The 487,587-nt window shown below is 41.9% G+C and overlaps 5 protein-coding genes and 2 pseudogenes across 10 annotated transcripts; 5 read left to right on the forward strand and 2 right to left on the reverse strand.

Annotated features, from left to right (window-relative positions):
* The first annotated feature begins 87,496 nt into the window (after window positions 1-87,496).
* Window positions 87,497-87,983, forward strand: LOC311626478 (large ribosomal subunit protein uL14-like; annotated as a pseudogene). The gene has a single exon. The product of its transcript is annotated as a large ribosomal subunit protein uL14-like (transcript).
* A 21,394-nt stretch (window positions 87,984-109,377) lies between these two features.
* On the forward strand, window positions 109,378-164,584 carry SEL1L (SEL1L adaptor subunit of SYVN1 ubiquitin ligase). Its single transcript, XM_084891546.1, has 21 exons — window positions 109,378-109,557; window positions 115,305-115,342; window positions 116,511-116,742; window positions 128,439-128,606; window positions 131,792-131,897; window positions 132,691-132,853; window positions 135,357-135,410; window positions 135,502-135,561; window positions 137,678-137,759; window positions 138,350-138,504; window positions 139,373-139,429; window positions 143,206-143,274; window positions 145,570-145,647; window positions 147,004-147,066; window positions 148,813-148,900; window positions 149,218-149,366; window positions 150,470-150,635; window positions 151,198-151,272; window positions 152,529-152,701; window positions 157,203-157,331; window positions 160,269-164,584. The coding sequence occupies exons 1-21, from the start codon at window positions 109,488-109,490 to the stop codon at window positions 160,476-160,478; spliced, it is 2,385 nt and encodes a 794-aa protein (XP_084747672.1). The 5' UTR covers window positions 109,378-109,487; the 3' UTR covers window positions 160,479-164,584.
* Window positions 164,585-183,247: 18,663 nt separating this feature from the next.
* On the forward strand, window positions 183,248-312,853 carry STON2 (stonin 2). Of its 4 annotated transcripts, none has more exons than XM_084891460.1 (8): window positions 183,249-183,404; window positions 217,781-218,052; window positions 220,422-220,700; window positions 235,966-236,163; window positions 261,425-261,604; window positions 297,312-299,144; window positions 305,245-305,447; window positions 307,206-312,853. In XM_084891460.1, the coding sequence occupies exons 2-8, from the start codon at window positions 217,965-217,967 to the stop codon at window positions 307,287-307,289; spliced, it is 2,865 nt and encodes a 954-aa protein (XP_084747586.1). In that variant the 5' UTR covers window positions 183,249-183,404; window positions 217,781-217,964; the 3' UTR covers window positions 307,290-312,853. The 4 variants fall into 4 exon arrangements, with proteins under 4 accessions (XP_084747588.1, XP_084747586.1, XP_084747587.1 ...); XM_084891461.1 differs by lacking the exon at window positions 183,249-183,404 and adding an exon at window positions 211,330-211,380; XM_084891462.1 differs by lacking the exon at window positions 261,425-261,604 and having other exon boundaries at window positions 183,248-183,404.
* On the forward strand, window positions 215,312-215,783 carry LOC311619144 (alpha-ketoglutarate dehydrogenase component 4-like). The gene is given in 3 exon segments (XM_084877185.1): window positions 215,312-215,491; window positions 215,495-215,509; window positions 215,512-215,783. Coding segments are annotated over 3 exon segments (312 nt in total). The 5' UTR covers window positions 215,312-215,335; the 3' UTR covers window positions 215,653-215,783.
* Window positions 312,854-333,098: 20,245 nt separating the features above from the next.
* GTF2A1 (general transcription factor IIA subunit 1) lies at window positions 333,099-370,972 on the forward strand. The gene is made up of 9 exons (XM_084891686.1): window positions 333,099-333,566; window positions 336,914-337,015; window positions 347,767-347,971; window positions 350,857-350,921; window positions 354,975-355,050; window positions 356,827-356,960; window positions 361,646-361,966; window positions 363,119-363,208; window positions 366,709-370,972. The coding sequence occupies exons 1-9, from the start codon at window positions 333,537-333,539 to the stop codon at window positions 366,814-366,816; spliced, it is 1,131 nt and encodes a 376-aa protein (XP_084747812.1). The 5' UTR covers window positions 333,099-333,536; the 3' UTR covers window positions 366,817-370,972.
* Window positions 370,973-392,054: 21,082 nt separating this feature from the next.
* On the reverse strand, window positions 392,055-487,203 carry TSHR (thyroid stimulating hormone receptor; the record flags this gene model as incomplete). Its single annotated transcript, XM_084891586.1, has 10 exons — window positions 392,055-393,459; window positions 395,651-395,839; window positions 413,401-413,478; window positions 423,847-423,915; window positions 424,787-424,864; window positions 426,263-426,337; window positions 429,907-429,981; window positions 435,388-435,462; window positions 441,590-441,661; window positions 487,034-487,203. The coding sequence occupies 10 exons, from the start codon at window positions 487,201-487,203 to the stop codon at window positions 392,055-392,057; spliced, it is 2,286 nt and encodes a 761-aa protein (XP_084747712.1).
* Window positions 457,597-459,104, reverse strand: LOC311628420 (heterogeneous nuclear ribonucleoproteins A2/B1-like; annotated as a pseudogene). The gene has a single exon. The product of its transcript is annotated as a heterogeneous nuclear ribonucleoproteins A2/B1-like (transcript).
* Window positions 487,204-487,587: the final 384 nt, after the last annotated feature.

A 487,587-nucleotide genomic window follows, 5' to 3' on the forward strand; every position in this document is an offset into this window, starting at 1 on the left:
AAACTACAAAACAGATCAAAAAACTTTTTTTACTGATTAACAGCTGAATAGCCAACTATCAAATACAAAATGTGTTTTACATTTGTACTACGTCTGCAAACCTAAAAATTCAACTGAAGCCACATATGTGTGAAACCCGCAATTACTTAGTTGCCGACCCAATAGTATCAGAGAATCCAAGATGGCTGCTCAGGTAGGCAACTAGCCGCAGCCGCACACAACAATTTTAATAAAATACAACTAAAATATAAAATGGACATTACCCAGAACTACAGGAAAGTCGACTGACTGGAAATCCTACAACAAGAAGCAAGGAGAAAACCAGAAGGAAGCACGGAGGAGCTATAAAAGCCTAAGGTACGGAGACACGCGGCGCACGCGAAGAGGACGGAGCCGGAGAGGAGGGAGGCCGAGTGCCTGGCGGGCGTTCCCTAGCGGAAAGGAGATAAAACTCCAACTGTGCTGGGCCCCTGACTGCTCTGAACCCCAGTTCTGGGCCAGACCCCGGGGACTCAGGCTCAGCCATAGGGAGCTGGGCTGTAAGTCGGAACCCCGGGGTAGCGGAGAAAGGAGGTCCCGGAGGCGCGCACACTGCCCCCAGAGAAGGGACGGTCGGCTGTGCCGCGGGATTGCCCTGACGGGAAGGAGACTGGGGCTCCAGACTGCTGTGAACGCCACCTCCAACTCCACTTCCAACTGAACTGAACCCCAATACCGGGCTCATTGTGGGAGAGCATAGACTGTTTGGCAGCAGGCTAAAATCGAGGGCACCTTTCTCTCAGAGGCGCCGGCAGCGAGCACTGAAGGACCCGCATAGGGCGGGGCTGACGGAAGCCAAAGCTGCAGGCTCCACCCTGAAATCCCGTCCCATCTGTAACTGCGAAATGCGACAACAAAATAGATCACAAATGAAAGAAATGGAGGACAAAAAGCGTCTGGATATAGAGTTCAAATCTACGCTTATAAGGTTTTTCAAGAATTTCCTAGAAAAGATGGATAAGGCCTATGAGGATATGAAAAGAGATCAACTAGAATTAATAAGGAGTCAACAAGAAATGATAAGGGATCAACAAGAAATAAAGAATACATTGTCTGAAATAAAAAATATTTTACAGAGTCCTAAAAACAGAAGGGAAGATCGCAAGAATCAAGTCAAAGATTTGGAACATAAAGAGCCAGAAGACACTCCTCCACAGAAGCTAGAAGGCAAGAGAATCCAGAAAATTGAAGATAATGTAAGAAACCTCTGGGACAACTTCAAGCGAACCAACATCAGAATTATGGGGGTTCCAGAAGATGAGAGAGAGCAAGATATCGAAAACATTCTGAAAGAAATAGTGACAGAAAACTTCCCCCACCTGGTGAAAGAATTTGACTTACAAGTCCAGGAAGCGCACAGAACTACAAACAAAAGGAATCCAAAGAGGACCACACCGAGACACATCATTATTAAAATTCCAAGAGCAAAAGATAAAGAGAGAATACTAAAAGAAGCAAGAGCAAAGAAGGTAGTAACTTATAAAGGAGCACCTATACGATTGTCAGCTGACTTCTCAACAGAAACCATGCAGGCCAGAAGGGAATGGCAAGAAATATTCAAGGTGATGAATAGCAAGAACCTACAGCCAAAAATAAGCTACCCAGCAAAGCTATCACTCAGAATCGAAGGCCAGATAAAGAGCTTCACTAATAAAAAAAAGCTAAAGGAGTTCATCACCACCAAACCAGAATTATATGAATTGCTGAAGGGGGTTCTTTCAGAAGAGAAAGTAAACAAAGATAAAAATTATGAACAACAAATACGTAATTATCAACAAGTGAATCTAAAAACCAAGGAAATTAAAAAAATCTGATGAACAATATTAACTGTTGAATATAATAGAATCAGAGGTATGGAAGGGGAGTGAACTGTAGATTCTTGGGGAAAAGGGGAGAGGGGGGCGTGGGAAGAGACTGAACATAAACTGTGCACCTATGGATGAGGACAATGGGGAGAGGGGAAAGGGCAGAGGGTGGGGTGGGAACCTGGTGGAGGAGATCAATGGTGGTGGGGGGGGAAGGAACATTTGTAATAATATGAAAAATAAAAAGTTATTAAAAAAAATAAAAAAATAAAAATAAAAATGTAAACAAAAAAAACAAAACAAAACAAAAAAAAAACATAATATAGTATCAGACACTGCTTGGAGCAAGTCAAAATATTCTTATTTAATCCTAAAATTGGTACTAATATTTTATTCCTTGCCTTATAGATGAGGAGACCGAGAACAAGGAGAGTAGTTTTCCAGTGTCTTACAGCTGCTAAATTCTAATCTCTGGATTGGGATTAATTATAACCAGGCACTGAAGCTAAAAAAAAAAAAAAAAAAAGTCCATATTCTCCATTGCTGACCCAATTGCACAACTCAGAGCAGATCAATCAAAATCCTTTTATACAAGAGTGCATAAAGCTCGAGATGTATAGGTCTATATATATGAATGGCAGGCCACCTGAATTGAGGCAGAGACATTGTAGAATTTGTCAGGATAAGAGATTTGTAACCACAGGACAACTAGACCCGTGTGCAAGAGATAAGCCTAGCAGTCCTAAAAATGAAGTATGCAATGCCCGTGTGAAATTGACAAAGTATTATGCAAAGCCATAGACAAGCTGGGTGGAGAATGTGTTTGCTGTTCTGGTTTTCATGCTTAATGAAAAATAATGGACTTTAATAAATCCTAGAAAGAATTAAGGGAATTGGTAAACTTATATTTATAGATAAGCAGGGGAGATGTGAATCTCTCAGACTAAAAAAATAGAGGGAAGAAATCAGTGCTATTTGGATGAACACATCATACAAGTAAACCAAGATTCTCCTTCCCCAGGACTATGGAAAATGACATAATCTGAAACTAGAACAAAGATTTAAAAAAACAAGTCTTTACAGGAGGAGTTAAATTCATAAGTGATACATTCACAGAGGGTTACTAGAAGAAACTGGAGTGCCTGGCAGACATATCTCACTTTGCTCTCTCTTGAATTTTCTAGAGTCAACATGCCTGTAATTTCATGAATTCATGTGCTGCCTTGTTTAGAAACTCCCTCATACCCCATTAATTTCCATACCAGACTGTACGCATTTAAGAGCACAGTCCACATCTCTAACATCCTTATCTTCCCCTTAGTATGACCAGGTATATATGCATTAAGTGCTCAGACATAGGTACTAATGAGAAAAAGAATGAGAAACCCAACCGAAAGTTAAAGCATTAACTTATATTCTGAAATATTAATTTCATTTCTTATTTGGCAGCCTATAGGTCTAATATATAATTTCCCCTGAATTACAAGCTGTCCTACTTCCTACCAAATCTATTCAACTCTTGGTTACCCATAATCATCAAATATCTGGTGAATTATCCATGAGAAGATACAAGGAAAGTTTGATACTATAAAGTTATAGATCTATCAAGCAGGATTTGGAACTAGACCTGCCAGATTCTAAAATTCCTATTTTTTAAGCTTCACCATGCTGCCTCTCTTGGAAGCATCATTGTGCTGAACCTACATTGAGAGTCCAAGCCTTGCCTTTTACTTCTCACCAACTTGTCTGTCCCCGGAGTGCCAAAAAGTGCCTCATACCCACTTGAAGGAGATAAGGTAGCCACGTGGACAGGCTGGAATGATGGATCAGTCTATAACCCTAGTTGTGCAGAGAACAGTTAACACAGCCGACTATGTGTATCTGAGACTGGTATCCTTGGAAAGGCCTGCAGCAAGGTTGGCCTTTGGCTGCCACCTGGGAACTTGGATTTGGGAGGGTCCCCACTATTTGCAGAACTGATCAGAATGGCTCATTGTACCTCAACTATTTGCAAAACTATGGTAGTTTATTTGGAACACCCGCTTTTACTCTGGCAGTCTAGAATGATAACATGTCAGACAGGGGATGCCTATATGACTGGACCTCAGACACTGTCTTGAATAAGCCTCCCCCATTGACAATATTTCACGTGTTGTCACAACTCCTTGCCGGGGAAATTGAGCATATTCTGTGGCTCCACTGGGAGAGGCTTGAGTCTGGTTCCATCCAGACTTCATCCCCTGTATCTTTTCCCTTTGCTTATTTTGCTTTGTATGCTTTCACTGTGATAAATCTTAGACACTGGTGTTCAGTATTGTGAATCCTCCAAGCAAATTAGCAAAACTGGAGTGCCCTTGGTAGACCCCCTCCCCCCAGTATACTATTCATTGGACCACCTTAAAAGTTTTCTTGTGGGAAGAGAGGACTGAAGAATGCTATGCAGCTTGGAGACTCTCAGAGATTCCTATGTATGTGCTGCCCCCTTTCCCAAGGTTATTCTGGAAGTCTGTTGCCAACACTCTGATGCTTACTGTGTTGTAGGGAAAAGCAATTCTATCATCTTCAAACACATGACACATTTTCTTAGCAGTAGAATAAGATTTTGCTGGCACTCTGAAATGGCCAGAAAGCCTGGGCACAGAGCAGCTTCCAAGATGAGTCCTTGAGGAGATAGGTGATGTGAAGGCTCTAAAAACAGCTTCCCAGTGTTTACACACTGGGGCCTCCTTTGGGATGGGGAAGCTCTCTATAAACAAAAGGTGACTTGCCTGTGCTTTGTTCTCAAAATAAACATGCTTTTGATGAAAATATGGCCTTCTTGCTGGGAAGAAAAAATCAGGGAAGTTTCTTTTTTCTCCAGCCCCTATGTTAAAATAAGCACAACCCTAATCAGTTTGGCTCAGTGAATAAAGCGGCAGCCTGTGGACTGAAGGGTCCCAGGTTCGATTCCGCTCAAGGGCATGTACCTTGGTTACGGGCACATACCCAGTGGGGAGTTTGCAGAAGGCAGCTGATCGATGTTTCTCTCTCATCGATGTTTCCGACTCTCTATCTCTCTCCCTTCCTCTCTGTAAAAAAAAAAAAAAAATTAATAAAATACATATTAAAAAATAAAATAAAAGAAGCACATATCTGGGTTTGTATTTCTGATCACAACAGAAGTCACACAGGGCCATCACCAACATCTCAATCATTGGCAGGTCTCCTGAGGAACCAGGCAGGGCAATACACTTGACTGTGTGAAGCAACACACCGGGGAAAATAAGACTATCTCTGCGAGGGAGAGGAAACTCTGGGAACTTTTCCCGTGCAAATATTAGATTGGAAGAAGCAAACAGATAGATAAAAGAAAAGTCTATAATCTGAGTTCAATTTTCTTGATGAGCGCTGCTGAGTTAGTTATTTTGTGAAGGAGTTTGTTGTGTGTGTGTGTGTGTGTGTGTGTGTGTGTGTGTGTGTGTGTTTTTCTCCCTTAATCGTCTTTCTGCAATGCAATAAAGTTTGCATGGATTTTATCCAAACCAGGCTAGGGAACTGGGGCTTTCGGTATCTATTACCAGATTAGGCCCTTGCCTAATAAATGAGTTTTGTGAATCTTGACTGCGGCAATTGACTCCAGAGAATTTCCTGCTGTCAGTTTCTCTGGAGAGAGGAGATTGGGTCGGGGGAGAGGGAGCGAGGTGGGGTGCTGGGCTTATTGCTCCCAATATGCTCTGCGCTGTTGTGCCTGGCTGTGCATATGCCTGGGACGCACGGCATATGGGCCAGGAGCTGCCAGTGGCCCGCTTAGCAGCTGTCTTCGGCATATTTTGACATACAAGCCATTATATTTTTGGCTGGCTAATTGCTTTTTTATTAAACAATTGTTGGAAGTTGGCTGATAATTTTTATGAATTTAAAATGAAAGCCTCGCTGAGAACTTCTGAGAGCAAACAGTGCTTGGTCCACCTGGGAAAATAGGAAAGGGCTGGCACTCCATCTGCCAAAGAGAACTCATCAAGCCCAGCAACGGAGAACGAGAGGGGGGCAGTTTCCATTTCTCATCGTCCTAGGTTCTCCTCAAAGACTAATGTATGGCTCAGGAAAGGACAAGCAATGTGACCCTCTTGAAGGTCTGCTGGGTTGGGAGAGTTTGGTTTTTTTACTTACGTCTCCCAGTGAAGCCCATTGTCCCACATTCTCTCTTCATCTCTCCGAGGGCATGCAAAATGGAACAAGGGGCAAGCTCATGGACTCAGTGGTTTCTGTTCTGGGAAGGATGCTGCCCTCCCGCTATTCTTTCTGCCTCCTCACAGTGCAGACAGGAGAGCACCTGACAAACTTAGGAGGAGATACGTGCAGGCTGCTGGAGGACAGGGACCCCAGTCCCATAAGAAGCTGTGTTTGGTCCGGCCGGTGTAGCTCAGTGGTTGAGTGTCAGCCTATGAACCAGGAGGTCATGGTTTGATCCCACCGGTGGGATCAAACCATGACCTCCTGGTTCATAGGAGAAGCAGCCAATCAATTATCCTCTCTTATCATTTATGTTTCTACATCTCTCTCCCTCTTTGAAATCAATAAAAATACGGTGTTGTTTGTTTGTTTTAAAGAATGGGAAAGGGGACTATTTTAAAAGAAAAAAAAAGGAATTGTGGTTGGTGCTATGCCTTTTTCTGAACACTGTGAGCTTCTGGGATCATCTGTCAGGCAAACTCCCTCATCTCTTTCCCACAGCAGGCCACCAGCCCACAACTCTGATTGCTTTGTCTCTCATCTCCACGAGATTGTATTGCTTCTGCCCTCACACAGTTATATTCTCAGAGCCTGGCATGCAGTAGGAGCTAAAAATTGCATTTGTCAAATCAAGAATCAGCTTTATAATATAAACAGAGGGCCTCGGATTGCAATCTAGATGTCCTACAGTCTCTCTGACAATTGTCCTGTGAAAACTGTCAGCAGGCTGTTAGGATTTGCTCTACTCCTTTTAGTCGAGCCTCCTTTATTCTCCTGGGCTTTGCTCTACCTCATTAATGTTAATATCTTATCTAACCTTTCCTCGGCTCCACCGTGATGGGACTTCTATTCCACTGCCTAATCGCTCTTGCTCTTCATCTTTCAAAACGTCCACCCTAAACGGCCATTTCATGCCTCTTCTGAGACTTAATCATCTTTTTTCTTTGCCTACTTTAGCTCAGAGAAATGGACTGCAAATTGCAAAAGGGCTTTAGAAAATAAAGGAGAGACCCAGTGTCAGGCGCATTCTTACAACCTGCAAAAGGCTCATTCGTCTCTTATTTCCCCATTTCCACGGGGAGTTGAGGTCCCTCTGGTGGAGGATTTGATGTCAAATCACAGGTAAGAAAATGAATAGCTATTTCTGCCAATCTTACCCCAGAATAAGATTAGGGCTGAGAGCCTGCAATTTCTTCTAAGTATCTATGCTGCTAGCAACAGACCAGTCCTTTTCTATCAAGGTCACCCTCTCTTCAGATCAGTAGGCGGAGGAGATCTCAGGTGTTAAGGGCCCTTTTGGGGTAGAGTTGAGATCACCAGGGAGGCATCAGGAGGTGAGAGAGTTAAGGCCTGGAGTTTACAAGCATTTAGATGTCAAATGTTTCTACATGTAATAACAGGGGCAGTTAGCTCCCTCAGACGGCACCTGTATTCAGGCTATTTGAGTCTGGGGAAAAACTATAACGCAAACCATCATAACAGGCCCACGACCATTTCCACAACCCAGGTGCCACATTACCGAGTCGTTTGAGGCAGCCAGAGGCATTTGACAATGGAGCCGAGGAGGGAAAGCAATCATATGTGACCATTTCAGTCAGGGAACAACTTCAGATTGCTCACCACCCTCTGATTAACTGCTCCAAAAGTGGTGCTCTAACTTTCTATTCCATTCCTCACTCGAAGCCATGATTGCCCTGTAAAATGTCCTTATCAAGCATGGAGGGGGGCGGGGGAGGAATTAATAAGCTCAACGAAGGACTGGGATTGCTTCAGCCGAAGAAAGAAGACAAGGAAATAATTTCTCAGATATAACTATTAAGGTCAAGGCAGAGATCTCCAGCAGGCAGACGTCGACATTCTTAATGATATTCAAATGGACAGCCTCCCCAAGAGAAGATGAGGCCAGCAAAAAGCAACAGAGGGAAGTCTCAGGGAGAAGCAATGTAATCAGAAAACCAAGTTGCTCTCATTTTTGTCTAAAAAGTCCACGTCCATAGTCCTGAGAAGCTGTGCACTGGAAGAAATCACGGGCATATGCTGTGACTGCCGCATTGATTCTTGTTTTCCTCTTTCCCAAAAGCACACTGAAGGTTGCACTCTGAGCTCACCTTCCAGCACTGCCACATAAAAAGGCAATTTAAGAATAGTGGGGCATGGCTTTTGACATCTGATAGACAGCCTAAACGCTTTTTATCTTATCAGCTCTTCTCACTCTCGCTCTCTTATACTTGTTTGTTCCCCAATGAAGCCATCTTTTGCTCTTCCTCAACTCCCCGATTCCCACCTCGCTCATGGAAGATTTTAAAAGAAAAACAAGTTTTTTATTAAAGTCATATACAAAGCATCCCTGTGTCCCTGGACCCTCTGGCGAGTGTGGGATGTGCTCTGTTTGACAAAAGAAACTGATGGCATATTTTGCTCCCTATCTGGACACAAAGAAATGAAACTGGGCATCTTCCTGTCAGATGCTACATAAGAACCATGACAATTAGCAAGGCTTTTAAAAAATCAGTTGGGCCCTTTTAACAAAAATAACTTGAAAATTGTGTTTCAAGAATGTTATTGAGACAAATAGAAATATATCGCAATATGAACAAAATTCAACTAGGTGAAAGAAAAAGAAATTTTAAAAAAAAAAGCTATGAATAAGGTCCTCTAAAAGAAAAGTGAAATCAGGAAATAATAAAATTATTCAAATGATTCAGAATAGACAGCAAATTGAGGTGCGGCAAGATTGAAGATAATGCTTCATGAATTTTCTGATTTTGTTATGTACATCAATCAAATTCAAGAGGGGGAGAGAGAGAAAAGGAGAGGAGGAAAGAGTACCTACAACTATCAAATTAAATGATGCCTAGAGAAAAATGTATTTTCTTGCTCTTTTTTCAAACTAAGAGTTGGCTTAATTGATCTCTGTCAATGTTATAACTTAATGACAGCAAAGTGAAGCAATATTCCATCAAAATATATAAAAGTAGATATTGTGCTGCCCTGGCCAGTGTTACTAAGTGGTTAGAGCACATGTGTCAAACACAAGGCCCGCGGGCCAAATCCAGCCCACCAGGCCTTGCAATGTGGCCCGCACCGCGCTGTCATCACTGCACTCCGCTGTCAGTTTATGACATTGTCAGTTTATGACTGTTCAGTAAACCATTCGGCCGGCGATTTAGGCTGGATTTTAGATTTTGGCCCCTTCTCTGATTGAGTTCGACACCCCTAAGTTAGAGCATTGGCCTGCACACTGAAGGGTTACGGGTTCCCTCCCTGCCCTCAGATAGGGCTCCTATAGGAGGCAACCAGTCAAATTGTCTCTCTCACATCACTGTCTCCTTCTCTCTCTTTCTCTCTCTTTCTCTCTCTCTCTCTCTCTCTCTCCCCCCTCCCTTCCACTCTATCTAAAAAGCAATGAAAAAAAATATTCTCAGGTGAAGATTAACTGCAAAAAAAGATCTTGAGCTATTGTTTAGTACTTTATCCCCAGAGATGATGAGAGAAAGAGGAAGCATGTATCATAAATGTTGAGTCAAACCACCAAGGCTCAAATCCCAACTCTGCCATTTACTGACTTTGTAAGCTTGAACCTTCGAAACTCGCCTCTCCAAGCCTCAGTTCCCCACGAGTAAGATTAGATAATAATAGTTCCTGCCTCCTAAAGTGTGGTGAGATTACATAATTAATTAATTTGGGAAAGCTCTTTGCAGAGTTCCTGAGTCCTGCGGATGCACACATATACATCACCACTCAGGTGAGCGGCTGCCATTGCTAGCAATGCCAACATTATTAGCATTTCTACGTTTAAAAGTCTGCATGAGAACAGCATAGCGAGAGCAAATTGAATAAATAGATTGTCATAAAAAGAGCAGAAACGTCCATCTATACAGAATGAATACATTTGCTAAAGGTTAATAGCATTTTTCAGAGTTAAGGCATGGGTATGTATCAATATATATCACTATGAACATTTTTTTCCCCTCCATAAATTTGTTGAGCAAAGCATTACTCTTACCAGATCTACTCCGTGTACAGAAGCAGATCATTTTAGCAACATCATCAGGTAATGAGCCATTTGTTACATAAATGAATTCTCTAAATGTGAAGAGGTGAAACTGTTAGGTAGAGAGCCAAAGACAGAAATAGAGATTATTGGGGGGTGGGGAGGGAGTTTAATGGAAATCTTTTTTAAGGCAATAAATACCCACATGGGGTCTAAAATGTAACCTTTTCTGAATGACATGCCAGCGATATCAACATGAGCTATTGCTCCATGCTGGCTGCTATTTTCCCTAAATAGAAATTCTCCGTGCCGTACAGTGTGGTATAAAGAGCCCTTTGCCTAAGCACAGCATAGCCTCAAATGCTACCCTTTTTCAAGTCTCCTTTCAACACCCTGCCATTCTCCTATGTCCCTCCAGCCTCTTAGTCTCATATGTTTGCTTGCTTATTTATTTATATATTTAGGCAGTGCTTATTGAATTATCCTGTGTCGGGACTATGCAGAGAATATGATGATAAATAGGCCAACGTTAACTGCCCTAAAGGAGATGGCAGTCTAGAGGGATGCACAAATGTTGGCTATTCTATCTCACTCTACATAATGTATGTGCCTCTTCCTCATTTCTCTCCTCACTACCCCCCTCTCCCCCTCTCTCCCTTCTGCTGAAGGCAAGGAAACCAATTAGCCAAGCTGGTTAAAATTGTATTTTTAATGGGAGCGAGCACATTCTGAGTCAGGGGTTCTCCTTTTAGTAAAATACATACAATTTATTTTTAATGACCTTGCCGCATCTAGTCCAGTGGTTTAGAAGCCATTTGTTTTACTTGATTATTTTCTCTAGCATTCCAAAGAGATGAGGTTGCCAGAGTAATGGCCTCTGGATAAGTGAGAAATTTGTGTGTTGTAGTAAATAAAAAAGCCTGTGCAGCTAGCTGATGCTTCCAAATGAGACTATACCATCAAGGCTGAATACTAAATAATGTTTGTGGTGTTTCTTTAAACACTTTGTGAACAAAGACTGTCTTTCTGCCCCAGATATCTCTCTCTCTCTCTCTCTCTCTCTCTCTCTCTCTCTCTCTCTCTCTCTCTCTCTCTCACACACACACACACACACACACACACACACATTGTTAAACAGTATTTGCGGGAAAATGAAAGGAAATGTTACTTCCACCAACAATGCATCACACTAATTCATCGCCCCTAAGAAGTTGCACAGGCTGCACACAGAAATACGTTAAAAAATGACTTGTTAGACAGAGGGTAAGATGACTGGGGCTAACCGTTTCAATCTCTCAAAAACATCTATGCACAAAATACAAACACTAAAAGAAACAATGCAAATGGACAACACAATTAGAATGCCAAAGAAACAAACAAATATCTCCATAGATATATATAAAAATAAAAATAAAGACTTTTTTTTCTCATTTGAAAACTCTTTACAAGATAACCGGATGTTTAAAGCAAAAATAGTGATAATAAACAGTGGTGTTAACATATAGAGAAGTAAAATACATAATTGCCACAATACAAAGGATAGGCAGAAAACAATAGAAATATCCTGTTGTAAAATTCTGTACATAAACTGACAATGTTATTTGAAGATAGATCATAATGAGTCAAAGATGTATACTGCATATCCTCAAGCAATTACTAAAAATTAAAACAATTAGCCAATAATGTAGAGAAAATGAAATGAAATGAAAGCACAAAAAATATTCAGTTAGTTCTTCAAAGATAAGTAACTATGTCCAATGGAACAATGAACAGCAGGACAAATGAAAACAGAGAGCAATATGTTAGATTTAGGCCCAACTATATCAATAAATGGCCTAAGAAAATCAAGACCCAGCTATGTTGCTATATATAAGATACCCACTTTAAATATAAAGATACAGTTAGCTTAAAGGTAAAAAGTTAAAAAATAAAAATATATGCCATGCAAGCACTAATGAAAGGAAGCTGGTTTGACTATTATATATTGGTACCAAATAAAGCCGACTCCAGAACAAGCAAGACACAGAGAGGGACATTTCATAATAATTTAAAGGAAATATAAGTATTCTAAATCGACATATTTTTAATCTGCCAAATAACAGCATTTAAAATATATGGAAAACAAGTTAGGGACCTGAAAAAAACTGAAAAGAAATATAAACCAATAATTATACTGAATCAATACTCCTTTCTCTATGACTCATAAAACAAGAAGAAAAACGTAGGTGGGTAATGGGTATTTTTAACAACAGTATAAGACAATTAAACTAATTGTCATTTATCAGGTTTACCAATTAATAATGTGGATTTTGTAATAAAAGAAAACACGATAATTTCAAGAGAAACATCAAAAGTGCTTTATTCAAAGCAATGTCCATCACTAGCTACACATTTCCCCCATCTTTCAGGTAATTTGTGGGTACCGTCCCAATAGAACTTTTCTTGTTTTGAGGCAAACCATTCAGAGACCAAATTTTCCACTTCTTCGTACGTTTTGAAGTGCTGCTCAGAATGCACATGTGCCATTACTCAGAACAAGTGGAAATCTGAAGGAGCAAGGTCTGGTGAATACGGCAGGTGTGTTAATACTTCCCAGGCATGATCTTTTAACGTATCTTTAACTGGTTTTGAAGTGTGTGATGGTGCGTTATCATGAAGCAAAATTACTTTGCAGTGTCTTCTGGCCAATTCTGGTTCAAATTGATTATTTGTTGTCGGTAGCGATCAGTATTAATGGTTTCACCTGGTTTTAGAAACTCATAATACACCACGCCTTCCTGATCCCACCAAACACAGAGCATTGTCTTCTTTCCAAAGAGATTTGGCCTTGCAATTGACGTTGATGGCTGATCTGGATTAACCCGTGATTTTGTGTGTTTGGGATTCTCAAAATAAATCCATTTTCATCGCCAGTCACAATTCAATGCAAAAAAAGTCTTTCATGCTGCTGAAGCAACATTTTACTGATGACATTTAGATTTTCCACTTGTCTTTAATTCAGTTGATGTGGCACCTATTTTCCTTACTTTAAAATATTTCCCATTGCATGTAAATGATCGGGAATTGTTTGCTGAGCAACGCTTAATCTTTCTGCAAGTTGTTTTTGAGTTTAACATGCGTCTTCACTCAACAATGCTTGAAATTGTTGATCTTCAAACTTTCTCAGTTAATCTCGACATTCTCTGTCTTTCACATCGAAATCATCACTAAGTACAGCATAAGGAATACAGTCAATAATAGTCTAATAACTATGTATGGTGTCAAATGGGTGCAAAATTTACCAGGATGATCACTTTATTAAGTCGTATAATGTCTAATCCCTCAGGTGTCTACCTGAAACTAATATAAAAATGTATGTTAACAGCAACTAAAAATCAAAATAATTATTTTAAAAGATAAAAGGTAGAAGAATGGCAGGACAGTGGCAAAAGGGTGGGGAAGAGAGACATCTTATTTTGTTGAGGAAATTTTTTAAAAAGAAATGATCAAGCAACTCAAAAATATCTGCACAGTACCATGGCCTCTTTGAAGGATAGTTATTTAAATTCGGTGTCATTGTTAGAGGAATAAAGCAAAAACCCTGTGTTGTTTTATAAGAAACGTCCGCCTCCAAAATCACATTTATAAACCTATAGGAGAATAAAGGGATACTTTTTAAGTGTAAAAACACTAAGCCTATTCTAATCCCTCCTTCCTTTGTTATTGGCGTCACATTTCTGTTCCGGAATCTCCAGAATGCCCCAGGAAAACCTGCAGGTTCGCTTTCAAGATCATTCCCTGCTTTTCCCGAAAATCCCTTTTTTTTTTCCTTTAAATTAGCATACCATGGTATGAACTTTCTGGTTAAAGATATTTTAACAAAAAGCAAGAAGGTGGGAAGCTGTTTTATTCTTGAGCAGTTTTATTCTTTCCCAATTGCCTCCTTATTATCCCTACTGAGAATGTGAGCATTCTCTCTTTTAAAACTCAATCTGCCAGTTTAGAGGTTAATGATTAGCTTTAATAAGTCTGTGCCTTTTATTGTAGTTTAGGTTCCGGAATTAAATCAAATGTAATGGAAAAAAATAAAATTAAGACAATTGGGCTCTGGTCCCAGTACTACCAATAACTGGTTGTCTGACCTTGGGAAAGCCTTCAGCTTCTCTGGAACTCTGTCTATAAAACAAGGTGATTGGAAGAGCCGATCTCCATATGTGGCTCTAAAACTCTATGCTCGTCTGAATAAGAAACCCTCAGATTTAAATGCTAATTCATTGCTGGTAATAATTTTCTCAACTAGCTGAAACCGGCTTGGCTCAGTGGATAGAGTGTCAGCCTGCGGACTGAAAGGTCCCAGGTTCGATTCTGGTCAAGGGCATGTACCTTGGTTGCAGGCACATCCGCAGTAGGGGGTGTGCAAGAAACAGCTGATCAACGATTGTCTCTCATGGATGTTTCTAACTCTCTATCCTTCTTCCTCTCTGTAAAAAAATCAATAAAATATATAAAAATAAATTAATAATAATAATAATTTTCTCAACTAGTTAGTAACCGATCAGAACCTGATACATAATTTATTTCTACGCACGACTGTCCTTTGAAAGAGCAGCAGCAGAAAGGAGAGAAGCCCACTCTTGGAGTGAGCTGTCTGCCTCCAAAGAGCCAGCTGTAGGGGGAAATGGGACAATGATGAGAAAAATGACAAACTGCTCTCCCCAACACCTCTTTCCATAGAGAAAGTTGCAGCCCTAGCCGGTGGATAGAGTATCGGCCTGCGGACTGAGGAGTCTGGGGTTCAATTCTGATCAAGGGCACATGCCCAGGTTACAGACTCGATCCCCAGTAGAGCGGGTGCAGGAGGCAGCCAATCAATGATTCTCTCTCATCATTGATGTTTCTATCTCTCTCCCTCTCCCTTCCTCTTTGACATCAATAGAAAGTATATCAATATGTTAAGTGCAAAAGGTGCAGTGAGAATGGGATGTGGGAACATGCAGGGAGATCCTGCTGGTGGAAGTGATTAAATACCATAATGGATTGATCTATTTCCTTTAACCTCATCTTTCTTTCCTTTAAAAATATACCTTAACCCTTTCTTTGCTTCGGCCTCATCGTGAAGCAAAAGAGCATGGGAACTTTCTTTTCTTTGTCATCAGTCCAGGCAACCAATTCTTCTGTGAAAAGGAAAAGTAAATCAAACTGAAAATGAGCTTCAGTTTGGGGAAAAGAAATGGTAAAGGTGGCTGAGTTACATAAAAATGACTACAAAAATGCCACACTTATTTTTTAAATGACAACTTGCAAATCTTCAAATCTAAATAAGAACTGCTTTGAGCTTAGAAGGCAGTTAAAAAACTGTTGAAAAACTGAGACATATGATGAGCTTTGGGTTTTGCTTTTCTGGTTGTTTTTTAGTCCTCTAGGGAAGCTTATAGCAGAAGCAGGGGGGAAGAAGGAGTCCAACATTCAGACTCAAGGGTTCACAGCCTTTAGCAAAAAAGTCTGTTCCTTCCCTTTGCCAGAGGTGACAGTAAAGTCTGACTCATCTAAGGGCTTGAGTAGAAGTGATTCTCTGAAACCCAATCAGATAACTTTTATTTGGGGGGCTGGAGGGGAAATGGTTCTACAAAGTGAGAGAGACTCAAAGTCAGAGTGAGCAATTTTTCTACCATAGCTCACATGTACACAGATAAAAGCTGGAGTCTCTTGCCCCTTAAAAAATGAAAAGGGATTAATATAAATGTTCAGTGTGTGGACTAATACATGTATAAGATATCTGCAAATTTCAGGGTGCATGTGAGGAAATTTCCATATTTGTGGTCACCTGGCTTTGGGTCCTACTTCTACTTGATGATCTCCATTGATGATTTCCAGTGTTGTATTGCTACTGACCACCAGGGGGCAGCTCCTGCATTGAGTGTCTGTCCCCTGGTGGTCAGTGCGTGTCATAGCAACCAGTCGTTCCAATGTTACGGTCAATTTGCATATTATCCTTTTATTATATAGGATTATTGTATAGGATAGAAAAAGGAGCAAAAATTGGAAGCCAGACATATAGGCTTGGTCATTTGGGCAGCTTCACCAGGAAATTGTAGTTTTACACTCTCCAGGGAACCACCAGTCCTCTCCCTGAAGATTACTGGTGGAAAAGACTAGACAAAAAGGAAGATAGGTACATGAGCAATGAGTCAGGATGACATTGGGAAGGTGCTTGTTGCAATTCAAACCTGGGAAGAGAGGTCATTGGCCAGAGGGGGTGGGGCCAGTATGCCTGAGAAAACGTGGGAATACAAAATTCCCCAAACAAAGGACTTCGCTCTCTCTAAGCTTTCTGGTTCCTGTGACTCTGCTCCTGCCCATGTTCTCTCCATAGCCAGATAGCCCTGCACATCCCACACACAATGGACTGATGGACTGTAACTGAGAACACAAACTAAGCTAGCTCAATGCTGGGCTGGCCCCTGCTCCCACATGGAGTGAAAACTCTGGACACTAGCTCTGATTCTAGCTCTGCTGAAGCCACAGCCACACTTCTTCTGTGGCGGTCAAAGGGAAATTGGACCTTGGGAACTCAGGGGTGTAATGCCACAAAAATAAAGCTTTCTATAACATCTCCTCCCCCCATGAGAGTCTCGAAAAATTCTTTTTCTCTAGACATCATAAGAAGCCCACTCCCACTAGCAACCAGAAAGGAAGAAGAGAGCTCCCCACCGAGAACAGAATCACTGTCCTCAAACTCAGCACTAGGCCACCTTTTCATATCCGAGCCCACCAAGGAGTACAGCAGAACCAAGGGGACCCTCCAATAAACCAAAACATCCTTCTAGAAGGGCAGTGGTGTTCTGGTCACAATGATTTTTGTCCCCCTGGTATCTACTCATACATGAGAAAGATAAGCAGTGTTACGTTCTGACTAAAACTAGGAAGGATCTCACCCATGAAGTCAACCTGCATTCTATTTTCCTGTCTCCCCTTTCCCTGCCTCCTTCAGGAACCTCTAACCTCTCTTTTCTGCCAAGTCGCTATCTTCCTCTCTGAATGTGGGAAAAACAATGCGTATTACCAATTAGCAAGGAAAGTTCCCTCGTGTTTCCCCTTAAAGTTCAACTTCCATTAAATAATGAGAATTTAGCCATCAATAATTAAGACTATCCCTGGGAAACACTCCCACAGAAGCTAACAGCAGTGCTTTCTGAATAATAAAGCAGAAAAGGATTTTCCTAGCTACAGAGATTTTCTTTTTATATGTTCACAATCCCCAAGGAGAAATAGACAGCCATTCTACCAAGATCCGGAAGCAATTCTGGTGCCCAGGTAGCACACTTAACACAAAAGACTCCAACAGTTGGCCCAGTACTAAATAACAAGTACTAAATAACACATCACCCAGGAAATAAATGACAGTATCTTTTGAAATTTAAAAGCCACTTGATTTTTCATTCTAAAGTCAGAAAGTTGAGTTTGACCGTAATTCTCTCATCAGTGGGGCAGTTCAGATTCAGCCACGAATCACTAACCAACAACCTTCAGCAAACAAAGAAGAGGACAACAGGCAGAGGAAGTGTAGATTTAACATTCCTTTTGCACAAAATAAGTACAGGGGCATTGGAGTGAAGAAGTGATTTCTTTCTTCTCCTGGTAGAAAAAAAGGAACCTTTAGTTATTTGTCAGATTTCCAAATACCACTTTACTCTTAAGAACACGTGAGAATTTTTCAGATTAAAAAATCACAGTGTAGACAGTCATCTCAAGCATCAAAATTGAGCTGCAAAGAAGGGCAGCGGGTTCAAGCTAGGACAAATGTATTAAGCAAATTGGAATGCTTCAGAGACCTTAGGCCAGTCAACAGGAAAAGGCAGTTGATAAGATTGGTGGTGGAGAGGTGGGAATGGAAAGAATCTCAGAGAAGACAATGAAGCTCAGAGTCTTTCAGGAGCCGGGAAGAATGAGCTTTCTTGCAATGAGCTGTAGTGGTGAATGGCAATTGCCCTCCAAGGTCCAAGTATCTGAATGTACTGCATGGGCCAGCTTAATCATAAACCAGGTCTGTGGCTCTAAATCACTGAACAGCCTTTTTACTTCTGAAGAGAGATAGAAACATAAAGTATATAGAATAGATACAGCCACTTTCTCAGCCTGACAACATCGAAGATTAAAGGGCATAGACAGATACCATCTACATAGCTTCTTTCCAGAGCTGTTAAACTTGGAGACAAAGGGGACAGTAAGAGCTTGCAAGAGACCCAAGTAAGAGAGAGGGGACAGTAAGAGCTTCCCCACTAGGATATGGGAAATTGGAACCATGTTTTGGGAGACTCTGTCATGTTGGGGGAGTAAGGCCCCTAGGAATTTGAATAATTAGAGGGGGAACAAAGAGACAAGAAAAGCTCTAGAGCTGTAGATGAGTTGGGGAGAAAACACCAACACAACTAACTACCAGGTTAGTAAGCCCCCAACACTCATATCCAAGACAATATGAGCTGAATGGGGTCATTGTCTGTACTTCCATCTCTCCCCACTCTCCATTCTTGGTCTACTCATACCCTAGGAATGACTTACAGCTCACTCTGTTTATCTCTTTCTGCAGGATGCATGCATTCTCTTCATTCTGTTGATTGAAACTAATATCCAACCACCTGTAAATTCTCTAATATGATTCATTCTTTCATTCAACAAGTATACATTTAGAAATTAAAATGTGCCTGGCTCTCATAGATACATGGAATAAAGAGAAATATAAAACAAGAGGCCTCTCCTCTAAAAGCAGGAATATCTAAAATTAGGAAGTCAGAAAAGGCTTTTTGGAGGAAATGACAACAACCAGTATCTTAAAGGAGAAGTGGAAGCTAGCTAGGCCCAGAAAGTGCATATGCACTGCAGTAGAAAATAGTGCCTGGCAATATAAATACACTTGTATTTGCTAGATGACCCCAAGAGAAGGTTTTCTTAACACCTGTTTTTAGTAAATTTTGCCTCATAAACAAAGTAATAAAAGAAAAATCAATAAGTAAGACTTGTACTTTTATTAACTTATACTGTAATTCACTAAGTCACTAATCAACCTCATTTATAGCCTTAATGAACAATTAAGTCTATCGCTTATAGAACAAGCTGGAGGCCCGTTCTCAAAGCAACCATAATACTAAACATTTAAAATGTCCTATAAATGTCCCAGGCAAAGCTAACAAAAAGGTGAAAGAGGCCACAACAACATTAAGACAGGCAAAGTGAGTTCCCCCAGTTCAGTAATACCTTTGCCATACATTTTACTAATTAGAGATTCAACTGTGTCAATGCATTTCTCTTTTTAAGGAAAGGGTGAGGTGCAGTAGTATACTATGTACCATTAATTCCTTAGTAAGTGTTTCCCTTATTGTAATGGTGGTATCATTCTCTAAGTCAACCAACTTTAGAATCATCTTTAATTCTTGCTCTCTTCCCCCCCCCCCCTACTTGATTTATTCAGATGGATTTCAGGTAAAAAACAACGGAGACTGATTCTGATTGATTGAAGCACCACCAACAATTTTTTTAAAGGGTTTATTTTAAGGACATTGGGTATCTCACTGTTGCAGAAGCATTGACTGGCTGTTCTTTTCTCAATCTTTTTCTCCATTTTCCACTTCTGTAATAGAGGTTGGGCATTCCAAACACTCACTAAATACTCATTTTCTTCATTTTTCACATTTCTATGCAGCTGGTTGACCATATCATTTGGCTCTGGCCAAGAAGATATAAGCCTCAGTCTGCTGGAGCTTCCAGGAAAGCTTTGGGTCCCTTGGTAAAGTGGAAAATACAGTGGGTACTAATCAATCTCCCCTTTTTCCTGTCTTACACAGAGACTCCAGCCTAAGGAAAAGGCCAAGAGGGCCGTAATACCATCAACCTATTGAATAAATGTTAGTAGCTACTTAACTCCAGACTTGTTGCTTTATGGGGGGAAACTCCCCAGATGGCCTAAACCACATCTAGTTGTGTTTCTGTTAACTTCAATCAAAAGAATGCCTAACTGATACATTGGAAGGGTTCAAGTCTAAGCAGCCGGCACCAAAGCCCCAAACCAGACCACATAACTGATCTAGTTAGGGCCATCAGTCTACTTGGTGCTGCTCTCAATCTTGCTGCCTTTTCTGCACCATAAGGGCAATCTTACTGCAGCCACTCTCACCACCGTCCATGCTGTCACTTCTGGATTCGGCACATTATCTAAAGCACCACATGCCATTTCTTGTTACTATGACTCTAGCTTAAAAGTGTATGGTGTTTACTAGCTGTGGCACCTGGGTCTCCTGCATGTCTTAGCTGCAAGAGAAGCTTAACAGGTAATATCCGGCATTTTCAACCACTATGGATTTATACAACAGGGAATTCTCCCATATGTAGGAAAGAGGCTTATATGTTGGGCCAAAAGGAATGTGCACCTCACCTGTCAAGCCGTGACCTCCCTAGATCATATCTTACTCACTATTGTGGACCAAATGTTTATGGACCCCAAAATGCATATGTTGAAATTCTAACTCCACATTGAGATATTGGGCCTTCTGCAGTATGGATTTACATTTTATTCACACTACTCAATGATTACTTTAGTCATTTAATTGGAAAACTCATTCCACTTTTTAAATTTTGAAAAATTATCCACTGGAAACTTTTCCAAATTTGTTTCTTTGAAGCTGAATTAAATTCTCACTTTCTGGAACTCCCATTAAAAAAAAAAAAAAAAAAAAAGCTTTTGGGGGTGATTAGGTCATGAGGGTGAAACTCTCATGACTGGGATTAGTGACTTACAAATGAGTAAGCTTTCCAGCCCCCCTGCCACATCGGAACAGAGAGATAACACATTTGTTTATACACCAGAAAGCAGGCCATTGCCAGACATCGAATCTGCCAGAACCTTGACCTTGGACTTCCCAGCCTCCAGAATTGTGAGGAAATAGTGTTTGTTGTTAAGCCACCATAAAGTCTATAGTATTTCTGTTATAGAAGCCTATTACCCACTAATCTCCGGCCATTGCATATGAAGTCATTTTAATTGTTTGAAATTGAAAAATCTCAAAAATTTTAAATCTAATACCACCTCTTGCCCAGGCAACTCCATTAGCACCTTACTTCCACTTCCTGTTCTTGTCAGTGGGGCTGGAAAACGAAGGACAAACTGAAGAGATTTTTAAATTGGATGTGAGTCATACAGGGAGATGATCAAGGATAATTCCCAAGTTTGGGAAATGAGCAACAGTGGTTAGATGTTGGTGTCGCTCACAGAGGGAATTTAAGCATGAGGAGAGGACTTTAAAAGCAAAAATAATCATGTCAGTTTGGGGACATGCTAGGTTTCAGGAGCCTGTGGGCTGGATGAAGTCTTTCAGTAGAGTTGGTTATGTAGGTCTGAAACAGAAATAAAGTTCTGGCAGTCATCAACTTATCAATGATCACTGAAGTCATAAAACTGCCTCATCCACCTGCATTTCCTGCCTCTGTGAAAGGGAGGAACCTGGCATCTTCCACTCCTCCAAAGCCTCCTCTTTGTTCACAATATATACCCAACCACCAAGAACCAATCACAACAGTCACTAGGAGCTACCTCTCTGAAACCTGTCACCTTCCATCTCCACCTCTGCTGCTTTCATTCACCTCTTCCCATCTTTCACCTGGAATGAGGCTCTGAACTAATGTTCAACCTGTCTACCATCACACACACACACACACACACACACACACACACACACACACACATACACACACACACGGCTATGGCGAAAGTGGCCTTTCTTAAACACAAAGACAGCTATGTTAACCTTCTGTTTAAAAACGGTTTGTATTTCCCCATTACCCAAAAGATAAAGTTCCATCCCTGTTTAAGACATCAGACCCCCCTCTACATCTCCAACCTCATTGCCTGGAGCTTCCAAAATATGCTCACCTGCATGGAGACTGTGTCTGTCACAGTCTTGATTGTATCTTACACATTTTCTTTTTTTAAAATATATTTTATTGATTTTTTACAGAGAGGAAGAGAGAGGGATAGAGAGTTAGAAACATCAATGAGAATCATCGATCAGCTGCCTCTTGCATGCCCCCTAGTGGGGGTGTGCCCGCAACCAAGGTACATGCCCTTGGCCGGAATCGAACCTGGGACCTTTCAGTCCACAGGCCGACGCTCTATCCACTGAGCCAAACCAGTTTCGGCTACACATTTTCTTAATAAGGACAATGGTTTTAACCAATATACAATATATTACATGTCAGAATGGGAGAATCTCTTCACAAACTTAGATTATGAAAGTGTTGAGCCCAATTTGCCAAATTGCCATTTGCATTCGTGTTAACAGAACACTTAGGAAGGCAATTTATTAAAAGGCAGCGAGCTGCTTTTTAATGTGAAAATATGCTCAAAATCATTTAGGAAAAAAACTTCATGATCCTACAAAACACCCTTATATTCCCCTTGTTTCTTGTCATTTCGAGGCTTAGCAATAAGCCCAGGAACACCTGTTTCTTTTTGTTCCTGTTGGTACAACTCTTCCTCCACTCAGTGAGGGTAATATAGAGTTGGTTCAAAAGTGCAGAGATCTAAAAAGAAACTTTCTCCAAATATCAAGAGCCAGCGGTCAGCCTAAACTAACTCATCCTCTGGGAGACAATGGGAGTGGAACACTAAGCGCTTGAAGTGGGGGCTATAAGAAAAGAATGCAAAGGTCGAGCCACTCAAATAAAAAACTTTGGTCTCCTATCACCTCGGGCTACTTGTTTTGATGATGCTGCAGAGAGATGCCAACCCCAGGGTTATTTGGTACACTAGATTGAAACCTCTTGCTGTCCTGTAAAATAAAAGCAATTCAACAAATATTGATTGAAGGTTATGCTGCTGTTAGGAAACATGAAATTGTCACTGTCCTCAAAATCTGAACATCATTATTATTATTATTATTATTATTATTATTATTATTATTAAATTGTTAACGTGCATTAAGTATTTGCCATTAGACAAGTTAAAATATTAATCTTCCCAGCAATCCTATGAGATAGATTTTTATCACCACCCCCTTTTGTAGATAGAAAAACTGGGGCTAGGTTTAGTAACTTCCTAAAGTCACAAGAATGGTAAGTGGCCTGGCTGGGTGGTTCAGATGGTCCCATGCACCAAAAGGTTGCTGGTTCAAATCCTGGTTAGGGCATATACCTGAGTTGTGGGTTTAATTCCTAGTCAAGTATCAATATTTCTCTCTCACATCAATGCCTCTCCTCTCTCTCCTTTGCTGGGGATTTTTTTTTTTAAATCTTCTTCAAGTAATGAAGCAAATATTATAAAGTTTCTAAAATTGTTTCAAATAATAACAAATTATTTTGAATGAACACTTGAACATCCTAAAGTACAAAAATTGCTCTAAGAGGTGAAAGAAGAAAGAGGTTCCGGTCTGAGGTAATTAGGAGGCTATTGCTTGAGATCATGTTTACTTTGTGACTAGGAGACAGGACTTTTAGACATTATACTTAAGATGACACTTCATACACTGGACTGCAATTCAACTCACATCCAAGGTGGAGAGTCTAACAGAACTTTTCTTCCCCAGACGATAAATAGAAAATCTTCATACAGTGGCAATGAGGGTCAAAACTAGGATGCATTTTCTCAAATGTTTTTTTTAATTATTATGTGCAAATTGAATTGTGAAATTTATTCATTTATTCACCAAATAAGTATCCAGTTGAGTCTGTGCTAGGCACTGGAGATACATGAGGGCCGGGGGCAGGGAGAGAATAGAAGTTACTTACAAAGAGTTAAAGAACCTATATTCATATAATTTACATATTACATATATATATATATATTTTTTTTTTTTTTTACATTCATGGGGAAATTTTGAAACTTAACCAGGCTGTTAACCCAAACAGTTGTACAAAGACAATAAAGAAAGAGTTACCAAAGGGCAAACGCCTGGCAGGCATCAAAAGAAATCTCCAGATCCCTCAATCAGCAGCTTAAGAAATGTTAAAGACTTCATCTTAGATATAATACAGTGGTTGTCTCCATCATTACTATTTTCTTCCTCAAATGAGAAAACTCTCAGAACAAGACAACACAAGATCATTCCCTCTAGCTTGAATAATTTCTGGAGACTTAACTGTTCTCAGCACATCAGTAAAAGCGGTTACTACATTTATAACTAGTGTCTCTGAATTTGCCAAACCCTCCCTGTCTGAAAAGACAAGACTTCTGTCTTTTTATTGTATTCCTAATTATGCACCTACTAGAGGTTAAGTGTTCTGTTTTCCTATAAAGTATTACACATGTCTTTCATAATGAGAAAAGACTCAAGGCAAAAGCGAATGTCTACAACAAAAAGGATGCTTGGTGTTAACAGCTATTACTCTCTCTTAATTGTGGGTTGGTTTTGTGTGTATACGCATAACTGATTTTCTTTGCATTTTTACACTCTCGCTATGAGAGGCATTTCTGGGAGATAATAACTGAACAAGGTTAGAGGTCCTTAACTTTTCCAGCTGTTAAGTATTTGCCAGAAGCAGCTCTTGTGTGCAATTCTGATTGCTATCGTTGCTTATTGTTTATATTAGCTTCCTTTGAAAAATGGTCCTCTTTCATGGCAGGGAAAGAGAAGGCCTTAGGACAGAAGTGGCGTCTGGTGGGCCAACTTTATTTGGAAATCAAGATGGAGCAAAGAAGTCAACTCAAACAGTGGTGTGTCATGCATAGACAAAGGCAGAACCCCAGTGGGCTATTTAACTCTAAAATGAGGATTTGCACCATTTTTGACAAATGAATACTAGCAAATTTACCAGCCATAAAAAAAAAAAACCTTCTATCTAATAGCACTTAATCTTAATATCCTACTCATACATCCTCATTCATTCCCACAGTGTGGGGCCCAGCCATGACCACTCCTACATCTGCAGTTTTTCAACTAGTCACTAGCTCACCTCTACCCTAGTCCACAGGGCAACTTCATGACTGTCTATGTTGAAAGGTACTATGATGCCTTTTACTATGGGGACTCCAGACAGGGCATTAAGTCAGACTTCTGCACATTTGGAGCAAAGTGCCTAGCACATGGGAGATTATCTGATGCAGAGGTCAGCAGACCTTCTCCAGAAAGGGCTAGATGGGAAATATTTCAGGCTAGCAGGCCATGTAGTCTTGGTTGCAACTGCTCAACTACATATTCTGCTATTCGGCATTATAGTCCAAAGACAATGTATGAACAGATAGGTGTGGCTAGATTGGCCCATCAGCCAGACTTTGCCCACTCCTCATATACTGAGTGAATAAATCATAATGCAGATAAATGAAACTCTCATCTTTATATCTATAAAGGTTTTCTTTTCTTTTTGCTTTAACTAGTTTGAGGTCTTTCTTAAAGTGTGCTTTTATACTGGCCTTTTTCAAAAGTATATTCAAAACATAACTTTTTTCCCCCACATGACTTGGGGTTTTACTATTATTTTACAATGCTGTAATTCACCAATGTCTTCTGGGAGCGTTGGGCTGCATTGGACTATTTAATTAAACTCCAGAAAGCTCCAAACCTCTGTTGTTTTAAGTCATTACATTCAGTTGTGATTTTTCTGTCTCCTCCCTGACTAGTCTTTTGCATTCTGCCAGTGTGTCTAGTATCCAAGAAATATCCATCACACTAAACACTTTGTGTATCTTCACTGAATGCTCATAATCCCATGAAACATGTACTACACCAAAATTTAAATGATGTTCTCTATGAATTGCAGAAGTGATCAAATATCCAAGTGGTCCAAATGATGTTCTATAATCTTCATATCTTCTTTCAACAGAGGCCTGAGACCCAACCGGATCCTTTCTCCTTCTCCCGCCTTACCAACTTTGTCCATTTATGAGTCTTCCCTTCTCCCAATCTTGGAGTTGGCCAAAAGTAGAATACAACTTACCCAGTGCCCCTCCCTCCCTCTTAAAGTTCTCCAGGGACTCAAGCCCTTTAAAGTTTTTATTATCATTTAAAGGAGATGTGACCCAACCAGTGTGGCTCAGTGGTTGAGGATCGATCTATGAACCAGGAAGTGATGGTTCAATTCCAGGTCAGGGCACATGCCCAGAGTGCGGGATCAATCCATGATGGGGAGGAATGCCGGAGGAAGTCAATCAATGATTCTCTATAAACACATAGAGAATTCTTATAATCATGGTCCCTAATCCAATATTTCTGATACCCTTGCTGAAATGCTACCTGGAAAACTTCATTGGACTTTGGATTCTGTTTTATTCTCTTTTTTGAAGAATTATAAATAGTAGTACATATGTCTCCTTTTTCCCCCATTGATCTTGCCCTGGCCTCCCCTACCACCCGGCACATGCCCTCACCCCACCTGTTTTATTCTTAAAATTAGAAATTACTGACTTTGATCACTTCTGCAATTCATAGATAAAAAGCATGTCAAATTCGCCATCTAAGAAGGTTCTTACTTCATACTTTCCAGCTTTACTTAGCCTGACTCTCATTGCTTTTCATGATGATGATGGTGATGATGATAGTGGTGATTTTGATAGTGGTCATAACAACATATACTAAACACTTATCCCTTTGTACCAAACATCACACTAAACACTTTGTGTATCTTCACTGAATGCTCATAATCCCATGAAACATGTACTACACCAAAATTTAAACCTCAGAGTCCCCCATCAATAAAATATACCTAGTAATTTCCAATCTGCAGGACTATTGTGAAATTAAACAAATAATGTATGTAAAGTACTCTGGACAGTAGAAGACAGATTCTATGTGCTTAAAAAATAGTAGCAGGATTGTTTTGACATTGAAAATGCCAAGCACAAAGGCAATCTGGAAACAACTCACATGAGTTCTAACAGAGGGTCAAGGCTTCATAAATATTGGTTCCCATTTCAGTTGTGTTTCATAAAAGCTAAAAGCGCTACCAAAATCTGTGCAAAATAAGGCATGATTCATAGTTCCGAAATAAATGTAGATGCTGAGCGGCTAGCGGGGTGCTTTAAATTCTCCAAAAATTTTATAGTTAATAAGACAAACTGTTCCTAGGATAAGGCAAACGTAAAATGCTAGAGCTCACACTGTATGTTCTGCCCTTTTGAGGCCAATGGACCCCACCAGCACCAGCATCTCCCTCCCATATCTCTATGCCCATCTACCAACTAAACAAGACTCCTTAATGTCATTCTCCATCCCTTCTCAGTTGCTTTTGATGTCATGTCCCTAGTCTGAGATTCCTCTTCTCCACTCCAGCTCAAGCTCCATTTCTGACTCTTTTGAATCTGGCAACTCTCCAGATTCCTCTTTTTATAAATATGTTTTTATTGATTTTTAGAGATAGAGGAAGGGAGAGGGATAGAGAAATAGAAACATCAATAAAAAAGAAACATGATTGATTGGCTGCCTCCTGCACACCTCCCACTGAGGATCAAGCCTGCAACTTGGGCATGTGCCCTCACCGGGAATCAAATCGGTGACCTCCTGGTTCATGGGTCTATGCTCAGCCACTCCGGTCAGATTCCACTTTTAACTTTGTTTGGATTTTGATACCTCTCGAGTTCATTTGTTCATCACTCACTCTTTCCAAAAATATTTATGGAGAGCCTCTATGGACCCCACAATGGTCTAAACACTGGGATACAGTGGAAAACAAAATAGACAAGTCCTCTACCCTCAGGTATTTCCTAGTCTAGTACAAAATAAACAAGTGAACGAATTAATACATAATATCAGTTGCCTTTCATTTTCTCAATGGAAAAACTCATTCCTGCCTCTTATCCTGCAGAATATACAATAGCAGGGCTCTTCCTGAACCCCAGGGTGCAATTCCATTCTTGTCATTCACATTATGAACCACTTTTAAGAAGATCCTTTTCCATAAAGATCAAAGTTCAAGTATGCCAAAATTTTACCTGCTAATTGAAAATAATTAGAGGACAGGGGGAAGGAATTTCATTTTGAAGGTCTATTACCAGTATAACAATGGTTTCATTTTCCCTGAAGAGGAATTACCAGCAATTACAATAGTCCATTGAAGATTCCACAGATGGCTGCTAATACCCTGAAATGATGTCCACTGAGATGTTTTATCTATGACATGGGATGATTTTTTTATCCTGTGCCATGCTTAGATACAGAAAAGCTTGCTGTGAGAAATAAGAGATTTGTTACATGAAATCATGGCTCATGTCATCCCCCATAACGCAAAGTCGGGTCCATCTGAGGCTTCCTTGATGTGTTACACCCACACCTTTTAAGCTTTTGTTATCGTTTCCTGCTGCTTCCACTGCCAAGATTCCACTGTGACCATCAAGCCCAGACTGTCTACTACTCTTCTGCAATCTGATTATTAACCAACTTGATGGGCCCTTCCCTGCTGGCCCCCTCCAAATAAAGAAGTGACAACTCCTTCCCAGGCTAACTGTTATTAACTGATAGCTTGCAAACTCAGTGGATGCTGAAAAAGCACTTAAAATGGATTTGGCATGGCTCAATTGGAGAACTACAAGGATACCTGACTTCTGCCCCTCTCGACATTCTGGGAGGATGGACAAACCACACCTGTGAGCAGCCACATCATCGTTAAGTAGAGAGTTAGCCAGGAACATTGCACTGGCCACAGCTGACCGTACATGTTCCTCATCTGTCAGACTGAATACACTTACTTGTTTCTGTAAAACAAAAGTTAGGACTGTTACTATCATTTTAAGCAACTGCAAGGTAGAATCAACCCACATAGACTAGAAGTAAACTATTTCATAGAACTTGAAATTCATTCCTTGGCAAGCAACCAGCTCCCAAACCACACATCCTGAAGTCAATCTCAACTCTTTTTTTTTCATCCTCTACATTCAATTAGTGTCCAAATCATCTTGACTCTACATCTCACAGTCTTTCATCTCTGCCCCTCATCTCCATCTCACAGTCTTTCATCTCTGCCCCTCATCTCCATCCTTATATCAGGGACACTTCACCTTCCACCTGGACCACTGCCATAGTCTCCTAAGTGATCCTTTTACCACTAGGCTCATTCTCAGTCCCTGAGTCTCCAATATTTCTGCTGCATTGCCACTAAAGCAACCTTTCTAAAATGCAAAGTGTATCTTATTATTGCTCCTCTTAAAGGAGTTTGGAGATTCTTCAATCCTTATTGAATACAGACTAAATTTAATCTGTCTAACAAACCTATGGTCTCACCCCTGACCATTTATCTGACCCTCCCAGAAGACTATGCACATGAACTACTTGCAATTCTAAACACACTCTAATGTGTCAACTCCTCCTGCCAGAACTGGCCTCCCTCCCACACCCATCTCTTATCTGCTTACTCATCTCTTACTCCTAAACAATAATCTTTAGGGCAAGGGCACTGTGTAATTTTTCTCTATCCCAGAACTTTGTTTGGCAAATAGTAATCATTGAATAAGTAGTATGTGTTGAAAGAATTAATGAGTAAGTGAAAAGAAATAATCAAACGTCTCATGACATTGGAGATATGTGTTAGCTAATATCTCCCTTCTCATTACACTTATCACATTATTTAGACTTTTACGACTGCAACTAAATCATAACCATGGCCACGTGATCTCGAAACTTTGGGTCCACATTTGACATTGATTTATCTTTAACATCGTGGCCACATTAGCAGTTCAAAGAGACAGCTTTGACCATGGAATTTCACTTTTATAACCTATCTAAGGATCCGCACTTTCAACACCATGACCTGACATCCAATGGCCTCCATATTCTAGCTCCAATCCATCTGCTCAACCTTATTATCCTCTACTCTTCTGTAAGCCCTCTACTGAAAAACCCACAAATGAACCTATTTTACTCATTCTGTGCCTTTTACTAAGAATTCATTACCTATTAAATCTTGTCCATTTCCCTAAGTTTAACTCAAAAATTACCTCTTTCTGAGACCTTCCATGATACCCCCTTTCAAAAAGAATTCCCTACTTTTGGAATTCTATAGCATTTTTTGTATAACTTCTTCCTGGTACGTGTTAACTTGTATCTTTATTACAGTTATTTATGAATATGTAGCTCAAAAACAATATTGCAAAGTCCTTGAAAGCCAGAAGTCAACCTGATCCATCGTGTCTTCAACAGGAGAGTTCAAAACACATTCTGCCCATATGGTAGACTATCAGTAAAAATGTCTTCAATTGGTTATTTCAAATCCAGCCACTGAAAGCACAGGTCATTCTGGACACTATTTCTCATTCACATAAATCAGTGTATCAGTGTGCAAAGTGTTTTCTCACCTGTTATCTTACTTCCACTTCATTATAATGCTATCCTATATAATAAAGAGGTAATTTGAAAATTGACCATCACTCCAACACATAAGATGGTCGCCCCCATGAGGTCCATGATGGCCGCCGCAAGATAGCAGGTAGAGGAGGGCAATTGTAGGCGATCAGCAGGGAAAGGTAGTTGGGAGGGACCAGGCCTGCAAGGGAGGGCAGTTGGGGGCAATCAGACTTGCAGGGGAGGGCAATTGGGGATGACCAGACCTGCAGGGGAGGGCAATTGGTAGCAACCAGACCATCAGGGGAAGGGAGTTAGGGGCAACCAGAATGGCAAGGGAGGGCAGTTAGGGGTGACCAGGCCAGCAGGAGAGGACAGTTAGGGGAAATGGGACCATCAGGGGAGCAGTTAGGCATCCATCAGGCTGGCAGGGGAGTGGTTAAGGGGTGATCATGCAGGCAGGCAGGAGAGTGGTTGGACTGGAAACTAGCAGCCCTGGATTGTGAGAGGGATGTCCAACTGCCTGTTTAGGCCTGATCCCACCACCAGAATTGGGCCTAAACTGGCAGTTGTACATCCCTCAAGGGGTCCCAGATTGGAAAGGGTGCAGGCTGGGCTGAGGGACACAAACACACAAACACACACACACACACACACACGCATTAATCGTATGCACTGGGCCTCTAGTGAGTTTGAAAGCATAACCTCCTCTTTTTCAGAAACCAACCATAGTTTTATTGCAATTGCTGGGCTCTTTAGGATTATTCAGTTAGTAAGTAGAATGATGAGTCAAAACCCCCTAGCTTTATATACCACAGCTTTCCCTCACACTGGTACCTTGTACAAAAATTGACTTTCCAAATATGTGCTTCTCATTCATATGGATCCAGTAGAAGCAGCATTCACCCATCCCTACCTCCTTTCCTTCCTGCCAAACATTCTCCAGGGCTTGGTGTACTTTAAAGCCAAAGTCAATGCCAGCTGCAGTGTTCCTGGCTATCCAACCGCCATTTTGCCTGGGTTCATTGGCCTATTCTTTGGGTTTATAGCTGGTATTTAAATCACCCCTTTAGAGAGACTGGTCAGCAAGGTAGAATAATACTACCTTCTACTACTGTGGGGCCCACTGGAAATTCCCAAGTTCATATATACTTTATTTTAAGTTGAAGACATTTGAGATTCAACAGATATAAAAATAAGACTACTCATAGATCCCCTTATTGGACTAAAAACATCAACTTCTTGGAAATGAGGCTGCCATACATTCCCTCTTAGGGGTGGGTCTACACCCAGAAAGAACAGTAAGAGTAAACCTATCATAAATCCCCACTCTATAGGAGTTCCATAGCCATGGAGATGATAGCAAGATCTCTCACACCTGCATAAACAAATATTATCACAACCTTTATATCTCCTGTTTGTTCTCCTAGAAACCTATTTGTCTTTCTTACAGAAACCTTTGTTTTTCCCATAGAATCCTTTCTCATTCTGTCCTTTTCCCCTACTAAGTTAGGCATGTAAGCCTCCAACGTTAATCATTTAGAGAGCTAGCTACTTCTTTTGTTAGCTCCCATATGTAGAGGAATAAATCTTTCCTTTCCTGTTAATCTGTGCTTTGTCACTAATTTTCAGACCCCAATCACTGAACCAAACAGGGTAGAGAAAATGTTTTTCCTCTCCAACAATATCATAAGGGAATTCCAGGAGCCAAAAAGTAAGTGCTGGTGGGGTGGCATTAACTCAAAGCTTCCAGGACCATGAAGTCAGGGAGCATGGGTAGAGTGGAATTTAAGCTAACTTCTAAGATGGAAAGGGGAACAGGGTAATTGGTCTGGAATCAGACTGCCAGGTTCAAATCTTGGCTAGCTGTGTAACCCTGGACTGTTAACACCACTTCTGTGTATGTCATTTTTCTCATCTATAAAAGATGAATGATAACAGTTTCTCCTTCATAAGATTATTGTGAGCTTAAATGAACTTATCAATGCAGGGTCCAGCACAATGCTTGGCATATACGTAGCAAGAGGAAGTTTAGCTGAAGTGATAGGATGTTGAGTGATAATTTTTGTGTCACCAAAATTGCCAACAAAAGCCCAAATCTATGAACAAAGAGGCTCTACAAATCCCACATTCTAAACAAAGCTTTTAATGTCTGGAGCCAGGTACCTCCCTCAGAGTTTACTAAGTCTGTCAATGTCAGAATGTCCAAGCCTATAGAGAATTTTTATGAATTTGTTTGAGGTAAAACAGAGGATGTGCTTAGAAGCAAGATCTCAACAGGCTGAAAAAAATTTCCCAAGAATGGCAGTTTGAGCTACTTTTATACATTTGGAATTAAGGAAGATGACATGAAGGTGGAAAAAGGCAAGGAGTGGAGTACATTACAGGATAGTTAACAAGAGTATGTGCTCTCTTGAGGATTCAAAGCTTGTCAGAGAGGCCCACTTCATCGGGAAGAGAAGCGACTGTGGCACAGGACACCTAAAGAGAAAAGGACAGGAGCCTTTGCCCTAGTCTCCCACAGCAAAGATCTTAATAGCTTTCATATGAAAGAACACCAAGGAAAGGTAGGAACCCTGGGGTCATTCTGATGACAGCAGAGAGGAGTTGCCTCCCTAGAAGGAGACTGGGACTAGAACTGATCTTAGAGGGCCTCCAGGGACATGGCTGCCCTCTCTGGGGGTCCTCAGTAATGAAGAGGACCCGTAGTAATTGGTCACTGAACCAGGAGCTGTGAAAAGGTCACCAGAAGCCAACAGAAACACAGGAAGCTTTGCAATAACCAGGATCACCAACCCATTATGACCTGCAGCTGGTCACCATGAGATGGGCCTGCTTTCACCATCTCCATCCAGACTCCCAAATCCTTCCAATCCAAGCAGAGTGAACCCCAAAAAGAGAGAGAAGAGAGGCATTTTAATCAAGGTCATTCTCACACACACTCACATCCAAGTGCTGGAGTGAAGATAGAAGATAGAAGAGTCTCAGACCAAGGGGGGTTTAACCTGGGCCAGGGTGGGGGCAGGGCAAGATTTTTTTAAAGTATATTAAAGAATCAAGTTTAAATTAATCTCGACTTTTAACACCTAAAAATGACCAGGAGCCCTGGCTGGGTGATTTAGTTGGTTGGAGTGTCATCACCTACACCAAAAAATGTGAGTTCAAACCTCGGTCAGGACCCTTATGGGAGGCAACCAATGTTTCTCTCTCAGATTTCACATCAATGTTCTCTCTCTTTCTTTCACTCTTTTTTTTTCTCTCTCCCTCCCATCCCCCCTTCCTAAAAATCAATGGGAACATGTCCTCAGGTGAGGAAATTAATTAACTAGTTGATTGATTAATTTTAAAAATAAAAAGTGACCAGAAAATTACAGAATCTGTCATCCAAAAGAGACTTTTGTCATAGAATAATTGAAAGTTTATAGAAGAAATAAAACAGTTTCATGCTTATGTACAAATAGAGCAATTACAGTATCCACATCAGCATCTTAGAAATGCTGAATCTGCCCCAGCCCTAGTCTATACACGAGACCAGAGACAGATGATGGAGTCTTGAATTTATGTGTGCATCTGTGTAGAGCTGTGTGTGTGGCAATTTAGGGAAGATCAAGGGCAAGAACTAGCCTAAGAAAGTCAAAGGAAATTAGCAAGACTAGTGTTTGGGGCCTCAGGGTTTTAATTAACCAGCACCAGTGAGGGACATGGTGGGTTGGCTGAGTTTAAAGGCACAGTGTCAAGGCAGACACCTGGAGCTACTTGGGGTATTGCTGGGGTTGTATGTAAACAGAAATAATGTGAAAACTGTTATTGCCTCTCAGCAGCTTCCAACTTCTCTGATCACCCCCACCTTTCACAAGCAAGATGCTACACCACACCTCTCTTCAAGGAGATGGGATGGGGAGGGGAGGTGGACTCTTTCATCCCTTTGCCCCAGAGGGCAAGCCAAATGGCCACCCCCAGGAGGATGAGGCTAGGCAGGACACAGGATGCAATCAATTTCCATTCTATGTAAAGCCAACTCCGCAATTGCCTCCCTTTGGCCCCATAAGTGGTGAGGCTTCCATAAGTGGAGGAGGGGAATATGAGGATCCTAAACCAAATAGAATGTCACTCTACCCCAAGGCGGCTTCTCTCCAGAAGTGTGAGCTGGGCAGGTGTGTCTTCTGGGTGGTCCCACACACTGGCCCAAACTCCCAGCAAGCTGTGCAGATGTGCCTGAGGGCTCCTCCCTCCAACCCCCTCCCCCTCTACTCCCACACCCTACCCCACTCCCATCCCCCACCCGTGAAGCAAGAAGGGCAGCAACTACTGCAGCTGCAGCCTGACTTTGCTGAACATCACACTTCCCTAAAGAGCTGAGCCCGAGGGCAGGTCTTCTCTGTCCTCACAGACTAAAGTCTGCAAACCAGCCATCACTTTAGCCTCTCTTGAGGAGTGTATAGCTGAACACAGACCGCCAGAGGCTGCCCTTGGAGAAAATGTCCCTGCATTAGCAAGTAAGATTTTTAAAAAGGCAGTTGGTTCAGAGAAAGACTGTACTCCTACCAAAAAGTCTGCAATGCTTTGTGATAAGTTATCATGTGAGTCCATGTGGATTCAGCTCACACAGTGATTTGGCACAGCCAGGAAGAAATCAGCCCCCAGCGTGGTCAACTTGCCCCCTCTCTCCTGGATACACTTCATCAGGGATGACTTGCTTCTAAAATGCCCTCTTAGCTCACTGCTCCCCTTCTCGTCACCACCCCAATCCATATATTTTAAGAACTTCTTTAGGACTTCCGTGTAAAAATAATACTTAATATGAAAAACTTGGAAAATATTTAAAAGTCTGAATAAAGAAAAAATAATAATAACCACCCCTATGGAAGCCACCCAAAGAGAGATTGGCTGTTAACACTTTGGTATGTCTGCTTCCAGACTTCATGTAATGTTAGAATAAATATGTGTGCAAGTCATTTAATAGAATTAATGTAGAATTTGGAAAATGAGTCCACATTGCATGGACACAGCATACATTCTGGAATCGATTGCCTAATTCCACTTCTTGCTACTTGTGTCTCAGCTGTTACAAGTGAATAATAGCTGTTGCATTAGGAATGAATGAAATAATGTAGGTAAAGCTCTTATAACAGGACAAAGTGCATGGGGGATGAACATATGTGAGTTGTTATTGCTGTTGCCATCATAGCTGTTGTTGTTGTTGTTAGTAGTAGTTGTGATTTTCCTTTTTTATACTATACACGTTTTTTCTCTGTGCCTCAGAGGCAGTTTGCAGGAACGAACACTGCTCCTGCATCCCAATCAATGCAACAGTGTCAAACCTAAAATGCCATCTGGATTGATACTGTTCTCTCTCAGCAAATGCCCTGACCTTGCCAGCATCCTCCTGCGAGAGGTTGATGTGACAGGATGGCCGGGGCCAGCTCAAATACCTGGAGGGGCAAGGGAAGGTTGTGGAGGTTTCTGCCAAGCCAACATCACAGCTGTCCTCAATTACCACAAACAGATGTTGGCAGCTCAGCGCATTAGAAATGCAATCCAATCACCTTGCCAGTCTGATCCTCTTCAGGAAACTCCAGAGACAGGGAAACTGTGCACTTCCAATTCCCATGGTCAGATCTATGAAGGTTACTGCCCCTGTCCTGGAGAAAACTGTCCCCAAGCAAAGACTCCATGTGGCAAAGCTCCATGGGGATCAGAATAGAGATTCTCAATGGGAGTAGACTTTACTCCCCAACCAGCAATGACTACAGGCATTTTTGCTGTCACAACTTAAAGGAAGGGGGTGCCACAGCCTTCTGGTGGGTTGAGTCCCGAGGTGCTGCCAACATGTGCAGGACACAGGACAGTCCCCTCAAAACAAAGAGTCATCTGGCCCAGCCGAAACCGGTTTAGCTCAATGGATAGAGCATCGGCTTGGGGACTGAAGGACCTGGGTTCGATTCCGGTCAGGGGCATGTACCTTGGTTGCGGGCATATCCCCAGTAGGGGGTGTGCAGGAAGCAGCTGATCTTTGACTCTCTCTCGTCGATGTTTCCAACTCTCTATCTCTCTCCCTTCCTCTCTGTACAAAATCAATAAAATATATCCAAAAAAAAAAAAGAGTCATCTGGCCCAAAATGTCAATAGTTCGAACATTGAGAAAGCCTTGATTAGAGACCCCAAGCACACGAATTAAATTAAGACCTTTAAATTAAAACAGGGCAATGGCTGGTGTGAGGGTCTGTAATGGATCACAGAGGCCTCCAGAGAGCTTGTATTTATTATATAAGGTAACTATATTTTCTGTGTCTTTTCTCTAACGTAGGTGGAGGGAGAAAGGGCATGAGAGGACAGATACTTTCCTACATGAGAGCTGCTATCCATAAACCACCCAACTTCCCATCACAGAAACAACAGTGAGACTTCTGGAACTTTCATATTAGAAAATCTAAGGCCCAACCTCAGGGGATAAAATATGTCTCCTTGTGATGATCAATTTTATGGGTCAACCTGATTAGGACACAGGGGTGGGTGCCCAGATATTTGGATAAACACTATTTCTGGGTATATTTGTGAGGGCGATTTGAATGAATTTAGCATTTGAATCGGTAGACTGAGGAAAGCAGATTGCCCTCCCCAGTGTGGGTGGACCTCATCCAATAGTTAAAGATCTAAATAGAAAAAAAAATGGAATAAGAGAAACTTATCTCTCTCTGATTGTCATTGGTCTTCTCCCTTTAGACTTAAACTCAGGTCGGAACTTTCACCATCAGCTCTCCTGGGTTCTCAGCCTAGTTCCTCCACTTATATCTAGTAGAGACTCTACAAATGAATCTTCCTACTTCTTAGCAGGGAAAAAAAAAGAAAGAAAAGGCCTAAACAGAGTCCATTGATGTAATAGCAACTACCTAACTTATACCTACTATGTGCAAGATAGTGGGTCATACACTTTCCATTAATTTCTTATTTAAGTAGGAGAATTAGAGATGTAACTGAAAGGTAAATTGTGATCAGACTTAGGGTCCTAGATGCCAGGCCAAGAAATATTGTTCACAGTAGAGTCATTGCTGACCTATGAGCACAGGACTCATATATGAAGAGTATTCCCATCAAAGACAGAAAGTTCAGTAGAGGAAGGAGACTCAAATTCAAAGGAGACATGATTGCAAAAACAGAGGAAAATGATAAGGACCTCAACTGTGATTCTGATAGTGGGAATGGAAAGCAAGCAATGACTTGGAAAGAGATCTTGGAGAATAAACAATTTGGGGTATTGAAGTAGTCAAGAATTACATTTTCTAGGAGATGGGGAACAGGATGGTACCACTAGCAAAAATAGGGATGTTACAAGGGAATCTGGATCTCGAGGGAAGAGGTAAATTCAATTCAATGACGATTTTACTATCTAGGTTTCCAGAGCATCTACTGTGCACCCAGGCTTACTTATACTTCCCTGCCTTTGCCTCTGGCACCTGTCAGAAATTGTCCCCATCAGTGCCCCTACAGTATTCCAAAAACCCAGTGCAGCCATTATTTTGATCTCATAATATCCAGTAAGACATTATTTTTCAGACTGTCAATGGGCCCAGCTATTACTGTATTGTCACAAAAACTACAATTTTGTTAGGGTCCTAAAATTTAAATGGTATTTAGAATCCATAGTAATTGGATACTATTTGCTTATCTCCCCTCGGACCCTCTACCCACACCTGGAAACTCTGGATAGTCCAGCAGCTCTGGTATCACAGAAAACAGACTCCTTCAAGCTTTCACTGTGAGACTAGAAAACAGGTAAAGTTAATACAACAGTGCCATCTAGTGAACAAGAAGTATCTAAAAAGGATGCAGATTCATCTTAAATTTTAAGATCCATACATTTTACCCAAACAGATCCAGTACAGAATAGGAATGGTATTCAGTGAAATTGCACTGTGTCATCATCAGTCCTCAAAAAATTCCCTCTATGTCGTAGCCCAGTGGTTTGGTGCTCTGTTGACTAATGAGTTTGCCGACCACTACTCTAGCCAGTTTGGCTCTGTGGATAGAGTCTCGGCCCACGAAGTGGAGTCTCAGGTTCAATTCCAATGAAGGACATGTAGCCCAGGCCCAGTCGGGAAGCAATCAATCAATGTGTCTCTCTTACATTGATGTTTGTCTCTGTCTCTCCCCCACCTTTCCATTCTCTCTGTCTCAAAATAAAAAAAATCAATGGGAAAAATATACTCAGGTGAGAATTAACAACAACAAAATATGTTATTGGAGATTGCCAAACTTGGGGGGAATCTTAATGTAGGCCACATAAATAAAATGAAGGAATGAGAAATCCATAGTTTCCTCCAGAGTCAAATGTTGAGTAACAAAAATCTAGCATTAACCAATTGCAAGATCTGCAGCTGATTCCTTGCTCCTGATGCTGGGCTCATCCCCCTCCCTGAGCTGATGGAAGCTGCAGTGCAGCTGCAGATAAACCAGCAGCACATTGCAGCTCTGTGCTTCGTGCTCGGCTGATCCAGGGCAAGTGAAATCTCTCTAACATTCTATCTCTTCCTCTGCAAAATGGCGATGATGATACAATACCCATTTGTGGAGAGTATTATGAGCCAAAAATTAGGTAGTTTCAGAAAAGTATATATACCAGTGGTTTAGCACAATCAAAAACAGTTCTTTATTCGTCTTCTCCCTCTCCTCTATCTGCTCATTCACCAAATGATAAAGAAATGAGACACCTAAGTCTGTTTCTTTTAAAAAAGCCAACATTCAAATTTTTACTCAATAAATGTTAAGGCCCTTCTATGTGCCAAACACTATTCTAGGCTCAGAGGACAGGCAAATCCTTCCTGGAGAAACTAACCTATAATATTAGAGGATCTTAAAATAAAATAAAATAGCATCATGGCACGATAAGAAATGGCTGTCTATTTTAGAGACGGTGGGAAGGAGAGCCTCTCAGGATGGATTTTGACTGAGTTGACAAGGGAAGAAGGGAGAGACAGACAGACCAAAGCTGAAATGAAGGAATATTCCCTATGCTCTCCTAAAAGGCAGAAGGAAGCAAAAGAAGAGAAGCCAAGAGCATTGTCTAAAAGAAGGGAAGGTGGCCCTCGCAGGTGTGGCTCAGTTTAGCTAAGCATTGTCCCTTACACCAAAAGTTTGCCGGTTTGATTCCAGTCAGGGCACATGCCTGTATTTCCAGCTCCATTCCCATTAGGGGGGGTGTGGGAGGCAGCCAATCAATGTCTATGTCTCTCTCTCTCTCTCTCTCTCTCTCTCTCTCTCTCTCTCTCTCTCTCTCTCCCCTCTCTCCTCTCCTCTCCTCTCACTCTCTAAAAACTAATTTTTAAAAATTCTTTTAAAATAAATAAATAATAGAATAAGAGGTGTTCATCCCCCAAGATGAATAGTCTCTACCCTTGACCAAGCCCTCCACACCATTTCCCCCAGAGATCTCTCCATCACCATTCCAGGGACTGGCACTCTATCACAGGATTGCCTCCGAGTTAATCACGCTGCCAGAGGGAAGAAATAAAAATCAGGATGCCTGTCCAGCTTTCTCTTTCCCCCTCTCCCATTTTCCTCTGGAACCTTGAGGGCCCTCCTCAGATGGTTCAGTGTTTCATATACAACAGCAACATTTTCAGTGTCTCGGTTTATCTGGTTTAGGCTTTATTGCCCATCTGGGAGGACTGGCCTCCACTGCTCTTTAGCTCTGCTCATCACACAGCCAAATCTCAGCTGCCTGCTGGGAGGATCTGCCTGCCAGTGGATCTAAGTTAGTGCTTCCCAATGTTACACATTACGCTACCAAGTTTGTAAATTTTTCTTTTAAGAAAATGTAAAACCTCTATAATCCCACACTTTGGCTGGAAGCTACAAAGTTAAACAGGTTTCTTTTGAAACAGGCTCTAAGCCCTCAATATCCTAATAAGAACCATAAATTTCTGAATAGTGCATGCTATATTTCTCAAAGTTATTTGGCAGTGGAACCCTTTTTGCACAGAGGTGTGGTTTTTTTAAAAATACACATTGCCAAAGGCTATTTTGAGGTCTCTCTGGTGCCTTTCTTACTGAGGACTTTGCAAAACCCTTGTGGTCTCCTGAAGCTTTTTCTAACAAATCACAGACCATCTTCCCAACTTTCCCATATCCAGTTGACTAGTACTCCCCATCTTCTCACCTAACTCTCTGATAATATTATAACACAGCCTTTCTAATTGATTTTGTTTATCCATTTTTACTTTATGGAAGGACCCTCTAGATCAGGAAGCATGCTTTCTGCTCAAGGGAATCAAATTCATGTGTCCTCTTCAATTTTCCAGGGAATCTCAGGAAAATCCCTGAGGCCTGCACAAAGTGTGGCACATAATAGGTGTGTCACCCAGGCAGAAGGAAGAGGAGAAAGAAGAGGGGGGCAGGATTGACTCTGCTCAGAAAGACCATCGTTCTGATTCCACAATTTGACTTTTGATCAGTCACAATCCCTCTGAGCTTCATTTCCTCCTCAGCCAAACAAAACTAAAAACATGTGATCCGACTTCTCCTAGGACTAATGGAGGGCTATAATGAAATACTCCAAGCAAACTCAACTTGTAACTGGAAAGTAGTAGTCTGACATAAGATAGCAACTAAACCATCCATGTCTTCTCCACAGAAGCCAGGGTGCCCCCACAGTGAGAAGGGCTAACCCACCCTACATATACCCCCAAAAATGTATAAACACTTTAACAGTGGGTAGCTCAATTTTGAAAATGAAATGTGTTTTAATAAACATTGCCTTTATAATTATTCAAAGTGTATATATACAGTTTTGGGGGACACTCTAGGAAGTCCTCCCAGCCCTCCAATAACATCTTTCTAAATCATAATTCTTGGAACTTTAATAAACCAAGATGGGTGTTCCATTCACATTAAATACATGATGGGGAAAAAGTAGATCTATAATTATTTGTATGAAAAAATAATACAATAATAAATAAGTAAAAATATAAGAATCAATTCTGTGTTTTGCCTACTCACAACCGTAAACCTACTTTTGCCACATCCCATATAATTTTAAATACTTTAAAAAGTGCAAATTATTAATACTAATCTCTACCTGGGAGAAACTTCAAAAGGAGAGAATCCTTAGCCTTGACAATGAGGTTAAAAGAACTATATGTATTGTTTAAAAAAAAAAAAAAAAAAAAAAAAAAAACTAGGTTGGAAGCCACAAAGGAATATGCCAACTTCTTCAGAAATTTATGTAGGGAAATATTCATATGAAACCAACTTTGATTGAGTACTTACTGAATAGGAAATATATAAAACATTAGAGGCCCAGTGCATGAAAATTCATGTACTGGAGGGGGGCATCCCTCAGCCCGGCCTGCCCCCTCTCACAGTCCGGGAGCCCTCAGGGGTGGGAGGAGACCTGGTGATCAGAAGAAGGCGATGCCCCATCACACTTCTGCTGCTGCCACTGCTGGCAGCACAAGCCTGTTACCTGAACCTTGGGCAGCCCTGTGTGGCTGGGCAGCCGCCATCCAAGGCTTGCTTGTACCTTGGGCCAGCCAGGGTGGCTGGGGGGCTGAGGGGACTGGGCACCACCATCTTGTGCCTGTGAGTGCCTCCATCTTTGAGGAAGGAGCAGTCAACTAGCATATTCCCTCCTTATTGGCAGTGGGCACCACCATCTTTGTGACCGCACAGGGTCAATTAGCATATTTCCTCTCTTTTACATAAACAAACAAACTGCAAGTATAGTTGTTACCACCCAATAACTTCAGGTATTGGGGGAACCCACACAATCCAATTTAAAAAACAGATATCGCCGAAACCGGTTTGGCTCAGTGGATAGAGCGTCGGCCTGCGGACTGAAGGGTCCCGGGTTCAATTCCGGTCAAGGGCATGTGCCTTGGTTGCGGGCACATCCCCAGTAGGGGGTGTGCAAGAGGCAGCTGATCGGTGATTCTCTCTCATCGATGTTTCTGACTCTCTATCCCTCTCTCTTCCTCTCTGTAAAAAATCAATAAAATATATTTAAAAAAAAAAAAAACAGATATCACTTGGCCAGTGTGGCTCAATGGTTGAGCAGCAACCTATGAACTAGAAGATCAGAGTTCAATTCCCAGCCAGGGCACAAGCCCAGGTTGCAGGCTCGTTCCCCACTGTGTGGTGTGCAAGAGGCAGCCAATAAGTGATTCTCTCTCATCATTGATGTTCCTATCTCTCTCTCCCTCTCTCTTCTTCTCTGAAATCAATAAAAATATATTTTCTAAGAAAACGCAGATACTGACCTAAGCCTGAATTCAACTTAAAATTTTTATTTAAATTAAAAACTAACAAATAAGGGACTTTTGGGCAGAACAGTAAGAATAGTGTATCCTCTTGTAAAGCCATGCTGGAATCAAGGCTATGGCTTATTATCTGCTTACCTAAATGCGAGTGATTTTAATAATTATTTTTATTGTTAATCAATTCTCTCCGGTTTGGATGAGGCCGTCAACTTGTTGATGTGAATTCAGATTTTTTTGAAAGAGAACTAGACAGCAGTCGTAATCAAGGTGCCCAGATTTCACCCAATTACTGCCCCCAATTATTTTCACACCTATCGCTGACAAGTTTAATCTCCTTCTCCTGGTCTAAAGACAACTCGCATAGAGGAAGAATGCTAGCGAATGCCCTGCTCAGCAGAGAGTGTAGGTCCAATTTAAATAATTAGAAGCCTATTTCATTTCTTTTCTCCCTCTTGTAAGTGCACTTGAAAGGAATGTGCAGGCCAAGCTTCATGCCTTCAACTTGTCGTGGGATGACTTATTGACTTTCTTTAAGCCTCTTTCCTTACCAGCCCTTTTCTGTCTGTCTTGGAGGACACTGAGGATAATTTAAAGCTACTGATGATAATCAATAAACAAGGGTCCTCTCTAGTGCCTGGCTTAAAGGTCTTTGATCTAGTAAATCATCAATTACTGCTGCCTATATTAGCCTTCCCATTAACCGCATGACCTAGACTGGTCCTCTTAGTCTTTAAGTAGATGCGGACATGAGCAGCACAGCCGTTTTCTGCTGATGAAGTGAGTCTGCAGTTCCCTTGGGCTTGGGCCTGTCTCCAGTTTCTCTGCAAAGTGACTTCCCTCCTCTCCTCAAGTAGTTAAAATCTCTTTCCATTTGGCAAAGGTCTGAGGCATAATTTTGTTGCTTGAATGAGGGACATTTATATGTGTCCTCTTCATTGATTGCAGGCCGGTGAGTGCCAGGCTTTGTGAGGTTCTAGAAAATCAACATGATCATCACTGTCCCAGCACTGCTTTATGGAGACTGGCTATAGTGTTCAGAGAGGATCAAGCCTCAGACTGACTTGTGGCAAAGCCACATACAAGTCCCAGCTTAGAGGGCTTGCCCTCCCAGCACAGTTACAGCCAAAAGGCTATGGTTGTAAGCTTGACCTTACAGTCCGAGCCTGCAGTCCTAAGTAGCTGAGGGATGTGGGCTGCTAAAACAAAGCTTGATGGAGGTCAGAGAATGGCAATAAAAGGAAAGAGGCAGATTTGAAATTCACAAGAACATTGTAAACATTTCCCCCTTGTTTTGCTTTGAAAGATCTGAGTATAAAAGAAAGATCCTGCTTACAGGCAAGGGCCACTGTTTCCTCATCCAGGCATAGTGATCCTACCTGGCCCCAACTGTATTCTCTTGTCTGTCTTCTTTAATATTTCACCGTCCCTCCTCAGGTTCAACCCTGGCCATGCTGGATGTGGTTCATTGCTCCACATGCAATTTGAAGATTCCTACTACAGATGAAGATGCTCTGATCAGAAGGCCCATTACATGCATTTGAGATGGGCCCTGGGAATCTTCACTGTGAACCACCGTAATGGTGATGAGCACAGGAGACTGTATTTCAGGAATCTGCGTTTTTAACAAATTGGCTGGGTAATTCTTCTGCATATCAAAGCTTGAAAACCTCCAGTGTAGAAAGGATATAAACAACAACTAACTTGTATTATTAAGTATGAATGAAATAGATACTGATTTAAGCTACTAGCAATTTGTTGCAAGAGAACAAGAAAAAAACAGGTGGGGATTGGAAGTTCACTTATGTGTCTTTCACTAGAAGGTTTTGGTTGGGAATGAGAGGGATGGCATTCTGACAGGAGGACTGGCCTGGACAAAAGCTCATGGAAATAAGAGTTCAGAATTTATTTGGGAATTTAGAAATAATTCAATAAATTAGAAACCTGAGTTATTCACTAAGCTTTAACTGTAGTGAAAATTAAAACTGACAAAGACTGGGGGGTTGAGGACAAATATGCTCAATGCAGAAGCTGCCCCCTGGAGGTCAGTGTGCTCCCACAGGGGGAGCTCTGCTTGGCTGACCAGGATGAGAGACACTCCCACAGCTTGATGATTCTCTCCCACCAGTGCATGAATCCCATGCACCAGGCCTCTAGTTCTTCTATAAAAAAGAGATCTGCCGAGACCAGTTTGGCTCAATAGATAGAGCGTCAGCTTGGGGACTGAAGGGTCCCGGGTTCGATTCCGGTCAAGAGCATGTGCCTTGGTTGTGGGCATATCCCCAGTAGGGGGCGTGCAAGAGGCAGCTGATCGATGACTCTCATTGATGTTTCTAACTCTCTATCTCTCTCCCTTCCTCTCTATACAAAATCAATAAAATATATTTTTTTTAAAAAGATGTCTCTTTCCCCTATTTATTTATTTAGTTAGTTAGTCAGTTATATCAGGATGAATACCTAGAGTTATTTTATTTTGGGGGTCATAATTCAATATTATTACTTTAGTTGCTCAAATTGTGCACTTTAGTCATATTAGGTTGGCTTCTGTTTCCTTTTGATAGTGCTTCATCATTTAAATGTTTTTAGAACTTCTGTACTTTTTGATACTATACGGTGCTTCAGGCTCCTCTTGGATTTCCTTGCCTGAGCCCTAGAATCAGTCATTCCCCCTCCAAGGAGCCCACATTTCTTTTATCAAAAATGAGATTTAGAAACCAAGATCTAGGCACTAAATATGTACATAGCTACTGAAGTGTCATTGTTCCTTGGCCTCCTAAAGGTGATCTAATCTCAAATGAAAGGAGGGAGGGTCTCCCATCCCATACCACCAAGTGCAGCAAAGGCTGCTTAGAACACAACCTGGTTCCTGAGTAGGAACATCCATTGGAAGGGTCCTCTTGGGTATGGCAATTCCATATTCAGGATTTCCCAGGTCAGGATTTACTAGTATCTCAAGTAATCTGTGTCATTACCATCATATGCATTTTTGGGCTAGGTTACCTTTTCCATAGGTCCAAGGTACTACTACTTTTCAAGCCCCCCAATTTGTGGCAATATGTTGTGAAAGCCCAGGAAACTAATACTCCCTCCCAACAAATCACCTAATACTTTCAATTAAAAGAATTTCTAATAGTTCTGGTCTGTCATCTCAAATTGGCAGCCTCTCCTGCAAGGCCTACAAACCCATTTGTTTTGTGGGACATTGCTAAATTGAGTCCAAATGCTTTATGTTGCTGCATGCAAGCTCCCTGTCCCTCAGAGTCCCCATTCCTCCCTATTACCTAAGACCAACCCTCTTCACCCATATACCTTATGCACCCAATCCCTAAGTGACAGTTTTTATATTGATGAGGTCCCTCTCCAGACTGATTCATTCAAAATATCTGGGGTGGGGCAGGATAAGGTTTTTTTTAAAAGGTTCCTCCTCTCTCCCAGTTTGTCTAATGAACAACTGATGCTAAGAATCACTGTTCTATGCCCCTCTCTCAATCCATCCATCAACCTTCTCTTTCTCTTGTGTTTCTTAATTCCTTTTGTAGTGGACAGAATAGTGTCTCCCAAAACTCATGTTCACCTAGAACCTCCAAATGTGACCTTATTTGGAAATAAAGTCTTTGCAAATGGCATTAGTTAAGGATCTCAAGATGAAACCATCCTGAATTTAGGAAGGACTCTAAACCCAATGGCTGGTGTCCTTATAAGAAGAAAAGAAAACACACAGGGGAGAAGGTGATGTGATAATGGAAACAATGATGGAATCAATGAATACCTAGGTTTCCAGTAGCCACCACTAGGTAGGAAGAGGCAAGGGAAGATTCTTTCCTAGAGCTTTCAAAGAAATCAGGGATCTATTGACACCTAGATTTTGGATGTCTGGCTTCCAGAACTGTGAGAGAACAAATTTCTCTGTTTTCAGCCCCCCAATTTGTGGCAATATGTTGTGGCAGCCCAGGAAACTAATACTCCCTCCCAACAAATCACCTAATACTTTCCAATAATTGCTCAAATATCCTAAATGTCCATAGATGTTCTTTGCCTACAGGAAAAAAAAAAAAAAGAAAAAAAAACTGAAACTATGCTAACACTCAGAGGTATTTCAAAAGGGCTACAGAAAGGAATCAAATGCTTACAAAAGACATGAGAATAGTCAGACAGACATGAGAATCTAGGACCTTCCATGGCCTATGGAACCAGTTAGTGGGAAGGAATCCAGACTTCCCTAATGCATTTTCTCATCACCTCATTTCCCCTTCGTTAGTGGTAGTGAACTGTTCTTTGTAAGGTAAAACGCAAGTAAGAGAATGAACTCTTACTATTAAGTTCTTAAGTCTTATTGCCTTGTCTCTAATTGTCTCCCTCTATCTCGTGGTCTCTGTGCAGGTCCCCTTTTTCATAGCTCTTCTGCCTTTTTTTCTCACCTGCTCCCTCTGCTTTTCACCCAGGCAGAAGAGGAGGCAGCTCAACATCTGATAAGCTGGCCTTATCCCATCCCCACCGCTGGCAACAGTTGCTTCTACAAAAGAGTCCTGAAGGTGAAGCATCGGATCTGCACATCTTCAAGCAAACTTAGTCCCCCAGAAGTCATGGCTGAGTCACCGGCAGTGATGCAGGGATTTGGGATACACTAGCCACCACTTGGCTTTTCCAATGGTCCCTACTGCTGGGCATCTTTGTGAAAGTTAGGGAATGACAAATTTAATCTTCCAGCCACGCCCACATAGGCCCCTGCAGTACTCATTCATGACCTGTAGAATCTTTTCCTCGCTGTGGTTAAAAGACTCTGTACTTTCCCTTCTTCAAAACCCAGTTTACAGATTGGAAAACCATTTCCCAATTATGTTTTACTAATTCAAAATTACATATAAAGAGACAGTTACCTAGGGATAAATTTATTGTTGTTTTCTTTTAAAAGTATAGTTAAATGTTGATTTAATTACCTTCTCTCTGAATAATCCACCAAAATATAATTCCTGCAGGAAGACAGTGATCTGAGCTAATTTAATATTGGTTGGAGATGTGGTGGGGTCGTCCCAAGAATTCTGGAATTGGGCTGTATTATTGTTTAATCTTTTTTATTATTGATTTCAGAAAGCAAGGAAGAGGGGGAGAGAAATAAACATCAGTGATAAGAGAGAATCATTGATCGGCTGCCTCCTGCACACCCCACTTTGGGAATCGAGCCCAAAACCTGGGAATGTGCACTGCCAGGGAATGAAACTGTGACTTCCTACATCATAGGTCAACACGCAAGCCAAGCCAAGCTGTCTGTGTGGGCTGTATTTTCAATGTCTCTCCTCCTAACTAGTGATCCTGGTTAGGAGTGGAAAACAGCAATAAGAATGGAGAACCCAGTGAGGAAGATACTTCTAACAGCTCTGCCATCTACAGTATTATCCTCCTGATACTATTTCACAGAAACGTTCCAGACCAAATGCCTTTACCTGTGTGGTCTCCAGGCCTCTCTGAACATTCCAATGACTTCAGGAGCTTTTAAAACTTCTGACGCCCAGCTCACCACCACCCCAGAACAATTCCATGGGAATGTCTGAGCATGGGATCAGACTTCATAGTTGTTAAAGATCTCCAGGTTACTTCAATAGACAGCAAAGTTTCAAGTATAGAATGGTTACCAAAATGATGAGACGTTTAGACCCTATCACTGCTGCTACAATACATCTCTGCAAAATGGAAACAAGGTGATCTCTTTTTCCCGATCAGAAATAAGTTTTCAAAGACAAGGAGCTTTGAGATTCTTAGAGAACGACATTATGTAAATAAAGGCCATTATTATTGCAAGTTGGCAGGTGTCTGGGACATATATTTCATTCTCTTTAATTATCCAAATGAGGCCACATGTCTCAGGGATGTGAAGTCAGCCCATTATTATGTCTAATGGGTACTGAGGATTCAAACACAGGTGTTGTGAGCAGCGACAGGAGCAATCATTGAGTTCCTTTCTACCACCGGGACAACTTCCAGCTGCACGCTGTATTGGAGACAACCCCACCACCACCATCCTAAGGTCTAGGATCCACCGCCGTTCACTGCTGGCTCAGTAACGTGAATCGCAGAGCAAGTTGTCATTACTTCACTGACTGCTCGGTACAAAAAGAAATAGACTTTGCCCTTTTCTGCCAGGCACATCTAGCCTCGTCACCCAAAATGAGAGTTTAATCCATTCACCATAAAACACACCTCCACTTAATGGCAGAGACTAGAACTGCTGATATCCCCGCACAGTAACCTCCTGAGTCTTGTTTTTTTCTTCAGCAGTAACTGCAGCAATAAAAGGTTGGAGGAGAGTATAAATATTTAAGGACCAAAATAAATCTTTAAACGTTGAACAACCGGGCTATGCGATGGGTAAACTGGAGACTGGTCCCGAGACGGCAGCTTGTCGAATAATGATAGAAACAGCAAAACCTTGGCCATTCCTCTCCTATCGGTACAGCATTAGTGCGTGTCAGCCTTATAATAGCTTAACTGGCTAGAGCCAGCAGATGGTGTTTTTATGGCCCTGTATAAACAGCATTAAGTCATTTTAACTCCTTCTCCATAACTCAGCTTTCCGATCTAGGCTGCAGTTGTCCACCTCCGAAATGCTCATAAGACAGAGTACTAACATTTATTAAGCACCCATTATGCACTAGATACTTCTCGTAGGGATTAATTAACCCCAGCTTACGGAGAACAGAGCCAAGATTTGAACTGGTTGTTTGATTTCATGGCTATGGCTCCTCCCACTATCGTCCAATCATGCTGAGCCTCTGTTTTTATAGATTAAAGGCAGGAGAAAAAGCTGAAAACTGTTTGCTAAATGATCATCCTCATAATCCCATGACTAAGAGCATCTGAATAAGTCTGACTTATTTCTATTTGAAATTATTCCTTATGGAGGGCTTCTCACCTGTTAGTTGACACAGTGATTATTCTTGTAGGAAGTATTATCTTTTCAGACATGAAACTTGATCCTTTACTTCTTCAATCCAATTAATTTTACCATGCATTGATTAAACCCCTATTTAAGCATTTCAGCTTTTAAAGCACAGTGCTCAAAAAGGTAAAATTACAACTCACATTCAAAATCGTATATGACAAAGATTTTGTGACTCAGTTAATGAGGGATCAAATGAGAGATACATAGCCAATTTAATAAGTGAATGTTAACATTGCTTGATTACATACAAAATTGATTAATGTCTTACAGGGCAATAACCCATAAACTCTTGGGCTATGACATCCAATAGGCAGGTATTATTTGTATCTCTACTGAACAAAAATTAATAGGTTAATCTGTGCCTGTATAGACTTGTAAAATAGGCCAGTCAATAATGAAAAGTCAAATCCAGATCTAGGTTTAAACAAGCAGTGATATCTTTTGTTTATTACAAGCTCGGGGGGTAATATTTCAGACATTGACGTAGAAGAGATATGAATAGATAGTGACTAAGAAGATCTCATGACTGTCTTAAAAGCCTTCAAAGATTTGTATTTTTTAATATTTTTTATTGATTTCAGAGGGGAAGGGAGATTAAGAGAGCAGTAGAAACATCAATGATGAAATAGAATCATTGATTGGCTGCCTCTCGTATACCGTCTACTGGGGATGGAACCTTTAACCAGAATCAAACCCAGGATCCTTCAGTCAGCAGGCCGACACTCAATCCACTGAGCCAAACCGACTAGGGGACACAGTTTTGTATTTTTTACAAAGGGAAGGCAAGACCCTCCACCAGCAAAAAGATTATGATTTGTTTTATTGCAATACTTGCTTTATTATAGTAGTCTGGAACCAAAACCACAATACCTCCAAGGTACGCCTGTATAAGTAATCAGGTGATAATGTAGTATATACATTGTACATATTTGTGCTCAAATAAATCAAAGTGAGGTGAGGATTATTTTTTTAATATATTTTATTGATTTTTTACAGAGAGGAGGAGAGAGGGATAGAGAGCTAGAAACATCAATGAGAGAGAAACATTGATGAGCTGCCTTCTGCACACCCCCTACCAGAGATGTGCCCACAACCAATGTACATGCCCTTGACCTGGGACCCTTCAGTCTGCAGACCGATGTTCTATCCACTGAGCCAAACCAGTTTTGGCTAGGGGAAGATCATTATAAGCTAAAATAATTAAGAAAGGGAGTCCTCTTGGAAAGGGATTGCATGACTCTGAGATGACCTTAATAGAAATTGTAGGATGTGGTTCAATGAAAAAGAAGAGTGATTCAGATCAGTGTGAGAGTAGTGGTGGGCATGGAGATGAATCTGGTCAACATTGGTCCCCCATCTTGGCAGCACACCACACTCTGAATGATTCTGCCAAGGTCACAGGCTAGGTGCCTGAGGGGGAAACGTGGCCTGGAAGTTTTATACCATGCTGGCATCTCCTAAACATGGGAACACGTATTTAGTATTGAATATTGTACCCACCTAAAGGTATGATATTCATAAAGAAAGTTAAAATCAGAAATGAACTAATATTTATCATCTCATACATGAATTGCAACCTTCACGTAGCCTTTCTACCTCAATATCCACCTATACCTCTTGGTCAGGGTCACGAGATGACATTGTTCAAATATTCAGCACCTACACACATTCTATCCCATACAGTCCTGCTGTATTAGGAGTTTTATAGACACAAAGATAGCCATAGTATGGAGTATTCTATGTGACAGGCATTTATTGTGTCTCTGAATGCCTTTGCTGTCTCCCTTGGTACTGTGCTAACCCCAGTTAGACAAAGTATTTCAGCGGCACAAGAAGAATCCAGGTTAATAGCTAAAAATTTGCACCTGTTCTCCCCAGACAATCAAAGTACTCAGTAAGCCTCACATACATAAATCCTTTAACCTATTACAAAAACTCAGTCAACAGAAGCAAATGGTAGCCTTTAGACAGGACTCGGCATGAAGCAGGAAACTGTATTCTCAATACGTAGAGATTTAGCTGGGGTGAAACACAGTGTTCAGTAATAAGGTGACAGAGAGTGGAAGACAAATTTTTGACAAGAGACATAAATGGTCTGCATTCTCTGGGAAGCAATAATTCTTACTGTTTAATTTTGATATGACTAGATATATAGACTTTCTCTCTCCATTTGCAAATCATTTTCACCATCTTTAATACCACCAGAATCCATCTGCATTCCACACTGGACACTGAACAAGGGCTCTGGGACTCAAGTTGGTGGGATCTCACCTTCTTAGCTCCACTACACTGATACCAACAGATTTAAAAATCCATCAAGCAGAAAAACTTAGATTGGCATAAGGAGTTTCCAGGAATACAATTGCTTATGTATTATATTAGATTTGAGTGATGAAGGATAAAGACAGAATTAAGACATTCCATTTTCAACCTGGCCGTTGTGGCTCAATGGATGAGCATCGACCTATAAACTAGGAAGTCATGGTTGGATTCCTAGTCAGGGCACATACCCAGATTGTGGGTTCAATCCCCAATGGGGGGTGTGAGGAGGCAACCAATCAATGATTCTCTCTCATCATTGACGTTCCTATCTCTTTCTCCCTTCCCCTTCATCTCTGAAATCAATAAAAATATATTTAAAGACATTCTATTTTCAGACTAAAATAGTACACTGCATCAAATGCTCAGAATGAATGAACACTGGCACCCACAGCTGATTATCTGGCGTTGCCATGTTTTCAGAAGAGAGGCATCCAAATATCTGGATGACTGACTGACTGGCCTAGATTTCATCCAAACATGTCACTTTGAAAATCAGTTTTTCAAAAATGATGATGTTTCAGGAGCTCTTCAAATGCTGGGGAAAAGAAATGAATAAGACTTGCCAAAGCCGGTTTGGCTCAGGTAGAGCATCAGTCTGCGGACTGAGAGGTCCCAGGTTCGATTCCAATCAAGGGCATGTACCTTAGTTGCGGGCACATCTCTGGTAGGGGATGTGCAAGAGGCAGCTGGTCGATGTTTCTCCCTCATCGACGTTTCTAGCTCTCTATCCCTCTCCCTTCCTCTCTGTAAAAAAAAATCAATAAAATATATTTTAAAAAGATATGAATAAGACTAATATCCATGAAACAACCATGTAAAGCAGCGTCCTCAGTTGTCTGATAGGCAACATATGAATTCAGAGGAAGAGGTGACAGGTAGGCATTCTAGGCTCAGGAATGAGAGGACAGTAGGAGGTTTGCGAACTGGAGTCAGATTTTCAGATTAGTCCACATTTGTATCAGTGCAAATAGTAAAGCCATCTTTGTGCAGTTCTGTTCCCTGCCCAAGGTCACGATCATCCTTACTGACCAAAGAAAAACAGAAGGGATCTACATGCTCCTTGACCAACTAGAGTGCCCTTCCATGTGGATATTTAGTAATAGCCAAGGGAGGAGTGGAGAGAGCTGGGGGAAGGAGCATGGCGCAAGCGCAGACTTGGTCCACTTGAGATGCATCCCCTGATCATTACCAGAACAGAAATAAGCCAGTGACCTCATTGCCAGAGCAGACTCCAAGCATAGCCACATTCATCCATATACCTTACACATAACACGTGTTAAATATATAAGCTCCAGTCCCATGCAAGAAGAGACAAGCAGAGAAGAGTGACACTTGTGGACATTATTAATTTTTCTGGCTGACCACATTCCAGGCCCTTCACTTTCTAAATACTTGAAAGAAGTATATCCAAGGCCCTCATTGTGTCATAGATACTACCCCCTCCACTATGGAAGCTGAAAGAGCCAGATCCTCCCTCCTTTCTGCCCCTAATGACCTAAGGTGGCCAAATGACTTGGAGCTAGGCCAATTGGGTGCTGTCTCCCAAAATGTAGACTCTTGACTGTCACAAAGATGTCAGAACACTTGAAGTCATTTTTTTATACTATATTTTTTAATTGATTTCAGAGAGGAATGGAGAGGGGCATAGAGACAGAAACATCTATGATGAGAGAGAATCATTGATTGGCTGCCTCCTGAATGCCCCACACTGGGGATCAAGCCTGCACCTGGGCATGTGCTCTGACCAGGAACTGAACCCAGTTCATAGGTCTATGCAACAAGAAGCCAACCAGATTGTTCTTCCTTCCAGACAATTACTTTAGTTTCTTCCCTCAGGTGCTCACTTAGATCCTCTCTGTCTCCCAAGCTCACTCCTTGAGTCTCCTCTTGAAACCAAGAGATGCTGATATCCTTCCAATAATCCTCCTTGCCTGCTTACATTAGCCAGCGTTGGCTTCTGCTACCTGCAACTACGAATTCCTACACCATTACAGATTCTGGAGTCTCCCACACATACGCCTCCTGAACCTTTCCTGATATTAGCTCTCCATGCCCCAGGCTCCCACTACATCATGCCAACAGCAAGCTCACTAAGCTCTTCCTGTGGATGTCTCTTCCTTTTCCCAAGTACTTAACGCCTAAGAGATTTCTCGGAAACTTAACCAAATATTCCAGCAACATGACATTCTTAATGGAATGATCTGGATGCTCTAGGACAGTGGTAGGCAAACTCATTAGTCAACAGAGCCAAATATCAACAGTACAATGATTAAAATTTCTTTTGAGAGCCACATTTTTTAAACTTAAACTTCTTCTCACGTCACTTCTTCAAAATAGACTCGCCCAAGCCGTGGTATTTTGTGGAAGAGCCACACTCAAGGGGCCAAAGAGCCGCATGTGGCTCGAGAGCCGCAGTTTGCCAACCACAGCTCTAGGAGAAACTCGGGAGTCTACAACTGGACAAAATGCAAACTTCCCAATGCTTGAAATTCAGTGCATTCTCATCGTATACCCAAAGCTAATTTATTTAGCTTTTCAGGGGATCCAGCTCTATTTGTCAGGTTTATGGTGTTACTGCTTCTCTCTGGCGCTGAGGTGTTCAGAGTCTTAATTAGAAAGCGTGTGTAAAGTGCTTTAACAGCATCATATGAAAGTGCTAGAGAAATCCCGAGGGAATTTCTTCATTTTGACTCAAAAGGAAAATTAAAAAGCTTTAACAAAGAGCTAAGGTTTACCAGTAAAATGTTTGATTTTACTGATGTGCCTGTGTGTGGTATGATACAAAGGTTGAATTTTTTTTAATTATTTTAACTGTATATGAAGAGCCAGGATGAAATCCCCTGCAGGACAAATTAAAGTTCTCCATGATGTGTGGGATGTAAATAATCAAATAATCATCTGTGGACCTCGAATCATTTGAGCAAAGGAGAGACCTGCCCAAACTTATATATTTAGTTGCTGCTTCCACGGGGAAATCTGGGATTTAAATTTTAGCAATTACAAAAAAAAAAAAAAATCACCCCCTACAATACACATCTTCCAAATAGAGGGTCTCTTCTGTGAGATTGAGACATAATATCCATTTGTTTTGGAGTTTAGAATTTTTTGGTTAATTTAATTATTTCTCAGAAGCCAAATCCTCTGCTTTGAGGCAGACAGATGCTGGTAAACAGCAGTATGCTTGGATCAAAGGCCTTTTTATTTAGAATGAAAGGATGTGGGTAGAGACAGCGCTGTCCACTGAGCCCAACTCCACAGTGACTCATGAACTACTCCAGGGAGGGGGCAGGTGTTAAACCGGGTGTTGTGTGCCAGCAACAGCCTGGTGTGTTTGATGGATTGATGGTAAGGCTAAATCAGAGTGAAGAACAACCCAGGTACCTACAGCTCTGCCCCAGAATCTGAACCCAAGCACTAGCCCCTCTCCAGGGGAGCCTTTTATAAACAGATTTCACCCACCACCTAAACTGTTAACAAGGTTCCCTTTTCATTTCTTATCTTGTAGATAAGATTGGCTTTAAAAAATAAAACATAGCCCAGCCAATGTGGCTCAGTGGTTGAGTGTCGACCTATGAACCAGGAGGTCACAGTTCAATTCCTAGTCAGGGCCCATGCCCAGGATCATAAGGGCCGTGCAGGAGGCAGCAGCAGATCAATGATTATCCCTTATCATTGATGTTTCTAACTTTCTCTCCCTCTCCTTTCCTCTCTGAAATCAATAAAAATATTTTTAAAAAAATAAGGGAAACTTTGATTCCATATATGAAAATGATTCCAAAGAACTCATCCAGGAAAATTGGAAAAAATATTATATGTGCAGTACATATTTGGAAATAAACATGTGAATTTCCTTTAAAAACTGCCCTTTGTGTTCATAAGAAAGGAAAATATTTATTTCTTAATATATAATAAAGTGTCAGTTCAAATCAAATCTGGATCTCTGTAGGACTCTTTGCACCAAAATAAATTCCAGATGGGTCAAGCATTTAAATATAGTTAATTATATTTGGGGGAAAAATTAAATGAATCTTTTCTTATAATCTTGAATGGCAAACTCCTTTCTAGACATAGCATAAGATTCTGAAGTATAATGGAAAAGATAGGTAAATTTAACTACATAGATATTAAAAGTCTTTATGACAAAAATATCATAATCAAAATCAAAAGATAAGTGACAAACTTGGACAATTTTTTAACAAATGTGACAAAGAGGTAATGTCATAGAGATTCTTTACAAGCCTATAAAAACAAGAGAGAAACAGCCCTGACCAATTTGGCTCAGTGGATAGAGCACTGGCCTGCAGACTCAAGGGTCCCAGATTTTATTCCGGTCGAGGGCATGTACCTGGGTTGCAGGCACATCCCCAGTGTGGGGTGTGCAAGAGGCAGCTAATTGATGTTTCTCTCTCATCCATGTTTCTAACTCTCCATCCCTCCCTTCCTCTCTGTAAAAAATCAATAAAATATTTTTTTAAAAAGAGAGAGAGAAAGAGAAACAATCCAATATGAAAATCAGTAAAGGGGAAAAAAGAAAACCAGTAAAGGATCTAAAAAAGCAACTCACAGAAAACAAAATAAATAAGGTAGTTCCTAAATGCAGGAAGGGTGGAAACTCACTCATAATTACAGAAATACAAATCTGGGAGGAAAAATGAGTTACCTTCTCCTATTATCCTGATAAAGGTGAAAGCATTAATTAACCCTCCGTGTTTCCAAGGCTGTGAAGAAATGGGCATGCACAGACACTACTGGTGGGAAGGTGAGGTGGTATAATGTTTGAAAGGCAAATGGCAATATCTAATAAACTTACACCTCTAGGAATATAGCCCACAGATATACAAACATAAAACTAAATAGAGGCCTGGCTTGTGTGGCTCAATTGATTGGGCATCATCCCTTGCATGGGACAGTTGTCGGTTCAATTCCCTGTCAGGGCACATGCCCATGAGGGGGCATGCAGAAGTAACCAATCCATGCCTCTCTCTCTCATATCAATGTTTCTCTCTCTCTCCCTCTCTCTCTCTCTTAAAAAAGTAAACCTAAATAGATATTTGCTGCAGCATTATTTGTGACAAGCAAGATTCTGGCAACATCTTGTACACCCATCAATAGGGAATTGGTTAAACAAATAAAGAAAAACCTATACAGACTGCAGCCATTATGTATAGGTTTTTCTTAGCCATACACTACTATAAAAAGATGTTCAAGACAGATACTTAACTACAAGAAGGCTAGTTGCAGAGATGTGGGTATGATAGGATCTCTTATGTGAAAATAAAAATGTGCTTGAGATGCCCACACATTGGATATTCCTGGAAAGAGACACTGGAATTTCTAGTAGTAATTTTTTTCTGCACAGTGGGAATTTCATTTTTATTTTGCCTTTTTGTACTCGTTGAATTTTTACCATGGACTTGGTTTACTTTTACAATGAGAATAAAAATAGAGGCTCGCCCTAACTGGTTTGACTCAGTGGATGGAGTGTCAGCCTGTGGATTTAAGGGACCCGGGTTTGATCCCAGTCAAGGGCACATGCCTGGGTTGTGGGATCAATCTCCAGAAAGGGATTGTGCAGGAGGCAGCCAATTGATGATTCTCTTTCACCATTGATGTTTCTATCTTTCTCTCCCTCTTCCTTCATCGCTGAAATCAATAAAAATTAAATATATAGAGAGAGGCCCATCTACCACTTAAAATTAATTAAATTAAAAGTTTTAATCAACAGACATACATTGAGGGTGACTATTTACCACATTCTGAAGACAAAAAGATGTCCACTATGAAAGCCCTACCCTCCAGGAGCTTACCTTATGTCTAGAGAGGTTCAAAGAGGGTCAGGCACTAAAATAAGTAACTGCCCAGCTAGATGAGTGGAGTAAGAAAGACTCCATTCTTGGAGATCCCCAATGCTTTCCTAAGCAGGACTCCAAAGAAGCCCACGCTGCACTCATTTATACAAGCCACAGCCTTTCTAGTGATCTCAGACCACAGAATGAAAACCCCACAAGGAGATAGGATCTTCCCAGCTCACCCAGGAAGTAGAATATAGCCATCCTTTGAAAGGCCTTTGTCAGTCACTTGATGAAACATTAACCTTTGGAACTCATCTTTCAGACTGAGTCAAGAGATCCTGCTTGCAAATAGGAGCTCACTCTCCACAGGAACTATAGGTCTATTGAACCTTAGAGACAGAACAATTAGGTGAAGAGGGAGAGAAAATGCCTGAGGCTTTCATGACAGGCAGAGGGGTCCCTACTATGATTGTGTAACAGCTATTATTCACAAAGCATGATTGGCCCTTCCTCCAACCCCTGTTTGAATATGAACATCCCACTTATCCAAAGAGCTTGTTTCATAGCTAAGAGATGGAGTGATTTCCCAGCTCCCCACATGTCTGCATTATTCCCCCTCACAGCCCTGCTGTCAGAAGGAAAGACTGAGGTCAAGGAGCAATCCAGCCTCAAAAGACTAACCCAGCCCCTCAAAGCCTTGGGCCCCAAGTAGTGCTTCTACCCACAGCTCCCGGTGAAGATCAGCGACGGGACTAATGAGATGGGTGTAGGCTGATCTTGCTGGGAATATAGCCCTGTGCAGAGATCCACATCAAGACTTCCCCCATGGGACAGAAATTAAAGATGAGGAAAGTTCCACTAGGTTGGGCCAGGGAGAATGTCAGCATCACTCACCTGCAGCCCCAAGGGACACAGCTTTCATGAACAATGCTGGACTCTTTCCCTTCATACTGGGTCATCTCGACAGGCCTCCAGAGTGGCCCTCTGTACCTGAGCTACAGGAAGTAGCCCCTCCTTCTTCACAACCTCTACCCAGAAAGACACACAGAAATATGGTGAATGCCACAAGTCAAGTAGGAAGGGATGACAGAGACATTCTCCTCACTTTCCAATGGCAGCAAAAGCCCCTCAACAGGTCTGGGTAAAGACTAGAAAGAAGGCATCAGAGAACTGGTCTTCTATACCAACATTGCCAGATCTTAGAAAAACCACAGTCTCTCCAGGACAATCAGCTTCCTGGGAAACACTGCCTGCCTCACAAGCTATCAGGTAAATTGAGACATTAGTGAATGAACTTCATAAATGGAATGTCATATCAGCATTTTCCTCTTTTTCCCAGGTAGCTGACTCATACCTTCTCCAATCTGGGAAAGAGAAGCAAAGCTCTATGGGATATCGTCACTTCAGACTCTGGAAGTGGGGAAATGCAGATAATGTCATACTGAAGAATTGCTGTGCAATGCAGCTCAAATTTCATGTATGTTTTTAACTTTGGAGAAGACTCAGCAGATAATAAAAAAAGAGACTTATTTTGTATTTGTCCTTCAAACAAGACTTAATAAATTTCACAATTATTATTTGGGGGCGGTTATAGAGAATACCAAGTAAAGGAGAAAGAAGAGTATTAGTGTGACAAGTGGCTGTGATAGAGTGATGGTAAGCACCCCAGGGAGCTATTCAGCTGCTCATTGCCTCAGTTTCTTTATCTGTAACAGCTCCTTCTTTGTTGGTCATTGGAAACACTTCGAACGTGCCAAGTACCTAGGAAGCACTGGAAACCTGCCCTGCTGTCAATGGCCCCGTTTTGTGCTGGAGGAAATGAGGCAGAGATGATAACTTCCTGTTTCAGGCACAGAAAGTGGAGCAGTTTCCAGAGAAGGCTGGTCCCTAGTCTGTGGCTCTCTCTCAAACCATTCCCTTTCTTTTATTTTCTACAACTCAGGGACAAGACCTTCTTATTGGTCTCCCTGCATCCTTTGTTCTGCTCCAATCCTTCATTACCGGTTTGTTTGTTTTCTTTTGTTTACTGTGTCTCTCTGCTTCTCAAGAATCAGGTCAAAACTTACATTTTCTAAAATGTACTTTCCTTCCACTTGGACTTTAGAAACTTAGTATGGGACCCTCCCTGAGGCCTCTCCTACACCCAAGTCCCACCCATCACAGACCCTTCCCACTACTGGGTCCCTTCTACTTGTAGAATTACTCTTTTCTTTTTTAATCCTCACCCGAGGATATTTTTTTCAATTGATTTTCAGAAAGAGTGGAAGGGAGAAAGGGGGAGAGAGAGAAAGAAACATTGATGTTAGAGAGACATATTAATTGGTGGCCTCTGCATGGGGATTGAACCTACAACCAACATAAATGCCCTTGACAGGGAATCGAACCTATAATCCTTCTGTCTATCAGTTGACTCTCTAACCACTAAGCAAACCAGCCAAGGCAGCAACTCTTTCTTTTTACTGTTCTGAACCAAAATGACTATAAATTTTCCACATGCTGGAGAGCAAGCTGCAATATCTATATAAGGGTAATATGCAAATAGACTGAATGGCAGAATAACCAAACAATCAATCAAAGAATAATATGCTAATGATATGCTAAGGCTGTTCAACCACTTGCTATGACATGCACTGACTACCAGGGGGCAGACAGTCAACTGGTGGACAAGTCTCTATGATGTTCACTGACCACCAGGGGGCAGATGCTCTGACCGGTAGGTTAGCTTGCTGCTGGGGTCTGGCTGATTGTAAATGAGTGAGATGGGCTGGACACGCTCTGAAGCCTTTCTTAGGTGCCTCCCTGGCCTCATCGTACACTAGTGGGGTCCCTCAGCCTGACCTGAACCCTCTTGCAATCCAGGACCCCTTGGAGGATGTCAGAGAGCCGTTTTCAGCCTCATTCCGCAAGCCACTCCCCTTGGGAGGGCGCCAGATGCAGGGCTTATGACTGGTGAGGGTTGCTGCAACAGTGAGAGCCTCTCCTCATCGGGACTGATTGGGTCTGATTGGGTGCAAGCCCATGGCATGCACAGTGGGGCTGGGAAGAGCGGGAGCAGCAGATAGGAGCTGTAGGCAGCATTTGGACTGTGGGTTTCAGCCCGATCCCTGCAGGCCACCCAGAGGAACCCCATCCATTCACAATTTCGTGCACCAGACCTCTAGTTTAATATTTTTATTCTAGGTTCAGAGATAGTATAAGAAATTAATAAACATAAATACTCACCATCTAGCTCCTCAGAGTCACAGCCCCTTGAACACATTTTCTGATTATGATGTGCATTACATTTACCTAATGGAAGTGTACATTTGGGTTCTTTCCAGAACATAGAAGCAGATTCCTTCAAACGTGCTCCAGTCTGAATCTAAGTAACAAAATAAACTAATGAAAGGAGTAGATCCAGAGACATGGAAGCATGGAACAGAGTGTGGCATCTTGGAGGGAACACGGGAGAGGGTGGGTAGGTGGGAGGTAATCAACCAAAGACCTTATATGCATATATGCATAACCCATGGACACAGAAAATAAGGTGGTGAAGGCCTGGGGCCTGGGGCAGGGGGCAGGGGACAGGGGGTAGGGGTGGGCTTGGGAGGATCAATGGGGGGGGGGACATATGTAATAGTTTCAATAATAAAGAACTTTTTTTTTTAAAGTATACTCCACTCTTTATTTCATACAAAAAAGAAAGTTGCTTAAAGCTTGACATGCAAGATTTAGCAGCTTCTGTCACTCCCCTCTATGTTTTGGGAATCGTAGGACCAGGTTTTAGACAAAAATCAGACTCACAGCACTTGGTGCTTCTCATCTGCCAGCCTTCTCTGCTGAAAGGAAGCACAGAGCTCAGGGAAGGCCACTCAGACCTGACAATATTGCATCAGAATATCTGCTTTCTTCCCCTATACGGTGCTCCATTGATCATGCCTGTTCCCTCTGCAATGCATGACTGAACTTTTCTAAAACATCCATACCTAACCTCCTCTGCAGGGACTTCCCATCTTACTCTACTTTTGGAGCCCAAGAAGGATGTGAGGATGTGATGATACACAACCTTGAAAGTTTGCAGACTTGGGCAAGGGCAGGCAGTTCCTGGCCCTGAAAGCAAAATGCCTTATCGAAACATCCCCCATCGTTCTCTAAGCGAGGTTCTTATTTGGACACAAATTATATAGGAGGAGGAAGGGAATACCCTGGAAAACAAATGAGCAACTTTTCTAAAAGCTTTCAGAATCAAATGTAAAATTCATTAAGAAAAGTAATGGAAATTTTATGGCTGGTGCACAGATAAATTCATTGCTGACTCTTAATTCATCAAGCACACTTACAAGAGTGTATACCAAATTAATTGGAACTAACAGCCTCTTAGAAATTCTAACCAGCTGCAGACTCAGGGTAAACTAGTTGAAACAAAACAAAGAACCCTTCCTCCTCCTCCTTCTCCCCAGCTCTGGTTGAATTAAAGGCTACGCTTTCTCAGCTCTGAAAATGTTCAACAACTTTGTTCTTCCCTGATTGCTAAGCCCATCTGCTGCTCAGGCCCAGGCAGGGTCAGAAGGAGATACAAATGAGGTTTCTTTGGACATTAGGAATCCCAATTGGATGGCACCACAGCTATAAAGACACAATCAAAAAACTGCAGCATTTTGGGTATTTGTTGTGTGTGTTTTAATTGTGTTTCTGGCTGACTACCTAATTAGCCACTTGTAGGAAGCAGCTAGAAAGCCAATGCCTACTGAGTTTGTTTTAGTGGTGGTTTTGGCAGGGCCACTATCTCAGATAGAATTTCCTTTTTCCTTGAGTATAAGAAAATTTAATTAATAGTGGCTTAAGCATACACGTTATTTGTGTCACGTAACAAGAAGTCTGAAAGTACTTCCAGGACTGGCCAAGAAGCTGAAATTGCCATAAAATATCCAATCTTCTCTCTTTTCCTCTTCTATCCTCAGCGTGTTGGCCTTTATTCGCATGCAAATTGCCTCCTGGTTGCCAATGGGCTGCCACATTGCCACCTATTTGTGACCTCCAGAAATGTCTGAGCTCCAGAAAGGACTAAGAAAGAAGGGGAACAAGAGACACCAGGAGATTTCGGCTTTTATATCATTGGCCAACACTATCACATGGCTCCTACTAACTTCAGGGAAGACTAGAAAAATCAATGTCTGCTTGTTTTTTGCTATACTAACAGCCTCTTTAATAGAAACAGAAAAGATATAGAAAGATGTTGGAAATGGAAGGTTAGTCAATTAGGAGTCTCTGTTGCTTCTATCACCTATAAAGAGAGGCCTAGGCCATTAATTAGGGTTCCTCATTGTTTTGTTTTGTTTTTAAGAAACGCAAAAAAAAAAAAATGGTGGGTGAGAGAAGTGCAAGAAATGGTTTAAATGTGTAGACTGTACATATATAACAATTTTTTAATATATTTTATTGATTTTTTTTTTTTTTACAGAGAGGAAGAGAGAGGGATAGAGAGTTAAAAATATCGATGAGAGAGAAACATCAACCAGCTGCCTCTTGCACACTCCCTACTGGGGATGTGCCCGCAACCAAGGTACATGCCCTTGACCGGAATCAAACCTGGGACCTTTCAGTCCGCAGGCCGACGCTCTATCTACTGCCAAACCAGTTTGGGCTCTAACAATTTTTTTAATGCAGTAACTATACATAGAACCTCATTTGGCTGTACCAGTCTGTGAGAACCCAGGCCTCCCCATTGCTCCTGTGCATTACCACAGCAAGTCCTGGTTATGGGCCCATGAGCAATGAAGATGGGAGGACCTAGAGACCTTTTCCCATCATTTATCATGACAGTCTTTACCATAAACTAGAAGAAAGGAATTCAATATCAAAAGGACAGAGAAAGTTTCTGAAAAGTCAGAGTTCATTTAATAATGTTCACACAATAAAAACGACTAACCTGAAATATTTGGGAAGATTATGATTTCAGTGTTATTTGAAGAAAATCACAGGTTTTTGCTTTATGCTGTTGCCTAATGAGTGTCTTTCCTGTATTCATCTGGAACCGTGTGGTCTGGTACAGTAGCCACGAACCACATGTGGCGGCTGAGCACTTGAAATGTAGCTGGTCCAAAATGAGATGTGCTCTAAGTGAAATGCAGACTAGATTTCAAAGGTTCAGTAAGAGAAAAGATAAATTATCTGTAATTTTTTGTACTTGAAAATATGTTGAAATGATAACATTCTGGACATAGGTAAGTAAATATAGCATACTATTAAATTTGCCTGTTTTTTATTTTTTACAGCAAATGTTAACATATTTTGTAAGCATTGTAAGATGGTCATAGTCAAGAGATTAACATTTAAATACTGATACTATACTACTATCTAAAGATACAGAAATCAGGTATTGAATAAGAGGCATTTCTTTTTTTTAAATATATGTTATTGATTTTTCACAGAGAGGAAGGGAGAAGAATAGAGAGCTAGAAACATTGATGAGAGAGATACATCAACCAGCTGCCTTCTGCACACCCCCCACCGGGGATGTGCCCGCAACCAATGTACATGCCCTTGACCGGAATCGAATCTGGACCTTTCAGTCCACAGACTGACGCTCTATCCACTGAGCCAAACCGGTTTCGGCATAAGAGGCATTTCTATGGAAATAGAAGACAATCTCATGCTTCCTGAGATTAACTCCCAAATAAACTCTCTGACCCTGCGTTGGGGAGCTTTCCTTTAGAGGATCCAGACTAAGAGAACAACTCAAAGGTCTTTACAATCCTTTCTTATAGTACCCATGCCAAAGACCCTTTGGTTTCACAACTCATGCTGAGTTTTTCTCCCTGGGCTATTATCAAAAAAGATGTCTTTCATTACTATTCTTTTCCATCAATTAAGATTCCATGGTCAATGGCTTTAAAAAAAAGAAGAAAAAAAAAGGAAAAGAGAAAGATTCTGCTCTAATTAAACAAATAGCTGGCATTGAAAAGAGTTTGCATTTTTTTTCTCTACAAGCAATTTGCTTACATTTAAACTGTGCTTATGTAGTGTTGTCTTAATTATCGAATCATTAAAGACATTGATGTGGCCCTTGGAAAGAATTCCTTCTGCAGTGGGGCAGTAGCTGTTCCTTTTACCCAACAAAATCGAACTTCACAAGACTGTGAGTCACATTTCTCATCTGATCTGCTAAAAAGAGGCACAACCAGCAGGGTAGTTGTTAAATAAGTAAAAGCTTGTTAAGTAAATAAAAGACACATATAAAACAAAAAGCTAGCCCTAACTGGTTTGGCTCAGTGGATAGAGCATCGGTCTGCAGACTGAAAGGTCCCAGGTTCAATTCCGGTCAAGTGCATGTACCTTGGTTGCAAGCACATCCCCTGTAGGGGGTGTACAGGAAGCAGCTAATCAATGTTTCTCTCTCATTGATATTTCTAACTATCCCTGTCCTTTCCTTTCTGTAAAAAATAAAAATATATACATTAAAAAAATAATAATAATAAAGCCAAAAATTATTGTTATGGTTTTGATGAGGTTTAAGATGGTAAGGTTTAAGAAGGCCCAAATCCTACCCTACCTACCCCCTTTTCCTTAATGTCCCTCACACAAGGGACAATGACATACAGGAATTGAAAGACTGCGATATTTTTTTTATTATTATTGATTTTTTACAGAGAGGAAGGGAGAGAGATAGAGAGCTAGAAACGTTGATGAGAGAGAAACATCAACCAGTTGCCTTTTGCACACCCCCTACCGGGGATGTGCCCGCAACCAAGGTACATGCCCTTGACCGGAATCGAACCTGGGACCTTTCTATCCGCAGACCGATGCTCTACCACTGAGCCAAACCAGTTTCGGCGACTGCGATATTTTTAAATACCTGGAATTATGCTCTAAACTCCTGTGGGATGCTGGTTAATAACCTATTGGGTGCATGTGTCCTACCTGAAGGTCAATGGATCTTTGTCATCTTCCTAAGCCCAAATCCAAATCTTGGAATTGTACCATCCTGTAGCTGGAAGCTAAGCACACGCTGAGCACTCACAAGAGAGAAAGTCAGTGGACTGGACCTGTTAAGGGCGACCTGCCCACTCTCAGGTTAAGTTACTGAGGTCCCTGGAGGGGAGGCAGTTCCTATGTGTGAGACTTTTTATCATACAGTTGTCCTGACCATTAAGGGTGGCCCATGTCGCAGATGGAAATTTCATCTCTTTTCCCTTTATGCTGATATGAAGCAATAATATCTCATTGGTTGATATGAAAATGGCAGACAGAAAATACTATAAAATTCAAGGAAGAGTGAAATCACTTTGGGCCAGAATAATAGAAGAGGTAACAGGATGTAATTTGACAGAGTTGCTCTTGCCTTAAACACAGCAGAATCCATTCATGTCAAGTAAAGCCAGAGAGACATTTGCTCCCTCCATTCCTTCTCTGGAACCTTCTAGGCATTCTTACAAGGAAGCTTGCTACGCATTACTTCTCACCCCTTATAATCTCAATAAATGCCGGCTCGGTGAACAACCCAATTCTGCAGTCAACTACCAGCAAGTTCACAAGCTGGTTCCTCTTTAAAACATACATAGGAGAGGAAAGCTACTTGGTTGCTTAATGATATTCTTTTCACTTCTTCTTTCTGGGTATTTTCCATAATTGAATTGTCTACAAACAAAACAAGGATTGCTGCTTCTAATAGCATGTGGCGCTCTGAAGACACCTCTGAATGAAAAGTAACAAAGCACTTTAAACAAATGTTCATTAACTTGCAGTTCTGTTTGAGAGCAAGACTCTCAATGTTTCTTAAATGAAAGACTTGGAGCAATCTAAACATGTCTAAGAAGTACTGAGTAACTCTTGTTCACCAAGGATTATGGAAAATGGCATCTTTTGACAAAAGTTAACTTTTAAAATGTTGTTTGCTCTTTTTATTTCACTTAACTACTCTGTTTTGTTTTTTTTTAATATATTTTATTAATTTTTTACAGAGAGGAAAGGAGAGGGACAGAGAGTTAGAAACATCGATGAGAGAGAAACATAGATGAGCTGCCTCCTGCATACCCCCTACTGGGGATGTGCCCACAACCAAGGTACATGCCCCTGACCAGAATTGAACCTAGGACCCCTCATTATGCATGCCGATGCTCTATCCACTGAGCCAACTAGTCAGGGCTTAACTACTCTATGTTTATAGAGAAATGTTATCATTTGCATTTGCTAGAGGAAATGACTTTCCCTTATCTGGTCCATCTCATTCTTTTTTTTTTTTAATATTTTATTGATTTTTTTTTTTTTTTTTTTTTTTTTTTTTTTTTACAGAGAGGAAGGGAGAGAGACAGAGAGCCAGAAACATCAATGAGAGAGAAACATCGACCAGCTGCCTCCTGCACACCCCCCACCGGGGATATGCCCGCAACCAATGTACATGCCCTTGACCGGAATCGAACCCGGGACCCTTCAGTCCGCAGACCGACACTACCACTGAGCCAAACCGGCTTCAGCATGGTCCATCTCATTCTATTATCTCATGTCTCTTCAACTCCTCAGTCCAGGTCTACAAGCCACATATGTTTTCCTCCCTCATCTCTATCTTCGTGGACCTGGAAACCATTACAAATGTAATAACTTTTCTAGTCATTCAATTTTTTCTTATGGACCTGAGTCACACCATCAAGCATCTTCACTTCACAATTTGGCCAAAATGGGGGGAAATATCCATGAAATAAAAGATAAAAAATCACCCAGCCAGTGTGGCTCAGTGACTGAGCATCAACATACGAAACAGGAGGTCACAGTTCGATTCCCTGGCAGGGAACATGCCCGGGTCGTGGGCTCGATTTCCAGTGGAGGGGATAGGGAGTGCAGGAAGCAGCTGATCAATGATTCTCTCTTATCATTGATGTTCTATCTCCCTCTCCCTTCCTTTCTGAAACCAATTTTTAAAAAGATGAAAAATCGCCCAGCCAGGTGTGGCTCAGCAGTTGAGTGTCAACTCAGGAACCAAGAGGTCACTGGTTCGATTCCTGGCCAGGGCATATGCCTTGGCTGCGGGCTCAATCCTCAGTGAAGGGCATTCAGGAGGCAGCCAATCAGTGATTCTCTCTCATCATTGATGTTTCTATCTCTTCCTCTTCCTTCCTCTCTGAAATCAATAAAAAAAATTTTTAAGATGAAAAATCATCTGCATTTAAGATATATTTGTACCTCTCAATATATTTGCTATCTCTTTATATTATCCTTTGATTTCAAAAGAAATGTGTGTATAAGAAATGGGGAGAAGGGGCATTGAGCCACTGGACAATTCAGGTACTCTAAATGGATCCAGCTTTCAATTTATATCTATGGAATTTGGAGAAATACCCAAAGCATATTTATTACTTGATATTTTTTTAAATATGTTTTATTGATTTTTTACAGAGAGGAGGAGAGAGGGATAGAGAGCTAGAAACGTCGATGAGAGAGAAACATCGACCAGCTGCCTCTTGCACACCCCCTACTGGGGATGTGCCCGCAACCAATGTACATGCCCTTGACCAGAATCGAACCTGGGACCTTTCAGTCTGCAGGCCGACGCTCTACCACTGAGCCAAACCGGTTTCGGCCTTGATATTTTTTTAATATCAAAAAGGACCTTGCAGAGTTTTGTAATTTAAGTATCTAATACATCACATTTTGAGTGGGAATAGTATGCAGACTTTTCTAGGGATATATTGACTAGGACTCGAGTCTAGGAAATCCAATTAGGCTAGCAATTGACAAATATGGGGACTAGGGGCTTCCATGTGTCTGCTACATTACAGGGGGCGGGGGTTGAGGAGGAAGAGATAAAATGTTTAACCTGGGTAATCCAGACCATCTATGGAGAGAAAATCCACCAGATGATTAGTCAAGTCACTAATTTGGTTGTTGCCATGATACACCAAACAGATGGACAAAATCCACAGCAAGCATTATGCTAGCTACTAGGATTCAGACAAATGAGCTATAGCACCTGCTTTCCACAAGGGCAGAATCTGATGGGGACTTTCATAAAAGAGAGGAAAAGAGGGTAGATGGAAAGCCAGGAGGAAGGGGAAAGAGAGAGAAATACAAGGGAGGGGTGGAGATGCAGATTCTACCTGCGAGGTTGAAGAAGAATGAGTGATATTTAAATAAGCTCTAGATAGATATGTCAGCATTCACGTGAAAGACAAGGTGATAAAGGCATTCCAGGCCATGAGAACACTTGGGCAAGAAATTTACATTTTTCTGCTTCCTAAAAGAGAACAGGCTGCCTGAATCAACTCTTTGAGTAAAAGGTAAAGGAAGCCGAAGCTGGTTTGGCTCAGTGGTAGAGCGTCGGTCTGCGGACTGAAGGGTCCCAGGTTCGATTCTGGTCAGGGGCATGTACGTTGGCTGTGGGCACATCCCTGCTGGGGGTGTGCAAGAGGCAGCTGGTCAATGTTTCTCTCATCATCGACGTTTCTAGCTATCTCTCTCCCTTCCTCTCTGTAAAAAAACAATAAAATATATATATTTTTTTTAAAAAAAAAAAAAAAGGTAAAGGAAGACAGCAAAATCAGTATAACATTTGTTAAAAACAGAAAATTTTTTTTAGCACTTACCTTTTTTTAATAATCTACAATAGTGGTTCTCAAAGTGTGATCTTCAGACGGGCAGCATGAACACACACACACACACACACACACACACCGCCCCCGCTGACTAAAAAACTCTGGGTCCAGACAACAATATGTGTTTCAAGATGCTCTTCAGGGAATGTTGATGCTAAAGTGTGAGAACAGCTGCCCCAGAGCAAGTAGCTTCAAATCATCTTGTGATGTGCTCTCTGCATCTCGCCAGTGGAAAGGATTCAAACTTCCTTCACCCTAATTCATAGACATGCACTACATTACTGGTTCCTAGACTTCTGCCCATGTACAGCATCGATGCCAAAAGCTTTCACTGATTCCCTGCGAAATGAGATAGATGAAACAACCAAGCGTTTTTCATGAAGCTAATTGTTTAATTTGTTAAATAAATGTTAAAGTCTTCATAGTGAGACTAGATCCTTCCTACCTCCTTACCATTAAATCTTTGTTCTTTGTATGAAATAATGCTGGTAAAAGAACAGTGTCTTTAAAAATAAATAAATAAATAAACTCAATTGGCAAAATAGATTGCAGCTCTATGTTGTTCCTCAAGAGGGTTTTTTTTAATGTATCGGTTTAAAAATCCAGATATCTATAAACCACTGAAATTGACAGGCTATCCATAGCCTTGCCAGAGAAAAAGCCATGTGAATGTATTTTACTACCTGAGAGTCAATAATGTTTTACTAAGATTTTTATCCATTTGTATTCTAAAAATGTCCAAATTAAGTTTGAGATTCATAAAGCCAAGTTTCAGTAGACTATAAATTTAATAACTGTTCCCCATATCTAATGATTTTTATTCTAGGATTACCATTTTCTTCATGGACTGTCATTTGGAAGATTTCTTATTTGTGATAAATTTATAGAAATATATATAACTATGCATATGCGAGTGCAGCTATATTTGTTTGGTAGCTTTTGAGATCCCCAAGCACCTTGCTGGGAGAATAAAAAGGGTGAGTGGAGATAGAATCATAAATAAACTATTATTATTTATAATGTACATTCTTCATTCTCATGCACTAATACACAATGTTATTTATTAGTTTAATCACTGTTGTGAGAATTATTATTTCATGACAAAACTGAAAATGGGATTTGGAAAATAGGAACGAGAGAAATACATTCTCTCTGGAAGACATGTAACATTTACTATGCCTAATCTGTACAGAGACAAACTACATTTATTTCTATTACAATGCCTTATTCATCAATATATTAACCTGCCTCCTACTCCAGTAGCCAGGAAACACTAGTGACCACTGAAACACAAACCTCATTTCTCCCCATCACCTCCCACATCCTTCCTTTCATTTCTAGTCTTATTATAACCACCCTAGTGCCCGACTTCAACTCTTCAATCCCCAGATTACACACACACACACACACAAACACACACACACACACACATCTCTGCATCAACTCAAATGTCCTCATTCCAAGTCTCAGACTCCTCTGTCCTCTCAATCAGAGTCTTGACCTGGTGAGGTACACTTGCTGGGTTGTGAATTCAACCTTCACTAGAGATCCGCAGTTCTTATAATTAAGTACTCAACCTGTCCTTTAGCTTTTCCTGCCCTTTGGCTGCAAGAGAAAGGGATATTTATATCTCCCAAGGAGGGCCTCCAGCTTTCTCTACTCAGTGGCCTGAAATCGATCATCCTCCGCCCTTCACGGTGCATCGATAGACCCCAGCAAGGACTATTCATTAGTTGTCTTATAATTACCACTTCTCCCCAAACTTCCCTGCGCCGCCGTAGCTATTGAACCCACCGGTGTGCTCTCTTTCATTGGCATTTCCTCCCAGGTCGCCCCTGGTGGAAGTTCTAATGATCGCACCATTACTGCACGCCAAGGGCCAGCATCACTCCACCTGCCGTCAGCATGGCGTTTTCATTGCAAGCAGCTTTCTTAGAGTCTGCTTCCTAGAATTACTTCTGTCTCCACTGGGTTAAGTCAGGTTCCCAAGGAAACGGACACTGAGACAGTGGATTTCCATGCAGAAAGTGTCCTGGGGAGTGCTCTCTGAATCACACCTGGGAGGGAGTGTGGAGCAGCACTGGGCAGAGGGAGACATTGAACCGGGGCAGAGACCTCAGCCCCAGCCACGGGAGCGCTGAAGTTGAGATGGCCCTTAAGACTTGGCAGACACTGGGGCGAGAGAACTGGACCTTTGTACTACATACATATACATACACACACACACACACACACCCCAAATAGTCACTGAATCGCGGGCATAACAATTCAATGGGGCAGCTCCCTTCCCTGAGAGGGACCCAGCTCTGAGCTCTCAGCAGGCAACACCCCTGGCAGTTAGGGAAACACTTGACTGGTCCTAAAGAGGACCTCTGGGCAGTGTGTGTGCCACAGTGTCCACCTCACCCCTGGGGATCAAGAGCCAGGAGGACAAAATGATAAAGGTGGCCAGTGCTTTCCAGCCTGGCATCTGCTGACCAGTCCAGGCTCATCTGCCTCTGTGAGCCTCCACACTGACTTCTTCAGCCAACTGGTTTCCACCAATGTCCCTAAATAATCCACTAACTGTACTGCCTCTCAGCCTTGGCTCCTAGCTTTCTTTCGCCTGGAATACCCTGTCTTCTCACTGTTTCTCATTCTACCCAAAAACCATCTTTTTCACCCTAACCAGTTTGGCTTAGTGGGTAGAGCGTCAGCCTATGGACTGAAGGGTCCCAGGTTCGATTCCAATCAAAGGCATGTACCTTGGTTGTGGGCACATCCCCAATGGGGGATGTGCAGGAGGCAGCTGATCAATGTTTTTAACCATAATCGTTTAACCATTGTACCACCAATTCTCTCTCGTCTTCCTCTCTGTAAAAAAAAAAAAAAAAAAAAAAAAAAAAAAAAAAAAAAAAAATTTATAATTAAAAAAACAAAAACAAAACATCTTTTTCCAGTGGCTCTAGCCCACACTGCCCCCCTCCAGTGACTCCAACAATGAAGGCCATGTACTAATCACATGACACTGAGAATACCTTGCATCTGCTAGTGTTATATGCATTTTCCCTGGCTTCAACCAGACTCTAAGGGCTGCTACTTAAAGCAACCTTGGAGAGTGAATGAGTAGGACCCGAGCCTCGGTTTCTCTGTTTGTATTAAACCTAGAAGTTACTCATTTATTACTTCAATGAATATCTGAGCACAGTCCCTATCTTCTTCTATAGCTAGGGGAGGTGGAAGGTGGAAGGGTGACCTTGTTTGTGGAAACTTTAGCTCAGCATATAAAAGCCAAAGAAGCCCTAGCCGGTTTGGCTCACTGGATAGAGCGTCGGCCTGGGGACTGAAGGGTCCCAGGTTCGATTCCGGTAAAGGGCATGTACCATGGTTGGGGGCACATCCCCAATGGGGGGGTGTGCAGGAGGCAGCTGATTGATGCTTCTCTCTCATCGATGTTTCTCTCTATCCTTCTCCCTTCCTCTCTGTAAAAAAAAAAAATCAATAAAAATATATTTTAAAAAAATAAGCCAGAGAAGGCCAAAGTAAGGGAAAGGTATATTCTTAGGAAAATGGACCTGGAGGTAAACAAAGTCCCAACTCCAAACCTACCTTCCCCCACTGTGACTTTCTGCCTGTGAGAGCCATGACTAACACCTAATGTCTGTGGCTACTGGATTAAACCCAAGTCTCCCAAATCCCCAGAAACATTATCCTGCCTCTCTCCAAATTTGAAAAGAAATCTAGGAAAAACAGCAAAAAAAAAAATTTTTTTTTTCTATTAAAGTCAGTGGGGAAGAAAAGTTCACTTTGAAAATTGGTCTTTAAATCTGTTCCTTTTAGGATTTTCGGACCCTGAAGCAACGGCCATTCTTTGCTCCCAGTTGTTTAAGTATCCAGCTCCCTTGCAGGTGTCTGACTCCTGGCTTTAAAACTGTGCCCTCAGGATGAACTTCTCCTGGGCTGGGTAAATAAACATCGTTCTTCTATGAGATCATGTCTCCCTCTCATAAAGTATTTTTGTTCCATTTTCCTGCAATTTCTAGATGTGTGTTTTCTCGATTTTGTAACTGGGAAGACCATGGAGAAAGGAAAAGAGGGAGGAGGCAAGAGGGCAGGTGGATGAAGATAAAAATGTGGCAGAACACAGACTTCAGGCAGATGACTGAAGCACCTGTCAGAGTCTCCTCTTGAAGGAGTCATAAACTTCCAAGTCACAAACTTTCAATCCCCACATGAGGAAATCATGGTGGGCCAAATCTGCTGACTTCAAGCTAAAGATTTATATCTGAGAAGGTGAACAAGGCTGTAACTGAACTCCTGTCTGCTCCTGAGCCTCTGTGCACCTGTTTATTCTCTGCACAACTTCGTCACTGATCCTCTCTTTCCCGGAGTCCACAGGTTAGACCTCAGCAACTGTGTATTACAAGCATGTCAAACTCACAGCCCACAGGCCACATGCAACCCACAATGAATATTTTTGCAGCCCAGCCAATAGAATGGAATGTAAGGAACATTTTAATAAAAATTTTGTAACTTAATTTTTACAATATTCTGTTATACATAATCCTATATAACAAAAGGTTGATATGCAAATTGTCCCTAATGGTGGAATGAAGGGTGGCTATGACATGCACTGACCACCATAGGGCAGATGCTCAACGCAGGAGTGGTCAGTGCGCTCTCACAGGGGGAGCTCTGTTCAGCCACAAGCAGGGCTGACAGCTATGAGCACAGTGGCAATGGCAGGCGTCTCTCTCACCTTCTCAGCAGCGCTAAGGTCCCACTATGTCCCACTATGGCTTAGGCCTGCTCCCTGTAGTGAGTGAGCCTAAGCTGTAAATTGGCCATCCCCTGAGGGCTCCTGGGCTAACAGAGGGATGTCTGACTGCAAGCTTAGGCCCAATCCCCTGGGGAACGGACCTAAGCCAGCAGGTGGACATCCCCGAGGGGTCCTGGACTGCAAGAGAGCACAGGCCAGGCTGAGGGACCCCCTCCCCAGTGCACAAATCAAATTTTTATGCACCGAGCCTGTAGTTATTAATAAAGATCTACAACATTTGCTAATGACTAATTACTATAATTACATTGCATCCATTTCCCTTTGGTGCCTTATGCGCAGGCACACCATTTCTCTCCACTAATACTAGCAGCAAATATTTTAGCAGCCGATGGCCACATCATTGGTTTTGTACTGACTTGTTTGGTGTGCACAACAGGAAATATTTTGCTTTCAGAGAACAAGAAAAATAAGTTTATTTGTGTTACGCTTACTAGTTTGTGCAGTTATTCAGTGTCTGGTAAGTTAATGTTCAAGAAAAAAAATATTAATTTTTATTAAAATGTTCTTTTATTTTTTTTAATATATTTTATTGATACTTTACAGAGAGGAAGGGAGAGAGATAAAGAGCCAGAAATGTCAATGAGAGAGAAACATCGACCAGCTGCCTGCTGTACACCCCTCACCGGGGATGTGCCTGCAACCAACGCACATGCCCTTGACCGGAATCGAACCCAGGACCTTTCAGTCTGCAGACCAACGCTCTACCACTGAGCCAAACCGGTTTTGGCAAAATGTTCTATTTTTTTAACGTTAATGATTGCTCATTTATTTCAGCCCTTTGTATTCAGCATGTCTCTATCAAAATAAACCCAAGTTTCTATGAAAATTGAAGCTTTAGTTGTTTTGCAGCACACAAAAAATTAAACTTTATTTGGCCTGTGTTAGCCTTTGAGTTTGACATGCTTGATGGACAGGGATCCACCTGATTCTTGATTGCACTGCCTCCACTATCCTATTGCCCATCGGGGCGCCCCTGGCCTCTCCTTTCTTTGTCCGGGAGCACTCCCTGCTCATCAACCAATAGTAATTACCTCTCAAATTTCAGAGGGAAAGCTGTGGGCGGGAGGGGGTAAGAGATCAACCAAAGGACTTGTATGCATGCATAGAAGCATAACCAATGGACACAGACACTAGGGGGGTGAGGGTATGTGGGGGTGAGGGGTGGCCAGGGAGAGGTCAATGGGGGGAAAAGGAGACATATGTAATATGTAATACTTTAAATAAAGAATTTTTTAAAAATAGTAATTACTCCCATTGAACTAAGCATCCCTCTTTACACATACGTCACTTGACTCAAACCCAACAAAGAAAAGGATACTGTAGCTGGAGACAGAAACTCAAAGGTAATACAGCTTGAGTAGGACACTGTAGGTGGAGGAGTGGGACCTTGACTTTAAACTTCATGCTGTTTCTTTTTAGTATTATTATTGATTTTGAGAAAGAGAGGAATGGAGATAGAAACATTGATGAGACAGAAACATCATGGATTGGCTGCCTCCTACATGCCCCCTACTGGGGATCAAGCCCAAAACCCAGGCATGTGCCTTGACTGGGAATCGAACCCAGTAACCTCTTGGTTCCCGGCCTAATGATCAACTGCTGAGCCGCACCAGCTGGGCTAAACTTAATGCTGTTTCGACTTCACCATGCCTGCTTGTCTGAAGCACCAGGAAAAAGTGAGGCCAGCGCCGTTAGGATATTATGAATGAGCAGCAGCTTCTGAGCCATACTCATGTTACTAGTATGTTTTACCTCTTGTTTGGGCTTCCTATCCTCTTTCCATTAACATAGCAAAAGCTGCTCTTATTATGGGCATAGAATTTTTGTTTCACTGGTTTTCATAGTTCCCCCTGTGTCATGTGCTTAATAAGCAGAATAAAATTCCATTACAAACTCAATGAAAAAATTAACACCTATAAGTGTTCCCAGACTTTACTAGGTGTTATGCTTCAAGGGGAAAATTGAGTCATAGCATATTTAAGCAAATGTAAGGATGAATAGGTCTGACTGTTCTCTTGAAATTTCTATGATTCTCTCAGAGCTTCCAAAGAGACTCTCCATACCCAGACACTGTCACTGTTCTCCTGGACCACCCAAGAGTGGCCATGTGCCATACCAGCTTGTCACCCTGCAGCTTACTATGACAGATCCAACAAACAACCCTGGCCAGCCGGTCCTTCTATCAACCTGTCCGTGAATTTCCTAGGCAGCCCATAAATGAAACTGGCATGATTGCTATCCTATGGGAATAAAGCATATATTCTCCACTTATCCTTCTTCTTATTTTTCTCTCTACCAATGTTTAAAGATTTTTTTTAAATACAGAAAAATACAAAGAAAAAAAAAATCTAATGATTATCCAATTTCCATCTGCCCAGAATTAACCACTATAATATGCTATATTGCTTTCCAGTCTTTTCTTTGTTTTTGTAATAACAAATCACTCCTTTTGAGAAAAATGGCATATGTACATTATAAACATGTTAATAATGTAGGAAATCACAAAGCCATGGTAAAATAAATAAAACTCCATAGCTAGGAATAATTTCATATTAAGTTGAAAATGATCTTGCTTTTTTTATTGTTTAAAGTATTACAAATAGTAGTACATATGTCTCCTTTTCTCCCCATTGATCTTCCCCTGGTCTCCTCCCCACCCCTCCCCCACCCCCCCGGCATATGCCCTACCCGCCCCCCCCCCCCCCGTGTCTTGTGTCCATTGGTTATGCTTATATGCATGCATACAAGCCCTTCAGTTTATCTCTACACACATCTTTCTATACATATAGAAAGAAGAAAATATAAATTGCAAAAAAGAGGGATAAAATACATTTATTTAAATGAAGTTAAAGAAAATAATTTAAAATAAAATCTTTTCTATGCATTTTCCATTAAAAAGTACTCATTTCAAATTTACTTTGACAAAAGTAAAAAGAAATTATAGCTCTGAGATTAAGAAATTTGTGTATTAAAAACATCAGAATCCCTACCCATATGTCTCAGTGGTTGAGTGTTGACCCATGAACCAGGAGGTCACAGTTCGATTCCTGGTCAGTTAGCATGCCCAGGTTGCTGGCTTGATCCCCAGTAGGGGGCATGCAGAAGGCAGCCGATCAATGATTCTCTCTCATCATTAATGTTTCTATCTCTCTCTACCTTTTCCTTCCTGTCTCTGAAATCAATAAAAATATTTAAAAACATCAAAAGATTGCAGTCTCTTTTAAAGCTACTTATTTTAGTATGGACAGTTTCACTTCACTCCTTCTATATGCTATGAAAAATGAAGACTTTCCTATTTTCACTTTCCTTTCTATTCACCACCCCTTCTTTTTGATGCTTATTAGTCATATTATTATTGTTACATTGTCTATGTTTACAACATTCACATTTTGTTCTTTACCCATAATTCCCAGAGTTAATATTAATTCTACATGTATATGAATTCAGTGTTTACCACCAATATTTATGAGGGTGTCTACATTCCTGTGTTCTGTATTTTGATTCACATGTTAAATGTCTGGCTTTCACTTGCGTGTAGTTTTGTTGTTGTTGTTGTTGTTGTTTTCCCAACAAGTGCATACAGTGCTGCATTCTTTTGTGTTTCAATATCCCTTTGCATAGGCCATCGTAGACAAATAAAAGTCTGAGGTCGAATGTTTCCCCATCAGAACTTTAGCTTTCTGATTCCCTTGTCTTCTGCTATTAAATATCATTGTGAGGAAATCTGAGAACTGCCTGTTTCTTTCTTCTTTTCCTTTTTGTAGGGGCTTGCTTTTTCTCTCTAGATTCCTAGACAATTATTTCTTGATGACTGAAGTTCAGCTTCTTAACCAAAGCATGTCCTAGCATTGAGCTTCATGCTTCTGATTTTCCTAAAAGCCTTTTGGATTTGCAAGTTCAGTTTTGTCTTTAATTCAAGAACAGTTTCTCCATTATTTCCTTGACTACTTCTTCAAAGACACCAAATATTGTGTTAAATTTTTTTTTGCATTTTACATATACTAGCTTTAATTTTTATATTTTTAATTACACTTACTAAGATTGTCTCAAGCCTTTCTTCTATATTAATAATTTAAATTTCAGCAATGTTTAAAGTTTGTTCTTTGCTGTTACCATCAGTTTTACAGTGACATTGTTTAGTTTTTTTATTAACCCCATAGCCCTTCCATAAGTCTTTGATTTTACTCTATTGTTTAGTATATTAAAGTTTTGACTTATTGTATTTGTTCTTTTATAAAGGCAAACTAGTAGTGATTGAAATTCGTGCACGCTGGAGGGAGGGGGATGTCCCTCAGCCCAGTCTGCACCCTCTCCAATCTGGGACCCCCTCAAGGGATGTCCAACTGCCCGTTTAGCCCGGATCCCAAATTGAACCCATAACCTGATATGTGCCCTGACCAGGAATTTAACCTGCCACCTTTCAGCATATGAGATGATGCTCCAACTAGCTGAACCACATCAGACAGGGTTTTTTTGTTTTTGTTTTTGTTTTAATCTTAAAAGAAAAAAGAATGCATATGAGGAAGGCAGTGAGAGCCACCTACTCATTCAGTAAATACTGGCTAAGTACCTACTCTCCAGTACACACTGTACTGTGCTGGACATAAAATATAGTGAGGAGAACAGAGCCCAGTCTGAGCTCTCATGGAGTTTAGAGTCTAGTAGAGCAGAGAGACATTAATCAAAGAATCACACAAGTAACATAAAGTTAAACCAATTTCAGTTTCATAAGATGAAAGGAATTCTGTGGGTGGATGGTGGTGACAAAATGGAAAATGGTATGAGTGTACTTAATTCCATTTAAGAATGGTTAAGATGGCCAATATTTTTCTTCTTTTTTTTTTTTTTTTTTTTTTTTTTTTTTTTTTTTTTTTTTGGTAGTCCTCACCCGAGGATATTTTTTTCCATTAATTTTTAGGGAGAGTGGAAGAGAGAGGGAAGACAGAGAGAAACATCTATGTGAGAGAGACACATCGATTGGTTGCCTCCTGCATGTGCCCCAACCAGGGCCCCAGCCAGGGCGGAACCTTCAACTGAAGTATGTGCCCTTGACCAGAATTGAACCCCAAGAACCTTAGGTTCACAGTCCGACACTCTATCCACTGAGCCAAACCATCTAGGGCAAGATGGCCAATTTTATATGATATGCATTGTACCACAATTTTTAGAATGAGAATAAATAGGAGAGAGATAAATAGTGGTAAGAACCCACAAATGAGCATAGGTCAGGAGAGTCTTCCCTGAGAAAGAAATGATCGAGCTGAAATCCACAGGAACAACAGGATGGAGGTTATTAGAAAGATGACCTTAAAACCACTCCAATTTTCAAAGAGGGTAAATCATTCACAAATGCCAGTACTGTATTACTGGTATGGCAGGACAGTATAGTTAAAATATTAACCAATATTTTCCCCTGGACTCTCTCTCACCTGTCCTCCCTTCTCCTGGTGCCCACCCCCGAGCAGCGGGGTTAACCTATACTTCCTGTGTAGGGAGAAGGCAGCCAGAGAGACACAGCAAAGAGAAAACCAGGCAGCCTCTAGGACTGGTTCTGGATCTGGGTTTTTTTGTTGGCTTTGTTTGTTTGTTTGTTTTTCAATATACTTTAATGATTTTTTTTACAGAGAGGAAGGGAGAGGGATAGAGAGTTAGAAGCATCGATGAGAGTCATCGATCAGCTGCCTCCTGCACAACCCCCACTGGGGATGTGCCCGCAACCAAGGTACATACATGTGCTTGACCAGAATCGAACCCGGGACCCTTCAGTCTGCAGGCTGACGCTCTATCCACTAAGCCAAACCGGCTTCGGTTGGGGTTTTTTTTTAAAATAGGAATTTAGGTGAAACAAAGAGAATTTGGGGTACAGGTTTTTAAAGAGAAGAGACAAATCATGAATAATAATAATAATAATAATAATAATAATAATAATAATAAAACAAGGTTACCTGCCACTCCTGGATTTAAAAGAATTTCCCAAACTTAAAACAGAAAGCCTAAGCCTTAGGCCCTAATGAGAAGCCATGAGGTCGTGGAAGCTGGGGATGCTGAGGAAGAGGCACTTCGGGCCAACCCCAGGGAGGCACTGAAATCCCCAGGGAGGCGTGCAATGAGGCCTCTGGGAGCAGGAAAGAGGCTTCCGGCATTCTTGGGGAAGAGCCCAGGAAGGAGGCGGCAAGACGCAGAGAGGAAGTGGCTGGCTGGTGTGTCTGGGACAGCTACACAGGCCACAGCAGCCTTTTGACAGAGCAACCTAAGTAAACTGATAACCAAGGAGCAGGTGAGCAATGGACTTCCCAGCAGATGCCTACAGCGCAGGTGACACCGAGGGCTTGAAGGATGGCCCCATGCACACACCTGTGCCAGCACATTACCCTCCCTCCTGCTGGACTACCCATCCCAGAATCAGAGACATGAATTGACTAAGAGAAAGTTTCTGCCATCCTAACAGAATTAGGAAACAACATAAAATTGGAATGACTCACAGGCAGATAAAGTAAGCTACCGTGTTGGCTCCCTGATTTCCAGTGGAGGTTCATAGTATAGGCCTACCTCTGATATATTGGCGGTTTGGGTCGAGACCAGCACGATAAAGCAAATATCTCAATAAAGCAACTCACACCAAATTTTTGGTTTCCCAGTGCATATAAAAGGTATGTGGCCCTAACTGGTTTGGCTCAGTGGATAGAGCATCGGCCTGCGGACTGAAGGGTCCCAGGTTTGATTCCGGTCAAGGGCATGTACCTTGGTTGTGGGCACATCCCCAGTAAGAGGTGTGCAGGAGGCAGCTGATCAATGTTTCTCTCTCATTGATGTTTATAACTCTCTATCCCTCTCCCTTCCCCTTTGTAAAAAAGCAATGAAATATATATTTTTTAAAAAGGTATGTGTACACTATACTGTAGTCTATTATGTGTGCAATAGCATTATGTCTAAAAAAATCAATGTGGATACCTTAATTAAAAAAATACTTTATGGGCCCTAGCAGTTTTGCTCAGTAGATAGAGTGTCAGCCTGTGAACTGAAGAGTCCTGAGTTCGATTCCAGTAAAGAGCACATGCCCAGGTTACAGGCTCGGTCCCCAGTAGGGGGCATGCATGAGGCAACCGATCAATGATTCTCTCTCATCATTGACGTTTCTATCACTCTCTCCCTTTCCCATCCTCTCTGAAACCGGTAAAAACTATTTTTAAATACTTTATTGCTGAAAAAATGCTAACCATCATCTGAGCCTTTGGCAAGTCATAATCTTTTTGCTGGTGGGGTGTCCTGAAATAAAATGCAATATCTATGAAGCACAACAAAGCAAAGTGCAATAAAGTGAGGTGTACCTGTAATAGCAAATTTCCCCTAGGTACTTCTTACAATTCTCTGTCATGCACCCATGTGTTGTAGCAAAAGGTCTAGAATCACTGGTACAAATGTTCCTTGCTAGGACAACATTGGCAAAGGCCGGCCCACCCATTGGGCCATGGGCAAAGGCTATGCTAGGCCACTTCAAGTAAGAGAGTACAATAGCCGGAGGCCCTTGGACAAGAGCCTGAGGCCCTGCTTATTGTTTCAGTGCATTTTGCTGCGGCTTCCTTGTTTGGTACTTTCCATTTAGGAATCTGATAAACCCCAAATGCTGCCTCATGACAGTGATGTTACCCTAATTTTTTTTTTAACGTCCTGCTCAATACTCAGCACCTAGAACAGCAGCTGGTACACAGTAGGTCCTCAATAAATATCTGTTGAATGAAAGACTGAATCCTTGAATCTTCTCCCTAGTGTAATGATGTCTGGTACAGAGTAAAGAATCTGTGCTAACTTAAAATGATTGCCAGGAGGCCTGAGCAGCTTGGCCAACTCTCCATGAAATCCCAGAGAGACCCAAAAAATAGCCTGATGCTTTTAGATAACGTGGCCTAATTTTGAAGGCTCAAAAACTCAGGATCCAGCTGATTCCTAATCAAAAAAATATTCTCAACATCTGGGATGTAGAAGACTTAATTGATCATTCTTATCCAGACCCAGTCGAATAGAAGCCTGGAGGTTAGAACCTGACACTTTTAAAATATTATGCTAAGCTGTTTAGGCCTTTAAATGTTACACTAAACTCACAATATGAGGGTAATGCTGTATTAGATGCCGAGAGCCATCTGTGTGGGGAGAAAGGCGGGTTCTAATAGTGTGGTTATGCTGCCCTCTCGTGGTTAAATGCCACCACTGCATCTAAAACATTCCAGGGGGGAAACTTCCCGCGTTACTTGCTACAAATAATAGATGCATACTAACCACACTCTGTGCCTTTGCCAACTTTACAGGTGTTACGTATTTCATTTAATCTTCATAGCAAACCCTAGTTTCAATGATACTAAGGTAGATGCATTACAGATGAGAAAATGAGATTCACAGACATTAGCATGCCCAAGTTCACTCTGCAGGGGTCTTCAAACTATGGCCCGCGGGCCACATGCAGCCCCCAGGGGAGTCTGATCCTGCCCGCCAGGTTTTTTGGGCAGTGAGCGCAGCCAAGGTGTTACAGTAGGAATTAGTAGTTCATATAGTCCGGCCCTCCAGCTCTCTGAGGGACCGTGATCTGGCCCCCACTTTAAAAAGTTTGAGGACCCCTGCTAGAGGAAGTGAAAGAGCTGGAATTCAAATCAGGTGTGTCTGATTCCAAAGCCCATATGCTTTCCCCTGTATCATACAATTACTAACAATATTTTGTTATGTGTATAATGCTATATATATTCTATATATACATATAAAGGTGTCCCAAAAAATGTATACATACACTTTGAATACTTATAAAGGAAGTGTTTATTAAAATGCATTACATTTTCAAAATTGAGCTATTAACTGTTAAAATGTATATACACTTTTGGAGGACACCCTCTATATAATGTATATAACTTATACAATGTGTTAAGTGCCTGCCATACACACATACCATTTGACCATGCTTGAGATGGGTAAAGTTAATACTTGGTCTGATATCTTTTTTTTTAAAATATATTTTATTGATTTTTTTACAGAGGGGAAGAGAGAGAGGGATAGAGAGTTAGAAACATCAATGAGAGAGAAACATCAATCAGCTGCCTCTTGCACACTCCACACTGGGGATGTGCCCTCAACCAAGGTACATGTCTTTGACCGGAATCGAACCTGGGACCCTTCAGTCCGCAGGCTGACGCTCTATCCACTGAGCCAAACCGCTTTTGGCCTGATAACTTTTTTAGCACATCGTTTAAAAGCATTTAAGCACCTTCTTTCTACAAATACAGGCATTCATCACGACAAGGATTTATTTAGAACCTACTATGTGCCAAAGGTGGTTCAAGCTACAGAGAGGCCTCCGCAGCCTGAGCCTTGTGCCTGAAGTACCAGGACCCACTCGCTGCCTTTCCCGTGGCCTGAGAGCTGGAACCGTACCGCAATTCCACAGCTATTTTCTGGGGGGTGTTTTGGAACATGGGCCCTGATTATTAGCATCCTAAAGTATCTAAAGTACTTATAGTTAGTAGCATATAATAGCTTTAAAAAGAAAAAGAAGGGATGGGCAGGGGAGCCTGTGTGATGCTTTTTATTAATAATTGCACCCCTCAAGACAGCCTTGGCAAAATTGTCACTATTTGGAAAATCTGAACCTCAGGCTGTTTTTGTTACTATCAAGGGGCCCATTTCAAAATGGCAAGACTCCGAATGAAAGCAGAAAGACCCCAAAGCCACAGCATGTTTCCCAGCTTAATGAGCCATTCCACAGCCAAACATCCGGGGCACATGAGCAAGGAAGGGGAAATGAGGGAAGTGCCACTTGGGTCTCTATCCAATAGATACCCTACTCAATTAAGAAATGTTAAGTACTTGCCAAAACCGGTTTGGCTCAGTGGATAGAGCGTCGGCCTGCAGACTGAAGGGTCCCTGGTTCGATTCCAGTCAAGGGCATGTACCTTGGTTGCGGGCACATCCCCAGTAGAGGATGTGCAGGAGGCAGCTGATCGATGATTCTCTCTCATCGATGTTTGTAGCTCTCTATCCCTCTCTCTTCCTCTCTGTGTAAAATCAATAAAGTATATTTTAAAAGAAAGAAAGAAAGAAAGAAAGAAAGAAAGAAAGAAAGAAAGAAAGAAAGAAAGAAATGTAAGTATTTGAGTAGGTGTTATTGCACCAACGTCCAAACAATGAGAAGTGCAAGTCATTACATTCCTTGTCTGTCCAACAATAAGGAAACCGAATAATCACTAACAGCCCTTTTATCTACAAATATTTTGATTCACATTAGAAAAAAGAAAATTGCCTTTCTGTGTTCTTCCCTCTGAGATCAGAGAATCGATGTTTAAACACACCTCACGGTGTTCTGAAATCTCAATCGTTTTGTCACTGCAAATGTATTCAGTCAATCACCCAAGATCTGCTGAGTCATGCTGTGTGCCAGATTAACATTACACTGGGGTTCGGTTTGAAATGGAAGGGAAGATGGTATTATTGCTTCATCGTCTCCCTTAAGCCCTCAGCCCCTTGATGTCCCTGAGTGTGTCTCTTCCTCTTATGTCGGGGGTTGAGGGGTTGACTGTAGGTAAGCTGAAGGCTGGGAGGCCATGAGGAAGTGGCTTTGGTTGCGAGTTAAACCCTAAAGAGGATGTTCCATGACTGGCCTAAAGCAAATGGGACCTTGGAAACCCAGGGGTGTAATTCCATGGAAATAAAGCTTCCTACCATATCTCATCCTCCCATGGGGGCCTCAGGAAATGCTTCTTTCAGGGGTACCCCAAGAAATCCACTCTCTGAAGCAACGGGGGAAGATGTGGCATGTTGTCCACTGATATCAGTCCCACAAGGCCCTCCCCATCTGACTTGGGATGTCAATGCCAAGCCCAGGTTATCACCTGGGCTTCTGACAAATCAGCTATAAAGCAAAGGTTCCCATGACTTCCTCCTCGGGTTCGATTCATTTGCTACAGCAGCTCAGAGGACTCAGGGAAACTCTTTACTTCCGTTTACCAATTCTCTCTAAAAGGATATGATAAAGGATACAGGTGAACATCTAGTTTGAAGAGATGCCGAGGACAAGGTAATGGGAAGGGATACGACACTCTCCCAGCATCTCTGCGTGTTCACCCACCTGGAAGCTCTCTGAATGCTGTATGTGGGGGATTTGTATGGAGGCTTCTTTACATAGGCATGATCAATCATTAACTCATTTCGAGGCCCTCTTTCTTCTCTGGAAAATGGGAGGAAGGGATGAGAATTCCAAGCTTCTAATCAGGCTTGGTCTTTCTGGTGGCCAGAGCCCCGCCAGAGGCCACCCAGAGTTGTTAGAACTAAATATACTCATATCACCCAGGAGATTACAAGGATTGTAGGAGCTCTGTGTCAAGAATGGAGGGCAGCCGAAACTGGTTTGGCTCAGTGGATAAAACGTCGGCCCGCGGACTGAGGGGTCCCGGGTTCAATTCCGGTCAGGGGCATGTACCTTGGTTGTGGGCACATCCCCAGTAAGAGGTGTGCAAGAGGCAGCTGGTCGATGATTCTCTCTCGTCGATGTTTCTAACTCTCTATCCCTCTCTCTTTCTCTCTGTAAAAAATCAATAAAATCTATTTTTTTTTAAATGGAGGGCAGAGACCAATGAATATTTTTTTTCTTATATACACTTATATTTATAATATATAAACTTCCCCCACAGGAAGACTGCACTTGTTGATATTATGCACAGCTCTTTTTCATTTTTGGATGAATTTTTTTTTTTTTCATTGTGCACTCTGAGCCCTAAAAAGTATTAGTGGTCTAGGGAAAAAGTATGATTATTCTTCTCCTGAAGATTAGTTTTCTGGGAGTAGGGAAGTTTGGGGAGTTGTTTTGTTTATTTGGTTTTTGGCTATTACCTTAGAAGAACTTAAGCCTATGTTTGTAATTAATTAACAATTCTTTAAGATAAAAAAATAGATAAGATGAATTCTTAATTTTAAATGTATTCTTCTATCCACCCAGCTTTGATGTCAGGTATCAGTACTGCCCTGTTTTGAGCAAAAAAAAAACAGGATCTGCCCTGGAACCAGTATTTTAGGGGACACACACACACACACACACACACACACGTGTGCAAGCACTGAGAATGTACTCTGGCTCGGGTGAACTGAACCTAAACATCACTCATGACGAACACCATCCTGGCTGGGGAAACAAGTCTGCATAGCTCCTGCCCCAAGCACTTGAAACAGAAGACAGTGTGTCTGAAAAGCTTTGTCAAAGGTACACACTCCTTTGGAAGAGACCAAAAAAAAGTAATTTATTCTTCTCAGAGGGCATATAGGTAATAATGAATGTTGTGTTTCTCTTAAACCCACATGTTGAAATCCAAACCAACAAGATGGTGGAGCCTTTGGCAGGTGATTGGCAGGAGGCTCCGCCCCTATGATGGTATTAGTGCCCTTATGAGAGAGGTCCAAGAAAGCTCTCATCCCTCCTCCACATTAAGACAAAAGGAGAAAGCACAAGCTTACAACCAGGAAGAGGGTGCTTAGCAGAACCAACCAGGTTGGCACTCTGTCCTTGCAATTCCAGCCTACAGAGCTGTGAGCATTCAACTTCTGTTGTTCATAAGCCACTCAGTCTATGAATGCTATTTGATTATAGCAGCCTGACCAGACTAAGGCGAAATAAACTATCATATCCCAGGATTGCAAAGCAGGCATTTTTCTTGACTTATTTCATATTCACAATTCTGAAGATTCTCACAAAATTTGTGATGTTCATAGCAGTTGCACATGGCAGTGAAAGGATACTTTGCAATATTTGACAATTTATATTACTCTTAAGTTTATAGACAAAGGTTTAGGCAGAACCTTTTTATAGTAAATCAATGTAATATGATTCTTTACATTGGCAGTTAGATGGACATTGAATGAGGAATTGCATGTAGTTTTAGTTTTATATAGTATTAAATGTGAATTAATTATTTTTAAAAATTAAATTAAAATATTTTAACTTTCTTTTTTATTTTAAAAGTTTATATTCATTCATTATAATTTGTACCATAACTTTAATTTTATTATATAATTTTTTAAATATATTTTATTGATTTATTGCAGAGTGAAAGATAGAGGGATAGAGAGTTAGAAACATTGATGAGAGAGAAACATCAATCAGCTGCCTCCCGCACACCCCACGCTGGGGATGTGCCTGCAACCAAGATACATGCCCTTGACTGGAATCGAACCTGGGACCTTCCAGTCCTCAGGCCAACGCTCTATCCACTGAGCTAAACGGGTTTTGGCTATTATATAATTTTGAATATGTCAAGAGAAAAGCAATTCTTGAAAATATATATTATTTCCTTTTAAAATACTTTTTTATTTCTATTTTAGATGGAAATGTGTCCAAACTATGTAAACTTTTGAGTTATGTTGTTCAATGCTTTAGTTCATTGAGATCATGATAGAAATAAAATATATAAAAGTGAAACTCAAAAAGAAAATTAGTTCTTCCAAGAGGCATATTGCTTAAACATTTTTAAACTAGAAACAAAGGAAATAAAGAAATTTCTGCCCTTTCCGGCATCCAAGATGTCGAAGAGAGGACGTGGTGGGTCCTCCGGGGCCAAATTCCGGATTTCCCTGGGTCTTCCGGTGGGAGCCGTGATCAACTGTGCCGACAACACAGAAGCCAAAAATCTGTACATTATCTCTGTGAAGGGGATCAAGGGACGACTGAACAGGCTTCCTGCTGCCGGTGTGGGCGACATGGTGATGGCCACAGTAAAAAAAAAGGCAAACCAGGGCTTCGAAAGAAGGTACATCCAGCGGTGGTAATTAGACAACGGAAGTCATACCGGAGAAAAGATGGCGTGTTTCTTTATTTTGAGGATAATGCGGGGGTCATAGTAAATAATAAAGGGGAAATGAAAGGTTCTGCCATCACAGGGCCCGTTGCAAAGGAGTGTGCAGACTTGTGGCCCAGGATTGCGTCCAATGCTGGAAGCATTGCATGATTCTCTGGTGTATTTGTAAAGGAAAAACCCATTAAAAACTGGTGACATGAGCCGAAACCAGTTTGGCTCAGTGGTGGAGCGTCAGTCTGCGGACTGAGGGGTCCCAGGTTCGATTCCGGTCAAGGGCATGTACGTTGGTTGTGGGCACATCCCCAGTGGGGGGTGTGCAGGAGGCGGCTGGTTGATGTTTCTCTCTCATCAACGTTTCTGGCTCTCTATCTCTCTCCCTTCCTCTCTGTAAAAAAAATCAATAAAATATATTAAAAAAACAAACAAACAAACAAAAAACTGGTGACATGAAAAAAAAAATTTCTGTCAAGCATGACTCATAAAATTCTTGACCAATTTATTATATATTTAATAAAGACTTAATTTCTATTTAAAGATGAAAATTAGCAAATTATTCTCATCAATTCACAATATGGATAGCTCAGATGAAATTCCTACAACCTCATATCCTCTACCAAATAAAGGTTCAATTACACATGACAAAACAAAATTTGCATTCAGAAAAAGTACAAATGTAATTACCAGGACTAAAAAAAGGGACAGATAACAACTGGTAATATTCAATTAAGATAAATGCCAATTGAGAATCTTACTGAGATGTTCTTAAAAGGATGAGACTATGTACCCAAAATTTGCCAAGCAAAAGGATGATTTTTGTATCACTAAAAGCACAGTATTTATGGAAAATGTGTAGTTTTAATATAAATGGCTTCAAATGTTGATAGTAAAATGAATAAAAATATAATACTCATAAACATAAGGAATCATATAACCACTCTCAATGACAGAAAATTCAAAACAAGGGACTTAATTTATTGAGTAATAAAGTGAGAAAAGAAAACACACATAAAGTTTTAAAAATTATAAGTACTCAGTCAACCAGGTTGTACCAGGGTCAAAATTCATACTGAGAGAGTTGTATTTATTCCATGTACTGTCAAATTACCAGAAAAAGGAGGGGGGGAAAATGCAAAATTCATGTATTTTCACTGTTTATATATCCATTGTGAAAATAGGTTTAGACTTTAGGGGAGGGGTGGGGGGGGACTGAGAAAATAACTTTCAATATTAGGCACTGACTTGATGAGAAAGCTTAGTGGCTAGCCTAATCTCATCAACTTGGTTGGCAAACAAAAAGATGATTAAGCCAGAATTTTTACCCAAAATTCAGAAGCATTTCTTTATGCTGTGCATGACACATAATTGAAATTTACTGCTGGGTGAAATGGGCTCATCTACACAGATGGCAATGCTATTCTTTGGAACGATTCAGAAATGAATTTCAATATTTTCTGGATTTGCCCAACTGTGTACTATCATGATGAAACATGAAATTTGACCCTATACCATAATTTGACACACAGGGGGAATGAGGACTACATGCTGAGAAAGCAATTAGATAACACTAATTACACTTAGACAAGATCCAAGATGCATTAGGAGAATTTAACATAATATACCCAAATAAAGAATGAATAATCACCAAAAAAATTAATTTTGAATTTGTGCTATCCACCTTTATTTGGAATATCCCTTGCTTACTTTTAATTTTAAAAAGAAAACAAAACAGATCTAGGTTAACATTCCACTTCCAAAGCAATAAAGTACATATTTTTTTTATTTAAAAAATATTTTTTTGTTGATTTTTCACAGAGAGGAAGGGAGAGGGAAACAGAGAGCTAGAAACATCCATGAGAGATACATCAACCAGCTGCCTCTGCACACCCCTCACCAGGGATGTGCCCACAACCAATGCACATGCCCTTGACCAGAATCAAATCTGGGACCCCCCCAGTCCACAGACCGACTCTCTATCCACTGAGCCAAACTGGGTCGGCAAACCACATATTTTTTAACTTTAAACATTTTTTTTCTAAATTGAGAGAAATTAATGTAAAATATGCCACACAGGTGATATTCTAATAAAACACAAATAATTTAGGAAAAGGAAATGAAAATGTTTTTTATAACTATGAAAGTGGAAGATTCATGTATAAATACTTCTAAAACAAATTTTAGAATGGCTCTCTTCTAGCAAATCACAGATCAAGGTATTTTCTCTTTTTTTAATATAGTTTATTGATTTTTTATAGAGAGGAAGAAAGAGAGATAGAGAGCTAGAAACGTCGATGAGAGAGAAACATCGACCAGCTGCCTCTTGCACACCCCCTACCGGGGACGTGCCCACAACCAATGTATATGCCCTTGCCCGGAATCGAACCCGGGACCCTTCAGTCCGCTCTACCACTGAGCCAAACTGGCTTCGGCAAGGTATTTTCTTAATTGAAGACAGATTATTAACAAATTGAGTACTCAACTGTTATTTTTTAATTCTCTTAATAATGGCACAGCATTGAAAATTTAGAAGAAGATCCATAAATGCATCTAGATCTTGCTTTAAGGAATAATTTAAATTATGATATAAAATAGCAATTTTATGATGAGGTTAGGATACATAATATTTATTCAATAAAAATAATGTATTATATGCAACCCTATTACAATATTTAAGCATGCTATATAATACTTGTGATTTGTTTCTGAATTTAAGTAATACTTTAAGTAAGAACTTTATTGGCAATTCAGATTGCTATAGCTTTAGCAAAGTGGTTTCTCCAAATTGGAATTAAAAAAAACTAAGAACTTCAATGACTCAAGAAAAATGATGTAATTTGTCAGAAATTTTGTGAAAAAAAATATCTTGCTTAAATAACATAATTGAGATATTGCTAAAATTAAGGCAAGAAAAATAAAGATATTGGGATAAATGTGTAATTTGTTAATTCCATGTCTTTACATTATTACTCACCCTAACATAACCATCAACAGAACACCCAGGCATGTGCAATAATAATTAAATTCAGCTGTCTTGACGAAACCGGTTTGGCTCAGTGGATAGAGCGTCGGGGCTGTGGACCGAAAGGTCCCAGGTTCGATTCCAGTTAAGGGCATGTATAATACATTGGTTGCGGGCACATCCCCAGTGGGGGGGGTGCAGGAGGCAGCCGGTCGATGTTTCTCTCTCATCGATGTTCCAGCTCTCTATCCCTCTCCCTTCCTCTCTGTGAAAAATCAATAAAATATATTTTTTTAAAAATTCAGCTGTCTTTGATATTTGCCGACGACTTACAGTCACATAAGACTGTCGCTTTTCTGTGAAGGTATATTTGTTTTGGCAGGAGGATAGATCGTAATTCAACCGTTCGCTTAACTTGTCACGTTCGGTTTGTCAGAAGCATGGTATATAGGCTTCCCTTCGTCCGTATGCCCTGAGCCCTGAAATGCTAGGGACCGGCCTGGTGGATGTGTCTGCAGGTGTCCTTCGGTGGAAGAATACAGCGTGGTACTCAGCATCCCCAGCAGAAAGCTCCTTCCTCACTACTTCTTTTTTTTTTTTTTAATTTCAGGGAGGAAGGGAGGAGAGAGAGATAGAAACATCAGTGATGAAAGGGAATCATTGATAGGCTGCCTCCTGCACACCCCACACTGGGTATTGAGCCTGCAACCCAGGCATGTCCTTTGACTGGGAATCAAACCGTGACCTCCCAGTTCATAGATCAACACTCAACCACTGAGCCATTCGGGATGGGCTTTCCTCACTACCTTGATATCTAGCTAGATATCTTCTCTTTGCAAGGCTATATCCTTCAGAGAATATTTATACATGAAAAGGAGTCCAAACATTATTTTTAATGTGCCTTGCACCACAAATAATAAATTGCCTAGGAAATGACTGGAAAACAAAAATCATTGATATTCAAAAGCGACTGAGGGCTCTAGAGAGTGGTTTCCTACCTAAGAATACAGTACGGAGAGGGGGAAAGAACTTGACAGTAGAGAGACCTCACAAACATAACCTGAGCCAGGTGGTCAAGGTCAACATCCACAGTGATAAATCATATTTTTTTTAGATAAATCATATTAATTGTGTGGACCCTTGATATGATGTGATGAGAAGGGCCCTTCACCTCTGTAGTCCTTCTCACAAAACCCATAACCCCGGTCTAATTATGAGAAAAACATCAGACAAATCCCAAATGAGGGACATTCTACAAAACAGCCTGCCAGTACCTCCTCAAGATTGTCTATCTCATCCAAAACAAGGAAGATCTGAGGGACTGTCACTGCCAAGGAAAGCCTAAGGAGATATGATTCAATGCAATATGGTGTCCTGGACTGGATCCGGGAACAGAAGAAAATGATGTTAGGTAAAAAATAGGGAAAATTGGAAAGGTATGGAGTTGAAAGATATGAACAGTATCAATACCGGTTCATTCGCTGTGACAAATGTACCTTAGAAATGGAAGATGTTAAGAATAGGGGAAGCTGGGCGTGGAGTATGGTGTATGGGATCTCTGTGCTCTATCTGCAACTTTTCTGAAAATCTAAAATTCTTCTAAGATTAAATATTGTTATTTTTTTAATGTCATAGAACATGTAAGAAGGAAAAAAAAAAAAAAGATCTCAAATGATGCCTCCTAGCTGGAGAGACCCTCCAGAGAGGGAGATTCTTGTGCCACAATCATCCCAGGATTCAGACTGTCCGAGGAGACACCTGGTCTTGGCCAGGCAGGGCACTGATTCTGGAACCTTCCAGCTTCAGCCAACTTCCTGATGCTGATGGGGAGCATAAGATATTTTGGGGGCTAGCACTCTGAATCTGTTCCAGTTACCTGCCTTCTACTGCACACTCTTGCTAGCTGATAATTAACTCCATTTGTGAAAGAATGTAGGAGACCAGCAGAAGGACTCTGTACCTGGTTAATCAGTGTCCCTAATGCACATTCCTGAAGTCACTGCCCCTTCCATAATTATCTGGTCTTGCAAGACCTATTTACCTAAATACCTCCAATTTACAAGGGCCATAAACCAAGCACGTGAAAGCTTAGAGAGAGGTCACTAGCACCGTCCAGGATGGACATTAGATACCATCTAAATTAACCATTCTAACTGACTCAAGGGGGGGGGTGGCTGTGAGAGTCCACCACAGAAGCCTGGTGGTTAGGAAACAAAGAAACTCAGAAATAAACAAAGAGAAAATCTCACTGTCTAAGTGGTTCAGGATCTGGATCTTAGAGCCCCCTGAAACAGCAGCACTGCGTTGAATAAAGGTTTTTTTTCTGAAACCTCCCAGAGTCCAGCTGTCTTCTTCCACGCCAATTCTATAACAATGCCATAGGCATACTTTGTAGGAAATAGCCATGCACACAGGATGTCACCAAGAGCCATAAATAACCCTGGGAACCTCAGGCTTTCCCTATAAGCCACCTTGACTGAATCAGTCACTGGGTGAAGGAGCTTCCTACCTCATGCCCTGAGAGGAACCATGTCAACTGACGGCCACAAGGGGGCGCGTGAGGCCATTAAGAGTAGCGGGCAGAGCGTGGGAGGGTGAGCAGTTTAGGACACACAGCTGGGAGGGCAGGTTTGAGTTCCCCTTCCCCTGGAAGGTAGCAGGCAACAGGAGAATCCTGCATTGGATTTCAGGATTCTAAGTAAGGGTAACTGAGGAGATGCCACGTATTTCCACACTCACAGCTGTGAATAAACTGCAATACAACTCATTTTAATTGTTGAACTTTGTATTAGCCATCTCACTGTTGGCAGACAACTCAATTTAGTCTTATTGGGGTTAAGTTTTGTTCAGGCTAATAAAACAAATTTTGGGTTGTGTGTTTTTTGGGGGGCTGGGAGGGGAAGGGACGGGATAAAGAACATTATAACCTGATGAACAAAAAGGTAGACACAGAGGCAGTAAAGCACCAAACAGACTGTCAAATTACAGCAGGAAGGCTGGGGAGCATTGGGAAGTGGGGGAAAGAGATCAACAGAAGGACTTGTATGCATGCATATAAGTACAACCAATGGACACAAGACACTGGGGGGTGGATGAGGGCATGAGACAGAGGATAGGGGAGGCTGGGGGGAAGATCAATGGGGGAGGGAATATATGTACTACTATTTGTAATACTTTAAAAAATAAAATTAATAAAACTGAACCAATCCAAGATCTATTCACCCTGTTGGTTCTGTTTTCCTAGAGAATCCTAACTAATATACCCCAGTACCTCAGATTGGGGTGTATTTGGACATGGTATCTCTAAAGAGATAATTAAGTTAAAATTAGGTCATTAAGTTGGTCCCTAATCCAATGTGTCTGGTCTCTTTACACGAAGAGGAAATTAGAACACAAGCACACACACACACAGAGAAGAGTGTATGAAGACACAGGGAGAAGGTGCCATCCCATCCATGGGCCAACAAGGGAGTCCTCAGAAGGAACCAACCATGACAACACCTTGATCTCAGACCTCTAATCTTCAGAACTGTGAGAAAATTCATTTCCACGGTTTAAGCCCCCCAGTCTGTGGTATTGTGTTATGGCAGCCCTAGCACACGAGTACAATGACACTGGCTTCCTCCCGAGCCACAGTCTTTCTCCATAAAGCTTACCACACCCACAGTTGGAGATGCTGATCCAGAAGGTAGAGCAGTTGCTTTGCCCGCCCTAATGGGGTGAATCAGCAGATCAGCAAGAATGAGTGTGGGTCACACAAGTGTGTGAGTTGCTGCTTCTCTTGTGCCTTCTAAATCTCCCACAAAAATCTGGTGGCCCGCCCTAATCCAGAAAACATACATGAAAGGGAATGCAGTCCAGCCAGGACAAAACCAACATACTCACCCCTCACAGAGCTTAGCGCCTTCTACCATTTCCATTGCAACAGTGGTCCTAAGAAGGGGCTTATTGTTCTCCCATATTTGACAAAGTCTAGAGAGTCACTGAACTGTCACAACTTTGGGAGTGTGGCATCTAGCAGGTAGAGATTAGGGGTGCTACTCGACACTTTTTAATGCATGGGACCCCACAACAAAGAATTATCCAGGCCAAAACCGGTTTGGCTCAGTGGATAGAGCGTCAGCCTGCGGACTGAAAGGTCCCAGGGTTCGATTCTGGTCAAGGGCACGTACCTTGGTTGCGGGCACATCCCCAGTGGTGGGGGTGCAGGAGGCAGCTGATTGATGATTCTCTCTCATCAATGTTTCTGACTCTCTATCCCTCTCTCTTCCTCTCTGTAAAAAAATCAATAAAATATTATATTTTTTAAAAGAATTATCCAGCCCCAAAATGCCAATGGCCCCATTGCATAGAAACCCTGCATTACAGCAACACATTTCAAGAATTCAAAAAAAAAAATTTTAAATATATTTTATTCATTTCCTACAGAGAGGAAGGGAGAGGGATAGAGAGCTAGAGACATTGATGAGAGAGAAACACCAACCAGCCGCCTCCTGCACACCCCCCACCAGGGATGTGCCCGCAACCAACACACATGCCCCTGACCAGAATCGAACCGGGGACCCCCCAGTCTACAGACTGATGCTCTATCCACTGAGCCAAACCAGCCTTGGCAAAAATTCAAAACTTTAGTAGATGCAATGAAAGCCGAGCTGAAGAAAGGGTGTTCAAGATTTTTTTCCCCTCTAGTTTGCAAAATAGCTTCCCCCTTCTCTGAAATTATGATATCTACCCAACATCCTGAAACTCAGGATCCCATCTTATACTCCAAGGAGTAATCAATATATATATATTTAAAACAATGTGACTTCTCCTTCAAAAGGAAATTTGGATGCCAAGAGGTAAAGTAAAATAAACTTCTTCACCTTGATGTATATGAGTATATACCAAAAAATACTAAGGCAAAAAAAAAAATCTGTAAGTACCCTGTTTTCCCGAAAATAAGACAGTGTCTTATATTAATTTTTGTTCCCAAAGATGCGCTAGGTCTTATTTTCAAAGGATGTCTTATTTTTCCATGAAAAAGAATATGGTACACATTTTTTGCTAAATGAAAATAAGGGAAATTTATTACCTGTATACGGTATGGTAGTATGGTAGTTGTCAACACAAACCAGACAAACTGTGAATCCTACAGTATCAAGAATTTACTCATTTATTCAATGACAATCATGTTATCATCTTCTGGAACATCATCATAACAATCCAATTCCTGAATTTCCTGGTGAATTTCTTGTGACTCCATTTCTTTCAGAATCAGTGGACCAAATCTCTCATGTTTAGCCTAGGGGGGCCTTATTTTCGGGGGATGCCTTATATTTCACTCAGAAGGCAACCTGTAAGTAGGTCTTATTTTCGGAGGACGTCTTATTTTCAGGGAAACACGGTATATAACAGAACATGTTTTTAGGGCTTACTTCTGACCATTGCAATTTGAGTTGCTTTCCTTGTTTGCTAATAAAACATTTTTAGTAAAGGGGAAAATATGTCTATGAAGAACCATGAAAAAAATCTTTACAAAATACTACAAGTGGATAAAGTACCAAAATTAGCTGTATATACAGTAAATTCTCAACTTCATCAATAGGTTTTTGAAATTATCACCTTAAGAGAAATGAGGTATGATAGAGGCAATTTCACCATAAGCTAATTGATACAAACAAGAGTAAGTTTCTGATGACGTGTTTCTAGTCACAAAATCATCACCAACCTTCTAAATAAAGAGCCAACACACTTCTAATATCAAACAGTGAAATAAACGTGAGCCATACACACATGTCAGAGAGATTAATAAAAGCAAGTACGAGGATCATTTTCCATCCTGCTTATCCCAGGCCAGGGCCTCAGGTGGTCAGGGCCGATCCCGGCAGCTCAGGGTGCACGGCAGGTGCCAGGCTTGGACAGGTCACCCTTCCATTGCTGGGACAGCCACCCCTGACCCTCACTCACTCAGATGACGGAGACACACTAATGAACCTCAGGTGTGCATCTCCCTGGTGTGGGAGGAAACCAGTCCTCAGAGAAAACCCACAGACCTGGGGAGAACTCCACATCCACAGCGCCCCAGCCCCAGCATCCGTATTTTTCTGGTCAATGTTACAACAAAACAACATCAAGCGGAACACCGTTATTCAACAACCTTCTGTGTTGCACGGTATGCCTCCATTTTTTAAGTATGAAAAAATGCCAGGGGGTGTAGGGAACAGTAACAAGAACAAATGATTACAAAAAAAAAAAAAACACCTCAACACGTTTGCCTCATTCAGGAAATCAAGGGATTGACAATGCGCTCCGTGAACCTGCGGATCCATCTCTTGCTTCAACGGTGCTCGCATGGAACAGACCCAGGACACCCCGACACCCCTTTGTCCCACCTCCCATGACCCTGCAGCCTCTTTTCCAGTCAAAACCTTATGCCTAAGCCATTTGCCTAGCCACCTGCAACACCCTGGACCAGCCAACAGCCAACACTGTTTAGGAAAGGGGGGAGAGGATGGGAGGGGTAGCTTAGCTTTGTATTACCCAGCAGCCAGGAGCTCCCAGATTCACCAGAATCTCTCCACCCAGATAGAGGCCCGGTCAACCACCGGGTCAACCTGCATCCGCGGGCCTCCTGCACCTACCTCCCTCTGGACCACGAGCCTGCCTGCGGAGGGCCTGGGGCCACTTCTTGGGGGAGAAGCGGGACAGCACCTGGCGTCTCTTGAAGATGCAAATCCAACGGAGAGGAGGTGTCCTCTTCCAGGATGTGCAGAAGCCGCTCCAGGAGGAGTGGGGCAAAGCCCAGGAGGCCGGGGACCCTCCGTGGTCACGGAGCTGATCCTGAAGCCGACCCCTGTGGCCATGCATGCCCCGTGGTCTGTCTGCGCAGACGCCCGCCGAGGCCACTTCCTGCAGAAGCGCTTCCTGGGTGAGCAGGTGAAACTCATCCAGAAGATGAGCCATGCCCTGGCGGCTCAGTGGATAGAGCGCCGGCCTCCAGACTGAAGGGTCCCAGGTTCCGGGTTGCGGGCTGTGTCCCCAATGGGGGCTGTGCAGGAGGCAGCCCATCGGTGATTCTCTCTCATCATTGATGTTTCTATCTCTCTCTCCATCTCCCTTCCTCTCTGAAATCAATAAAAATATATTTTAAAAAAGAATAAGATGAGCGACACCTGTCTGACGGCCCCGGGCTGGACTGGGCGAGTCTCTCTTCAAAAGCTCACACTGACTGGTCTGGCTCACGGTTAAAGCGTTGGCCCCCACACTGAAGGGTCACTGGCTTGATTATCAATCATGGTCAAGGGCAAGAGCATGTACCTCGGTTGTAGGCTGATCCCACACGCTGGTGGGGGCTCATGAGGGAGGCAACCAATCGATGTCTTGCTCTCTCGCATCGACGTTTCTCCGTCTTTCCCACTCCCTTCCACTCTCTCTAAAAACTATCCTTGGGTGAGGATTAGCAATAAAGAAATAAATAAAATAAAAAGGCTCACCCTCAAGCATGACTAGGAGCCTGTGGGGCCCAAAGGGTTTTGAAGAGCTTCTGCGCTCCCCAGTTCTGCCTGACTCTCTCCCTGCAGCCCCTAGGCAATCTTTGAACCACCCTGAGCCCTTTCCCATACAATGGGCCAAACAGATACAATAAAGCTTTTTGCAGGAAGAACAAGAAGTAACTGGCCGAAACCAGTTTGGCCCAGTGGATAGAGAGTCAGCCAGAGGACTGAAAGGTCCCAAGTTCGATTCCAGTCAAGGGCCTGTACCTTGGTTGTGGGCAAGAGGCAGCTGGTCGATGTTTTTCTCTCACTGATGTTTCTAACTCTCTATCTCTCTCCCTTCCTCTCTGTAAAAGGTCAATAAAATATATTTTCTTTAAAAAATAAGAAGAAGTAACTGGTTTTCCCTGTTGCTGCTTTTCCTAATTTTTATTTTTATTTATTTATTTTTTTAGTGATAGATCCTAACCAGATGACCATTAGGAAAATGCTTCTCCTAATTTTTAAAAGTTAACAAAACAGCCCTAGCCAGTTTGGCTCAGTGGATAGAGCATTGGCCTGTGGACCAAAGGGTCCTGGGTTTGATTTCAGTCAAGGGCAGGTATCTCGGTTGCAGGCTCCTCCCCAGGCCAGGGCCTGGTCTGGTGCATGAAAGGAGGCAACTAATTAATGTGTTTCTCTCACATAGAGATTTCTCTCTGTGTTTTCCTCTCTTCTACTCTCTCTAAAAATCAATTTAAAAAATAAAAATAAAAATAAGACATACACACACTGTATAGTCCCCCGGCCTAGAGCATGGCTGGAACCTTGGAATATGATGGATGTCATTCCTGAGATTAGATTACATTAGACAGCAAAGGTGAAGGGATTTTTCATAGATCTGAGGTCCCTAATCAGTTGGCTTTGAGTTCATAAAAAGGGAGATTATCCTGGCAGGGCCTGGCCTAATCAGATGAGTCCTTTTAAAAAAAGGTTTATGGTCCAGAGATTCAGAGAAACAGACTCTCATCTGCTGGCCTTAAAGAAGCAATGAGTTTGCTGCCATGAGTTTTATAGCTTCAGGGACACAAATTCTGCCAATATCCTTGTCAGCTTGGAAGGAGACTCCGGGCAACAGATACCTCAAAAGCAGACTTGGGAGACCCTGGGCAGAGGTCTCAGCCACACTGGGCTCGGACTCCTGACCCATGGAGCTGTGATAAATATATGTTTTAGCCAAAATCAGTTTGGCTCAGTGGATGGAGTGTCGGCCTGCGGCCTGAAAGGTCCCAGGTTCGATTCCGGTCAAGGGCATGTACCTCGGTTGCAGACACATCCCCAGTAGGGGGTGTGCAGGAGGCAGCTGGTCAATGTTTCTCTCTCATTGATGTTTCTAACTTCCTCTCTGTGAAAAAAAATCAATAAAATATATTAAAAATATATATGTTTTATGCTGCTAAAATTGTTATAATTTGTTCCGCATAAATAGAAATTAATTACAACCTACTAGGTTTCTAATGAAAAAAGGTCTATTTTAATAAATAAACATTAGACTAGAAACCAAGAGATCTGGGTTTATATCACCACCATTATTTTGCTATATGATCTTAAACAAGTCACCTCAAGCACGGAGTTTTTGAAATATGTTCTATGAGAGATAAAGGGTTCACAATTCTATGATTCTAAATCTTGTGACAATAAACTCTGCGTTAGCGTGCTTCCCTCCTCCCCACCCCTCCTGCTTATAATGCAGTCTTGTATTGCTAAAGATAAGAGGCCCGTTGGTTGTGTTGTCAAAGTCTTTTCATAATAAAGACATTCTCTTTAGAGCAGTATTTATTCCGCAAAACATGGCACTTGCCTCACTACAACCCACTTATAATTTGGGATAAAATATGTAGCGAAATGCTTAAGATCAAATACATACAATGTAGGAGAGCACAAAGGAACCTTTTATGAAAAGGAAGAAAACCCTGCAAAAGAAGGATGAAACTCCATTTATGCTTCTTAGAATGTAGAATTGGGTTTTGAAAAGAAAGGTTATCAAAAAACAAGGGCAAGCAGTCCAGCCAGAGGAAAGATACAGGAAAGTGCAGGGGCCTGCAAGCAGCTTTAGCTGTACCTGAAGCAGAAAATAGGTGCTATGGCCTGAATTGTGTCACATTCAAACCTTCAAACGCCACGTGCTGAAGCCCTAGCCCCAATGTGATGGTATTTGGAGACAGGGCTTTGAGAAGGTGATTAGGTTTGAAGCATCCATCTTATATAAAAACTGCTGTTTGAAATTTTAACCCTGCTATTTGGCTTCTGTAAATGCTTGCTTGCTTACATAATAAGAAAAATAAGACTGCTCCCACTTCAGAGAGGCCATTAAACCTTCCCCGGACAAAATTATCCGTGCTGGCACCAGGCCCCAGCACAGAGGGGCTCTTTAAGAACTTGCAAAAGGGGCCGGAAACTCCCCATATTTGGGAGACAAAGAAGGTAAAAACAAATAAATACGAAAAATTCCTCCATGTTGGGGCCTGTTCCACCAAATCGGGACTGTCCCACCAAAAGCAGGACGTCTGGTCACCTTAATTTAGGGGTGAGTGCCTTTCCAAAAATCGGGACTTTTTTAAAACGCTGCGGGACGTCTGGTCACCATAATTTAGGGATAAGTGCCCCATCTGCCCCACTGGAGATCAGTTCAATTCTCACTCAGGACACATGACCAGGTTTGGGACTCAATCCCCAACAGGAGGCATGCAGGAGGCAGCCAACCTGTGTGTGTCTCTCTCTTCCTCTCCCTTCCTCTCTAGCAAATCAATAAAAACATTTTGATACTTCCTTTCTCTCCCTCTCTCCCCCTTTCCCCGCTTCTCCTCTCTCTCTCTCTCTCCTTCTTCCATCCTCTCTCTCTCCCTCCCTCTCCCATCTTCTCTCTCTCTCCCTCTCCCATCCTCTCTCTTCCTCTCCCTCTGTGTTCTCTCTCTCTCTCTCTCTCTCTCTCTCTCTCTCTCTCTCTCTCTCTCTCTTTCTCTCTCTCTCTCTTTCATACACACACACACACACACACACACACACACACACACACACACGTTTTGACCATCCTAAGTTCCTGGAGAGGTTCTGTGAACTGTGGCCTGAGCCCGAGGGAGCCCTGAGGGTGGGAGCAGAGCTGGGGCCTGCTTGCTGGCTCCCCTCACACTGAGAGGAGATGCCCCCCGAGTCGCTCAAGTTCCGTCCCTGAGCAGATGCCTTGCGCTAAGGGCTAAGGGCCTGCCTTTCCCGATCCCTGATAAGGAGTGAGCAGTGGGTGGAATTCAGCTTTTAAAAAATAAATAAATATATATATATATAAAATTGATTTTTTTACAGAGAGGAAGGGAGAGAGAGATAGAGAGCTAGAAACATCGCTCAGCTGCCTCCTGCACACCCCCCACCGAGGATGTGCCCAAAACCAAACCAACATACATGCCCTTGACCTGAATCAAACCTGGGACCTTTCCGTCCGCAGACCGACACTCTACCACTGAGCCAAACCGGTTTCGGCGGAATTCAGCTTTTAATCTCTTGTTCCAATCAGCCAGGCTACCTCAAAGGCTGGGAGCACCAAGGAGGCCTGGAGACAGGGAAACATCAGCTATCGTGGACTTGGAGTCGCGTTTCACGTCCCCAGGAAGCCTCATTAGCCTCCTTTCTGCAATGTCACCAGCCAAGGCCTCACTCAGCCGGGGAGGACCTGTGCCGGGGAAGAAGGCGGCCACACGCTCCGCTGACCAGCTCACGGAAGGCCTGTGTGGCCGCCTGGCAAACACAGAGACCTACAGTAGCCACAGAGGTTTCCCCGCTGTGCTTCCTCCCGCCTTCCTCACCCACCGCCAGTGGAGTTCCTGTGACCGCCCCTCCCTCCTGCGACGGTGATGCATGAATAAGGTGCAGACCGCTGTTCTCCAGAGCCCTGTCTCCACACTGGAGGTTCTGCCTCCGGCAATTGTCCACAGTTTGGCTCAAATAAACTCGTAAACACTCTTTTTTTTAAAATATATTTTATTGATTTTTTACAGAGTGGAAGGGAGAGAGATAGAGAGCTAGAAACGTCGATGAGAGAGAAACATCGACCAGCTGCCTCTTGCACACCCCCCACCGGGGATGTGCCCGCAACCAATGTACACGCCCTTGACCAGAATAGAACCTGGGACCTTTCAGTCCGCAGACCGACGCTCTACCGCTGAGCCAAACCGGTTTCGGCATCGTAAACACTCTTAATAAAACAAACAAACAAACAAACAAACAAAACATTTTGATAAAAAAGGGTTCTCTCTCTCTTGCCTTCTGGTTCCCCATTACTCTTTCTTGATCTGTGACCTGCAATTGCTTGCCATGTGGCCTTAAGTAGCCACCTGACCAGGGCCACGTGGACCCTACACACAATGGATAGCAGCTGGGAACCCAAGCTCAGCCAGAGGCTGGGCAGGACTATGCTTTAACATGGAGCCGAAACCCGGTGCAGTGATTTTCATTCTAGTGAGGAAAACCCCTATTTTTGTTTTTAAAAAAATGCTGTTTGGAATTTTCTGCTGCTTTTCTTAGATAAAATGTTGCTTTCTAGTCTGCTTTAGCCTGTTTGAAGAATGATGAACATAAACTTAGCTGTATAATCTCAATGCCATGCCAGGTGCATTTTTTATTTGGATAGAACTGTATTGTTTTCAAGGCCAGCATCCAGATAACCACCAAGCGCACACATGGGGCTGGCTCTTTAATAAAAAGGGAAGTTCTACTTGTAGCCTTGCTTAGAATTTGAATTCATTTTCTCTAAGCCCATCGAATTAAGTGAGTCTCTCCAAACTCTCCTCCAGCGTTGTTTGATTGTGGGAAGGTCTATAACACTAGCTCTGCTGAAGACACAGCTAGACTTTTGCCTTGGCAGGACAGAGGGAGATGGGACCTTGGAAACCCAAGAGTTAATTCCACACAAATAAATATCACTCCCTCTCCCATGGGGGTCTCAGAGAATCTTTTCCTTTGGCACTCCAAGAGCTCCACTTCCATCAGTAACCAGTGGGGACCCAGAAGGCACCCCACTGATAACAGTTCAACTACACCTGTGTTCCTGGTGTTCTTCAGCCCGAGGGCATTGACAGTCCCAAAAGTATTTGTTTAAGAAGGAAGAAAGGAAGGATTATCCTATGAATACAGTCAAGCATGCACAATGACATTTCAGTCAATGACAGACCCCATATACAAGGATCCCATAAGATGATAATGGAGCTTAACAATTCCTATCGCCTAGAGACATCATAGCTGTTATCAAGTCTTAATGTCTTATCTCGGTGCATTCTTGTTTTGTGCACTCTCAGTCTATCTGGTTTCATGGAGAGGGAATTGAGGGAGGTCATTCAACCTGAGTGCTCAGGAGCTGAGACATAACTTAGGTCAAGACATAGCTTCAGCTGAAACCGGTTTGGCTCAGTGGATAGAGTGTCAGCCTGCGGACTGCAGGGTCCCGGGTTCGATTCCGGTCAAGGGCAAGTACCTTGGTTTCAAGCACATCCTCAGTAGGGGATGTGCAGGAGGCAGCTGATCAATGTTTCTATCTCTCTATCCCTCTACCTTCCTCTCAGTAAAATAAATAAATAAATAAATAAATAAATAATAAATAAATAAAAAGACATATCTTCAGCCTACCAGAGGCTCAGATCTTGAGACCCTTAGTCAGGACTGGGCTACTCTCCTCTGCTTCCTCAGGGGTTGCTGATTAGGGGGAAAGGCTAGGTCTGTGAGATGTGCAGAGGAAAAATGAATTTTAAAGCGAAGGCTATGAATCAAATCAAAATTATGAGGATCCTTGGTGTAGGGGCCCTAGGATTTCATATGAATTTAAAACATAACAGAGAACATTTAAAAGGTGGGGAGAGAAATAAATAAGTAGTTCAAATGGTCAGTTACAGAAATCAACCAAAATCTCTAAAACAAAGGAGCCTATTTCTATAATGATTGGCAGGGGAGAGAGGGCAGGGCGAGGGAGGGGATGTTTACCTACCCTGGTGGCTGGCAAATGGTTTATTTGAAATGGACACCAGCTTTGTTTGCTCGTTTTTAAATATATTTTATTGAAGAACATTTTCAAAAGAAGACAGAAGGAAGGCCAAAAGACACATGAAAACATGCTCAAAGTCACTAATTGTCCGAGAGATGCAAATCAAAACAACAATGCAGTACCATCTCACACCTGTCAGAATGACCAACATCAACAAATCAACAAACGACAAGTGTTGGCGAGGTTGTGGAGAAAAAGGAACCCTCGTGCACTGCTGGTGGGAATGCAGACTGGTGCAACCACTGTGTAGAACAGTGTGGAGTTTCCTCAAAAAACTGAAAATGGAACTTCCATTTGACCCAGTAATCCCACTTCTAGGAATATATCCCAAGAAACTAGAAACACCAATCAGAAAGGATATATGCACCCCTATGTTTATAGCAGCACAATCTACAATAGCCAGAATTTGGAAACAGCCTAAGTGTCCATCAGCAGATGATTGGATCCAAAAACTATGGTACATCTACACAATGGAATACTATGCTGCAATAAAAAAGAAGGAATTCTCATCATTTGCAGCAACCTGGATGGAATTGGAGAACATTATGCTGAGTGAAATAAGCCAATCAATGAAAAAGAAGCACCACATGACCTCACTCATTTGTGGATAATAAAGAGCATTATAAACTGATGAACCAAAAGATATATATAGAGACAGTATATCAACAAGTAGACTGTCAAATTACAGCGGGGAGGGGAGGAAGATCTGGGGGAGATAATAGATCAACCGAAGGACTTTTATACATGCATATAAGTACAACCAATGGACACAAAACTCTGGGGAGGGAGGGGATGTGTGGGAAAAGGGGGGGGGGGCAAAAAAAATCAATAAAATATATTAAAAATAAATAAATAAATATATTTTATTGATTTTTTCAGAGAGGAAGGGAGAGGGATAAAGAGCTAGAAACATCAACGAGAGAGAAACATCGATCAGCTGCCTCCTGCACACCCCTTACTGGGGATGTGCCCGCAACCAAGATACATACTCTTTACCAGAATCGAACCTGAGACCCTTCAGTCTACAGGCCGACGCTCTATCCACTAAGCCAAACCGGTTGGGCTGGACACGAGCTTTGAAGTGGATGCCTCAGTAATGTCTAAGTTTGTGTCAGTGCCCTCTATGATGTTGGCACAAGTATGAAATCGCCTAACAACACAGTTCTCATTATGTGTCCCTGTCGTTAAACAGCACATGACTGTATCATGTTCCTAACCCAACATTCACTCATTAAATGCATCGACATCTACTCAGGAGTTGAGTATTTTTAATTGAATGGGAGCTCCAAGCTATTTATTTCCACCTTATAAAGTTCACTTAATCAAATTCTTATTGGGAGTTAGTTTAGTCTCTCTCCAGAATCTACAGTAGTTAACAATGCTATGGGGAGTGGGGGAAGGGGAAGACAAAAAGATGCCTGCCCATTTATTGAGGGTATGGAGGTATCCTGGCTTTTCCTTTGCCTGGTATGAATCAACTTCGCTCAGAAAGAATACACAGCTCCAAAGTAAATGTCACTTCAGGATAAAACTCAGTAACTAGAGCCTGAACACACACACACACACACACACACACACACACACCACCTCATTTATTCTCTCACCTTCAGAGCTTAGGTGTTTGTTTGTTTTTCTTTTCTTTTTTAATATATTTTTATTGATTTCAGAGAGGAAGGGAGAGAGAAATAGAAACATCAATGATGAGAGAGAATAAAAAAATAAAATAAAGCCATTGTTCATCCCTGGCCGGAGTACTAAGTGGTTAGAGCCTGGACCCAAACACTGAAAGATCTTGGGTTTGATTCCTGGTTAAGGGCATGTATCTAGTTTGCAGGTTTGATTCCCTGCCCTAGAGGCAACCGATCCAGGTGCCTGTCTCACATCGATATTTCTCTTCCCCTTTTCCTCCTCTCCCTTCTTCCCTTCCACTCTCTAAAAAATCAATGGGGAAAATATCCTTGGGTGCGGAGTAACAACAACAAAAAAAGCCATTGTCCATTATTCAAGGAGATCAGAATGTATGTGGGAGATACCAGGTTCTATCTCACAATAGGGTGCAAGGATTTATATTTTCATTTATGCATGGAAAAGGAACACAAAGATAATGACTTTAATCCACTTCATGAATATCAAAGAAAGTATATTCTTCTCCAAGCTCTGATGGGGGGAGGATATTTTACTCTTTGCCTCTCCCTAATCCTCTCCTGGCAGATATGTTGATACAAGCACTGGCAGCCTGCCCACACTGCCAACTCAAATAGATCCCTAAGAATAGCACGGGAAAGGATATAGTGGACTAGAGTTAGCGACAAACACTCCATTCTCAGGAAAAGGCTCTCAGCCTTGTCTCACCGTCCTTACATGAAGAGCAAGCTAGATTTAAGTGCTCAACACTTTTAGGAAAGTCTCAATATTGACTGATTGCTTGATTCATTTCAATGGAATAAGGTTACATCAGTGTTATCCACATAAAAAACATTTATTACCTGAGCCTTATGCTGTCCTGTAATGCAGAGAAAACAGGTTTTCTGCAACTTGGTAATCTATGACATGACTCAGAACACTGATATGGACAACTTAAATGGAGTACAGACAGCTGAGCAAATATTAAAGAAGTCTGTGAATTAATAAATAATTTCACAGTTTGTGCCAGTAGAGTGAGTACACAACTTTTACTGAGAATATTGACAGGAAACCTTGAGGAGTGTACACTGGATGAAGGCTATGGAGAATTCACAACCTGTTCACTAACTAATTGTCATGCAATCTAGCAAGCTGATCAAATAAAGTTGGCTTTCCACAATGTATTCAATACCTGATTTGGAGATTTGAAATTTCCCCCAAAAGTCAAGGTCCCATGAGCAGTCTCAGAACAGCTATATTACTCATTGCTGGCTTAAGGCAGAAGCTCTAGCAGCTCTAACCCTTTTTTAAATTAAGGGAAAGTTAGTAAAACTAACTTTTTAAAATTAAAGTTAATAAAACTAAGCCTTTTTTAAATTAAAAGTAAAATTAACTTTTTTGTTTTCTCTGTTCCTTTGTTTCAACAAGCAATCAATGATAAATAATATCTGTAAAACATTCTTTAATGAAGGAAGAACTTTTCTGCATATGTTTTTAGAATCTCACAACAGACTTGGTGAAGAGGGTATTATTAAGATACCCATTTTATAGATGAGGTGCAGATGAGTGAAGTAAATTTTCTGTATAATTAAGGTACAAATGCTCCTTACAATTTCACTGTAAGATAGTTTAAGATTAAATTTATAGTAGATAGCAAGAACTGTACTTTGAATCTTATTATTCAAATGCTTTAGAGGTAAGACATATCTACCAATCAATCGATAATTGTCTAATCCTAGTAGCTGGCAATGCTATATTCCTATATATGCTGTATACCTTTACACAGAATTGTATAATTGTCTCTGGACTCAGTAAGCTTACAATCTATTTACAAAGCAAGTTTGTGAATGTCCTGTGGACACTTAGAAAAATGAAAATTAATAAGAATTGGCCTGGCCCTAACCGGTAATTGCCTGGTTAGAGAAGACTCAGTCAAGACTAAATGCAAGTGAAACTGAAAAGATGCCAAAACTGTGATTAAGAATAAGGTCAGTGGGGAGAAGGTAGGAGATCCCATGAGAAGGTGAGAGTGTGGTTATGAATGTGGAAATCTGGGGAGGGGAAGTAGAGTTTGCCTCCCCAAAATGTGTCTTCTTGGGATATTTATTACTTTAAGTTGGTTCTTTTTAAGAAACAATGGGACTCAGAAAGGACCTTTGAACCTCCCCCTTTACCTACCTAAACGAACTCAGAAAAACCTGCTTAAAGGAAGGGAGTGATCACCTTAGCATCATAGTATGACCTAAAGTGTGACAGTCAGGGGGAAGCCACGCAAAGTGTGTTTGTTAGACTTCCCTCTGTGTCCCATCAGTTCCGATGGCCAGCAAGAATTACTTTATCTTATTTTTGCTCTTTCTCATCTACTAGTGAACTGCATACTTTCCCTTAGAAATTCCAGACCCCTGTCTCCCTCTTGGTAGATCTGAATGGCATATAAGCCTCAACTGCCCAATGTTTCCTGGGGTCCCATTATTCTTAGCGAACCCCTCTATATACATATGTAAATTTAGTTATTTTCTCCTGTTCATCTATTTCATGCTAGATTATTAGACCAGCCAAAAAATATAGAAATAAAAAATTATTTTTTTACTGCTACACTAGAAAACAGTGAAACAGGAAGGAGTGGTTAATTTGTCCAGGCAGCATCTAGCAGGGGGCCTTAAATACAAGGGAGGAGGGAAGGGGACACAAGTGGACTTACTTGTGAATACATTAAACACAGTTTATTATTGTGTTATTATTTATTAATTATTGTATGGGTGTTTGTTTTTTAATACAAACAGCTGTTAACCTACTTTTGCCTCACCCTGTATAGGGTACTTATTTATCTAAGTTTAAAAAATACCTCTAATTCAGAGGGAATTTATATATATATATATATATATATATATATATATTCAGTCTACCTGTTGTGTTTTTTCCTCGGGTCTGATATCACTATTCCAATTCAAATTTTTCAAATTAAACGAAGATGAAGCGTTTAACACATTATATTGCATGTTTCTTAATATTTATCAATACGTTGGCTAAAAAAAAGAAAAAAGAAGCCAGGGGGGTTCAAGGCTTTGAGTTAGTGTCCGGCCCAGGTGTTAGCAAAGTTCTTTTCAACAGCCACCTGCGCTTTTAAAGCACACCGCACGGTGGACTACGCTTCCCAGGAGCACACAACGCGAGAAGCCCATGAAGGGCATTGTGGTACTTGTAGTCTTCGGTGGCTTCCCAGCCCTGGAATCCCGCTCCGATTTTCCGGGCTGGTGGAGTCCAGGAGCTACCAATTAACTGGGGCCATGTCGGTGACGCCGTGGCCCAACCGGGAAAGCCCGTGTGGGAGCATCGCATAAGGATTGGCCAATCCCTGACCCCCTGGGCGGGGCGGGGAGGAGGGCGGGAAGACCGCGACGATTGGGCGAGGAGCCCGTGGCGGCAGGCGGGGATTGGCTGCGCTCTGGGGCAGAGGGGCCTGGGAAGGGGTGGAGCCAGAGACGCGAGCAGGAAGAGCCCGGCGGCGGCGGTGTCGGCGGCAGAGTTGGTGGTGCCAGAGGCGAAAGCGACAGCTCCCGGGGGTGGCGGCAGCCCCGAGAGCAGGATGCGGGTCCGGGTCGGGCTGACGCTGCTGTTCTGTGCGGTGCTGCTGGGCACGGCCTCGGCGTCCTCGGGTCAGTATCTGCCCCACCCACCCCCCACCCTGGGTCGGAGGCCAGGAGCCACCGCCCCCCCGGCCTCCATCCCGGGCAGGGCCTTGGGGGCTCGGGCTGGAGACTCCACTCTCTCCGGTCTCACCTCGCAGCCACCTGTCAGCCGCCGTGGATCCTTGGGCTTCGGTGGGCCTGAGCTAGAGAGGGTGGTGAGGGGACTGGAGAAGGAAGGAGGGGAAGCAAGGGCGGTCCCCGTGCCCACACCTCTGCTCACTGAGCGAACTTTGCAGGACTCCTCGCGGATGGGGAGTCGACTCCTTGAGAGGGAGTGCCGCCGCTGGTCAGACCCGCAGGGACTCGGGAGGTACCCCCTTCCCTGCCCCCCCGGAGCTCGCTCGGCTCTCTGGTGGACTGTGTGCGGCATCGGCTCTGACAGACACTCCGGCTCGGGGAATCTGTCAATTAGGTGGTTGACACCCAAGGCAGAGCCAGGTGCACCAAAGCCAGGAGAGGTTGACAGGGGTGTGCGAGCACCTGAGACGGTCCTCCGTCTCTTTGATTAATCACGAACACCTTTGATATAATTGTGTTCATTCCCTCCCCCTTTTAAAAAGGAGTATTCCTAAGAAAGTGTTTTTTTACCTCAATGGCACAGTGTTTCTGAGTTGTCTCAGTAATTTTATGATTTGGGGGGGAGGGAGGGGAATCATGGTTCCTATACATTTATAAAGGATTGCAACTAATTTTAACTTTATAAAAAAAAAATCCTCACCCGAGGATATGTTTTTGATTGATCTTATAGAGGAGAAGGGAGAGGGAAAGAAACATGGTCGGTGCCCCCCCCCCCCCCCCTACACACCATGGGAATAGAACCCACAACCTTTGGGTGTACTGGACGAGGCTCCAACCTACTGAGCCATCCAGCCAGGGCCTACTTTTAACTAGTATGTAGACATAGAAATCCCTGTGATTTTACAAATTAGCTGATTTATACTCTGGTTCTAAAAATAATTATTTTTCCTTTTAGTACTTTAGTCCCCCTACATCTGAAAACTTCGGTTTTGAAAGTGTGTTTGGTAAAGAAACACTTAGTGTGTCTAAGTGTTGGGAAATAATTAGTACAGTAAAGCTTTTGAATTTTAATCAGTTTTCGTTGACAAGACAGCTGTTCTGTGGCTTGAACATTTTTTTTTAGAACAAGGAAGGGTATAAATGTCAATCCTCTTTTTCAACAGAAAATTTCCCAGATGGTTATTTGAATCCCCAAATTGTCTGCCCTAGTTGTAAGTCAATGCCGTAACGTCATTCTGCTTCTAAAATAAGAGGCCTAAACCTAAAATTCTGTCCATAATGTGGTTTGAGATACCATTTCAAAAGCAATAAGCATATGCTAGTTATGTGACTGCCAACATCATGCTTTGAGGTCTGACACCCCCCTCCCCCCTTTCATCGATAGTTTGTTTTAAGGATCAAATCTTTAAAACTTGACATAATTCTTGGAGCACTGCTAGCAGTTATTTGATCAAAGGAAGTATGAAAGCAAACTACTTGCTGTACCATGGTAGAGTACTTGACGGACCATGGACCACCTGTATGAGAATTGCTTGTAGAGGTTTGTTAAAAATGCAGTTTTATGTCTGGAACAGGTCAGGGTGTCTGTAGTTTCACAAGCTTCACCAATGATTCTTTACACTAAACTGTGAGAACTACTAGTTAAAGAGCATGTCTATATCCTTGTGAATTCAACTTGCAGAACTTGGAGAAAATGAAAGCGTACAGACACCTTCCTGCATCTTCCTTTAGTTAGATTTTACATATTTAGAGCTCCATGTGCGTGGAGATGATCCTTGAAGTCAATTCACCAACATTTGGGACTCTCAGTATGTTCTAATAGAAAACTGTTAATACTGAAGTGCTAACCCTTTGGGTTGTGTTGATGTAAGTTCAAGAACTGACTGCTGTGATTTCACTCACAGTTAAATTGTGTCAAAACATTTCCCTGGTAGAGGCAAAGAACTAAATAATGTAAGATGTGCGTATTGACAGATAATAAAGGCATCCCTGGGCTGATAGAAAGTGCAGATATCCTGAAATATTTATGTGAGAGAGAGTTTTAGGAATTGAGTAATAGTGAAAAGTACTGTAACTTTTCTCACTTAGAAATACATGTTTTCTTATTTTTGGCAGGAAGAGGCAAATGGTTTACTTTTCTCTCTTTGGGCCAAAACTGTTTCAGATTCTTTTACATTAGGTTCGTTGCTGGGTATTTCAAGTAAGAGTTGTATTAATACCATATATCCAGAGAATAGATTAGAAATTGCAGAGGCTGTTTCATTTTTCTTCTGTTCCTCAAAAATACTGTGAGTCAACAGGGCAGATGGTATTATTCTTTGGTACATTGAGGAAAAGGAGTCTGAGAAAGTTTGCCATATTGAACCACATGGATAAAATCAATATATAAGGAAGCCAGGTTTTGAACCCAGGTCTCCAGGCTTCAGAATAGGAGTAATTAAGAATCAGGAGTATCCTAGAATCCACATAGATTCAGTGGCAAAGCAGAAAACAGGATGTCTCTTTGCACCAAACTCAAGCTTTTCTGTTTGAAGGTGTATCTGTGTAATTTACATGACGAGTTAGAAAATGAGTTTGTAATCATTACTTTCCCCGAAAGAATATACCTGGTACTTTGCAGTGTTGTTAGCTAATAAAATAAAAATGAAAATTGATCTTTTTCAAAGGAAGGTGTACGATTACTAAAGTAATGCAAACCATTATATTTTGGATATGAAACTTTGAGTGAGAAACCCGAAACTCCTCGTTGAATCCTTTTGCAGTTTTCTTGTTGCTTGATGTCTGTGTTCTGATAAAAAGCATTACTATTTTTGTTTTATTGATGCATAACTTCAGTGTCTTTAATCCTTACCTGGTTTCTGCATATCAGAATCTTCAGGTTATAAGCAACTTCTTTAAATGCGTTATGCGAGTAGATATATCAGTTTGAAAGAGAAAATAGCTTATCCTTTAAAACTACCATCTGGGGTAGCTTTTCCCACTTTAGTAAAAGAAAAAGAATTTTCTTATTTGCCAGTAACCTTAGTATCTATTCCTGTTTGTGAAGAGAAAAGAGAAAGAGAGAGAAGCATGATGCAATTCACATGAAATAACCCTGTTGTCACAAGTTTCCATGTCTGTTGGAGTTCAGAAACACATTAATGCCTAACAGCTTGTAGTATCTCAAATGTATATGTCTTAAAATTTATTTATAGGTATCTGTATTATTTAGTGACCTGTTGTGACGGATACTAAATTTAGTGATTTAAGAATCCCAGATAATCTAAAGTTTTAGTATTTAGGGACATACCATATATATTTGCATATTCAATGTCTGCTCTTGATTTATTAACTATCTAATGTTTGTGATTAATTGAATACATTCACACATACAACTTCAATATATAATAGAGATGAATTTTTTCCCCTTTATCCAAATATTTGTTGAGAATGGAATTTGAACCATATGTTAGAACTTGGGCTTTGGGTGATAATTGTGAAGAAGTTAGCATGCAGGATGATTATTCATTAACTAGAGGTTCAGTGCATAGATTCATGCACCCATGCACTGGTGGAGTTCCTCTGTCTGTCCAGTGGGGATCCGGCCAAAACCAACTCCTGACATCACCTGAGGGGTCCTGGATTGCCAGAGGGTGCAGGCCAGGTTGAGAGACCCCACTGGTGTGGTGCATGATTGGGCGGGAAGGGACCACAGGAGAACTCCAGGGCATGTTCAGCCTGTCTTGCCCAATCCTTATCAGCTGGACCCTGGCAGCAAGCTAACCTACTGGTCAGAGCGTCTGCCACATCATAGCGACTAGTCAAACCATCAGACATTTAGCATATTAGGCTTTTATTATATAGGATTGATATCACTACCTAAATGTATGGGCACTGTGGATTAAGACATGCTATATCCTCTTCTTCCCCCCCCCCCAACAGAATGAAAACATATGAAAGGTAATGTAAAACAGTGATATGAAAGAAGCTGTAACTTAAGCTTCTTTGAATTGACAGCACTTTTGTATATGACAAAACCTCACTAATAGGCTTTTTTTTCAAATATTCAAAAGAAACCAATATTGTGAAATAGAGTTGTGTGTTTTGTATATAATTTTGAGTTGTTTATAATTCTTAAAGGTTAGCTCAGTGATAATACAAATTCTAAAACATGTTTTTGTTATATCTTAGAATTACAGGTTATGAATAATATGACCATATGAAGTAAAGATATATGGCAACTCTATCACAAAATTTTCTAGTAAAAATCACATGGTCTTAAGACATTTTGTCTACTGGTTAATTTCTCATATAACTTATGGAACAGACAAAACTGAAGCTCATTCCTAGCTAAAATTATGTAATTTTAAGAGTGAAAAAGGAAGCTTAGAGATCCTCTATTTGTTAACTGGCCAGAAACACAAAGACCAAACATTTGCATACGGGCATGGAGTTGTCACATGTGTTTACATAAGAACAGGCCCTAGCGAGTTTTCTCAGTGGTTAGAGCATTGGCTCTTAGACTGAAGGGTTGAGGGTTTGATGCTGGTCAAGGGCACAGCACCAAGGGCACAGCACCATCCCCAGATCCCATGTCTCTCTGTCTCTCCTCCCACTTCCACTCTCTCTAAAAATAAAAATAAGAATCAATGGGGGGGAAAATTACCTGGTGAGAATTAACAAACCAAACCAAAACAAAACAAAAAGGACAAAGAATAACCAGTGACCAGAATAGAAGTAATACCAGGAAAACACAGAATAATAGAAGGAGAATTAATGTAATTGGGCAAAACCAAAGCAGCAGATGTGAATTTGGGGGAAAAGGTGTAATTAGTGGCTGGGTTCATTGTCTATTTAATATAAGCTGTTGATTTCTTAATAAATACGTATATCTTTTTAAAAATATATTTTAAAAAATAAAAATATATTTTATTGATATATTATAGAGAGAAGGATAGAGAGTTAGAAACATCGATCAGCTGCCTCCTGCACACCCCACACTGGGGATGTGCCCGCAACCAAGGCACATGCCCTTGACCGGAATCGAACCTGGGACCTTTCAGTCCGTAGGCCGATGCTCTATCCACTGAGCCAAACCGGTTTCGGCAATAAATACGTATATCTTTTGTGAATGAATGCATGATAGTATGATGATACTTTTTACCTGTATCTGGTTATCTCTTCAGTAAAATAGAACACAACTATCTCAGTATACTAACTCTACTGTCAAATAATAATAATAGTTCTTAGGGCACATCTTTAGTAGTCTTAGTGAACAATAAAGTGCTAATCAGCATTAACATAAGCTGGTGTAACTCCAGATTCTGAGCAGAGGAAAAGAATAGAATCCTGAACCACAAAATCAGAGACTGATTTTTATAAATTTAGTAACTCTCAGCAGTAGTCTGAGTATATACAGAATAATTGGATGGTATCCTGAAGTATCTGGTTTTGGTGTGGTAGTTGTTGGTCTTCCTACCTGTATAACGGATCAAGCAAATTTTTTTCCTGGAAAAACGACCATCTCACCCCCTTTTTCTCCTCTCATGTAAACTTTTCTGAACTGTTGTTGAATACAGCCAGCTTTAGATAATTCTAGTTTTATTTATCCAGTGCCTGATTATTATTTGTTGTACTTACCAAATGCTTTCTTTTCATAATACCTGTGACTTCCCAACAAGAAAGATGACCAAGTTGTCTTAAAAATTTTTTTACAGATGATGAAAGCAGCCAGGATGAATCCTTAGATTCCAAGGTATGTACGAACATTTGCATTGGCTCATATTTGATGCCCGATTTAAAACAAAGGATATGAAATCTATATGTTTTGAGAAACAGAATTGGATTTTTTTAAAAAGAAAAAGAAAAGATAGCAGGTGTCAATATATAGTTCTAGTTCTTTGGTAAGAAAAAACCCACTGACCTACGGGAGAGAAAATAATAAATATTTCCATTAAGAATGTTGGTTATATATATATATATATATATATATAAAAAGAATGTTGGTTATTAGGTTTAATTTCAACTTGAATGTTCCCAGATGTGTGTGTGTTTGTATGTGAAAGAGCCTAAAGGCTCTTATTGCCTAAAGAGAGATTGATTTTATTCTTTTAATGTTTAGTTTTTTAAATTTTGAAGACTCTCTACCATTTATTTCTACTTATATCAATGTTTTTAAAGAATCTGTTGAGTTATGCACTTAAATTGCTTGATTGAATGGTTAATGCTGATTGTTATGTATTCAAGTAGACCAATCAGTTATGATCCTTGATCTCTAGATTAGAGGGAATATAGATAAGAAACAGGAAGTTTTAGAACAGGGCTATCATAAGGGGAAATATAAGATACATTGGGAGCGCGTATGGGAAGATCCTAACCCAGACTTTAGGACTTAAGAAATACTTCCCATCCCTGGCCAATATGGCTCATTTGGTTGGGTGTCATCCTGTGGTCCTGTGCACCGAAAGGTTTCTGGTTCAATTCCCGGTTGGTGCACATGCCCAAGTCGTGGCTCGGTCCCTCCTTCCCTTCCTCCCTCCCTTAAAGAGGCTACTGGTGTATGTGTCTTTTTATGTTAGGTTTCCACTTTGCACGGTCTACCCCTTTTTCACTCAGCTCTTTGACTTATCTGTGTTATTGTCTCTTTAGCAGAAATACAACAGCTGTTTGATTCAGAAAAAAAAAATCAATTGAAAAAAAAAGGGCTTCTGGAAAAAGTAACATCTCAGTTGAAATTTGAAGAGGCAGAGTTAGGCAGGTGATGCAGACAATGTGATGAACACCTACAAAAACCTATAGAGATGAGCAAGTATGGCACATTCAGGGAGCTGTAGGAGAGATATCTGTATTATAAAAGTAATGGTCAAGTTAGATTGAAACCAATTTTGGTACTGTTGATAACTAAAAATACTCTCTGTTCTCAGACTTCTTTGCCATCAGATGAGTCAGTAAAGGACCACAGCACAGCAGGCAGAGTAGTTGCTGGTCAGATATTTCTTGATTCAGAAGAGCCAGAATTGGAATCACCTATTCAGGAGGAGGAAGACGGCCCCAGGAGCCAAGAAGGGGAAAGTGGCACAGAAGAAGTCAGCTTTTTAGAATCTTCAAATTCAGAAAGCAAAGATTATGAAGAACCAACGCAAGTACGGAAACCAGGTAGTCTGACATTTTCTTGGCTTTCGTTTGATTTACGAATGAGACGACTGATTTTAAAGCTAGAGTAAAAGATGCAGAAATCTGGGTTTACTGATTATTAACCACATATAATGTATAAAATTTAGTTTTACAAGATTTTCACCTATCAAAGTTATTCACTTAACAGATGTGACCCACTCTACATTGACCAAATTCAGTAGTCAAAATCGCATTTTTATTAACTAGAGGCCTGATGCATGAAAATCGTGCAAGAGTAGGCCTTCCTTCTCAGGCAGCCGGTATCCAGGACCCGGGCTGCTTCCCTCCTCTAACCGCCCGCAGGCACCCGGGACCCCGACTGGCTTCCCTCGGGCCCGGCTTTGTCAGGAATGACGTCTCGTCTAATTAGCATATTATCCTTTTATTATTATAGATGTTCTACCCAGTTTCCCCGAAAATAAGACAGTGTCTTATATTAATTTTTTTCTCCCAAAGTTGCGCTAGATCTTATTTTCAGGGGATGTCTTATCTTTCCATGCACTAGGTCTTATTTTCGGAGGATGTCTTATTTTCGGGGAAACACGGTAACATTTATTTTTGGACCCCAGTATGTAATAATCTGTGAGAATGGTACACACATTAGAAACTCAGAAAGGATTGTCTAACATGCTACTTTGGTTATTTTCAGAATTGTGTTAGGATTTTTACTGCTGTAACCTTTTCAGTCATCCTAGGTATTGATAGTTTGATTTAGGTATTTATCCCTCTGTAATTGAAGCTTACATAAACTTTAATCCTCTTCTAACTTTTACCTTGACACCCTCTATTTTTTAATTTAAAACATATTTATCACAGCAATGTGTGTCCACTATACACTGTCCCTCCACCCTTCTATCATTTTGTTTAAAGATTACTGCTATACCCATTTATTATTTTATTGTTAGCCACTTTCAGGACTTGATTGAGATTTTTATCTTTTAAAAATATAATTTTTAATTATAAAAATTCTATAAACATTAATAGAAAAACCAATCTAAAAATTTTAAAATATATTGATCCCATCAACTAGAAATAACAGCTATTAACATCATGAAGAATTAATTACTCTTGCCAGTGTAAGATGTACGGTTTTAAGACTAAATTGGATCAAAATTTATATACTACCCTGTTTCCCCGAAAATAAGACAGTGTCTTATATTAATTTTTGCTCCCAGAGATGTGCTAGGTCTTATTTTCAGGGGATGTCTTTTTTTTTTTTTTTTTTTAATATATTTTATTGATTTTTTACAGAGAGGAAGGGAGAGTGATAGTTAGAAACATCGATGAGAGAGAAATATCAATCAGCTGCCTCCTTGCACACCTCCCACTGGGGATGTGCCCACAACCAAGGTACATGCCCTTGACCAGAATCGACCTGGGACCCTTCAGTCCCCAGGTCGACACTCTATCCATTGAGCCAAACGGGTTAGGGCTGAGAGATCATTTTAGATGTTTCTTCTGCACATCTATGAAAATTTCCTGAGAATTGGTTCTTAAAAGTGAATTTGATGGACTAAATGTAAAATTTTAAAAGACATTTGATACATATTACTAAATTGATCTTCAGAAAAATAAGTTGGTTTGCTTCCTTTGAAACTACCTTTTTTAAAAAAAAAAATTTTTTTTATTGATTTCAGAGAGGAAGGAAGAGGGAGAGAGAGATAGAAACATCAATGATGAGAATCACTGATCGGCTGCCTCCTGCACGCCCCCACTGGGGATCAAGCCCACAACCCAGGCATGTGCCCCCGACCGTAATCGAACCCGGGACCCTACAGTCTGCAGGCCCACGCTCTAACCAATGAGCCAAACTGGTCAGAGCGTGAAACTAACTTTTATTCCTGTATCTAGGCCAGCTATCTATTACCATTTTAAAATTTGGGCCAAGTATTATAGTTTAATTCATTCCTTTTTATTATTTATCTTTTCTTTAAATAATTTGTATTTTTCAATTACGGTTGACGCGCAACATCATATTAGTTTCAAGTATGCAACCCAGTGACTAGACATTATATAATTTATTAAGTGAGCAATCTTAAACCAATATGCTGCGAGGATTTTTAAAATGTGCAATACCTGACCTCTTTTCTCTCAGATAGTCAAATAAAAAAATGACAACAGCCAACACAGCAATAGCCATCCAGTATAAATGAATCAAAATTATACCTTTTTTTTGGTCAGATTGGCAAAAAATACATTTTTTGTGTGTGCCCCAAAATTTTATCAATAGTAATTATTGCCATGAGATGAAAAGGGTTGAAAATCTCTATACTAAGTGATCATCCCGATAAACCTTGTATCCATCTGACATTAAACATAGTTAGTACAATATTATTGTCTATATTCCCTATGCTATACTTTACATCCCCATGACTATCCTGTAACTACCAATTTGTTCTTCTTAATCCCTTCACCCTTTTCACCAATCTTCCCAACGCCACTCCCATCTAGCAACCATCAAAATGTTCTTTGTATATGTGAGTCTGTTTCTGTTCTGCTTCTTTCTTTAAGATTCAGTTGTTGGTAAATATATTTATTGTCATTTTATTGTTCATACTTTTTTCATATAAATATTTTATATTTATTGTTCATACAATATTTATTGTCATTTTATTGTTCATACTTTAAAAAAATTTTTTTCCTTCTCCCTCTTAAAGAAGACCTTTTAAAATTTCATGTAATACTGGTTTGGTGGTGATGAACTTCACTTTTTCTTGTCTGGGAAGTTCTTTATATAAGCTTAGATTCTATGATAGTTTTGCCGAGTACAGTAATCTTGGTTGTAGGGTCCTTGCTTTTTATCCCTTTGAATATTTCTTGCCAATCCCTTCTGGCCTGCAAAGTTGAGAAATCATCTAACAGTCATATAGAAACTCCCTTCTAGCGTTAACTGCTTTTCTCTTGCTGGCCTCAAGGTTCTCTCTTTGGCTTTAACTTTTGTTATTTTAATTTTGATGTGTCTTGGTGTGGGCCTTTTTGGCTTTGTCTTGTTTGGGACTCTCTATGCTTTCTGGAGACTTGTAAGTCTATTTCCTTCAGGTTATAGAAGGTTTCTGTCATTTTTTTTTTTTTTTTTTAACATAGGTTTTCAATTTCTTGCTCTCTTCTTCTGGTATTCCCAGGATGTGAATATCGGCTTGGGGACTGAAGGGTCCTAAGTTTGATTCCAGTCAAGGGCACATGCCCAGATTGTGGGCTCGATCCCCGGTTGGGGACGTGCAAGAGGCAGCCGATCAGTGATTCTCTCTCATCTTTGATGTTTCTAACTCTTTCTCTTCCTCTCCCTTCCTCTCTGAAATCAATAAAAATATATTTTAAAAAACAACAGAAAAAAAAAAAACTAAAAAAAAGAACTTTCCCTCATCAACTATTTGGTTACTCTGAAATATAGTCCATACAGGGAAAGCAGGTTAAATGCATGATTCTTTTCCTTGAAATATTTTTAAATAATAAATTGGTGTCCTAGCAGCCTCCAAAGGAAACCAGTGAGCATGTTTTTGTTTGTTTTGCTTTGCTTTTGAGCATCATTTCAAATTCATGGGTTTTATATGTGTATGCTTCATTCTGTTGACCAATTGGACTCATGGGAATCAGATCAAACGTGACTAAGATTTTTGAAGATACAGTGATAACAGCACATAGGCAATGTGCGCAGAAGTTCATGGCAGCCAGAGCTGCTCCCAGGTCCTGTGTTGCCTTAATTAGGATGCACTCTGCCCCAGATTTCAACATGTGAGGTCTCTAAGTGATGTGTGTGGAGTGTGACTTCAGCCAAAGAAAGGTGTTTCAGTTTTGAAATATCTCCCATTTGTTCTTTAGCAACTGCATAGCTTGTGTGAAATTTTCTAGGAAATCATGCCTTATACTAGTAAATACATGCATCTCAGGTTCATCTCAATGAGCACGTCCACCCTGTGAAAGCATTCCATGAGTAAGGCCTCCTGGTAGTAAAAACCTCTGGTGTGCTTGCCAGAAGGTCTCTTGTTAGCAAGTTTCTAAGATGATTTAATTGTGCCAACTTTCTGTTTCTCTGTTTCTTGGGCAGTAAAAGGAGAGAATGGGTTGCAGGTCTGCTGCTAGCCCTCTCTACCCAGTAGGGTTTTTGCTTCTTTTGTTTGTGTCTCCTTTCCCTGATGCTGAAAATCTTGGTACCTAATGATATTAATCTTATATTGCTTTATCCTAACATCTATGTATCCATAATTATCTATAATAATAAAAGTATAATATGCTAATTAGATCAGACAGCTGAACAACCTTCCAATGAAGCTGTAGCTGCAAGGGCTGAGCCCTTACATGAATTTCATGCATCGGGCCTCTGGTGTATCTATAGTTAATAGCAATGGCCACCTTGCCACTAACAACAGGGACACTGAATGTAGTTTAAGATTCCTTTATAGTTCTTTTGTTTTTAGTATATATTTTACTAGGTATTTGTTATAGGGTATTTTTAAATCACTTGAATAATTTTGTGTAGTTATAGCAACAATTTTATAAAAATTTAGACTCACTTGTTTTGGTTTTTAAGTAATTACTTTATTGTTTTCTTTTATTTATTTATTTATTTTTTATTATTATTATTTTTTAATATATTTTATTGATTTTGTACAGAGAGGAAGGGAGAGATATAGAGAGTTAGAAACATCGATGAGAGAGAGTCATCGATCAGCTGCCTCTTGCACACCCCCCCACTGGGGATATGCCCGCAACCAAGGTACATGCCCCCGACCGGAATCGAACCCGGGACCCTTCAGTCCCCAAGCCGACGCTCTATCCATTGAGCCAAACCGGTCTCGGCTTGTTTTCTTTTATTTAGACTTGTTATTAATGTATTATTAATACATGAAAAAGCTTATGTAACATAAATTGCATAGGCATGGCTTTGTATGGTTGCAGTCAAACCACATTGGAACTGGGTTATACTGCAGTTGCTTCTAGGCTTGCTTTCTTTGTCAGCCTCCCAACCACGTCATTGCCTTATTGCTTCTCCTAAGGAAGCTCAGCTTCCTATCTGGTGCCCCTGCTTTCAACCTCCCCACCCCCACCCCCCACTGTCTGATCTTTCTGCCTGTTGAGGAGCCTCCAGTGGCTTCCTGCCACATGCAGAACAAACCCAGCTCCTCACCTGTACTATAATGAGGCCTTCCGTGATCAAGCCCCTCCTCTCTCTCCAGCTGCGTTTTCCGCCGCTCCTCTTCACTCTCAGGATTCCAGCCACACTGCCTTCTTGCTGTGTCCTGAACAATTTAAGTTTATTCCCAGTTATGTGGGGGATCTCCAAGACTGAAACTCTCTAGAAAGACTCACAGGATTCAGTATATAGTGGTATTTACAGCTTTGATTTATCACAGCAAAAGAATACAAAGCAAAATCAGCAAAGGGAAAGGTGCGTGGAGTGAAGTCTGGGGAAACCAGACACAGGCTTAGGGGCCTCTGCGAGGGGAGTCACAGTACATGCTAATTTCCCCAGCAACAGGTGACAACCCAGCTGAAATGTTGTTTGCCAGGAAAGCTTGTTAGAGACCAAGTACTTGGAGTTCTTATTAGGGGCTGGTCACATAGGCACTCTGTGTTTAGTACCTATATACCAATTGTCAGACCCCCAGAAGCAAAGCAGGTGCTCAGTGTAAATCACATCGTTTGTATCGTTTGGGTGAGCTGTTAGGGCAGTGGGAGTCCTTCAGAAATCTAAGCTCCCAGACACCAGCCAAGGGCCAGCCTTGTAAGCAGGCCTCTTCAAGATGGGAAGTCTAGGCCTGCTGTGTCAGGTCTTCTCTTCACAGTCAGCCCCCGTGGTGTGGCCATTGGCCAAGTTGTCTTCACAGCAAAGTCATTATCAATAAGACCCAGAAAGCAGAGCGAGGCCGACCTGCAGTAATAACTTCAGTTATGCCCTTCCAAGTCCTGGACTTAGCCAGTTAACAAATGCCACTGATCATAAAGATGGCTTCCTCAAGTTTCTGTGTTAACCTTTTTACCTGGCCCTAAGCGTCCGTTCAGGCCTAGCTCAGCTCTGGCTGTAAGGTGAAGCCGACCGGAAAGCCTCCCGGGGCTTCGGTGGTGTCGTGGTGGTCAGGGTGCACGTACAGAAGCACTGTCCCAGAGGGCCCTGGGGTAACGCTGGAAACGAATTAGTAAGCAAATTAGTTGGGACACACAAGCAGGACACACTTCAGGCAGTGCAGTGTGGCCTCCCATCCTTGGTGTCTTTTCCTAGGGTTTCCAGTACAAATAATTTAGTCCTTGGTTTCAGAGAGACCGCCAGCCAGTTCCAAAAGGTTTTGTTGTCCAGGACACCAGTTCATACATCTCAGGACTGTGGACCACATCGGGAGGTTTCCGTTTGGCGAGTGCAGGGGCCGGGCCACCTCCTGCCGCCCGCCTTGTAGTCAGCCCTGCGGCACGCGATCACGGGCTCTGCAGGCGGAACGCAGAGCACTCTCCACAGCTGGGAAAGGTGCACAGGAGCTTTCCTTCAGGGAGAGGGAGGAGTTCCCAGAAAAAGTTTTGAAAAACAAAGATCATAATACCGTCTCCCCTCTCTTGTGCTTCTCCAGGTGCAGAGGTTTAGGTTTATTTTCTTTGGTTGTTGCCAAATCATTGTTTCCATTCAGTAATCATAACTTTATGTTTTTTTCACAATCATCCCCTACTCTCACCAGACCTTTCATCTGGAGGGGTAGTGTGCAAGAGGGACCAAACACCTTCACAGAAAAACATTTCTATACAACTTAACTAGAAAGACATCACGTTCAGGAATTGTTCAAGACAGAATCCTGAATTTTTAAAAAAAGTTCAATATCAGCTTACGTAACCTCCTTCCCCTTATCCAGTGAGCAGCCTAGAAAAGGTCAAACCCTCTTTGAAATATGTTTTTATTGAAATATATTTTTCATAGAGAGAAAGGAAGAGGGAGAGAGGGATAGAAACATCAATGATGAGAGAGAATTGATCAGCTGCCTCCTGCATGCCCCGCACTGGGGATCGATCCTGCAACCCAGACATGGGCCCTGTCTGGTAATCAAACTGGGACCTCCTGGTGCATGGGTCAGTGCTCATCCACTGAGCTACACTGGCCAAGTAGGTCAAGCCCTTTCTGAGGCGAGCTGCATTGAATAATCCAATTGCACTAAGGTGAGTCCACTAGGGGAAAGGTGAGGGCAGCAGAGTCAGGTAATCAGCTGATTGTTGCAAACAGCAGCTCACCAGGAGAGCCAGACACAAGGACCCCTCCACCCCACAGTGAGACATGTTCCCGAGGGGGTTAGGAGCCTTTTCATCCTGTCACCAGTGAGTGGAGGGTCACAGCCCCTGAGAGGCATCCTCTCCCAGCTTGCAGCTTTGGGCAGGTCACAGGTTAAGTCAGTCTCTGTCGGATCATACAGCTGGTCAGCAGCTTGATTTCAAATGGTCCCAGCCAAAAGCACACCCTTTCCTGTGGACATTTGTATGTGGCTCAGACAGTTTAGCCCAGCATTCTTGATTTCCTCTCGGTGTAGGCCCCACAGAGAGGGGACCTAATGTGCAGAGGTCACTCACTGCCTGAGTTCTGTTTATCGAGCCCAGACCTGCTTTCAGTTCCACTCACGCCGAGGCTGGAAGCCTACCAGACAGTATCAGCTTGCACCAGGGGTCCTCAAGCTTTTTAAAGTGGGGGCCAGATAACGGTCCCTCAGAGCTGGAGGGCCGGACTATAAGAACTACTAATTCCTACTGTAACACCTCGGCTGCGCTCACTGCCCAAAAAACCTGGCGGGCCAGATCAGGCTCCTCTGCGGGCCGCATGTGGCCCGCGGGCCGTAGTTTGAAGACCTCTGGTTGCACCTTAGACTCAAGCCCAGACAGTATCAGCTTGTAGCTTAGAATCAAGCCCAGGCACTGAGGATCTGTAAGTTCAGGATTCTGTTAAAAGCCAGAGGCTTTTCTACGGCAGCACCAAAGCAAGATAGTGCAGGGCCAGAAGTCCCCGTGGCAATTTCTTTCCTCCACCCTTTAGCCGGGTCTTTCTTTGAGTCCAAAATGATCCACTCACAAACCTGTACATCTGTCTCTAAGATTCAGACTTCTGCCTTCACAAGCACTCACTCGCAAACTAAATCTGCTTTTTAGAACTTCAAACGTGTATTTCCATCTGTGGATCACCTCTCTTTCTTCATGTGTCCCTCTTGCCAGAGGCTCCAATAAGCAGAAGTCCATATCCATTGTGTGGGAGAGTGGAAATGTCCCCTCTTTTTCCTCATTATTCTGGCTGGTCTAGTCAAATTGAGATGAGACAGATCAATAGGAGAAAATAATCACATTTATTATTTATGTACATATGGGGTTTTGTAAGAATCTGGGAAGGATGGACAAAGGGAGCAGTTGAGACTTACATATCATTTTGAGCTAAAGAGAAGGGGGGCTAGAATAGTAGTTTGGAATTCAAAGGGAATATAGGCAATTCACAGGTAGGTGGAAAGGAGCAAGTATTTTGGTGAACAAATTCTTGCAGGGCCACCCAGAAATAGTGGGGCAGGGAGGGGAGTCTAGCAGACTTGGCCGGGTTTCTCCCTGTCTGCCTCACTTGGTTCTTATTACGCTAAGGTGATCTTCTAGAAATTCCTGCAGCAGGAATTTTTAAATCTCAATTCCTTTAGGCAGGTAAGGAGTAGGAGGAGGTTAAAAGGCTCTTCTTGAGTCTTTTTGTTTCTTAAAAATAACCAGCTCACCCTGACTGGTTTGGCTCAGTGGATAGAGCGTTGGCCTTCAGACTGAAGGGTCCCAGATTCTGTTCCAGTCAAGGGCATGTACCTTGGTTTTGGGCACATCCCCAGTGGAGGGTGTGCAGGAGGCAACTGATCGATGTTCCTCTCTCATCGATGTTTCTAACTCTCTATCCTTCTCCCTTCCTCTCTGTAAAAAATCAATAAAAAAAATTTAAAAAAAATAATCAGCTTAAATTATATCTCAAAAAGGCATATTTGGGGCTAGCAAATCTGCTCCTCCTCAGTTACAGAAACTTATCCTGCTCCCAATACTCATAGAGTTTAAGTTACAACCCACCCAGTAGTAGCAAAAGCATGGAAGCTGTGTCCCCGACACATTTTTCTGTGCAGCTTTCCCTGATCAGGATTATTCCTCTGGCATATATGGGATTACAAACATTTAACATTTTCTATCAATTTTTACTATACATTCAAATGTAATGGCCACAAAATACAGAGCCACTGTAATTTCCCCCCTTTCTCCCCCATCATTGCAAATTTACTTAAAACTTTAACACTTGCTGTGTTAGTTAGTATCACAGCAGCCAGGGAAGATTGGGCTGGAATGCAGGGGAGGAAGGACAGTAGGGAAAACTGCTGCAGCTGCAGGGAGACTGGGAGAAAACTGCTGGAATGTTACCTCCCTCCCCTTTTTTTCTGGTGTATCTAAAATTTGGCTCCAGCCCTAGGACCTAATTTAACTCCCTTCCCCTCACCACTACTCCCCACCCCTGGTTTTAACATTTTGACCTTTCACCTTTGGAAATTTGGCGGGAAGTGGGTGGTCCTTTCTCCTATTCAAGAAGAGAACAAACCCAAAGGCATCACCACTTTAACCAGGATGGCCCAGAGCAGCTGGGGGCCCAGTGAGCCTGCTCTCCTGGAGCTGGATCTGTTCTCAAGTTCCACAAGTTACTTCTCCCTCTCACACACACAGCACTCCGCTGCTGCTGCATTCCGAGGTGACTCCATACTCACCGGGAACCCGAAATTCATCATACCCTGCCCTTATCCTTCCTTTCCCAAACCGCTCGCACTGGATTTCAGTGAGTCAGGGTCAACTAATGTTGGGGGTCCCCAAGACCACCCCTAGGTTCAGTGATTTGCTGGGAAGACTCAGCATATAGTTGTACTCACGGCTGTGATTTACTATAGTGAAAGAATACAAAGCAAAGTCACAATGGGGCGAGGTCCAAAGGAAGCCAGATGCAAGTTTCCAGGGAGAGAGAGCCTTTGGACCCAGCAAAGTGCCGTGGCACAAGTGACAGCACAGGAAATGTTCCCTTCCAGAGGCTCATCAGTGACCCAGCCCTTGGAGTGTTTAATGGAGACTAATCATGTAATCACTCTCTGTCTAGCATGTACCAAAATTACAGACTTGAGAAGGAAAACAGATGTTGAGCATAAACCACATTGTTTTTCCAAACAGTTTAGATACAGTGAGTCACTTTGAGCAGTTAGGGAGCGGGAACCTCTTATCTTAGTAAGGACAACCTTCTGCTCCCTTCCTAAAGCCCTACACCTGGGAGCTTCCTTGCCTCCTCTCCTCTGTGCATCTAGTCAGTCACTAGGTAGTACCATATCTATTTCCTTAGCATCACTTCAGTATTCCCACTTCTTTCATTCCATGATCCTCTTCAGGCTCCCATTACCTCTGGGTTAGACGATTGTCACAACCTTTGGACTGGTCACCTTATCCAACCCTCCCTCCATTCCATTGTCCACCCTTTTAGCAAAATGAGCATGTCACTCCTACTTAAAACTCTTATGTGAGTTCCACTGTTCTCAGGATGAAGTTCAAACTCTTCAGTAAGATTAGTCAGGACCTTGGCTTCTTCGTGCTTCTTTAGCTGCTTCTCTCATCTACTTTGTCACTCACCGTGCATGTCCCAGTTTCCTGAACTCTTTTTATTTTGTCTAATGTACCATGCTTATTTTCTTTTCTTATCATACCTGTTCCCTCTGTCTGTACTATTTTTCCCCACCTCACCCTGCAGCCTTTCAACCACTCCCTCTGGGACAGCAACCGCTGGTTCGAGGACCACTGGTGGTCCGTGAGGTCAGAAAGGTTGGCGACCGCTGCTCTGGGAGGTTCATTGTAAGCTTTAGTTCTGGCGAGGGGAGGCTTTCCTTTCCATAACATCGATCACACTTTTGTTTAATGCCTGTCTTCCTTGTGAGGCAGTAAGTTCTATAGAGCAGAGACCTCTGCTCCACCTCATTCCTGGCACCTAGGAGATCCTCAGCACTTATGGAACAAATTAAAGATTGGGTCTCCACCCTTAAACTCTAAGTCTAGTAGGAGCTAGACGCAGGGGTCTTCAAACTACGGCCCACGGGCCACATGCAGCCCCCAGGGGAGTCTGATCCTGCCCGCCAGGTTTTTTGGGCAGTGAGCGCAGCCAAGGTGTTGCATTAGGAATTAGTAGTTCATATAGTCCGGCCCTCCAGCTCTCTGAGGGACCGTGATCTGGCCCCCACTTTAAAAAGTTTGAACACCCCTGAGAGTATTGTAAAGAAAGAAACTCAATATGTATTATAAGTGCTCTAGTAAAATGTTGAGGGATCATTTTCCTAGTATTTATATTATTGGAGAAATTGACTTGGAAAATAGAAGAGTTGTGCCAAGCAGTGGAATTGATTCAGTTGCATTTGCCTCATTTTTTGCTCACTAGTTGGACAGAAGTTGGACAGTAGACTGCATTCTAATGTTATTGAAGCTATTTACAGAGCTGGGTAGTCAGCTATTCATGCTCACTAAGTTGACTCACCTTCAAGTCACCCCTAAATAGGATTAGCGCTGACTTTTTGTATATTCCCCATTCCAAATCATGTATCTTCATCTTTAAATACTAGTAGCTGAAATTGACGGTGTTGAATCCATGAATACCACAGGTGCTGTTCATGTTTCAATTTTTCTTCTTATCTTTCCAGCTTTGACCGCCATTGAAGGCACAGCACATGGAGAGCCCTGCCACTTCCCTTTTCTTTTCCTGGATAAGGAATATGATGAGTGCACGTCAGATGGGAGGAAAGATGGCAGACTATGGTGTGCTACAACCTATGACTACAAGGCAGATGAAAAGTGGGGCTTTTGTGAAAGTAAGTATTGATTTGTAGGAGGAATTTCCTGTTGCTCCATGTCTTGAAAAACATCTTTAAGGCCTCTGTGAGCCATCTTTTTCCGCCCTTGACAGACATGGTCTGTCAACCATGTTAGTAATATGGTTATAGCCTTAAAGAACAGAATTTAGCACAGGAAGCATGCAGTGTATTTATTTCCAACCTGTCACTCAGGCAACTTATCACACTGTCTTATTTAGAGAGGGCTTTCTGTTGGTGTGCACAAGTTGTTCTGCAAACCCTCAGGCAGGCTGCTAATTTAATAAATGTAAAACACTTTTTAATAGTAAAGGAAACAGCATTATGGAGAAGGTTAAGAGTGATAAGGAAGAGCCTACCTTGTGTGGCTGAATGGTTGATCATTGACCTGTGAGCCATGAGGTCATGATTTGATTTCCAGTCAGGGCACATGCCTGGATTGCTGGCTCTATCCCCAGTGGGGACGTGGAGGCAGCAAGCCAATCAATGATTCTCTCTCATCATTGATGTTCCTCCCTTTCTCTCTGAAATAAATTTTAAAAATATATATTTTTTTAAAACAGTGGTTAGAAGAAAAATAATAACTTTTAAAAAACATTTTGAGCCCTGGCCTTTGTGACTTACTTGATTGAGCGTCCTTTCCTCTGCACTGAAAGGTTGCAGTTAGATTCCAGGTCAAGGCACATGCATGGATTACAGGCTCAATACCCTGTAGGGGACATTCAGGAGGCAGTTCATCTATTTTCTTGTATCGATGTTTCTCTGTCTCTCTCCCACCTCCACCTTCTTCTCTTTTTCTCAAATCAATTTTTTTTTAAAATCTTTTAGCCCTGGCCATTTTGGCTCAGTGGATGGAGTATTGGCCTGTGTACTGGGGGTGTCGTGGCTTCAATTCTGGTTAGGGGCACATGCCTGGATTGTGGGCTTGACTTCCAGGGGGAGGAGGAGGCAGCCAATTGGTGATTCTCTCTCATTGATGTATCTATTTACTCTCTCCCTTCCTCTCTGAAATCAACAAAAATATATATTTTTGAAAATCTTTAAAAACACTTGGAGTAATATGTGCTATGCTTAGTAGCATTTGAAAAATCATGTATGTTTCACTTTCCTGCATGTTAATGTCAGTATAAGGGGGCTGACCTCTAAAGGTATTTTTTCAGGAAAAACTTTGTAACTAATAAAGAACAACAGAAAATCTTTTTCTTCTTTTAAAAATATATTTTATTGATTTTTTTACAGAGAGGAAGGGAAAGGGATAGAGAGCCAGAAACATCAATGAGAGAGAAACATCGACCAGCTGCCTCCCGCACACCCCCCACTGGGGATGTGCCCGCAACCAATGCACATACCCTTGACCGGAATCGAACATGGGACCCCTCAGTCCGCAGACCGACGCTCCATCCACTGAGCCAAACCAGTTTCAGCAGAACAACAGGAAATCTTAAACATATCTCCTTTGATTTCAAATAACACTTTCAAAATAATGGCTCTGATAGATAATTAGGCACTCCTAGAAGATAACATCAAATATAGCCCATCTTGTGTGTAGGCCAGTATGATTAGGAACTTTGGTATAATAAAATCAGATCTTTATATATAAGAACTCCTGTTTCTGTGAATATTGGTCCTAATGAAATATTCAGATATCTCTTAATGAGATACAATACTGATACAATACTATATTACAGTAGCAAAATAATTTTTGAGAAATCTATAACAATTCTGTGATTTTAAGTATTGGTGAATAAGGAAAAAATAGAGCTTGAACTTCAATCAAGAACTACATTTAATAAAAATCAATTATTTTACAAATTTTTTATTATATAATTAATCAAATACTTTACCCTTATAAAGATACACAGTATTTCAGGTGAGGCTTTTAAAGTGTCCTTTGAGCCAAAACTGGTTTGTTCAGTGCATAGAGCATCAGTCTGCAGACTGAGATGTTCTGAGTTTGATTCAGGTGAAAGGCCTGTACCTTGGTTACGGGCACATCCCCAGTGGGGGGTGTGCAGGAGGCAGCTGATCGATGTTTCTAACTCTCTCTCTCTCTCTCTTCCTTCCTCTCTGTAATCAATAAAATATATTAAAAAAATAAAGTGTCCTTTGAGTGCCCCTAGCTAGTTTGGCTCAGTGGATAGAGCATCGGCCTGTAGACTGAAGGGTCCTGGGTTCGACTACCGTTAAAGGCACGTGCTCGGTTGTTTTGGCTTCATCCACAGGAGGGGGCAGGTGGGGAGGCAGCTGATGAATGATTCTCTCTCATCATTGATGTTTCCATCTCTTTCCCTCTCCCTTCTCTGAAATCAATAAAAGTATATTAATTTTTTAAAAGTGTCCTTTAACTAAAATGGTATTTTTTCTGACTTTATTTTTTTTTTTTTTTAATCATCGATTTTAGAGAGGAAGGGAGAGGGAAAGAGAGAAGCATCAATGATGCGAGAGAATAATTGATTGGCTGCCTCCTGCACATTCCCTACTGGGGATCGAGCCCATAACTTAGGCATGTGCCATTAACCAGAATTGAACATGGGACCCTTTAGTCTGTAGGCTGACGTTCTTTTTTTTAAAAAAAATATATTTTATTGATTTTTTACAGAGGAAGAGAGAGGGATAGAGAGTTAGAAACATCGATGAGAGAATCATCAATCAGCTGCCTCCTGCACACCCCACACTGAGGACGTGCCCACAACCAAGGTACATGCCCTTGACCGGAATCAAACCTGGGACCCTTCAGTCCGCAGGCTGACGCTCTATCCACTGAGCCAAACTGGTTTCGGCAAGGCTGACGTTCTATCTATCTGTTGAGCCAAACCAGCAAGGGCTGACTATTGTTTTTTAATAATCCTCTGTCCTTCTCATTTTAGCTGACTTGGCACATGATCATAATTTGCTACTGAAATTTCAGTCAAATTATATTAAAAGTTTTAGAATTACTAGCAGAAAAGTACCCTCCAAAAGCAGGTTGATGTTGCATGATGTGAACGAGTTGTGTGTTTTTTATGTTTTATCTTCTGTCAGGTAAAGGCCACAGCTAAAATATGTGTCTTTGGAGTCAGCTTTGTAAAGAAGGAAAGATCACTAATTGTGTTTGTGTTCTCAAAAGGCAGACTACACGCTGATGCTTGATAAATAATTGGTTAGAATTAAAATCCATTTAAGTGCATTTAACATTTTGTTTTTAGCTGAAGAGGAGGCTGCTAAAAGACGGCAAATGCAGGAAGCAGAAGTGATGTACCAGACTGGGATGAAAATCCTCAATGGAAGCAATAAGAAAAGCCAAAAAAGAGAGTACGTAGCACTGCGAGTAGGTGCCTCCCTAAGATAGGCCATTATAGAGATAAATAGCGAAGTTTTTTTTAAAAAAGTGTTTCACCAAAACAGAGGCTTTGTTAAGTTGCATTATAAGAAGTTTAATACCATATATGGACTTCAGTGGCATTCTTATCAGACATTAGCTTGTTAGAAAAAAAAGGGTAATAAATACTGACCCCACCAATGTACAATGAGCAGAATGGAAATAATGGACTAAAGTTGTAGTTTCCAAGAACCAAGGATACATATGCTATTTAGAATTTAAAATTACATAAAACGAACAAAAGGAGTTATTGTCAGGTGTTGTTGTTGTTGTTCGTTTGTTTTTGCTTTATAATATTCTTGCAGACAAAGACTAGAATTTAGGAATTTATGCTTGGAAAGAACGTAAAACAAGTGACTGTCTTCTAATATTTTATGCCCCACTAATTTCAGCTGGCTTATATCCTGTGCAAAGATTTTTTTTAAATTGCAATGGTTATCACTGGATTATTTACGGGACACCGTATTATTACAGTTCTTTCACTGCACGTGTAGTTAATGTTTCTGGAAGTTTTGGGAATTACCATTAGTGTAATTAGACTATTCCAAGGTATTAGGAGAAAACTGGTACCTTACTTAAAAACAAAGTAGCCAGTTTGTTTTCTATGCATAAGTAACATGACTATAGAATAAGGAAATTATTCATGTTGCATTTCAGTAGATCGTTAAAAAATGTAATAAAAGTCCAAATTATTGCTAATGTGTTTTTAATTGTTTACATTTAAAGAGCGTATCGGTATCTTCAAAAGGCAGCAAGCATGAACCATACCAAGGCCCTGGAGAGAGTGTCGTATGCTCTTTTGTTTGGTGATTACCTGCCACAGAACCTCCAGACGGCTAAAGAGATGTTTGAGAAGCTGACTGAGGAAGGCTCTCCCAAGGGACAGGCTGTAAGTGTACTTGCACTGAGAGTCTCCTCCCACACAGCACTTGTTTATTTTAACAGCAGCTTACTCTTTGTGCCCTAACTTCTTTTGAAAATAAAAATGAAATATCTTGCCCAGTGGTTAAGCATCTACCTATGAACCAGGAGATCAGGGTTCTATTCCCAGTCAGGGCACATGCCTGGGTTGCAGGCTCGATCCCCAGTGTGGGGTGTGCAGGAGGGAGCTGATCAATGATTCTCTCTTATCATTGATGTTTTTCTTTCTCTCCCTTCATTTATGAAATGAATTTTAAATAAAAGTAAAATGTCTTTGAATATTAATTTTGTGGCAGATCATTTTACCAAACTTCTTAGTCTTTTTCCTTTGTCTGAGAACGTTTATGGTCACTTATGGCATCTTGCCACAATTATGCCTGTAGTTTTCCAGATTTGATCTGTAGTGAATGAAACGTAAAGGTAATTGGCTTTTACCTAAATTACCAGTGCATTTCTTTCCAAAGTTCCGATGCTCCAACTCTTATTAATCTTGATGTTTTTAAATATATATATATATTACAGAAGCAGTACAGGTCCATTATAAGAAACTAGAAATACAAACTAAAAATGCTAAGAAAGTCAACAATGCATATGTACAACTAGACATGAGCATTGGTAGTATGTTAGTGCATGCACACCCCCCTAGACCTTTTTTTTTTCCCTTTTCTTTTTTTTCTGTATAGATACATACAAATTCTTGATTAAAATAAGATGTCATTGTCTACTGTTCCATAATGTGCTCTTTTCAATCGTTAATCTTTACCTTTCTTTGCCAGTAAATTTCTACATCATATAATACCCTTAGCATATTCAGTAGTATTGAACAGAACATTTCCTTTATACTATCATAGTTTTGTCCAAACCTAACCCCGGACTATACCTTATATTCGGTTGTTATTTCTAGCATTACCATCCCCTTTCTTTTTTTCTTTCTGTGTTAGAGAGTGCCCATTTTTCTGCAGATTGTCCTCACTCAGTTTATCCATTTACTTCTGCATAGTGTTCTATAGTTTGTTTTTTCATCATCTATATTTCCTATAAACTGGCTGTCACAGCTAAAGACTATGATGAACGCTAGTTAAATATTTTTGGCTGGACTGCATTATGGGGATGTTCTGCATTCCCTATTGCATCACACCATTTGATAAAAAATATCTGTTTGATTCCCTATTAGTAATGGTAAGGTTGACAACTAGGATTTAGGGTGCCACCACATTTATTTAAAACTAGAGGCCTTGCCCAGTTAGCTCAGTCTGTAGAGCATGAGACTCTTAAAACTAGAGGCCTGGTGCACAAAATTCATGTATGGGGGGCGGGGGGTCCTCTTAGCCCAGCCTGCACCCTCCAGTCCCCTGGGGGAATGTCCAATTGCTGGTTTAGGCCCATTCCCAGTTATCGGGCCTAAACCAGCAGTTGGACATCCCTCTCACAATCCTGGATCATTGGCTCCTAATTACTCACCTGCCTGCCTGCCTGGTCGCCCCTAACTGTCCCCCCTGCTGACCTGGTCACCTATAACTACCCCCCGTTGCCGGCCATGTCACCCCTCAATTTCCCCCTCCCTGCTAGCCTGGTCGCTCCTTAACTGCCCTCCCCCCTCCCCTGCTGGCCTGGTCACCCCTTACTCTCCCTCCTTCTCCCCCCCCCCAGCAGGCCTGGTTGCCCCCAACTGCAACCCCCCACTGGACTGGTCACTCCTAACTGCCCCCACCCACCTGGTCACCCCCAACTATACCCCCCCTACCGACCTGATTGCCCCACACAGCCTGCTGTTCAGACGTTTGGTCGTCCCTCACTAAATCCCCTGCCAGCCTGGTTATAGGCAGCCATCTTATGAGGGTGTGACAATTTGCATATTATCTCTATTATATAAGATGCCTTTAATAATTCAGGTTTACTGAAGGTTTTAGATTTGCTTAGTCACAGAAGTCTGTTTTCAGACTATTTCAACATTAGCTTATACTTCAATGTTGTCAAGGCAAAGGATAGGACTTTACTAGTGCCTTCTTTGATTGGTTGAATTTTTTTAGAAAATGGTGTGCTCTAGCTTTGTAAAGTGACCTTTCTTCCTTGACTGCTTCACCTTGACCTCTGGCTGCCTCTTTGTGTTCCTGGGATAGTGGATCTTGGCAGTCTCTTATCCATTGTGTTGATTTGTTCTGTTCTTATAATAGTTCATTAAGATCAAGTAAAAGCCATGTTTATGTTCAGACTTTTTTTTTTCCTAGTTAATAAGTTATTAAGTTATCTTTAATTTTCAAGATAAACATTTTGACTTGTTTAAAGTTGTATTTCATTGTATAATTTGTAAAACCTTGAATGCATTTCTAAGGCTCTTTAATTCCAAGTTGTACATACTTCCAACAACTTAAATTGTTTCCCATTTAAAGATTCTTTCATCTTTTCAGAGTTCATAAAACATGTCTGTTTTGAATAAACTTCCACCAAAGGCAGTTATCATTTTATTTCAGGCTCTTGGCTTTCTCTACGCCTCTGGACTTGGTGTTAATTCAAGTCAGGCAAAGGTAATATTATTAAAACTTTAATTTATATGACATTTTGAATTGAGTAAATAATGTGCCTATGTTCAATTAAGCATCTTTTGTTCATTCACAGGCCCTTGTATATTATACTTTTGGAGCTCTTGGGGGCAACCTAATAGCCCACATGATTTTGGTAAGTAAGACTTAAATGGAAGAATACTAACATTGAGCAGCAGAAGAATTTTTGGTTAATGAATGACCATGACTTTTCTGACTTGCATGATTCAGATTTACTTTTATTCACTAAGACCAAATACTCAATGGAATAGTCTTATTAATGAATACAATAACTGAATCTACATGTGGTTGAAAACAGAGTTCACAATGTTTTATGAAAATGACTAGTTTGGCTGATTGCTCTTAAATATCTGATAAATGGCTCTTTTTTATTTTTCGTAAGTTGGAACTGTTTGTCAAAGTCATTTTTTTAGATTGGTTATATTGAAATTGGTGAATGACCCACTATGTAAAGAACCTATAAAGTTCTTTAAACCTATTCAGTGGTCCTTTAAAGTTCATTACAAAATATCTTTTATGTGCCATTTGATACCATTGATCCCTTAAATGGCTTAGTGGTGAAATAGAGAATTTTTCCACTAAATTCTTTAGTGTATTAAATGTGCCTTGTACTTCATAAACGGACTTTGGCTAAGTCACATGACCTCTATCTCATATTACTATGTTTCAAATGAATATATAAATTCATTCTTACAAGAACATAAAGGACAGAGTAAGCAGAAATGAGACTGAAAGCGGGGGGGGGGGGGTTACAGGAAAAAATATGGGAAAGAATTTACAGCTTAGTCATTGATGAGCTATAATACTTTAAAAAGAAGGAAAATCTGTATCTCTGGCCAGCTGGGTGGTTCCTAACTAATTTTACTCATACGTTCCAAAAATATTCATTGAGTACGTGTCGTTGGGATACCAAAGATGAGTAAGATACAGCTCAACAAGCTTTTAATCAAGAAAGGGAGGCACAAATAAGGAGACTATTATAGCACAGCATGAGAATGTCAAGGAATCACTCAGAAGAGTGGTCGGCAAACCATGGCTCGCCAGCCACATGCGGCTCTTTGGCCACTTGAGTGTTCTAACACCACTTCTTCAAAATAGACTCGCCCAGGCCAAAAACCGACTTCTGTGCATGGGCCACAAAGTTTCAATCGCACTGTGCATGTGCGCCCACACGTGGTATTTTGTGGAAGAGCCACACATAAGGGGCCAAAGAGCTGCGGTTTGCTGACCACTGACCTAGAAAGTGGCGTTGGAAGGAGAGGGATTTAAGGAGGTATTTCTGAGGAAAGAAGCAGCTCACCCTGTTCTTGAAGGGTAAATTGTGGTGAGTGAATGTAAAAAGCAGAGGTATCCAGGCAGCGGGAGCAAGATAGTATGTAGAGGGACAGCACCAAGAGGGAATGTGGTGTTTGCAAGAAAACACAAGCACTTCGGTGTGGCCAGAGAGTAGAATGCCTACCAGTAGTTCACAACTGGGCAGGTGAACAGGAATCACAGAAGCAGCTGTACGTCATGCCAAGGAGCATGGACTTCGTCCTGTTTACATGGACTCTGTCTTGTTTACAAGGGTAAACTGCTGAGGGAGTTTAAGTGAAAAATAAGGGTTTGTTCCAATTACTTACCAATCTTCAACAGCTATACAGAGTAAGAACATTAAATATGCTATTATACAGTAATGCCCTAAGGATTGTTAAAGCTTGTAAAGTTATTTTGAGTCTGTACCAAATGACTCCAGAGAGCTCTACTTTCTGTTCCTTGCTCTTTATTATTAGCTCTCTTCCCCTTATTCTGAGTCATTTATTGCTGGGCTGCTTTTAAATAGTCCCTTGACTTCCCTATTTTTCTCATTTGTTGCTGCTTCTTTGCTAATTTGAAAGAGTAACCCTTTTTTAAAATTGTGTATAAAATAAGAATAAATCTGTTCCAAGCATGACCTTAAGTAATTTTCTCCTATAGATAAAATTCACACACTGCATAAAGTTCATTGCATCAATTCCGATTGCTCTAGAAAATTTATTTTTTATTTTCTAGTTCTTAGTTATTTATAGTCTGCTTGTTGTAATGGCTAAATAAATTGCCTCATGACCTAAAGCTCAGGAAAAATAGGGTGATAGTGTCCTTGGACTGGAAGACAGCAGAATAGCATGCCGAGTATGGTTAGCAGTATTTGTTCTAATGGGATGCACTGAAGCACATAAACTGCCCGTCTTCTCACTAAGGCTGTGTTGCAGGGCTACCGCTACTGGGCTGGCATCGGGGTCCTCCAGAGTTGTGAATCCGCGCTGACTCATTACCGTCTTGTGGCCAACCATGGTATCTATGCTTTTGCCTTTCACCTTACAAAAAACAACAACAACACAAACACACCCATAAAACAACTAATTTTATATTCATCTATTTTTATTGTACTACTTGAAATGTCATGAATGGCTCTTTTCAAGTAGAATTGTCTTTACCCTAGTTCAGGGGTGAGTAAAGACGATTTTTTTTCCTGCCAGTGGCCATTTGGATATTTATAACATCATTCACAGGCCATACAAAATTAGGAACTTAAAAATTAGACTGCTATCTTTGGTCAAACTTTAATTAACTCACCCCTCATGCCCTGGCAGGGCCAGATCAAATGATTTTAGACCCGTAGACTAGACATTCCCCACCCCTACCCTAGTTGATTAATAAGTACTTGCCTTTTTTTAAATTTTGCTATGGATTCCACTTCTTCAGTATTTTGTAGAAAAAAGCCAAATTTACTTTAGATTGCTGTTTTATATCTACAGAATACTATAGGAACAGTTTCCTGTAACATAATATCTGTCAACATTTGGCAACTCGAATTGTACTTTTCTCTGTGGGACACTCCTGCTGACTTTCATCCATGACATTCCTTTGTCTTCCTGTTGCAGTTGCTAGTGATATCTCGCTGACAGGAGGCTCAGTAGTGCAGAGAATACGGCTGCCAGATGAGGTGGAAAACCCAGGAATGAACAGTGGGATGCTAGAAGAAGATTTGATTCAGTATTACCAGTTCCTAGCTGAAAAGGGTGATGTACAAGCACAGGTATGTGTTTCAACTTCTCATGTACTGTCTTAATGCATTGTGTTCTACAGTCTCTGGAGCAAGCATTTATATCTATAAGTAACAATTGCTCTTAGCAGTTATTAGCTACGTTATTATTAGCTATACATATCATTGTTTTTAAATATATATATTTTATTGATTTTTTACAGAGAAGAAGAAAGAGGGATAGAGAGTTAGAAACATCAATGAAAGAGAAACATCCATCAGCTGCCTCCTGCACACCCCCCTCTGGGAATGTGCCCGCAACCAAGGCACATGCCCTTGACCGGAATCAAACCTGGGACCTTTCAATCCATAGGCCGACGCTCTTATCCACTGAGCCAAACTGGTTTCAGCAAGACATACCATTTGGATTCATCTGGGATGTGGACTAGACATTCATGGTTCCTAAAAGCTGGCAGGGTAACTGCTGAGCACCACAGTTGAAAACTGCTTGAGTGGAGCAGCATTACAGTGATGATGGAGGCTCCTCATGGAGTCACCAAGGACAAAACCTGCCACTTTCTCCAGAAACAAAAAGGCTGAGGGACATGTGGGATTTCAGATGCTCTTCAGAACTGCTCATGTTTCCTTTGCTCATCTTCGATCATAATTCTCTCAGATTAATATTCTTGAGTATTTCCTTTAGAGTAGATTCATTAATGACAAATTCAGTATTGGATTAAAAGCAGATATTTTTAGTTTTTAGTAAAATAGCGTAAAATCTTCAGGCAGTAAGGCTAAATCTTTCAATTTTTGTAATAAATAGAAACCTTTTTATGACCAAGTGTTTTCTTGTTGATTTAACGGTAATCACACTCCAGATGCTACCCTTGACTTTTCCTCTTTTTTTAAAAATCATTTTCAGGTCGGTCTGGGACAATTGCACCTGCACGGAGGGCGTGGAGTAGAACAGAATCATCAGGTAACTTTTCTGTTCCTGGGGTTTTGCACTTTCTGTTGTAGCAAGAAATAATTCTTCAGATGTATTTCTGGCTAAGTCAATGACAGTCTCAAGTTTGTGTTATTAAGACAGCCATCACAAATGAACCTTTAAGATTTAACTAACCTCTGAGGAAGCTGAAAAATAAAAATGTGATTATACCTCATAGGAGTGGGAAATGTTTTATCAGTTCTAAAGTCTAGTTCTTAATACTGCCAAAAATACATAAGCAATGTCTATTTTTCTATAGGTATGTGATTGAAGTATGTCTTAAAACTCCCATTAGAAAACATTTTATAGAACTAAGGAAAATTCATTGTTGAGTTTATGAGAATTAGGAGTGCACAGTGGTAATAGATTTATATCCAGTCATCAGTTTTGTCTGCTTCATGTTCTAAATGTCACCATCTCTTCCCTTTTCTTCCATCAGTACACCTGTCACTTGTGTGAATTATCTACTGCTTGCATTTCCTGAGCAATAGCCTGTCTTGGTGAATTAGACATCTGATCACACGTCTCCCTTGCTTAAAACTCTGGAGTGGTCCACAGTTTCTAGTAGCTTAAAGACCAGAATCTTTAACATGGCCCCGTAGGTCCCATTCCCATCCCGGTTTAACCTCACCAGCCCTTTGCTTTCTCAGTCACAGGCACGAGGACCTTTTCTCAGGTCTTTGAAAATATCAAGAACCTCTCTGTCTCAGGGCTTCTGGAATGCTGGTCTGTCTCGAGTAAATATTACTCCACCCCTTTCTTCATGTAGCTATTTCCTTGTCATTCTCCAGAGCTCAACTGCAATATCTTTTCTCCTAATGTCTCCTCTGGCCTCAGCCCCACTCCAGGAATAAGTCATGTGCCACAGTTAGGATTTCTGAAAATCTGTATTCCTTATGGCCCATGTCCATTGTAAATTAGTTAATTATGTAAGATAGTTAATTAAGTTGTTTCCAAAAAACATGGGCTGTGTCTCCCTTGTTTGCCACTCTTTTCCCAGCACCTTTCAGTGCCTAGCACATAGTAACTCCTCTATGATGCTTGTCAGATTCAAAAAGCTTTGTTTTCCTCCCATGCCAGTTAAATATTTTAATGAAGGTTACTTCATGTACCATGACCTGTCAACTTTAAGAATTAGATGTATCAACACAACTATGCCAAATATCTGCTTTTAAAAATTTGGATGGCATTTTTACAACTCTTATTGTCTTTTTTTTTTTTTTAATTATGGTGTCACATAATTGTCCTCATCCCCCCATTCCCATCCCAAACCCCTCCCCATGTATGCCCACCCCCTGTTGTCCATGACCACTAGTTAGGCTTATATGCATGCACACAAGTCCTTTGGTTGATCTCTCCCCTTTGCCCCCACCCTCCTGTACTTTCCCTCTGAGTTTTGACAGTCTGATCCCTGCTTCTCTGTCTCTAGGTCTGTTTCTGTTCATCAATTTATGTTGTTCATTATTTCTCCTTGATGTGTTAGATAGATCATGTGATACAAGGAATTCCCTTATATGACTGAAACTGAGACAAGCCATAATGGTTATGCTGAGAGGCAAATGAATCAGTCTGTAGTGAGTTCCTTTCTGGGCCAACAGTTCTTTTTGTTCCAATTTTAATATCAAATAGTTCCTTATGTGTACATGTCAGCCCATGGTATTTCAGATCTGGTTGGTTGACAAATGGTGTTGATTCAGGTCCAACCGTCTCTGGTTTGGTCCTGGGCATCCTTTAGCAACACACAGCTCCTGTCTGCTGGTATGGCAAGGCATTGTCAGTGTCTTCCATCTCTGGACTGATTGTCTTCTGTCTTCATGGCTGGGGCACTCCTGTCAGTTCCTCTCTGTTGCAGGAATCAACATGGTCTCGGGGTTGTTTTCGAAAATATACAAACATATTCTCGACCAAAAGTTAATAAAGAGATATTTTTTATAAATTTGACTTGGGATCCCTTTTCTTTTTTTTTCTTTTCTGTTTTTCCCCAAATGATTTTCCTCTGGCTTGTTTTGACACCACGTATGTTTTTCATGGGTATAGCTGCAGAATGGTGTGTCTTTGGAGTGGAGATCCCAGTGTCCACAGGTCTGCAGCTGTGCTAGCAGGATATTGGCTAGAGTGTGTGCTGGGTCGTGGGGCAGTTCCAAGGCCTGTCTTGGTGGTGGTGTTGATGTTTCTAAAAAAGGCCGCTGTTCAAGATGGCGTGGGCTCCGTGCTGGAGTCCCGCCGTCCAGGGAGTGCTCTCAGCGGTGGTAGTCTCTCCTTGTCAAGGGGAGGCTGTCGTCCAGCTCCTGCAAGATTTAACTTTCCCTCACTCACTCATACACCCCACACACTTCCACACACACTCCTTTCATGCGCTCACTCACTTCCTCTCTCTCAGTTCCATCCTGCTAATCGCCTCCACAAGTCTCTTACTGTCTTAAGGCCAAAACTGGTTTGGCTCAGTGGATACAGCATTGGCCTGCGGACTGAAAGGTCCCAGGTTCGATTCTGGACAAGGGCATATACCTTAGTTGTGGGGGCACATCCCCAGTAGGGGCTGTGCAAGAGGCAGCTGATTGATGATTCTCCCTCATCAATGTTTCTAACTCTCTATCCCTCTCTCTTCGTCTCTGTAAAAAAAAAAAAAAAAAAAAAAAAAAAAAAAAAAAAAAAAATCAATTAAAAAAAAAAAAATATATATATATATATATATATATATATAAAATGTATGTCATTAGGTCAGTGCAGCATCAAATAAAATCTTAATGAAAACGTCAGGTAAGAGGGCAGAATTCTGGATAAGTTTGCTGTATACCTTTTGCACAACAAATTTTGAAGTATTTTGGGGGTTTATGCCACTTACCTGTGAAGCAGCTGCACAAATAAATTATTTTACAGAATATGAAGAGGGAATAAAAGGTTTTCCCAGTACATGTTAATTCAACAAATATTTGCATGCCTACTATATGCCATTCACTGCTAGGCATTTCAGATACAAGGCTGGACAGAATAACTTCAATCCTTAAGTCCTTACAGAGTTTCAGCTTTAATAGAAGAATTTCATACTTTTATTTGTTTGTTTGTTTGTTTGTTTGTTTATTTTGCATTTGCTACTTTTTAAATGACCATAGCAAAAATATGTAATAAATTGTGATTGTTGTTACTAAGGAAAATGAAAGCGTCCAAAAACAGATTACTGAATGGGAAGTGGCAGTTCTCTCTGAAGAGAGATGGGTGACATTTAAGTTGAGCCTGGAGGTAAAATTATTCCAGGCCAGAAAGAACAGTATGTGCATAAGACCCAAGGCAGGAAGGACAAGGCTGGTATGCCCAGAGTGCAGAGAGCAAGAGGGAGCAGTACTGAGATAAGCAGGGCCTAATCATGACAGTGTATTTTCTACAGAACTGTATGGGGCTCTTAAGGACCAGCATGAAGAGATTTTAAAAACAGTCACTTTGGATAACTGAGGAATAAAAAACAGGGAGGTCGGGGAATATTTTAGAAGTTAGGTGAGAGATAATGTAGCTTTGACTAGAATTGTGGTAATGGAGGGTAGAAGATGGATGAATTCAGAATGGATTTGATGGTAAAAGGACTTAGTGATAAATTGAATATGAAGTGGGTGGGTACCTTGGAGCAACCAATAGGTGTCATGTTGCCATTTACTTAAACTGAGATTCTGCCATGCAACAAGATTTTTTAACTGTTCCTGAAATAACTATTTTGGTTAAAAGCCAAGGGCAGATTCTATTAAAAACTATTTTAATAAATTCTTTTCTCACAGAGAGCGTTTGACTACTTCAATTTAGCAGCGAATGCTGGCAATTCACATGCGATGGCCTTCTTGGGAAAGGTACTGTACATCCCATGAATCTATTGTGTAATAGCAAGAGGTGTTTGCAGAGTGAGTACATACTGTATTCAAGATCTACAATTTACTCATAACAAACTGGAAATAAAATTTCCAGGGCAAAGTTACTGTGTCTTGTCCTAAGGTATTGCCAATCTGAAGCTGTTTCCTAGGTGAATTAAATAGAACAGCATTTGCTCTTCAATATGTTAATTTTCCACTGAAATTAACCACTACTATCTGAGCACCTACTTTTCATATATCATCTATAATAATAATCTAAAATAATAAAAACATTAGATGCAAATTGACCAAAAGGCCGGAACAGCGGGACGACCGTCCGGACGTCCTTCTGGACGACCTTCCAGATGAAGCTGGGGCTGCGAGGGCCGAGGCAGACGCTGGGGCTGTGAGGGATGGGGCAGTCGGGTCTACTCTTGCACGAATTTTGTGATAGGGCCTCTCATACATAATGATGAGGAGTGGATGCTGTGCAGGATTTTACTAGTCTGTCATAATTACCTGTTAACTTCTATGCTAAATAGAGGCACTTAGATTTGGTTGGAATTTGTCTGCAGACCTTTTCATTGACTTAAATGAGACAGCCATCACCCACCTGTCAGTGCAGTCCTTTTCTCAAGAGGATATTTAAGTCTAGAGATTTAATGAGTAGATTTCATATGCCATGACACAATCTCTTAACTTCCTTTTTCATTATTTTGAAAGCTATTCTAGTGTAAACTAATCAGTATTTTCAGCTATAACCAAATCCTAATGTTAGAAGGCTCAGATAGAATATATCGCAAAGGTTTTTTCCAAAAAAAAAAAAAAAAATCTAATCAGTATTTGCCACAGGATCACAGTTAGTTAATTGGGGCCTAAGAACTTTACATTTAGATTTTAGACAATAGTGGTGTTCCTCATGATTCTTGTTAAGCATTTAAGAACTTTTCACTTGAGCCAAAACCGGTTTGGCTCAGTGGTAGAGCGTCGGTCTGTGGACTGAAAGGTCCCAGGTTCGATTCCAGTCAAGGACATGTATATTGGCAACTGGTCGATGTTTCTCTCTCATCAATGTTTCTAGCTCTCTATCCCTTTCCCTTCCTCTCTGTAAAAAATCAGTAAAATATATATATTTTTTAAAATGCCGAAACCAGTTTGGCTCACTGGATAGAGCATCTGCCTGCAGACTGAAAGGTCCCAGGTTCAATTCCGGCCAAGGGCATGTACCTTGGTTGTGGGCACATCCCCAGTAGGGAGTGTGCAAGAGGCAGCTGATCGATGTTTCTCTCTCATCGATGTTTCTAACTCTCTATCCCTCTCTCTTCCTCTCTGTAAAAAAATCAATAAAATATATATATTTTTAAATAATTTTTAACTTGAGCCCTTTCAGTCTTTGATCTAATTACTAACTAATCCTATCTCAAAAATGATGTCTTTGTCGTTAATGTGTATGTGGATAAAAACAGTATAGGTCATTCTGTTCTTTCTCTTTGTCCCTTATCATGATCCCTGAGACTTTAATCATTTGATGCTTGATACCTTTTAAAATAACCAGTTGTTCCTTTTTCTGAGTTTTGACTACCTTTGCTCTTAGCCTGGGCGAAGTAGTGGTAGAGGAGAAAGGAAAGGACATTGCTGATAGCCTTCCTTTCCTCGTTTAATCACTGATCCCAAGCAATGTGTCAGCCCAGTTAACCGCCCGGGATAGATTGAGAAAATAGATTCCTCTGGGGGTTAAAGATTTCTTCTCCTGAGATTAACCTATAAGTTGATTTATATATTTATGTATTTATATATTTACTAGAGGCCAGGTACACAAAATTTGTGCATGGGTAGGGTCCCTAGATCAGGGCTGTTCTGTGGTACAACCAGCAGAGTGATCAGGGGCCCCTTTGGCACCCACCTTGGCTGGCCTAGGGCCAAAACAGTGGGGTCAGCTCCTGCGTTGAGCGTCTTTCCCCTGATGGTCATTGTGTGTTATAGCAACCGGTTGTTCCGCGGGTCATTCTGCCCATTTGGTCAATTTGCATTTTAGGCTTTTATTATATAGGATATTAAGTTCATGGAAAGATGGTCATTAGGTAAATCATAAATTTGATATGACAGAGTATATAATAATATAAAAATGTCTACTTTTCAAGTTTTGTTTTTAACTCTAAAATATCCTTTGGGGAATTCTAATTTTGTTAAAAGATTTCATGAGATCTAACAAAAACCAGAATGAGATGAGATAGGAGAACAGTGTAACTGGAGAGAGGATTACACCTCACAATAAAATTGGGATCTGTTTTCCAGATGTACTCAGAGGGAAGTGATATTGTGCCTCAGAGTAATGAGACAGCCCTTCACTACTTTAAGAAAGCTGCTGACATGGTAAGACCTGTGACTCAGTGTACTCAAATGTGTATCACGTTACTATTATTTTAATAAATAAGTTTATTATATTAAAAGATGAGTCATGACCGTCATGCCATAAATTAGTGAAAGCATTTATGTAAATATGGTTCATGTGAATGAATTGAATGGGGGGGAAAATTCTAAGTTTTTTAGGGGCCAGATTATGGTATATTAAGCCTCTCTCAAAATTTTACTGAGAAATGTCCTGATCAGGGAAATGTGATTTTTAGTAATGGAATTGAAAGCTACATAATTTTCCTTATCTGTGTTGCAACGTGAAGTTTAAAACTTACACAATTGGATAATTTTGATATTAACAGTATATAATTCAGGCATTCTCTGGTGCAAAGAAACCAACCTATGAATACTTAAGACCCTATATGCCTCCGGTGTGTACCATACACATATCTCTTTGCCAACTATCTGTTACTGTAGATCTAAGTGTCAGTTGAGCATTTTCCAAAGGAGTGCTGTGCCACTTTTTGAAGATGCTTTTATCCCTCTAAGTTTAGGTAAATTCTAGGTTTTTCTTTTTAAAGTTTCAAAACAATGATTACCTTTGGTTTTCGACACTCCAATAATCTTAAGCATTTATTTGCCGCCTAATCTCCCATATTGCTGTTATTACATGGTTGTTGACTATACCCCATGGAGTCTTCCTTCTTGTTTGAGGAAGAAGGTTACTAATTAAAACCACCCAAAAAAGTGATCTGTTTTTAGTCTTTAAAAGATGAAATACTATGGCCAAAACCGGTTTGGCTCAGTGGATAGAGCGTTGGTCTGCAGACTGAAGGGTCCCAGGTTCGATTCTGGTCAAGGGCATGTACATTGGTTGCGTGCACATCTCCAGATGTACTCAGAGGGAAGTGATATTGTGCCTCAGAGTAATGAGACAGCCCTTCACTACTTTAAGAAAGCTGCTGACCTGTGCAGGAAGCAGCTGGTCGATGTTTCTCTCTCATCGACGTTTCTAGCTCTCTATTCTTCTCCTTTCCTCTCTGTTGAAAATCAATAAAATATATATATTTTTTAAAAAGATGAAATACGTATGTTTTATATCATAAATTCATGGAACAGATGGTCATAAGGTAACTCATGAAAATTTAATCCTAAATGAATTTACTATTTACTCTTTTTCAGAAAATTTTTTAAAAACCCCAAATACCTAAAAGGCAATAATTTGTTTAGCTTGATGGGAAGGAGAAAATTTTGTTTTGAATTGAAAAGTGCTAATACGGGTTTGGAACATGCTTGTAAATAGTTTCTTTTGCAGGCATTTAGTCTTGCCTACTTTGTAATTAATTCTTTCACTCTTTTGTCTCTGGCTTGCAGGGCAACCCAGTTGGACAGAGTGGGCTTGGAATGGCTTACCTCTACGGGAGAGGAGTTCAAGTTGTAAGTTTCCCATCTAACATTCTAACAAGGAGTTAGTTGGAGAGGTAGGGAAGTATTCCTTAACTAGCTCCCAGCCAGCCCGGGCAGGCCATTTCATTATAACCAAACCTAAACTGTTTCCTATTGTCCTTACCATCCTTCACCCTGTACTCGCTGTACCAACTGCCTTGTTAGAATGGCTCTGGCTCTGGCACCTTCTCCTGAAGATGTGAAGCTGTTTCTCATCCTCCCACCAATGCTCTCTGCCCTGTCTACTCTTCCATCTCACCTAGACTTGTACTTCTTCACTCAAACCTAAGAAAATGCTCAGGTCTCTCCCATTTAGAGGGCTCTGACTCCCATTCTGTTCTACCCTTTGCCCTTCTAGCCACTACCTCTTTTCTCTGCAGCCCTTCGCTGCACTGCCAAGGTTTTCCAAAAAATGAACTATATGAGCTGCTACCACTCACTCATTAGCTCAGAAAAGTCGGGTTCTGACTCATGAAACTGCTCAATATGAGTCACCCAGAAACCTCCTGAATGTCAACTCCAGCTGACATTTTTTGGTTGTATATTATGAGCTCTTTCTTCCCTGGAGTTCTGTGCCTGCAAGGACTTCTTGGTTTTCCTGAGCCATTGTTCTCATTCTTCTGTGCTACTTCCTGTGGTGGGATGCCCTGCAGTCTCCTTGCTATCCCCTTTTTCTGTAGGATATCTCTAAGGAATATGTTCTTTTTATTTGGGCCTGAAACTAAGAGCTAGGTTTGGGATTCTAATCTGTAGGCATTCCCTAGCATAAGAAACAGTAATGTGGTCTCATTTTTATTCCTTTAGTCGTTTTAGGAAACTGAAGTTCCATAGTGATCTTTGTTTTAATTTATCTTTGTGGATACATGTTATTTGAAATTTAATGATCACATAGTGTTCACTATGAACACAGGGAAAGAATGAATAAGAAGAGGATAATTACCCTTATTTAATATTGGAAGAATTGAGGTTTAAAAAGAATTGGTTGGTTAACAGAAAAGATACAACTGTTTCTTAAATCATATGTGTCAAACACAAGGCCCGCGGGCCAAATCCAGCCGGCCAGGCCTTGCAATGTGGCCCGCACCGCGCTGTCATCACTGCACTCCGCTGTCAGTTTATGACATTGTCAGTTTATGACTGTTCAGTAAACCATTCAGCCCGCGATTTAGGCTGGATTTTAGATTTTGGCCCCTTCTCTGATTGAGTTCGACACCCCTATCTTAAATCCTGTCCTTGTGTTTCACTGCTGGTGTTTATGCTTTCCAAGAGCCAACATGCAAATTGTCTCACAAAAACTTGATTTGCTTTTCTTCAACATCTTAAATATAATTTCCCTGTGACTTCAAGTCTATTATTATCTGTTAGTAAAAATTGGAAGGTGCCGAAACCGGTTTGGCTCAGTGGATAGAGCGTCCGCCTGCAGACTGAAAGGTCCCAGAATCTATTCCAGTCAAGGGCATGTATCTTGGTTGCAGGCACAATCCCCGTAGGGGGTGTGAAGGAGGCAGCTAGTTGATGGTTCTCTCTCATCAATGTTTCTAACTCTCTATCCGTCTCTCTTCCTCTCTGTAAAAAAATCAATAAAAAAAAAATTGGAAGGTATTTCTTTTAATGGCTCTGAGACTATTTTGTGTGCTTTATTAATTATTTTTAATAAATTAATCTGACTTTTGAGTATGTTAGCCTTTTGAGCTTTCTCATCATGTGATTGTGTGATGAGATAATCTTTTATTACAGAATTATGATTTGGCACTGAAGTATTTCCAGAAAGCTGCTGAGCAAGGCTGGGTGGATGGGCAGCTGCAGCTTGGCTCCATGTACTATAGTAAGTAACGGTGGGATCAATGATGAACACACCAAGATGTAAAGTACCTTTTTCCACTAGATGTCACTATGTTATGGAAATGAGAGTGCTAAATACTGGCTGATTCATGTTCTCCCAATTCAGTGATTTGTGCATCTTGCTTTTTTATTGGAAATTCTGTTAATATATATTAATGTACAGATCTGTATTAATAGGATTTACATTTTTCCTGAGTAACCATTCTGAATTTTATTTTGTTTTATTCCTTTCCTTCTCTGATATTTCAGCTGAATCTTACTTGAGACTGTTCCTGACCTTTCATGTGATTTTCCTTACAGATGGCATTGGAGTCAAGAGGGATTATAAACAGGCCTTGAAGTATTTTAACTTAGCTTCTCAGGGAGGCCACATCTTGGCTTTCTATAACCTCGCACAGATGCACGCCAGCGGCACAGGTGTGATGCGATCCTGCCACAATGCGGTGGAGGTGAGGGCTCTTCTACCAACTTCTGTACAGGAAATTAATTTTCTCAGTCGGAAAGTCTACTGTTCTTTTTTTGTTTGTTTAATATATTTTTATTGATCTCAGAGAGGAAGGAAGTGGGAGAGAGAGAGAGAAATATCAATGATGAGAGGAATCATTGATCAGCTGCCTCCTGCATGCCATACACAGAGGATTGAGCCCACAACCCGGGCATGACCAGGAATCGAACAGTGTCCTCCTGGTTTATAGGTTGACGCTCAACCACTGAGCCACGCCAGCCGGACAAAAAGTCTACTGTTTTAATTGTTGTTTTCTTGTGTGATTTCTTCTAGAGTTGAAACAGATTCAGTCTGCTGGTATATTAAGGAAAGACTGGGTCTGTGTGGGGCCATGACTCTTATTTCATTTACCCTCCCTATTGGAATCAGTGTTAATAAGAGAAGATACTATGTCTGCTGTCTCTAGCACCTAAGACAGTATCTGAGACATAGTGTCAAAAAAGATAGGTAGGATGCTAAATGAATGTTACAAAAGGGGGTGCTAATATCTCCTGATTGGCACTTCAGAGTGACATTGATATATGCTTACAGAGTTTCTAAAGCTTCCTCTGATCCAGTTTCCTTGCTTGTAAAATGTAGCTTTTAATAGGACTCACCTTATAGCGTGGACTCCATGGGAGGGGTAAGTGAGTTAATATACGTGTTATACATAAATCACTATCGTGTTTCCCCGAAAATAAGACATCCTCCAAAAATAAGACCTAGCTCATGGAAAGATAAGACATCCCCTGAAAATAAGACCTAGCGCAACTTTGGGAGAAAAAAAATTAATATAAGACACTGTCTTATTTTCGGGGAAACAGTGTAGAACAGTGTCTGACCAGTGTCAGTGGTATATAATTGTTTGCTATTATTTGTATAACCTATTCTAAAGATTTAAGTGAAAGCTTCAAATATATATCCCAGACTTTTAAGTATATTCAGTAAAATTACCGGACATTGAAAGAGCGAGCTTAACATTCACGTGGCTAATGTGAAAAATGATTTTATAGCGTATCTTTCTTATTCTTTTGTTCATTTTTTCTTTTTTCTTCCCTGTTCTCACAGTTGTTTAAGAATGTGTGCGAACGGGGCCGCTGGTCCGAGAGGCTTATGACTGCCTATAACAGCTATAAAGACGGCGACTACAACGCGGCCGTGATCCAGTACCTCCTGCTGGCCGAGCAGGGCTACGAAGTGGCACAGAGCAACGCCGCCTTCATCCTCGACCAGAGTAAGGTTCATCGGAGTGCTGCCTCGGGTTCCCAATGCAAGGACTCACATCAGCTTACCTGTCTAAAAGGAAAAGCCAGAAAGAATGTTCTTTGTTGCTGTAAATAGAACTTGTCCCTCGTTTAAGTTATTTTACTTCAGATCTCTCAGACATCCAACTTAGTTTTATTTATAGAGTTGACAGTAGAAATAGATTTGACATTCATCGTAAAATTGACTGCTGCTTTCAGCAAATACATTTTTACAATACAGCAGATACAAAATATTGTTTTTCCAGCTTATATAGATCCCCAGAGTGGGCTAGAGTACGCATTCTCATTGGTTCTGTGGATAAAACATGTTTCAGGACGTAACGTTGTCCTAAATGCAGTGATTCCTTGGAACTCAGTATTTTATTCTACTACTTGTTTAATTTTAATACAATATATTTCCCATTTATTATTTGTTACATTCCAGTTCTTATTTCAGTTATGCTCCACATACTCATTATAGCTTGAAAATGAAACCTAAAAGTCTAGAGCCTTTCCCTAACTGCCTGGTTTGTGTTACCTCTTTCCCTACAGGAGAAGCCACCATTGTAGGTGAGAACGAAACCTACCCCAGAGCCTTGCTGCACTGGAACAGGGCTGCCTCGCAAGGTGAGCGGTTGGTTCATCCTAAAGGATAGGAGTTTCACCCAGAAACCTCTTTTTATTTTGTTTTTTTAGGGGGTGTTTTTTTAAATCTCCCATAAAAATTAAGTCCTGTCATTTATCACCTTAAAATTAAGTAGAGATACTGTTGGTTAACTTGTTAGCTTCGTGATTGGTATTTATTTTTTAAATGGAAATTCTAGTCCCAGGGCTTCTAAACAGAATTTTAAGTTGTTTTTACTAGACATTTAAGTCATGCTATGATTTTCTCTCTGGTTTTTAGTTTGAACCCGGTATATTGTGTAAATGTAAATTGAATAGAATATACAAGAGAATATTAGTACAAACCCAAAAAGGTTTAAACCTTTCTCTAATTTTTCACTTGACTTTTTCTCTCACAAACTACTCTCCACATTGTGTGCCTATCATCCCTTCTTCAAGCATAAACAAAGTTCCAGTTAAACAATTTTAAAATGTAAATGACATCATAGAATAGAGCATGATCTTTTAAAGAATATTATTGGAGCCTAGCTGGTTTGGCTCAGTGGATAGAGCGTTGACCTGTGGACTGAAAGGTCCTGGATTCGATTCAGGTCAAGGGCACATGCCTGGGTTGTAGGCTCTATCCCCAGTGGGAAGCGTGCAGGAGGCAGCCAATTAATGATTCTCTCTCATCATTTATGTTTCTCTCTCTCTCTCTCCTTCTCCCTTCCTCTCTGAATAAAAACATATTCTTTTAAAAAATACTTTAAAAAAAAACACACAAAAAATAATAGCCCTAGCTGGTTTGGCCAGTGGATAGAGAACATCAGCCTGTGGACTGAAGGGTCCCAAGTTTGATTCTGTTCAAGGGCACATGCCCAGGTTGTGGGCTCAGTCCCCACTAGGGGGTGTGCAGGAAGCAAGCCCATCAATGATTCTCATCATTGATGTTTCTATCTCTCCCTTTCCCTTCCTTTCTGAAATCAATAAAAATAAGTATTTTTTTTAAAAAAAATATTATTGGAGACATGGGGGGGGGGGGGGGGAGTGTTGCCACCTACCTTATTCTACCTCTCCTTGACTTACAAAGCCCTCTTCAGAAGAGTAGTTCTAATTTAAATTCTTACTGAACTTATAGCTTAGCTAAAGGGTTGATTGTAAAATTTGTGTACTACAAATTAAAATTCTGTTTTATATAATCATGTTAACAGGAAGAGAAATAACAGTGTGGTCTGTTTTAAACACTTTATTGGCAATTTTGCATTTAACTTTTGTTTAAGGCTATACTGTGGCTAGAATTAAGCTTGGAGACTACCATTTCTATGGATTTGGCACCGATGTGGATTACGAGACTGCGTTTATTCATTATCGCCTAGCATCTGAGCAACAACACAGCGCACAGGCTATGTTTAATCTGGGATATATGCATGAGAAAGGACTAGGCATTAAACAGGTAAGCAGCACATCAAATTAATGTCTGAATAATACAAACTGTGATTTGGGGGAAAGGTCTGCATTTTTATAGAAAGTAGGCTTTCTTTGGAATGTGCTCAGATTTTAGATACTAAATTGTGAGGCAGTTTTGAAATATTTCACAATATCCCCCCCCATCTCTCTCATCTTCCAGCATGCACACATATTGATATCTACACTCTTATATTTAGAATATTAAGCCAAAAACAGATTCATGAAAACAGAAAGGCAGTGCAGCTTCTTCTGATAACTCCTCATTTGAGAAACTGTCCAACCATAATCAGACTAATTCTATTGCTTCTAAATTATTTTGAAATGAATTAAGATGATTGCAATTGATAAACTTATTCCTGATTCTTTTTCAATTAAAAAAATGCTTTATTAATTACCATTACATTCAATATTATTTTCTACTACAGGCCTGGTGCACAAACATGCACCAGTGGGGTCCCTCGGCCTGGCCTGAGGGATTGGGCTCTCTGATATCCCCTGAGGGGGTTCCATATTACTAGAGGCCGAAGGCCAAGCTGAGGGCCCCACCAGAGCATGATCAGGGTCGGAGAGGGACTGAGAGAGGGCTCCAGGGTGTGTCTGGCCCATCTTGCTCAGTCCCCTTCAGTCAGACCCTAGCAGCAGGGTGTCTGTCCCCTGGTGGTCAGTGCATGTCATAGTGAGCGGTTGAGCAGCCTTAGCATATCATTAGCATATTATACTTTGATTGGTTGAATGGATGATCAGATGACTGGACACTTAGTATATTAAGCTTTTATTATTTAGGACTAGTGGCCCAGTTCACGAAATTCATGCCTGCATCCTCTCCAATCAGGGACCCCTTAGGGGATGTCCGACTGCTGGTTTAGGCACGATCTGGCAGTCAGATATCCCTCTCCCAATCTGGGACCACTGGCTCCTAATCTCTCACCTGCCTGCCTTACTGATCGCCCCTAATCTCTCTGCCTACCTGCCTGATTGCCCCTATGTGCCTCTGCCTGCCTGTCTGCCTGATTGCCCCTAACTGCCCTCCCCTGTAGGCCTGATCTCACCCGCAACTGTCCTCCCCTGCTGGCCTGATCTCACCCCCAACTGCCCTCTCTGCCTCAGCCCCCACCACCATGGCTTTGTCAGGAAGGAAGTCGAATGTTGGAAGATGGCTGGTCAGCCCAGCCTAATTAGCATATTACCCTTTTAGTAGTATAGATAGATTATATAGGATAGGATTGCTTAAATGAGGGGGGAAAGCTTTTTTTAGCAGGAGGAAATACTCTTGGCAGACAAAAATACATAATCCTCATATCTGGACTGATAGCCAGCCATATGCACTGTACTGCTAAACCAGTTATTAAAAAAATTGAACTGCTTTCTTACACCTTACACCAAACAATTGTTGCCCTTAAAACCCTCCTCACCCCCCACCTTAGGTTCTGCCTTCAAAATTCACCCGGATTAGGTTCTGATTGGTCAGTTTCTTTCTTTTCTTTTTTTTTTTTTTTTTTTTTAATATATTTTATTGATTTTTTACAGAGAGGAATAGAGAGCTAGAAACGTCAATAAGAGAGAAACATCGACCAGCTGCCTCCTGCACACCCTCTACCAGGGATGTGCCCGCAACCAATGTACATGCCCTTGACCGGAATCGAACCTGGGACCTTTCAGTCCGCAGACCGACGCTCTACTGCTGAGCCAAACCGGTTTTGGCTGATTGGTCATTTTCTATGCCTGTCAGTCAAAAGCTCTACCTCCTCAGCAGCCACTGTTTCCTCTCACTTCACCCAGATTTGGTTCTGATTGGTCAGTTCCTATGCCAGTCAGCATCAAAAGCTCTGCCTCCTAGGCAGCCTTTGGCTTCTCACACTTCACCCAGATTTTGTTCTGATTGGTCGGTTTTAATGCCAGTCGGCCTCAAAAGCTCTGCCTCCTAGGCAGCCATTGGCTCCTCACAGTTCTCCCAGATTTGGTTCTGATTGGTCAGTTTCTATGCCATTCAGTGTCTCCGGGCCTGATCAGAGAAGTGGGGCTGATCAGCAGCCCCCACGAAGCCCTGGAGAGAAAGAGAGAGGCAAGGGCTGATGAACAGCTGCCACGGAGGCTATGGATCAGACCCTGCTTCTCCAGGTTTCTCTCTGGGCCTGATCCACAGCCCCCTGGGCAGTCAGTGTTGGGTCGCTGTGCTCACAGTAGGACTGCAGGACTGACTTCTGGTTGGTCAAGCCTTTGGTCATTACAGACCCTGGGTTTTTATATATTAGGATTAGTTTCCATTGTACCACAGTGAGTCCTCCACTCCCTTCCCCTTATTTCTGATTCTTAAGCCTTCCTAGTGAAGTCTAACAGTCTTTAGACCCATGGTCTTAAGTTTTGCCCATGTACCCTTAAAATTTTTGAAAAATTAATATCATCTTGTGCATTTTTAAGTTGGCATTTAAAATTTTACATCATAAGCCAAAACTGGTTTGGCTCAGTGGATAGAGCATCAGCCTGCAGAATGAAAGGTCCCGGGTTCGATTCCAGTCAAGGGCATGTACCTTGGTTGCGGGCACATTCCTGGTTAGGGGTGTACAGGAGGCAGCTGGTCAGTGTTTCTCTCTCATTGATGTTTCTAGCTCTCTCCTTCTCCCTTTCTCTCTGTAAAAAATCAGTAATATATATATATATATTTTTTTTTTAATTTTTTTACGTCATAGTCCAGCCAGCATGGTTCAGTGGTTGAGCCAGATCTATGAATCAGGAAGTCAGGCTTCAGTTCCCAGTCAGGGCACATACCAGATTGCTGGCTCAATTTCCAGTGGGGGTGAATAGGAGGCATCTATTTGATGATTCTTTCTCATCATTGATGTTTCTGTCTCCCTTTCCCTTCCTCTCTGAAATTAAATAAATAAATAAAAATTCTCAACATAAGTTTCAAAGGGTCTAAGTTCTAGCTATTTTAAAAAAGATCATTTTTAATATAATGTCTAAATAATTTGAGATGCCCATTATTAATTTAAAAAAATATGTAGTAAATTCTTTAAATTGCATATTGCATCTTTTTCTTTTCTCCCTGAATTCATATTTTTAGTCCTGTATTCCCATTGAAATGCATACTAATTGTATGATGATTAATATAAAAATCACGTGTAAGTTGTGACCTTTGTAAAATACACCTAGGAATTAAGACTAAAGTCATATAACTCTGATATTACTTTTATAATAGGTTAGAAAACAAGAACCTAATCAGTGTGCTTTTCTCATCTCATTTAATATGTAATGTAATAGGATGTATAGGTTATCTAAATTCTTACAGAAAAAAAGAATGTGATAAAAGGCATCAAAGTGATGAGAAGGAACTCTAGGATTCAACTTTTAAGAATAATTACATGTAAAAATAACAGTAAATCCATTCATTTTTATAAGACATCATAATGACCTTTTCCCATTTTGTTCTTATTTTTTAAATGAAAGAGACATTCCTACTACTAAAATTTAATTAGTATCTAGTTAACTAGAAAAATATTAAATATTAATAAGATAAGGATTGGTTATAATTGGAATAAATAATTCAGGATATATTTGATAACTTCAATTTAATTACCCTATTTACTCAAACACATATAGTCTGTGTTATCACATAGTTTGATCCATGAGCTTGAAAAATAAGGCAGTTCAAAAAAATGTTATATATATTTTTTTAAATCAAAAACACTAACCATACTATTACAGTTGTTTGAAGGTGCCCTTCTTCTCAACTAGTGACACACCCAAGGTGCATATAGGGAATAGTTGAAAGCAATTGTTTATATTTAGATATGTGGGGGAAAGTAATCTTTAAGGCTTAGCCTTTCTTTCCCATGTCTCATGGAATTTTTTTCTAGGCGGTTGATATCCTTTGACAGTAGTCAGGGTATGAAAGTAAGGTTGGTAAATGAAAATTTCACAACTCCCATCATCCCATTCTACATATATCTGAATACTCCAACCTGTGCCAAAATTACCTGTGACTTGCTTTGCCCTTCACAGAAATCTGTCTAAGACAGGGAGACACAGGATGTGCCTTAACAGCGTCCCTGCCAATGTCCTTTGGGAAATCTTGACTGTCTACTCCATTTTGAAGTTCACTGCTCCAAACTGCTACCTGGAGCTGGCTGAAGTTTTAAGTAGGACAGAATTAACTAGCAGCTCACAGGTCAGCCCTGGAAGTGTCCAGATTAACAGTGTAATGTGCAGCTGTAAGACGGTGCAGCATTTACCTCTGAAAGTCTACACCGCAAGTGGATGTCAGATTGGAGGGGAGCATGAATGAACTCATAAAATTTTTCAATTAAATTTTTTCCAAATTAAGCTGTTAGGTAATTAAAGAACTATTATCCAATTACAATGTGGGTTCTTCTTTAGGCAAGGGAAATTTTAAAATGAAACTTGAAAGATAAGATACATTTTCCTAATGTATAAACTAAAAGACAATTATTTTTAATTTAACAAGAAATGAATTTGGGTTTATCTTATAGGATATTCACCTTGCAAAGCGTTTTTATGACATGGCAGCCGAAGCAAGCCCAGATGCACAGGTACCAGTCTTCCTAGCGCTCTGCAAATTGGGCGTCGTCTATTTCTTGCAGTACATACGGGAAGCAAACGTAAGTGGCCCACGCCTTTCAGTTAAATACAGATGTTGTAACCTCAGTCCAGAGACTTGTATTTTAAATGTTGGTGAAGAGGGGAGGAGTAGCCTGCGAGGTACCCACAGCCCTCATCTGGTGAGGGATGGATGTGGCCACAAAGCTGTTAATAGTTTTCAGGCAGCATCACAAGTGGTCCCCAGTGCTAAAGCATTTTGCATTGATGCAGATGTTTCCTGATTCGGGGAAAACTGAGACTGACCCATGGCAATTTGAAGCAGTAGTTAACTAAATTCAGTAAACATTAAATCAGATGACTATCTGCCTACAAATGACTCAGACCTCCCTTAGAAAAAGAGAATTTAGAAAAGGAGGAAGAAGAAGTAGAACCTGAGAACCTGCCCAGGCTGTTGCACTTCTGATTCCTGTGGTAGTGAAACATGTTAAAACCACCACCAGAATTTGTTCTCTAAAAATACCTTGAACTATTTAAATAAGCTAAAGGTAGAATCTAGACAGGAGATGGGTTAGCCATTCTCTTCTAAGCAGCCGACTTTAGTTAACAACACTTACGTGTTGCTCTTAAGTTCTCCAGTTTTGCATTTTGTTTCCAGAACCTAGAGTTCGTCATAATGGATTAACTAGTACAGCATTGGACTCTGAAAGTCTTCATATATATGCAGAAACAAGGGCTACTGAACTTTAATTCATTCTGGGGACGGATGGTGTTGCCAATCTTTGGTTAACATCTTTCAGAACAGGTGGATACCTCATCTCAGCGATGGATGCCAGAATGGATTCCCTCCTGTTTTACACAGATATTAATGTGGTCCTGGTGCTCCCGCATCCATAAAGAGAAGTTTGACTTACCCCTCATGCAGCCTTAGCCCGTGCTACTGAGGGCCCCATGGATAGGGCTCCAGAGGACTGAGATGTTGAGCTCTGTGCTACCAGTATCTTATGCATTTGTAATGGCAAATTTACAATTGCTTGGCAGCCTGGGCCAGGACTGTCCCCCCTGCTAATTGACAGATCTTTGTTCCTTCAGTTAAAAGCTAACAGTGTGGTAGTGTGCTATTGATATTTCTTTGCCAGGACTATTCCAGACCCTGTCTCTAACAATTTTAAGACTAATAAACTATTGATTTACAGGCTAGGATTTGATCATGCAATAAAATATATTCTTTCTTGCCGAAGCCGGTTTGGCTTAGTGGTAGAGCGTCTGTCTACAGACTAAAAGGTCCCAGGTTCGATTCCGGTCAAGGGCATGTATCTTGGTTGCGGGCACATCCCCAGTAGAGGGTGTGCAAGAGGCAGCTGGTCGATGTTTCTCTCTCATCGACGTTTCTAGCTCTCTATCTCTCTCCCTTCCTCTCTGTAAAAAAATCAATAAAAATATATTTAAAAATAAAATAAAATATATATATTCTTTCTTTTTAAGACAGAAATATAAAGACAATAAAATGCTCTGTAATCCTACCATGTAGATATTCTGCCTTAAAAAAAAAAAGTAATATCCTGCCAGTGTGGCTCAGAGGTTGAGTGTCAACCTATTAACCAGGAGGTCATGGTTCAATTTCTGGTCAGGGTACATGTCCAGGTTGCAGGTGTTTACCCAGTAGGGGGCATGCATAAGTCAGCCAATCAGTGATTCTCATCATTGATGTTTCTTTCTCTCCCTCTCCCTTCTTCTCTGAAATCAGTAAAAATACATTTTTTAAAAGTAGTAAGTATTCATGTCAAGAAAGTTGAAATAGTAAGATAAACACAAAATCTCCCATCTCCATTCCCTCCTCAGGAAACACAGTTAATAGTTTCTTGTAATCTTTTCAAAAAAATATGGTGCCTGTACTGGCAAATATATATTACTAGAGTCCCGGTGCACGAAATTTGTGCACAGGTAGGGTCCCTAGTCCTGGCCAGTGATTAGGGCCTATTGGGGCCTTTTGGCTGCCTGGTGGGGCCTTCCTTCATTCCGCACTGCCCCCTGGCGGTCGGCGTACGCCATGGTGAGCAGTTGAACTCCTGAGGAGACACTTTGCATATTAACCTTTTATATAGAGAGAGGGAGACCTTTAAAATGTGATGTTATTTAAACACAAGGATTATACCCATCTCTACTTTCTTTGTGAATAAATGGCAGTCAGAAAATAAGAGGAATCACTTAAGTGACATAGGACAATTAAAATATCATAGACTAGCACAGCCAATGTGGTTCAGCAGTCGAACATGGAGGCCATGATTCGATTCCAGTCAGGGCACATGCCTGCGTTGCGGGCTTGATCCCCAGTAGGGGGCATGCAGGAGCGCTGATTGATGCTGTTTCTCTCATCAATGTTTCTATCTCTCTGTCCCTCTTCCTTCCTCACTCGCTCTCTAAATATATATTTATATCCTGTATTTATCATAGACTAAGACTATGACTTTTAAGTTCAAATTCAGGTGTTATATATTTACTTAAATCCTGACCAGAAAGCACTAGACATTCCTCTATGAAACATTTGGACTCTGCCGTCTTCAGTTATCTGAGAGAAGTGATAACATAGCTCCGTGACACTAGAGCAGAGCTTCTTGGCCACTGTGCCCTGACTGCATATGGGCTCCCAGTGCCCTGAGACTGACAGTTGTCCCGGACCCTCCCTCTCCCCCAGTGCCCATCTCAGATATTTTCTGGGGGAAATTGTTGGGAATGAGTGCATTAGGTTGCTGATGGAAGGAAACCCTCCCAGACGCTTCACATGGTCAACTGTTAGGAAATAATAGCTGTTCCTGAGACACATTATTTTTTCAGTTTCAGTTTAAGGCTTTTTAAACCCTTTTAAAAATAAAAACACTGAAAGATGTCCCTAAAACCAGTTATTTTAATAAGTTCTGTATTTATCTCTAATTGGTGATGTTATGTTCCTGATTTCTTCTCTGACATGTGAACATGATGATTTTTCTATTCCCGTTAAGATTCGAGATGTATTTACCCAAGTTGATATGGACCAGCTTCTGGGACCTGAGTGGGACCTTTACCTCATGACCATCATCGCGTTGCTGCTGGGAACAGTCATAGCCTACAGGCAGAGGCAGCACCAAGACATGCCCGTCCCCAGGCCCCCCGGGCCACGGCCGGCACCACCCCAGCAGGAGGCGCCACCGGAGCAGCAGCCGCCGCAGTAATAGCCTGGATCAGTGACAACCAAGGGAATCGTCTGCAGAGAACTCCTGCGTTCGGTCTGGGACTCGGGCTCCGTGGCCACCTGCTGGAAGAGGCACAGGAAGCATTGAATTCCTAAAGCTGCTTAGAATCCGATGCCTTTATTTTCAGGGATAAGAAACTCTTAACCTAAACTGAGTTGAATTTCAGTGCCGTTTGGAATAACAACTCTCAGTGGCTTTCCTTTTCTTGTTTGTTCTGGAAATACGTGAGACACTCAACATAATGTCTACTGTATCCAGCTCTCTCGGGTCCTTTTGGTCATTCTCTCAGTGTGCATAAGTTCTCCAATCAACCATCCTCACGGTCTTGTGCATCGACACTTAAAAACTGATGTGCGAAAAGGAAAACCCAGTTACTCGGCAAGTTGAACCATAACATGTTTGAAAGTCTGGAAGTAGAACTTGCCTTTAACATTAAAAAAAAAAAAAAAGGCTTCAGAAACTTTTGCCAATCCACATGCAAGTACATGTATTCAGCACATTTGTTACTTTCAAAGGGAAGGAAGGGAGGTTTCGGACTGCTGGTGATGGTCATATTTTATACCACACTTCTCTCCTTCAGAGACTGAAAGGCCTTGTTAGCGTTGTGTGTGAACTTCCTTTCTTTGGAATGGAGTATCTATAAAACCTTAGGAACTGATTCCTTGAGCTAACACATGCGTTTGCTTCACCTACTTAATGCAATTTGCTTGTTTTAAGTACTCAGAGCCTTGATCTGGAAGCCAGAGGATGGACTAAGTGGGAGAAATTAGAAAGCAATATTATAAAACCCTGCATGGGGTGCTAAGGCCATAGAATAGACATCCTTCCCCAAAAGCTGACCCAGTAGCTCCCAGGACTGACTCAGTTTGCATTTCTATTGCAAAAGGAGCAGATCACCCTCCTGAATTCTCTTAAGTATGAAATATAATTGCAAAAGGTACGGCATACGGTGACTACCATTATAATACTAAGGCTGAGTGAGTCGGGATCTAGGATGCATGAAGCTCAGTGGTTGAGGACAGCCAAAGCCTGTTCATACTGTTCAGGTGGATTTTTACTTTTGCAGTTTTATGTGACAGTAGAAAGCTACTTGCTCAGCTGTCCTATTCACCACCCTCCCGCTGTGAACACTAGAAAAATAAGGCTATTCCACTTGAGAATTGTCTGATTAAACTGTATGGAAAACAACCGTGAAGAAAACTTGCGAACTTCACATATCTTGCAAATGAAAAAATTAAACAGAGTTTGTATTTCTTTCTATTGTCTGAGACTGCATTTGCACCCGAGCAGGCTTTGTAGGCCTACTGGCCTCAGTCTGTTTTCTTAACCTGTATACTCTCTCTCCACAACCCCTCACCTGTGGGAAACTTGAAGAGTTTGTTATTGTAGAGTTGTAAGACTGGTTCCTGAAGTGGGGGTTGCATTTAGAACCAGATTGCATTAGCCAGTCATGAACATGAGGGCTTTAAATGTGAAGATGTATGCTTTTTTGCTTAGATTTTATGAGACACCTGGTAAGCAAACTCTCCTCCAAGATAATCAATCACCTTCAAGTCTGAAGAGGGGATCACAGTGAGAACCCTGTGTCTGAAAGTGTATCTGAAAGGCAGAACGGTTACTCTCAAAAAGTACAATGCCACTCTGTGTAGCTCTTGTGAATATTATGTCTTGTTTGATCTCTTACATTTGGTGATTTGAGAGCAATGGATAGAATATGGGGGTGTCCTATCTGCCTCTGTCCCCACCCTTCAGAATCACTATCAGCCACTTCGTTTCAAGTTTAATTTCCTCTTTTTCCCCTCTACTACCCGCCTACTTTTTCCTTTAGCAGCATATTCTCTCTCTCTCTCTCTCTCTCTCTCTCTCTCTCTCTCTCTCTCTCTCTCTCTCTCTCTCTGTGTGTGTGTGTGTGTGTCTCCCCCCACCCCCACCCCCCACCCTCCAATGCTTGGAAAAAACATGTCCTATAACAGTGTGCACTACCAAAGCTAGATGAGAAGGGCAGTCTGTTCTCATGCAGTAACAGGCTTCCTACCAGTTTGCCACTCGCCGTGTCCTTTTTATTAGTAACTAGAGGCCAGTGCACAAAGTTGGTGCAAGAGTAGGCCTTTTCCCCAGCTGCCGGCACCGCTTCCCTGTGGCACCCGGGACCCAGGACCTGGGCTTCCCTCCAGCCGCCACCAGGCACCTGGCACCCGGGCTTCCCTCGCAGCCCCGGCTACATCCTTGTCTGGTCTAATTAGCATATTACGCTTTTATTATTCTAGATAATCCGAATACCACTTTCTTGGCCTTTTCCACTTCCTGTTTACCCTGCGTCTTTTTTGCTGCTGCAAATTCGAACGGTATTCTTAAAATAACCTAGTTCCTATGACTTCAGGCCTTCCGACTGTCTCAAAATACTCTGCTCCTTCTCAAGGAACTGGTATTTCTCCTAAAATAATGCTCAATACTTAACCTAATCAAATGGCATCCATTTGAATAAGATGACAGTAACTAAAGCTCGTTAATGTCAGTGACATTAAACTAACTCCGGGACTCGGGAGTTTTAATGGTAGCGTTTAGAGTTAGTGGGTAGAGCGGGGCTTCATTTCTCCGCGGGAGCCCATCACCCCGTCCCGGTTCCTAGTCTGTCTCTACTTGGGGCACTCTCGCTGGTGCGTTTGGTGGTTGCTCACTCCACTGTTTCAGAGTCTCCACATTAGCCCTTTGCTTCCATTTTTATGTTGCAAAGGTAGCACTGATGTTTGGGTTTCTTTCTTTTTCTTCTTTTTGTGTTTGGAGCCTTGGTTTCTGTTTTCTGAGTGAGGCTTATCTTATTTTTTTTTTTGGTTACTATTCAACGGCACAGGAAAAAAAAAATTCAGAACTCCTTTTACAAGGTTCATTCTTTAACACTTAAATGACATTAACTTGTATTACTCTTAATCCTCACGACAGTGTGTTACCCGTGTGCACATAAGGTTAATCTGCGAGGGTTTTACTGCTGAGCTGTCTGGTCTTCATGCCATTGGGAAGCTGTAGAAGCTTTTACTTGTGAACTGGTGATGATCTGATGCTTTATTTAATTAAAGGGCTACTGTTGCCTCCAGAAAACTTAAGTATTTCATATCGATTTTTTTAATTTTTTGCTTTTTCTTCAAACCCCCCCCCCCCTTTGCTCCTCATGTTTGTTCTTCAAACCAGTGTGTTGGAGGTATGCATGCAAACCTACAAATGAAGGCCACAACTCTTGGTGTGTGTGGCATGTGTATTATGTCTGGCTACATCTATAGAACACTTCCTGTCCAGAGGTCTGGACTGGCATTTCACACGCACATTTCCAAATAAAATGCTTCCAGTAACACAGACCCTTTACCTGTCAGGGAGGGCAGCATGGGCTCCGTTTGCCCCAGTGACATCTCATATTTGTTTTCAAAGTGAGTGTCATACATGTTGCACAATATTAGGACTAGAGGTGTGCCAGAAATAAAGCAAAAGAAATTTCTATTTTCATGAAGGTATTTTTATCAGTCATGGCTCACAAATATAAGTGAAAATATAACATTTCTGAAGACCAGAAATTGTCTGAGACACTCCCTGATTTTTAATGTGGAGCAGTCATTGCAAAGTAGCTAAATTTCTCCTTCCACTTGGTATTTCAAGAAAATATAAAATAGCCCACGTAAAAAGAGATTTGTGTTTTAAAGTGACTATCTGCACAAGTAAAGATCTGATTTTGTGTGCATGAAAGGGACGTCTTGGGCATGTGCAAAGAGTCATCTCGCGTGTGCTGTATTTTCTATTTGGAATGACACGCAAGCTGACACTATTCTCTGATTTATAACAAGAAATCAATGTTGAAACGATCAAGGTGCAACCACTATCAATAATTGAGGAGAAGCTTTGAAAGACGGTAAGCTGGCATCGGAAGGAACACCATGGCAGACTCTTTTTTGTAAATTTATTTTGTATTTAATTAAATACAGTATAAAGGCTGGTGACGTGTAATATAACTGTGTAAACAAATCCTGTTAATAGAGAGATGTACAGATTCGTTTTGTACTGTACCTTGAACCTTGTGAAATAAAGATCCTACCTGGTTATCCTGTGTGCTGGAATGTGCCCCGACTAAGCACCTTCCCGGGCGGCCTGTGCTTCAAACACCAGTGGTTCCATTTCTTTCTTTCTTTTCTTTTTTTTTCTTTTTTTTAATATATTTTATTGATTTTGTACAGAGAGGAAGGGAGAGAGATAGAGAGTCAGAAACATCGATGGGAGAGTCATCAATCAGCTGCCTCCTGCACACCCCCTACCGGGGATATGCCCGCAACCAAGGTACATGCCCTTGACCGGAATCGAACCCGGGACCCTTCAGTCCCCAAGCTGACGCTCCATCCATTGAGCCAAACCAGTCTCGGCATTTCTAATGAATCTTTTTTGCAATTTCAGAAGCCTCTGGGAACATTTATTTGGGGAAGTTTGCATCCATCTTCCCTTTCAACTCCTGAAATTCAGGTTTCTATATGTTAACTCTTACCCAGAGGAGACCATGAATTTACTAGGAAATGTTACCATTTTTTCCCCCCAGCCAAATACATAATAAGCATGATCCACTTTAATCCTGAAGACAGGAAAAAGTATCTCAAGTTTCTTTATGCATGACCTTGTCCCAGAAAGTTTTCAGAGGGCTTACAGAGCTGCAGACCATACAAAGATAAAATTTATGTAAAACAAGCCATCTGATCTAAGGGTAAAACAAAAAATACAGTATTAAAGCAGGAGTGAACCTGACACACAAAAGGCACAGCAGAAATAGGCTGACCAATCTGACCCTCACTTCCTAGAAATCGCCAATTCGAAAAGGAAATTGAGCTAAAACGTTCCTGCTTTGAAGCATCTGATTATTGGCTAAAAAGTGTGATGATGCAGACTGCAGCAAATGAGAAATTCGATCTCAGATTCTACCGGGAGTACAACCAGCCACCCCAGATGTCCGTGACTGACCTTGGCGAAAATAAAAGCGTTGGGGGAGTCAGAGCCTTGGCATGCGCAGTTGGCTCCTTCAACCACAGTTGGGTGTGATGCCTATTTACCACTGAGCCCCTTTCTGACAAGTCATCAAAACGAGTCCTCTGTCGTCATTGGATGTGACTTGATGAGAAACAGCCTCTAACTTTTTATAACACTAACGTTGGTTATACTAGCCTTAAAATTTGCTTATTCTATGTTACAGCAAATATATAGATATATTTCAAGTAAAACATTAGAAGTAATTTCTGTAGAAGAAATTAGGGGGGGAAAGGGACGGCAGATTTTTCTTGCTTTCTGGTTATTTATCAGATACTTGAATAGTCAAGTAAAAATAGAACAAGCTTTAGAATCTTCCAGTTCAAAAGGAAGTGCAGCAGTGATGGGCCTTGTATATTTCTCCCCGTGTCATTTCTGCCACTATGTGGAAGCCATCAGCTTACACAAGCTTATTCTTGGATCCCAAAATTTCTACTAACCTTGTAAATTTTTTTGTTAGTATCACATTTTGAGCAAAACTCTGACATTCCTGGTAGCCAAATTTTTTTTTTTTTTTTTTTGGGGGGGGATCTGGATTAACTTCTTTTAAACATGACCTAGTGTTAATGCCAAATTGTGTATTAAGTCCTACATAATTTTCTCTCATGTAATTGAGTAGAATGTGGCCAGTTAATTGGCTTAGAAATTCATATAAATATGTTCAGTTGTTACTCAATCCAGTTTCCCTCTGCCTCGAATAGAACTCGATTAATTAGCCTGCCAGAATTTAAAGGAATTTCTCCTAAGACTTATAAGTATTACATAAGAGATTCAAGTATCCTAAACAGGGATTCTAACTTTGAAAATAAAGGTTGAGTCATGGAGTTTTGCATGATTCAAGATTTAAAGGTGAACAACGGAAACTGCCGTTCTTGGCAAGAGTTATATCAGGATGTGAAAGCACAGCTGTGAGTTTCAGAATTGGCGCCTCTGGGTTTCCCCACAGCCCTGCCTGTGGTTTGTTTTTTCTTAGGGAAACTTGAGAGATTGGTTTGCTTGCTCTGAATGAAATCTTTTGAAATCGGTAGAAACTAATCCTGGTGGTACAAGGGAGGAGGGGAAGAAGGAATCATCTAGCTCAGTGGTCAGCGAACTCAGTCAACAGAGCCAAATATCAACAGTACAATGGCTGAGTTTATTTTGAGAGCCACATTTTTAAAATATATTTTATTGATTTTTCACAGAGAGGAAAAGAGAGGGATAGTTAGAAACGTCGATGAGAGAGAATCATCGACCAGCTGCCTCTTGCACACCTCCTACTGGGGATGTGCCCGCAACTAAGGTACATGCCCTTGACCGGAATCGAACCCGGGACCTTTCAGTCCGCAGGCCGACGCTCTATCCACTGAGCCAAACCGGTGCCAGCGAGAGCCACATTTTTTAAACTTAAACTTCTTCTAACGCCATTTCTTCAAAATAGACTCGCCCAGGCTATGGCATTTTGTGGAAGAGCCGCACTCAGGGGGCCAAAGAGCCGCTTGTGGCTTTCAAGCCACGTTTGCCCACTGTTGATCTAGCTGGTCTTGTCCCCTTTGTCACCAGTTAAGAGTTTTTCCAGTCTGCAGTTCTCTGTTATCTTCTTTGGCACACTGTTTGCAGCATCTGCGGCCTTGGGAGTGAATAAATAGTCCGTTCCTTATGGAAATCCTCAGTCTTTGATTTGCTTCTAGATGACTCTTCTCTGAATATAACTCTTGCTGTTAATTGTGGGTACACGTGAGGGTCACGTGGACCAGCCACAAGGAGGATTGCTTTTAGCAAGGGCCTCCAGGACAGTCTCTTGATTTCACTGTTTAAGACCTCCAAATGCTAGCTAGCAACCCAAATTGTCTACAAATTTGACCCTAGACCTCCCACATCTGTTTTCCTGAAATGGCTGAAGTAACGGAAAAGGTGAATACATCTCATGGAGACATCTGGGCATTGATTTTCCGTCCCCTTTGGCCAGGCCCACTGTCCTCCTCCAGTCCCCGCTCGGATTGCTTAGGCCCTCATTAGATCAAGTCCACCTGCTCTGCTCCCCGCTGTATTTTTCCTTGACGGCACTTCTTATCCTCGATTGCTCACAATATTTGCTTCATCTTGGTTTCCTTGTTGGTAAATCCTTTGAGGACAGACATCATGTCTGTTGTTTGCCAGTGTGTGCCCAGAACGTGGAGGATGCCTGCCACACAAATCAATTCCTTTAAAGTTTGCGTTCGTGGGTGGACTCAGAAATATATAAAAGACAATTAAGACCCCGAGTCAGCTTTTGAGAAAACCTACTTAAACACAGATGTGCTGGAACAGCTTATTATTGCATAATTTCCCACATACGGTGGGATTTCCTCCTCTCAGCCCTTCCCCACCCTCTTCCCACACAGTCAGGAGAAATCCCCGTGGGAAAACGGCTGGGAGGTGGGGGGAGAGGGGAGAGGCAAGTGAGTGCTCCTGGCAGTTAGTTGCTTTTAAGGCCGATGGAGGGCCCCGGGATGGACAATTCCAACCCCTGTGAGGGGGCAGCTGCAACCCAGAAAGAGAGGCCCCTGCCATCGACAAAGCCCTCTGCGATTTGAAAAGCAGGAACCATTAGCATACGAGTCGCTGCTGAAAAGAAACCAAGACAACCTCTGAGTGGCTGTTGCACTCAGCACTGCCCGGAGGCTTATTATGCGGTAGCCCCTGTGCCAGGAAAGAGGGGGACTCTCTCTGACGGGGGGGGGGGGGAGGGTGTGTGTGTCAGGGTTCACTGGACAGCAAATGGACCAGGAGGGGCGGCTGGCTCAGTATCTGGGGAGTGGGACTTTCCGCACATCTTTTTTTCGTCCAGTGGACTGAGACTGTCATGGGAGCATAATGATGAACATAGTTACAGAATTCACGTTGGCTTTTTCCAAAAGTCTTACTGAGGAAATATTACTATTAAAAACTGAATCTGCCCAGCTGGCGTGGCTCAGGGATTCAGTGACAACCATTGAACCAAGAGGTCACGGTTCAATTCCCGGTCAGGGCACATGTCTGGGTTGTGGGCTGGATCCCCGGAGGGGGGGGGGGGGCGGGGGCATGCAGAAGGCAGCCGGTCAATGATTCTTTCTTATCATTGATGTTTTTCTCTCTCTCCCTCCCTCTCTGAAATCAATAAAAGTGGGTTTTTTTGTTTTTTTTTGTTTTTTTTTTAAAAAACACACAAACTGATAACTAAGAAGTTTTAAATATCTCTTGCTTCTAGGGATTCTGTGGCAGGGAGATCCATGATTACCTTTATTGTACTTCCCTCCCCCAGGTGGCCTCCCTGGACTGCGTTTGTCCCTACACAGGGGCAAGCAGCAGAGAGAATTGGAATCCACAGGCAGGCATTAGGTCTCCTTTTACTCTGGCCAGCATCGTTTCTCTCAAGGGCAGACAGTAAGTTGTACTGGGTTATATAATAGAGACGCTCTAAGTTCCTTTTGTTGTTGTTGTTTAATAGCTAATCATTTTAAACCTGCAGAATCATGTTTTGTTTTTTCCCCCCTGAAAATTAGGACTGTGTGTTACCACAAGTTCCACTAGAGGGCGCCAAAGGCTATCTCGGAGGAAAGATCACAGTCAAGTTGAAACTGTTAGAATCTTGGCCTTGGAGCTGTGAAACACACACAAGGCTTTCTTGCTTGTGTCACTGACACAAGTGACACGTCCTCTGCCACCCACAGATGTTAATCATTGTAGTGAGTTCAGTGGTGGCTCCCAACAAGACATGTTCATCTTTTCATTCGTGTATCTCCCTGTCACAAAATCCTAAGAAAGCAAGTTGAAAACTTAGTTGTCCATTTTTAATAGTAATATTTACTAGATAAGACTTTTGAAAAAAAAACCTAAGGAGATTCTTTAAATGTTGCCTTATGAAAGGGGAAAAGCTAAGCATCTGGAGTGAGTTATTCTGAAGCATTGGAGTAGGCCCAATGTCTAGTGACAGGTGTCCTTAAAGGCAGAGGGAGAAATGACACAGAAGAGGGAAAGAGCCTCAACAAAGACAGAGGCAGAGATACTGGATGACGCAGCCACTGCCCACCAAGGCCCTGAGCCACCAGCAGCTGGAAGAAGGAATCTCTCCCCAACTCATCCCTCCTCCCTATGGTGACGGTGGACCTCTGGCCCCAGAACCTAGAGAGAATCGATTCCTGTTGTTTGAAGTCACCAAGATTGTGGTACTTGGTTGAAATACTCCTAGAAAATGAACACAGTCACCACCATGCATTCTCAATGGGGGGAACATCTCTATGGAGTCAGAAAACTGATTCTTAGTTGGGGGTGGGGAGTATGTGAAAAAAGTCCTTAGATGGGGCAGTGGTTTGTCATCCTCCAAAGGACCACAGTACACAAACAGATAATCAATATATGTGTGGTATCAAATTTTTATCCTGCCAAGGGCCATTTGGAGAGTTATAACATCATTCTTGGGCCATACAAAATTATCAATTTAAAAATTAGCCTGCTCTATTTGGTCAAACATTTAATTAACTCACCCTCATGCCTTGGCAGGGCTAGGCCAAATGACTTCTCGGGCCCTCAGGCTGGATGTTCCCTGATTTATGGGGAGCAGAGAGGAAAAGTAGAATTAGAAGGCGGAAACATGAAAGGCTCCTTAAGGGAATGATATTTTTTTTTAAAGTTAAGAATCAACGCCTACAGCATCTATATCAGTGCTACTCTCATGGACTCAGCATTAGTTTCACTCTTTTTTTAAAAAAAAAATATTTTTTATTGATTTCAAAGAGGAAGGAAGCGGTAGAGATGGAAATATCAATGATGAAAGAGAATCGTTGATTGGCTGGGTCGAGGCTGTAACCCAGGCATGTGCCCTGACGGAGAATCAAACCGTGTCCTCCTGGTTCAACCATTGAACCACACCGGCCCAGCTGGTTTCACTCTTGACAGAACCTGTAGCTTCTGTCCAAAACCCCCTGCCAGGGCATTTGGTGACGATTAACATTCTATTTGGTTCATTACATAGAAACATGGTTTGGCTCAGTGGATAGAGCGTCGGTCTGCGGACTGAAAGGTCCCGGTTCCATTCTGGTCCAGGGCATGTACCTTGGTTGCGGGCACATCCCCGGTGGGGGGTGTGCAAGAGGCAGCTGGTCGATGTTTCTCTCTCATCGACGTTTCTGGCTCTCTATCTCTCTCTCTTCCTCTCTGTAAAAAATCAATAAAATGTATTTTAAAAAAAGAAAAGAAAGAAGAAAAAAAAAGAAAAGAAACATGAACCAAAACCCTCCAAAACACATGGAGGATCATCGCATGCTTTTCACAGGCTCCGGAAGCACTGCAAATATGGAGAGGCCCCGTCTCCCATGGCCACACTGGTGGCATCATTGTGTTGTTGGTGTTGTTGGTATTTCACCTTGAATTCAGCATCATTTAATTTTTTTTAAAGCTTCAAATATGATTTTTAAAACAACTCAGTGCTGCCACCTTAGCGTTGGCGGAAGGGCCCAGAGCTCCCCCTGGTTGATGTAGCCTGGCCAAGAATGGGGGGGTGCAGCCGAAGCCAGTTTGGCTCAGTGGTAGAGCATCGGTCTGCGGACTGAAGGGTCCCGGGTTCAATTCCGGTCAAGGGCATGTACGTTGGCTGCGGGCACATCCCCGGTAAGGGGTATGCAAGAGGCAACTGGTCAATGTTTCTCTCTCATCGACGTTTCTAGCTCTCTATCTCTCTCCCTTCCTCTCTGTAAAAAAATCAATAAAATACATTTTTTAAAAAAAGAAAAGAATGGGGGTGCAACCTGAGGATCTGTGGGGGAAGATGGGACGTGGCCCTTCCTTCTGAGGAGCTGGGGTCAGCGGGGAGGGTGGTGGGTACGCAGCACGGGGCTCTCCTGGGTGGTGGAGGGCCCGGGCCAGCAGTCAGCCTGCTGCGGTCGTGGTGAATGGGTAACAGGGCGGTGACATGGGGCTCCAGCCCCCGGAGGCTGAACCTCTAGTCCTCCAGCCTGAGGGGGCAGCAGCAGGAAGCCGTTTCACTTTCTTCCCAATGGGCCCCTCTGTGTCCTCACCTAACAGCTCTTGCTGGTGCCCAATACCCTTAGAGATGACCACATTGCAGTATAACGTTTTTAAAATATATATATATATCTTTATTGATTTCAGAGAGGAAGGGAGAGAGAAAGAAAGATGGAAACATCAATGATGAGAGAGGATCGTTGATCAACTGCCTCCTGCACGACCCCTAATGGGGATCAAGCCAGCAACCCAGGCATGTGCCCTTTGAAGGAATAGAACCTGGGACCCTTCAGTCTGCAGGCCAATGCTCTATCCACTGAGCCAGACCGGCTATGGCCGCAGTATAACATTTCTAAAAGACGGTTTTCATCAAATTAGTTGTTGGTTGTCAGTGTGTCTGTCTAAAAGTCAATAAAAATATTTTTAAAAATCAGCTCTTTCTCCCTAGGACCCAATTTTTTTTTTCATTCCAAAGATATCTATGTAATAATTGCCATAATTTTCATATACTAGTCAGTTAATGAACTAGGAAGGCCCCAAATGCATTTACCAGAGGGTTGCAATAACTTCAATGTCCACCACCAGGGGGCGATAGCGGACATGTTTTAAACCAGGAGTCTATAGGCCACAATTAGCGTGAGCATGTGTCTTCTAACAACTTACTTTGCTGACACATCTCCCTGAATACCTGTCCTGGAGAGATCTGCGGGATAAAAGAAAAGCATAGGCCCTAACCGGTTTGGCTCAGTGGATAGATACAGCGTTAGCCTGCGGACTCAAGGGTCCCAGGTTCAATTCCCAAACAAGGGCATGTGCCTTGGTTGCAGGCACATCCCCAGTGGGGGGTGTGCAGGAGGATGTGTCTCTTCTTATGGATGTTTCTAACTCTCTATCCCTCTCTCTGCCGCTCTGTAAAAAAATCATCAAATATATTAATAAATTATAAAAAAAAAAAAAAAAAAAAAAAAAGGAAAGCATAGACCTTTATGAAGACACGATTCCAGTCCTGCCTCTGCGTGTGTTGGCTGGGCCTTCTTGGCAAATGATCGACCTCAACTTGCCTAACAGGCAGCACAATGACACCCACTCTGCCTTCCTCACAGATTGGGCCACCCTGCCCCATCAGGGGGATGCTTGTTTGTTGATTCATCGGGAGGAGGAGAACCTGTAATGCCATCAGTTTCCGAGTGTTGAGAGGCGGGGTCCCCTCTTTCCCAGGAGCCCCGTCAGCGCGGTCCTGGCCCCCTGCAGTGCCCGGCTCTCTCTCCCTCCGCTGCCCCGACGCACGGAGGCGCCCGAGGCCCACCTGACCAGATGCCCTGGGCCCAGGGCCTTCCAGATCGCAGCCTGGCCCCAGCGGAGCCCCAGGGAGCCAAGGTGAGGTCACCCAGCACAGCTGAGAACTATTTCAAGGGAACAGGTGGCGGCTCTGGCCTCTGCCAGGGCGACCTCAGAGCCCAGCATAGATGCCTCTGTGGTGGGGAGATGGGGTGCAGGCGGGCCCCTGTCCTCAGGAGCCTGCAGATACCACCTCCTTGCAGAAGGGCGGCCTCAGCCCTGGCGGCATTGGGTCTCCGGGAGGGGAGCGTTAGAAGTCTTGTGCAGAGGGGTAGGGTGGGGGCTGCGCACCAGGCCTGCACAGTCGGACTCCCTAGATGCGGCTCAGGGGCCAGCAGTTGAAAGCTTCCCGCGGATCACCATGTGCAGGCAAGGTCAAGACCGCCAGGGTCACCCTTGCAATTAGTCCCTGGAGCGGCAGCGCCCCCTGGAAGTTGGATACAAATGCAGAATCCCAGGCCCCCTGGGCCCAGGGAATAGAATTGTGTTTCACAGGATCCCAGGGTTTGGAAGCAAAGCTGTGCCGGGGCTGGGAGATAAGCCCACGGGCTGGGAGGGGGGAAGGCTTGCAGAGGGGTGCAACGCTAGCAAAGCCCCTGACTGCTGTGCACGCCCGAGACCCGGAACCTCTCTGAGCCTCGTGATCCTCGCTGGTGTGTGAGGAAGATCATAAACACTCTTTTGGATTGTCCTGAAGACACCTGTGAGGAGCCCGGTCCTCAGCACTCAGCTGCTGTGAGCTCCTGGTTTGCTAGAATCCAACTGTTTTGTTTGTTTGTTTGTTTGTTTGTTTGTTTGTTTTTTCATATATTTTATTGATTTTTTTTTTCCCCCAGAGAGGAAGGAAAAGGGAGAGGGATAGAGTTAGAAACATCGACGAGAGAGAAACATCCATCAGCTGCCTCCTGCACATCCCCCATTGGGGATGTGCCTGCAACCAAGGCACATGCCCTTGACCGGAATCGAACCTGGGTCCACAGGCTGATGCTCTATCCACTGAGCCAAACCGGCTAGGGCTCGAACTGTTTTTAATCTATGAAACACCCCCTGCTCTGCTCGGCTGGCCAGCCTGGGGGGCGCATGCCTGCCGTGCCTCTTGTTCGGTGCATCCCCGCCTCCCCCAGCCCGCCAGCTTCCCTCCGGGGGCTCGGGGGCGTGGGGACCTGAGAGCTCTCCTCGCTCCATCCAGACAGTCTCCGATTCCAGCGTTGTTTTTCCTGGGAAATCATGCGATTGCTCCATCGTTAGGAAAAGAAAAACAACAAAAGGGAGTCGGTTCTCGTGTGATGGCCATGGAAGCTGCAGATGCGGGGTGTTTCTGTGCCAGCTGGCCAGGAGAAGGCCTGGGGGGAGGGCGGGGCGGGTCCCCCGCGTCTGGGCGTCAGCCTCGCTGATGAGCCTCAGACCGCTTACACTTCAGGTCCACCGCTTGTCGTTAGCCTCGCTGATGAGCCTCAGACCGCTTACACTTCAGGTCCACCGCTTGTCGTTATCCTCGCCTCATTCCGGTTCCCGGAATGAGGCGAGGATAACGACAAGCGGTGGACCTGAAGTGTAAGCGGTGTGTGCTTTTCAGGGGCCTCGGATTCCTCCAACAATAGAACTGTTTTGTTTGATTTTTTTTTTTAAAGCCCCTTTCATTCCCTTAAACATTAATTGAGCATTTTCTAAATGCCAGGCATTGTAGTCTTATCTCCTGGAATCACTGAAGTTTCCCCTGGAGGCTGCTGGTCCTAGCCTCACTTTGTGGGTGATAAAACCGGCTCCTCCCAGTGATTTGGTTCCGAGGCCAAACAGCTGTTGAATGACGGAATCGGGATCCGGACTGAGCCTGTCCCAGGTCCAAACCTACTCTCATCGCTTCTCCCACCCCAGGGGACCACGCTCTCTCCAGTGGAAGATGGCCTTGTTGTTCTTGGTGTGTTTTCCCTCCTCATCTCCCTCAATCCTCCACTAATGTTTTTCATCTGAGAGGGAGGGAGGCCATCAGTCCCGGGGTGAACTCCAGTTCTATGTTTGTCTGCGAACCATGAGAGTTTAAGATCATCCCCTGCACTTTTGGTTGCCTTCCATCGAAGACACATTTGCCGGGAACTATACCAATGAGGAAAAGGCAAGGAGTCCTATCTGAGGGACCGGTGAGTGAGAGAAAGAATCTTGGCCCATGGCAGTGAAGAACAGGCCACTAGTAGTAGTAGTAGTAGTAGTAATAATAATAATAATAATAATAATAGGGAATATTTGTTATCAAATACCTGATATGTGCCAAGCACAGTGCTGAGGTCTTCATAGCCACCTCCTCCTTCATCGCTCACCAAAACCTCTGATGCAGTATATTATTTATTATCCCCACTTTATAAATGTGGGTTCGGGGCTCAGACAGGGACCCAGGATAGTGGGGTTAGGGGTGTTCCAATGGAGCCTTTTTATCTTGGGATATTGTTTCCCTTTCCTCTTCTTTTGTTTTCTTATCTGTCAAGTGGACTAATAGAAATAACTCATTTTGCAGAAACCGGTTTGGCTCAATGGATAGAGCGTCAGCTTGGGGACTGAAGGGACCTGGGTTCGATTCCGGTCAAGGGCATGTACCTTGGTTGCGGTCATATCCCCAGTAGGGGGTGTGCAAGAGGCAGCTGATCGATGACTCTCTCTCATCGATGTTTCTAACTCTCTCTCTCCCTTCCTCTCTGTAAAAAATCAATAAAATATATTTTAAAAAATAAAATAAAATAAAAAGAAATAACTCATTTATATGTATAATTGTGTAGATTAAAAGGATTCTCTGGCACTTGATCTCATTTGAATCTCACTGCAACCTGGTCAAGGTAAGATAACGCATCTTCCAACCAGATCACCTGTGGTTTCTCAACACTGTGTTCCCAGGGTGTGACCTCTTCCCAAGCTGGTTACACCCCCAGTTCCGCCACCAATGGTCTCTGTCACACAGGCATGCCCACCCCTCATCTTCACAGCTGACGGCTGGTCAGGAGAGCGTGATGTCACCGCATGGGTCAGTGGAAGGAGAGGAAGGACCTCAACCAGAAGAGCTTGCTGGCGTTGTGGAGCGAAGGGCTGGAAAGCTTGGGGGGGCGGGGGAGGAGAAGGGAATAGGGGTGCTGGGGTAACTGCACAGAGTAAAGGACTTCTGCCCAGGTATGCTCAGCTGCTCCTGGCTCTGTGCTTCCCGGGAACCTTCTGCACATCTAAGCCACACTCGGTAGAACAATTCCTGAGCCTCCTCACAAGGCTCTGAGCTGCTCAGTGACCGTGTCTTTCTTTCTTTTCCTTTTCTTTTTTTAAAAAAAATATATATTTTATTGATTTTTCACAGGGAGGAAGGAAGAGGGATAGAGAGTTAGAAACATATATGAGAGAGAAACATCAATCAGCTGCCTCCTGCACACCCCCTATTGGGGATGTGCCCTCAACCAAGGTACATGCCCTTGACAGGAATCAAACCTGGGACCTTTCAGCCCCAAGGCCAATGCTCTATCCACTGATCCAAACCGGTTTTGGCCTGTGTCTTTCTTTTTACCCACAAAATGTGCTTTTGACAACAAATGAGTCTTGCTCCTGGTAGGGCAGGCGGGGGTGGAGGGGGAGTGGAGGGGGGGGTGGGTAGGGGCGCACCACATTACAGAGAACATTTAGAATGCCATTACCTTCTACCAATTTCGAGTTCAATGAAAGGTCATGGGAGGGAAAGATCAACATAAACGGGGGTGGGGGGTGGACTGAAGAAATTGATGACATTAAGAGGATTGAGTTGGAAACAGGAAATCTAAATAAAGATTCTTCAGCATCAGTTCAGCATCTGATCAGCAAGATCTCCCACTTGGAAGCGCATGTGATGTGTGAGAGGGGATGTTGGAGGGGAGGCGAGAAGGATCCAGGTCCTGGCAGGGAATATCTCTTGTTCCTTCCTTTCAGCCTGGACCATCTTCGGGAGATTAAAAATGGCGGCAGAGTAGGGGGATGCTGCATGGACATGCTTTCAGGAGCAAGCTGGAATTGCAACTGAAATATGGAAAGGCGTCCTGAATAATCAATGGAAAATTCATAAGAGAGAACCCTGATAACCAAGGACCCCAAGGACCGAAGATGGAGACTGAAGATAGAGACTGGTAGGAGGGGCAGAGGTGTGAACCGGGCTGGCCGGGCACCCACAGACAGCAACTGACATCTGGAGAGATATCTCAGCTTGGGTGGGGGAGGGGGTGGGGGGTTGCCATTGAGTATTCTGGGATCTAATCTCGATGCTGGGCTCCCCAGCAGAGAGTACCAAACTGAGGAGGGTACCCACATAACATCTAGCTGTGAAAAGCAGTGGGGTGCTGTCTGCCAGGGAGTGGCAGCTGAAAGCTTGGGCACCCTCTTAAAGGGCCAATACATAAAAATTCCCTGTGCAGCCACAAACACACACACACACACACACACACCCCGTCCCCTTGTGCTCTGGCAGAAGGAGGGTAAAGTGGACTGGAGTTGTGAGGGCAGAATCTAGGACTGGGTACTTGGGGGATAGAGCTCAGAGGGCAGACACCCCAAGTTTCCTGGACTGAGTCACTTCCTCACACAGTGGAGGCCGTCTTTCCCTGCCTGGGGAGAAGACAGAGGACACACCCTATTGGAAAACACCTAGTCTGGAGGCCACTTAAGAGATTAAAAGTAACAATTAGCCAAAACCGGTTTGGCTCAGTGGATAGAGCGTCAGCCTGTGGACTGAAGGGTTCTGGGTTCAATTCTGGTCAAGGGCATGTACCTTGGTTGAGGGCACATCCCCAGTAGGGGGTGTGCAAGAGGCAGCTGATCGATGATTCTCTCTCATCAATGTTTCTAATTCTCTATCCCTCTCTCTTCCTCTCTGTAAAAAATCAAATATATATTTGATTTTTTACAGAGAGGAAGAGAGAGGGATAGATATATATTTTTAAAGTAACAATTAGCCTCCAGGTAGAAGCAACTGCCCCTCCCGGTTGAAAAAAACCTCCCCAATCACCTAAGAATGATTGCCTAGAGGCCATTTGAGTTGGAATCCTATTAGTCTGTAGACGGAGGTGGTCTCCAGAGGCTTTCAGGGGTCCTCAAACTTTTTAAAGTGGGGGCCAGATCACGGTCCCTCAGAGAGCTGGAGGGCCGGACTATAAGAACTACTAATCCCTACTGTAACACCTTGGCTGCGCTCACTGCCCAAAAAACCTGGCGGGCAGGATCAGACTCCCCTGGGGGCTGCATGTGGCCCGCGGGCCGTAGTTTGAAGACCCCTGCTTTAAGTCTTAGCCTGAAACAATTAATCAGAAACAGCTTTTAACACTCTCCTGCACTAGTAATTGAGAGGTATAGAGGATTTACCTAATACACAGTCACAAACCCAAATAGATAACCAAAATGAGGAAACAAAGAAACAATCTCCTTATGAAAGAACTAGTGAATTCTCCAGGAGAAGAGATAAATGAAGCAGAGATAAAAAATTTATTGGAAACACAGTTCAGAGTAATTGTGTTAAAAATGCTCAACAGTATGAAAAAAGATATAGTAACTATGAAAAAAGAACAGTCTGAGATAAAGAATGACATAACACAAATAAAGAACACATTGAAAGGAATACACAGCAGATTAGGGAAAGCTGAGGCAAATCAGTGAATTAGAAGACAGAGTTGAAAATATTACTCAATCAGAGAACCAAAAAGAAAAAAAACAATTAAAAACCAGGAGGACAGTTTAAGGGAGCTGTGGGACAATGTGAAACATAACACTATTCAAGTAGTAGGTGCAGAAAGGGAAGAAAAAATAGAGGTGTTTGAAGAAATAATGGCAGAAAGGTGTTTGAGGAAATAATGGCAAAAAACTTCCCTAACCTGGTAAAGGAAAAAGTCACAGATGTTCAGGAGGCACAGAGAACCCCAAACAAGAAGAACTCAAACAGGCCCATGCCCAGACACATCATATCGATAATTAAAACACCAAAAATTAAAGACAAAGAGAGAATCTTAAAGGCAGCAAGAGAAAAGAAAACTGTTACCTACAAAGGAGTCCCCATAAGGCTGACACCTGATTTCTCATCAGAAACTCTACAGGCCAGAAGGGAATGGCATTAAGTACTCAAGGTAATGGAAAGCAAGGATCTGAGACCGATATTACTATATTCAGCAAGGCTTTCATTCAAAATAGACGGTCAAATAAAGAGCTGCCCAGACAAAAAAAAAAAAGGGCTAAAGGAGTTCATCACCACCAAGCCAGGATTACAAGAAATGCTAAAGGGATTGCTGTAAGAGATTGCTAAGTAGAAGAAACAGAGAGAGAAACCTAGCCATACAGAATTAAAATGGCTATAAATAAGTACCTCTCAACAATAACCCTAAATGTAAATGCATTAAATGCTCCAATCAAAAGGTGTAGAGTAGCTGAATGGATACAAAAACATGACCCAACTATATGCTGTGTACAAGAGACCCACCTCAAAACAAAAGACACACAGAGGATGAAAGTAAAGGGATGGAAAAAATTTTCCATGCAAATGAAAGACAAAACAAGCTGGAGTAGCAATAAAATAGACTTTAGAAGTGCCATGCTAAGCAAAATAACCCAGTTGGAGAAAGATAAATATCATATGATCTCACTCATTTGTGAAATATAATGAACAACATAAAGTGATGAGCAAAAATAGGGCCAGAGGGGAGGGAAATATACTAGAATATAAAAGAAGTAATCCTGTTATTTGCAGATTTTTAATATTTCCTACAACTTTTGTGAAATCATACTATATTAGTACAGTTTTGATAATCTATCCTATATCATAAAAGCCTAATATGCAAATTGTCTGCTAAACCAGGTGTTAAACCATGGTTGGGGTTGGCCAACCAACCACCCACGGCCCCTTCCTCCAGCTGGCGGTAGCAGGTGGCCAGGGGAAGGGAGGCCCAGGGAGGCCCCCCAAGGCTGAAAGCTGCCACTAGGGACCCTACCCATGCACAAATTTTGTGTACTGGGCCTCTAATATATATATAAAATCCTAATATGCAAATAGATCGGACGACAGAGCAACCAAAAAAACAAGCAACCAAATAAGCAGTCACTATGGTGTGCGCTGACCAACAGGGGGTATGCACAGAACATGGCAGGCATTGGCATCAGGCAGCAGAGTGCAGATCATTCTGGGCATTGGCTGTAGTGGGATGGTGGAGCAGGTGAGTGAGTGCCCCAGACCAAGGCAGGGCACCAGTCGCTGTCATTGGGGTGAGCCTCTGGTGATTACTGAAAATTCTTTGCTCTCGTGCTCCACACTCACAATTGCTTTGGTGCTGGCTCCTCTTGCTCCTGCTGCTGGTGCTCAGCACTGGTCCTGCTGTCGGCAGGTGTGAGTAGCAGCTGCTGGCCCTGATGGCTCCTGAGGGCTTCTCTACCTCCCACTGCTCCTGAGGGGTGATTGGGGCAGCAGCCACTGCTCACACCCGCTGCTGGCTACAGCCCCATTTGCTCCACACTGTCAGTAAGTGAAAGCTGTCAGCATGTGGGAGCAGCAGCAGCAGGAGCAGGGCTCCCAGAAGACAGGGGGCCAGGGGTCGAGGAGGGAGGGGCCCGATGGAGGCTCAGAGGATGGGCAGAGACTCACCCCTGTGTCTACCGCAGCCTCGAAGCCTGCAGTTCCTTTCAAGATGCACAAATTCATGCACTGGGCCCTTAGTATTATTATACTTAAAATCCTTTTATTCTTGAAATATTAATGTTTATTGCATGTACTATTGTTATATGTAAGATCATTTTTCTTGAATAATTGGTGCTTATTGCATGTAACATTATCATATTTAAAATAGTTTTGCCTTGAGATATTAATGTTCATTGCATGTGAAAAATATTTTGAAATAATAGGATACTGAAACATAAAAAAAAAATAAAAATAAAAAAGACCAACCCTTTGGATGTTGGCCAACATTGTCTGCAATCCTTTCTCTTTCCAGAATTCCACAGAGTGCTGGGTCCATAAATATTTGTGGAATGGGAGCACCTTGCCATAAAGACAAAAGTAAACACTGCATTATTGACAGAAGTTCATTAAGAGTTCATAGAAAGGAGAAGGGTGGGAGCTGTGAGATCTTATTGAAGAATTTCTAGTGGATTTAGATTTGAGCTGGCCATAAAGACATAGACTGTCCCGTTCCCATGCCCTGCAGTGTTTTTTCAAGCTGCCAGTGAAGACAACTTCTAAGTCAGCAAAAGATACACTATAGGTAAAGTAGCCACTAGCCACACTTGACTATTTAAATGTAAATACAATTTAAAATTCAGTTCTTCACTAACCACATTGGAGTGGCTAATAGCCACATGGGCTTGGGGCTTCCATATTGAATAGTTCAGTTAAAGACAATTTCCATCACCACAGACTCTTTAATGGGACAATGCAAATCTAAGGAGTAAATCCCCCTCTGGGGTGCTGAAGATGGGAGCTTGAGGGGGGCAGAGGGGATGGAAGGCAACTGTTAAATATTTTTTTTAATAGATTTTTCTGTTCCTCTACACTTTCATACTTTTAGCTACTACTCTTTGGGATTTAACTGTGTCCTTCAATGACAGTTTCCATACTCTCAGAATGTAGGATGTGTATATTTTTTACATTTTTTGGATTGATTTTAGAGAGAGATGAAGAGAGGGAGAGAGGGAGGGAGGAGAGAGAGAGAGAGAGAGAGAGAGAGAGAGAGAGAGAGAGAGAGAGAGAGAGAGAGAGATTTGTTGTTTCACTCATTTATGCAATCATTGGTTGATTCTTGTATGTCCCTGACTGGAGGTGGAACTTGAAACCTTGGCGTATGGGGATAATGCTCTAACCAACTGAGCTACCTGGCCAGGGCACCACCATAATTCAAGAGGTAGGGGGAAGACCTATAGGAAAGTGGTTACATACTTGCTTTCAAGATATTAGTGCAACCAAAGTCAACTATGAACTGTGCTATTTATTTCTACTCACTGTCTACCTAGGTGTTTAGTGAGGCGGGTAACAGAGTTCCGGTGGCACCCTGTTTGATAATGGTTGGTTTTATTCTTTAGAAAGGTTCAAGGCAGGTGGGAGAAAATGCCAGGAGGAATAAAGACTATGGGAAAAGAAACGGAAGGTGTTAATAGTTTTAATTCCCGATAATCCCTCTCCACAGTATGGAGTGACCCAGTGTGTCTTCCAGATGGAAAAAATCTCTCCATCCTCAGAACTGACATTGCCTGTCCACACTTTTTCCTGGACATGTGGACCTCCTTAGGACAGCTGTTTCCCGTATTTCTGAACGAATACACGTAAAACACTTTGAAAAGTGCCCACAAATAACATGCACCATAGAAACAGTAGGTTTGTTGTTACTATCATCATCATTATCCAGCCTCCTTTCCCCAGCAAGGTATAATAAGTTCCTTGTAAATTAAGAGAATCATCTTTCTTTTTTACTGCTAAAAATTTGCAAACGTGATGAGGACCTTGGGAGAAGCCACTTTGCAAGCCAAGGTTGGACCACATACAAATTGTGTGTAAATAAGAAGAGGAGTGACAATCAGTAGATGATGACTGAAGAATTTGGATCAAATCAGATTTTCTATTACCAAATTAGCGATATGTTTTCAAAGTAGTGCCGGGGAGTGAATTTCACCGTAGTATCAATTATTCTCATTTTTTTGGTGATGCAAATGCAACCTCTCTAATACTGAAATTAGGGTCTACGATAAATGCAAAAATTACTGGATTGATTCTCTCAGAAACTACTCATTCCCAAATAATGTCTAAATTACACATCACTGCTGGTTTGAAAGGAAAGTGCTACAATTCGCTTTTGCTGTAGCACATGTACCACCGAACCTATTTGAAATAAATTTCTTCTGCTTAAAAAAAAAAAAAAAAGTGTGTCATAGTCCGACCTGAGTCCCCAAACCCAATCTGGTACCCACTGTTTACAATCTGGTAGCCCCACTCCTGCACCCAGTATATAGTCCCAGGATCAAAATGAGCAGGTGGTCAAAACCCCAGGTAGGAGTGAAGCCGGAGGAGCAATGATCCCCGCGGTCCAGCATTGGCGGGGGCTCTGGGGCACACTCCCTGGCGATCCCCACCCCCGACCTCCCCAGGCTACTCGCAGGGACGCTTCTCGCCCCTCCTGTGCCGGAGGGGCAGCCCCACGCGGCACGAAGGGGCCCGATCGCGGGCTCGGCGTCTGGATGGAGAGGCGCTGGCAGCCGGGATGCCAGGTTCGGCGCCAGGGCGCGGGGAGGAGGTGAGGGCGGCGCGGGGCACCACCCACCGCTCCCGGACGCCCAATCAGAGCGCGGGGAGGAGGTGGGGGCTTTGCGGGGCACCACCCACCGCTCCCGGACGCCCAATCAGAGCTTGGCTCGGGAGCGCTCGGCGGCCAATGAGGAGCGGCGGGAACGGCGCCAGGACCGCGAGCCAGCGGCGGCGCTGCGATCCGAGCGAGCGAGCTCGGTGGGAGCCGAGCGCCGGGAGGGGATCCCGGGCCAGCGCGGCCGGTTCGCTGCGGCCACCTTCCGCCGACACCCGGGAGCCTGCGGGCGGCGGCGTCACCGGTAACCGCGCCGCGCCCCGCGGAGGGAGGGGAGCGTGCGGGTGCGGGGGCCCTCGCAGGTGGAGTGGGCAGGGGGCGGGTCGGCCGCGAGGTCCTAGCGCCGCGGCTCCCCGGGCCCCTCGCACCCGGGACCGCCTCGGCAGGTGCCCCCGGGTCCCAGGGGGCGCGACATCCCCACGCGCCGCGGGCGTCCGGAGGGGGCGGCGGGGAGGGGAGGTGGGCGGAGGCGGGCGGGGTGCGGGAGGAAGAGCCCTGCGACCCCCGCATTCACGCTCAGTTTGCCAGACAGCGTCTCCCCCGCCGCCTGGGTCCCGGGACGGCTTCGTGGTCCCTCCCGGGGAGGCGGCAACAGGTGTCTCCGGAGACGGTGCCCCCACCCCTCCCGGGATCCGGCGTTGGCGGGCCTCCCCAGCTTCGGGGTGTCCCGAGGCGGGACCCCAGCCAGGACTCTCAGGCGCGCTGCCCGCTGGACAGCGCCCAGCGGCCGCCTGGACCCGCGGACCCCGCGTTTGGATGGAGTTTCCTCCGCGCGCTGCCAAGCCATTACCCCGCCGCCCGCCGCTGGCTGGCCGAGGAGTGGACGATGAGAGTGTGTTTACGATGAGTGAGTGTACAGCTTGTGCGTGTGTGTGTGTGTGTGTTTGTGTACAGTGTGTCTGTGTACAGTGTGTGTACAGTGTGTCTGTGTACAGTGTGTGTACAGTGTGTGTGAGTGTACAGTGTGTGTGTGTGTGTGTGTGTGTGTGTGTCTGGCTGAGATGCAGAGTTGAAGATGGGAGTGTGTTTATGAGTGAGTGTACAGCGTGTGCGTGAGTGTGTGTGTGTGTGTGTGTGTGTGTCTGGCTGGGATGAAGGGTTGAAGATGGGAGTGTGTTAATGACTGACTGTACTGTGTGTGTGTGTGCGCGTCTGGGATGAAGAGTTAAAGATGGGAGTGTGTTTATGAGTGACTGAGTGTACTGTGTGTGTGTGTGTGTGTGTGTGTGTATGTGTCAGCCCTTACTAAGAAGGGCCTGCGGGCTGTAAGTGAATCATTACCTGTGGTTTTGGGCAGCTACTGGGCCCTGCCTGTCTCTTCATGTCCGTCAATGCCCTCTGTGCCTCATTCTCCTACACTGTGAGGTGGCAGTCATGACTGCACCCACATGATAGCGTCTGTTCTGAGGGTTATTACAGGAGGCAGTACCTGAAATACTTGGGGCACTGTGCTTAAGTACTCAGTTACTGCTGGCTCTTAGCTACTATATGGAGTGGATGGTCTTTTAGAGCGTAAACCAGAGGTGTCTACACTGGCCTAGCAACCATTTGGAGCTCCAAATAGCGTTCTGCACTTGAAGGGGAAACATGCTACGTATTAATGTTACTGATGGCATCACTGAAGGGCAATGTATCCCATGAGGACTCCATTGGAATGGTGCGAGTTAAATGGAATCCAACTCCCGGTCTTAGAGAACCCTTGAAAAAAAATGGGTATGAACGTTGTGTGAAGAGAATATTATGGTTCTTTGTTGAATGCTTGTCTTTTATTAGTGTGGTTGATTTTGGCAAAAATTTTGAAGGTTCTTATAGTTTGTCCTCCTCCCTTACACAAACAAGTAAGAGAGAAAGAGAGAGAGAGAGAGAGAGAGAGAGAGAGAGAGAGAGAGAGAGAGAGCGCGAGAGCGCAAAGCCTAACCACAAAACAAAACTCCAGCAGCTCCTGGAAGTCTGAATTGCAGTTGCCACTGTAGGCGGTTTTCACATGCCTGACCTGGGTGGTCTGGTTCAGTTCTTTGCCACTGTGTCACTTTCCTTTTCTTATTTATTTAATCTGAAGAGTCAGAAAAACATTTGATGCCACTCATTTTTCTTTTTAAAATATCAAGATGTAACCAACTCTTTTGGAATTCTGAGCCCTCTGCAGCTTAACTTCCTACCCTGTCACAAACCCAAAGGACCTTCCTTCACAAAGCTTCCTGGGGCCATTGCAAGTGGGACTCTCCTTGCCTTGTCACACCACAGTACCCCCATAACTTGAGGGAAAGGCACAGACAAAAATGCCCCAGTTCTCCTAGGGTTTCCTGGGCCTTTCCCAGGAGCCTTAAGAATAGCTGCATCTTCTCAGAGAAAGTGATTATCTTCTCAGGGGGCAGGAAACCCACTTCCAGATGCAGATTTTGCAAGTGTCAAAGGAATTCATCAGCTCTTTCAGTTGTTGACACAGAGACTTTTACTCTCTCTACTAGAGTGGGAGGATCTGAAAGCTTCCTGGGGGAGGTGGGAGTGTGGGGGGCAGGGGAAGATTGCTCAGGTCGTTCTAGATCTGCATCTGGTGAGAGCTCTGTCTCTGTGGCTGATGGGGGTGGGGGTGAGGGACCTGGGCAAGTTTGCTTTTCTGAGCCAGTCTCCCATTCTGTGAAATGAGGACTCAGTTTCTTTTGTCTTTTTCTTTCTCTCTTTTCTTTCTCTCTTTTCTTCTTTCTCTCTCTCTCTCTCTCTCTCTCTCTCTCTCTCTCTCTCTCTCTCTCTCTCTCTTTCTTTCTTTTTTCATTTCTTTCCTTCCTCCCCTTCCTTCCTTCCTTCCTTCCTTCCTTCCTTCCTTCCTTCCTTCCTTCCTTCCTTCCTTCCTTCCTTCCTTCTTTCCTTCCTTCCTTCTGAAGAGTTGTCCTAATGAATGGAAAGGCCCTAATGTAGATCCAGGGACAGTTACAGGTCTGTAGCATCCAGAGGAGGTCCTACAGGTAGGAGTGATCTTTTGTACCTGGGAAATACAAAGATATTTGATTGAGGGGCTAAAACCTGAACTGAGTATAGAATGCTGAGCCAATCTCTTGTGCAGGCAGGAGGGGGGTGGGATTGGAAAGAAGGGTAGAGCCAAGGAGAGGAGACGTTCCAGACCAAGAGGATATAGGAGATCAAAAGTACTCTAATAGTTTAGGCCGAATAGCGGCCCCCAAATCTCAGTGGCTTACAACAGCCAAGGTTCATTTCTCACTTACACTGGGTGTCCAGTGTACGTCAGTTGTGGTTCTGCTTTTGATCTTTCTTCATTCTGGACCCACTGAGGCTAACAAAATAGCTTCTTTCTAGGATAATCTGAATTTCACTTATGGGAAAGGGAAGAAAGAAAACATGACCAAACAAATAGGGCACTTTGAGTCTGTCCAGACATCACTTTAGCTCTCATGCTATTGGCCAAATAAGGCACATGGCCAAGCTTATAGTCAGTGGCCTGAAAAAATATAATCCCCCTGCAGACAGGTGTGGCCAAGGAGGAAGGGAAGTGCAGAAGGAAACATAGCTGGGGAGTGGCCCAGAGGCAGATGACCGAAGGCCTGGGTCAGTGTCAGGGGTTCAGACTGTATCCTATGAGCAGGGAGCAGCCACTGGGGGGTTTTAAGTTAGGGTTTGACATCAAATTTAAAAAAAATATATTTTTTATTAATTTTTTACAGAGAGGAAGGGAGAGGGATAGAGAGCTAGAAACATTGATGAGAGAGAAACATCGACCAGCTAACTCCTGCATACCTCCTACTGGGGATGTGCCTGCAACCAAGGTACTTGTCCTTGACCAGAATCGAACCCGGAACCCTTCAGTCCACAGGTCGACGCTCTATCCACTGAGCCAAACCAGTTTCGGCTGACATCAGATTTTAAGGCCAAGTGTAAGCAGAAGATGCTGAGGGCCTGACCTAACACAGCAGCCTCAGATCTCACTCACGGTCTGATCTACCACTTGACTTGACGTTCCACTACTAGAAAGTGATTTGGTTGGCACTTGAGTGGTTTGTCTTGTTTACAAGTCCTCTCCTAAAATGCACACATTCTCTCATCTTAAAGTAATCCTATATAACAAAAGCATAGTATGCGAATTATCCCCTGCACCGGGAGTTGTCTGGGAGTTCGACCAGGGGTCCAGGCTGGCCAGGGGAAGGGAGGGAGACCCTGGCAGTGGCAGGCAGCCACTAGGGACCCTACCAGTGCATGGATTTTGTGCACTGGTCCTCTAGTTATTTGATAAGGTTATCTAAAGCAGCTGTTCTCAAACTTCAGCTGCATCAGAATCATCTGGAGGGCTTGAGAAAACACGTATGCCTGGGCCTCACCCCAGAGTTCCACATCTGGAGAGGGGCCTGGGAACAAGCATTGCTGGGCATGCTCAGGTGATGCTGATACTGCTGGTCCAAAGGCCACACTTTGAAGACCACGGAATAAAAGGGTAAATTGAGACATGGTGGAGCGAGAGACCTGAACAGAGGGCCTTGTGGAAGGGAAAAATCTGGAAGGTCTCTGCAATCTCCACGGGCACATTTGCTGGGGGCTGACTCCAGCTGGAGCAGTGGGGCCTGTAAGAGTGACAGTCTCTAGGTGCACATTGAATTGCAAATGCAATTCTCAGCTCGAGGAGATGAAACATCTCAGATGAAACAGCAGGACTTTATAGACTTTGAGTACAAGGAGAGGAGAGTGCAGCTTTTATCCCCTCCCTTTGTCATTCTGCCCAACTCCCCATTCTGTCATAGACACACACCCTCTTCGCCTGGCTCCGACCTCTCATTCAAGCCTGTCAGTGTAGTCCAATCCTGGACTACAGACCAAGAAAGTCAGACCAAGAAAATTCTCACTTCACTTGAGGTCACCTTTGTAATGAAACCTGTGTATCATGTGATCATGCAAATTGTAATAATCCTTCCCCTCACATCCCCCCCACACACCCCATGAGAAACCAAAATCGGCCTTGGTTTGGCTTACACCAGTGGGTGGGTGGAGCAAGTCACAACAATTCTCTTAACTGTGACTCACCACTTCTGTAATGAGAGAGCATTCCAAGAATGGACATTAAGGACAAAATATGTTGGTGTGTATATTATGACACAAGAAACAAAACATAGTGAGGGTTTGTTTTCTCCTTACCATGTTTTTCTCAATCCTGGAAGTGGCCAAAGTTTGAACTCTACTAGGGTCCAGCTAATCAGCGATATGCCTGCCCTGCAGACACCATTTGAATGCATGAAATAGTTTCAGGGTCAACATTATTTTGAGTGCTAGCTAGCAGGTTACAATGTTTGTTTCAAGTTGGGATGAGTGTAAATTGGTCCATTGGGGTGTGGATAGAATACACTAGGAATTCTACACGTTAGATTTGCATAAAATAAGACATATTCCAAGCTATAAAATGAAGTCAGTGAGATTTGAAAAGACCCTTGTCTTGATTGAGATCTGACAGGAAGATGGCACCTTAAAGGTGTGCTCTTGGAGACAGGAAAATCCCCTAGGATTCTGTGTGCCGCCAGAGGTGGGTGCGGAGGCTTGGAACCAACACCACCGTCCTAGAGGCTTGAGGCCAAGGCCGTGGATCAGATCTGCCCATTTTCCTCTGGGTAATTTTGCATGATTTTTCCTCACCTCATGCAGTCTGGGCCTTAGTGGTACCTTCTCTCGGTCAATTCTGCAGTGAACTGCCATGGTTCCTTCCATCTCAGATCTCCAGGAAACTTGGTCTGAAATTTGGAAAGATATACTAGACAGGAGTGAGAGCCTGTGAGGGAAAGGACTGACACTAGCCCAGAGGGGTTTAAAATGCTGAACATATTCATCAGAAAGTGTTACAGCCCAACTGGTGTGGCTCACTGGTTGAGTGTCAACCTAAGAACCAGGAGTTCACGGTTTGATTCCCAGTCAGGGTACATGTCTGGGCTGTGGGCTAGATCCCTGGCAGGGGACAGCCGATCAATGATTCTCTCTCATCATTGATGTTTCTATCTCTCTCTCCCTCTCCCTTCCTCTCTGAAATAGTGAAAAACATTAAAAAAAAAAAAAAAAAAGGTGTTACAATTTCTGTTGGGTAACATTTATCTGGCGATTTGATATGTAAGGAATATACATATCAAATCGGCAGATAAACAGTATCCTCTCTATATGTTTATATAGAATAAACTAGAGATCTGGTGCACAAAATTTGTGCACGGGGTGGGGGGATCCGTAGGCCCAGATTGCACCCTCTCCAATCTGGGACCTCTTGTGGAATTTCCAACTGCCGGTTAAGGCTGGATCCTGGGGATTGGGCCTAAACTGCAGTCAGACATCCCTTTAACAATCCTGGACTGATAGCTTCTAATTGCTCACCTGCCTGCCTGCCTGATCGCCCCTCACTGTCACTGCGTGCTGGCCTGATCACTCTTAACTGCACCCCCTTGTTGGCCTGGTCACTCCTAACTGCCCTCTCCTGCTGGCCTGGTTGCCCCCAACTGCCACTCCTGCCAGCCTGGTCACCCCTCACGGCCCCCTCACTAGCCTGGTTGTACCACGCAGCCTGCTTGTTCAGTCCTTTGGTCATCCCTCACTAACCGCCCCCTGCCAGCCTGGTTGTAGGTAGCCATCTTGTGAGGGTGTGAGGGTTAATTTGCTTATTACCTCTTTATTATATAGGATGTATATTTTTCCATTTCTAGCCATTTCAGGAGGAAGGTTTCCAGTGCTAGTGTTGTCTTTCTGACTTAGAAACAGAACTGTATAGACAGGTAATAGAAGGGCAGGATTGAAAACTCAAAGTCCCTTGAGTTTTTGTTCATTGTGTACACCTCTGTCACTCCAGCTGACCCCTCAATTAATGTGGACTTGTGCTCCCAGGCGGCCTCACTAACAGGTGAGAGGTGATCATTGTCCTTTGTGACACATAGTCACAATGAGGAATGTGAAGTTACTTTGCAGACTGTTAATGGCCCAGGAAAATCTTCGGAAGGTGGCTTCATGCAAAGGGCTATCTCTGGGTGCAAGGCTCCGAGGAGAAGGCTGTGAGGAATTCAGAGAAGTGTAATGCTTAGTCTTCTGATGCAGCCTCTAATCTGAGAGAAAAAGGTCATAATATTTATGCAGATAAGGAGCAGTTAAATAGCAATGTGGCCAACAGTTGGCAAATAATCAAAGGGCACGGCACTCTATTATGGATTCAGAGATGGGGCCTCTTTCTTAGATTGGGCTGGGCTGGCAAGGTTCGTGGAGGTGCAGTCACACTGGATTGGAGGGAAGAGTAAGATTTAGATGGGACATAGGGTTGTAGAAAATGGTCCTAAATTTACTGTGGCTCTGATGGTCAGCACAGGCTTGTTCCAGGTCTGTGAGGGGACAGCTGGAAGGAAGGATGGGGTCAAGGAGAAGGGAAGTCTGAGCTTCCCCCACTCCTACCCAATTGTGTGTGTGTGTGTGTGTGTGTGTGTGTGTGTGTGTGTGTGTGTTTTACAAAGAGGAAGGGAGAGGGATAGAGAGCTAGAAACATCGATGAGAGAGAAACATTGACCAGCTGCCTCCTGCACACCCCTTACGGGATGTGCCCGCAACCAAAGCACATGTCCTTGACCAGAATCGAACCTGGGACCTTTCAGTCCGCAGGCCGACACTCTATCCACTGAGCCAAACTGGCTTCAGCTCCAATTGGTTTCTTATTAGAGAGGAATAGCGGGGGGGGGGGGGGGGGGGGAGAGAATAAAATAGAGAGATATGTGAGAGAGACACATCGATTGCCTCTCCTATGTGCCCTGCCTGCAGCATCAAACCTGAGAACCTGGGCATCAAACCTGAGAACCTTCGGTGCATAGGTAATGCTCTTAACTACTGAGCACAGGGCATGTCTGAACTTCTTAAAGTCTTTCTTTCGTGACTGCCATCTGACCATCTAATTGGCATATTCTGCCTGCTTGCCTCACCTCCTGACCAATGAAGCCACTGAGTGATGCATTGGCAGATGAGTAACCCTGGACTCTCATTCAACCTTCTTCACATGTTCCTTTTATTAATAGGAGTGCACTTTGGAACTAATGGCGTCAGACCTCTTTGTAAATAAAATCCAATCCCACCATAAACCCTGTCAGCCTGGCAGGCGGTAGGCCTCTTTCCACTTGCAAAATGACCTGGGAAGGTCAGGCACCTGGTTCAAAGCCATGCAGGAAGCACACCATCGGCATCCCACCTCTCCTGACATTTGGTGATGCCCAGCCTAAGAGGCTTCACGGTCTCCATAGGGAGGGTGCGCTGAGAACTTGGGGCCCCTCGATTCTAGTTAGGATTTTCTCCCTTTATGTTAGACCCCACGGAGGCCCTCCACTTTAGGTCCAAAAGGTCCTCCTTACTTTTCATTTGCAGGGGAGATAATTACACCTGTCCCTTCAGGCTCAGCCCTGGCGCCCCTTGAAAGAAGGTCCCATTTTGGTGCTGTGGGTCTGTGCCAGCACACCATCTGAGTGAAAAGGTATTGGCAGCCCTTTTATGCCAAATGTCAGTTAACATAGAAGGGCTATCAGTAGCTTTCCGTCGACCTGAACTTGGAAGTGAGACACTAGACTCTACCAGCTTGATAGAATCACTCCATTGGTTGCCTTCTTTTTGAAGTTAGCTAATTACCTACAAAAAAAAAAAAAAAAAAGTGAGATTAAAACATGTTATTTCATCCTGCCAGTGTGGCTCAGTAGTTGAGCATGGACCTATGAACCAGGAGGTCACGGTTTGCACCTAGCTGGGCACATGCCTGGGTTGAGGGCTCGATCCCCAGATGAGGGCATGCAGGAAGCAGCCAGGCAATGATTTTCTCTCATCATTAAAGTTTCTCTCTCTCCCTCTCCCTTCTTCTCTGAAATAATATATAATATATATATATATATATATATATTATATATAATATCCTATATTATATATTACCTCTTTATTATATATAAAGGAATTCCCACCCCCAACTCACCGCCTTTTTAGATGATACTTTATTAAAAAAAAAAAAAAAAAAAAGGCAAGGCAGAAGAAATGGGGCAAGGAAGAAAGGAAGTGTGCACCAATAGCCCTGCTGATGGTATGAACTGACAGCCAAAGCAGGACAGTTTCCCCTCCACCAGGACCTTTATTATTATCCTATATAATAAAGAGGTAATATGCTAAGTGTCCATTCCTCCATTCAACCAATAAAAGCGTGATATGCTGATGATATGCTAAGGCCACTCAACCGCTTGCTATGATGTGCACTGACCACCAGGGGACAGAGAGTAGATTGGTCGACCAGTCATCATGACATGCACTGACCACCAGAGGGCAGACGCTCTGATTGGTAGGTTAGCAAGCATGCTGCTGGGGTCTGGCAGATGGATTGGGACTGAATGAGAAGGGCCAGACATGCCTGGAGTCCTTCCATGGTCCCTCCCCAGCTGGCTAACTTCCCATGTCCCTCCCCAACCCTGATCATGCACCAGTAGGGTTCCTCAGCCTGGCTTGCACCCTCTTGCAATCCGGGACCCCCCAGGAGATGTCAGAGAGCCCGTTCTGGCCCAATCCCACAGGCCAGACTGAGGGACCCCATGAATTTGTGCACTGGGCCTCTAGTATGTATATATATATATATATATATATATATATATATATATATATATATATATTTAAATAAGGAAAACATTTTATTTCTCTGCTTTAGAAATGGATTCTACTTATCTATCTTTCCTGAATTGAGCTTTGAAAAGGGAAAAGCTGTAATGTCATGGTTAAGCAAAAAGGACGGTGAGCTTATTGAATTATACATTGTTTAAATGTTGTCCATTGTGCCCACCCATGACCATCAACAATCCAGTTTTACTTGTGTATTTTCCCGCTATTGTCAAACATAAAATATTAATTTTTTCTACATTATTCTTTGTCTCCCTACATTTCCCTCAACTTTAAACACTGAACAGTTGAGGGTGTGAACAATTTTATTACTGAAATTATCAGTCACTATGAACGGCAACCATTCATCCAGGATTACTATTGGGTTGGCAACTAAGTAATTGCGGATTTTAAAAAAAATCAAAGACAATTTTTTCATGGAACTAAATAACTTTATTCTGTAATGTATTGCCCATTTTGATCAATGACCTTTTGCCATCTTTCAGGCAGCATCATAATCCCACGTTCAAAAAACTTCTGGTTTTTATTAGCAAAAAACTGAATCAGGTACGATTTGACATCATCATCATTATTGAAATTTTTACCATTCAAGGAGTTTTGTAAAGATCGAAACAAAAAGTAATCAGATGGTGCAAGGTCAGGACTATATGGTGGATGTGCCAAAACATCCCAACCAAGCTCCATTAATTTTTGCCGAGTGACCAAAGATGTGTGTGGCCTTGCATTGTCATGATGGAATACAACACCTTTTCGATTTGTCAATTCGGGCCGCTTTTCTTCAACTGCATTGTTTAATTTCGTTAGTTGTTCAATGTAGACATCAGAATTGATCGTTCGGTTGGGTGGTAAGAGTTCAAAGTAGACAATTCCTTTGTAATCCCACCAAACTGATAACAAAACCTTCTTTTGATGAATATCAGCTTTTGATGTTGTTTGAGTTGGTTCACCTGGCCTGCTCCACGATCTTTTCCGCTTGATATTGTTGTAAACAACCCATTTTTCATCGCCAGTTATCAGTCGTTTTAAAAATGGATCATTTTCATTACGTTTCTTTAGCAAATCGCAGCTGCTAATGCGTTGCGTTAACTGTGATTCTTTCAGTTCGTGAGGAACCCATGTATCGAGTTTTTGAACATAGCCAAGTTGTTTTAAGTGATTTTCAATGCATGTATGTGATACATGAAGCTTCTCTGCAATCTCACGTGTTGTACTGTGACAGTCCGAATTGATTATTGCTTTGATTAGGGCGTCATCAACTTCAACTGGACGACCAGAGCGTTTTTCATCTTTGAGTGAAAAATCACCAGAACGAAATTTGGCAAACCAATTTTGACACTGCCGTTCTTTTAAGGCTTCTTCACCATAAACAGCACATAACTTTTTATGAGCTTGCGATGCGTTTTTCCCTTTGCGGAAATAAAAAAGCAAAATATGATGAAAATGTTCCTTTTGATTTTCCATTTTTTAACGAACGCCAAACGAAAACTACAAAACAGATCAAAAAACTTTTTTTACTGATTAACAGCTGAATAGCCAACTATCAAATAACAAAATGTGTTTTACATTTGTACTACGTCTGCAAACCTAAAAATTCAACTGAAGCAATATATGTGTGAAACCCGCAATTACTTAGCTGCCGACCCAATATATTCCAGGTCCTCTCTACTACATTATCTCACTTAATGTCCACCTCAGCTCTGTAAGACTAGCATCTCACTTAACAAAGGAGACAGAGGCTGGACTTTACGTAATTTGTCAAAGTTTGTAGTAGACCTGGGCTTTGAAACCCTCTTCCAACCTCTTAGCTCTGTGTCCTGTACCTGTTAACTGCAGGAAAAGTGCTCTAAAGCGTGCACGGACTCTCTGCCCACTCGGGCCACACCAGTGAGGTCCTGGTGGAGGGAAAACTGTCCTGCTTTGGCTGTCAGTTCACACCATCAGCAGGGCTGTTGGTGCACACTTCCTTCTCTTCCTTGGCCTAACTCTTCCGTCTTGCCTTTTTTATTTTTTATTTTTATTTTTAAAGTATCATCTAAAAAGGCAGTGAGTTGGGGGTGGGAATTCATTTGCATAGACCCCACATGTCTCAGTCACTCACCAGCAGCCTAATTGGCATGTGGGGGCCGTGTCCTCTGCAGCAGCCTCTCCAGCTGTGCCATCCAGCACACCCCAGGGCCCAGGCGCTCACGTGCTCTGCTGCTGGTTGGTGTTCAGTTCCCGATCCATGAGCAGGCCATGGGGAAGCAGCTCCAGGGAATCAGAGTCACTTACTGTCAATGTTAGACTGGACTGGGAGGCTTGGCTGGTCCCAGCACAGTGCCCACGGGGCCGGGGGCTTTGATCACCTGTCATCTGGCTGCCCCTTTCCTGTGAAGAGGACAGAGAATGTCCATGCAGTCTTGGCTGGGCTCCTGGCAGGCGAGGGTCCTGGCCATAGGAAAGGAAGATGATATCTTAGGTTCATTTGTTCACTTAAGGGCGAAGTATGTCTCATGGACGGAGCACAAGGAATGGTTAAGATCTCGACTCAGGAGCCAGACTGTCGGGGTTGGAATTGTGTGGTCTTGGGCATTATTTAACCTCCCTGTGCCTCAGTTTCTTTACCTAAATAAATGGAAAATAATAGTACCTACTTCATAGGGATAGATTGTCCCACAAAGGGAGGGCCTACCCACCCACCACAGCGCCTCCAGCTGGGTGGCCTAGGCCTCCCTCTTTGGGGCAATTGATTGCAGAGCCCCCTCATCAATCGCCCCATAGAGGGTGACCTGGGCCTTCCTCTATGGAGGGATCGTGGGGTGATGGCAGGCCCCCTGATCAATCACATTGCCACCCCCCTTGGCTGGCCTGGCACCAGTGCGTGTCATAGCATGGTCCTCTGGAAGGTCATCCAGACAGTTGTTCTGCTGTTCTGTTATTTGGTTGATTTGCATATTATGCTTTTATTATTATAGATTACAGGTGACATTCAATATTATATTCATTTAAGGTGCACAGCATAGTGGTTAGACATTAATGTAAGTTACAAAGTCCAATGCCCACCTGGCACTATACATAGTTATTAACAATATGTGGGGATTTACCATTTTAAAGAATCATATGGCAAAAACATTTGTAAACTGCCTTTTTATGCCCAGCCGGTATAGCTCAGTGGTTGAGTGTTGACCTATGAATCAGGAGGTCACCATTCTATCCCCGTCAGGGCTCATGCCTGGATTGTGGGCCTGATCCCCAGTATGGGTGTGTGTGGGAGGTGTGTGTGATTGTGGGCCTGATCCCCAGTATGGGTGTGAGAGAGAATCAGTGATTCTCTCTCATCATTGATGTTTCTATCTCTCCCTTTCCCTCCCTCTCTGAAATATATATATTTAAAAACCTGCCTTTTTTTAAATGGACATGAGGAAAACAGGAGGAAGAGGGAAGTCCAGGATGACTTGCTATTTTTGACCAGGGCTACAGGGAGGGTAGAGCTGCCATCATCTTGGGAGGGGAAGGATTCCGGTGGAGCCATCTTTGGGGAGGGAGAGTCGTGGTCCATGTTTGGATGCGGTAATTATGAGAGACCTAATGGATGATGAAGAAGGTGCTCAGTGGGCAGCCGGGGAGCCAGGTGGGAAGTCAGGGCTAGAAGCATCCCCACGGTGGCCTTCTCCATAGTCTGCCCCTCTCAGTGATCCACAGCCGTGAAGGAAGGAAAGCAGACGGAGAAGCAGAGGAGTCCTGGGCTGGACCAGGGCACTTAGCTCCTGTGGAAAAGTCAAGCCAGGTCTAGGTTGTTCGCGCTTTGCGGGTGTGAAATGAAGTGTGGAGCTGTCGGAGCTGATCTTTGGATAGCTATCATTGGACCTCTCTAATGTTTAGACTTCAGGCAAGAGACCCGGATCAGATACCACTTGACCTCTTCCTAGCTCCGTGACCTTGGACAAGCTACTTACACTCTGAGACTCAGTTTCCTTATCTTGAGGTGGGAATTGGTAATAAAAATGCCCATTTCAGAGGTTTGCGGGCTTGGGGAGAGCAGCTGTGCTCATCCTAGGATGCTGTTCTTGTCTTATCGCTGTGAAGTCCCCACGGCCCTTGTCAGTGTCTGCGAAGGGAGGAGCGGTGACAGCTCACACATTCTCAAGCCCTTTGAATTTTCCCTGAACTGGGAACCACATTTTAATTCAGCCCACACTGCTACTACTGTTTTCCTTCTTTTTATTAAAAATAAAGGACAGAGGTCGAGGAGATACTGTAATAAATTCCACACACATACGCCAGCTACTTGCACTTCCTCTATAATAGAAACTCGACATCCAGGGATCAAGTCTGGCCCCTGTGTGTGGCGATTGGGACATGAATCATAGATGCACAAGCTTTCAGAGACCTTAAAGCTGAAATGCAGAAAAAATGGGTACCCCTGGCAATGATCATGGCCCCATATTACATACACCATGATGCGCCAGGTAAGAAGGGCCTTATCTTTTCTAATAAACTAACCCCTTGGTCGGCTTGCGAGCCACATTTGGCTCTTTGGCCCCTTGAGTGTGGCTCATCCACAAAATACCATGGCCCAGGAGAGTCTATTTGAAGAAGTGGCGTTAGAAGAAGTTTAAAAAATTTGGCTCTCCAAAGAAATTTCAATCGTTGTACTGTTGATATTTGGCTCTGTTGACTGAGGAGTTTGCCGACCACTGAAATAACCGATCCTCCCCTACTGCTTTAAATTTGCTTGGAAAATGTATCTAAGACAGTTGTTTCACTGAGCAAATAATATGCTTTTGAGTTTGTTGTTTTTTTTGTTTTGTTTTGTTTTGTTTTTTTAAATAAAATTCCTCTCTCTCAAAGCTAAAGAAGAATCCAGAAATATGGACACTCAAATTCTGAAGTCTGTTTTCTCAATTCTCTAATTAGTACGTCTGCCGTGTTTGCATTTATGGTTTCAGTGCTTTGAATTTGTGGCTTTTCTGTTTTGCAAGAGTTACTGTCAGGGAGACGTCTATCAAGAGAAACACGACTATTCGTGGTGGCAGGGCCAACTATATGTAACGGTGTGGTTGGTTTCCCAATCCCTGCGGGGATTGTTGGGGAGCCGTCTGCAGACGGCGGTGGTGATGTGAGGACTGAAAGCAAACTTGAGCAGACAAATGAATAGGAAGGCGCTTCCAGTGAGTTTTTCTGGTCTTTCGGGTAGAGGAAGTAAAGAGAGCTGGGCATAAACTGTGGGAAATTTCCATCAACGGGGGAAAAACAATAGACTAATCCTCAACCCGGAGTGAGAGCCCAGGGAGTTACAAGGTCAAAGGATCCTGTCCCATGTGTCTGTGGGGACAGCCTCCCCCGTCTCCACACCAAAGGAACGCCTCACCCTGGAACAATGGCAGTGTCCCTGGGAAGCTGAAAAGGTACATACAAAGGGAATTTTTAGAAATCAAATCATTTCAAAAGCACACCAGTGGTTGTGCTTGTCTGTATTTTCCAAGTTTCCTTAGTGAGAGTGTATTACCTTTCATAATTCAAATATATATGCAAATACTATTAGAAAAATAAATTTAAAAGAAGGAAATACACTTAGGCATGTGGGGATGGGTGACTTGTCATCCTTTAAAGGTGCTGAGTGGCTCACATTTTAAAAAAATAAACTGAGGATTATTTTGTCCTACAAGGCATAACACTCCCTAACATATCTGCTCTCTAAATTTACAATCTATAAAGAAGTACCCAGTGTCAACAGTGCCTGTCACCCATCAAAACCCAGGGCCCTGCTTGGCCTGCATGGCTCAGTAGTTGAGCATCAACCTATGAACCAGGAGGTCATAGTTCGATTCCTGGTCAGGGCACATGCCTGGGTTGTGGGCTTCATCCCCAGAGAAACATTTCATCACTGATGTTTCTCTCTCTCCCTCTCCCTCTCCCTCTCCCTCTCCCTCTCCCTCTCCCTCTCCCTCTCCCTCTCCCTCTCCCTCTCCCTCTCCCTCTCCCTCTCCCTCTCCCTCTCTCCCTTCTCTCTGAAATCAATAAAAATATATTGCAAAAAAACCCAACAAAAACCCAGGACCCCGCTGCTCTATGAAAACAGAGTAAACCCTCAGTCAACACATGCTTATTTGAGGCTCACACTGTGCCAAGCCCACCCAGCAAGTCCCTGTTCCTGGCCGTTGTCCCTGGCAGTCGGAGACACCCGCGTGCCCTGCCTTCGGTCAGCAGTCACGAACTCGGGATGTTTCTTGCTTGCGAGGGGCTGGCTGCACAGCTGCAGCCCTGAGGCCCGCAGTGGTGCTGCAGTGTCTGGCTGGGGTGCTTGGGTTGTATGATTGTGAGTGTTTTGTTGGGAGAGGATGGCGGACGGATTCTTAGAAAAGGGAAGGAGATATCCTCCGCAGTCCCGAAAACGGAAATGGGGAATTATCAGCTCAGGGTCAGCAGAAGCCACAGTGCCTGGCTTCCTTCAGCTCCGCTCCTCTGGGATGGCTCTGTTTTGTTTTGAAAGGCCTGAAAGTGACAGGAGCTACATAAATTGTTCTAGGGGGCGGAAGCTTTCAGCAGGGAGCCCAGAGGTCCCCAGGGGATTGATTCACGGAGAGAAAGGCATCTGCGAAGCACTTAAAATGATTGTAAATACTGTTGCATGTATGTGTGTTTTCCCAAAGAAGAGGTCTCTGGCTTAAATTATATCTAAAGAATCCAGAGATTCATACATGTTAAATTAATATTCAGAACCAGTTCTACCCGGCTGAGGTGGCTCAGTGGTTAAATGTAGACCTATGCACCAGGAGGTTATGGCACATACATGCCTGGGTTTTGGGCTTGACCCCCAGTAGGGGGCGTGCAGGAGGCAGCCAATCTATGATTCTCTCTGATCATTGATGTTTCTCTCTCTCCCTTGCCCTCTCTGAAATCAGTTATATATATATATATATATATATATATATATATATATATATATATATATATATATATATATTTTTTTTTTTTTTTAAATAACTAGCCCTAGACAGTTTGGCTCAGTGGATAAAGTAATGGCCTGTGGACTGAAGGGTCCCAGGTTTGATTCTGGTCAAGGGGACGTACCTCAGTTGCAGGCTTGATCCCCAGCCCTGGTCGGCCAGCACATGCAGAGGCAACCAATCAATGTTTCTCTCTCTCTGTCTCTCCCTCTCCCCTCCACTCTAAAAATCAAGGGACAAATATCTTCAGGTAAGAATAAACAAACAAACAAACAAACAAACAAAGAACTAGTTCTGGGGGAGGTATTCAAATTGGAGTTGTGCACCTAGGCCTTGGCCCTATCTGGAGAACTCTTCCTGAGGGAGGACGTGTGTATGTAGTGGAAGTATTTGTGTAAATGTGCACACCATAGGGGCACCCACAGAAGTTTATGTTGTGGGAGGATGAAGAAGGCTTCACTTCTCCAAGTGCCGGAAACCCAGAAATGCACAATCCCTGCACTTCTGTGTAATGCTTCCTATTCTCCTTTCTCCCAGTTGTCCTTGAGCGTAGGCAGAACTCCTATAACTCTGTGTTACCTGAATAGTTCACTGTTGAACTGAACACTGATATCTCTTTTACCTGGTCTCCCGCTGGTTCTAAGCAAACCAGGTTGGTTTTCCCTGCACTGGAAGGTTGAGTTTGGCCCAGGTCTCCAAGGTGATGACTAGAGAAGCATTTCGGCTGAATTTCTGAGCATCTTTTTATCCTGTGCCCAACACATTCATGTTGGCCCTGCCACCCTCGGTTCTTCTTTCTCCTCATATTATACATTCCCTCTGGGCAACCTATCACATCTAGTACTAATAACCTGTCAATCTGTATTAGCAACACTCATCTCTCTTCCGAGCTCTTTATCTGTTTAACAGGGACCACAGACACTTCTCACAGGCTCATCAACACGCTCATCATATCACTACCCCACCTCAAACATTCTCCCCCTTGAAGGTATTATCTTGGTGAACGGCTTTAACATCTATCCAGTTTTCCAAGGATCTTTTTCATCCACCCACCACATCTCTGCTCCCTCCATCTCAGCCTCAAATAGACTTTATCCCCAGTCTTGATGGTCTTATATCTTAAATGACTCATAAAAAAATCCCTCCTCTTTAGCCTTCATCTTGTGGTATCCGATCACTATATTTAGTGGTAGGTCTTCCCCTTTCAGTCCCCTTCCTCATTGCTTCCAGAATGATCCTTCTAAAATTGTTATTCCTGCCCAGTTGACTTGGCTCAGTGGTTGAGAGTCAGCTAGGAGGTCATGGTTTGATTCCTGATCAAGGATTTTCTCTCATCATTGATCTCTCTCTCTCTCTCTCTCTCTCTCTCTCTCTCTCTCTCTCTTCCTCTCTGAAGTCAATAAAAATATGTTTTTAAAAATGAAATGCATGTTATTTCCTTACTTAAAATTATTCAATTGATCTCCTTAATTTGGTCTTGAACACAAAACTCAACCTTCTTGGCACAGCCTACAAGATCTTGTCTGACCTGACTCCTAACCTCCTCTGGCTCATTGCTTCAGTCAAAAGGAATTACCTATAGTTCAGAAAACACACCGTGCAGTCATTCATCTCCTAGTCTTTGTATGAACATATTACATTTTGTTACAGCCATTTTGCTTGGGTGCTTTATAAAAAAAACTACTACACTTCAAGCTTTCCGGTCATCTACAAAACAAACACCCCTTTTCTAGCTCTGCATCACCCCATCTCTTCCTCCTCCTTCATCCTGAACAGGAACCCTGTATCTCAGGCCATCTGTGAGCTTGAACCTATTTCTTAGCCCCATCTTCCCTTTATACCTTATCTCTAGATAAACCTTCCTCTTATCTCTAATACATACTCCAGGGCTGATGGGTGATGTTTAAGAGTGGGGTTAGGTGGTGGGGAGGTCTGGATGAAAAAGGCAGGCATGTCTGTTGTGCACATTTTTTTTTTTTTTTTTTTTTGGTAAGAAACAATGGTTTTGCATATTAACTGTTTAAACATGGCTAAAAAAATGACACCCTCTAGTTGACTGTATTGTATTGTCTTGTTTTGTTGTTATAGATGTCATACTGCCAGCTTAGGATGCCCTTTTTCCCTGTCCCCAGCTAATTTCTGTTCATCTTTCAAGCCCCTGCCCAGGTATGACCTTCGCTGACCCCAGGATTGGGCTAGGTGTCACTCTGTGCCAATGGCACTGCAGGGTTTTCCTGAGGGAGCCCGGATCACACTCTATTGGGATTGGCTGTTCTTTTGCTCGTCTCCCTCAAGGCAGGGACTGGGTCCGAGTCCTCTTTCAAGTCCTGGAATTTCACCAGAACATGCCTAACATTGGGAGATGACCAATAAATGCATGATAAAAAGTTTTTATGATGTAGTGTGTACTACTAGGCATTTTATTTTGTTGGAGAATGTGTGGAGACCACATAGTGTTTGAGACAAGTGAAGTCTATGTTTCTTCCTTTGGGTGTTTTCAATATATTTGCAAGTAAGTGTGTCTATCAATTCCAAACCAATAAATCTGTAGAATTTACTGTGGTCATTCGGAGAATTTGTGACAGGGAAGATCCCAGGAAATAGCCTCTAGCCCCTCCTCTCAGGTGAGTCTCAACTTCTGCCAGGTGAATAGGAAAGGCCTTCCTCCATGGAAGCTTGGAATGAGGATTAACTCTGTGTATGCCAGTCACTTTTTGCCTTCTTTTAAAAGCTGTACTAATAGCTGCTTTACTCTATTCCATGAATTCTTATTGCTTTCCTCCTGTGTAGCTGGCCCTGACCTTGAGAAGGACATGGACATCCCTCAAGGAGCTAACATGCCAGTTAACATTCTCAGGGGTCAGCACTGACCATCCACACCCCCATAATGTCTTGTTACAGCATTTAACTAGAGAAACCCACCTTGAAAATTCTCTCTTGCTTTCATGACCCTGGAGACCTCTGGTTTTTATGTTTCTCTAACTGTCTGGCTCTCTCACTTTGGGACTCCCTATTTTTCCTTCTTATCTCCCCCGTTTCCCATATGTAGGCATGCTCCAAGAGTCAGCTATCTTCTTTAGTCTAATCTTTTCACTTCCTCTATTGATAACCTATTCATTCTCTTGGCTTTATTTCTCCCCCCCAACCCCCCATGTTTACCTCTAATCAGATCCCATATCTACATATCCTACATCCACCCTATTTTTCCCAATGCTTGAATCTCAGCATTTCCCAAATTAAAACTCATTTTTATCTCCACTCCCAATTAAGTCCACATTTCTAGTGTCCTTAGGATGTTTATTGGGACCACCTCTGCCCTCTATCCAGCTCTCTTTCTCCTAATCACCCCGGCTGTTAATTGCTGTTTTCTATCCCTATTGTTTCTTTTATTTTGTTGAATGAAAAACAAGTTCAAGGATTCTTAGCCATGCTTAGGTGTTTATTTTCATCTTCTTTCCCAGTCAAGTTTTTCCCTGAACATTTGACATTTTCCTGCTTTTTTCTTTTAAAAAAATATATTTTATTGATTTTTTACAGAGAGGAAGGGAGAGGGATAGAGAGTTAGAAACATCAATGAGAGAGAAACATCCATCAGCTGCCTCCTGCACACCCCCTACTGGGGATGTACCCACAACCAAGGTACATGCCCTTGACCAGAATCGAACCTGGGACCTTTCAGTTCTCAGACCAACGCTCTATCCACTGAGCTAAACCAGTTTTGGCTCCTGCTTTTTTCTTAAGTGTGGGTGGTGGGGTGGGAGGGTGTGTGTTGTTGCGGGGCTGCTGGATCGCACAGCTCCAAGAGCAGCATTCAGATCCGGGGCACACTCCCATTCCATTGATGTGAGTGGCGCCTCCTGGAGTTATGCAGCGGGTGCTGTGGGAGCTTTGGTGCAAGCGGATGGGATGTGGGTGAGGGTTACTGGGAGTGAGGCACTGAAGACTGGCGTGGCAGGGAAAGAGTTAAGGGGAGTTGGCGGTTCAACCAAGAAGGAAAAGTTCTATATCTTTGAAAGAAGGAAGGATGGGGAAATTGTTTTTCTCTTTCTCATCTGCCTTGGAGAATAAAGCTCTGGGTTTTTCAGACAAATCTACGTTGAGCTAACTTTATATTAGAGCCCCCACCCCACCCCCTTCCTTGAGCTTGAGATCTGTGGCCTAGAGCTCTGCTCATTTCCTTGTTATTCTGGAGATAGGGAGCGTTGGCAGGAGCCTCTAAAATGAGTTGTCACGTTCCTGCAGCTGTACTGATAAATTTGGATGGTCGCAGGCTCTCTTGTCACCACTGGACTCCTGTAGATGTGGTTGCTATATGGTCTCTGTGTGGTTTCTATATGGCTTCACAGTGTTGCCCGCCATTTACTGAAAAGCCCAGACGACTTGGATCCATCGGCAGTGGGACCCCTTGGCTGGTGCCTGTAGCAGTGATGTCCGCTGTTCAGGGACCCTCAGAGCACCCAGCCCGGCACGCTGCTGCCTTCAGCCGCACTGGCTGTGCAGTGCACCCCACACAGACACTGCTCACATAGAAGACCATACAGAGGGGCTCCCAAAGCTGTCCAATGTGGTGTCCCAGGACCTCCTCTCACCAGGCTTTTCCAAGCCAACTAATACCTGGCATCCTGCTGGCCGGGCCTTTTAATGCCTCAGAACTGAAGCTCTCACTACTACTCCCTTTTTACCCCCAAATTTCTGAGATCTCCCCCTTTCTTCCACTTTCACTTCCTGAATGCCATGACCACAGGAATGAAATCAGCAAGTTCTTGCCTTGTTTCTGTTACCAGGCTAACTCCTACTCGTTCTTTTTTTAGTAGAAGTAATAATGGTAATAGATAATATTAACAGAGCACTTACTCTTCACTGTGCTGAAAGTCTTCCATGCAGCATTTTTCTCATTCTCACAGGAATCTCTGAGACTACCTGGTGAAATTCATGTTTGGAGAGTTTCGGGGACATTCCCGTAGTTACAGGTAACAATGGCGAGGGTCTTGGCCTGCCTGACTGCAGAGCTTCGTGCTCTGAATCAGTGTGCTGTTCATTTTCCTAAGACCCAGGTTATCTACAGCCTCTTCCAGGAAGCCTCCCTGGGCTCCTCTGCCTGGCCCCTCTGACCTTTGGTTCATCCTCTCTAGTAACCTATGTTGTCATTTAAGTTCGGGGCCTCTTAGAGGTGGTGGAGATGGATGTTCCTTCCCTCTTCTGTTCGTTAATTAAATGACTGTGTCAATGAGTTGTTTGATGACAGTCTCCAAAGTCAGAATGGTTTTAGTTGGACTCGCAATACTACCACTTATTAGTTCTCTGACTTGGATCAGGTTACGTAACCTCTCTGGCCTCAGCTTTTGTTGTCTTTAAAATGGTGGTGTGACGAATAGCACCTGCCTCAGAAGGTTGATGGGAGAAGCAAAGGAGATGATGTGCCTCATTATGGAATGACAAAGTGTGACTCCACGGGCATGGTGCTGGGAGCCCAGGGCCGGGAGGGAGGAAGGCCTGTGGACATCATCGTTAATAAGCAAGAGTTATGCTCTAACCAGTTTGGCTCAGTGGATAGAGCATCGGCCTGTGGACTGAAGGGTCCCAGGTTCGATTCCAGTCAAGGGCATGTACCTTGATTGCGGGCTCATCCCCAGTAGGGGATGTGCTGAAGGCAGCTGATCCGATGTTTCTCTCTCATTGATGTTTCTAACTCTCTATTCCTCTTCCTTCCTCTCTGTAAAAAATCAATAAAATATATTTATAAAAAAAATAAACAAGAGCTACCCCAACTACTTCCCCTCCTTGTGCCTTTGCCTTCCTGACCAATCAGAGTTAGTGATTCCTAGCCCCAGGAGCGACTCCAAAGCACCCAACTGTTCTGAGGGTCCCATCCCTTTCCACATTCTGCTGCTTGGTTGACAGCACTGTGCAGACTTTGTTTTTTGAATAATTCTCTGCAGTCTGCAGAGATGTTTTTCAAATAATGCTCTGCAGTCCACAGACCACTGTCAGTCACATTATCTCATTTAATAATCATTCAGAATTATAAAATTGCCTGTAGTTTCAGGAAATTCCCACCCTTGTTGTGGCATGACTGGTACTTTCCCCTCTCCTGCTGACAGTTATCACCTTGGATATTTGCTCTTGTCTATACTGAGTTCTTTAGCAGCGTATTCAAAAAATTTTTTTTTCAAGTCTAGAATTCAAAGGCTCTCATTTCAAACTCTTCTTGTTTCCAAGTGAGTGGCCTTGTTGGTTCAGGACCTCTGCCTTGGACTGAAGGGCAGAACGTGGCAGCACTCCCTAACCAGGCATCTCTTCTCTTTGTGGCCCGTTTGAAGTCATAGGGTCCTAGGACCTGAATGGAGCCTCATAGTGAGTGCTGCCTCCACATGAGCCAGGCGCCTGTGTGAGAGCATCGGCCAGTCCCTCTTTTGCTACTTAGACGATCAGGTTCATTCTGTGGAATGATGACTTCCCAATTTGCTTCTCCAGCCTTGAGCGCCAGACTCCCGTGTCCAGATGCTTGGTTGACAACGCACTTGGATGTCTCCGAAGCATCCTTATTTAAAAGCATCATATTGAAAAAGAAATGCTGAAAAGAAGGAAAGAATAAAGAAAAGTTAAAGAGAAATGCTTATTTTACCCCTAAATTCTAACTCCTTTCCTCCACCCCAGTCATTGGCAGTACTGTCTACTCAGTCATCGCTGTTCCACCTCTGCCCTCCCTCCATGTGGTATCATTCATCAGTAGATCCTGTAGATTGTACCACCAAAATAAGTTTTAGCTACCTCCTCTTCTCCATCTCTATTGCCCCATCCTGATTCCAGACACTGTCATCTTTTTTTTTGAAAGAAATAAACTATTTTAATTTTAAATGCTTCTAATATTTTAAATTACAATATAGAAAGTAATATTCATTGTATTATTTTTAAAATTTAACTATTTCTCAAGCCCTAATATCAATAGTAAGAATTTTTAATGTTTTGACAACAAGTTTTAAAGGTCACAGAGCAGTCGTAGTTTTCCCTTTGATTATGATTTCTTTACATAACTTCAGCTTGCATACTCTCTTTTTAGAAAATAACTTTTAAAATTTTTGTTAAAATACATATAATATAAAACTTACCATTTTAACCACTTTTAAGTGCACAGTTCAGTGGCATTAAATACATTCACATTGTTGTGCAACCATCACCACCACTCATCTCCAGAAGACTGGTTGACTCTTTGTTGGCCTCCTGCTGCTCAAAGGAAAGATACCCAGAATTATTCTTCAACATTTTGCAATAAAAATGATCACCCTTCCAGCCTTGCCCCAGGTCTCTGGAAAGGCCAGCTAATCTTGCAGTGGCCTAAGTAATAAGCAAGGCAGAAAAAGAAATTAAACTTTCCAGAGAGAGAATTCTGTACAAAATACGTTCTAGAGTGCTACATGTATAATTGTGTATTTTTTTTTTATTTTTTTTTACTATTTTCATTATTTACTCTGTACAATGGGTAATAGTTGATTTAGTTGAAGTTCAGTCCCTTATCTATATAGGAAAAATTATTTAACGAAGGCTTTGCCTAGGCCTCCAGATATTGAGTTATAAATTCTTCTCCCATTTTAAACTACTATAAGGGCACAGCATGGGTGTGTGCATCAGAAGGCTGAAATTAAAGGTTGGCCACTATGTCCTCACCCAGAACTCAGGATTTCCTCCAGGCTTATGCCTGTTGTTTGCAGAATTCAGTTCCTGTGGTTGTAGGATTGTAGTTCCCTTTTTCTTGCTGGCTATTGGTTACCACTCTCAGCTCCTAGGGGCTACCCTTACCCTCCATTTTCGCCTCCTTTGTCTCAGTAGTGGAGAGCCTCCCCCTCACACTTTGAATTTCTCTGATTTTCTCTTCTGCTACCAGCCAAAGAAAACTTTGCTTTTCAATGGTTCATTGATCAGGTTAGACTCACCGGGATAGTCATCTTATCTTAATGTCAATTGATTAATAACCTTAATTGCATCTGCAAAATTCCTTTTGCCATGCATTATAATATAATCACAGCAGTAACACCAGGGTGTAGAGATCATGAGGGTCATTGTAGAATGCTTACCACAATTTCTCACTCCTATTTTATTAGAGTTACATTCACCTGCATGTAGAAAACTTGATTTTAATACCTTAAACAAAAATTTACCACACATAATAAATATAGAGATGCATGATCATTAATATTGGTTCTGTGGCTCAGTGACATCAAGGCCAGTGGCTCTGATTCTCTTAGCCTTTCCTCATGGCTGTAGTATAATTAATGTAGCTCCAGCCATCATGATCGCATTCAAGATAGGAAAGAAGAGAAAGTGAGAAAGATTAGGGATGCATGAGCAATACATGTGAAACAAAACAAAGACAAAAAATATTTCTCAGAATTTTATTTCTCATCATACTTCTATTTATGTCTCATTGCCCAAAACTTGGCCAAGTGCCAATCCTGAGGTACAAGGCAGGCTGGGAAAGCAGGAATAGAAACTACAGTGACTGACTCAACCGATAATGATACATCTTCTGGTGCCAGATGATGATGGGAAATGAATGCTGGTGACACAGCTAACACATTTGTTATACCTGTTTTCTGGAAGGCAGAATGTGGCATAATAAAATAGCGCTGTGATCCTGTCCCAAATCTCTCATAGTTAGCTGTGACCTTAGACTGGCCAAGCAGCCTCTCTGAGCCAGTTCCGTTATATATCAAGTGAGAGAAATGTCTGCTTTACTTATCTCAGGGCTATTATTAAAATGAATTGAAATAATCTATGATGCCCTAGCTGGTTTGGCCCAGTGAATAGTGCTTTGGCCCGTGGACCTAAAGGTCCCGGGTTTGATTCCAATGGCACATGCCTGGGTTTCGAGCTGAATCCCCTGTAGCGGCATGCAGGAGGCAGCCGATCAATTATTTTCTCTCATCATTGATGTTTCTGTCTCTCTCTCCCTCTCCCTTCCTCTCTGAAATCAATAAAAAAATACATTAAAAAAGAGAAATAATTCACGACCTTCTGTTTCTATTTGCAAACTGGAAATATATGCTAATTATAATTTTGTTAAGTATTTGGAATAAAAATAAGAATGTATTGATTCTAAGAATTATATGTATGTATATACATATTTTAAAATACTTTCTAATCTCTGAAGTTAGATGCATTTTACAATCTATGGCATCTTCACTTGAATGAGATATAATATTAATATTTTGTTAAGCTTCTTGGAAAGTCTTAGGGTTATGCCCTGGAAATATGGCCATCATTGGGACTCACAAGCCTCCTATAGTCTCCTAGGAAACTGACAGTCTCGTGATGGAACATTCAAAGTGATACACTCATGACTCTAAAATATATTGTAGATGGAAAGAAATGATCCACACCAACTCTCTACCTTTATACAAGCACAATGTTAGCATCCCTGTTCCAGATATGGAACCAAAGAAGTCAGCCAAGATGAGTTTACCAAGATGGAATAAGCCAGTGACTTCTAAGAGTTTAAGGTACTGGAAAGCGTTGCGTTCTGCAGATTTTAAAGCTTGACCTTCCACCACGGTCATTCACTGAACGTGACACACTGTTCAGGTACCTGGGGATATCCTTCTGGGTCACTGCCTCAGGAATGCACCGAAGATCAGAGAGCCAGTTTTTCAAGCCAAGTGTGACTTAGATCCTGAACTCCGAATGTAGGGCCATGGAGCTGATGGATAGCAGAGCCACCAGGATTTTTACAAATATTTACACAATAGAATATTTGTAATTACAACCTTAGGGGTGTGTTTGTGTGCACTCGCGTGTACATATATATGTGTTTATATGTTTATGTATTTACATATGTGTGTACATGTATACACACAAATAATGTGACTTTAGAGAGAACAAGAATGGACATCTAAGGTTAGGGGATGATGGTATGTGTGACTGAAAGAGAGAAATAGGAGAGATTTACTTTATAAGAGAATCATGGGTAAATATTGATTATAGTTAAAATATAACATATAGTCCTTTTGAAGTTCTTCCTCATATATATTTGGCTTGAGGTTCATTCTACTCACCAGTTTCTGATAGAAGAAGAATGGTCAGTCTGTTTTTAAAGAAAGGAATATTTAAACAAAAAAATTATAAAAATATAGGAAAAGCAAACAGTCAGGCCACTCAATATTTCCCTTTCAGGAATATCAAAGCATTTGTTAATTAAAGTGTGTGTGTGTGTGTGTGTCCGAGTGTGGGTGTACATGTGTGCTCATTGAGAGTGTGTGTCTGTTCTCCAGTGAACTGTGTTCAGGTTCTATTGAAATGAACTCTGATGTTCATAAGAGAAAAGAATTTGGAAGAAAAAGGAAGTGGGGGGAGGAGGGGGGGGGAAAAAGAAGGAAGAGGAGCAGTATTCCAAACCTTTTATCTGATTAAGGCCTTTGCCATAGGGTAATCGGCGCCTTCCTGGCTTTTGTTTATTCTGGGAAGTTATGAAGCAAGTAGCGTGGTTACTTTGACTTCCTGAATAAACTTTTATGATTTCTCAGGCCACTGTGACAGAGATCTCAGAATATAAAAGCATGCTTAGTATTTTGTGTTCTTGTAACATGCACAATTCTGAGTACATAGTAGATGCTCAGTAAGTTTCTTGAATGTCTTGTTTTGAAGAAAGCTCTAAAGAAATACGTAGAATCCATGCATTCTCATTTTTCCCATTCTTCCTTTCTTCTCAATTTTCCTTTTGACATTTAGATGCTTGTTCTTGATCAGAAAAGAACTAAGGCTTACTTTGGAGTTTGGAATTGGCATTGAGATCTAATTTTATTTATTTATTTATTTATTTATTTATTTTAAAAAAATATATATTTTATTGATTTTGTACAGAGAGGAAGGGAGAGAGATAGAGAGTTAGAAATATCGATGAGAGAGAGTCATCGATCAGCTGCCTCTTGCACACCCCTACTGGGGATATGCCCGCAACCAAGGTACATGCCCTTGACCGGAATCGAACCCGGGACCTTTCAGTCCCCAAGCTGACACTGTATCCATTGAGCCAAACCGGTTTCGGCTGAGATCTAATTTTAGATCTTGTTTAAGATGTTTCTGCATAAACTCCAAACAGACAGCTGGACAGTGTTTGCCAGTAGCCTCACAATTCAATAAGTGGATGCAGACAGTTTTAAAGCTGTCTAGTTGAGTATTTGTGGCAAAGAGATATAAGGCAAAGATGGCCAAATTCTCAGATTTAAATAACCCCTTTTGGATCACTAACCAAACAAGAATTATGTTGTGGTATTATAAAGCATAATACAAAATAAAACCCTGTCCCAGTTCTGAAGAGATGGAATTAATCCATCTAGCTACATGAAACCCTCCTTTCCTTCTCAGATGATATAATTTATGGAAGTTGTATAAAACTCCTAATTGATATTACCAGGCTATCAGTATAAAATCACCCTGATTTGGACGATCTAAACTGACCTTTTTGAAAAAATGAACCTGTGTCAGAATGGAATGTTTTAGGAAAGGGCTTCCATTTCTGGCTATAACTGGCAACAAACCAGTCCTTCTGCAGTAAACAATCACACACCTGGATGAAATAAATATATGAGGCAACTCTTTACAGGTATTGGACAACAGAAAGCACAATATTTTGATCCTGGGAGAAGGAAAACTCATGAGGTGAGTCTGATGGTCATAATCTTGGCCCTCTTCCAAGGAAGAGTTTTCTGGTTGGAGGTAGTATGTTGGAGTCTACTCTGTCACAGCAGTCCTGCTGAAATAAAGAAACAGAGATCAGAGCATGGGGCGATTGAAGTATCTGGAATCTGCAGGGCAGGGCACTAGAAAGGAGAGAGTTGCATGGAGAAGGGGGAACAGAAGTGAGTCTGGGTGTGCCCAGGGAACCCTTGGCTGGGCTGGAGTGCACATGTACGGTACAGATTGAAACTGTATGAAATTTGCCAAAGTGTTGTCTTTAGTATTGAAAATGGGCTTTTCATAAATCCATCCAACAAAGTAGAAGACCAAGCCTACAAAAGATCAGGGTGAGCAGGCAGATTGACTACTAGTAAAAAAAAAAAAAAAAAAAAAAAAAAGCAGCAGTTTTTTTTTTGTTTTTTGTTTTTTTTTTTTTTTTTTTTTTTTTTTTTTTTTTTTTCCCCCCCAGAGAAAGATCAAATGCAGAAAGTCTTCAGGGTATTATTAGCTATGATTAGGTATATAAAGAAATAGTAAAATATTACTCATATTAAAAGAAAAAGCCAACAGAAACTAATCCCCAAATGGCTCAGAGTTTGGATTTGGCAGACAAAGCATTTAAAGCAGCTATTATCAATATGTTAAAAGAACTGAAGGAAAATATTGTCATAATAGGTGAATATATAGGGCATTTCAACAGAGAAATAGAAACTATAAAATAATCAAAAAATTCTAGAATGGAAAAGTTGAGTAACTGAGAAGAAAACTTTAAAAGATGAGCTTAATAGGAGAATGAAAATGATAGAAGGAAGAATAAATTATCTTGAAGACAGACAAACAGGAAAAGAGATAGAGAAAGGGAGAGAAAAAGATCAATGTGAGAGTGAGACATTGAATGGTTGCCTCATGCATACCTTCTACCGGGGATTGGGCCTGAGGCTGGGCAAGCGCCCCGACTGGGAATCGAACTGGAAACCTTAGTATGATGCCCAGCCAACGGAGTCACACCATCCAGGGCCTCTGTAGTCTTTTAAAGCCCTTACTCTCTGCTGTTAGTGTTTTTGATGGATAACCTACCAGTACTGTAGTTTAGAAAGCCTACTGTGTGATTGTTTTATGTTGCTGTCATACCTCCCTGCAATCTACTGTAAACTACTTGAAGAGTTTGTGATGCTGTCTTGCTCGTCCTTGAACCTTCAGGCCCTGAATGGGCCCAGCACAGAGTACCCAAGATATGCTCCTGCTGATGCAGCCTCCTATCCTTTGGGACACACTGAGGACCCATGTGGCCGATAGCTTCCATCACCAAGAGTCTGAGGAAAGTTGAGTTCCCCTACCTTGAGTCACTCTTGAACTTTCCCATCTCCTCCTACTGAACTCTTCTTCTCAGTCATTAAGGCCACCAATCCTTTGCCCCCACATTTCCTCAGTAGACATCTCAGCTCTCATCAGACTGATTTTTTACAGAGAGGAAGGAAGAGGGATAGAAGGGATAGAGAGCTAGAAACATCGATGAGAGAGAAACATCGACCAGCTGCCTCCTGCACAACCCCTACTGGGGATGTGCCCACAACCAAGGTACATGCCCTTGACCGGAATCGAACCCGGGACCCCTCAGTCCGCAGACCGATGCTCAATCAACTGAGCCAAACCATTTTCGGCAAGGTCTGAATCTTAATCGTCACTTATGTCCCAAGGATGTCCTTACTCTTCTCTCACAAAAGTCCAGAATCAGGGATGTCCTTCAAATCCAAGAAACTAGCCCAGCCCCTTATACTTCCAGCCCTTGTAGATCTCTCTGTGGCCAAACAGCATTTTTGGTATATCCTCCTATAGGCAGTTCTTCCTGGATTTCTTGTATTTGCTCTTCTGTGTAGCTTCATCTCCCCAGATAGCTTGCAGACTGCTTGCGGGTCACTGTCTCAAAGACTGCCTAGTGCATTTCTGGATACACAGGACTCCTGAATGCTGATGACAAATCTATTTCTGTGACTCCCAATCCCATCACCCAACTGCATTCCCCACCCCCAAATTTTAGTGTATAAAGGGTGCTGAGAAACAAGCTTCTCTGGAATGGCAACCTGGAGACCTCAGTGAAATCTGTAATGTCTCTCGGTCAGTGCTGCTGCTGGTACTGAGTCACTGCTCATTTGTGGTGATGATCCTAAACCTCACTTTGTGATTCACGTTCTAAAAACGGGGTGAGGTTTTTCCCCGAGAAACCAATCCCAGTGTGAACTTAGCCTCACAATTATTGGGTTCCTCTGTGGTTGCCAGCTGCTAGCACAGCACTCAAGGTATGGCGTCTGATGGCTTATTGGACGATGTGGTTGTATGTTGGCAAATACCGGAAATCCATTTCATGGGCTTCTCTGTAATTTCTGCCAGGTATGGGACTTCTCATTATCTAACCAGTCCATGCCTGCATCTGAGATTCACGAGTATGGGGTAGATAGATCTTTGGGGCTCTTGAGTTTTGTTATTCTTGCTGTTCCAGGGTGACCCGAGGACTGAAGTCTGTTGAGCTCTAAAATTTCCAAGTGTTTCCCCCACAACCTTCACCCTTTCCCTTCTTTTCTTTCCCACAACCCTTTCCCATCCACAGTCATACTGTGAATTTCAGTGAATTCATTATCACGAGATCTGCAGGATGTTTTCCCCACTGAGCTGCAACACTACATGTGTCAGCATGTGGACATGTGTTGTGGCTCTTCTGTTGTTCTTGGACCTGCTTTACATGTTGTTGCTGTTGGGAGAGGAGGCATCTGACTCTTCAATTTTACTGTTTTATCTTGGCCTGCAGCCATTACCACATTGAGTTACTCCAGCGTTTGACTGGGCCAGAGAAAGGCTTCATGGGAAATCAGCTCTTGGAGGCTGGGCTCTATGTGGTTCTTTGGGAGACCTGGTTTGGAGCACTGCATTCTCCAGTCAGTTTGCACATGTCTGGTTCGTGGCTGGTAAGGATTTTAGGAGAGGGACTTGGGAGAGATATTTCTCGGCCTTACACCTTCTGTACAGCTTGGGTGTCCTAGCGGGTTTCCACATGGGGAGTTTCATAGATCATTTCATCATGGTTCCATCATAATTGATATTTGTAAATTGTTTCAGCTGGGTGGTAGTTTTTATATATTCTCTAGTACTTTTTTGTGGCTGTGACCCAAAGATTAGAGTGTTTTGGCATTGAAAGACCTGGGTTCAAGGGGCGTATCTAACACACCTGCTTGATCATTTTTGGGTGACATTTATGTGTTTGGGGTGGGGGAGGGAGAGAATTAATTTGTCAGTGTCCTGGGATATGAGAATTCTTTCACTTAAAAGCCTGGAGAAACAAAACAAGGACCTGGAAATAAAAATACTGTTGGGTAAATCACTTATTCAACCCAGATTTCTTCATCTATAAAATAATGATATTAATACCTATCTTACTCTACTAAAGTGATTATTGAATCAAATGAATTATTGAGTGAAAATACTAAAAATCGTAAATTCTATACAAACATTAGTTGTTTTTAGGAAGCATCATACAACAAAAGTAATTGCTTTAATTACAACCCTCCCCCCCCCACCAAACCCAAAGCTGTTAATGTTTTTATGCTGATTTTCCACAGCATAGATTACCTACTGCAAGTAATAACCTATAATAAAATTTTCTTTTTATTGTGCACCACTTAGAAGGCTATGAGTTCAACTCTTCTAGACTAAAAGGAATACTGTGAGTAGTAAGAACTAATATTGTAAAAGGTCAATAGTAGCTCTTTTGCAGAAAAATCATTAATTTTTCATTAATTCAGATTTTATCCAGTCATCATAAGAGTAAGAGCAAGGTTAAAGTTGTCAAGGGGCCTGCCCCCGGCCGCCCGGGGCTCCGGTTCTCGCCACGGCTGGCCAGCGCCCTGGAAGCTGCCCCCGGAAGCTGCCCCTGCTCCCGGTCGCGATGGGCAGCATGATGGCGTCGGCCGGCAGGGTCGTGCAGGTAGTCAAGCCACAGACTCCATTAATAAGATTCCCTAACAGAAGAGATAATCTTAAACCAAATGTATTAGAAGCTGTGAGATCAACAGGAGTACCTTCTCACTCTTCTTCAATTTCATAGCATTCTAAGGGAAGTATTATAAATCGTCAGATTGGCTGCTGATGTATCAGGATCCACCAGACACTGCAGAAATAATAAAAACATTACCTCACAAATACAGAAGAAAACTTGTCTCTCAAGAAGAAATCGAATACATCCAACGTGGAGGTCCTGAATAATCACGACACTGGCTGCTGTTTGTTATCAAACAAAGAATAGTCTTTACAATCAAGGACTTCCAAAATGACTAATGAGAAATTGTACATTAACAACTTCAATATTCTAAAAAAAGAAAAAAAAATACAGAAAACTTAGATACTTGTGTTTCTTAATTTATGTATCTTGGCAGCTTTTCCACAAGCTTACCTAATTGTTGATATACTTTATACTTATTAAAGTACACATTTAAAAATGTTAGTCTATTAATTTACTCTTGGTTATCAAGTATTACCAGTGTTGAACTATTAAAAGCGCATAATGTCTAATAAACCATCATAGATTTCCCATTATTTCGCTTTTCTTTCAGTTTCTGTTTAAACATTAATTTATCAGGCAGAATTGCTTTTTGGAAGTGATTTTCCTGAAATAGGATGAGGATAGATGACATAGTGACTCTATTATTTGTTCTTAATTCTTTTAGCATTTTTTTCTTTTTCATTCACAAAATTACTGGAGTATAACTGGCTTAGTAAGCACATCCTACTCTAAACAATAATAATAGAGCCAAGGCATAGCCAGTGACTTTGGGGTATTAAGAGTTAACACAGAAGATTATTAGTAACCTATTTTCACGGGGGGGAAGGGGGGGAGGAGGGGGAAATAAGCCAGTATAAAATCAGACATCAAAATTAATATAGCAGAAGTATTATGTTTGAATAGAAATTGCTATTATGTTTCTAGGGGTGTTAAGAAAATCTTGTTCTTTGGCTTACTTTACTGTTTTGATTGTATAATGTGTGCAAATTGTGCTAATCATTAACTTTCTCAAACTTAATGTCTGAAAGCTTCATAAAATCAACATAAATATTTACTTTATTAAAGCAATATATGAAACTTTAAAGGGTCTTCCTGTGCCACGGGTATATTATTATTGTGAAAGTAAAGCCTCACAAAGCTAAATAAATTCTCTTTCATACCTTAAAAAAAAAAAAAATAAAGTTGTGAAAGGGCAGTAATACTACAAACAAAATCATAAGTCTGTAAAGTATCCTTCTATATGCTTAGAATGTAATTGCAGTAAAAGTAAAGGCTAAGCTTTTATGTATTAATTCACATGGGCCTAGAATCAGAATGTGTTTAACACACATTTTACCTTAAAGCAAATATGCCCTACCCCCTTACTCCAAATGAACAAAACGCCTCCATCTCTATTTTTTTAAATTGGTAAACCGTGCTTGGATATACCATCTGGAGATTGTTGGGTTTCTGCCAATGTTTTAACTCAGGCTTGCCAAGAGCTACCTAAACTGCACTGATTTAATAGGAACGAGCATGCTTTTACTTCGCCATTTGGTAAGAGAACGCGAAAGTACTTTGGGAAATTTTAATATTTGTTTTACAATGATGGCTAGTTAAAAATATTTCCATACTAAAATAATTGGGGGAACAGGAGGATCTAATTGCTTACATTTGTGTTATTTACAAGTCTGATGTGGTGGCACATGCAGAGATCTTGATGCTAAAGGAGTGGGGAGAAGTGGGAGCAAGACAGGGGCACAGAACAGTAAGGCCAGTAGGCACTACCCAGACCTCTCCGTGGGTAGTGTTGAAAGCCCTGGACCTGCCTGGCTGGTGTTGCTCAGTGGTTAAATGTCAGCCTATGATCCAGAAGGTCATGGCTCGATTCCTAGTCAGGGCACATGCTCGGGTTGCAGGCTCAATCCTCAGTGGGAGGCGTGCAGGAGGCAGCCCATGGATGATTCTCATCATTGATATTTCTATCTCTCTCTCCCTCTCTCACTTCCTCTCTGAAATCAATAATATATATATATTTAAAAGGGCCCTAGCAGGAACCGGTTTGGCTCAATGGATAGAGCGTCGGCTTGGGGACTAAAAGGTCCCGGGTTCGATTCCGGTCAAGGGCATGCACCTTGGTTTCGGGCATATCCCCAGTAGGGGGTGTGCAAGAAGCAGCTGATCGATGACTCTCTCTCATCAATGTTTCTAACTCTCTCTCTCTCTCCCTTCCTCTGTACAAAATCAATAAAATATATTAAAAAATAAAAATAAAAATAAAAGGGCCCTAGATCTGAGTAGATTGGGTATAATGTTATGTATCCCTTTTAAATTTTATTTATTTTTTAACAGATTTCTTCTTGGCAGATTAATCAAAGGCAATCTGGCTACATTCTGAGTGCTGCCACCTGCAAGATCACCGTAACAGATTCCTAGGCCCAAGTGCGTCCCGCTACCATACCCTTACCCCACCCCAGACATGACTCTGGGGTCTGCCTGAGGCCAGCAGTGTGAAGATGCCCAGCACCTTCCTAACATGGCGACCTTGGACCATGTGATCGCTACCCAGCAGTCGGAGTGGGTCTCCTTCAGCGAGGATCCACCCTTCCCCGTCCCTTCTGAGGGTAAGCGGTGCTTTCATTTCCTAAGGGAAAGGACTGGCAGAGAAGCACACCTGCTGGCTATGGCTTCCACTTGATTGTTCTTTGGGTGGGATCTTCATGTGGAAACAAGAGCCAGCCTGCTGTCCCTTCCTGAGATGCAGGTTCTTCTGCTTAGAAACCTGGAGGAAGCATCTTAGGAGCCTTGGGTTCCCAGAGAAAGGCCGGGAAACAGCACAAGTATTGGCTGCTGTCTTCCAAGCAGCATAAACTTTATATTTACAATGCACTTTACGCTCTGCTCTTTGGGTTGTTACTCCCAGCAGCAACTTGGATTTTCTCAAGTCTTTAAGACGTAGCTGTTGAGAGTGACAGGCTGTCGAGGCAGATTGCTTGGGCTCAAATCCTGGCTCCATCACAGATGAGGGAGGTGCCCTTGGATAGATTTTTTTATCCAACATCTCTGTGGGGCACTCTATCCGTGCAGCACGGATAACTGCAGTACCTACCTCCCGGTGGTTGTGAGGAGGAAATGAATGAATGTGCGTGCCTGGCTCATGGAAAAGCTCTGTAACTGCCATCCATGATCACGATGAAGATCACCAACCTGACTTCTAGGGAACTGGTGCCCAGGCACGAAGTTCAAGGTAGGGTACAGATAGTTGCAGAGCCATGCCAGCTGATCCTGTTCTACTGCAGCTGCCTCTGCTACACCAAAACCAGCCCGCTTCCTTCACAGCACCTGGCAAGTGTGAGTTCTGAGGTGTGTTTCCGTTACGAGTCCTGGAAGTGTGGCTATCTGCACTGAATTGTGCTGAAAGTGGGAAATACCCACACTGGATTGCAACGACCTAGTAAAAGTAAAATTTTTCTTTAACAACTTTTATATTGCCAAAACCGGTTTGGCTCAATGGATAGAGTCTCGGCTTGGGGACTGAAGGGACCCGGGTTCGATTCCAGTCAAGGGCATGTACCTTGGTTGCGGGCATATCCCCAGTAGGGGGTGTGCAAGAGGCAGCTGATCGATGACTCTCTCTCATCGATGTTTCTAGCTCTATATCTCTCTCCCTTCCTCTCTGTACAAAATCAATAAAATATATTTTAAAAAAATTAAAAAAAACCTTTTATATCAATTACGTGTTGGAATTATACATTTTCAACATACTGGGTTGAAATATATATTATTAAAAGTAGTCTTGCCAGTTTCTTCTTACTTTTTTTAAATGTGGCTACTAGAACATTTAAAATTACATATGTGGTTCATTTATTTAATTATTTGACCATGCTAATCTAAAGGCTTTATTAGTTTGTTTGCTAGTTTGAGTTTTTAAAAAGTTTTTATACAGTGCCTGGCTGGTTTTGCTTAGTGGTTAACCACCGACCCGTGAACCAGGAGGTCACGTTTTAATACCTGGTCAGGGCATGTGTGTGTGTGTGTGTGTGGGTTGGGGTAGGGGAGGAATGTAGGAGGCAGCCAGTCAATGATTCTCTCTCATCATGGATGTTTCTATCTCTCCCTCTTCCTTCCTCTCTAAAATCAATAAAAAAATATTTTTAAAAAGTTTTCACACAGTAAAATGGACCACTTTTTACGAGCAGTTGATGAATTTTTCATGTATAGATTTGTGTAACCACCACCACAACCAGAATATAGTTCTTTAAAAAAAACACACAAAAACACAATTATTTGAAGGCAGTTAAATGTTTCAGGACCAATAAAGTGAAACAAATCGAGGGGAAGAGCCTCTGCCACGTTTAGCTATCATTGGTGCAGGGTTTGCACCTGGAAGCCTGCAGGTGTGTAGTTAGGACTGCAAGGAGTTTGAGGTTTAAATTGAAATGTCTTTGGTCCAGGCAGAAGCTCTCCAGTCTAGCCATACTCTCTAGCAGTCCCTATTGCCTTTTTGCTTTTCTCCTTCGACTCAGTTATATTTCTTGCTTGGCCTCTGTGGGCATTTTTATTCGTGACCCTCAAGAATTGGTATAGATCAGGGGTCTTCAAACTACGGCCCGCGGGCCACATGCAGCCCCCAGGGGAGTCTGATCCTGCCCGCCAGGTTTTTTGGGCAGTGAGCGCAGCCAAGGTGTTACAGTAGGAATTAGTAGTTCATATAGTCCGGCCCTCCAGCTCTCTGAGGGACCGTGATCTGGCCCCCACTTTAAAAAGTTTGAGGACCCCTGGTATAGATGCTGAGATAAGAGCAGTGAGCAAGACTACCCCAATCGCAGCCTGGTCATGCTGAGGTTATAGTTTTAAAAACATTGCTAGGAAAGCACTCCTTTGGCATAGAGGCCGATGGGCATGACTGTTTAGTCCTGTGATCACCCCTTGCCCAGCCTTTGTTTTTCCACCCTCCCCACGTGAATGATGTGCCATCTGGTGTCTGTTTCAGGGGCCACCGAAGAGCACCTTGCGGGCCGGTCATCATCCTCAGACCAGTCCGAGAGCTCCTCCGGGGAGAACCATGTGGCGGATGGAGGCTCTCAGGACCTCTCCCACTCGGAGCAGGATGACTCCTCCGAGAAGATGGGCCTCATCTCTGAAGCGGCCTCTCCTCCCGGGAGCCCTGCACAGCCCCCGCCTGACCTGGCCTCGGCCATCAGCAGCTGGGTTCAATTTGAAGATGACACGCCCTGGACCAGCACTTCACCGCCTCCTCCTAAAGAAGCAGGTGGGACAGGTGGGAGGCCAGGGAGGGATCCGGCTCAGGTCCGTGCTCCTCGGGGATGCTTCTCCATGAGAATGTAGAAGGCTGCCATGTCTACTTGACCTGCTCCCAAGCCGGAAGCACTGGCCACAGAGGGGAGAGCAGGCAGAGGTCTCATCGGGCTTAATTCTACAAACCCTTTTTGTGTTTTCTTTTAAATATATTTTTTATTGATTTCAGAGAGGAAGGGAGAGTGAGAGAGATTTAGAAACACCAACGACGAGAGAAAAATCATTGAGCGGCTGCCTCCCATATGGCCTACACTGGGGATCAAGCCTGCAGCCTGGGCATGTGCCCTGCTCGGGAATCAAACTGTCACCTCCTAGTTCATAGGTTAATGGCTCAACCACTGAGCCTTACCGGCTGGGCTGCAAACCGTTTTTGTCAGCATCAGCGTATGGAAGCATTTCTGTGTTCTGGGCCATTTCCAGCCTTACACCCTTGTCCCTGGCTGTTGGTCTATCTGGGAGGTATGCATATTTCTTTATCTGTTAGGGATTAGAATTGCATTTACTCTGCACCTAAATTGTAAACTCCTTAAGCGTAGAAATGAATGTCTCTGAGTGTGGACCACCAACCATTTCTAATAGAATCACCAGTTAAATATGGATATGTTTGTGTCCCAAACCTCTTGAATCCAAATCTTCAAGGGGGGCACTCTCTTTAGTGCTAAGTACCTGATTTTGTGGGATTTCAATGGCTGGACGCTAAACTGGCGAGGTTGGCGAAGCCAGAGGAGTTGCTAGTCCTCACCTAGTAACCTGGCTGCACGGGTGACTGGATAACCTTGGTAACAAATGACTACCAACCTAGTGGCTTAAACAGCACAGGGTTATTATTTTACAGTTCTGTGGCTCAGAAGACCAGCCTGGACGCCACTGGGTTAAAACCCAGCTGTTGTGTCAGGCCAGCATTCCTTTCAGGAGGCGCTGAGGCAGAATGGGTTTCCTTGCACTTTCCAGCTGCTAGCAGCCACCCACATTCCTTGACATGTGCCCCAGGCTCTGTCTCTGGAGCTAGCAGTGCTGCATCTCTGTGCCCGTGTTCTGTGCACCCTCTCTCCAAGTGACTCCTGCCTCTCTGCATTTTAAAGACCCTTGTGGTTACCTTGGCTGCCCCTTCCCCCCCAATCATCATGGACAACTTCCCCATCTCAGAGTTCCGTTTGCTGTAGAAGGTGTCCTACTCACAGGTTCTGGGTATTAGGTGTGGGCATCGTTTGTAGGGGACATTATTTTGTCTGCCACAGAGAAGAGCAAAAAGGCAAGGCTGATAAGTTTTTCTGTTGGTAAGTTCAATGTTTTGCTCGTTTCAATTTTTAAAAAACAACTCCTTTGTTTTCCAGACATGCCTTTCACACCAGTAGAAACAATTTTAGGAAAAGATGAAACATAATTCTACTATGCAATAAACACTTCCACTTTGACATACCGATTTGCCCATTAATGGATGCGTTTTCCTATTTAAGCGTCAGATTTCTCTTGTTGGTGAGAAAGCCTCTACCCTCAAAGCAGCAAGGATGAAATGACAGGTCCAGACAGGCTTCCCCGTCTAGCTGCAGGGAGGCAGTAACCTTTTCTAACACCTGACACTGGCGAGACAAGGGGCTGATGAAGCACTTGTAAATGTGGCGAAAGTTCCTGAGTGCTGGGCAGTGAATCAATACACACGATGTTTCTTATTTTTAGTAAGATAACGTCTACTGGGTGCTTACTCTCCCAGGCACTACGCTCAAAGCTCTGTACTCCTTACCACAATCACATGGGAAAGGTATTAATATTATATTCATATTACACATGAGGAGACTGATAGATAAGATAGTGGTTTTGGAAGTTGCCCAAGGCTTTGTGGGAAGTGTTAGAAGAAAGCTTCCGACACAGGCAGGCAGGCAGGCCCCAGGATCTCAGAAAAGCCTCGGCATGTTCAGTGGTACACTTTGTGGATCTGCCTGCCCAGCTGTAGTTTCCTCTGCTCCCTCATTCCTGGGAGGCTGGGAGATGAGGGAGGATGGGGTGGTATTTCTCCACTCATTTGCCCTAAAAAGGTCATTGATTATATTCATGGCATTCAGATTCTTTCACATCTTGTTCATTCATATCTGGTCTTTAGCCTTAACTATTGCTCAGAACTAATTATATGACAGATGAGTCAATTTGCTTCAATTCTTCACCACTTATTTTTGATATCCATAACTATGTTGCCCCCATTTGACTGAGGATCCTAGCCTGTTAACGGATAATGTTATGAGTAGTGTCAAAAGCTTATGGCCCTTGCCGAAACCAGTTTGGTTCAGTGGATAGAGTGTCGGCCTGCGGACTGAAAGGTCCCAGGTTTGATTCCGTTCAAGGGCATGTACCTTGGTTGCGGGCACATCCCCAGTAGGGGGTGTGCAGGAGGCAGCTGATCGATGTTTCTCTCTCAGCAATGTTTCTAGCTCTTTATCTCTCTTACTTCCTCTCTGTAAAAAATCAATAAAATATATTAAAAATAATAATAATAAAAGCTTATGGCCCTGGCTGGGTGCTCAAATGATTGAAGTGTGTTCCATGCATCAAAAATGTTGTGAGTTCGATTCCCAGTCAGGGCACATACCTGGTTGTGGGTTCAATCCCTGGTCAGGGCGAGTACAGGAGGCAACTAATTGATGTTTCTGTCTCTATCTCTCTCTTCTTTTCTCTCTTTCTAAAATAAAAAACAAACAAACAAGCATACCCTCAAGTGAAGATTAAAAAACAAAACAAAAACCTTATCCTTAAAGGCAGCAGTTCTCAAAGTGTGGTCTATAGATCCAGGTGGATTCTAAAGACCTTTTCAGGTGGTCTATGGAGTCAGAGTGATTTTTATAATAACTCTAAGATGTTATTTACCTTTTTCACTGTATTGGCATTGGCACTGATGGTACAAAATTAATGGTGAATAAAACTTCTGGCACTGTGTACTTACTTAAAAAAGTCAATCTCACTTAATATTCTTTTTTTTTTTTTAATTTATTATTTTTTTTTAATAAGTTTTTATTTTTCATATTATTACAAATGTTCCTTCCCCCCCCCCCCCACCATTGCTCTCCTCCACCAGGTTCCCACCCCACCCTCTGCCCTTTCCCCTCTCCCCATTGTCCTCATCCATAGGTGCACAGTTTATGTTCAGTCTCTTCCCACGCCCCCCTCTCCCCTTTTCCCCAAGAATCGTCAGTTCACTCCCCTTCCATACCTCTGATTCTATTATATTCAACAGTTAATATTGTTCATCAGATTTTTTTAATTTCCTTGGTTTTTAGATTCACTTGTTGATAATTACGTATTTGTTGTTCATTATTTTTATCTTTGTTTACTTTCTCTTCTGAAAGAACCCCCTTCAGCAATTCATATAATTCTGGTTTGGTGGTGATGAACTCCTTTAGCTTTTTTTTATTAGTGAAGCTCTTTATCTGGCCTTCGATTCTGAGTGATAGCTTTGCTGGGTAGCTTATTTTTGGCTGTAGGTTCTTGCTATTCATCACCTTGAATATTTCTTGCCATTCCCTTCTGGCCTGCATGGTTTCTGTTGAGAAGTCAGCTGACAATCGTATAGGTGCTCCTTTATAAGTTACTACCTTCTTTGCTCTTGCTTCTTTTAATATTCTCTCTTTATCTTTTGCTCTTGGAATTTTAATAATGATGTGTCTCGGTGTGGTCCTCTTTGGATTCCTTTTGTTTGGAGTTCTGTGCACTTCCTGGACTTGTAAGTCAAATTCTTTCACCAGGTGGGGGAAGTTTTCTGTCACTATTTCTTTCAGTATGTTTTTGATATCTTGCTCTCTCTCATCTTCTGGAACCCCCATAATTCTGATGTTGGTTCGCTTGAAGTTGTCCCAGAGGTTTCTTACATTATCTTCAATTTTTTGGATTCTCTTGCCTTCTAGCTTCTGTGGAGGAGTGTCTTCTGGCTCTTTATGTTCCAAATCTTTGACTTGATTCTTGCGATCTTCCCTTTTGTTTTTAGGACTCTGTAAAATATGTTTTATTTCAGACAATGTATTCTTTATTTCTTGTTGATCCCTTATCATTTCTTGATGATCTCTTTTCATATCCTCATAGGTCTTATCCATCTTTTCTAGGAAATTCTTGAAAAACCTTATAAGCGTAGATTTGAACTCTATATCCAGACGCTTTTTGTCCTCCATTTCTTTCGTTTGTGATCTATTTTGTTGTCGCATTTCGCAGTTACAGATGGGACGGGGTTTCAGGGTGGAGCCTGCAGCTTTGGCTTCCGTCAGCCCCGCCCTATGCGGGTCCTTCAGTGCTCACTGCCGGCGCCTCTGAGAGAAAGGTGCCCTCGATTTTCGCCTGCTGCCGAACAGTCTATGCTCTCCCACAATGAGCCCGGTATTGGGGTTCAGTTCAGTTGGAAGTGGAGTTGGAGGTGGCATTCACAGCAGTCTGGAGCCCCAGTCTCCTTCCCGTCAGGGCAATCCCGCGGCACAGCCGACCGTCCCTTCTCTGGGGGCAGTGTGTGCGCCTCCGGGACCTCCTTTCTCCGCTACCCCGGGGTTCCGACTTACAGCCCAGCTCCCTATGGCTGAGCCTGAGTCCCCGGGGTCTGGCCCAGAACTGGGGTTCAGAGCAGTTGGGGGCCCAGTACAGTCGGAGTTTTATCTCCTTTCCGCTAGGGAACGCCCGCCAGGCACTCGGCCTCCCTCCTCTCGGGCTCCGTCCTCTTCGCGTGCGCCGCGTGTCTCCGTACCTTAGGCTTTAACAGCTCCTCCGTGCTTCCTTCTGGTTTTCTCCTTGCTTCTTGTTGTAGGATTTCCAGTCAGTCGACTTTCCTGTAGTTCTGGGTAATGTCCATTTTATATTTTAGTTGTATTTTATTAAAATTGTTGTGTGCGGCTGCGGCTAGTTGCCTACCCGAGCAGCCATCTTCTCACTTAATATTCTTGATGAAGTAGTACAAATTCTTAATTTTACTAAATCATGATTCTTAAGTATATCTCTTTAATATTATCTGTGACAGTTTGGGAAATATGCATACAATACTTCTTCCCCATATTAAAGTATAATGGTTGTCTTAAAGAAAAATGATTACCTAGAAAAATAATTGTTTAAAATTTTTTCAATTAAAGAAATAAATTTAAAAAGGTAAAATGTTTGTAAATGTTTATAAACATTTTTAGAAAATATATTTTATTGATTTTTTATAGAGAGGAAGGGAGAGAGATAGAGAGCTAGAAACGTCGATGAGAAAGAAATATCGACCCCCTACTGGGGATGTGCCCACAACCAATGTACATGCCCTTGACCGGAATCAAACCTGGGACCCTTCAGTCCGCAGACCAACGCTCTGCCACTGAGCCAAACCGGTTTCAGCCTATAAACATTTTAAAATGTTTATAATGAAAACTAGAGGCCTAGTGCACAAAATTAGTGCATGTGGGGTGGGGGGAGGTGTCTCTCAGCCTGGTCTGCACCCTCTCCAATCTGGGAACCCTCAGAAGATATCTGACTGCTGCTTTAGGCCTGCCCTCACCTGCCAGCCTGATCACCCCCAACTGCTCTCCCCTACTGGCCTGATCACCCCCTAACTGCTTGACCCCCAGCTGTCCTGATTGCCCCTAACTGCCTCTGCCTCGGCCCCTGCCACCGTGGCTTTGTCCGGAAATAAGCCGTCCGTCTGGAAGATGTCCGGTTGACCCTGTCTAATTAGCATATTACCCTTTTATTAATATAGATAATGCAAAAAAAGTGCTTGAAAAATATTAATATTTTAAAAACAGATCCCCCAACACTTGCATGACTGCACACATATCTAATCCTAATCCCAGCACTAGTTGTAATAAGATATGTTTTGTATGTCTCCCTTCATTTACTTGTAATTCTCCCCAGAACTCTTATTCAATTTTGCCCCAGATCAGTAGTTTCCACCTGGAAAAATCTGGGGGTGAGGGGGCAGCTTATATAGAACGAATGACTGGTGTTTTTTAGACTAATCTGACAATATAGAAACAAACTATCAGTTTCTCATTTACCTATTCTAAAAATGCTTCTCTTAGCTTATGATTTTACATCAATCAGATCCTGGATCTATATTGGGCTAAGCGTCAGTATATCAAGTAAAAATTTTGTTGGTATGGATAACACATGAATGAATTAGAACTGAGCAAGATATTTGATCTGTTGTATTTAAACATGCAGAAATTGAACCTGTGGCGAATGGTGGAATGTGTAGGTGTGTCTCCATGCATATCAGGTAGTGAAGTTCAGGCAGAAAAAAGGGCTCCATGGGAAGTGTTTTGGCTTCAGCCATTTTCCCAGTCACCTAAGTATCACTAGAACAAACAGACTTTTTTTCTATAAGATAGTTGCAATTTCCATTTCATTCCTCATGTCCCATTTGCCTGTATTAAATGCCTAGCATTTCTGATAAATCAGAGGTCTCTGTGTCCGGAGAAAGGGAAAATGTATGCATTGGATCCATCTTATGCAGCTTCTCTGTGAATATCCTTATATGAGAAGATTATGATCTTGGCCTACGAGAAATAGGTGGGAGGACCAAAAAAGAGAATCAATGAGAACAATAGCACTGTTCCTAGTCTGGATTTCCAGAAGCAGAAAGTGGAGCCTTACTTAGCCCAGCTGTTACATGCCTTAACATCTGGCTTGCAAAGAGAAGTTAGGAAAGAAAGAACACACGTACACACACACACACACACACACACACACACACACGCACGGCAGGTGAAGAAATGTTTTTCTGGGATGCTTCCTCTTTTCCCCCAGTTCCCATGCCTTCACTCCTCCCAGTTTTTTCGGACAGATGAAGTGTACACACACACAAAGAATTTTTCATCCTTTAAGCTATGCCACCTAAGAATAAAGCCTGGGGAGCATTGGATTTCAGCCTGGAATGGGAATGTACTATTGGCCCTAATTAAAATGCAAGGAGGCTGTAGGCATGGTGGAGTTAGGGACAAAAAGACTGTCATCAGTGTTAAATCTCTTATTTTTGTGCCATTTAAATACCAGAAGCTGAGCTGGGAGCTTAAGGAAGCCAGGGAGTTGCTAGTTCCCACCCTGGTGACCTGGCTCCTTAGTTTATTGTTCACTGAAGCATACCAAGGTCGATTGTATAACCTGGAACTACAGCTGGTGGGGAAAAACAACTCCAGAAACGCTTACAGCCATCAAGGGAACAAGTTTCTTTTGGATTTCAACTAGGGCAGGATTTGCAGTGAATCAAGTGCCATTGTGGTTGGTCTGGGGAAAAAGAGATACAGATCTCCCTTAGGAAAAAAAATATTGATAAGTGACAAAGCCTTTATAACCATATGTATAGGAAAGGCAACTAGCATCAACTCCTTGGACCTGAGGATAATAGGGTGAGAGAGTACATAAAATCATGCCCCTTGAATCTTCTGTAGACATTATTTCCTCCCTTTCCTGAAATTTGGTGTAGGCCAACTTTGGGATTCATATCTCTTTGGCTTAAGAAGACCACTTTGGCTCAGACTATGTTGATAAATATTATCTTTTGAAGGATTTTTTTTATTAGAGTTTTAAGTGTCAAATACTTAAGACTGAAATTAGCCACTAGAAGACTGTTCACATCTCCTGTGTGAAGATGCCATATGAGCAATCTGCATTACATGGTGAAAAATATAAATTTAACTGAAAACTCATTTGCTGAATCCTGAACTAAATGCATAGCTATTATGTTAAACCCGGGCAGAATGAAGGTGTTTTGAAGAGTGAGCTTCTGGTGAATCTATTCAAGTAAAAATGGAATCTTTATATTGTTCTCTAAAAAAATTTTTTTCAAATGAACTTCAACTCGGATAGTCTTTTATTCACATCGGGGCCTTAACTATAGTGTTTCTGAGTTTTCCTAGTTGTGAAAAGTTTTCTTAGCTTAGTATTTTGCCTTCTCTGGCTTTAAAATTCCATTGTGTACCAGGAAGACTGTAGTGGTCATTCTTTACAAAGATTCTCTCAGAGCAAAGACTGATTTTATGTGGTTTTTTTTTTGCATTATATAAGTTGTGTGTGTGTGTGTGTGTGTGTGTGTGTGTGTGTGCACGCTTAGACTATGTTTGCAAATGCATGCAGACAAATTGACTGGAAGAGCAAAGTTCATCCTCAAAATTAAAAAAAAAAATTAAGGCGTTATTATCAGCATGAGGCTTCCTGTTCACTTGTCACGCTTTGCACTGACCTTCCTCTGCGGACATGGCCATTTGGTAGCAAGGCCAAGGCTGAATTGGACCCATTATGCAGATCCTGCAGGATATGCATAGTTACAAACATAAAAAAAAACACAAAACTTTTATTTTCGGAACATTTGTCCCTCAGCCCAAGCCATACACTTGTATTCCCTTGTGCTTCAAATGTCTTCCCCAAAGACTTGGGCTAAGGCCTTCCCATTGTGTCTGGGGAAGCTCATTATCTGGGACCAGAGAAAGAGCCACTTGTTTGGGGCGGCCAGGGATGATGTCAGCCATTCAAGAGGGAGGCAAGGGGACAGCTGAGAGACTTAATCCCGGGGAAGTCTAGCCCAGCCCAGCGGGTAAGTTCTATTATGTTTTTCATTCTGCCACTGGGGGCGAGTGGTGGGTGGGGGTGGCATAAGATCCCAGACCCTTGGTGACTGTAGCTGTGGCCCACTGCATGCATATGTATATCCCTTCCCCACAGAGGAGGTCTTTTTTTCCTTTAATACCTTGAATTGTTCTTCTCCACTTTTTAATATAATTTGTGACCTTTCCGGAACCCATCTCAGACAGGGATGTCCTTGGGAATGAGTGTGGACAGAGCCCTTCTTCCTCAGGACCCTCTCTTCTGGGATCCAGGCTGCTCTTGCTGCTCCCAGCAAGCTCTTTTCTGTTCTTGCTGTTCCCTGTATTCCTTAGAGCTCTTCCACATTTTCACTCAGAGCTCTGCTCAAGCATCTCCTCCCAGCTTTTCCCCGCTTTAAATGTGTACACCCATGTCTCTACCCAAAACTAGGTTGTATATTTGTTTCTTTGGTTATTGTCTCTCTTCCCCAGTAGAGGGAAGGGACTTTATCTGCCTCATTCACACTCTGTCCCAGACTATGGTGCATGGAACTTAGTAGGCACTCACTTAGCATTTGTTGAATTAATGAATGAAAAGTGAAAGATGTACTATATGAAACCTGCTATGGAATGACTAAGTGACTTCTGTTTACGGGGCCAATGCACTTTTAGGTTGAAGGACAGCTTTCTCAATAAAGTGAATTTTTTTTTTAAACAAAAGAGGTAAAGAAAGGAGGCCAGTCTCTTCCTCATCATGCCATTTCTTATCAGCTAACTAAACTATTATCATCAGTTTTTTATTTTCCATTGTTATATACACAATGCATATACATACATACATATACATAAACATGCCACATGTACACAGAGGCATAGCATATACACATAAAATAACATACCTATACATATACATATACATACATATGTACATATATGCAGAGTGGGGCAAAGCAGGTTTACAGTTGTTTGTTTGGAAAAATAATATAATAATTCATAAATAATGATAGAATAAACTATTTCTCAAACTCACAACTGTAAACCTACTTTTGCCCCATCCTGTATGTGTACAAACACACTCATACTTTTCCTGGGGGCTGCCTTAAAAAACACACTTAAAACTGCCCATTATGTTTTTTGTTGGATTTGAAGGTACCATCATGTCATGGGGGAAAAGGGGCCTCTCAATGATGAGTTTTTACAGCTACCTGAAAGGGATCTTGAAATATTTCACTAGAACGTCAATATTATCCTTTTTCGGAGACTGTGCTAGCTCACCCAGGTGGGCCTTGTGGCTTGTCTGACCCCCTGTGTGGGACACAACACAGTACACTAGGCAAGCACGCATTCATTACCTAGCTCATTCATGCAACAAATATTTAGGTGCTGGGAAAGCAGTTATGAGAAAGTTGGCCACAGTCCCTGCTCTCTTCAAGCTGAGGCTGCCGCATGGTTAGGCAATCTGTTACCAGTGAAGCCTTGTGGGGTGAGAGGAGTCCCTCCGAGCCAGTCCTGGGACAGCTGCTCCTCGTTGCCAGTAGTGAAATCGCAGGTGAGCCACACAGAAAGACTGTGGTTTGATCTGCTTTGGATTCATGGAAAGGCATGTTTATAGTGTTAGAAATATATAGCTCAAGGGAGTAGACATCGAAGTGTACATAAAGGACATGACATCAAAATGCATGTATTAAAAATGTTCATCTACCCAGGACCCCAAAGGAGAAAGAGAAAGAGAAGTAGTAATGTATTTGCTGTGTTGGTGAAGCTGACAACTTGTACATTTATTATTCATTCAACCAATGGTGCCGTAAGCCCCCACTGTGAGCCAGTCACTGTTCAAGTTACTGGGGATATGAGGAATATGCCTGCCCCGTGGAGCATGTGTTCGGTTGGGGGAGCCATTCCAGAAACACGATACAGGAGTAGACAATGTCAGTGTGTTAGGGAATGTGGGACGTGGGAAGGAGACAAAAAATGAGGCCCAAACGGGGGCTGCGTGAGGGACTGTGTGAAATTTTACAGGAGGCCAGGGAGTGTCTCTCTGTGCTGCAGCTTTTGAGTGAAGGCTTTAGAGAAGTGAAGGAGCAACCTTGCAGAAATTGGGGAAGGAGCCTTCCAGGCGGAAGAAGCTGCAAGTGAGGAAGGAACTAACTACAAGTGACCAGTCTCTGAGGGACACCGTGTTCCTGGGGTGTGACTGCAGTGGAGGCAATGGGAGGTGGGGGGTGTGCCGGGGGGAAGGAGGGGCGGGGGAGAAGAGGAGGAGACAGGCAGGGTCCTGGGACACAGACCACACACCTCCTCAGAGGGCACGGTAAGGACTTGCACTCTTACTGTGGGTGAGATGGGGAACCAGTGGAGGGTTTGGAGCACTTCAGTTGGAACAGATAATTCTATTCAGACTGTGGCTGAGGCCCTAACCTGTTTGGCTCAGTGGATAGAGTGTTGGCTCAGACTGAAGGGTTCCAGGTTCCATTATGGCCAAGGGCATGCACCTTGGTTCTGGACTCGATCCCCAGAAGGGGGCATGCAGGAGGCAGCTGATGGATGTTTCTAACTCTCTATCCTTCTCCCTTCCTCTCTGTAAAATCAATGAAATATATTTTTTAAAAAAGAAAAGAAAAGAAAAGAAAGGTGTGGCTGAGGACAAGTGAAGAAGCAGAAAGACCAGACGGGAGGCATTTGCAAATGAGCCGGGCAGGAGAGGGTGGTGGCTGGCACCAGGCTGGTAGCTGGGAGATGGTGGGAAGGCATAGGATTTCAGATGTGTTTTGGAGGTGGAACTGGTGGCAGTTGTGATGGACCGAATGTGAGAAAACTTAGGGAGGCCTGGAAGGTTTCCATCTGAGAACCTGAAAGGATGAAGGAGCTGGTGTGCAGGGGATCGCAGGAATGTAGTTTTGGACACAAAGTTCGATCCAAATGGAGAGTTCAAGGATTTTGTCTGGAAATGGTAATAACTACTGAGCTCTGTTTGAGAACTGCTTTTGTGCTGAGCACTTCTCCAGGTTTTTTGTTATTATTAACTTAATCCTCCTATGAGGTACCTACTATTTTTAGCCCCATTTTACAGGTTAACAGGCAGAAGAACAGACGGATTAAGTAACTTGCCCCAGGCTATAGGGCCAGATTCAAGATCCTTGTACTTAAGGTACCCCATAGGAGAGGGAGAGGCAGATTTCTATGTTTCATCCCTTTTTTTCTTGCCGGATGGATGGGGCCGGGAAGCACTGGGATGAGGGCAACATGTTGCTACCAAAGGCCCACCCCAGAGAGAAGAGTTCAGGCTCAGCACTTCAACTCTTTTGTTGCCTGAGGGTATTCAGTCCAGAACCTAAATAGAAGGATTCATCCAAGATTGCTAAGTGGATAATTAACGTTCATTAGTCCAAATGAGAACAGGCTGTGAGATGGAGGGACTGCGCCTCTCCCAGCTGCATTACTCTGTGTTTCTCTTTCAAGGGAAATATTACCATGTTATCTAAGAAATGTAAAGACCTAATGTGAAAATGTAAATAATCGGAATAGCTTTCTTTCTAAGTCATTGGAGTCTTTTGATATGTAGTTTTAATAAACCTTAACTATTTTAAGAAACATATTTTCAATGTATGTACAATTTTTATTTTTTTAATAAAAGGAATCTATTTTAAATGTATATTAAATTATAAAGAACAATAGTTCAACCCAATACCCAGTTTAATAAATAGAACGTTGTCGTCACCCTCTTCCCTCCCTCCGCATCACCACTTTTCTGTTCTGGGTTTTTCATTAATAATCGCATTACTTCAGATTTCTAACAGTTATACTAGCTGCACATGTATTAAGAATGATATAATTGAATTTCACCTGTTTTTAAACTTTATATAAATGGAATACTACTGTATGTATTATTTCATGGCTTGCTTTTTTTAACACAACATTCTGGGAGATTTTTCCATGTTTTTACCTGTAATGATAGTTCCCTTGGTTTTCATTGCTGTGATTCCATTTTATTAATATCCCACAGTTCATCTTTCTGTTCTATTATTGGTGGATATTTGAGTTGTTTCTACTTTTCTGGGAATTAAGAATGCTCTTCTTTGAGCATTCCTTTTGTATGTTTTTTTTTTTTTTTTTTTCTGGAAAGAGTCTAAACATAAACCCTGGTGAACATGTGTAAGTAGTTCTCTTGTATAAAAAAGTTGGAGGGGCCCTAGCCAGTTTGGTTCAGTGGATAGAGTTTTGGCCTGGGATTTGATTCCAGTCAAGGGCACATACCTTGGTTGCAGGCTTCTCCCTGACCTGGGCCCTGGTCAGGGCTCGTGCAGGAGGCAAGCAATCCATATGTTTCCCTCACATTGATATTTCTCTCTTTTTTCCCCTCACTCTCCCTAAGGGGAAAAAAATACCTTTGGGTAAGGATTAACAACAGCAATAATAAAAAGTTGGAGGGAAATTACTGTGCTGTAGGATATGTTTATTTTTAATTTTATCAGATAACACCAATTTATCTCCATTAGCCATCCTATATAATAAAAGACTAATATGCACATTGCCCCCTCGAAAGTTCAATCAAGAGACTAGGAGTTTGATCGATTGCTATGTTGTGCGCTGACCACCAGGGGATGGTGTGGAACATGGTAGGTGACCAACAGCAGCAGTAGGGTGCTGAGGGATCGAGGGAAGGAGGGGATGGGGAGGCCGGGAGGTAGGGAATCATATGGGCCCTGATCGCTGGCCAGGCCTAGGGACCCCACCTGTGCACGAATTTCATGCACCAGGCTTCTAGTATATATAAAAGAGGCTTCAGCCTCACTTGCTCTCTTACACTTGGAATTGTCATTTCTATTTTTGTCACGGGGAGGTAAGGAGATAGAAAAGGGAGATAAGGAGAATGGTATTTCATGTGGTTTTAATTTGCATTTCTTAGATTACTAATGAGGTTGAGCATCTATTTTTTTCCATTTGGATTTTTTCATAAAATGCCTATTCAGGTATATTCTTGTTGGGGCTTCTCCCTTTTTTCTTGCTGATTTCTAGGAGTTTCTTGTGGATTTAATGAATGGCAGATATTATCTCCTACCCTGTGGGTGGTCTTTTCACTTTCTTTATGGTGCCTTTTTTAGTTCTGGTTATTAATCCTCACCCATTTTTTCCACTCACTTTTTTTATTTTTATTTTTATAGAGAGTGGGAGGAAGAGATAGAAGAAGAGGAGAGGAAGAGAGGGGGATGGGGGGGGAGAAAGAGAGAGAGAGAGAGAGAGAGAGACATCAGTTGCCTCTCAAACGTGCTCTGACCCTTTGGTGCACAGGATGATGCTCCAACCAACTGAGCCGCCTGGCCTGTGCTTATAGAGTTTTGCTGTCTACTAGTGGAGTTGTTTGGTTACCCTGCTTGTGATACCTTGGGATTTCTAATCTGACAAGTAAAATTTTTAATAAATTCCTAGCCAACATTTTCCCAAATATTGCCACTGCAAACGTGGGAAGATTTAATATTTAAACCCCTGAACAAAGGAGTTCTCGCGGCTCTGTCTCTTGCTGCTCGCACCTGACTCCTGGCTGACGGGGCTCTCATGCTCTGTCTTTGCCCACGTGGCCCCCAGCCATGCAGACTGCACACAATAGACAGATGGACTGAATCTAACCTAATGCTACATCGAACCCCTCACTCCCATGGAATGGAAACTCTGGACACCAGTCCTATTTTAGCTCCACTAACGCCCCAGCTCCACCTTTTTCAGGACTGGGTTAAGGAAGGGCATGGGACTTTACCAACCCGAGGAATGTAAGTCCCCTTCCTGAGATTGAGAAATTCGATTAAGTCGAAATAATTGAAGACCCAAACGCCTAAGAAAAATAATGGATAGGGCTTTCTTAAGGCAAAAGTAAGCCTTTCACTAAAGTTATATTCTGGGGTGTGACTGCCCACCATGACCTGCCCCTTTTCCCCATCTCCCAACCAACCCCTGCCCCACCCCAGGCCTTTTTCACACTATTGCCTGTGTCCTTGGGTTATGCATATATGGTCTTAGAAAACTTAACTTCTAAAAAAGAGACTTTCTGAAGTGATTTTTTAAAGGCTGAATTTGGTGCTCAGAGCTAAGGAGATAAAGCCAAGCCCTGTGCGTTTCCCCCTTGGAGACATTTTTCATTGTATTGCATGTCAGCAGCCCCAGTACATGTCCAATTGCACATATAACGATGTGCAGCATCGCCAGTTACAGTCCAACCAAGGCGTGCAGAGGCTTATCGCATTCACATGCAAATATATGTATACTCCATAGCCACTCTTATCCTTTGACCCGATGTAGACCTAATTTTGCAGTTTAGGTTAGTGAGTTATCTTGAACTTGTTGGCCTGCCACTAAAAATGGACAAAATGTAAGGATAAGGGTGAAACTGTAAGACTCCTGTAGTTTGGGTTAGAACAAAGCTGAAATCTAAACTTCTAAATAAAAGTAGACCCTAAAGTCACTCATATTCTTTAGTAAGATTTTGTGTTTTGTTTTGAGGGTCATGAGACCTCAGTCGTATCATTTTTGACACTGACTCACGGTGGTGTCTCAGTTGCTGTGTAGTATCATGAGTGGTACTGCCTACATACTTCCTTGCCTTGTGCAGCTGTTGAGATTTCATAGGGTCTGAGCAACATCGAAGTAAGATAAGCTCTGAAGGAAAACAATAGTTAAAGTGTATGCTTTTGGTTTGTGGTCTGCCCCCAGGCCTACCATTGACCTTGCCCTGCTGGACATGCCCTTCCTTCAACTCGCTGGGGAGATGCCCTCTGACCTCCGAGAGCAGCTGGACCATGCACTCTGAAGACACCAGTAGTCCTAGTTGCGGCCCCTCATACACAGACCTGCAGTTCATCAGTGCGGAGGAGCAGATGAGTGGCAGGGCATCTAGGGCCGACTCTACAGGTAAGACGGAGCACCAAGCCACAGGGCTTTGCCAATCACTCTCCCTGACCTGTAGCCCTTCTTCAAATCTCTGTAGCCAGCTTTGTTTGTAGAATAAGGTCAAGGTTAACATCCAGTCAAAATACTAGATTCCTGAGTGATTCAAAATTGGGTTATTAGAAAAGAAAACATATACAGATTGGCTGGTTGGTTAGAAGATGATCAATATTGGGAAACCATTTGACATATATTATTATTATTATTATTATTATTATTATTATTATTATTATTATTTTATTGTTTGAAGTATTACATATGTCTTCCCCCCCCCACCATTGACCTCTACCAGGTTGCTCTGACTCCCCCCCCTGTCTGTGTCCATTGGTTATGCTTATATACATGCATATAAGTCCTTTGGTTGAACTCTTACCCCCACCCCCCAGCCTTCCCTCTGAGGTTTGATGGTCTGTTCCATGCTTCTCTGTCTCTATTTTTGTTCATCAGTTTATATTGTTCCACAAATGAGTGAGATCATGTGATATTTATCTTTCTCTGTGTGACTTATTTTGCTTAGCATAATGCTCTCCAGGTCCATCCATGCTGTTGTGAATGGTAAGAGTTCTTTCTTTTTTACAGCAGCATAATATTTCATTGTGTAGCTGTACCACAGTTTTTTAATCCACTCATCTTCTGATGGGCACTTAGGCCGTTTCCAAATCTTAGCTATGGCGAATTGAGCGGCTATGAACATAAAGTGCATCTGTCCTTCTGATTGGTGTTTCTGATTTCTTGGGATATAGTCCTAGAAGTGGGATCTGGGTCAAATGGGTTTCATTTTTAATTTTTGAGGAAACTCCAAACTATTGTCCACAGTGGCTGCACCAGTCTGCATTCCCAGCAGCAGCACACGAGGGTTCTTTTTCTCCACATCCTCTCCAGCCCTTGCTGTTTGTTGATTTGTTGATGATAGCCATCTTTTGAGACAGCATGAATGGACCTGGGAATTATCAAGTCGATTCAATGAGTTTGGCATTACAATGGTACTGAAACCAAAGAAACAAGGTCCTGCTTCCTCTTAGCTCCAGCACCTGGGTGAGGCTTTGGGAGACACAGACACATGCCAGCAGGAACTGGATTGTCTGGCATCAGGGCAGGAACTCAGGGTGGCTTTCTCCCAGATGCAGGAGCTCACAGGGATCATAGTTCCTATCCCGGGACCTCCCCGGTCACAAGGCTGACTTGACAGTATGTCTTAATGTGTTATTTTCCTGACGGTTTGGTACAAGTGTTGTTCTTTGTCAATTTCGCTTCTCCTTGGATAACAACTATTGGTAATATTCACAAAATTGAATCTTGCATCCTACCCACCCAAGCATATTCCCTCTTCAGCAAAAGGGAGGTAGATTTAAGCAGAGAAAAAGTAAATGTTGCGTGAAGTGGAATGAGTATCAGGATTCAGCCACTGTATCTAGACTACAAATCATTTTGCAGTTATGTTTATTCTGTTGGGCCTGAGTTGAGCTATATACATTAGCATGCAGATCCTGAGGTCTCATTGATTACATTTCCAGTAGGTGTAGGATGGAATGCCGGCTGGCTTCAACGGTGGTATTATGGCCCATCGGCAAGTACCATACTGCATATTAGGGTTAGGACGGCATTGGAAACATGTGATGTGTTCTTGGTGTTTTGGTTGTTGGGACCAAGAGATTGTTTTCCTTTGAAAGGGATGGAGTTACTGGTAGTTTCTCTGTGGATGAAATTACCCAGTGTGTCCAATAATGTTTTTTCTTCTCAAATCTTTAGAAATTTGTCTCTGAATCATTTTTCAAACTTGGGCAACATTTACCCTCATGCTGTGTACTATTGAGGGTTCTATAAAGACAAAGGGTTCAAACATACCCGGCTGACATGGCTCAGTGGTTGAGCATTGACCTTTGAACTAGGAGATCATGGTTTGATTCCCAGTGAGGGCACATGCCAGAGTTGTGGACTTGATCCCCAGTGTGGGGTGTTCAGGAGGCAGCTGATTAGTGATTTTTTCTCATTAATGTTTCTATCTCTCTATCCCTTCCTTGCTGAATCAACACACACACACACACATACACACACACACACACAGAGTATATATACTAATAAAAGCCTAAGTGGTCCTTGTGCCCTTGTGCAATGCCCTTACATCATCACAAGATGGCCAGCACAAGATGGCTGGCAGGGGAGGGCAGTTGTGGGGGACCAGACCGGCAAGGGAGGGCAGTTAAGGTGACCAGGCTGGCAGGGGAGGGCAGTTGGGGGTGAGATCAGGCCAGCAGGGGGGGGGGGCAGCTGGGGGCATCCAGACCTGCAAGGGAGGGCAGTTGGGGGCCATCAGGTTGGCAGGGGAGGGCAGTTGGGGGCAATTGGGCCAGCAGGGGAGCAGTTAGGCATCAATCAGGCCAGCAAGGAAGCAGTTAGGGGGCGATCAGGCTGGCAAGAAGAAGTGGTTAGGGGCAGTCAGGCAGGCAGGCAGGTGAGTGATTAGGAGCCAGCACTCCTGGATTGTGAGAGGAATGTCCAACTGTGGGATCAGGCCTAAACTGGTAGTTGGACATCCCCCAAGGGGTTCCAGATTGGAGAGAGTGCAGGCTGGGCTGAGGGACATACACCCTGCTCCCCACCATGCATGAATTTCATGCACCAGGCCTCTAGAGGGTGTGTGTGTGTGTGTGTGTGTGTGTGTGTGTGTGTGTGTGTGTAAGGGTTCAAATAGAATTTAGTTTGGTATTTGATAAATTTGCAAAGAATTCTAGTTTAACACAGTCTCTCTCTCTTTTCATAAGCTACAGTTCTTTCTAGCATTTTGTTTTCACAGACATTCCCTCAGTTCTGCTTGATCCCCATGGCTGTCGATCAGGTCAGTGTCTGATGATCCTGTCAGCGGCTGAAATATGCCTCCCCGCCCTCATCTCCGCCGTGGGGAGCATTTCCTGGTGGCAGGGCACTATCAGGGGCTGAGGCTGTGCTTCTCCTCCTCGCTTCTCCATGCTCCTAACCTCCTTGCCAAGCCTTCCTGCAGAGGACGCAGATGATGTATTGGTTCACGGACTCTGGAGTGATCATCAAGGATGCAGTTTCTTCCCTCACCTGCCCCAGGGATCTCATTAGGCTGGAGAGGTGGAGAATGGGCTCCTCGCTGCAGGGAAAGTCAGCATGTCTGTTCAGGCTCTTTTTTCAGTGGCCTCTCTACTTAGGTGAAAATTACTTTAATACCTGAGGTTCCAGGAATGAAATCAGAGCCCTATTTTATTATTACTGGACATTATTACTCTGTCTCCCAAGCTTTAATGGTCTCCAGTTATTTTAAGTATCTGTTCTGACAGGGTTACAATGGGCACCGAGAAAGCCTCCGCCCTGTTGTTTCAGTCAAGGTCCTGGGAGGAAGCAGATGGAGCCCTCGGAAGGGTTTATCTGATAAGAGTGTAATGACAGGCTGAAACCGCTTTGGCTCAGTGGGTAGAGCATTGGCCGGCGGACTGAAAGGTCCCGGGTTCGATTCCGGTCAAGGGCATGTACCTTGGTTGCGGGCACATCCCCATTAGGGAGGGTGTGCAGGAGGCAGCTGATCGATGATTCTCTCTCATCAATGTTTCTAACTCTCTATCCCTCTCTCTTTCTCTCTGTAAGAAATCAATAAAATATATTTTTAAAATAATAGTGTAATGACAGGACTGCTTATAGAGGCAGCAAGAGTTAGAATCATGGAAGAGGGTCTGCCCCACAGGGTCCCGAAACTCAAACACTTATCAAACAGCAAAGTTAACTTGGATATGCAGGCTGTTGTTAAAAGTGTTGGGAAACAAGAAAAAAAAATTTTTTGACAACCTTCCCTGGATTTACAAAGCCAGCCTTACTTTGTCTCAGGCTCTGTTATACCTCTGGCTGTAAAAGGGACAGAGCCACTGTCAGAGACTTGGCGAGCTGGGGAGAGCGGGGAATCAATACCCAGATTTAGCTAGAAGCCGAAGGGCCAGCAGACCTGGTGAGGCAGCCCACAGAGGTCAGCCCCCAGGCCACAGAGCAGGTGACAACAAGTATCAGTGGGTTTGGGGTCATGGGTGGTGGTGAGCAAATAGAGAATTGGCAACACTCTAATCCCCATCAGCAACTAAATGGCCCGGAGGCTGGGGTCACTCCACAGCCACAGATGCAAAACCAGGACTAGAGAGTGATGCATGATGCTCTCAGTTCTCTCCCATGGCTACAGGGAGGCTGGAGGTATGGCAGGGGCAGCCAGGACTCTTTGTGGACTGTCTGTGCAGGGTGTGTGCTATCTCTGGCTTTTACAACAATCCTGCAAGGCAGGTATCCTTCTCTCCATTTCCTAGGTGATTCTGAGTCTTTGGAAGCTAAGAAACTGGTCTAAGAGAATGTGACTAAGAAACAGACAAACCTGGATTTCAATCCAAGTTCCAAAGCCTTTTTCAGTGGTTCCCAAATCTGGTGGTGTCCCCAGAATTATTATGGGTATCAATTTGCTGTGTTACCTTTCAGACCTTCATATATATATATATATATATATATATATATATATATATATATATATATATACTTGTTGATGCCATGGGGTTATTTTTAACCTAAATAGGATCAAAGGGATTTTAAAAAGATGAGTAGCAGGAAAGCTGGAGGAAGAAGCTGATGTTTCCTTATCAGATATGAGTGTTTACAGATAACTGCTGTGTGCCCACAGTACTGTGTTATGTAAACAAGTTTCTAGGCACTGCTTTGTGGAAAGAAATACCCAATTCTTTAGTAAGGCGTGGGTGCAGGTGGGCCCAGGTGCTGAGGAGCGCCCCCATCTGCTTCTGATGGAGCATCATCCTTTGTATCTCACCTGCACCTGTTCTCCAGGCCCGGAGGTGGCCAGCGGTGTCTCCGGGGCCCTGGGAAAGGGAGAGGTCCTAAGGTGGGTGACCCGGAGAGCCCACCCCCAGGCGGAGTGGACAGTCGATGCTGCCGCAGCGGTGGGAACCCGATGAGGCTGTCTTCCTGAACACCCTGACCTGTGTGTCCAGGGTGGAGCCCTGACTTTGAAAAGATCCCATTTCCCTCAAAGATCCCAGGATAGAAAGTGGGTAAGGACAAACAAGGTTTAGGAGAATGACCATGTGCTTCGAAACCTCTGGCATTTATTCACCTGCCCAGCGGTGGGGAATTTATAAATGCTGTCAGTAGGACAGACAGTTGAGCTACTGAGAGCTTCAGAGGAATCCGGCACCAGGTCTGTGGCAGTGGCTCTGAGAGTCTGTCCTTTGAGGCTGGATGGCTCCTCCAGGGTAAGCTGCACCCCCACGAGGCTATGGAGCAGATCTCATCTGTCTGTCTCCTTCGGGCAGTGCTCTCCCCAGAGCTGATTCCTCATCTGTGAAATGGGGCTGAGCATCCCTGTCCAGGTAGGGCGACGTGTGCGCAGGTGCTCCGCTCAATGCTGAGTGCTGTAGGACTGAAAGAAAATCCCCAACTGAATAGCTCTGGGCCTCATCTCCCTGTGACATGGGACAGGATGATAGTTACTGCCTACCCCGTTCTTGTCCCAAAGAGCACTGTCACCGACACGCGTGGTGGGATGGGGTCTCAGAAGGGCTTTGCAGCTCTCAGCAGTGAGCCACAGGTCCATGCAGAGGCCTGGGGGGACTTCCGTGTGATTGGTTTCTGTGCTAACAGCTTGGGGGCCTTTGGGAGAACTGCCTTAGGGAGACTTGTCATTTAATCTGTCCCCCCCCCCCCGCCCCCCGCCCCGCCCCCGCCGCCCCCTCTCCCCATGCCTTGGGGGTGGAAGTTGGGGGTGAAGAGTTGCTCCCTCAGCCAGGTGTCCTGGCTTTCTCTGGTAGCAATGTGTGAGGAAGCCACCTGGCAGGAGCTCCGTGCTTCACCTCCTGTGTGGAGAGGGGTTACGGAGGCCCCGCCCAGCCTGTTTACCTCGGCCCATGGCTCTGAGCTGTTGCTCCTCCTGGGGCGCAGGGAGCCACAGCCTCCTTCCTGTCATGGAGGCAGGAATTCTGCCGGCAGTTGGCAGCCCCACAGGGACACCCAGATCCCAGCATAATTGTGGAGGGCAAGACTCTGTGATCAGCCCCGCTTTTTTCTCATTTCTCACCAAGGAGATAATTAGGAGGAGGCAGGCAAACAAATCCCCTTGCCTTGGCTAAGCCACAGGTGTGGGCCAGAGCTGGGAGCAGTGCTGATATTTGCTCTGGGGTTCAGCTCCCCAGAGCCAATGGCAGGAGGACTGGGAACAGGCAAGATTTCTAATGATACTTGCTTCATCTTTCACCCCTATCTCCCAGGGTCCCCTTTCCCTAGCTGATAGGCCCGCCCTGCCATACTGACAGCTGAGCAGCTCTGTGATGCTGCTAGTTTAGCACGCGTGGGTAAACAGCAAGAGGATGGAGGGAACAAAGATAAGCCTCTGCCTCTGAAGCATTGCAACCAGGAAAGAGAGCGCACAGAAATGTTTGCAGTAGCTCAAGCAGCTGTTAAGTGGTGGGCTTCCTTCCATTTGGGTTTTTTTCAAGCATAAGAAAAGTGGAGATTTACGTGTGGGATGGGAATGCTCAGGCTGTATGCATTAGTGAGGAATGACAAGGCTGGTGAAGCACACAGCAGGTGTGTAATAATGTCTGGTGAACGGATCCATGAATGAACGCAGTGAAGGTGCAGGCGATGAGTCATCTGCATCGCAGACATCTGTGTCTCACTGGGTTAAGAGTCCAGCATCCCTCCCGAGTGTGTCCCATGGAGCAGCCCAAGAAAAGCCCGGATGCTGGGGGCCAGTGCATTAGGTCATACTGTGTCCCCTCTGTTGGAGATTCATAGCATCTAACAGCTTATTAAGGACTTTGAAAAGTCCTGAAATTATATGTATCTACCGTATGTATGTATATGTAGAGTTTATACATATATGTGTATACATATATTTATATACATATATTTATACGTGTATATATGTACTAATGTAAATTTAGTCTTTCTTTAACCCATACTTCCTATCTGGTCACCTGGTACAGAAACCCAAACACACATCAATTGGCCAAATTGACTTGGAAGTGCAGGCCATTGCTAAAGTGTTGGGAAACCAGAAAAATATATTTTGCCAAACTTTCCTGGATGTACAAAGCTAGCCTTACTTTGTCTCAGGCTCTCTTGTACCTCTGGGCCTTTACTTATTTATTTATTTATTTATTTATTTATTTATTTATTTCTAGATTCAGCAGACCTAAGACTACATTTCCCAAACTTTCTTTGAATCTACACCCTCAGGGTCTTAAAAACAAATATAGACCAGATGTTCTTGATTTGTTTTCATTTAATTGATCACAGTGGAATTCTGCCAGAGCAGGAGGACATCCCCAGAGATTTTGGACTCATTCTTTCCCTCAGAAACAAGTGTTTATGCTGGGTAGAAAGACATGGGCTTGAGAACCCAATTTTTTCAAGAAGAACTTTTTAGATTCTCAGAAGGTTTCTCTGTCATTCATCATTGGGGAAGGGTGACAATATGAGAGCATCACCCAGGCTGCATGCCTCCTTACAAGGTGTAGCACGTGTCTCTGCTGTCCTAGTGTAATCCTACTGCAGCTGGAAGAGCGTCAGACAGACTCCGGGGCCCAAATTCTCAATAAACAGCAATTAGCGTGTTTTTTTGTGTTTTTTTTTTTTTTTTTTTTTTTTTTTTTTAATTAAGCCTCACCTGAGGATATGTTTCCATTGATTTCTAGACAGTGGAAGGGGGAAGGGAGAAAAACATCAATGTGAGAGAGACACATCGATTGGTTGCCTTCTGCACATGCTCCGACCAGGGCTGGGGATCAAACCTACAACCCCTGTATGTACCTTTGACTGGGAATCGAACCCAAGACCCTTTGGTACACAGACGTTCTAACCACTGACCCATGCTGGCCAGCGCAAGGCACTTTTGTATTTTATGATTATTTTTAACTTTGAGTATATTTTGCTTGAGAGACAACAATAAGTTAACTTATTTAAAAAAAAAATTCTTTCTCCCAGCTATAATCCTGAGTAGGTTCTCTCCTGAGTTTTACTCTAGGTTGTGGTCCCTGTGCCATCTGCTCAACCTTTGAGAGGGATGTTCTTTGCATGGAGGTCATCTCCTCATCAAACTCAGCGCCTCCAGGGCAACAGTGGGGTTTTCCAGTTTGCATCGTCCCTACACTCTGGTCTCCAGCACCATGCCTGGGCCCGAGGAGGTGTCCAATGAGCATTTTTAGTTGTATTTCCTCTTTTGATCACATTATATCAGTATTATGCCCTTGCCTAACATCTTAGAAAAAAAAAAAGAAAAGCTTGCCTCAAAATACCTTAATCCCAAGGACTCCAGTCTAGAAAGAGAGTTGAGAAAAATAGAAAAGAGTTCCTTTGGTCATAATTTTTAATTATTCTGCTGACTGTTTTTAATGTAGGTCATCAAATTCCTCTGTGAAGGATGGGTTTTCCCACTTTAAGTAGCTTCCCGGGTGAGTTATCCAACATCACTGCTTTCAGTGAGATTAGGAATTGCTCACTGAAGCTCTCGTGCAAACCATTCAAGACCCAGCAAACTCAGGCTTCAGAAAGAACTCTGAGCTGTGCCTTTTTCTCGGTAAAAGATGTTACTCTGACTCAACAAAGTATCAGCTGACAGAGGTGCCCAAACCATAGTGGCTGTCAGAGTCCCCTCCCAAGTATTTATTGTCATTAGTCCTGAAACCTCTGGAAATAGATGTTTTCTTACTTGGTTTAGGATCAAGTGATTGGCTTGGAGTCACAGACTTTGAAAGTTAGAAGAAATGTAAGAGATTATTTAGCAGGATTTCTCCATTTTCCAGGTGAGGAAGCCGAGGCCTAGAGACTTTTACCCACAGGCTGAGAACCGCTAGCAGGGTCGCCTAAGACCATTGAAAAACACAGATATTTGTTTACATCACGATTCACAACAGTAGCAAAATTACAGTTATGAAGTAGCAATGAAAACTATTTTATGGTCGTGGGTCACCACAACATGAGGAACTGTATTAAAGGGTCATGGCATTAGAAAGGTTGAGAACCACTGGCTTAGAGCTTTAAAAAGCTCCACGTTAATGTTCAAGTGTATCATGTTTGTTTCCAGGGAGAGTGAGTTCACACAGGCCCTTGGGTCAGATGAGGAGATAGGTCACACAGCTGTAAAAGGCAGCTGCCTGGTAGAATTCACATCTGCCAAGGGTCTCAAGGACAAGTTCATGTTACCACCTTGGGGTTCATCTGGAAACACAAATCAGTGCTCTATGCGGGTTGCAAACACCAATGAGATGTCAGCCCTTTCCAGTGGTAGCACCAAGGGTGCTCCACAGCCTCTTTCTCGGTGAAATGGACACCTGACTCTTCCTTGGTCTCATGTGGAGTGCTGTGTGTATCAGTTTACTAGAGCTGCCTTAGCAAAGAACCATGGAGTGGGTTAAGTGACAGAAATTTATTTCCTCACAGTCCTAAAGACTGGAATTCCTAGATCAAGGTACATGAGCAAATTGGTTTCTTCGGAGGCCTCTCTCCTGCTTCTTCACCAGATCCTCTTGCCTTTGTGCGTCTCTGTGTCGTCATCGCTTCCTCTGATGACAGTCATACTGGGTTGGGGCCATCCTAATGACCTCATTTTAACTTCACTGCCTCTCTAAAGACCCTGTCTCCAAATATAGTCACATACAGAGGCACTTGGGGTGAAGACGCAACATGTACATTTTGAGGATACACAATTCAGCCCATAATACTAGACAAACACCACTTACTAGTAAAGCCCCTTTGTTCCCTGCACAGAATGGCCTCACTGACACTAAAGCATCTGTGTCATCTTTCTGGAGGCATCATGAGCGTGCCACTTGGTGTAGAGACTGGGTCTAGGGTCTGACACTCCATGTTCAGCCTGCTTCCCACAGCTAGCGTCAGGAGAAAGGAGTCGTTCATGCTTGATAAATCCCTCAGTCAGCCTGTTCACCTGCTTATTTGCACAGTGGCCTGCTGACTCGCCAAGGGCCTGCTTTATCCTGCCCGACTCACGGGCTTACATGACAGTTCAAAAGTCACAAGAGAAGAAATGAGGAAAAAAGTTTATTAATCCCCATAATCAGCTGTGCAGATTAAACAATTATGCATATTACTAGTGCATAAACTCCACTAGCTTAGTGGAGTTTAAAGGAATTAGAGTGTGTTGGTTGGAGAGTTGGGAATTTGCATGCAAGGATTGTGGAAAGACATTTCTAGAGGTCATTCTGGCCATCAGTGCCAGTTTAAATGTCACACGCTTAGACTGCTGCCTTATCCTCAGGAAATAATTAGACACATGCCTGAACGTGCAATGCATCACTGTTTGTATTAGCTAAAGCAAACAAACAAAACCAAAATGTCCAACCAAATAGCAATTAAAATGGAATGCTATGCAGCCACGGCAAGTGCTCCCGTTAGATTGTGAACTGAAGAAAGGAAGGTTGCAGAATAATATGTATAATAGTTTTGTTATATTGGCCTACATATAGTTTTGTTACGTGTGTGTGTGTGTGTGTGTGTGTGTGTGTGTGTATGTACATTAATTTCTGTTCCTAAATATATAAAAAAAATTTAATAGACTGTATCCCAAGCAGATAATATTGATTATCTTGAGGTAGTGGACTTTCATTCCTTACTACATTTATAGGATATGAATTATTTATAATAATCATGGGATCCCTCTGAAACTCAAAAAAAAAAAGAATGAAAATATTTCTATTTAGAAAGAAATACGTTACATGTGTTACTGGGGCTATTTTAAAATATTCTTTCATGTTGGATGTATTTGTTTTCGGGCTGACCTATTTGAGGGGTGGCTGCTGGCTATTTTGCTGTGGGTGGAGTGGGCTAGGCTTTTCTCCATGAAAGAGCTACGTGCTTGTGTTTAACCTTGCACCGCACAATCCTAGGTGCCCGTTCTCTGCAGGAAGTGTGAGGTATGATGGGAAGCTCTAGTTATCTGAGTTGGACAGACCAGGGTCAGACACCAGCTCTGCTTCTCCCTGCTCGGTGATATTGGGCAAATCATTTAACCTCAACGACCTTTAGTTTCCTCCACTGTAGGACGGAAATAATAAGGATCACCCTGAGCTTGCACGTTTATTTCCAAGGTTCTGTGAGACCAGGTACGCGAAGTCCTGGAATATAATGAGTAGTAGCCATTAGGATGAGAGCAATATAATGTAGTTTTCATATTTTAGAGTTAGGATGTAGTCTATGGGAAGAAAAATTTTTAAAGTTGTGGAAAAAGAGCTAAATCAAACCCAGAAGAAGTTCTATTTCATGTCGTTAGCCGATTCATATAACCCACCTTTACAGAAAGGCAGTGTCTTTTATTTTCTCAGTTTTCATTGACTGACTGAAGGGTGGGCTCACTCGATGTGCTTTGTGAAACCACTTGTATCTACGGTATTTTTCTGCAGAATTGGAATTTTTCCCCGGGAGAGGTGGGAAGGGGCCTGGGGAGGGGGAGGCCCTCACTGCCAGGTTCACTTTCACAAATTGCCTCCCCTCCCTCCTCTTCACGATTGGTTTGTTTGTACAAATTGGTCGCCTCAAGCAACACATTATTAGTTTGAGCCAGAATGTATCCCAGGAGGCTTACTGTTTTCCCTTTGCCAAGTAATTGTCCTCTTCCCGCAGAGGATGCTGGGACTGTGGGGGCATTTTCCACACTGTCATATTTCATTCCGGTTCCCCCACCTTCCACCGAGCGCCTGCTATTTGCAAGGCACTGACTGTGTCATTTTACTGCATGTAGAAAGCAACCAGTTATGGGCTCTTCATCTGTATTTTCCACCCCTCGATTTCCCCCTCCTTCCTCCCACCCTCAGCACTGGCGTCTGAGGAACGAAGATAATATCACTGGCCAAAATAGTCACTGTCCCTCCCTATGCTGTAGGCCCCGGACAACAGGATGATATTCTGCCCCGTGGACATCAGGCTTGGCCATGTGACTCCCTTTCGGGCCAGGGACATGCAGGTGGAAGTGACACTTCCCAGCATCAGTTTCCATGTGTTTCCACCACATGCCTTTTCCCCTTCGTCTAGGTCACCCATACCGCCCACCTGCTGCCCTCAGACCCTTGCTTGGACCCTGTCCAGGTGCTCCTCTGGCTTCATGCACCCCCACTTCTCACTCCTGGATCCCAGTTCACGTACCCAGAACTTCAGGGTCATCTGCGCAGTCTGCTTCTAGGCACTCCTGGATGTATGCATCTGAGTGCAGCCCACGCTGCTCGGGGCTCCCCGAGGCCTGCCGGGCTGGGAGTTGAGCTTGGATGGTGGACAGCGCAGCCTTCACAGTGCAGGATGGAGCGGGGGGAGGGGAGGGAGCAGAAAGGGAGCCAGCCTCAGGCCGGGGCCACTTCTCCCTGCATGGGGATGTGTCTGCCTGGAGCTCCACGGAGTCCAAGGATTTGCAATACCATTTTAACCTTCTGGGTTGTTATGAACATATATTGGCCAAGGAGGAGAGGACACACTATATTTCACAGTTGTTAGCTTGGTCTACACCTGTAATTACTTAGACGTACGTTATGTGAGCCCACACCTGGAGTCTTAGGGCAGGGCCCACGCAGGCTGGGGACTGATGTCCTGGACGGGGGTTCCTCTTTCAGCCTGGGCCCTGGAGTGATGTAGAATGGAGCCGGAGCTATTCTCCAGGGATGTAACGGGAGAAAGAAATCTTGTCATGGTCAGCCACCGAGATGCTGGGGTTATCTGGTCCCGTGGCATAATTTATTTAGATTGATATCACTCATTCTGAAAGAAAGAGGGGACATTCATTGAAAGTGTCTGACCTCACTCCCTTAAACATGGGGTCGCTGGGATGTTTGTTTTTGAATGCACGGTAGCACTACCCAGAAGAAAGCAGGAGAAATCCCAAGAGCTGCCTGGAGTTGCGTGTGAGTGGATTCACAGCCCGGCTGCTCTCATTGCTGCTGCACTGCCAGCGTTCAGTGAGGCCCGTTTCCCAGTGTGGGTCATCAGCACATCTGTCTGGCTTCCCTCCCCTTGACCCCCCGGAAATAGAATTCAGGAACACATCTTGGGAAAAATAAACATAAATTGAGAAAATAGTAAAAAAAAATCTTTAACACAAAGAACTTACATCTTTATTTTTTAAAATGTATCCATTACCTTTGAATTTACATTTTAACGTACCCACCACCCATCCATCTCCCATCTCGTGCCAAAAAGAACTGTCCCAGTAAATGCTTTTCAGGCCCTATGTGTTCCGATCCTACCAGCTCAGAGGCAGATGCTGGGACTCAGGGTAAGTTCTTCCTGATCGGGAACAAAGAAAAACCACCTGGTCCTCACTGCAAGGAAAGCCATGAACTAGGCCTAAGGAAATTGATGCAGATATGTAGAACAGCCATTTTGAGCATTGTATTTCAGGTGAAAAACACACTTGTTTTCAGCAAGCTGTCAAATGCATGCTTTTATTCATTCTTCATTATAGCTTGTAACATAAGCAGCACAATGTCCTCCCTTCTCAAAAAGGAGGAAATGAAGGCTGATTAAGTTCCAGTGATGTGCCCTATTTTCTGCTGCCAAAATTAATATTGGTACTAGGGATATTAATATACCAATTCATATACTAATGTGTATTATATAACACACATCAAAGATTAATATCATGTAATGCGCTTTATATTATATATTAATATCTGTTAATTATATGTAAACAACTTATGTAATATCCTTACCCAGGAGGCTTACTGCTGTAACAGCTTCGCAATTTCAGTGGCTCAACACAGTTCAAGTTTGTTTCTCATTCACCCAATGTGAGTGCAGGGCGGTGACAGGGTGCTGAGCTACTCTGCGTCCTCTAGAGTCTCCTCCATTTCGACGGCAGGTGGGAAATGGAGGTGCATGTTCCGCTGGCCACTTGCTGCTCTTTGCCTCGGGGCTCTTTCTCTCGCTATTCCTTCCTTCTGACTGGAAGGCATTCCCTCACTGCCCACCCGTCACCTCCTCACAGAGGCCTGCCCAAATTACCCCAGCTAACACAGGGCCGCCTGTGCCCACTTGACTCTCTGTCTCTCTAACCTGCTTCATTTTTCTCCATTGCACTTAACCCCACTTGGTAACAGCAGTCTGTTCTGAGTGTTTGTTCATTGAATATTTGTTCATTGAACTCCATGTGCACAGGACTTTCTGACTGTCACTAGTGTATCGCCACCTGCCTGGAACATAGTATAGTAGGTGCTCAATAATTATCTGCTGAACCAGTGAATAGCCACCACCAGATTGCACTCTGTATCTGTGGCTGGGCCTTGAGGGTAAAAACCATGACAATGTCTGGTTCATATTAAATTATCTCAAACACTATGGCTGCCATAGTATACAATAAATATTTGGCGGTAAGACAAAAGGCAACGGTAAGGAGGAAATTTCTCAAGGTTCATGTGACTCCACTTCAGTTTCAGCCCTCGTTGGTTTGGCTTGGTGGATAGAGCATCGGCCTGTGGAGTGAAGGGTCTTGGGTTCGATTCCAGTCAAGGGCACATGTCTGGGTTTCAGACTTAATACCCAGTGGGGGGCATGCAGGAGGCAGCCGATCAATAATTCTCTCTCGCCGAAACCGGTTTGGCTCAGTGGATAGAGCGTCGGCTTGGGGACTGAAGGGACCCGGGTTCGATTCTGGTCAAGGGCATGTACCTTGGTTGCGGGCATATCCCCGGTGTGGGGTGTGCAAGAGGCAGCTGATCGATGACTCTCTCTCATCGATGTTTCTGGGTCTATATCTCTCTCCCTTCCTCTCTGTACAAAATCAATAAAATATATTTTAAAAAACATAATAATTCTCTCTCATCATTAATTTTCTCTCTCCCTCTCCTTTCCTCTCTGAAATCAATATATATATATATATATATATATATATATATATATATATATATATATATATATAGTACTTCAGTTTCAACTTAAGGTTATTGAGCAATTATAACTGCCAGGCACCATCAGATACTTTATACTTTTATATACGTTGTCTCCTCTCAAGCAAGCGCACATGATTTTCACAATCTCACCTAATATTTCAGTTAGACCCTTGAGACTAGGACTTGAAACCTTGGGAAAATTCCAACAGCCACCTCCTTTCCTGTCACTGATATAGTCCTTCCCCCTCCTGACCCATGGTCTCCCTCAGCTCTGCTATCGCTGACCATCCATCTGAGGTCACAGCCCCTCTGCCTCACTCACTAGTTCATTCACTCACTCCATCCTGAGCCATCTTATATCTTTCAAACCTTTGTAGATGGTGAGAAAGTAGTTCTACCTTCTCTATCTTTACATTCAGCCTTTTATAAATCCTTGTCCTAAAATAGCCTGTTCTCTTCTCTCTGTTGCCCTAATTTCCTGAACCTTGGAAGGACAGGCATAATCTTCTTTCCATTGTTGAGCTGCCCTCCTTCCACTTTTCCTTCCCCCCTTTTTTTTAATCATCACCCAAGGATATTTTTTCCCATTGATTTTCAGCCAGAGTGCAGAGTGGAAGGGAGTGGGGGGGAGAGAGCAAGAGCAAGAGCGAGAGAGATCAATTTGTTACCTCCCACACACACCAGGATTAAACATGCAACTGAAGTATGTGCCCTTGATTGGGAATCGAACCCAAGACCCTTTGGACCGACGCTCTAACCACTAAGCAAAATCAGCCAAGGCTTCATTCCACATTTTAAAATAACTCCCCAGTGTCCATTTCTACTACCTTCTGCCCAGGTCCTGTATGTCACACTGCTGGATTTGACGTGAGTCTTTTCTAAGCCCATCTTCCCCTGCATGGTATCTCCAGGGCTCTCACTGCAACAGCTGCTGCTTGAACGACTCTCAGTTTGAAGGTACGCTATCTGGGAGGCAGGCAGCCCATCCCATGTGCAGGCAGTGTTACCATCTACCCATTGGTCCTTGGGCAGCTGCCCAAATTGAGCAATGGCTTCTCTAATCTTCAGCCATTTGACCTTGCACAAGACACCTTTTCTGCGCTCCAGTATCCTCAGCTACAAAATTAGAACAATTGTAGTAATAATTTCATAGAGTTGTGAAGGTGAATAAAAATATGTGTAATGCTCTTAGAAAACTGCTTGATGTTATGGATGTGCTTAAGATGTCAGCCCTTCCAGGAAAATAGTAATAATAATTATTATCACCATATCTTGGACCCATAAAGAATAAATCTAATCTTTTTTCCATATGACAGTTTCTTCCCTGTTTGAAAAGAGCTAGCCCTGGCCAGGTGGCTCAGTTGGCTGGAACATTGTCCAGTGCACTAAAAGGGTTGTGGATTAGATTCCTCGTCAGGGCACATACCTAGGTTGTCGGTTACATCCCTGGTTGGGCTGTATGTGGGAGACAGCCAATCAATGTTTCTCTCACATCGATGTTTCTCTCTCTCTCTCTTAATCCATAAGAAACATATCCTTGGGTGAGGATTTTAAAAAAGAAAAAAAAGAGTTAAACATCTTTAGTCCCAAAGACAGTTTACTGGTAAACTCTTTACTTGAACAGTTTGCAGTTCAGCTGGTTCTACAGAGATGACAAAACCATTTCAAGGCACTGAAGTAGGTTTAATAGACTCAAGCCCATTTGGAGACCTCAACAGTAAAATATTTTTAATATCTGTACAATGATGACTGCTTCCCTGGAATTTCTATCCCCAAAAGAGAGATTTTAAAAAAGCATTAATAAAATAAGTCTAACAAGGCAGCAGTTCAATTTTCTATGCTAATCTCAAAACTAGTGCTTAGTTATTATGTATTTAAAGTACATTTTTTGGTCATGTATGTGCTTTATACTTGAACATTTTAAAGTATGTGAATGTGACTTTTTTCGGAATCATCCCAAATCTGTAAAGCCAGCTGGATATCCTCATTTGCAAAGAAGACTATAACTTTGAGGCTGGGAGGATCTGGCCTAAAGTGCGGCCAGGGGCAGCCACACAGTGAGAGTGTAGCCTCCACCAGCCTCCCCCTCCCCCACCTTGTGGTGACACCCAGGAACTTGGGAATTTGGTTTTGTCAGGCCTGTGGGCTGGGAGAATTTCCTCCCCTACTCTAAGGGGGCTATAACCCCATACACATGTTTATGACCCATTTTATTGCAGTCTTTGTTTCAAAGGCGGATCTGCCGTGTGGAGAAGAAAAATGAGACAGCCAGCCTTGGTCCCTGCTCCCTGGGAGATGACAGGCCAAATCTTTATTAGTCTGTTGAGGAATGGAGGCGGGCGGGGCTCCCTTCCCCTTCCCAGTATCTGGCAGCGGTGAGGCTAGGAGGTGGGCTCCTGGGAGCCTTTTGTTTGGTTTCCAGGGCTCTAACCCCAGCTAGCTGCTCTGCACCAAGAGGAGGGAGAGTGCAGCTTTTAAGCCTAGTTTGGTGGCCTCAAGGGAGTTCTCTTTTTCTCTTCTGTCCAAGGCTACAGATATGCGTAGAGGTTGGCTTTGTCCAATCATTTGAGGGTCTTTGTCAAAATTCACTGCCTATATTGGTGATCAATGGCTGCAGCTCTGGGAGAGAAATGGCTAGGAACTAGCCATTTTGCTTGAGCTTTCTCTCTCTCTCTTCCCTTGCATTCATGTTGAACTGTAGTCATGCAGAAAGTCTGTGCTGAGTCAACAAGACATGAGATCCAATCCTAGCTCTGTCTTTTCGAGGCAGTTTCCCCACCATAGAAATGGGGCTAGTACTACCTGGTAGAGCCTCTGAGTAGAAAAAAATAGAAGAGCAGCTATAAAGAAGTTAGCACAGTGTCTGACATTGTCTATCCACATTTCCAAAGATGTATGTGGTCAAATTCCCCTTGTTGCTTCCAGTGTGTATCCAAAGCACCCGTGGCAGTCAGGCAGGGACAATGGAATTCTAGAAGTCACCCAGAAGGCTTTCGTTTGCTCCAGCCTCAGGGTGGCATGCACCTGCCGGCTGCAGCATGCACACATCTGCTCCCAGGTGCCGGTGCCTCCCCATGGATCTTGGCTGCAGGTGCAGGCTTTGCCCTGCAGTCTTGGCGGTGCCATTTCAGGGTGAACCAATAGCAAATGATGAAGCAGACCCTTAATCATCGTCTCTTCTGCTTCCTTCCTTGCCCGAAGATAACCATTAGGCAGCTTGTTATGGCTTGCTTTCCAGAAAGGTGGAGAGAGGTACATTGCATAGTTCTGCCTGTAAGGCCAGCTTGGGGCAGGGTGGGTTTTTGAACTGGGGCTAACAGATGGTGTGAAAGGAGGCAATGCCTGCCCTGGGGGAGCTAACCTGGGAAAATGAAACCAGCATACCTGAATAATTAGGCACCAGTCACGTCCTAGTGGCCCATTGTTGGAGTGCAGTGTGGGCAAAGATAAATGAGAGGGCAGGCACGGTCTCCCTAGGTACCTAGTGCCATGGAGAGCAATGTTGTTAGTCTAAAATAAGTGCAATTTAGGGCAGGTCCGGCCCCCTGGGCCTTCAGAGTGCCCCACGCCAGAGCACACTGTGGCCTTGAACTATTGTCTGGCCCCTGTCCCTAGGCAGCAGGCACTGAAGTAGAAAATAAATAAACAAACAAACAAACAAATAAATACATGTGGCAGCTTTCCCCACATCTTTAAAAAAAATTTATCAGAGTTTTAATTTTAAGTATTCTGGTATAAAACATTATTAGAACATTAAAAGACATTTTAAGAAGGAAAAGTAAAAGCCATGTCTAATTCCATATCGCTGACACACTTAATTTATCAAAGATGATAGCTCATTCTTAGTCTCTCCAGTGTCCAGCCCAGAGCCTGGTACCCAAAGGGGGTTCCATGAGTGTGAGGCCAACACCACTTTTTATTACTGTTAGAAATTATTACTGTTAGAAATATCCAGACACTGGCTTTATAAAGGGTGCCACACCAGCAGCTCTTTTAAAAATATTTTTTATTGATTTATTTTTACAGAGAGAAAGGGACAGGGATAGAGTTAGAAACATCGATGAGAGACACATCAACCAGTTGCCTCCTGCACACTCCCTACTGGGGATGTGCCCACAACCACAGTTATATGCTCTTGACCGAATCGAACCTGGGACCCTTCAGCCTGTAGGCCGACACTCTTAGGGCACACTAGTGGCTCTTGTATCCCAGTTCTCTGCTGCATTATTGCACTGACTTCTCAGTGGGGGGAAGGGGGGGAATAGGCTCAGTATGGTTAGGCAACTAGGGGACTGCTTAGAAGCTTCTCCAGTAGACCACTGAGCCTTCCAGAGACACAATAAGGATGGAGAGATGGGTGCCCAGCATGGATTGCTTTCCCCACTGTGCCTGGATGGTGTTCAAGTTTCTCCTTTACCCCCATGGAAGAGGATGTTAAAGTGCCATCCTGCCACGCCCTCCTCTGTCCCCGTCCCCCCCCCCCCAATCCCTGCCACATTCCACAGAGATCTCACTTCAAAGGTATCGGTGCCAAACAAGTCTGAACCTTCTGCTTCCCTGCTTTTCAGGTGAAGCAGGCTTTCCTGCTGGTACTTGCACAGCTTTGAAGAGTCAGTCCCAGGCCTAGCTGATGTCAGACAGATGAAAGCTGATTCAGCTTCTCCTGTCTAGGTTTCCCTCCTCCTTTCCTCTTTCCCACCAAACAGGTGAGCTGCAGGAAGGCTGATTGGTCCATACCTCTGCTCTGGGTTCACTGGATACTTCAGTTACCTGGGGCTGTTGTAACATGTTCCGCAAACTGGGTGGCCTGAGACAAGAGAAATGGATTCTCTCATAGCTTTGGAGGCTAGAATTCGTCCCTTCCTCTTCTTGGTTTATGGCAGCACAATTTCAATCTCTGACTCCATTTTCACTCTTGTCTTCTTCTCTGTGTATCTGTGCCTTCCTGTCCCTTCTTCCAAGGACACCAGGGGTTGGATTTAGAGCTCACCCTGATCCAGTATGATCCCATCGGAACTACAGTGCATTTGCAAAGACTCCAAAAAAAGGTCATAGTCATAGGCTCTGATAAGAACGTCAGCCTATCTTTCGGGGGGGGGGGGGGGGTTGGTGGGGGGAGAGTAATAGCTCAACCTACTGCAGTAGGTGAGCCCTGAATGCACCTCAGGCCATGTCAAATGTAATAACAGCACTGATTTAGTTTTCTTTTGGAGAAGATGGATGTGTTCTCAGGTCTCTGGTGATGTAATTGAGTTGATCCTGCGTCCCCAACTTGCCCTAATCCTGCGGGTTACCAACAGTACTGTTTTCAAAATAGCTAATTAACTTGGGAGCAAATAATGAGCTTTTTCATCCAACAGACTGACGTATTTCAGAGGGAAGGAGAGGGCATGAAAAGATTAGCCAAAGAACTTATATTCATATATGCATAACCCATGGACACAGACAATAGTGTGGTGAAGGCCTAGGGAGAGGGTGGGAGTGGGGTGAAGGGCATCAATGGGGGCGGGGGCAGGGAGAGAGACATCTGTAATACTTTCAACCATAAAGATGCATTTTTAAAATTATGCTAAATTTGAGGGCAAGGCTTTTAAATTTCTACTTATAATTAAGTGTAAATTCATGAGCAGATACTTAGTTTTGTTTATTTTTATATCACAGCATCTTGAAATATTAAAGCCATCATTGGCTTGGGACAATACAAAGCTAATTGGCCCTATGCTTATTCACCTAACATTTATTGAGCAACTGCTGTTTACAAGGCACTGTGATAGGTAGGTATGGGAGAAACAGTGGTTGAACTTGTAGTAACTACCAATTTACTGAGAATCTACTAATTTTTTTTTTGACACCAAAAGATGTTCTTTGCATAATTTATCATGAGTCCTTACAAAAACCATAAGGCAAGTATTATCCCCATTTTTATAGAGAAAACTAGGGATAAAAATGCTAAAAACTTTTACCAAAGTCACAGAGCTCGCAAGTGACAGAATATAGAATCAAGGTTAAATGTGAATGATGTACTGTGGACCAGTGATTAAAGGTTTCTGAATAATGTTTCTTTGCTTTTCTCCCAGAAATCTAATGGCATAGTGGGGTTTTGTATGTTTTTTTTTTTTTTAATGAAACCAAATCATTTTTTTATAATAGATTTTTAATGAAATATGTAGATAATAAGGAATTGATGCTATATCTATCATCTATTATAACTCCTTGTGGCCAAAAACACAAATGGAAAATATATGCTTTCATTTAGGCAAATGTAAAATCTTTAATCATAATAGCACCCTGATTAATAAATGGAGAAGTAATGGGAGGATATGACCATTTTCTGGTCTCTATGGAGTGATACCTACGCACTATTAGTTGGCTGCTAAGTCACAAAACTAGAGCTAGTCAAGTATGAGTTGCCTTCTCAAAGAAAACCACCTGTCAACTACTATTCTATTGAAAACTCAAATCTGAATTTGATCAAATCTCCAGATCTTACTATCTACACTAATAAAAGGGAAAAGTTCTAATTGACCGGACCTTTGCTATGTCCATAGCCAATCAGAGCAAGAATGCAAATTAACCCAACAAAGATGGCAGTTAATTTGCATACACTGAGAGCGGGAGGAGTGAAGACTGAAGACAGCATAGAAGGAAGAGGGAGGAAAAGCGGAAAGCAAGGCAGCTACCAGAGGGAAAGCGTGGGTGGGCAGTGGCGGCAGCGGTGGCTGCGGCGGCGCGCAGCTGCTTGTAGGAATCTTCCTGCAACGGACCCCTAGTAAATTCATAATAAATCATGCCATCATTAAATTGTGGATTATGGGACAAGCTATATGACAAAAGAATCAAGTTATTAACAAATAAATTGCAAGGAAAAACTAAAGCTGAGAAAAGAAACTTTAGATGAGCAAAGGCAACATTTATCAATTAATTGCAGGATTGATTTGAACAGAGTGCAAAAATTTTTTTTGAGGTATTTGGAGAAAATTTTATATTGACTGGATATTAGATAAGTAATTATAGTTCATTTTGGTTTTGTTTACAAGCAGAGTCCTTATCCTTTAGAGATGCATGTAGAAATGTTTATGGATACACTGGTGTGATACTGAGAATTTGCTTCAAAATATTCCCAAGTGGGTAGGGATAGAGGTGAAACAAGGTTTGATTGAATTGCTCACTGTGGAAGCTGGTGATGTGTACCTGGAGCTTTGTTACACCTTTCTCTCACTTTTATATGCATTTGAAATTTTCCATAACCAGAAATTTGAAATTAGTTTCATAAATATGTGAACAGGATGTAGTTCAGAAGGTCTGATAGAGCAAGAGGAATGGAGGAAAAGGTTTTTGTTCAAAGGGGGTTCGTGGGGAGAGACTGAGATGGGGGAAGGGAGAGGAAGAACAGGTAAAAACACCCACACGAAAATAAGCTGGCCCATTTCCTACTGGAACAGTGCTCTAGAACTAGTCAGTGTTCTGATGGACCTATTCTGGGAGCAGCAGCTGAGCAGGCCAAGGCTGGGATCATGAACGACAGAAATAACCTGGTTCCTCTGTTAAAGCAGTTCTCGGGCTCCAGCTGGCATGTCTTGAGAGGCAGGAGTTGGTCACTACCTGCTTCTTGTGCGGTACTCTGCTGTTTATAAATATTCTACATCCACCTCCTAAGGGAAGTGCTCTCATGCTCACTCTAGAGACTGGGACACTGGAACTCCCACCTGTGGCTTGACTGGAGCATCCATAGCAGAGCTGGGACCCTGGGCCTGCTTGTTCCTTCCCTACTCCTGGCCGCAGAAGAGCCTTTTTATCTTTTAAACATGTGCACACATCAGAGCAGGGCTGCACTACTTATGCCAGGTGTGGACTTCTTTCTGGATGGATGGTCCTTGTGAGTGTGAGAAGAAGAAGCAAATGCATTGACATGAAGTTTACATTAAATTAGAGGGCAGGCCAGGGGACAAACACCCCCTAAATGAATAAATACTTCAGTCCCAGTTGTGTTATTCTTTAAAGCGTATTCATATATGCTTTATATGCATAAACATGCCTTAAGCAGATACATGAAAAATTTTAATGGTGCTTACCTTTGGGGAAAGGAATTGGTTGTTAGAATAGGTAGACTTTGACTTATAAATTCAGAAAACTTAAAAAAGAAGACCACAGAAAAGGAAGGTGTCTTAGTTTTTTTCAGGCTGCTATGAAACAATACCACAGACCGACTGGCTTATAAACAGCAGAGATTTATTTTTCATAGTTAAAGAAGTTGGAAATCTGAGATCAGGGTGTGAACATGGTCAGATAGGGTCATCTCTCTGGTGTATCCTCACATGGTGAGAGGGACCAGGCAGCTCTGTGGGATCTCCTTCATAAGGGCACTAATCCCTTTCACCAGGGCTCCATCCTCAGGCCCCACTTCTTGACACCATCACATTGGGCATTAGGACTCCAATATATTAATTTTGGGAGAACACAAATATTCAGACCACAGCAGAGAGAAAACCCATCTCTTTAACAGTGCTTCCCAAACCCAAAAGATCTCCTTCTAAGCAAAAAAGCTCTGGGGAAGGAAACATGGCACTATGTAAGTCCCCAGATGGGAAATTGATAATATATATTAGCATAGTAAAGATCATGAGAAGCTACAGTAAAGAAATCTGATTGTACATTTTTTCTTACCTCTATTGTATCTATTATCCTGCAGCATTATATTCTACTAGAGGCCCAGTGCTTGAAATTTGTGCACAGGTGCAGTCCCTAGGCCTGGTTGGTGAGCCTCTGGTATGGAAGGGCAGGTCCCATCTGACCTCTGGGTCCTGGGCAGCACCTGAGCCCCTGGGCCCCCATGCGCTCCCCTCCACCTGAGTCACAGCGTCCAAGTCCCCATGTGGAGATGCAGTGAGTGTGGCCAGCCAAGCCAGGGGCCAGGGGCAGAGCGTGGGCCTCTGGGCTGCCCAGTGGTGCTGCAAGGAAGCCGGGTGGGCAATGCTCTCTCTCCCAGTTGGCCTTGCATACCAGCTTCTGGGCAAACATATGGGAAGCCCAATCAGCCCCTGTGAACCTGGTGGCTGTAGCCTGGCTCACCCGGAAGCCCATTGGGGCTGGCAGCACTTCCACTGCCGTCCATTGCCAATGCCTCATCACCTATGCCTGACATGTTCCATGCTGCCCCCTGGTGGTCAGCACACGTCATAGTGAACAGTTGAACTCCAGTTCGAACTCCTGGTTGAGGGGATAATTTGCATATTAGGCTTTTATTATATAGGATAGCGTATCAGTTTTGCAACCGGTGTACATATTTAAGAAAAGCTAAGCTAGCCTTAGGTCAAATGCAAGTGAATATTTCTTCAGGAATGTTGGAAGAATATTTCTTCAGGAATGTTGGAAGACTTGCCCAGGGGTATGGTGGGTCTTAGATCCAGGCAAACTGGAGCCCAGACCTTGGGTCTTCCACTCACTGGGTGGCCGAGCCCTCGGCAGGTCGCCTAATCCCTGGGTCTCAGGGTGCTTAAGGTGAAAGAGAAGCAATGATGCTGCCTCCTATGGGCATTTCCAGGCTTAAGTGAGAGAAGATCATGGTCCTGAGTGGTACTAAGAGGTGTTAGTTCCTCCTCCTCACTCTTCGCTCCATGGGTCCATCTCCTTCTATGATAACACTGCCGTGCCTCTGTTTGCAAACACCAAACTTACCAAAACAAATTACCCCAGGGCCCTCCATTGATGCAAAGCTTCATTTTAGCCTTTATCAAAGGCCAGACTATCAGGTGGCGAGATTCTTTTTTTTTTTTTTTTTTCTTTTCATTTTCAATGGGAATCCATTTCTAAACTCTTGATTTTCAGATACCTGTTTCAAGAATGTGCTTCTTAGGCAAGGCAAACAATCCTGTTCCTCTACAATTCAGAGCCCGAAAGACGGCGATATTTATTGTCTGAATCCCATCCAGCTCTGCCCGCTCCAGGCCATTCCAAGCCCCTGCACCACGGGAGCCCCTTTCCTGCCTTTCCCGGGCCACGTTCTTGCTCGAGCACAGTGGAAACCAATTCCGGAGTTCCATCTGAAAGTGTGTGTGCTGAAGCATCGCCTTTTCAAAGTAACCTTTGCATTAAGCCCCGGAATCTAATTACTCAAGTGTTATTTGCCTCCCCGAAGTACCCATGCCTGTGCAGGTTGTTTAAAGTTCAGGAAGTATCAACAAAAGGAGTCAGAAGCAAGATCTCGAGCCCTGCCTCTGAGGAAGCTCCCCATCTGCGCCTTGCCTCTCCCTCCTCCTGGGTGTGCCCGCCTGCCTGGGAAGGCCAGTGAGTAACCTGCACATTTTTTTTTTTTCTTCATCTTGGCCCTTCCCACCCAGACGAGAGGACGGAGTGGCAGACAGGCAGGCAGACGGCGGTGAGTCCTGTTCAGGCTTGTACGGAGCATACCTCCACCCGCACCCACGGCCTGGACCCCTCGCCACCCTCACTTCACTCCAGGAGCAGCCAGAGCCCGTGTGAGGGTCCAGAGGGTCCAGAGGGGACCTCCACTCCCAATGGTAAGGCTGCCAGCAGAGGGACCACTTCATTCATTTTCTCTGCTTTGGGGTTTGGCTTCTCTTTTCTATTGTGTTTAGACGGGAGAGTTTCTGATGGAATTGAAGGGTTTTTGTGTGGTTGATTCCTTAGTTCTCAGTCACCCCAAGACAAAGAAGTGTCTTTTCCCAGCAGGATTTATTAGAACTTGTAACCTGATAGCCTGGCCTGGAAACCAAACTTAATATACTAATTACCTCTGGTTAGTACAACTTACCCTTTTGGCCCTGTAAGGGGGAAAGAAATGAAAGACTACATTGCTTATCAAATATGTTTTGAAGAATGAAAGGTGCTAAGGATTGTGGGAATTTTATGAGCACCTCTGACCGGTTGAAAAGTAGCTTAAATTGTTATCAGAGCTTTAATATAGATCACGATGACGTTTTGCCTCAAAACAAAACAAACCGAGCAAACAGAAAAACCCTTTTTAAAAGATCTTCGTGTTGAATGGAAGATGCCAGCGGAAGGGTTTGAGTCAAAGAGTTTAAAGATACGTTGGTCTAATTAAATATAGATGAGCATGGAAGTATTGAATTAAATCTGTGGTGCTCTGTGAAGAAAACAGATGCTCAATGTGGGATTCAAGTGGGATTTAAGGGAGAAAACAGAGATCTTTGTATGGTGTGACGAGAATCCTTTGAGGGGAGGGTTGGAAGGCACATGGAGGAGGCTGGGGAGCAGGCTGTTGTGGGGGGCTGATGCCAGGCCTTCTCCTTCAGCTGCTGTGGGTGAGAGTAATTCACAGCCATCAAGCGCTGCATTGTTAACAGGCTTCTGATTTCAATATTTATTCCAAACGCAGGCAATACAACTTACTCTAAACACAAATTATTGCCAAGAGGTTATGGTTCAATTCCCCGTCAAGGCGCATGCCCAGGTTGTGGGCTTGATCCCCAGGCGGGTGTGTGTGTGTGTGTGTGTAAATGGTGTGCAGGAGGCATCAGATAAAATTATTCTCTGTCATCATAGATGTTTTATGTCTCTCTCCCTCTCCCTTCCTCTCTGAAATCAATAAAAATATTTAAAAAAAAAACAAACAAACAAAACTCAAACTATTGGATTGTATGGGCAGATGAAGGAATACAACTTATTCCAAACACAGGCTAAGGATTGCATGGGCATGGCAGAAATACAGCTGCTGCCTCTGGTGCTGGCCGAGCCCAAGCTTTCATACCTGCGGAGAGCTCAAGAAGAAGGCTATAATAATACTAATTTGATACTGTACTACGTACATAGTCCATCTGAGACGGCCCTGTTCTTTGAACAGACAAGAGGAATTACGTCCTCATGACATTTGAAGGTGAAGATGCTGAGCTAAGGGGTTTTATAGGAGAACGGTGACGGGAGCTGCCCAAGCCAGAGGCACCCCCATGACACATGTGGAAGTTTGCCCTGTGCCCAGGTATCTCTACGAATGCAGCAGTTTCTTTCTTGGCACCTCTGTGTGGGCAATTTAAGGATTCTCTGTTAGGAGCAACCTACACTGACCCTATGTAGATTTTTAGACCAGCAAAAAGCAACAGCCCTAAAAATTGGTGTATCAAGAAAAGGCAGGAAGGGCACAGGCAGGGTGCAAATCTGCTTCTTAGAGTGCATACCCCTCTGCTAAGTTTTAGGAAAGTCTAGTATGCTTTCTTGTTGAAATCAGTAACTCTTTGTCATTGCCATTATAATGTTTCTGTGATAATAGTGCCAGTAGTCTGCTTCCTTATAGCTTAGGTTTCCCTTTGGCTAATAAATCTAAAGCAAAGAGTGACCAATCAACCAGCTCTTTAGAAGGTGACCCAAGAATGCCATTTATTTTGTTGCCGAGTGAGCAAGAAGGGAGTGGGAACAATAACGATGATTTTATTGGAGATTCGAGGTTTACATTTATGGCTCTTTTCAGTTATGATTGAAAATCAAATGGATGCCACTCCAACCCATGGGCGTAACAATACTGGTAACCATCTGGCCCCCGGAGGCATATGCACTGTGGAGACTATGCATTGGTGTATAGAAACATGGTTATCCCTCCCAAACCCACTTCTCTCCCAGACTCAGAGCTCAGGGACAGAATCCAGGGTAGAGGAGAGTGGGCAGTGTTTGCTATTTTTTAAAAGTATGTTTTTGTTGATTTTAGAGAGAGAGGAAAGGAGAGGAATAGAGAGACAGAAACATCCATGAGAGCCGAGACTGGTTTGGCTCAATGGATAGAGCGTCGGCTTGGGGACTGAAGGGTCCCGGGTTCGATTCCGGTCAAGGGCATGTACCTTGGTTGCGGGCATATCCCCAGTAGGGGGTGTGCAAGAGGCAGCTGATTGATGACTCTCTCTCATCGATGTTTCTAACTCTCTATCTCTCTCCCTTCCTCTCTGTACAGAATCAATAAAAATATATTAAAAAAAGAAAGAAAAAAAAAGAAAAAAGAAAAGAAACATCCATGAGAGAGACATCTATTGGCTGCCTCCTGCCCACGTCCTACTGGGGATTTAGCCCTAATCCTGATATATGCCCTGACCGGGAATTGAGCCGTGAATTCCTGATTCATAGGTCGATGCTCAACCACTGAGACACAGTGGCCGGGCAGCAGTGTTTGCTATTGGTGGCCTATTCTGCACAGTTTCAGAATTTCCTATGGTTTCTTCATAAACTAAACAAGTGTGGTTTCTTCTTGAATCTGGCATTTCTGAGGCATCTTCATGGTGAAGCTAGCATTTTTTCCCCCTTCATCGTGTTTTCACGCGCTCCTTCTGTTTAGTCTTTTAAGCAGTGACCTTACCAGGCAGATTGAAAACTGGCCTTACAAATGGGAACCAAACTGGGTACTTTCAACAACCTTGCCTTTCTCCTCCCACTCTCTGTATCCCAGCCCAGCCTCCGCCGCTTCTCTGTCATCCTGTGTTTTTTGGAATTCATTTCTCTACCACCCCCTGCTGTCCCAGACCTCACAAGTATGTGTTTAGAGAATTGAGTGGAGCTAACCAAAAGGTCATGGTGATTTTTTTTAAAAACCAGAAAGCAGCACCCTGGTTGTAGGGATGCTATAATAGCTATAGCTGTGAGTTCAGCCACCATAGTTTTAGTGCATTTCCTAAGTGGTCACAGGGCAAGGATGAGTGAACTAGGGATATAAAGTGAAGAGGGCTTAGGCACAGCTGGTGGCTAAAGTATCATTAGGCCCAGCCTGTAATCTTCCGTGAGCTCCAGTTTCCTGCTCTTTAGGCTTTTTGTTGGTTTGGTATGTTATCTTTTTCCTGTAATATTTTTTACTACGCATCGGTGCTCCTCCTATTGATGCCTTGGATCCTTTGGAGGATGCAGCCCTGATCCTTCGGCCACATTTCATCTGTAGGCACATCCCAAACCAGGAAGACACATCACAGAGACACTTGCCCTGAACAATCCCTATGAGGATGGCATGTCATCCACACCACCTTTAAAACCCCCGAAGGATAATATTAAATAGTGCTGAGCCCTGGCCAGTTTGCTCAGTGAATGGACTGTCAGCCTGCAGCCCAAAGGGTCCTGGGTTTGATTCCAGTCCAGGACACATACCTCGGTTGCAGGCTCCTACCTGCAGGGCCCTGGGTGGCCTGCAGGAGGCAACCAATCGATGGGCTTCTCTCACATCACTGTTTCTGTCTTTCCCCCTCCCTTCCACTTTCTCTAAAAGATCAGTGAAAAAATATCCTTGGGTAGGATAATAAAAATAAGTAAATAAGTAATGAATAAAATAATGAATAAAATAGTGCTGAGACAGATTCCTTTTGCTTTAGTTTGACACCAAGATCTTGAGGATTAAGTACAATAAGATGCTTTTGTGTGCAGGCAGTAGAAATGAGGAATAGCTGATTCAATTTCAATCTGGTGATTTTATAGTATTTGAGATTAGAGTGAAAAGTTTTGCCTACACTTAGAAACCACAGTTGGCTGCAGTTGATCTTTTTCTCCAATTATATTAGGTGTGGAATAAATTGGTTGTCAAAATGGCCCCAGTGATTCCCCTCTTTGAATCTAGTTCCTTGTGATATGGCTTTGTAGCTCTTTGTCAGGTAGAGTCTGGCCCAGCTCAGTGGTTGAGCGTCGACCTGTGAACCAGAAGGTCACAGTTCGATTCCTGGTCAGGTCACTTGCCTGGGTCAGAGGCTCGATTCCCCAGCAGAAGATGTGCAGGAGGCAGCCGATCAATGATTCTCTCTTGTCACTGATGTTTCTATCATTTCTCCCTCTCACTTCCTCTCTGAAATCAATTAAAACAACAACAACAAAAAGAAATAGAGCTTGTTTCCCCAGCCCCTGAACCTTAGCGTGGCCTTGTAACTTACTTTGGCCAGTAGAATGTGCAGAAGTAAAGGTATACATTATATTGGACCCCAGCCTAGGTATTAAGAGGCCTCGAATACTTCTGTCTGTTCCCTCAGAATCCAGCCCGGTCACCATATGGACACTCCTGGACTTGCTGTGTCCCAGAGACCCTTGTCACCCAGGTGACAGCAGTCTTATACCATCAGGTGTGTGAGTGAGGCAATCCTAGACCAGCCAGTTGGCCTCACACTTGAGTGGGCCCAGCAGAGCTCAGACAGACTGGTCCAGATCCACAGACTTGTGAGCATAATCAGTGCTTATCATTTTAAGCTACTTGTTTTGGAATAGTTTGTTATGCTAACAATTCATTTTAAGCTACTTGTTTTGGAATAGTTTGTTATGCTAACAATAATGAATGGGTACATGTGGTCACCTGGAGATGGTCCTTCTGTTTTCAGTTTTGGGTCTATTAATGTCATCATAAATGCTTAGCACAACTCAGCATGAGACTCAGGCACTGGATGGAGAGATTCTATAGCGGGGATGCAATTCTTGTGATCATCAGCATTACTTTGAGACCTTTTAACAACCCAGACACCTGGGCCTTGTGCCAGAGTATTCAACTATATATAGATGAGAACTAGGAATCTATAATTTAGAAAGTTCTGGTGATTGATTACTCTGGCCAGGTGATTCAGTTGGTTTAGTGTCATCCCATGCACCAAAAGGTCACAGGTTAGATTCTGGATTGGGGCACATGCCAGATTGTAAGCTTGGGGCCATGCAAGAGGCAGTCTATTGATGTTTCTCACATCAGTGTTTTCCTTTCCTTTCCTCTCTCTCTAAAACAAAAAAAGACTTTTTTTTTTTTTTTTTTTTTTTTTTAGAATAGAAAGTTCTGGTGATTGGCTAGAAAACCAATAATCCAGTGTTTTTATCAGTCCCTTTCATTCCTCAAAGTTGCAATGATTCCAGTTCACCTTTACTTAAATAGCAACAGTGAGGTGGTTCAGAGTTCATTTCTGACTTGGTATACTTCCAGCTGCATAAGTAAACTTTGTAATCACCTTTGGGCTAAAGCACATTGACCTGGTCCTGGATGGGAAAAAATTCACAGGTGCATATTGATGGCTAGAACTATGTATTTCTTATCATTGTGTCCCCTGGGAATTAGAACATTTTATTCATGGCCTCCATGAATAAATCTTGGGCATGGAGGACTGTATAGTCTAATGGCGGTGGTGGGGGAGGAAATCAGAGATCCATTACTAATGTGTTAAGAAAACAAAGCAAACAGTGTTTTAACCTTTAAAGTGCAGGTGGATTTTTACTATAGTAGGCCTACCAGTTAGCTGTTGCTACAAAAACGATGCGTTACAGACAACCACAAAACTGTCAGTAGCATCCAATCATATGCTTTTATTAACTCCTATGCTGGCAGGTTGGTGTGGGGAGAACCAGCTGATTTGGTTGGGCTTACCTGGAGTTTCCTCCTCTTGGACCAGCTGTCAGCTTGGGCATGTTCTCATGGCTGTGTAGAGACACAAGAGCACAAGCCACCCAGGAGCAAGCTCATTTTAAGCTTCTGGTGATGTCATCAAGCTATTAACATCCTGTCGGTCAAAACAAGTTGCGTGGCCAAGCCCATGGTCAAAGGGCAGGGAAATTTATATTTGCAGCGATAAACTGCAAAGCCATGTGGCATGGGCATGGACACTGAGAGAGGTGAGGAATTAGGACCGTGAAGGTAAGCCTCCTTGTTGGGAGAGGATGTGTAAGGGAGCTTCACTTTCTCCTGTTGAGAAATGCTGGTGAAGTCATAGCTGGCTCCCAGAGTAACCAAGAGGCAGAAAGTGTCCATCATATGGAAATAGCCTGTTCCTTGTCATGTGCAAGAAGTGTCAGACTCTCGGCTCCTATGATCTAACCAATGGAATTTTTTTTAAAAAATATATTTTATTGATTTTGTACAGAGAGGAAGGGAGAGAGATAGAGAGTTAGAAACATCGATGAGAGAGAGTCATCCATCAGCTGCCTCTTGCACACCCCCTACTGGGGATATGCCCGCAACCAAGGTACATGCCCTTGACCGGAATCGAACCTGGGACCCTTCAATCCCCAAGCCGACGCTCTATCCATTGAGCCAAACCGGTCTCGGCAAGCCAATGGAATTTTAAAGGGAAAAGAATTCCTGCAAGGACCTCAAACTTGGCACGAAGTACCGTTCTATTGGCACTGGCATCTCAGTAGAATGCCTCCATTTCCACCCTCACCCCATCCTCCGCAATGTCAAGGCCATGGGTCACTGGGCTTGGTTGCCCACTGCTCACTTCCAGGAGGGGCATTATTTAGAGTCAAGTCTTCAAATTATGCGACATCCCTGTGCTATCATCACTTTTTTCTGGGGCAAAAAGTTTCTGTTTAGTCCAAACATTTGGGGACCATTTCCCAAACCCTAGCCCAACACTGCTGTGGATAAAAGAGATTTTGGTGAATATCCCTTCCTCATGGCCTATCTTTCCCCGATTTGTTTTGTGAAAGGCTTGTAGCCTACGCCTCTGATTCAGATAAGAAACCAGTTTTCTAAAATATGATTGAGATTCTCAGATAGTCTCCAGGGTAAAAACCATAGTATGTGGGGTTTTACTGAGAATAATAATGGCGTGCTTTATTACAGGCCACTGATTTCCTAGCCTAAGCATTGCTGTTGATGACTCTGTGTCTTTGGAACCGTGTGATGTATCAAATGTACCTGGGAGGAAACGGGGGGTGCAGAGGATTAGGTAACTTCCCTGAGACCACATCCACTGGCCAACCAAGATTAGAAGCCTGTCCTTTTGGTGTTTCAGCTTTTGTGTGACAATCTTACTGATTCTGTCTTCTTTCACAAAATGCCCATGAGGATATCATTACCTGCTGAGCTTATTCTGCTAAAAAACCCTGCCCTCCTAGTATTTATGCTCCATGGGAAACAAGGAAGTCTGGTGTTCAGTAATAATGAGATTTTCCCACTTAAGTGTTAGGGGAAGTAAACCTGATTAAAGGTGCTTTCTAAGCGGCGTTTCCTGAGCTTACTATCTTGGCCACAGAAAAAAATTGGGGTGGGGACTGTTTAGAACAGTGTTTTTCAACCTTTTTTGGGCAAAGGCACACTTGTTTCATGAAAAAAATCACGAGGCACACCACCATTAGAAAATGTTAAAAAATTTAACTCTGTGCCTATATTGACTATATATAAAGTAATTCTCTTGAATAGGAATCAAATAAACACAAAGAAAGTATTTTATAATTACTTTATTATGAAATATTAAGTAAACAAAATAGTGAAAAATTATAAAATTCTTGTCTTGTCTGCATCTACGGCACACCAGGCAACATCTCGCGGCACACTAGTGTGCCCCGGAACAGCGGTTGAAAAACGCTGGTTTAGAAGACCTCCTCGCCATTGAGCTTCTTTCTGTGTATTTTCTGAGCCCTCCCTGCCATTTCTGTTGCCTGGCGACTGTTCAGCAATTGGTTGCAATTGTTCTCTGACACACAGTGTTATTTCTATTTCATGTGGGAAACTGATTTGATTAAACAACTCATTTAAACTCATGCTTTGTAGGAGGCACGATATAAGTGGAGCCAGCATTTTTAGTGTGTTTTTGTTGTCAGATTCACACATGCAAACAAGCAAAGAATTGCAGTGGGTTCGAATATATAGGGTCTTCTATAATTAACAAATAAGCTGGTTATCTTGGATAGGTTGTTTCTATTCTGGTGATGGCTTTGCTGAAAACCTCATGGGTCTCCCAAACAACACTGATGCCACATAATATATTGTTCTTTTAGCAATGACTTAATCTCCTACCCCTCCTCTTGCTCAGAATCTAAATTAATAGCTGTTGGGTGAATGAAGGAGTGAGTGAAGGCTAAGACTATATCACCTCGCTCCTAAGAAAAATGTAGGACTTTATTCCCCTAGGTGCTTCTGTCCCTGAGAAAGGGCAGTGAAGGGTTAATGTTCTCCTTGGAGCTGGAGGGACTTGGATATGGATCTCGCAGAGCTGCTCTGTTCACATCACATTCTTTCTGCTGCTATAGCAACAGGTTGAGAATTTTGCCGGCCTACGTTGGAAATGCCTGTGTGCAGGCGACTCCATTGTCTGGGGGACAACTGTTTTTTTCTATGATGTTTCAATAAAGCAGCTTCTTTGCGGAGACAGAAGCCAACATAAAGCAGGGGCTAAGAATCAGGGAGAGGCAGAGAGAGATCTTGTTTTGATTGGAGGGACATTTTCAACCTTTTGTCCCCTGAAGAGGTATGAGGCTGGGAAGGAATAGAGGTTTAATCCTTCCTCAATAGCATCTTTTTCTTCCCTCTTAATGAGGCCTCTCTTCTGAGAGACACCCCCTGGCAGCACTTAGAAAACTTTCGCTCACTACCATTGCTTAATTGAGTAATAGTTAGGCGCCTGGATCATTGCCCAGGTTCACCTCTAAGTGTGGAGATGCAGAATGGATCAGAATGTAGGTTTCTCCCTCTGTATTCAGCAGTTCTAATCAACTCTGTACCTGCATTGCTTACTGAGAAGGAAGGACAGCTAGCCAAGAGTGAGCAATGGAGGTGTTCGGTTTTTACTGGGTGGAGCATTGTCGTAAAGGGAGGAAAAAGAATGAGGAAGCTGTTGGGAAAAGTTGCTTAGGTGGTATTAACTTCCCTGGAGGCTGCACGGGCTCTTTAAAAATGCTCAGCCTAGCCCTAGCTGGTTTGGCTCAGAAGATAGAGCATCGGTATGTGGACGAAAGGGTTTCAGGTTCAGTTCCGGTCAAGGGGACATGCCCAGGTTGCAGGCTCAATCCACAGTAGGGCATGTGCAGGAGGCAGCCAATCTGTGAGTCTCATCATTGATGTTTCTCTCTCTCTCTCTCTCTCTCTCTCTCTCTCTCTCTCTCTCTCTCTCTCTCTCTCTCTCTCTCCCTTCCTCCCTCCCTCCCGCTCTGAAATCAATAATAATTTTTTTAAAAATCCCAGCCTGTTACTAAGGGCTCCTTCCTGTGTAGTCTCAGGTGTGGCGACTGTCAGAGCTCAGGGATAATTGTTCTTGCTGGGCTAATGGATGAAATCAGTGGGCATTCAGGATCACTTTGGGTTGACTTTTCACATGGCCACCCGACATTTTCCGTGTTGTTTTTATTTTGCACACAGATGGGGAAATCTGCCTGATTCACTCTTTGTTCTTGGTTTACAAATACATTTTGATAAAAAATACTTGAACATATTGAACCATTCTTCAGAAGCAGCACTGTATTAAAAGTTTAATTTTGAAAACCTTTGCCAAATCCGGTGTGGCTCAGTGGATAGAGTGTCAGCCTGCGAACTCAAGAGTCCTGGGTTTGAGTCCGGTCAAGGACTTGTACTCTGGTTGCGGGTACATCCCAGTAGGGGGTGTGCAAGAGGCAGCTGATCTGTGTTTCTCTCTCATCGATATTTCTAACTCTCTATTCCTCTCTGTAAAAAGTCAATAAAATATAAAAAACAAAAGTAAGTAAGTAAGTAAATAAATAAATAAATAAATAAATAAAAGAGAACCTTTTATCCCCAACCCACTGCATGATGTTTAAATATGGGATAAGCCCTTGATCTTGTGTGGACTAAAAAAAAAAAAAAAAGTAATACTTTTCTTCCCACCTTCTAAATTCTTCTAGCTGAGCTATTACATTAACATAGACATATTAATAAGAGAAAATAAAATTATAGTATATGTGCATGGGGAATTCACATATGTATAGAAAACAAAGACAGACCTGGCCAGTTTGGCTCAGTGGGTAGAGTGTCGGCCCAAGGATTGAAGGGTCCCGGGTTCGATTCCAGTCAGGAGTGTGTACCTTGGTTGCAGACTCAATCCCCATCTTAAACTCGATATCCCAAAAGGCAGCTTCAGGGTGATAAAACTTTGGTTCCTTTCAATCTTGATGTCTCCACTGCCTTTAAGTCTGTTTTGGACACAGAAATGGTCTTTCTAGTTGTGAGAGACGACCAACAACTGAGCAGCAAAGCGTGCTTCCAAGAGCTCTGGGCTGGGAGCTGGAGCGGCCTTGGGCAGCTCATGCGGGGATTTTAATCTCATCACTTGTAAAATGAAAGATTCAGATGACATTTCTAGGATTTCTTTTACACCTCTCCCACACACATGAAAAGTGATACTCCAGTTATTTCAAAGTAGAAAAGTCTGTGCTTTGCTGAATGTTTTACAAGTGTAACTCCCTTAACTCATACTCATATTCAGATCTTTGCTTCAGTGTCTTCTCCTCCAGGAAGTCTACCATGACCCCCAGGCTAGATGAGGATTCCAGCCTATGTTTTCTGATAAGTGTGTTCTTTCTTTCATCACAGTTTGTAATGATTTATTTCTTGGTGTGTGTGTTTTTTTAAAATTGATCTTAGAGAGAGAGAGAGGAAGGGAGAGGAAGAGAGAAACACTGATGTGATAGCAAAACATCAGTTGGCTGCCTCCTGCATACCCCCCAGTGGGGATCAAGCCCACAACCCTGGGCATGTGCCCTGATTAAGAATCAAACTGGTGACCTCTCAGTGCCTGGGCTAACACTTAACCAATGGGCCACACTGGCCAGGGCTATTTCTTGGAGGGTTTTTTTTGTTTTTTGTTTTTTTAATTGGTTTCAGAGAGCAATGGAGGGGGAGATAGAAACATCAACGATGAGAGATAAAGATTGATCGGCTGCCTCCTGCATGCCCTCCACTGGGGATTGAGCCCACAACCCAGGCATATGTCCTAACCGGGAATAGAACCATGACTTCCTGGTTCATAGTTCGATGCTCAACCACTGAGCTACGCCGGCCAGGCTCTTGGAGATTTTAAAAATCAGTTTTCTCTCATGCCCACAAGACTGAGGACTATGTGAGGCAAATGCACAAACTGTTCACCATGGATTCTGCACATGTAGGCATGCAATATAGCTGTGTTGAATGAAGATGCTGCATTAGGCTTAATGGAAGGTGCAAAGATGACTATATCTCAGTCTCTGCTTTCAAGGATCTTAAAATTCACTTTCCCTATTTCTCTTCTCCTACCATCTCACCTCACACCCAAAATATGCTGGGAGGAATTAAAACAAAACCAGAACCCTGGATTCTGGTCACTGATCTGATCATGCGATAGGTTTGTGGGAGTCAAGAAAGCAACTTTTCTCCCACCTTTCTAAGTTCTTCTGGCTGGGCTGGTAATCATGAGACCCACCAACGGGAGAACATGTCCAAATTTTACTATGTATATGCAGGCATGGCTTCCATAAGAATATGAGATCTGGAGACATGTCGGGCCGTTGAGGTTCATACGCCATTTTGGACAAAGGAGGGGAGGTCAGGGATCTGGGATTTCAAAGAGAAGGCAGATACCTTACAGGTAGACCAGAAAGAACAAATGCCGTGATAAACAAAGTCTTGCTGGGTTACCAGGAAACAGTGGGACCCAGGGAAGTTCAGCTGTCAGGTTCTGCTAGATTGTTCCCATCTGCCACCTTTAGCTTGTTTATGATGCTGAGGCGATGTGCCCTTTCTGTAAGCAGGTTTTACTATCTGAATTCCTTTCAGCAGGTAAGGGGGAGGTCAGAAGTTCTTTCTGAGTCTTTGATTTCTTAGTAACTAGTTTAAAATCAATACTCCAAAAGTCATATTTTGGGGTGGCAAAACTTGGGCCTCTGTCAAGTTTTAATTTTCCTTAATTGGACTGATTAGTCTTTTGTGACAGAATCCATGAACTGAAGCAAGGCCCAGGCAGGATAGAAGGATAAAAGGTATAGAATGTATAGAATGAATGTGATGGACTGAAAATAAAGGAATGTGCCCAGTTGACATGGCTCAGTGGTTGAGTGTCAACCATGAACCAGAAGGTCACGGTTCAATTCCTGGTCGGGGGCACATGCCTGGGTTGCAAGCTTGATCCCCAGTAGGGGGCGTGCAGGAGGCAGCCCGCCAATGATTCTCTTTCACCATAGATGTTTGTATTTCTCTCTACCTCTCCCTTCCTCTCTGAAATCAGTAAAAAAATATATATATATTTAAAAGAAAACATAGGAAAGAAAGGAAGAAGAGGGAAAGGAGGAGAACAGGACAACAAGAGGAGTGAAAGCATGGGGCTCTCTGTCTTCTTTAAAGAATTTGCCTGTAAGGGTTCTTCTCTTTTGACTGCCAGGCTTTACAAGCAAAGGCATGTTTCTTAAAAAGCATTCTTACCCAAAGTGTTGAATAATGGCACAAAGAGTTTGCTTCCAAGAGATGATGGATTACATACACACAAAAAGTTAACCTGACTGGATTCCGGAAATGTCTTTGCTTTAAAAACTAGAAAAACACCAATTTCCAAAATAACTGTCAAGTTTCTGTAAATCAGCATAGCATGATCAATACAGGAAAATGCATCAAGAAACCAGAGCTAGGCAGTATTTAAACAGTGTGTGTGTGTGTGTGGGGGGGGGGGGGGGGAGTGGGGGGAGGCATTTGATTTAAACACCAGATCCAATCTAGATACTAGGAAGGAGCAGCAAGAATTCCTTAGGTAGGAAGTATGGTGGCTGTTTATCCTGGTCTCACTGAGTTTGTGATTTGCAGGAAAAGTGATTTAGGGGCATTTTACTAAGTTGCAGTAGGAAGTATGAAATCTCAAACTTCCAGAAGCCAGTGCAGCTTCAGTTTATCTTGAGAACAGGTATAGAGGGTCTGAGCAGATGTGACAGGTGAAGTTCCTCTTCTGAACCCTCTCCCTAGGAGGGTGTCAGTAGCCTGCCGTGGTGCTTGGTGTATGTGGGAGCTTATACCCCAGCCAGAATGTATCCCACCCAAAGCCCTTTCAGAAAAAGAATGACTAAAACAATCACATAATCTCCTTTCACAATGAGGAGGAAGGAATTTTAGCCAAGAATGCAAGGTGTGCTTTGAGTTTTGTGCATATACTGCCACAAATTCAACACACACACACACACACACACACACAGAGTCTCTTTCTCTCCCTCCCTCCCTCTCTCTCTCTCTCTCTCTCTCTCTCTCTCTCTCTCTCTCTCTCTCTCTCTCTCTCTCCTTACTCACCTACTTAGATGGAGATAGTATGATGTGCCATGTTGACCAAAGGCCAAGAAATAACTGTATTGGGTTTTTTCAAGTAGCAAAACCAGAGACTCATATGTCGCACTGGGCAGTGTTATTGATTAAACCCTATACAACAAAGATAACATGAAAATATGGTGCATTCATACCTGAAGTCCCTTGGTAGTTCCAGAGAAGGTCAGCGATAAACAGTCTCTTGGATTCCTAGCAGTTCGCCTCTTTCTAGACCTGTCAGGAGTAAATACCATTTTAACAAAATTCTTTCCAGAGCAAATCCCTTTGTTTTCACTGGCAAAGCCTCTTAAATCTCAGCTCTGCCACTTCTGACTGTACAGCTCAGGCATATTATTTAACATCTCTGTGCCTCATTGCCTTCCTCTTTTTATACAATTAATAATATCTTGCTCTTACGATTCTTTTGAGAAATAAGGTCACCTCAGAAGTTTTTTGCGTGGTGCCTGGCACATAATATGAATTAAAGAATTGTTTTTGCTTTTGATATGATAAAGAGGCATCTCAGCCTTTTCCTTTCTCCTTTGCCCTTCCTGAACTAAAGCACCCCTTGACATTTGGTCCTTCTCAGTATAAAGATTCTGGTTGGGCAAGAATGGGACGATGAAGGCCTATGCCCATATTCTTCTACTCGCTCCTACGCCATCGCTCTTTCCCGTATACCACACTACTTTACCTGCCAATGACTGGATACAAAACTCGGTGCAATACAAAAAGGAGTACAAATTTATCTCTATCTTCCAGGAAGTGGGAATCTAAGTCCCAGTGGGAATAATTTTTTTCCTGTTCTCCAAGTCCTGAGCATGCACTTGCCGTTGAGCTCAAATCCTAGCTCAAACCTACCACTCGAACCAATGCCTAACACAGAGCAGGCGCTCCACGGATATCAGTTAACTTGACCATGGAAGACAGGTAGTCATCGAAACATATGGCGCTTAGAGGAAAACACTTAAAAAAAAAAAAAATCAAAGAGCAAGTCCAGAATCAAACTTTCTGAGCCATCCAACCTCTCATGACTTCCAGGCTTGAGAGGAAAGGATGTGACTCACTGGACCTGGAAAGAAGGCAGAGGGGAAGGAAATGGGAGATTTCCTGTCCATCTCCACTGTGAACCAACTGTCAACACAATGCAGCTGAATGGCATGGCCAGGACCCTGGGCTTCTGCAGCCCTGGTTTCCTGACCCTTCAAAGAGGGTGATCTTCACACAGTGAATGAAGCGATATGTCTGTATGGCACATGGCTTTCTGACCTGGCATGTGGTAAGTACTCAGTAAACATTAGCTGTGATTAGCTCAGGAATAATACCTGGATGCTCAGCCATTTGGACATCAGTTAGACTTCTCCCTTCTACAGAACTCAAACTTGAACACTGCCCTGATGCTGCCATTGCTCACCTGTTGACCACATGAGCAGGAGGAGGTACTCTGCAGGCCTACTTAGTCTTGACGGTTCATAAGTTGGAATTAAGTGACGCGTTTTGAGGGTTCTCAGATATTTTTCTATTGTTACTATAGAGGGTGAGAAAGAAAGCATATATGACAAGCAGGCACATCACATGGCTTCAGGATGATACTGTAACGTCTTTCTCTTTGGCCTGAGTTCACATTTTATCATTTCTTTCATTTGTGTCCCATCAAAGCAATGTCACGTTCTTCATTCTGGTCAGAGTGGGGTGGGTCACACTGTTTTTTTTCACAATAAAAAAAGCAGGAGAGTGGATATGAAGTACAGGGTTTTAAAGGCAGGACAAACTTAAGATCACCTAATCTAACCCTTCACTTTACAGAAGTGGAAATTGAGGGCCATGTGTATTCAATAAATTCTCCAAGTGGCAGAAGGATAGATCTTTCAGCCCTAAATCCGGGTCCTGAGTATGTGGTGTTTTGGTTTATTGACCTTACAAAGAGACCTTAGAGTAAAACAAATGGGGAGTCATTGTTTTGAAATGTAAGGGTGGTCATCTGTGAGGAGGATTCTAAAACTAGATAACAAGACCTTTGACCCAGTTTCTTCCTGTCTTTGCCACATTCTCTCTGAAGCTCCATAGGAAATACACATCTGTCTATTATGCGAGAGGCAACAATGACAGAATGAATAGCTCCTGTTTTTCTATTCTCCTGCAAACTCTGTTACTCTGTGCCCTTAGAGACAGAGTATTGATCAAAACAGATGCAGAAAAAATATTTCACAGTGGAACCACATTCTCTAGGAACTAAAGGTGAGGTATGCAAAGGAGCTGGATATTTATGAATAGATTTTCCCAAAGACAATTGATTAAGTGATTTTTTAATTCTCTTAACCAAATGAAATTGTGAGATATATGTAGATCAACAAGAATGTATAATGTATTTTGAGAAAATATACATTCAAGATGTACAGTTGGTCTAATCGAGATACAACAAATTCTAGAATTAGCCAGGCTTGCCTAAAATTTTCTATCAATCTAGAAATTAATAGTTCAGATCCAATATTTGGCATCTCCTTTTTTGCTTGAAGCCATTTATAATAACTTATGTATCAAGCAACTGCTGTGTTCCAGACACTATAGTGAATACTTTTCATGAAATCTCATTTCATTTTATTGATAAGGACAGTTAGACTCAGGATTCAGATTTTTGGGTGTTTGATGACTCATTTCTGTTCCCACAGAAGCAGGGCAGGACATTCAAGATGTGCAGTTTTAGGCAAACACCAAGGAAAGTTTGTTAATCCAGTTGCTGACCCAAATAAAATTTTCCTATCAGAAGGCCAGCCTGTTGTACCTGGCTGGCACTGCTCCAGAAACCAGCCCTTCTGAAATTCGAGATTTTGCCCATTGAAGCAGCCTGTCTGTCCCTAATCCTCCCACAGTCCCTTGGTGTAGAGTCTATGGATGAAACATGCCCTTGAGAATTTATTTTTCCTCCTTCAGTTCCTTCATTTTTCATTACACCAAAAGCTACCCTCTCTCTTCATGGCTCATTCCACCTCCCACGAGTTGTTAGGGATGAACTCAGAATAGCATAATTGGCTGGGCTTTGTCCAACACCAAGAGGCATACCTGTGAATAAATGCCCCAACTCAGTACATAGACTCTGTGATTGTGTTTTGTGTGCTGAGAGGCCTTTAAAAAATAATTTCTGATTGAGCTGGATTGGCTCAATTGTGAGATGGTGTAAGTCATGACACTCAGTAATGGCTATGACAGTGCCTACAGCTTATAAACTTGTGTGTTTGTGATGTGCTTTCAGAACCTTACATTCCAGAGTCAAAAGTGATTCTCCTTCCTTACGCATAATAATGAAAGCTGAAGATAGAAAGCTTCAAATACATCTACCAACCACACTGACCAGATAGATAAAGTTAGTCCCTCCTTCTGCATAAAGACATTGAGGCTCAAATTGGCTGTCTTGTGTTTAAGAGCAGACATTAGCGAGTGTCAGAATCCAGGTTTCTCTAACTCCAAAGTCCATGCTCTGAACAGCTATGTTATATTGTCCCTTTTAGAAAAAGAGAAAATAAATTTATAGAAATTTACTCACCACCGTCGGCTACAAATGAGTTTTGACTTGAAACATAAACCCAAGTTTGAAGATTTGCCACCACTTAGGTCAAGAGAACACTGCAGTTTCTGAAAACATTTCCAAAAGATGTAATCCAGACGCCTAACATTACACATAACTGCAGCAGTGCAATATGAGCATGGCGCACCAGCTTAGATTCTGTTGGAGGTATAACTTCTATTGTTGTTGTTTTTAAATCTCTCTTGGTAGTGTTGGCCTGCACTCATATTTTTTTGAAGCATGAAGAGTCTGAAAGAGCGATTGTTGAGATGAATCTTCAGATGCTGTTCCAGTTATGATACTCAGTGTTTCTATAGATTGGCACCTCCACCCTCCATGCTGAATATTCAGGATAAATTAGATTTTTAGAGGTATTCCCTATTTAAATTATATTCTACCCAAAGAATCGTTTGCTTCTCTATTTAAATTATTGGTGCTCATTGTTGTCCCTGCCAGCTAAAGAAGATGGTAGTTACCATGCTTAGGCACGGCAGCAGAGCTGCCTTTGCTTGATAATTTGTTATGGGGTTCATGCCCTATTGTACCTTTTGTTTGTCTGCTTTATTGCAGAATGCCCACTTTTAGCTAGATTTTCCCTTCTTCATTTCCCTAAGAGTCAATGAGTTAAAAATGAGTGAATGAGTTGTTTTTACTAATGTGGTGAGTGTCAAAGCAGAGTGAGTTCTGGGGTCTCAGGAAGCTCATAGGTTTTTAAAACTATACTGAAATCATGAAAGGAAGAGGATTGAGTTTTGAGAAGGTGGAGTTTCTTGTCTTTACAGTGTGACTGATCATGCAGGCTCGTCTGGGTTTGAATTCTGACCCCATCCCTACCTCACAGTGTGACCTTGGGCAAGTGACTTAACATCTCTGTGCCTCAGTTTTGTCATCTATAAAGAGATGATAGTAATACCTATCTCATTGGGTGGTTGGAAAATTTAAACAAGATAATCCAGATTAAATGCTCAAAACAGTTCAGATACACAAAAAGTAGAAAATAAGTGCTTAGCCCTGGCCGGTATGATCAATGGTTAGAGTGTTGGCCCATACACTGAAGGGTCTGGGGTTCAATTCCTGGTCAAGAGGACATATCTGGGTTGCAGGTTTGAATCCGTGGCCCAGTTGGGGCGTGTGCAGGAGGCAACCAATCAATGTGTCTCTCTCACATCTATGTTTCTCTCTTCTTCAGTCTCTCTGAAAAAGAAAATCAATGGAAAAACTATCCTCAGGTGAGGATTAACAAACAAAACAAAACAAAAAATAAAAAGAGAAAAGAAGCGTTTAGGCACATATATGTTGGAGTAATTGCTCCATATTAGATGTACTAGGGGAATGTAAAGAAGTATAAAACTCTGGCCCCAAGGATCTTATAATCATAACTAGAGGCCCATTGCATGGATTCATGCACCAGTGGGGTACCTTGGCCTGGCCTGCGCCCTCTTGCCATCCAGGACTGCTCGGGGGGATGTCAGAGGCCTGGTGCATGGATTCAGCCCAATCCCTACAGGCCAGGCCAAGGGACCCCAACTGTGCATGAGTCCCTATGAGATTCATCAGTCTCTTTCATGTTCCCATGCCTGTGCATTGAGTGCCTGCACCCTGATGGCCAGTGCACATCATAGCTACTGGTTGAATGGTCGAAAGGTCACTTAGGCTTTTATATATATATATATATATATATATATATATATATATATATATATATATATATATAGATATAGATATAGATATAGATATAGATATAGATATAGATATAGATATAGATATAGATATAGATATAGATATAGATATATATATAGATATATATATATATATAGAGAGAGAGAGAGATTAAAAAGATATGGGGAAAAAAATAGTTGACCCTTTAAGAAAGTGTTGGGAAATTCTAAATGGGTGGTACAGAAAAGAAAAACCTATTAATTCAATGAAAGGAGAGATTACTATGGATTAGAGTGTTCTGGGCACAACTCACAGAGCAGTGAGAAGTATGGCTGCCAAGGATGAGAGAGTAACTGATGAGAGAGGAGCACAAGGGGACTTGTTCTCCAATCTGGGTGCTGGTTACTAAATGTGCTCCATTTGTGAAGAAGTATGGAGCTGCATCTGATGGTATGTGCACTGCTCTGAAGGTGAATTATGCTTCAAGTAGATGAAAGGGGCATTGGTTTGGAAGTGTGGCTGATATCTGACCTTAGGCAAGTTATTTAACCTTGGTGAATTTTATTAATTTACTAGAGGCCCAGTGCATGAAAATTCATGCACTGGAAAAGGGCGTCCCTCAGCCTGGCCTGCCCCCTCTCACAGTCTGGGAGCCCTCAGGGGCGGGAGGTGAACTGGAGATCAGGGGAAGGCAGTGCCCCCATCACACCCCTGCTGGTGCCACGACCAGCAGGACAAGCCTCAGCTGGCCCTGGTTACCTGAACCTTGGGTGGCCATGGGAAGCTGGGCAGTCGCCATCTGAGGCTTGCCTGTGCCTTGGGCATCTGCTGGGGAACTAAGGGGACTGGGACTCTCTGGAGGTGGGTGGGCCCGACCATACTGTGTGCCTGTGTGCCTGCAGGGCTTAAGGGACTGGAAACCGCCATCTTTTGGCTGTGGGTGCCACCATCTTTGAGGGCGTGGTAGTCAATTAGCATATTCCCTCCTTATTGGCTGTGGGCTCCTCCATCTTTGTGAGGGCATCATGGTCAATTAGAATATTCCCTCCTTATTAGATAGGATAGAAAACTGATCCTCCCATAGGGTTGTCATGAGGATTAATGAGAACAATGCATGCAGAACAACTAGTCCAGATGAGACACTAGGATTTTTCATGCACCTGATCTGCGCCCTGGATGGAAGGTAGCACATTGGGACAGACCTTTCCTGTGTTAAGGTTGGTTGCTTTGTTGGGGGAGTGACCTCCTGTCATGACTGGCGTTGTGAATGGGACCTGCCACACTGTTTCAGTGTGATGGCTCAGTGACTCAGCCCCTAGGACAAAGGGCACTTCTGCTTATCAGAGCCACTGCTTGACAGTTGTCCCCAGCACCACTGTGGGTTTCCTTTTCCTGTGTTTAGTCATAGCCACACCTGCAAGTCAGAGTGCAGCGCCAAAGCCAGGTGTGCACTCAGTACATGTTTACTGGGTGTATGCCGGGTGCCAGGTGTTACGTTAGACTCTGACAGAGCTCGGAATGATGACTAAAAACAGCGTAAGAAGTAAAACACAGGCCTTGCCTATACAAAGCTTATAGTCAACAAGATATACATATTTCTTCTGAAAGCTACTTTTTTCAACCCTTTCTCCCCTCTTTCTCTCTTCTGATAGCCTCTACCCAGCCAGTACATATTCTTTCATGTTCTTATTCTCTCCCTCTCTCCCTCACCCTTCACTGAACTCCACTCCATGGAAGCAGGCTAAAAGCCATTTCGCATGGCCTCGAGCCAACAAAAGCAATCAACGCATAGCATATATCTTCTCCTTGGCGCTGCTAAAACTGCAGATGACTATGCCTTATGTTAATTATGATAACAGAAATATCCATTTATTAGGTGTCTGTTACATGCGAGGCACCATGCCAGGCAATTGTCTACATTGTGTGTAACTCTCACAACATCCCTGCAGGGCATCATTGTCCCGTTTCATAGGTGGGGGACCTGAGGCTTGGAGAGCTTATGTCCTTTGCCCACATCACCCACAGTCTGTCTGTGGCATGGTTGCAGGCCTGCAGTCTCTCCGCGTTCCGTGCTCCGTGTAGAGCTGTTTGCGCTGACGATTAGATAATGTAAACATCCTCCTGCATCTGTTTGTCAGTCAACTGTGCACATAAAAACCCTGTGGTTAGGAGAGGTTGGCACCATGCTCACCCTTGCTGTAATTATTCTAACTTGACTGGAAATCTCAATAGAGAGCCAGTCAGCCTTGCAAAACTCCTGAGCTCTTCTTTTGTAAAGGCTTCAGTAGTCAGCCCCAACAACGGTGCCATCAGAAGGGATGCTGAGCCTGTTTCGTTATCTATATTAAAATCTTGGATGTAGGTGTCTCAGGAAGAGCCTCTTCGTGGAGAAAATTCTGCCATTTTGCTCCTGCCTGCCCAAGCGGGCGGTCTCAGATAAACTTAATACTGACTGCTAGCCTGTTCTGGAAATCTGTAGGCCGATAGGGGAATCTGATGAAGATTCATGTGAGCGTTGCTGTGATCTGGGCACGGAGGAGGCCGCTGATGAAATGCATGGTCTGAGTGGTTTGTACAAGGAGGCACAGTGTAGAGGGGTGTGGTTCCCACGAGTCCAAATGCCTTTAGGTCCTGGCCTACACGCTTCTTTTTTTTATTTCTTTTTTTAATTTTATTTTTTCCTTTTTTCCCCCCTTCACCTCCCCCCAGCCTCCCCTATCCCCCAGCATATGCCTTCACCTGCTCTCCCCCCCCAGTGTATTGTATCCATTGGTTATGTTTATATGCATGCATACAAGTCCTTCGGTTGATCTCTTACAGCCCCCCCCCCCCCCTCCCTCAACCTCCCTTGCCCTCATGCTGTAGTTTGACAGTCTGTTGAATGGTTCTTTATCTCTATAACTATTTTCCCCCCATTTCTTTTCTTTAAAAAATCTTGCAACTGCAGCCGAAACCAGTTTGGCTCAGTGGTAGAGCGTCGATCTGCGGACTGAAAGGTCCCCAGGTTCGATTCCGGTCAGGGGCATGTACGTTGGTTGCGGGCACATCTCCGGTAGGGGGTGTGCAGGAGGCAGCTGGTCGATGTTTCTCTCTCATCGACGTTTCTAGCTCTCTATCTCTCTCCCTTTCTCTCTGTAAAAAATCAATAAAAATATTTTTTTTTTAAAAAAATCTTGTTGCCGAAACCGGTTTGGCTCAATGGATATAGCATCGGCTTGGGGACTGAAGGGTCCCGGGTTTGATTCCGGTCAAGGGCATGTACCTTGGTTGCGGGCATATCCCCAGTAGGGGGTGTGCAAGAGGCAGCTAATCGATGACTCTCTCATCGATGTTTCTAACTCTCTGTCTCTCTCCCTTCCTCTCTGTACAAAATCAATAAAATATATATTTAAAAATAATAATAAAAAATAAATAAAAAAAAATCTTGCAACTGCAGACTAGAAATAAACATATAGTAACAAAAAATGTTTGAGTCCCAATTTCAATGTCAAACAGTTCTGAGACCCAGTTTCAATGTCAAATAGTTCCTTATGTGTACATGTCAGCAATGATATCTGGATGATGGACAGATGGTGGTAATGCAGGTCTGACCCTCTCTGGTTTGGTCCTGGGCAACCTGCATCGACGCAGAGCTGCTGACTGCTAGCGTGGTCAGACGTCATCAGCGTCTTCCATCTCTGGACTGTCTCCTCTTGTCGTCGTGGTTGGTTCAAGCTTCTATAAACCACTCGGACAGAAGCAGCAGACTCTACTTAATCCGCAGCCTCACGATGTAGATTGGGGCTCAAGTCAAGTACAAGTGAGGAGGGAGGTCAAAAGCCAGCAAATCACAATGGCTTTAGGTCTAGTCTTAAGCTTCCCAGCCTCAGAAGTGAATCATACTCTTGTTTTGAGAGGTGAGGCTTTGTGGAGACAGACACAAATTTACATTCGGAGATGTATGTTGGCAATAAGACCAAGGAAGGCCAGTTATTTGTTCAAAAACTAAAAGCTACTATAAGTTTCTTCTTAAAAGCTACTATCGAGTTTCTTCTGCACCTGCCTCAGTCTTTACAGGTACAATAATCTTTTCTCACAGCAACCCTTCATGTTGTTGGATAGTTACTCACATTCCACAAATGTGAATACTGAGCCTGCCTCCCTACCAACTGTATTTAGTTTCAGATCTTGAACTCCTCCTGTTCTCCCTCAGTGCCTGAAGGCATTCTGTCTGCTGTGACATTACCAACTGAGATGCTACTTGAACTTCAATCAGCTCAGCCAGGATTTTCAGTCATTTCACTTTGTATATACCTGCAAGAGCTCTTTCTGTTGTATCCTCATTGCTTTTGATACATTGTAATTGGTTGCTTAGTTGCTTGTTTTTCCTGCTAGACTCTGAACTTAAAGGAGGTGACAGTGACTTATTCATTCTTTTATATGTTAGGTCTGTCACAGTACCTGGCAGTGTTGTGTAGTGAAAGAACTGGATTTAAAGCTTGTGTCTAGTTTTGTTGACGTTATATCTTCAACACATGGGACACTGCCTGTTGTTAAACAGTATATGGCTCAGTAACTATTGAATGAATTAATAGATGAATGAAAATAATCTTAGATGTTATTTCTTCTCTTCAAATCTTTTTCATTATCAAAACTGAGGAATACTAGTATCTACATTGTAGGGTTGGTATGAGATTAAATGAATGAAATTAAACCAGGTGAGCAAAGGTGTGACAGTGACTTTTGAGATTCAGACAGTCGTGTTAAGGCTCATTATGTTGCTGCATGTCTAGCTAGTTCACTTGTGTTTATCTCTATAGTAGTGCTCTCTTATATGCATATGACACAATATGCTTATCTGTTCTCCTATTGATGGATATTTAGGGTGTCTCCAGTTCTTTACTTTTGTGAATAAAGCTGCTATGAACATTCTTCAACAGGTCTATTTGTGGATGTATTTTTCATTTCTCTCAGGCATAGACATATGAGTAGAATTGCTGGGTCATAAGGTAAGTGAGTGCTTAAATTTACTAGAGGCTGCCAAACCATTTTGCAAAGTGACTTTATCAACAGTATAGAGTTCCAATTTTTCTATATCCTGTGACACTTGATATATTATTACACTTTCTAATTTTAGCCCTTCCAGTGGGGGTGTAGTATTTTACTGTAGCTTAATTTATATACTTCCCTAGTGTATAATGATGTTGAGTACCTTCTCATGTGCTACATGGCCATTGACATAGCTACTTTTGTGAATGGCTTGTTTTTTTTTAATTGGGTCTTCCCTTTATTGATTTGTGGGAATTTTTTATATATTCTGGATACAAGTCTTTTATCAGTAGTGTGCCTTTTAACTGTTTAAATTATGTCTTGATAAATCTTTTGATGAAGTGCAATTTATTATATATATTTTTTATCGTAGTTGTGCTTTTGGTGTCCCAAGAAATTATTGCCTACCCCAAGGTCATGAAGAAATTTTTCTGTGTTTTCTTCTAGTAGTTTAATAGTTTTGGCTTTCATATGACCCCTCTCCGGTTAATTTTCACACTTATATATGTGGAGAGAAAGATTAAGATCTTTTTAAAACAATTTTTAATGTATTCAGTTGCTCTAGTACACACACACACACACACACACACACACACACACACACACACACATATATCACAGAGGAAGGGAAAGGGAGAGAGAGAAACATCAATGATGAAAGAGAATCATCAATTGGCTGCATGGGAATTGAGCCCACAAATTGGGCATGTGCCCTGAATCGAACATGATCTACTGGATCGTGGGTTGACGCTCAACCACTGAGCCACGCCAGCCAGGCTCCCAGCACATTTTATTGAGAAGAACTTTTCTCTCCATTGAATTCCATGGCTCCTTTGCCAAAACTGAAATGACTGCATATGTATAAGTCTACTTCTAGACTCTACATTCTGTCCCATTAAACTATTTGTCTCTCCTAGAATACTGTCTTAATTACTGAATCTATATAGCAATCTATAAGTAAATCTTGAACGTTGGTAATATGAGTACTACAACATTTTTCTTCTTCAAGATTGTCTTGACTATTGACAGCCTTTGATAGAAATTTACAGCTTATCAATTTCTACATAAAAAGTCTGGGCATTGACCTGGCCGGTGTGGTCAGTTGGTTGAGTATCATCCCATGCACCCAGAGGTCATTTCAGAGCACATGACTGGATTTCAGGCTTCATCCCCCATGGCAGCAGATCAACATTTCTCTCCCTCTCTTTTCCTCTCTCTCTAAAAAATCAATAAAAACTTATGTTTTTACAAAGTCTGGGAATATTGCTGTGACCGGTTTGGCTCAGTGGATAGAGCGTCGGCCTGCAGACTGAAAGGTCCCGGGTTCAATTCCGGTCAAGGGCATGTACCTTGGTCGCGGGCACATCCCCAGTAGGGGGTGTGCAAGAGGCAGCTGATCGATGATTCTCTCTCACCAATGTTTCTAACTCTCTATCCCTCTCTCTTCCTCTCTGTGAAAAATCAATAAAATATATATTTTAAAAAAAAAGTCTGGGAATATTGATTGAAATTATATTGACTCTAAAAATCAATGCCATAAAAATTTTCATCTTACCATTTTGAGTTTTCAAATCCATGAATGTGAAATCTCTCCATTATTTATGCCTTCTTTAATTTCTCTTAGCAATGTTGTGTAGTTTACAATGCAGAAGTCTTATATATTTTTATCAAATTTATGTCTGTATGTTTGATATTGTTATGCTATTGTAAATAATAATTTTTAAAATTTTGTTTTTCAATTATTTTTTTACTCATTACTACTATACTTTTGTTGGTATCTCTGGATTTGCTCAGCACTCAATCATGCCACATGTGAATAAAGGGAATTTTCTCACAGCAACCTCTTTTCTTTGCTTTTCATATTCTGTTCTTACCTTGATGCAGTGCCTAAGGACTCCAGTATGATATCGAATAGAGTGGTAAGATTGAGGAAAAGTGTTCAGTATTTCACCATTGTGATGTTAGCTGAGTTTTTATTTTATACATAGCCTTTATCAGATTGAGTCAGTTCTCTTCCATTCTGGTGATACCAAACCCAGGTTCTGATGCCTGCCACTCAAAAACCAAGAGACAGGGACTGGTGGAAGGGAAATCAGTTTATTCAAGAGCTGGCAGATTGAGAAGATGGTGACTCATGTCCCAAAGACACTCTTAACATCTCATGCAGGCAGAGGTTTTTATAAGGAGGGAGATGGAAAACAATAGAGAGATCAAGGGAAGCGAAGTGAAAAGTTCTCTATGTGTAGAACAGCACTGTCTGTTTATTCTAATAAGGCCCTCGAAAGTGGTCTGATGTGTGTCAGGTTGATGGTCAGCAAATCTCCCAGGGCTGGAGTCTGAATCTTTTGAAATTAGCTACTAGAATTCTTATACAAATATGCTGTTTATCTAAAAGTTGCATGATAGTCAGGGTCAGCATTTACAGAAACTATGTCAAAAGAATGGAGGGGTGGGTTACACTAGTATTTTGAGAGTTTTTATCGCCAATGGATGTTGAATTTTACTAGGTAAATTCTCTTCATTTATTGAGATAGTCTCACAGTATATTCTTATAAAACTCATTATTCTTTATACGTTTGGATGACTTCCATAATGTTCTTGGTAAGTGCAGAGGAGTTGCCTGAGAGGAAGAAGTTCAGCATGTATTTAAAGTGACCACCAGACCCTTGTAGCATGTACAGTTTAATGTCACATGACCATTTGATTACTACAGTCAACTTATGAATACTTTCAGCTGTTGTTCTCCTTAGTTTCTCCATCATCAACCTTCATAACAGCACAGATATTCCTTGTTTTAATGGTAAAGGAGGAACTTTGTATGCTTTTTCTTATTTCTTTCACTTATCTGTATTTTCTACATTTTCTTCAATGGATTACTTATGTTAAAACAGTTCTTAAACTTCTCTATAATTACAATATAGACTAGTAGACTTTAGGCCCATTCCTATCAGATCTTTTTGAAGTTATATCCAAGTCACCTTTGATTCCATTTGGATGTTTCCTAAATGTCTTAAAGTAGCGCATTCATAAACCATTTAATAGTATCTGATTAAACACTTCTTTGTTGATCCTCCTATCATTTAATTTCAGAAGATGCTCCTTTTTCCCTCTCTCCCAACTTCGGGTTCCTAAATAAAGTTCTCAGCTCTATTCAGTTCAAGAGGACTTTATATAGCTTCTCTTCTCTAGGAACTTATTGCCCAGAATGAGAAAATAAACACAAACAGATCGTTCCTACGTGTGCTGATCTAGAGGAATAGATGAGGGACTTCAGTCCTCCTTGGGAGTTTAATGACTCCCAACAGATTGCGTCTGAGTCCAGGGAGACTTTGCTCACAGGTAACTTTCTAATGTTGGCTTTTAATTTCTGGCATTGTTGTTCATCTGAAACAGTTGAAGCCTTCAAGGCCTGGAGCTGGAGAAGCCTTCTTCAGACTAGACTGAGACTGGCAGTGCTAGGATGTGGAATAGGGACCCGAGGTAGGCTGTTATTATTTCCAGGGACTGTGCTTTGCTTTGCTGGAACAGGAAGTCATTATCCTTGAGAGTCCATTAACACTTCAGGAAAGGGAAGTGTCACTTGCCTGCCAGCACTTAGGTTGGCTTTATCACTGGAGCTGTGGAGCCCCCCCAAGGAGCTATTCCAAGCCACTGTCCTGTCAAAATAATCATTTTATCCCCTTTCTAATCACAGGTTCCTGATACAGGGAATGTTTTCTGCCTTTTCTCAATACTTTATCTGCCTACCAGTTATTTTCATTGCCTATGTTGACTATTAAAATTGAAACTTGAATGCTACGGAAAGAAAAACCTTCAAAATGAAGAAATAAGTGCCCTCTTTCTTTTCATCAGTAATAATTAAAATAATTTAATCTGTATAACATGCCATCTTTTACAAATGGCATTCACATATCTCATTTGGCCCTCACAGCCAAGTGGTGGATAGACCAGATTAGTGTTATTATCCATTTCAAAAATGAGGAAACCAAGGCTTAGAAATCAAGTAACTAACTCAAGAGTAGATAGTCCTAAAGACCCAGCTGCAGTATGCTGCATATACCAGAATGATCCAGCTGAGGGTTGGGAATTATGACCTCCTAGGTTCACAATCTATTTCTACCACTTACTAGTCTGTGACTTTGGTCAAGTCACCTTTCCTCTATGCCTCAGTGTCCCCAGCGGTAAAAGAGTTTTAGTAGTAGTACTTACCATGCATGTGTCCCCAGATTCATATGAGACGGTTTCAGAGCAGCTCTAGGCAGAGCAGCTGGCCTAAGATCACGATGGTGAGCGCAGCTGTTGTCTCCAATGGACATGGAGGTGGTGTAGGTCATTATCCTTCCTCCACCTGCCCCTCCTGCCCTAAAACCTGAAGTCTGTGTACTCCAGACACACTCCAGAAGTCACCAAGGGCTCTGTGGGCTTAAAGAATCCAATCCCAAATTAAATACTTTAAAAATAGCTTTTCCCGGCTGAATTTTGCCCTGGTTCTGAAGATTGTGTGGTTATTGCTGGTACACACCCTTTCCCCCTTTTCATCGTAACCAGAAATCTTAAGCTTTTAGACAGAATAGTTACATTCTTCCTCTCAAAATATTTTTGGGACTATTTATTCTTCATTGGCCAGCAACTTTTTATCAAATTCACGCTGAGTGTATTTGCCACAGTCTGCTCTTGAAGATAGGATGGAATTCCTATGCTATACAGTGCATGCTCTTGAAAAGTCATTGAGGAAGCAAACCTCTTTGTTTAATGTGCAGCCTGCCCTATAATGTAACTGAGGTTCTTGCTTAGAGGTGGCAGACGATTCCGCCTTTATGTCTTTGCTTGACTTCTCTCATATATGCAAAGGAGAAGAGGCCACAAGTAACCACACATGTGTGTCCAGCTGCAGAGGATGCTCAGTGTGACCCCTGGGAAATGCCTTCAATGTAGGACATAGAGGTTACTGTTTTTAAAGACAGGAAGACAGCATGTTCGTCAACCTTTCAGTGTGTCACAGCTGGGCAAGAAACATTAGATTGGAAAATAGAAGTTCTGATCCCCTTATATCTGTCTAATGAAATCCCTGACTTTTAAGTGTCAACAGGAGTCACATTTACTTAATGAAACAAGTCATCAGCATTGGCCATCCTTTATCCAGTGACACACTTTCTTATTACTTTTCACATATCCTGCACAGCTCCACTGAGGCGGCCAGACATTGCTCATATGACTGAAATTAACATGTTCATGCTCTGCCCTCCAGAACCTATTAGCATACACAATGCTCAAACCAGGTACTTACTGCCAACCAACATCTACTGGTGCTTCCTGTCTTCATACTGCCTGTTTTGAATGTGGCTAGAAAAAGTTCTAATTTTAAGGATATTAAGCAGTGGACCAGTTAAATCCATTAAATGATCTCATTTATCCTTACAACAACCCTATGATGTGGGTATTGTTATTATTCATCCTAAGAACTGAGAGGTACTAAGGTTTAGAGAGGGTTATATAATGTGCCCAAGAACTCACAGTTTTCTTTCTTTTTTTTTTTTTTATAATATATTTTATTGATTTTGTACAGAGAGGAAGGGAGAGAGATAGTTAGAAACATCGGTGAGAGAGAGTCATCGATCAGCTGCCTCTTGCACACCCCCTACTGGGGATGTGCCCGCAACCAAGGTACATGCCCTTGACCGGAATCGAACCCGGGACCATTCAGTCCCCAAGCCGATGCTCTATCCATTGAGCCAAACCGGTCTCGAACTCACAGTTTTCTAATGGCAGGGCCAGGCCAGCCTGACTTCAGAGCCCAAGCTTTACCTTCTGCTGCCTGCAGTGGCACAAAACAGGCGGTGGAGACCAGCCTGGGGATAGGAACTCAATCCCGAATTAGTACAAATGACTTTTAGGCTAGCCTTTCCCTCATGGGATTTGTGTCCACCCAGGAGATACTAGTGTATATAGGCTGGACACTGTGGATGCAAGTCAGGGAAAGTATTGAGTATATGAATTATCTGCAAATAGCTTTCTACTCTGTTTGACTGTAAATTCCCTATTTTATGAGTTTTCTGAAAAATTTGAAAGATTCAGGAATACAGATAGAGCTCTGCCTGCTAGAATAAATTTATTGTTTGCTAGAAATTAGTTTTCCTATTTAAAAAAGAGGTTATTTTAGCTTGATATGATTATAGTTTATAAAATTGCACCTACCATTAGTCTATAAGAATGTCTCCTTTGATCTTGGTAACTAACAGGGAGCTGGACAAGTACTGAAATGAAATCAAATTACCAACTCCTAATTCAATTGGGAAGAAGTGGTTTACTGCGAGCTGTGCTGTTTGGTTATTTTGTCCTTGTCATTGCTGGAAAGTCCACATAAAGAACAATGGATTTGGGATAATATAAGTGAAAGGGAATCATTGGAAGAGATCCTTTTTAGCTTGCAGGAATTGCCCTTACCTTTCTGAAACTAGACAATCAATTTCACTACTTGAGCCAATTACTAGAGACAGGGTAAGCAGAGACAGGATTGAATCACATATGAGTGTTTATTCCAAAAATGCTGGCAGTATAGGAGAGCAGCAAGTCATCCACAAATATCTGCTGTGCCCCTCTCCCCCTCCATAAGCCAGCTGCTTATATTGGGTAGAAAGACAAAGATTACATAGAAAGTTAGAACTATAGGCATAGGAAAGTAGGCAAGGTATAATAGTTCCTGATTCCAGGCCATAGAGGCTGGGGTGGGGTTGCAGAGGGCAGGCAAAGGGCAAGCACCTCCGGGGAATAGATTGTTTCAGCAGCAAGGTTGTTAATCTTTCCATAATGAAAGGCAGTTCTCAGGAAAGGACGATGGACTGCATTCTGATGTTGGCTCCCAGCCAGGTTAGAATGTGCTTTCTCTAATCAGAACAGAACGATTATGGTTCACAGAGCATGATTAATATTTCTTACTAGAGGCCCAGTGCATGACATTCATGCACTGGGGGGAGGAGGGACCCTCAGCCCAGCCTGTGCTCTCCCTCCACTGCTGTGTGTTCACCAGCTGTGAGCCTGGCTTCTGGTTGAATTGCCACGCAGGTGGGAAAGGCTCCCAGCACTGCCGCTGTGCTCCCCGGCCATGAGCCCAACTTCTGGCTGAGCGGCACTCCCCCTGTGGGAGCACACTGACCACCAGGGGGGCAGCTCCTACATTGAGTGCCTGCCCCCTGGCGATCAGTGCACATCATAGTGAGCAGTAGTTCTGCTGTTCGGTTTATTTGCTTATTAGCCTTTTCTTTTTTTAATGTATTTTATTGATTTTTTACAGAGAGGAGGAGAGAGAGCTAGAGAGCTAGAAACGTCGATGAGAGAGAAACATCGACCAGCTGCCTCTTGCACACCCCCTACTGGGGATGTGCCCGCAACCAATGTACATGCCCTTGACCAGAATTGAACCTGGGACCTTTCAGTCCGCAGACCGACGCTCTATCCACTGAGCCAAACCGGTTTCGGCGCTTATTAGCCTTTTATTATATAGGACTAGAGGCACAAAATTCGTGTACTTGGGGGTGTCCCTTAGCCCAGCCTGCACGCTCTCCAATCTAGGACCCTTCAGGGGACATTCAACTGCCAGTTTAGGCCCGATCACAATCCAGGACTGCTGGCTCCTAACAATTTGCCTGCCTGCCTGCCTGATTGCCCCTAACCACTCCCTTGTTGGCATGATTGACACATAACTGCTCCCCTGCTGGCACAATCACCCGCAACTGGCCTCTCCTGCCAGCCATCTTGTGATGATGTGGGGGTAGCCATCTTGTGATGACATGGGGTGTCCATCTTGTGGTGGCCATCTTGTGACAACATGAGGGTGGCCATCTTGAGACATGAGGGTGTGAGGATCAATTTACATAATACCTCTATTATATAGGATAATTATAGCTAGTCCCTGCTATTCTATTTCTGACCCTAACATTTCTCTGGATACTCTTAGCACAACTGATTGTATACCCTGCCCCAAAAAGATCTTTTGAGTTTCTCCTGGAAGCTATATTGTAGCCTACCATAGTTTACAAATGCAAGATAAACAGACTTCATAGAGACACAGTTAGAATGCCTGCCCCCTCTTCATCCCCAGTACACATGTACACAAGGGTATTTGTGAGAGCCTCCAGTTCCATTTCTCTGCCCCTGACCAAATTTGCAGAATCAACTTTATTTATTTATTTATTTATTCAAATATATTTTTTAATTTATTTTTTTACAGAGAGGAAGGGAGAGAGATAGAGAGTTAGAAACATTAATGAGAGAGAAATATCGATCAGCTGCCTCTTGCACACCCCCTACTGGAGATGTGACCGCAACCAAGGTACATGCCCTTGACCGGAATTGAACCTGGGACCTATCAGTCTGCAAGCAATGCTCTATCCACTGAGCAAAACCGGTCTTGGCTGCAGAATCAACTTTAAAGAGTTAGCAGTTCCCATCGCTAAGGTTCAAAATGATCAGACTTTGTGTCTGATTTACAGTAGGATGGCTCTACTATATAACTGTTTTAGGACTTTGCAGGGAAAGAAGGCATTGCTTGGTGTGCTTAAAGTATATAAACCCATCAGGGTAAGAGTGCAATTCGAGAATGAGGAAGGCATGGGAAGTGGGCAATGGTAAATCAGAACCAGAGAGAACAGATTGGTCAGGAACACAACATATTGGAGATGTTCCTGGGCCATTCATCCAACTTAAAGTCTAATCCCATCTTGATTAGCGGGGAGTGATTAGCAAACTGTCATTTGAAGAAGGTGCTGAGTACTGTTCTGGAGGTCCTCCTAGCCAATTCAAACCAGAATTTAGTGTCCAATGTTCTTGATAGGGATTCTGTCAAGTAGTGATAAGTGGTAGTTCAGTGAATTGGCTTCTTCACTTGGGGGTATCTCTGACCATGTAACTTTACCAGAATCAAAGCATCCTCTTTCCATGACAATACTAGGACAGATGAATAGACTCCCACCCTCTGTGGTTGTTTTTTTGTTTTCTGCCAGTGTGTTTGTGATGATAACTAAGCTCCAGTTGATTTCACCTAGGTTAGATGCTGCCTTGATAAGGTTAGATGACTAACTCCTTTCCCTCACCCACACACATTCATATGTCAGGGGGTGACATTCCTGACCCTATGCCCAAAAGCGTCTCTGTATAAGTGGATGTTAATCCTTGTTTAGCTGAGTTCTTTTCCTCACTGAAGAATGCTCCTAAAAAACTGTATCGAGATAACTCTTGCCAATCTAAAAGGCAATGGGAAAAAATTAACTGGATTTTAGTTTAACAAACAAGCATGAAGAAAATAGTTAATGATTAAATGTAGGACTTGCTTTTTAATCTCACCTTGGGCAGTTCCTTAAACTCAGTGAGGCCCAGTCACCTCAGCAAAATGAACAGGTCAATTTCTGTTTCTAAAATCCCTTCAAGCCCTCCAATTCTGTGATTTGTGTTCCTCTCTTCGCTTTACATTTGACACAAATATTTAAGTGCCGACTGTGCGTCTGAGACTAGTTATACAGTTTTAACTATATTCTCTTGTATAATAGTGACTGCTATCTCATGTTGAGAAAACTGTGATAATCTAAGAATATTTCTTCTCGCCGCTGCTAATGAATTCCAGTGAACAGCCCTCAATAAGATTTTTGCATTTGCCATTGGCATTAACAAATTATGCTACCCAATTAGGGGGAAAAGATGACAGAGTGTCTGCTGTGTTTAAAATTTCATAGAAATGGTTATTTTTTTCTCCCCATAGTTTTTACATTTTTTTTCAGTTTGGTGGCTTTGATTACCATTGTAATCATTTCATTTAATCTTCTGCAAACTGAAAATAAGGCTGTGGTCTAACATGAAAAGAATCCACCGTTTTCTTTGGTTTGTATCAGTGAAGACACTAACCAGAAAGCTCTTAGGTCCTGCAAACTCCCGCTGTGGTGTAAAACAAGAACCTAACCTTCATCTGTGGCTTTTGTTTGGCAGCAGCCCAGTTCGTCATAAGAGCAATTTGGAAGTAGCAAGTGGAAGAGATAGTAATTAAAATAAAGCTGGATTTTTGGTTTTTGGTTTTATTTTAACGAGTCAATAAAACACAATTGCGATAGTTAATTTAGTTCTTAAAATAATTAGTTTTTGCTGATTTCTTACTGGAGAAATTTGCTCGCCTCCTCTACCATTGTTTCCAGTATCAGCCACACCAGGTTGTGTGTTCGATTCCCAGTCTGGGTGCCTATGGGAAGCAACCCATTGATGTTTCTCTTTCACGTCAATGTTTCTTTCTCTCTTTCTCCACACCTCCCCCCCCCCCCCCCCCCCCCCGCCTCGCCTTTCTCTAAAATCAATAAAAACATATTTTTAAAAATGAAAGAAAGAAATTTATTGTAAGAAAATTATCTTCACTGGAAACAAAGGCCTTTTCCCCCCCTTCTTTTTTGGCTTGGGAAAGGAAGATCAGAAATACTATTTTGGGGACAAGATTCCCAACAGACGGGAATCCTTTGGCAATTCAGGCAGAAAGCCAGCCTCCAAAGGAAAAGGACTTTAGCTTGTCTTAAATCAGGGAGTGGTGATGAGCTCAAGGGTGCCCCTGATACAAGGGTGGGTCAGTTCCAGACAGGGTGGGTGGGAACAGAGACTCCATAGAGCCGATTCATTAGAAATTGATGGGTTTCAAGGTTCACTCCCTCCCAGCTCTGTAGGGAGGATCAGTTATAGCTCCAAGGAAGTGATTATATTTTACTCAGGCCCACATTATTCCTTTAGTAGTAGTAATACATAAAATATAAATTCTAAAACCTGGGTTGTTCCTGACCCCTTCCCCTTTATTTTCCAGAAAATAAATCACATAGGCATCTATAAAAGTGGGCTAATGATTAATTTGATGGATAGTGTCTTTAATTTAAAAATGCTTTGAAACCCTTTTGTGGTGCTGTACATACAGAAAATACTTTTTGTGCCTATGCATGCTCATGTATGTAGCCTACATTTTCAAACTGACATTTCCAGTAGAAGGAATTGCTATTTGTTTGAATAAATATCCTTGGAAAGATGGATGGCAAGCCAGCCTTCCCATCCACGTGTAATTACATTTGCAATTGTGGGTGGCATTTCTGATTTGTTATGATTGGATATGATTTCATGAAAGTTGAGCGAAGCATTTAGAAAACTCAACTATTTGACTGGAGCATTTGAGTATCCATTTCTCTCTAATTCCCAATTCCTGGCAGTAGAAACACTGGGTGGAATAGTAGCAGAGACCCCTGTACACATTCTTCTAGAGCAGGGGTGGGGAACCTTTCTTCTGCTAATGGCTATTTGGATATTTATAACATACTAGAGGCTCGGTGCATGAAAATTTGTGCACTCAGGGGGTCCCTCAGCCTAGCCTATGCCCTCTCACAGTCCAGGAGCCCTCAAGGGATGTCCATCTATCAACTTAGGCCCACTTCCTAGGAGACCAGGCCTAAGCTGTCAGTCAGACATCCCTCTTGCAGCCCAGGAGCCCTTGGGGGATGTCCACCTCCCCACTTAGGCCTGATCCTGTGGGTTCAATTCCAGTCAAGGGCATGTGCCTGGGTAGTGGGCTCAATCACCAGTAGGGGGTGTGCAGGAGGCAGCCAATCAATGATTCTCTCATCATTGATGTTTCTATCTCTCTCTTCTACCTCCCTCTCTGAAATCAATAAAATTTTATTTTGAAAAAATAATACAAACTTTAGAGCAAAGAAAACATCTATCCTAGAAACTCATATAAAAGTGAGAGTGTATAAGAGTTCAATTTGCAAGGGAACTTGGTCCTACCAATGCTTCTATATCAGTAGACTCATCTGTATTCTTACTGTATTGGACATAAGGCCCCTCTTGTGTGCTTATTACAAAATTCTGTGTGCCCAGACTAAGCACTTGAGACAGGTAATGAGTTGCTTTGGAATTTATTGAATTCCAGATAAAATGCTAGTCATCGCTCATTCTCATACCTCAGTTTCTCATATTTCTAGGGGCCCTGGATAGCAGCCCTCACGTGTTTTCTTTTTCCTTTTAGACAACTCTTCCTCACTCCAGGAAGATGAAGAGGTAGACATGGAGGCCATCCGCTGGCAGGCCAGCAGCCCTGTCATGAATGGGCACGCTGCCACTCCGGTGACCTCTGCTCGTTTCCCCAGCTGGGTCACTTTTGATGACAATGAAGTCAGCTGCCCTTTGCCACCCGTCACCTCTCCTCTGAAGTCAAACACGCCATCTATTGCATCTGTGACCCCAGATGAACCTTATTACTCAACTGGCTCCTTTAAGAAGAGGGAACGTCCCAAGAGCACGTTGATGAACTCCAAAATTCAGAAGCTGGACGTTTCCTCCTTAAACCATCCGCCTCCCATAGCCGAGGCTCCACCTTGGAGGGCCACCAACCCTTTCCTGAATGAGACTCTCCAAGATGTACAACCCTCCCCAATCAATCCTTTCAGTGCTTTCTTTGAGGAGCAGGAGAGGCGCTCCCAAACCAACTCCACATCTGGCACCACAGGCAAAAGCCAGAGGGACTCTCTCATTGTCATCTACCAGGATGCCATCAGTTTTGATGACTCAAGCAAAAACCAGTCACACTCCGATGCTGTTGAAAAACTCAAACAACTCCACATTGACGATCCCGATCATTTAGGCAGTGCGACACTGCCAGATGATGACCCAGTAGCCTGGCTCGAACTCGACCACCCGCCTGGCTTAGCACCTTCCCAGCCCAGGGACGGGTGGCCAATGATGCTAAGGATCCCCGAGAAGAAAAACATCATGTCCTCCAGACACTGGGGACCCATCTACATCAGACTGACAGCTGCTGGTTACCTGCAGCTGTATTACGAGCAGGGCCTAGAGAAACCATTCCGAGAGTTCAAGCTGGAGATCTGCCATGAGATTTCAGAACCCCGGCTCCAAAACTATGATGAGAATGGCAGGATCCACAGCCTGCGGATCGACAGAGTCACATACAAGGAAAAGAAGAAATACCAGCCCAAACCTGCTGTCGCCCACACAGCCGAGAGGGAACAAGTGATTAAGCTGGGCACCACCAATTACGATGACTTTCTGAGCTTCATCCGTGCGGTCCAGGACCATCTCATGGACCTGCCCGTGTTGTCCATGGACTTGAGCACAGTCGGCTTGAACTACCTGGAAGAGGAGATTACCGTGGATGTCAGGGATGAATTCTCTGCCCTCGTGAGCAAAGGGGACCACCGGATTCTCCAGCACCACGTCTTGACACGGATCCACATCCTGAGTTTCCTCTCGGGGCTGGCAGAGTGCCGCCTGGGCCTCAACGACATCCTGGTCAAAGGGAACGAAGTCGTTTCCCGGCAAGACATCATGCCGACCACCACCACCAAGTGGATCAGGCTCCACGAGTGCCGTTTCCACGGGTGTGTGGACGAGGATGTGTTCCACAGCTCCCGGGTTATCCTGTTCAACCCTTTGGACGCGTGCCGCTTCGAGCTGATGCGCTTCAGGACAGTGTTTGCCGAGAAGACCTTGCCTTTCACGCTCCGGACGGCTGCGAGCATCAACGGGGCGGAGGTGGAGGTGCAGAGCTGGCTGAGGATGTCCACCGGCTTCTCCTCCAACTGTGACCCCCTCACTCAGGTTCCCTGTGAGAACGTGATGGTTCGGTACCCTGTGCCCAGTGAGTGGGTGAAAAACTTCCGCAGGGAAAGCGTCCTGGGGGAGAAGTCTCTGAAAGCCAAGGTCAACCGGGGGGCCAGCTTTGGTTCCACCAGTGTGTCTGGCTCGGAGCCTGTCATGAGAGTGACTCTGGGGACTGCCAAGTACGAGCATGCCTTCAACTCCATCGTGTGGAGGATAAACCGGCTGCCTGACAAGAACTCGGGTAAGTGGAGGGTGGTTCTTGTTTGTGAAAACCACTGCCCGGTCACCAGACAGCAGGATCAGAGTTCCACACCCTATTTCCCTGTGAAGAGCTGAGTTTTGGTTTGTGATGGGGATGGGGACGAATGGGGAGTGGGACAAGAAAAGCAAAAATATTTGAGCAGAGTAAGTAACAAACACTTCACTCCATCATTTCACCTCCTAAATTATGACACGTCTTCTATAAAGCTCTGTATTATTCTCCACTGAGCTGCTAAGTGGCTTTCCAGGGCAGCTATGAATTTACATTACTTTCTGACTCATTAAAACATTATCTATGTTGCTGGAAGCTATCCATTGCCAGATCCTAGAAGGCTTCTAGGTTCTGAAGAGATACTTTTTAAACTATGCCCTGGTGTAGCTAAAAGGGCCAGTTCATTACGGTTCATCATATTTGCAGTACAGGTGAGGAGTATATTTTTCTCCCAGCCATCCCGTGAAAGGCCTGCCAATTATTGTATCTTGCTCAGAGTTGGGATCTGGAAAAAGGGAAGAGGAGAAATGGCCTCTGATCAGATGGAAGATCCAGCCAGGATATAACGGTCTAAAAAAGGCTAAAATTCTACCAACAGAAAGTAAAAGAAGGAATATGTGATTATTTAGTCAGAGAGATCAAGCCTACCAGCCCTAGCGGGCCTGCTCACAGCTATCAGGGATGGTTTTGTGCTTGCATGAGCCCAGGAGGCAATGGCTTTCCTCATGGTTCCAGTGAGATTTAGTGAAACCACAAAACTAAGGAGCAAGCAGGCCAGCTCTGTAGCCTCATTTATGAGAGTAAGCCTGGGTGACCCCAGTGGCAGGCAGTGCACCCATGATCCTCTAAAACCACTTCTCTTCTTGTTTATAATAAACTTGGCTCATCTGATCACAAAAGTGGGTAACCTAGCCGAGCAAAAAGAATGAGGTTTGGGGGAACTCTTGATTGGAATGTCTTTCTCTTGTGCAGACTCTCTTATTTCCAGTTTCACCATGGAATCCTAGCAGTGTTCTGCGCCCTCATTTCCTGTTCTGTGCAGAGAGGCTGTTATCATACTCTAAATATAATACGATGGGGTGGCAAGAAGCAATGAGATCTGGTCAACTCGCCAGGCATCCCAAGCCATGCAGGCTGTGTCAGACTCTGGGCGTAGCAGGGCAGCCCGGGAGGACAATTGGACCTCTGTCTCCGGGGCTGGAATTGCCACCCTCCGTTTCTAAACTGACAGAACTTTTAAGATAAAGTCTTCCTCTTTGTGCTTGTTAATTCATGCCCCCTGAAAGATCCCTGTATTCTGGCGAGAGCGCTGTGGTTTCTATCTCAGCCACAGGCCCCTCTGAATCAGTGGAGGAAAGGAGAAAGCCTGAATTCTCTGCCACAGAGGCCTTGGGGAAGAGATCTGAGGAGACAGGGAGAAAGTTCCTGTTTAACCTGCTAGACACATGACATGGAGAAAAACAAAGCTTTGGGTGTATGATTATTGGGATTTTGAGTGTACTACTAGGCATGGACTCGGATAACTTTATTTTGGGACTATTGGGTTTTTCAAGGTGGAAGGGATGTTGGGGACAACTTACTCAAACTCGTCATTCTACATAGGAGAAGATTAAGGGCCAGGAGGTGACATGACTCTTCTGAAGTCACAAAGCCACATCCGGGCTCTTTTCCCAACACCGAAGCTGCTTCTACGTAAATGACACCAAATAGACCCAAACCGGAAATAATTTCCACTGTGGGGACAGAGATTTGTAGTTTTTCCAATGTGTACACACATGTACCATTTGTTTCAAACTTCTTTCTCTCAATTATTTGAAAGCATTACCTGAGGGATCTGGGTTATAAGCTGTAAAGACTGGCTGGCTGCTTTAAGGAAAGGGAAGCTGTTGGAAGGATCTGGGCAGCTCAGAATTGAAGGGAGGACAGCTCTTGATAGGAGGGACTATGGTGTCTCCTCAGGCTGCAGCCGCTGGGACTGATCACAAGCCAGTTTGTGCCACTTGGCTCGAGTCAAGGAGGACAGTGAATTTTGACCGACAAGCCCACCAAGATGACATGGTGCTGGGGAAGATAATTTCCCAAGGGGGGCAGGGGGGGGGGGGGATGGGGGATTGTCACCAGAAGAAAGAGGAATGGATCTAGGACAGGGGGAAAAATGGGTCTTCAGCAAACACTTTCCTAATGATTCCCAGTGGGCGGTGTTCAGTAGGCTTAAAGCCAAGTAACTTACATATTACATATTACATATGCATTTCCAGATGACTGAAACCTTATTTGTGAAAGATTTTTGAAATACAGGAAAACATAGGGATACTTGGGAATGTTTCTCACGGAAATGTCCTCCTCCCCCGCCACCCCAGTAACTGCTTTTGCTGTCGTGGTTATATAGATTTAGGTTATATAGTCCCCAAAAGGAGACTCTTGTAATACTGCTGGCCACTTTGGTGTCAGTTTAGGAAATGGATAGCACCCTTTCTTGGAAACTGGAGGTGTACAGGATCTGAACTCCAGTGAGACTGCAGGTTCTCACCGATGCTGGTACTTGCTGCGCCCAGTCCCCTGTCCTCCCCATCCCATGCCAAGAAACCAGGGAATTGATGATCTATTAGTAGTTGTCTTTCTTTTTGGAGTTCTTCTATCCTGGTCTTCAGACAGCCTTGGGAAGGTGCCTTTTATAGATTATTTTTCATAATCCTCACCCTCCGTCTACAGTGAAGGAAGCCTAAATCTCTGCACACCCATTCCCACCTGCAGTGGCTCTGCATCCCCAGTCCCAGTGGGCAGGGCAGGCAGACCACAGGCAGCAGGGGCCAGCTGGGCAGCACCTCTGGCTCTGCTGGCAGCCCACGCCTCAGCCACAGAAGGTGTGTCCCAATCCCCAGCCATCAAAAAACTTAACAAGCCGCTCCTGGGTGCCAGCTTATGTGCATATGCAGCCCCCAACTCTCTGCATTCTGCAGGACCCCTCCCACTCTATTCCCAAGAATTTCTCTTAATCCTAGAAGGCACCAGAACAAAGCACCAGTCCAGCTGCTTTCCCAGATTCTCCACCAGGAAACAAAACATTCTGCCCTGCCCAGGTAGCTTTCTTTGCTGGAATTCCAGTTCTCGTTAGACTAAGTGAAGAGAAAGCAAACCCAATATGATTGCCCTTTTATGGCAAATAGAAATCTGAATTGTAATGTTAAATGTTCTCAAATCCATCTAGGAAGATGACATGAGGCATGGGCTCATTAGCTCATAAATTAAACTACACTAGCTTTCAAAATTGCACTTCCCTATCTGTCCAGCAGGCCTACACATCCGTTAGTTGATGCTGGGAATTAAGAAAGAATGTTCACATAGAGTCAAGAAAGAATGTTCTCATAGAGTCAGCTGTGAAAAGTAATGATTTCTCGATACTCAAAATGTGTAAATAAGAGTCATGTAAAACTGTTCTTCAGGTTGCTATTGAATGAAATTAGAAATTCCTTTATATCGCCAAAACCAGTTTGGCTCAGTGGATAGAGCATTGGTCTGCGGATTGAAAGGTCCCAGGTTCGATTCCGGTCAAGGGCACATACACTGGCTGCGGGCACATCCCCAGTAGGAGGTGTGCAGGAGGCAGCTGATAGATGTTTTTCTCATCGATGTTTCTAGCTCTCTATCCCTCTTCCTTCCTTTCTGTGGAAAATCAATAAAATATATTTAAAAAAAACAAAACAAAACAAAAAGAAATTCCTCTATATACTTTGAAGTGATTTAAATCTATAGCAGTACATTGAGAGAAGTTTAATCATAATTTAGAGTCAGATCTGTTTTATTCCCAGTACTACAACGTAATGACTCTGAGACCTCAGGCAATTTACTTTACCCTCTCAGAGAAATCTCATTTTCCTCATCTATAAAATAAGGTTATTAATATTTAACCCATTAAGAATGAAATTAGAAAATGCTTTTAATTGTTTAACATAGTCTCTGGCCTGTAATGAATGCTCAATAGATGATGGCTATATAATTACATATGTAGCACACTATTTAAAAAAAAAAAGAATGTCTTTTTAAATAATATAATTTCTACTATTACATGTATCTTAAATTCCTTTCCTAAAACCAGAACAAATTTTTCATTTCCTAAAGTTTTACTCTTTAGAAAGAAGCAGTGAAACATCTCACATTTGTGAAACAGAGCAAAACAAATACTTCACTCTGTAATGTTTTCCTTGGAGAGAGGGTGTGTGTAGGGGCCTCACTTACTGAGATTAAAAAGTCCCTCCCAGACCAATAAAGGAACTTGGAATTGTTTATTTGGGAAAACTCAGATAACTAAGGGCTGTAACATTGTTTCTCCATAGCCAGTTGCTATGTGGGGCTTCTTATAGCTGACTTCCCCTGCAGACATTGTCACCCTGTAGACTTTGTCACCCTGCAGACCTGGTCTTGAGATTTGGAAACAAGAGGTTATGACTCAGACAAAGTGGTTAAAACAATTTGGGGTCAGACGGCTGGGCTTAGTCAGGTCTCAGCTCTGCTTCTTTGCAATCCTAATATATAAAAAGCCAAGGGCCATCACGACCTAAACGACCAGATGGATGACTGAGTAGCAGGATGTGTGGGGTGATCAGGCTGGCAGGGGGGACAGTTGGGGGCAACCAGGCTGGCGGGAGGTGGGGGGGGGGCAGTTGGGAGCGATCAGGCAGGCAGGCAGGTGAGCAGTTAGGAGCAAGCAGTCCCCGATTGTGAGAGGGATGTTCCCTGAGGGGTCCGGGATTGGAGAGGGTGCAGGCTGGGCTGAGGGGATTGTGCACCCCCCACCTCGCCTGTGCACAAATTTTGTGCACTGAGCCTCTAGTAGAATATAATATTATGATCTCCAAATTCTGTTATGAAGAGACTGTGAGAGAATCTGCAGAACAGAAAGCATTCAGCACAGAACCTGGCACAGAGCACTCAACTATTTTCCTGCTACATCTGATGAATGATGACGACCACAGAGCTTCATGAGTGACGGTCACAGAAATAAGCTCTAACCCTTTCCCCTCAAATACCTAGTAATAACTCTCCATGAAAATCCAACCTTGAGTTTGTATTCTATACATTAGAATGAGCCATAGATGTACAGAATCAAAGAACAGGAAGGGTCTATGCCTAGCATTGTCCAGTCCATCCTTTCCAACCACCGCTTCCCCCCACTGCCCCATGCCCACCTACACAGCTGCCCCACTTTACAGATGAAGAATTGAGGCCTGAATAGAATAAAGGACTCAGATGCGGGATCTCTGCTGCTTAGTGGGAGAGCTGGGCATCAAATTCAGGGATGCTTGCTGACTGTTAGTCTGTGTGCTCTCCGGCTGCGCTTCCCTAAAATAAATGTGCTTACAAAGGTGCTGTCATTTGCATATGTCTTTCACCCACAAATGCCACAAACATTTTTTAAAAATATGAAATGCTATTAAGAAAATTCAATTTATCTTTCAAAGAAAATTGATTTTGCTCCAGGTGGCTGTCACTGATGTTTTACTAGGTGCTAAGTGCCAACCCCTTTTATTCCTCTCTGCCAGTCTACAGCCCCCATGTCTTAGTATTTGTTCTGTGCTCACATGTCACCCTGATGTGAGCAGGCCGAATGACCTCTGCTTCTCAGCCATAGTTCCATTGCTAGGATACCAGACTTCTGTCATCAGATAGTGTTGTATCAGAGGGTCAGAGCAATTTCTGCAGAGGCAAATCCTCTGCTCAGGGCTGGCCCCTCTGAAAGACTTCCAGGCCTCCTTTGTTGTTTTGTTTTTGTGTTTAAATCCTCACCTGAGGATATGTTGTTGTTGTTTTTAATTGATTTTAGAGAGAGAGAGAGAAAGAGGGAGAGAGAAATAATCATTGATGTGAGAGAGAAACATCAATCCCTTACACACCCCAACTGGGGATCAAACCTGCAACCTTGGGTAAGGGCCCTAACCAGGAATGCGACCTCCCACTATACAGGACTATGCTCCAACCAGCTGAGCCACACTGGCCAGGGCCCCAGGCCTCCTTTGTTACTGAGGTGGCTCTTCTTCCACTTCCTCCTCCAAAGAACCCGACCTGTAGATTCTTTATCTTTGTTTCATAGCTTCTGGTCACCCACACTGTTTCTTCTGCCACCTTGAACTTGGCTCGGACCGGGAAGTGCCTTCCAGATTTGCCAGTCACGTGGATGTCGAGTTCAGCATGCCCACCACTTCAGCCTCTAAAGCTGCTGTAAGATCCATCTCTGTGGAAGACAAGACGGACGTCAGGAAGTGGGTCAATTATTCCGCACACTACAGCTACCAGGTAGCCTGGGAGGCATCTGACTGATGTCCCCCCTCTCTCTTCCCCCCCTCTTGTCCTTTTAACAGTGCCTGTGCTGGGGGCAGTGTTCTCTTACCACCTTGGAGGCGGCTCACCATGGTACATAGCCATGGCGAGTCTGCTCTGATATAAAGGAATAATCTCTTCAGTGAGCAAGAGGAAGGTTGGGGGGAAAAAATAAAGAAGCTGATGAAAGAGGAGAATATAATGTCATCATAAACAACAACATAAAAAAGAAGAATGTGATAAAGGGATTATTATAACCCATTCATAATGTCATTTATGTTGCAGAGTAGTGAATTTGGGAGTCAAGAGGAGTGCCAGGAAAGTCCTAACCAAAAGCAGCTACAGGAGTTGATGACGTGGTCTGAGTAAAGTTAGGACATTCATGACCTGGTCACTGGGCTGTCACAGGACAGAACTCAAAAGCCCAACCAGCTTCTAGAGTAGTAACAGGATCAGGCTACAGAAGGAGGACAGATACCAAGCAGGGGTGTGCGGACACGAATGGTGACTATATCTGGGGGAGTTAGAGATTCAGTGGGAGGATATTAATGCCATGGATGGAAATGGGGGCTTTTGAAGAGATTTTGCAAAGTGGCTTAATAATTTTCTATTCATAATAATATCCTTAGTTTTATATGGTGATTTATTGGTTTCTAATTACCTCCTTAGTTGTGTGGTCTACCAAAAAGAACACATACTCCATCTTGTGGCCAGAAAAAAAAATAGCACTTTCCTCAGACATGCGATTTTCAATTTTTGTCATCTCATGGCACACAAACTAATTACTAAAATTCTGTGGCACACCAAAAAAAAAATTTTTTTGTAGATATGACAAAAATATATATATAATTTTTGTTCATTCACACCAGGCAGCTATTTTTGTGTTGGCTGTTGTCATTTTTTTTACTTGACAGTCTAAGGGAAACAAGGTCAGTGCCCAACTAAATAGTCAGATACTGCGTGTTTTAAAAATTCTTGCAGCAAATCACTGCCTTAAGTCAACTGTTCTGTCTTGACTTTTCCCCTTGTCATAAATGTCCACTTTGGTGTAGAGGAAAGCAACTTTAATTATGAAACTTCCTAGCTTGAAGGATCACTTGCCTGGCTTACCCAAGGCTCTAATTGAAGTGTGTCGCTTTCAAGGCAAGATTAATTTCTGATTCCTTGATAGTTACAGCTAGTGTTTTGCAGACAGTATGGGTAGAACTGAAAACACTGCAATACTTATCAGCTTGGAAACTTTTTTAAAGAGATAAAGTAATGGAGAGTGTAAGCAGCCAATTGCGAAGGAAGCCATTCATTTATCAACCTCTGTGCTTGCTGCTGTATACCAACATTACTGGGATGCAGCAGTGACTCGGGCCAGCCCTTGCCCTATGGAGACCATGGCGCAGTGTAGAAGGTACAGTGGGAATATGCCGGGGAGTGCCTCACTCTACCTGAAGAATCAAGAATAGCTTCACAGAAGAGATGACCTTTGAGCAGTTGTGCAAGACAAAGAATAAGAGTCTTCTAGGTGGTCAGTGAGGGCGGGGGAATTCCAGCCCAAGTGAAGAGTCTGTGCAAAGAGAGAATCATCATAGACACAGGGCAAGTGACACCAGAGAACCTCAAAACATAACAAAATCACGAGGAGTCTAAAGGAATCTAAACCCATGAGGTATTCTCTCGATTTATTTATTTCTTGGGATGTTTTCTCTTCTGATATTCCTCTCCAACTTTCCTTCCTGGCAGGTGGAGATTGAGCAAAAAAAGAGTTTGAAGCCTGACTTTGAAGGAGATGAAGTGGAAAACCCCAAGGAGTGTGGGGTCCAGTGATGAAGCCCCACTGAGAGGCTGTAACCTGAGAGGCCCAATAAGACATCTTCCTGAATAGCTGAAGTTCAAGTCAGTACCTACATGACTACCCCATGCTGGGAGCAGTGCATTGGACCTTGCTGTCGGTAGTTGCCTATGTGTGAACAGGAGACCCGAGGCGGCTGCTGTGAAGAGGCTCTGACTGCCTGAAGCAGCTGGTTCACCTGACGTGGGAGCTCACTCACGAAGCCTCCTCTGCCTCTGCTTATCTCACAGCACTTGGGAGTGGTTTGTTGTGACTAGGAGAGTCAGGAAAAGAACCTCCGCATCAGTGTTGGCATGATTTCCTTCTAGTGTTCTTCTGTCATTTACATGAATTTCTGGAAAACACGGTCTTGAGAAGTTAATTAAGAACCCATCTCTGTCACTCCCTCTAGAAAAGGTTCAGAAAAGGCACAAAACAAATTTCCTCTGTAGGTTTCCTAGTCCTTTCGTAGGTGACTCCATTCTTTGTATATGAATACTATGCAACAGACATTTTCGAGATCCTAGACTGTTTTGAATGAAACACTTTTCCCCATCTCTCTAAGGTTTTGGTCACAGGATGGGAAAAAGGCACAGTGAGATACTTTTTTATTCTGTGATTAGCTCCACATTCTGCAAAGGTTGGCTGTTGGAAGGAAAGCAAAATTGAACTTATTTTTCTTCATTCTGGGGAAAAGGGACATTCATTGTAAGGTTATGTTCAATTCAGGAGACAGCTTCCCTCTCAGTGAATTCCCAAATTCACATTGAAAAATATAGGCCATTTCTGATTTCTGAAACAAGTGGATATATGTGTTATACCTCAGGCATTTGGGAACTCTTTTTATACCTCATAGCCAATAGGGAGCGTGTGTCTCTACAACTCAGATTTTCAGGAAATGGATGCTGAAGAGATCATTTCAAAGCTGTTTTAAAACTAAGCTTATCTGAGCTTTTCCCACAAATTCAGAGTTTGACAAGCACAGTATTGTGATAGATCTAAAAGGCAGAAGACACTAGGGTAGAGATGGCGGGAAAGCCATACTTTTTTTTAAACATTGATTTTAAGAGTCTGGACACTCAATCTTCTTTACCTTCATCCATTCTGGCTCACTTTCTGCACCTCTGCTTCTTATTTGTTCATTGGTGTTTTCTTACCACACAAGAAGCTACATCAGCCATCCCAAAGGGGATACCTGCTCAACAATTCAAAAGCAGCCTCTCTCTGCCTTTCTGTATCTGTATCATGAAGAATGGAAGAGGGGACAGAGAGCACGTTGATCAGATTTGTGGATGACACAGAAATAGACATATGTCTAGTTTGTTGACCAGCAGATTCAGGATTAACTTATTCAATGAATAGTAGTTGAATTCTAACTGTGTACTGATACTAGGATATAGGGATCATTATAGTTTTGTTTTTTGTTTTTTAAATATCTGAGCATAAGACTGAAACTAGAAAGATGAAATTGAAGCATTAATGAGAAACTATATTTTGAGTTTTCTTAAATGCAACCCTCTAAGAACAGCATGGTATATGTATTGTGTATAGTGTGTGTGTGTGTGTGTGTGTGTGTGTATGTGTATGTATTGATGGGAGGGTGTTGGAAAGTTATAGTTTCACAGCAGGTAATGTAGAAATGTTTTCTTATGGAAATAGGAGTTCAGTTTTGAATCAGGAGTATATTGTGGCTATTCATAAAGCTATTTCATTCAACCTGTGGTAATAGAAGTCCAGGGAGCCCTGCAAGCTGCACTGGTAAGACCACATCTGGATGGAGGGTTAGGTTCAATTCTGGGTACTGTATTTTGAGAGAGACATTAATACATTGATTGTGTCCAGAGACAGGTGGTCAGGATTGTGAAGGGTCTGATTATACAATGAACAGGGGAATAGATCCCTGAAGAACAGAAGGTATAGCTGGAAAGGAAGTACAGAAAGGGAAGAAATTATATAATAGGTGCATTGAAATTTGTTGAGCTATAAAATAGGAGAGGACTTAGACTTATTCTGTGTAGCTTCAAAGGGCAAAAATAGGAACAAAGGGAAACTTGATACATGACAGATGTTTGCTTCAATATAAGAAAGCTTCCTAATAAGAGTTGTTTTAAAGAGGAATGGGCTCAATAGCAAAATTTCCTGTTGCTGCAAATGCTCAGGCAAAAGTTAAAATAATGATCTATCCCAGATGCTTCAAAAGGTTCTCTTACATTGGATTTGAGCTGGATAACTAAGATCCCTTCTTTTATACATTCAGTAGTAATAGGGCTCTCTGACTCTAGGAGTAGTTTTTCATGCTCTTTGAAATATAGTGGGGTCCCCCAGTGAGCAGTGTCGAGTGAGGGTTCCAGAGCATTTCCGTTCCCCTCTCATACTAAAGGCAGATGAGATTCCTCATAGAAACATCAAGGTGAATTGAAGAGTTTGCAAGGTGAAGGTCATTCCTGCACCTTCCTTACCCAAGGTTAATATCCACAACGCCCTCTCAAGAGCTCTGCCTCACCTGTTAGCATCATATGTGTATTGCTTGTTGGACCTTATATCTCCACTTGCTTAATTCTGATTGCCTCCATGTTCTCACCTGGACTTTTTTTTTTTTTTTTTTTTTTAACCAAGGGCTGGGAAAATCCCTTCCCCGCTGTATTTAGATTCAACAAGCAAATTATTATTAACATTTAAAAACCTGCCACTTTGATTTCATCAAATTTGTTTTTCCTTTACTGTTTTGGGGAAACTGATTAAAGGTAGTCTTTAGGGACTTGGGGAATATAATACTATATATTCAAGACCTAGTGTTTTGCTAGTCACCTACATAGAAAACACAGTTGGGCAAATTACCTTTTTAAAAGAAAAGCAACTTTTTACTTTAATTGATTTCAGAAAGAGGAAGGGAGAGGGAGAGAGAGGAAAAAACATCAATGATGAGAGAATCATTGATCGGCTGCCTCCTGCACACCCCACACTGGGGACTGTGCCTGCAATCCAGGCATGTGCCTTGACCAGGGGATTGAACCATGACCTCCTGGTTCATCAGTGGAATGCTTAGCCACTGAGCCACACCAGCCAGGCTCTCCTGAGTTCTAAAGATGTTTTCAAAGTATCAATAAGGTCTAAGTGCCAATTCCCTACAAATCACCATTTCTTCATTATGCTCTTTAGAAATGAAACCTACTTTGGATATTATGACTCATATATATGTATTTAGGGAATTAAAAGTGAATGAGATGTACAAGGCAGTCATAAACGAAAATAAGTGTGTGCGCCACTAATGTTTTCCCATATATTAGCTACAGCAAGAAAATGGAATTACTACATTTCTTCTAGTGTGCCTTAGCAAATCTGATTGAGAGTCTAGTTCTTGGTTTTTATTTTGAGAATTGGAAAAAAAATCTCTGACCTTGCAATTCCAGGCCTTGTAAAGTCACTATCTATGGTGATATGTTCAATAGTGCCTGGAGAGAGGCAGATAACAATTGTATGTCATAAAAAGCTATATAAGAACAGACTCCAAAAAATGGACTTTCAATATGAAGAGATATTCATATTGACTAGAAATGAGACTAGAAAGAGATGACAGATATAGCACTGGCCATCAAACCTCAGATTCCTGGACTTGAGGCTATCCCTGAAAAGCAAGGAGCCCTAGGAAAAATAACAGATTGCATAGTAGGGATAAATAATAGAATTAGTTCAAATCAACAAGTATTTATCAAGTGTCTACTTTGGCCAAGGTGCTGTGCTAGCAGCCAGCTTCCCTAAAGGGAGCTACAGCCAAACACAAGGACACTGAGGATTGCTGGTGTAAACTCATTGGTGGGATTAAAATTGGGGTTTCTAAGAATCTTGAAAGGACATTGTCATGGAGAAAATCACCATGTTCTGTGACTTGCATTTTTCCCAATTGGGCTTCAGGAACCTCAGCTAAGAAAGTGAGGAAGCTGGACTCATTGTTCCCTCAGGTCCTTTCCAGTATTATTTCACAAAATACCCTTCGGTGCCATTGTCAGTGATACTTCATGTCAACAGGCTTCTTCACATAGTCTTAAGAACCAAGACATTTACACTTTGAAGACTGGAAAAATCAGCTGGCCCACCTTTTTCCTTTTCATGTGTCTATCCTTTACCATCTGCCCAAACAACAGAAACACAGAAAACCCTGCAATCCTCTATTTTGTATTTGCCTTCAAAGAAATAGATAAATATGGAGTATCAAAGGATGGTGAAGATCAACAGGAATACTGCTTGGGAAGGTCCACTGGGATCACCCAGCACAGTGGTTGGCAATCTCATTAGTCAGAAGAGCCAAATATCAATAGTACAACAATTGAAATTTCTTTTGAGAGTCAAATGTTTAAAACTTAAACTTCTTCTAACACCATTTCTTCAAAATAGACTCGCCCAGGCTGTGGTATTTTGTGGAAGAGCCACACTCAAGGGGCCAAAGAGCCACATGTGGCTCACTAGCCGCAGCTTACCAACCATTGGCCCAGCACAACAGTAGTGTGAGTGTGAGGAAGAGCAGAGAGCTCTCCAAAATGGATGTTGTATTTGGGTACTACTTACAATAGAAGTAGGTCTAACCCTCCAAGGTACTGAGGTTCGTTAGGATGATCAGAGATTTATATAGGTGTATCCTTTGATACAAAGACTGCAGAAATCGAGGGAGAAAAAAAAATCAGTAAACATCTTAGGACTGTGTCATATAGTTATGGCAAAATGAGATGAAAGGGTCAGTCCTCCCTATCCACACTGTCTTCTAGGAACATAAACATGTAGTTTTTAAAAAAATTTTCAAACATGTACAAACTACAAAATAGTGTCTCCTCTGTGATATGTGTTAGTGTGATTTTAGTTTCTCGTACTTAGATTTGGTCAAATGGAATGGCTTCTATCGAACTGGACAGAGCAAGAAATTCCCACATCCTCTGCCTCTGATCAAACTCTCACTGCTAGCCAGACTGTGGTTGAAGCCTTAACTACCATGTGATTCAAAATCAGGGGCCCCACTTGGTTCTGGGGAAGCAGATATGCAGATCCTGACAGCAACCTGCTGGACCAAAGTGTTTAAGGGTTTTAAAGTATAGGGGTGACAGAAGAGATGACTATGAACTCCTCTGACCCTAAGCCAACATTCATTTAACCTTTGTGTCCAACTGCCAACAGAGCCTGGATATATTTTCACTATGTTCAAGAAACTAAACAGACAGTGGTTTAGCCAGAGAATGATAAAAGTGCACTCCTCCTCACCCTGCATTTTTATAATGTCCATAGTGAATTTCAATGTGTCAAGATGGATGGACCCAAGATCCAATGAATGATTCAGCTGATCCAAGGCTTGTATTTTCCTGCATTTGTCATCTATCTTCTTTTGATGAAACTTTTTTGTACTATTGTGATTAATTTTATGTAAAATTGCTTTACTTAAAAATATGTGCCTATGTAATAAAGTCTACACACTGGCTAACTCTGTAGAGGTGAGATTTTGTTTTTAATTTTTCTGCTGATTATCATCTGTAATACCTTTTTGAACTATGAAAATGAGCTATTAATAAACATTTTTTAAGCAAAATCTGTCACTGTACAGGATTTAATGAGATTAGAGACAAAGAAAAATGTTTCTTAAAAAAAGGCCCATAACTCGATTAACATGATTAGTGACCATAAGTTGACAAGTTACCAAGTGGCCTGTTGAACTATCCTAGTTAAGTTTATCACATGTGTAATTTACTCAGTTCAATATATATTTATTGCATCCCATTTCTCTCCATGGCTCCTTGGCATGGAGAGAACTCTCTCTTGAACAGAACACACAATTTTATGGCCTGGTTAATATGACATCAACTGATATTAGTAACTGATATTAGGTACACAAAAGGGTTTAATAAGCCAAATAAGAGAATAACATTTTATAAGTTGGGGATTCTGAAGAGTATCCTACTCTTTCTCCCTATTCTTCCATTCCTATCTGCCCAAACTCCACTTGAACAAGTTTTGAAGCCTACTTGCCTACATCCCACATTATCACAAGGTTTTAGCTTTTGATGGTCCCCCTTCCCTTTCATAGCCAAGTTACTGTTGGGAGCCAGGCTTGCTCCCTAATGCTCCTCAGGATTTGGGGGAGGGCAGTTGAGAATGATAAGAAGTAAAGATGACAATGCGAATGTCCTCAGTGTCCTTCTAAACTCCTCCCAGCATCTCCTTGACTACCTCCAACTAACTGCTTTTGATTCCTCCATGCTGGGGAGCTTTATGTATTCCTAAAACAGACTGATGTGAGCTAATATTTTGTCATGCTTCTACTTTAAGCAACTGCTTATTCTAAGTATTTTAGATGCATTACCTTGTTTAATGAAGGAAGCCCTTTCTCTCCATTCCACAAGGAACTAATACCTCAAGGCTGGTGGTACAACCTATGTTTATTAAGGATTAACAATCAATGGTGAGTATCTATAGCACAAATCAGGAAAGAACTTAAAAACTGCATACCAGACATCCTTGCTCCTAAAGTTCATTGTCCATCCTCCACAGCGGGAACCTTTATTAAGCATCTTTCTCCCTGGCTCTTCCCTGAGTAAATGGAGCCAACTCTTCAAGTCTCCAAAGTACTGTCTCTCCAACTGCCAAGGGAAAACCGAAAGTTTTTCTTAAAATCCCATGTTAAGTGGGGATTAAGTTCTAAAGTCAACACTCTTGAAAATCACTTAAATTGCCCATAAAATAAAGTAGATTAAGGCATAACTTTTCTTTAATAAAAGTTGCTCTATGACCCTAAATTAATTTTTTAATTTCTTCATTGAGGATACTGACAGGGTCATCAACACTCAGAAACCCAGCCACCTGAATAATGTATTCTAGTTCATGGTCAAATGCGTCACACATTGATTCCCTGAGTTTTACCAGCTTGAATTGACTGTTTCAGGCATGACAGTATTCTTTATCTGCCTCACAAACCCACTGAGTGGGGTGGCAGATTAAGTGACTTGAATAGAAGCATATGGAGTCTTCACTCTATTGTGCAAAGCAAATTTTAGTTCCACTCCATTGCATCCTGTCATGGACCCTAACCCTATCTTTCCAAACCAAAAAGAAGTCTATCTTACTAGTAGATCTTCAAAAAGAGCTTACATAAAATCACAGATTTTCCTTCGAAGTCTCAGAAGTTACAGATAATATTTTCAGATGGAATTGACATCAACAAACCTGTACTTTCCTCCCCCAACACGGTCTGGGGCAACAGAAAGACTAAGATAAAAATCTATTCACCTGTCAGGAGCAAACCCCAGGCTTATGACATGTTTTCTCTTCTCATTTCCTTCTTCCTCTTCTCCCTTCTCCTCCTTTCTCTTCTTTCCACTAATAGGCATGGAGTCCTGAGAGCCTAGACCAGTGGTCGGCAAACTCATTAGTCAACAGAGCGGCAAACCACGGTTCTCGAGCCACATGTGGCTCAAGAGCCAGTTTGCTAACCACTGGCCTAGACTGATCTGGTGGCAGTGGCTGAGGAAGGGACATGTCTCAAAGGCTGAACAGTTTCCAATTATTTCTTTCCAGGTTGAACTCTGAACAAACCATTGCTGCCTATCTCGTCTGCTGCCTTTAGCACATGTGAGCTGCCTTTCAATGTTTTATATTTATTAGATTTAGCTTCATAAAAAGCGCTAGGTAACTAAAAGAATTGGCTTTCTCAGTGTGTGGCAAAAATGGACTAAAAATAATATGAACCAGCAAACGTAAATCAACATGCAATTGAATGTGACTGAAATTCAATCTGTATTTTAGTCAAACTTTCTAGCAGTCCCTTGGTTGCAACCTTCCCTTCTACCTCTGAGCCTCTGCAGCCTGGAAAATAGTCTCTCTACTTTTCTTTCTCTTTACAACTCAGAGGTTATTGCTGCCAGGAATGCTTCAAGAACATTTAATTCTGATTCGCCAGACAGCACAAAATCTACCCTCTTGTACTCTCTTAATACATATCTAGTAAGGGAAGGACAATTGCAGTGAAAAAGAAAGGCTCAATGCAAAGGGGGAGGATATAAGTGAGAGAGAATCAACAATTTAGAATTACTGAACCGGATTGTGTTTATCCTGCAAGCCAGCAAGTGGGCTATCAGAAACCCACTTGTGTTTTTGTGTTGTTGTTTGTTTTTTTTTTAAAACTTATTTCATTTGCTATAAAAATACCAAATAACGAGCTCATAATACCATCTTAAACTCCTGAGATTTTTAAATTATGAATTTAGAGGGTATGCAAGACATCAACTTAAGGCTCATTTGGGAAAAGCTAATAAAGTCTATATGATTTGTCAAGAAAAACATATAAAAGGGGGGGGAAAAACAACAACCACTGCATAACAAAAGAAAAAGTAAGCAAAACATCATAACACTTCATAAAAGTGAACACTTGAGGGAACCAATATGGTGGAATAGAGTAGACACCAGAATGCAGCCTACCACAACAAATTTGAATTTAGAACTGGAAAACAGGGGAGGCATTGCCCTGAAGCACTGGACGGCTAGCTGAGAGGAGGCTCTGCCATCTGGGAAGGAGAGAGAAGGCGTGTTGACCCTAAGAAATTGTGAAGGTACAGAGAACTGTGCGCATGAAAAGGCACTAGCTTAATCCCGGCACACGGAGAGGAAGGGCCGAGATTGCTGCTGGTGTACTCCTGGCACGAGAAGAGGTCAGGCTACGCACGAAGAAGCCAGGCTGGGCTGAGTTCGCTACTGGCTTACTCCCGGCGCTCAGAGAGGGAAGACAGCTAACACGCTGCTGGCTTTCAAGTTCAGGAGGAAAACAGAACCACCCTATTGCTCTGATAGATGGCCCCAGTCAGGGAGAGGCCAGACTGTCAGGCAGCGGGCAGAGATCTCTCGGAGGTGTGTGAAGCCAGTGGCCATTACTGTGGGACTTGGGGAGGAGCCACTTGGGGAGGAGCCAATGGGAAAACAAAGCTTGTCTGCACCATCCCGAGACTCTGCCCCATCCAAGCTGAGCACAGAAGCTCTCCCAGAGGCTGGCTTTCTCTAAGGAGGGACTGGCCGAAATTCAAAGCTTGTCTGCGCCTTTACCAAAGAGGTGCGCGAGCCTGCAACCAATCTGGTGAGACTCACCGCAAACAGGACTTTTCTAAGGCCAGACTGATAGGGAACCAAAGATTGTCTGTGCCACCCCGAGACTCCGGCCCATCCAAGCGGAGTACAGAAGCCCTCCTAACTGAGACACTGCTGATCCTCACAGCCAATTGGCTTGGAGATCAACGCTTCCCAGTGATAAGCAAGGCTTAACAACCAGACTGCACACATAGCCCACAAAGGGCTACACCAAGACTGTCTGCCACAGGTAACTGGGAAGGCTATGCTACTGGGCTCTACCAGAACACCTAACACTAAAAACTATTCCATCAAATCAGGAAAACAACTAAAATGCAGACAAGAGGCAGGACACAAAGGAAGGAGATGGAGGAAAAGAAAAGAATGGGCATTAAGTTCAAAACCACTGTTATAAGGCTTTTCAATAATATCCTTAAAAAGGCCAATAAAATAAATGAAACCTATGAGGATATGAAAAGGGATCAACTAGAAATAATAAGGGATCAACTAGAAATAAAGAAAACACTGTCTGAAATAAAATATATTACACAGAGTCCTAAAAACAGAATGGAAGATTGCAAGAATCAAGACAAAGATTTAGAACACAAAGAGCCAGAGGACACTTCTCTGCAGAAGCAAGAAGATAAGAGAATTCAGAAAGTTGAAGATAGTATAAGAAACCTCTGGGACAATTTCAAGCGAACCAACATCAGAATTATGAGGATCCCAGAAGAAGAGAGAGAGCAGAATACCGAAAGAATACTGGAAGAAATAGTGACAGAAAACTTCCCCCACCTGGGGAAAGAGACTTACAAGTCCAGGAAGTCTGCAGAACCCTAAACAAAAGGAATCCAAAGAGGACCACACCAAGACACATCATTATTAAAATTCCAAGAGCAAAAGACAAAGAGAGAATATTAAAAGCAGCAAGAGAAAAGCAGGTAGTTACCTATAAAGGAGCACCCATACGACTGTCAGCTGATTTCTCAACAGAAACCATGTAGGCCAGATGGGAATGGCAAGAAATATTCAAGGTGATGAATAGCAAGAACCTATAGCCAAAAATACTCTACCCAGCAAAGCTATCACTCAGAATCAAAGGCCAGATAAAGAGCTTTACAAATAAATTTAAGCTAAAGGAGTTCATTACCGCCAAACCAGAATTATATGAATTGCTGAAGGGGGTTCTTTAGGAAGAGGAAGAAGATAAAGATAAAAATTATGAACAACAAATACATAACTATCAACAAGTGAAACTAAAAGCCAAGGGAATTAAAAAATCTGATGAACAATATTAACTGGTGAATATAATAGAATCAGAGGTATGGAAGGGGAGTGGACTGACGTTCTCGAGGAAAAGGGGAGTGGAGGTGCGGGAAGAGACTGAACAAAAACTGTGCACCTATGGATGAGGACAATGGGCGATGGGGAAAGGACAGAGGGTGGGGTGGGAACCTGGTGGAGGGGCACAATTGAGGTAGGGGAAGAGGAACACATTTGTAATAATCTGAACAATAAAGATTTATTTAAAAAAAGAAAGAAAGAGGGGATCCAAGATGGCTCCGCCCAGGTAAACACCTAGCCGCAGCCGCACACAACAATTTCAATAAAATACAACTAAAATATAAAATGGACATTACCCAGAACTACAGGAAAGTCGACTGACTGGAAATTCTACAACGAGAAGCAAGGAGAAAACCAGAAGGAAGTGCGGAGGAGCTGTAAAAGCCCGAGGTACGGAGACACGCGGCGCGGAGAGGACGGGGCCGGAGAGGAGGGAGGTCGAGTGCCTGGCTGGCGTACTCTAGCGGGAAGGAGATAAAACTCCGACTGTGTTGGGCCCCAGTTCTGACTGCTCTGAACCCCAGTTCTAGGCCAGACCCCGGGGACCCAGGCTCATCCAGAGGGAGCTGGGCTGTAAGGCGGAACCCCGGGGAAGTGGCGAAAGGAGGTCCCGGAGGCGCGCACATTGCGCGCAGAGAAGGGATGGTCCGCTGTGCTGCGGGATTGCCCTGGCAGGAAGGAGACTGGGGCTCCAGTCTGCTCTGAACGCCACCTCCAACTCCACTTCCAACTGAACTGAACCCCAATACCGGGCACATTGGGGGAGAGCATAGACTGGCAGCAGGCGAAAATCTAGGGCACCTATCTCTCAGAGGCACTTTGCAGAGAGTACTGAAGGACCCTGAGACGCAGGAGCCGCATAGGGCGGGGCTAACGGAAGCCAAGGCTGTAGGCTCCACCCTGAAATCCTGTCCCATCTGTAACTGCGAAATGCGACAATGAAATAGATCACAAACGAAAGAAATGGAGGACAAAAAGCGACTGGATATAGAGTTCAAATCTACGCTTATAAGGTTTTTCAAGAATTTCCTAGAAAAGATGGATAAGACCTATGAGGATATAAAAAGAGATCAACTAGAATTAATAAGGAGTCAACAAGAAATGATAAGGGATAAACAAGAAATAAAGAATACATTGTCTGAAATAAAAAATATTATACAGAGTCCTAAAAACAGAAGGGAAGATCACAAGAATCAAGTCAAAGATTTGGAACATAAAGAACCAGAAGACACTCCTCCTCAGAAGCTAGAAGGCAAGAGAATCCAGAAAATTGAAGATAATGTAAGAAACCTCTGGGACAACTTCAAGGGAACCAACATCAGAATTATGGGAGTCCCAGAGGATGAGAGAGAGCAAGATATTGAAAACATACTGAAGAAATAGTGACAGAAAACTTCCCCCACCTAGTGAAAGAATTAGACTTACAAGTCCAGGAAGTGCACAGAAACTCCAAACAAAAGGAATCCAAAGAGGACCACACCAAGACACATCATAATTAAAATTCCAAGAGCAAAAGACAAAGAGAGAATATTAAAAGCAGCAAGAGAAAAGCAGGTAGTTACCTATAAAGGAGCACCTATACGATTGTCAGCTGACTTCTCAACAGAAACCATGCAGGCCAGACGGGAATGGCAAGAAATATTCAAGGTGAAGAACCTACAGCCAAAGATAATCTATCCAGCAAAGCTATCACTCAGAATCGAAGGTCAGATAAAGAGCTTCACTAATAAAAAAAAGCTAAAGGAGTTCATCAACACCAAACCAGAATTATATGAATTACTGAAGGGTGTTCTTTCAGAAGAGAAAGTAAATAAAGATAAAAATTATGAACAACAGCCGAAACCGGTTTGGCTCAGTGGTAGAGCGTCGGTCTGCGGACTGAAAGGTCCCGGGTTTGATTCCGGTCAAGGGCATGTGCCTTGGTTGCGGGCACATCCCCAGTGCAGGGTGTGCAGGAGGCAGCTGGTTGATGTTTCTCTCTCATCGACGTTTCTGGCTCTCTATCTCTCTCCCTTCCTCTCTGTAAAAAATCAATAAAATATATTTTAAAAAAAATTATGAACAACAAATACGTAACTGTCAACAAGTGAATCTAAAAACCAAGGAAATTAAAAAAAATCTGATGAACAATATTAACTGTTGAATATAATAGAATCAGAGTTATGGAAGGGGAGTGAACTGACAATTGTTGGGGAAAAGGGGAGAGGGGGATATGGGAAGAGACTGAACAAAAACTGTGCACCTATGGATGAGGACAATGGGGAGTGGGGAAAGGGCAGAGGGTGGGGTGGGAACCTGGTGGAGGAGAGCAATGGTGGGGGGGAAAAAAAGGAACATTTGTAATAATATGAACAATAAAAACTTATTAAAGAAAGAAAGAAAGAAAGAAAGAAAGAAAGAAAGAAAGAAAGAAAGAAAGAAAGAAGAGCAGAACACTTTGGCTTAAAAAAAAAAAAAAAAAAGTGAACACTCACTTCTAAGAGAATGAAGAGACCTGGTCTCTACTCAGTGTCCCTGACCTTTTCCACAAAAATGTCAGGGATGACATTCCTACTCGCAGGGAGGCAATGCTTCTTTCTGGGGGATGTTCCCTTTGGCCAGGCAGCACCATCAAATATGGGCTGGAACTTAGAAGCCAATGCTCCTTATCTCTAAACCCAGACCTAAGTTCTTTGTGCTCTGAGACTTCTTTTTATGAATCATTTCACGCTTCAATAATAGCAGAGCTAATCCCCTTCCCAACTCTATGCTGTCTCTGGAATCCCAAGGGTAGGGGGTGGAGGGGCTGGCGGAGAGGAGGATTAAATACTGCAGTAACTAACGTATCCCAAATCCTCTAGATCTTGGCAGTACTATTTTCAAGTACTTGTTTCAGATCAGAAGTGTTGTTTTATTTGTTTGTTTGTTTGTTTGTTTTTTAAATGTATTTTATTGACTTTTTACCGAGAGGAAAGGAGAGGGATAGAGAGTCAGAAACATTAATGAGAGAGAAACATCGTTCAGCTGCCTCCTGCACACCTCTCACCGGAGATGTGCCCACAACCAAGGCACATGCCCCTGACCGGAATCCAACCTGGGACCTTTCAGTCCACAGGCTGACGCTTTATCCACTCAGGGCCAGAAGTGTTTTTAATGTGTCCTGAGAGATGTGGAGACAGTGCCTCCAAAAGTTAGCCTTTTGAACAATAAACATCACCATCATAGCAATTTTTTGACCCTCCTACATAGTCTCTCCTCTTAACATACTATATTTCTACTAACGAAACAATGAGGAGTTAGATGGAATCAGGCAGTTTAGGGTAAGGGTCACAGGGAGGGAAGATGGTAGGTAAGGAAGAAAGAAGCCAGATGGTCAGGATGTGAGCAAGATAGATAGAAAGTATCATACAAACCATAGGGCTTCCCTTCCCCCTGAACCCAAGAGCAGGGAACTAAAAGCTGGGTTATTAGAGCAAAAGGAGATTGGCTGTTTTTTGTTGTTGTTGTTGTTGTTTGTTTTTAAGAGCCAATAGAATGCAAGAGCAGGGAAATTTAAACCCCTAGACTAGTGAGCTCCTGTGACAACCCACTCAGGTCCCCTTCCTAAACTTTGCTTATCTCTTGGTCTGAGAAACTCATTTTTTTTAAATTAAATTATCGGTGTACATATTTTACCATTGCCCCCACCTCCCATACATACCCTCCCTCCCCAGAGTTTTGTGTCCATTGGTTGTACTTATATGCATGTATACAAATCCTTCGGTTGATCTATTATCTCCCCCAAATCTCCCTACCCTCCCTACTGCAATTTGACAGTCTGCCTGTTACTTTACTGTCTCTATATCTATCTTTTGGTTCATCAGTTTATAATGTTCTTTATTATCCATAAATGAGTGAGGTCATTTGGTGTTTCCCTTTCATTGACTGGCTTATTTCACTCAGCATGATGTTCTCCAATTCCATCTAGGTTGCTGCAAATGATGAGAATTCCTTCTTTTTTATGGCAGCATAGTATTCCATTGTGTAGATGTACCATTGTTTTTTGATCAAATCATTTGCTGACGGGCACCTAGGCTGTTTCCAAATTCTAGCTATTGTAGATTGTGCTGCTATGAACATAGGGGTGCATATATCCTTTCTGATTGGTGTTTCTAGTTTCTTGGGATATATTCCTAGAAGTGGGATTACTGGGTCAAATGGGAGTTCCATTTTCAGTTTTTTGAGGAAACTCCACACTGTTCTCCACAGTGGTTGCACCAGTCTGCATTCCCACCAGCAGTGCACGAGGGTTCCTTTTTCTCCGCAACCTCGCCAACACTTGTCGTTTGTTGATTTGTTGATGTTGGCCATTCTGACAGGTGTGAGATGGTACCGCATTGTTGTTTTGATTTGCATCTCTCAGATAATTAGTGACTTTGAGCATGTCTTCATGTGCCTTTTGGCCTTCCTTCTGTCTTCTTTTCAGAATATTCTATTTAGGTCCATTGCCCATTTTTTAATTGGATCATTCATGTTCCTTTTATTTAGTTGTATAAGCTGTCTGTAGGTGTTGGAGATTAAACCTTTATCAGTGGTAACATTTGCAAATATGTTCTCCCATACAGTGGGCTTTCTTGTTGTTTTGTTGATGGTTTCTTTTGCTATAAAAAGCTTTTTATTTTGATGTAGTCCCATTTGTTTATTTTCTCTTTAGCTTCCATTGCCCTAGGGGCAGTATCAGTGAAGAAATTCTTTTGGCATATGTCTGAGATTTTGCTGCCTGTGGATGCCTCTAGTATTTTTATGGTTTCCCGTCATATGTGGATGGTGTAAGTTGATGATCAAGTTTCATTCTTTTCCATGTATCTGTCCAATTTTCCCAACACCATTTATTGAAGAGACTGTCTTGATTCCATTGTATATTCGTGCCTCCTTTGTCAAATATTAATTGAGCATAGTGATTTGGGTTGATATCTGGGTTCTCAATTCTATTCCAATGATCTATATGTCTGTTCTTGTGCCAGTACCAGGCTGTTTTGAGAAAAGTGGCTTTGTAATACAGCTTGAAGTCTGGTATTGAGATCCCTCCTACTTTACTCTTCTTTCTCAGGATTGCTGTGGCTATTCGGGGTCTTTTGTTGTTCCAAATTAGGGGTGTCGAACTCAATCAGAGAAGGGGCCAAAATCTAAAATCCAGCCTAAATCGCGGGCCGAATGGTTTACTGAACAGTCATAAACTGACAATGTCATAAACTGACAGCGGAGTGCAGTGATGACAGCGCGGTGCGGGCCACATTGCAAGGCCTGGCGGGCTGGATTTGGCCCGCGGGCCTTGTGTTTGACACATGTGTTCCAAATGAACTTTTGGAGAGTTTTTTCTAGGTCAGTGAAATATGCCGTTGGTATTTTAATGGGAAGTGCATTGAACCTATAGATTGTTTTGGGAAGTATGGACATTTTGATGATGTTGAAGCTCATTCTTTGATTTCTTTTTTAAATAATATATTTTATTGATTTTTTCACAGAGAGGAAGAGAGAGGGAGAAAGGGTTAGAAACATCCATGAGAGAGAATCAGCTGCCTCTTGCACACCCCCTACTGGGGATGTGCCCACAATCAAGGTACATGCCCTTGACTGGAATAGAACCTGGAACCTTTCAGGCCACAGGCCGATGCTCTATCCACTGAGCCAAACCGTTTTTTGGCTCATTTTTTGATTTCATGAGACCACAAACCTGGACTCTACTGGAATTTTGGTATCTTTTTTGGGGGGGGAGGGGGGCTCATCTGGGATATTGAAAATTGACACCTTTGCTTTGTTCTTTTACTTTTATATTGGAGGTATAATTGTGGGACCCTGTGGGCCAGTTATTATAAAAGCGATTAGCGCAGCTGTTGGACTTCAGACTCAGGGGACAGGTTTCTCGGGGGCTATGAGTATAATCCTTCTCTATCAGGGAGAATATTGGACCAGTCTGAATGAATATTAACCCATTCCCAGAAATGCAATTTGTGTCATTTGCTGACCACACCCAAGGGCAAATGAAGTTAAGAGAATAAACCTCATTTTGGTATATCAGCATAAAGCTGATTAATTCTATTAAAACCCCCTGCCCATGCTTTCCTGAATAAATTTTAATTCAGTAAACAAATTTAAAGATCAAAAGTAAGCTAATACAGTTAGAATTTGATTCTTTCCCTCTTTGTTAAAAGGACAAGGATTTTCCTCTTGCTTTCCAGATGCAAGGAGACTTGGTTTTTAAATCAATTTGTTGAAGTATATGTATTTTTCTCCCTACCTTATTCTCCCAAAATTTGGCAATTCTTAAAAAGTGAGTAATCGAAATGCATTTATTTGTGTAACTGGACAATCAATGGGTCTGTGCTGTCTGTCACTACTTGAGCCAATTAAGCAGAGACAGGGTTAAATCATATCAGCGTTTATTCCAATAATGCCATCAGTATGGGAAAGCAGCAGGTCATCCACAAAAATCTGTTCTGCAGCCCCGCATAAGTCAGTTGCTTATATAGGGTAAGATAAAAATTACATGGGGAAGTAGGGATTACAGGCTTGGGGAAGTAGGAGGCTGGGGTGGGACTCCATTGTTTGGGCAACAAGTTTTTAATCTTCTCAAAATAATAGGCAGGTCTTGAATGAGAATGATTCCAAAGGTCCAAGGTTGGCTCCTAGGTCCAACGTTGACTTCCAGGTCCTAGGGGCATACAACTCCTAACCAGGTCAGAATGTCTTTTCTTTAAGCTAGTCCCCAAAATTCTATTTTTGCCTCTAACATTTACATGAATAAGACCAGTTTCCAATTCTGGTTTTATTAACCAAGACCTTGACTGGAATGTTATGTCTAAGAGAGACATACCTGGACTCTGGATGTCACCAGAAAATTTGAAGGAATGAAAACTGACTTTGAAGCCAATAAGAACTCCTTGGAGAAAGCCTGGTACTTACCTTGTTTCCCCGAAAATAAGAGTGTCTTATATTAATTTTTGCTTCCAAAGATGCGCTAGGTCTTACTTTCAGGGGATGTCTTATTTTTCCATGAAGAAGAATATGGTACACATTTATTCTTAAATGAAAATAAAGGAAATTTATTACCTGTATACTGTACGGTAGTAAGGTAGTTGTCAACACAAACCAGACAAACTGTGAATCCTACAGTATCAAGAATTTACTCATTTATTCAATGACAATCATGTCATCATCTTCTGGAACATCATCATAACAATCCAATTCCTGAATTTCCTGGTGAATTTCTTGTGACTCCATTTCTTTCAGAATCAGTGGACCAAATCTCTCATGTTTAGCAATAGCATTCTTAGACAGAGCCTAGGGGGCCTTATTTTCGGGGTGGATGCCTTATAGTTCACTCAGAAGGAAACCTGTAAGTAGGTCTTATTTTCAGGGAAACACGGTAGCTAGGTCACGTGGTTCATGTCAGTCTTTCCAAATAAGGAAGGGACGAAGGTTGCTTTCCTGAAAGATGATAGGGAACCACAAGACATTTTTGGAACCTCAAGAATTTGAGGAATTCACCCAAGTCTATAGGTATTGGTTGAGCATTGTCCCAGTCAATTCCCAGTCAGGGTACATGCCTACGTTTTGGTTCCTGGTTGGAGTGCATGTGGGTGGCAACCAATCAATGTTTTTCTCTCACATTGATATTTCTCTGTGTGTCCCTGTCTCTCTCTCTTCCTCCTTTCCCCCCGCCCCCCCCCCCAAATAATTTTTTAGAAAATTAGGTAATATTACTGCCATTTTACAGATGAAACAACTTGTTTCAAGGTCAAAGCAAAAGCAGGATTCTTGGTTTCTGATTCCAAAGCTCACACTCTTGGGTGCTTGCTATACCACTATATCTATCAATATAAGTTGCCTCTTCTAATTTATTGTGCAATGACATTGGCACAGGCCCAATGTAATTTATTTTTCCATCTACATAATGGGAGTTATACCACTGACACACTGGGTAAAATAACACTACCAGGCCTTCTTGGGAATACTAACCTTCCCGATGTTCTCCCTTTAAAAATGGTCGTCCTTAATTTTCTTGTTTTATGAAAGCTTTTGCAATATAATTATAAAGCTAGACAGAAATGTTTTGGTTATAGGGAATCTTGCTAGACAACGGCTGCTCTTGCCAAATTCAATAATTGAGTGCTATTTGGAAGGGGAAATAGATTATTTTCTACTGATGTAGAAACTGAGAAACCAGTTACTTAAATGATTTAATAAATGCATTTTGATGATGCTTTTATGAAGGCAATTATATTTAACCAGGCCAAAGTATTGATTTCACCTCTCAATTTTGTATATGCTATAGACTTCTTCTTGCAAATGAAGATTAACACATTACATAATTAATATATATTTGACAAACTTAGGGAGAACATAATTTGATTAAAAACTTTATATTATCCTAGATTGATAGGTTCTTATTTCTAAGACAGGTGTGAACCTCTAAAAGTTCACAAGTAGCAATTAGATTTTAGGCAAGTCCCTGCTTAAATTGAGTCTCAGTTTTCTATCTACAATAAAGGCATAATATTGCTTATCTCATTTGACTGTTACAACCTTCAAAGGAGATACCATGAGATTAAAGCTTTAAAGTAAATCTATTATTGTTGCTATTTCTCAACTTTGCAGTTAATACAATATGGCTAATTCCTCACTATTTAAAAAATTTCCATTTTTTCCTGTTTAAATATCCATTTTTATTGCCTACTGGCTCTCTCATTACTTTGAAGAACCATCCTACAACATTCCAGTGTTTTGTTCTCAAGAAGGTATTTGAATTGCACTCCTTGATTTTCTCACAATCTTTGTTTAAACAAAGACTAGCCTTTGGTATTTATGCAAACTCCTTATTTTCAATCTGGTCTGGAATCTATAGTAATTTTTCTGCTCACTCACTTTTTATAATCTCTACTATTTCTACTACCAGAGGAAGTTATGTAATGAGAAGAAATAAAATTTATTCATTTAGCCCTAGCTGGTATGGCTAGTTGGCATCAAAAGGTTGCCAGTTTGATTTCTGGTCAGGGCACATGTTGCTGGAGGTAGCCAATCAATGTTTCACTTCCACATGCATGTTCCTCTCTCCCTTTCCCTTCCTCTCTCTCTCAAAATCAACAAAAATATTTTTGAAATATTGGCTCATCTAGTTCTAGTTTCGGTAATAATTCCCTAAGATATAGTTTGTAGATAAACCACAGATATAATTTACCTTCTATGATGTATTTTATTAGAAAGTTGCCTATCCAGAATTATCTGTAGCATCAGAAACCTCAATCAAGGTAAAGGAACATGAGTAAGAATATAAAGTTGGCAAGTAAATCAAAAGATAATTTGACCACTAGAAGAACATTTTAATAATATTCTGAGCCAGTCTGAGCCAGCACTTTAATTTTCACCATTTTTAACTGGTGAAAATCACAGCTGTTCAATTTGTAAATCAAGATAAAGCATATGTAGTTGAAAGCCAAGAATCCAAGAAAGAGGAAACCCATGTAATTAAACACATGTTTAATATTAATTACATTTCTAACACTACCAGGCCATCTTGGGAATAGTCATTCTCTTTTAACTAGAAGACAAGCTGTGTGGATAAAGAACCATTACTGATTATAAAATAAGACTTCATTGGGTTTACTCTTATTTTTTTAATATTTAATTCAATAACTTTAATTTCATCAAATAGCCAGTAAGTGTTGCAATTTAATTATTTCATAATTGTCATCTTTGTTTTGAAGTTTGTTTGAATTAGGATCCAAATAAGTTTCCCACATAGATTGACAGGTCTCTTACATGTCTTTTGATCTGTAGATTCTCTCTCCCTACATTTATTTGTTGAAGAAATTGGATCATTTGTCCTACCACTTCTCAGGGTCTGGATTTTGTGGACTGCATTCTTGATATGTAGCTTACCATGTTCCTGCATCCTCTGTGTTTTTTGTAAATTGTTAGTTGGATCTAGAAGTTTGATCACATTCAGGAGTTATATTTTTGGGTGGTGGGTAGGGGTAAGACTAGCTTATGGATAATGGCCTGATCTTCATCAGGAAGCACATAATATCTGTTTGTTTTCTTTTCTGTGATGTTGGCAGATGTCAGTGCTTAACGCCTCCATCTCTTAATTCATCAGAGGTTGCAAAATGTTGATTTTTCATTCCTTATTCACATATTTAAATATATATATATATATATATATATATATATATATATATATATATAATTTTTATTGATTTCACAGAGGGAGAGGGAAAGATAAAAACATCAATGATGAGAATCATTGATCAGTTGCTTCCTGCACACTTTATTCACTAACTAGCTGCCACACTTTTTCCAGAGAAACTTTCTCTCATCTACTGTATTAATTTCCTGAGTGTTGTGATAAATAACCACAAACTTCAAGACTTAAAAAAAAACAGAAATTTATCTCACAGTTCTGGTGGCCAGAGGTCCAAAATTAAGGGATTCACAGGGGAGAATCTGTTCTTCCTTTTCGAACTTCTAGTGGCTGCTGCCCTTCCTTGTGGTGGCATCGCTCCAATTTCTGCCACTCTGGATACATTCCCTCTTCCTCTTCTGTTTGTTCACCTCTGTGTGTCCCTTATAAGGACAATTTGTCATTGGATTTAGGGTCTACTAGTGTATATTCCAATCTGAGCTCATCACAAAATCCTTTTTCATTACACTACCAGAGACCCACATAAGGTAATATTCACAGGTTCATGGGTTAGCACATGGACATATATTTCACTCACTACATCTACTATTTGGTACTTGGTGGTTCAGTTTATGTAGGAGAGACGGCATACATGCTTGATTATTTTTCTTTATTTACCAATCTTCAAAATAACGAGTTATTTCTTTAATGTCCTCCAATAGTGACCAATTTGAGTTTTCATGTTTTGTTTTTTAGCTGCATTATAAAGTAATATTTGATTTGGGTTCAACTTGCTTCAAGTACCCTCCTATTGCTATTCAAAGATGTCTCATCTTGCTCGGCTGGTTTGCTCAGTGATTTAGTGTCAACCTATGAACCAGGAGGACACAGTTCAATTCCCGGTCAGGGCACATGCCCGGGTTGTAGCCTTGATCCCCAGTGCGGGGTGTGCAGAAGGCAGCCAATCAATGATTCTCTCTCATTGATGTTTCTCTCTCTCTTCCCCTCTCTGAAATCAATGAAAACTTCTATTTCTTAAAAATCCTAAAATATTCTCATAGCTGCTTCAAGAGTAAATCTTAATCCTTCATATCTGTAGATACATTTTCTTCTTTCTTAGCATTGCTGCTTAAATAGTCATTTGGACAATAAACATTTAAATGTTTGGATATATAAGGGTTGGTGTTTATTTTGTTTATAGTATATTAAAATTTATGCATTGATTTCCTCCCTTCATTTGTTTGGCAGTTAAACAGTGTTTAGGCAGAATATTTAGAGAAATAAGTAACTTTTTAATCTGCCAAATGAAAATATTTTGAAGGAAAAAAAAGAATTCATCACAAAGAGAGCACTATTCTGTATTTATCTGTTTAAGTATATGACTGTTACAAAGCATGAATTCACAAACTGAAAGTCCAGTATAAATGTTTCATATGGTCCAAGGACTTGCTAAAATTAGAAGGGTTAGTTAAGCTTTTGGGCAGAGAGAAGAAAAAGTTCAAATAAAAAGTATTTAAATATGATTCTCAATCCAGTCTTACTCGGGAGTTTTCTGTTCACAAATCCTCAGTTTTCTGAGTTAAAGGGCTGTAGCCTCCAAATTACTCAGATCCACTATTTTGGCGCAACATCAGAAAATATCTTTTTCTGAAGCTAAAATGACTGGCACACATATTTTGATTGAAAATATTAATATATTATCATTAAATGAGGATTAAAAAACAATGAATGGGAATAGAATCCATGATGGGTACTTAGATGCTAAGCATATTGGGGAAGAGTTCTGGGAAAATATTAATCAAGCACTTAAGCAATGTTGCAATTTACAGTGAGTGGAGAGGCCGACTGAGACAGGGCCTTGAGGGAGTCTGAAGGACTTCAGGAGGCCAGGACTGGGTTTTCTGAACTATATTCCATTATTTCTTAGGACAGACCCATCAGAACATACCTGTGTCATCAATCCCTGCAGGAGTAATTTTGTGGAGAGTAAATCTCATAAATTCTTCCCTTATCCTGTCTGTAGCAGTCTTACTCCTTTATACATATATACTTTATTGATTTTTTACGGAGAGGGAGATAGGGATAGAGTGTTAGAAACATCGATGAGAGAGAAACATCGATCAGCTGCCTCTTGCACATCCCCTACTGGGGATTTGCCCGCAACCAATGTACATGCCCTTGACTGGAATTGAACCTGGGACCCTTCAGGCTGCAGGTCAACGCTGGTTTCGGCAGCAGTCTTACTCTTAACTGATGGTTAAGAATACCAAGTAGTACAGTTAATGGAGGGGATGTAATTCAACCTGTGACAGGTTGAGGACCGCTAGCAGGGTTGCCTAAGACCATCAGAAAACACAGATATTTACATTAAGATTCATAACAGTAGCAAAATTATAGTTATGAAGTAGCAATGAAAATAATTTTATGGTTGGAGGTCACTACAACATGAGGAACTGTATTAAAGGGTAGAGGCATTAGGAAGGTTGAGAACCACTGATTTAGAGGATTATGTATTCCCAAATTTTTATAGGCTTGCATTGACCATGCCCATTCTGGCCAACTCTCTCTGTCCGTAGGTGTGACCAACTGACAAGCAAATACCTTCCCTATGTTACCTCAACTTTACTGGGCATGTGTCTATTTCCCTTTGTTTGGTCCCTCCCCCCAGAGATTAACAGGACTAGGCTGATGGTTTTCTGGGGAGTATAAAGAAGCTGCCCAGATGACATTCCTATGTCTGGTCTTCCCTCTTTGTTCCTTTCTCACTAACTGATTACATTGAAATCAGTAGGGAAAAAAAAAAATGGAAGGTGAGGGATTCCATGTGCAAATGGTTGGTAGTATTTACAGGGTGTCCCTCCCCCCAAAAAATACACTGAGTAGCTAGATTATGATGATCTCTGAACGCATAATAATCTGGCCACTCAGTGTGTGTGTGTGTATATATATATATATATATATATATATATATATATATATGGCCCATGCTTGAATTCGTGCATGGGTCCAACCAGCCTGGCCCAGGGGAGGGGACATGGGCAGTTGGCCGGCCTGCCTGCTGGTCGAATTCCTGGTTGAGGAGACAATTTGCATATTAGCTTTTTATTATATAGGATATACACCCAGTGGCCAGATTACTATGTGTTCAGAGATCCTAATAATCTGGCCACTCAGTATATACATACCACTTAAACAGATGATAGCTCAATTTTGAAAATGAAATAATTTTAATAACCACTGCCTTTATAATTTATTCAAAGTGTGTATATACATTTTTGCAGATATCCTTTATATAAGGAAAAATAAGTCCTTTTAAAATGCCGCGGTGAAATTGACTAGGAATGGCATAACTTTCCAGGTCGATGGTCAGCTGATATTAACCAAATTACAAATGTTGGCAGACTCATAATTCTATATATCAAGAACACTCTGATTTGCTGTGCATTTTTAAAAATCCAAAATGTACTTATGGGGATGGTTCCCCACTCATCTTGATTCGAGGTGCTTTTAGCGCTGCTTCCTTCTGAGGGAGCATCCTGAAAGCATTGCTTTTCCTCCTGTTGGCTGACAGGACAGTGGAGCAACTAACATATAAAACTGTTTGCACATGGCTAAAGACTGCGGTAATTTTATAACATCCTGGACATTTCATATCCATGAAGTAGGAACTGGGGCTCTGCACCAGGTGCTGCTTATTTCCTCTTCTCTTCTGGAGAGGGCTGAAGGAGATCCCTGGCGAGAGGCATGTTGATCTGAGGAGGTCCTTACCCAGGAAAGACTCCTTTGCATTTTTAAAAAGTGCTCCCCGTTATCTCCAAACAGGCAGCCGTGCAGGGAACTGCGAAGCAAGTGAATGTTAAGAGTTGAGTGGAGGATCATATGGCCTTAAATGGAACCCCAAGGTTAACATATTCTTTATACCTATTCACAAATCTATCCACAGCTTCCTATTTTATGAGCATTATGGCCTCTGCTTTCTCTAATCAAATTCCTTTATGTCCTAGCAGATTCCATCCGTTCCTCTCTCTAGTAGGACGTCTGGTATTCTTCAAATCTGGTTTCAGCGACATAAAACTTGGAAATTTTCTTTTGCTTTACCCTTTGAGGATAAACTCCCTCACTCGTCCCGACTACATTCCGTGTCTCTCGAAATCCCTAAGGACAAGAAAATAAGGCACTGTGAATTGTGCCTTCTACAGAGCATCCTCTGTTCTGTGTAAAATGTTGACATAAAGGTGGGATATAGCGTAGGCAAAGTAGGTCAGCACTGGTAATTTATAGTCGCTTTCTGCCCGCTCTCTTGCAGCGGCAGGCCACGTGAGTTGGCGGATTGGGGCAAGTATTTCAGACATTAGTACATGCTGGCCATGTGCAGTCACAGAATTTCGGCAATACATTAAAAAAAAAAATACAGAGAATTACCCTTCTGTCATAAACCCGTACTGGGTGCTTGGTGTGCTTTCTTGGTATTTCCATCACCGAGAGGAATCACTTAAAAGCAGAGGCCAGACCTTGGGGAAACTAAAACCCAGAGAGTTTTTTAAGCTGTCCTGGTGGCGACAAACAACTCCAACATTTAATTCTGGAACGTGTGCACAGCGGGCCCACGTCGGCTTCCAACGCATTTAGGAACACTTAGGGACACGTACGCAATTTTGTAAGCGCAAGGCCCACGCCGTGCGAGACGCGCCAAAGCCGTAGCGCGGAGTGCGAGCCAGCCAGCTCCCAGCCTCGGAGATGACACCGCATTTAAAATCTGCCCTTAGTCCCAGCGCGCCCGGGCCCGGAAGCCGGGCCACGTGACCAGCCCTGCGCGGCCATTCCTAACCCAGGCAGCTCGTCACCGCCCGTTTCCACATCCACTCGTTCCTCCGCGGCAACGGGGAGGAGCAGACACGCCCCCACAGGAGGTGGTCCCAGCGGCACCACCGCACTCGAGTGTCACCCGTGTAGCGTTTCCCACGACCGGTTTGTTTGCGACCTCCTCACCGGCAGAAGAGCGGCCGGACACTTCCGCCTGGGCGCCAAACACACGCGATCACGTGACTTGCGAAGCGACGATCCCGCCGCTCCAATCCTCCAGCCCCGTGACTCCGCCCACCCGGCGCCCTCCACGCGCGTGACGACGCGGCTCTCGCGGTGTCTCGCGCTCGGCCCCGCCCCCCGCAGCCCCCGCCCTTTCCGCCCCTCCCTCCCCTCCGCCCTGTCTCTCGGCGGCAGCGGCGGCGGCGGCGGCTCGCGCAGCTCGTTGGCTCACTATATAAAGGGAAGACGCGGGCGGACCGGACGGCTGGAGCTGCAGCCGGTGGCGGCAGCGGCGGCGTGGGGAGCGGCGACCGGTGGTGGTTTCCCTCCTGGGCGCGCGGGGCGGGCAACGCCCCCCGGACCCCTTGAGGGTCTCGGCTTTTTTTTTTTTTTTTTTTTTTTAAAGGGCGATTCTCGAGGTTTTGAGCTTCGGGAGGTCTGCCCCCTCCCTCCTCCTCCTCTCCCCGCTCCCCTCTACTCCTTGAGGATCCGATTTTGTTTTACCATTTTCCCCCCAGTCCCCCCTCCTTCGTCTTGCGGTGGCTTGCTTGGGTCACCCTCCGGTGTTTTTTTTTTTTTTTTTTTTTTTTTTTTTTTAAGCTTGTTTTCTCGGGGGTGGCCCCCCCTTCTTGTGTTGTGTGTGGAAATGGCGAACTCGGCAAATACAAACACCGTGGTAAGGACGTGGTTCGGTGGCCGGCGGGGGTGTTTCGTTCAGGCGGCAGCAACGGCCGGACCGGGCGGGGGTGGGGACGGCGGCGACTGCCGGCCTCGGCTCTTCCCCGGCCGCCCGCGCGGCCGCCGCCGCCGCCGCTTCCCGCCTCCTTCTCCCGCCTCGGGCGGAGGGGCCGGGGCGCCGGGCGGGCGGCGGGCGCGGGGGGGCGCCGAGGGCGCGCGGCGGCGGCGGGAGGGCGGGGGCCGCCGGCGGGGCCTGGGGCCGGGGCCGCTGGGCAGGGGCGGACGCGCGGCCCCGGCCCCAGACCCCGGCAGGGCGGGAGGGCGGGCGGGGAGCCGCCGCTTCCCCCCCAAAGCCGGCCGGCCGCGCTGGCGCGAGAAGGGCTCCCCGAGTGGCCCCCGAGCCGCGGCCGCGCCTGGGGAATTGGGCGAGTTCCCGAGCCCACGGCGACCCACTCCGGAGCCGTCCCCGGCTCCCGGCTGGCTGCTCGGGGCGTTCCTTTGGGTGTTTCTGGCGGTCATGCTTAGAGAGCCTTCACTTGGGGCCATTTTATGTTTTTTGTTTTTGTTTTTTTAAAGGACGAAGGTTGAAAAGCACTTATCTCGGTTCCTTCCGAATCGGTAAAATGGCGAAGGGGAAGCAAAAAAAAAACAAAAAAAACCCACGGTATCTCCGACTAGCAAAAGCACCAAAAAAGCAAACAAAAACAAAACAAAACAAAGCAAAAAACAACCCAGCCTACAGTGGTCCAAGCGCCCCCCGCTTTCGCCTTGAAATTTGCCTACGTTCCCCCCCCCCCCCCCCGTGGGTCCCCCCTGTTTTGGTTACTTGGCGAGATCACGTAGGTTTGCAAAAAGCAGTCACATCCATAATAACCTTTTCAAGTCACCAACGCAATGTGATCACTAGTCCCAGCCCCGCTCTTTATTTTTTATTTTTGTTTTTTATTGTGACCATAAAAAAACACCTTTTCGCCCGGTCCCGAACGCCACAGACCAGCCCGCGGCCGCCCGACCCCGTTACCGTTGGCGACTCGGGTGGATCCATCATGGCTGCGGCCGCGGAGCCTGCCTTTCGGTCCCTGAGTCTTGTGGTCCTCCTCCCTTCGGCTGCCCTGTTTATATAGAGCCATTGCCGCTCTCTAATATAGACTCTGCCAGGATGGGAAGGTGCTTTTCAGGCCTACGTCACCGCCTCTCCATTTAAACACCAGATCCGGCTTTAAATAGTGAGCGCCGCCGAGAGCGGGGCTGGGAGGTGCGTGCTCCCTGGGCGGCGGGCGGGCGCGTGCAGAGCTCGGCTTTTATTCCCAGCTCCTTTCCTCCGAGGCTGGCATTTCGCACCCGACGGGCCAGGCTGCTTTCACGGCCCCGGGTTTTTTTTTTTTTTTTTTTTTTTTTTTGAAATGCAGCATCTGGGGTTTTGCCGTCTTTGTGAGGGGAAAATGGAATTGCTGCCCCTTCTTTATATTTTCATGAAGAGTTGATTTTTAGCTCAGTCGCTTTCTGAATTAGGATATGGACGTGCATGTTGTCGGGGAATGTTTAAAATTGCTTTCTTACGTTATCTGTTAGCTGCAGAGGACTTGCCTTTGTGATGGTTTGCTCCTCAAGTGTTCGGGGAAACAGATTAGAAATGTTAACTCGTAGTATTGCATTATGTTTTTCTGTAATAAATACAGAAGACATGAAGCTTTCAAAGAAATAGAATTAAGTGCCCAAAGCGTCAAAGAAATAGATTAAGTGCTTAAAGATAGGATTTTATGTCCACAGTGAATTTATGTCAGGGGAAATTGTGAGTAAAGAGAGTGATTCGGCTTTGTGCAAACTGGATTTGAAAAAATTAAAATTCTAAGGAGATGGTGTTTTATTGCATGGGATATTGATATGTGCAATACAGAAATTAATTTATTTTCTAATATTACACTAGTGGACTAAACACTTTTGAAACAAATCTTCTAATTAACCATTAGATAATGCACTGTGGCCCTTTAAGCTTGGAGTATCTGTGTATTGAAAAACAGGACAAACATCCTAAATTACTTTGGATTTCATAAAATATAGAAACTTTGGTTCAAGTAAAGTTTAGTATTTTGAGTAATAATTTGGAAATTACTTATTTCAAATAGTGCCTATGCACTCACATACTTTTATAAATGTAAGTATTTTAAGGGCAATTCTACTGAATTATTCTTTATGCATATGCTTCATGAAGACGACACATTCCCCATCAGCTATAGTGCTAATGAATCCATTATGTTAAATTGTGGGGAGCTACTTATGGGTAATCTCTGGAGTAACTACTTTGTAAATGTATTTTTGTAATTTAGTAGTTAAATTGTTATCCTTAAGGTGCTACTCATAGGCAGGTATGCTTTCCTTATATATAGAATCAAAGGTTAAATAAGGAGGCACTGTAGAGATACACAGTTTATGCATGAATAATTTAAAGTTCACAGAGGCAGATTTAGCAAAATAAAGAAGCAAGTTAGTGAGTGGAATAACAAAGACAAGAACCCAGATAAATGAATTATTTCTCTGGTTGTAATGAAAAGGAAAAAGTAGTTCTTACGGTTGAGACAAGTTATTATTTGTATTTTTGCTAGGCAGGGGCACATATTCTTAGAGGGTTCTCTGTTGTTCATAGTGATGCTAATAAAACATTTCAGTTTCAGGTTTGCTTACCAGAACAAATCATTTGTTTTATTGAATAGCCAGTAATTTTTCCCTTAAGAAAATAACAGAACACAAATAAAGAGGCATATTATCGCTGGTATACAAACAGTTTAATGGGATAATCTTAAAAGTACAGACTAGGTAAAAAAAACAACCAACAACCTAGAAGGTAGGTGATTTTAAAAATTTGAATAGTTGTTAGGTTCAGATTATATCCAGGCAATAACTATGGTACATAAGGTTCTCAAAAGTCTAAGATTTAGTGACAAGGTTATGAGATATAGGGATCAAACCAAGTAAGGAATAATAGGAACCAAACATTGCAACCCATAAAACATTGGATCACAATAGTTGTTTTGACTACAACATTGGAAATTGTATGACCTTGTATGTGTAAGGACCTTTTCTGTATATTAATTGCAGTAAATAATCTTAAACCTTTTTTTTAAAATATGCATTCATCAAATAATTCCGTTTAAGGTAAATGACGTTTCTAGGATAGCCATGTCTTTTAACGTATCTTCTGAAATAAGTTGGAGATAGTTGAAAAAATTACTATTGTGTTACCTTGAATTTTTGAGAATGTGTTACACATTTTAATACATGAAATTTTTATTTAAAAATGTTCTTATTTTTATTTAAAAATGTTTTTTTTTTTTTTTAAATTTAAAGCCTAAATTATACAGATCCGTGATCGAAGATGTTATTAATGATGTGAGAGACATCTTTTTGGATGATGGAGTCGATGAACAAGTACTGATGGAACTAAAAACTGTGAGTTTGTACTTCCCCCTTTTTAAAAAATATTCTCTTCAACCAAAGACTAATCCATAATTTTTCCATAGAATGGACAATTGACTTTGTTGTCAGATGAGAATAAATGAAGGGAGCTGGCTTTAAATCCTAACAGTACTACCATCATTCTTCCTGTCACCTTAGGCAAACTACTTATATTTTAGTGTCCTTATGTGTGAGATGGGACTTAGTAGTACTTACCATACAGTTTTGTTTTGAGGATTATATGTAATAACCATATATATAGTAGTTTAGCACAGTTCCTGGCAATAGCATTAGCTATTATTAATGGGCAGTTAATAATCAACATTTATGGTCTAATTATTTGGCATATCTATAAGTTTGTTTATGGCCTTAATGTACTATATTCTAAAATGTGTTTATGTTGTGGAGATTGAATAAGTGCTTGAAGAAGAATTTCATGTTCTTGAGTTTGATTCTTTATATTGGCCAACTATGAGGCTTATATATTTTACTTTGGGATCTGGTTTTCTGTCTTTTGGATTTCCTTGAATTTAAGCAGAAATATTTAGATATTTTTATATTGCATTTGTGTTTCCTTGAAGTTGTAATGACTCATGAAATTTTGTAACATTTTGCCTTATTGCTCAGGAGAGTGGTTCTCAAAGCATGGTGTCTGGACTCCTTTGGTTTTCCCACAGGCTCTTTCAGGAGTCCAAGTAATTGTTTGTCACATTGTGTCACATTGTGTGTAAAAGTTGTGTTCTGTGAAAAGTGATCAGTTCCACTCTCAAGTCAAATGTGCATGTTCTTTTCCTTGAGATAACAATTCTATATGCAGCAAAAGTTATTTATGCATATTCTCCATATGATGCACTAAAATTAAAAAAGTGTTTGGCCTTAACAGTTTGGCTCAGTGGATAGAGCGTTGGCCCGTGGACTGAAGAGTCCTGGGTTTGATTCCAGTTAAGGACAGGTATCTTGGTTGCTGGCTCCATCCTCAGTAGGAGACATGCAGGAGGCAGTGGATTGACAATTCTCATCATCAATGTTTCTATCTCTATTCCTCTCCCTCTTTCTAAAAAAATGAAAATATATTTTTTTAAAAAGTGTTGGCTTAAGGTCAAGATAAGATCAGTGTTGATATTAAGAAATGCAAGTATTTGATATTCTATAATGAAATGGGTTAATATTTCGAGAATCTGCTTAATTCATTGAACTCATATTTCCAAATGACCAATGCATGATGTCGCAGAACCGGTTCAAAGTGAAAGATAGTCCTAGCTGATTCGGCTCAGTGTATAGAGTGTTGGCCTGTGGACCAAAGGGACCTGTGTTTGATTCTGGTCAAGGGCACGTACCTTGGTTGCAGGCTCCTCCCTGGTCTGGGCCCTGGTCGGGGTTCCTGCAGGAGGCAACTAATTGGTGTGATTCTCTCACATCCATGTTTCTCTGTCTTTTCCTCTCTCTTCCATTCTCCCTAAAAAAGAGGAAAAAAAAATCAATGGGAAAATATCCTTGGATGAGGATTAACAAAACAACAACAACAACAAAAAAGTGAAAAATAAAGTAATGGATCTTAATTCAAGATTTTGTCAGGTTCATTGGTATATGGTTTCAGATTCTACGTTGCAGCTAATTTTAAAGAAATCATCACTTAAAATACCTTTTCCTTTCCCAATTACAAACCTTTGGGAAGGCAGATTTTCTTTATTTACTCAATCCAAAATGACAAAGTGAATGGAGAAACAGACATGAGACTCCAGCTATTTTTCTTTAAGCCATTTCTCACTAACTTTATTTGGCACAGAATTATTTTCACTAAAAATATGTAATTTATGTTAATGTGTAATGGTAACATTACTTTTAAATGAGTAAACAGCCCTGGCTGGCTTGGCTCAGTGGTTAGGGCTTGGCTTATTGGATGGAGCTTCAGCCTGCAGACTGAGGGGTCCCAGGTTCCATTCCAGCTAAGGGCACATGCCTGGGTTGTGGGCTTGATCCCCAGTAGGGGGTATGCAGGAGGCAGCAGATTGATGATTCTCTTCCATCATTGATGTTTCTATCTCTCCTCCCTTCCTCTCTGAAATCAATAAATATATTTTAAAAAGTAATAAATGAGTAAACATTAAAAATAATATTTTAAAATCCTCACCTGAGGATATGTTTATTGATTTATAGAGAGAGGCGGGAGAAGAGTGAAACGTCGATGTGAGAAAAATTGATCATTACCTCCCATAAAGGCCCTGACCTGGGATGGAGCCCGCAGCCTGTGTATGTGCTCTGACCGGAAATCAAACCTGCAATCATTTTGGTGTACAAGGGTTATATCCCAACCAATAGAGTTACCTAAGATTAATTTTTTTTTTATAATCTTGGTTATATTTCATAAAAGTTCTTTGAGTTCCTCAGTAATTTTTAAAAGTGGTATTGGATTCTGAGACCAAAACGTTTTAAAACTGCTGACTTAGAAATTGGGCATTGAGCTCATTTAGAGCTGTGTACAAATAAGTTAATGAATGCTAAGGAACATTAGTTGTAGTCTTATTTATCTATTCAATGGAAGTGTAGAGGCTATAATTTAGAAACTTATAAGTAAATCTCACCTTTATTATGGTGATGAAGTATATCTTACAGTGTTTATAGACAATTTATTCTGGGCATGTATAATTTTCAATAAGAACCTGCTCATGTAGGGAAGGAAAAATAAATAGGTTTGAGTGAGATGAGATATTTATCTTGAGCGAAATGTAATGGTTACAAAAACTGAAGAGTAGGAATCTAAAAATATAAGTGAAAGAATGCCAACTTTGAGATATGAGTTGGAAGAAGAGCAGTATAAACTGCTCAAACTGCTTCAAGTATCTTGTGTAAATAAGAAAATAAGTGTAAAAACAAAGGAAAGAAGAATAAGTTTAATTTGATACTTGGAATAAATATTTCACAATTTATATTACACTTATCATTTTTTCAGTTGTTATTTTTCTGTGACCTTCGGTAGAAGATATGACACTTTTAGGTGTAGAAAACCAATCCCAAAGACTTTACCCCAAGCCAACCTCTAGTGGTCAATCCCGATTGTTTGTTATCTCTTACTGCTTTTCACAAGGTCTGGAGAATTGAAGAAGGCATTCTTTTCAAAGAGAATGAACTGTCTTTGAGACCAAATAACTCCACCTGCATTTTTATCACAATTGGCTTTTTAAAATATATATGCATGTTTGTGTGAATGTATACAAGTGCACATATACACACATATATATGTATATATAATATATTGTATAGAATATATAAATAATACATTTATATATATTTTATAGGTTATGCACTGATTTTTTGTTTAATGTTTAGTGATTGTTGTTTTTTTAATTGATTTCAGAGAGGAAAGTAAAGGGAGAGAGATACAGAAACATCAATGATGAGAGAAACATTGATTGGCTGCCTCCTGCATGCCCCCCAGTAGGGCTTAAATCCACAACAGGGGCATGTACCCTGATCAGGAACCAAATTGTGACCTGGTTTATAGGTCAGCACTTAACCACTGAGTCATACTGGTTGGGCTAATGGTTAGCTTTTAGTATCACAAATTGTGATTTCTTCAACTTCGAATCCCCAGCTTCTACCACAATACCTGGCATAGGTGATTGGCATTCAGTAAATATTAATTTAACTGGTTAATAACAAATGTGACTCCAGTATCTAACTGAATAAAGTAGTTTAATTTTTTTTTTTTTTTTTTTTTAATGGAGCACACTTTTCTATTCTGGGTTGTGCTAGTGAGTGAGTTAAAAATAAAAGTTAGATTAAAATGAGTTTGTTATTTTAATTCTCTGCACTAATTTCTTCATCTCATTAGAATTTCTAGAATGTGTCCTAGTTTTAACAGCCGCACTATCTAATAGAACTTTCTGTGGTGATATAAATCTTATATATTTGTGTTCTGCATTATGGCAGCTATTAGCCACATGTGACTATCTAAGTACCTGAAATGTGGATAGTAGAATTGAAATGAATTTTTATTTAATTATAATTAACTAGAGGCCCAGTGCACCAAATTCGTGCTCTTTTTTAAAAAAAAATATTTTATTGATTTTTTACAGAGAGGAAAGGAGAGAGAGAGAGAGCTAGAAATGTCGATGAGAGAGAAACATTGACCAGCTGCCTCTTGCACACCCCCCTACAGGAGATGTGCCCGCAACCAATGTACATGCCCTTGACTGGCATCGAACCTGGGACCTTTCAGTCCGCAGACCGATGCTCTACCACTGAGCCAAACCGGTTTCGGCCAAATTCGTGCTCTTGGGGGTGGGCTCCCTCAGCCTGGCCTGTGCCCTCTTGCAATCCAGGAGCCCTTATGGTTCTAGGGGGCCTCATTTACAGAATATCCTATATAATAAAAGGCTAATGTGCAAATCACTGAATGGTGGAAGCCAGAAGTCGGCTCATGGCTGGCAAGCACAGTGGCAGTGCTGGGAGCCTCTCGCGCCTGCGTGGCAATTCTAAGGATGTCTGACTGACAGCTTAGTGGGCAACTCTCCCCCTGTGGGAGCACACTGACCACCAGGAAGCAGCTCCTGCATTGAATATCTGCTCCCTGGTGGTCAGTGCACATCATAGTGATCAGTGATGCCACCATTCAGTGATTTGCATATTAGCCTTTTATTATATAGGATATGCTATAGATGAGGCCCCTTAGAGCCATAGGAAATGCAAAAAATTCACTATTTACACATTCTTGATTTGCCCTCACTTAAAATCATATTGCCCTCCTGTGGGGCATGTGCTGCACCTTGGGAACCACTGGGTTTGAGACTTTTCCTCTCTGAGCTGCATTACTGAATACATAGGCATATACCATGGGAACTGTGATCTCTTCTCCACCTACCTCACTGGGTTGTCATGAGGAGGTTCTGAGGTAATAAACCTAGAAATGTTACACCAAGTAAGTGATGCCTAACCGGGAAGGGATTATTAAGCCCATGGGTACCCTCGCAGGTAGCAGGTGCTGATTAGGGGAGGAGGGCATGATTGCTTCCTGAGACTGTAGCTATTGAAGCTTTGCAGAGGGTTCTGCAGGCTTCGGAGGAGCAGGCTCTGGCCAGCAGCCCTGTAGGGGTGGTCATCCCTGGAGGCGCTGGCTGCGGGGCACTAGCGGGGCAGTGAGGCCAAAAGGGGAGTAACTGTCAAACCTTCCTGCTTAGCGCCATTCTTTAAATTGTACATGGCTGTTTGGCAGCTATAAGTCCTCCAAGTGCCTCGGGTGGGCGCGTGATTTTGATGTGTGTTGAGGGGGGGGGGGGGGATGAAGTGGAGTGGGGAGCTGGCGGAGGAAGAGATCAGGAGTCAGGTGTGGGCTGTGGCTACCCCCGAGGCTGGGTTTTCTCCCCTTCCAGTTAGTCTGCCCGTCTCCCCGGGGGGTGCAGGGGCTAGGGTAGGGTGTTTGTGCAGGGGGATTGGAAGAGTTCCCTGTGGCCGCTTCCTCTTCATTGCAGTTCCTGGCTCCTGTCAGACACTCTCCTCAGACCCCTGGGAACTTGGCTCTGGCCGCCCCTCCCCTCAGTGGCTCCCTGCTACCCCTGCCCCACTTTGCTCTTCCGGCCACCTGCCAGTCAGGAGGCTGCTGGGGCACCCTGCTGTGTGCAGCATGGGGCAGGGGGTTGGGGTGTAGGGAGCAGCTTCAGTAAAGTTTAGTAAACCCTGGGTCTGTGTCTGGATTCGGCTGCTGCGGGGTCACAGGGGAGTCTGGCTGGGTGGGACAAAAATCGCATGAGATCCAGAGTCCTGCCCGGAGGCCTCACAGCCCTTCCCGCCCAGCTGAACGGTCATTATGTGATGGTGTCCCAGCATCTTCCTCCATTAGTATAGATTTCCATTTAAATTGCCGTGTGTGGTTAGTGGCTACTGTTCTGAATCCTGCAGTTTTAAACATTTTTTGCTAATAAAAACTAAAATTAATTTTGTATTTTATGGTTTATAAGGGACTTTGTCATTAGCCCTAGCCCTTTCCTCCTTTTTGGCTATTTCACAAACTTGCATAGCTTCCATATGGCTTTGAAAGATTCAGCGATTAATTTGATTATGAATTAAAATGAATGAGTGTGCATGTAATTTGAAATTTAGGTAATGCAGGAAGGGAGGTGTTTAAAAAATTTCAACTTTATTCTTGAGGTTATCTCTTAAAACACTGACCCTACTTTAGTGTGTTATCTATGGGAGATAGGAAAGACATAAAACATAGTCTTAATTTTTAGTAAATGTATATTTGAGTGTAAACTGTGTTTTGGATTGGTGAGTGACTATGGGTGGGTATGATAGTCTAGAAATCCTCTTTTTAAAGTGAATGATAAAGTCATCTTGATTTCTAGACTGAGAACTACCCATATCCAAACAGCAAGCAATATAGGAGACAGAAAATATATCCTTTCTTCTCAGTAAAACAGAAAACTTTCCTGAATTTGGAGACAGATCTGAAACTCAGTTTATCTTCTGCTCGATCAGATGATAAAAATTCCTTCTCTTTTACCACAGTATAGTATTTCATTGTGTTGATGTACCACAGTTTTTTAATCCACTCATCTACAGATGGGAGGATAAGGACACATGTAATACCTTAATAAAGAAAAGAAAAAAAGAATTAATTGTTCTGCCCCAAATGTCAGTAGCATCTTATAGAGAAACACTATTCTAGAAGATAATAGTTTGTTTTCTCTTCTCTATTTTGAATTAATATTAGACATCTGGTAAATTATTGGTCATTTTGTTATCTCCTGAATAACACATAGTTTCTGGCCCTAAAGGAGTTTTTTAGTAGGGGTTGTAGACATCTCTAATTTTTAAATTAGTATGTGTAACAAGTTCTTAAGTGATGTGTGAAAAGTATAGCAATATTTTTATTTTATTTGAAAATTTTTTATTGGTTTGAGAGAGAAGATAAAGAGGGTGGGAGAGAGACGGGAACATTAATGTGACAGTGAAACTCATGGGCTGCCTCCTACATGCCCCTCGATTGGGAATCCAACAGGCAACCGTTGGTACACAGCATGATGCCCAGCCAACAGGGCCACACCAGCAAGGGCTTTTGGTTGATTCTTATATTCCCGACCAGGGATCAACCTACGACCTTGGAGTGTTGGGACAGTGCTCTAACCAATTGAACTATTTAGCCAGGGCTTGAAAAGTATATTTTTGAAACATCTCTTAAGGCATAGAGGCAGTGAGAGGTTTCTTGGAGGCCATATAGCTTTGATATTTGCATTGTTTTGGGAATTATGAGGGAATACTGCCCATCATGAGGCTCAGACAGGAGATATGTATACTATATTCAGGGAACTGCAAGTAGTTTGGCACCATTAGGAAATAGAGTATAAGTCATAGTAGCAGATGGAGAGGTGGTATATACCATATGAAGCTTAGTCTTTAGAGTGAGAAGGATTATCTGTTAATATGCAGATTTTTGGACTACTGTTCCAGAGGGTCTGACTTGACAAGGATACAGTCTGATATTTTCTTTTTATTTGATTGCATTTGCAAAAAAAAAAAAAAAAAAAAAAAAAAAAAATTCCAAATTGACTTTTAATAATCCATTAAGGGTTGTGATCTGCAGTTTGGAAAACATTGATTTAGACTTTAAAGCAGTGGTTCTCACTTTATTTTATTTTTATTTTTAAATTATATTTTATTGATTTTCTACAGAGAGGAAAAGAGAGAGAATCATCGATCAGCTGCCTTTTGCACAACCCCTACTGGGGATGTACCCGCAACCCAGGTACATGCCCTTGACCGGAATCGAACCCGGGACCTTTCAGTCTGCAGGTCGACGCTCTATACACTGAGCCAAAATGGTCTTGGCTGGTTCTCACTTTAACACACATCAGAATAACCTGGATAGGTTATTAAAAGAGATTTGTGGCTCCACCCCCAGATTTACTGATTCAGTAGGTCAGGGGTGGCGCCTGAGAATTAGTATGTCTAACAAGTTCTTAAGGGCTGTTGGCCCCAGGATTGCATTTTGAGGACCACTGATTTACAGAAGACCGGCTGGAAGGAGAAATTTCCACTAGAATGTACTTTGAAGTCAAGGATTTTTGTTAGACTTGTTCACTGTCTGTTCTCAATGCCACTAACAGTGTCTAGCATAATTATATTTAGGATGTAGGACTTGATGTGGAAGCTCAGTGAGCTCAGTAATTACTTTGCAGTAGTACTGGTGGGGAGTAAAAGACTTGAACCAGGGCCATAGCAAGGGTAGATTGGAACAATGCTTTGGAAAGGAAATTTGATAATGGTGGGGATTTGGAGTGGATTCTGACTCATAGGCCATTGACTTGGAAGGTTAGGTGAGTGGTGGTACCCAGCAATTAGCAACACATAATATGTATTCACTTAGAATTTGCCATTACCATGGATGCTTCATGAGATGGCGTCATATTGCAGTGGGTAGACCAATTGGAGGTAATAAATTTGAAGCATTAAATTTAAAAGTTATGGTTTAAATTTAATGCTTTGTACAGTTTTTTCACCTTGACTTTTAGCTCACAGAAACTGTTTTTGTTTGTTTTTTTCCTTAACCAAGGACATGCTTAGGGAGAGGAAGACAGAGAGAGAGAGAAACATTGATCGATTGTATTCTTTATGCGCCCCAACCAAGGATCAAACCTGCAACCCAGGCTTTTACCCTCACCGAGAATTGAACCAGCAACCTTGTGGTGCATCAGTTGACCAGCTTAGCCACTCTGGCTGGACAGAAACTACTTTTCATGGAATGCATTAAATGCCTATTTTGCTACTGTGTGCCATGTTAGGTGGCCACTTTACAGAGATGAATCAGGCACAACATGGGCTCCCAAAAAGTAGTCCTTTGTAATTTGGGAAGAACCTTAGCTGTTTTTAGTCTGGGATTTACAGAGACTTAGATTTATTAGCTGGAAGTGAGTTTAGAAGTATAATATAATTCAACCTGTTCTCTTTTAGATAAGGAAAATGCTCAAGAAAGAAAAATTATTTGTCAAAGTCAATTAGTGGCCAAACCCAAACTATCTGGTGTAATGCTCTAATATTACCATAATTGTAATTTTAATAATTAACATTTACTGAGCACTGACTATGCTAGACTGTGAGAAATGTTTTACATAGATATCTTATTTAGGCCTCACAACAACCCATAAGATATAGTCTCTTTAACAACAGTCTTCAGGCAAGGCTGAATACTGTTAGGGGGATTGTTGCCCTGGGAAATTGACCTTTAGTTTACTTTTTTATTAAGTCATTAGAGATGTGCTGGAATTGCTAGTAGCATGTAGATACAAATCTAGAACAGGTGGAGGTGTCAGGAGATTATAAAAATCCTTGTAAGTATGGCAAAGGGAGCTTCTTGAAAAATCTGATAGAAGCCTCTCAGATGATTTAGGCCAGGGGTCCTCAAACTTTTTAAAGTGGGGGCCAGATCACGGTCCCTCAGAGAGCTGGAGGGCCGGACTATATGAACTACTAATTCCTACTGTAACACCTCGGCTGCGCTCACTGCCCAAAAAACCTGGCGGGCCGGATCAGACTCCTCTGCGGGCCGCATGTGGCCCGCGGGCCGTAGTTTGAAGACCCCTGATTTAGGCAATATCCCAAGATTAGAGTCTGGGGGAGAAAACAAAGTGTGTGTGTGTGTGTGTGTGTGTGTGTGTGTGTACACACACAAAATGACTGAATTAAATTTCATTATATGTTTAAGGGACAGTGTGACTTTTTTATTCATTAATTTTTAAAATAGATTTGAGAGAGAGAGAGAGAGAGAGAGAGAGAGAGAGAGAGAGAGAGAGAGAGAGAAAACCAACCCACATTGATTTGTTGTTCCACTTTTTTATGCATTCATTGGTTGATTTTTATATGAGCCCTGACCAAAGTTCTAACCCACAACCTTGACATATCAGGATGATACTCTAACCAACCCAGCTACCTGGCCAGGACTAGTTTAACTTTCTTTGCCAATTTTTTATAACGGTTGAGGCTCTCTAGATTGAACACTACCTGATAGAGAAGAAATATGTTCGGGAGAAGGATGGAATTGTTGTAAATATTTACTTTTTCTTCTCTATTTGCTCACTTCTAATTTTTTTACTTGGTTTCAGAAATTCTCTTAGGGAGCGATGAGAAAATAGAAGTGGCTAAGCAGAAAAAGATTGTCAATTCTTGACATAATGGAAGAGGAGAGGGGAAGTTGAAGAAGTGTGGCGGGTTGAGAATACCGCTGAAAGCATTAGGCATTTATTTTTTCTCTCTCATAATGTAGAATTAGTGAGACGGGAAGTTGGGCTTCTCTAACTTGAGGATTGCCTCAGTAATGTTTCTCATTGTTCAGATCAGATAGGATGGATTTATGTTTTGCATGCTATTTAAGAGTTAGAAAACGTATTTAGGAAAGATTTCCATGGAAATAGGTAACAGTATATTTAGTATAGAAAAGGATTTTCTTTGATTACTAAAAATTTGCTTATATGAAAATATGCCTAATAACTAATGAATTACCATAGAAAGTTTGTTGAAATATTGTATAAAAAGAAACAATTCTTTAATACTATAAAATAGCAAAAACGAGGTTAGATACTTAAAAAATTAGTTTTTATTGATGCATACACTTGGGTAAGAGAGATTGGTTGATTTTTGTAGTTGTATCAGTTTTGAAAATGGAAGGATTTTATAAACAACTAATAAACAAACAAAATGTCTGGAGTTATCTTCCCTGACTTTTACTTAGAAATTTTTAATGTTCTTTGTCTTAGCTATGGGAGAATAAACTAATGCAGTCTAGAGCAGTAGATGGATTTCATTCAGAAGAGCAGCAGCTTTTATTGCAAGTTCAACAGCAGCATCAAACCCAGCAACAGCAGCATCACCATCATCACCACCACCAGCAAGCTCAACCACAGCCTGCAGTACCTCAGCAAGCGCAGACTCAACAGGTCCTCATTCCTGCATCACAGCAAGGTGAGGAGGCTAGATATGTTTTCCTACTTACAACTTGGAGATGAAATTTGTCATTTTCAAAGAGAAATAAATACTCTGTGTTTCTCATTTCTATTGGTTGAGGAGGGTATATGTATTTGTATTAACATAAATTTATATAAAATGTGGATCCTATTTGTATAATAATGACAAGTAATTCATGAGTTGAAAGCCTAACATCTACACTAATAAAAGAGAAAGATGCAAATTGACCACACCACTGCAAAGCCCACCAGCCAATTAGTAAAGGGTATGCAAATTAACCAAATAAAGATGGCAGGTTAATTTGCATGTGCAGGTGTAGAGTCTTTGCTCCAGCCTGAGTGAAGACTGACCACTGAAGACTGAAGAGGCTTGGCTTCTGCTGGCAGCCAGGGGAAGGGAGGCCCATTCTTGCTCGATTCTTTGTGCAATGGGCCTTTGGTGTTCAGATAAGTCTGTTGATACTTTCTTCTGAAAAGGCTACATAATGGTGAATTTCCTAAAATAAGATCTATAAAGGTTTATTTACTGTTTCATTGTTTTATGTAGTTAAAATCTTGGTCTGCTTTCTTTATGAAACTGACTTTTTCCTTCAAAGACATTTGAGTTTAAATTTTGTAAATAAAGGTAAATATTAGAAGGACTTAATTAAACAGTGGAGGATTTTTAAAACTATACTTTGGCAATATTAAATTTCAATTTCTTAGTAATTTATGTAAGTCTAAATAGAATTAGATTTCTTTTCAGTGAAGAGTGTATATATAGCATTTTAATGTAAAAAAAAAAATAAGCATTTACAGATTGTGTCCATACTGCTTTGTACTATGAGGTATGAAGTATAAAGCAGTATGGAGACAATCTGTAAATACTTTTTTTTTTTTTTTTTTAACATTTTTAAAATGTTATATATCCACTCTTCACTGAAAAGAAATTAATTCTATATTGTAGATTTTGTTTCATTGAAGCCTTTTGTTTCATTGAAGTAAGTCATTTTATAGATTTTGTTTCATTGAAGCCTTATAAAGGCTTTGTGAAATACCTCTTACAACATTTCAAAGCTGAGGAATATCTGACTCTTGAAAAAAGCTAAGAAGCTCTATTGCTCCATATAATAAGTGCTAGAGGCCCAGTGCACGAAATTTGTGTATGGGGGTGGAGGGGTTCCTCAGCCCAGTCTGCACCCTCTCCAATATGAGACATCCCTCTCACAATCCAGTACTACTGGCTTCCAACGGCTTGCCTGCCTGATTGCCCCTCACCGCTTCTGCCTGCCAGCCTGATCACCCCCTAACCACTCCCCTGTCAACCTGATCAATGCCTATGCCTAACTGCTCCCCAGCTGGCCCGATTGCCCCTAACTGCTCTCCCCTGCCAGCCCAATTGCCTCTAACTGCCCTCCCCTGCTGGCCTGGTGCCCCCCAACTGCCCTCCCCTGCTGGCCTGGTGCCCCCCAACTGCCCTCCCCTGCTGGCTTGGTCCCCCCAACTGCCTTCTCCTGCAGGCCTGAGTTCCCCCCAAGTGTCCTCTCCTGCAGGCCTGGTCACCCTCAACTGCCCTCCTTTGTTGGCCCAGTCACCCCTAACTGCCTTCCCCTGCAGGCATAATCGCCCCCAACTGCCCTCCCTTTCAGGCCTGGTCCCTCCCAATTGCTCTCCCTTGCTGGTTTGGTTGTCCACAACTGCCCTCTCCTGCTGGCCGTCTTGTGGCAACCATCTTTGACCACACGGGGGTGGCCATCTTGTATGTTGGAGTGATGTTCAATTTGCATATTACCTCTTTATTATATAGGCTTTTTATCATGGCAAATTGTAGAGTAGTCCTCCCTTATAAGCCGTGTTGCTTTTTGTAGTTTCAGTTACCTGTGGTCAACTGTGGTTTGAAAACATTAAATGGAAAATTCCAGAAATAAATAATTCACAAGTTTTAAATTGTGTGCCACTCTGAGTAGCATGATGAAATCTTGAGCTGTTATGCTTCGTACTGTCTGGGATGTGAATCATTCCTTTGTCCAGTGATCCATGCTGTATAGGCTGCATACGTAGTGGCTCTCTCAGTTATCAGATCAGATCCCTCTCAGATGAGGGCGGACTGCTGTATTCAGTTATAAAACCACCTGGGCATTTGAGTTTTGTTATTGGAGAGGAGAATGAAGGTAAATGAAAATATTATTTTAAGGTAACTGTTTAGTTAGCTATTTTCTTGGTTTGAGAATATATAGATGGTGATGCACAGCAGAAATGTCTGTCTGGGTTATTTTACGGATTATATTAAATACCCGTATTTTCCGGCGTATAAGACGACTTTTGAAACGAAAAAGAGTCAACCGAAAATTGAGGGCAAAAGATGAAAATTGCACAAAAATTACCTGCAGATCTTGACGGCAAAGTAAGTCTTTTCTTTGAAGTGCGGTGTAGTCTTATACAGCGAATATAGGCCTAAACCTATGTTTTAACTGTAAAATTAGGGGGTCGTCTTATACGCCGGAAAATACAGTAAGACTTCTAATGTTTGCTTTTATTCTATAACGTGTTTCAAATAATTTTATCCTTTCAATCTGTTTTGATGACTGTTCCTCCTATTGCCTTCAGCCCTGGCACTAGGATTTTAGGTCATCATAAATTAAAATTTGATTTTCTTCACTCAGAGAATATTAGGATGATGGGATTATCTGTTATTCTCTGAAATTTGCAGAATCAAACACTTAATTCCTTTTACACTTAAATAAGGTTGCCATTTATGACATTCTGAGATATCAGATGGTTGAGTGCAATTGAATGAAGAAAACATGAAAAGCATTAAAAAGTTTTCAGCATTGTTTAGCATTCTTATGATTATGAAATAGCCTCATAGTTCCTTGTTCACATGTATGCTTGTGTTTTTAATAGCTGCAGCGCCACAAGTTATTGTTCCTGATTCTAAGCTGATACAGCATATGAATGCATCAAACATGGTAAGATTCAGAACATAGCACTATGTTTGGCTCAACTTATTCTAACTAAAATTGTGATTATGCCTAGGTTGATTGTGTATTAGCAAAGTTTATTCAAGGCTTGAGCAAAATGACTGTTTTATTTGGTTTTCTAAATATTGGATTTAGAAGTAAACCTAAAGTTTAGCTTGATACTTGGACCTTGAGGATCATAAAGTCACAAGAAGGGAATATCAAAAGAGTGATGCTTTGTGGGAGCTATTTCAGTCCCTGCTATTTTTGGAAAAGAGGTTTAGGGGACCTTCCAAGCATGCCAATTATAGTTCATTTGCAAAAATTCCATTGTTAAGATCCATTAACTGCAAGATGTCAGGAATGTTACGAATTAAAAACTTAAAAATGTTTAGGTACTTCAAAATTCTGTTTTTAAGATCAAGCATTTAAAAAATGTTAAGATTTAATGGTAGCATAGCCTAATAAGTTTTATTATAATATATAAACTGCTACTTTAAAATGCATTTTAACCAGTTGCAGTTATTATACATTAGACTTCAGATACTTCTAATGGATATCCACAGAACTTTGAAGGTAGTCAAGTATTCAAATTTTACTTAGGGCAGATAGTATTTTCTATCAAAAGTAGTATAGTATAGTAGTAAAATTGAAAGACCTCCCCCCCTTCAGATCCTTGAGAAGTATTTATATCCTTAAAGATTAAAAAAGTAAAACAGTAGTTGTTCTAGCACTTTCTCATAAATAGCTTTTTTGTTTTATTTAAAATATATAGATTGTCAGTGGTATCTCAGCTCTGACATTTTATTCTTCAACTTAGCCAAATCTTTTATTTAAAGATAAGAATCATTTTAAAAAAAAAATCTTTTAGCTTAGTGCTAGCAATGATATATTTTTTCAGATCCAGTTTTTTGTTTTATTTTTTTTAAGAAAAAGCAATATTTGAAAAAATCATTTAGATTTGGTAAATAATGAATAGTGACCCTCGAAGCTCAGTTGTGATTTATAGGCTAGATAGGAAGCAGGGTTTACCTACTAGACAAATGACTTCTTTATGTATACCAGCCTTAGAAATTCATAACTTGGCAGAATTGCAAATTGTGCATGGAAATAGAAATTGTAATTTTAAAGTTCTTGAAAAATCAGAATTCCTATTGTATTTTCAGTTTAAGTTGTTGGCATCAGTTCTTCCGTATGAAAATCACAAAATCCCATGCCTAGTATTTCTCACGGTAATTTTTATTATTCGAAAAATATTTATTTTGAATTCAAGTCCCCAAGTTAACCTTCACCTTTAAAAATAAAAGTCTCACTGTAGGATTCATATTGCAGGTGGTACTATTGGGACTGTTTTCCTAGAGAATAATTTATGTCATTTTATTTTTATTTTTATTTTTTTAATATATTTTATTGATTTTTTACACAGAGGAAGGGATAGGGATAGAGAGTTAGAAACATCGATGAGAGAGAAACATTGATCAACCGCCTCCTGCACACCCCCTATTGGGGATGTGCCCACAACCAAGGTACATGCCCTTGACCGGAATCAAACCTGGGACCCTTGAGTCTACAGACCAACGCTCTATCCACTAAGCCAAATTGGTTAGGGCAATTTATGTCATTTTAAAACAAGTTTGGTAAAATCACTTGTAGTAGTAAGCTCATCTAATTTTGAAGGTTTTGTTTTGTTACTTCTCACCTGAGGATATTTTTCCATCAATTTTTAGAGAGAGTAGAAGAGAAAGGAAAAGACAGAGAGAAACATTGATGTGAGAGAAGCACATCGATTGCTTGCCTCCAGCATGAGCCCTGACCAGGGCCCAGGACTGGGAGGAGCCTGCAACCAATGTATGTGCCTTGACCAGATTCAAATCCGGGATCCTTTAGTCTGCAGGCCAACGCCAGCTAGGGCTAATTTTGAAGATTTTTAAATTTTGTGGTAGAGAATGTGTTTAAAGAGACCTGGGCAAAGTCAATGTCATCTCTTACTGATTTGTTACACCTCCTTGATTCTGAAGAGCATGCCTATTTTTATATCAGAGTTCGATAAAATGTATTAGCATTTATATTGTGTAATTCAGCATTTGATGTTTTCAGTGTTTGCTCCATATATTTGGCATGTTCTGAAGCATAATCAATATAAACTTTTTACAGATAAAAGTTTTTGAGTTTTTATTTTCATTATTATTTCTGATCTAGAGATATCCACTAAAACAGTCCTGATTTTTTTTTTTAAAGTATATTTTTTATTATTGATTTTAGGGAGGAAGGGAAAGAAAGAGAAACAGCAACGATGAGAGAGAATCATTGGTTGGCTGCCTCCTGCACGCCCCACATTGGGGATCTAGCCCACAACCTGGGCATGTTCCCTGACTGGGAATCAAATCATGACCACTGAGCCATGTTTTGATTTTTTTAAATGGCTGTATGCTTTGGAAATAAACATAAATAAAAATGATGTAATTTTGTAAATATATGGGATAGTGGTATTAGAGCACTATTTCAGGGAACTTAGAAAACAGTACTTTATATCAAACCACTTTTGCAAGTTATTTTTAATGAAATGATTGCTGTAATGCATTATTTATGGTAGCGCTACTTCATAAAATACAAAAAGAAATTTTCAGTAGACATTGATAAAAGATGGTTTTTATATGGTACACCACTCAACAGATATTTATTAATACCAACTTGAATGTACAGAGGTGTGTGCAAGTGGCAATACAGTCATGTGCTGCATAGAAACTATTGTCAGTTTGCCTGTGAAAGGAGATTTATCTTATATGAATTATAGGCGATTATATTTCTTAATAATAAGTGGTTATTAATAGATTCCTAAAGTGTAAATTACTTTTCATTTGCCTATACAGGCTAGATTTATTTGAAATTGGGTAATTGAATATCCTGAATTTGATAAATAGAGCTCGAAGGGCTACAGCTGGATTCTAGGAACTAGTGGGAATTTCAGACCTAAGATGTCAAAATTACTATGCTTATCAAGTGGTAACAAAAAGCATATTTTATACACAGATAATTTAATAAAAAATAAAATTAAAAAAAGCATATTTTCTTGGAGAGCTATACCTAGAGCCTAGACTAGATAGTAGTAGTATCATTAACTTACTTGAGATTAATTTTCCAAGTTTTGTTGACTTCTACATTAGCATCTCCTAGCCACAGTTCTATTTCTTGAAGCTTATTCAAATAGAGGTGTTTCTAAAAAAAATGTGTAGATTAGATTGAGTTATACGAAGGCTTTGTATCTTAAAAAATTTGAAGGGGGCGGGGAAAATCTACCTATATATATCATAGTGAGGTACATGGAAATGCTTTGAGCACAGAACTGAAAAGTAGACTGTGTGATTCTTTTGGAGGAAGGGGAGAAGTCTCTAGGAGCAGTAACTCAAGAATTTCTCCTGAATTTAAAGAAGTTCAGAGTATACTTCCATATATAATTTTTAATCCTCATCTAAGGAAATGTTTTTATTGAGTTATTATTTTTTTTAAGAGAGGAAGGGAGAAAGAGAAACATTGATGTGTGAGAGACATAAATTGAGAGAGAGAGAGAGAAACATTGATGTGAGAGACATATAGGTTGGTTGCCTCCCACACATGCCCCAACCAAGTCGGGCATCAAACCTGCACTTGACCAGAAAAATCAGACCTTTAACTCCTTGATGTGCAGGCTGATGCTGTAACCACTGTGCATAGCAGCCAAGGCTCAAGTACCGTATGTTAATTTGCAATAAGGTTTTGGGAATATGGAACCAGAGTAGGAAAGAAAATACTAGAATGGATATTTGATATGTTATACAGCATTATTAGTATGGGTGGGATTTATTAAGAACACATTGTCTAGGGAAAAACAAATTAATAATATTAATCTACTCAATTTAAGCTTCAACTAATTAAGTAAGGCATTTAGGCTAGGTGGTCATTGTACCATTGTTAGAATTTTTCATTTTAGTAAATATTAAACAGTAAACTTCAAATACTGTTAAAATATGCCAGAAATAAGCTGAGTTCCTGGTTTTGATTTTTTCTTTTTCTTTATTTTTTCAGAGTGCTGCTGCTACAGCTGCCACCTTAGCACTCCCTGCAGGTGTGACTCCTGTTCAACAGATATTAACAAATTCAGGTAATTAGAAATAGTGGAACCATTATATATGTATAACAGAAAATCTTAATTTCTTTTACCATTTGGCTTAGATTTTTAACCCTTTGCACTCTGAACCATTCTGGACATTGGCTACCAGCTACTCGACGCTACTTTGCGGTGGAGTGCGTTGAAATAACTCAATTCCTCGTAATCACTAATAAACTGCAATGTCCCCTGAGAGGGGACATCCGAGTGATATGCTAGAATTCCGATGTCCCCTGAGAGGGGACAGCAGAGTGCAAAGGGTTAAAATAAGATGATCCAAGTGCTATAGCATATATACTGTAATTATTGTTGAGAATAAAGTATAGAAGATGAGAACTGTACTTGCGCTTTTGAGAATTCTATGATTAAATGAAGTATGATTGCATAGAAATTATTTGCTTAGTTTTTTGATAAACTAATTTAACCTACCAAATAAGTTAAATTTGAGTCATTAGAATGAATTTGTAATATCAAACTAAACACTTCATTCTTATGGTATCTTAAGAGCAAGTTTATTCCATTCTATTTTACATAGTATCTCTGTGTAGACTGACAAAATTTACTGGGATTTTTGGAATATTAATGTTTGAAGAACTTACATGGACTTTAAGTATTTTCTCTTTAAACTTAATTATGTGATTTCTCATTATTTTGTTAATTTCTAAATTTGTAAAAACCAAACTAGGGGCTTATCTTGCTATATTTATATTTATAAAAGCCTAAGTGACCGATATGACCAACTGATTGGTTGATCTGGTAGCTATGATGTGCACTGACCATCAGGGGGCAGACGTTCAATGCAGAAACTGCCCCCTGGTGCTCAGTGTGCTCCCACAGCCAACCTCCCACAGCTGGCCAACCTCCTGCAGGCCTCCCGGATTGCCCCAATCCTTGGATAGGCCGAGGGACCCTGCACATGCACCAATTTGTGCACTGGGCCTCTGGTATTTTAATAAAATATAATTGTTCACTTTTTAATTAATTCAAGATTCTGAGTCATTTAAACCATCATATAAGAAAGATTCAGTTTTGTATATATGTCAGTCATGCTATTAATGTTATGTGACAATGATAATTGGTTCAGCAAACTTTTATTACTTTATTACTTTTAAACATTTTTGAAGCTAAATAGTGTGATTTGGTTCAAAATATTATCTAATATACTTTTATTTATTTATTTTTAAATATATATTTTATTGATTTTTAACAGAGAGGAAGAGAGAGGAATGAGAGTTAGAAACATCGATGAGAGAGAATCATTGATCAGCTGCCTCTTGCACACCCCCCACTGAGGATGTGCCCACAACCAAGGCACATGTCCTTGACCGGAATCGAACCCGGGACCCTTCAGTCCGCAGGCTGGCACTCTATCCACTGAGCCAAACCGGTTTTGACATACTTTTATTTTTTTAAAGCTTTAAAAATGAACAGCCTTTAAATGTCTGATCTGACATATTACTCTCATGATTCCTAACATGTTAGCAAAGATAGTGTAAGCTTTTAATCAACTCCCATAATCTGCTGTTAGAATTTTATTGGAAGACAGCTTTGTAAGAGTGATAAATAAGGAAAATAAAAACATTTTAAGTAATGTATTTGAACATGGATGGAAGTCAGAGGAGTTAAGGATTATAGTTTACTGTGTTTGAATGACAGCCTTTAAAATTTAGTCTTTTGACTTGATAATTTCTAGAGCCTTTGGTGGTTAGACATTCACTATGAATTCATTTATTTGAGAAGATAACTTGGAATATATACTTTTTGCTTTAGGCCAACTTCTTCAAGTGGTCAGAGCAGCCAACGGTGCTCAGTATATCTTTCAGCCTCAGCAGTCCGTGGTTCTACAACAACAGGTTATACCACAAATGCAGCCTGGTGGAGTACAGGCTCCTGTTATTCAACAGGTAAAAGAATGATCAGCATGGGTTCTTTTTTCTTCTTCTGTATGAATTAGAAAATGTCTACACTCATCAGCATAATTTATAAGATTTTTTTTCATCTTTTTTTTTTTTTAACTCTTCAGGTTTATTTTTTGTCATACTTACAGTTGTTATCTGCTTCAGCTGCTGTTTAGATCAAAGTTAACAAATCTATTTATGTGCTGGTATTACTGTGAGGACAAAAATGAAAGAGAAGTGGTTATTTTCTTGAGGAATTTAGATACTTTAAAAAAGAAGCAGATGACAGAAAGACACAATCCTCCTATATAACAAAAGTATAATATGCAAATTGTTCCCTCAACTGGGAGTTCAACCAGAGTTCAACCAGGGGGTGGGGTCAGCCTGCCAACTGCCCACGGCCCCTCCCCCCTGGCTGGTTCTGCCCAATTGGCCATGATTGGGATGCGCCCGCCAGACCCCAGATGTGTAGGAATTTGTGCATCAGGCCTCTAGTGTCAATATCTATACTAATAAAAGAGAAACATGCAATTTAACCATCACTCCGCTATACCCACCAGCCAATCAGAGAGGAGGCAAATTAACCCACCAAGATGGCAATGCCCATAGCGGCCAGGTGGCGCTGGAGCTGCTGGGGGCCGGATCAGAGACATAAACCCGAAGAGAAGCTGGCATCCAGCAGCCCCAAGCCCCTCCACCACAGTGCTTGGGGAGTTGGGAAGGCAGCAGAGACACAAACTTAAAAGAAACATGTAGAAAGGGAGATAAACTATTATAACTTTATCTCCCTTTCCACAAGATGAGAAAACTGCCCCTGGTTTATTTAGTGATGTGGTCCACACCTTTCTACAAGCACAGGATATGTTATGACAACTCCCAGGAAGTTCTGGTCAGAATACCATCTCCAGGGAATAACGCTACTGTGGCAAATCATCTAAAAGAAGAAACAAAGCTTTTGTTGGGTTTATTCTGAAGGTCAGAGAACATGCCACCCCAGTATATGCTGTGTTGTTATATTGATGATCTTGAGCTGCAGATGCTTGAAAAACAGCAAATGCATGCAGAGGCTTTCACTGATGTCTCCTTATCTGCCTGAAATCGGACCCCCCAAAAGGAGCTTAAATGTCGTAGGTCCCCTTGATGGGAGAAGTGTCGTCAGGCAGAGAAGACTGACTCCTGTCACAGGACAGGAGAGTAGAAGTTGACATCACATCCAAACTTACTATTTCCCCCCACCCCCATTCATCTTTCCTAAAAATCATTTACTCTCCTCTAAGAGGCCTACATCTCCAGTTCCCTTTCCCTAGGAGGAAGGTATTTAAATCTGCATTCTAAGCCACCTTGGGGAGTTACTCATTTTTCCCCGGGATCTCCCACATATACCTGAGGTACACATGTTAATGAACTTTTTTTTTTTCTTGGTGATCTGTCTTTCATTAAAGGGCCTCCACTAAGAACTCAGAAAGGTAGAGGAACTACTTTTCCTCCTCCATAAGTCTGTCTCGGGAAATCAAGTTCCCAGCTGAACAATGAGGTTTGCTCAAGTACCAAGCAGTCTTGGCTGACGGGAGAAATCAATGATATTGGCATCAAAGTGGGTCAGAGGACACATGTACGGTTGCTGGTGGGAGTTTAAAGTGGTTCAACATTTTTTGGAGGATGATTTGGCAAATTGGATAGAAATGTTCAGGGTACATCTAAGAGTCTTCTATTAGGAATCGCATCTGCTGAGATACAGCACAAGCGCATAGGCCCTGGTTAGAACCCAGGATGCTACTGCAGGCTCCCCTTCCACATAGGAAAACCTGGGAACAACCTGCATTTTTAGGACAAGGTGGCATCTATACTAATAAAAGGGTAATATGCTAATTAGACTGAACAGCCTCTGGATGACCTTCCAGATGTCCTTCTGTATGTCCTTCCTGACAAAGCCATGTTGGCAGGGCAAAGGCAGAGGAGGTTAGAGGCAATCAGGCAGGCAGGGGAGAGCAATTAGGGGCATCAGGCCAGCAGGGGAGAGCGGTTAGGGCAAACAGGCTGTTTGGAGAGAGCAGTTAGGGGGATCAGGCTGGCAGGCAGGTGAGTGGTTAGGAGATAGAGGTCTTGAGGGGTCCCAGGTTGGAAAGAGTGCATGCCGAGCTGAGGGGACCCCTTTCCCATGCACAAAGTTCATGCACCAGGCCTCTAATAATAGTCTGATAATAGAGGTAAGAGCAGAGCATTAATCCAGCCTAATCATAGCTTTCCAAATTTTGTCCAGCTATTACTTCTGGGTCCCATTTTATGTTATTCTTCTATTATATTTAGAATGCTGCATTTAGCCTTCCATCTTGCAATACCCTCTGCTCCCACCAAACAAACAGAAAAGCCTGGCTAATCTCCCAAAGCACACATAGACACTTAAGTATTACCTAGTAAGAAGGCTTCCCTGACCATGCCTTGATCTCCAAGCAGAATTTAATCATCTGTCTGGTGTTCTCATAACATCATCTCATCCTTCTGTTACATCTATGTTTTTAAGTTATTTCTTTGTCTATTGCACCACTAATCTATAAACTTCTTAAGGGAAATACTATCTCATTATTTTTGCATTCCTTGAACCTAATGGCAAATAGTTGCCATTCAGTTGTTTTTTTTTAATTACTGGACATTATCTGCTTATTATTAACTCTAGTTATAAAAAAGTTCATTGTAACATCCAATTAATATTCGTTAATATGTTCTTTTTAAAAACTATTTTTATTTCAGAGAAGAAGGGAGAGAGAGAGATAGGGAGAGAAAGAGAGATAAATCGATGATGAGAGAGAATCATTGACCAGCTGCCTCCTGCACACACCACACTGGGGACTGAGCCCACAACCCGGGCATGTGTTCTTGGCCAGAATCAAATCTGGGACCCTTAGTCTGCAGGCTGACACTCTTATCTACTGAGCAAAACGGATTAGGGCTATTAATATGTTCTTTTAAAGTTGTGGTTTACTTTAGAATCTTAGAATGCAGAAGTTGGAAGGAACTTTAGACATCATCTGATCTGGTACTTTTCAGCTGTGGATACATGATTAGGAACTTTAAGATGAAAAGATTTTATCTCTATCCTATCTTAATAAAGAGGGAGCATGCAAATAGACCATCACACCGTCACAAACATAGCGGCACCCATAGCCACAAGATGGGGGCGATAGGTGTGTGGCATGGCCAGACCCACCTCTAAGCAGGTCTGGCCATGCTACTTGCCTGCTGCTGGAGTACCCCAGTCCTTTCAGCCCTGCTAGAGGGGCAGCAGGCATGTGGTGTAGCCAAACCCGCCCTCAGGCTGGTCCGGACGCTCCGCGCACCTGCTGCCAGTGTCCCCAAGTCCTTTCACAGAAAATGGGCTGCCTCAGAGTTGGTTAAACTTCTTAGGACAAAAAGTATTCAAAATCTTTGAAAAGAGAATTCCAACATTTATAAAAGTTTGGACTAGACAATTCAAGGTTATTTCCACTACAGCCTTTTATAATTTTGTGATATTAATGTTCTGAATTCACATAGTATCAGCTGTATTATATGTAAGCAGATATTATTTAAAGGAATGGCCATTATTATTAAAACAACTTATAAAACCACACTGTTTGTATATGTCAAGGACATTCTGTGTGATTTTCCTAATGGCTGGAGTTAATGCCCCTAAACCAGCAGTTGGACTTCCCTGAGGGGTCCCAGATTGGAGAGGGTGCAGGCCGGGCTTAGGGATGCCGCCCCCCTCCCCCAATGCATGAATTTTATGCACTGAGCCTCTAGTTTTATATAATAAAACACTAATATGCAAAGTGACCAAACAGAACAACAAACCATTACTATGATGCTCACCTGCCACCAGGGGGCGGGGGGCAGTGGTCAGTGCACTCCTACAGCGGGAGTGCCTCTCAGCCAGAGTGCTGTTCAGCCAGAAGCTGGGCTCACGGCTGGCAAGCGCAGTGGCCGTGGTGGGAGCCTCTTCCACTTCGCAGCAGTGCTAAGGACCCCTCGGAGAATGTCTGCTTGCTGGCTTTGGCCTGCTCCCCCCAGACATCCCATGCATCAGCCCTCTAGTTAAATCAGAATATTAGGCATGGAGCCTATGTATCAGTATTTTTTAATCTGCCAGGTGTTTATAATTTGTAGCCAGAGTTATACTAATCCTAGTCTAACAATAAGGTAACTAAAGCCAAGAGAAGTTAAACAGTTTGCCTCTGCTAGATCTTACGTCTGTGATCTTATATAAAACTTGAACTCAGAAGTTCAGATTTTCAGTGCAGGGTTCTTCATAGAGGCAGTGTAGCATCAAAATAAGAGAAAAGAGTAGCAGCCTAGGTTCACCTTTTGCCTTTTGGTGACTACAAGCTTAGAAAGTTACTAAACATCTCCCTACATGAAGAAAATAAAACTACTAACTTGTGTAACTCTTGGCCTGGAATCTGGCATCCTATCTCCTATCCTGTCTAATAAAGAGGGAATAAATGTTTGACAAGTGAAGTAGTTATCTGCAGAAAATCTTTTTTCCTTAGAAATTTGATTGGTAAAATGGAAAATTAGTGGATCATTACACTAAACATTTTTTTGTGCTTTCTAGTTTTAACTATGTGTTTCTTCAGCATTTATATACCAAGTAATGAAACTGAGTTCCTTGATTCTTTTAATTAGTTTCTAACATTTGGTCTTCTTTTCCTTAGGTTTTGGCCCCTCTTCCTGGAGGGATTTCACCACAGACAGGTGTCATCATCCAGCCTCAGCAAATCTTATTTACAGGAAATAAGACTCAAGTTATACCTACAACAGTGGCGGCTCCTACACCAGCACAAGCACAGATAACTGCAGCTGGCCAACAGCAACCACAGGCCCAGCCTGCTCAACAACAGGCTCCATTGGTATTACAAGTTGATGGAACTGGGGATACATCATCTGAAGAAGATGAAGATGAAGAAGAGGATTATGATGACGATGAGGAGGAAGACAAAGAGAAAGATGGAGCTGAAGATGGGCAGGTAGAAGAGGTAAGTTTCTAATAAAAAAAACTTGAAGTTAGAAGCTATGTAACCATTCCTTCTTTTACGTGATGCCAAACTTAAATTATATTCTATTTTTTCAGAGGCTGTTAGGCTGCCATACAACATAGGATTTTAAATATATAGTTAGATTGTTCTAACTTAAGGTTTTATATTGTTCTTGTTGCATTTTTCTTTATAAAATACTAGAGGCCCAGTTTGTGCACTGTGGGGAGGGTCCCTCAGCCCAGCCTGCCTCCTCTCACAGTCCGCGAGCCCTCAGGGGATGTTCTACTGACAGCTTAGGCAGGAGGCGACTGGTCTGATCAGGGAAAGATGAGAGAGGATCATTGGTTGCTGCTTTCTGTGTGCCCCACACTGGGGATTGAGCCTGCAACCTGGGCATATGCCTTGACTGGGGAATTAAACCGTGACCTCCTGGTTCATAGGTTGATGCTTAACCAGTGAACCAACGCATCCAGGCCATGTCTAAACATATTAAACAGCTATTACAGAGAATTATCTTGTATTATCTTGAAAGAATAAAGGAAGTAAAATTAAACATTATTTTAGACTTATTAGTTATAGCTTAACTATTTTTATTATTATATTTAATTTTTTGCTGGAATTTTAGTAGCATTAAGTCAATGCAGCCGATTAACAATATGTTAGTGGTATACATACACTGAGTGGCCAGATTATTATGATTTCTGAATGCATAATCTGGCCACTGTGTGTGTGTGTGTGTGTGTGTATGTATGTATATATGTATTAGAGGCCCGGTTCATGAATTCATGCATGGGTGGGGTCCGGCCAGCCTGGTCATGGGGAGAGGATATGGGTATGGGTGGTTGGCCAACCTGCCTGCTGGTTGAACTCCTGGTAGAGTGGACAATTTGGATATTAGCCTTTTATTATATACAATAGAATATACACTGGCCAGATTATTATGCGTTCAAATATCCTAATAATATGGCCACTCAGTATATGTGCCTGTCAGGCCCTTAGTTTTCAAAGAACATCAAGGTCATTGTGTTTATTTTCATTGAATATTAGAGTTCTGAAAGCATATTAAGGTATTGTGTTTATTTTCATTGAAGATAAAGGGCCCTTTGCTAATAATGCATGAAGTATGAAAAAATAAACTCTCTTTATTTGTAGGAGCCCCTCAATAGTGAAGATGATGTGAGTGATGAGGAAGGACAGGAACTCTTTGATACTGAAAATGTGGTTGTATGCCAATATGATAAGGTAAGCATTTTATCATCAGATTTCTGACAGTTTTTCTGTTATAATTACTTTGCTAAATCATCCTTTCTGACTTGTTCAAATATTTGGACAACTGATTGATATCTTTTATTTTTAGTATAAACAGTAAATGAATGAGAACATTGTTATAGTTTAGTATATAATCCTAATATGTAAAAAACTTGGGTTGTAATGACCAGTAATGACAGAGGCTCGACCAACTGGAAGTCAGTCCTGCAGTCATCACTGGGTGCTGTGGCACTGACTGCTGAGGGAGCTGTGAATCTGGGTCAGAGAGAGGCCTGAAGAGAGAAGCAGGGACTGATCCCTGGCCTCTGAGGCAGCTTTTGATCAGCTCTTTCTCTCTCATTCTGGCCAGCAGCTGCACCTCTAATCAGGCCCTGTCAATAGGTCCAGAGATGCTGACTGGCATAGAAACCGGCCAATCAGAACCAAATCTGGGTGCTGTGGGGAGCCAATGGCTGACTAGCAGGCAGAGTTTTTGATGCTGACTGGCATAGAAACTGAACAATCAGAACCAAATTGACCAGCAAAGGAGGGCAGTTGGGGGTGAGATCAGGCCATGGGGGAGGAGGGGCGGGCAGTTGGGGTTAACCAGGCCAGCAAGGGAGGGCAGTTAGGGGAGATCAGGCAGGCAGGCCTGCAGGGGAGGACAGGATAGATCAGGCTGGCAGGCAGAGGCAGTTAGGGCTATTGGGCAGGCAGGCAGGTGAGCTGTTGGGAGCCAGCGGTTCCAGATTGAAAGAGGGATAACTGGCAGTCGCACATCCCCAATTAGAGAGGGTGCAGGCTGGGCTGAGGGAACCCTTCCTCCCCTGTGCATGAATTTTGTGCACTGGGCCTCTGTAGACTAAGAAATTAATACACGGAGAAATTAATTTGTATAGCTTTATATTTTAAAAATAAGTTATTAATGAAATTTTGGAGTTGTTAAGTCCCAACTTGTTAACAAAGTAAACAGAACTACTTTTGAATTGTCCTTTAACATAATTCTATTTTTTTATCTAGTCTAAATTACCTCAAAACTACAAGGTTTTAATTAAATCTCTGCAACTTTTTTTTATTACTAAGGAAAGAACTATCAGTAATAAGACTGATAACTAACAAACATATACATTCTTACTAAAATTATTTTAAAAGTTATTTAGCTCTACTGTATTTTGGTATCATTAAGGAATTTTTAAATGAGATTCTGTGAGAATTGGCTCTTGATTCCTTATTTACTTAATTCTTAAAAAGGGTGCTACTTTCCAAGTATTTTTATTATAGTTACTGGCATTATTGTTGAGATTTTATGTTATTTGTTAAACATCTAATTTGGAATTAAATTTGTTTTCTGGCTACAGTAATTAAATTTATAATAAATCTATAAATTATGTTGCATTTATAGTTAATTTATTAAAATACCTATACTACCAATCTACAGATTCCCAGTGCATTCCCTATTAAAATCCAGTGACATTTTCAACAGATACAGAACAGACCTAAAATTTGTATGAGCCACAAAAGACCCTTCAACGAAAGTAAATTTGAGAAAGAACAAAAAAGGTTCAGTCATCATGCTTCCTGAATTCAAACTGTATTACACAGCTGTAGTAATCAAAACAGTATGGTATTGGCATAAAAACAGACACATAGATAAATGGAATAGAAAAGAGAGACCAGAAATAAACCCATCCATATTTGTTAGGACAAAATAGCCAAGAATACACAATGCATAAAACACAATTTCTTTAATAAATGGTATTGGGAAAACCTATCACACATACACAAAAACCAACTAAATGCATGAAAGACTTAAGACCTGAAACTGCTAAAAATTCCTAGTTGGTAAGGTCCTTAACATCAGTCTGGTTTTTTATTTGATAAAAACAAAATAAAACAAAAACTAATCAAGTGGACTACATCAAACTAAAAAGCTTCTGCACAGCAAAGGAAATAATAAAATGAAAAGGCAGCCTATTGAATGGGAGGAAATATTTGCAAATCACACATATGATAAGGAGTTAATATCCAAAATACATAAAGAACTCATACAACTCAATAGCAAAAGAACAGTCTGGTTTAAAAATGGGGAGATCTGAATAGACAGTTTTCCAAAGAAAATATACGAATGGCCAATTTGTACCTGAATAGGACCTTATTAACATGAGTAGTTATCAGGGAAATACAAATCAAAACCATAGTAAGCTGTTACCTCATTAACATTACCTATTAAAGAAAAAAGAAAGTAATGTGCTGGCAAGGATGTGGAGAAAAGGGAACCTTTGTGCACTGTTGGTGGAAATGTAAGTTGCTACAACCAACATAGTAAACAGTATGTACGTTCTTAAAAAAATAAAAAATAGAACTACCATATAATCCCACAAATCCACTTTTGGGTGTTTTCAAAGGAAACAAAAACACTAACTGGAAAAGATGTATGACACCTATGTTCACTGCAACATTTAAAAAAAAATACATTTTTTAAAATTGACTTCAGAGAAGAAGGGATAGGGATAGAGAGAGAAACATCAGTGATGAGAGACAATCATTGATCAGCTGCCTCCTGCATGCTCCCACACTGGGAATCAAGCCTGCAACTGGGGCATGTGCCTTGACAGGAATCAAACTGTGACCTCATGGTTCATAGGTCAATGCTCAACCACTGAGCCATGCGGGGCGGGGCTCATTGCGACATTTTAGCCAAGCCATCGAAACAGCATAAGTGTCCATCAATAGATGAATGGATAAAGAAATAATGAGATATACAATATATAATAGCAATACAGATAATGGAATAACACTCAGTCATCATAGAGAATGAAATCTTGCCCTAGCCTGCGGACCAAAGGGTCAGGGGTTCGATTCTGGTCAAGTGCACATACCTCGGTTGCAGATGAAATCCCCAGCCCTAATAGTGGATGCGTGTGGGAGGCAACCAATTCATGTGTTTCTCACACATTAATGTTTCTCTTTCTATCTCCCCACTTCCCTTTCACTCTCTAATGATCTCATTTATATGTTTAATCTTTTAAAACAAACTGAACTCATAGTTACAAAGGGTAGAATGATGATTGCCAGAAGTGAGGAGTGAGGGATGGGTGAAGGTGGTCAAAAGGTACAAACTTCCAGTTATAAAATAAATCGATGAAGGGATATAATGTACAGCATGATGACTATAGCTAATATTACTGTAATGTATATTTGAAAGTTGCTAAGAGAATAGATTTTAAAAATTCTCATCACAAGAAAAAGTTGTGACTGTGGGTGATGAATGTTAAATAGATTTGATTGTGATTATTTCTCAATGTATAAAAATATTGGATTATATGTTTATTGTACACCTGAAACTAATAGAATGGTACTTGTCAATTATATCTCATTTAAAAAACTAATTTGCAAATGCAGTAATGTACAAGACAAAGGTCTTTCGTTGTGTGAATGGGCTTTTTTGTTTGTTCCTTTGTTGTTCGTATTTCTTACATTCTTTGTCTCTTTAGATACACAGAAGTAAAAACAAATGGAAATTTCATCTTAAGGATGGCATTATGAATCTTAATGGAAGAGATTATATATTTTCCAAAGCCATTGGAGATGCAGAATGGTGAAGAGTTGGTTCTTTTCTTTTATAAATAAAATGAAAGAAACTTTAAAAAAAATTAAAGTGACAGTTTGAAACTTGGGACATACTCCAACCAAAACTTAACTTCTGCATGTCAGAAAAAGTGCAGTAGAAGCAAAGCTACTGGAACAAAGAGACCTTGACAACATAGACACTACTTCTAACTGGCAAGCCATGGAACTGTAGCACCTGGGGTTGTTGGGGAAGGGGGCATTGGGGTTTTGTGTAGGAAAACCCTAATTGTCCATTTTAAATACAGGTACCTGCCACTGGTAATTAGCATGTAAAGCTTTGTCTATATTCCTTCCTCCACCTTGGGTTCAATCAGAAAATACTTGTTAGAATGAACTAAAGAAACTTTCCTTTTGATAGATTGAAATGAAACTGCTTATTGTATGTGGTTATATTTGGTAAAAATTGCGTGTGCGCTTTTTACAAGAGGGCAAGAATTATGGTATTGAATTTTAATTGACTTGTGTAAGGAAACAATTTACAATAGAACTCTTATAATAGGTCTTAAATATTTTTACTTGCTTTCTCCCTCAGTGATATATACCTCTTACTTCCCTGCTTTATGAAACATCTGTTTAAGAGTTAAAGGAAGTAATCAATGACCACAATTTGGAGACAAAAATTACCCAGGAATGGCTACTTATTTTGATTAGGTTTTCATAATCATTAAACTAAAGTCTCATCTAAGCAGAATTAAAATGCCAATTTCAGTTTCCTTACAAAAAAGTGTAATTGTTTCTTTTAGCCCCATACCTTAAAAAGAAATCGTTAAGTGGCTCCTTAGAAATATGGTTTTATGTCACAAAGGTACCATTTAGCTGAAATATACATAAGACTAAATACAGATTTTTTTCCAGTTGGGCTGAAGTGCATGCTTATATGGGTTGTTTAGTCTTTAAGCTAAACATACATTCAGATAACATTCAGTGCATTGACTGAAGTGTTAGGCAGTGGTGAGGACCTGGGTTTTTATTAAACAATTTAATAATTATAAAAGTTTCTTGTCTTTACTAGTAAGAATTATAAAACTATTATTTTAATTGAACAGATTTTTAAAAATTTAACTTTGTAATTTGAGGGGTAATTTTGAGGTAGGAGGGTGTGGGCCACTAAGTACATATTTACCTCTTTCATTTGGTGGCCCTTCCAGGCCATTGATAATATTAAATACATGGGCTTTAGTTTGCACACCGGGAAGAAAGCATATAAATTTGACTTTTATTGAAAATAATAGAAACTTAGTATGTATATTAAGAATACATAGCTCTAATTCTGTAAGGGGCTCTAAAATACAATATGGCAGTACTGTGCTCAGTGTGCACGAGTTGCCTGGGAGAACTGTAGGAGCACTTGTCTTCACCTTTGTTCCTACAGCTAATTCTTTTCATGGTTTATCTGGACAGAATTCACATGTGTTTAACTTTTGTATATTGATTTTTTAAAAGTCTTCCATTTTTATCTTTTATTTGCCTTTGTGTTTCCAGAAGTAAAATAGAAACACTTTAAAGTACATTGCAAAGAAAAACTGTGAGCTTATTATATATTTCTTTTCTTTTTTCTTTTTTTTTTTTAACAACACAAATCTTTAAAATTCTCAAAAAGGCTAATCCCCCCCCCCTCCCCCCACCTACTTCCTACCCCACATTACCAACTTGGTCCCTTTAACTTATGTTCTGAACTTTGATATAAATGGTGGTTTCTGGCATGCTAGTAGTTAGGTTTTATTAGATGCTGTAACTGGTAATACGGTTTTTATTTTTGCTATGTTAATTTAGTTTTTTCGAGGGGAGATTTATTTGTTTACCCGATTACTCTCAAAGCACACATATGCTTGTTTGTTTTATTGAGATTGGGAGAAGAGAAGGGAGGGGGTGGAATCACAGAAGTCCTCTTGTTCAGTTGTCCTTCAGTATAGTTGATAGTAGGTTGATATTTACCCAATGAAGAGTCATTGACCTGAACTACCTATAAAAGTTTAGCAGTGCTGCAGTGTTGATTGAAACCTTTTGGCTATCTAGTAGTTATTATGCTACTGAACCTTGTATTATTATATGATATTCAGCTCATGTTTTGGGCCCTCTATGTAGGCAAGCATTCGATATTCATAGTAGAATTGGATACTAGCCTGTTTTTATAATGTTATTTTCAAACATGAAAAACCACTGCTTTCAGAGTGATTCACTTGGGTTATTTTGAAGCAGGAATTAATTGTTTGTAGTAGTTGCACCTGTGTATTGCATATTAATTAAGGCACACTTGGCAAATGCTTTTCTTTTACCTGTGAAAATCCTGAGAGCCAGATCAACAACACTGCATACCAAATTGTGCTCTTATGTATCACTGCATTGTGTTCCTTTTTAATCAAATAGCATGTTTTAGTTTTATTATGGTGGCTTGCTATAAGAATGCCACTTACTTATCTTTTATTGTACTTGAATTCTTAATCATGCTTTTAACATTGTATATAACAAATCGTTTCATTAAGTTCTATAAAAATGTCATTCCTTTGGAAAGGCAAGGATTCCCACTTCAGAATTTTAAAATGAAAATGTTTATTCAAAGAGGGAAAATTGTTCAGACTTGGTTTTATGAAAACAGGTAAAGTTTTCAGAAGAGAAATTGTTTAGATTTGCACAGAAGGTGATGGCACCTTTTATTAAAAAAAGATGAACATTAATCAACAGTGTGAAGGGAAATTTACATAAAATTACTTGATAAAGTGTGGAAATGTGTGCCTTTCAGTATCTGTACTCTTTTTTTTTTTGTTGGTGGTGGTCATTGAGATAATCAGACCACATGCATGCCTGAGAGCACAGTTAATTTCTGTGGAGAGCCACATTTTGCTAAAACAACTCTTTAATGTGCAATTAGTTTCTATAATAAAATGTCTGTTATATAAGGGGGATCTTTATATTGGGCTTTTATATTTTTTTAAATGTTCACGTTTCTTTCTGTTAATTATATGCCATCATAATACCACATTTATATTGCCTCTCTTAAAATCAAAGCCACCTTGATGTTCTAGGAATACATCAAGATTTGAGCAGTGTGTATAGTAATTTTGAAGAGCATATTCTAATAGATTCCGGTTTTAGACATCAAGAACATAAAAATATAATAGCTTTTGTATAAAGATTTTCTTTTGCTATAGAGAAAATCAAGGATTTGGTTTTCTTATTTTTTCTGCTTTTTATGGAGGAATGAAAAGGGTTGTCTCCTCTAAGACTAATTTTTGATTATCTTATAGCAATAATGTTACCATTCTTTTCAGAAGATAAATATGCCTTGTGCAGGAAAACAGACATAATTTCCTCTTGGGAGTTCCCTTTATAACTTAACATTTTCTTCCACTTAGAAAATTTCTATTTTTTTCAGATTATTTCATCTTGAACTTTTTTGAGATTTTGTGCAATGTAATATTTTATTGAATCCATCTTTGTACATTTTCATTTTATTTCATTTGTCTGTCTTCCACCTGTTTGAATCAGCTATTCAGATTTTGAATTCATTGGTTAAAAAGTAGTTGCTTTTATATAGTTCCTCATGAGTTTATGTTAAATAGTTTTGCATTTTAATCTATTATGCTATGGAAATTATTCTGAAGTTTATATTTCCCTGTTAAGCCTGCCTTAGTCTATTTTTTGTCATTTTTTATGGTTTAAGGAAGAACACACAAACTTAATATTTTTGTTTGTTTTGAGGAACAAAAGAAACTTTTTTCCTTTTTAAAGGAAGAACTCATTGAGTTATTAGTAACTACTAACTATTAGTAAGTTACTATTTACCTAGCTAATAACTATTTCTATCAAGGTTCCTTAAATCAGTCCAGTATGCGTCAGGGCCACAATTTGGGGGAGGGACTAATCCTTTTTTGCTGTTCTGAGCTACTGTTGTCAACTGCTGTTGTACATACTGTTATGTGTAAGGGCGTAAATATATTTATTATGTTTGTATAATTCATCTGTACAATTGCAGATCAAGGTTGCTCTTCTGTGATATACGGGATATTATGTTTTAAAGAACATCTTGGAATACAATTAGAGAACTTAGTATTTTGATGTACTAAGACCTATTTTAAGTTTAATATTTACCTTTGCAAAACTTTTAATTAAAGATGTTATTTAAAGTAATGTTGCTTGCTTTGCTTACTAGTGTATAACATTATATAGATAACAATAAAAATTATACAGTTTAGAAAGGAAAACGCTTTACATTGTTAATGAAAGTAAATTCCATTTATCTACAAAAGGGGTATCATTATGTCCTATACCTTTAAAATTAAGTAGGATGGGATATTCTGAGTTATTAAACTGAACTACAAATGCTAATGGCTTTAAAAAAGAATAATTGTATTTCCCAGCACACAGGAATTTAAATTGGGCTAAATCCTCACCAACAAATTGTTACTAAAGTTGATGTAAATATATATTGTATTAAATGAGTATTTCTACTCCAAAGAATAGATACTTAGGATACAATTATTTCAGAATATACTTGTTTTTTAATTCATCTGTTTAGCTAACTTTTAATTCAGTTTGTAAATAATTGCATAATAGAATCAGATTTCTGAGGTCTATATTATATATTGAATATATTTTGTGTTATATTTGAAGCTATTAAATCATTAGCAGGCATTTTAATTATATAATTAATTCAAGTGAAACATTAAGAAGCTTGTCTTTTTGTAATTTTTTATCCTGTTATGGACTACTGTAGGAGACATGCAAATTTTAACCATTAAAAACAATCATAATAAAGATTTTATTGCCAGAAAACCTTGTAATTTTGCAGTTTAATACAGGCTCCTAAGTTGATGATCAACCTTTTTGGCCTTAGTTTTTCTGTCTATAATGTATATGGTTTCAAGGATTAAGTGAGGTATTACATGTATAGCTCTTAGAATGGATTTTGACATACTTAAGTATTCAGATGTCACAATTCAGTTATTAATTTCATAATTTGCATAATATAAAATGACTAGTTGAGTTGAAAAAAAAAACATTTAAGTGGTCAAAAATAGCAAAAGAGAATGTGGTCTGATCAATAAGGGACAGTGAAAAATTTGGTTACAACTCAACTAAGCCTGGGAGGTTGAGTTGAGTTAGGAAAGCAGCTCATCTGGCTGCAGCAGTACAGGAAGAGGGGTCATGAAAAGGTGTGAAGGCTCTAGGCCTTTTCCTCCCCAAAGGAAACATTTCATACATTATGTCTAAAATAGGTTGAATTTCCCTAAAGTTCAAATTGTAATTGAACTAGAACATTTTTGCTAATTACTTGATTTTCCCAAATATCAATGGATTCTGCCCGGATTGTTTATGGAAAAAAACAAAAATACTGAAATATGTATTGTTATTCAAAGAGATTGAAACTCTGGTTACCTCACTGACACTGACCTGAATCCCTCTCCTAGCTGATTACTCGCAATCCTATTTCTGGAGGCAAATGACTTGTGTGTCAACCCTCCTACTTACTAGCCAAGGAGGAAAGGCAAATAGAAATAGTTGCACACCTTTGTTTCTGTTTTGAAATACAGTTTTTCTAGTTAAATAGGAAATTGAGTATAGTAGAGTATATATTAACTAGTTCAACTTACTTTAGTGATCTTCCATGGACCAGAAATTGTGATCAGTATTATTGGAGGATCCAGACATGAATAAGACAGTTGCCACCTTTAAAAAGTAGTTAGGCCCTGGCTGGGTGGCTCAGCTGGTTGGAGCATCATCCCTTGCCAAAAAGTTGTGGGTTCAACTTCCAGTCAGGACACAAAACTAGGTTGCATGTTACCAAACGTGACTTCCTCATAGGGTTGTGAAAATCCTATATAATAAAAGAGTAATATGCAAATTGACTGTTACTCCAACACAAGATGGCTATAGTCACTGGTTCAGGGGAGGGAGTGTGACCTAAGAAGTCTTATTTGGTGAATTTCAGGACTCTTGCTTGAAATGCTCAGACAAAAGATCTCTTTTTCAGATTTAAATGAGAAAGTATTGAAGTATAGTAGCCTCCATCTTGTGTAAAAACTGCTGTTTGAAATTCTAATCCTGCTATTTTGGCTTCTGTAAACACTTGCTTAAATAATAGGAAAAAGTAAGACTACTCTCATTATGAGGCCATAAACTATGCCCCAGCAGAATTGTCAGTGCTGGTGCCAGGCCAGATATAGTCTCACTGCCCTGTCCCAGCACCCAGGACTTTTTCTCAGAAGGTCAGGAAGCCTTGTTCCAAATTTGGAAGACAAAGAGCTGAAAAAGTATAAATAGAGAAGACTTCTACCATGTTGGAGCCCAGAATTTGACAGAGACATTCTACTTTGAGCACACTAGTGCTAGCGTAATAAAAAAGACTCCACATTAATCTGTCTTATTGATTAAGGCAGCTTCTGATTTACAATATAAGAGTATGTACCTCCTATGGCCTCAGCAGCTGTCCTCTGATCTTGAGGAGCATCAAACTTACAATAAACACCAGGAGGCAGAGCAGATGATGGAAAGATAATAGGTTCTTAATGACATCCTATCTAATAAAAGAGTAATATGCAAATTGACCACCATTCCAACACACAAGATAGCTATCCCCATGTGGACACAAGATGGCCACCACAAGATGGCTGCCACAAGATGGCCAGCAGGGGAAGGCAGTTATGGGTGATCAGACCAGCAGGGGAGGGCAGTTGGGAGGGACCAGGCCTGCAAGGGAGGGCAGTTAGGGGTGACCAGGCTGGCAGGGGAGGGCAGTTAGGGGCAATAGGTCTGGCAGGGGAGCAGTTAGGCATCAATTAGGCTGTCAGGGGGATGGTTAGGGGGCAATCAGGCAGGCAGGCAGGCAGGCAAGCAGTTGGGAGCCAGCAGTCCTGGATTCTGAGAGGGCAGTCGGAAAACCCTCGAGGGGTCTCAGATTGGAGAGGGTGCAGGCTGGGCTGAGGGACATCCCCCCACACCGTGCACAAATTTCGTGCACCAGACCTCTAGTCCTATATAATAAAGAGGTAATACGCAAATTGAGGATCACTCCAACACACAAGATGGCCTTCACAAGATAACCAGCAGGGGAAGGCAGTTGGGAGGGACCAGGTCTGCAAGGAATGGCAGGGGTGACTAGGCTGGTAGGGGAGGGCAGTTAGGGGCAACCAGGCCTGCAAGGGAGGGCAGTTGGGGGAGACCAGGCCTGTATGAAAGGGCAGTTGAAAGGGACAAGGCTTGCAGTGGAGGGCATTTCAGGGGGACCAGGCTGGCAATGGAGGGCAGTTAGGGGTGACCGGTCCAGCAGGAGAGGGCAGTTCGTGGTGACCAGACCTGCAGGGGAGCAATTAGGAGTTAATCAGGCTGTCAGGGGAATGGTTGGGGGGTGATCAGGCTGGCAGGCAAAAAGCAGTTAGGGGCAATCAGGCAGGCAGGCAGGAGAGTGGTTGGGAGCCAGCAGTCCTGGATTTTGAGAGGGATGTCTGACTGCCTGTTTAGGCCCAATTTCACCGAGGGTCTCATATTGGAGAGATGCAGGCTGTGCTGAGGGACACACCACCACCCCCAATACACAAATTTCATGCACCGGGGCTCTAGTCTTATAAATAAGCTTGTTAGTAGGTAATTTTTTCTATTTACCATAGATACCATAGATACCAAATATCGTAGTTATTTTCTGTTTACTGTTATTTTTCTTTATCCTGTTACTCTCCCCCCCCCCCCTTGCTTGCCTTCATTTATAGTTGCATATAATTTTCTGTATTTTTCCCTAGGTGGCTTGGTTTAGGCCCAGGTTATGAGCCTTAAGCTCTTGCTTGCCTAGAGCTAGAGTTGCAGGGCAAATAAGCACAGCCCTTAGTCACATAGTGAAGAATACTATAATGTGAAATAGCCTAGGCTTTGCAAACAGACTGACCCAGGGTCGAGTGCCAGGAGTACCCACTCTCTCTGAGCCTCAAATCCCTCATCTATGAAGCTGATATAGTAATGGTTATCTTGCATCTTCGCTGTAAGGTATAGTGTACATAAAGTGTATGGCACATATTAGACTCTAAAAATATTATGTTAGCAAAATAGGCTTTTTGCTTCTACTGGTTTGATCTTCATAGTCTATAGTGGAGGACTTTAGGACATGAAGTGATGCAAATTGGTCAACATTGTACCACTAATAAAAGGTATAGCTAGGTCTCCTGATACCTAGATAAATTCCCTTTCCGTTGTCCTGAGGCCGGCAGCCTACAGGCAGTGATGGGCCCTGGCCATGTTTTGTTGAACTTGTGTGTTCATGTGTATGTTGGTTGTTTCTTATGCTTAGTTACAACTCCAGGGTAGCACCTTTCCTTTTCCAACACCAGCCTGCATAGTCATGCTAACTATGTGAGTTTTCTGGCACTGAGTCGGTGCTCCCATGTGGCAGCCTGCCAGCCCCTCCTCTTGGTTTTAAGAACAAATGCAAAATGATTTATAAAAAGATTCCATTCAATTCAAAGCCCAGAAGTTACCCTGTAGGCCTTTCTGTTTCCTGGAGGCTTGTCAGTGAGAAGCTGCTGAAAGCCTTGTTGCCTTTTCAAAATGAAAGTAAATTGTATTCTGGAACCAGGAAGGCTGTTTGCTTTGTTCTGTTCCTCCTTGTGTGGAAACACTCCTAACAGTAATGAGAGAAGCGGCACAGCTGGCTGCTTTGTTGTTTAAAAATCTCAGGGAGGTCAGTTTAAAGGAGTAATTTCCATTCCTTAATAATCACCTGTTTCTCAGAGTTCTAAAAAGTGAAAAAGCTCAAAATGCCAACACATACCATGGGAGAGGAAAACTTGAGAGGTCTCAAGGGCCGTGTGTGTGTGTGTGTGTGTGTGTGTATGTGTGTGTGTGTGTGTGTGTGTGTGTGTGTGTGTGTGTGTGTTTGAATAGCTGTTCAGAGAGATCATCACATTAATCAGAAGTTAGGCAATTATTAAAAGCCCCAAGAAAATATTTTGTACTGCTCCTTAGGGGGGGTCACTAGACTACAAATTCCATTAGGGCTGTGCTGTCTTTTACATTCACAGCAATGTTTTCAGGACTGAACTCTGTGCAGGGCACAAAGAAGTACAGACTTGTAAAATGAAGAAATGAGTGAGTAATGAAAAGTGGTATGCTGGTTAATTTGAAGAAAGTCAGGGGTCTGTCTCCTTCATTTTGAAAGGAGCCCACTGACTTTCTTGAGGCTGACAGAACTGTACTCAGATTAGGGTGGCAAAGCAGGGCAGGGCAAGGAGGGCCAGGAAAACTAAGAATTCCACCCAGGTGGGCTTCAAGAGGTGATGAAACAAACTTTAACAGGACGAATGAGGGACATTTGTTGTTTAGACTTCTCAGTATACCCTTCCTATTTTCCTTCCTGCTAAACAAGATGGAGGGAGGGCTCTGCCTTTTTTGCTGGAAGTGGAATGGTGATTCCTCACCTCGTTGCAGAAGACCAGAGAAAACCAAGCAACGCTTAGAGAAATGGAGTTACACATGATGATGATGATGATGATGCACGGCCCCAGAGGAAAATGTCTTTCAAATTCTGAGCTGAAACATGGAGGAAGTTGTCCCCCTTTCTATTTTTTAAGTCCTTTGTCTTCCAAGTATGGGGTTTTCTGATCCCCTTTGCAAGTTCTTAAAGAGCCCTATGTGCTGGGGCTTTAAGACCTTAACCAAAGGCCTGGCCTGGCACCAGCACTGATAACTTCGTCTGGGGAAGGTTTATCGCCTCTCTGGAATGGGAGTAGTCTTATTTTTCTTATTATTTAAGCAAGCAAGCATTTACAGAAGCAAAAATTGCAGGGTTAAAATTTCAAACAAGTTTTTATATATGATGGATACTTCAACCTGCTTCTGCACTCAGAAACAGGAGCCCAAATCTCAAGGTAAAATGGACAAAATTTGTCATCTTAACCAGTCTTAACTGTGGAGTTTATGGCATTAAATTAAATCATAATATGCTACCCTCACCACCATCCATCTTCAGAACTTTTTCTTACAGAACTGAAACTATAACTCCCAGTTCTTTCACCCAGCCCCTGATAGTCATCATTCTATTTTCTCTCTCTCTGATTTTGACTAAGTGGAGTTATGCAATATTTGTTCTTTTGTGACTAGCTTATTTCACTTAGTCTAATGCCCCAGGTTCATCTATTTTGTAGCATGTGTCAAAATTTTAATTATTGTAGCTTTGTAGTTAGTTTTCAAATCAGAGGACTTTGAGTGTGAGAGCATGAAATGAAGTTTCAATATCAGTCAGAGGTTTTATATACACATCAGGCCCAGTGATATGACAGTGACTGCCTGGGCCTTGATGTGTATATAAACACAGTGGCGGCCTTTTGCTAGGTCAGGGCCTCCCCTTGCTCAATTTCTGCCAGAGGCTGGTTTTCTAGGCTTTCATTTCAGTGGCAAACTACTCTACCCTTCAAATCTGCTCACATTAACCAGAGTCTGTTTTTGTTGATTGCAACCAAGAATACTGATAGTACAGCTCAGTTCCTATGGGAATGAGCCACTTTGAACATTGAGCAATAAAAATAAGTTTTTATTAATCATGCAATCAGTCTGTTGCATGGCTCAATAGCAAGGTTGCACATCTATGCAGTATTCAAATTCGTCCACATTTATCTGTTGGTAAGAGAGGGTAAACAAGGTTTGATCCAGCAAAACTGTGGAGACAATGGGGCATAGCTTAAGAATCACTTTTTTTTTTTCTCCCCCCCTGGGAGTCTTCTGCCTTCATATTAATCCCTTCTTCCTATTAGGCATTCAGTTTCCTGTAATCTTCACACTAGATGCACAAAATAGCAGTGTATTTACGTGATTAATATTATTGTTCATCAGTATCGGTTACAGTTGTGCTTGGATGACTAATTATCCTTGATCATAAGAGTTTCAGTTTGATTATTTATTGTGGCATTCACGTATTGAGTACCCATATGAGTACCATGACAGCTAGACCCAAAATCCAACCGGATCCAGTCTTGGTGGAGTGACAGGGTGGGAGGGCTGGCAGAGTCAGGTCAAGCTGCCTCCTCCCTACCATAGCTGCTCTCTGTTGGCCAAGTTGGGATTTGCTTGGATGAGGCCATCTGTAGGAGTTGGAGGTGGTGGTTCCACAGCCTATCGCTATCTCTCTGCTCTAGCACAAGTCTGCCTGCACTGGGCCCGTCAACTCCAAAACTTCTCTTTTCCTAGTGTAAACATGTATCAGGACCCTGTGCTCTATCTTGAGGCGGCACTTAGTTTGTAGGTTCCAAATTCTAAGTACTGTGTGTGTGATGTGGACTGAAGTTATTTTCATGCTCTCCAAACTCACTCTCTGACATGTTCCATATATTCTGGAGCCTCCCCATAGAATTCTGCTTCCCATGAGCAACAGATTTCATGTGGGGAGTTCTTGTTCTCAAATAAGTAGGCCGTTTAAGGTGGAAGAAGATATGCGGCCACTTTTATAGACAAAGCTCTTAGTGGGACAGAAGAAAGTTTTGGAAATACAGCTTTTGTGGAAGGGAAAGAGACTAGGAGTGGATGTTTCTTGAGTGCCAAATGCTTTGCCTGATTTTTTTAAACTCTCACACCAGCATGGAGAGCATTTATTTTTAGCTTCCTTTTACAGATGGTTGACTGGGCTTTACGGAGGTGAAGTAATTTTCCTAAGATCATCTAAGTGAAACAATAGTAAAGCTTGGGCTGGTTGGCAGAGTGAGGCCAAGACGGAATTAGGATGAGCTAGGTCTCCCCATCTCCTCGGATTGCAGGAACAAATGGTTTCCACCTTTAGCTACACCTGTGGACAGGTGCATGGTCCCTGCAGCAGCCTGGTCTTCTGTTTCTATTCCCAGGAGGCATTCTGGGCACACTTCTGACTCTTCACTGCCTGTACTCAGCATTCTGAAAAAAGACACTGTCAGGGAGACAAACAAATACAGCGCTGAGTCACGATGGTAAGATCACCCTGGAGAATGGTTCTGTACTGACTTGGGATCAGCAAAATGGTCAATTATGGCTTTTCCCTCCACCAATAGTGTAAAGTTAAATGAGTTAAAGGAAAAGAGTCATTTGTTTGCCTGAGGGAGAGCTGTCTACCCTCAGTTCACACCATTTGTCTGCATGTTTATTCCTGAAAGAGAGTTCCCTAATGCAATCCGAGTGGCCTGGCTTTTGAGAGTTTCAGGGTGTAGCAGGGAAGTAGGAACCCAGAGGCTGATGGCCTGGGATCATTGAAGAATCCTACTTTCATTTTTCAATTTAGGTGCATGGGCATAATGGCCCTGACTCTAGGTAGCACACATTATACAGCAGAGACATGCCCAGGGCGGGCTCAGTCTGGAGAGCAGAAGGAAGGGGAGGACTGTTGGCAGAGAATGTTAAGACCATAATAAAGCTGATTGAATGTGGTGCGTTTTTATTCCTATCACAGAACAGTTATCCCAAACAATGTCAATGATAAAACACTTACCACAAGAAATATTTTTTGGTGTAAATTTTAATTGACCCAAGTACCACAATTAGTGTTGAATTTTAATAATAATATATTTGTTAGCTTCACTCATATTGCATATCTTTTTAAAAAAAACAAAAACATTTTTACACTTTCTACGTTTCACAGGAGTGAAATGAGACAATCACAAAAATATAAAAGATTGCGTGAGTCCACTGATAGAAGGTCTCAAAAACAGTCCGGTTCAGCCCGGCCAGAGTGGCTCCATGGTTGAGCAACAACCTATGAACCAGGAGGTCATGGTTCAGTTTCTGGTCAGGGCACATACCCAGATTGTGGGCTAGATCCCCGGTAGCAGATGTGCAGAAGGCAGTCAATTAATGATTCTCTCTCATCATTGATGTTTCTCTCTCTCTCTCTCTCTCTCTCTCTCTCTCTCTCTCTCTCTCTCTCTCTCTCTCTCTCTCTCTCTCCTTTCCTCTCTGAAATCAATTTAAACAAACAAACAAAAAAAAAATTAAAATTAAAAAAAGTAGTCCATTTCATAGAAACAGAAAATAGAATGGTGGTTACCAGAGGCTGGGGGAGGGAAAATGGGGAATTATTGTTTAAGTGGTAGAGAGTTTCATTTTTCCAAGATGAAAAAGATCTGGAGCTTAGTTACACATCAACATGAATCTACTTAAGAAACACTACTGAACTGTGTGCTTAAAAATGGTTGCAATGGTAAATTTTATGTTGTGTGGTTTTATCACAACAAGATAAATAATAAACATTGTATTCAGTTTGGAAGTTAGTTTGGACAACTCTCAGTGACACAGCTAGACCCTAACACGTTTTCATTTGTTTCAAGAGTAAACCCCCACAGATTCAGAATTGTTCATACTCATGTAGAGCTCAGTTTATGCATCCAGTTCTTGTGATAAATTTCTGTTTTTTTATTTTTAAAAAATGAATATTTTTATTGACTTCAGAGAGGGAAGGACAGGGAGAGAAAGATAGAAACATCAATGATGAGAGAGAGTCATTGAGCGTTGCTTCCTGCACACCCTTTCCTGGGGATAAAGCCGGCAACCCAGGTATGTGCCCTGACCAGGAATCCAACTGTAACCTCCTGGTTCATAGAGGGATGCTCAACCACTGAGCCATGCCAGTTGGGCTATTTCTGTGTTTAAACAGGAGATTAGAAAGGAACAGTTGCAGTACAACAATTGTAAGGAAAAAAATAGAATTTAGTTATTTAATCACTAGAGGCCTGGTGCATGAATTTGTGCACAGGTGAGGTCCCTTGGCCTGGCCAGTAATGGAGGTGATGAGAGCAGGCCTGCCCAATGGGTGGGGGGGACAGCAGGAGGTTGGCAGGCTGCTGGAGATTGGCTGTGGGAGCACACTGACTACCAGGGGGCAGCTCCTGCATTGATCGTCTGCCCCCTGTTGGTCAGTGCGTGTCATAGCCACTGTCCAGTGGTAACAGTCACTTAGGCTTTTACATATATAGATAGCCTTCAATGTGACCACTGGGGATTTTTATTTGTAATTGAATATAAAACAGTGAAACTACTAATTGTGAAGTGTGACCATTTTGTTTGGTTCTTCAGAAGTGATAGCAGGAGGAGGGGGCATAATTCATAAAATGGGAAGAGTGAGTCCTTAAACTGCTGCCTTCTCCTTAAAGATGCCGAGGCGTGAGGGAATCCATCTTCCTAGGATCACTTTGAGGAATGTGATCCTAGGAAGATGGATGCCATAGCGTCTGCCAGATTGGGGCTGTAACTAGGCGGTAGGAAAAAAAAAAAAAAAAAAAAACAACAACAATGGCCCTTTATTTCTGAAGCACCTTAATGAATTTCAGATGTTAAAAAGCAGGCTTCAGAAGGTAAAGAACAGAACCTAATTCCGGGCCCTCACCTTGTTTGGCTGTGTTTCTGTTTCCCTGGCCTGGGAAGCAGCCCAGAGCAATTAGTATCATAATATGCTGGTTAGAGAATGACCTCTAGGGTGAGGGGCATGGGACCCCTGTCAGTCCCACTTGGGGACAGCCGAGGAGGAGTGCCTGCCTTGCTTCAGCTGTGCAGCCTTCAGACGGAGAGAGTGCTGTCCTGGTGGGAAATTGGGGTCTGACGCCAGTCACCTGTGAGTGCTTTGAGATGCCCCGATTCTTTTTTTCTTCTTCTTCTTTCTTGGAATTGACAATTACAGTAAATTTAAAAAATCTGAGCAGCCATGTGCATTGTGTTTCGTGAAAAAACTACAGAGAACAGAGTGGGTGCCCGGCCTGCTGCCCAGCTGTATTCTGGCCTAGGCTCCATGGCTCCCAGCAGCGCAGTAAATAGAATCCAAACAGGGACCACAATCCACCCGGGACTGCACTTGGAGCCGGGGCTTGCAGGATCCCGCCGGCTTGGCGGTCTTGTCGCAGACCAGGGAGGCCTCCCAGTCGGTGGTGTGGGTTCCGGCCCCGCACCCCTGTGGGGGTGGCAGAGGTGGGCCACCCCAATTCTTTGGCAAGAGGAAAGGGGAGAGACATTTTCAAGCAGCTCCAGGTAGGTGACCGTGCCTCGTGTCTCAGCTCACCCCACTTAAGGCGCCCGAGCCTGTTTGTTCAGTGGATAGTGCTTCCACTTGCACACTGAAGGGTCCCAGTTCGAGTCTGGCCAAGGGCACATGCCCAGGTTGTAGGCTCGATCCCCAGTAGGGGGCGTGCAGGAGGCAGCCCATCAATAATTCTCTCTCATCATTGATGTTTCTATCTCTCTCTGAAATCAATATATTAAAAAAAACAAAAAGGACAAACGAACAAAATAACTGCTTAATGTCCTCCCTCCTATTTTTGTTCCACTGGTTGACAATGACCCTTCAGCTTGGCAAGCTGTTGACCTTATCCACTGACCTGATTGACAGCTGGGCTGAGGACAGTGAGGCAGGCGTGTTTCATTAAGGTTCTCTTTCTTTCCCCCAGAAAGGTCATTCAGATCTGGCAAGGAACAGGGGAGCTTTGGCTTTAGGTCATGGTAACCTTCCCCACATTTGGGAAAAAGCATATCTCTTGCCATGTTTTGACTCTGCCGCTGGGCCTGCCAGATCCATTTTGGATTACAATTGAAGAGCCCTCCTGTCCAGCGACTGGAGTGACCTAGGACACACGTGGGAGCCTAGATGAGCACAAATACAGCATGTGGCTAGTGCAGGGGCCCTTCGACCCCAGTGTGGAAGCATGTGTATTTGACTCTGGGGAGACCCTCTTGTGCTTACTTTACACAAAGGAAAAATGAAAATTCTCCCTCATGAAATCAAGCCGAAATTCAAGTTGGCCAAGGAGTGAGGCCTTCCACAAGAGAGGGGACGTGAACTTTAAAGCTTCAACTTGTATTCTTTCTTCTTTATTGCCAGCCTTGGAAGGCAGGGGGTTGATTTTGATAAGGGAGTTGATATACATTACGGTTGGTAGATTTCATGGCTGGCTAAATGGGATTAGCCTAGTTACTGGGTGGCCCAGATTCAGAAATAGGAGTAGGAGCTTCCAGAAAGATCATGTAACTGGCTCTACTTCCATGAAATCTTAGGTATCATCAAGCTAGCGCTTACAGCTCAGTACAACAATATTTGATAAGCAAGTGTGGCTTTCATAGAAGGCCACGTTACCTACGGAAGAGCCAGCCAGTAGGGCTGAACAGTCAGTGTCCTAGCTAAGAGGGACACAAAGGCAGGAGAGCTAGAAAGGTCCCCAACAAAGGAAGTTGGCGAGTGCCTCTGGGAGCATAACCAGCACATTCCTTTCCTTCACCAGCCCTCTAATCCTATGTGCCAGGCATGCTGGTTCCTCATCTTAATGGTATCATAGTAGCTTTGCTGATGCATATGCCTCAGTCTGGAATGCCTTCCTCACCACCCTCCCTGTATTTTTACTTTGGAAATCCTACTCATTTTTTAAGTTCCTGCTTAATGGTGACCTTATTAAAGACCTCTCTACCCCCCAAGCAGAATCCTGTAGGCCAGCGGTTCATAGGTCCAGCAAAGCCTAGAATATTTGCTCACTGGCCCTTTGCAGGAAAGGTTGGCAATCTCTGCCCTAAACCTGTGCTGTCCACTAGGGGGGCCAGGAGCCCCAGGTGACTATTGCACACATGAAATGTGCCCAGTGCTACTCAACAAGAGAATTTTAAATTTTAACTAATTGAATTTCAAGTTAAAAAACCAATATTCATTTAGTTATGGGAAAACTTTTAAATCTGTTTAGAATAACTTGGGTATGCAAACCTATTTTTTTTTTTTCAACTGTACATTTCATGAACTTGGAATATGGGTCAAGTTTTTCTGAAGAAAACTTGGTTTCCAAATGGCAAAGTGACATAAGTACCCACTGACTTTTGAAGACTTAGAAGTAAGAAAAAAGAATGTAAAATATCTCAATACTTTTTATATTGATAACATGTCAAAATGATCCTATTTTGTATATGTTGGATTCAATAAAGCATGTTATTAAAATTAACTTTACTTTTAATGTGGCTACTAGAAAATTTACAGTGATGTAGTGACTTGCACTATATTTCTTTTGGGTAGCATTGTTTTATACTAACATTCAGAAATTCTTTGTAATAATTTTTATACTGCTGTGGACACATCTGTCTTCCTCTCTAGGTGTTAAGTTTTTTAAAGACTGGGATGAGTGTGTGTTTTGTTTTGTTTTTAAATCTCTGATTTACATATCTTGCATGTAGTAAGTACTCAATAATTGAATGAGTTGAGCCAGAAAGTTTCTATTCAAATGCTTCTTACTGGCAGTGGATGGCCACTTCTCTGAGTTTTTATAAGGAAAGCTTAGACTGAATCTTAGTGATCTCCAGGTGTTTTAGATGTGTAACTACACGAGCATCCTTACTGTAAGATTGATCCCTCAATAAATGAACTTCTTGCAGAGTAAAGGGTGTGTTCTGGAAACTTTTCTCATGTCTATTAAAAAATATATATAAGGCCATCTATAATTTCTAACACAGAACATAATTTTATTGTAAAGCAGATAATTGCCAAATAGGTAAGCTATGCCAGATATGCTGTTATATTTGAGAGGATGCATTTTTTTTTTTTTAGGGCTTAGCAGAGGAATGACCTGATCTGACTTGAGTTTTAAAAGGGCCATTCTAGCTGATCAGTTGAGAATACACCAGAAGTTGGCAAATTGTTCTGTGAAGGGCTGGAGAGTACATATTCCAGGCTCCGGGGACTGTGCATCTCAAGACGATTCAGCTCTGTTGTGGTGGCACAAAAATAGCTTCGGACAGTGTGTAAATGAATGACTATGCCTGTGTTCCATTAAAAATTTATTTATGGACATCAACATGTGAATGTTATATAATTTCCTTGTGCCTTAAAATGCTCTTCTTCTTTTGATGTCTTTAATCATTTAGCTCTTAGGAGGTACAATTTTGGGTACAATCATTTAGCTCTTAGAGGGCTCAGTTTTGCCAGTGGGCAGTAGTTTGTCAACCCCTTAAATAGACTGTCAGGGTCCCTGACTAGTTTGGCTCAGTGGATAGAATGTCAGCCTTAAGACTGAAGGGTCCTGTGTTCAATTCTGGTCCAGGGCATGTACTTTGGTTGTGGCTTTATCCCCAGTAGGGGGCATTCAGGAGGTAGTTGATCCATGTTTCTCTCTCATCCATGTTTCTAACTCTCTATTCCTCTCCCTTTCTCTCTGTAAAATCAATAATATATATTTAAAAATAATAGGCTGCCAGGGGACAAGAGAAGAACACTGGAGACCATTTAGTAATCCAAGGAAGAGAGCTGACAGTAATCCAGACCAAGATGATAGCAGTAATGGTCTAAGAAGTGGTTATTTTCTAAATATATCTTTTGAAAGTGAAGCCAAAAAGACTTGATTTGGATGTGGGGTGTTAGAGAAAGAGAAGAATCAAGAAAGACCTCATGATTTTGGTTTGAGTATGCATTGCTATCAATCATGATGGAGAAGGCTGGGGGTGAAATGGGTTTTGAGGTAGAAGGTCAAGAGTCTAATTTTGGACATTTTGACTTGAAAACATCAAAGTGGAGATGGTGAGGAGGTAGATGGATAGACAAGTTTGGAGTTTAGAGAAAGGTCTGTTCTGGACATATGCTTTTGGGAATCGTGACAAAGAGATAGTATTCAAAGACTGCATGAGATCACCTAGGGATCCATGTTGATAGAAAAGACTGAAGAACCAAGGACTAGACCCCAGGGTATCACACCATTATGAAGTTGATACAAGGAGAGAAAGCAGCAATGCCCACTGAAAAGCAGCAGTTAGTGAGGTAATTGTGGTCTTTCTCTGGAAGCAAAGGGAAGAAAGGACATTAATGAGGACATAGTGAACAATAGACCAGTACTGCTGATAGATCAGGTAAGATGAGGGAAGAAATGTGACCATTGGATTTAGCAACATGGACTCCTGGATGACTTTAATGAGATTGGTTTCCATGGAGTTGTGGGATGGAAAATGTAGTTAGAGCAGATTTAAATGAGAATGGGAGGGACACAATTTGCAATAGTGAGTAGAGGCAACTCTATTTTTCCTAATTTTGTGACAAAGGAGCCAAAGAAATGATGGGGGAGAAGTGGAGTCAAGAGGATATTTTTTTAAAAAACATGGGGGGAAAAATGCAATGTTTCTATGCTAATTGGGTACCAACAGAGAAGGAGAATCCACAGTATGGCAACTTTATTATTTTACAATAACTTAAGAAGGAAAGTTTAAACTCCACTTACTAGGAAATTGGCATCCTTGTCTATAATTATCCAAGGTTAATAATATACAGATAACATAAAAACTCTAATTTAGTTAGAATAACTACCTATAAAACTTTTTTATGTTTAATTGAACTATTTTATTTGCCACTTTAGAATTTAGAAGAACTTTTTCTTTTGTGATAAATTGTATGACCCAATTCTTTTTACAAAAGCTGAGCTGACACCCGGGGCACATGTAGGAGTTGACCAATGGCTACATAAATGGGTGGAGCAACAGGTTGATGTTTCTCTCCCTACCTCTCTCTCTAAAACAAACAAACATAATTTTTTTTTTTTTTAAAAAAGAACCTGAGCTGATGCCTAATTTTCCTCTTTATTAAATTTTCCTATAAACAGAAGCATTTGATATTATTTCATTGACCATAGAACTATCATCATTAGCCTTATTTACCAGTAATTTTATTATCAACAAAGTGATGATAATTTGTTCCTTGAAAAATGTTTCTATATGTTAAGGCCAATTCCAATTTCTTCACTTTGTCCCCTTCTCCCCCTTCTTAGTTACTTCACAGAAAGCACAGAAGAAATACATCTATTAGAAAACAAATCAGTTGTCAACTTCCAAGTTTCCACTTAGCACTTAGTTGACAGCTCTCAGAGAGCTTTGTAATTGGATAGCCAAAGTAGCAGAAATAGTTATTGGGTTCTAGCTGAGATATTCCAAAAGAAGTTTCTAAACATCTCTGTGGAATTAAGACCAACATTTGATAATTGGATTTTCCAGCCTGTTGGTGTCTCCCTAAACTCAGTCTTTGAATAAATGGACAAATTGAGCTTTATCTTTCAATTAATTATCATTTAAATTATCATTTAAATTATCATTTAAATTATCATTTAAATGATAATTCAATTAATTATCATTTAAATCATTAAGAAATGATTTAAATTATCATTTAAATCATTTCTTAATACATAAGAGTACTTTGTATAAGACAAAACTGAGGATTGCCTTAGCATGTTTGAGAAGGTTCATTCAATAAAACCTAAATCCTAGATGGTATGGCTCAGTTGGCGCATAGTACAGTACACTGAAAGGTCATGGGTTCAATTTCTGGTCAGAGCACATACCTAGGTTGCAGGTTTGGTCCCTGGTTGGGATGCATACATGAGGCAACCAATTTCTCTCTCTCTCTCTCTCTCTCTCTCTCTCTCTCTCTCTCTCTCTCTCTCTCTCTCCTTCTTCTCTCTAAAAATCTATAAACATATCCTCAGGTGAGGATTTAACAAAAATCCTCAAGCAAGTAGGTGAATTAGATGCTTCTGGACTTTTCCTTGAACCATTGATTTTATTGTGGTTGTTATTAACATATCAAAAGCTAAGAATCCTTCTCTGGACATGTGGACAATACTCATTGCTCCAAGAGGCACTCATATAAATATGAAATTAATAGCCTCTGCATTTTCTTTTCAGCTATCTGGTGTGCCACTGGATGAACCTGAATGAGGGCGGTGAAGGATTGAGAAAAGACAGACAAGAGAATGAAAGCTGGGTCTCGGTGGGATGCTGTTTCTGATGCCAGTCTATGAAGGTGATTCTTGAAAAGGTTTTGAATATATCTTAGATGCAGCATCAACTGCCACTGACCCTTTTCCCCTTTTTAATGGTGGCATGAGGGGCTCAGACATGTGATTTTTAGGATTCAGAGAGGGGTAGAATAGCATGAATGGTTAGAGATGACATTGGGATTAAGATAGGATGGAATGGTTGGTTTAAGTGAGGGTCTTCCAAATGATAGATAGAGTGTGGCTGCAGGGTGATTGAGTTTGGAGGCAACTCACGGGTACTTTGTAGGCTGGGTGGTCAAAGAGTTAAAGAAACAGAAGAAAATACTCTAATTTCTCTAAGTAATGCTCCCACTAGCGGCTCAGCTGCACTAATTAAAATGACATCAAATAGCAAGTTGGATGTGTGGGAGGACCTCTGAGTGCCAGAGGTGTGTGCTCACTTTTCCCCTCTCTCCACATGGGCCTGCAGATGGTGAAAACAGGTGTGATGTCAGCCATCTCCTCTTTCATCTGGATGGTGGCATCAGTTGGTCAGGGTATCTCATTTCTCCAACATTTGTTGAAGCTATTACTACTTCCCCTCATTCTTCTGTCAGAGTGCTTAAGGAGCATTTTGAGAAATATCTGGACCTAGATAGTAAAATGGTTCTCTTTGTTATTAATAACAAATCCTAGGAGTCCCATATTCCCACAGATCCACAAATCACTTGCCAGTGGCATCCAGATGGACATTATCTAAATTTGACCACTATCATTCCAGAAGCCTTTCCACTGTCTGGGGAACTTAGGTGGAATCTAATGAAATTTAAGCCTGGGATTTGCTATAAAAACAAAAACAAAAAACAAAACCAAAAATCAAACAAACAAAAAACACTGATGACACTATACTAGTCTTGTTTTTCTCAAACCTTTACCTCATCTATTTAATATGGTCCTTGATGAGAAACTTTTGAGTGTAATTTATTTTTCTCAAATGTCTGGTAATTGTATATTTATATTTATGAATGAAGATTGAGGATGGTTAAAGTGAACAGATGTTTTATATCTTCTTCCTCAACACACCTTTCCCTGACAGAGGGCAGTGATGATGTCTCTGTGTCAATGCCCGGGCTTCCTTTTGTGATATGAAAGCAGGAAATGGAAAAGTGGCCTGGATTTCTTGCCCCTTGTCCTCTGTCTCAGACCAGGAACTTAGCTCTATCTATACTAATCATTCCCAGTTTCAAAAGATTAGTTTCTTTATTTAAAAAAAAAAATTTTTTTTATTGATTTCAGAGAGGAAGGGAGAAGGAGAGAGATAGAAACATCAACGATGAGAGAGAATCCTTGATTGACTGTCTCCTACACATTCCATACTGGGGTTTGAGCCCACAACCCCTACATTTGCCCTGATGGGGAATTGAACCGTGACTTTCTGGTTCATAGGTTGACATTCAACCACTGAGCCATGCCAGCTTTGAGAGTATTTTGAGAAGACACTCTTGAACAACATACAAACTTTTAGAACAAGAACTTGTCTTTTGTCCTCATTGATTTGAGTCCTATTTTCAAGTAGTTGAAAGTCACCAGATAAAGTGTACTCTCATCAAGTTTTTATAGATTTATTATCCTCATTTTGTGCTATTGATATCCCTAGGGTTAATACTTATCATATTTTTTTCCTTAGCCATCACTGCTGTCAAAGTATCATAATATATTATGAGTTGTTTCACATAAGACCATTTAAAATCATGATACAATGTTATACTGAAGTTATTGATAGTCGATAATTTATTTATTTATAAGGATTTATTAGTAAATGTACCAATTGTTTTCCTGTTTTTAGTTTTTTTAATTTTAATTTTATATTATTATTATTATTATTATTATTATTATTTTTATTGTCTAAAGTTTTACCTATGTCTCCTTTTTCCCCAATTGACCCCCTCCCCCCATCCCTTCCCAGCCCAGGCAAATCCTTATAACCCAAGTGTCTGTGTCCATTGGTTATGCTAATACGCATGCATATGAGTCCTTTGGTTGCTCTCTAACCCCCCTCATCCCCTACCGTTTGTCTCTAGAACAAGAATAGATTGATCTAGAGTTCGTTTGTTTTTAATCCTCATTTGAGGGTATGTTTTTATTGATTTTGAGAGAGAGAGGAAGGAGGGGTAGAGAGAGAGAAACATCAATGTGAGAGAGAAACATGGATTCATTGCCTCTCATATGTGCCCCAGCTAAGGATCAAACCCACAACCTAGGTATGTGCCCTGACTGGAAATCAAACCTGTGGAAACCCCTTTCCACATCCCACGTGGTTCCAGATTTGGGTTCTGAAGGAGGCCGCACACAAATGGAAGAGACTAGAAAAAAATTTATTTGGGAAATAGGGGCCAGGCAGAAGACCAAGAAAGGACTATACCCCGCTCTGGCCTGGCTATCCTTTTATTAAGACTATGGAATACACCCATAGCCTTTAGGTAGGCAATTCCAATAATAGCCAAACAACAAAAATTTACATAAGACTAACAGGTGGAGGCTGCTTCAGCTACCAGTCTCAACTAAACAATGAGTGGTTAGAGCTTCAAGGTTGACCAGCCTTCCGATTCCCTGTCCACATCATTCTACTAGTGAGGACAATGGGCGGCTTCCGGGAAAACCTGCTTTTATTGTTGGTTCGATGCTCCAACCAACTGAGCCATCTGGCCAGGGCTTCCTGTTTTTACTTTTAATACATATAATGGTAATCTTAAAAAGAAGTTCACAAATTACAAAAATCAATACTCTAGGACCCAACATAGTCATTTCTCAGGAAGAAATTTTATTTCATGTTGTGAATGCAAATTTTAGTAACAATTCTGTTGAGGTTACTTTTTAGGACTGTTATCAAAGTATTATTTCAACTACTCAAGATAGAACACATTATTTATCAGAACATATTTCAAAATGTCACAAGTGAGAAACCACTCGCCAAAAGGTAACACATTTGTTTAATTTCACTACTTACAAGTGAACTCATGGATAAGTCATGATTTTAGGTGTGTATGATATTTCTATTAAGACATCCAACTTACAGGGATGATCAGAAATGGGTAGGGCGATGGAGAGATTCCTGGTGAATCAGTGTATCACTTCTGGGGGTCCATTGGGTCCACAAACCCTACTTCACAAACTTAAAATAACAAAATCTTTTAATTCATGGTGTGGTTTTAATTCATGGGTGGTTCATGAGCACTGAGAACCAAATGCATCTCTTCTTGGGAAGAAATTAAGGGGTTGTGTTGACAGATAACTTGAAAAGTACATCTATAGATGAAGATCTTGACTATTTTATGTAAGGGAGCACTCCTGGAGAATAGCATTTCATGTTCAGCGATCAACAAGGTTGGAAAGAGCTGGTACTTTCTGGGAGAAGGAACTTTTCTTGATAGCTTTAGTATTGTATTGTGAGTTGGAAACAGCTAAGTAAAGAAACCAATCCCTGAAGACAATTTAAATGTTTTCAAGTGAATTTGCACAGTGATGGTAGCCCTAAAGATAGGAAAAACAGAATCTTCTTTTTTATATTTTTCTTTTTCTTTGTCATGGAAACATGTTTTAAGGGGAAGAGATGTACATAGAGTTTTAAAACTGGAAGAGGCCACCAAGTTCCTTCATTTCTACAGACTTCTGTGACTAAATGATTTGCCTGAGGTTCAAACAGTAATCTGGTATCCAGCCTGCTTTTTAAATCAATGGGCGATTTAGTGTTCTCTGCTCATAATTCCTACTTGTTGCTACTTAGAAATATTTATTGAGTTCACATCTTTTAGGCTATGAGAACAGCCAAGATGAGCAATTCTTAGTTTGCCTGGCCACATAAGCTTAAATCCTGCCAGTTTTTCTGCGCAACACATAACAGTTGAGTTACATCAGGTAGGTCCTGGTGAAGAGATGATTAATAGTTTCAGGGTCTGAAAAAACAAAGCTAAGTCTTCCCCCTCCTTCATGTCTCATAATAGCCATTTCTTGTGTGTTGTCCTGTTTGACTTCTCACTTTCAAGGAACTCAAACTCCCTCTGGCTATTTCAGGAAACATGAAGTTGGACTGAGCCAACATGTGGCTGATATTGTGATTGTCAACCAAGTTCATCCTTTTGCCATCTGTTGAATCTTTAGTATTAAATGCTGTATAAAAGTGGGAAGCTCAGTGTTGAAATGGATGAGTTGATGTTTGTGGAGCATCTTACACAATGTCATCTCTCCATTTAGCATCAAACAAGCCTTCCAGAAAGTATAGATTGTTTTGATATCACTGGAGGTTCGGATATACTGGTAGCCTCTCTTTCTTCTTGCCGTAGGGTAGAGGGGATGATTAGTTTACTAGTAATGTTAGCTCCTCTTGGGAGATGAACTCTTGCCCCATGAAATGTCACCTGCACAATAGTTAGGTAAGCTGGCTTGTGTGTGTCAAGGGGTTAGAATTCATGTTCAAGAAACCAGCTTTTTATATGTCTCCTTACCACTGTGAGTAGTATAGGGTTAGCTTACAAAACTGTTTGCTTATACTCTTTTGAGATTTGGCCCTGCTTATTTGAGGTTAGATGGGACTTTTCAAGAAGTTCATAGTCCTCCTGTATGTTGGGGAGACTTTGCCTCGTGTCCTGGGTGATCTTTTGGACCTGAATATCAGTCCTGTTCTTTGGAGAAACCCTCTGGCCCCGGTATGCCTGAGCCTGACGTTTAAAGATGCCGAACTTACTGAGTAGGATAAATACGTCCCGCTGGAAGGTCTTGGTGAAAATGGCATAGAGGAATGGATTGGCACAGGAGTTAAGTGGATAAAAGAGAACCAGCAAGATTTTGGAGTTGGTAACAGTGATAAGAGGTTTGTTCATAAGAGCTGACAGAGCATAAAATGAGATGGGGGCCATGCACATAAAGTCAGTGAAGATCAAGACAGCCATCCTTTTGGCAATTTTGGTGTCTTTGTCCCCTGGATTGTACTGCGGATTTCGGACGGTGATGTAGATCTTCACATAACAGAAGCAAACGATGATAAAGGCAACTATGTTGAGCAACAGAACAAGGATAATGTATGCCAGGGCAAGAGGGGTCTCGGTGTCCATGGGCAGGCAGATGCTAACTTTGGCGTAGCTGCTGATTCCCACCAAAGGGAGCAGGGCGAGCAGGAAGCAGCAAACCCAGCCCCCAACCATGATGGCATAGGCATGCCTGAGTCGGATTTTTCGGTCCAGGCGCATGGCGAAGGTGATGGCGTACCAGCGCTCCAGGGTGATGACCGTCAGCGTATACACGGACAGCTCACTAGCAAAGACAGTGAAGAAACCAGCCGTGTTGCAGCCGGGGCCTGTCTGCCAGTCGATGGCGTGGTTGTAGTACTCGGATTGAGTGTAGAGGTCTACGGAGGCAATGAGGAGTAGATACATCCCCATGCAGAAATCTGCAAAGGCCAAGTTGCACATGAGAAAGCGCGGGACAGTCAGTTTGTAGTGGCTGGTGAGGAGGATGACCAGGACGAAGACATTACCCAAGAGAGCCAGCAGACTCACAAACCACACCACAATTCTCAGGAATTTGTAGCCCATTATGTCTTCACAGGGGTTGAACTCATCTGACTTGGGGGTACACACCATGTCCTCATTGCCCCCACACACTATGTAGTCGTAATGATTATCAAAGGCCTGTAGTGTCTCTTCCTGTGGGTTTTTGAGCTTCTGGCCAAACCCAATGATCTCATCTTCTTGCTCTTCAAAGAAGACATAATAATGAGAGTGGGTATCCTGGAACTTGTTTTCCCTGTACCCAGCACCGTGGTCACCTGGATCCTCTTCATATTCCTGGTAGAAGGGACCATTCAAAGCATTCACAGACCTTCTCTGCCGCAGGCTCCGAATACTGCTGTCATTACACATTAAGGAGTCAAGGATTCTGCAAGGCAACAGAAATAAGTCAGCACTTACTGAAAACCACTAATGGGCCTTGTAACATGCAGCAAAAAGATTCTACATGACCTGGTTAGGTCCATCTCTCCAACATCTTTTCCTATTTCCCTTCAAAAACTATGCTCCAGGATCACTGGCCCTTATTTCTCTTCTGCAGCCAGTTCAAGACCAGTATGGAGAGAAAAAGCACGGGTGCTGGAGCCAGTCTGCCAAGGTTAGGACATGGCTTCACTGTTTACTAGCTGTTTCACCTTGGGCAGGTCTATAAAACTTGGTTGATCAAATTTTGAAAACAGAATCATAAAATTACCTATTTCATATCTTTTTAAAGCTCTTATACAGCACCTGGAACATGGTTGGTGCTGTGTATGTGTCGGTTATTGTTATTATTCCTACTCAGAGCTTTAGAACACCATGCTCCCTTTGCCTGAAAAATTCATGACTGCTTCTACCCATTACTCAGTTTTAAACTCAACTGTCCTTTTGTCCCCGATCTCTTTATTTGTATTTATTTATTTATTTAAAATATTTTTATTGATTTCAGAGAGGAAGGGAGAGGGAGAGAGATAGAAACATCAATGATGAGAGCATGGAACCCTGACCTCCCTGTCCTGATCTTAGATAAATTTTTCTACTCTTGTGTTTATTTCCTTCATAGTGTTATCAAATATCTTACTTGTTTGCTTGTTTATTTTCTGACATCCCCTACTGGAATGTAAATAAAATATTCTTGTCTGTCCTATTCATTGGACAAATGAATAAATGGACAGTATCATGCAGGCATGCTCGTGGGAGTAAGACTTAGTTTATTGTTAGCCTATCAGACTGACATCAAAAGAGATTGTTTAACCTGCTGACTCACCTATTGGGTTAAAATGTGAATGGGTTGCCTATTCCAACCTGTTTGGAAGTTAACAGGAAGGCTGGACCCTGCCCTTCTACAGTTCATTAGCCTCCCACCCATCCCTGGTCCTTTCCTACTGTGGGCCACATGGCATCAGTATAGAGCCTACTATCAGCATCCCCATACCCCACTCCTAGTTCTCTGTAGATGTTATGCCCACCATTGACCTTTGCACAGCTGCTCAACTTCCCCTTTTGCTTCTGCCCACTACGAGATCCAAAATTATTTTCCAATGCAAGTATGAATTCAGAAGGTCAAGCAATAGATATTTAGAGACAGAGAACACACTATACTAATAAATGATGGCAGTATTAGGAAAATGGGATAGCATGAGTCATGAAAGGGGAAATAATGCAGAGTAAAAGTTTAGGTGAGGACAAGATTCAGAGAAAGCATGGAGAGAAAAAGACCATCCCTTTCCCAACCGGTGTTTCTCAGTGGTTAGTGTCAATCTATGAACAAGGAGGTCATGGGATCAATTACCAGTCAGGGTATATGCCTGGGTTGTGGGCTCAATCCCCAGTGGGAGACGTGCAGCAAGCAGAGAATCAATGATTGTTTCTCATCAGTGATGTTTCTATGTCTCTCTCCCTATCCCTTCTTCTCTGAAATCAATAAAAAAGAAAGAAGACCATCCCTCCTTTGTAGCCTGATTATAAAATAATACACATTGAGAGCTTATAATATTCCAGGTTATTGTGATAGGTATTTTCTATTAAGTTTCTCATATAATCTTCTCAAAACCTTTATGAGTGATAGCATTATGATCTCCATTCACAGAGACTCAGGGAGGTTAAGTAAGTAGGCTGAGATAACACAGGAAGTGGCAGAGATGGGGTACAAACGCAGCTAATTCCAAAGTGCCCACATATGTAACCAGTAAGCTGTGACCCTTGCCAAGCCCTAATTGACCAGGTAACACAATTGGTTGTGTTGCTAAATTTGTCCCCAGAATTGTGGCATCTAATGCATGTTGCATCTGGAGGCCGTGCAATATAATCTTGATAAGATTTCTACATGATCTGGTCATTCCTCTCTCTCCTATGTCATCTCCTAGTCCCCTCCCCTCCCCTGCTGTGTTCCATTGACCTTGGCCTTATTTCTCATCTGCAGCCACGTTGAGTCTAAATCATTGTGTCCCATGGATTTCATGTTTCTTGTGGACGCTTCCAGTTCTTTCCACATTGTTTTCAAACCACAAATCTTCTTTCCTGGACCCAGAAATTAATACAACTTTTCCCAAGACCTTTTATTCCAGACACCTGCCGCTTACCCTCTGATTTTCTTCTGATTCTTAAAAGCACAGCAGTGGCTCGGATAAGAAAGGTCAGCCCGTGTGAGGTGGAGGAAACTCAAAGAAATTGGAAGTTTCTTTAGAGTCCAAGTGTTTCTTGCTATCAGTTCCTTGAGGTGCTCCAGGCCTTTGGAAGGCAGGGCAGTAACACTGGTATAAGAGACATCCCTGGGGAAAGGGGGAAGGGGGGGAGAAAACAGAGTAATACAGAGAGGTGGTGAGCATCCAGAGCCTCTAACTCTTGTCCAGAAAGTTAAAGAAGTCTGAGATTAATGTAGAAATCATAGGCTCCTTTCTGCTACCAAATATACACTCTGAGTTCTTTATATATAGTCACTGGTCTAAGAAAGGATATTAGGCTTCTAAGTGATAGATAGGTGATGAGGTTCTCCCATGTTTATTGCTTGGACCTCTGGTATCCATCAATACAATAACCATTTAGCAGACATTTTATTTTATCCATTGCAATACATACAAACTCTTAGAGACAGACATCAATTCTACTCTGGAAATCATACCTATAGCTACTAAAGGCTTTCAAGAGGCAAGAGAAATATATTTGAACAGGCTTAAAGCAGCCCAAATTGCTCTCAGTCTCTGTGGGGAATGGGGTTTTGGGTTTAATGAACTGCTCAATGATACAGATCAACACCAGTATCATGAAAATATCCTGAAGATGCAGGACTTGGGAGTCATACCAGTTGCATGGTAAATTCATGAGGAGAGAGAGACCCCTCTCTGCCAAGATAGATTTGTCTCTGTTCCGTGATGTTTGGTGCTTAGCTGGGAAGACTTGATGGCTGACTACCCCATGGCTGAGAGCCGAAGGCTCTGTCACCTACATGCCTGGTGTCAGCACTGGGAAAATTCAAAGCTGAGCTCAGCTGGGATGATGCTGTGGCCTCTCCATGGGGTTTGGGTTTCTCACATCATGGTGGCCAGCTTCTGAGAGGGAGCATCTGGAGAGAGAGCTCCTGACAACTGGTAGATTCAAGGGTGGGGGACACAGAACCCGTCTCTCAATGGAAGGAGTGTCAAAAAATTTGATGCCTAATTTTAGAACTGCCATAGTGGTCTAAGTGGCAAGGATATCATTGAGGCAGTTATTTAGTGAAAACTGGTAACTCACCATTCTACAAATCAGTGTTCCCAGTTCAGCCCCCACCCTGGACCAGTGTCAGAAGCACCTGTAGTACAGATGCCTGAGCTACCCCACGCCAACAGAACTAGAATCTCTCATGGCATGGCTCAAGAATATGCATTATTTAAAAATGCTCTAGATCAGTGGTTGGCAAAGTCATTAGTCAACAGAGCCAAATATCAACAGTACAACGATTGAAATTTCTTTTGAGAGCCAAATTTTAAAAACTTAATCTATATAGGTAGATGCACTGTTATTAACTTAATTAGGGTACTCCTAAGCTGCCTTTGCTAAAAACTCAAGGGCCAAAGAGCTGCATGTGGCTCTCCAGCCGCAGTTTGCTGACCACTGCTCTAGATCATTCAGTCTCATCTCAGATTTTCAGCATTTTGATGAAACAGGTGGATACTAAAGTTAAGACAAAGAAACAAGGCATGTTGTGTCCAAAGACTCAGCAAACCAAGGGTGGAGTCATAACTGTCATTTGGGTTTAGAGTCCTAGATTCCATGTCCTACAAACTTTTCTCTAGTCTTTTTTTCCTTTTCCTTTTATTTTTTCTTTCTTTTTTCTCTATCCTTTATCTTCAGGTCTCTTGAACACAGATCCAGGCACAGCAACCCTCAAGAGACTCATTTTGGAATCTGGGAGGGAGGAATTGATTTTGTGGTCTGATTGTCTACAATGAGTGTACCCCTGGTGCTTCTAGTTGAGTCCCAGTGAGGATGCCTGAGAAGGCACGGAAAAAGCAGGTAACAGAAAATGTGTATAAACTTTATGACAGGAGCAACTATAATGTACTGGGTCCGTGGCATATAAGAGTGTTCAATGAATCCTAATTCCATCCTTGCCTCAATTTAGTTTGTTGGGCTCAAGGGAGAAACAAGAAACCCGGCAAATATAGCCCTAGCCAAGATATTGACTTGCACAGTCTGACCTGGATACCTCACTGTCATCTCCAACTTACCAGGTCCATCTCCAACTTTTGATCTCCTTACCTTCATCCCATCCTGCTCCTTCTCTGCTTAATTGGCAAAAGACCTGTAGATTTGAACTCCAAAAGACTCTTGAACCCATGTGTTTGCATCTCCAATGTAAGCTTGCTAGTTTAATTTACACTATTTCTTGCTGCAGTAGCTTTCTGATCCACCCTTAATCTTTCCCCAATCCATTCTCCACACAGCAGCTGGAATAGTCATAACACATCAGGTGAGAAAGTTCACATTCCTGCTCAGAAACTTACAGTGACTTCCCGTTATACCACAAATAACATCTATTCTTCCTACAGTGCCCCTTAAGGTCCTGTAGATCTGGCCCTTGCCTTCTTCTCCAACCTCATCTCAGGGCCCTAAGGCCACTTACAGCCCTAAGTGGAACCTGTCAGAAGTCATGTTCCTCCCCATTGGCATGAGCCACTTGATGTAGCTATGCATATCCATTATGACTGTTGCTGCAAAAGTGCTCCTGAGGTGCTGTCCTCTGCTGACCCAGGCTGCTCCGCTCCTGCTGCTTTGGCACTTACAGAGTCAGGTAAAGGGAACAATTGTGTTTCCCTGCTTTTTGGATTTAACCTCCCTCGCAGAGACCTGCAGGTGTTTGTTTTTATTGATTTCAGAGAGAAGAATAGAAACATCAATGATGAGAAAGAATCTGATTGGCTGCCTCCTGCATGTTCCACACTGGGGATTGAGCCCACAACCCTGACAAAGTGCCCTGACCTGGAATCAAACCATGACTTCCTGGTTCATGGGTTGATGCTCTGAGCCACTGAGCCATGCCAGTTTCAGTGAGATCTGCAGTTTTAATCAGACAGTCTGGGTTATCAGAAAGGAAGGTAGGAGCTCCTGTATGTTTCCCGACAGACATAGCACAGCCTTCCTTCCACTCAAAGTAGCCCAGAGGAATGATTCTTCCCTCCAAGCCTACTGGTATTTCTTTATTTCCTAAATTCTGTCCACTCTCTTCCAAGGGCTTGTATCCTCTTAGAGTCTCTCTTGCCCTTGTCATAAATATTTACAGTAAAATGCAATTGGGCTAAAACCCCCTCCCCATCAGATATCAGCTCAACTGTTTATGTGTCTACAGTCCCATGGTTCTCATTACTACCACCTTAGTTCAGGTCTGAATTGCATTTTGTCTGAATTTTGCAAAAAAATTTCTTGACTGGTCTCCCAGAAAGTCTACTAATCCCACTTTCAGACTTGGAACAAAATGTTCTTTCTAAACTTGGATCTCATTCTATTGCTCCCTCGTTTGAAGCCCTTGGTTCCTCACATGTCTACAGAATGAAGTTTAAGCTTCTTAGAAGAGGAACCCTCCTTCCTCCCACATTTGTTTATCTTGGTTTCAATCTTTCATTAGAAGCAATCATTGGCTAATGATCGTTGGTGGCACATTCATGCTTAAGAGTGAGTCACCGAAAAGCAGATTGGGAGCTTGTCCATGTGCAGACTTTACTTTAGGACAATTGTGTAGGGAGCTGGCCATTGTGCTGTTGTACCCAAAATATCAATGCAGCGATCTTTTTGTTTTAGGGTTATTCAACTTCTTCAGAAAAGAGACCTCAAATCTTAGCCTAAAGGAGAAGTACTTGGCTGCTGCAGGCATTTAGTATGACTGGGGTAGAGGATTAACATTTCCAATTATAGACCTTCAATAAATTCTTCTGTTTTAGTCCCATGTCTAACTCATGCCCCATGCCACACCCATCACCTCTAAACCTCATCCCCCTCAGAGATTCTGCAGGACAAGGCAGCTGCTTCAAACTGTATGCTCTTGTGAGTATTCCAAGTTTCACCTTCCTTGTCCTCTAGCATTTCTGTAGCTCTCCATACTATTGATGTGGCTCACCTGCCTCTTTGTCCTTGTGGATTTATGTATATTAAAGTTTTATTTTCCATCTTTTTAGGGAGATTTCAGGAGGTTGAGGAAATAAAAGGTTATGCTGAATGCATTATCTTTGACTTTATTTCTCTCTAATAATTACTACTTTTATTCCTCTGGCTAAGATATGCAGAGGTGATTTGAGGTTTATATTTTAACTAGAGGCCCAGTGCACAATATTTGTGCATGGGTAGGATTCCTAAGCCTGGCTGGTGATCAGGGTCAGTCGGGGTAATCAAGGGGTTCCCTGCTGGTACACACTTTGGCTGGCCTGGGGCCTGCAGCCTGGGGACAGCTCCTGCATTGAGAGTCTGCCTCCTGGTGGTCAGTGCACATGATAGCAACCCGTCATTCCACCGTTCAGTCAATTTGCATATTGGGCTTTTATTATATAGGATAGTTATCTCATCAAGAGTTTAGGCATCCCCATTGCCCTTATAAGCTGGTTGCAAATTATTTGATTCTCTTACTTATTAAAAAATTTCACTCTGTCTATGACATGTGTTCATTAAAAATACATATAAGCAAAAATAAAATGCACATCAATGGGTTTAATGAACTGCTTATTAAGCACAATTTAGTTTTTGATGTGTGTATGTATCCACACATGTACACACACACCCAAACTTTTGCCCTACATATGTGAGCTATTACTAAACATGCTGCTTTGTAACTTGCTATATTTTACTTTACAATATGGAATAAACATTGCATTTATTATTATTTTTTTATTTTTAAAAATATATATTTTATTGATTTTTTTACAGAGAGGAAGAGAGAGGGATAGAGAGTTAGAAACATTGATGTGAGAGAAACATCGATCAGCTGCCTCTTGCACACCCCCTACTGGGGATGTGCCCGCAACCAAGGTACATGCCCTTGATTGGAATCGAACCTGGGACCTTTCAGTCCTCAGGCCAATGCTCTATCCACTGAGCCAAACCAGTTTCGGCTATTATTATTATTATTATTATTATTAGCCACAAGAAGCTTTATTGTTTCCATTTGGCCCAATGCAAGGGAGAAGGCTCCAGAGTGGTTAAAAGAATGACTAGTGATTTCAGGGAGAGGCTCAGGCAAAAACCAGACACTAGGGAGAGGCAGAGGGGTCCCTCAGAGGCTCTGGGCTCTAAAGGCTCCTTGTCGTTCTTGAGGGTGAGCCTTTGAAGAGATGCTCGCCCAGCCCAACCTGTGGAGGTGAGTCAGCTGTCTCCCATCTTCTTGATGACTTTCACCTGCTCATCCAGGAAGTGGTTCTCCAGGAAGCTTCTGAGACGGGTGTCTGCGTGGGCAGAACACAGGGCATGCAGATCCACAGGTTCTTCTCTATGACCCTGGAGCTCCCATGGTGTCCTGGGTTTTATCCTACTCATCTGGAGAAGACTTGGAAGAGAAAGTGGCCACTGAGCTGGTTTTGCATCTTTAAGAGAAGCCAGGCTCCCTTGCACTTCTGCTCCACCAACCTGTGGAAGAAGTGGCCCAGGCCCTCCAGAGCTGCATTGTTCTGGTGGAAATGGAATCCCAGGGAGAGGTAGGTGTGGGAGCCCGCAGATGCTGGGTGACCAGGCTGTTGATGGCGGCCTCCACCTTGAGGAATGATTCTGATGAATTTGGGAGCTCTTGGTTGTTTAGCAATAAGGAGTTAAGATAGAAAAAACAAAAAAACAAAAAATGGTGTTGCCTGGTCTCAGAGGCTGAGGATGGCTGAGGTGGTTCCCAAGTGACTGGAGAAAAGGTTGGCGGGTGGTTGAAGGCTGGGTTGATGTCCCTTGGTTTGTTCCATTCAAATACTGTTGAAGCAAGAGACAGATCCGAGGGACCACCAAGGGCACTCTGGAATAGACATATTTTTATGCATTTGGGTGAAATTTCCCAATTGAAAAACAGACCTGGAGGAGGAGTCAAAATATAAAATGCTGGCAACAAGGAAACTACCTAAAACAAAATTCCACCAGATGATTAAAAGTAAAATGAAGGTAAAAGTTACCTCAGAAAATGTGGACAGAAAGAAATCAGGGGCTAGATTTTATTATCCCACAAAAAGAAAAAGAAAAAGAGAGAGAGAGAGAGAGAGAGAGAGAGAGAGAGAGAGAGAGAGAGAGAGAGAGAGAGAGAGAGAGAGAGAATTCAGGCTGAAAGCACTCAGGATAAGGATCGTTGCGTGAATGTCTTTGCTTCAAATGCATCACCACAAACTTGTTTCTTGCTCTTATTTTTTCCTTAAGCCTTCTGCCTCCTGTGGTACCTCTTCTGAAAGGTGGGCTTCCTGGGTCATTGGCATGTTCTGTGCTTCTCTTTCATTTTCTTCACAAGACTTTTTGCATGTTGAGTATTTTTCTGTTACTTCTTTTTCGAACAAATTAATCCTCAAAAAACCTGGGGCAGTTCGCTCCTTCTCCAGCAATAGGGAGCTGCTCCAAGAAGCAGGCTCTGGACCACATGCCGTCATCTTCAACTTTTAATTACTTCATTTAACACATAAAACTGCAGAGCTTAGAACAAATTCTTCCTGAGAGCTGAGCCACTCTACAGAGTCTGCCAACTCTGGATTTGATGGAGGAAGAGCCTCAGCTTTAGAAATCCTACAATTCAATAGGGCAGAATAATTTTAAATTATCTGAAGCTATATTTTTTCTCATTCATCTAAATTTTTGGACCATTTTGAGTCTAGAATTTCTTGTTAGTGTACTTACTTTTATGAAATATTATCTTTAAAATATAGTTAAATTTTGTTTTCAGAATAAAACAAAGGAGAGTAGCTCTCAGCAGTTAAAGGATTGTGAACTTGTGAATGTAGTCACGTGGATGGAAACCTACAAGCTGGAGGGCCTCCCTCTCTCTTATTGACTGGCACTTTGCACAGAGTTCATTACGTGATGGGCACTAAGCTTCATGAGAATCTGTCTCTAGCAAGTTTTTACTCACAAAACAGCATGCAGCAGAGCCTAGCCTGGCAGACACTTTGAAGTCTAATTGTTTAGGTCATGGGAACTATCTCAAGTGTCCGAGGAAACTAACAGGACCTGAATTTAGAGAGAAGGAGGCCTATAGGATCACATACAAGGCAAGAAGGTCACCCAATTTTATGATGCTAGAAAAAAAAGTCCACTGATATTTGATGTCACAGAAAGAACAAATTGCTTCTCAGAAGCAATTATGTACAGTAGCATCTCCAAACATTAGAGCAATTTCATTTTTTTCCATTTTTGTCATCGTTATTTAACATTAACCTTTGATGAATTTAATTGCAAATGAAATAAGCACCAGTTGGCTTGCCAGTGTTTCTGCAGCAATGTAAGCGTCAGTTAACGCTTGCTTGTAATGAATGTGGGTTTTCTAAAGGTCACTGTGTAGAAGCTGATCATTATAAAAGTGTAGCCACATCTGTAAATTGGTAGATGAAATTCATCTAAGAGCAGAAAGAAGATTAATTTACTGCTTAAAAGGCAATTTAATAAATCATTAATTCTAAATTAAAAATAACTTACCAGGTGTAAGACCTGTAAGTTCAAGGCAGTGAGCTTATCTAATGGCTAGTTTAAAAGAATTTTAAAAACACAATATGCATTCGTTCAATAAGTATTCATTGCTTTCTATGTCTTAAATATATTCTAGATTCTTGGGCTACAGCAGTAAACTAAAATGCAGATATTCCTGTTCTTCTTATGCTTACATTCTATAGGGGAGAGAGAATTAAAAAAAAAAGTAAAACTTGCAGAATGCTAGCTGACAACTATTAGTATCACGGGGAGAAGAATTATAGAGAAGAAGAAAGGAAGAGCGCAGAAGTGTGGTCATAATTAGAGATGTTGGAGGCTGTCAAGGAAGGCCTCACTGAGGAGATAGTTAAGCAAACGTCTGAAGGAGGTAAGAGAGCCATGCTGATATCTGGGAAAGAGCACTGCAAGCAGAGACGGCAGCCAGTGCAAAGGCCCTGAGGTGAGAGCGCACCTTGATGTGTTTGAGCATGCAAGGAGGCCAGGATGGCTGGAGCTGAGCCAGTGGTATTGGGGGTGGGGGTGGGGGGGCGGTTTGAGGAGTTTAGGAAATGTGCGAGAAGAAGTCAGAGAGGAATGGGGGGCCATATCATGTGAGTCTTGTAGGTCATCAAAAGTACTTTGTCCTTTCATCAGAGTGAGATCATAAGCCTTCAAAGTAATGTACAAACTAATTATATATTTTTTTATTTTTATTATTTATTTATTTTTTTAAATTGAATAAATCTTTATTGTTCAGATTATTACAATCGTTTCTCCCCTCCCCCCCCCCGCCATAGCTCCCCTCCACCTGGTTCCCACCCCCACCCCTCTGCCCTTACCTCCCTCCACGCTGTCCTCATCCATAGGTGTATGATTTTTGTCTAGTCTCTTCCTGTACCCCCACACAGACACCCCTTTCCCTCTGAGGATTATCAATCCACTCCCATTCTATGCACCTGATTCTATTATATTCACCAGTTTATTCTGTTCCTCAGATTTTTAATTCATTTGACTTTTAGATTCACTTGTTGATAGATATGTATATATTTGTTGTTCATAATTTTTATCTTTACTTTTTTTTAACTTTTTCTTATTTTTTCCTCTTTTCAAACTAACTAATTTTAAAAGGATTGATTTGGTTATTGCTTTGAAAGTAAACCAAAGAGAACAAAGAGTAGAAACAAGGATACCAACAATAGAGAGGATGATGCCTTGGACAAGAGTGATAGCAGTGGAGATGCTGAAAATGGTGGGCGTTGGTATAGCTTTAAAAGATAGAGCCAATGGGATTTTCCGATGGTTTAGATATAGGGTATGAAAGAAAGAGGGAAGTTAAGAATGACTCTAGGATTTCAGGTTTGCAACTAAAAAGGTGGAGTTGTCATTTCCTGAGATGGGGAAGACCGCAGGCAAGGCGGCTTTGGAAGGAATGATCAGGGATTCAGTTTCAGACGGATCAGATTTGAGATGCCTATGAGACATCCAAATGGTATTGTCAAGTAGGCAGTGTATTGCAAAGTCTGGAATTTGGGAGAGTTGTTGGAATTAGAGATTTCTATTTGGATTAGAAAGGCATTAGGCAGTCAAAGGATCAGATGAGATCACCAAGGAAATGAAGGGAGATAGAGATGAAAAAAAGGCCAGTGCTCTGTAGAACTTCTATTTTTGAAATTAAAAAGCTTTTGAGGATGATACCAGTTGTACTTTTAGTTAATTGAAGAATTGCAAAGTTTTGTATGACTTTGAGGATCTTTGCAATAGCTCCATTATATCTCCCACCAAGAGCCAGCCCCCACGTTGGGAAATGCTATGCAAATTTCACAGTAGTTATAAAAGCAACCTTCCTGTTTTTCTCATATTGGTGGCTATGGAAGTAAAAGATGTTGTTGATTAATTAACTTGAGTTGTCGACACAACTTCTCTAGTCTGAAGATTCCTAGGGCTAGAATGACCATCCTCTGGTTCCCAGCGAGAAGCCAGCATGCAGACAATTCTGGAAAGGTAATTGTCTGTTCTTTCTCTTCAAATTCTTCTGGGACCTCCCTCGAAGCTCTCGTAGACTCCACAAAATGGTCTCAGGGCCTCTCCTATGCCCCTCTCCTCTGAAGACGTGTGACCAAGGAAGGACAACCTGCTTTGGTTGCCTCCTCGGCAACTCAGCCCCTTGGCATAGACTGGCTGGCGCCCAAAGGGGAACTGCCAAAGTGTGTTTCTCTCTGTAATTCATCTCATAGTCCATGAGAAGAGCAGCCTTCCAGACAAACCTCCTCTGGTTCCCACCCCTAGGAGGTTCCCTTCCTTCCAAGAGAGCCCCTCTGAAGGCTCTGCTCGGCAAACACAGAAAGGAAGACAAGGAACTCCAGGTATTAGGTCTTCAGGCTCAATTTTGATTTTCTGTCCCTTGAGGGAGGTCTAATGCCTGCCAAATAGCCGGGAGGCCCAGAGCAGTCCTGAGGCAGTGGCTGGGACAGAGGTATCCAGGACTAATAGAGACAGGGCTGAGGGAGGGCAGAGGCGAAGGAAAGAAGGCATGGGGGTGAGTTGAAGAGAGCCACACACTGTAACGGGTTATGCAACTGTAACTAATATATCCATGGTAACCCTTCCGTGGGTCAGCCCATCTGCTGAGCCAGGTCATATTCCTCACAATATGATTTCAGCACAACATACTTTGAAACTCTATTCTTCAGCCCAAATTATGTTTTCCTTTTCTTTTTCCCAATTAGTTTATATTATATTCATTTCAGGTGTACAGCCTAGTGGTTAGACATTAATATAACTTATGAAGTGATTCTCCTGATAAGTATAATACCCACCCGACATCATACATAGTTATTACAACATTATTGACTATATTCCCTATGCTGTTTATCCCTGTGACTATTTTGGAACTGACAGTTTCTCTCTCTCTCTCTCTCTCTCTCTCTCTCTCTCTCTCTCTCTCTCTCTCTCTCTCTCTCTTTCTCCTCTCTCTCTCTTTCTCTTCTCTCTCTCTCTCTTTCTTTCTCTCTCTCTCTTTTTTTTCTTTGTTCTTTGAACACGTCCTATGCTTTTTTTAGACTTATCTTTTTTTCTTTATCTTATAATTCTATCTCTGTTGTCACTCTACCCCTCATCTGAAGACCATCTCAAATATCACCTCCCTAAATGAGGCCTTTGCTGGTTATCCTAATCAGAAATGATAATCTTGATTCTCTAATATCTCTTATGGCTGTTTTTACATTAAATTCACAGTGCAGTTACTTATTCCCATTTCTCCCAAATTTGATTATAACCTATTTAAAAACAGAGGTTGTTAACTTTCCTGGCATTCAGTAGGTGCTCAGTAAAATGCCTGTAGAAAAAGTGAGTAAATGCACACCTTGCAAGGGTTTGTTTCAGATAAGCCAGTTCTTCTTAGAAAGGGAAGAGAAAAGGGAGAGGATGGGAGAGGGCTTGTAGTTATGACTAAAACTGATTTTATTTAGGCCAAAAATTTTACCCAGGATCACAACTTAAAAGACAAAACAACACAATTTTTAAATATTTTAACCATTTTAACTTTTAAAATGGTTAAAGTATTTGAACAGACATTTGCAAAAGAAAATATACACATGGCTAATAAATACAGGAAATGCTCAACATCATTAATAATCAGGGAACACAAAGTACAACTACAATGAGATACCACTTTATACTCATTAAATGGCTGGAATAAAAAGATTGATAATACAGTGGGTTTGCCAACCTGCAACTCTTAGACCTCATTGGTGAGAACAGAAAACGGGACAAACATTCTGGGCAAGTTTTACAGCATTTCTTATAAAGTTAAATATACATGTATCCTGTGACCTACCGTGTTTCCCCGAAAATAAGACATCCTCCGAAAATAAGACCTAGCGTATGAAAAGATAAGACATCCCCTGAAAATAAGATCTAGCACAATTTTGGGAGAAAAAATTAATATAGGACACTGTCTTATTTTCGGGGAAACAGGGTAACAATTGTACTCGTAGATTTTTACGTTAGAAAAATAATAAGCTATGTAGGTAGGTGTCTATAGGATGGTGGGGCATGAGGGAACTTTCTGGGTGAAGAAAATGTTTTAAGCCTTTACTGGGGTAGAGTGGCATAGTTTTGCTAAAACTCATTAAATTTTACACTTGAGAAATGTGCATGTTATTGTATATAAATTGTACCTCAATAAAAAAATGAGCAACCTAGAAAGTCATGTATTCAACACTCCTGTGCACTTTAGGAGTGCCCCAAAAAACCCTGCTACACTTCTTCAGCCATCTAACAGTATGATCTTATGATGATCATTGAGTCAGAAAGAAAAACATAAAAAAGATAGTTTTTTCTGTACACCAAGGTGGCAGAGCCATGACCCTTAGATTTTCAAATGATTAGTTTGATCAGCACAAAGAACAACGGATAATTTTGAAGTTTATTTTTTATTGATACACGTAATGCAAATTCAAGGATATTATAAGAGACTAGAGGCCTGGTGCACAAAATTTGTGCATGGGGGTGTGTGTCCCTCAGCTCAACTTGCACCCTCTCCAATCTGGGACATCCCTCTCACAATCCAGGACTGCTGGATCCCAACTGCTCACCTGCCTGCCTTCCTGATTGCCCCTAACTGCTTCTGCCTGCCAGCCTGTTCACCCTCTAACCACTCCCCTGCCAGTCTGATTGATGATGCTTAACTGCTCCCCTGCCAGCCTGATTGCCCCTAACTTCCCTCCCCTTCAGGCATGGTCACTCCTAACTGCCCTCCCCTGCAGGCTTGATCGCCTCCAACTGCCTTCCCTTCCAGGCCTGGTCCCTCCCAACTGCCCTCCACTGCTGGCCACATTGAGGTGGCCACCTTGTGTCCACATTGGGAAGCCATCTTGTGTGTTGGAGTGATGGTCAATTTGCAAATTACTCTTTTATTAGATGGGATAGAGGCCTTGGTGCATGGGTGCGGCCAAATACCCTGGTTTGCCCTGAAGGGTATCCTGGATCAGGGTGGGGTTCCCTTTGGGTGTGGGGTAGCCTGGGCAAGGGGCCTGTGGCGGTTTGCAGGCTTGCCACCCCCCCCCCCCCCCCGCCAGTGACCCAAGCAGAGGCCCTGGTATCTGGGATTTATTTATCTTCTATAATTGAAACTTTGTAGCCTTGAGGGGAGGCCAGGGCAAGCCAGGGCTGGCAGGAAGCTTGACTTCCTCCATCGCTGGGGAAACCCAAGCCTCCTGCTTGCTCCATGGCCGCAGCCATCTTGGTTGGGTTAATTTGCTCACTCCTGATTGGCTGGTGGGTGTCGGTTTAGCAGAAATACGGTCAATTTGCATGTTTCTCTTTTATTAGTGTAGATTTCCACTTCTTAGGAGATACTTATAATAGTAAGGGGGACTGTAATAATATAGTCATTTTTAACAGTAAGCTAATCTTATTAATGTGGGTTACACAATTTAGACCTTAATGAACCCTGGTTATTATAGAAGGCATTGCATTTCAGGGTTTATAATCCTTTCAGAAAATAAACACCAAGAGTGCTTTCAAAATAAGATTAAATGAAAAGAAGATAGTAAAAAATAGAAAGTATAAAAATAGAAAATGAGATTGCATATCTTGATTAAAAATCAATAAGTAAGAATGTTATTAAATAAAGGCTTTTTAAAAAAATATCAAAGATTGGAGAATAGATCACTTTAGCTGTGGCATCTATTTAAAATTAGATTCTTTTCTAATTTAACTTTGGCAAAAGGTGGTAAACTAAGTGGGCAAGTTTGTTTTTGCCAACTTTAGAGATGACTGTATTCAGTCATAATTACCTTTAGGAGGCAAAAATATCTATGCCATTCATTCCTCTTTCTAGATGAAGTTTAAGCTTTTCCAAGTTTAACTTTTACATTAAATCCCTACTTAATCATGGTTATTTCATTTTCAGTTTCAATTTATCAAATGTTTATTGAGTACTTGCTTTCTTTTTTGAAGTAGGGGATTACAAAAAGTATTTAAGAATCCATTTTCTCTAAGATCTTAAAGTCTAGCCTTGAGGAGGAAGTATGTGGAAAATAAAGTAACAAATGTCTGAAGATTTTGACAAAAGTTCAACACAAGAATTAAAGTGATGTTACCTTAGTGCATACTTAGTTAAATGAATTTTAAGAAAACTGTGCTTGGAATTTGAAGAATGAGACTGGGCTTATCTTTTATTTTTTTTAAAATGTACTTTTTTTGACTTTTTACAGAGAGGAGGGAAGAGGGATAGAGAGTTAAAAACATTGATGAGAGATAAACATTGATCAGCTGCCTCTTGCACACCCCTTACTGGGCTCTTGACTGGAATCAAACCTGGGACCCTTCAGTCTGCAGGCCAACAGTCTATCCACTGAGCCAAACTGGTTTTGGCTGGGCTTATCTTTGTTCATTTCTACCTTTCCTTCTACTGGCCTCTCAGATGCTGCCACCCCCATTGTCCTCTCTTCCTATACTAGCGCCTTTTTTTTCTTCTTAATTTAATTTTTATTTTAAATGGGCCCACTTTTTATTTTTATTCTCACCTAAAGATATGTTTATTGATTTATAAGGAGAGAGGAAGGGAAGGATAGATAAATAAATAGGTAGATTGATAGATAGATAGATAGATAGATAGACAGACAGATAGATATATAGACATCAATTGGCTGCCTCCCGTATGTGCGCAAGAATCGAACCTGCAACCTATGTACATGCCCTGATTGGGAATCGAACCTGCAACCTTTTGGTGTCCAGGGTGATACTCCAAACAACTAAGCCACCCGGCCAGAACTGGACCTATTTTTTAAAAAACAAATTACACTGGAATCTTGATAACCCCCACGGCAAGCTTCTATGTTGCCTCTCCCTGCATTCTGCTTTTTGAAGAAGCAACCACTCTTATGATATTTTTTCCATAATTGGAAATATTTCTCCATGTATTGGCTTTTGATTCACCCACTGACTATCATGAAGATGAGGATTTAGCTTTCTTCACCCTACACATACACCTACCTGACACCCCCTCTACTTTCCTGAAATAGTCTGAGGACCTATTTGGATAAACCCATATTCAGTATTTTAGTTATTACAACTCTGCATATTATAATTTAATTTCCTTTTTATGTAACTCTTTTGATTCTTCATGAGATGTCTCTTTTTCTTTTTTTATTAACGTATCTTGGTTTGACTGGACCTCTTGCTTAGCCTTGCCACTTGCTCTAAAGTTGTGTAAAACACCTCTCAATCCAGATTTTCATAGGGTCAGTTTTGTCTGGTAATCTATCAACCCCTTTTTATTTCTAGAACTTTCTTTTGGTGTCCTCCATCCTCTTGCTCTGATGTGGACGCCTTAGTCTCAAGATTCCCAGGCTCTGCCCTTAGGGTCATCCTGGGAATTACCTTTGTTTCTCTTCATGTTGATTGTGTTGATCTCAGCTTCTGAATTCCTCACTGCTGTTCTCCTTCTTGGTGGAACCAAGAGGGAAGGCCAGGGGCGATTTGGAGGCTCTTATCAGCTAGACCAGCACTGCTGAAGGTGTGGTGCCCTTTGGCTGTTTCTATGAGTCTTTGGTAAGCTCAGAAGCTTGTACTGGAATGTAAGTCAACTACTTCACTGTTCAGTTGGAGCAACTTCATTTTCATGGGAAGATTTAAATTCAGGTTAAACTTCAATGTCTGATTTTAATAAAACAGATTTTTTGTATGTGACATTCACCATTTTCACCAGGAGAAATCACATAACATGGAAATGTTTTCAAATATCTATTCTAAAGGCTCTTTCCAAATCATAAATTTCTTTAGAAAAGCAACAACCTTTCTCATTCATTGGTGAAATATCACTTTTATCTTAAAGGAGTAGTTAAAGATATCTTTAAAAAATAACTTTTAGGCTCTAGCCTGGTGGCTCAGTTGGTTGGAGTGTCATCCCGTTTACCAAAGGAGTCTGCAGGTTAGATTCACGGCCAGGGCATATACCTTGTTTGTGGGTTTGAGTCACTTTCTCTCTAAAAATCAATAAAAAAAATGTTCTCCAAAGAAGACTAAAAAATATATAGCTCTCAGATTAAAAAAAAATCACAGAAAAGGTCAACACATATTTTTTCACTTGTCTTTTTATAAAAAGAAGAATGCATAAAACTTTTTGAAGTATTTGCCATGAATTTACAATGAAACCCCATGTAATACAGATTTTCAGGGTCACTCTGCCCTCTTTCATGAAACCTATGCATTAAGAGAAAAAGACCATAAATCCAAGTAAGTAGGTGCATTTAATCTAAAAGTGAAGTAGAGTTATTAAAAGTGACAGTGAGGATAAGTCTTTGACACTGTGGATCACTCAGTGTTTTCTTGGATGCATCCATTCCCTACCTCAGGGAATGCTGTGACCCTTTAATACAGTTTCTCATGTAATGTAAATATCTGTGTTTTCCAATGGTCTTAGGTGACCCTGTTAGCCATCAGAAAACAGAGATATTTACATTACGATTCATTTACAGTAGCAAAATTATAGTTATAAAGTAGCAACGAAAATAATTTTATGGTTGCGGGTCACCACAACATGAAGAATTGCATTAAAGTGTTGCAGCATTAGGAAGGTTGAGAACCACTGCCCTACCTGACACTTGAGGGACAATGTCATCCTATATAATAAAACCCTAATATGCAAGTTGACCTAATGGAGGAATGACCTATATAATAAAACCCTATATAATCCTATATAATAAAACCCTAATATGCAAGTTGACCTAATGGTGGAATGACCGGTGGCTATGACATGCACTGCCTCCCAAGAGGGAGGTGACTGGTGGTGGTGGCAGGGGGTAGTGGGAAGGGTGGGGCTATCCAGCAGGTGGGTGCCAGTGGGGGGCCCCCAATTGCCCCATCTGCTAGTCACCCCACAGATGGCTCTGATCACCAGCCAGGCCTAGGAACCCTACCTTATATATTGGGAACAATATCTTAGATTTAAAAATTAAAGTCTGGCAAGGCTACTTTAACACTGAAACAACAGGATGATGCAGCGATGGCATGCATGGACTCTGGCTTGCACATTTTGTGGTCAGCCCTGATTCTGACACTTATACCTGTGTGACAAAGCCAATTACTTAACTTCTCTCTGCTTCAGGTTTCTACCCATAAGTTGGGGAAAATGGTACTACTGCCTCAGAAGGATCATGTAATATACTACTTTTTATAATTAGGGCAAAAAAGTAGATGCTCATACAACAGCAAGATGCCTCTCACCTGTATAAAAAGTATGGTCACTGGTGCATGCAGTGTCCTGGATTGTGAGAGGGATGTCTGACTACTGGTTTAGGCTGGACATCCCCTCAGGGGTCCTAGAAACTGAGAGGGCACAGGCCTGGCTGAGGAACCCCCCACCAACTCCCACTCCTGCCCTCAAGCATGAATTTTGTGCACCGGGTCTCTAGTCTGTGTATAGAATATTAGTAACACTTAATTTGTTCTTATTTAAAAAAAAAACCACATAAATATACGTACAGCCTCTACTATTTCCTTCGGTCTCTGCTGATTGACTGGTGCTTCTCCTGAGGTACTGTGTTCCATTGGCAGGGGCTTGACTAGATGATACTCAATGAGTTTATAAACTAAGGCCAAACCAAGGGGGGTGAAAAGATGGCACTGATGGAGAGGCCGGAGGGAGATAGAATTGACAGAACTTGGTCAATGTTGGACATGGAGGTGTACATCAGAGGAAATTCACAAATAGGTACTTTTTCCATGCTGTTTCTCCATGATGTTCACATCCCATGTTCCCCAATAATAAGTTCTTCCAGATATGAATACAGCTATCACCTATATGCTTCCTTCTTTGTGCCACGCATTGTGAACCTAAGTTTTTGTGCAAACTAGAGTGCTTGCCACCTATTTGCAGACCTCATGTCTCAGAATTTTGCAAACAGCAGCTGTTCAAAAATGTCTGTGTCCCCCCCCCCCCCCCCCATGAGAGGGTTTCCCAGGCATATCCACATCACAGTGGCTGCCTGATCAGGCATTAGAATAGCACGGTGGAGTGTGGGGCCTTCTGAGTCTCAAAGAACAAGGGTTTTCTTTTAAACAATAGCCTAAACAGCTGGGCAGAAAAGTGCTAGCAGAAGTCTTTGTTCAAGTCAACAATATTCCCTACCCACAAACAGCTACTCATCCTAATGCCTACCTCTCATCCAGAAAAATAAAAGAAAAAAATAGATGGATATATTCTTTTGTTCGTCTTACTCACAGCAGAGTTGGTCCACTGTATGCTCCTCCAAATGCATCTTTGTCAATAACTGACAGATATTTATTCTTGTTCAGGTAGCTAGAGGGAGAGAGAGAAAATAGATTAGGTGAGATTAAGCAAATTAATTGAAATATCAAAATAAAATGTGAACATGGTCCCATAGCTATTAAGAATTTGGAAATTGCCCTAGCTGGTTTGGCTTGGTGGATAGAGAGTCAGCCTGCAGACTGAAGAGTTCTGGGTTTGATTCCAGGCAAGGGCACATGGCCGGGTTATTGGCTCCATCCCTGGGGCAGGGAGGGGGAGGCCGGAGGGGGGCTGGGCGAAGGTATAGGAGGCAGCCGATCAATGATTCTCTCTCATGATTGATGTTTCTATCTGTCTCTCTCTCTCTCTTCCTCTCTGAAATCAGTAAAAGAATGTTTAGAAAGACATTTGGAAATTTAAGAATTATTTTCTATGGATTAAGCACTCCAAAAAAAAAAAAATTATAGGTTTCAATTGTGCAAGGTTTATGCACATTAATTATGGCATAAGTCTTTGAAAGTGAGCATGTTTATTGTTTAGTATGCATATGTAGATTTTATACAAGTTACCTAATTCCCTGTTTTCCCAGCCAGTGGCAACTGTATTTTTCAGTCATCTTCAATACCAAGTGATTTATAATTTTTTCTCAATATTTATCAGTATTCTCATTTACTTAAAAAGTGTAGCCCAGGCATATGCCCTATCCAGGAATTGAACCATGACCTCCAGGTTCACAGCCACTGAGCCTCACAACCTGGCTTCCCATTTACTTCTGAAGAGTGGGCTTCAATCAGGAATGGAATGAAGGTGGTGAATGTGGTGAGTGGTGATGGGGACTGTGAGGGATTCAGCCTTTTTCTTTGGGATAGGGTTTCTAGATTTAGCAAATAAAAACACAGACCAGATAAACAATGAATACTTTTTTAGTATAGCATTCCCCATTGCAATTTTTGAAACAGTCTTATTCTAAAAGTTAAGATTTGTTGTTTACCTGAAATTCAAATGTAATTGAGTAACCTGTATTTTCTTTAACAATCCTATTTTGGGGAGTTAGCTTATGCACATGAGATTACAGAGTATATCTTTTGTGGAAGGGTTTGATGGGCACACTGAGCTTTCCAGTTTGAAACACATGGGGCATTTGAGGTTAAAATATTTTTGAAAATATATTCAAGTCACAAAAGTGAGTCTGAAACAAAGTTACTTCCAAATGGATAAAAGCTTCCAAGGTTTTAAAACTGGCTTTCCCTGCTAGCCTTTTTAGAGAACAAAATTGTCTAAAAAGAAACAAAGCACATATATATCCTTGTTAGAAAGTGACCTAAGTTTATGTCTGTTTAGAATAACTTACCCCATAGCCTAATCAATTGAAGAGTTAGTGAATGAGCCCCTATTGGTGCAAAATTAGTACAGTGCAGACCCTTAGGTATGCTTAGATACAAATAATGCTTCTTTCATTCTGCTTCATGGTGGAATAATCTCAAGGATGATGGCTAATAATAATAGAGTGATATGAGGATTCATGGTCAGAAGGATTCCTGTTTCAGAGCCCTCACAGAGAAATCTTCTTGGTTAACTGGCTGTTCCTCTCTTTCTCTGAGTCAGAGGTGAGGAGAAGGAGGGTGGCTCCATTGGTGGCTGACTTGTGGGCAGGCAGCCTTGGTTGCTGTTCAGAAGGCAAAGGCAGAAGCAGCGTGTCCATGGGGTTCCTGCCCTCAGCCTCTCCTGGTCCAGCAACTCCAGTCTTCTGTCAGGGATGGAACTTATTTTGAATGAGAGATGGCAGCCAGAGCCAGATGTGGGTCCCAACTAGAGCCATTGGAGGAAGGAGAGTTTTACTAACCCCGACGAAGTCTCCCTTTCTTGGGCAGGATGAGGGAATTAACCCAATAACCATGAAGTCTCAAACTGACGTAGTAAACTTCCTAAAGTCGCTGCTAGCAGGTTTTCTCATCACACTCTTTCTTTCTTTTTAAACTTTTAAAAATCAGTGTTTATTTTGCAAGCAAAATGCTCAAGAAACATTAAAATGGTCCAAAGGCCTAGCAATATCCAGGTTCCAGTTAAGATTATAGGCAGATGCTGACCGTTGGTTTCTCCATTGCTAATGCCTAAATTTCAACGTGCTCAATTCTGCACTTCAATGTGCATGATACTTCTAATTGGGGAACAGTGAATTCCTCTGGTTCTCAGCATATATCAACATTTACCACAATAAAAATGATAAGAAAAACAGTGGCAGTAGCCATCATAGTCACTGCAAAGGGAACTATTTTATGACCCAGGGAGAAATCTGCCACAGCAAATCCAAGAATCAAAATCATTAATCCAGTAGAGAAAATAAAGTATCATTTGCAGAATCTATATGAACATTCTCCTTGGATTATTCTCTGCAACCAGGTCTGTTGACTATAAACTTAAGATGTCAGGTTCATGATGAGCCTTATCATGTATTAATGCAACTCTTTCAAAATGAGATCTCATCACACTCTTTATTTGCTCATCATCTGTCTCCCCAACCAGAATACAAGTTCTTTGTCTTATTTATTGCTGCGTCATTGGTACCATGTTCAATGCCTCTGAAATTACTTGTTGAATGAATATGTAAATTAAAAAAAAAAAAGCATTGCATCTGTCCTCCAAAATAGTGAGGTAGGTGCTGCTAAACTCTTAGTGTGACACATATGATTGCTTTAAGGGAAAAGGAATGGAAAATGAAGGATTAGAAGACTCAGCATATGGCATGGTGGTCGATTGACCTTTGATGGCTGTGACAAGGCAGATGGTCAACAAATGCCTTAGGGATGTGGCTCAGACATGACCTCTTCAGGCAGTGGCTGGATGCCAAGCTTCCCAGGCATTGTTATGTCTGAAATAGAAGGCTCATCTCATCTCATACATATACGGGGCCCAATTAAGATGCTACAGCAGCCAATATGTGCTTTCTGGGTGAAGGGCTATCACCTAAGGTTCTCAGTCACAGGCTTCCTCTAATTATTGTCTGGCTCTTCTTCAACTCATGTGTCCATGGAGTTCCTTTGGTCAGTGATAGAGCAGGCAAAGAGCCAGCTTGGAGAAAACAACTGGAGAGAAGATCTTGAATAGCATGATTTCGTAAAAGGCCAATTAAGCTCAGCATAAGGGCCATGCTGGCTTGTGTCTCTTTTTGTATTCTTTGGACCATGCGGCTCGCAGAGCACATTCTGTCCCCAGACTGCTGAAAGTCAAGTAACGACTGGCGAGCTCATCTCAGTGTTTCCTCATCATCCCCAAGTACCGCGAGGGAAAATCGGCTTGCTCTCATCATTAGGAATCATTGTAGAACTAAATAATTGCTTGTCCAATTCTGCAGTGTTTTTGTCTGATATTCAATATGCCCCAAGGAGGCTGGTTGATAAGCATTGTAGATTACCAGAAATGCTGCAGGAGATTTCAAGTTGGGAAAGCCAGCCAGAGTACAGGAGGGGAGAAGGAGGATGGAGGGAAGGCACAGCCAACATGAACGGAGATGAACTGAGTCTTGGGGGAGGCCTACATCCTCTAAAACCAACATGATTGTTCGGGCACTTTACCTCTTAGAGATAATTGGGTGCCTAGAAATGAAACTGTCCCCCTGCCTTTAGCATTTGGAGAGCTGCCTTATTTAGCTCTTAACCTTGGGTTTAGATGGTTGATATATTTTCCATCTGAATCTAAAGAACTGGATGGGGGAACATCTAGATAAGCTTTAATAGGCAGGAGGAAGTGCTTTCATTGGCCCCATGTATCACATAATATTTCCTGGGAATGTCGGTCTAGCTGGGGAGCGGTGTTGAAGAACTCAGTATGTACTATGGGTGCAATGTTATGGCCTCACTCTTGGGACACACCAGCCATCCAGTGAAAACATGGTGGATGAATCAAGAAAGACCAGTTGCTGGGAAATTCCTAGCCAGAGGCACCCTCTGTGTTATGTTTAGCTGAGGAAGTGTGTCAGAGGGAGAAGTAGGACACTATGGCAAGGGAAGATGTGGTTGCTGCTGAGCATTGCTCTTTGGGACACATTCAGCTCCAAGATGGAATTTTAGCCTGTGTCTCCATAATTCCAGTAGGGGACGCTTTGGCTGACACCTGTTTGTGAGACTCTCATGGGAACACTTCTGTGGGGAACCGTAGTTCCCAGTCATCACATTTGTCATTTGGAATTAAAGGGAACCATTGCCCAGCCCTCATTGTTCTGTGGAAATCCTTTGGTAGCAGAAATCAGGATACTTGTCTGTAAACAGTCACAGGTGGGAAAACACACAGGGTTTCAACAGGATGAGAAAGCCAGCCTTGGAGCATCTCCCACAAGCTGCTCAAACACTTACTGAGAAATAATGGCTTCCTTAATCCTATAATCTCCTCTATCGTCATCTTTTCTTCTGTGCTCCAAGCTGCGGTGTTTTGCTTTTAATCAGCTAACATGCGATGCTAATTACTACATGAATTGTGTTGACTTCCCTGTTCATAATGATTAGTGTTTTATTCTTAGCACATCAAAACAGGATTCTCCACCCCTCCACCCAAATGTCTACTGTCTGAGAGTAGCTACTTACTGGAGTTTGACAATAGAAAGTCCAATGCAGAGAATTAGACATTTTGAGATAAGCAGCACATTCCCACACCAGATTGGGTGGAAGGAGAGGATGAAAAGGAGGTTCCAAAGAATGAACATGTGGCTTTATTTGCAGTTCAACTTCTGTGGAACAGAAGATGCTTCTCTTTTTAAAAAATTAATTTCACATCTGAGTGATGACAGAGTGCTTGGTTCCATGTGAAATCACAGGACCATGTGCTCTTCCACGTCTGCCACGATTTTCGTGAACTTTTAACGAATTACCCAACTGCTGCAGAGGCACCGGTGCTCATTCTCAATGTGGAATTTGTCCAACTTGGCTGTAGTCGTGTTCTTCAGTTTTGCTAACAAAAATGGGTCTCAATGAAGCCAAAGCTGCTGATTTCAGTAAATTGGCATGAAGCAGATGATGGGGAATACATGTTCTTTGGATGACATATTGTTTAAATTCGAACCTAGAGATATTTGAACACACTTTGGAGAATTTACCTAATTGTTAGCATGCTATGTGTGAGCTTTGAACCCTAAGGATAATCATGGGATATTGATGTGTGTAGATGAGTTTGAAATCACAATTAGCATTGGTAACAGAGGCATCAGTCCTGTGTTAAAATCACAAAGTGAATACTATTTCATTATTGCTATGGAAACTTGACCTCCTTCTCAGGTTAACCCTTATCTTTCTCTAGTCCCAAGCCCTCCTTGTCATGATCACCTTGATTTGTCTTGGATTAACATGATGCCTTTACTGAAGGGCTAAAACTAAGAAAAAAAATAAATTTCTATCAATTAGGAATTAGAAACAGTATCGAATGATGAAGAGATGGAACATTGTTTTATAACAGGAAGAGAGTTTCAAGTTTGGATTCAAAATACCGATTGGGGGGGGAAAAAAGATCTTTGTTTTTTATTATGATTTGATCTGAACTTTCAAACCTCAAAATATTTTTATCCAGATTTCTATTATCTTTATCGCATGCTTGACCATTAACCTTTATTAGGAATTGGGAGAAAAAGATAGTATATTTCATCACACAATGGCCATTCTCACCAAATATCTTTACCTAGACTAGAGGTTCAAAAACTATGCCCATCCTGTCAAATCCTGCTTGCTGACTGTTTTTGTACATAAAGTTTTATTGGAACATAGCCACACCCAATTTTAATGAATGTCTATGTCTGCTCTCATACTACAATGGTATAGTTGAGCAGCTGCAGCTGAGATCTTATAGCTCAGAAAGTCTGAATATTTGCTCTCTGGCCCTTTCCAGAATGAGTTTGCTAGTCTTTGATCTAAACTTTTAAAAATCAAGAAACAAATGGTTTTTTATTAAGAAATATTTCCCACATTGGTTGAACTCCTCCAAAAATAACTTTAACATTTCACATGAAAATGCCAAAAAAAAAAGTATGGTGCGATGGTGCACTGCTTTCTGTGTTTCAAGAGATGGTTACAATGGCTAGAACAGACTGTAATTCAGGGCACCAATAAATTAAAATCCAACATCTCCAATAGAACAATGATCCATCATCAGCTAGGCCTCTCAAAGAGCTCATGAGATGGTCGAGGAGAAAGCTGGTGGGAATGTTGAGTCTCCCTACATAATTTCTTCATAGGTTTAATTTCAGAAGACCATCAGATGATCTGAAACTCTCATGAGCTCTCAGATTCTACACAGGCCATCTCTATAATCAACCTTGTTAATTTTACCTGCCTTAAAACAAGGTGGTATGTTCAAAGAATCTTCATGAGTCACATTACCCCAAAAGACCAGAGCTTCAAGAGTTTCCTAGGAAATTCTACATGCAGTATCCCCATCTTGAATATGAGTAATCCAGTATGCACTATTAAAAGGCCAAGCTAGTCCATCTAAATACTTTAACTTTGTACGGTCATGAATAGCTTTTTATTTTTTTAATTTACTTATTTACTTTTAATCCTCACCCAACAGTATGTTTATTGACTTTTTAGAGAGAGGGAGGGGGGGAGAGAGAGAGAGAGAGAGAGAGAGAGAGAGAGAGAGAGAGAGAACATTGATGTGAGAAATATTGATCAGTTACTTCCTATACTCATACTAACTGGGAAACTAATCCACAACCTAGGTATGTGCCTTGACCAGGAATCAAACCCACAACCTTTTGGTGTATGAGACGATTTAACTTAGCCACCCAGTCAGGGTGGTCATGAATAGCTTTTAAAAAGCAACACTAATAAATTTACAATGGAAAGAAAGCTCAGTGAACACAGTTTGGGGACACTCCCTCCTACCCTATTTCTTCTCTTACTAACAAAAGAAGAGAATTGGGAACAGAAAATATTGTTCCTTTTTAGTTTTTCTCTTTTCAATAGAAAATGTCTCTAAACTCCTTTGATATTCTGTAGCTGATTTTAAGGCCAAAGCCATACACTGAGATCCACTTAGCCCAGCAGAGTGTCCTAATTATAGAAGATACAATTTTGGAAATCTCTTAGAGTCTTTGTGCAGTTCTCTAAACATGCCCTAAGGCCAATTATGAGTAGGTATAAGGTATTTTTAAGAAAATGGTCAATATACGTGGCCCAACTTCAACCCCAATTCTTTGAATTTAGTAACTGTTTGTCATGCCAACCTTTCATTCAAGACTGAAGAACCTTATTTGGGAGCTTGCTGAGTTGGTGTATGGATAAAGTCAGGTCTTTACTGATTAATGATTTTTTTCTGAAACTTTTGGTTGTGTCTTATCTTAAGTGACTTTCTTTCTCCCACATAAGTCTACTCTTCTTCTCAATTGCAAGATGTTTTATGATAGCTTTCGTATTTCAGGCTGACTTAAGAAGTATAAACATTCTCCTGGGCTAAGAAACAAGTGGTCAAGGTAAAGTTGGGTGAACAGGCCTTGATAGTGGTTGGCAAGTCGGCAATGATGAATTATAGCAGGACACAGGGAAGAGTCTTGAACCAGGGGTTCCAGGATTTGGCTTTGGCTTGATATCTAGTCAGCTTTTCCAAATTTAAAAAGCCAGATTAAAACACACACACACACACACACACACACACACACACACGCACGCACGCACGCACACATAAACCAAACCAAACCAAAACAAAACAAAAAAACAACAAAATCAACAAACCAACAAAACAAACAATAAAAACACCAATTTAAAAGAAGCCACATGTTCACTTTGGACTTCGTATGTAAAATGTGATGACTGGGCAGGAAGGTTCATAAAGGTTTTCCACATTAGCAGTTCTTAGTGTTTGCTTTCCATTGATCACACTGGGGGAGATTTTAAAATCCCCATGCCCTGCCTAACCTGGACTAATGAAATAAGAATGTCTGGTGGTAAAATCTAGGCACCAGTGTTTCCAAATCTCTTCAGGGGGTTCAAATTGGCAGCCAGCATTGAGAATCATTGCTGTGTAGACCTTAAAGTCTGAATTTTATGCACCAAATGTCTATCCTTAAAAAATGGTAACTGAAGATGATGGGGAGTGATTCCTTCCAATGACTAAATGTGGAACAATAAAGAAGCAAATAATTTAAAGCATATATCCTAATCTTGGGCTTAATTTTTTTTTTTTCTGTAGAAGCAAAAGTTTTAGAAATGGATTATGTTATATCCATGGTTGGTTTCTGGTTCTTTTTCTCATCCATCATTCTGGAAAGTCATTTTTGGTTCAGACAAGAGTCACCTGGACATTGAACTCATAAGATATATTATCAGCTCTGTTTGAAGATTTCTTCACTGTTCCTACCCCTCCTCTTGCTAATGAGGTTCTCTGTTGCCTTAATGGTAATCTCTTGATGTCCCCAATGTCTAGAACAATGTGACAGTCTTCTGAGATCTTTATACCCCAAGTATTTACAAACTGCCTTAATTATTTTAACAAGTCCCAATACCCTACTTCTGGGATGATCATTTTTCTCAGGGTCAGGCTTTCTAGGAATAGTTGAATCAAAGAAGAAAATATTTGGTTAGATCATGCCAAATGATCTAAATCAAATGCTAATAATTTAAAAAATATAATAAATCTAGGGGAAGTCATATTTATATCTCTAAGCAAGAAGGCAAATGCTATTGTACACTCAATGTTCAGATATTTTCCATTTGAAATGCATATCTGGATCTGGGTACATTTCTCCTTAATGTGCTTTGACCCTTGATATTGTTCCCTTCAAGTTGATCCCACCAGAATGTAAATTCAGTGTGATCAGAGAGCTTGTTCATTTTTGACTCACCAATGAATAACACAGCACCTGGCTCATTGTAGGGGCTCAATAAATATGTTGAAAATGAAGGATTGTGTGAGATATGTATCATAAAGTTAAGTTGGAAGCAGAATCTCTCCAATACTATAAATTTTGATATATAAGCATTCATAGTACTCTACTGAATCTTTTTAGACTTCACCTATATTTATTTTTAAAATTGACTAAAATCAACCTAAATGAGCCCATAACCAGACAAGCTATAAAAATGTACTCTAACTCTTCATTTGATAAAGACTCTAGGAAACCCCAAAGCCTGGCAAAGATGACACCCCACTTCTACCATAACAGAAAGCCATGCAAAGGCGTAGGACTTCAAAACTTAGGAGCATTTGTCCTTGAAAATGAAATTATACCAGAACCCACCGCTGAACCCCCAGACCAGAGCAATACCATGACATCTGCATTTTATTTGTTTGTTTGCAAAGAGGGCCCCTGCATATGGCTATGCAGGTTATGGACCTCACCCTGCTACTTCAAGTGTGCTCAGTAGGTGAGAAGCACCAGCATGGCCTGAGAGCTTGTTAGAAACGCTCACCCTACACCTCCTGAATCAGAATCCATTTGGTTTATAAGTTCATTAAAGCTTGATAAGCCCTCTGCCATACAATAGATCTAGAATCATAAGCCTTTGGATTTTGCAAGGATTATTCTGGCAGTACTGATGTTCGCAGCTACACGTAAGGAATGGCACCTTTTGTGAACACTGACCACTTTGGTGGCAGCTCCTGATTTGTTAGGTTGTTTTATTTGCCTGTCTTGAAGGTATGAAATAAAATACTTGTAAGTTTTTAAAAAATTATGTTGTAGTTGTTTTGTAGTAGGAAGGCCCTACAAATGAACTCATCTACTGTACTGTGGGAAGCAGACTCTACTAAAGCTATTTTTCATTTGTTAAATATCAGGTTAAAGCACACGGAAGTATGACCAAACTAGTCTGCAAACTCTTAGACACAAAATATGCTCTAACATAGATCCTGGGGGCCACAAAGATCCTACAGAAAAGTACAACAGACAGAAACTCATGTCAATATCTTTTTGCCAACAGACTGTTCTAGGCATTATTAATTTTGGGAGAAGGCAAAAGTTGGATATGTCTTTTCAGCTCTTTCTGAGTGAATCAAATATAAACTGATAATTTCCAAAAAAACATCTTAAAATAAAGAATCTGAAAGAAAAATCTTACTCTCTGAACAGCTTTGGACTTAAAGATACTCCTTTACTTCTTGCACATAGTAGATGAACATTCACACACACACACACACACACACACACACACACACACTCCTACAAGATATCTGAAGATGATCCCATGGTGCTCCATTTTATTGTGGGTAAGAGCTTTGGGGTTTAGAATTGGGGGTCATGTAAGTGTCCACTGAAGCTGGCTTTTGCCAAGTTCCTTAATATCATCACCAAGTCTTGATCACACTAGCTCTGCAGTTAAGGAATGCGTTGGCAGAAACTATCTATCCCTAGAAGAATTCTAACCCATCGGATGGTCCCTCTTGTGGGGAGGGGGAGAGAATGGGGGACAATAGATGTTTCCATAGCTACCATTGACTTACACAGCATCCAGCTTTGTCCCATTGAAAGCATGTCCTTGGATTGAAGTAAAGCCATTGTTGTATAGTTTTCTGCAAACAACAGAGCAAGGAGAAATCAGTGACCTATAGGAGGTGATGTTGGCTTTTTTCTGAGGTTGGGCTTCACTACTTCATTCAGTATCAGAAATGTGCATGAAGGTTCTTGGGTCCCGCATCTGAGCCCAGAAGAAAACTCTACAGTATGTCTTGTTGGGGACATAGAATAATATTTCTCAGTTTGAATTTCCATTCTCCAGACTTTGCTTCTAGTAACTTGACACTGTTTCTCAGAAGTAGGTTCATTTTGAGGAACAAAGATCTGCCATCATTTAAGACTTAAAAAAATATTGTACATATATTTAAAAAACAAGGGTTTCAGTTAACCCAAAGTCAATAATGGAGGAATGGCCCAGCCTGTATGGCTCGGTGGATGAGCATCGACCTATGAGCCAAGAGGTCACTGGTTCAATTTCATTTGTAAAGATGTGAGAATTATACACTTGAAGATACTTGAATACAAAATATTATAAGGCCTCCAGGCAAAATATGGCCCACTGCCTATTCTTTAAATAAAACTTTATTGGAACATAGCCATACTCATTAGTGTGTATAGTGGGCCCTAAAATGGCAGAGCAATTGCTACTAAGGCCATGTGATTTGTAAAACATAAATGGCCCTTTATAGATAAAGTATGCAGGCTATAAGGGAATATTGTTGTCTTGTCACCTAGACTATTTTGTCATCTATAGAGTCCCATACCATAGGACCATACTCTACTTATTTATGTGAAACCCTTGGTAGACCATTGAACACTTGCTATAAGGTAGTATGGTTCTTAGATGGGCTGTGAAACTATGACGATTTTCATATCAAAATTCAGTTGTTGGCATTTGTAGAATGGAGAAGTTATACCACTACTCACAGCGTCAAGGTTTCATTGCACAGTCCCTGGAAAGCATTGGCAGGGATGGAAGTTATGTAGGGGTTGTCTGTAATTTCCCTGCAAGAGAGGGACAAAAACACTTGGTGAAAACAATGCTTTCATTTTTATTTTTGTGAAGCTGGGCTCTTGCTGCACACCTGCATTTAAATAAATTGCAGGACACAGGTTCATTTAATCTGGTTTCTTTTTAAGTTTCATTGACTTAGTTGCTCGCTGGTGGCTCTTAGGTTAAGCAAGGCAATGAGAACAATCCCAGATGGACATGCACTTAGAGCCCCAAATGTATAGTCAGTGAGTGAGCTTTGGATTTGGCTGAGGCCCCTGACTTAATCCTTATCTGCCAGGGGAGCTAGTGGATCTCAGAGACTTCTAGTGAGTCTATGACAAATACTTTGTCCATAGCAAGTAGAGTGTTCTAAGTACTATATGGAACACCTAAAAAGAGATGGAGGAATGGAATCAATGGGTTTCATTTCATGAATATTTCTACTGTTCTCCACTTGGAAAACACTGCCAGGCAGTTGCCCCAGGAGAGCATTTCTATGCCAAACTTGTGGCTGGAAGACTGCCTGTATTTTGAACTGAGCTCTTATGCTGCAAGGGAGTGTAGTCAATTTTTTTTTTCTAGCAAAATCCCAACAGTTTGGATCCCTTCACTCAACATTTTGCTGATTGTGATGCATACTCAACCTGTAACTCTCTCTGCATACATCTTTTCACTTCTGTACACCTTGACTGTGTGTAACAGGTTTTAGTCAAGAGCACATGGCCAAAAAGAAGTCACAGAAAGCAGTTTAAGCATCTCTAGTGACTACTCCTTGGGACTCTGCTCAGACAAAATCACTTAGGTTTTCTATTCCTCAGTTTCCTCATTTGTAGAGTGGAATCATTATAACTTTTTTTTATGACTTAATGAAATAGTGGAGAGGAACAACCTTAATAATGAATTAGGAAGTGTTTAAAAGTATTAAAAAACTAGGTGAAAAATAAAGTATCATCATCATCATCATCAAAATTTTCTCCTATTTAATCATTGCTACCATCGAACAAATATGCCATAATCTCTCCCATTAAAAGAGAGACACAACAAACCTTTTCTTCCAATATCCACCAACTACTGAAACATTTTCTGCTCTATTTTAACAGTAAAGCTTCTCAAAAGAGTTTGTTATAATCACTCTTTCTAATCCTCCTTCTTGCTCACTCTAACCACTCTCCATCACTGGAGCTGTCCATATCATGATCACCAATACCCTATATTATTAAACCCAATGGCCATTCCTCATCTATCATCTATCAGTACACCTGTCATCTATCAGTACACCTGTCACAGCTGATCACTGCTTCTTTCTCAAAACAATTGCTCTTCTTGACTTTGACCAACACTAATGGTTCCTCCATTCCTTGTAAGGAACAAATAAAATATTGCCCAACATTGCATGTGTGCATACTTACAGTATAAAGAATACATCCATGGAATAAACTTTGGTCAGGTCAGGGAATATTTTAAGTCCAGTGTTGAAAATGCCACTGAAGTAATGAAAAAGAAGAAGAAAAAAAACACACAGAAATTAGCAAAGGGAATTAATATATAGGAAATAGAATAATGTTAAAGCTTAAAGCATGGGTTCTGAGGTCAGGTGGGAGTCAAATCCTAACTCCTCCACTAAATAGCTGAGTGGCCATGGGCAAGTTCTGATCCTTGGATGAAATGATGTTCTCTTCAGTGCAATAACCTAATCTTGTTCACCAGTGTCAAAACATGCTTTCTTTTTAGAAAAATCTTGGTATTATTTGAACCAAGAAAGATTTCTAGGAAAAGAAATTCAGGTCTTCTCTCTCTCTCTCTCTCTCTCTCTCTCTCTCTCTCTCTCTCTCTCTCATTTACTTATTTTAATTGGAGCACATTGCGGATGTGCCTGTGTGTGTCTGGGGGATAAAATAAATGGAGGATGGGAAAGGAAGACAATACAATTACCCGACCCCAATCCAAGCTTCCTCTTTTCAAATCTACATTATACATATTGTGTTCATTATTTTGCCAAGAATGCTTTTCCAGAGTCAGCCACTGGGGGCACCATGGCAGCAGTACCATTTAACAGGTGTGTCCAGCCAAGGAAGGAAAGCAATCAAACACATCTTCACTTTCCATAGTTTGTATCATCAGGGCAAAGTGCCAAAATGAAAAGATGTGCATGAACAGCATGAATACAAACACTCTCAGGTTCTGATGCCTCCCAGATTTAGTTGGTTTAACATCTGTTGCAGCTACTAGAATGCAGGTAGTAGAAACAGATGGGGTGAGATCTACACACTATCACTGAACCTTTACAGAAAGTCTTCCAGTAGAAAACTTTCACTGGTGTGTCTTCTCAGGCAAATTCTGACCAGCAATGGTTCTCAACCTTTCTAATGCTGTGACCCTTTAATACAGTTTCTCATGTTGTGGTTTTAGGCTCTACAGCAGTGGTTCTCAACCTGTGGGTCATAACCCACAGGTTGAGAACCACTAGCAGGGTCACCTGACCATCAGAAAACACAGACATTTACATTATGATTCATAACAGTATCAAAATTACAGTTATGAAGTAGCAACAAAAATAATTTTATGGTTGGGGGTCACCACAACATGAGGAACTGTATTAAAGGGTTGCGGCATTAGAAAGGTTGAGACCCACCGCTCTAGAAGGAAGACATAGGATTTGAAGACAAAGCAGGAGCCAGAGGTCTCAAATGGGACTTTGAACAAATAACAAAGGAGAGACATGCAGTTCCATGCGGTATAACTGAAGCACAGGAAACAAGCTAGTTCAGTTGCAATAGCAGTTCATGTGGAAGAGCAGCGGGGAAAGGCAGGGAAAAGGGCTGAAATGCCAGATTAGGGACTTGGAGCAGGACCCTGTCTATTCTTCAAAACCCTAGACAAGTCCATCTCCTTTTTGATCTCTTCTCTAAGGGCCTGTACCCAGTAATGATGTACGTTCCTCTAATTTTTCACTTACCATTATTCTCCTCTTTGGGAGGAACTTTTCAATGTCATATATAGTACAATACATTCCACAACTAGAACGTAAGCTTTTTTTTTTTTTTTAAATATATTTTATTGATTTTGTACAGAGAGGAAGGGAGAGAGATAGAGAGTCAGAAACATCGATGAGAGAGAGTCATCGATCAGCTGCCTCTTGCACACCCCCTACTGGGGATATGCCCGCAACCAAGGTACATGCCCTTGACCGGAATCGAACCCGGGACCCTTCAGTCCCCAAGCCGAAGCTCTATCCATTGAGCCAAACCGGTCCCGGCTAGAACGTAAGCTTTTTGAAGGCAAGGACAATGCTTTACTATCCTCTGTGTTCCCCACAGAGCCTTGCACATAGCAGGAGATCATCATATCGAAGAGTGATTTATTGAAACACTAAGTCCATACAGGAGTGACTGCCTTGTCCCATAAGTTTTTGTCACTCTCAGCCTCAACCCATCGATGTCCTTTTCTATTCCTCCGGCATCTCCCACTCCCACCTCTTCAACACTGAACTATTCATAGTTCTCCCAAATAAGCCATGTGGTCCCACGGCTTTGTGTCTTTTCCATGCTTTTCCATCCATCTGTAGTTCTCTTCTTCCTCAACTCCCTTCTTTTCCTGGATAACTTCAGTTCATCCTTAAAGACTATATTCATAAAATACATATGGCTATATACTTCTATCTAAAAATTACTAGATGGAAATAAGCTATGTTAATAATGATTATTTCTGGGCATTGGGATTAAGGTTGATTCTTTTTTTTTCTCCTAATTTTTTTTCTTTTTTTCTTTTACAATGCATGTGAGCAAGAAAGAGGGAAGGTGGGAGGGGTTCTTCCAGCTGGTGCCTGAGGCCACATGTAGACATCCAGTGAACACATGGTTGAGCACATACTCTGTTGAGCACATACTCTGCTCAGCAGTCAAGAAGCAACGAGAACACGAATGTGGTTCCTGTACTCACAGAGATATGATGAAGGTGTCACCAAAGCAAGGCAGCAGGTGCTGTCCCACCCATTTTTATCCCTATAACCTCCAAGAGATTAGATTTTATCTGTTGTGACTTTTGTATTTTTGCTGTGTAGCAGCCACTCTACTAATTTAAAAAAATATATTTTATTACTTTTTTACAGAGGAAGGGAGAGGGATAGAGAGTTAGAAACATCGGTGAGAGAGAAACATCGATCAGCTGCTTCCTGCACACCCCCTACTGGGGATGTGCCTACAACCAAGGTACATGCCCTTGACCGGAATCGAACCAGGAACCCTTCAGTCTGCAGGTTGATGTTCTATCCACTGAGCCACACCAGTTAGGGCATAACCACTCGACTATTGTTGCAATACCTATTTTCTAATAAAATTGTCCAGGAGGCTCTCAGGGTTTCTTGCTTTGTTGTGTTCTGTTCTACTTCACTTAAAGACTATATATACAGGGAGTCCCCCAAATTGTATACCTACTTTAACATCTGGTAGCTCAATTTTGAAAGTATCTTTTATTTATTTTTTTAAATCTTCACCTGAGGATATTTCCCCATGATTTTTAGAGAAAGTGGAAGAGAGAAACACCGATATCAGAGAAACACATTGGTTGCTTCCTGCACGAACCTCAACCAAGGCCTGGGAGGAAGCCCACAACCTGGGCATGTGTCCTTGACCAGAATCAAACCTGGGACCCTTCGGTCCATGGACCAACACTTTATCCACTGCACTAAAGCGACTAGGGTGAAAAGGAAATGTATTTTTAATAAACACTGCCTTTCTAATTATTTAATTACATTTTTAGGGGCCACCCTATACATGATGACATTTTCTCCTTCATGTTTCTGGGAATAGGTATCTGGTCCCAGCAGTGTGTACTGACCTTTAAACCGGTTTTCTAAAATGTGGATCATTTCACTGGATATCTTGCCTGATGGGAAAGGGTGGGGAGTAAGTCATAGGATATGATTTGCTTTGGAGATTAAACCACTCAAATGGTCCTGGCCCACATCATCCTAGGGAGAGTTCTGGTAGATAATAACATAATCATCTAGAAAAAAAAAATTTAAAAATGGGATTGGAATGGAGTTAATACTTACAGGAACTTTAGAAGAGGCAGCTCTTTTAAGGCACCAGGGTCTATGTAAGTTAAGCTTCTCGTATTCCGAATCTCTCTATAAAAGTTACAAGGAGCACATTTACCATAACACACCCATTCCTGTTCTTATCAAAGATAAAACAACATAAGTCAGCTTTAACATGAGAGGAATACACATTGACGTGGCACCCCGCGGACGGTTCCTGCCAGGAGTCACGGCCAATAAAGGACTGCTGGCTCCTCACAGGGACACAGCAGCTGCTCAACCTCCTCACAGCATTTGCTTAGTTTCGGTTCCTTTGAATTTATGGGCAACTTTTCTCCTAATTGCAATCTCAGAGCCTTTTCAAACTCTCAGATGTAAATAGGAAAGAAAAGTTGCTTGTGGAAGTTGCAAGTGGCTTGTGGAAGACAGAAATCTTTATTGTTCACTGTAGCAAGTGTTCTGGCCCTGGGTGGGAGGTTGAGTGGATTAGATGGATGGCAGCGAGGTAATGAGGATGATAGGAGCTTTCTGTTAATCGCTATTTCAGAAGCAGCAGATGTCGAGACTGTCAACAGTTCCCTTGGTTTTATTCTCCTATGTCAGTAATTTAAGATTCTTCAGCACATGCGGTGTGATATCATGTATTTCAGTAACTTACGTGGTTCGGTTTATATCACAGCATTAGTGAAATCAGTAGTTGTTAGAAATGGCTATCATTTAAATGTAGTCAACATACTAGATTGGTTAAGAGTTTCAAGGCGCTCCCTGTGCTTGTATGAAGAGGATGGAGGGTCCCGCACACAGCCTTTCCTTAGGCTTGATGCCTAAAGGAACCTGCATTTAGTTGTTGTTGGTGACAATTCAAAGACTTAGAATCTGGCCTCTGGAATTTGGTTTCTAATGGTTTTAGTGAAGGAGGGTTTCTGTAAGATTCAAGCATTGCCTGTATATACCAGTAATTAGATGATTTCTGGTAACTTTGTGGAATCGTGCAACCATTGTCACAATACAGTTTTAGGGCCTATCATTGATGAAAATAACCATTGGCCCATGGGCAGTGAATTCCCACTCTCTCTGGCATGCCGAGGATCCACTATTGCGCTTTCTATCTCTATACATGTGCCTTACCTGGGCATTTCATATCAATGGGATGATACATATGTAGTCTTCCATGTCTGGCTTCTTTCCTTTAGCATAATGCCTGTGAGGTTCATCCACGAATAGCATGTGTCAGAATTTGGCTACTATCTATGGCTGAATAATAAGGTGGACCTAAGATTGAACCTCAGCTCTGCCACTGCTGGCTGCATAACCTGGGCAGGTTCCTTGACCTTTTTGAGCCACAGTTTCCTCATATGTAAGTAGGGAGAATAACAGCACCTGTTCCATAGGACTCTTGTTAGGACCAAATAATGCCCATATGGAATTTGAATTGTGACCTAGCACACAGTGAGGGCTCTATAAATGATTATTTTATTACTAGAGGCCTGGTGTATACATTTGTGCACCAGTGGGGTCCCTCAGCCTGGCTTGCGGGATCGGGCTGAAACCAGCTCTCCAACACCCCCCTGCCCCTGCCCCAACTCCCGAGGGGTCCCAGATTGCAAGAGGGCACAGGCCAGGCCGAGGAACCCTACTGGTGCATGATTGGGGTTGGGGAAGGACACAGGTTGGCCAGCTAAGGAGAGACTGTAGAAAGGCTTCAGGGCATGTCCAGACTCTTGCTCAGTCCCAAATGGCCAGACCTTAGCAGCAAGCTAACCTACCGATTAGAGCATCTGCCCCCCTGGTGGTCAGTGCATGTCATAGCGAGCAGTTGAGTGGCCTTAACATATCATTAACATATTATGTTTTGATTGGTTGAACAGTTGACCAGTCACAGGGCAACTGGACACTTAGCATATTAAGCTTTTATTATATAGGATATTTTAAAATAAAAACATTTTAAAGGAAAAAAACTGGGACTAGAATTAGGTAAATTAATTTTAAAATAATATTTTATAATAGGTTTTTATCACATAATAAATCACCCATGTATTTTAACATCAAGTATTGATCTCAAGATTAATGCATATTGAGGGAACTTTAATTTTTAAAATGTTTATTTCAATGCACTGTACAGATAATGTATATATATGGGTAAAAAGTTTTAAACATCATTCCATGATTCAAAAAAAAACAGCTGTAGTTTCCTCTCTCTCTCTCTCTCTCTCTCTCTCTCTCTCTCTCTCTCTCTTCCTCTCTAGTAATCCTATATAGTATATAATATATCCAATATAATAAAAGCCCATATTTTATATAATAAAAACCTAAAATGTTAAGTGTCCAGTTATTTGGTCACCCCGTCAACCAATCAAAGCATAGTATGCTAATGATATGCTAAGGCCACTTAACCACTGACCACAAGGGGGTAGACACTCCAACTGGTAGGTTAGCTTGATGCTGGGGTCTGGCCGATTGGACTAAGTGAGATGAGCCAGACACACCCTGGAGCCCTCCTGTGGACTCTCACCAGTTGGCCAACTTCCTGCATCCCCACCCCAGCCCTAATTGTGCACCAGTGGGGTCCCTCAGCATGGCCTGTGCCCTCTCGCAATCCGGGACTCCTTGGGGTATGTTGGAAAGCTGGTTTCAGCCCGATCCTGCAGGCCAGGCCAAGGGACCCCACTAGTACATGAATTTGTGCACTGGGCCTCTAATATATATATGTTTCACTAATTAGACCGGATGTCCTTCTGGATGTTCTTCTGGATTTCCTTCAGGATGAAGTCAGGGCTGTAAGGGAAGCCCAGGTCCTGGTTGACAGCTGGTGGATGGAGGGAAGCCCAGATCCTGGGTGCCAGAGGGAAGCCGCTGCCAGCAGCAGGGGGAAGGAAGGCCTACTCTTGCATGAATTTCATGCATTGGTCCTCTAGTATATCTATGTTAAAGTAGCATTATGTCAAAAACATTTCCTCTGGATCAAATAGTCTATAAAAATAGAAATTTAATGATTGCTTAGTGTTTCATATTAAATCATTCTCCTAGTTCAGCATTTGAGTATTTTCCAAATTTTTGCTATTATAGATTAACTTTGAGACAAATGGCTTTTTATACAAACATTTCCTCCTCTGTTTATTTTATTAGGGGAAATTTATAGATATGAAGTTACTGGGTCAAAAAGTATAACATCTGACAAGTTCTTGGAATATATCCTTAGCTGCTTAAGTCCTGATTTTTAAACTAGCTCTCATTTTTAGTAATAGCCTATAAATTCACAGAATAAGTGATCTCCTATATTACCAAGGCTTTTCAATGAAAGAAATCTTAGTATTCTACTTTGATAATTATCAATGAAGTCTTTTACCACTAACACTCCATTATGTAACTGGGGGGAAATAATCTATAACCAAAAGGTGATATTTATGATTTTGGTGCATCTTCTAATTTATCGGGGAATTACAAATAATAGATTGTTAATTCAAATAGTTTGTAAATGTTTATATTTTTTAAGCAGATTGAGGAAAATGTAACTTTATCAGCAGATTTTTTACTAGAAATAGGACTTTATAAAAGTGATTTTTTCAAATGGCCTGGAAGATACATGTTGCTACTCTTATCTATCTAATAATAGAAGAATATGCAATTGTCTGGGATGCCATCACAATAATAGTAACAACCAGTAGGCTGTCTGGGGCAACAAGGCCAGCAGGGGGATTAGTGAGGGCTGACCAAATGACTGAACAGCAGGATGCATGGGGCAACCAGGCCAGCAGGGATGGTTAGTGAGGGACAACCAAATGAATGAACAGCAGGCTGTGTGGGGCAACCAGGCCAGTAGGGGTTTAGGTGAGGGACAACCAAACAACTAAACAGCAGGCTGCATGGGGCAACCAGACTGGCAGGGGGGCAATTGAGGGTGGCCAGGCCAGCTGGGTGAGGAGGTGGGGGCAGTTGGGGGTGATCAGGCTAGCAGGCAGAAGTGGCTAGGAATGATCTTGCTGGCAGGGGGTCAGTTAGGAGCAATCAGGTAGGCAGGTAGGTGAGCAGTTAGGAGCCAGCAGTCCTGGATTATGAGAGAGATGTCTGACAGTCTGGTTAGGCCTGATCCCCGTGATTGGGCCTAAACGGGCAGTCAGACATCCCCTGAGGAAACCCAGATTGGAAAGGGTACAGACTGGGCTAAGGGGGACTCCCCTGCCCCTTATGCATGTAGGCACAAATTTTGTGCACAGGCCTCTAGTGATTATATAATGCTTGGAAATAAGACTTGTGTTCTAATACCTCCAATAAACCACTTGATTCAATTTAGTTAATTAGCAGAAGTAAATCTTATCATACTATCTGTCAAAAACCACACATTTGACCTACCCAGCTGTAGAATTTTTATTTAATTGTGATTTTTTAAAAAATCACATAAAAGTAAAAACATCCTTCTGAAGGCAGTGGTCTCCTTAATTATGTCTGCTTTTCATTAAAGATATATTATGGGCTTGCATTACTTTTGGAGGCAGACACTTTGGTTTCAAATTCTGATTGTTATTTCTTAGCTGAGTAATGTGGGCAAGAGCTCTGTCAGCAGTGCATTACCATCTTCATTTTACGGGGGAAACTGAAAATTAGTGAGATTAAATGGGACAGTATATGTAAAGCACTTTCAGCAGTGTGCTTGCCTACAGAAGGCATTCAGTAGTTGGTAGCTATTAGCAGCAAAACAGAAACCATCTATGTGCTATTGACTTCGTTTTGAAGAAATGAAATAGAAAATGGAAGTGACCAGTGTTTCATTTTACAGGTATAAATCTTTATTTATTAATTTAATTTAATTTAATTTATTTTTTTATTGCTTAAAGTTTTACATATGTATTCTTTTTCCCCAATTGACCCCCTCTCCCCAACCATTCCCCCAGTGCCCCAGTGTCTATAATCATTGGTTATACTAATATGCATGAATTCAAGTTTAGGTATAATTCTTTATCTGAAACACACTTTTGGGTCCAAATAGTATCCACACTGAAGTTTAAAACTCAGGAAAACTTGGTTTGGTTCCACTTTAGGACCCTCAATAACTTACAAAGAGACCTGCCAGTCTTGCAGTTTTCTCTTGCCAATCCTCAGTGTCCTTTACTAATTGTTAACTGATATATAATGGCCTGGCTATCAAATTGTCCCAAACAAAGTGGCTAAAATAACAATCATTTCGTTATAGCTTAGTTTTGTGGATTAGTATTTCATGCAGTGCTTAACTGGGCTATTCTTCTGTTTCATGTGCAATCCACTGGGATTACTGGTTGATATTCAGCTGGTGTCTGGATTATTTTGGTGGGTTCAATTCCTGGGGATTGCTAGAAGGGTAGGCGCAGATGGGCCCTTCCACATCATCAGGTAACCTAAGGATCTTCCCATATGGTCTTCCCATCAGCCATACTTGGACTGTCACAGCCATTTGGAACGCCCAAATTAGCAACTGAGAGGGGAAGTAACTTGGGTCTATGCTCCATTTTTCATTGTACTTACATGTGCGTCATTTTACTCAAATTGTAGAAGGAATGTGATTCCAGCCGCTGCAGAGCTGTATCTATGGATAAGTAGCTGAACATCACAAAAATATAAGAAAAAGTAAAAAGTTAGTAGGGTTGTAAACTCCAAGCATACTGTTTTGATGTAATGAATTTTTCAGGGGCCTCCCAGATCATAAAACATATGTAATCCTAATGGTTTTGTCTTAATCCTATATAAGAAAAGAGTAATATGCAAATTAGCCATCACTCTGCTTTACCCACAAGCCTCGCCCACCAGCCAACCAGGAGCAAGCATGCAAATTAACCCCAATCAAGATGGCTGCGGCCACAGAGTGAGCAGAAAGGAGGATTGGCTTCCCCCGGTGATGGAGGAAGGCAAGCTTTCCACATACCCTGGTGGGCTCAGGCCTCCATTCAAGGCTACAAAGTTTCAATTATAGAAGATAAATAAATCCCAGATACCAGGGCCTCTGCTTGGGTCACCAGGGGGTGTGGCTGGCCTGCAAACTACCACAGGCCCCTCGCCCAAGCCTCCCAATATCTAAGGAACCCCAGGACACCCTTCAGGGCAAACCAACTGGCCCCCACCCATGCACCAGGCCTCTATCCTATATAATAAAGGAGTGATATGCAGATTTACCATCACTCCAACACACAAGATGGCTGCCCCCATGTGGTGAAAGATCCTGCCCCCATGTGGACACAAGATGGCCACCACAAGATGGCCAGCAGGGGAGGGTAGTTGGGAGGGACTAAGCCTGCAAAGGAGGGCAGTTGTGAGGGACCAGGCCTACAAGGGAGGGCAGTTGGGGGCAATCAAGCCTGCAGGGGAGGGCAGTTAAGGGTGACCAGGCTGGCAGAGGAGGGAAGTTGGGGTGATTTGGCCTGCAGAGAAGGGAAGTTGGGGGGAACCCATGCCTGCAGGGGGACCATGCCTGTACGGGAGGGCAGTTAGGGGTAACCAGGTCTGCAGGAGAGGGCAGTTAGGGGCAAACAGGCTGGCAGGGGATCAGTTAGGCATCAATCAGGCTGGCAGGGAGTGGTTAGGGTAATCAGGCTGGCAGGCAGAAGTGTTTAGGGGCAATCAAGAAGGCAGGCAGGCGAGCAGTTGGGAGCCAGCAGTCCTGGATTGGGCAGTTGGACATCCTCGAGGCATCCCAGATTGGAGAGAGTGCAGGCTGGGCTAAGGGAAAACCATCTCCCCCCCCCCCCCCCCCCCCGCATAAATATCATGCACCGGGCCTCTAGTTATGTTATAATTAGTTACTACTATTTTTAGATCTGGTGACACCTGAAACTTTCCCAAATACATGAAGTCCTATTGATCTTTCAGGTTTCATTTAACTGATACTCCCTTTAGAAGCTTTCCCTAAATTTCCTGATTGGGTCAAATTTTCTGTAATATATTCTCATATTACCATGAATTCCTTTCCCTAATTATCATAGAGCAGCTTGGTATATTCGATTTGTGCTATCTCATTACACTGAAAATTCTCTGAAATGGAGAACCATGTTGGTTTCTGGGAGCCTTTGGATCTTGAGTCCCTTTAACAGCATGTGGCATGTAGTAGACTCCCAACAAATATGTATTAAGTGAATGAATGAATGAATGAATGAATGAATAGGTGAATTACTCAAAAGAGCAGAACATGGAAGACATGGAGAAAAAATGAATAAGAGGCATTTTTAATGGTGTGCATAAGAGCATGGAATTAGAGAAGAAGTTTCAAAGATGAAGCAAAATCCACAATGCTCAAGTGGAAAATTCCAGAGGGTGGTGACTATATATTATCTCAATACTTCTATTCTTAATTTTGATGAAGTTGAAAATTCAAGGTTTGTTTTGAACTTTGGGAGCAAAAAATAACTCAAATAAGTTTTTAAGAACTAAAATGGGAGAAAGAGAAATGTCTAGTTATAAGAATACATAGGAATGACATTTCAAATAATCTCCTCAAATTCCATTTTGTAATGAGAATGACTAATGCAGCTAAATTCAGTGACTGATTTTTATTGAGAGGCATTTCTATGACATTTGGGAAAATTAACTATTGACAGATGATGTTCACATGTAGCCCTAGTGAAGATTCTCAACTCTGGCCATATAATTGAACTATCTGGAAGGTCTTTAAAACACAGAAATGTCTAAAACTTGGTCCAGGACAATTAAGTCAGTGTATGTGAGGGATGGGACAAATACTTTTATTTTATAAAGCTTTTCAAATGACTCAAAGTGCAGGCATGGTTGAGAACCACTGGTGTATACTGAACCTGTCAGTAAAATATTTTCATTAACACAATGTTATTAAGACCTCTGACTGCTCCATTTGAGTTTTTACCATGGTTATTGTGAATATTCTAAAGGTCCTGTGGTTTTTGTTTTGAATGGTCTATTCTATAAACAGTTATCCTTTTGATTTAACAGGTCTGCCAAGCTATTGCCACTTGTGGATAATGTTACAGAAATTATTTTGATCCAAATATTATCTCTAAAACATAGAGAAAGCAATTGGAGATGTTGAAAATAACTTATTGTGTAGAGATTGTGGGGATTTATAATGGATGAAGCTGAGCAATCTGAAAGACAAGATTAATTTTGAATGCTGCAAACTTGTTTATCCAAGTTTGCATCATATCCATTTGATCCAAATTTTCTTTTGACTTTGCTAGTTCAGAAGTGTAGAGCTTTCTCAAGGTTTTATTGGGAGAGCCAACATGTAGGAACCATTTATCAGGGGGATGAAAAGAGTGATTCTCTACTTGCTAATCCCATTTTTATAACCAAGAAAAATCAGATTCTACTTCTTCAAATTTTTTTCTTACCATTTAAGTCTTATGTAACCACTAGGGTGAACATAACATTTATCATGCAATATAGGATATTTTTGTGAGTCAAAACAGGGTGCTAATAGTATGTTAGAATAATAGGTGAGAATTTATACTGTCCCAGGAAAACCTACCTAGGATCTCTTTGGTGATCTCTCTGTTGCCCCTAGATATATCACCTCTTTGATGATTATTCATGTATGTGTGTGTGCTTTCAATCAACAAATGACTGAACAGACATGTTCCCTAGCTTTCAGAAACTCACAGCAATGGGAGGTATAGGCAGATAAATGGGATTAACATAGAGGGTGATAAATGCTTTGATGGGTTTTGGCTCACGTAACCTAGACTGGAGAATCTAGCACAGTTTCCCTGGAGGAATCTTTAGTAAGACCTTCAAATATCTCAGTCAATCTTCTTTCTTTAATTGCTCATCACATTCATTTAAAACCTTTTCAAATTTCTGACTCTGCCAGCTCTACCCTAGATATTAGTATATACTCTTAATTTTTTATAAATTTTATTTTATGGTTGAGAGTATGCTCTTTTAATAATTTGTAGAAAGGAAAGAAATCTTGAGATAAGGATTTCTTGAAGTCCCTCCAAATAAGCCTGTTAATATGCCTGCACCTGCCCTATCTCTTACTATTACTTTCTCATTGCATTGTAATAAGTCACCATCTTCTGTAAAAGGTGAGTCCCGCTCCTTGGTGCTCTTAAAAATTGTTCTTTCTTCACTTTTATTTTTTTTAGCCTCTTCCTCTCTACTGACTCCTTTCCCTGTTCCAAGTTACAAATACCTGATTATGACTCCCAAGTCTAGTGTCCACCCAGATCTTCCCCCTGAGGACCCCAACATACTAACTTCTAGTCCTCCTTACTCTGTTTTAATTTTTACCATATCCATAAGTCCCTTCTAAATTAATATCTACACTAATAAAAAAGAAACATGCAAATTAACCATCACTCTGCTACACCCACCAGCCAATCAGGAGCAAGAATGAAAATTAACCCACCAAAGATGGTGGTGGCCATTAAGCTGGAGTGAGCAGGAGGCTTGGGTTCCCCCTGGCGATGGAGAAGCCGAACTTCCCACCAGCCCTGGCCAGCCCTGGCCTCTGCTCAAGGCTACAAAGTTTCAATTATAGAAGATAAATAAATCCCAGACACCTGCTTCCAGCCAGCCCTGGCATATGCTCAAGGAGATGCTGAAAAGGAAAGGAAAGGAAAGGAAAGGAAAGGAAAGGAAAGGAAAGGAAAGGAAAGGAAAGGAAAGGAAAGGAAAGGAAAGGAAAGGAAAGGAAAGGAAAGGAAAGGAAAGGAAAGGAAAGGAAAGGAAAGAAGGAAAGGAAAGGAAAGGATAAAATCCTCTTAACCAGACTGGCTACACCCCCATGGCCCGATCCCTGTAAACCAGCAGTAAGATATCCTTCGAGGGGTCCCAAATTGGAGAGGGTGCAGGCCAGGCTGAGGGACACCTCCACCCCTCTCTTCCCCCCTGCACGAATTTTGTGCATTGGGCCTCTAGTATATATCTAATTTGTTACATTTAAAAAAAATATATATATATATTTTATTGATTTTTTACAGAGAGGAAGAAAGAGGGATAGAAAGTTAGAAACATTGATGAGAGAGAGAGAGACATCGATCAGCTGCCTCTTGCACGCCCCCTGCTGGGGATGTGCCCACAACCGAGGTATAATACATGCCCTTGACCGGAATCGAACCTGGGACCTTTCAGTCCGCAGACCGACGCTCTATCCACTGAGCTAAACCAGTTTCAGCTAATTTGTTACATTTTTGATTCATTGTCTATTTTCTTCATTCAAATGCAAGCTCCACAGGGGCATGGATCTTTGTCTCTTTGTTTCCTGGTATATGCCTATCTCTTAGAACAACAATTGGCACATAATATGGACTGAATAAATATTTCTTGAACGAGTGAAAAAATTATGTCCTAATGTCTACTTTGAGGTTCCAAAGGCACCTTAAATGTCATATGCCCCAAATTGAATTCCTAACTTACCCCCTGCATCTCCACAGCAAATGTATGGAAGACTTCTCTATCTTGGCAAATATGCTCATCAACCACACAGTCAGAAAATTGAATGAAGTTATTCTCCATATCCCTCCCCCTCCAAATCAATCAACTTCCTAGTTTATTATGTATTCCTATTTATTTCTCACATCTGGTCACTTTTTCTTTATTTCCACATAACCAACATCATTTAGTTCTTCATCTCCTCTTCCCAGGACCCTGATTCAACCTGCTCACTGGCTTCTTGTCTTCAGTCTTGCTCCACTTCTATTCCTGTCCACAGCACAGTCAAGGGAAGGTTTCTAGAATACCTGATCTGTCACTTTCCTGCTTGTAACCATTCAGTGGCTTGGCCCTTAGGGAAGATTTCAAACTCCTTCCAATGATTCACAGGCCCTGTACTTGCTTACCTCCTCCCAGTCTTATTTTTCTCTACTGTTTCTTCCCAGCCTGGAGAAATTTATTTTAATTTCACCGACAGCCAAGGATTTTCTCTTCTGCTTAGAAATTTTTTTTTTTCTACTTATTTTTTGTTCGATTATTTAGCCAGATAATGCAGATTGCAAATTAGGTGCCATTTTCTCCAGGAATCCTTCCCTGACTACCCCCCATCATCCAGGTAACACACCTCTCATATAAGTCTACACAGATAAGTGAAGACACAGAATAGGAAATTGTATAAAGGAGATGAGGGAAAAGGAAGCGCTGTAGGGGAATTTGAAGTTTTTAGCCACTAAATGACAGTGCTGTTAAAAGGAGGAGTCGGGAAGGGGCAGTTTAGGGGAAGATGAAGAGTTTATTTTGGGATATAATGAGTGTGTACTGCTTGTGGGACATCAAGGTGATGATATTTGGAAGGAAGGTTGTAATGTAGGCTGGTACTTTTAATAACAGGTCAGGACTGGATATACTCAGGAATGAGTTATATTAGGTAATAGTGAAATCAGACATCTTTAGCTACATTTATGGCAAAATGTAAGCATTCATTCTAGTAGTAAAAAGTGGATTAAGAATTGGTAATTAAGATAGGTCAATTATAGACAGAGAAATCTGTTTATGAGAGAGAGTCCCAGCTAAGATTTTGCCACATCCCAAGTTATATTAAAATACATTAAGAATTTTTAAATGTTCAAGATCAAATGAATTAAAATTTATTTTAGCTTTAAAAAATCACCTAGGAATTAGGGAATGGAGATGTAGCAAAACAAAATAAAGATTTTGTACATAAAAAATTCATATACATTACTTATATAGATTATTTTTCTGGATTTAACACATTTGGAACATAGCATGTGACAATTGCAAGCTTTTTGATATTAAAAAAATTACTTACATCCTGGAAATATTGGGCAGATTTGAAAATGCATGACTGGGAATGGTTTTCAGATGAGTCTCTGTAAACTTCCTATAAGAATAAGTTACACAATTAAAATTTTAATCATTGGACTTTTCTAATTACTCACCTTAATTATGCAGAACACATTACTAGAGGCATGATGGTTCTTACAATATGTATTTCATCATACATAATAAAATATTAATACACAATGAAAAACAAAATACATTTTTTCTCAACAAAACAAGGAATAAGAGTGAGAATCAAATGCAGAGAAAATAAATCCTTAAACTTCACCTCAGAATTACCAGTAAACTGATATACTGTGTCTAACATCATATTCAGTATGTAACTAAAGGGCAACATCATACATTCATAAGTTTATCAGGATTACAGAATTCATATCATGGACTTATCAATGGAAATGTCTTGGAATGCCATTGGAATATTAAGAGTAATTAAACATATTTGAGTCCTGGCCTGGTGGCTCAGTTGGTTGGAATGTCATCCCATACACCAAATGGTTTTGAGTTCGATTCCCAGTCAGGGCACATGTTTGATCCCCTGTTGGGACACGTAAGGAAAGCAACCACATCACAGTTTCTCATTCTTTTTCTCCTCTTCCCTTTTTTTCTCTCTAAAATAAATAAAAACCATATCATTAGGTGAATATTTTTTTAAAAAGGATTTGCTACATCTTAAGGATTAAAAAATTTTGCCTGAACAAAGGTCTTTTCCACTAGTACCTTATTAAATCATCTACTTGCTGCTGGTTGGAAACAGCTGACTGACAAGGGCTAATTCTCCTCAGAATCATGGTATCATTATTGCATATGAAATTGAGAGGTTGTGGCTTTTCTTCTAGTTTGCTTTGCTGGATATTTTTCAGCAGTCAGAGACTTTTTCTTATAGACACTAAGAGATCTTCATGCCTTCCACTATCTCTCCAACTAGGAGCCCATTTTTTACTTTCTTTGCTATAGCAACTGCTTGAATAGAATCCTGAATGAAAAAAAGGTGTACCTACTGTACTAGCTCACATTGCAAAAAGATAATGACTCACTGTGCACACCACCTTCCCCATGGATCCGTTCTGCTGTTTAAAAATTGGCAATCGTACATCATTCATTTATTACCTTATTTGAAGATTTAGGTGAAAATTATGTATTTTCCTCTCCAGGCTTCCAGGTTATTTCTCAACAATCAATTCCCTTGATCTATGCATGCTTTGAACCACTAATTTCTGCAGTGATTGAAATATACAGGGATGGGCAAAAGTAGGCTTAGAGTTGTTCATTTGAAAAATAATACAATAATTAATAAATAATATAAGAATAAACTGTCTTGCATACTCACAACTGTACGCTTACTTTTGTCCATGCCTGTGTTTAGCACTTCCAGTTTCCATTCCTGCTTGCCAGGGCACTGAATGTTACCCCTCCATCCTAACAATAAGGAAAAAGCTGATCAGACTGAAAAAAAAAAAAATCAACAACTCTTCTTGTACCCATGAGGGAAGGCAAATAGGGCAAACTGGGGAGACAGCCAGATACAGGGGGTCCAGCTTCCCAGAGCAGGGACTTGAGGGAAACCATGAGGGTGCAGTGTATGAAAACCTGAACTGTGATTGAAAAATCACTGGAGGCCCCGTGTGGACAATTCTGAGAGCTGAAAACTCAAGAGGGACCCAGTCAGAGAGGCACTTCCACAATTTTGTGAGATTTTCCTCCATTATCTTAACCAGGTTCTGATAGTAAATATCAGAGAACACCCCTCTCCCCCCCCCCCCCCCCCAACACCTGTGCTTCTAGCAAAGAGAGAGGAAGAGGAACTGTTTGGAAACACACCAGAGCACTCTGTGCTTAGCAAGGCCTGGCTCAGGGGAACTAGGTAACCACAGCCTAACACCTGTGCTTCTAGCAAAGAGAGAGGAAGAGGAACTGTTTGGAAACACACCAGAGCACTCTGTGCTTAGCAAGGCCTGGCTCAGGGGAACTAGGTAACCACAGCCTAACTGCCCTGGGGAAGGGAAATGCCGAACTCCAGCCCAGTGTAGCCTTCCTGTCCTACAAAGGGGAGGGGGAAAATATGAGAAACGCTGTGAAGTTCACAGTCTAGGGACAGGCTCGATAAATGTCTAAGACTAGTCACAGGGCAATAGAACCCTTCCCACCCCCCTGATACCTTACTACCACATTACTAGCAGCCCATTTGTAGCAATTCCTTTTACTTGGTATGCCATGTCTGCTTATTGAGCATTATATTCATGACTTTCCAAATCAAAGCCTCATCAGGGCCAAATCCTATCGAATAAAAGAGTAATATGCAAATTTACCATTGCTCCAACACACAAGATGGTTGCCTCTATGTGGTCAAAGATGGCTGCCCTCATGTGGACACAAGATGGCTGCCACAAGATGGCCTGTAGGGAAGGGCAGTTGTGTGCGATCAGGCCTGCAGGGGAGGACAGTTGGGGTGACCAGGCTGGCAAGGGGTGTGTGTGACCGGGCTGGCAGGGGAGGGCAGTTGGGGGGACCCAGGCCTGCAGAGGAGGGCAGACAAAAGTGTAGATTATTAGCTCTTTGCAAATCTTGGTGTTTCAGCAAGAAGCCCAATGTTGCCTTAATATGATTTCAGAAATCCAGGTCCCATAAATCCCTTTCCCTTCATCACAAGTTTCACTCACGCTTACATTCTCTTAATTGGTTTGATGAAAAGCCAGTTGGTCCAGATCCAAGATTCTGAAGTTACAAAGATATGAGAATAACAAGTCGTTTGACTACAATCTCCAAGAAAAATTGGGCCATGCAAAGGAAAACAAAGGATAAGATATCCTGTTGGGTATCATCCAAGGAGATTGAGTTTCTTAAACTAAAATATAGTCTGTCTTATAGAGCTTGTCCTAGGGCATGGGTCTTAGGGCATACTCATTGTTAGATCACACTCTGCGTGTAGGTAATGTGGACCTAATTTATACCTGACATTGACTAAACATTTTGGGGTTTATTCTGTGTTCAAAAGTAAATAATATTTAATTTAAAATAAAATTCGAGTAATGATTTCTAAGATGGACAGGTACATGCAAAAAACAACAACAACAACAACAACAAAAACTGTACCACCAACTTACACCAGACACAAGAATAAACTTAAAATGGATAAATGACTTAAATATAAGTCATTAAGCCATAAAAATCCTAGAAAAAAAACATAGGCAGTAAAATTGCAGATATCTTATAGCAATATTTTTGCTGATATATCTCCTATGACAAGGGAAACAAAGGAAAAAAATAAATGAGACTACATAAAAATAAAAAGCTTTTTCACAGTAAAAGAAGCCATCAACAAAATGAAAAGGGAACCAACTACATGGGAGAACATATTCATTAATTGTACATCTGATAAGGGGTTAATTTCCAAAATATTTAAGGAACATACACAACTCAACACCAAGACAAACAATCCAGTTAAAAAATAAGCCAAAGACCTGAATACCGTAGACACTTCTTCAAAGGGGATATACAGATGACTAATAGACATATGAAAAAAAAATGCTCAATGTCACTAATCATCAAAGAGATACAAATTAAAGCTATAATGAGATATGACCTCCCACCTTCCAGAATGGCTACCATCAATACAGCAACAAACAACAAGTGCTGGTGAGGATGTGGAGAAAAGGGAACCCTTCTGCACTGTTGGTGGGAATGCAGACTGGTATAGCCACTGTGGAAAACAGAATGGAGTTGCCTCAAAAAATTAAAAATGGAATTGCCTTTTGATCCACCAATCCCACTTCTCAGAATATATCTTAAGAATCCTCAAACACCAATCATAAAGAATATGTATTTTACCCCTATGTTCATAGCAGTGTTATTTTTTTTCCATAGCAGCGTTATTTACAACTAGAGGCCTGGTGCACAAAATTCATGCACAGGATGGTCTCTAGGCCTGGCCTATGATTAGGACCACCTTCTCCAGCTGCCTGCAGCTGGTCTCGTGTCCTGCCACCAAACATCCCTGGTTCCCCATTTGCCATCGGGTGATCAGAGCCTGACGGCAGAGGGAAGGGACCGAGAGGTCGGCTGTTCCTGTACACTCATCAGCCCCACCCCTGCCACGGGTCACCCTCTGTATGTGGTGCAACCAGTGGGGTGGGGGCCTTGGCCTGGTGCCACCCACATCCCCTGCCATCCACCCCTGGTTTCCCATTTGTCATTGGGTGATCAGAGCCTGCCAGCCAGGGAAAGAGATCAAAAGGTGGTCAGTGTGCCTCATAGTGACTGGTAGAGCGGTCATTCTGGTCATTCTGCCATTAGGATCGATTTCCATATCCTTTTATTATAGGATAGCCAAGATCTGGAGACAGCCCAAGTGTCCATTAGTAGATGAGTGGATAAAAAAGTTGTGGTACATTTACACTATGAAATATTAGGTCTAGTAATAATTAATATCGTTTTCTAATACTTTTTTAAATTGAATTTATTTAAACAATACAACAAAATTTAATCAACAATATAGTTGCCATTGTTTTCTACTACTTGTGCCCAACACTCAGGAAGCATTTTAATCCCTCTGTTGTAAAATTCTTGTGATTTTGATGCAAAAAATTTGGTCAATGCATTTTTGAGGCATTCTTCATTATTAAATTTTTTTCCAAGAAGAAAGTTTTGCAAAGAACGAAACAAATGGTAATCGGAAGGGGCAATATCAGGAGAATATGCAGGTTGAGGGAGAACTTCCCATTCCAACTGGCGCAGTTTTTCAGCAGTGATTCTTGCAGTTAGCGGTCGTGCGTTATCGTGGTGAAGAATTACGCCCTTCCGATTAATCAGCGCGGGTTCTTTTTCTCTTAAAGCTTGGGCTAACCTTTCCAATTGGGCACTATACACTGCACTTGTAATGGTTTGGTTAGATGGTAAAAGTTCATAATGAAGAATTCCTTTAAAATTCCACCAAACACACAACATCACTTGTTTCGCATGCAAGTCAGGTTTTGGCGTGGGCTGTGGAGCCTCATTTTTGTCCAACCATTGAGGCCGCCTTTTCAAATTAACATACAGCACCCATGGTTCATCTCCGGTAACAATTTGCTCTAAAAACGGCAAACGGTTTTGAGGAGAGAGGAGCAAACTGCAAATTGTGACTCTTTGATTACTGTTGTTGTCGGTCAACTCATGAGGAACCCATTTTCCAAACTTTTGGATTTTGCCAAGTGCACGCAATTGATTGGAAATTGTTTTCTGCGAACAATTTAAAGTTGTCGCAAGCTCTTGTTGGGTAATTTGAGGATTTTGCACCAAAAGAGCTTGAAGAGCTTCTTGATCAAAATTGGACACACGGCCTCGACCACTCTTGTCATCTAACGAAAAATTTCCCTCGCGAAATTTCTCAAACCAACGCTGGCATTTTCTGGCGCTAACTGCATCTTGACCAAGAGCACTACAGATGTTTTTTGCAGCCTCACTTGCTTTTCTTCCTAATTGGAACTCGTAAAGCATGCAGTGCCGAATATGCTCTTCATCCGCCATCTTCTTAGCCCTAGTTCTGCAACAAAAACCAAACCAAACACAAACTTTTTCAAGCAAAACTTGTTAATTGCACTTCACACGTTCTGTAGATACCACATGTTTGAAGGTTATGTCAATACAAGTCAACGCCAAGCAAGATTTTAAACGAATGTTAAAAACGACATTAATTATTACTAGACCCGATACTATGTAGCTGTAAAAAGAAGAATATCTTAACCTTTGAGACAGCCCGGAGGGATCTGGAAATTATTATACCAAGCAAAATAAGCCAGCCAGAGAAAGAAAAATACTGTGTGATCTCACTTATATGTGAAATCTAATGAACAAAATAAACTGATGAACAAAATGGGACCAGAGGGGTACATGGACAGACTGACAGCTCTAAGAGGGGAAGGAGGTGTGTGTGAGGCTGGATGAAGGAAGGTTTAGAAATCAGTCAAAGAACATATATGCAAAGCCCATCAACCCAGAAAACAGTGTGGTGAAGGACAGAGGGAGGTGGGTAGGGACTGGGTGGAAGTGGGCAAAGGGGGAAGGAATGGGGGACATCTGGAATAATGTTAATAAAAATCCCAAAAACATTTGAAGCTGGTTTGGCTCAGTGGATAGAGTATCGGCCTGCGGATTCAAGGGTCCCTGGTTCGATTCCAGTCAAGGGCATGTACTTTGGCTGCAGTCACATCCCCAGTGGGGAGTGTGCAGGGGGCAGCTGATCAATGCTTCTCTCACATCAATGTTTCTAACTCTCTCCATTCTTCTCTGTAAAAAATCAATAAAATAAGCCGAAAACAGTTTGGCTCAGTGGTAGAGCATCGGTCTGCGGACTGAAGGGCCCTGGGTTCGATTCCAGTCAAGGGCATGCACCTTGGTTGTGGGCATATCCCCGGTAGGGGGTGTGCAAGAGGCAGCTGGTCGATGTTTCTCTCTCATCGATGTTTCTAGCTCTCTCTCTCTCTCTTCCTCTCAGTAAAAAAAATCAATAAAATATAAATAAAAAAAAATCAATAAAATATATTTTAAAAAATCCCAAAAACAAAACCAAAAAAAGGAAACGTTACCACTATTTATTACTAATGATTCAGACATCACATATAACTCATCAGGAAAAAACAGTTTACAGCTACAGTGCCATATCCTAAGTGGAGTATATACATTTTACAGTTAAACAACTTGGCTTTGGGATATGGGAATTATAAGGGAGAGTAAATATTTAAGCTGATGATGCAATTGAATTTATTTTTTCTATGACTTATTGAACTAAGCATGATCAGTGAAATGAGGACTTAGAGAATCAAATGTCTCCTTTGAGCCTTGCCGAGGCAAGATTTGTATTTCTCAGATGTCTACACTGGGAAGACATGATGAGAAATAGAAATGCCTGTGAAATGCCACCTATTGACTTGCACGGTTTGCAGAACAGGATCCAGTTTTAAGGGCTGTCTTTCGTGTTCCTGCAGTAGCTGTGGGGGAGAAAACTCGGGTCCATGCAAGGAAAAGGAGCAGATTGCTCCCTGTTCCAACAAGAACAGTTTGTGCGATTACATTTTACACAGTCACCTTGCATGATAGATAGTAGGCTCATTTCACTGAACTTTTATCAACGTGTAAATTCAATCAGCATTCCAACACCCTGTTTCTTAGAAGGTTTCTGAAATCACAGCTCCACTGTGTGTGTGTGTGTGTGTGTGTGTGTGTTGTCATTAATATGCCTGCTTCCCACTGCAGCCCCTGCTTGATAAAGAATGTGAAGTATGAGGGTGGAGCATGACTGAATTTTTCTGAGTTGAGAACCCCAGTTGGCCTTCCCTGGCATGGCTGAGCTAAGCATGTGTGGTCCCATTTGAGTGTCAGCTTCGGTCCTTTGGCAATCAGACTGAGAGTATTTTGTGATTCTGTGTCAAGGTTTTCTGTTTAATATTGTCACCTGCATTTCAAGGGCCTCCTTTTGCATTAAATAGCTGTGTCTAGCAATCAACTCGATTTCATTGAGATGGTGCCAAGTCTATAACACTGAACTACCAACATGACCATAGAAATCCAGATACTTGTACATCGTAAAGTTGTGTATTATAATAAACTGGACAATATTGATATGATTTAAATGTGACATCTACCATTTGCCCCATGGTTTTACTTTATTGAGGATAAATTATTACTGATACATTTGTTTTACTATTGTGCAATTTGTTGCTGTTAATCCTCTCTAGGAGATTTTTTTCATTAATATTTTTAAAAAAGAGTAAAAAGGAGGACTGAAGGGAGGGAGAGAAATATCACTGTGAGAGAGGCACACCGATTGGTTGCCTGCCCACGAATGTGCCCTTGACTACTGAAATCACTTCCTATTTCCAATCGTCTTCATTAAAACAAAGCAGAGAATAAACCACTTACACATCTCCTCCCAACAATCCTCTCAATTAAAAACACACACACACACACACACACACACAAAAAAAAAACAGAGCCCTGGGTGGTGTCGCTCAATGGTTGGAGCATCGGCCTGCACACTGAAGAGTCTCAATCTAGGGAACTTAAGTTCACTTGGGTTGCAAGTTCAATCTTTGGCGTCGGTTAGGGTGCACATGGAGGCAACCAATAGATTGTCTCTCTCACATCCATTATATCTCTGTCTCTCTTACCCCCCCTCCCTCCCACTATCTCTAAAAATCAATGGGGAAAATATCCTTGGATGAGGATTAGCAACAACAACTAAAGACAATGAAAATGCAATTACATGATTTTTCATTTTAAATGAATTAATCTAAGTGGATGGGAAATCCAAATGCATCAGAATCCGGGAGGCCATATTCAAATAGCTCCATTCAAAATGATTAGGAGCACTTTTTTAGTATAGTAGGTTCTTTTTGTTTGTTTGTGTGTGTGTGTGTGTGTGTGTGTGTGTGTGTGTGTGTGTGTGTGTTTGAGTAATGCCATTTGGAATAGAAAAGGTGCTTTCACAAAATGAAAAATCATTGGTAAAAATAACTGACATTTATCTTCCAGCATGATTTTAAATAGTGTTTCTATATGTCTTAACATATTGAGAAAAGCATCAATACCAAAATATTTCATTCCATATCATAAAGTAGAATGTACTTTTAATAAAATTCAGAGTAAAAATTTCAGATGTTTAAAGAAAATGTACGTTGACATGATAATTTGGAGCTCTATCCTTGAGGTGAATAAGGAATTTTACTAAAAGCAATGTAAGATTTTTTCTGGAAATTAAGCGAAGGATTAGTTTTTGTGTGGTCTTTTAGCCAATGGACAAGGGGAAAAAGAAAAGAACTGGTCTATTCTTTTTAGAATCGGAGAGCAGGCAATTGAAAGTTCCCTGTGAAAGTAAATTTTTCCCCCTCAAGGGCTCTTGAGGGTTCACACTGAAATGTCAATGACCTTGTTTGTTCAGAGCTTGTAACAGCCATTTTCAACTGCCCTCTGTGTTTCGATAAGTATGTTCCAGTCATTGTAGGTTCTGTGTCTAAAACCTATCAACATCATTCCTTAAGCATCAAGGGGATGCTTTTTATGACAAAACAGGCTTTATGCAGGACTTTCACTGAACCCATGTGATTCTGAGAACATCCATCCCATGTTGTAGTCCAAAGTACAGCATTCAGAAATTACACAATATAAAATTATTTGGAGGTAGTTCTGATAAATTATTTTTATAGTCTCAAGGCTTAGAAATTCCAGACAATCTTAACAAACTATGCAACAGACAACTGGCAAAGATGGTATATATATTTTTAAAAAGCCAATTTATTATTTCACCCTCTTTTCTTAGGAAAGATCCCAAATGTTCTGATCAACTCTAGCCATCAGGTAGCCCAACGTAACAACAGTTTACCAAAAGGGCCATAATTATTTCTGCTACTTAGTACAGAAAATTTTTATTTTAGTGAAGTACGAATAAGGAAACTTTGATTGATTTGGGATTTTCCTCATTAACACACATTAAAAACTAAAATTAAGTTAAATATATTTAAATTTATTTTCTCTCCTTCATAATCATAAATGAGAGCTACTATTTATGGAATTCCTCTATGTCGTAGGCTCTGCAATAATACTGTTTCATGTATTTTATCATTTAATATTTACACTGATGTGTGAGGTGTTCCACAATGATTTTTTCTTATCACTGAGGAAATCTAAAATTAGAGCGTTTAAGTAATTTATCTAAGGATCTTGCTCAAGAACTCCAACACACACACACACACACACACACACACACACACACACTCATATCTTAACCACTTTGTTATATTGCTTCTCTGCATATCCTTTATGTTTAACTAGGGGCCCAGTGCACAAATTCATGCACCTTGAAAGGAACTGTGGTCCGCGAGGCTGCGGTGAGCACAGGGGTGGGTCTCAGTCCATTGTCTGCACCCCCCCAGCACCTCCCGTGACACCCCCAGTCTCTTGCCTGCTGGCAGCCCTGTCCTGCTGCTGCTCCCACACACTGACGTTGACAGCCCTACTCGCACCTACTGAAGGCGCAGAGTGATTGGGGCTGGTGGCAGCAGTGGCTGCTGCCCCAATCACCCCTCAGGAGCAGGGGGAGGTGGAAAAGCCTTAAAGGGTGAGCAGGGCTGGCAGCTGGCACTTGCACCTGCTGATGGGACTGGCACTGGGCACTGGCAGCGGGTGCAAGCAGGGCTGGCGCTGACACTGGGTGCAAGCAGTAGCTCTAGCACTTGTAGCAGGTGTGAGCAGGGCTGTCTCTGGCAGCAGGTGTGAGAGGTGGTTGCTGGCCCTGATCGCCTCTCAGGAGTAGGGGAAGTGGAGAAGCCCTGAGGGATGACTGGGGTCAGCAGCCACAGCTCACACCCGCTGATGGTGCCGAGAAATTGGGGCTGGTGCTGGGTGCTGGCAGCAGTGTGAGCAGGGCCAGCATTGGCAGCAGTGCAAGCACCAGGCAGGGCTGTTGCATGCAGGAGCAAAGAATTTTCAGTAACCACCAAAGGCTCACCCCAATGACAGCGACCAGTGCCCCACCTTGGTCTGGTGCCTCTGCTCACCTGCTCCTCCATCTCACTGTGGTGATGCCCACCATGGTTTGCATATGCCCCCTGGTGGTCAGTGCACATCATAGCGATCGGTTATTCGGTTGTTCTGCTGTTTATTAAAATTAGCCTTTTATTATATAGGATACTGTCCCAGTCCTTTTATGACTATTCTATGTCAGAAGGCTATACATAGGCTGCAAAGGATATGGGTGTAGAACTGTAAACACCAGAAACACAATTCTCTTTTTTTCCTCCTTTTCCCAGACCTCCCTTCTTCCTCTCTATTTTTCTTCTATGCTACATGGTCTGCCCTCCTATGGTTTAAAATATAATTGAGAGCCAGCATATATAATTCTCAAAAGTAAAACATAAAAAAGTTTGATAACATTGAGTAAAATAAGATGGAGAGGAAGAAGGTACTCATATATTTTTTATTTTATTATTTATTTTATTATTTATTTATTTATTTATTTATTTATTTATTTATTTATTTATTTTTCCTGCTTCCCCTGTGCAACCCACTTCAGTGCCTGCAGCCCATGGGCAGAGGCCGGACAATGGTTCGAGGCCGCAGTTCGCTCTGGCACGGGGCATATGAGAGACCCAGGGGGACGGGCCTGCCATCCATGCAAACCCGTGCCTTTTATATCTTGTTTAATTCCCAAAACATTACAATAGCTAATCCCTTCTCAAAAATAGGAAAATGAAATTTTAAATAGAAGAAGTGAATGGAATGACTGGGGAAATCACAATGTGCCTTCGTTATAGTTTTTAATTCTTTTAAGTTTATTGAATAATTCAGATTTTCTATTTCTTTTTACATCAGTTTGGATTAGTTGTATTTTTTTCTCTAGAAACTTGTCCAATTAATCTAAATTTTCAAATTTAGAAACATAAAGTTGTTAATAATAAATATCATCAAATGATTTTATAATAATTAAAAAAATATCTGTAGGCTCTGTAGTGAGATATCCCTTTTTATTTCTGGTTCATTTTCTTGATGTAGAGGACATTGTATATGAAGAAAAAAAAGTTACAATTATTTGAGGCCTAGAATTATCTTCCTCCAAGGAGGACTTACATTTGCCTTTAGTAGGTGGTTAGGGAACCAGCAATTTTAGATCACCTTCTTCATCTAATTATAGGGATTGAGCCTGGCTGGCATGGCTTAGTGATTGAGCATCAACCTAGGAACCAGGAGGTCACAGTTAGATTCCCCATACATGCCCGGGTTTCAGGCTCCACCCCAGTAGGGGGCGTGCAGGAGGCAGCCGATCCATGATTCTCTTTCAACATGGATGTTTCTATCTCTCTCATTTCCTCTCTGAAATCAATAAAAACATTTTTTAATTATAGGGACTGTGATAATTTAAACTTTACTACAGCTCCAAGTTTTTTCCAGTTACTCCTTACTCTTAGGTGGAGCCCTTTGGGATCCCATCTAGATGTGCGGACATTTACCAGAGATCATGCCTGAACAGAACTTAGATTTTTTGCTAAACTTTATATATATATTATCTATATTTACTTTTAACCATCTAGCCCTATGGGGCTGCCAAAACCACTGCCCAAATTCTACCTTAATCATCTCTTCCAGAACCATCAACCACTCCTAGGATTCACCTCTCTGGTTTCCTTTTCTTCTTTGTTTTATAATTCTTTACTATCTTGGTGGCTATAAAATTTAAATCATTTTTTTTATCTTGCTTTGTTAATTTTCCTCAGCAGAGATAGTTTATGTTATGTGCATGTTTTGTGTATTTAAAAATATATATATATTCCTGTAAGCAAAGGTCCTTCACACTTTGTTTTTAATATTTTAACCATTGATCTGTGATTTCTTGGAGTCATTTTGCATGTGTTCATATTTCCCCCCCTCCCTCCCCCCCATAATATAAAAGTTCTTTAGGGCTATGACAAGTGCTGAGTTGGCTGGGATCACCCAATTGATCCACCAACTAGTATTAGAATCAACAGTAATAATAGGAGCTCCCGAAGGCTTTGTTATTGTTAGTCTGTCCTCTGGACGAAGCTCCCGAATGCTATATGTTTTGGACAGTTCTCTGGCATCTGTAGAGTGCCAGGTGTCCTCAGAGTTTTTAGTAACATCACCTCCAGCTTGTTCCCTCAGGACTTCTTCCCCACAAGGGTGCTCCTCCAAAAACGTGGTCAAATCATGCACCTTGTTGTGGTGCAGGATCGATCAGGTGCTCCTGCTATGGCTGTGCTTCTGGAGCTCTTTCAGGGTGTATGCCTGACGGTCTTGGGAACGAGGCAAGCCTCTGGCCCCGCAGACACCAGCGAGCCGGGCAGAGCTAATAGCTGCAATTTTAAAGCCCACTTTCAGAGGAATGAACGCAATGTACCAGCTACTGAGTAGCATCACGTTTTGGAAAGTGAGGTTGTAAACTTAGAGCAGAATAAAAGATCGACATGGAAAGTGCAGCCATACACTTACTGATATTGTTATCTAGAAAATGTCTTCTTGAGCATGAGTCATTTTCACATAATTAAAAGTGTGTTAAGTGGTTTCTGTAAGTTACAAAAAACACAGTAAACATAAAAAAAATGATTCAAAACATTTTAAAATTGCACATTTCTTCCCAAAGCGGTAGAGCAATTATTGTCATTCAACAATGTTTTTGGAGGTTGCTTTTTAAAAAATGTATCTTTATTGTTGAAAGTATTGCAGATGTCCCTGTTTTTCCCCATTGACCTACCCGTCCCCAGGCCATCACCACACTGTTGCCTGTGTCCATGGGTTATGCCTATATGTATACAAGTTCTTTGGTGAATCTCTCCCTACCCACCTACCCACCTCTGCCTTCCAGCTGAGATTTGACAGTCAGTTCCATGCTTCTATGTCTCTGGATCTATTTTGTTAATCTGTTTATTTTGTTCATTACATTCTATGTTTTGGCCTACATTTATGTTTGTTAAAAACTGACATACCGTAAGCAACAAAAGGTATAGAAAAAAATATCCCAAATCAATTATCACTCTGAAGAAGTAATTTTGAGAGACATTAGCACTTAGGACCTCCTTTTCATCTGCCCTGGCCATGTCCTCCTCCTCTTGCCCTACCTGGGCCTCTATCTGTAACAGTTTTGCTTTTCTTAGATTTCACCTTCAGTTTAACATCCATGAGTAATGTATCCAGAGCTAAGCTTCCAGGCAGAATAAAATATCGAGTGTTATTTCCTTGAATACTCAGTGTTTCCAGCTGTATGGGTTCTTGGTTCTTCAGGGTCATTTTCAGCTTTAAGATGAGGGTTAGAGGTCATTGTCACAGCTTTAAGTTGGGGATTCATGCTGCATCTACACCTTTGATTGTTCCATGGATCTGGGTTCTATAATTCGACGGTTACAGTTTCATGACTTAATTTCATAAAAAATCTCACAAGCTTTGCCCTAGTCCATTTGGCTCAGTGGATAGAGCATTGCCTGCAGATTGAAGGGTCCCAGGTTCAATTCTGGTCAAAGTCACATATCCAGGTTGTGGGCTCAATCCCCAGTAGGGAGGGTGCAGGAGGCAGCTGATCAATGAAATCAATAAAAAAATATTTTTTAAAAATCTCACAAGCGTCACCATCACGCTTTCAATCCGAGATTAAGTAAAACCTGACAATCGAGGGCTGAGGAACTGGAGTAGGAATGGCCAAAAACCTGGAGGTTTTGACGATCTAAAAATCAGGCTACCTGATCGCTCACTTCCTTAAGAGGCAAAAAAACATGATTTATTTCATTTTCTCTCTTCCTCCCCTCCCTTTCTAGCCTTCTGTCCCTTACTCCTTTTCTTTCTCCTTTCCCTTACATTACTAGATTTGGGGAAAACAAATATGCAAAAACAAAACAAGAAACACAAAACAAACCCAAACCAGAATCCTTTTGCTCTTAGTAAAGAAGACAGACACAGGTGAGAAAACCCAGAAGCTCTTCAGTGCTGTAAAAGTTAATGATGCTGACAGCATATTTCGAATCACAGGAGACAGGTGAATGGTGTTGAAGGTTGATCAGAGATGAATCAGCAAAGAGACACATTCTGTGTTTCTTAACATTTTAAAAATATGTGTTTATTGATTGATTGATTGATTGATTGATTTTTAGAGAGAGAGGAAGAGAAAGGGATAAAGGGATAAAAACATCAATGAGAGAGAAACATCATTGATTGGCTGTCTCCTGCATGCCCCCACTGGGGACTGAACTGGCAACCTGACATGTGCCCTGACTGGGAATTGAACCTGAACCTGAGACCTCTTAGTTCATGGGTTGACACTCAACCACTGAGCCATAGCAGCAAGACTGTTCCTTAATATTTTTGAACGCTACTCTGAGATTAAGGATGTTGGGTTGATGCAAATTATGATCATCATGGTAAAGCAGTGTAAATTCTTGATTACCCCACTCATTACATAAACTCACTCTGAGGTTACTTGTACTTGTTTAGAAGGTTCTGCTGTAGCCTATGTATTTTTGTGATATCAACTTCAGATTGTTTTGGAATCTTCTTTTGGAAGGTCTGCCTTTCTTATTCTTTTATATCACTGGACCTAAATTTCATGAGTGTACTTGTTTGATTAGGTCTTTGCAAATAAAAGCAGGTTGATCACTTGCATTTACCTGGATAAGAAATCTGTTTTGGCCTTGTGATCTCTAGGTAGGCCTAGGACTATCTTTAACTGTTACTTTTATCTTCATGAAATGATAATAGGTTTTCTGAAAATTGCTCCCAAAGGAGTCCTAATTTGATTGCTGGGATACCAGGAGTTGTAGTTGACTTTGCTATGTTAAATAAGAAGGGATTGTGCAAAATAGTGTAACATAAAGGAATTTGAATGAAAATATGATAATTTACATCTATTTTTTTCTTTAGGAACTGATCATTTTTGTAGTTTCTAGTCCACTGCTCCTGACTTTACATCATAATCCCAGTTCACAAACACATATGGGAGCACCCACTTCCACCACCACCAGCACCACCACCACCACCAATATACATCCCTTCCCTCCCCTGCTTTGTCTTACTAAAGTGAAGTATGGTAGCTATGGTTGTTGTCTGCCTATCATGTCTTTCTTTGATCCTTGCTTTCTAGAAATAGAAACCCTCTTTCTCATAAATTTATTCCATGTGATTCAAGTGGAGTTGAACCCCTTCACGCAGCTGACCACCCACTCACCACTCTCTGTACAGTCCTCTCAGAATTGTTAGCAATAGGGGCAGGAAGCTTAAAACTACTCATGCCCATCACGGCAAGGCTGTCTGTCAATAAAGCCGACGCCCAGGTAAGAGAAGGTGGGCTAAAATGAGAGTGACAATCCCTGGGTGATATAGTCTTTTTCAGCTTAATTTTTTTTTTTTTTTTTTTTTTTTTACTATTTTTGTAAGTACTCAACTATTCATAAAATCATCCTGTGCATATATACTTCCTTTTTTATTTTTTATTTTATTATTATTATTATTTTTTTTTTAAGGAAAAACGTTATGTCTTATTACACCATGATCCTGGCTAATAGCTTTTCAAAACTTTGAGAAAAATCTTAAAAAAGGTTTCACATGTCACCTGAAACTTACAAATTTAACATTATCAAAGAAGGAATGCTTCTACACTTTTACAAAGACCACTAGAAATAAACAACAATTAAAAAGATAAGAAACTGTCTCAAAGGCATTTTTTTTTTTTACAATCCTTCCTCCACAGTAAGGTAATGTTATTAAGTAATCCAATCCATTCACAAAATGGCTCTCTGCATCTGCTCTGGTGTCTTCTGCCATATCTCTGCATACATATGCATGACTGAGATAAGAGTTTCCTTAACATTGTTATTCGATAACCTGAAGCTGTTCTGTTATCTCTGGGCTCTCATCCTCTCCTATTTATGCAGTGAAGCCCATGGCAAATAGGAAGAAGCTCAATATCGGCTTCTCCCTCCATAGCCCCCACTTCCTCCACTTCCTCAAAAAACATAGTTTCCTCCACCATATGGTCCCCCCATGTTCCTGCTACCACCAAAACTTCCACTCTTCATTGGACCATAGTTATATGGTTGCTGGTTATAATTTCCAAAAATCATTGTAATTTCCACTTCCGTAATTTCCTCCTCCATAGTTGTCATAACCACCTCCGTAGCCCCCACCCTGGTTGCCATATCCAGGTCCTCCACCACCATATCCTCCTCTTCCTCCTCCATAACCAGGGCTACCTCCAAAATTGCCACCCCCAGGTCCTCCTCCATACCCATATAGCCATCCCCAAATCCACAACCACTTCCATAGCCATCAGATCCTCTTCTAAAGTTACTTCCTGGTCCATGCCCAAAATTTCCACCGCCACCTCGAGATTCTCCAAAACCAAAGTTGCCTCCTCTTCCACTTCTAGAACTTTGAACTTTCTGCATTTCTTGTCTAGACAAAGCCTTTCTTACTTCTGCATTATGACCATTGATGGTATGATATTTCTGCCAACACAATCTTATCCACAGGATCATGGTCATCAAAAGTAACAAATCCAAAGCCTCTCTTCTTTCCAGACTGCCTATCAGTAATTATCTCAATGGTATCAATTTTTCCATATTCTTCAAAGTAATCTCTAAGGTGATGTTCCTCAGTATCTTCTTTAATTCCACCAACAAACAGCTTCTTCACAGTTACATGAGCCCCTGGCTTTCCAGATTCCTCTCTTGCGACAGCACGTTTTGGCTCAACCACTCGTCCATCAGTTGAATGAGGTCTTGCAGCCATGGCAGCATCAACCTCAGCCATGGACGAAAAGGTTACAAAACCAAATCCTCTTGATCTTTCGCTTGCAGGATCTCTCATTACCACACAGTCTGTAAGTTTCCCCCATTGCTCATAGTAGTTCCTCAAACTTTCTTCTGTGGTTTCAAAGCTCAAGCTACCAATAAAGAGTTTACAGAACTGTTCCTTTTCTCTCTCCATTGCGGACTCAGTCGCTTCAGGCGAGATGAGAGAGATCTCCGCGGTCGCACGCGAGCCGGACTCGTCCTGGAGCTATAGTGAGAACTGCGGCCGCTGGAGAAACAACAGGGTTAGAGGCACGTCCGCATGCTCAGGGGGCGCCGCTGCGAATTAAACTTCCTTTTTAAAAAAAAAAAAATATTTTTTTTTATTGATTTCAGAGAGAAAGGGAGAGAGAGAAATAGAAACATCAATGATGAGAGAGAATCATTGACTGGCTGCCTCCTGCACACCCCCTACTGGGAACTGAACCATGACCTTCTGTTTCATAGATCAGCGCTTGACCTCGGAGCCACGACCGGTGAGCTCTTTTGCAGCTTTAAAATTAGGGGTTGGTCCATAGTCATGTCAGTGGCTACCATACACTGAAATTTTACTTTATGCTAAACTAGGGGCCCAGTGAACGAATATGTGCACCTTGAAAGAAACTGTGCTGTGAGACTACCATAGGCACAGGGGCGGTCTCAGCCATTCTCTGTGCCCCCACCTGGCCCCTCCCACCGTGGCGTCCTGGTTCCCTGTCTGCCAGCAGCCCCATTCCAGCCACTCCCGCTTCTACCTGCTGACATCACTGGCCCACTTTCACCCACAATGGCACGGAACAATTGGGGCTGGTTGTCAGCAGTGGGTGGGAGTGGCAGCTGCTGCCCCAATCACCCCTCAGGAGCAGGGGAGGTGGAGAAGCCCTGTCAGGGTGATAAGGGCTGACAGCCACCACTTGCACCTGCTGATGGCGATGAGCGATCCGGACCAGTGCGGGGCACTGGCAGTGGGTGCAAGTGTCAGCTCTGGTGCCAGCTGCAGGTGCAGATGAGGCCAGCACTGGCAGTGGGTGTGAACGGTGGCTCCGATGTTGGTAGTGGGTGTGAGCACCGGGTAGGACTGTGGTGTGTGGGAGCAAAAAATTTCAGAAACTACCAGAGGCTTGCCCCAATGTCAGTGAGGGTGCCCCACCTTGGTTTGGCACCCCCCCCCCCCACCTCCACCATTCTACTGTGGCCGACGCTTGCCATGTTCTGTGAATGTCCCCTGTTGGTCATCGCACATCATAGCGACTGGTTGTTCGGTTGTTTCAGTTCCGCCATTTGGACTATTTGCACATTAACCTTTTATTATAAAGGATACATCCCATGCATTAATTACATTTAATATTAATGACAACTCTATGAGGCATATATTTTTATCTTTCTCCCACTCCTATAACTAAGAAAACTGAATACCACTGAGAAAAGCAGTGTAGAGTAAGCTAGTAAGAGAGGTTACATTCATCATTTTAAGTTTATTTCTATCAGTGTCTGGCTTAATGGTGAGATATCAAAAAGAATTGATCAGGTAAATAGATAAAGCACATCCTCTTTGACTTCAAAATCCATGGCCACAACCACCATCAATAACATAAAACATTGACGTGAGCAACTATCTAAACTCACTGAGTGGATGGTTATCTAGTGGCGGCAGTGGAGCGGGGCGGTTTCTAGGTCAACAAGTCTATGTTTCTAACAAATTTTAAATGATTAAAGATTGAAGCAAACATGTACTTCCCTCACCATTTCTAAACATACTACAAGAATAGGTGAAATAGGCTTTGGAGTTCGGCCTGAGACGCTGACCATCCTCTGAAAAAAAAAAAAATGCATTCAAAAGTCTAAAGAAAACCCCCACACTTCACAGATTTACAAGCAAACTTTTGGAATCTAGCCAACTCAGAGACTGAACATACAGAGAGAAACATCGATGTGAGAGAGACACATCAACTGGTTGTTTCCAGCACACTCCTGATTGGGGGCAGAGAGCAAACCTCAAACCCAGATACATGCCCTTGACCAGGAATCCCAGGGTTACTATTTAAAAAAGCATTCTAGATGCAGTGCAGAACTTTATGGCAAGAAAACTCAGTGCTTATTTAGTTTCTCAAACAGAGGGATTTAGATTGTTTGTGAGGTCCAATTTCTATGCTCCAAAAAATAACATGTGACTTAGGTTTTGAATTTATATCAAAACATGGATCATGATCCTAATACTCAGAACCAGACCACTTCTGTATTTATACTGCATAAACAGATTCTAAGAACTCTATCCCCAACACTTAAATCACCGGTCTATGGAATTGAAATGAAAATTAGGATCAGGTGAAGGTTTATGTTTAAGGAACATCTGATCCAAAACAAAATGAAACTTAAGGCTTAAATTCTGTTCTTCCTGAGACTCTAGTTTCTCCCTGTCATTGCAATTGGCCAAATCTCTCTGTGTGAAGAACCAGCTCTTTGGAAAGCTTTTAGGAAATAGCTTTCTGAGACTGTCTTCTGCTAACATCCCATGACCAATAGCTGCAGGAACTATGATCAGGTCTCCAAGTCATTTACGCCTTCTACTTGATGTGGGAATTCTACGATCAGATCCCTTAGCTTCAGTTTGGTTGCCAACCCTGGTCCCTTCCAATGAAATTGTGGCAATTAAAGCATGTTAAAGAGTCCAATGGCACTAACTGTGTAGTTAGTTCAGTGTAACATTCTAGGCTTGTACTGACAAGTCCAGAGGGGTGTTAAGGATGAGATCAAGAGGACAAGTAGGACCTGGAGAAGGAATCTATTGAAAGCTATTTTTTCCCCAGAACTTTGGCTGGCTTTTCATATATGTGTACACACACACACACACACACACACACACACACACACTATATATATATATATATATATATACACTGAGTGGCCAGGTTATTATGATCTCTGAATAAATAATAATCTGGCCACTCAGTGTATATCCTATATAATAAAAGGCTAATATGCAAATTGTCCCCCTCGACCAGTAGTTCAACCAGCAGGCAGGCTGGCTAACTGCCCATGTCCCCTCCCCCTGGCCAGGCTGGCCGGACCCCACCCATGCACGAATTCATGCACCAGGCCTCTAACATATATACTGAGTGGCCAGATTATTATGCATTCAGAGATCATAATAATCTGGCTACTCAGTGTGTGTATGGGGGTCCCTCATCCCGGCCTTACCCTCTCACAGTCCAGGACCCCTGGGGGCTGTCCACCTGAAGGCTTAGGCCCGCTCCCTGAGGGATCAGGCTTAAGCTGGCAATCAGACATCCTTCTGGCAGCCTGGAGGATGGATTTCCAACTGATGGCTTAGGCCCACTCCCCACCACTGGCCTAAGCAGCAGTCTGACATCCTTAGCGCTGCTGCGGAGGCATGAGAGGCTCCTGCCACTACCACTGCACTGGGCTTGTGGCTGAGCGAAACTCCCCCTGTGGGAGTGCACTGACCACCAGGGGGCAGCTCCATCATAGAGACCAGTCAATCCACCGTTAGGATCAATTTGCATATTACCCTTTGCATTTTTCCCCAAAATGTGGTATGCGTACCCCCAGGGGTATGGGAAGAGTTTGGTATGGGGGTACGCGTTGCACCAGAGTTTGGTGGGGATATGCACTGCACCGTGCTTAGCTGTGCCTAATTCTATGTTCTCATGAGTACGAGGGGTACTCAGCATTACGAAAATTATAGAAGGGGTACACATATGTCAAAAGTTTGGGAAACACTGTATGGGATACACACACACACTCACACACACACACACACACACACACATAGTCTCATTTATCCTTCCTTAAATCTCCTAGACACAACTACCCCTGTCCCATTCTGGACTCTTACCCATCAGAAAGATATTTGTGCCAGGCTGGTGTGACTTGGTAAATGAGCATTGACCCATGAACCAGGAGGTTAGTTCAATTCACTGTCAGGGAGGGCTCCATCCCCAGTAGGGGGTGTGCAGTAGGAAGCGATTGAGGGTTCTCTCTCGTCATTGATGTTTCTTTCTTTCTCCCTCTTCCTTCCTCTCTGAAATTAGTAAAAAGATATTTTTAAAAAATAAAAGTGTTTTCTGTTTGTTTATTTTTAAAGATACTTGTCATTAGTTGACTCAGGAGACTTCTAAGGTCATGGATTGGCTGCTAATACCCAGCCACTCTCTGGTCTAACCCATAGGCTCAGATCATCTCGTTTCCCTCTGGGGACACAAACACTCCATAAAGGCAGCTCCTCTGGTGCTCTGAGCAGGACCATCCCGACATTGTTTTCACTCTTTTTCCAGGCTGCAAGCAAATGAAAAACAGCTCTGTGTCACAGGAGTGCTGCGGAACCTTGATATAGAATAGATCTCCAAATTGGCTTTTAGACTGAAATAATTGACCCAGTTAGATATTTTTGAAAGATTTATTTACTGCATTTCTCCAATTAAGATGAATTTTATAGGCCCATCTTCCATGGGTATATTTGTTTTAATCATGAATTAAAGAGTATACCCTGGCTGATGACTCAGTTGGATGGAGCATCATCCCAAATACCAAAAGGTTGTGGGTTTGATTCCTGGTCAGGGCACATTCCCAGGTTGCATGTTCAGTCCCCGGTCCGTGTGTGTGTGGAAGGTAACCAATCCATGTTTCTCTCTCACATTGATGTTTCTTTCTCTCTGCGTGTTCCTTCCTCTGTCTCTAAAAATCAATTAAAAACATACCCTCGGGTGAAGATTTTTAAAAAAGATTAGTGCACATTTTCCCTCTGCACAAACATCATGACCCGTAAAGTTAATGCACGAAATCCTTTTATCCCGAACTAGGATTATACTCTATTCCAAATCAAGCCACGAAAACATAGATGATGCCAGACCACCAAACAGTGTTTTCTCTAAAAGGGCAGAGTAACTACTATCACCCCGTGGGCCATACGCGTGGTCCGGTGGGAAGAGCAAGCTTTGGAGGATGGAGTCCGAGCTCATGGGCTGTGAGGTCCAGGTCCATCACTTAATCTCCCAGGAACCGGGTGCCCAGTGTCAGCAGGACTGGTTAACAAAGCTCTTGACTCACAACAGAATAGTAGACAAAAGAGGAGCCATACATTTTCCCTGGCTTGAAAACTCCTAGAAGACAGGGCCTGCATGGTTAGCTTGTAGCAACAATGTTTATCACTATGGCGCTTATCCGATAAATCCTATATTAACATGTTCATCAGAAAAACACCTAAATGTATCTACCATCATGTATACCTGTTAAGATTCTCCTTGCAAAAGCCACATAGGGGGGGAAAAAATCTTAATTCGCATTTTTCAAGGGGGCTTTTTTCAGTGTCATTGAAACAAAGAAACATCTGTTTTTCTAGAAGTTACTATATATGACTAAATATTCTAATTAGAATATCTCTTAGGCCATAAATGTTGTACCATAATTTTTAAAACTTGATAAACTAATGTAAACGATGGTTCTTTGAAAAAAATTAATTAAATAGACAAACATCACAGCAAGGTTAATTAGGAAAAAGACAGGAAAAAACACAATACTAGTATATATAGTTGTATTAGAAATGAAAAAGGGGCTACAAATACTGTGCATATTTATAAAAAAATTACTTAAGACAAGGAATATAGATCTAAAATTTTTCATATATATATATATATATATATATATATATATATTATTTTTTTTTTTTAAAGAAGTGAAGCAAGATAGTGCCGTGGTGAAGCTGGTATAGCTCCTACTGCGAGGACAGGTTGTTTACCCTCTTTAAGCTTTTGTTCATTTGTAAAATGAAGGTGGTAGTGTCCTCACTACTTATTTACAGGGTTATTATGACATCGGTGGAATTAATGCTGTACATGCAAAAGCAATTTAATCTAAGGACTTGCTATTGACCATTTCACCCAAGTCCCATTTAAAGCAGAGGACGAATTGTTTAGAACTCTTATCTGCTGTTCCCTTAGTCCTCTTTCTATCATTCCTAACTGACCCCAAACTCTGAAACCTTAGGTGATTTGGCAAAGTAGGTAACCAATGAGTGGCAGAGCCTATAGCTTGAAAACATCCTCAGCGATAAAAATGTGCTGGTTAGGGGAAATTAGTTGGTAGTGGTGAAGGACACAGGATGATAATGATGGTAAACGTAAGTGCTTACTATGTACCAGAAACGACTCTGAGTACTTTACATAGATAAACTCACTTTAATTTTTGTAACAACACTGTGGTAGGCACTGTTATTATTCCCATTTCTCAAAAGGGAAAACTGAGGCACAAAGAGGTTAAACAAAGTGAGCAAGGTCACACACAGCTGATATCAGAGAGAGGGTTGGAATCCAGCCTGGGGCTCCTGGGCGTATGTCCCTTAACTTCTACACTTGACTAGAAAGACAAAGATGTAGGGAAACAGGGCATAAAGGGCCGTATAACTCTTTATCCAGAAATTTTTTGGGCCAGATGTATTTTGGAACTCAGAAATTTTTAGACTTTAGAAAGAGAATATAACATGTTATTTCACCCATGGTGGTTATGCGTTAAACACAATCATACCAGTAATCAATAGTTTTGTAGTAAATGTATGAGCAAATAAAGACTGTCGATAACCTCACATCAATATGAGCTAAGCTCTGTTGCCATGTGTTACTGGAGAATGGTCAGTATTCAGAGCTGTTTGAATGTTAGACTTGCACGTAAGGAGCTTTGCTCCTGCAATAACCAAGGAAGTCTCCAAAGGAAGTGCAGAAGGGGGTGGGGATGGCTGTCTGGTCTTGGCCTTGGCCAGGAGCTCCTGTTTCCTTGTAAAAGAGAAGAGGGCAAAAGGAAGACAGACAAGCATTGGTCCCAACTCCTCCCTTGCAACTGCCACAGAAAGCTCTGTTCTGCTTTCCTTTAAGGTCTAGAATGGCCCGGACTGGCTTTTTCTGTATTTTACTTGTGACCAGTAGGGTCAAAGTGATTCTCTTTCCCTTCCAGGTGTACGTGAGGAAGAAAAAGGGGAGTGAGGTTGAGGGTTACAGGATGATACTAGAGAGAGTCTTTCTAGGTCCTGGATCCCTTTTGCAACTGGCAATTGTTCATTTATTCGTTTTGCTACGCACTGGGGGAAAAACTTAGAAAACTGTTAAAACCTTGGAGAGTGCTTAAAGGACAAGTGAAGTAAAAATGAAAAAGGACAAATGAAGTAAAACTGAAAGACTTTATTGTGGGCTGTGGGAGGGAGGGAGGTGCCTGGCGGGGGGTGGGGGGAGGAGAAGAAGGGCTCGGGGAAGGGGTGGAAAGGGAGGGAGAAAGGGAGGGAAGAAGGCGGGGGGTGGGGGGGTGGGGAGATTAAGAGTAAATATGAATGAAGAGTCTATGAATCAGGCTGACTTGGAAGGAAAGAATGGAAATCTGAGTAGAACCGATAATGACTGAGAAGTATAGCTGAGCAGTATGCTTTTCCCCAGAAGGTCTATCACTAACCTCACCCTCCCAACCACCAGCAGGCTCATGTGGTAAGGAGCCCTGGTTTCTCAGATTCATTGACTGGGGCAGGGAGTCCTTAACTCACTTAGAGAGAAGGGAAGCATGGAAATATTCCTTGTGTTCCCAGTAGTTGCTTGGACATGTTAAACATAGTGTTGGATGCTAGAATATTTCTGGTGGTGCTGAAGGGACATGTTCAATAAAACCCGAGAGTGAATTCTGGCTTGCAGCTGATCCTGGGATAGTATTAGATGCCTGGCATCTTAGGGGTTAAAAAGTCTTTGGAAGACCAGCCAGAAAGCTTAATAAGCATGTAAAATACATTCCAAACAAATGACTGCTGGACCACAACCCTGTAAGTTGGGGACTGGCTGTTTTTATAACCTTTGCCTAAGTTACTAAAATTAGCAGCATAATTGAAATAAAAAAATTATATATTCTTATGACTGAACAGCATGACAGCATCTTGAAACCCAGAGCTGAATTTTAAAGTCAATATTATTTTTTGGGGGGAATTTTCTAGAACCAAAGAGAATGGGTTGGCAAGCTACCCCCTCTGGCAAAATGAATGGAGAAATTCTGCTTTTATCTTTACAATTAAAGTAGCTCTGTGCAGTTTCATTCCTAGTGTGAATGGGGGGGGGGGGGGCACAGGTGGTATGCTGATTAATCCGCCGATGTTACCAAACAGAGAAATATCGATAGCAAGTATGTTAGGGAAAAGACACAAACATTCGGTTTCTCGCCCATCTTCTTGATTTCCAGAACCAAAAAGGTAACAGTTCAGAGGGTCATTTTGTATATGCAATGGAGGAAAGCACTGGAATGTTTAGCTTAGAAAAGACTTCTTCTATTGGGGAGAAGGAAAGGCGTTAAATAGAAGTAACATTCTTTCTGATTTGGTCTCTGGGGTCCTAGTGGACACATCTAAGACCAATGGTGGTAGATTTTTTCCACTGTAGGAAAGGTTAATAGAATTCTTCAACAATGAGATAGTAAGTTCCCTTTACCTGTGATTTCAAAGGATGACTATCATGAATCAAGTACAGGAGAAAGTTAAAGTAGATGGTCTACAAGTCCCTTTTCCAATACCAAAGCTCTGTAAGTTCATGAAAACCATAATAACTAGTTCCTCTTTCTTTCCCAAGCAATATGATATCCTCAGAATTGGATGCCAATGAGGAAATTCAAGTGGATGCTAAGACCCCAGTTGGCCATACAATTGTGTAATCAAGTTTTAAGTGTTCCTGATGGAGCCAGCCAACCTGAGACTGCTCATCTCCTTACTCACGGAGATGAAGTTTTGGAAACCAGAAACTGTAGTAGGCAAAAACTTGTCCAAACCGTCTGGCTTTCCAACAGGGTATGATTATAAAAGAGGCCAGAATTATTGTAGCCCAGAAGGGGAAAAGTCAGCAGAATTTATTATCCTTATAAAACATAGTCTTTGATCCTTTCTTCTACCATATTGCATGCCCTGTTTCTTGGACTGTCTAGTGGTCAGAGAGGTCAAGATAATGTTGTATAGATCTCATTGCCTTTATTTTGGCTTTAGAGAGATTAAGAGCCAAGATTAGTTTCTTTTTAGAATAAATTATATTTTAGGAAATATGTTTGTCATTGTTGGAAGCCATTTGGAGTGCTCTAATAGGGGGCAGTCGCCTCTGCCTGATCTTCATAAGTGACAGCACCAGGGCATGCAGTGAGCTCAGGAATAAAGTCATAATGGAAGTCTGTTTGTTGCCTTTACAAACCCACCACACTTGTAATTATTTTTTAAATATATTTTTTATTGATTTCAGAGAGGAGGGGAGAGAGAGAGAAAGAGATAGAAACATCAATGATGAGAGAGAATCATTGATCGGCTGTCTCCTGCACACCCCCTACTGAGGATCGAGCCCACACCATAGGCATGTTCCCTTAACAGGAATCAAATTCAGGACCCTTCAGTCCACAGGTTGACACTCTATGGAGCCAAACCAGCTAGGGCCACACTTGTCAATTTTTGATCAACATTGGCCATCCATCTGATATGCAATTCCATGAGAGTAAGGCCAAATTATCTTGTGCAGCATTCCATTTCCATTTGCTAGCATAGTGGCAGCACTCAAAAAATGTTCAATTGAAACAATAAATCTAGCAAGGAAATGATGACCTGCTCCCTCCAATTCTCTTTACATCTTCCACATCAATTCCCATCCCCCCCCCCACATGCACACACATATACACATGCACACATGCACACAGATTAACTTAAAAAAATAGAAACTGCCTACTTTTTGTTTCACAAATTGCATATAGAAAGAAGTACATTTTGTCCCCAAGTCCTAGATCAGTGGAAAGAGTCTGTTTCTTCCTTTTAAACGACTTCATTCATTTTTGTTATCAACTATAACAGTGGGCACTGAGACAGTTCACAGTGGTGTAAGGACACCTCATGTGGCTTTCAAGGTTTCCCTCTAAAGTACAACATTGCTTCTAGTCCCATGCAGAGGCAAAGGAGCTGTGGGTGCCTCCCAAGGAAGTTAATACCACCTCATGGGACAGTTGAGACAAGCAGCCTCATCATAAAATGTAGGTAAATATGGAAGATCTCCTACCTCTTGAATACCTTCAAATGCCATTGCAGGCAATGTTTCTTTCTGAGAGGCAGGACAAAGACAGCAGGAGACCATGTGTGACCTGGGACTAGGGAAGTGGGGAGATGGGTAATGTTAAACACTATCCTGCCCTATCTTACAGTTTTACCAGAAACCAGACAATCTAGTTTCCACCCCAAGATAGTCCTAAGAATAAAATTATATTGGTTTGTATATTGTCTACTTATTCCATAAGTACCTATGCATAATATTTCATTTTATCTTTGTATTAATACTGCAAGGTAGTTGACATAGGTGTCATTATTATTGCTATTCCCATCTCTTTTTTTTTTTCCATTTACAAAACTGCAGGGTTTAAATGACCATTGAGGGTTAAAGTGCTATCCAGAGGCAATGATCTCCAGGAGACAAAGCAGTGTGTGTAGCAATAGCCAGACTAAAGCCTGTGGAATTCCAACTCCATCTGTTATCTATGTAACCTCAGAAAAATCCTTTGCATTTTCTTAGCTTTAATTTTTTTTAAAAAATATGTTTTTTTATTGATTTCAGAGAGGACGGGAGAAGGGAGAGAGATAGAAACATCAATGATAAGAGAGAATCATTAATCACTGTTTCCTGCATGCCCCTGGGTGGGGATTGATCCCACAGTGCTCAACCACTGAGTAACCATGGCCAGGAAGCTTTACGTTTTGTTTGTTTTTAAATATATATTTTTAAATGGGCTAAAGAGGTAAAAAGGAAAGGGAAGGGGCAATATTTATCCTGTTCACCTCATGGAATCATTCTGAGATGGGGATAATAAAGGTTATATGGTGTAACTGTGAGATGGTATCACTCTAAAGAGAGTAATACTTCCCAACAGAGATGAATAGATGGGGCTTTGGAGCCCGAGGGTCCTAGCACCATGCCTTTCTAGCGGTATGACCTCATCTGAGGTCCTGAACCCTCAGTTTCCTCATCTTTAAAGTGGGAACAATAAAACCTGCCTCATAGGGCTGACATGTGGGTTAAATGAGATTTAAGTACAGAAAATAGAAGTTACTAACTGCATGATAATACTGGTAGTAGAATAATTTAAATAGTAATGTTTTCTCTTCAGTTGAAGAAACTGAGATTTAGCAGCTTACTACATTTGGTTTCAGGGGACCCAAGAGAGCAGAGCAGACACTCGGTAGGCCCGTGTGAAGTCTTTTATTTGCTTTGGAAGGAGAGATCTGGTGAGTGGAAGCTGGAGGAGAAGAAACTTTTTTCTTTTTCTCTCTATCCAATCAGCTCCACCCACCTCAGTCCACAGAGTCTGTTTCTTTAGGATTTGGGAAAACAAGAGCCACTGGAAGGCCAAGGAGAAACCAGTACAAGAGAGACTTCCCTTCTTTGTTGCTGTAAGAATCCCAAGAGAGATTGGATGTTTAGTGGCGCCATTGCTTAAAGCCTAGGTTTTCCCCAATTACCGGGACTGCGTTTCCTTCCATGGAGGACCAGGTCTGAATTTCTGGCCCCCTTTGGCAACTAGAAGTAAGTCTTTGAGATGAAATCCACTTGTCTCTTGGTGCTCCCTCTGCTGGTTGGCTGAAAGCTTACTATGACAGAGCAATGTGACTCAGAAAATTCTGCAATAAACAAATAATAGTCATTTCCTGGGTCATAGGAGAAAGTTTCCAAGAATAAAGAAGAATTGTGGTCACATGTGGCATTGTATTGCACACTAATTCATTTAACAATAGTTCAAATCTCCCAGGAAAGGGAGCAGATACTGGGGAAGCAAAGAGCATCTAAATCAGGGGTCCTCAAACTTTTTAAAGTGGGGGCCAGATCACGGTCCCTCAGAGAGCTGGAGGGCCGGACTATATGAACTACTAATTCCTACTGTAACACCTCGGCTGCGCTCACTGCCCAAAAAACCTGGCGGGCCGGATCAGACTCCTCTGCGGGCCCCATGTGGCCCGCGGGCCGTAGTTTGAAGACCCCTGAATTCTAAATAGTCAAATAGCTGGGCCACTTAACTGCTCTGAGCTTCCAGTTATTCTATAAGTTGAGGATTCTCCATCAGAATTGTTTTGAGAATTAAATAAGATAAGATAATGTAAGTTATTCATAAATTTTAACCCATTATACAAATAGTAGCAATTTAAATATTTTTCTTCTTTTCATGTTCATTGTCCTTTACCTCTGTTACAGCCTTTAACATGTTGCATGAGGGGAAAGTTTATGTCCAGTTTCCTCACATTGACTAGAATGTGAGATACTCAAGAATAAAGGCTATGACATTTTTTATACAACCCCAAAAACCCAAAACACTGACTAGCACAAAATGGGTGCTTAATAAGTACCTTTTCCATTTTCCTTTTTAATTTTATTTTTGAAAACTAGAACTAAGTGATCCTTTCTAGTCTAACATTTATTTCCCAATATTCTCTGGAAATTCCACATAGTGACTTCTGAGATTTATGAGTTTTTTGCTTTATCACTCTCTGGGCTTGTTGGTGTGAATTAATTTAAAGTAGCTTCTTGCTCTGGCCAGGTGGCTCAGTTGGTTGGACCATCATCCCATGTACCAGAAGGCTGTGGGTTCAATTTGTGGTGAGGGCACATACCTGAGTTGCGGGTTTGATCCTATTCAGGGTGTATATTAGAGGTAGCCAATCAGTGTTTCTCTCCCTAAAAATCAATAAAAATATGTCCTCAGGTAATACTACTACTACTACTACTACTAACACCCATACAAACATAAAGTAGCCTCTCCACCAATATGTCAGCTGATCTTGGTCTGCAATGCTCTGTTCAAAGTGTAAAGTTTATGAATAGACCTTCCTTAGGCTCCTGTTTGTCATCTGTTTTCATCTGCTAACTTCACAGTGTCCCCTGGCAGTCAGCTGACCCTTCAATTACTCCTTCTCCACTCTGAACACTACTTCAAAAGTTCCCCTGTATGGTGAATTTTATCTTCAATTTCCAGACTTTTTTTTTTTTTTTTTTTTTTTTCCTTTTGCCTCTCCTTCACCACTATCTGACATTGAAATCTGGAAAATTTTAGTGGTAGCGTTAATAATAAAATGAAGCAAAATCCTTGGACCTGTCATCATTAATTGCTTTCAAAGTCTGTCCTGTCTTTATGAGATTTGTTTCTTTATTTCCTCTTTGAAAATAAACCTGGGTTATTGAACATCTGGGCTGGAATTTCTGCTGAAGAAAAACATTCAGAGGCTCTTGAAGTCTGTCCAAGTTCTCAAGTCTTTTTCGTAAGTGGATAGAACCATTTGCTTGAGAAAAGAATCTCCCTGCCCGCCCTCCTCCCCACCCCTACTTCATTATTCTTTTTGTCATGTGCGCTGGTGAGCCACTTTCATTGTAGGTATGAGTTACATATGGGGATAGAGAGTGATAGGCTAAGGGATGGACTTTTCTACTGTAATGAGTGATTTAATGGCAAGAGGAGTTTATAAGTCTTTTTATTTAGAATCTTTTTTAAAAACATATTTTATTGATTTTTTTACAGAGAGGAAGAGGGATAGAGAGTTAGAAACATTGACGAGAGAGAATCATCGATCAGCTGCCTCCTGCACCCCCCCTCCTCCTGGATGTGCTCGCAACCAAGGCACATGCCCCTGACCAGAACCAAACCTGGTACCCTTCTTTCCACGGGTCGACGCTCTATCCACTGAGCCAAACCAGCTTTGGCTTAATTTTGAATCTTAAGATCAAATGAGAATATATAGGGGTTTTTTTTTTGTTTTTTTTTTAAATGATGTATGAATTTGCAAATTATTATTGATTCAGAGAGAAAAATCAGGATTGTTCAATCTGTGTTTTAATCTTCTTATTCATCATGGTCACCATTTACTTGTATAAAACGTTTAACAATTATTCCTGTTACAGGCCACTCTCTTAAAGAAAACTGCCACCAGTTTTGTGTTTCTAGCATCGGGGTATTTAAAAATCTAACCCAGTAGAAGTCACAACAGGCTGAGCTTCAGGGCTAGTTTGTAGACCACATCTCACATGCACCTGTGTCCACTCTGGACTCAAATAAAAGGCCTCCAAGAGGGCATGGAAGCCATCTTTCCAGGGAACCACAGAAGGGGCCAGATGACACAAAGGAAGTGCAGGGAGTAATGTGGATCAATGAGAAATAGGAGGTGGGTGAGTTCCTTCTCGTGAACTCCCGTAAAGCATGGCCTTCACAGAGTCCATCCATAGGTACCCCGTGTGGCCGTGCAGAGGCCCTTGCCACATTACTGGCTGGATTTCTCATGTCTCATTGGGAAGGAAGCACAGCCCTCCCTGTCTTACTTCTCTTGTTCCTCACTCTCACTTTAGCAAGTTAACTCTGCCTCAGACTCTGTTTTTCAGGGAATCCAGGATAAAATGGCTATTGGTTAAAAATATCTACTAGCCAGCACACTGAAGGTTCATTTCAATCATGGATAATTTTGTGAACCTGCTGTGTGCAAGGCAATAGGTTAGGTATCATAAGGGAAACAAAGATGAATACCATTCAATCCCTGACCTTAGGCGCCAATTGTCTGGAAGATAAAACAATTGCAAAGTCAGCATCGCTCTGAAAGAGGAATTTAGGACAGTTAGGCTCTCCTAAAAGCAACAGAAGCCAATGATCTGTTTCACAGGGAACTGAGACCCAATCCACAGTACATTTTATAATTATTATTCTGGCTGCTGTGTTTAATAAGGACAGAAGGAACTCCATTTACAGTGGTTCAGATGGGAAACAATGATGGTGGTGTGAACCTTGATGGCAATAATAAGAATGGAATGGAGACAGATTGAAGACATAGTTAGATTGATAATAATTAATGTATTTGATAATGTGTGAATGGGAGCAGACAAGGTGGCTGGTGGAAGTGTGGCCTGAAAAGAGAACCTAAGAAACAACATCAAGTAACTATTAGGTAGAGGAAAAAAAGCTTGTAAAGAAAAATCCAAGAAAGTGCAAACTTAAAAGATTAAAAAAACAAAACAAAACAAAAGGATGTGGCAGCTCTAGAGATGTGCCACCCTGATCTTCCCTCTAAGAAACAGCTTTCTGTTTGGCAGTCAAAAAGACATTTGCTACCAGCCTCTATCTGTAGCACATTTGGGATCTGTCACATGTTTGAACCAAGGCCCCAATCTTCCTGGTAAGCCCACAGCTAATAGATGAAAATGGCAAGGGCACTAGAGCCTGGCTGTTATGCCCAATGTAGGACCCCTCTCACAAGCAGTCTAAATTAAGAGTTGGCCAAGACTTGATCAGATTTGCAGAGAATATGAAGCTATGCTTCCTCTCTCTTTATCTTTCACAGATGTTACCTCCTGCAAACCACATGCATTCCCAACTCTGTCTCAGCATTTGCCCCAGAAAAACTGAACTGATACAGGTGGTACCAAAAGAGGTCTGAGAAAGTAGGAGGTAAAATGGTTCACTTTCTGTTAGTTGGTAATGAGGATCCCATACTGGGTAAGTGCGTGGGAAATTGACCCTGCACAAGGTGGCAGCCTAATTTCTAAAACGATCACCAGTGGTGCCCTGGAAGAATGGCCTGCAGAGGGAACTTCCCTGGCTTGTGCAATGATTCATGCTAAAGAAAGTACATACATCTGAGTTGTGTTGGGGTGGGAGTGAGAGAAATGAAGGAAAGCAATGCATCCAAGGAATTAGCTGGCTTTCATTAAATTGCATTAAAGTCACTATTGACATATGATGAAAAGTGGAGAGTAACAAAAAATTGAAAACTAAATGTGGAGGCCCCAATCTAGTCAGTGGGAAACCAGAAAAAGTTGAAGACCAAACTAAGGACTTATAGTTAAAAGTTATGCTCTCATTCATCCCTTAGTAGGAGAAAAGACAAAAAGTGATTTATTCATTCAATAGACAACTGTACCAGGACTGCTGCATGTAGCCTTGAAAGGCAGCAGCAAGAGAAAATCTTCCTAATGGGAGGATGTCATGGAAAAGTTGCCTGATATAAGACTATATATGGAATCATGAGCAAAAGGATTGCTCAGTTGGTCAGGGGCATGGAAAGAAAAAGATGATAATTTTGCAGGAAAAAAGGCTGGGCTAGTTATATGTGGATGAATATATGAGAATGGGTATGAAATGTGAAGATCTTTGTATTATATATTAATGACCACCAGAGAGTTGATGGTAGACATCTTTTGTCATTGGCCACAGCAGAATTAGTACGATTGGCACAAGAACAGAATAAACATTACATGTCAATAGCATGAACCCCCCCACCCCCCTTATCAAGGCTGATCTACTACTACTATCATTGAAAGTCCAACCAGTTTGCAAGTGAGATCAATGTAACACTATTACTTGAGGGGACCATATGGCCACTTGGTGGTAAGATGACCACTTTGAGCCCTTTCTCACTGGAAGGGCCAGTGATTTTGCGTTATAGTAGCAGGCACTTCTTCTTGGCAGCTGACTACCTTTCCTGCCTCTAGAGCCTCAGCTATCACCACTATCTGGGAGATTTCAAAGTGTCTGATCTAGGCATATAATCTCATATACCATACCATCTCATCATGAGATTTACTTCACTGAGAAGGAGATAGGGAGGTGAGCCCATGGCCATACCAAGTACCACACAATCCAGAAGCAATTGGTTTTACAGAGCAATAAAATCACCTGCCAAAGGTACATGGAAGTGCTAACCAGTAGGTAATACTTCTACCATGGTAGGATACCATCGTGCAGATTACACAATGATTTACAAACTATTTGGATGTTGTGTCCTGTTAGCAAGAATATATAGGTCTAGGAGCCAAGGGACAGAAGCAGAAGTGGCCCATCTTGCCATTATGGCCAGTAACCCACCAAGGGATTCTGTGCTTCCCATCCCCACAATTCTAGGCTCTGCAGGGAACTACAAGCTATGACTCCTACCTGGACATTTTGGATTCCTTATGTCCAGGGACATAAGATGGCAGTAACTGATGGGAGTAATTGATTCTGATCAGCAGGAAGACCAGTTATTATATAACAATGGTAGGGAGAAATATGTGTAGAATTCAGGAATCCACTTGGCCATGTCATAGTACTTGCTCAATTATGACCAAAATAGTCAAGTCTAGCAACCCTACTGTGAGAAGAGTATGGTTGCCACAGGCTTAGACCTCTGAGGAATGAGATCTTGGATCATATCAGTTAAGTCATCAAGGCCAGCTGGGGAATTTAGGATGGACAGTGGAGGATAGAGATGGTAAGTACCAACTGTGGTCCTGAGACCAACTGCTGCTATTGAAAATAAAGATACTGGACACACTATAAAAAGAAAGCTTTCATCCCCAAGTCACCCTACTTTTCTTGGTCATGAGGACATACTTTCTGGAAAGTGCCAAGTTTCTTATGAATAAAGGGAATTCATAGGTATGTTAGAACGTCTATTGCCTCACACAACTGAATTAGACAGAACCTGAACGGATCCTTTCATGCTTTGTAGAGCACGTTTCAGAGCTTCTGGATTTGTTGTTTTAGATCCTGGGGATGGAGGCTGGTTGTGAAATGGCAACTTGGTTTTGCTACCTAAGAAGGCCAGCCAAGCATTAAGTAGGGGCATCTGGAGGGTTTGGAAATACTAACAGTCTTTTCAGCCAAAATCTGACACTGAACAGATAAAATCCTTCTTACAGATTTATGCACCCTATTTATGCCCAATCGGGTTCAGTCCGAATTTCGGCTACTTTACCCTACAAACACTAAGTCCCCATGGATAAGTATCTCTGGCAGAAGATAAAAAATCCTATAAATCTTTAAAATGTCCTTTTTGCATGGAGGACATGCGTTTGCTCTTCTTACTAAGGCTGCACAGCCCTCAAGCCTAACAGCCTCTGAATGGTCCCTGCATGAGAGCTTGACCTCTACAAACCGATGTAATGCCCACACTGCCAGCTCTGGGTCTCAGACCCACTCCTGCATTAGTGATAATAGTTAACCTGTGATCAAAGCTTTATTCTGGTTTAGCAGGTATTTCATGTACGTGTTGCTAACAATATCTCACGTGATCCTCATAACCACTCCGTGATGTAGCTGCAATAGATTTCATTAGTTTGTTCATCCTGTGAGTTGAGCAAATGGTCTCCCACACAGCAAGTTGGTGGAGAGCTAGAATTTGAACACACATCTGCCTCAAAGCCCAAGCCCAGAGTGGGGTGGAAAGAATAGCTGAGAAGTAATCTCCGGTAAACATAAGGGGAAGACGACTCTACTTCTCTCATTGAACCTTAAAAAAAATTTTTTTTGTAGCAAATTTTCTTTATCAGCATGTTGGTTAAAATTTTTAAAGAAATAAAATAAGACATAGAAGCCAATGTTATTACAAGAATCCCCATTACAAAAAGGATACTGTTTGAGTTCTGCAGCTTCCCTAGAACAGAGAAAAGCCCTTTGCATACATATTAGCTCTTTTTTTTTTTTTAATTGTAAAAATGTTTATTTATGTAATACTTGAATAGTGGGCCAAAAAAAATTACACTGAATATTCCTGACCCTGAAAAAAACAACTAATTAGCTATAACACCAAAAGGAACAGTAAATTGAGCTTCCAGGATATTAAATTAATAATGATGTGTAAAAGTTCAGTTCTAATTCACTTTCTCATTGGCTCTTAAAAGGGTAAAGAGTTAACGGGTAATGACTCATACATTGCTATGAAGTCACCTCTTTCTAGACGTGTTGACTAAGATTGCCATGGGATGCAGAAGGATAAGCGCTTGGTGTTCCTCAGCCAACTGGCTAGAAAACTTCACAGGCCAGGGTCTCTTAAAACCTGTGACATGGGGAAGCGATTTCTTGGTTCTAAGCCTCTGAGAAAAAAGCATGGACATTCTTGGTGTTCAGATGGTTAGATCTAAGGTGTAAGGCATTTAGACACGGAGAGGGGCTGCTCTCTGTATCAGAGTGTCAGAAATGAACCTTCCTGAAACATCCTGAAAGTTCCTGAAAGTACCTAACGCTTGGCCTCTTGACCTGTGTTTTCCCCTCAGGCCACTTGTCTGACTGCCCACACTCTTTCCATCCCTATGGTGTACATGAAACATGAAAACACTGCTAAGTATATAAAAGAAACCAGGTACAGAGATCACATGTGGTATGATTCCATTTATATAACATGTCCAGACAAATCCATAGAGACAGAAGCATATTAGTGGTTGCCTGGGCAACGGGCAGAGGGGGAATGAGGAGTGACTGGAGAGTCAAGTGCAGGGTCTCACCTCCCGCCCTGGAGCTTTTCTGTCACTATCTGGGAACTCTTCATTTATACACAAAAAACATGGAAGGCTGGTGCAATTAACACTTTGACCCTGGGAACTAGAAGCTGATGGATGTAATTTCCCTTTCCTCCCTCCTAGAGTAAGTGTCTTGAGATGCATAGCATCGGAATTCACGGGGAGTCCCGTGGGATCAGCAACTATTTGCTTCTAAGCAGCAGCCAACTCTCCCTCTATGCCAATTTCATTCCCCCATCTTACCGTTCTGTGTCCACCCCCCCCCCCCCAAATCACACCCCTCAGTAAGATTGTCACACAGGCTCTGCTTTCTGGAGAACCCAGGCTAAGACATTAGCTCTTGAGTTCACTCAGACTCCACAGTCTGTTAGGAAATCCTGTTGGCTTTGCATTCCTCATAAAATCCAAGATTCAACCATTTTTTCACCTCCTTCCCTGCTGTTTAGCTGGTCCAAGCTATTGTCATCACTTAACTGATTAACAAACACAGTTGCCAGGGTGACCCTAGTAAAATGTAAATCAGTTCATGTGATTTATTTAATGTCTTATAGTGTCTACAAAGTACAACATCATCTGCATAAACTTCTCTGATCTCATTTCCCAGAACGCTCTCTGCTTCAGCCATATTTCTCTCATTGTTACTTCTTAAACATACACATTTCTCTCCTTGATACTTCTTAAATATACTATGCATGCTCCTCCCATGTACTCCTACCTCGAGGTCTTGGCATTTATTCAGAATTTCTCTCCCAAGATTGATATTCAAATGTCACCTGCTCAGTAAGGCCTTCTCAGAACATTTAAAATGCAACTTCTAGCATTCCTTCTCCTTCTTCCTTCCTTAATTTTTCTCCATTATACTTACCATCATCTGACATTCTATGTGTATTATTATTATTATTATTTATTATTATTATTATTATTTGGCTATTTCCCCTTGTTAGAATATCAGATCAATGAAGTCATGTATTAGATATCTCCAATGCCTAGAATAGTATCTGCGTATATAGGTGATCAATGAGTATTTATTGAAAAAAAGAAGAATGGTAAGAAGGAAGAAAAGTTGCAATAAAATAGCACCTATCTAGAGGTAAGGTTTCTGGTCATCTCAAATCTTTGGATGGCCACGTAGCCAGAAATAACTGAGAAGAGTGTTGAGAAGGAAACAGAATAGTCACCAAGCCCACTCAACACTGTCACAGGCGAGCCCCTCAAGGGTGCCCTCCCTTTAGGTCCTGGTCATTGTCTTGTACAGATCCTTTCCCCAAGGTTAGGCTTCTCCTTTCCCAGTTCACAAAAGATGGAAATAACAAAATACGGAGTGACAGTAGCTGGCAGTAAGAAGAGACGTTTTCAATCCCTCTCTGGAGTAATTACAATAACACTCGGGTGTGGGTAAAATTAAGCTAATGCCTCCAAGATGTAAGCCAAAGGCTTCACGTATCATATAAATACAGGGATCAGGTTTTTTTCAAAGAAAAACTGGGACACAGGGTACTCTTCCCAGGTGCAAGAGGGTTGTGGAAAATTGAGTTAAGATGATGACAAAATATTTGAATTCCTGGACTATCCTGAGGGTAAAATATTTTAAGTAGGGCTGTGGCAGAAAAATCCAGGGCATATTTACATGTCACTACATGTAAAAGAACAACATTTATAAGAAAGTTTAAAAATCACTACTGTCATTTTAAGAAAGAAAATTTGAAACACCCTGAATATTCTTAAGGATTTAACCAAAATCAAGCAAAGTTAAGTAGAGTCTGATACCTAAATGGAACCCTTTAAAAATCCAATTTGTAGCTTTGAACACATGGGACCATTATCCCCATGTACAGTATTTCCTTCAACTGTGTTTTAATTGGGCCAATTTAAGGTAATATGGTAATTAAGCATTCCACCCAGTGTCAGTGACAATGGAAACAGGGCCAGTATGAAGCATTTAGTGTCAAATACGAGGCATTAGAAACTTGTAAAGTCTATTTGTAAACTACTTTAAAATACATTTAGTGAACTTTTGCATGAAGAGCCTATTCAAGGGCTATGTGTGAGGCATCAGGAGGTAATACAGTGTTTCAGAGAAAAAATATCACATTCAAAGGTCAGGCAATTTTTTATTTATTTAGTGTTCTTTATAATAAAATAAGAGGATTGAGTCACATTTAATATCAAATATGCAGTTATTAAACAAAAATGCCAAATTCTTCCAAAACAGAATTTCTTGACTTTTTTTTTGGGGGGGGGAGGGGGAGGGGATGGTCAAGGGCATTTCTGAAAATCTGAGGAAGGTTATAGATTCAGCAGTGCACTAATGTACTTGTATTCAAAATTTCACTTTATCACAGATTCCCAGGAGTACAGCATGGACCCCCAGGAAGCCCATGAACCTCCAGGTAATCAATCTTGCATCTGAAGGGTAATAAACATACTTTGTACAACAAGGAAATCCTATCTAATAAAGAAGGGGTATGCTAATTGACCCTCACGCTGTCACAAATATGGTGGCACCACCACCCAATAAGGAGGGGATATGCTAATTGACTGTCATACCTTCAAAATGGCCACGCCCACAGCCTCAAGATGGTGGTGCCCAGTCCCTTCAGCCCTGCTGGAGCAGCAGGCGTGCGGCATGCCATGCCCACCCCCTGGCAGGCCTGGCTTTGCTGAGAGCCTGCCTCCAGGGTCCCCCAGTCCCCTCAGCCCCCGAGCTGCCCAGGGCCAGCCTGAGGTGCAGGCAAAACTCACATGTCAGCTTCTCAGCTGCCCAGGGCTAGCCAAATGCAGTGGCAAGCCTTGGATGGTGGCTGCCCAGCCACCCAGGGTCACCTGAGGCTCAGGTAACCAGGGCTGGGTGAGGCTTGTGCTGCTGGCAGTGGCAGCAGCAAAGGTATGATGGGTGTTGCCTTCCCCTGGTCATCTCCCGCTCTTGAGGGCTCCTGGACTGTGAGAGGGCCAGTCTGAGGAACCCCCTCTTCAGTGCATGAATTTTCATGCACCGGGCCTCTAGTATTAAAATAATGAAATAGATCAAGTTAACAATTTCTCAGCTCTGGAGGAAAAAAACTTTTTAATTGCTTGATAATTCCAGATAAAATTCACTCACTTAACAATATATTTTAAGTGTGCTGAGTGTTTCCTATGTGTGCTACTGTGCTATCAGAGCTGATATAAGAAAATAGGTGCCATTTTGCTGCCTATGAAGTTCTATAGGATTTTTATTGTTTCCCATCTTACATTTAAATTTTTTAGCCATTTTGAGTTTGTTTTTGTGTATGGAGTAATTTGGTGATTTAGTTTCATTTTTTTTGCATGTTCTGACCAAATTTCCCAGCACTATTTATTTATTTATTTATTTATTAAATATATATTTTATTGATTTTGTACAGAGAGGAAGGGAGAGAGATAGAGAGTTAGAAACATCGATGAGAGAGAGTCGCCGGTCAGCTGCCTCTTGCATACCCCCTACCAGGGATGTGCCCGCAACCAACATACATGCTCTTGACCGGAATCGAACCCGGGACCTTTCAGACCGCAGGCCGACACTCTATCCACTGAGTCAAACCAGTCCCGGCTCCTTTGTCAAATATTAATTGAGCATAATGGCTTGGGTCAATTTCTGGGTGCTCTGTTCTTTTCCATTGGTCTTTATGTCTGTTCTGTGCTAGTACCTGGCAGTTTTGAGAACCATAGCTTGGTAATATAGTTTAATATCTGGTATTGTGATCCATTCAACTTTGTTCTTTCTCAGGATTGCTATGGCTATTTGGGATCTTTTATTATTATTATTTTTATTATTACAGATGAATTTTTGAAGAGTTTGTTATAGATTTTTGAAATATTTTAATGGGGATTGCATTGAATTTGTAGCAATATCTTTACTGACATAGCTCCTAGGACAATGGAGACTAAGAAGAAAATAAACAAATGGGACTACATCAAAATAAAAAGCTTCTGTACAACAAAAGAAACCATCAACAAAACAACAAGAAAGCCCACTGTATGGGACAACATATTTGCCAATGCTATTTCAGATAAGGGTTTATTCTCTAAAATTTACAGAGAACTCATACAACTTAACAAAAGGAAGATAAACAATCCAATAAAAAAATGGGCAAAAGGACCTAAAGAGACACTTTTCAAAAGAGGACATACAGAAGGCCAAGAGACATATGAAAACATGCTCAAAGTCACTAGTCATCCAAGACATGCCACTCAAAACAAAAATGAGATACCGTCTCACACCTGTCAAAATAGCTATCATCAACAAATCAACAAATCAACAAATGACAAGTGCTGGTGATGATGTGGAGAAAAAGGAACCTTTGTGCACTGCTGCTGGCAATGCAGACTGGTTCAACCACTGTGGAAAAACAGTATGGAATTTCCTCAAAATGTTAAAAATGGAACTCCTATTTGACCCAGTAATTCCACTTCTAGGACTACATCCCAAGAAACCAGAAAACCAATCAGAAAGGATATATGCACCCCTATGTTCAAACAATAGCTAAGATTTGGAAACAGCTTAAATGCTCACCAGTAGGAGTGGACTAAAAAATGGTGGTATATCTACGCAATGGAATACTACACTGCTATAAAAAAGAAGGAACTTTTACCATTTGCAACAGTATAGATCGAACTGGAGAGCATTATACTAAGTGAAATAAGCCAGTTGGAGAAAGATAAATATCACATAATTTCACTCATATGTGGGATATAATGATCAATATTAACTGATGAACCAGAATAGACCCAGAGACAAATGGCAGAGAGGTGGGGGTTAGAGAGCAACCAAAGGACTTATATGCATGTATATTAACATAGCCAATAGACACAGACACTGGGGCGGTGTGGCCTTAACCAGGATGGGAATGGTCGGGGAGAGGGGGGCAATTGGGGAAAAAGGAGATATATGTAAAACTGTAGGAAAAAAATGCCAGGCCTGATCAGCATGGTTTGGTGGTTGAGCTTCGACCTATGAACCAGGAGGCCAGGGCACATGCCTCGGTTGTGGGCTTGATTCCCAGTAGAGGGTGTGAAGGAAGCAGCCAATCAATGATTCTCTCTCATCATTGTTTCCAGCTCTCTCTCCCTCTCCCTCTCTGAAAAAAATTAAAAAAAAAAAAAATAGACACCAGGATAGCCAGGGTTTGTTCATGCAGGTGAAATCACTAGACCAAGGGATCTGAGAGCAGTACTGAGTGGGTGTGGCCTCTTTAGAGTGGGTCTGACCTTTGGGACTGGGCTCTTAAAACACACACAGCACTACTTCACTGGCCTCCTGCAATCCCTGCCATTGGGTGCATTAAAAAAGGTTAACCCCAGTAAGTCTTTTTTGTGCACAAAGCTGCCCCCATGGATTCACCTTGACCTGCAGTGTGTTATGAAGAAGGTAGTGACAAATTTTGTTGCCTATCAATATCCCCATCCCAATCAATTGTTTTAAGGTCAGATTCTCCTTGCTCCTGTCTCTATCCTTAGCCTTTGTGGCTCAATGGATTCACTCTTGAATATCACAGACATCAGAAAGCACCCAACTAAACCCTGTTTTACCCAGAAGGAAACTTGGGTTCTCCTACATCTATGATCTCACATAATTTCACAGTCAGTGAGGGAGGGGTGAAGTGAATGCAGGTTTCTTGACTCCTCCTCCATCACTCTTTCTCTGATGTTACCCTTTCTTCTTATCATTTGGTGGAATTAACAGGATGAATCCAAATTCACATCTACTGTCAGAGCCTCGTTTCTCTTCAATGACTTGAAATTCTGCCACCTTTAAAGAAGTCTCTGAAGAAGTGGTCTCTCTGGCCTTCTTTATTCTCACAGCAAATAATGAGAGTAGCATATTTATGTTCGGTCATTCACTCATTTAAACTTTTTTTGAACATCAAAGTAGTTCCATAGTTGAATGACAGAGTTTCTGGGTTAGAGGAGCTCATGTCCTATTTGTGTAGGCATGCAAAGACAAGTTATAGAAAAGCATGCCATGTTTAAGGGCTAGGATAGAGGTCGTACACAGAATGTTGTGGGGAGGGAGCTCACCCAGCCTAAGAGTCATGGATCAAGAGAGGCTTCTGGAAAGAACTGACCCCTAATCTGTATCTTTAAAAAAATATGTTTATCAGTGTTTTTCAACCTTTCTAATGCGTGACCCTTTTATACAGTTCCTCATGTTGTGGTGACCCCAACCATAAAATTATTTTCATTGCTACTTCATAACTATGATTTTGCTACTATAATGAATCGTAATGTAAATATCTGTGTTTTCCAATGGTCTTAGGCTCTACAGTAATGGTTCTCAACCTGAACCCACAGGTTCACCTAATACCATCGGAAAACATGGATATTTACATTATGATTCATAACAGTAGCAAAATTAGAGTTATGAAGTAGCAACAAAAATAATTTTATGGTAGGGGGTCAACACACCATGAGGAACTGTATGAAAGGGTCACAGCATTAGAAAGGTTGAGAACCACTGGTTTATATTGATTTCAGAGAAAAGAAGGGGGAAGGAGAGAGAATCATCCATTGGCAGCCTCCTGCAAGCCCCCTACTGGGGATTGAGCCCACAACTCCAGCATGTGCCCTGATCAGAATTGAATCATGACCTCGAGGTTCATAGGTCAACACTCAACCACTAAGCCATATCAGCCAGGCACTATCTGGATCTTGAAGTAGGTATTAGCCAGATGAAGACAGAGCAAAAACTGCTTTAAGCAGGAAGGGTAGAATGTAAGAGGGAAGGCAAAGACAGTTAGTTGTGATAGCAAATAACTTGGGGGGATGTGCGGGAAATTCTGATCAGTAGGAGTTGGAATTCTGATCAGAGAGATTAGGAGCCATAAGGTTTGAGAGAAAGACTGGACTAGGTCTTAAAGGATCTCAGAGGTTGTACAAAAGAGTTTCATCCTGGAGGCCATGAAGAGTCAATGCAGGTGTTTAATCAGAAGTAAAGAATGTATTTTATTGTGTGTTTGGAGCATGGAGAATAAAGCAGTATTTGGAGTTTAGTGCACTAATCAATCCAGAAAGATAAGAAATGGAGGTATCTTAGAGCACAGAACCTGTGCTGTAACATTAATCACCAAACAACACTCACCACTGTTTAATATCCCTATCAGCTACAGTCCCAGGAAAATCCTGATGTGCAACTTCATCAATGCTTTTCATGTGTCTACATTAATAGCTTGTACTTTCTTACCTGAACTAGGTTTAACTGGCCAATGTTGTTTTACCGTTTTTCTTTCTTTGTGCTCTATTTTTAACCACCCAAGAAAGCCTTTTTTCCCTGGCTTTTGTCTGTAATTATCCTTTCAGTGGTCATTGATTTAAATGTCTCTTAAGGAAGCTGCATACCATAGAACTTGTTTACCATTGTTTCTAATTCGGTAACTTTTAAAAATAATTTTAAAAAATATATTTTTAATGATTTTTTCACAGAGAGGAAGGGAGAGGGATAGAGAGCTAGAAACATCAATGAGAGAGATATATCGACCAGCTGCCTCCTGCATGCCCCCTACCGGGGATGTGCCCGCAACCAATGTACATGCCCTTGACCAGAATAGAACCTGGGACCTTTCAGTCCGCAGACCGATGCTCTATTCACTGAGCCAAGACATTTTCGGCTAAAAACAAATTTTATCAATTACAGTTGACATACATATTACATGAGGTTCAGGTGTACAGCATAGTGATTAGACATTTATATAACTTGCTAGAGGCCCAGTGTATGCAATACATGCATGGATAGGGCCCCTAGGCCAGGCTGGTGATCAGGACCAATCTGTGGGGTGACTGGTGGGCCTATCTGGGGGCCCCCCACTGGCACCCACCTTGGCCGGCCTGGCGCCACTTGCCAGCCAGCCCTGCTCCTGATCATCTCACTAATGCTGCCAATCGCCTCCCTCTGCAGGGGGACCAGCAGGGTGATCAGGAGAGGCCCCCACTGGCACCTGCCTAGGCTGGCCTGGGACCTGCGGGCTGGGGGCAGCTCCTGCGTTGAACTTCTGCCCCCTGGTGGTCAGTGTGTGTCATAGCAACTGGTTGTTCCACTGGTCATTCTGCCTTTTGGTCAATTTGCATATTAGGCTTTTATTATATAGGATGAAATGGTAACACCCCAATAAGGCTAGTAACCACTGGGCAATTTTTGGTATCATTTAATATGCAGATAAAATGCAATTTATGAAATTTCACCTCTTTATTCTTCCCCCATGCCTATGGTAAAGGAAATTCCTGGATCCACTATGTCAGTGGGCAGTTTACCTTTGAGAAAGTAACTTAGGTACTTCATACAAAGTTACCTTCATGGGAAGTATAAAGGGTATATTTTAAAAAAGAATACCTGACTAAATTTTGTCAACTATTTGGTGAAGCAGCAGACCAGCTAATTTCCCATCTAGGAAGACTAAAAGGAGAAATATACTTTTTGCAAATTTTTATTACCCAATATCAGATAGAAAAGTCAGTTCTTGAATTGCTACTAATCTTATTCGTACCTGAGGTAAAAGGAAGATTTAGCCTGGGCGAGGAGCAGGGACTATACAGAATAGCTCTTTAAAAAATAATAACCCTCATTTTCATCTTGTACCAAAGTTTTATTACCATTTCCTGCATTATTAAATAACTATGAGGTCAGCAATCCCAAATTTATGGGATTGAGTTTTTATTCATTGTGCACGCATGCGCGCGCGCGCACACACACACACACACACACACACACACACACACACACCCTCTGGCCTGTTCTCAAGTTCTTTTTGTGCACTTCCATCCACCTTTTGGGCTGCCCTGGGCCTCTGGGACCTCCCCTCTCCTCTCCCAGGTACTCACAGAGTCTGTGTCCCCGGCGGCAGGACTGGGATGCGATGGATATCCTTGCAGGTGACTCTGAAGTCCTCCTCCTGGTGGCACTCGCAGGGCGGAGACACACACCCTTTTCCCCCTAAGCTCCTGGGCAGGCCGAGGAGCAGCGCCAGCTGCAGGAGGGGCACCGGCCTCATTTTCCACGGGTCCGAGGCCATTCCTTCATCCTCCACTACCTCCTCATTCTCTGCCCTCTGTGCTCCGGGCTCCCGGGCTGGAGGAGAGAGGGAGGGGTGGGAGCAAAAGGACTCCTGGGGGTTGTGACTTCAGCACCAAAGAGGAGGCTTGGAGAGGGGAAAGGAGAGGCTCTCAAGTGTTCCGTTTCCCTGGGCAACTCTCCACGCTAACAAGCCTATTGGCTTCACTTTCCCAGCCCGGAGCCGCGCAGCCCGCTCTGTCTGTTCCCGGACACTCAACACCGGTCCCTGCTGTCCCCACCCTGTTCTCCAGCCAGCCCCACGCCTTCCTCCCGTTAGCTCTTTCCAAAGCCTAGGTTAGAAGTCCCCTCCTTTCCTTGTCTT

The sequence above is a fragment of the Pipistrellus hanaki genome, assembly GCF_964339955.1.
Source record: "Pipistrellus hanaki genome assembly, chromosome: 1".
NCBI classification, from domain to species: Eukaryota; Metazoa; Chordata; class Mammalia; order Chiroptera; family Vespertilionidae; genus Pipistrellus; species Pipistrellus hanaki.

Coding starts and splice junctions, on each gene's coding strand:
- STON2 (XM_084891460.1), top strand. CDS start 217,965: ATGGCGACCTTGGACCATGTGATCGCTACCCAGCAGTCGGAGTGGGTC. Junction 218,053..220,421: donor CTTCCCCGTCCCTTCTGAGG/GTAAGCGGTGCT, acceptor TGTCTGTTTCAG/GGGCCACCGAAGAGCACCTT. Junction 261,605..297,311: donor GGGGACCTCCACTCCCAATG/GTAAGGCTGCCA, acceptor TTTTCCTTTTAG/ACAACTCTTCCTCACTCCAG.
- SEL1L (XM_084891546.1), top strand. CDS start 109,488: ATGCGGGTCCGGGTCGGGCTGACGCTGCTGTTCTGTGCGGTGCTGCTG. Junction 109,558..115,304: donor CACGGCCTCGGCGTCCTCGG/GTCAGTATCTGC, acceptor ATTTTTTTACAG/ATGATGAAAGCAGCCAGGAT. Junction 138,505..139,372: donor AGGGTGATGTACAAGCACAG/GTATGTGTTTCA, acceptor AATCATTTTCAG/GTCGGTCTGGGACAATTGCA.
- GTF2A1 (XM_084891686.1), top strand. CDS start 333,537: ATGGCGAACTCGGCAAATACAAACACCGTG. Junction 333,567..336,913: donor CGGCAAATACAAACACCGTG/GTAAGGACGTGG, acceptor TTAAATTTAAAG/CCTAAATTATACAGATCCGT. Junction 361,967..363,118: donor AAGATGGGCAGGTAGAAGAG/GTAAGTTTCTAA, acceptor CTTTATTTGTAG/GAGCCCCTCAATAGTGAAGA.